Source organism: Leguminivora glycinivorella, chromosome 14, assembly GCF_023078275.1.
Source record: "Leguminivora glycinivorella isolate SPB_JAAS2020 chromosome 14, LegGlyc_1.1, whole genome shotgun sequence".
NCBI classification, from domain to species: domain Eukaryota; kingdom Metazoa; phylum Arthropoda; class Insecta; order Lepidoptera; family Tortricidae; genus Leguminivora; species Leguminivora glycinivorella.
In genome coordinates this window covers 9,503,660-10,080,375 of record NC_062984.1, presented here as the reverse complement: position 1 = coordinate 10,080,375, position 576,716 = coordinate 9,503,660, and the positions used below count along the sequence as shown (strand labels likewise).

The 576,716-nt window shown below is 37.5% G+C and overlaps 14 protein-coding genes and 1 non-coding gene across 19 annotated transcripts; 7 read left to right on the top strand and 8 right to left on the bottom strand.

Annotated features, from left to right (window-relative positions):
- Window positions 1–34,587: 34,587 nt before the first annotated feature.
- On the bottom strand, window positions 34,588–36,173 carry LOC125233531 (sucrose-6-phosphate hydrolase-like). Its single transcript, XM_048139583.1, has one exon. The coding sequence runs from the start codon at window positions 36,171–36,173 to the stop codon at window positions 34,710–34,712; it is 1,464 nt and encodes a 487-aa protein (XP_047995540.1). The 3' UTR covers window positions 34,588–34,709.
- A 53,885-nt stretch (window positions 36,174–90,058) lies between these two features.
- LOC125233416 (lipase 3-like) lies at window positions 90,059–92,540 on the bottom strand. The gene has a single exon (XM_048139429.1). The coding sequence runs from the start codon at window positions 92,495–92,497 to the stop codon at window positions 91,004–91,006; it is 1,494 nt and encodes a 497-aa protein (XP_047995386.1). The 5' UTR covers window positions 92,498–92,540; the 3' UTR covers window positions 90,059–91,003.
- A 20,527-nt stretch (window positions 92,541–113,067) lies between these two features.
- Window positions 113,068–135,304, bottom strand: LOC125233422 (spermatogenesis-associated protein 20). Of its 2 annotated transcripts, none has more exons than XM_048139437.1 (6): window positions 135,023–135,304; window positions 132,067–133,701; window positions 129,541–129,749; window positions 128,642–128,862; window positions 119,348–119,483; window positions 113,068–114,734 (listed from the first exon to the last, which is right to left on the bottom strand). In XM_048139437.1, exons 1-6 carry the CDS (start codon window positions 135,169–135,171, stop codon window positions 114,604–114,606), a joined length of 2,481 nt encoding a protein of 826 aa, XP_047995394.1. In that variant the 5' UTR covers window positions 135,172–135,304; the 3' UTR covers window positions 113,068–114,603. The 2 variants fall into 2 exon arrangements, with proteins under 2 accessions (XP_047995394.1, XP_047995395.1); XM_048139438.1 differs by having other exon boundaries at window positions 119,363–119,483.
- Trnas-aga lies at window positions 118,323–118,396 on the top strand. Its single transcript has one exon. It is a non-coding gene; the product is annotated as a tRNA-Ser (tRNA).
- A 2,840-nt stretch (window positions 135,305–138,144) lies between the features above and the next one.
- LOC125233227 (rhomboid-related protein 3) lies at window positions 138,145–326,174 on the top strand. Of its 3 annotated transcripts, XM_048139143.1 has the most exons (10): window positions 138,145–138,161; window positions 143,344–144,134; window positions 144,705–144,728; window positions 147,582–147,680; window positions 148,455–148,520; window positions 316,032–316,144; window positions 317,303–317,420; window positions 321,915–322,100; window positions 323,578–323,850; window positions 324,253–326,174. In XM_048139143.1, exons 2-10 carry the CDS (start codon window positions 143,874–143,876, stop codon window positions 324,487–324,489), a joined length of 1,377 nt encoding a protein of 458 aa, XP_047995100.1. In that variant the 5' UTR covers window positions 138,145–138,161; window positions 143,344–143,873; the 3' UTR covers window positions 324,490–326,174. The 3 variants fall into 3 exon arrangements, with proteins under 3 accessions (XP_047995100.1, XP_047995101.1, XP_047995102.1); XM_048139144.1 differs by lacking the exons at window positions 138,145–138,161; window positions 143,344–144,134 and adding an exon at window positions 144,283–144,367; XM_048139145.1 differs by lacking the exons at window positions 138,145–138,161; window positions 143,344–144,134; window positions 144,705–144,728; window positions 147,582–147,680; window positions 148,455–148,520 and adding an exon at window positions 307,847–308,077.
- A 2,017-nt stretch (window positions 326,175–328,191) lies between these two features.
- LOC125233061 (CDP-diacylglycerol--glycerol-3-phosphate 3-phosphatidyltransferase, mitochondrial) lies at window positions 328,192–338,837 on the bottom strand. 2 transcript variants are annotated; one of them, XM_048138906.1, is made up of 7 exons: window positions 338,061–338,837; window positions 337,621–337,776; window positions 333,947–334,167; window positions 333,399–333,469; window positions 331,196–331,291; window positions 329,266–329,392; window positions 328,192–328,609 (listed from the first exon to the last, which is right to left on the bottom strand). In XM_048138906.1, the coding sequence occupies exons 1-7, from the start codon at window positions 338,653–338,655 to the stop codon at window positions 328,484–328,486; spliced, it is 1,392 nt and encodes a 463-aa protein (XP_047994863.1). In that variant the 5' UTR covers window positions 338,656–338,837; the 3' UTR covers window positions 328,192–328,483. The 2 variants fall into 2 exon arrangements, with proteins under 2 accessions (XP_047994863.1, XP_047994865.1); XM_048138908.1 differs by having other exon boundaries at window positions 338,051–338,184.
- A 410-nt stretch (window positions 338,838–339,247) lies between these two features.
- Window positions 339,248–341,822, bottom strand: LOC125233062 (probable isoaspartyl peptidase/L-asparaginase CG7860). Its single transcript, XM_048138909.1, has 6 exons — window positions 341,229–341,822; window positions 340,724–340,920; window positions 340,435–340,548; window positions 339,891–340,059; window positions 339,594–339,695; window positions 339,248–339,498 (listed from the first exon to the last, which is right to left on the bottom strand). The coding sequence occupies exons 1-6, from the start codon at window positions 341,413–341,415 to the stop codon at window positions 339,320–339,322; spliced, it is 948 nt and encodes a 315-aa protein (XP_047994866.1). The 5' UTR covers window positions 341,416–341,822; the 3' UTR covers window positions 339,248–339,319.
- Window positions 341,823–342,299: 477 nt separating this feature from the next.
- On the top strand, window positions 342,300–358,781 carry LOC125233060 (E3 ubiquitin-protein ligase SMURF2). The gene is made up of 12 exons (XM_048138905.1): window positions 342,300–342,498; window positions 342,600–342,638; window positions 342,898–343,039; window positions 343,245–343,345; window positions 343,987–344,230; window positions 350,774–350,992; window positions 352,454–352,572; window positions 353,252–353,484; window positions 353,761–353,922; window positions 354,214–354,453; window positions 354,685–354,872; window positions 356,674–358,781. Exons 1-12 carry the CDS (start codon window positions 342,444–342,446, stop codon window positions 357,320–357,322), a joined length of 2,391 nt encoding a protein of 796 aa, XP_047994862.1. The 5' UTR covers window positions 342,300–342,443; the 3' UTR covers window positions 357,323–358,781.
- Window positions 358,782–366,269: 7,488 nt separating this feature from the next.
- LOC125233055 lies at window positions 366,270–392,549 on the top strand. Its single transcript, XM_048138900.1, has 4 exons — window positions 366,270–366,686; window positions 387,801–387,932; window positions 390,197–390,383; window positions 391,213–392,549. Exons 1-4 carry the CDS (start codon window positions 366,512–366,514, stop codon window positions 391,268–391,270), a joined length of 552 nt encoding a protein of 183 aa, XP_047994857.1. The 5' UTR covers window positions 366,270–366,511; the 3' UTR covers window positions 391,271–392,549.
- Window positions 392,550–392,730: 181 nt separating this feature from the next.
- Window positions 392,731–403,598, bottom strand: LOC125233054. Its single transcript, XM_048138899.1, has 7 exons — window positions 403,425–403,598; window positions 403,150–403,351; window positions 402,605–402,922; window positions 402,327–402,432; window positions 401,795–401,910; window positions 400,743–400,804; window positions 392,731–392,935 (listed from the first exon to the last, which is right to left on the bottom strand). Exons 2-7 carry the CDS (start codon window positions 403,333–403,335, stop codon window positions 392,860–392,862), a joined length of 864 nt encoding a protein of 287 aa, XP_047994856.1. The 5' UTR covers window positions 403,336–403,351; window positions 403,425–403,598; the 3' UTR covers window positions 392,731–392,859.
- A 242-nt stretch (window positions 403,599–403,840) lies between these two features.
- On the top strand, window positions 403,841–406,665 carry LOC125233051 (zinc finger CCCH domain-containing protein 10-like). Its single transcript, XM_048138894.1, has 2 exons — window positions 403,841–405,590; window positions 405,622–406,665. The coding sequence occupies exon 1, from the start codon at window positions 404,120–404,122 to the stop codon at window positions 405,587–405,589; it is 1,470 nt and encodes a 489-aa protein (XP_047994851.1). The 5' UTR covers window positions 403,841–404,119; the 3' UTR covers window position 405,590; window positions 405,622–406,665.
- Window positions 405,851–409,240, bottom strand: LOC125233056. Its single transcript, XM_048138901.1, has 2 exons — window positions 408,532–409,240; window positions 405,851–407,026 (listed from the first exon to the last, which is right to left on the bottom strand). Exons 1-2 carry the CDS (start codon window positions 408,973–408,975, stop codon window positions 407,003–407,005), a joined length of 468 nt encoding a protein of 155 aa, XP_047994858.1. The 5' UTR covers window positions 408,976–409,240; the 3' UTR covers window positions 405,851–407,002.
- Window positions 408,982–417,260, bottom strand: LOC125233053 (zinc finger protein 676-like). Its single transcript, XM_048138898.1, has 9 exons — window positions 417,007–417,260; window positions 416,780–416,918; window positions 416,501–416,636; window positions 415,919–416,091; window positions 415,401–415,537; window positions 414,139–414,340; window positions 413,676–413,794; window positions 411,010–412,573; window positions 408,982–409,118 (listed from the first exon to the last, which is right to left on the bottom strand). The coding sequence occupies exons 1-8, from the start codon at window positions 417,099–417,101 to the stop codon at window positions 412,426–412,428; spliced, it is 1,149 nt and encodes a 382-aa protein (XP_047994855.1). The 5' UTR covers window positions 417,102–417,260; the 3' UTR covers window positions 408,982–409,118; window positions 411,010–412,425.
- A 116-nt stretch (window positions 417,261–417,376) lies between these two features.
- Window positions 417,377–423,610, top strand: LOC125233052 (zinc finger protein 92-like). The gene is made up of 9 exons (XM_048138897.1): window positions 417,377–417,620; window positions 417,791–417,920; window positions 418,609–418,935; window positions 419,351–419,529; window positions 420,231–420,426; window positions 420,995–421,110; window positions 421,824–422,083; window positions 423,215–423,242; window positions 423,338–423,610. Exons 1-9 carry the CDS (start codon window positions 417,496–417,498, stop codon window positions 423,402–423,404), a joined length of 1,428 nt encoding a protein of 475 aa, XP_047994854.1. The 5' UTR covers window positions 417,377–417,495; the 3' UTR covers window positions 423,405–423,610.
- A 118,143-nt stretch (window positions 423,611–541,753) lies between these two features.
- On the top strand, window positions 541,754–576,378 carry LOC125233605. Its single transcript, XM_048139667.1, has 4 exons — window positions 541,754–541,918; window positions 567,504–567,628; window positions 570,189–570,296; window positions 574,244–576,378. Exons 2-4 carry the CDS (start codon window positions 567,610–567,612, stop codon window positions 574,387–574,389), a joined length of 273 nt encoding a protein of 90 aa, XP_047995624.1. The 5' UTR covers window positions 541,754–541,918; window positions 567,504–567,609; the 3' UTR covers window positions 574,390–576,378.
- The last annotated feature ends 338 nt before the right edge of the window (window positions 576,379–576,716 follow it).

The following is a 576,716-nucleotide window of genomic DNA, read 5'->3' as shown; positions in this document are numbered from 1 at the left end:
ACCTGCCCTGCGTTGACTGATTGCACTGGTAAAACCAGTGGGCGATTGGGTCGTCACATCCCTACGCCATTGTATTGTTATTAAGGTACAGTGATAACATTTGGTTAAAATATTGTCCCACAAAACTGGAGGAACGAGTTTGTCTGCGGGGTCCACAGTCTCTTATAATTATTTATACATAAAGGTATACCTAAGATTTAAACAGGAAATGTGGATTTCATGCCATGCCGGTCGATCGTTTTACACAAGTCGTGCTAAGACTAAGCGCTTTTGGCGTCAATCAAAATGGATTTGACGCCAACGATTCAGTACCATTCGAGTATATATGTAGGCTCATATACCATGTCTTTACGAAGTAACTAACATGACATAACATACATGTCTATGATTCGTTTGCTATGAAATGGCAGTCCAATTAAGAATGCAGTACAACTTGCGAGTTGTGGTTGTGACTTGCCCCTAAGGTTTCAAACCGCTCGTGCGTGTATTTGGTAACGTGAGCTAGCTCAGTTTAGCCGCTAAAGTTAGACCTAATTGAACGCCGCCAGTTCGCGGCGAGCTGCTCGAAATTGTCTGTAGGGTAGGGTGGACAAGTTTTTTTAAAGATTTTTTCGGAAACGTCCTGCACGGCTAAGATGGGCGGCTGTCTATTTATCATTTATTTTATCACCATGTCTGTCACGTTCTAACAAGTATGTTAGTTCGAAAGTGACGCATGATATTTATGACAAGACACGACTATGAATCATAGTCTATGATATGGCCACTGGTTTCAAAAGATTGTACCTATTTGCGATACGATATCTTTGACGATTGGTTCAGACAAAAGGCACCCAAGTAAGGGCATCCATTTGTATGATGAAAACAGATATTCTTCTAACTCATGTTAGTATTGTACGACTTTAAGTAGTATTTGTCTTTAAGTAAGTCTTGAGCTTTTTATAAAGTTTGATCAATGACCAAATGTAAGATTTTCTTATATTTTATTTATAATTTTCTCAGTAGGACGAAGGAGGAGGCCAAGTGGACGACACAGATATCGTTGGGGCGATGCCGTTGAAGCAGATCTGCACGATCTCCAAGCAGACAACTGCACAGGTAGTATGGTCGCGCGATAGACGATAAAATATCAGGCCGTCCCTATCGCACTATTAGTAAGTGCGATAGGGACGGCCAGATGTTTTATCATTTATCGCGCGACCATAATTGCCTGCCTGGAGGGACGTCGATAAGGATACAGATAATTGGCGTACACTCGTGTCTGAGGCGTGTCATTTGGGTCGCTGCACCAATAAGTAAGTACATAAGTATTTGTAATGTTTACACCAATTACAACAGACCATCTTTAGTATCTTTACTCTCATTTGTTTATGTAACTAAAATAAGTATTTTTTTTTTACATTTCGGATTTGGGTAGATAAAGGATTAAGTTGAACTTAAGTATAAGTAATACCTAGTCAATAATTATTTGCTTTGGAAGCCTCCATTTCTACGATAGTTGTCAGAGAGTGCATACTCGTACGACAGGAAGAAAATCCATTTCTCAGTAAAATTGTCTCCATTTACTCTACATTTCCAATGCATGGGCACACTACTCAAGACGTTACAGTTCATTTTAAGTCCAAGTTAAGACGTCTCGTGTAAACTGTCGCTAGTAAACATGAGACGTGGTCCCCGAAGCCATTTAGCTATTTGAGCCACTGCGTATGTAACTAAGTGCTGGCAGTTTCTGTCACTTAGCTCTTAGTTTTACGACATGTCTTAGATAATTGAATTCATAGATAACTCAGTATTCCTTCTTACTTGCTTATTTACCTGCGACTTGGAGTAATTTCGAAACACAGAAATACTCGGGTAATTTCGAAAGGGGAATCATATCAATAATGGAAATAATGGTGATTTTGATGTGACTTTCGAAATTAGACGACTTTCGAAATTACCTCAATGCACCGTACATAATTGGGCCATTTTCTTTCAAAGTTGTCTACCCCAGTTTTTTGTAACATGGGTATTTTTTACGCAGTTCATACTCAGAATCGCGAGGTCTTTCGATCCTGATAGGAGAAAAAAAATTCCCCAAGATTTCCATGCATTTTTCAAACCTTCCATTCCGTTACCTCCATACTAATTGTATGAAAAAATGGTAACAGAATGGAAAAAAACCTTGGGACACTATTTTCTCCTATTAGGATTGAAAGATCTCACGATTCTGAGTGGAAACCACATAAAATTTTCCAAATCCAAAAAAAGTGGGCTGGACAAACTTTGAAAAAATGGCCCAATTTTGTGAAAAAATACGTTGCTTATGAAAAAAAATAATTCATGAACATCATTCTAAGAGAACTCGCATACGAGTTTTATTACATTGCGGTATTTGATGGCTGTGCAAAATTGTATGTAACCTCAACAGCCCGCAATGTAACTGAAATCGCATGCGAGTTTGCTCGCCGTCTAATTCAGGCCTAAGTTAGTTCTAAATTATTCAATATCAGTATAAATTTTGTAACCATAAGTTATACATTTACTGGAAGACGTTTATATTTAGTTCACATTAAGCCACTTTTACTAATTATATATTAGACGTTAACGCCAATAAGTATCGTTTCCAGCTCCCGAAGCGGGAAATAAAAATAGACTCTTCCATATGAGATACATATCAACCTAGCTTCCTATGAAACTGTCAGAAGATATTTTAGTCAGTCAACCCCATTGACCGCTTTTCAAATTTTGACAATAAGAGATACTGACATTTCTTGGTGAATGCAATTGTGGTCTCTAGCCAATGTCAGATTCCACGCTGGCTTTACAAGTTCAATTTTCAATTCGCTATGAATAGGACAATCAAATAAACACACACGTACTGTTTACGCAAGGCAACAGGGACGTTTCAGACCGGGTATATTAAATTACCCCGGCCATTTTGACCCTTTCCCGGATATCCGTTCTCCGGATACACCAGATAAGCGCCCTTTTGTCGCCTGCGAGAAACTGCGATAATATTCAAATTGACTATATCTTCTATAACCGAAACTGAGCGTTATATGTAAAGTATCAAGATTGTTTTTAAAATTGGACTGACCTGAGTGAGATACGAGGTAGATTAGATAAATTGTATCGTATGTGATATAGACAGTGATCGAAATATGGAGATTGGATGTTTACTGATGAAGTGGAAGTTGACTTTACGTTTTTGGTGAAACTAGGGTCTTTTGGGTGAAACAATGGGTACAAAACCCATCCAATACAACAATACCAAATCTTGACAAATACAATCAAAAAATGTACACACCGTAGTGTCATCAATTTACACTAGCTGGTGGCACGTACAGGGGCTCGAATAATGTTCATATTTATTTATTGCATACACATGTGTTTAAAATTGGTGTTTTTATAGATTAGGTCACAACATGCACCCATTGGGGTATAGCAACGTAACTTACATAAATACTAGATTCTCAATCCTATCAAATCCTATACATAAATGCTAATTAAACATGCAATGTTATGTTGTAAGCTGATCACACTATAGGTACATATCTGTTTCTGTATAGTTAGGAATTTTTATATTAAATTATATCAAAAGCTTTCTTGAGCTCACTTGAGACTAATCAATCAGTGTAATATTATCATAAATTCTGTCCACTAAGCTGTTTCCGTCACATTATCATTTATTTAAGTTAAAGGCGTTTTTTGTTCGAATTTTAGGCATTATATTTACCAGGAGTTAACATTTATATTTATGTTGGAAGTAAATTACAATGTCCATATTATTATTCATATTCGTTCAGTCATTGTTTTGAGTATATAAAAGATATAAATAATAATGTTTCAACAGTGACTGAAACTGTGGAATGAATTGTTGCCTGCGGTGTTTCGACCTTCAATAAAAGAGCGTACCGTACACCCATCTTAAAGGCCGGCAACGCACCTCCAACATTTCTGGTGTTTCGGGTGTTCATGGGCGGCAGTGATTGCTTACCATCAGGCGATCTGTCTGCTTATTTGCCTCCTATCTCATAAAAAAAAAACTAAAACGCATTACATAAACAAACTAAAACGGGTTCCAAGGTTGTTTGTGGACACAATAATATTAATCAAAAATAAACGGTTGAATCATTGTAATTAATAGTCTTGTCAAAAGATGGTTTAGGGGTTAGGGTATCCAACCTAGGACGGCATAGTTCAAAACCTTGTACTTAACAAACTAATATTTTATAAGTAATTTTTTTTTATTTTTTAATTAGCCTCTTTTGTGTCCCACTGCTGGGCAAAGGCCTCCCCTCGCTTTCTCCACTCGACCCTGTTGTAAAATATTCTTAATTAATAAACACCCTTTATTTACATGTGAGTATCTAAATGACATTATCGATCATGATTCATGATCAAAGTAGGTGCCGTAGCCGAATGGCATTTCTCCGACGCGAAACGAAAGCGAAACGCCGCGAAAGATAGTCTGGCTCTGTCGCGCCAATACGCACGAGCGATAGTGTGTGAAACACACCTAATTATGAAGTCCTAGCGTGTAAAAACTGCTTAAACAGATTTCGCCTCCTGCGTGTGGCAACACTGAAATCTCTCTCTCTGAACGCCGCTCTGTGGCATAACACACAAAAATGTAAGATCTTCATTATAAAATATTTTAATACAAGATTTAATTCAACATAAAGGTTTTATTATTCCGAAACCTTTACAGATAGAGATATCTACTAGCGTTTCGTTTCGTGAGCGTTTGTGCCATTCGGCTACGTAGCCAGGTATGTTTTATGCAGTTGCAGAGACGTCATTTTAATTATGAGCATTGCTAGGATTTCATACCATAAAGCTACAGAAGGTGTAAGGAAGGAAGGAAAAAGCGGACAGAGTCGTATCATAGTAATGATACGACTCTGTCCGCTTTTTTGTATGCCTGCCTGTCTGTCTGTCTGGATTATTTTATGCTGTAATTTAAATATAATGAATATATCTACATTCCAATTAATTTTACGTGAGTATCAAGTTACCCCAAACCAAACGTAGCCAAACTGAGGTATATACCTACCTACGAGGTTTTCCACGTGGCCAAATTGCTTTTTAAATATACGAAATTTTATTTAATGTAGGCACGTGTTAGATTTAATAATGTCCGTATTAAAATTCCATTTACTTGATTTTAGACGTAGGCAGTCAACAATTCTCAAATGAGAAATGAAACTCAGGTTCTCCAAAAGTTACGACAAATATTGCAATTTTCGTCCCGTTTTTTGTGTCCCATAAATATACATTTCCCTAGTGAGCCTTTCGTCAAATTGGAGTTGTGCTTCGGTCTCGGATTAGCCAATGAATTTTGGTAATCAAGATTGAGTACGTTGATGGGAAAAAGAGATAAACGGAAGTGATTTTGTGTAAAAAAGCATACTATTTATATGGTCCCTTTACCTAAGGATCCTTCTGCTCCAAGTGAAAAAAAGGTCTGAACTGAAATACTGAAGGAAGGGATTTATTAAACATACAAGTTTAATTTGCTGCAAGCGGACCTGATGGATGGGATATTATTGTGACTGGGTTATGTAGGTTTAGTTTAATTTATATTTTGACGACCGGTCTGGCTCAGTCGGTAGTGACCCTGCCTGCTGAGCCGCGGTCCCAGGTTCGAATCCCGGTAAGGGCATTTATTTGTGTGATGAGCACAGATATTTGTTCCTGAGTCATGGATGTTTTCCATGTATATAAGTATGTATTTATCTATATAAGTATGTATATCGTCGCTTAGCACCCATAGTACAAGCTTTGCTTAGTTTGGGGCTAAGTTGATCTGTGTAAGGTGTCCCCCAATATTTATTTATTTTATTTTATTTATTTATTATTTGTTTTAAAGAGATTTTCAACCACAGGACAGGAGTAATAGCTAGCTGGTAATTTGTATAAATATACGAAAAAAGTTTGTCCTTACCGTAAGCAATAATATGGTACCTTTTACGCAGAACGTCACACATGTGCTTAAACACCCATAAAATAATCTTATAGATACGTGAAATGATTAGCATATGGTAATAAAACGGTTTATCGCATTCCCAGCCGCTTTGACATAATTTGATAGACACATTTACAACTTGTATATCAAATTTATTAGACGGCATAAAACACTGGTACAGTTCTATTCTAATATAATATATAACAAATATCTTTAAAGTTCTTTCAGTCTCAAAAAAGTAATCTGTTGTTTTTGTATTCATGTAGATAATTAAAAAAAAATTGAAGAAATGTAATACAAAACGGATCCTTTTTTTGAGGTAATGATCGACAGTCATAATGACTGTACCTAATGTTCGCCAGATTATCATTAAGTAGTTAAATATAATTCTGGGTTTTTAATACATGGTGAAATAAAAAGGATCGTTCAAACTCATCCTCCAACTTACGTTATCCCGGCATTTCATACCCCCCCGCCGGTACATAGTCTTAGTTGTAGTTTTCTTTAGCTAGTTAGTAGTTATACTAACATAGTCGGCAAGGATTTTTGTGTAATTGTACCTACTAACCTATTATGGATCGCATACTACTGTATGGTCTGAAATATTTTTATTTTTTTTATTTATTATACTGTGATAGTACTTAATACTTTTTATTAAGAATGGCCGACTGTACCATTTGGCAGTCTGGATAGGCATAACTTGCCGCCCCAGGCCGTATTTTGGCACCCTAAAAAGCCTTGAGAAGATTTGTTACGCAAGGATTTATAATCTTTCTTCAGATTTTATGACCCGAGCCTGCTTTTATAGCACGCTGTGGCTTGAAAAAGATATTTCATTTTCGGGGTTTCAATTATTAATTGTATGTCTTTCCCATCACGGAACAATGGTGTTCCGGACCTTTGGGAGGCGTGCGCGGGGCCGAAGCCAACGCGTAGAGGCCCTTTCGATACTTTAATGAAATGTAAGGGGTACACCGAGCGGATGTTGCCCTTGCCCGTATCATGGGACACACGCAGAGGCAACACCCGCCAGGGTGTAAGGACTATTTGAGAGTTAATGGAATCTAAAATGAACTGGTCTATTTTGATGAAAGTGATGGACTAAATACTGGGCTATGGATAAAAAACCGGACGCCTGCCTAATAAAACGGTATCCAATTTTATTTCCGGCAGACGGTGACTCGTCCCCACAAGATGGGCCCCCACAAAAAGCGACATCCAAGATGGCTCAAGGGCAACACCGGTGTGAGAACTCAAGGGTGTCGAGAGGTGTACACCGCTTTCTGCCCAGTGGCCGTTAAGCCACTGTACCAACTCGCGTCTTATGCAAATTTTCACTTCCACCCCTGGGGCATGTAGCCCTAACGACCCCACTCTGGAGGACCAGCCAAGGCAAGCCAGAGGTAGAGAGTCCTGTCCCACCCACCCGCCTTATGGGTAACAGAACTCCCCAGGAGCACTCGGGTACGTGGGGTCGCTGTTCCCCAACAGCTCGCCACAAGCTGCCCTGCGTTGACTGATTGCACTGGTAAAACCAATGGGCGATGGGGTCGTCACATCCCTACGCCACAATTATATTATTATCTTAATATTTTGGAAGGAGTTTTACTTAAGTTCTTGTCAAGTGTTAAGGAACAACGAATTACTTAAGGTACAGCGGGGCAAATCACGACTGGAGTACCACTGAACACGCGTGCCACATTTAACCAGTGGACACTCTAATTAATAATGCAAACATTGTAAAACATGGAAAAAAAATCGACCAGTTCCATTTCGAAACTGCCCCATTCGAATTCCCCAGTCGAAATTTCCCCGCTGTACCTTACCTAAATTACAAAAACATATGATATGAAAGTTTAATGGACTTTTTGTCTAAGACTAGTTTATTTATTTATTTAAACTTTATTGTACAATTGAAAAAAAAAGTACAAACTCTACCAGTCAACCATAGGGCCAAACAGATTTCTGTTTACAGTTCACAGTAATACAGTTCAGTTAGTACAAGTATGTATAGGTATATAAAGTTTAACGCCGTGGCTTGCGTGGGCGACGGTCGCGCGATGGTCGCGCGACGGCGATGCGACGCATACGAAATCAAACCTTATCGATATGGGAAGTATGAGACGCGACAGCGACGGTCGCGCGTCGGTCGCGCGACCGTCGCCCACGCAAGACACGGCGTAAGCAAAATGATTGTATCGTCTCCGAATTGCTAAGGTACAGCGAAAACTTCTCTTTTTAGTTGCAAATAAGCAATCGAGCTGCGTGATGGAAAGCAGTCACAGTCGTAGGCCAGACCGGTCGTCTAATAGACATACCTACCAGACATGTGATCTATTGTATTGTCGCTTAGCTTCAAACTTGGGTGAATCCATTCTGATTTAAGGTTGAATATACAAAAAATCTGATCTGAAAGACAGTCAACTTTATAGCAGAATGGATGGATTTACCCAAATTTAAAGTTAAGCGACACATTTAAGCATGCGAAAAAATGAGAAAGAATCGAGATCCTTATTGAGAAAGATGTAGAAACAGGAATTAGGAGCGACGAATCTCGACGACCTATCTCTGATCAAATCAGGGATATCCTGAAAGAAAGGGCTAGTCAAAGCTTCCTATCTAAACCGCAGAGCGTTTACGAGGAATGTTATAAAAGTGAAGGGAACGAAAAACGTATCAGATCAAATATCGACGATGTAGAAACCCTCTCATGTAGAAACCGAGCCAAAATGTGCTTGAAAATCCGCGTCGTCATACCTAGCTCATAATATTGTGTAACGTCATTTCTGTAACGATCAGCAGGTAATTGATTTCCTGATAATCGGCGGCCATGCCTCGGGCGCGAGGATATAAGATAAACTCACATACGTATCAGCCAACTATACTATTTACCATGAACTTTTGATTATTACTTTATTATATCATATTTCAAATAAAAATGATTAATTTGATAATTTCTCAATAATAATGTTTTCAACAGTGTAGCCGTAGACCAATGTCAAAATATTCAGTTCCAATTTTTCTTTCTTCTTTCTTGTAATTTGTAAACATATCATATTATGCATGACTTAATTTCTTGTGTCTTTTCTGAGCAACTGAAATGTTATTATCTATAAGTGGAAACTGTATTGGCTAATGTAATATCTTTACTGTGTTACTTTTATGTGTAATTTCCGCTGTTTGTTTCCCTATTACTAAATAAATAAATTTTATTATTTTATTATACCACGTATTTAGATAAAAAAAAAAAACTCTTATAAATACTAAAAAAAAATATTTCTGGCCGGGATTCGAAACCCTGACCCGCGATGTGCCCGATAACATTAGACCGACCTCTTACGACTAGGCTACGCTCAGCCGATGCGCGATCGGCTAAATTAACGACCATATTTTGCGTTTACTAACGCGAAATAAAAATGCATGAAAACTCGAAAATTTGCGTTTTCCGGGATCAAAAGGCTAATCTAGATCGATTTTTCACCCCCGAAAACCCCCACATGACAAATTTTAGCGAAATCGTTAGAGCGGTTTCCGAGATTTTCGGTATATATTATATATAAGTAGATAAATAAATAAATATACAAGAATTGCTCGTTTACAGGTATTAGTTTTACTCGATTGCTTCCCGGAGTAAGTATATATATTTTCAGAGTAGGCAGATCACATAATGTATTACTGCCACTGTTTGCAATTCTGTAGTTAACTTTTAGCAGACGCTTGATTTTATTTTTTCAAGTTACGGCCCGCGGAAATGGTCTGGCAATGATGATTATCGATTCCTTACAGTATTTTCTGACACGTACATGAAAATCTGTCTTAAGAATAGGCGAGACGACTAAAAAAAACTAATTAATCCGTCGTAGTTATCGTCGTAAATTATCAAAGAATTTTAGGCACGTATTTTTTCTTTTCTCTCATAAACGAAAAATTACGACAGTACAGTGCGTTAAAGTTTCGCGTGACGTGGCGCCTAGGTACAATTTTTACTTAGAAGTGACGTCACAAGCCCCCACTCCGGAACTTTGATGCTCTATATCTTTGTATTATTTCATTAATTAGAAAAAGCGAAAAATATGTGTTCAACGACCTAACTGACGGACTAAACACAATGCCATTTTTTTATGTAGTCGTCATCCCTTATAGGGAAAAAAGTCGAAAAGTCGGTCGAAAAGTTAGTGGCATGGTGGAAAAGTTAGTGGCATGGTGGAAAAGTTAGTGGTCGGTCGGGGGTCGAAAAGTTAGTGGCATGGTTTATTTTTTTGTAGCCGAAAAACAGACGTCTGGCCTATCTACACACCACGCGCACGTGATCACTCTCAAGCGTTATATTAACCCGATTACTTACAACCAAATTAATTCGTAATGCCTAACCTATTAAAAATATGCTTCTCTCGAATAAAACACATTAGTATATTCTTTCTTAAAAGAAAAAGGACAAAACAAAATAAGTATTTTTAACTTAAAGGCGTAGGATTCTTTTCTGGCCGAGAATGAGATGGATGTGGAAGTCCGGAATTATGAATATCATGTTTTTGAATAATGTTCTAAGTATGTACGTTAAAATAAAATAAAAATATTCAATGAGTTTCGTCATAGTACGTGATACATATTCAATTAGATATTTTTGCATTTTGTGCAAACAAATGTCGCAAATATTTAATAGTATTTTATACAATCGTGATATAATACAAAGCTTTTCAGTCGAGTACTATGTTTAGGCCACGAAGCTTGCTGAGTGGCCTAATAGTATGGTACGAGAGTGAAAAGCTTAATTATATCACTATTGTATACAATACTTTTTCTACGAGTCATCATCTTCATCATCAATGGACGGAAATATCATCATTCATGCAAGTTAAAATGAATGTTAATAGAGTCGTTCACCGTTGTATCAACATCGAATTACCTAGCAACCAATTGTTTGTAATAACCGTCTCTGATTGGCCGATAACGCGACAGATAAAAACAAATGTGTTTGAGATGCAGGAAAATTTGCCAGGTATCGCAAATTAGTATAGAAATTGTATGAAGTTCTATTTTTTAAATTATTACAGTTAACTAAAGTCAACTATAATGAGCTTATTATAATTGAGTCGGAACTGCCATAGAGTATCCAACACTGAAAAGTTAGCACTTATAGTTTAGTCTGTGGTGCCCTAATTGACAGATTACAGTCGACAAGTAGAAAAAATTACATTTAAGAGTTACGTTCGTGATCTTTTTCTATCACGCATAAGTTAAAACATAGGATTCGAGTCGATAAAGTCCCTCGAGAAAGGCTCAATTGTTTATGAAATGTTTGGTAACCGTAACCTAGAAAAAAACGCCCCAAACTTTTCAAAACTTCATAAACCTTTAAACAAAATAGTATTTTTTACAATCGTGATATAATACAAAACTTTATCACTTTTGTGTACAATGTTTTTTCTATGAGTCATCATCAATGGACGAAAAATATCATCATTCAAGTTAAAATTAATGTTAATGGCGTCGTTCACCGTTGTATCAACGTCGAATTACTTGGCAACCAATTGTTTGTAATAACCGTCTGTGATTGGTCGATAACGCGATAGATAAAAAAAACCGGCCAAGTGCGAGTCGGACTCGCGCACCGAGGGTTCCGTACAAACCTGCAAGGTTTTCGGAATTTTTCCTTTATGTGTGCTATAAAACGTTGCTTCATGCCAAATTTCAAGATTCTAGGTCGACTGGAAGTACCCTTTAGGTTTTGATTCCCTTGCGAGTACTTGCGAGTTTTAAAATATGCAGCTTAAATTGCTGTTTCTTTTGATTGCGTTGACATAGAAGTTTGATTTTGTTACAGCTTAAAGGTATTATAGACCTGAGTATTTGGTATGAATTTCAATTTAATACCTCTACGCGTTTATGAGGAAATGGGTAGTAAGGTTAAAATTATTAAAAAAAATATATTATGTGATGTAACTAAAAATTTATGGTTTTCGTAATTTTTCCTTTATCTATGCTATAAGACGTTGCTTCGTACCAAACAAGATTCTGAGTTCACGGGAAGCACCCTGTAGGTTTTGATTCCCTTGCAAGTGTCGAAAATTTGCGGCATAAACGGCTGTATCTTTTGATTGCGTTGGCTTAGAAGTTTGATTTTTTCACAGCTTCAAGGGACAGTAGACCTGAGTAATTGATATAAATTTCAGCTTCATACCTCCACGCGTTCCTGAGAAAAAGGGTCTTGACAGACGGACGGACGGACGGACAGACGGACAACAAAGTGATCCTATAAGGGTTCCGTTTTTTCCTTTTGAGGTACAGAACCCTAAAAATGGGTTTCAGATGCAGAAAAATTTGCCAGGTATCGCAAATTAGTAAATAACTTGTATGAAGTTCTATTTTTAATTTTTTTCAGTTAACTAAAGTAAAGTGTAATGAAATATTATATGTAGTTGACTAAGTGTCAAAGGCTATCCAACACTGAAAAGTCATCACTTATAGTTTAGTATGTGGTGTCCTAATTGACAGATTAAAGTCGACGAGTAGAAAAAAAATGTTAAATATCAATATAGTCTCGTGGGAGTAGTATAATGGAGATAAGTAAGTACGGAAAAATTGGAAAGTATACATGTCTTCTTTGTCAGTACCAAAATGTATTCCGGAAATGCGTGTCCCGGACAGAAAGGCAAATTTATTAACCTTCGATTTTCATGTTTACAAGAACCTCCCTCATCTAAATATTATGCAGATATTTCGTAACTCTGCAAACATATAAAAAAACATAAAAAACGATACCTCATGCTTGGAATTTTATTTAATGTTATTCTCTTTATATACCTACTAGCTTTTTCTCGCGGCCTCGCTCACGTTAGAAAGAGACAAAAAGTAGCCTATGTCACTCTCCATCCCTTCAACTATCTATACTTAAAAAATCACGTCAATTAGTCGCTCCGTTTTGCCGTGAAAGACGGACAAACAAACAGACACACACACACTTTCCCATTTATAATATTACTAGCTTTTTTTTCTCGCGGCTTCGCTCGCGTTAGAAAGAGACAAAAAGTAGCCTATGTCACTCTCCATCCCTTCAACTATCTCCACTTAAAAAATCACGTCAATTCGTCGCTCCGTTTGCTAACATATTAATCATTTCATGGAAAACTAATTTGAAAATTTTCGTAGAAAACTAATATACGTAATTACGTATGCATTATTTTGTATCTACTCATTTGACTACCAGTCACAATAATGTTACGGTGAATTTTTAATTAGGTACACAGAATTCACATTCATCATCAAAAGTAGCGGATCATATATAACTTTTCAGAAGTAACTACCATTCTGTAACTGATAGACGAAATGGGATGTGTCTGTACACATGGAAAAAAAACCGACCTAGTGCAAGTCGGACTCGCCCACCGAGGGTACCTTACAAACTTTCAATAGTTGAATCCTCAAACGTTATTCATATAACTCTACAGACTTGACTCAATCCCTCAGTACTCAATTTCCAACATAACAAGTAATATTTAATTTACAATTTTATTATTAGACAACGTCCAAAGAAAATCAAGACAATTCGACTTCAATAGTTTACGACATTGTCGTCAGGACGCTCCTAATCCTGACCCGACCCCATTATAGCAGGAAAAACGCCATGTAGGAAATGAGCGTTCAACGTACAGTGACATCTATCGATAAATTAAGTAAGCTTGAAGTATGGAAGATGATTTTTATGGAATAATTATTTATTGCGCGAACCAATTTTATCAATTTGTCCTCTATTTGAAAGCATCAGGTACACAAATAAAACGTGTTATTCTAATGAGTTGCCACTTGCCGTGTACCAATACTCTCTGTGGGTACGCTGTGCAAAGTTTAATTACGCTTAGTTTAGCTCAAGATGCACTTATTGTGCCAAAATATCGTGACAAGCAAAGTTTTCACACATAAGTTCTTCATAGCGAAAACAGGCTTCATTTTCCCAGTCGCTTATGCCATTCATGAATGTTTCAAATACAAATGGGACGTCTAACGTCATAAGTGCCATTTTCACTACTGGTCGTTTTATAAAGAAAGTTGCAAATACACTTACGTCCTTTTAGTAAAGTGCAGTTAATACGACACCTAACTAGTAGCAAGCCAGAACTAGAAACAATGTGTAGTTAGAGCGAACGGTCCCGCAGAACACCTAAACTCCTGGTACAGGTGAAATTTAGAAAGTTAGAACTGTGTTGTTTGGTTACGCTATGTAGTGTAAATGCAGTGTTATTTGGTTTCTGTAGAATGGCAGTGAAAAGCGTTGGTAAACTAGCGGAAAGAGTATTAGATTTCCAAATAAGTACTAATTAATGTGCGAGATGTTTTAGCCGGGATACCCCCATTTGCCAGAATTTCATTTGCCATAATTTTATTTGCCATCCTATTCAACAATCATAATATTGTTTCTCATAACATCTTATGCCATAATCATTGTTTACTATATCAATCTAGTGCCAGAAACTTTGTTTCCCATAAAGTCAGTTTCCATAATGTCATTTGTCAGAATCATCGAAATCCGTAATTACCACATTCCATACCATCATTTGTCATACAAATTAGCGTCCAGAAAAGTCAATTTCCATAATGTGCTTTGGCAGAATCGAAAACTACTATAATAGGTACTAGAAGGACTAGAGAATGAAACTGCTATCAGAAAGTAGGTTAGGTTAGGTTAGAACTGTGACCCCCTGGAAAATGAAACTGCTATCAGAAAGTAGGTTAGGTTAGGTTAGAACTGTGAACCTCTGGAAAAGGAAACTGCTTGAAAAGTAGGTTAGGTTAGGTTAGAACTGTGACCCCCGGAAAATGAAAATACTATCAGACAGTAGGTTAGGTTAGGTTAGAACTGCGACCCCTGGAAAATGAAACTGCTATCAGAAAGTAGGTTAGGTTAGGTTAGAACTGTGACCCCTGGAGAATGAAACTGCTGGAAAAGTAGGTTAGGTTAGGTTAGAACTGTGACCCCTGGAAAATGAAACTGCTATCAGAAAGTAGGTTAGGTTAGGTAATAATATGGGCAATAATTAATATGGCAATAATTGCTTATGGCGTTTGAATATTCTATGAAAACATATTATTGCACTTAATAATATGGCTAACAAATAGTATGGCATTGTATGATTATGGAAGGTAATATTCGGATAAACAACGAGTATGTCATATGATTTTTATGGTAAACAAATCATTCGGGCAAATGAAATTCAGGCAAGTTAGATTCGGGCAAATGAATAGTATGTTAAATGACTGTCGGGCAAACAATAGACAACCGTTTTAGCCGGTATTCGGTGAAGTAAGACACATCTACCTAGAGTAAACTAAGTTTACTACAATTCTTGATAGTAGATTTGCCATCAAATACACCCTGTTTTAATTAATTTCTCTAAGAAGCTAGCGTCCTAACTCTTACGGTTATCGAATTATTAAAAAAAAATACTGAACACGTGTGTGGCATCCCTTACCACTTCCGTATGTTATTTGTTTTGTCGTTTGCCGTCCGACACTTGACACTGACTTTAATGTTATGATTAAGGTCCTTTCACACTAATTAATTCATTTATCATGTACCTATGGAAAGGGAAAAAAAATTTTTTTTCGAATTTAACCAAAAGCGATATACAGGGTGGTTCCTGGTGATGAACTTAACTTAAATTTAACGGAAAACAATAAAAACACGGTGTATATCGGAGCTATCATAGCAAATACACAGTTACAGGCATCTTCTGGCCGAGCTCACTCCATCGTATTAGGCCACGTCGGCCTTCGGCTAGTCTGTGGCTAAGAATAAGCCCATTTATAATTTAAAAAAATCCTAAAGGCCGGTTCACACGTATTAAGTTGTCAAGTAATTAACTAAATTTTAACTTAATTTTAAGTAATCGTTTACACGTTGTAAACAGCTAAGCTCTTTAGTCATCCCGAGATGGACGATCAACAGCGCGTTCAAGTCATTAATTCAGTAATTAAATACGTATTCAGCGAGGTTTTAGACGAACTGAAGGATGAAATAGGCAGAGAAACGAGAGCACCCACGAGACTGTGGGTGAGAAACTGGATAAGCAGAAGAAATGAATATAGCGCTAGTGCAACTTAAACTTCACTGTAACGTAAAATACCCTATAATGGAAGGTGAGGCCATTATGGACAAAAAACATAAATGCATAAAAATAAGTATCTAAAATTTATGGTTTATGGTCACGCGTTTATGGTCAAGACGTTAGAGTGATCCTTGTGACAGATTTGGCAGCTCCGATAAATCTGATGGCTAATATAATAAACTAAATACCACAAGCAAAATGTGGCAAACAGTCGCGAAAAGTTCAAGGAAAAGAGTCTTCAGCTGACGAGTTATACTTCCAATTTTATCACTTATCTATGTGGATAAAGCATCTGTCACGCTTTGGCAAGTATGCCAGTGTGAGAGTAACAGTTGTCTTATCCACGTGGATAAGTGATAAAATTGGAAGCATAATAGCCCGACAGGTTACCTAAACACTAGAAGAGTGCAGTTTTTTAGTCAGTCTGTTAAGACGCTACAGGAGCGAAAATGCTAAAATGGAAAGGATGCCCTTTCAATTTGGGAATTTTAGTTAAATATAATAGTGTTATTAACTAGAGTTATCGAAAAAAAATTGTCCATTCAGAACCACTCAGTTCAAAGATATTGCAAAAAAATCTTTCAAATCGAAGTTCCTCTCTCAACTGTTTCCTCCTTCAAAACTAAATCAATCGTAACGAATTTTAAGAATCTGAATAACAATGAAATTATCTATGTCGGACCGTTTAGTTTTTGGCTAATTATTACCAATTTTGAATACCACACCTTTTTTACGCCATAATCAATAAGGCCGTTTTTGGAAATTTTTGATGGGCTCTAGCGTCTTTAAAAATAAGAATATCAAAAAGATCAAAACGGTCCGACACAGATAAAAATAATAATAACCTGTGTTGAAAAAATCAGTGCTCCATCTTCAAAAACCAGGGAGGAAATAGTCGAGAGTGTTTGTATTGTATGGAGAATTAACCCTTCCTGTATCGTCTTAACTGTCTTAAGACAGCTACCTCTAGTAAATAGGACTAAGGTGACTAAATGCTGCGATGCACACAGATCGCACTCCGACCCATTAATCTTCCGACCAGGCGGTACTAATGACCTTCTTTGCTCCATTTACGTTAACTCGTTAATCATTGTAAATTAAACGGAGTGTTAAGATTTGTTTTAAACATCAGATTAGATGACATGTCACTTTACTTACCATTAAGTGTACGTAGCAGTGTACAAATTGCAGAATATTTTCATGAGAACATTTTCATAAGACAAGTTTCTAAATATTAGGATGTATTGCACAAATATTATTAACAATTGACGATTGCGTCATTTAAAGCGCTGATAGCCTGGCGGTAAGTACGTGCAACTTTCGTGCCGGAGGTCGCGGGTTCGAACCCCGGCTCGCACCAATGAGTTTTTCGGAATTTATGTGCGATATGTCATTTGATATTTGCCAGTCGCTTTTCGGTGAAGGAAAACATCGTGAGGAAACCGGACTAATTCCAATAAGGTCTATAGTTTACCCTTCGGGTTGGAAGGTCAGATGGCAGTCGCTTTCGTAAAAACTAGTGCCTATGCCAAATCTTGGGATTAGTTGTCAAAGCGGACCCCAGGCTCCCATGAGCCGTGGCAAATGCCGGGATAACGCAAGGTTGATGATGATGACGATTGCGTCATTTCATCTTTGAGTTACAAGCTGGTGTTTGTTATCAACTCATGCTAAAGAAGTTGCCCCTGAAGTTTGGCATTATGTGCGAAGATCAATACCAAGAACTTATCATTCGCTATTCTGGCAATTTCTCTTTGGTGCATTGCTATACGTGTAAATCTTACACTGTTCTATTTAAGAAAATGGGCAAATACCTAACTTTTATGATGATATATCGATGTCCAACATCAATCATTGGCCATTAGGTACCAATGTGATATACGGGATATGGGACATAGGATAAAAGAGCCGTAAAGTTTTATAGATCAGTCATAAAACACTGGGAAATAATATAGGCCAATAGACATACATATATCTCCGTAAGGACACGCTATACGAGCCTACGAATGGTACCTATTCCATGGCGCCAAAATCGCCCGATTAACGCCAAACGTGCTTAGTTGGGTCGCAATTCGTAGAAAAAAACGTTCCACTGGCATCATATGAAATGTCCTATCCATATAAATTAATATCGCTGTATAAGCCCCTTAGCAAATATTTTGCTATATTTCGACTATTAATTCCAAAGAGGATATAAAAAGCTAGTTAAAAAAGGGTATCGATATTTTATCGATAGGGTAAAGCGTTCAGTAACGGACGATGCCTTAAACCCCTGGAATAGGCTCTAAATCCAATCTTTAAAGATCAGAAGATATTTTATGAAAAGCATAAAATTTTCACATTCAATAATATAAAAATTATATTAATGAAATAAAATAAAGACTTTTTTATTAGGCATGCATTCGTTTTATTTTCTATACCATAGGTAGTCCATTTTATTACATAATTATTTGGTCAATCGCTTTTTTTTTTTTTTTCTTTATTTAAAGAGCTTTGTCACTGTTGTGACGATGTCGCTCTGTACAGATATAAACAATACATTTTATCGTCTACTTAATCCTAACGCAACAAGTTTATACAAACTTTTTGCATCCTCAGATAGTGGTTGCCCCAGGATTTGGTTGCAACCCCCAACTTCAAATAAGGTTTTATTCTTGAAATCTTTTCTCGCACTTTCGTTCCGGACACATTCCATGATGATATGGTATGCATCTTCCAAAATATCACATTCGTCACAGTTTGGCGACGGCACCTTTTTCATTAAATATGCAAATTTATTTAATGGAATGTGTCCGGAACGTAGTCTAAACGCTAAAACTATTTATTATTTGAGGGGAGCTTACCAGAATTTCAACCCAGTGTGCGTGGCCGAATGCACAAACGCTCATGAAACGCTTACCATAACGACGGTGGAAAGGAAGAACCACTTAAGCGACATTTTGGTCGAAAATGAGTTATATATATCATTGGAATCAGCGTTTTTTTCTGCGTCGTTAGAATTGGGTTTCACGGCGATCCGATGACTTATATGTCGCTTAAAGTAATACACGAATGAGGTCTGAATTTGAAAAACCACCCCTTATGCGACACACAATTTGAATAAAATATTATCTGTGTCACTTAAAACCTATTCCAATATTACCACAGTCGTATAAACTATTTTTAAAAAGAGTTCGTTTCCGATGTAATGTCCCTTAATTGATTATTCCGGGCACATATATCATGAATTCTGTACTTGAGTGGTTCTTCAAAACTGTTAAATAAAACGGTTGTCGGTTAAATGAATGTTACGAAAAATTACGTTGTTATTTAATTGCTTTAAGCGACACTCCTTACCGCGGCCGAACCTGTCGCTTAAAGTATACTTTATAAATGCGATACGTCGGTTAAGTGAAGATTGAAAATGATATGATAACGGTTAAAGTGTTGTTCTAATCTATTTGATGTCGGTACAGTGAACAATTTTTGGCGCGAATTTCACGCGAATGGTGCTTTACTTATACAATGGAATGCAGTGGGTCGCTTCAGTCAGCGGAACGGGCGGTTAAACACCGGAGTGCGGCGGTTGTGTCGCCGATCGCTGCCTGATTCGACTAGGTATTACGCCGTGGCTTGCGTGGGCGACGGCGATGCGACGCATACAAAATCAAACCTTGTCGATATGGAAGCATGAGACGCGACGGCGACGGTCGCGCGACCGTCGCCCACGCAAGACACGGCAGTAGATATGTAATAAGTAAGCTAGCTACTTATTCTTAATAATTTATAAACTCAAAATGATTGTGATCTCAAAAAAGTGCATACTTAATTAAGAGTTATTTATTAGAAGTAGATTTATTTTATTAAAATAAAAATACACGTTAATTTCGTTAAGTATTTTATTTTTCTCCTTAAAAAACGCACAATATAGCGTTTTTTAAACCGCAAATATATTCTAAATTTTTCAATAATATGAAATATTTTAAAAATATTAAAGCTAGCGTTATAATTCACAAAAAAGTGTCGATTTAGTTTCAAATTTCTGGTATACATACATACATACAATCACGCCTGTATCCCATAAAGGGGTAAGCAGAGCACATGAAACTACTAAAGCTTCAGTGCCACTTCATTTCTGGTATACCACTTCAAATTGGCACGTACTAACTGCCCATGCGACTGTTGCTTAATTGAATATCTTAGAGACAAGTTAAAGAAGGTAAGTGGCTTCAGTGAGTTTTATAGTACTATGATGATGTCGCTTAAATGGTTCTTCCGGGAATATTTTGAGGACCTTTTCAATTAAGCGACATCATTTTCAGGATCCTGTAAGATTTGAGGGGAGCTTACCAGAATTTCAACCCAGTGTGCGTGGCCGAATGCACAAACGCTCATGAAACGCTTACCATAACGACGGTGGAAAGGAAGAACCACTTAAGCGACATTTTGGTCGAAAATGAGTTATATATATCATTGGAATCAGCGTTTTTTTCTGCGTCGTTAGAATTGGGTTTCACGGCGATCCGATGACTTATATGTCGCTTAAAGTAATACACGAATGAGGTCTGAATTTGAAAAACCACCCCTTATGCGACACACAATTTGAATAAAATATTATCTGTGTCACTTAAAACCTAATACTTTATAAATGCGATACGTCGGTTAAGTGAAGATTGAAAATGATATGATAACGGTTAAAGTGTTGTTCTAATCTATTTGATGTCGGTACAGTGAACAATTTTTGGCGCGAATTTCAAGCGAATGGTGCTTTACTTATACAATGGAATGCAGTGGGTCGCTTCAGTCAGCGGAGCGGGCGGTTAAACACCGGAGTGCGGCGGTTGTGTCGCCGATCGCTGCCTGATTCGACTAGGTATTACGCCGTGGCTTGCGTGGGCGACGGCGATGCGACGCATACAAAATCAAACCTTGTCGATATGGAAGCATGAGACGCGACGGCGACGGCCGCGCGACCGTCGCCCACGCAAGACACGGCAGTAGGTATGTAATAAGTAAGCTAGCTACTTATTCTTAATAATTAATAAACTCAAAATGATTGTGATCTCAAAAAAGTGCATACTTAATTAAGAGTTATTTATTAGAAGTAGATTTATTTTATTAAAATAAAAATACACGTTAATTTCGTTAAGTATTTTATTTTTCTCCTTAAAAAACGCACAATATAGCGTTTTTTTAACCGCAAATATATTCTAAATTTTTCAATAATATGAAATATTTTAAAAAATATTAAAGCTAGCGTTATAATTCACAAAAAAGTGTCGATTTAGTTTCAAATTTCTGGTATACATACATACATACATACAATCACGCCTGTATCCCATAAAGGGGTAAGCAGAGCACATGAAACTACTAAAGCTTCAGTGCCACTTCATTTCTGGTATACCACATCAAATTGGCACGTACTAACTGCCCATGCGACTGTTGCTTAATTGAATATCTTAGAGACAAGTTAAAGAAGGTAAGTGGCTTCAGTGAGTTTTATAGTACTATGATGATGTCGCTTAAATGGTTCTTCCGGGAATATTTTGAGGACCTTTTCAATTAAGCGACATCATTTTCAGGATCCTGTAAGATTTTGGAGTAAATGTTTATTTCATAAAATAGAGAAAAATTAAATAAGATTATCGTCTTAAGAACTTACCATTTCAAATAGGAAAAAAGTTATCATTTTTTTTCTCAAAAAGAAAACTTTGAAACACTCTCCTGTACAATTCACTAAATGTCGCTTAAGGGGTTCTTCCTTTCCACCGTCGATATTATGGCATAATATAAAACTATATGTTATTATACATGATATAATATTGTCTATCACAGTTAGCTATTTTGTTGATAAGTGATAAGTTACCAATAAGTTGCTTAAATTCTCACTATACTTCAGGGAACATTTCGACTTTCAGACTTCACAGTTTTAGTCCTGACTTTTTTTTAATTAGGTACCGAACTATTATTTCTTGATTGATTGATTGATCATGATTTGGTCATGACAAAATATAAATTCTAAGAACAAATTAAATTACTTTCATAGAAAATATTTTAACTTGTTATTTTTAAGTAGTAACACTACTATTATGTTCTAAACATTAAATAAATGTCATATACAAAGAAAAAGTGACCAAAGCCTCCAGTGCTGCGAGCTGGAAGCTTCCAGCTCGGAGCACTGGAGGCTTTGGTCACTTTTTCTTTGTATATGACATTTATTTAATGTTTAAAATATAAATTAAAAAAAAAGACCGCTGTCAGGATCGAACCTGAGAACATCAGCGTACGAAGCCAGCGCACTACCGCGGGACTACGTCTTCACTTGCTGAGTCCGACGAAATCATGGTATAAACTACGAAGTTACTAAGTATTCTGATAAATTCTCGTTCTCGAGAACATTCTCAGAAGTTACCGAAAATTCTCATGATGAAAGTTCTGCAACTTTGTAAACTTCTCGTCCGTGCATTGCTAGTCGCGTCGCAGAAATGCCATTCGGCTATGAGTCTTAGGACTATCGGCTTAACAGGCAGGGTCACTACCCACTAGAGCAGACCGGTCATCATCATATCGCATAAAACTGAGCGGCAAAATAAAAACCTCTTGATTTAAAGGCTGATTATTCAGTGTTTTACCCCAACGATATTTCATAAAAAGTTCATTGTTGTTTGGGATCAAAACGAAAGTGGTCGATCGCACGAAATAGCCTTTTCAGTACAGATGGTGTTTTTTTTACGCACTAGTGCTAGAAGTGGTTCATTATTTATGCCAGGTCGAAACTTCGGATGCTCATCTGTACTGAAAAACGTCGTACTAATAATCGTAATAGTCGTCGTCGTAATGTACTATTCCTACAAACCTATTTCTCTCTTTTGATATTAAATTAATGTATTTTTTTATGTGATAGCAACCTTAGAATACCTTTATAAACGACCGAACAATTACTAATTATTATATTATTATTAGCCACATGAATATATAAATATGAGCCAGAAAACAAACAAGCAGACGTGGTAAGCGTTTACCGATGCCCATGGACACTCGAAACAGTGCCCAGAAGGGTGGGTGGTGCGTTGCTAGACCTTAAGGTGGGAGTACGCTATTTTCTTGAAGGTTTGTAAGTCATAAAAAATATTTTTAATTTAACGTTACATCGCTAAAGATTGATAATTTTTTACTCTTGGATATAATTATAGGATGATATGTAAACAAGTCAAATTATATAATAGTACATTACGATACAAGTACGTAAAAAAGGAAGTTCGAAACGAGTGGCGATAAATTAAAACACGACCGAAGGGAGTGTTTTAAATCGACACGAGTTACGAATTTCCTTTTCGCACGTGTATCGTACGACGTTTTTCAGTACAGATGAGCCTCCGAAGTTTCGACCTAGCATATAATGAACCACTTCTCGCACTAGTGCGTAAAAAAACTACCATCTGTACTGAAAAAATATTTTCCATACTGTCAATATCCAGAGAGGAAAATACTACATTTGTATAGAGAAACGTATATCCCCTTTCCTCGTAATATCGAGAGATTTTTTATGCGGTTTACGATGAAAAACAGTTTGTACAGTCGGCAATAGCCAGGCTAGCGAAAATTCGCCGAAGAAGCAATGTTCAGGCAATTTCCGAAGACGGCGGAAATTTTGGTAGGAATTTCCATGCAAATTCTAGCTCGAAACTGGTGTTGAGGGCACATACCTACAAGTATTAACATAAATATTTTCTCTTTCTTATGTGAACAGCAGTTATGACTTTATCACAGCGATTTTTAGAAAAAAAAACGGTCAAGTGCGAGTCGGACTCGCTCACCGAGGGTTCCGTACAAATTTTCAATAGTTGAATCATCAAAATGTTATTCATTACAGATTTGACTTTAGTCTTGCGAGGGATTTATCCCTCAAGACTCAATTTCCCAGATAACAAGTAATATTTTAATATACAATTTTATTGTTAGGCATTTTATTGTTAGACTATTCTACTTTAATAGTTTACGACTTACGAGTCTTACGACATGTCGCAAGGACGCTCCTGAACCGACCTCATTATATCAGGAAAAACGCGATGTAGGAAATGAGCGTTCAACGTACAGCGACATCTATCGGCAAATTGAATAAACTAATGCGCACGAGGATAGTACGGAAGATGATTTTTATGGAATAATTGTTTATTGCGTGAACCGATTTTAACCATTTTGCCTCTACTTGATAGCAGGTAATTTCATTGTTATTTTGTTAAAAAATACAGGTACAATAAACACCCGCAAGGGTGTTGATATTGAAAATGTAATTTTTTATAAATAAAAAAAAAGTTTTCAAGATACGTGTACGATTTTATTTTTCCTGTAATATTCATTATAATAGACATGTTTGGTGAAAATTTCATAAATTTATGTTGGTAAACTTCGGAGATAAGGGGGGGAACGGTATTTTTTTTTACATTTTCCTTCAAAAAACATTTTTTTTCCACAACCAAAAAATTATAAAAAATATTTTTGATATGTACAATTTGAGCTCTTTCCAACGATACCCCACTTGACCTAGTTACTTGAAATTTTCAGTTTGCCCCCTTTCATTTTGGCCATTTTCTAATTAATTAAAAAAAAACCCTTTCAACTTGTAGAGGTTCACAATGTTTATAACTATTCCAAATTTCATATCGATAGCATAAGTAGTTCTCGAGATATTTAACAATGTGACAGACGGACAGACAGACGGACAGAGTCGCACCATAACGGTTCCTGTTGTACCTTTTTGGTACGGAACCCTAAAAATAAACCCTTTTGTGAGGATAGCTCATGAATCCTCACAGAACCACACACTGGAGTTGGTAATTGTGACAATGATCCGACGACCTAGATTTCTTCTCTTAAAGAAATGGCCAGACACAGCTCAGGAACGGAAAAACTGAACTCCCTATACTAATATAAGTATGTGGTACAATATCATATGACACCTTATACTCAGGGTGTTATTTTGAATAAAGTATTGTACGACGGCTACTTCTAAAAATAAGCGCGTTACAAAACACGGAGAAACTAAAAAGCCAAAAATAATAAACCTTTCAATTCAGATTTCTTATCGTATTGCAATAAGCTAAACATCCAAATTATAAACAAATCAATTATTTTTGTAGTCGGTACCAGACCTGTTCGTCGCCTTGCTATTGCCTGTTTGACCCACCCAACCATACACAGGCTGGTACCGACTCCAAAAATAATTGAATTGTTTATAATTTGGATGTTTAGCTTATTGCAATACGATAAGAAATCTGAATTGAAAGGTTTATTATTTTTGGCTTTTTAGTTTCTCCGTGTTTTGTAACGCGCTTATTTTTGAAGGCGGTTTTATTTTTTGTTAAAAAGTTTATTTATTTGTTGATTTTTAGTGGTTCCTAGTGATATTATATGTATCAGTCCGAATACATGTACAGTAGTGAAAGAATTATCCTTTAACTCCTAACCATTGAGGAGTTGACCTTCCATCATCAGCTCAGTTGATTTTTAGTGGTTCCTAGTGATATTATATGTATCAGTCCGAATACATGTACAGTAGTGAAATAATTATCCTTAAACTCCTAACCATTGAGGAGTTGACCTTCCATCATCAGCTCAGCCACATAAAATTATTACCATCAGACGTAAATACTGGTGTACCTTTGAAAAATATACTAAAAACATTACATGTGCCTATAACATTTGAAGAGTTCCCTCGATTTCTCCAGGATCCCATCATCAGACCCTGACTTGGTGCCAATGGGACCATCTCGGGGTTATACCGGTTCGATCAAAAAAAAAATTTTGAAAATCGGTCCACGATTCTCGGAGATATCGAGTAACATACATACAAAAAAATAATAAAAAAAAAAAAACATTCAGTCGAATTGAGAACCTCCTCCTTTTTTGAAGTCGGTTAAAAAAAAAAACAATTATATTTAATTAAATACAGATACAAGGCACCTTGTTCAAGTAAAGCTTTTCAAGGAAATCCACATAATCCGTGTTCGCCCTCGGTGGACATATTGTTAGGTTTTGCGTCTTATCGTAATTATATTGGATTTGCCCTAGAGATGTTACTTATAATGAACAAATTGGACTCGTTTGCTCAAGATACATTTTTAAAGAAAAGAAACAATTTCGGAAATTAAGGTAAGTAAAGTAAGTAGGTAAATACATGCTACGATTTAAAAAAAAAATTCGCAATATCTTTTAACGGACAATTTTTTTTTCGATAAATTTAGTTAATAACACTAGTATATTTAACTGAAATTCCCAAATTGAAAGGGGGGGCTCCTTTCCATTTTACCATTTTCGCTCCTGTAGCGTCTTGATAAAATTATGTATTTTCAAATTTAAACGAATAATGCTGGCGATTGATTGGAGGGCGATCTCCTTGCATTGAATATGACACTTTTTATGTCTGACTTGTTTTTCTTGATTTGTCAGTCAGTCTGCAACATGGCGTATGAACTGGAGTAATTTTAACCTCAAACAAAATGTTTAATAGTATGAGAAAGAGAACAAAAGAGGTGAAAGGAGAACAATACAAAAGGGACTAAACGTAACTTCATAACGTATACTTTATAACGGATACGTCTCGATGATACATCATAATTATCATGATTATATGCATTATTTTATGCAACTTGTGCTTGTGTTGCTTATGTAACTTCTTTACTCAAAGTTTCCTGCGATTGTTGTGTGGGTACTTTTTATATCACACTTTATATTTTATCTTGGATGACAGAACGACTAAATTTTTTTTTTGCGATAGGAGGCAAACGAGTGAAACTCGAGACACTTGAAAAACCAGAAGGGTTGAAGGTGCGTTGCCGACTTTTAAGATGGGTGAACGCCCTTTTCTTAAAGATTTGAAGGTCGTATCGGTCCGGAAATACCGCAGGCGGCAGTTTAACTTACAAACTGAAACCAATATCATAAACCAAAGAAATAAACAATAAATTCCACCGGTGGCCGAGTCGGGAATCGAACCTGTGGCCTATCCCACAAAACTTACAATTACAATTCTACAATTGTCACGTCACAAATTGTCATAAAACAAGTGTGCGTACCACAAAATATACAAATTACATATTTGTACTGGAAAATTTTTACAAATATGTAAATTGTATAAAAAACCTACAATTTGTTGTATCACAAAACTTTACATATCGCACAACTCTTTTCCGGAAAACTTACAAATTTGTAGGTGACAATTGAATCATGCAACAGTAAATTGTAGAAATAGTTGTACATATTTGTAGAATTGTAGCTACAGGTTGACAATTCACCAAACGTGTGTCATTACCTTTTTACAATTATTCCAACGCTCGTAATTGCATTACATTTTTAAGATGGTTAGGCTCAGGATCCCAATACCACGTCACTGGCGATGCTCATGGTGCTTCTAAAATGACGATGTGTCGCTCTATTCGTACCGTGTGTGCACAAATAGTGGATAAATTGCTGGGGAGTGAAGTAAGATGGCCAACCAATGGAAACTCAATTTCGCAAGACTTTATTGCAGCTTCTCATGTAAATTTTCCCAGGGTCGGAGGCATTATTGATGGGTCACTAATACCAATAGATGCCCCACGTCAAAATGAAGCTGGTTTTGTTGACCGACACGGAGATCACTCTATAAATGTTATGGTTGTAATGTATGTGGACCTAATTTAGAGTTTTTTTGTGTGAATGCACGATGGCCTGGCTCCGTTCACGACTCGCGGGTTTTAAGGTGCTCATCGTTATCTCAGCAATGGGATGACGGAGGGAGACCTTTTCCCAATGCTATAATACTAGGTGAGTGGAAATTAGTTCATCACTGGTATCAAGTTTAATTTTTTTCCCTGAAGAAAAATACTTAGCATACTTACCATTGTGCGTCTCTTCCAATTTTGCCACATAGTGTCCCTTAAGTATTTCCAGTCCTTATCCATAATAGCCGTATCATTCAACACTCTTGCAATATCCTTCCATTGATTTATTTTATCACTATGGGTCAATTTGTCGCTAAATTTACCAAACAGAACATGTTTTTTTTTTCACTTATAGCGTTTAATATGGTTAGTTTTTTTTGCAAGTCCATTTTAATTAGATACTTGATGTTTAGATATAAGTGCAATAGATATCACTAGACAATAAGCGTCATTCCTTATTAAACGGAGTGAAACTACCTTCAAAATCATAGAAGCTAAATAAATTGATACATATTTAAAATTGTAACTTACAAACTTCACAAATTTTTATTTGTATATTTACACATCTACAATTTGACAATTTTGTAGTTGTCATGACATACCTTATTTTTTTGTGATATGCTTCCACAAAAGTAAATTATTTGTATACTTCAAACTTGTAACGAATACTTTTTTGTAATATTTGTGTTACATGTGTTTGTTTACAATGCTACAATTTTGTCGAATTGTACACTTGTAAAGTTTTGTGGGATAGGCCACTGGGTTTTCAGCTTAAGCAGGTAGCATCCTTACCTACCACTAGACCACACGGTCATGGTAAAATATTTCATAAAATAATTTGATTTGTTATTTGGAAACACTTTGGAAAGGAAAGGTATAACTTCTTTGATGTCTGTCTTGCCAGAAACAGAGAAGATTGTGCCTTTGCAGTTGACAGCCAAATGCCACTTTAATCTTGAGGAAAATAATCAAAATAAGAATATGATTAAATTAGGGAATTCAGAAAAAAAAAACTACAAGAGGAAAAACGAAGGCTCCTTTACGAACAGAATTCTATTATGTTTAAAATTATTTCCCTTTCTCCTTTTTTTTTCTTTTCGTCTAACGTTAATTTGGTGTATTTTCAGATCAATGTATTTGTTATGCTTACGTAGCATTTATTCCACCTTTTGTGTGTTTTTGTTTCTTTTAGATATAATAAAATTCCAAGTTTTGACCCTTTTACCGATTTCTGATGGAGATGAGATTTTGCACACATAACGTAGGTAGGTACAAATTGTCATATAAAATTCAATATTAAGTAGCAGATCTGATGATGGAGACTCTGTCCACATAAATGCAACCTAATTGTTTTTTTGGGTCTGTAGTGTTGTTGTCTATAAGTATTGGTTATCTGCGGTAAGAAATGAAAAAAAATGTGCCCCTCCCCCTCCCCTCTAACTTTTGAACCATAACTTTAAAAAATATTAAAAAATCACAAAAGTAGAACTTTATAAGGAGTCTAGGAAAATTATTTAGAATTTGATTGGTTGAACAGTTGTTTTATTTTAAATACCGGAAACTACGGAACCCTACGGAAATTACTGAGCGTGACCCGATACGCTCTTGGCCGGATTTTTTGAACTTAGCTTTGCACGCTGCCACGATAGTTACAGTATTTTTCTGATATAGGTAGTAAACGGGCAGACAAGCTACCTGACGGGAAGCAGTCATAGCCGCGCATGGACATTAAAAAACAAAAAAGGAGCCACTTTTGCGTTACCGACCTTTGAAAACCCTATAGGTAAAAATATACCTGCTCCTTGAAGAACCCCATAGCGCAAGGGAAACACCTCAGAAGATAGCTCATTCCACAACTTGCACGTTCTGGGTTTTTGTACGACAAGAAAGAAATTCTTCAAGTATTTTATTAGAAATATACCAGAAATCAACCCATAGATTAATCTCACTGAGACATTCTCACCTTCATGTGTGATAACCACACAGGTATTGGAGATACGAATCGATATGTTTAGTTGATCGACATTATCTGACAGGCTGGTCTTATGTGAATTATGTTAAGATGAACGCAGTAATATTACATCAGAGTTATCAACATTATCATACTGCAATTCTGTCCTTGGATTTTTTAAGGTTCCGTAGTCAACTAGGAACCCTTATAGTTTCGCCATGTCTGTCCGTCCGTCCGTCCGTCCGCGGATAATCTCAGTGACCGTTAGTACTACGTGAGCTGAAATTTGGTACCAATGTGTATATCAATCACGCCGACAAAGTGGTAAAATAAAAAATGAAAAAAAAAAAGAATTCATTAGGGTACCCTACACTGAGCGTGGCCCGACACACCCTTGGCCGGTTTTTTAGATTTTGAGTGGAATGGAATAAGGTACACCGGGGCAAATCTCGACTGTGGGACAAATATAACTAATCCATTTTTTCCATTATTACACTATGATGTTGAGTTCTACATGTACCCACTGAATTCGCCTACCATATACCTCTATAACCGGTGGACACTCTATTTAATAATGGACCAGTTACATTGGATGATTTGTTGCAAGATCCCAGACCCAGCACCCTGACTGTGAACATCGAAAAATCGGGGAAAATCCATATGATTCGTATACCTAATGACTGTAGGCATTTCTATTTAGTACAGCTGTAATGTATTATGCTTAATGAATATTTACTATTATTTTTGGATTTTTTTTTCATATTTCATACATATTGCAATATAACTCTTTCATTCGATTTTTAGGGTTCCGTAGTCAACTAGGAACCCTTATAGTTTCGCCATGTCTGTCTGTCCGTCCGTCCGTCCGTCCGCGGATAATCTCAGAAACCGTTAGCACTAGAAATCTGAAATTTGGTACCAATATGTATTTCAATCACGCCGACAAAGTGCAAAAATAAAAACTGCAAAAAAATGTTTTATTAGGGTACCCCCCTACATGTAAAGTGGGGGCTGATATTTTTTTTCATTCCAACCCCAACGTGTGATATATCGTTGGATAGGTATTTAAAAATTAATAAGGGTTTACTAAGATCGTTTTTTGATAATATTAATATTTTCGGAAATAATCGCTCCTAAAGGAAAAAAAAAGTGCGTCCCCCCCCTCTAACTTTTGAACCATATGTTTAAAAAATATGAAAAAAATCACAAAAGTAGAACTTTATAAATACTTTCTAGGAAAATTGTTTTGAACTTGATAGGTTCAGTAGTTTTTGAGAAAAATACGGAAAACTACGGAACCCTACACTGAGCGTGGCCCGACACGCTCTTGGCCGGTTTTTTATAATAGGTATTAGGTAAAAGACATGGAGACAGTCCATTTTTGGCTTCACTTTTTAGGGTTCCGTAGCCAACTAGGAACCCTTATAGTTTCGCCATGTCTGTCTGTCCGTCCGTCCGTCCGTCCGTCCGTCCGTCCGTCCGTCCGTCCGTCCGTCCGCGGATAATCTCAGTAACCGTAAGCACTAGAAAGCTGAAATTTGGTACCAATATGTATATCAATCACGCCAACAAAGTGCAAAAATAAAAAATGGAAAAAAATGTTTTATTAGGGTACCCCCCCTACATGTAAAGTGGGGGCTGATTTTTTTTTTCATTTCAACCCCAACGTGTGATATATTGTTGGATAGGTATTTAAAAATGAATAAGGGTTTACTAAGATCGTTTTTTGATAATATTAATATCTTCGGTAATAATCGCTCCTAAAGGAAAAAAAAGTGCGTCCCCCCCCCCTCTAACTTTTGAACCATATGTTTAAAAAATATGAAAAAAATCACAAAAGTAGAACTTTATAAAGACTTTCTAGGAAAATTATTTTAAACTTGATAGGTTCAGTAGTTTTTGAGAAAAATACGAAAAACTACGGTACCCTACACTGAGCGTGGCCCGACACGCTCTTGGCCGGTTTTTAACGTGTTAATTTTATTGAGCCAGGTTTCTGGGCTCTCTGGTGGTTCTGTGTTTTAAACACATCTTTAAAATAAAAGTTTTACCTTATGTCAAAAAAGTATTTTATTTGAATAAAGGTATTTTGAAAATACCTATTTTGCATTTTGTATTTCAAATACCTTTTTGTAAAACTATTTTGTATTTTTATTTGAAATAGGTAAAAAACCAAAGTATTTGCATTTTGTATTTAAATACATTGCACTACCTATTTTTTAACATCTCTGGATAAAACAAGTGGGTAGGTATGCAGGATAAAGTGTTAGGAAATGTTGAGAAAACTTATTTGAAACTCGAAATAGCTACCCCTTTTTAAAGTTTGGACATGCTGTCGCTGACATTTCCCGAGCGCGGACGTTTAAATGACGTTTAAAATTGCATAGAAATCGCTGCTTTTCCTTACCATTGTATACCTTACGATTACGTAAAGGAAAATGTTTATCACTATATAATCAAAGGGGTTAGGCAGAGCATATGAAACCGCTCACGTTCCAGTACGACTTTTAGCAATTAAGGGGTTGTAAGTTCAAGAAATCGTGATATTGCAGTTGACAGGTTGCTAACCCATCGCTCATACCAGAATTGAACCCATTTTCGAACTCACTTTCGATTTCTACGACACCCACGAGAAGAAAATAGGTGGTGAAATCACCACATGGGGGATTGAACGAGTATGATTTATTTCTAAATTATTACACACATAAATATAGTTACGCCAGTAAAGGAATAAAAAAAGCCTCAGGTCACTGGTACTAAAAGCCTAAGCGAAGCCGGGCTGATGATTAAATCATATATTTGAGACGATTTGTTAATGTCTCAAATTAACATATATGATTAAATCATATAATATGTTAATGTCTCAAATTTTGAGACATTAAGTAAGTACTACCCGAGATAATAAAGTACATACATGTACATATGTAAAATTTTAACCGCACTACCTGCCAAATATGAACCATAATATTATGTTAAATATAAGCGCCATGTTAGAGGTATTCGACCGATGCATATCATTCCTCGAGTTCATATTTTGTAAATAGGTATCTTAAAGTTCAAACTAGCCATTTGAGCCAAATTTGAGCCCTATTACATTTCTGCCTGATTAAGCAACAAAGTAGCAAAGTCATTGTTGCAGTAAAATTGAGTTAGGTATTTTGTATTATGAAACCAAATAGCCGTACCCTACCGAAAAAATGTTTCAGAAAAAAAAAACGATGAAAATTTGTGCGGAATATTTTTTAAAGTATTCTCAATGGTACACCCTCGTCCCTGTCACACTTTCGACGTCTCCTATTAGCCTTTTGCGATTTGGGACTTAGTTAAAAAAAAAGTAAGGCACACTATATATACTGACCTAACTTAAGTGTCAATTTTGGAAGGGTGATAATTTCATTTATCACTTGTGAGTAAGTGAGTTTAGTTTTGTTACTACATATTATGTTTCTTTTTAGGTTTCCAGTTTTTGCATAATCGCAATAGATTACTTACGAAACACCCTATCCACTTTTAGGTGTTGTTTAATTGGATGAAGGTTGAAATGGTTTTATGCAGTTATTGCTTTATGATTATGTTGACATAGTATGATACTTAGGTTGCTAAGTAATTTTTATTTATTATCCTTCTGTGTACCTTGATGATATTTACAAATAATAAGCTGCAAGGTTTTGAGGATTTAGAATGAATACACATGATAAATAAAGATCGTTATTCAGCGTGCTGTTTTGGTGGCAGAGTATGGTTGGCAAAAAAACAAATACACAAGTATTTAAAACATTATATACTTAACAAATTATGAAATATATACATATTTATAATTACTTATCTAAATTACATTGAATAAATAACTAAAATTTGTTCAACAGATTTGGCTTCGTGCACTACTTTAGACTTGAACTAGATACTTGAATAACAATTCTAGATAGTCGTATCTAGAGTGCATTTGATTATTTGGATTAAAATAATAATACCTACACTTCGCGTAGTGTACTTTTATGACATAATTAATGTCATTTACGTACCTATATTGTTTTAAAAATATATAGTTGGTCGGAAAAGGCTTTGTACCGTAGAGGTGTAATCCTAAGAAGGTAAGTATATATTTTGTAGTTAAAAACAAAGTGAATATTTAAATGTAAGTATTTGTTTTTTTTGCCAACCGTACCGTTTGCCACGAAAAGTGCACCTTGATAACGATCTCTAAAACAATGTCAAATAGCAATTATAATTAATTTTAAAACAGTATCTAAGAAATACGCAACTATGGGAACAAATCAAATTATTTTAACAAATATTCTGATTTGTGTTTTTTATGTAGTCACACTACTATATATAAATTAAAAATCGAAATAAGATGTCATATATTAAAGAAAAAATGACGAGCACCACCAGTGGTGAAGGCCGGATTCGAACCGGCGTCTTTTAGCAATCCGGGCCAAACGCCATCACCCCTAGGCCACCTCGCCACAGCGGAAGCCGTCGAAATTTCTCTTCTATATGTCATCTTTGTAAGACTAGGCGTCTTTCCACCACTGGTGGTGCTCGTCATTTTTTCTTTAATATATGACATCTTATTTCGATTTTTAATTTATATATAGTAGTGTGACTACATAAAAAACACAAATCAGAATATTTGTTAAAATAATTTGATTTGTTCCCATAGTTGCGTATAGATGGCAGCACCAGTCTCTCTAGCTATATCGCAAAACCTGTAAAGGTTTCGTATAGGAGGTGCAAGCACCTACTGCTTGCCCTTAGAGTTGGTCAAAGACGCCTAGTCTTACAAAGATGACATATAGAAGAGAAATTTCGACGGCTTCCGCTGTGGCGAGGTGGCCTAGGGGTGATGGCGTTTGGCCCGGATTGCTAAAAGACGCCGGTTCGAATCCGGCCTTCACCACTGGTGGTGCTCGTCATTTTTTCTTTAATATATGACATCTTATTTCGATTTTTAATTTATCTAAGAAATAATTAAACTATGAGAGTTTTGGAACGCTAAGAATACAATTTAAATCCTAAACTAATCACAAAGGAACGCTCCAGGCCAATGAATAGGCCGTGGCATGAAGGATTTGGGGGCTAGTGTTAGTAACTATCCACTCGCCCTCAGGGAACAGCCGGCTGCTGAACACCACCTCTCCTTCTCCGCAGAACAGCTCTATAGAGCTCACATCCAGGAATATCCTCCAACTCTCCGTGCTGGACGGCGACCACTCTACTTGCCGAATATCACCTGAACCTCTATCTACTACTACTTTACCAGTGTCAGGCTCCCACCGTAGCCAAGCCTTTTCACCACCCGCTGAACCTTCAAGTTGTAATTCAATTTTCTCTTTCAAATCACCCGAAACGATTAGTTCTGATGCTTTTCCTAAATGCAATTTCTGTTGAGGTGGGAGAATCCCAACCATTTCTATCTCATCCCTCAGAAGAGTCATGGCGTCCAAAGGTCTCATAGTAAGCCGGTCACCGACGAGCCTCAATTCTCTAACCAACGTCATAGCACCCGCCCAACCGTCTTCCGCTTCGGGCCGAGGTTGCTCCCACATGTTAAACCAAGCTACTAAGACTCTTGCGCCGTAAGCTTCCGTCGTCTGCGCTGCATAAAAATCGTGTCCGAAGTCGATTTCTTGAAAATCTACTTCGGGGACAAATTCGAACGTATCATAACTGAAACTCCCAATGATGTATCCGGTCTGATGAAGATTCTTGTACCTGTCGCCTTGCGGTTCCATGCCTTGCGGAGACATCAGTAGAACAAACTTCCCATCTAACTCGAAGAGATCAGGACACTCGTACATATAGCTGTCACCCTTGGATTCTGCTATAACATTCAAATACTCCCAGTTTTTCATATCCGTTGACCTGTACAACAATACTTGTCCTCGTTTATCGTCAGTTTTGCTGCCGATGACTACATAATAATGATCGCCGTACTTCCAGGCCTTCGGATCCCTGAAGTCAGGCGATCCGTTGGGAGCAGATGATATGACAGGATTTCCTTCGTACTTGTGAAATGTTATACCATCGTCACTGTATGCTATATACTGAGTTTCGTTGGCCCACGGTTCAGTATCTAAATTAACATGTCCAGTATACATTAGGATCATGGTGTCTCCATCTACCACAGCACTACCGGAGAAACATTGTTCTTTTTCTGGTACTAACGCTGTCGGCAAATATTTCCAATGTACTAGATCTCGGCTGGCAACATGTCCCCAATGCATGGGGCCCCACACAGAATCGTATGGATAATATTGATAAAAAAGATGAAATTCATTTTTGTAATACGTGAATCCATTGGGGTCGTTAATCCATCCAACCGGTGCAGCGATGTGGTAACGCAGTCTGTACCGTTGGTTGATATCTCCTTTTTTGCTGTCTATGTAAGCTTCTACACTTTGAATATCTTGCTCTATTTGCCTTGCAGCTTTACAATAAACCAAGGTCACAAAAGCAAATAGCCAGAGTACTTTATCGAGCACCATGTTGTTGACTATTAAAAAAAAACTGTCGCTATGCCTTATATAGGAGGTAAGATAGTTATCACGGAGATAATCTCAAGTGTTTTGTTTGGTTCCACTTGAGAAATGATTAGGATCGTTTCCTAAAAGTAACTACGAGGTACGGAGGTTATTATGTAGTCAAGAGCAATTTGGATAATGTCGCAGGTGAACATCTTACTTAGCGTCAAGGTCAATGTTGGAGTGTAGGTACACGTATTATGAATATTATGATGTAGGAAACGTAGCACTAACAGATTGTTTACCCTATTTCAAATGTTTTTCTAGACATAGTAAATACTCGCATTAGTAATTCTACATTAAAATAATGTGACCGACGGACTGAGTCACACCATAAGGGTTTCTTTTGTACTTTTTTGGTACGGAACCCTAAAAGTATGAGCTTCAATTTGTTCTAATACTTTTTTTTGGCGAAAGTAGGCTATATACACAACACATATTTCGCTAAAATTAATACTATTTTTCTTTAACCGAACATAGACGGAGATTACTGAACGTCTAATGTAAAATACCCTATAATGGACGGTGATGCCATTATGGACAAATAAACACAAATCCTTAAAAATAAGTATCTAAAATTAGTTTTTAAAAACTGACGGCAATGAACCATAAACTAGAGTCATAGAGCTGCTTAATTTTGAAGTTTCATTTAATTCGGTTATTTCTGTAGGATTTGGCGGCAAGATAAGTCATCAGTTTACTGAAAAAAATATCAGGAATAATTCTTAGTATTGTTGCTAAGAGAGTTGAGTTCATGTATAAAATAATAAAAAAATAATACTCTGTGTAGACTTGAATGAGTTTTACTTACTGCAATAAGCATGAGATAAGGTATAAAACATACTAGTTTGTTGCTCCAAAGATATTATAAAGAAATAGTGTTATTTTGCGAGTGTCCGTAACTGGAACCGGAAAACTGCGTACCTCCTATGATGGACAAGGAACAATTTACGAAACCAAAATTTACAAGAAACAATCCTATGTTAAAATAACCCAAACTAATTTTATTTGGGGTATATAAAATTGACTCATGAGTATCAGTTGGCTTTAAAAGCAAAATTTTCAACTAATTTCACTGTCCATAATGGGGGATCCATTACTGGAGAACTGCCGCCCATGATTGGAGAAAAAACACCTCAGGAGTATCTGTTCCACCAATAGGAGTATCTGTTCTGCAGAATAGATACTCCTATTGGTTACGCTTGAAATGTAAAAGAAGGATAAGACAATCAAGTTTTAACACGCTTAGCGATAGAATTTTTACACTTATCAGTGAAATATCAAAAATAGGCAAAATTTTATCTTAAACTGTCCATGATTGGGTCCGTTACCTTAGTTGAATCTTGGGACTTACAGTCCGTCTAATGAATAAGGCAGCAAGTTTCACTTGTCGTTAGTTTAATGTGTTCTTGGCAGGCCTTTCTACTTTCAACCCGTTCTGAAAGTGATACTTCCAATTTTAAACCATAGAAGTCAAATGGAGTCATTTGTAAATAAATGAATGTGCGAAACTTCCCAAAAATGTGTTAGAAACATTTTTCAAGTATAATTTATTTTGGCTATAAATTTTCTCGAACATGAAAATCAACTCAGTTTAAAATACATCTGATATCGAATTTTTGTATGGTGGGCGTTACGAGGTAAAAGGTACTGAAAACGATTTAGTTATATATAAAGTTGAATTGAGAGAGACCTGAACCAACTGCATTGCTAATTGAGAAGTCTCTCTCTAAATGGGCGCCATATTTAATTTGCCAGCTTTAATTAAACTTGGCCACCCTGTTCCCATTCGGAGTCAACGGACAGGGCGAGTCTTGACAATATTAGCTTTTAATTTACACCAATGTAACTAAGCAAGTATGTGCAACAGCGAGAATGATTGCGGCACTGCCTTATTTGCCGTGGGAGTTGCGACACATGGTGTTTGCAACAATTAAATTAAATTTTGAAAAAAACAACCCCGACCTAATGGACCGATTTTCATCAAACATGGCTAAGAACAGACTAATTCAGTTTGCAAACAAGAAAAAACGAAATCTAAATCCGTTCATCCGTTCGAAAGCTACGATGCCACCGACAGACACGTGAAACTTATAACACACCGTCGTTTTTGCGTCGGGGGTTAAAAACAAAAGTTGGGTGCTGCCCTATTGGGTAGGGCATGTAATATAGTCACATTTAAAAAAAACCGGCCAAGTGCAAGTAGGACTCGCCCACCGAGGGTTTGGTATTTTTTTTAAATATTCCTTCGCGTAGCGGGTTTATGGCACAGAACCCTAAAAATAAAGGTTTTGATCTTTTAATTAAAATATTTATGACTTGTCTTTTTCAATGGAAAGAATCCATAGATTGTAGAAACCCGGCTGGTAGGCCGGGTAGGGTAGGCGTAGCCGAATGGCACAAACGCTCACGAAACGAAACGCTCGTTGATATCTATCTCTATCGCTCTTGCGTATTGGCGCGACAGAGCCAGACTACCTTTCGCGGCGTTTCGATTTCGTTTCGCGTCGCAGAAATGCCATTCGGATACTGGGCCTGACTCTGCCGCGCCAATACGCAAGAGTGATAGAGATAGATAGCTACGAAAGAGATATCATCGTGAGCGTTTCGTGAGCGTTTGTGCATTCGACTACGCACGCTAACATGACAATCGACGACGCTTTGTGGCGATCGAAATGCTTTGTCGCGATATAGAAGAGTGATGAGATGCAGTTGAAGAGTTAGCTACGCTTTTGACGCGTAAGCGATGGTGACGTTAGTAAAAAACTTACGAGTCTTAGGACCCACTGGACGTAGCCCGTGGGCGCCACGGGAGCATGATGCGGATTAGATAGTCTCGGTACTCGATCTTCAATCAGTACCGTCGTAGTACCGTTTTCTCTACAGTGACATAATTATATTTATAACATAATATTTTTATGACGATTATGTGAATGTTTGTACCCCAGTCATAATTATATTGTTGCCTTGGCCTACCTTATCCGCATCATGCTCCCGTGGCGCCCACGGGCTACGTCCAGTGGGTCCTAAGACTCGTAAGTTTTTTTGTAATGATACAATAGTTTTTTACTTGATATAAAAGTCCAATTTAAATAATTTTCGACTTATTGATTTCGATATAAATATAACCAGTACGATAGATTTTTTTTCCGCTACTGTAATTGGATCCAGTAAGGAAATCGAACATTCGAAATTTAATAATCGGCCTCTACGTACTAACGTCACCATCGCTTACGCGTCAAAAGCGTAGCTAACTCTTCAACTGCATCTCATCACTCTTCTATATCGCGACAAAGCATTTCGATCGCCACAAAGCGTCGTCGATTGTCATGTTAGCGTGCGTAGTCGAATGCACAAACGCTCACGAAACGCTCACGATGATATCTCTTTCGTAGCTATCTATCTCTATCACTCTTGCGTATTGGCGCGGCAGAGTCAAGCCCCGTATCCGAATGGCATTTCTGCGACGCGAAACGAAATCGAAACGCCGCGAAAGGTAGTCTGGCTCTGTCGCGCCAATACGCAAGAGCGATAGAGATAGATATCAACGAGCGTTTCGTTTCGTGAGCGTTTGTGCCATTCGGCTACGTATCCTGGCCGGTTGGTCTTACGCCGTGGCTTGCGTGGGCACGCGATGGTCGCGCGACGGCGATGCGACGCATACGAAATCAAACCTTATCGATATGGAAGTATGAGACGCGATGGCGACGGTCGCGCGACCGTCGCCCACGCAAGACACGGCGTTAAAGTTAAAGGAGTTCTTAAAAACTGATTGGCGCAATCTTCAGGCGTTGTATAAAGCTATTCACTGGTTGAGTATTTTTTATTAATGTCCCTGAAATAGTAATGGATCTCATTTGTATCATTTCGCGCAACGCTGAGCATACAATTAAGGTACATTCAAATGGAGCGGCCTGTTAAAACGATAGATGGACCTACAAGTTTGATAAATTGACAGAGATTATGCAATTTAACACGGCAATGTAAACTAATGTATATCGACGACCGGTCTGGCCGTTGGTAGCGTGAGGTAGTGCCCCTGCCTTCTAAACCAATGGGCCTGGGTGGGAATCCCGATAAAAGGCAATTTATTTGTGTAAAGAACACAAAGCTATTTTTTCTTAAGTTTGGATGGTTTCTGTAACGTCGCCTAGTGCCCATAGTATCTACAAGCTATGCTGGTTTGTTCCAGGTTCGTCGTATTCCTTTTTCGTCGTATTCCAGTTTCGTCGGATTCCTGATTCGTCGTATTACTGTTTCGTCGGAATTATAAATATAATTACTATAATTACACTTTATACATGGTTAAAACCCCGTTTCTAAGTATATACCTATATAATTTACTTATATATTAATATATTATTCCGACGAAACACCAATACGACGAATCAGGAATCCGACGAAACTGGAATACGACGAACCTGGAACAAACCGCTATGCTTAGGCTTGGTCGATCTGCGTAAGATGTCTCCTAAAATATTATATTGATTTATCAAGCCGTATCGATTAACATCTGCCAACAATTCTACCATTACTATTTTATTTTGTAGAATATGGACTTACGTACTGCGGGCAGGTAAAACTGTGTCTAATTTAATTATGATCCTATCCTGCGAACATAATGAATGAAATAGCACCTTCCATTCTCAGTAAAGATTAAACATCCTTTGATGATTAAGCTAGCTCTTGGAAACTGATTTTTCATATTTCTTATATTTCGTCGTGTTTAAATTTATTATTCATTTACCACCTATAAGGGACACTGTACTTACCTATACTTTGATATAGAATAATGCTTAATATATGTTTTTTTTGCTGATTTACTTAAATATTATTACATATAATGAAGGTCGGAAGAGGATAGAGGGGATAGAGAGAGGGGTCGGAATCGGGGAAATATTGCAAAAAGGCCAGGTCAGAAGTACTCGAAACCGACGAGCGTGTATGAGAAACGTTATGAAAGTATGTGAAGCGAAATTGGTTTGTCAGGATCGTAGTAAATGAAAATCCGTGATCTCTGCCTACCCCTCTGGGAAATAGGCGTGATTGTATATATGTATGTAGGTGTAGAATGAAGGTATTGTATTGTCTTCTGTTACCTTGATAGTTATTAATTCATGAAGTAGATACATGAAGTTATACAGGAAAAAACGCTTTATACCGCGTATAAGTAATGGTTAGAACTATATTGGGATATAGACCGTGATTATTACGTGATCATGATGCACGCAACATGCAACTGCGTCGAAATATCGGGAGCTCGACAAAAACTAATTAAAAAGTTAGTTAGTTGTTTGTTAGTTAGTTAGTTAGTTGTAAATCTTAGCCCCACTTGCACCAACCACTTAACCCAGGGTTAGTGGGCTGTCATCTGTCAAATTCCATATAAAATAGTGGGTTAACCCTCGAGTTTACCCTCCATTTTCGTTGGTGCAAGTGGCCCTTAGTAAGTTAGTTAATTTTAAGATTTCGTGTGTCCGTCTTTAGAATAAGATTTATTATTAAGTAACTTCTTGTGTGTTCATGTGTAAATGTTGACTTTATGTTTTATGTATTGCAATAAAAATTCATCGTTATAACCTATATAATGCAAACAATAAAAAAAAAATAAAAAGGTAATCACGGTATCAAAATAACTGTGAATCATTTAAATCCTTCTTAAGTAATGATTGTTAACGCGACAGGACTTATCAGTGTACTAACTTATTGCCTAATCTTCTAACGGCTTACGTACCTACTCGCGTGAATAAATAGCGTTTAAGACCGTTTTAGACGCTCATTTGGTGCGGTCGCGTGGTTTTTACCCTAATTAGCGGCGAGCACGTCTGGCAATTTGTAGCTGACACGTTCGGGCAGACAAACGAGGTGGCTGCGACGAACCAGAGGTTCTATACATCCAGCAGGCGTATTATGCTTCCAATTTTATCACTTATCTATGTATATGGACAAAGTATACGTCACGCTTTGGCAAGTATGTTAGTCTGAGAGTGACAGATGTCTTATCCACGTGGATAAGTGATAAAATTGGAAGCATAATACGCCAGCTGAGCACATGTGGCAGCAAAGTGTCAATTAGGTATAGTGGTTTATGTGACTGCGACATAACGGAAGGCATTGAAACTTGGACTTAAGAAACGAACGAAGTCCGATTGTTACATTCGATACTAAATAATTGGTAGGTATCTACTGTTAGATTTCTATCAATAACCATAAGATAGGATTTTATTACCACTAAAGCACTGGCCCCACCTCGAGCTAGTAGGCTATGAGCTATCAGCTACAAAAACGAACAAAAGATAAGCACTCCCGTTCAAATAAAAGAGACACAGCGATATTGATAGCTCACCGCGTGGCGAGTAACTATAAACATCGATGTGTCTTTTTATTAACGCGAGAGTGATTATCTTTTGTTCGTTTTTATAGCCGATAGCTCATAGTTTACTAGCTCGCGGTGGGACCAGTGCCTAAATGAGTAGTATGAAAATATACCTAACAAGCTTGCAGAATAATGTAACTTATATCGATATCCTTCCCAAACAAACCTGTTTAACCCTTTATAATTATATTTCAACTCATTACTAATTGGTTCTCAAAGGTTTGGTAACTAAGGAAAATAACCTATTCCTGAACAGGATTATATTGTTATGTCTTACTGATCTGAAACACGTGCAATAAATACATAATTCATACAAGTTCTATACTGATACAAACAATTGGTTGCGGGCATCGAATTTCCTGGTTTAATTCCAAATCCGAATCCCGAAATTAAGTATTAACTATTAACATTAATTTTAACTTGAATGATGATATTGTTCGTCCATTGATGATGAAGGTTAAATTATAAGAAAGGGTAAGTTACCTAAACATTAAATTAAACTTTTCACTCTCGTACCGTAGTACTTGCTAAGTGGCCTAAACATGGTACTGTACTGAAAAGCTCTGTATTATATCACGATTGTATAATATACTATTATATTTCGAAGTAAAAAGAAAATATCAAGGGTTTCCTAGAGCCTCCGTCGCTAATTTTGAAGTCGTTACCAACTAACTTTATCAGTTTGCTCAGCACATTCTTCCGGTTCTGGGGTTTGGTTCCAGTATGATCATTGTATTTTTTTTTAATTCGAATTATCTTTCAAACGAGCAGACCAATCTCCTGATGGCGAGCGATATCGCTTATGGACATCGGTGACAGCACTTGTGAGTTCGTTTTATACATAATGGTACCTATAGTAGTTATAATTATCTTATAATAATTATTATATTCTCAACAATCTTATGGGAAGATCAAAGGTCGATATTAATGATAAACACTTCACTGATGAATTCCTTACATATACAATTTCCAAAACAAAGTAACGGTAGAATTTCTAATTAGTTGGATATTATAGAATACAGCATACTCACAGAGAGCCGAATAATGTTTTCCAAAGTGCTTCATTTTCGTATAATCCGTTTATTTTTCATAGATTGGATACAGCTTAATTAAATGAAATACCTAAGCAACAAAAATACAAAAAACAGAAGCCAATTATGTATACAAACAAAAATAATTCAGAAGCTAAAGAGCCATTAAAAATATTCCCTTTTATTTTCAGAATAAAACTCCTTTATGATTGTTATGTTTTCTTTTTTAAACAAGGCTCGCCGCTGCTATAAACTTTAATCAAAATTGATATTAAAAGTATTAATATTATTAGAACAACAGATTTGGCACTCACATCATCATTGTGGTCATTAAAATATATATATATTACGAGTAAGTAGCCAGTAAATAAGTAGCTGAATAAGCACACGTACACACATAAGCTGTAGTTCTCATGGATTTAGAATATAAAAAAATGCATGACAATCTCCTGCATTTTGCCGAATTTTGTTATTTGTTTTGGTTTGATAACGATAAACGGATTAAACATAAGCTTTTGTCGAGTACAAATAATATCGGCACAGTTTGGCTAGTTTGTGGCAGCTTACGATATGCCATGCGATGCTGGAATAATATTCCACCGCCACCGACCGCGGCGGCGTAATTTTAATTATTTAAAGACAAATTGCATTTTCATCTTATCAAATATCAATCTCCCTTATAGCCTACCTATATGTCATTATGCCTGTGTGATTTATGCTTTGTAGTTTAAGTTACATGACTATAATCTCCACATTATTACACCCTTTTAGTATGGCAATGAGGATAAGTTAACAATACATCTGTAGCAATGAAACGTGAAGCATCATCCATTTATTCGTTCAATGGTTTTATAAGCGTTTCAAGCTCGCTTTCAACGACACTCCACCCTCTCGAGTAACCACCAGAATGAAAAACCTCAACTGCAGTTTCCCGCTCTGCGTGCATTAAAAATTCAGAACTACAATTTCCGTCGCTTGCCGCCTCAGACGATATGATACATTTTACTAACTACTGCCTAACTAATAAGTTATTCATCATTGAATCTTAAGTATACCAATAAATACTCGCGATAAAAAAAGAACGTGAAAGAATACATAAAAAAATGGCATTCTGTTTAGTCCATCAGTTAGATCGTCCATAAATACTGAACACATATTTTACGCTTTTTCTAATTAATGAAAAAATACAAAGATGTAGAGCATCAAAGTTCCGGAGTGGGTTGTGACGTCACTTCTAAGTAAAAATTGTACCTAGGCGTGACGTCACGCAAACTTCAACGCACTGTACCGTCGTCAGTTTTCGTTTACGAGAAAAAAGAAAAAATACGTGTCTAAAATTCTTTGATAATCTAATTGACGGACTAATTAGTTTTTTTTAGTCGTCTCGCCTATTATACACATCCTGCTATTTACTCTTATTAAACGTCGAAATGGTCGAATTAGGGCGGCGGCTCAGCGAGAGAGGCCATGACCCTCGTTCCGGGTCTTTTCTGATGCAAAGGCTGTCTATCGCAATTCAGTGTGGGAACGCATCGAGTGTGATGGGCGCCTTTGCATCTAAGAGGGCCCGGAACGATTTTTGTGAATAGAATTTAGTTTCATAGTAATGTTAGTTTTAATAGAGTAGTTAATTAATTATTATTTTTAAGTTAGTTTTACATGTACCGAAGGTCTTTTGAAATTTATGATATGTACTATTAAAAAATAATTATTTTGCGCAACAGATCGGCGTCACTTATGAGGAGACTATGTAGCAGTACCAATGGCATCCTGAAAACATTGGCAGATAAGCTAGATGCACCATTATACAAGCACTGGAATAGCCTACATGTGGCAGCAACATATTATGTTGAAAAATGGTGCATATAAATAGTTCGTTTTTTAGAATAGGTCAGTTTTGTGTGTGTTGTTTTTATGTTTAATTTTATTTTATTTTGTTTTTATACATTAATTAGTTTAATGTCATTTAAATTTAATGTAGTCGTAAATTTAAATTTAATTTAGGTATTGACTTATAACGTCTGAAATAAATGATTTCATTTCATTTCATTTCATTAAACGTCCGAGTAGGTAAGTTTGATTTTTCATTAAATAAGTAGGTAGTTAGGCTCTCTGAAATTAATATTATGAAAGCCCCACAATACCCCACATTTCAAAATTCTGCGACATTCTCTCTTATGCTGGTTTGCATGAAGCCTGTTCTCGTTCCAATAAAAATACAGAGCCAAAGTTTACAGCCCCACTTTACTTACAAAACGGCATATGTCACATAAGAACTCTCGTCGGTTACGACTTTTTGCTGTTGTGGGGTAGGGCAGTTATAGCTGGTGGTATAAAGTTTTAAGTAGAGGAGATTTAGACTAAAAGACGGGTGTTAATACAAATTTGTCATACCGCGACATTCGAGGACGGCTAAATTGGTTACACTTAGCAAGCAAATAAAAGGTCCATTTAATTTTATGGGAAGACTGTTGAATTGTTACGTTTCAACCTCATTAGGTGGTTGGCAAAGAAGGATTGCCCATCTGTTTAATATTTGTATTTTGAAAAATTAAGATAATCTTAGAGAGTATTTTTTTTGGGTATGATTGCACATCTTTGTCTATAATTGTGTTAATGATAACTGTCACAATAATCGCACCTATTAATAGAACATAATAGAAAATGTCTCGTTTTCATTGGTATAATATATAAAATAACACATGCCTATTCAACTGCTCTTGATCGACCGCGGCCTTAGTCGGCCAATTTTGTGCAAATGGCAAAAAAAGTGGTGCAACATTTCATGAAAAAATATGTCAACGATTAATGTAACTCAGATACAAGGAGCAACGACATCAGTAAAGGCGATTGTTTTTTTTTTGTTTTTCTTCAAAAATATAGTAGCTGACTCTACTTCTTTCTATGGTAGCCGGAAGACACTACAGAGTAAAGTTTTAAGTTTTATCTCCGCTCTATAAGATTAGAAGTGTCATCACACAAAGTTGAGAGCTAAACGTCTGAGCGGAGGTTTTTAAGGACAGTTATGCTAGGAAATGTAAGTTTTTGTAAGATAAGACGGGATCTTTGAGCTAGTTTTGTTATCATTATTATAAAACTTGTAAAACTTTTCAACTTCCGTAAAAGACCTTTTATGAAAGTAGGCTAGATTCTAGGATACGATAATTTACTTTTACCCTCACTAGCTCGGAAACACGTGTTTTGTCCTTTAATACCAGCGGGTAAAAACGCATTTTATCCACTAGTGGGTAAAGTAATTTGACCTTGAATAAAGTCAAATCAACTGCTTTAAAATTGATAAAAGTAGGTGAATCTAGTAATAAAGATGATTTACCACCTGTAAAACTACTGGAAGCAGTGATAAACGCATTTTTTGCGTTGTAGTTTCCTCGCTATAGTGAGGGGAAAAGTTTTGTGTTACACTCGGGTGCAAATGTATTTTACTTCTCGTGTGTTAAAAAACTCGCAAGTTCAGGATTCTATTCTCGAACCACTCGCTTCGCTCGTGGTTCAACTATAGAATCCTTTCACTTGCTCGTTTTTCAATTCCACACTCGGCGTTAAAATACAACTTTGCCCCCTTGTATAACAAATAACTATTTTTGTATATTTACATGATAGTATAAGCCTATTCACCACAGATGTAAATATTTGAATCCATCCACTACGCTCAGAATTCTACTTGACACTTTACTCCAATTCCTCTAGTTCGATAATTATAATTTTTTTTTTTTTCGTTTCGTTCAGGATTTAAAAAAACGCCCTGGCTGTGAATAATTATGTTATTTTGCTTGATTGTGATACAAACTTCTAAATTGGATTTTTTTTATAAGGCAGGGTACCAATTTTTTACACCATGTCCCTATATTTGCTCCATTTTCCCATATTTAATTTACTCTCAAGGGGCTGAACACCATTGAGCCGTGATTGAAAACATATTATTTATTGCGTTTTAGGTACTGTGTGTCATCAGTGCCTTTGGTAGGTATTTTTAGAACTTAATTTAGCTCCAAAAACAATGGGTTGTAGAAAACGCTGAATGTGTAGGCAGAAAATGTAATAAATGAGGTATACCTACGTCAGTTAATCTCTATAATTGAAATAATATCATGTCTGACATTAATCACTTTACGGAATATTAAACTCTTCACTTTAGTCAACAAGTACAAGTCCTGAGATATTTAATTATGTACTTAATAATACAATATTGAAGTTTTATGTAATGAAGAAGTTACTTTCATCGTAGAGTGATATTAGATTTTAACGAGAAAATATTTGCCTGTCCTAAACCCGATACTTGAGATCAAGAACGATTTAATACTGGATTGACAAAGCCCATACAAAAAAGCGTACCCCTGAAATGTATGGACCTTTTAGGCTTAAAACTGTTTGCAGCCTGGAAGTGACCAAAATCATATTTTCCCCAGATATTTTTGTGTGTTTTTATTTTTTATAAGATCAAATGACATATTTCTTTATTTTAAAATCATATTTTGAAAAAGATAAATTTATTAGGCATCATCAGTGTAGTTATGATGATAGTATTTAATAGGTGGCGCTAAAAAATCGAGGTACGATTCTTAGTATGAAGTATATAAATCCTATATAAATAATCTTTGCTTAAGATGAAGCTTACGGCTCGATTCAAATAATGCGTTTAAGAGATCACTGCGTTACGTTACCGACATGTGAGTGTTAAACACCTTATTCTTAAAGGCGTTCCCTGCGCCTCTGACCTTCGATTTGAATCCATTAATATTATGATAGTTTCTAAAGCCTATCATATTAACAACATCGTCTTTAAACAAAGTAGTATTAAATCATTCCTTCACAGTTCATTGTTTCTGTGATATTTGGCATCAAAGTTGAACAATTTTAGGATCAAAAACTGTTTTTTTGGTCATAGCTTTTATTTTAATTACTTTAAAATTAAAATCTCTCTTGAATTTTTAGAAAAATCAAAGGTAAATCCAAACACATCGATTTCTTGTATGTAACACCCTTCACTAAAATCAAATTATGATAAAAGTGTTTTTAGACCATTAAAAAAACATAAAAAAATAAGTATGATTTTTTTTTTCAAAATATCGCTCTTACGAATAGAGATAAAAGATTAAAGAACCGATGGTCGTTGGTCTTACAATGGCTAAGTCACACAACATTAACTATAATAATAAAGAAATCGCAGTAAGGAATATTTTAAGCGGGTTACTCACGTATTGAAATGAAATGAAATGAAATATTTATTTTTCAAGTAGGCATATTACAATGCGCATATGAACGTCAAATAAAGCTACGCCGGCTCTAACCCACCGCCTCAGCCTCGAGAAGATTTCAGTCCCGCCTCAGTTGGGAGGGGGGTATCCACTATGGGACCGGCAAGAAACTCGGCGGGCAACTTCTTTTCAAAACATTACATCTTATAATTAACATGCATTAAATAACAAGATACAATTTAACATGCAAAAGTATTCATCAAAGAATATGAACAGACTAGGTACTCTATGGAAATTAATTTCAATAAATTATATTATTGCTTAATAATACGTCGTTCTTCTTCAGAGAAAACATATCAAATTGTCACAGAAGAAAAAGATAATATGAATCTCAATATCATTATATTCTCGTCGTTTTTCTCTGAAGAAGAACGACGTATTATTAAGCAATTGTATTATGTATAGAGGACACAGTTCAGATAAGAAAGCACATCAAATATTTTATATTTTATGTTGTGTGTGTTTGTATTTCATTAAATATGTAATTTACCTACACAACATAAAATATAAAATATTTGATGTGCTTTCTTATCTGAACTGTGTCCTCTATACATAATACAATTATTTTAATTGCTATTCGTTTTTTGTAGTTTCTGGTTCGGGCCATGCATGTTTGTCTGTCAAATAGTCCTCGACTCTGTAATAAGCCTTTAACATCAATGATTTTTTTAAGTAGTTCTTAAGAGCTGGGAGGGGTAATCTCAAAGCAGTGTCAGGTAACTTATTATAAAAATGAATGCATTGCCCAACAAATGACTTCTGTACTTTACGGACACGAAACTTCTTTATGGCAAGCTTATTTTTGTTTCTAGTGTTATAATTATGGATATCAGAATTCTTAGTGAAACAGTCTAAATTCTTAACAACATAAATTATACTATCATAAATGTATTGGGAAGCTACAGTTAAGATATTAATTTCTTTGAAGAGTTCTCTTACTGATTCACGTGTTCCTAAGTTGTAAATAGAACGAATGGCTCTCTTTTGTAATACAAAGATAGTCTGTATGTCAGCTGCTTTGCCCCAAACCAGAATACCGTATGACATTACACTGTGAAAATAACTATGATACACTAGGCGAGCTGTCTCAACATTAGTCAGTTGCCTGATTCTCCTAAAGTCTCCCTATTAAGTCGATATAACGCCGAATATCTTTAAATATGTCTGAGTCTCACGGGAGTTTTATAGTTAGAAATCGCAGTAAGGAACCTTAGACTTGTCACGACTTTGTCTAGATTTCATTACTTTTTAGAAATAAACAAGCAGCTCCATCGAGACTTGGCTAGTTTTCACAGAATGTTTTTGGAGGGATTTCACTTCTTTTTGTAGAAACGTGAGAATATTCATTTATTTTATTAGATTTTCTTATTTGACACATTTTTTCCCCAGATCTTCGATTATCCTAGTTTTTTTAGTAGTTAGTAGTTTTTCGGGTTCCGTCCGTCCGTCCGTCCGCGGATAATCTCAGTGACCTTTAGCACTAGAAAGTTGAGATTTGGTGCCAATATGTATATCAATCACGCCGACAAAGTGCAATAATAACTTTTGAACAATAAGTTTAAAAAATATGAAAAAAATACAAAGGTAGAATTTTATAACGACTTTCTAGGAAAATTATTTTGAACTTGATAGGTTAAACAGTTTTTGAAAACATAAACGGAAAACTACGGAGCCCTACACTGAGCGTGGTCCGACACGCTCTTGGCCGATTTTTATAGTTTTCCCTTTATGTGGCCATTAAACCCTAACTCTGTACCAAATTTCAGCTCTCTGAGTTAATGGGAAGTACTAATTCTTTTCTGATGATCGTGAGTGAGTGTCATAAATGCGAAACTTTGCTTTCGCTTAACTTCGGAACTAAATGACGTACAGACTTGAAATTTTGGATTTTAAGTATGTAATTAAAGCTTACTAGATGAAGAAAATTTTTGCGTTCTGGTCTTATCCAGAGGTTCTCAAATAGGGGCCTGAAAATGCGGCGAAATGGTTCCAGTAAAGGATGGTACGGCAGTGTTTGCTTCGCGCTCAACTTGGCGGGGGCACTGCCGTGCCCCCAGATCTCATTTTTGTTTTTCATTCTTCTTTATATGACATAATAACTAAAAGTAGAATTTATTTTACTTTACTTTATTAATCGTGTCTAGGTCGCCTTACTTAAATATTAAAATCATCTCACGAAACACAACTGTCCAACAGAAACCTAATCTGATTTCACATTTTGATGCAATAAATAAAAATAAATAAATATTGGGGACACCTTACACAGATCAACTTAGCCCCAAACTAAGCAATGCTTGTACTATGGGTACTAGGCGACGATATACAATTATACATACTTAAATAGATAAATACATAGAAAACATCCATGACTCACGAACAAATATCTGTGCTCATCACACAAATAAATGTCCCTACCGGGATTCGAACCCAGGATCGCGGCTCAGCAGGCAGGGTCACTACCGACTGAGTCAGACCGGTCAAATGATCCGAAATTTTAATAATACGACCAAGAAACGATTCTCAGTACATCTTATGTACAACAATAAGAGCTGACCGATAACGACCGGTCTTGCCTGTCTGTGAAGCTGATGGTCCTGGGTTCGAATCCCGGTTATGTAATAGTCATATTTATGTACCTACCTCTACAGGTTCCTATAAGATTTAAAGCCTGACCAGAAATATATGACTACGCGCCATGTTGTGGAATTACATTAGAATTATTTTCTTCATACTGAACTGTCACCCCATACTCTGACAATAGTCATATATCGTCACTACTTTTAAAAAATCTCGTATCTCACGCTGTTCCTCAAAGTTAAAACGCAGTAAGTCTATATGCATTCCATACATACTTACTACAATTTCCTTTTCATTGACAGACGAAGATACAAGTTTTTTTTAAAAGTAGTGACGATATGTATTTCTGTGTGCGTAGCCGAATGCCCAAACGCTTCACGATTCGCTCACGATTCGTTCACGATTCGCTCACGATTCGCTCACGATTCGTTCACGTTTGTGCATTCGGCTACGCACACTGGTCAGGCTGGATGTAGGTAATATGGGGAAAATGCCATTTGATACGTGGTCATTTCTGAATCGATGAATCAACACGAGCGATTCCCAAGGTCGTATTAAAACGATTCGCGACTTAAGAATCTGGTTCCTTATTATTACGATATTAAATCTCGTGGCGGCAATTTGTCCGTTTTCATAGCACTATGAAAAAGTTGTAAAAACTTCCAAAGGGTAAAGAAGGCTGGTAAAGAAGTGCGCAGGTTATCAAGGTTTAGGGAAATCTGAGGAGTTATTTAATCGCGTATGACTACATATTAAACTGACCTCCAAAGTCCAAGTCTTCTCCGAGACCACGGGGACAACGCCGGCCGCCGTCCCTAAAACGTTGGAGGTCAGTTTAATATGTAGTTATACGCGATTAAGTCCCGGTTTTTAAAAATAATAATGTGTGTGTAATAATCGTGAAAGTATAAATCAGTGTATAGCTGCCATACAAGGCAAAAGCATGTCGTAAGCGACTTTCTCGTGGAATACCCCAACTATGGGTGGAAATTCAGAATAGTCACCGAAAGTAAAAATATTTGTATATATTAATTATGTTCATACATTTTTTATATTTCTTCAATACATTTATATTGTATAAGTAGGTCTGTATACATTGTAAACATTGTATTGAACAAAACACAAAACATAATCATGGCACGGGATAGGCAGTACAAAGGTGAACTTATCTATCTAAGGGGACTTAATTGGATATTTTGTTCGTATTTATTACGAGTTTTTTTCTTTGTTCCGTTAGGTTCCAAAAACAACCTATGTAAGTATTTTATCTCTTATTCCCATTATTTTCCAAACTAACAATGCCATCCTCTTTCTCTTCAGACAAACGGTATAAAGCAGAACACTCAATTTATTCCAGCACTAAAAACCGGCCAAGAGCGTGTCGGGCCACGCTCAGTGTAGGGTTCCGTAGTTTTCCGTATTTTTCTCAAAAACTACTAAACCTATCAAGTTCAAAACAATTTTCCTAGAAAGTCTTTATAAAGTTCTACTTTTGTGATTTTTTTCATATTTTTTAAACATATGGTTCAAAAGTTAGAGGGGGGGGACGCACTTTTTTTTCCTTTAGGAGCGATTATTTCCGAAAATATTAATATTATCACAAAACGATGTTAGTAAACCCTTATTCATTTTTAAATACCTATTCAACAATATATCACACATTAGGGTTGGAATGAAAAAAAATATTAGCCCTCACTTTACATGTAGGGGGAGTACCCTAATAAAACATTTTTTTCCATTTTTTATTTTTGCACTTTGTTGGCGTGATCGATATACATATTGGTACCAAATTTTAGCTTTCTAGTGCAAACGGTTACTGAGATTATCCGCGGACGGACGGAGGGACAGACAGACATGGCGAAACTATAAGTGTTCCTAGTTGACTACGGAACCCTAAAAACGCGCTTACGCCTCTCCCTGACTGTGTTAAAGTGTACAAAACATAGACAGAAAAAAATTAGACAGAAAATTTTAAACAGAAACTAAATAACCTTATCTCATCCTGTACACTTTTATGAAGTACCTATAGTATACTATATCACAGTATAATAAAGAGTACTATCGTACAGTATGGCCACTTCCGCTCCCCGCTGAAAGCTGAGATGGCAACCCGTATTCCACATACGTGAATACGTGCTTTACTAAGTAGTTATAAATAGGTGATTAAAATTGCCATCGGTTAAAAGTAATAAATTTAAAATGGCTAGCCGAAAAAAAAGGGCGGCAATAAAAGTAGAAAGCAGGCTGTTTCCCATTCTCGGATTGCTCAATATTTTAGTTAAAAGACATTCTATAGAATTTTAAAAACAAAACCCATTATAAGATTTATTTATGAGTTTACTGGGACAACAGAAAAACCGCTATCGCACAATGCACAGTACGCCAAACCTATAACGTAATTATACTCTAATATGGTATATTATTCCATACAAAGTCTACTCTCCTTGGTAAACTGTTTCCAGGACATCTGGAGCCCATGTGTCGAGGCATTTGACCATGACCGTACCCTTCGTTGCAAAAGTGACAGCGGGGGGTCTCTCTCTGAAGTCCCTGACCACGCCGAGCGAGACAAAGTGCACCGCTGCAGTAAGAGAGAGCGAGACAGCGCACCAACCAGAGCCTTGGAAGGGATAAGGTCCCATAAGAAGCGTTTGCGCAATCCTTAAATTATTGTTAATAAAGTTGATATTAGACTTATATTGACCGGGATATAGACCGTGATTACCTTTTTGATTTTTGTCGAGCTCCCGATATTTCGACGCAGTTGCATGCATCATGATCACGGAAAACTGACGAAGGCGGGTGGATGTTAAAGTTGTATAGACAGCGCGCGATCTACCCTCCTTCGCGCGCGTCGGCTGCGTTCACTTCCCGGTCCGGTCAATATAAGTCTAATGAAAATAACCGTGAATCATTCAAAACTCTTAAAGTTGATATTATCGTAACTAGAAGTAAGTTGGTTTAGTAGGGATTTCAGTTAACACGAGGGATGAGAGTAGCAGGACACTCTGATTTTAGACTCCAAGAAAGACCCAAGTCTTTCCAGCTTTGTTTCAATTTGTTCCCTGATCATATATAATTGTAATAATTGTTAAAGATTAATTTAGTAGTTCTTTATAGTAGAAAATAAAGCCAGTGGTTCCGGATCCGGCGATAAACGAGCTAAGTACCTCTTTTATCAAAACCAGGGACCGGACAACCCCTTCCGCGCTACAAGCCTTTCATTGGGAATCCCTAACGTAAGGACGACCCAATCGAGAGACTCTCCCTTTCGAACTGCAAGCCCATTCATTTGACTAGCCCTTACAAAAAACTAAGCAAAACAATAAAGCTAGCCCTGTGCATTGGCTTAGCGCTATCCGATACGGCTTGCAAGCCTTTAATAAGGGTTACCCTTATTTTAAGCGCTATTTATAAGGCTTTCCCTTTTGTTAAAGCGTAGTCGAGCCTTGCGTAAAAGAGACAGGATTATGAATCTAAGCTATTGTAAGAACAGGAAGGAAAATGCGCTGTTGCCACTCCGCACTATGCGCCCCATTTTTAATTTTGCAACGAAACATGTTTTCGTTGGATAAAAGTAGAACACGGCTAGAAATTATTTTTAATGAACTGGGAGACAAGGAAGTGATGGATCGCCTGATGGTAAATGATCATCGTCGCCCATAGATCAGTATGTACGTTCGTACGTATGAATGTATGTAGGTATGTATGAATGTATGTAGGTATGTATGTATGAATATAATTATGTAAATATGTATGTATGCATGTAAATATACAGTGTTGGGCGAAAATCAATACAATTAACCATTAACATTACACATTGAAAACGTTAATTGCCAACATAAAAACAAGCCGTTTTCGTCATCCAACTCGCCATGATGAGTTAATTGGGTGAGCAGTTCCTAAGATAGAGCTGATGCTGAACCCTGGCTTTTCCCAGGGGAACGCGGGTTTGGAGTAACATAGGCAAGCGCTGTTTTCTTCACCGGACTTGTCTTGGTGAGTACTTGAGTGAGCAGTAACCAAGGTAGAGCTGATGCTGAACCCTGGCTTTTCCCAGGGGAACGCGGGTTTGGTGTAACATAGGCAAGCGCTGTTTTCGTCATCGGACTTGTTTTGATGAGTACTTGTGTGAGCAGTAACCAAGGTAGAGCTGATGCTGAACCCTGGCTACTCCTAAGGGAACTCGGGTTTCGTGCAACATAGGCAAACGCTGTTTTCTTCATCGGACTTGTATTGATGAGTACTTGAGTGAGCAGTAACCAAGGTAGAGCTGATGCTGAACCCTGGCTTTTCCCAGGGGAACGCGGGTTTGGAGTAACATAGGCAAGCGCTGTTTTCTTCACCGGACTTGTCTTGGTGAGTACTTGAGTGAGCAGTAACCAAGGTAGAGCTGATGCTGAACCCTGGCTTTTCCCAGGGGAACGCGGGTTTGGAGTAACATAGGCAAGCGCTGTTTTCTTCACCGGACTTGTCTTGGTGAGTACTTGTGTGAGCAGTAACCAAGGTAGAGCTGATGCTGAACCTTGGCTATTCCTAGGGGAACGCGGGTTTGGAGTAACATAGGCAAGCGCTGTTTTCGTCATCGAACTTGTCTTGATGAGTACTTGAGTGAGCAGTAACCAAGGTAGAGCTGATGCTGAACCCTGGCTATTCCTAAGGGAACTCGGGTTTCGTGCAACATAGGCAAACGCTGTTTTCGTCATCGGACTGGTCTTGATGAGTACTTGAGTGAGCAGTAACCAAGGTAGAGCTGATGCTGAACCCTGGCTTTTCCCAGGGGAACGCGGGTTTGGTGTAACATAGGCAAGCGCTGTTTTCGTCATCGGACTTGTTTTGATGAGTACTTGAGTGAGCAGTAACCAGGGTAGAGCTGATGCTAAACCCTGGCTATTCCTAGGGGAACTCGGGTTTCGTGCAACATAGGCAAACGCTGTTTTCGTCATCGGATTTGTCTTGATGATTACTTGAGTCAGCAGTAACCAAGGTAGAGCTGATGCTGAACCCTGGCTATTCCTAGGGGAACTCGGGTTTCGTGCAACATAGGTAAACGCTGTTTTTGTCAGCGGACTTGTCTTGATGAGTACTGGTAAAGCTGATATTGAACTCTGGCTGTACCTAGGGGAACTTAGGTTTGGTGCAACATAGACAAACCCGGTTTCCGTTATAGGCCCTGCCTTTATGAGGACTTGGGTGCGCAGTACCCAAGCCAGTGCTGTAGCTGAGACCTGGTGGTACCGGTGCAATATAAATAAACGCTGTTTTCTGTTCATAGTATGTTTCGTGTGAAATATCTTAGACTCGTCTTTATGACTGGTACTTGGTTGAGTTGAGTAGTACCATAGAATCTGTCAAACTATTTCTGTTGATTGTTGTGAATTCTATGAAGATCGTTTGAAACAGAAATACTTTTCTGGTGGCAATCAACCATACAGCCCGTCTGATAGTAAATAGTTACCGCAGTCTATGGACGCTTGGAACTCCAGTATTCTCTTTATTCCCTGTGTTACTATTAGTGAAATCGATTGTACTTAATTTTGATATTCAAATGGATATACATACGTATTTTTTTAGACATAAATAAAGTGTTTTATGTATGGCAAATTAATAAATTTGTTCTAACTACTTGATGTTAATATTCACTTCTAGTAGGATTTTTGTTCAGTTAATATTATGTTTTATGCCTAACTTGACATTGCATGAAATATTTCTATATTATAATGCACCGAAACCAGAGTTGCCCTAGATACCGCCAGGGCTCAGCTACAACGCTGTCTTGGCTATTGCGCACCCAAGTCCTCGTCAAGACAAGTCCGATGACGCAAACAGAGTTTTCCTATGTTACACCAAACCCGAGTTCCCCTAGGTACAGCCAGGTTTCAGCATCAGCTCTATCTCGGGTACAGCTCACCCAAATACTCATTAAGACAAGTCCAATGACGAAAACAGCGTTTGCCCGTGTTACACTAAACCCGAGTTCCCCTAGGTGCAAACAGAGTTCAGCATCAGCTACACTTCGGGTACTGCTCACTCAAGTACTCATCAAGACAAGTCCGATGACGAAAACAGCGTTTGCCTGTGTTACACTAAACCCGAGTTCCCCTAGGTGCAGCCAGGGTTCAGCATCAGCTGGACTTTGGGTATTGCTCACTTGAGTAGTCATCAAGACAAGTCCGATGACGAAAACAGCGTTTGCCTGTGTTACACTAAACCCGAGTTCCCCTAGGTGCAGCCAGGGTTCTGCACCAGCTGGACTTTGGGTATTGCTCACTCGAGTACTGATCAAGAGAAGTCCGATGACGAAAACAGCGTTTGCCTGTGTTACACTAAACCTGATTTCCCCTAGGTGCAGCCAGGGTTCAGCATCAACTGGACTTCGGGTACTGCTCACTCGAGTACTCATCAAGACAAGTCCGATGGCGAAAACAGCGTTTGCCTGCGTTACACTAAACCCGAGTTCCCATAGGTGCAGCCAGGGTTCAGCATCAGCTGGACTTTGGGTACTGCTCACTCGAGTACTCATCAAGACAAGTCCGATGACGAAAACAGCGTTTGCCTGTGTTACACTAAACCCGAGTTCCCCTAGATGCAGCCAGGGTTCAGCATCAGCTGGACTTCGGGTACTGCTCACTCGAGTACTCATCAAGACAAGTCCGATGACGAAAACAGCGTTTGCCTGTGTTACACTAAACCCGAGTTCCCCTAGATGCAGCCAGGGTTCAGCATCAGCTGGACTTCGGGTACTGCTCACTCGAGTACTCATCAAGACAAGTCCGATGACGAAAACAGCGTTTGCCTGTGTTTCACTAAACCCGAGTTCCCCTAGGTGCAGCCAAGGTTCAGCATCAGCTGGACTTCGGGTACTGCTCACTCGAGTACTCATCAAGACAAGTCCGATGACGAAAACAGCGTTTGCCTGTGTTACACTAAACCCGAGTTCCCCTAGGTGCAGCCAGGGTTCAGCATCAGCTGGACTTCGGGTACTGCTCACTCGAGTACTCATCAAGACAAGTCCGATGTCGAAACCAGCGTTTGCCTGTGTTACACTAAACCCGAGTTCCCCTAGGTACAGCTAGGGTTCAGCATCAGCTGGACTTCGGGTACTGCTCACTCGAGTACTCATCAAGACAAGTCCGATGACGAAATCAGCGTTTGCCTGTATTACACTAAACCCGAGTTCCCCTAGGTGCAGCCAGGGTTCAGCATCAGCTAGACATCGGGTACTCATCAAGACAAGTCCGATAAAAAAAACCGGCCAAGAGCGTGTCGGGCCACGCTCAGTGTAGGGTTCGAAGTTTTCCATATGTTTCTCAAAAACTACTGAACCTATCAAGTTCAAAACAATTTTCCTAGAAAGTCTTTACAAAGTTCTACTTTTGTGATTTTTTTCATATTTTTTAAACTTGTGGTTCAAAAGTTAGAGGGGGGGGGGCACGCACTTTTTTTTCCTTTAGGAGCGATTATTTCCGAAAATATTAATATTATCAAAAAGCAATCTTAGTAAACCCTTTATTCATTCTTAAATACCTATCCAACAATATATCACACGTTGGGGTTGGAATGAAAAATATTATCAGCCCCCACTTTACATGTAGGGGGGGGGTACCCAAATTTTTTTTTTCCATTTTTATTTTTGCACTCTGTTGGCGTGATTGATATACATATTGGGACCAAATTTCAGCTTTCTAGTTCTAACGGTTACTGAGATTATCCGCGGACGGACGGACGGACGGACAGACAGACATGGCGAAACTATAAGGGTTCCTAGTTGACTACGGAACCCTAAAAAGCAGCGTTTGCCTGTGTTACACCTGAGCAAAGAAGGAGCCTATCATATCATAACTATAAGTATTTGGTATTGAAAATTGAACCTTATTTTATCTACAGCCGTTTCCATCAAACAGAAACGCGCAAATATCACACACAGTGCCACCGTAGGTAACGATCGTATGTTATTTCGTTCGGAGTAATGTGTGCTTTATGAGCGAGGTACAGGATTTAAACTCGGACGATATGCTATAAGGGAAAGCAAATAAAACCCAGTATAAGGCTTACCCTTATGGCGTTAGGCTGAGCCGATGATAAGGGTTTTGAAAGGGTATTGGGCTATTTTAGGTAAGCGCTTTCGTTAGGGCTTTAAAAGCAAAATGAAAGGGTATCGCGTCAAAAGGGTAGGGTAAGTTAAGCCTAACGAAATACCCATACAAAACCCCGTATAAGGGATAGCGGGCCGGTCCCTGATCAAAACAGCGTCTCAAGTTGTATTTTAAGTAACACAACATAAATACTTAATTATCGTCGTCAAGTGCAAGGCAAGTTCAATTCTTGCTTTATAATCTGGATTTATTGTTGGGACAGGTTCTATAACCTTGTGACGGTTAATTAGTATTTTAAAGTAACTGTATAATACTTCTTCAGTTTCTTTCAGCCTTGTGTTACATATCTTGTATGACACTTTATTGGTGAATATTAGTGCGAGTTCGAGCCTCGCCACTATGTTAAATATGTTCCATATATATTTGTTGAAACCAGGATTCGAGTTCCTGAGATATCTAATGTACCTAAATACACTTCGTAAAGGATTGAAACGAGACGACCGATATTATATTGTTATATCCTACAGATTAAACAACATGTGCATTTATTATAACTCAAACTGTGTTTAGAGTAAACTGTCTTGGAAATTCTGTTATTACAATTCCTAATGAATTATTGTATTGTTGTATTAACTAGAACATATAGATGTTATGTAGACATTGTATGTAGACGTTACATTAATAAGGCGAAGTAAGGGTTTTAGCGGGTTTTCCCTTACTTCATGAGCCATTGACTTAATAGATTGTCCCCGCAAAGGTATGGGCTATAGGTTGACTTGTATTGTATACACTTTTGTCTTATAATTTATATAAATATTTCAAGTGATAAAGGCCTAAATTGTTTTCCTCAAGTACGTATTTCTGTAGTGTATTCAAGTTTGCATTTATAGATTATTGATTTCATTTTATATAACGAATGCCTTATAGATTTCTTTGATAGGAACGCCCCATGCCTTAATAAATTTGCGATAATATATTTCAATTTTATAAATCGCCATGTGCCTTTCCTTACAACTACCCCATGTAGTAGCTCAGACTCCTTAGATTCATCTACATCCTAATCAATCTAATTTATTTAATTCTCTAAAGCCTTCAGCATGGTATTTTAGGTCCCCCAATACCATTACACGTGGCGCTCGTGACGCAGGATCTAGTGCTTGTGTCTAAAATCATTTACAAAAAGACACAACTAGAAAAAGAACTTCTAACTTTAAAAAATTAAACACAACGTAGGAAACCTTAAATTTTATTAACTTAATATGACGATCACTTCGATTACCTATGAAGAGTCTGAGAGGGGTGTTAGGTTGCTGTATAAAGTGCTATAATGATTTACAGTTTTAATAATATTTGTGTATGCAGTTTGCTGTAATATTTTAACTATTATCAGAAATTCCAAGACAGTGTACCTACTTTTATTCTATTGAATTTTATTGGCGTGTGTTTTGTGTGCAATGGCGTGTTTTGTGCTGATATTTAAATAGCAATAGTCAGTTGTAACATAAACGTATTGTTCCCGCGATTTATGTAACTTAAAATCAGTGTTGTAGTATCAGTTTTAGAACCATGTTGTACAAAATATAAATGATGGTCAATAATCGGAATAGAGTGTGACCTGGGCAATTCGAGATTAAATAGCAGCTTACCGTAGAACAAAGCGTTTTGCTGTAGAAATATTGACCACATGACAGAATACAATAATATTATCGTATTTTTGACTATACTGGCGTGGTATATTATTTATTTTCACTATTGGTGAAGACGGGATAAATTCTAGAAGTTTTGGCGTGGCAGAAGACTCTAGCCTGGCTAAGTCTAGGATATAATCATTTACGCTTAGGAGCTGCTGTGTCCAGCTTTGTGAGGCAATTACTCTGCAACGTATGGTCAGGCCATTGTCTGTTCAAGTCATTATTTCATAAAAATGTTCAATTGCAACATTTATTAACAAAAGATAAAGTGAATTGTAAAGCCACATTAATCATTTAACTGGGGCGGAGGCGGGTCCATGTGCAAGTGATAATTTGCGACCGGTCGCTTCTTGCGGTGGGTCTGTCTCTATGTCAGCTACCTGTCCGGTAGCTGGCATGGTGGATGGTCTCGGGAGTAGCACAGGTTGCAGAGATCCCCGAGGCAAAACTGGTTGTGCTCCTTCCCGAGGTTACTGCCTGTTAACTGCCTGGTTCTACCGTAGAAACAGGTAAGAACGGAAACAACCAGTTGAACCATCGTAGGGCGAGTTTTGCAAGGGAGCGGACACAAGGACCGGAAGTAGGTGTTGTCATCCGGATGACTGCATCTCCAACTGGGCCAAGTGAGTGAACCATTGTAAAACACCCTTAGTGTAATCCCAACCTATCCATATCCCTCAGATGGGTCGCAATGTTTGCCAGCATGGCGACATCGCTATAGGCTTGACTTCTTCATGAGGACGAGTCTGTAGGGGTGGGGTGATGATGGCAAACAACGATCCATATCCCGTATAATCAGCCGTAGGCGATGACGTGGCATGTCGCAGCGGGCTTCCCATCCACAAAGAAGGATGGGAGGCGGTAGAATGCCACCCGCGTGTTTGTGCCGTGCGCGGGGACCCGTACGGGTGGAGAAGGAGATCCTGGGAGTCTAGGCGAAGCAGGGGTCTGCGGTCGTTATCCCTGTTAGGCGAAGCTCCTTTGGCTCCATATTCATCTCACACGGGCGGTCTTAGTCTAGCCAGCTAGGATCAATCGGCTGCCGTGTCCAGTCAGATGGCCACAAGGTTAGTTCTCTGGGGTGTAGGGGTCTGTAATCGGCGGAGCACGATTCACTGCGTCGGCTGAGGAGCTGACCAGGGTTTTGGCACCGTGCGGATTCACAGACAACGCATCCTGGATTACTATAGCAGACTTGGTAGCCCTAATGCTTCAATGCATTCCAAATGTGTGGCTCCGTGGTGGGTGGGGAGCCAGTTTGCTGAAATTTTTCAATGTTTGTATGGATACTAATGTACCTATAACGACGAGGGGAGGGGACGCCGTACCCGTACGGGATGAGGCGAAGGCGCATAGCGCAAAGGTTGCTGCACCAGCGAATAGTGGGGCTGTCTGTGACAGATCCACGAGCGTTGGCAGCGGCAACACGTGGACGTCCGCAAGGACGGGGGCGAAGCGTAGGGGCCACGGCGGAGCTGGCCATCCCAACAGCACCAACCCGTCTCTTCCCTTAGGGTTGAAGAGTGGGGGCGCAAAGCAAGCACCCCTCGGGGAGCCGACTAGCGCTGGTGCTGGGGGATTGGCCGCGGAGCAACGGCCAACTGCGGGAGGGACGCACCGCTTCCAAATTCTGGTGGGGCGGCTCCGGGCGCCATAGACGACGCTACTGCACCCCAGGGTGCGGATGCGCAGTCGGGTGGAGGAGTAGCCCCAACCAGGAGGCAGAAGAGGCGTGCGAAGGCGCGGGAGAATAGGGACGCGCAAGTGGGGGCCGGACCCTCCACTAGTGGGGCGGGGAGGCAGCCTAACAAGAGGTCACTGGGGGCCAGTGGCGACTCTTCTCTGCTCGCTGGCGACCACAAGCGAACGAGGGTGGGGGGACGTTTGCTGAGGTAGCGGCGAGCGAGAAGATGGCTATCGTCCCAGTGGCCTTTCCTGGGGAAAAGGTGATGTTGGAGCATAGGTCGGCCATAGTGAGCGTCCTGCTCGTAGCTTTGGACGAGGCGGCCGATCCTATGCCCGACATCACACTAGGTGCTGTCACGGGGGGTGCGCTTCACATCACCTGCGGAGGAAGCGACGCAGTGGGATGGCTCCGCTCGGTGATCGGAAGAGAAGAGATCGGCGGGCGGCGCCTGAAAGTCGTGGCTGCTAAAGATCTGCCGAAGCCGGTCAAGATGGCCTGGCGTACGGCGATCGATGGCAGCCAGGACGTGTCGCTGGCTCTGCGGGTGATGCAGAGGCGCAACCCTAAACTCCGCACCGACGAGTGGAAGGTGGTCGACACCGTGATGTCGGAGCTGAACACCAGGCGCATCGTTCTGATGGACCAGGTGTCAGCTGACGTCATCAGGGAGGCCGGCTACGTTCTTCACTCGGGGCTCGACACCAGCCACTTCAAGCTCCTGGAGACGGGGAAGGAGCGTGAGCATAAAGAGGCTGGGGTGGAGCCCGGCGCGGACGGGGGGGAGGGGGACTCGGTGGCCGATGAGGCTGCGGGCGCCGCGGGGGCGGCGACGGGGGAGGCCCCGGAGCGGGACGCGCCGCCTGGCGCTCCTGCGGAGGTGGCTCGGGACCGGTCAGAGGCGGGGGAAGTGGTGCTAGTCGGGGAGAGTTTCGCCGGGCTGCGCTGGACCCGAGAGTCGTCACCGATCCTATCGGTGGCGGGCTCGGAGGACCTGCGCGGTCTGGAGGAACTCTACCTGGAGGGCACCACTTCGCCCATGTCCTGCGACAACACGGTCCAGGAGGCGGCCGCTGATCTCAGCACCGCCAAACACTAACCGCCGTAATGGAGGGGCTAAGGTGTGTACAAATAAACTTACAACACAATAAGGCCGCCACTGCCCTTCTGGCTAGGCAGCTAAAAAGCGACAAGTTCGACATTGCTCTTATTCAAGAACCATATATTTACAAGGGAGAGATAAGAGGCTTAAATGGTACTGGCGGGACGATACTGTATATCTGCCCCGAGAGTAATATGAGGACATGTATTTATGTTAAAACCGGCATTGATGCTATGCTTCTAAATGCTTTCTGTTCCAGGGATCTGACCACGGTCAAGATCCTGAATAAAGGGGGGTAAGGCACTAGTCATCTCATCAGCCTACCTTCCCTACGAGGCGGCGGATCCCATCACCACACAACTGCGGGATCTTGCTGACTACGGCAGCCGGGCGAACACTGACCTGATCATCGGCTGCGATGCGAACGCACACCACGTCATCTGGGGAAGCTCGGATGTCAACAGAAGAGGAGAGAAGGTACTGGAATTCCTGGTAAGCTCTTCACTACAACTCTTAAATAAAGGCAATGAGCCGACATTCGTCAATGCTAGGCGAGGTGAGGTCATTGATATAACGCTAGCGTCCAACAACGCAAGTAATAAAGTTAGTTCATGGCATGTCTCTGGGGAGATTTCTTTATCGGACCATAGATATATATGCTTTAGGTATACCACTAAAATCAAAGTAGAAGTTATACTAAAACGGAATCCCAGGAATACCAACTGGTTATCGTTCAAGGATGACCTTAAGGCGGACCTGGGAAACCCCAATGGTAAGCTAAACTCTATTATTGACATAGAACTTGAAGCTGACAAAATAGGGCAAGCCGTCCATACGGCTTGGACAAATAACTGCCCGGAAAAGAAAATCCTGGCGAAGAAGGTACCCTGGTGGAATCCGGAGATAGCAAAACTCAGGAAAGAAACTAGGGCTGTCTTCAACGATGCCAAAAGAAGTAATGATTTTGAGCTCTACGCGCGAAAACTCACAGAGTATAGCAAGGCAGTGAGGAAAGCGAAAAGGAAAGCGTGGAAAAACCACTGCGATCAAATCGGTTCCATTCCGGAAGGCATGAGACTCACGAAGGCACTAGCCACAACGAAGTCAGTCCCACTCACCTCTATTAGAAGGAGTGATGGTGGAATGACTGAAACGGGGCTAGAGACCCTCAAGGTGATGTGTGCCACACATTTTCCAGGCTCGATAATAAATCAGAGTGTACCAGACGATGAACCAATTAGTGTTACGGAACAGTGCACTCGCACGACCAGGCATAATTGGGACACGTCGAAAAAGGTAGTAGACCACAACAAAATACAATGGGCATTATCGACATTTCAGCCATATAAAGCCCCGGGGCCAGATGGAATCTACCCCATACTACTACGAGAAGGCGCTAACGTACTTATACCCCACTTGAGTAGACTGTACAAAGCGTGTATTGCCTTCGGACATGTACCACGTGCATGGAGGTTAGTAAAGGTAACATACTTGCCCAAACCAGGCAAAGAGGATTACACAGAAGCCAAATCATATAGGCCCATAAGTCTATCATCATTTCTCCTTAAAACTTTGGAGAAACTGGTGGACAGACACATCAGGGATGGTCCGCTCAAGAGACATCCACTACACCGCTTGCAATGTGCATACCAGCCGGGCAAGTCCACGGAGACAGCACTACACCTGGTGACAGCTAGAGCGGAGCAGGCCATAGAAAACAAAGAACTATGTCTTGCTGCATTTCTGGATGTCGAAGGTGCCTTTGATCGCACCACATATGGTGCAATCAATAATGCTGCACTCAAACATGGCATAGAACCTACCATCTGCCGCTGGATAGGTAATATGTTGAACAGCCGGCTAATTAAGTCCTCCCTCATGGGGGAAGAATTACTAGCCACAGCAACAAAAGGTTGTCCACAAGGTGGGGTTCTCTCTCCGACTCTATGGAGCCTGGTAGTGAACTCACTTTTGGAAGAACTAAATAAGGGCCCAGTATATACAGTGGGTTATGCAGATGATTTAGTGATACTCATAAACGGGAAATTCCCGGGAACGGTGTCAGAAATCATGAATACAGCACTGAGGCAAGTGGAGAGGTGGTGTAACCACCAACAACTCTCCATCAATCCAGGCAAAACAGTGGTAGTACCGTTTACCAGGAAAAGGTCCCTTACTGGCAACGAGCAACTAAGGCTCTATGGAAGGGTACTTGAACTTTCCAATGAAGTGAAATATCTAGGGGTAACACTAGACAAAGAACTGAACTGGAAAAGACACGTCGAACTGACCACAGCCAAGGCACTTAGAGTGTTTGGAATGTGTAGGTCAGCTTACGGCAAAACATGGGGTTTAAACCCAAAGGTACTAAGGTGGATCTACACCATGATGGTGAGACCTATAATCCTGTACGGAAGCCTGGCCTGGTGGCCAAGGACATTACTGAGCACATGCAAGGATGTCCTCATGAAGGTACAAAGGACAGCATGCATGGCTATAACGGGTGCGTTCAGAACGACGCCAACAGCAGCATTGGAGGTACTATTGGATCTCCCGCCGCTACATCTAGTGATACAGTCTGAGGCACTGAAATCGCTACACCGGCTGGCTTTAACAGGCCTCTGGAGCGATAGCATGCCCAAGACTAAACACACAAGCATGGAATACAACAATTCTATGGGAAGGCTGATGAGTATGGGCTGCGACAAAATGCAACCGAAATTCATCTTCCACAAAAACTTCAAAACCAAAGTCCATACTAGAGCCGAATGGAAGGAGGGTCTGGAGACACCCACCCCTGATGACAACACCATCATCTGGTATACAGACGGGTCCAAGATGGCATCTGGTACGGGCGCAGGCATTTATGCAAATGACTACAGTGGTAGTATCAGCATGGGCAATTATGCCACGGTCTTCCAAGCCGAGACATATGCAATAATTGCCTGTGTACATGAGAATATAGTTAGACAAATCCAAGGTAAGACTATCTATATACTCAGCGACAGTCAAGCGGCACTCAAAGCCTTCACATCGCCCAGAGTTACCTCTAGACTGGTATTAAACGGCATCCAAGCTCTTAACAACCTTGGAAGGCAAAACAAGGTGCAACTGGTATGGATACCGGGGCACGAAGGCTTCATTGGCAATGAAAACGCTGATGAACTTGCCAAGGCCGGATCTGAAGACAACTTCATAGGTCCGGAACCTTATGTGGGCCTTTCACAAGGAACCATCAGAATGGCTATGAAAGACCAAACAAAGGCTAGTCACCAAAAAGAGTGGGATGCCCTGGTTGGTCTGAAGCATTCAAAGCTCTTTATGCAGAGGGTAGACTCTGGATGGAGCAAAAAGCTAGGGAAGCTAGGCAAAAGACAACTCCAAATTATAACGGGGGTGTTCACAGGCCATTACGGGGTCAAAGGAATTTTGGCCAAGATGGGACACGCCGACAACACTGATTGTCGCATGTGTGGCGAAGAGGAAGAGACCGTCAGACATTTAATGTGTGAATGTCACGCCCTCGCCAGACAAAGAATGAAGAACTTTGGAGCAGGCTACCTGGCACCGAAGGACTTCAGAGAGCTACCCATGAGCCTCATCATCCGATACGTAGAGATGGTCGAGAAGCTCCTGAATAGCTGAAGGATCTTAGGATCGTAGGGGGTAATTGCACAAAAGATCCCGATGGGTCGAAGTGTATCCGTAAGGGCCCCCGCAGATTTAAGATAAGATAAGATAATCATTTAACTGGCATCATCATGATAGCATAATACTATCTAAATACCCTAAAGAACAGAGATGACAAAGGGTTTTATTTTATGACAGCTATACTCAACAAATTTAATGATGTAAATAAATGGCCCCAAATAGAAAATAGACATTTATTATGCCACAATATAAATTATATGACACAAAATTATTTTGATCAGTGTAATTTGAGATGCGAGATCTCTTGACGACAACATAGGTGTTATTTACATATGTAATAATCTACTACAAGCTATCAAGTATTATTGAAAGTTGATTGTAAATTGTAATCAATAAACTAGAGGTCTTATGTGTGAACTTTGTGTGGAAAATCCCTGGCCAGGGTAATGCGTGGTTGTGAAAGGAGATGTGTGATTGTAACTTATTAGTGTCTTGAGAAGGCGACGATGTGTCGATTACGAAGATTGTATGGTGATGTATGAGTCAAGAGATCTTGTTAACACAAACTGCAGTCTACTCGGTTAACGTGAACTATAGATAATTTCATGAAAACGCATAAAGCTTGAAATACAAGATACAAATGATTGACAAGCGCGCTACCTTTTCGCGGATTAATAAAGTCGTTTTCTAGATTTCATTATCGGGGACGTGCACAAAGTAACGCCAGATTCCATCGATAATTATTAAGATATAAATAAAAAGTGTTTACATCTTTTTCAAGTTCTCGTATTCATGTTATATAGGTTACGTAGAAGACGGGGTAATTTTGTTCGACTAACCAGAGAGGGGCGTGAGATGGCAACCCGTATTCCACATACGTGAATACGTGCTTTACTAAGTAGTTATAAATAGGTGATTAAAATTGCCATCGGTTAAAAGTAATAAATTTAAAATGGCTAGCCGAAAAAAAGGGCGGCAATAAAAGTAGAAAGCAGGCTGTTTCCCATTCTCGGATTGCTCAATATTTTAGTTAAAAGATATTCTATAGAATTTTAAAAACAAAACCCATTATAAGATTTATTTATGAGTTTACTGGGACAACAGAAAAACCGCTATCGCACAATGCACAGTACGCCAAACCTATAACGTAATTATACTCTAATATGGTATATTATTCCATACAAAGTCTACTCTCCTTGGTAAACTGTTTCCAGGACATCTGGAGCCCATGTGTCGAGGCATTTGACCATGACCGTACCATTCGTTGCAAAAGTGACAGCGGGGGTCTCTCTCTGAAGTCCCTGACCACGCCGAGCGAGACAAAGTGCACCGCTGCAGTAAGAGAGAGCGAGACAGCGCACCAACCAGAGCCTTGGAAGGGATAAGGTCCCATAAGAAGCGTTTGCGCAATCCTTAAATTATTGTTAATAAAGTTGATATTATCGTAACTAGAAGTAAGTTGGTTTAGTAGGGATTTCAGTTAACACGAGGGATGAGAGTAGCAGGACACTCTGATTTTAGACTCCAAGAAAGACCCAAGTCTTTCCAGCTTTGTTTCAATTTGTTCCCTGATCATATATAATTGTAATAATTGTTAAAGATTAATTTAGTAGTTCTTTATAGTAGAAAATAAAGCCAGTGGTTCCGGATCCGGCGATAAACGAGCTAAGTACCTCTTTTATCAAAACAGCGTCTCAAGTTGTATTTTAAGTAACACAACATAAATACTTAATTATCGTCGTCAAGTGCAAGGCAAGTTCAATTCTTGCTTTATAATCTGGATTTATTGTTGGGACAGGTTCTATAACCTTGTGACGGTTAATTAGTATTTTAAAGTAACTGTATAATACTTCTTCAGTTTCTTTCAGCCTTGTGTTACATATCTTGTATGACACTTTATTGGTGAATATTAGTGCGAGTTCGAGCCTCGCCACTATGTTAAATATGTTCCATATATATTTGTTGAAACCAGGATTCGAGTTCCTGAGATATCTAATGTATCTAAATACACTTCGTAAAGGATTGAAACGAGACGACCGATATTATATTGTTATATCCTACAGATTAAACAACATGTGCATTTATTATAACTCAAACTGTGTTTAGAGTAAACTGTCTTGGAAATTCTGTTATTACAATTCCTAATGAATTATTGTATTGTTGTATTAACTAGAACATATAGATGTTATGTAGACATTGTATGTAGACGTTACATTAATAAGGCGAAGTAAGGGTTTTAGCGGGTTTTCCCTTACTTCATGAGCCATTGACTTAATAGATTGTCCCCGCAAAGGTATGGGCTATAGGTTGACTTGTATTGTATACACTTTTGTCTTATAATTTATATAAATATTTCAAGTGATAAAGGCCTAAATTGTTTTCCTCAAGTACGTATTTCTGTAGTGTATTCAAGTTTGCATTTATAGATTATTGATTTCATTTTATATAACGAATGCCTTATAGATTTCTTTGATAGGAACGCCCCATGCCTTAATAAATTTGCGATAATATATTTCAATTTTATAAATCGCCATGTGCCTTTCCTTACAACTACCCCATGTAGTAGCTCAGACTCCTTAGATTCATCTACATCCTAATCAATCTAATTTATTTAATTCTCTAAAGCCTTCAGCATGGTATTTTAGGTCCCCCAATACCATTACAAAGCGCCGCCCACCCCCTCTCGGTTACCTCACAGTTACCGCCTGTCAAAAACGCGAACAGTCAACCTGTCATATCTCACTCACACAAACATGGTACGCGTTCACCTACACGAGCTTAGAATGTGTACTAGGAACGCAGTGTCCGAGATGTAACTATATACCTACTGACTAAGAGACAGATATAGCTACTTCAAAACTCCCCAACTATGGTCCAAAATTAACTTATTAAACAATTCGTGGCTTTTGCTTTTATCTTCAATAAGTACCACGGTACCGCTTTTCAATTGGTATATAAGGTCCTAATTTATTAGTTGCAGATATTTTAACACATGATACTTTACATTGAAATAATTAACTTTAAATATAAATTAAGAAATCTTTTCATGTAACTTTTTTGATTTCATTTTCCTAACAAAAAAATTAATTATAATTTCGTCTAAAAAAAATCATCATGTGCATTATCACATGTCACAATAACACTGTCTGTCATGTCAACAATTGTTTGTTGTAAATGTCGTAAAGGTTCGGCGGGAAAACTGCACATGTCATTGAAGTGGTCAGTTACAGTTAAGTGGTACGTAAAAGAGGTACTAGAATCTGTTCAATGAGTTTTCATTTAATAATCACATAAACAGGGTGTTTTACGTAGCAAATTTGTTTTTCCGTTTTCTCCAAAAAAACATCGTAAAAGCTATAATGTTTCACGGTTTAATATACTCCAGAGACCGAGTACTATCAGCTGTAAAAATATCTGCATCTAATAAATTAGGACCTTATATATCGTCGTAATGGAAAGTTGGTGCCATGATGACATCACATGCCCGTCATCTAGAAATTTTAGGAGTTTCCACAAGCTATGGTACAAAACGCCTGCCTATCATCTGAGAAGGCCGTAAAAGGCGGCATCAGATGACAAAAGAGGCCTGAGATTTGTAGCCTCTTTGATATTCCCTAAATCATTACTGAGCCGTTACTTTAGACGCTGTTTATTATTCGAGATGCAATCTGGCTTAGCTTTGTTATTTGAGGTAGATGTTCAAATTATCTCTCTTTTATTTGGGTTTCTTATGTTTGTCTTTTCCATCGTCTTTTGGCCAATAAAGAAGCATTGAATTTCATTGCTTTTTAGCTTTTGGTTCCGTACCAAAAAGGTACAACAGGAACCCTTATGGTGCGACTCTGTCCGTCTGTCTGTCCGTCTGTCACATTCCTAAATATCTCGAGAACTACTAATGCTATTAACTTGAAATTTGGAATATTTATGAACACTGTAAACCTCTACAAATAGAAAGAATACTGTTTTTAAATATATTAATTTTAATTGTATAAAATGGCCAAAATGAAAGGGGGGCAAACTGTAAATTTCAAGTTACTAGGTCAAGTGGGGTATCGTTGGAAAGAACTCAAATTGAACGTAAATAAGCTATTTTTTATAATTTTTTTGTTGTGGAAAAAAAAAGAATTTTGAAGGAAAATGTAAAAAAAAAATACCGTTCCCCCCCTTATCTCCGAAGTTTACCAACGAAAAATTATGAAAATTTTAGTAAACATTGGTTTTATGCTAAATATTACAGGAAAAATATAATCGTGTTTGTACTTTGAATACTTTTTTTTTAATTCACAAAAAACTTTTCAGATTTTTACTTTCAATTTACCCACCCTTGCGGATGTATATCGTACTTCAAATTAATACGAGATGTTACGTAAACCATCTTCTGTCCAATAAAGTAAAAACTGTTTAAATCGGTTAAGGCTGCTTTCAAAAAAAACGTCAAAATAATGTAAAATTGATAGTTTTAGTCGGTGAAATACTACACTTTTCGTTATCCAATAGATTTATTTAATTCAAGTTCCAGTTAGAGCATCTTATTATCTTGATTTTTATAAGACTGGATTTTTGAAAACTAACTCACTAAATTAATTATGAATTTTTCTCTAATGCACGTTTAGAAAAACGCACGTATAGAGCTGAATCAGTCGATCTTATTTGTAAAATTTGGACAATTTTGAATATTAAAACGGGTAAATTTATAATTCGTATATCCTGTACCACAATCATTTCAGACTAGATTTTTATTTTAAGTTTTTGAAAAAGAGTAAACTAGCCTAAGGCGAATTCAATTTTTTCAGAAATTACCTAAAATTAAGTGACAATTTCTTTGAAAATCTACATCACATCGAAGTAAGTTTTGTACTAAATTAATCTGCAACGTTTACTTAAATTGCTGTTATGCCTTAGTGATTATAAATTGCTATTATTGATTTTTGCCAATTTTTTGAAAACGAGCCTTCACCGGTACAATTATTACCACTTTTGGACATTTTCTCATATTTTGTTAGACCAAGTAGAAAAAATCCTATAATGTGATATATATTTATAAACTACTCGCAAAGCCCTTTAATTTGATACCACACACGGTATGATCGAGCGCTCGGTTGCGATTTCACTATTTTTAACACGAAAGCCCTCTTAACATTATAAAGAATTATCTCTGAAAAACCAGGTCGCGCAAATTAGTTAGCAAATTGACCGGGAGATGGCGCTATACACAATAATACTCATTAGTGCCTATACTTTTGTCTTCTAGTCAAGTCATTAGAGTTATATGAAAATATGAGATTATTTTTACTAAGTAGTTTGAAAGAAAGTTTGTACGGATAATGCAGAATATAAATATGTAGGTATATAACGATTTGTAACATTTCACAATTTACGTACTTAACAAATTCCACTAACCCAAGAACAATTAATAAATAAGAGATGTCTAGCCAATGTGACAATTGCTTACTCTCCCTAGCGAATGAGAAGGCAATGTCTCTGTCACACTAATATTGCTATGCTCCGCTATGCTATGGAATATGCTTGTAGACTGAGCACCCTGTAGGCAATTAATTTAGTTAAACTCCTATTTTTTAAATTAAAATGGAAATACTTGAAGTAGGTACCTACGCAGCAAGGACGATATACACCGGGACTGACAAATCCCATACAAAAAAGTGTAACCCTGAAATTTATGGGCCTTTTAGGGTTAAAACTAGATGGCGCTGTTTCGCAGCCTGAAAGTGGTAAAAATCATATTTTCCCCAAATATTTTTGCAAAATTAATTCTACCTATACTGCATTCGAATAATGTAATTGTTTGATTAGAATATTAAATTACTTATTATGAAATCATGCAACACAAAATTAATATAACTAGACAATTATTAAATTTTTATTGGTAAACAACATATAAAATAATACAATAAACACTTAAAACACAATAAAAATTATATTAAATATAATATTTGGCCTAGGTCTTGCTCATTGGGTAAGGTGCCCAGTAGGCCTAGCACATGATGGCCGCGGGAGTATGTCGCCGCGAGATAGACTACCCGTCCTTATGTCATTAATACAGTTATACTACTGAAGGTTGGCCGCGTTGCCCCGCTGGATAGCAATGCTGATCCGCTGAGCAAAAGTATTGCCCAGCCCTCTGGTCACCAGAAGCGTCTATAAGGAGCTTAGATAGCTCCTTGAAGAGGCAACGCGCTCTAGGCCCCCACGGCCCCAGGGTCCGATCCCAAACGCCGCAAATATGTAACTACAATTCAGATTCAGATGATTTATTTGCCATTACAAGTATAAATACATGCAAATATACTTAGTTACAAATCATACTCTAAGTACTTACATGCTAGGATTACTTATTCTATGCTGATGTACAAGATCATGAAGTTGTCCATTAAAATAATGAAATTATTACATATAATGTCATGTTACAAGTTACAACTAAATAATTACAAAAAAAAGTCAATAAAGATTGCAAGAAGCATTAGCAAAATATTCATTAATTGAGTAGTATGGCCTATTAGTAAAATAATCCTTTAATTTTCTATTAAATATTCTGAAATTTGTGCAATCTTTGATGTCATTACTTAGTTTATTAAAAATTTTGATTGATTTTGATTTAAAAGAAACAAATTCAGGTTATTCATACATATACATACTTAGACTTATACGAGGCGATGAAATCGGGTCGTTACCATAGCTAGCTTCGATAACGATATTATCGTGACCGTTTGTGCATTTGGCTACCCTGACGGCGAATGTACGTGAAAGGGGTTCCACTTCATATTGGAAGGGTAATATCGGTACATACCTGCACGACGAATTCCAATATCCAGGAATACGTCTAATTGTACACCAGGCCTTACGTGATTAAACTTAAATAGAAATTCATATTTAACATGACTGTGAAATTTTAGATGGCAGAATTGAATCTGCCATTGTCAGTTATTATTGTGAGTAGAGAATTTTGGACGTTATACAGGGTGTAATTTTTATAACCAGCATTATTTAAGTTGATCATACAGCTGACAATGAACTTAAAATATTAAAAAAAAAAGCTTAATTTTACTCAATGTTATCCGAAATTTTCATAGATTATAGACCCCTTAGCGAGCGGCAGTGCAATAGAGTATAAAATCACCCGAAACGTCAGATCAACTAAAGTTCTGCGCGTAAGTCGCGTAACGTCACCGCTGTGCGGTGGAGTGTAGGTACGCGTTGGAGACTTTGAGACTCAGGGAAAGAAACAAAGTCTGGGTAATATTTTACAAAACATGAAATTTTAAGTTTTATTATTTTATTATACGGCCAGTCCATCAAATTCAGAAATTATTGCCAGTTATAAAAATAGTATTACGTATTAAAGTTGGAAAATTATGTTTAGTACGAGGTTTCATTATAATTATGTTCGAAATGACATTATTTTTTCCAATCAAATAATACAAAAGAGCTAATCTTTATTTCAGTAATATAATCACATACTTGAAAGACATTAATCAATCAATCAAAATATTCTTTATTCAAATAGGCTTACAATAAGCACTTTTAAATTGTCAACAGTGTACAATATTCATCTTATTCTAAATATCAGAGCAATTTATTGGTGCAATAAACAGTATTGTTTTAAAACTACATTGATTTAATAAAATGATATCAATCTAAATTGTATAAAAAAATACTAGTATAAAAACTTCTAGAATAAATTCTAAATGTCAAAAAAATTGTGTAAAAATACATTGAATTATCAATATCATCATTAATAAGCTATATAATTAATGGTTTTCAGCAATACTTGTATCCCACAGTGTTTCATCATTCATGTAGTCTTGTGTGCTATAGTAGGCTTTAGAGATCAGTATACGCTTTACATAATGTTTAAATCGATTAAAAGACAGTTCAGTGATGGCATTAGGAAGTTTGTTATAAAATCTTACACAATTACCCATGAATGATTTTTTAATTTTATGGAGCCGAGTGAAGGGCACTGCAAGCTTATGCTTATTTCTAGTGTTTATATTATGTACATCACAGTTTTTCTTAAATTTACAAATGTTTTTATGTACATACATAATATTCTCATAAATATATTGACAATGCACTGTCATTATATTGATGTCCTTAAACTTATCTCTAAGTGAGTCTCTATGGTTCATTAACGTGTGTTCTTCACATTGTAATATTTGTAATGTCAGCATCTTGTCTGAGTGATCTTTATTTGATTTGCAATCACGACGCAGACTTATTAACTTACGTGTTCAATTGATCGGATCCAAACTCAGACGTTAGGTAATCATATATATATCATCTAAGCTTCTTGGAAAATTTTATTTTCCATTTATTTACATGAAGAACCCACACTAAGACTGAACATCAAACTTAAAAGCTAGCTCAAATCATAAATAGCCCCTTAACCTTTTAACGTACTGTTACTGAAAATTCATATACGGATCAAATTCAAAGATATACTTTTCGACGGCAGTGCTTCGCCTGTTGACGTACTATATACTTGTACAGCCACGGACTTTAATTGTTGATCCTTTTCTAGGTCATTTTATACTGCACACATCTTAGCTTAACTATTAAGTTTAACTATGATGTGTCCAGTATAAAATGAGCTAGAAGGATCAATAATTAAAGTTCGCGACCGTACTTGTAGCAGCCGTCATCCTGCCTTGGAGATATTTACTAGCTATATCTTGTCTATGTGCTAAAACAGTTTGAAAATCTCATAAAAACTTTTTTTTTTTATTATCATTACATTTGGTGTTTTTTCCCGCATTAGTTCTCAAAGTAGACTGTTTCTTGTCAGATCGAAACTTCAAAGTATACTGAAAAATGTCGTTCGATACACGTGCGAAAAGGGCTTTCGTAACTTCCTTCGGTCGTAAGTATTCGTCTCGAATCGTCTCAAATCGTTTCGAATGTCTTCTTTCCGCACATGCATCGTAATGCACTATTTTGTTTTTCATAAACTGTGACAGATGCTACAGGTATAGGCACACGAAAGAAAAAGCAACCAATTGCACCAGTCGCCGAGTAGTTTTCATTTTTCAAAACCTTCACAAGCTTTGTTTCTACTTCTAGTTTGAGTTTCATGATCAAATACCTATCATTTGCATTCCGGCAAAGTTCCGCGCACATTCGACCTTACACGTACGTACAAACATTTCCCTGTGAGAGCTATACCGGGTGCTTCCTGGAAAGAGGGCTAAAGTGGGGATAAAGTAAACTTAGGCTGTACTTTTCAAACTGATCAACATATGTTCAGCGGCTATTGAAAAATAACTTGTGTTTGATTTTGATTACACTTTAAATATTTTTTCCCCTCACTAGCTCGGAAACACGTGTTTTGTCCTTTAATACCAGCGGGTAAAAACGCATTTTATCCACTAGTGGGTAAAGTAATTTGACCTTGAATAAAGTCAAATTAAGTGCTTTAAAATTTATAAAAGTAGGTGAATCTAGTAATGAAGATGATTTACCACCTGTGCAACTACTGGAAGCAGTGATAAACGCATTTTTTACTTTGTAGTTTCCTCGCTATAGTGAGGGGAAAAGTTTTGTGTTACACACGGGTGCAAATGTATTTTACTTCTCGTGTGTTAAAAAACTCGCAAGTTCAGGATTCTATTCTCGAACCACTCGCTTCGCTCGTGGTTCAAATATAGAATCCTTTCACTTGCTCGTTTTTCAATTCCACACTCGGCGTTAAAATACAACTTTGCCCCCTTGTATAACAAATAACTATTATTGCGAATATTGAAATTGTATTTTTATTCACAATAAAATAATATGTGATTACACATTGTGTAAATTGTGTCGTTATAAATAATCAAATTGTAATTGGATATAAACAAACTTTCGTACCTAATACATACGTAATCGAGTATTTAAATATCCGTATATTTAAATAAAAATATCATCATTCGAGGAGTAAGTTCATGTTTTAATATTTTGCTAGTGTTACAATAGACACCCTGTATATATGTATTATTTGTGTGGACACTTTGCATGAGAATAAGGGGTGACTCGTGCGAACTCTTTGACATCAAGTAACGCCAGTTTGGAGTTTTATTACATAAACATTCCCTTTTTATTTCCTTTGTATCGTGTTGTCAATTTCAACTTAGATGTTTTTTGATGCAGAAAATCATTTCATTTATTATATAGAGCATATAGACTGTTGAGCTATGAAAGCGCCTCAGAGATCGTTTGCAATGCGGATTAGAAGGTATAGGTAAGTACTACTATGTAAATGTAGGTACAATCAACCAATCTGAATCTCAGGGCACCGTAGAACCCTTTCACAGTAAAAGTCAAACTGACTTCTATAGCAAGTAAAGCATGGTGTCAATACGACAGGGTTCTAGAGTGGCCTAGGATTCTATTATACATAATTGGTTGACTGTACAAACATCATCCACCTATTTGCGTTATCCCGGTATTCGGCACGGCTCACGGGAGCCTGGGGTCCAGTTTGGCAAGGAATCCCAAGAAATATCCAAATTTTTCTGTATTGTTGCTGTGAGATTAAACACCCAATCAAACGAAAACATGAATCTTCGCATTAAATACAGTTTTCAGGCGCTCTACCCGTACTTGTACTAATATGTATTCTGTGCCCAAGCCCGCAATTGTTGACGCTCCGTGAAATATCGAACTTTTCTATCGCGCTTCCTTATGCGACCACACCGCTGCTTAAAGAACGGCGACGGTACGGAATCGCAGTGACGCATCGTATCCGTACCGTTTATACCGCTCCTCACACCGTTAAAAAACGGCGACGGCACGGAATCGCAGTGACTTTCGTATGGGGAACGTCGTGCGTTTCCGTACCGTCGCCGTTTTTTGAGCAACGGTGTGAGAAGTATGTGGTATAAACGGTACGGATGCGACGCGTCACTGATATTCCGTCCCGTCGCCGTTTTTTAAGCAGCAGTGAGAGGAGCATGCGGTAAAAACGGTACGGATACGGTCACTGCGCTTCCATACCGTCTGCGTATTTTGAGTAGCGGTCTGCGGAGCATGCAGCGTCAACAATTTTAGGTACGTTTGGCAAGAGCTAGAGGGCCTGTTTAGTTCATTATACATGACCGGTAAATAATTATGAGTTGCCGTGTTTGGGTAAACACAAATTTTGTGAGCCATCTCTCTTCATAGTTTACTTTCATAGGCTTTTAGGTTCACCGACCCGTAACGCCCGTAAAATTCATTATTCTCAATTTTCTTCTTATCTTCAAGAAACAGTGGAGAAAAATAAGGCCTACAACACGATTACATTGAACTATAAAATACATTGAACATTTCCTCTAGATACGATATGGATAAAATGTGACCAAAACTAAAACATCACTTTGACACTGTCCAATACATACATATAGATATTATCATATTTGGAGCTAATTTCTGGCGTATATTAAATTTCAAAACAGGCCGTTAATGTCCTTTTTCCCTGCGACACATTATCTCAAAGTCTTAGCTAAATTTTCCGGGTTTCCCGGTGTAACGACCCATCATTATAATGATTTAATAACCCCCATAATTACCCTTAATTAGTGTAGTCGCTAATTTACTACGTTTATTGGACTAGTGTTTATTAGTGTTTAGTGACTTTAACACTCATGTCTCATGTAGGTATGTAATGTAGGTATATTTGTTGTTCAATTATGACATTATGTTATGATACAATACAACCTGTTTTTTTTTTATTTACGGTACGTTAACTCTAAGGGGAGGTTTATGTATATTTGTGTAATTAAAAGCAAATGGTTAAAAGCAGATTTTGATAACGATTTTTAAATTGTTGTTTCCCAATTTACACTCGAAATGAAATACATTATATTTTCTAATAACGAAATCGAGCACTCAAAATTCAAAAATTGGCCCCCAGATCACAAAGCAACAACAATAAAATAGTAATGAACTTCTATGGCTTAGGTACAGCAGGTTACCTCTGAGACAAAACGTTGCATTTTCTATTTTTCCAACTGTAAGCAACACCAAGTAACACGAAACCCAATCATGTAGTCGATACGCCAACCAAAAAAACTTGACCTTTCCTCCCTAACCCCTAGTCTTAGCGACAGGACCAACTTACGATAGATTATTGTATAGAAGTTCAGGGTGGCTAGCCGAATGGCACAATCGCTCACGAAACGCTCACGAAACGAAGCGCTAGTAGATATCTATCTCTATCGCGCTTGCGTATTGGCGCGACAGAGCCAGCGGCGTATCGCTTTCGTTTGGCGTCGGAGAAATGCCATTCGGCTACGGGGCCTGACCCCGTCACGTACAACTGAAAGGATATTTAACGCGTGGAATAGTATTCCTTTGGATGCGTTTAAGGTCTTCATATTGTTGTAAAAGATTTCAGTGTAGTAGTTACCATTTGTTTTTAATCCGTTACTCGATAGAGAGATCGTTACGGAAAATGTAACCGCTTGGAGGCGCTGTTCACATTTTCCGTCACGTACTGGCCGAGTAATGTAGGTACAGTCGACTTCATAAATATCTGTAAGTACATTTTTTTACCTTACTACAGGGTGAATAAATGTACACATATTTATGAACTCGACTGTATTATATCATAAAATAAACCTAAGTAAGGTAACGGCGGCTATCAACGCGGGTATCGAAATCGACGTCCATTACCGCCGCATTTGCAAATACGCATTTTATAGGCAAACCGACCAATTTCTTAAAAAAAGTTACTCACACAAAGGAAGCCTGTTTAATTGACTAACGCACATATAGGCGATAGAGAGTGTGAATGAAAGAAGACGCTCGCTATTTGACAGTTTTTGTCACGGGGCCGCGAGAAGAGGTTGTGTCATACTGACGTGTGACGCTAAACATAAGTGAACTCCAATCTCATTTAGTAGTTTACGTAATAATTATGGCAAACAGGTGAAAGTTATGCATTTCAAATTATTGTTTATAGTTTTCTACATGACTTCTGAGTACTTTTTACGTATTGTTTAGCCTGGAAATGTGTTTAAAGTGGAAATTAAAAGACAGCGGTGAAAGGCGCCATTTCGTGAGTAGATTCTATTACTGTGGTATACCACGGTAATAGTTAAAGTAGTGATATTAGTTCTTTTTGCTTTATTTTAAGTATATGTGATCAGTTATATAATGTCTTACTGTTGTTTCAATCTTGATCTATTCACGCTATCAAAGAACTATTTACGCGGTATGAAAATTATTCAACAAAACCTTAATTTTTAGCAAAAACTTCATGACTGATTTCGTAGTTTCTATGAAAACCGTTAATTTGTAAATTTTTTAAACATTGACATAAAGTCTGATGCTTACTTACCAGTTATGTAAACTTGGTTTTAATATAAGGTTGCAATATTTTATTTTGATTTGTAATGAAAATACATCTGTATGACTTTGTTTTTATGGGTCGGAATTAGATTTTATAATACTCCAATTTATGCCTATTACCGATGGTACGATCAGATAACCCTCGGTAATAGAATATATAAGAATCTATTACCGATCCATGCAATATTTGTTTGGGTCGGTAATGGGTTCCTATAGAAGTATCTATTACCGAGCGACATATTAGTCTTGTATCAAAATATGACATTTAGTGTACCGTAATTACAGATTTCTTAGGTGAAACTGAGTCTTCTGTGGGTATTCATAAAGGAGGATAGTATAGGTATATGTATTTGTCATAATTTGTATATTCAACCGTCGGTATTAAGCTCCGAATTTTGAGATGGGTTTCTATTTACCGATGGCAGAAAAACACTGTCATTCATACCCTCGGTAATGAAATCTCAATTCGCGTTAATAGAACTGCAACCTGTTCATTACCACGGTAATAGAAAATTTAGGTATGTTGGCTTCAATAATCATTTTATGACATATAATAAACTAAAATGATCCTAAAACTCTTCAAAACTAATAGTTCAATAAATACTCTTCCATAAAAAAAATATTTGTGGTCGTTAATGAGCTTTGATACCCTTAATTTTTTGGTATCTTTTGAAATCTGCCTAAGTACCACGTTAATAGGCGCCATTACCTTACTAATCTAAAATAAAATCAATATAATTCTAAAAACGGCCCTGTGGCATGGTACCGTAAACGTTGGCAGCATTTCCTCGCTAGACTATCTAGCTTATACGCTCAGCGAGGATGCTGCCAGCTTTTCAATTTCCTGTGGCGTCCCTTAGTCTCTTCAATAGGTCTCTGAAGAGACTCATAGCGCCACGGACCAGAGGTTTTAACACCGAACGGAATAAAAATTATATTTGGCACCGAGACCGCTGTACCTATTTTTTCCTACCTTTTCATCTTGATATGTTCTACAGAAATTCTACGGCTATCAGAGCCACTAGTATATAATTAATTAGGAAATTAATAACGTCTACAGTATCAGATTTCTTCGTCAGATCTCATTCCTATTCTCCTAAGATTACTGCTAAGCTCGAATGTCTAGTATGTCTAGAATGCTCGAATGTCTAGGATTAGGAAGCTTTAGCTAGTCAGGCTAAGCCAGTATTGTGCTTACACGTTGTGTATTATGAAATTATTATTAGTTGCTCGAATGTGGGTAAGAGAAGTTATCATACAACCTGTACAGGATGTTAAGATAAGTTATTTATTGTCAAAGCAGTGGAGGTACGTAGGTCTTATAAATATTCGCAAAGTTCATCAGCTTGCCCATTTCGGGAAACTGAGCTATTTTTACTTTTAGGATCTAGCCTTTTTAGCAGTATTTGCTGCTGTATCGAGGGTTAGACAGCCAAAATGTATGAAACAGCAAAACTTTTTTTGCGCCAAAACGACGTTTTTTAAAACAAACCACATTTTAACCATGAATTATACCCCATATTGACAGGGATATACCTACATCCGTCGTCGTTGTTGCCTTTTTGTTTCATGTCGAGCTTCCGATATTTCAACGTTCTTACATTCATCATGGTCACAGGTTGGTCACAGGTAACTCCCAATATAAGCTTAGTGAAACTATCTATAAGGCCCACTTGCACCAACCACTTAACTCAGGGTTAGTGGTCTGTCATCTGTCAAATTCCATATAAAATGGTGGGTTTACCCGAGGGTTAATCCACCATTTTCGTTGGTGCAAGTGGCCCTAAATCATTCAAAACTTGAAACGACATATCCGATTCACATCGTACCTATATAGATCTAATATTTGACCTACACATGCCTACACTCATATTCTAATCGAAGCGCTGGTAGCCTAGCGGTAAGTGCGTGCGACTTTCGTTCCGGAGGTCACGGGTTCGAATCCCGGCTCGCACCAATGAGTTTTTCGGAACTTATGTGCGAAATGTCATTTGATATTTGCCAGTCGCTTTCCGGTGAAGGAAAACATCGTGAGGAAACCGGACTAATTCCAATAAGGTCTAGTTACCCCTCGGGTTGAAAGGTCAGATAGCAGTCGCTTTCGTAAAAATAGTGCCTTTGGGATTAGTTTTCAAAGCGGACCCCAGGCTCCCATGACCCATATTCTAATCGGGCCGGTAGATACTGGCACTATTTATGTTCTCTGTAGTAGCAAGTAATCAATTTTACATTACAATGGAATCCCGCAGCCCCGAATCTTGTAGGATTTGGTAAACAATACCACGTAGAAATAGAGGTATTTGCATGTCAATCTGATTTATATTTAATTATTTTGTACGGTGTTTACGATTCGTGTCTTTCTCTTGCCTTACCTAACCTAATTTACGACTGTTTCAATTTACAATAGTAAACAGTAAGTCTATCCAGTATACAATTTAAAGAATAGAACAATGGTATGACTATACCTTATTTTTATTAAATTCCGATAACTTTAAAGGAAGGTTATTTAGATCAAATACAATTAATTTCTCTAAGAAAGATATTTACTGAACATGTATGTGATACTAAAATTACAACATTAAAAACGTGGCATTTATTGTTCTTTGTGAAATCGAAATAGCATTTTTTAAATCAATATATTTTTCTACTTAATAATTTCCCATAATTTTTATCAGAACTCAACTCAAGAGTAAGCATGTAATAATCGTACCCAAGTCATAGCAAATTACAGAGGCACAAAGGAACAATTTGTGCTGAATTATTAACAAGACTAAGACGTAGACCCTTTCACGATATGGGTGTATTCCCGTTACGTTAATACGTTGAGACAATTGATTAAAAAAAAAACTCTCGTTCTCGTTCGACTCAGTCGACTATGCGAGAAATCTGAAAGATTTTTTTTATTTTTACTTTCCCGTTGTATAAAATAAAAGTAAAGATTTTTTTTTGTAAAACTGGCATCTCTAATTTTTTTTCGGAAAATCGTTTTCGTTGTTTCTCTTTCCATTTGCGGTGTCTACGTTCCATTCTGCGCATAAAATGGCAAGATCACGTCCCCAACACTGAAGTACTTCGTCGTTGCAAGATGCATGGCATGGAGGCGCTCTTGATGAAGGGTCAGCTTAGGTGGTGTGGGCATGTTTGGCGTATGAGTGATTGCAGACTACCGAAAGCCGTGTTCTACTCCCAGCTATCAGCTGGAAAACGGAAGCAAGATGGGCAGCACCTGCGTTACAAGGACGTGCTTAAACGCCACCTAATTGCCTGCAGAATACCACCTGAAAAATGGGAGGAGTATGCATCTCAGCGGCCAGAATGGCGCTCTCGTATCAAAAGCAGCGTCAAAGACTTTGAAGACGCCCGTCTCATTGAGGTTGATACGAAGCGTCAGATACAGAAATCTCGGCCGAAACCCTCCTATAATTACACCTACAATGGTTCTGGTCAACTTTACTGCCCCACTTGCGACAGAATTTTCAAGACCAAGTTCGGCTTTGCAAGCCATATCCGAGCACACGCTCGTAACGTAAGTAGCTAGGGTCGCCGTTGCCGATTACGGCATGGATAGCTATATCACTTTGCATAGCCATCAATAAGGTAATGGATACACATCCATTTATCCAGAAAAAATACGTGAAATTTAGTTTTAAAATGTGTTCAGAAATTCATGGCTAAAATCTTTCGCTTCTCACGTGTTACGCTGTTATCCAATTTTGTCTAAAAGTGAATAAAAAAGCATCTCGACTTTTTTCCGGTAATCACCAGGTAACCTTAAAGACCAATCGGGTTAGTGCGTTTTCACATTATCCGATCCGATATCAGATGTACGAAGGATTTCAATAGAAAAAATCCAAGATGGCGCCTGTAATGTATGGGGTATTGGTCTGACATCCGATATCGGATCGGATAATGTGAAAACGCACTTATACCGTATGGGAAAATGCCTTATTAGTAACACTAACTAGTACACTATTATTAACATCAAGCCCACCCAAAATTGCTTCGAGTATTATGTTTTCATTAGCACCTAGTCTAATCCGACCTACATCACAGATCATACAAAATAAGATATGCAATATCTTCTTCTTCTTCTTCTTCAACCTAGCGTTTTCCCGGCCTAGCGACCCTGGGGTCCGCTTTCCTCGGCGAATTATTGTCACAAAACTGACAGTGAGTTCCTTTTTAGGGTTCCGTAGTCAATTAGGAACCCTTATAGTTTCGTCATGTCTGTCTGTCCGTCTGTCCGTCTGTCCGTCCGTCCGTCCCTCCGTCCGTCAGTCCGCGGATAATCTCAGTGACTGTTAGCACTAGAAAGCTGAAATTTGGTACCAATATGTATATCATTAACGCCGACAAAGTGCAAAAATAAAAAGTGGAAAAAAATATTTTTTTAGGGTACCCCCCTACACGTAAAGTGGGGAGTGATTTTTTTTTCATTGCAATCCTAACGTGTGGGAGGGTTTACTAAAATCGTTTTTTGATAATATTATGAAAAAAATCACAAAAGTAGAACTTTTTGACTTTCTAGGAAAATTGTTTTGAACTTGATAGGTTCAGTGGTTTTTGAAAAAAATACGGAAAACTACGGAACATACATACATTTCATTTCTGTCGCCCGTCTTGACCAGACAATTCACTAATCTTTTAGTGCTTCAAAATAAATATCTCTGAACCATGTCATGTAAGCGACTATCACGTGTATTATGATTACAATTGTACAATTACCTAAATCTGACAATGTATGAATTGTTTTGGTCTTAAACGTGGCGAATCTGTTATTTAAATATCTTTGCACATCTTTAACAAACTAAACCCAGATGTTAGTCTAACCGAGCCGTGTAATAGTTCTAAAGATACATTTTGCTATCCTCTACGTAGTAAATTAACAGCTTAATCCACGTAACGAAGGCATACAAACCCGAAGTTGTGTAAATTTCTATCTAGGAGCCACAAGAATCGTAAGACATGAAAGGGACTTACAAGTTTTAATTTAATATACTTAAGCATTTTTATTTATTAATATTGATACATACATATTTAAGAAATAGACAGTAAATTTTAATCAATAAAAAAAAATTGTCGTCCGACAAACTTAGACCTACTAAATAATAACATGTTTAAAAAGTACCCCGTAGAACCCCATATTAAATTTTCTAAAAGTGGCACTAAAACTCGAACAGTTTTATGTGCTCTGCCTACGCCTTTTGGGAATACAGGCGTGAGTTTATACTGTATAGTGTATGTATATGTATTACAAGTCTTATCAAAAATTAGCATTATACTAAAAATGATCTTACATAACTCCCAAAACTTGAAGTTTCATGAAAATCGCAGCGCGCAGACCAAATCGATGGCAATATTAAAATGCAAGAAGTTTCCCTATGAAAGTTCCCGCTTCAGCCACAGATGGAGCTGCACTAGTTGTTAGTTTCGTCAATGAAGTTGTCCGTCGACATCCTGTTGTTGTGGAACTTTCCTTTGGCGTTTGAGCTTAATACATATTCACACCTTCTAGCCAAGAGTATATATAATCGATTAATCGCTGACGTTCTATGTCGTATCGTAGTTATCTGTCTTACAATATAATATAGTACCTATTACAAGTATTACACTTTAATCAGTCGTAGGTAAACATAACAATATACAAATACATTAATTTACGCTGCAATGCTGCTAGCATTTTTGGCCCTTTGGGTCAGGTGATAGCCGGAACGACTTAATTATCTATTTATTTATAGTCTTAATTTTATCAGTTAATACCTATTAATTATAGTTTACCACGAAATGGTCCCGCCTCAACATAATGCTGATCATATTTAAAGACGAGACCATTAAATTTTTTTTTCTACTCCAGCACTCAAATCTGCCAATTAGATTATTGTCAGCGGTATCCAAATTAAGTTCATTTGAGTAACGATAAGAAAGTCTATTTGTCTATAGGTTCAAATGATTACTGCTAGTATACGTGCGGTCGGCTCCCGGATTTCGCCACCTGAAGGGATATTATAGTCTGACGAAAATAAAATGGGTGCGTCCCACGAGATATAACGTTAATATATATAATTTCAATGTTACTAACGTTCAGCAGCAATAATGAACGTTAGATATAACACCAACATCAATACTTTTGTAAGAAATAACGCTGAATTGCCATAATATTAGTTTCACATAACGTTTTTTAGTATAACGTTTACGTTACTTAATTTCAGTTTATATACCATACACAACGGATACCGTTCACCATGCATAACATTTCTTAATATAATATTTAAATTAGCTAATTTCAGTTTATATACCATACACTAAGTATACCGTCCACCATAAAATAACATTACTTAATATAACGATTATATATTAGCTTAATATCAGTTTATACACCATACCGTTTTCCATTTATAACATTTAACTGTTGCTAAGAAAGTAGGTTTAGGTTAGGTTAGAACTGCGACCCCCACACAAAACTGTTACTAAGAAAGTAGGTTTAGGTTAGGTTAGAACTGCGACCCCCATACAAAACTGTTGCTAAGAAAGTAGGTTTAGGTTAGGTTAGAACTGCGACCCCACATAAAACTGTTGCTAAGAAAGTAGGTTTAGGTTAGGTTAGAACTGCGACCCCCATACAAAACTGTTGCTAAGAGAGTAGGTTTAGGTTAGGTTAGAACTGCGACCCCCACACAAAACTGTTGCTAAGAAAGTAGGTTTAGGTTAGGTTTGAACTGCGACCCCCACACAAAACTGTTGCTAAGAAAGTGGGTTAAGTTAGGTTATTATGCATTTAAATTCTTACACACAGAATGAACATTACGCCTTTTGATGTTAGATTAATTGAAAAATATATGTTATTAATATTGGGTATCCCAAACGTTATAAACATAGATCTTAGATATTATGAACATTACAACTTTTGATGTTAGAATAATTGATTAATATTATGTTATAAACATTAGGTATCCCTAACGTTATATACGTTAATTTTTATATACACTGATATTATAGAGAATAAACATTATCCACTTCGAAATTAAATTATTTGCTATTATCGATTTTGAGCATTATAACCAGTGAACGTTAGGCCGTTTTCACATTATCCGATCCGATATCGGATGTCGGAAGAATTTCAATAGAAAATATCCAAGATGGCGCCTGTAATGTATGGGATATCGGTCCGACATCCGATATCGGATCGGATAATGTGAAAACGCACTTATGCTGAACAAGCTTATACAAAGTGAGCGTATATTTTATAAGTAATATACGATACGTTCTTATATCTCGTATTACTTACCCAAATAAAATTATATCGTTTAATAACGCGACCATGCCCGCCTGAAGGCGTCCATTTGTGGTTGCTGGCAATCATCGTCATCTCTTCTGGTTGCGACAGAGCCAGCTTTGTTCGCAACGGACCGTGAACAATTGGACGCTTGGCTACAGACCAGCCGGCGTATCATGCTTCCAATTTTATCACTTGACAAAGACAACTGTCACTCTCACACTGACATACTTGCCAAAGCGTGACGGATGCTTTATCCACGTGGATAAGTGATAAAATTGGAATCATAATACGCCGGCAGGGGGTGTTGCGAACAAACAACGCCAGGATTTCGTTTTTTGAATGAAATCGCATGAATTTGAATCACGATGTATGTAGGTATACAAAGGCCGCCGGTTCCCTGATATTTCGGACATTATTCATTCGAAAATGAACAAAACTTCATAATACCAGTGACCTTTTTAGCTTCATAATAACAGTTTCTATATATTTTAGTATATTTTAATATGTGGGAGTCTACTTGAAGTTTTGATATTAAATATTCGACAGTACTATAGGTACTATATAATATATGAAGTTTAGTTCAAAATGCTCGTACAGAATAAAGCGTTGATAAGTAGAGTAATTTTAAGCCCTAACAAAAATTTGACTTTAGGTGTACATCTGTTAGGTACCTACCATATTAAACAGTGTGTAAATCTAATGCGGGCGAATTTCTTGACGGTGTTAGTATAAGGCATAAGAAATATAATTAGATAACTTTTAATTAGAACTAAAATTTTATCCGTACAAAATATTTCGGCTCGCAATGTACTTAGGTACCTAATGCAAACACTCTCGCGTTAGACGCTCTTTGACAATTATATTTTAAAGCTCATATCGCGTATGTAATGACTAATGACTTTAACTGTCATCGCAACCATGTTTACACTACAATACTGCTCAGAAAAAAATTCAAAAATAATTTTTGGTTGAAAATTAAGAGTGACTTAAGAACATCTTAATTAATGACACTAATTAATTCTAAGGTCTGGTTTAATTTATTGAACTTCTAAGGCCTACACGCTGTATACTTACATAAAACACACCCAGGGAAAACAGTCGAAGTTGATGAGCACTTAGCCTCAAGTAGGCCAATTACTTAGCAAACATAAATATCCCTAATTAATTCAAATCGTATTAACATGGGCTTGGGCCCGATGGTTGCCATAGCAACGCGTAAGCCTGTATAACCTTCTTTGCGCGAGCCTATATAACCAAGGTATAGGTGAAAAACTTAAGAAAGTGACCTGTTGTATGTGTGAGTGACGTGTTCGAATAGGCGTTTGTTTTGTTTGTGTTACTAATTTTAAATATGTGTTCTCTATTCGAACACGTCACTCACACATACAACAGGTCCTATACTGCATACTATAGTGTAATGACAACGACTGTAAGGAGATATTATTTTATCTATCTATGAAATAATTCCATGGTCCATCTATAAACTCACAAATATAAACTTATAACTCTAGAACGAGCGCAAAGATCTATCCTCAAAGTCTTATTAAGTAGGTAGAAATATAAGACACAGCACTACTGATGCGTATAAAGAAGCTGCTGTCCTAACTGTGAGACATATATATTAAACTGTATTCTGAAGGTTCACAAAACTATAAAACCAGATATTGGCATGTTGCAATCAGCGCTATCAATATCGTTGCCAACTTAGCCTGATTTTATTCTATCATAACATTGGCTATTTGACCCGATTATAAAAATAAAGATAATTTCGTTAATTCATTGTTTTATTAATATAAATACATCTACATTTTTACAAGTTCTTATCTTAGTCTTAAATAAGTAGGTAATACTGAAGAATACAAGAAGTACATCATAGTTTCGCTGCAATATAGCAAATAGAATATGTGACACTATATGAAAAAGGTATCTACGTCACACCGTGTACCTTTTCAACAGGACCGTCTCCAAATTAGTCAATAACATTTTAGTCATACCATACCACTGTATAAGACCAGTAATAACTCTTCTAACAAACGCACACGCTGCACGGTGTATCTGTAATGCGCGCCGTGTTCGTAATATAGGCACGCAACACATGACTGTAAACGGATGAGAATGAACGAGAATGAATCTTTCTCAACCGCTTACAATGCTAGCAGACATGTTACCTACGGACACGGCGTCCATACCGCGCAGCGTACGTTTGTTAAAAAAGCTATGACTGGTCTTAATATATACAGTGACCATACATCATACCCTGTCACATGTCAGACGGAGCCACAAGGCGGAATATAGTCTTCAGAAACTTATTTTCTCCTTGCTCACAACGATTTATACTAAACGGTCTAGAAACTCGCATAATCTAGTGTCTAGAGAAGGGTTGAATAGCTCGTTCTCAAAAGTAAGCAACTTTAAAGAAAATCAGATTTTTCTAAATTATAATAAAATGACACAATGTAACTTAGTGCAGCTTAGTTGAAAATTTGATATTATTTTCTCTTTTGACTTATATTTTTCTTCTCTGTTATCTCGCTCCGTAACATCATCTGCCATGATTTAAATTTTATGTAAAATACCGACTTAAGTTATTAAATTTTACTCATCGCAGAGTAAGTTCTGTTGTAAAATACAAGTATTTGAACAACAATCTTTCTCGCAATCAATTTTTATCACATGTAATACTTGAAGCACTTTTCAGAAACCTCATTATTTCATTTTCCTGCAGCTTTTATGGAGAAATAAAAGTTATAACCTGAAGATACGGTGTCGAGCTTTTCAATAATCTTGTTGTTCAATAGCGTAGGAGCATCGATAGCCCATAAATAATCTAAATGATTGAATTCTTCATTTGGCACCAAGTACGAGTCGGTCGTCGCTGGTAACCGCTCCTTTAACATATTCACTGCCGTTTCACTTGATAATAAATCATTTTTCGACCAAAATAATGTTATAGGTAAAGTAACTTTTTTAAGATCGTATTCAGGAGGTGTTTCTCGTCCGTACATAATTTTATTATGGCTAGCTCCATAGTCAAACTGTTGGAACCTTTCCGAGGTGACCAGCTGAGCAAAATGTACTGTTGTCTTCCACGAGGTCCCAGTGCCGAGGTGAGACAAAAATACTGGTAGCAGCTCCTTGTTAAACTGCTTTTCATCATAACCACATATGGAGAATATAATGTTTTTACAGTAGGCCGCATCAAAGCTGTCCGCTTTGCAAGAGCTTGATATTCTACCCAAGGTCGAGTGTTTTGGAATGAACTCGTGGGATCCGTACAGCATCTCCATGTAAGCGACATTGCTGGCAAGCGGTGCGAATGATTTCAAAGAAGACTTCATATCGTTCATGAACACCACAGGTGCTAAAGCGAAACCAGCAGTCAGAATATTATTATAATCAGGACGTAAAGTTAACATTGCAAATAGAATAGTTGTCCCCATCGAATGTCCTATGTAAGTAATTTTAGTGCCCTCTCCTTTCACTTTAATAATGTAGTCAATAATTGCAGGAACATCGTATAGAGCGACGTCGTGCCAAGAAAAGTTCCAGTAGGATTTGGAGTCAGTTTTCAACCAGGCGTGCTCCCTAGAGTACTTGTTGCCTCTTATGTTGGGCATCCACACGTCATATCCAGCTTCAGCAAGCATGTAAGCTAAGCCTTTTTCAGGGCCGTTCAGGATCCAATCTGCGGAACTGGCGAATAATCCATGATGTAAAATAACAGTTTTCGAAGGAACACTGTCTCCCTTCTTTGAAAGAGGGATTCGGTGTATGCTAAGCAGGTACCCTTGTGATATAACAGTATGAGTCTCGCAATTGTACCCATGACGAGCGATAGTGGCAGGAACTGACAACACGACGTCAGGATTTTCTAAACGCGCTGTATTATCGTCGCTCGGCAGGTAGGACCAGGAATCTGCCACTTTTCTTCCGCTCTCCTTCACGCTTTCAACGTAATTATTGATATCAGCGCTGATCTTATTCTGCTGTTCTTCCATGTAATTGTTAACGCTGTCCTTCATTTTAGTCGCCTCCTCTATACTTGAGTTGAAAGCTCTCTCTATTTTTATTCTCTGCTCTTCAAAGAATTTGGTGGCCTTCTCGGATTGACCGGAGAAGAAGTTTGAGATGGAATCGCTGATGCTGGGGGCTGGCATAATTGTTGCCGCGTAGACAATAACGTTCAGTATGAGCGAGGTCCGCATGTTGATGAGTTTTTAGCTCGCACTGAGCCAGGGACAGAGCGCTTGCTGTAATATCGAGTTCCTTCTGACCCGGAGCTGGGGTCAAGACGTAATGAGATATCATTATTGTGTCTGCAATAATTACTCATTATTTTTTTAGTTACGCACGTACTTTATCTTTAAATAAACAATATTTGTTGTGCTTTAAAGTTCCTGCTACAGATATAAAAATCCGGCATGTAGTCGGAAAAAGGTACCTATAGTGTTTTTCCTTAAGACGTAAAGTAAATCGATAAACAAACAACAAACAAATCCATTCTGGTTCCGTCTTTTAAAGGAAGTAACAATTTGATAAATATACACGGTGGGAACGAGTATACCGACAGACTTTAACAACAGCTTCCTGGTGACATTACAAGTAAATATTGTTATATCAACATTGGTCCAATACCGACATTTTAACTTAGTTAATTTCTGGAACAAAAAAAATCAATTAACGATGGTCTTCCTTGTGAACAAATCCTAAGTCTAAGGAGTGATAAAGAAAACTATAGGTACATTTCACGAACGGCTCCGACAAGATACGAGATAAGAGACGAGTGAACTTCAGTATGACCAGGTATGACACTTGATTTTTTACGAGTTCAAGCGTTTAAGACAACAAACTTCGACTTTCGCCGCCATATTAGTGTGATCCATAGACTTAGAGACAATACGACGAAATTAAAAATACGTTTGGAGTATGTAGAATGTTCCTGACAGCAGACAAGAACCTACGTAATTTGGTCGGGATGGTACATAAGAAAAAATGAGACTATTATGTAAGTTCAATAAGAGGACCTCATCTAGCATCCAATTATAATAGATAGACGGTGAGATTATAATGTTTTGTTGATATTTTTTACCTATGACTTAATTTTGGTATTACTATTTTATCAAAATAAGAAATTTAAATTATTTTTACCAAAGGTTGGATTTGGTATTTTTTGTTATTAATTAATGGGATTATTGTAATTTATAAATAACTAAAAACTATGTACTTTTTTTTCAATTAGAGTTAGTCCAAGATAAGTTGGCAAAGATTTTAACAGACCCGCATGTGTAAACGTAATAGTTTCATAGAAGTTTGATACCTATTTGAAATATCATTTGCACCGGCGGGGCTGTCAAAATCACTGCCAGCTTATAGCTTGATACGACTATCAAAATTTGAGTTCAAAATCGACACATTAGTCGTAACGCAAGATAACTAGACTACGTATGAGTTAGGAAAAAAATACGGTTTACCACATACTTTTTATTATTATAATAAATTTTCGAAATGCGAGCCTTCATTTGCAACACAAAGAGCTAATCGTAATCTGATTTGATGATGTAATAAGAAATTACTATTTCTTATTTCATCCGAAGCTGTCATGATCCGTGCCAATAATTCTTCTCTTTTTATTTACCGGCCTTGCGTACACCTTGTCCTTCAACGTTCCCCAAAAAAAAAAAAGTCTAAAGGGGTGAGGTCGGGTGATCTGGCCGGCCAGGCTACCGATTCACTTCCACGTCCTATCCAGCGGCGAGGATATGCTTGATCCAACCAATTTCGCACTTCACGGCCAAAGTGGGGTGGAGCGCCGTCATGCTGAAACCACATAGTGCGTCTGGTTTGCAAATCGATGTCTTCTAGCAAAATATTCAATTCATTCCTCAAAAAATTTAAATAATTTGCGGAATTCAAGCGTGGTGGAATCTCAATTGGGCCGATCAGAACATTATCAAGGATCCCAGCCCACAAATTAACGGAAAATTTGTACTGGTAAGAATGTACCCACTTTGCCTTTGGATTTTCTTCAAGCCACATATGCATATTATGCGAATTGAATATTCCTTCCCTGGTAAAGAGGGCTTCATCTGTCCATAGTATTTTTCTTGTAAAATCCGGATCTTCCAAAAGCTTTTGGTGTATTATTTGACAGTAAGCCACCCTGGCTAGCCCATCACCAGGTATTAGTCCTTGAACTTTTCTGTAGTGATATGGACGAAGGCCATACCTTTTCCATACAAGTAAGACAACTCTGTAGTTCACATTCACAATTCTCGCTACTGCTCTAGAAGACAACGTGGGATCTTCGACAATTAAATTCATGATCCGGTTTTCTGTACGCAAGTCTAAATTAATTGCTCTTTCTGCATGCCCCGCTTTTAAGCCCTTTTCACGAATTTGTCTATGAATACTTGCAAAAGTAGTATGGTGCGGAGTGCGACGATTAGGAAATCGTCTCCTATATTCGGCAACTGATCTGCGTCCATTTCCGTTACAGAATCCATATACAAAATGAATATCCGCTATTAGGTTATTACAATAATGTTGCGGCATAATAACTTATTATTTTGACTTTGGTGACAATCGGTTATGATTTTATTGTCATAATATGTCAAGAACGTTTCCTAACTGATTAAAGGCCAGTAAACGTACAGAACCAGAAAAGTCTGCACATCGTTGAGAACAGGTGGTAAAACATAAGACCAAACTAATAGAGATAATATTATTCTAACTTTTAAGGATATCTTGAGCACAGCTACGTTCATACAGAGCAATCGTTACGTTCGAGTGCTAAGTTATGGCAGCCATAAGTACTTAACACATAATCCTCAATAATTAAAACTCTTTGCTGTTGAAACTCAACTATTAACAAAAAGTTTCACAAAATGATTAGGACTGGCAGGCAAGTTTGCTATTACCGCATTTAAACTTCGTGTGTGCATCCTTGTGCGGATGGTTACGTCACATTATAAAGGCGTGGTACCATGGACATTTTTCAGCATGCGAATTACTGAAATATTTTAATATCTCGAAAACTAAGGCTTTAACTAGCAATGTTTGTATGAACTTTTTGAGTCGAAATGGGCCCTAGAAGCGTTAGTTAAAATCTGTCGGTATACTCATTCCCACCGACGTAAAATAAACTATACATTTTAATACAAATAAGGTAAAGCTAGGATAAAACTACCTACACATTTTTTTCGGAAGTTAGGTTTAGTCACGGAAGGTAGTGAATAAGGGCCAACACTATGAATGCAACAAATGGTACGAGTATCACAATTTATGATTGGTGAAAACTACTAAGTATTACGTATTTGCAGTTGATACAATTTATGTAGAAAGTTTTATAAGATTGTATTTACCCGGGTTGACGGCTGTACGCCTGTTTGCCTACGCAACGGAGGAAGGTCAGAGCTCGAGACATAGTTTTATGAACTATTCTTACACGCATATATATATGTCGGGGACAGGTCAGGATTGGCACCATTTTCAGACATCGGGGCGTTGCTGGGTCATCGAGGATTGAGACGAAGACGATAGTAATCAACGATTTATTTTACACACTTTAAATTTTACAATAACTGATAGGTAAACAACTTGGTTTAGAACAATTATAGCGTGGACAGTTCCGAGGAGGCTCTAAGACTTCTTGTCTCTAGCGTGGTCCGCCAGAGAGTGTCGGGTCTCAGGTATCCCGGCTCCGTCCTAGCGCACGAAGTGGGGACAACAACTGGTTGGGTGGACAACTGGTTGGTTGTGACGTCAGCTGTCCAGCTGCAACTCTTCGCGCGCTGCGCTATAATTGACTGTCCGTGCCAATATCCGGTCTGTCTCCGACACGGCCTTCCTGCGCTTACACACGTCCTCGTGTGTTTTACTCTGCAACAATAATAGACACGCAAAGTACACCGTTCGGTCACTCCTGACGATATCTCAAAGAAACTCGGTAATTCAAAGTAAAATGATCAACGTTAAAAACTTTAAGATAGCATTTACACACTATTACGTAGTGCCAAAACGGTTGTTTAATTAGCAAGTACCAATTTAGTTATTCTTCACAATAAAACCTTCAAAACTTTAAATTTCAAGAAATGGATAGCATTTATTACACACTATACGCAATGCCAAAACAACCAAGTTCCAATTTAGTTATTTATTCTTCCCAATAAAATCTTCAAAATATTAAATTTGATAAAATGGATAGCATTATTTACACACTAATCATATGCGCAATGCCAAAACAACCGAGTACCAAATGTTGTCTTTTTTCACAATAAAATCTTCAACACATTTAATTTCATAAAATCCAAACAAGTATCTCATTCGTGGCCTATTGGTTATACCATAACCACACACTACGCGCATCCCCACGGGATCGCCGAGTCAACCCTGTGACTCTACGGTCTCTGCAAGACCCGACCTCCGCCAGAGCTCCCCGCGCATCGCGCACCCACGGACTGCACACAGCAGATACCGACTTCTAACGGGCTACGACTACGGTGAAGCCTCTGGTACGGTCTGACCAGCCGAACTGAGATCCTCATTCTCAATATTACACTCGCTATCTTTACATCTAAATCATCAAATGGTACGTGGCTATCTGGCATTTTCCTCAATCTATCGTGAGCCCATTAAATGTTAACCTATTTGTTTGCTGTCACAGAACTACCTAAAATTCACGGTTCGCAAAACAACGACTCTAATCCGCAATTAAAATTGTAAGATCAAAAAAAGCCTTTCACTTTTTCTTTATTATGAAACTAACTAAAAACATGACCAAAAAGTCAACTTTACCAGTTTTATATTTTGTCCTATCATTTTAGTTAAGGACAAAAAAACCTTTTCAAAATTGTATGTAGGTACCAAAATAAGTCAACAATAGTAGAATGAAACTCAACGTGTTGATCTCACTGATCAAAATGTCACTAAATCAGAATCAAGGTAATGAGTTACAGTGCTCTAACAGTTGCATCCATTCGGCAACTTGACACACGTCATACAGCTGACACACGGCGACATATGAACCACCTCTACCCGGTGTTCATCACATGAATATGGACTACCTCCATACGGCATCCAACATCGACCGATTACACCACCAAACCAAACGCACGCCACCCACACGTGGCCGCACAGAAACGGAAAAATAGATCCGAATTTTACTCCTACGTTTACGAATGATTGTAATGGTGTACGCAGTCTGAGCCAAAGCAACACATAGCAATATGGTACAAAATAAAATTTACGTTAACCATGAAAACAACGAGTTTCATTCTTCGATTGCAAAATACTGTTTACCAAAAAAAATGAATTTACTTTAGCTTTTTCATTCTGTTTAGAACTCTCAATCTAAACAGAACAAATATCTCAACAATATCCCAATAAAATGGAAACTGCTCACCAGCTTCAAGTATCAGTGTCCAAGGTCGTATTCTCATTCGTCGCTACGACGCACACGTCGAAGCCAAAGATGAAGACCTCACGAAGACCAGTTCAAGCACGAAGGCGCCAAGCAGCGGTTGCCACTGCTGCAGTAGGTGCAGTGAAGCACGTCGTGGTTTATCACAGCTGGCCATTACTGAAAGCATCATTTTCACGGTATCAGTTTCATCGTTTAGTAAAAACTTAAAGGGAAACAAGTAAACAACGACTGGCATTGTCTTAGATATGAGATTTAACAATTATCACTTTATGAAGTTTCCCTGATACTAAATTAAAAACTTGAAATGAAAACAACAAGTAGGGACATGACCGTGTTTCTAAGTATTTGTCTTTAAATTTTTACTTAGACGTTTGGCTTTTCTTAGATTGCTTAACCATGACACTGAATAAAATTCAATAATAAACAATTGGAACGAAATCTGTCCCTTTTTTCCATTCTCCAGATCACATTTCATCCTTCAGATCAAGAAATGCAGTGCTGAGCATTGTCTGTGGTACTCGCGTGATGGTACACGCGACTTTAGATACCTCACGTTGTGTAGACTTGACTGTAGCACACTGCAACATAAAATTTCATATGCGTAGCTTCTGTTTTCACTCAATGAACAATTTGAGATAAATCACAAATTTAGGGGTAATACTCTAATACTCAATCACTTCAAATTTTATAAACTACGAAACATTATAGAATACTGAACTTGGAAAATAACAAAATCAGAATAAAAAGCTGTTTCATTAACACAAACAATAATTACAATTTTTGGAATTTTATAATCACTACGTTTTCAATAAGAGATTCATTGAGATTGAGAGAGATGATTGTTTTCATTCTCACCAAGTGTACTCTCAAAATTTACACAAATAGGAATCCACAATTCACCAAATAACATAATGGAATGAGTGGTGAGTGATCACCTGCTTTCAAGGTTAGACACGTGACCTTACTACCACGTTTCTAGGTTAGGAATTAGCTCGCATTTTAAACAGCTCCTGGAACTGGTCCCACGTTAAGCCTTTACCACCCATAAACACTGCCGTAACGAGATGTCCTCTGCACTGACGTCATTTCACACACACGTCAACACAGACTGTCCAATCCAATATTTCCCAGTTTAGCATGTATTCGCTGTGTGCGAGGGTAGTTTTTCGACGGTGCACGGTGCGTCGTGAAATTTGTAACAAGAGTTATTATTGCTATACTGTGTAAACGATTTGCGAAAGCCGTCTATGTGGCTGCTCCTTTTAACTCGTTGACATTTTTTTTCTAGCGGGTTATTCCTTTTTTTTTTCGGTTATGAAAACTAGTATGATCGTTTCCATTGTTATCACTCATAAACAACATTTTCCTGGATGGCTTCATAGTCACTGCAACTTGCGGATGGCGACGACAAGCTGGTCGCCCTCCAATGGTGCGTTGGCCATACACACGTCGGCGGTAGCACACCATGTCATGGCGTTGGTTTCTTGTTTGTCGGGTTCCAAGTCCGGAAAGGTCACCCGTAGAATTGTAGGTTGATATTGACGAACTTTTCAGTGTCTCGATAAGGGCGCGCATTTGTTGATTTTGCGCTTCGAGAAATTGCCAATATGGCGGCACTTCCGTTCCGGTGCAATTATTTTGCGTCTCTTTGCCTCGATGTGATCCCACCTTCTGATGTCGGGGACAGGTCAGGATTGGCACCATTTTCAGACATCGGGGCGTTGCTGGGTCATCGAGGATTGAGACGAAGACGATAGTAATCAACGATTTATTTTACACACTTTAAATTTTACAATAACTGATAGGTAAACAACTTGGTTTAGAACAATTATAGCGTGGACAGTTCCGAGGAGGCTCTAAGACTTCTTGTCTCTAGCGTGGTCCGCCAGAGAGTGTCGGGTCTCAGGTATCCCGGCTCCGTCCTAGCGCACGAAGTGGGGACAACAACTGGTTGGGTGGACAACTGGTTGGTTGTGACGTCAGCTGTCCAGCTGCAACTCTTCGCGCGCTGCGCTATAATTGACTGTCCGTGCCAATATCCGGTCTGTCTCCGACATATATTTGTCCACCACACATTTTTTTTGAATTTGAAAATTTTTATGTAGTCTCCATCGCGTAAAAAATACCCATGTTACAAAAAAATGGGGTAAACAAGTTTGAATAAAAATGGCCCCCCAGTTTGCGTCGCTTATTATACATTTTTTTAGAAAATAACGTTCGATCCAAGGTATGTCGCAGCAAGCAACTGTCGCGCCAGTCATGTGCTACCCATACAGGTATCTTTTTAATAATATTCATAATACCAAAACAATTGGGCCGTGCCTCCAACAATGCTATCTTGCAAATATGTAAGTCCTAGATTTCGTAAACATAATTATCACTAACTATTATGACTAAGTATTTTAACCTCTAAACAAACGTGTACACATGTACGAGTAAAATGAGGAGAAATATGTACCTACACGAGTTAGAGAAGGTCAATAACTGTCGAGGATTATTATGACTAGATTATCATTGCATAACTAAATTAACTGTAGGGAATATAAGTATGCTGAAAATTGAGGCTTCTAGTTTTATCCAGAACGGAGTAACAGGGGGTTGAAAATGGTCTGAAATGCTTCGAGAAAAGGATGGTACGGCCGTGCCTCTTTTTGCTCGACTTGGCGGGGGCACTGCCGTGCCCCCAGATTACATTATCAGAATGTACGGAAATCTAACAGTGTACCCTGTACTTTGTAATTATTATATATTGTGAATGTCGCGGAAAATTACGTTCACTATTAACGTATACTAAAACGTCAAAACTCATGATAGATGCTCAGGTGGTTTTGACACGTCTTAGGGCCACTTGCATCAACCACAGTTAGCAGACACATCAACGTCACGCAGCAGAAGTCTATGGAATTGCCCATAAAAAAAATAGCGAACGCAATTTTCGGTAACGGACGGTTTTTTTGTGGGATAGGAGGCAAACGAGCAGACAGGTCGCCTGATGGTAAGCGATCACTGCCGCCCATGGACACCCGAAACACCAGAAGTGTTGGAGGTGGTTATATAGTGCATCCGACCCTTATTTGGCTTGGGGGTCCGTGTTCACTTTATCTAATGAAAATCATTTTCCGTGACGCGGGCGTTTTCCAAAATAGATCTCGAATATCGAATTTCACCAGATCTGGACGTGTTTGGGCTTATTCTTCTGAGAATCACGAGCTGATTCGATCCCGACGATAAAAACATACGAAGCGGCGTAGAATCAAAAGAAAGACAATGAAATTAAGAGGACATGGATATCGGACAGTACGCTTGAAATAACTGTATCAAATTTCGTGGCCTAATTTCTCTATTTAGTGTATTGTCTTGGGTGTTGGCCTGGTGGAAAAGGTCCAGGGTACCTAGCCAACAAGTCGCAATGATACATATCGTATCTTTCCCTGTGTGACAGAGCCAGTCTACGTTTTGCGTCGCGTCGACGATTGTCACATCGGCTAGGCCGGCAGATAAACGAGAGCGATGCGACGTGGGGTCTCCAGAGGCCGTCCTAAAATATGCTGGCACGGCTAGTCTCGTCGCATAGGCAGATAAAAGAGATAAGACAGAACTCCAATAAATTATTGATAGGGGACCAGCGTTATCGGCACGGTCCTTTTCGCACTTTTTGCAAGCGCGAAGAGGACGCATCGACGAGATAGACTATATCACGCGACCATGCTGATAAGCCCTTATTAATCACTTGGTCCATAACATATACAGGCTGAAATCTGGGTCGTGATCCAAACCTATTGGTCCTAAGTCGGTAATTAATTGTGAGTTTACGTATAAAGTCCGTTTTTAATTAATTTCAGCTATTTATTAATTAAACAACATTTTCCATACCCCAGTTTTAAACTTAAATTGTGGTCACCTTACAATTCATAATGAAACCTCTTTTACGAACAACTGATTAGATGAAAAATAAATGTCAACCATTACTGTTATGACAAAGTCAAAACATTGAAATAAATAAAATTATTAAAAGATCAGAAATTGAGCAGTAAAAATGCCTGCGGCATATCCGTTTTCCAACATTGAGCGGTCGGACATGGTAAGGTTTTATTACCAAACAAATCGTGCGACGACTGCTCGAGATTTATTTCACCAACGCTATCCTGATTTGCCCATCCCAAGCCGGAGATTGATTTCCACAATGGTTCAAAATCTGCGGAATTATGGACAATTTACTGTGCCGAATCATGCCCAAGCAAGAGGCGGTGACAGGCCACGACAACGACGATATGCGGACAACCTTGACGAATAAATTTTAAGGTACTTCAATCAGGATCCGCGAAGAAGCACTCGGCAAGCCGCTAGACAATACTTTGTGTGGCGTCTTCTCAACGCAACCGGGTTGCACCCATTCGGCAGCGAATTGTTGCCGCATTTGAAAATGTGAAAATGAATCGGTTCGCTCTTGGCAGATTGAAAGATAACCTTAGGCGACGAGCAGACTTGTGCCGTCAGCAAGGCGGGTCACACTTCGAACAGCTCCTGAAGTATGTTTAAGCTACGTGTTGTAATGTTTCTGACCGGTGATTGTTTTTTATTTAAACACTTGTGTAGTGTCCCGGTGATTGTTATTATTTTAATAAATCATTTAAATGTTTTCGAACTTTTTAATTGATTTTAATACTAAACGTAAACTAAAAGATCAGTGTTTCAAAGTAAAACATCACTTTTTATAAATCGTAGGTAATCTACCACTTCGTTCTTTCCTAGATGGTTGTCTTGTTAAGTGCGTAGGGTGACCATGATACTAAAGTAGAAAATTATGTTGTATTTTTTTTTTGTACTAGCGGAAAATTTATTGATTTAGGCACTCTAATCTGCAGCGTTGCATTCCTAATTAAGTAGCAAGTCTTATTTTAGTTTGGTGCTACACGACCCCGATGTCACCCTGTATTATACGTCAATGTACTATTATTTATTTATTTCTTGCTAGGGTACATTGGGGTAATTTCGAAGCACAGAAATGCTCGGGTAATTTCGAAAGGGGGATCTTGATATAATGGAAATAACGGTGATTTTTATGTGACTTTCGAAATTACCCCAATGCACCCTATTATTAATAACTAATGCAAAAGGTTCCATTTCCCGTCATATTTAATTTAAAGTAGATACCAGAGCAATTCTAAAACACCTTATTATCTGTTAGTATTAGGTATCTAAGTAAATAGGCTGTTCGCAAATACTTATAGACATGAAGGTACTTTGTTAGTAGTACCTCTGTTCAGGCCCGGATCTGGGGGGAGCGAACCGGGGTCCATGCCCCGGGCGCCAAATTCGTACTTCGTCCAGTCCAAGGGGCGCCATATTCGTTTTTTTTTTTTAGTTTTTGCCTCCACTCGAATAAAGTCTAGATCCAGTGCTGCCTCTGTTGTCCAGAGGTGTCTCCGATAACATCGCAAAGTTTGTTATTTACCTACTCATAAAATGCAGTATCGTATAAACCGAGGATATATTAATTACAGGCGCCATCTTGGATTTTTTCCATTTAAATCCTTCCGACATCCGATATCGAAACGGATAATGTGAAAACGGACTTACAGCAACCTCGAACTGTAACAAATCGTGTGATGTCAAGGAATGTGATGAAAAACGTTTAATTTTGGATTTTAGTATTCAATATTCATCATTCACTCATTTTTCACCTGACTACCTCGGAAAGGACTTTTTATTCTTTAAAAACAGATAGCAAAATCGCATTTTATCCACAAGAGTGTAAAGAATATTTGAAATCCGAACGTGTCATTAGTTACTTTTTTAAATATAATTTCTTGTAAAGGCATGTCCCAGACAGGACAATTTTCTCCCTGTGCTTAAATTGTCTTAACGCGTCATGTGATGCGAACGTAATAGTACATTGTGCAACAAGGGGAGGAAGTTGAATATTACTAACGAGAGTAAGTTAAATCGCGACGGCTTGCCGGAGCGATTTAAAGACTCGAGTTAGTAATATTCATACTCCCCGAGTTACACACAATGTTTTTCATCACATTTGAGAGAAAAATATAGAGGAAACAGTTATAAGGCAAAACCTTCAACCGGCGGCGTTGCGACAAGTAGTGTATCTTGATTTACATCAGATTATTCATATTAAATCCATTGTTTTTGATAACAAACACTTTTTGAACGAAAACAAACTCAAAAATACTGCGTATAAATTAAATGGCATGTTCAAAAAAGCCGATAAATCATATGATTGAACTAAAATTTCACTTATCTTTCATTCAGTTCAATGTTCAATAGGTATTTTGATCTGTTGTACTCTCCGTTGCTAGGCAACGGTGGTGCCTCGCGTACGCACGCGGTCAAGCGCGAGTAGAGAGCATGTTGTCAGATTATAAATTATAACAATGTATTTCAGTTAAGTTTACGAAATAAATGCAAAACACACTGAGATAATTGTAAAACATAAATAAAATGCATTTTTCATACCTTATAATATCTTTTATAGCTTAATAGACAAATTTTGGTTGTGCAATAAAAATCCTTGGCAGATTGAAACATCCTTTGCCTGAAGTATTGTACGGATTGTATTCATTTTTAAAACTAAATCCATTATTCCCTTGGGAATAAAATAGTACATTATGCTTCAGTACACGTAGACGTAATGATACCTTTAAACAGCAAATGTGATGAAAAAATAATTTCATATCGAATTGTATCCGACTAAAAACATAAAATTCAAATAATTTTATAACATGATTTTACCATAAGACACTTGAAATCGTACAAAATATTTTATTTTTGACTTTTCCATTGTACTTATTCAGAACGCACCTTAAGTAACATTGCAATCTCAAAACGCGTGAAACGGAACGCACCCAAATAGATTTTGCTTTTTGATTCTTAAGAGGGCTTTCGTGTGAAAAACATTGAAATCGCAACGGAGCGCTTGATCATACCGTGTGTGGTATCAAATTAAAGGGCTTTGCGAGTAGTTTACAAATATATATCACATTATACGACTTTTTCTAGTTGGTCAAACAAAATATAAGAAAATGTCCAAAAGTGGTAATAATTGTACCGGTGAAGGCTCGTTTTCAAAAAATTGCCAAAAATAAATAATAGCTATTTATAATCACTAAGGCATATCAGCAATTTAAGTAAACGTTGAAGATTCATTAAATACAAACATTATTTTGATGTGATGTAGATTTTCAAAGAAATTGTCACTTAATTTTAGGTAATTTCTGAAAAAAATTGATTTCGACTTAGCCTCGTTTACTCTTTTTTAAAACCTTATAATAAAAATGTAGTCTGAAAAGATTGTAGTACAGGGTATACGAATTATAAATTTACCAGTTTTAGTTATCAAAATTGTCCAAATTTTACAAATAAGATCGACTAATTCAGCTCTATGCGTGAATTTTTCTAAACGTGCTTTAGAGAAAAAATAATAATTAATTTAGTGACTTGGTTTTCAAAAATCCAGTCTTATAAAAATCAAGATAATAAGATGCTCTAACTGAAATTTGAATTGAATAAATCTATTGTATAACGGAAAGTGTAGTATTTCACCGACTAAAACTACCAATTTTACATTATTTTGACGTTTTTTTTTAAAGCAGCCTTAATTTTAACTTTTGTGGTGCGGTCGGTGCTTCTTGGAAATTGTAGTAAACGCAAATTGACTTATTTCTGTGCAATTATGTTCCAGATGTTTTTATTGCGTGTTTCTTCGCTTTAGTGAGGTGAAAAGTTATGTGTTACACACGGGATGCAAAGTTATTTTAACTCGTGTGTATTGCAACACTCTATGCTCAGGATTCTATTTTTGTACTCGCTTCGCTCATGATTCTATTTTCAAACCACTCGCTTCGCTCGTGGTTCAACCATAGAATCCATTCGCTCGCTCGTAGTTCAACCCTAGAATCCATTCGCTAGTTCCTGTTGCAATTCCACACTCGGTTAAAATACAACTTTGCTCCCTTGTATAACAAATAACTATTTCTCAAACATGCAATGAAATATTGTCTTTACGTTCCTTAAAATGGGCTGGGAAGTATCGCTTTTTGGGCGCAACAACTCGAGAGGACTGTAAAGGGATTTCATATTATTTTTTAGGCCTAGGCCTGCAAAGTAACTTTTTTTTATAAAATATTGTCCTTTAGAGCATTTTTTTTTTATTTCATTGTATGTTTGAGAAAAGCACTATACATGCCTCGGCGTGAAAACGGATTCCCGGCCTCGTATCCGTATCCGGCCTCGCTCGCACGCTCGCTCGGCCGTATATACCCACTTGGCCAGAAATCCTCATTTTCCCGGCCTCTGATGTAATGTACTATTAAATATACGACTGCCTGAGGTTGAATATAATTATATGAGAACTTCGGTTCGCTTGGTTTGCTCGCTAGATTGTAGGGTAAAGGCTCAATCACACTGAATACACTGGGATTTCTCGTTGTGATAGGGTCCTTAGTGACACAATTTCTAAGCAGTGTGTAAGACCCCTGCTCTATTGAGGACCATTCAGGCCACTCTCGAGAGGTTATCGGAAGTAAGCTAAATTATCTACTGCAAATTATTTGATAACACATCAACCCAGTTCTCTAATTTAACTCTGGCTGTTAAAAATATTAATCTTCGTGTAGGTACCTACTTTAAAAAGTGACTTTTTTGTACATCTCCAAGGTTTTATCGTGTATTTTCCTATATTTTATGAGAAGATTTTGTAACAATATTAATATCACAGAAATTGTGGGTGGTGGCTTGTTTAAATAATAAGCGGATCGTGTTGTTGTTTCTGCCTGAGGCCCTAGGTGCGTAGCCAAGATGTCAATCGTGTACACTCTACCGAACGAAACGCTGGAAGAATGATATTGATCCGTCCGTCTCGTTCACCACGGCGCGAACGATTGGCATCCCAACAAGGCCCTTTTCACTGTTGAAACAGGTATTTTAGATACATATTTAAATGTATCCGAACCGAAAAGGCCGCTATCTGAATAAGTATATAAAAGAAGAAACTGACTGACTGACATATCAACACACAGCCGAAACCGCTGGTCCTAGAGATTCAAAATTTGGCACTGAGGTTGAGTTCCTTACAACTTACAATGTGTAGAAGAGCACTAAGAAAGAATTTTACACTGTGAACGAATTTCTTAACGACGCTAATCTATGATGTTACCTAAACTTATTGTACCTGCCTATACTTAAATAATTTATATTAATAATGCTGATTAAAACTTAAGTTTGACATAAATTTTACTATGACTGAATATTTAACTGTTAGAATAATATGTTGTGCAGGCAAAAATTATTTGTGCGAGTAGATAGTGTTAATTATAAGTTATAAGTATGTACTAAATTGCTTTACCCTACCCGGGTCCATGTAACATAGTCATAAGTCCTAGACGTGATGCATGTACATGACTGCAATAAACCAATATGAAATGAAATGAAATTTTGAGGGGTGAAATGGGGGTCAAGTTTGTATGGAAAAACAAGATTAGATTAGTACGTGAGCGAAGCCGCGAGGAAAAGCTAGTTCAAAATAAAAATATCAGGGTACCTTGCCAACGTCCCAATCGCTCTTCTGTAGTGGCACTAAAAAGCAGCCTGTTTCGATCGCCACATAGCGTCAACGGCGTCAACGCTTGTCTCTTCCAGCCGACAGGAATGGCCAAACGTTCACGTCCGTTGCGGTTCCTGTTTATCTCCTTCTGATCTTCCGTTTTAGTGCGAATGAGACAGAGAATTACGATACGCTACTGAGCGGGAACGATTGGTTATTTGTCTACGCACTGATTATTTATTATCGACGATATCCATAGGTACCTACTAAAATGCGTGGGTTATCGTTTCGCGGTTTCACAACTTGATGTTATTTTAATAACTTAGACAAATTATCGGAATTCTATTAACCCTCATGAGCTCCGTTGTTTTATATAGAATTTATTAGTTTATGGATTTTAACAGCCCCGCCGCGCCGGTGCGGTGCAATTACCTACATAGAATATCTATACTTAATACTTAAATAAATAGGAAAGTGTGTGTCTGTTTGTTTGTCAGACTTTGACGGCAAAACGGAGCGACGAATTGACGTGATTCTTTAAATGCAGATATTTAAAGGGATGCAGAGTGACATAGGCTACTTTGTCTCTTTTTAACGCCCACTTCCCTCAAATGGTGGGTGGAAGTTTGTATGGACCATTCCGCAATTTTCGAATGTAACTCGAGCGAAGCTACGGGCAAAAGCTTAGTAGGTATGTAATAAAACTAGAATTAAAAGCTTTTTCATAGATTTTATTGTAATAATTTTTATCACAAAATAACACGAACATAATTTAGGTCAACCGAATTATTTAAATAAATAAATTATACTTTATGGTCATTGTATGACAATAATTCACAAAAATAAATTTTGGGATATAAAAATATGTTTTTTTTTTTAATTCTTAACACTAATGTGCACTTTCAAACATGTATAATGCTTTTCGCATTACTACACTACGCCAAAAACAAATGAGTAAGTACATGTACAAAGTCAAGCAATAACTTGTCAAAAGTGTTGTCTAAAGAAAATGACTTCTAAAGTACAAAATGTGTAGTTATAGTGCATAGACTCGACACAGGATTAAAAAAACATTTGAAACACAGTTTTGACAAATTTGACCCTTATCCTTGACTCTATTTTACCGTATGTAACAGTACATACAACGGCTTTCAATGAGAAAGCACACTGTGAGGTTAGGATATAATTTATGTCGCCACGGCAACCGCTGTAACGTCTCACCAAAAAGAGTAGAAATTAAAAAGTGGCAACATTGTAGTGTCATCGCTTTCAAATCAATGTGGGAGAAACGGGACGACACTACGATGTTGCCAGTTTTTAATTTCTGAGCATTTCTTTTTTTTTTGCCATTTTTTTTATTTGATTTTTTTAGGGAATTTTAGGTCAATTGTACTACGAGTACTTTCAATCTCACTGGGAGACAAAAAGTGTCCCAGAATTTCCATAAATTTTTGTTACTATCCTCTTTTGTGACCCCACACAACATGTACGGAAAATGGTTACAAAATAAGAAAAAATCGTATGGGACAATTTTTTAACTACTAGGATTGAAAAAGCTAGTGATTCTGAGTAGAAATAGCATAATTTTTTTCAAAAATATCACATTTCATAAAAGTGGCGAAAAAAAAAAGAAATGCTCTTCTACTCTTTGGTCAGACTGTAAGTAATGTACCTACGCTAGGGAGTACTGAATATGTTGCCAAGCAAGAAAAAAATATTATAATAAGTTTTTTGCAAAAAATTCATTTTTAGCACAAGCTTTTATCGCCGACTGTACCTTTCTTTCAACAGTCATCTAATGCTCACCGAAACGTTTCTAAAAATCCCTTCCTCGATACGACGTTTCATAACAGAGTTCTTATGACCACCTTTCTGCTCCATCATCAGATCAGCTCATACCATGATACGTAGCGCCCACCATGCAAAATATTTTTATTGCACTTGAGATTTAATTCAATTTAATTTGTTCGAAAAATTTTAGAAACAAAAGAAATTATATTTTATTTGTTTACATGAAAGTTAAAATTCCATTGAAACCAAATGTACTTCAGAAAATACATTGGGTGCCAAGAGGATAGAGAAATGAGTAAGGGAAGAGTTGTATCAGTAAATGCGGGTTATTTGTATAAGCATAGTTAAGTGACATCTCCCGACAATCACGCGACTTTGACGCGTTATTTGTATAGGCATAGTTAAGTGACATCTACCGACAATCACGCGACTTTGACGCTTGATTGTCGCTAGATGTCACTTAACTATGCCTATACAAATAACCCGCATTTAATGATGTATGGAGTTAAATACAACTCTTCCCTTACTTATTCCTCTATGATGATACTATAATATTGCATTGTCACGTAATTTACATGTGTGCAAAATTTCAGCTCAATCCGAAACCGGGAAGTGGGTCAAATTTAGCTTCTACGTTTTGACGCACACTAACGTACAGTCAGCAGCAGAAGTAGCGTAGCGGGCAAGGTGTTCAAAATGAACTTGACACGATCTTATTTTTAAGACAATAAGAGCGTGTTAGGATCATTGTGAACACCTTGCCCGCTACCGAACTTCTGCTGCTGACTGTACTAACAAGGCAAGTTGAATAAAAGCTTGTAAAAATGTATGAGATTTGACAGTGAGAGCACTGCTATAGTGGCGCCACTAGGTGTGATAAAATGGATGTTTGATTCCTCATTACAATATTTTCGATATTAAAAGTGATTTGCCTTTGTACATATATTATTCACTTGTCTATGCTACGACTATTATATTAGCAGCGGGTAATACTAAGTAAATATTATACGTAAATACTACGTTATCCCCGTTAAAAACTAGGGCATTAACATTCTCGCTTACATTTAATTTCAAGCGCACAATTCGATATCACAATAGACGAAACTGGGCCATCTTTTTTTTTAAAGTTGTCCACCCTACTTTTTTTGTAACATGGGTATTTTTTTACTCAGAATCGCGAGGTCTTTCGATCCTGATAGGAGAAAAAAAATGTCCCAAGATTTCCAAACATTTTTCAGACCTTCCATTACGTTACCGCCATACAAAATGTATGAAAAAATGGTAACGAAATGGGAAAAAACCTCGGGACGCTTTTTTTCTCCTATTAGGATTGAAAGAGCTCGCGATTCTGAGTGGAAATCACATAAAAATTTCCAAATCCTAAAAAAAGTGGGGTGGAACAACTTTGAAAAAAAAATGGCCCAACTAACATTTCATATTAGATTTATTTCAATCAGAAATTACAATAATGTTAATTTATTATACGTGATGTTACTTAGAAAATGACGACTGCAGTATCTACTAATGAATTTATGAGTAAGGTCAAAGGTGGAGACCGTCTATAGGTAAAGACCGTCCACAAGTTTTTTCGTTAAGTGAAAAAAATATTGGTGTACAAAGGTTGCACAAATTATGTCTCGTAGCTTTTAATTTAGTCGAATGAAGAGCTTAACTTTTGTACATCTATATTTTTTAGACTAAGTCATGACCAGTTCGGGGCTAGGCTGTAGGCGGGCCCGTAATGAGGAGGCACACTCAAAGGTTATGACAGATGGCGCCACCTTATTAGTCCATTGCACAGATAATGTCATGCGTGAGAGCGAGAAGATGTTTTTTTCTCTCTCACACATATCAATGACAGTGACATGCCTAGACACTTGCACAGGCGCCGCCTGGTGGGATAAAATGACAGTGTGCCTCCCCATTGTGCACGCTATGTAGCCTGGACTCAGGACACTTGTATATGCTTCAATTGTTTTTCTACTCCCGTGTTGTTATTCGTCATTTACAGTGTCGTGCATAGATCGTTAAAACCCTGCATAAAAGATGCCCGCCCCCGCCCGATGCCCCGCGCACCCACGCATACGATATAGCTCTTAAAGTATTGTGAGGAAGTCTTTAATGGATATAGCGGTGGCGCGGGGCGCCGGAGGCTGGCGGCGGCGGGGGGAGTGCGAGCGACAGGGTGAGGCAGGAACAGAGGGGAGGCCGACAAGGTCAAAATACAGGAAATAGTGAAAATTATTCTAGAAAACTATTAAAAAGTAAGTGCATGATCGTACGAAAAGTATTGTATGCAACGGTGTTTAACTGAGTTAAAAAATACTCGTGGAGTCTTTATTAACAATTTTCGGCTTCGCCTCAAATTGTTACTCACGCCACTCGTCTTTTTTGACCTCACTTAAGAGGGCTTTCGTGTTAAAAATAGTGAAATCGCAACCGAGCGCTCGATCATACCGTGTGTGGTATCAAATATATATCACATTATAGGACTTTTTCTACTTGGTCTAACAAAATATGAGAAAATGTCCAAAAGTGGTAATAATTGTACCGGTGAAGGTTCGTTTTCAAAAATTTGGCAAAAATCAATAATAGCAATTTATAATCACTAAGGCATAACAGCAATTTAAGTAAACGTTGCAGATTAATTTAGTACAAAACTTACTTCTATGTGATGTAGATTTTCAAAGAAATTGTCACTTAATTTTAGGTAATTTCTGAAAAAAATTGATTTCGCCTTAGGCTAGTTTACTCTTTTTCAAAAACTTAAAATAAAAATCTAGTCTGAAATGATTGTGGTACAGGATATACGAATTATAAATTTACCCGTTTTAATATTCAAAATTGTCCAAATTTTACAAATAAGATCGACTGATTCAGCTCTATACGTGCGTTTTTCTAAACGTGCATTAGAGAAAAATTCATAATTAATTTAGTGAGTCAGTTTTCAAAAATCCAGTCTTATAAAAATCGAGATAATAAGATGCTCTAACTGGAACTTGAATTAAATAAATCTATTGGATAACGGAGTGTAGTATTTCACCGACTAAAACTATCAATTTTACATTCTTTTGACGTTTTTTTTTAAAGCAGCCTTAAACGCCAGTTGCATAAAATACTATTAACATGCCGCCCCGCCCCGCTGCGCTGCACGCCCAATGTGATGAGCTTGCACTGCTTACAGCCTAGCCCCGTGTTATATTTGATACTGTTTTTGCCCCAATCATACGATGTTGAATAACATTATAACACCAAATAATAATTACTGGCACTGACCTAGTTAACATAATTATATTCGTTACTATTTAGCGACCTTGAATCTAATCTAAGTACATCAAGACACCGGATATCAAACACATTATTAATAAAAACTGTACTGTAAACACACGGTTTGACTCGAATTATAATTCGAAAAATGTCTCCAATAGCGAAACAATGAACGTTTTTTACAATATTTAAAATATGTCTCATAAAATTTTAACTTCTATAAAAAATATTTACTTTTATTAAATGTCTTGTTAGCACCTTAAATACATCTTTTAATTGACTGAGATGCAATACTGCCTTCAAGAGTTTTTGATCGAATTACTACTGAGATATATTCTAAAGAGATTTTGACTCAAAGAGAGCTATACATATTCGAGTTAGATATAAGCAAATAATAATATGTTAGAACACAATCATGTATTGAGATAAAAACAAGAAAAATCCAATAATATCATTAAATAATAAAAAACATAGAATTATGAACAAAACATATAAATTTGAAACATGTTTTTAGTATTATGTTACACATACTCTAATTGTATGAATCCTAAATTTTTAACTTCTGATTAGCAGAACCGTCTGCAATCGATGCCATTAGGCTTAGAATAAATTTAAAAGTGGAAAATGTCTGCCTTGGGTGAGACTTGAACTCACGGCCTCTGGATCGATACTCCAGCGCTCTGCCAACTGAGCAACCAAGACTTCAACCAAGCCAGCGAAATTTTCCACTACTATGCTCAGTTGGCAGAGCGCTGGAGTATCGATCCAGAGGCCGTGAGTTCAAGTCTCACCCAAGGCAGACATTTTCCACTTTTAAATTTATTGTATGAATCCTTTTTTCAATTGTAGGTGAGACTCTACCATTTGATTAACTTTCCTTCAAAGTCATAAAAAGATTATCCAATTTTCTTGAAAGTTACCGTGTAGAATGGCCTTAAATAGATTAATATAAATATGACTTCCTAGTATTTCTATTCCGAACAATTTCAACATGACTATGGTATTTTAATTTATTTTTTAACAGCTACCATATTACCAGGATTTATTGTCAAGTCTGCCTACCTCTATATATTTAAGTGATTCAGATTTCTGTTGTTTTTTAATCATAATTTGAATTTAAATTAAATGAAAATCTTTTTTCCGTCCCGCAACAGGATATCGTGGCTGCCCACGGGCCACGTGCAGTGAGTCCTAAAACTCGTAAGAATTCCAATACATATCGTCACTACTTTGAAAAAAACTTGTATCTTCTTCTGTCAATGAAAAGAAAAATGTAATAAGTATGTATGGAATGCATATAGACTTACTGCGTTTTAACTTTGAGGAGCAGTGTGAGATACGAGATTTTTTCAAATTAGTGACGATATTTGTATTGATAATCCAATAGTTGTTTACTTGATGTGAAAATCGAATTTTAAGAATTTTCGTCTTATTATTCTCGTTACATAACCATTATGATACATTTTTTTCCGCTACTGTACCACTGGTCTCCGACTGAAGGTTTCTCATAATATGTTCAATTGTCATCTAAGTGTTTTGATATAGTCAGATGCGTTAGTCTATGACTATAGGTTTGTAGGTCACGTTTTTGCCTTTGCTTAGTCCGTGGCCAAGAGAAAGCCCATTTATAATAATATTGAAAAAAATAGGGTTTCATCGAAACTTAAGCGGGGCGTAGCTAAAATTCAACGCTGGCTTGCCCTTTTAAAATTCGTCACTACTTTTAAAAAAACTTGTATCTTCGTCTGTCAATGAAAAGAAAATTGTAGTAAGTATGTATGGAATGCATATAGACTTACTGTGTTTTAACTTTGAGAAGCAGGGTGAGATACGAGATTTTTTCAAAGTAGTGACGAATTAACAGTTTAGTTCGTGGTACAGTGTTTCCAGCTCTTTGACATCTGTGACAGCAGCGAGCAGGCGTAACAACTAGTCTATGACAAAAGTTTCCACGTTGATTCGAATAGGTTAATTAGTGGTGTGATTTTCATCCAACAGTGTTTTGTTTGACGTCAATAACGGACAGCGATCCGAGGTAACTAGGCTGATACATTAACACTGGTATCTAAAGGTTGGACGTAGCTTATGATCAACATTGACTCGCCCTTTTGCCGCATTTGAGTAGCGGGCTGTTCAACCAACAATGTTTCCAGCTGTTTGACATCAGTGACGGGAAGTGAGCAGGCGTAGCGACTAGTCTGATGCGTTAACACTGGTCTCTCAAAATTGGGCATAGCTTATAATCAACATTGGCTCGCCTTTTTGATAAATCTAAGTTAATTAGTAGCGGGCTGTTCATCCAACAATGTTTCCAGCTGTTTGACATCAGTGACGGGAAGTGAGCAGGCGTAGCGTCGACATACGTAGGCGGTTGGCGCGTCGCCCACAGGTCTGATCCGGGTTAGTACTGGAACAGAATAGACACGCATGTTAATACGCATTCATATCAAATGTGTGGCGGCCAGACGCGACTAGGGGTCGGTTCCACCCTTAGAGCATAACTAAAGATGTGAAGCGTCATTTCTGTCACTTTCTATGCCAGATAAGTGTGATTACATAGAGTATAATTATATATCACCATTAGCCGACTTTGTTGACCGAGGAGTAACCCAACAAGTCCTCTAATGGCCGCTGTACACACATGGCCAACAGTTCCACCAACCCCCTTGGCCATGTGTGTAGAGGGCTACTTGGCCGTAAGTTGGCAGTTGGCGCTTGCGCTTGCCGGCCAACCGATTCGTGTCGGTTTTTTGTCCACACATCAAAGGATCTTGGCGCCAATGGCCAACTGCGTTTACACGTTGGCGCTTCATTCAGTTGGTCGTCAGCCGTCAGAGAGGACAGTAGTGATATATTTACGAAAATAATAAGTTTATCTATGCCAATAATAGTGTAGATTTTAGGAAATAAAATAACCTTGCAAATGTTTAATGTATTTCCTAAAAAAGATAAATGTTCTTATCAGAATATTCAAAAAATTGTTAATATTGCAAATAATTTAATTTTACTACGGGGTTATTATTTTTTAATATTTTTTTTCTGACAACGTCTATGACCAAGAATTTCCTAGATTTTTTCATTCCACGTCCATCTTTCATGAAGAGCCAATGCCAAGTGATTGGTTCGCCAATGTGTAAACAGCGGCTCTTATCTTGGCCAAGGGGTTTCACAAAGGGCTGGTGGAACCGTTGGCCATGTGTGTACAGGGGCCATAAGGTTTGCACCAAACGGTTTGCAAAATCTTATAGACGTGAAATGGTGCAAGTAAGAGCGGTTTCACATTATCCAATCAGATATAGAATGTAGGGAGGATAATCAAAGGCAAAAATCAAAAACCAGTCACCACACAAAACCGCTATATACCTACCGCTGACAATTGCTCGCTAGGGGTAAACAAGGCCATGTGAGTAGTAGGATGGTCTGACTGATGGGTGACTGTAGAAATATGGTTGGCCTTGACGGCCCATCCACGACATTGGTCTAAGCGCGACAGCGGTGAGCGGCAGCCATACGTGCGAATGAAAAGTCCCATCGCTGTGTCTCGCTCCAATGTATGGCCGCCGCTCACCGCTGTCACGATTAGACCAATGTCGTGGCTGAGCCGTGAGAATGGTGCTATTGGTGCTGTGGTTGTTACAGATGTAGTGCGGAAAGAATTGCCTTTGTATTGTTACGGAAACGTACGAACGTATCATGCTATTTCAGTCAGTCTCAGTACAAGATGTACAGACATTGACCAAACTAGCATGACAAACAAATACGAACGTTTTCGGAAAAATACGAAGGAAACCCTTTTCGCACTACGTCTGTATTTGGGATGGGACACTTGATAAAGCAACGCATTCGTCGATATTCCTAGCTCTATAGCGGGCACTTCGTAGAACAGTTTCTTTCTTGGCCATTGGTGGCGCTGCGTATGCAGCGTATGCAATGGCGTGGATGGCGGCCGTGTTTGTTTACCGAGTGAAAAATGTCGGCGCCACAACAAAATGATTTTAGCACCGAAAGTAGTGTGATTATTCAAGTGCAAAAGAAGCTTTTTTTTTACTTTAATCTGTCAATTAAGACACCACAGACTAAACTATAAACTATGAGTGCTGACTTTTCAGTGTTGGCTAGGTATAATCTCATTAAAGTTCACTTTAGTTAACTGAGATGGTTTTATTCAATAACTAGCTTTTGCCCGCGGCTTCGCTTGCGTTAAATCCAAATATTCGGCATGCCCCATACAAAATTCCACCTCCTATTTTAGGGAACTGGGGTAGCCTACGTCACTGTCCATCCCTTCAACTATCTCAACTTAAAAAAATCACCTCAATCCGTCGCTTCGTTTTGTCGTAAAAGACGGACAAACAAACAGACACACACACTTTCCCATTCTATTAGTATGGATTTAATATGTCTCACGATAATTTTAACAAAATTATTGAAAAGATTAATTTAATATTTGTTCCAATTAGGTAACAATACAAGTCTCGTTTCATTTCATTTGTCAAGTATACCTATACCTAGTATTTAATTAAATATTGTACCTATTATGGTTTTTGCATTTTTTACTTCAGTTTTGGAACCCTACTTAAGTATTGAACGATATAGCGACGTATCATGATATGCCTAGGAACCACATGATCTGCCTAAATGCCACTGGCGGGTTTTACTTGGTGAAATCACGAAATGGCGGTGTTTCATGATATGCCTAGGAATTTCATGATCTGCTTTAACGTCACTGGGCAAATCGTTAAACGGTGAGCTTTGAACGATATGGCGAATGTTACTAAGCCAAATCATGATTTGGCGCCGTTTCACGATATGCCCAGGAATCTCGTGATCTGGCGGATTCTTCGTTCGGCCGCCGATTATATGTCGGCGCCAAATCATGATTTGGCTTAGTAGCATTCGGCATATCGTTCAAAACTCACCGTTTAACGATTTGCCGAGTGACGTTTAAGCAGATCACGAAATTCCTAGGCATATCATGAATGGCCGCCATTTCGTGATTTCATCAAGTAAAACCCGCCTGTGACATTTAGGCAGATCATGTGATTCCTAGGCATATCATGATATGCCGCCATATCGTTCAATACTTAAGTAGGGAAAATGTTCCAAAATTGAAGTAAAAAATGCAAAAAACCATAATAAAGTACAAAATTAAAAACATTGTAGTTAACAAATGAAATGAAAGGACACTTGTATTATTGCCTAATTGGAATAAATATTAAAATAACCTTTTCAATAATTTGACCAGGTCCATAATGTTGTGTGTTAGTAGGTAATTATAATAATTATAGCCAATAATTAATATTATAGTAATTGACAGATTAAAGTCGACGAGTAAAAAGCTTCTTTTGCACTTCTATTTTGAATAACCACACTATTTTCGGTGCTAAAATCATTTAGAGTGGCGCCGATATTTTTCACTCGGTAATCAAACACGGCCGCCATCCGCGCCATCGCATACGCAGCACCACCAATGAATGGTCAAGAAAGAAACTAATCTACGAAGTGCCCGCTATAGAGCTAGGAATATCGACAAATGCGTTGCTTTAATCGATCAGCCGTCTTGTTTATCAGGCACATCGTGATATGCCTGGACAACTTTTAGGCATTTCATGATTTGGCGCCGTTTCACGATATGCCTAGGAATCTCGTGATCTGGCGGATTTTACGATCGTCCGCCGACATATACATAAACTATACTATACATAAGTTTTTGTATTAGAGGAAGGAGGATTTTTTCCATTTTTTCCTTTAATACAAAAAAGTATTGTTAGCGGACGTTTCCGCTTCTTCAAAATTGATATAGTATGGGTGTGGGGTTAGCACATTGTTACTGGTGAATTCTCAATACGACTTGACTTGAGACTCCGGTGCCGCTACGTGATGTAATCGTATATGTCGCTATACAAATCGTATATGTCGGTAGATGTCGCTATACGCCACCCCAAAGACGTGTGCATAAGGAAAGGAATGGAAAGATTTGCGAAGTCCGGCGGTGGCTTCCGTAGCTCAATTGGTTAAGAGCGGCCGCCTAGACTGCGGCTGATGAGGGTTCGAGTCCCGCCGGAAGCATTTTTTTCCCTTTAATACAAAAACTTAATTAACAAAAAATAAAACCGCCTTCAAAAAAAGCGTGTTACAAAATACGGAGAAACTAAAAAGCCAAAAATAATAAACCTTCGAATTCAGATTTCTTATCAGATTGCAATAATCTAAACATCCAAATTATAAACAAATCAATTAATTTTGTAGTCGGTACCAGACCTGTTCGTCGCCTTGCTATTTCCTGTTTGCCCCACCCAACCATACGCAGGCTGGCCCCGACTCCAAAAATAATTGATTTGTTTATAATTTGGATGTTTAGATTATTGCAATCCGATAAGAAATCTGAATTCGAAGGTTCATTATTTTTGGCTTTTTAGTTTCTCCGTATTTTGTAACACGCTTTTTTTGAAGGCGGTTTTATTTTTTGTTAAAAAGTTAATTTATTTGTTGATTTTTAGTGGTTCCTAGTGATATTATATGTATCAGTCCGAATATATGTACAGTAGTGAAAGAATTATCCTTTAACTCCTAACCATTGAGGAGTTGACCTTCCATCATCAGCTCAGCCACATAAAATTATTACCATCAGGCGTAAATACTGGTGTACCTTTGAAAAATACACTAAAAACATTACATGTGCCTATAACATTTGAAGAGTTCCCTCGATTTCTCCAAGATCCCATCATCAGACCCCGACTTGGTGCCAATGGGACCATCTCGGGGTTATACCCGTTCGATCAAAAAAAAATTTTTGAAAATCGGTCCACGATTCTCGGAGATATCGAGTAACATACTACAAAAAAAAAAAAAACATTCAGTCGAATTGAGAACCTCCTCCTTTTTGAAGTCGGTTAAAAAAAGTATCGTTAGCGGACGTTTCCGCTTCTTCAAAATTGATTTTATACTATAGTATACATAGATTACAAAACTAGCATGCAGTGGATAGATTAGTGAGTGCGTGCAGAAGCGGACACTCACGTATGTCGGACATACCGGCGGGCGAGTCGGCGGCGGGGTCGGCCACGGCGAGCACGCGGCCGGGCAGCAGGCGCGAGCGCACCACGCGCACCAGCTCTAGGGTACGCGGGTCTGAGCAGCCGCCCGCTATCAGAACCTGGAACCGACAAATTATAATATTACAGCTTGGCAAATTAAAATTTTGAAAAAGAAGACTGATTTTCATGAAACATGGCTAAAAACACTCCCGACTAATTCAGCTATCAAACAAAAAAAAACTAAATCGAAATCGGTTCATCCTTTCGGTTGACGGGGACACACTCACAAACAGACAGACAGACACGTCAAACTTATAACACCCCGTCGTTTTTGCGTCGGGGGTTAAAAAGAGTAGAAATGGAACTATTTTTTTTATCACAGCAACATTTGACAGTTCTCCTTGAAAAGTGTCGAAATCTGTCAAAATAGTATGCAAAACGATTTACACAGACGGTGGCGCCCCTATCATTTTCTCTTTGCCAGCCTGTAGCACAGTATCTAAGCTCAATACACAGACGATGACTGTTTATATTCTGATTTCTACAATAAAACACATTTCACTTAACATTTTCACAGCCAAGACCAAGAACCCGCCTGGTAAAATCGCTGTCAATAGAAATTGTCAACAATGTAAACAAACCATTATATCAAATTAATATCAATAGTTTAGCAAAAGGTTGAGGATCATAATGTGATATGAATTGATTAAAAATAACACATGGATTTAGCCAGTATCTGATGAGTTAGAATGGAAATTAAAGACACTTTGACTACAAGGTTTGTTTACATTGTTCACAAATTCTATTGACGGCAACTTTAGACACTCGTGAACTCGCTGGGTGGGTTGTCGCCATACAAGCGGGCGGTTATAGATAACGTCCGGTTCCTGACGTAGTGCGCCATTTTTTCTCTGGTCGTGAATGTGTTAATCATATTATAAATGAAATGTGAACTTTTGCTACAACCAACAATCTGTCTGTCGACCCCTCATGTCAATACGGATAAGGGATACGTGTGCCATACGGAGATAAGGCACTGGTCCCACCGCGAGCTAGTATGCTATGAGCTATCGGCTATAAAACGAACAAAAGATAAGCACCCCCGTGCAAATAAAAGAGACACGGCGATATTGATAGCTCACCGCTGGGCGAGTAACTATAAACATCGCCGTGTCTCTTTTATTTACGCGGGCGTGATTATCTTTTGTTCCTTTTTATAGCATGTCTGGCCTTTTTACTCATCGTCACAAGCTCACAAGTGTTATTACGAGCTCATATTATATTTACCACTCTTACATATATGAGTTCTTAATAAAAACTGATCATTGTTTAAGCATGTCATTGTGGAAAGGCCAGACACACTTATTCGTATGACACACTTAAATAAACAAATAAATATTATAGAACATTAGTTACACAGATTGACTAAGCCCCTACAGTTCAAGAAGGAATGTGTTGTGTGTACTCAGACAATATAAATACATATTTAAATACAAAGAGCGGGTGAATCATTGTAAAACATAAGGGCACACATCATCACCTTATATTGGTAGGGGGGAGGGGGGGCGCTACACAGATCAACCTAGCCGCAAATTACGCAAAGCTCTATGGCTGCTAGGCGACGATATACATACTTATATAGATAAATACATACTTATATACATAGAAATCATCCATGACTCAGGAACAAATACCTGTGCTCATCACACAAATAAATGCCCTTACCGGGATTCGAACCCAGGACCGCGGCTTAGCAGGTCCGACTAGGCCCTAAATCTGTATATGAGCCGGGTCTATGAGCGAACGTCTAAGTAATCGCCTGGTCATATCGCGTTCTTTATCCCGAAGGGGCGCTCTTACAAATTTAACAAATCATATCACTAGAAACAGGTACTGACATCATCATAAAGAGGCGATCCTCCTTTCGAACCAACGCTCTTGCTATTAATAAACCATGTTACAACGAACGTACCTGCGTTGGAGTCGTTATAAAACATAAGAGTTGACATCTGTAATGTCACGCTATTACACTATATACATCGGGTTGGCTCGCCAATACACACCGCACGTCCGTGCTCCATCACACTCGGACACCGACTGCCATATGTACTCGAGACACCTATACACTACATCCCTTTCTTGTTTTAATTTTTTTTTTATAAATATTTAAATAATAGGTCAATTTAGTTTTAATTCAAATACTTGCCATGCTGTGCCGTGTATCTCTTTTTTTTTTCTTTTTAATGAACTACGTTTCTTCTAATTGTCTGCCCACTTTCGTCATTCCTAACTTGATCATCTCCGTCTTTACCACTTAGTACTGTATGTGAAGTAGTTATAATTAGGGATTAATTTTCTATCTTTAGTCATATGTTTAGGACATTCCGGTCTGAGGGTTGACTCAGAGCGGACGCTGCACCACCACCTGCAGTGTATACTCAAACATACTTGTGTGTTTTATTAACTACAATTCCTAGATGTCAGTCTCCCTCCTTCTTCTTTAAATCTGTTACCTTTTTCAATTCAGACTGTTTTGAAAACTAGATTAGTACATTTTTTTTAATATACATATATGATTGTTTTTTTTTTCTTTCTTCAATAGCATACAAATTTTAATCATACAATATAAATTGTACAATGCAAGCATCGCACATTTCTCGCGTCAGCATTAAAATTAATATAATTATGACTTGATTAGAATTGCTTTGCATTGCATGATTGCATTTGCATGCATTTAGTTATGTTTTATTGCAAATAAATAATGATTGATTGATTGATTGATCGCTGTATTTGCGATTACGCTATACATCGATTATGTTTATACGTGCTCCTAGCTAGTACTCAGTATACCTTGGTTATCAATAAATTTATAAGTGTATCAAAAATCAGTGTTTCTATCAAGACTACCATCAACCATCAAGAATCATATTATCTAAGGTGTACGGCTCGTACAATAATATTTCACTAATTTCATACCTTTTAATGATTTACATTATTATTATTTTTTTTTTTTTTTAATAGGTCGCTTGTCAGGCGTCTAATGTATATTAGGTAATTATTGATGATAACATTGATAACTGATTGTATCGGCCCTATACTTCATTATATGCACCTATTATTGCTAGTAACTAGTAAATAGTACATATAAGTATTTAGTTATAGAACCTAATGTATCTGGAGCCTCGTCTGCCGACAAACCATACTCTGGTTTGGCAGAAGATAAATTTAGTTGTAGGTTTAGTTTTTGAATAAACATTTATTTCATTTTTCATTTCATCTAATGCAATTCATAATACTTACGGATATTATAATGTTTAGTTAGATCTACTCATAAATTTAATTATAAATTGCAGTGCATAGTTATTAAAACTTTTACTGTCTACTGTTTTTTTTTCTGGATCGAAAGGGCTCGTGATTCATTGCATTGTAATACATAGAGATACTATATAGAATATGCATTAAAATCCTATTCAGGGTCACGTATCCACTTTATCGTTTTATTGATTTTGTTTCATCATGATCAGCTTTCTTTCTCGTAGATACTTTGTACCACACAAAGTAATCAACGATTAATTTTCTAAAATAGATAGCTGTTCATATACTATTTAAGAAGTGCTTACCCAATTGACCCAATTATACTAACATCCGATTTATATCTACACAGTATGTATATATTTTAGATAACACTTTTCTTTTAAAGTATTTTATCAACATCTTTTTTTTATTATTATTATCTCTTTATCTATCTTAAGATCTTAACTCTTAGGCTAGGCTATTTTATAATATGATTATTAAAGAAATTACAAAACCACTTTTTTTTTTTTTGGCTGATTGGCGATTGACCATAGTCACACCCGATGGAAGGTGAAGATATAGTCGAAGATGGAGCTCACCGATTCAGTAATACTTAGCATATTCACTTTTATCTTAAAGAGACCGAGGTCGTATTTTTCTGGGAACATCTATGGTGGGAGTGCATTCCATTCCTTTGATAAAATATTATCTAAATTATTACCCAAATATTATCTCCTTCATTTACTTTCTTTGCGCTGTTAACCGAACAAATCAGCATGCCCATTTACAAGGCATCAAGTCATACTGAAATTGACCGGAGTAACAGGAGTAACAGAATACTTATACAGCTCACCGAACTACGAGGTAACTACCTCGTAGTAGGTAAGCACATCAGTGTTTCTCCCCAGGTACCACGATTTGAATTTGTTTTTGCAGCTGTGTCTTTAAATTCCTTCAGGAGATGTTATATCTTGACAGACTCAGCGTTTATTTATGTGTCACACGGAGAGAAAAACAACTAGATTTAATGTTCGTTCAACATTTCTATTTTTTTTTTTTTTTTAAAATTGCGCCTACGTGTTCTTTCATTCCAACTACAAGTTTGATGTTGTTAAGTGTAGTTACACTTCCTTCTACATTTTTTATACCACGTCGGTGGCAAACAGTTATAGGGCCTCCTAATTGAAAGCGGTCACCGTAACCTATGGACGCCTGCAACTCAAGGGGTGTCACATGCGCGTCGTCGACCCATTAGAAACTTGTATAGTCCTTTTTTTTTTTTTTAGAACCCCATACTGTAGTTCATCGGGGAATACCTTGACATAGCTCATTCCACAGCCGGAGCGTTCGTGGGAGGAAATATTTTTTTTTTTTTTTTTTGAACCAATCTTTTATTTAAACCAACAAGTCGATTTTGTAAAAGCACATGTCACATATTGATTTAAACATAATGTTTGGCTGATTCAATAAAATATATTTTAACAAGTTTGACCTTGTTGTTTGGTTCGTACAAATTCGACTTGTATCATCAATATTGTGATTTATTCCCTTTACTAAAATACTATTGTTTCAAACAGATAAACACGCAACAAGACGAGTTTGTTAGATTCACAAGGCAAATTTCCCTCAGTTGTACCCTTAACTTCACATCCGTCTATCAATCCATTTATATATAGAATAGAATCATGTTCCCTAACTTCTAAATAATGTGCATTGTAAGTAGTTAGGTACCTAGATAATTGACGTGAAGCATTGAAATCTGTGATTATTTAACATTTTACAATCACTACAGACAAAGCTGATTCAGCCGCTGATTGTTGTCCTTTTGTTCATTTTCTTGACCAGACGAAATAAGGTCACTAGTGAGATTTCAATATCCTCCCGTGAAATTACGCAAACAAGTTCAGCATTTTTTTTTTTTTTTTTTTTCTATATTATAATAGTTCAATAGAGGCTCACAGATCCATTAGTTTATTTGTTTTAACTGGACACCTGACTTGTATGAGATTCACCTACATGAATCTCTGCAGTATGTACCTATTACCCTAACTGATAACGAGTACCTTCAGTACCAATATATTTTTGTAATGATTTTCAACTGACGTAGATTGTCTTTGAAAATCTATCATAGATCAACTTAAATAGGCATGTCTTTCTCTTGAGGTCACCCATACTGACAAAGCCTTGTTGACGGTAAGCAGAGTTAGCAACTTCTTTTTTTTCCGCGTTGTTGAAATGTATCAAGCGTTCGCTTAATTTTATTCAATTCAGCTGCACCACTACGTGTTTTTTTTATATACAATGCAATGTCAAACCAATGAACTGTCTTTATTTATTTATTTTTTTTCACTCTTTTCACTCTGATTGACGTTAGCGGCATCTAGGTATATAAAGAGTGCTCTTTTCCAGCGCTCCTACCGAACTCCTACTGATGTAGGATCACCTTCGCTGTCAAATGCCTCCAACGACAATTAAGAAGCCATACTGGACTTTCTTGGGGCAACCTGTACCCAATCAATTTAATGATTCTAACTAACACAAGTCAAAATATATTATATTGAAAATATTTCAACTTATGCTATCTCAAAGTACTCAGTCATTGTACTTGAGTGTTTTACTGGGGTAGTTGTCTCAGACTCTCAGGCACTGGATGCCTTGGTATTTTTTCTTTCATATGTGTAATTTATTTCGGTTTCAATTTAATGATATTTATTGACCGACGTCAATCTACTATTATGACAATTGAAGGCTCAGATAGCATTTATCATCTGATCTAAGCGTCATTTAAGCGCACGTTCAACCAGTATAACCGTAATTTACTTCGTGTTTAGGTTATTATCATTAAGCTCATATTTGCAACAATTCAATGTTCAGTTTTTTTTTTTTTTTTTTTTAATTGCTGTTTAACTATGTTTACAACAATTTAATGACCAGATAAATATATCTGCCTTAACCAAGGTATGTTTTTTTTTTCATTTATTTTACATGACAATTAAATGTCCAGATTCAGTAATCTGCTGGTTCCACATATATCTATATTTATCCTCGTAAGGCTAAAGTCATGTCAAATTAATGACCAGATACATTTTATCTGCTTTGAATGAGCCGTGCACACTGTACAGGTCAGGTCATTGTTATTCTGTTACCAGTATGTTTTTTTTTCATGACAATTTAATGTCCAGATTCGGTAATCTGCTGTATTAACTAGCTTAATAACCAGAATTTCTGTTATCCAATTCACACACATGACAATTAAATGTCCAGATTCTGTAATCTGCTGTTTCCAAATTCGCAATTTAATGCCTTATTTTCAGCCACAAATGGCATAAAATTTCATAGTATTTAGATGCCATTTAAACGGTCGATACTAAACAATACAATTGAATGTACAGAGTGCACCTCCATGTGCTGTTTCCAAATTCGCAATTTAATGCCTTATTTTCAGCCACAAATGGCATAAAATTTCATAGTACTTAGGTGCCAATTAAATGTTCGATACAATTGAATGTACAGAGTTGCATATTATCCGTTTAATGCCTCTTTTTTTTCTGCCGACTTTACTGGTAAAGTAATTTAATACTTAGATGGAAACTGCTTATCATAAGTGCTTCAAAAATGTATTTTTTTTTCTATACCGTGTTTTTTTTTTCGTTAAATTTGACACGTCGTTAGGTTCATTATCAAGAACCATCCTGTATATCACTTTTAGGTATATTTAGCACTTAATGTGAACCCATCTGGTTTTCTGGTTTTTAAGTAATTAAATACTCAGATAAAACTGCTCGAAATCGGCGTTAGGAATGTTTACGTAAGTCAATCCGCGACAAGAGTATTAGTCATGATTTTATGGCATGTTCAATCAATTCAAAAGATTCACGTTCAAGTGATAATCTATCTCTAAATAAGTGTTACTTTCCCGACATATGCATAGATCCTTTCATTTGTAGCTGTAGTTCAAATAACCACTTAATGAAGTCGTGACTTACGTTACTTTTACGTAAATTCACCCCTGTAAGGAAGTATACTTAGGTAAGTATTTATCTAGTTTGTTTTGGTTTTCACCTTACTCTCAAACATCGACTAATGCTACCATAGGACATTTAAGTGTGATGGTTGTACAACATTTTATCATTCAAGTAAATGCCTTATTTAGGTAAATAGCTTAACCATTCATAAATTTAGCAACATCACATAATTTTGTGTATTAAACCAACCAACAGGTAGATGGTAACTTCACTAATTAAAAATAAATATCATTTCTTTTGGTTGGACGGAAATTATTGTAATGATTCCGGGCTGTGATTTATGTAAATAATAAATCAATTTTATAAACCCACTACACATAAACTCAAATAACATTTTGGTACCTAAAAACATTTGGCAATCTAGGTAGGTAACCAAACCGTTTACTAGGTAGGTAGGAGCCACACACCGACACATGTATAGGCATGACAATCTAGGAAGGCTGGCCGTATGTTGTCAATTGCCTCAAACATTTTATTAATTACATCTATCGGTTTTGCTTAAGGTTTATATTCGCACGGTTGAAAGAAATAACATTTCATTTATTTTTATTTGGTTTTGACTTAATTCTTGAAAAACTGCCGTTATAATCATTTCGCTTTGTAGTATTTAATGAACACTTTCATTTAGCTTCATTACGTTCCGAAACTACTAAGAATGCCAGTAATTTAAAACGGCAGGTAACCAAACCTGTTTACAAAAAGATAACGGTGCATCATGGCGCATCGTTACTCGATTTTATAGGTTATGTTACTTATGTTTCTATCCCATCCTCGTCGCCACTTGTAATGTCACGCTATTACACTATATACATCGGGTTGGCTCGCCAATACACACCGCACGTCCGTGCTCCATCACACTCGGACACCGACTGCCATATGTACTCGAGACACCTATACACTACAACATCCTCTCCGGCAAAGCCGTAGGCGAGTTGGTCAGTCTATGAACGAAAGCCGTAATCGCCCGGCCATATCGCGTTCTTTGTCGCCGCCTTCCGAAGTTGCGTTCTTGCTATTGTAGTTGCTATCTATAAACCATGTGAGAACGAACATTACCTGCGTTGGAGAGTCGTTATAAAACATAAGAGTTGACTTTGTCTCTGATGAAGCCGTAGGCAAGTTGGTCAGTCGGCGCGAACGCTGTAAGAAGTCGTCTGGCCATATCGCGCTTTTTATCGCCTTATTCCGAAAAGACATTCTAATAAACCAAATCACAAGTAGTACCTGCGTCGGGGAGTCATTATAAAACATAAGAGCTGACATCATCTCCGGCAAAGCCGTAGGCGAGTTGGTCAGTCTATGAACGAAAGCCGTAATCGCCTGGCCATATCGCGTTCTTTGTCGCCGCCTTCCGAAGTTGCGTTCTTGCTATTGCTGCTGCTTGCTTGTTGTTCTTGCTATTGTTGTATAGTTGCTATCTATAAAGAGTGAGAACGAACATTACCTGCGTTGGTGAGTCGTTATCAGAGATCGGATTTTTGTGCGTCATTTGACGACCGGTCTGGCGCAGTCGGTAGTGACCCTGCCTGCTACGCCGCGGTCCCAGGTTCGAATCCCGGTAAGGGCATTTATTTGTGTGATGAGCACAAGATATTTGTTCCTGAGTCATGGATGTTTTCTATGTATATAAGTATTTATATATTATATATATCGTTGTCTAAGTACCCACAACACAAGCCTTCTTGAGCTTACCGTGGGCCTCAGTCAATCTGTGTAAGAATGTCATATAATATTTATTTATTTATTTATTTATTTATCTCATACTAAAAGTCATTAAAATGACGTAAGTAACTAATAATGTCGCAAATCCGTCCGATCTCTGGTCGTTATAGAACATAAGAGTTGACTTTGTCTCTGATAAAGCCGTAGGCAAGTTGGTCAGTCGGCGCGACGGCTGTAAGAAGTCGCCTGGTCGCCTCCTATAGAAACGGCATTCTAATAAACCAAATCACAAGTACCTGCGTCGGGGAGTCATTATAAAACATAAGAGCTGACATCATCTCAGGCAGAGCCGTAGGCGAGTTGGTCAGTCTATGCGCGAACGCTGTAAGTAGTCGCCTGGCCATATCGCGCTCTTTATCGCCTCCTTCCGAAGCGGCGCTCTTGTCGGCGTAAGCGGCAAGGCGCTGCAGGTTGTGGCACGAGACGCTGTTGCCGCACGGCTCGGCGCCGTCGTGGTCTGAAAAACAAAACACAGTAAGGGCCAGTTGCATCAACCACATTTAATAGACACATCATCGTCACGCAGCAAATGTCTATGGAACTTCCCATACAATCAAATTTAACGACCGCTTTAACAGTGACAGACGGTTTGGTGCAACCGACCCTAAGTCAGTGACTGGAGGGAAGAGCTGTTCTAAATATACCCCCATGTGAAGCAATGCTACTGACTTACGAAAACGTCAACTACTGTGGAACATATACCTACGGGCAGAAACAATATCCCTTACGACTACGCCTACGCTCACACGCATGAAGGATCTAGATTACAGGGCACATCCCTAAGCTACAAAGGAACGTAATAATATTCAATATACATATTTTCATTTCGCAATCTTGACATGTTTAAAACCATTTCCATCTTGCATCTGTGACTGTCGTAAGTCGTAAAACATTTAATTGTACGCATGTCAAGCGACATTCAACCAAGCTATTTATAAATATGCGTGTGTGACCTAATTATATAAATTTTAATTTGTTTGAGTCTCAAAAACTTTTAGGCAAGAGCACAAGCAAAATTAAAGTTTCATCTCACAATGTTTTATAGCCTACCGTCTAACAAAAGTCACCATTAATGCGTCGAGCATTTTAGTCCGTACACCTTAAAAATATTGTTTAAGAAAAATTAAAACCTCACCTTCTTTCAGCCTCAGCACAACACTATCATCTCCCTCCGAAGTGCTAAAGTATCCACCATTCGTCTCATCCCAGAACAGCTCATCTTGCTTCTTCTGCAATTCGCGCGCCCAGTTAAGCCAGCAGAGGTCCAGAGATGCTTCGTATAGATCCAGTAGACCTTTCACCAGGAAGGCGTAGTCGTCTAAGAAACCTTCGATAGGTTTTTCACTGAAATGTAAAACATAGATATAAAATTGTGGACGCTAGAAAATGTTGTTGACGGAAATGTACTGGGAGCCAAAAATATGTTGCTACTAATAGGGATGACGACTACATAAAAAAACCGGCCAAGTGCGAGTCGGACTCGCGCACCGAGGGTTCCGTACAAACCTGCATTTGATATGAATTTCAACTTGATAGCTCTACGCGTTCATGAGGAAAAAAGTAATAAGTTTATATTTATTAAAAAATATATATTTTGTAATGTAACTAAAAATTTAAGGTTTTCGGAATTTTTCCTTTATGTGTGCTATAAAACGTTGCTTCATGCCAAATTTCAAGATTCTAGGTCGACTGGAAGTACCCTTTAGGTTTTGATTCCCTTGCGAGTACTTGCGAGTTTCAAAATATGCAGCTTAAATTGCTGTTTCTTTTGATTGCGTTGACATAGAAGTTTCATTTTGTTACAGCTTAAAGGTATTATAGACCTGAGTATTTGGTATGAATTTCAATTTAATACCTCTACGCGTTTATGAGGAAATGGGTAGTAAGGTTAAAATTATTAAAAAAAAATATATTATGTGATGTAACTAAAAATTTATGGTTTTCGTAATTTTTCCTTTATCTATGCTATAAGACGTTGCTTCGTACCAAATTTCAAGATTCTGAGTTCACGGGAAGCACCCGTAGGTTTTGATTCCCTTGCAAGTGTCGAAAATTTGCGGCATAAACGGCTGAATCTTTTGATTGCGTTGGCTTAGAAGTTTGATTTTTTCACAGCTTCAAGGGACAGTAGACCTGAGTAATTGATATAAATTTCAGCTTCATACCTCCACGCGTTCAATTCAATTCAATTCAATTCAAAATATCTTTATTCATGTAGGCCTAGTTACAAGCTCTTATGAATAGTTCATTACATATATATTATGATCTTAATCTAACCTAATTATCAGAGCAATTTATTGTTGTAAATTATTGTTCATAATAATATTGAGTCTATAATATACAATTTCATATAAAAATAATCGTTAAACAAAAAATATATAATTAGGTATATGTATATATAAAAATACATGTCTAGAATATTTCTAGGAAAAATCCAATGTCCAAAAAAATACAATATTAATTTCATCAACAATAATAATAATAATAAACGTAAAAATAAGAAACCATTTCGAATAACAATTAATCCCACGTTGTTTTATCATTCATGTAGTCTTGTGTTGTATAATAAGCTTTGGAAATGAGTACACGCTTTACATGATTCTTAAATTTATTAATTGACAAGTCAGTAATATGATTCGGAAGTTTATTATAAAATCGAACACAATTACCCATGAATGATTTTTTAATTTTACAGAGCCGTGTGAAGGGCACCGCGAGTTTATGTTTATTTCTAGTATTTATATTATGTACATCACAGTTTTTCTTAAAATTACAAATGTTTTTATGTACATACATAATATTCTCATAAATATATTGACAATGCACTGTCATTATATTAATGTCCTTAAATTTATCTCTAAGTGAGTCTCTATGGTTCATTTTATATATTGCTCGAATAGCCCTCTTCTGCAGAATAAATATGGTATTTATCTCTGAAGCACTGCCCCAAAGTAAAATACCATATGACATAATGCTGTGAAAGTAACTAAAATAAACTAATCGAGCTGTTTTCACGTCTGTTAACTGACGGATCTTGCTCACTGCAAAAGCTCCTGAGAAAAAGGGTCTTGACAGACGGACGGACGGACAGACGGACAACAAAGTGATCCTATAAGGGTTCCGTTTTTTCCTTTTGAGGTACGGAACCCTAAAAATGGAATTCTGTTTAGTCCGTCAGTTAGATCGTCTAAAAATACTGAACACATATTTTTCGCTTTTTCTAATTAATGAAAAAATACAAAGATATAGAGCATCAAAGTTCCGGAGTGGAGACTTGTGTGATGTGACGCACTTCTAAGTAAATATTGTACCTAGGCGTGATGTCACGCGGTACTTCAACGCACTGTACCGTCGTCATTTTTCGTTTACGAGAAAAAAGAAAAAATACGGGTCTAAAATTCTTTGATAATCTAACTGACGGGACTAATTAGTTTTTTTTTAGTCGTCTCGTCTATTACATAATGTAAGGCCATGTCTGTGATTGGCAAGAAGACTGTCAATAGATAATTTAAATTTGGCATTAGAGTTAAAAATCAAAAATACATTGTGAACAAATAACATTTTCAAACAAATACAATACATGTCAAACAAATCCTCTTTGACCATAAAACTATTTATAGTATTTATATTTTGGAGAAAGGAGGTTTAAATTTGTACTTACATCTGAGAAACCGACCCATCATCTGCTCTGTAGCAAGAATGAAGCAATTTCTTACTTTCCGGATCATATAAGTACTTTTTAATGAAGTTTGCAGTTTTAATAGCATCTTCTACATATTCCTTTTCTCCCAAACCTTGTCCTGCCTGAGCTAAGCCAGAGATCATCAGGCCGTTCCATGAGCACAGCATTTTGCTGTCCAGATGTGGCCTCGGTCTCTCTTGACGGGCCTCATACAAGATCTCAGTACATTCATTGATCACTTGATTAAACTGCTCCATAGTCAATCCAAACTTTTTAGCAGTTTCTTCTTTACTCCCATAAACAATGAACATGTTCTTCCCTTTGAGCTCACCGTGAGGATCACTGTCCGGTGAAATATTGCCATCTTCTTCAACATTGAAGTAGTGACAGAAAATATCCATGTAAGGTATATCATTTATAGTTTTCTCAATAAGGAGCGACTCAACTTCTATATATTCCCAAACACAAAATGCTCCTTCCTTCTTATGAGGAGCGCCATGAACTGGATATGAATCAGCATCCTCGGCGCTATAAAAACCTCCTTCTAAATGTCTCAGATCTCTGTTTACGTATTTAATAATGTCACGAACAACTTCAGCGTAAAATTCGTCTTTGGTCGCAAGATAAGCGTCCGTATAAGCACATGCGAGTTGCGCTTGATCATACAACATCTTTTCAAAATGCGGCACATGCCAGTCATTGTCAACAGAGTAGCGAGCAAACCCACTAGAGATATGATCATGGATACCACCCTTGGCAATCTTAGTTAATGTGTGCAAGCACATCTCTAAGCACTGCTTACCTACTCGATCAGACTTGTTCCGAGCATAGAAGTGAAAGAGGAAGTTAAAAATTGAACAGTTCGGAAACTTTGGAGCTGTACCAAATCCACCGAAATGTGGTTCAAAGCTAGCAATGTATCTCTGCACACATTTGTTCCATGTCGCTTCTCCAGGTACGGATGGCGATAATTCAGCATCACCCTTGGATAAGGTTTGAAGAGCATCCATTATAGCAATGCCAGCCTGTTTGAATTGCTCAGTATTTTCTTTCCACTTTTTAGCAAGTGACAGGAGAATAGTTTTAAAGCCAGGGCGGCCATACTTATTCTCGGGAGGGAAATATGTTCCTCCGGTAACAGGCAGTAAGTCAGGAGTGAGGAAGACAGACATGGGCCAGCCACCACTGCCAGTGGTTGCTGTAATAAACAGCATGTAAACCCTGTCTATGTCGGGCCTTTCCTCACGATCCACCTTAATATTAATATAGTTCTCATTCATAATTTTGGCAACTTCTTCATTTTCAAAAGATTCTTTCTCCATCACATGGCACCAGTGGCATGTGGAGTATCCTATAGACAAGAAGATCAGTTTGTTTTCTTTTTTGGCCTTGTCAAATGCTTCCTGGGACCATGGGTACCATTGCACTGGGTTGTGAGCATGCTGCAGCAAATATGGAGACTTCTCAGACACAAGAGCATTGGTATGTTTTGGCACTTCAATAGGGTTGGATTCAGTGGTTGGTGTGGCCATTTTTATTATGTTGTCACTGAAGCTTCTTGTAAGTTGAGGGGAAACAACTGGAAGCTGATTGTTTTGGCCAAATGTAGAGATTCTGGAAAATAAAAATGTACTAATTAAACATTTTAACGAACACAAAAAACATGGTGTAGATATCTTTAAAATATCTTTTATCTTATCTGTCATCTCTTATTGACACCCCATGCAGTCAGTTCTATTACACTGAAGTTAGTCTGTAATAATTAGAGAGCAGATTTCAGGTAGCAATTTAAAATAAATATTACTATGGATATGACTAAAATGCAATTTGATAAATACATGTCATGTGGTTTATAATAAGGTCTTACAATCTATTATTATTACATTGTACATCGCAAACTTTGCTGAATAATTAGATCCAATTATAGTTATTTTTGCAACAAACTGATTTTAAAGAAAAGTATTTTATTCTAAATAAAGGAGTTGGTATACAGGAAGCAAATTATTCTCATTTTCCTCTTCTTTGAGTTGTAATGGAAGTTTTTACTGTGCAATGCGCAGAAGAAACATTAAAGAAGAAGAACTTGAATAAATACAATATTTAAAAAAGCAAAAATTTTTTTACTTTTTATCATCATATTTTTTCCTGATATTCATAAAAGGATCCAAAAAGAGTTTTAATTTTATGCTCCGATACATCTTTTTTGTGTGTATATCCATATTAATATTTAAATCGCTACCTGAAATCCGCTCTCTAGCAATAATTTGCCTTCTATATATTTACTATGAAACTGCAACCTAAGGCAATACATCAAATAAAATTAACCATTCATAGAATGAATAGAAATTGTGATTTGATTTGGTGAGCCTAGTGGATGCCAGTTTATTAACTTTTATCAATTTATACTTAGTTCATTTAATATAAAATTTAAAAAAAAATTATTTCAAGTCACTTATTTCAAATGACATGTCCGTGATAAGCTGTATAAATTATTATATGTGCACTTTGTAGTTAGATAAGAAATTAAGTGATATATTTAAAACTACTTAATTGTTGTTTGATGTCTGCACCCTCAGCATATCTGCAGTACCTAACTGCATTCAAAAAGCCTACAAATGGATATTTTTTTCGATAAACTTCGATAAATAGTCATCATTTCATAACAAAACATAGTAAGTTTAACATTCAAGGTTATACATAATCACATAACGTTTTTATGATGACATGAACCTGATTACATATTAATAATGCAAGTGCCTTTCTCTTTCCTGGCTAAAATCACAGTGCGCACACAGTATCGCTATCATAACATGTAAACATAAACAAGGTCAGTAAATGTTGTCCTGCAGTCTATTTTTAGTCTGCCGCAGACAACCAAATATTCATAGAAATCGAGTATTTCTTTAAATGTTGCATTTGTTACCTAATCACATACCTTTTCGACAAATTTATGTCGCGATGGGAGCACACCGGGTTCACAATATGCGACTCCTTCGTCGTGTTTTGATTCAAGTTGATACTCTTCAATCTGTTGTCCCCTGTCGACAAACGCCGCAGCAACAACACTGCCCGTCCATTAGGCATAATAAAACAAAACAACGACGATTACGGCGAAAACAGTACAGATAGCATGGAGTTCTATTGCTTATATAATTTTGTTTTGATTCTGCACTGCGCCAATAAATACGCAACGCGACGAAAAATTGTTGACGTCTAACTTCGAGTGTTGCTTGCTTAAATAAATCCGTTGCGTATTATTGCCAGATGGTAAATATACTGCTGGCCTAGCCAACGTGACAAATACACTGACAATCGTTGGCGCTACGTGACGCTCGAAACGCAGTCTGGCTCTATCATGCCACTAAAGAAGAGCGATAAAGAGAGAGCGAACTACGATTGCGAAGCGTAACTGATTTTAACGTTGGCTAGGTAACCTGTTCGGAAAGTACACCAGTAGGCCTAGCACATGATGGCCGCGGGAGTATGTCGCCGCGAGATAGATGCCACGTCTTCTTCTAACTGTATTAATGACATAAGGACGGGTAGTCTATCTCGCGGCGACATACTCCCGCGGCCATCATGTGCTAGGCCTACAGATAGACGACCTCAACAGAGTCACAAAATTGACAGATTTGTACATTCTGGCAAAAAAGAGTAAAAATTAAAAAGTAGTAACGTCCCGTTTTCTCCCGTAAAGGTGCGACCACACCGCTGCTCAAAAAACGGTGACGGTACGGAATCGCAGTGACGCATCGTATCCGTACCGTTTTTACCGCATGCTCCTCACACCGCTGCTCAAAATACGCAGACGGTACGGAAACGCAGTGACTTTCGTATGGGGAACGTCATGCGTTTCCGTACCGTCGTCGTTTTTTGAGCAGCGGTGTGAGGAGCATGCGGTAAATACGGTACGGATACGATGCGTCACTGCGATTCCGTACCGTCACCGTTTTTTAAGCAGCGGTGTGGTCGCACCTTTAGTTGACTTGAAAGAGACGACACTATAGTGTGGCCGGTTGTGCCAATGTTGTACTACGTACCTGACGATAAAATGATTTGTGTGTACAAAAATCCAAAGAAATCTTTGCTACTGTAAAAAGCTAGGCGTTTTAATATTAATAATACCTATTTATAATGCAGTCATACCATTCGTATCTCCACGATATATCTCCGCCGGTGTGTGAGGGACGGTAGTAATGTCACAATGTCAACAGAATGACTTGATGAATAAAATAAATATCGGTATGATTGTTATTTCACCTAATTCGTATTAAATATAACCAATACGTACTACTATTATATACCTACCTAAGTATAAACTTCCATCTAAATTTCCTCTGTTCATAGGTGAAGGGAAAACCGCCCGAAAAGCCGTTAAGTAGGTACAGTCACCCAATTTGAATCCTAGGCCACTGTAGAACCTTTGCACAGTAAACGTCAATGTGAGTTCTTATGGCAAATAGAACATGGTTTAAATAAGACAGGGTTCTATGGTGGCTTAGGATTCAAATTGGTTGACCGTACTTAGTTTTTGAATTTATCGCGAACATAAAAACAGACGCGCAGACAAACGCGGCGAGGGACTTAATTTTATAAGGTTTAAGGGTGCCTTTCCACCAGAGATGTGCTATGCAACTATGCTGTGAAGATGTGAAAGCTACGCTACGAAACTGTGTGATCGTTTCGAACAATACTAATTTTATTCGCAGCTGTGCAAGGAAGATGCGCAGCTCGAGCTATGCGATAATTTTGTTTCCACGTTGGCATGTGTTGGCGTGCGATAAATGCGAGCCTACTGACAGTGTATGTGTCCGTGTGCTATGAATCCGTGATATGGATGACTCGCGACCATCCATAGCACGGATTCATAGCATGCATCCGTAGCATGCACCCGTATTAGCACGCGTCCATAGCACGTATCCAGGGCATGCAACATCAGATATCGGATCGGATAATGTGAAAACACACTTAGGACAGGACAGGAGGATAATAACACGCCTGATTCTCAACTACGGATACAAAGCTTGGACTCTGGACATTTAAAGAGGAAAATATGTTGCTAGTTACGAAGAGAGAAGACCGGATGGAAGCTGGTCAATCGTTAGGAACAGAGAAATGGAAGACCTTGTGGCTGAACCTAACATAGGGGAGACTAAAGCTCACACACTCCGCTGGTCAGACCATCTAGAGAGGATGGACGAGGATTGAAGTGTGAAAAGACCATACCTGGGTAACCAAGCAAGAAGATGGCCTGCTGGATGCCCCAGGTATTGAAGGAGCGACGAGAACATGTGCGAACTCTGAGAGAAGAAGAAAGAAGTAGCGAAGGACGCAGGACCGAGAAAAGTGGCGCTGTCTTATGTTGGAGCCATTGGGAGCCAAGTCTCATTTTGGGGCACTGAGCCAACGGAGCGAGTAAGTAAGTAGTATTGACATTACGATGTATGTACTTACAGTCATCTGCAATAACATGGCACAAAAAGAATGCCGGAAAAATATCTGACACAACACAGTCTTATTTCTAGAGCCATAAGACTGAGCCAAATAATATGCAGCCATCTTTTTGTGCGTAGTTATTACCGGTGACTGTACCTGAATTAAAACATGTACGGACTAGGCTCTAGAAAGCTCTTTACATTTGCTACCCACTCAAGCACTCACCCTACTAGGCTAAGAACGTTTTGAGGCATTCAATCAGCACGTTCAAAGGCAGCTTCCTCATTCAATGCTTGCATTTTCATTAATAATCTTCTAAACCTCAATATCAACCCTGTAATGCCCTTGCAAAACAACTCTTTATGCAAGAAAGTTAGGCTTAGTTTAGAACTAAGGGAAGCTTCGCGAAAGGTGTTTGCGAAAGTTAGGATGAGTTTTTCCCATTCGGGATTCACGCATGCGCTGAATGTGAGACGCCATTCTCACTTTCACTGCACCACAACGTGTGATGTTTTGACGTATGAAAGTCCGGCTGGCCTGATCGTAATGTGTTCTTGACACGAAACGTTAGTTCGGGAATGAGGCCCGGTGTGAACTAAGCCTTATGATAGTGAAGTGTTATAGATTAATTGAGTTTGGTGAGTGATTTGAGGTGTTTTTTGGTTATGTTGGTGTTAGAGGCCGTTGCCTTTACAAGTAAACAAGTGCATCTTGTGATTATCTCAGTAACTAAGTATATCTACCAAGTTCTGTCTGTATATACCTAAGTTTTATAGTTTGTAGGTAGGTCTTTAGTGCATTCTAGAGCCGAAATACCAAATGGCATTTCAAGTCATCAATACAAAATATAATAATTAACAATGATACATTTTCTTAACAGGAAACGGTATGTTTTGAAACACATGAAAATTCATAATTAGCATATAGGTTTGTGTAATAAATTAAGTTTCATCAATGCAATTATTTAGCCGGTAAAATAAAAACATATATTCGCAACCGCCAGCCAAACCTACCGCGCAAATGCACGTGTACTAAAACCTTTTACAGGCAAAAACGTCCTAAACTTCTATGGGATTCGTATAAACTTACTACGTTTTGGTTCTGAGTCGTTAATGGTTTATCGTAAAGTGGGGTAGGAACCTGCCGGTTGCCATGGCGACGCCAGAGGGTTGAAGGTCCGGAGGGCTTTGCTCCCCTCAGCTGATTGGCTATCTCGCTGCTGCTTACCTAAATATAATGATATTTTAATGCAATTAAAGGACAGGAGACCGGGAAGTTCATTGATTGCCGTCATGTGATGCATGGACCAGTACCTATAGATATATTTAAAAGGTAGAGTGGGCATCGTACAGTCGACCAATTTGATTCGTAGAGGAATATGGAGCTATACTGAAGGACCTATAGTGAAGGAATTATATTTATTGAGTTCATTTAGGTAGGTATAATTTATATAGGATTTATACATATCATACTAAGAAGCGTAGGTACCTCAATTTCTTAGCGCCACCTATTAAATACTATCATAACTACACTGATGATGACCACAAATTTACTTTTTTTTTTTTCAAAATGTGTATTGACGTGATATCATGATTTTAAAATAAAGAAATATGTCATTTGTTCTACATAAAAACACGTAAAAATTTTCGGGGAAAATATGATTTTGGCCACTGCGGCCAGGCTGCGAACAGCGCCATCTAGTTTTAAGCCTAAAAGGCCCATACATTTAAGGGTACGCTTTTTTGTATGGGCTTTATCAGTTCAGTATTAAATCGTTCTTGCCACAAATTAACTTTTTGACCGCCGCCACAGAATACATATTAGCCGTGGCCGCCGCCCTTAAATCTCAAGGAAGGTGGTTCTCAATTAGTCTGTATTTTTTTTTATGTTTGTTCCACGATACCTCCGCTGTTACTGGACCGATTTTGAAAATTTTTTTTTGGTTGAATGTATAAGTATGCATACAGATTGGTCCCGTTTTTATCAGAACCCAGTTCTGATGATGGGTTCCTGGAGAAATCGAGGGAACTCCTCAAATCTGAAAGGCATACATATGATGACTTTTGTGTTTTTAAAGGAACAGCATGCATTTACGTCCGGAACAGTGACATTTGGTGCAGTGGAACTGCTGATGAAGATCAGAACGGAACTCCTCAAATCTGAACGGCACACTTATAGTGACTTTGGTATTTTTATAAGAACAGCATGCACTTACGTCCAGAACAGTGACATTTGGTGCAGTGGAACTGCGGATGAAGATCAAAACGGAACTGCTTAAATCTAAACGGCACGCTTATAATGACTTTGGTATTTTTATAAGAACAGCTTGTATTTACGTTCAAAACAGTGACATTTGGTACAGTGACATTTGGTGCTGATGATGATCAGAACGGAACTCCTCAAATCTGATCGTCACACTTATAGTGACTTTGGTATTTTTATAAGTAGGGTGAGGTTGCCAACAATGAGCCACCAAAAATTTAAATCTTAATAAGTCAGTCATAATAGGTCCAAATTCAATTTTTTTTATTCAGTGCATTTGTTATTTATCTAGCTCTAAATTTTCATCATTATTTTTTAATAAAACTGAATAGAAGTCGAGATATTTTAGTTTTTTTAAAAGATGAACAATGGCTCATTGTGTACAATCTCTGGTACAGACTGAACCGGTACTATGTATTCAATGAACCGGCCTAGTACACAATGAACCTACCATTATATAATTGCATAGTTTTTGATAAATAATTGCAAAATATACAAACTGATTTAGGTAAATATGGGGCAATTTAATAAATACAACATTTACAATGTCAAAAATGCTTATTTATTTAAACTAAGAGTAGTTTACTAATGTAATCGTCACAATATTCTTCGTTATATGAAAAATAAAGTCTTGCACTTCAAAAAACTTAAATAATATATGTATTATCATATATTTTTGTACTATATAGTAACGTTATATTAGATACATTTATATTAACTCTTAAACATGGCAAAAGTTGTACAAAATAGACCTTCCAAAGGCTAACTAGAGAATTACCTAGAGAACCTCCTGGTTCATTGAGTACTCTAGCCTTGTGGTTCAATGTGTGCTAGATATACATTTTCACTTTTTAAATTCGGTAAAAAATAAACGGCACAAGAAAGCCGCATCAGTGAATGTCAAAAAGATAGAGAAATAGTCACTCCCCACAACTGATTAATTAGATAAATCAAACATAACTACATTCTGAGAAAATAAAAAAACTAAATACTTAATTTTTTTCTGTTTTTTTGTCCAAAATCACAAAATACTTCACTACACGTGCAATTTCAACGCGGACCGGCCGCCGACTGGGGAGCGAGCGGGGGAACCTTAGCGGCGCGTGCCTATGTTCGCAGTGCAGTTTGGCAACGTCGCATTTTCGAATAAAACCGTTGGTTCCTTGTGTACCACTGGTTCTCTGTTGCCCACCTTACCCTACAGCATGCATTTAAGTTCAGAACCGTGACATTTATTTGTTAGGGGATTTGTTCTCTTCGTTATGTTTGTTAAGCATATTGTTGAGTTTTCAAGTAAATTTTGTCAAGCTCGATTTCTTAAAATCAGATATCGGATTCATGAAGGAATTGAGGAAACTCCTCAAACCTTAACGGTATAGGTACGTAACGTATATTCATTTGTGTTTCCATCAAATAATCAAAGATTTACATTAAAAGCAGTTTAAAGAATACCTACACATTACATAATCCAACATTCGCAAGTACCTTTCACTAGAACCCCAAAGGCGACGGTTTATTTCTTAAAAATTATATAAATTAAAGTCCAATTTGTCAGCACCTACAATAAAAAAAAACAAACGGCCAGGCATATGTAGCTATGATTAAAATACCGATTCAAATTGTGTAAAAGTAATTTTTTCGTAATGTTAAAATTCGAAGAGGAAAACGGGAACTAATTTAGTTGCGGTAAACAAGCACTCGAGCAATATATCTACTTGTAGGAACTACAGTAGGTATCTACTGTCTTGCTCCGAGTAAAATAAAATCTGTGTTTTTCCGCACATGATCTTACATACGTTTATGTACACGACGTTCCCTTTCCTATTAAATGCGAAGTACAAATGATTTGTATATTTTTATAACATTATAAACACATAGGTAATTATAAAGCTTACACGCAGAGATCTGGCTTACTCATACGGGTCCTATAATAACCTACTTCACAGTAAAACGCAAGAGCCTAGTGATTCAAAAGGTCCTTTCAATAAAACAAACATTTGGCACCCCTCAAAGAAAAGTCAAGCACCCTACAATACAAGGCCCTGCCGAGTAATCATTAAAACCTAGCTTCTTCACGATTCATAGGGTCGTAAAAGTTAGCGTGGTTCGCATAATTTTTATTACTTATACGATCTCAAATTCTTAAAGTACCGTGTGATGTACCTATACGCTATTTTTGCAAAGAAATATAGCTCGCAGATTTTTCCCACTTTAGTGCGTTTTCACATTATCCGATCCGATATCGGATGAAGGACCGATATCCTATACATTACAGGCGCCACATCCGATATCGGATCGGATAATGTGAAAACGCACTTAGGGTTTAAGTAATTAGGTATGCCAGAGATTTGTCGAACTCGAGGCAACTCGAGAGTTTTGACTTCATTCGAGATGAGAAAAACAATGTCAGGAACTCGGGGTCCGAACATGAATTGCTAACGTACATTAAGTAGATATACTACATATATATGTTATGGACCAAGTGATTAATAAGGGCATTATGTATAATGCCCGGGCATTATGAATAATGCCTAGCTGTTTTGGGCAGAGTGATAAATCACTTGGTCCATAACATATATACCCTGTATACCTAAACAGTTACTATGGCAAATCTATTTTAGGTAAGACTAATTTAGGACTCGTAGTTTTTCCAACCCCTTATTTGATGAATTGCGAATATGTAGGTTTAGTTTAGTAAGTATGTAGATAACTATGTAGGTAAGTAGGTACTTAACCTTACCTATAACTACATATGTTTTGTATACGAACCTTTTACTCCGATTATTCTTCTAAATAACTAACATGTGGCTATTTGTACCGTATACTCACTTTAACGATGTAGCTACTACATTATGCCTAACAATCCTTACCGCAGAATAATTGAAGCCCCTGTAACTCAAGTGGCCGCAACGAATGACCAACTTACCCTTATTTATTGCGTAGGTACTATACCGTACCTTACTTTACAAATTCTGCTTATAATTTATTAAATTCTTACTTATTTGGGGGTTCCACGGGGTCCTAGCCGTCAAAGTAACATTAACAATATAACCCTTGCTCGATGCTACTCTTTTGTACAGCAGTTTTATTCCTGAAACGTTCAGAATAAAGCAGGAGGACTGCGTATAATATGCTGATGATGATCAGGACGGAACTCCTCAATGACGCATAGCTCATGTTAGGAGATTTATTCTCTTCGTTATGTTTGTTAAGCATGTTGAGTTTTCATGTCACATTTTGGTCAGGCTCGAGTTCTCGTGATGGGATCCATGAGGAATCATGGGAAGTCCTCAAATCTGAATGGCACGCTAATAGTTACTTTTGTATTTTTATGAGAAAATCAAGGATTTACATCACAAATAGTAACATTTGATGAAGTGGAACCTGTATGAGCTGTATTTCTGTCGTTGTGCCTTAGTTTTCAACAAACGATTGATGCTCCAAAATCTTCAGGCCGTTATCAAAACTTTCTCTTGTAATTCTTCGTAAGTCTGTTATATTTTAGAGTATATCACAATCAAGTGTCCAAAAACGAATTATTGTTTTGTTTTGTTTCAGGTGTGCCACATTTCTACCATAGATTTTTAGAGAAATAATGTGCCTTAAAATCTTCCTCCAATAGCAACTTACTTTAGTATCAGATCTTTTATACCTAACCATTAATTTAACACCAGGCAGAAATCTAAGTCAGTAACAGTACCATCCAGTTTTTCGTGGTCCCGGGTAACTTCTGTCCATAAAAACGAAATTTAATAAATTTATGTACATAATACTATCGAAAATTTATAACTAAATTAAGAGTGTGAATAAAAGTCCAACACTGCCTTATCAAGTATGTAAAACGGCAAGTTTATGAGAGCGCTTTAACATATTTTTAGTAATTTTACTCGCGTGCCAAAATTGTTGCCAAATTGTTAAACGCTGATACCGCGTGGACTGGACATCCCATGCCGCGTGCTGGATTTACGCTACGAAAAAATATTATAAATAAGTGCGCTTTTAATTAAATACCATTAAGTCAAGAGACTCGCAATACGATTCAAAACAGTTCTAGAACAAAAGAACCATAGTGCAGTGTGAATGTGGGGATGTCAGTGTGGGTGGGAAGCGGCCGCGCGGGCGGCGGTCTCGCGCTGCCCGTCACCACAGCCCCGCTGCTCTCCACCAACACTTCCATGGAGTCGGGCATCGAGGCTGGAGTCCTGCCTACCGTCACCGGGTCATTGGCCTCAGCACGGGACTCACTGGGCTCACTGTCAAGAGCCGCCGAGCCGCTCTATGACACGGATCACACGGATCTTGGCTCGGAGTTGGACGAGGCCGAGATCCGAAGGGAGTTGATGCATGATGTAAGTATACCACTCTTACCGTCCGTCACCACAGCCCCGCTGTTCTCCACCAACACTTCCATGGAGTCGGGCATTGAGGCTGGAGTCCTGCCCACGGTCACCGGGTCATTGGCCTCGGCACGGGACTCGCTGGGCTCACTGTCAAGAGCCGCCGAGCCGCTCTATGACACGGATCACACGGATCTTGGCTCGGAGTTGGACGAGGCCGAGATCCGAAGGAGTTGATGCATGATGTGAGTATACCACTCATACCGTCCGTCACAGTTATCCTCAATACGTCCATGCTCCACTGCTCTCCATCAATACGTCAATGGAGACGTCCATGGATCGATGATACCTGCCCACGGTCACCTGCTTGCTGACTTCGGTGCGGGATTCACTGGGCTCATTGTCAAGAGCCGCTCTATGAGACCCCTACATAAAATTTTGTACACAAAAGTGCTAGCGAATACTTATAATGCCTACATTGGTGACTGTAATATATCCATAGTTGACGCTTCATATGCAACTGACTGCAACTTTAATATAGTTGCTCTGACAAAGTTACTCATGTTTCTGTTTTGTTTTCAGAAATGGCGGTTACTCTTTGATAGGGTAAGTACAGTTCAATTAAAGTTTTTAAATTAAAATAGAACTGTATGGTGCTCCTTCTGCGTAACTTTAACAACCATAATTCATAGAAGCTTAAAACAAGCTATAACTTAATAGGTAGGCACGGACTACGGAGTGTATGCTCTTTTCCCTAAATTCACATTAAACGAGCTGTTATAATAGGTGATCCACAGATAAAGAAGAAACAATTTATATTCATGCCCGCACGTGAAATAAAAAAAAATATTCGCAGTCCTTCCAATGGCATATCCTAAGACTAAATAAGGTTGGTCTCTGACTTAACAAGGGTGCTACGAATTTAAAGATCAAGATACACACTGTGACCCCATACGATAGACGAGCAAAGAATACTTTATGAGTAGCTACTTCGCTAGATGCGATGTTTCGCTGACAGGCCGGCACTTCATCATCGCGATATCTTTATCTTATTTTATTTCGCTACCTTTTTACCCCATAGTTTGAAAAAATGTACGGTTAGGTTCGAGCAAGTGGGTCGGATATTTATCAGAGAAAACGGGAATGTTACACTAACAGCTCTTAAAGCCGTTTTTGTTCTTAGAAAACGGATGAGAAAGGGTGGAAAAATTTGATGAAAATTTAGCGTTGAACTGTAGAGTTTGAGATTTAAATTTACAATATCCATGGAGGAAAATGAAGACCACATTTGTATGAAAAACCGGTTTTAGGGCGGTCATCCCCTTTCGTCTCTGTACACTAAGCTTTTAAATAAAATGGTTTAAAATAAATATTACTTATAGTAAATAAACACAATCTTCTGGAATCTCATTTATATGAACGAATATACCAAATATATACTACCTAAAGTTACTTTTAAACGCTTTATCAAAAGTTAAAGGCTTAAAGCTTAGAGATATAACGTTGTTACGTCGATTAGATAACAACACCTGTTTTAGTCAGTTCAGGTATAAAACACCTAACTTGTAAAACATATCAATTAAAGATAAAATCAATGAAATTTAATTCTTCACAGCTCCCGGTCGCAATAAAAATTTAACTAACACGTAATAATTCATAAAAACTGTCGTTTATGATATAGAAACAAATTTCGGGGAATGTCCTTATGGTTGATTAAAATGTATGGAAGCGAGGTAAACGTGATAAAGGTTAACGCACACTTATCAAGTCTGCTTCTCAACGGCAATTCTTACTTTATAGGTATGCATTTGACAGCATAATAACTACATGCAAAAACCCCTGTTCGACTGGCAGTTTCAGTAAATACATAATTAGGTAGTAGGTAGGACCCACAGAATTATATTAAGATCATGTACAAATTGCACCACGAGCTTACAACCAAGTTAGCTCCAAATAGAGGGTGATACTTAACAGATATCGCATGTACATTTACAAAAGCATCGGCGACAGTCATCGTTTGCCACCAGTAGGGAGTAGACGAATCGACCGCAGGGCTAGCACATGATTGTCGCGAGAGTATGTCGTCGCGAGATAGTTTTTTGTTTTTTATTGGGGACACCTTACACAGATCAACTTAGTCCCAAACTAAGCAAAGCTTGTAATATGGGTGCTAAGCGACGATATACATACTTAAATAGATAAATACATACGTATATACATAGAAAACATCCATGACTCAGGAACAAATATCTGTGCTCATCACACAAATAAATGCCCTTACCGGGATTCGAACCCAGGACCGCGGCTTAGCAGGCAGGGTCACTACCAACTGAGCCAGACCGGTCGTCAAAAGATGACGCGTCGTTGTCTAATTGTAATAATGATAATAAGCACGGGTAGTCTGTCTCGAGGCGACATACTCTTGCGACAATCATGTGTTAGCCCTACGGTCGATTCGTCTACTCGACTAATATAACGCGCGCGACAAGGCAAGTTGTGCTAGAGGGGCTGGTGTCATAAAAACGCTCGTTTTTGCCCGGTGTTTCCCTTGCGTTCTTCAAGAAGCAGGTAAGTATTTAGGGTCCTCAAAGGTCGGCAACGTATAAGTGGCTCCCCTGATGTTGCTTATGTCCATGGGCGGCGATGATTGCTTCCCATCCGACTGCGTATATCATAAAACAAATAGATAAATCCAATTGAGTAATTAAAGTTTTACGAATAGAGGGTATTTCACATGTGTACGACATCCTTTACAGACACAAAGGGCGGTAGCGCCGCACATCAAAAGCCGTGCGGTCACGTAGGGCACATTCAGATATTACGGGTGAAGATAGGGCGCCTACGTTTCGTCTTTTTAAAATGATGCTGTCACAATCATGTGCGAAGTTATGGGGGTTAGGGGAAGAAGCGTGCTTTGAGTGAATGATTTGGATATTCATAAAGGGCTGTTGCAAGACAAATTGGCTTGTTTTTTGATGTGATAAATAAGGCTACTAAAGTTGGAACAAGCTAAGATTTCATGGCAAGTGTAGGTATGACGAATATGTTTTAAAGATATGTATGAATTTTTACTGCGAAATAAATTAAGTAGACGGGTTAGGTAATTTAGGTATAAGATGCCAATATTTTTAGGATAAATAGCTTATTCTTCTTCTTCTTTTGGTGCCATGTCCATCTAATGGGCGTCGGCGGTCAGCATGGCATGAAGCTTTCTGGTCTTTGCCAACATCTTGAGGGTAGCTGCGTCTTTCGTATGTGTTGTTATCTATCCATTTATATCTAGGTCATTCTAGAACTACCTCTCCCTCTTCTTCCCTTGAATTTTCCTTCCAATTTGAATTGTTTGTAATAAGTCGTATTTCTTATTTCTGTATATGTGACCCAGATAGGCTTTTCGTCTCTTAATGGCTGGAAGAGCAAAATTGAAACAACCGTCATCAAATATTTTTCCTATTGCAGTTTGACCCTGAAGGCTTCGGCGAGATCCCCTGGCCCGACTTCTTGATGACACTACAGAACCCAGACTTCAAGGCGCAAGTTCCACCCCACAAACAAGAGGTAAAAAATAATTAGCCAACCAATATTACCTACCTATTGATTTAACGTTACCCTTGAGACGCTGTTGTTCAAAAAAATTAAATAAATAAATATTATAGGACATTCTTACACAGATTGACTGAATCCCACGGTAAGCTCAAGAAGGCTTGTGCTGCGGGTACTCAGACAACGATATATATAATATACAAATACTTATATGCATACCCTCTTATTCATAAACGTACACTAATTTTATCAAGCCGATAAAGTTCGTTTGTCCCTTTCCATCCCTTTCCGACGTATTGGTGTGATAGAAAGGGACAAACGAACTTTATCGGCTTGATAACTTTAGTGTACGTTTATGAATAAGGGGGATAGAAAACATCCATGACTCAGGAACAAATATCTGTGCTCATCACACAAATAAATGCCCTTAATGCCGGGATTCGAACCCGGGACCGCGATGTAGCAGGCAGGGTCACTACCAACTAGGCCAGACCGATCGTTAAATCTCTTGAACTAATAGCCAAAATTCTGTTAATTAAAGTAGGATGAGGCGTTGGAGAGGTTAATGTGTGACTAAGCAATTGTAAAGAGTCTCTACGTGTTAGCTTCGGCTCCGCGGACGCCCCCCAAAGCCCCGGAATACCCAATGGTTTGCGTGATGGGAAATACATACATATCAATAATAATAACAATCCACACGCCCATTATCTTAGCATCTTTGCAAGCATATAGTCCAGGGTGTTTAAGATTTGAAAAACATATACCTACTCGTAATATTTTTCTTTTCAGATCCTTTTGGACAAAGCGCAGAGTGCAACTAGTGATTCAATTACGTTTCAGGAGTTCGTCAATGTGGTAAGTACCTAGTGTAGTACTATAATTTATTTTTAACAAACGAGAAATATCTCGAACAGCGTTTACAAATAGATACTTTTTTTTTTATACTACGTCGGTGGCAAACAAGTATACGGTCCGCCTGATGGAAAGCGGTGGCCTGATATAATATGTAATCCTGTAGTGTAGGTACAGTCAAGTGTAAAAATATCGGTGTACACATTTTGTTTTAAAATATATTTCATAGCATCATCCGGTGTCATAAGAGTGTAATACTAATACCATATTTATGAGACGATTTTTTCGATACATATTTTTGCACTTGATTGTACCTCCCTACTCATATATAATTTGTTATTAAAATTTTGTTTGGTATTAGGTATAACTTCCAACTACTTTGGCTACAACCATTTCGTCAAATATTTAAAAAAACCGGCCAAGAGCGTGTCGGGCCACGCTCAGTGTAGGGTTCCGTAGTTTTCCGTATTTTTCTCAAAAACTACTGAACCTATCAAGTTCAAAATAATTTTCCTAGAAAGTCTTTATAAAGTTCTACATTTGTGATTTTTTTCATATTTTTTAAACATATGGTTCAAAAGTTAGAGGGGGGGGACGCACTTTTTTTCCTTTAGGAGCGATTATTTCCGAAAATATTAATAATATCAAAAAACGATTTTAGAAAACCCTTATTCATTTTTAAATACCTATCCAACAATATATCACACGTTGGGGTTAGAATGAAAAAAAAAATCAGCCCCCACTTTACATGTAGGGAGGGTACCTAATAAAACATTTTTTTCCATTTTTTATTTTTGCACTTTGTTGGCGTGATTGATATACATATTGGTACCAAATTTCAGCTTTCTAGTGCTAACGGTTACTGAGATTATCCGCGGACGGACGGACGGACGGACGGACGGACGGACGGACGGACGGACAGACAGACATGGCGAAACTATAAGGGTTCCTAGTTGACTACGGAACCCTAAAAACACGCAATTGACGACCGGTCTGCCGCAGTCGGTAGTGACCCTGCCTGCTGCGCCGCGGTCCCGGGTTCGAATCCCGGTAAGGGCATTTATTAGTGTGATGAGCACAGATATTTGTTCCTGAGTCATGGATGTTTTCTATGTATATAAGTATTTATATATTATATATATCGTTGTCTGAGTACCCACAGCACAAGCCTTCTTGAGCTTACCGTGGGTCTCAGTCAATCTGTGTAAGAATGTCCTATAATATTTATTTATTTATTTTATTTAATTCTAAATATAGCAACAACGCCTGCATATTCAGCAAATTCAATAAATCACCTACAAATATGACTCAAAACGCAAGAACTGCAGAATAAAATAAATACAACGTCCAATATACATTATAGGACAAATAATAAGCCGAGATTGTGATCCTATAAATAAAGATAGGCATTTATTATGGAATCACGGCGTATTTATATGTGTGGCGCGTCGCGCGGGCGTCCTTTGCCTCGCAGTGGGTTAGGTTATGTCCCACTGGGCCCACCATACAAGACAACTAAATTAAGATGCGACGCCGATTACGCCCGGTCGCGCGCGTCCGAACGCACCTCGAGTCCCTAAAAACATTTCAACACGAATTATGTCCATTAAACCTCTTCTTAAGACGTGACTCCGGCCTTGCTGAAGTGACAATCGTTGACGCTACCTGGCGATCGAAACTTAGTCTGACTCTGTCGCTCCGGTTGAGAAGAGCGATAGGGAGAGCTACGGTAGCGTTAGCGATTGTGACGTTGGCTAGCTACCAAGGAAACCCAAACGCAAACGAAAAAGTTTCCACCAAAGTTTCGACTCGGACCCGAGACCCTGTCCTTATCTGTTTCTTATTGTCGCCTCTCGAAAGACGATAAGGCTCGCACGATTTATTAGGTGGGCATTTTATTTTTGTACCGTAAAATATATATTATCTTAAATGCGTATTAACACTGAGCACCATCGTTTATTATTAATGATGAGGTCTATTTCGTTTTTGGGTTTGATAAAGACCCGAAATTAAGCTAAAGTACACACTGATTTGAGATAAGCTGAGTTAAATTTTAATTATAATGGTTTCTCTTGAGTATTCTGATTAAATGAGAACGAATCCTGCAAGCTACATTGTATTCGAATTCAATTTTCCACTTTAAGTAACTAACTATCCCTATCTTGCTTAGTCTGCGTTGATTTTCCTTGTTCCCTGTATGGCTTCGTTTTGCGGCAATAGGTAGGTAAATGACTTTTAGTTTTATATTTTTGTTTAAAAATATTACTGTATTTAATTTCGCTTTTGTTTGGTACGTATATGTATAATACTATTCGCCAAGCATATTACAAATAGACTTCTAACCCGGGAGGGGTCCCTAGGAGCGTAATTCTGTTGTTCTTTATCTTAAATGGTCATCTAAAAATATCTAAACTAAGTAAACACACAAAAACATTGATTTCTCATATACTTTTCATAAAATATCAACAACAGAGTAAATAAACATAATCATAATCAGAATTTATGAGCTGTTTAAAATAATTAGACGATCATTAACCCTCATATATTAGTTTAATGCACGGACATGTCACATGCGGGCAGACCCCTCATTAATAATTCCACAGATATTTTTATAACATTTGCATAAAAGAATCTTAAGAAGCACTTTTCTGTGCGCCCAATGTGGATCATGAGTTATGGCGGTCCTTTGCTTTTTATTAATTAAGTTATTAAGTGCCTGCTTAAAGCGTCAAGTTACATTTTGTCCTGCTGTTTTTAAATGTTTGTTTTAATTTGTATGGAGTTATTAATTTTTTGTTCTGACTGTCTTTATTGAAGAGGTGTATTTATGAGTTAAACACTAATTAACGGGGAAAGATATGGTTTATGTTTTCGTTTTGTTGATATAAATATGAAGTCAGAGTTTACTTTCAAGTTGCATTATAGTCATCACCATCAGAGACTGGATTTCATCTATCTAGGTATAATGTTTATAATGAACATATGCCTTATAAGCTACTTTGCTGCCTACCTGCCTACTAACCAAAGTAGCTTATCTGCCTATAGATAGATAGACTAGTTTAATCAAAATTATTGTTTAGAGTTAATTACATAAAATGGAATTAAACTGACTGATTATTTTCACTGAAATTTAAGCAAACTACGCCCTTGTTTAATTAATCATTAAGAACTATGGAGAGGTCACCACAATTTAGTGTTATCTCTTTATAAAAATACTAGCATTTGCCCACGGCTTCGCTCGCGTTTGAAAGAGACAAAAAGTAGCCTATGTGACTCTCCATCTCTTCAACTATCTCCACTTTAAATCACGTCAATTCGTCGCTCCGTTTTGCCGTGAAAGACGAACAAACAAACAAACACACACACTTTCCCATCATGTATAATATTAGTATGGATATTTTTGCCGTGAACGAAAGCTTATAGAGAATTCGGCTTAATTTAGTTTAAAAAAAAAATAGTTTTTTGCCAGAAATGAAAACGGAACCCGTGAAAATGCATCCACTTATTTCGTGTTGACGTGACGTGAGGTAGCGTAAAGTTATTACTTAAAAGCGTACAATAGTCGCATCGTCACCGCCTCACAATAGGTATTTAATCCTCGGCCTAAAAACGTTTTGCGTACAATTGTATGGTTTGTCGTAAATCAAAATTAAATTCGATGTATAAGAGACAAGGGACAGTGGTCGTGGGCGTCCTGACGCGGCATTCTTATGCTAATCCAACGCGGAGCACATTCGAACGGGGTGGGCCAAATTGTTATTTATATTGTCACCTCGCGCCTTTTTATATACGGATAAGTACTGGCTGACTTCATTGGACCGAAACCTGGTGACTAGAAACTAAAAATAGTTATTACATTTCTTCGCCCTTATGTGGACAGCTTACGCAAATAGTTGTTCTTAGACGCGTTAATTTGACAAAATGACGAAAAGTTAATTTTATGAATATGTATTAGCGATCATTATGTATCATAAATTGACAATTATATTTTAAAATTCAGTTTAAATGTAGCCAGTTTTTTCAGGACAATTAAATATTTACCTTACTTTACTCTTATATACCTTTGTTTCCATTCAGCGGCCAAACCTGGGCCACCATGGGTTCCTATTCCCTTTTATGATAAATAGAACCATATGATTTGTTACTAAATTGATATTTATTCCAAAACGTTACGCTACAAAAACATCATTGTTGGTGGACCATTACAAAACCATAGCTCACGTCCTAAGTGGGCCGGCGATTGTGCAAGCCGCCAGGAAAATCATTTCATGCATTTTGTTATGAAAAATACGTTTTTCCAAAGAACATGAACATGATTGATGTTGCAGGAGTGACTGGGAAAGAACAGAAGCTTTTACTCGGGAACATTTGGTCGGAAAAGCAATTTCCTCGCAGGAAATTGGCTCGCTACATTATGCTGATTTGGTCTCGAAGCTTTTCGTTTAAGCTATTAGCTTAAATGCTTCATTTGGCAATTGGGATTTGATAAAAGTTTTCGGTTGAATACGTTGGACTAACTAATAAATATATAGAGATATTTTATGATTTTGTTAGTATAAGCAGTATAAGTAATAAAATACGTACTAATAGAACAGCGCATAGTTATTTACGGAAACATTTTGTCAACACTTGTCTGAAAATTATAAAGGTTAGGTACAATAGGTACGAGTATCTTGTATCTTATCAATAAAAACCCAACCGCTCATACACCATCAAAACGACGTCTTAGATGGTAATCCAGAAACGCACATAGAACGAATAATATAAAACGTTTTAGACTCTAAAATTTAGAGTGCAAAACTATCTGTAGCAAAGGTGTGAGATTCTGAATAGCTCATTTGCATAAAATGCCGCAAAGAAGGGTTAAATAGAACATTTGAATCCAATCGTTTACATCGTATAATGCAAATGTGTAGTTAATTGTTACTTACTAATATAACTAGTGGCACAAACACAGTAAATAGCGCGTGTTTACGGTGCGTGGTGGAATGCCGCGGTGACCCCAGAATGGCAGCCGCCGAGTCATTACCTGTCCCGCGTCACAAAAAAACCTCTGACCGTTAATCAATTTATGGGGCGCTAACTGGAACACGAAAAATGTATTAAAGCGCTGTGGGAACCGACCCCGGCCCTAATACTAATATTAATGTGTTATTTAGAACACCAATCTTTAATTCGAACCTCCAACAATCGATTGAAATAAATTTTTCCATCCATCATCAAACACCGCGACACAACTCTACCATTGTTGTGTTGACTTTACGGCGCGTTTCAAATTCACGTATTGGACACAAAAACAATTACTTAATAAAACACACCTCAATCAAAATTAATTGCTTTACGCATTAATCTCTTTATCTTTCCTCGACTACAAAACAACGTGTCCGTCCGTTCTCCAAGGTAATGGAAGCAATCATTCCAGATAAGATCCCTCTAATGTGAGAAAAGGTAGACGTTCGGGTCGGATCGTTAATTTAATTTGAAATAATAAAAGTTATATCCATCATTTATCACTTTCGACAAATTTATTTTTAAGTGTCTTTTTCGTCGTCCTTATCTGTGACCGGCCGGTAGGGAAGGTGTAATGTAAAAAACAAAAAAGTTTGTTTTAAATAGGCGTAGGCGTACGCTGACGGCGAGGCGTCAAGCCGTGGCGCCCGCGCCGCGCACGCCCTGCGCGAAATGTCAGCCGTCAGACCCAATAATTAGCTTTAAAGGCTTATCTCCAAAACTGTCATGAGTCGTACTTCAATAACCCGTCCATTATTAATCGTTCTAAATTATAAACCGAAATTAAATTAAGCACCAGCCGTGTATTCGTTAGCAGGTCCTGCGGCGGGCGCATTCCATCGTCGAGTAGGTTTTCGTGTTCGGTCTCACTGTCCGTCCGTAACTCACACGGTATCGGTGCCATCTAAATTGAGATTTTATTGACGATTACTGTTCTAGCGGCGATATCGTTGCGATCTTGGCGCCAGAAACTGCTGCGTCCTCTTTGATCCCGCCCTTGATGAAGTCGACTAAAACAAAAAACCCTAGCGGAGCACTTTCCACTTAATGGTGTATATAGTTTTTTTTAAATCGGGCAATTTTAATGTGGAGAATTACCATTGAATAAATACGAAATAAAATGAGCATGATCCTCAGATATTTAAACGAGTATTTAATGTCATTGATCAGATCATTAATTTCTATATCGCCTATTGTTTCGAACGACAATGCGAAGTATGTTAACAGGCCAAACATTTTTGATTTTTGTCTTTCTTTTCAGAACGTCGTTTGCCATTCTGAATACCTGAATACCTATATTATCATACAAAGCGAAAAACGATTGATAATATGAACTTAATTAATATCTTCATTAGATTTGTTCACAAGATAAAAGTTAGACAACGATTTTGCTATTTATTGGGAAATGTTAATTACACGTGTTCTTATCTCTAGATCTAGTTTTCGACGAGTATCCACATGACAGCTCAGTGTTGCTGTTGTATTTTATAAAGGCGGCTATACACTAATGTAGATGGTCGCCACGCCACAGACGAAACGGTCGCAACGTTACGTGACCGCTTTTCCATAAACGTAGGGCAAACGAAGTCCTAATTCCTCCATCTCTTAGCTTTTATGTAACCCGGGTGCATTGTCCGTTACTGCAATAGAACCTAGGTCTTCTTTCTGCTTTATTATCTCCACTTTGCATGGTCTCGTCTCGCCATCCTCTTTAGTTAAGCCATTAATATTTGCACACAACAATAATTTATCCGGAAAATTCTGCAACATTTGCGAAACGTCCAGCCTGCGTCTTTAGTGTTTTCTATCTTTCATACAAACGTAGTCGACTCTGTCCTGATACTCCTGATATTAACATTATCGAATAGCTATAATAAGCAATTTTAATTTCAATATATTTGTAATAATAGAAATTGTTTTTCTCTCTTAGCTCCTCTACCTCTACGATACTGTAGGATGGTATGATAAAACAAATGTGAAGGCAATAAGGGTTGGTATGCCAAATTATTTATCATAATAGCGTGGAGTAGTCGATCAATCTTTGCCAGTGGAAACACCAACTTCCAACGCGTAGTTTACATAGGTGTCTCAGGTTAAAATACTACTGGTACATCGTTGTGATCGGCTCACATGTACTGAAGTATGCAGTCGGAATGAGACTGCAGGTCCGTGGCGAATCATCGGGGTAGGGCTCAAGTAATCGCCACTTTTTCTAGGACCACACCGGAGCAAATCCACGTCAATTTCATGGTCGGGGGGTTCACACGCACCTGCCCTTTCGACACGTTTGTTTACGTTTTGGATGAAAGGGTTAATAGTGGAACAACCCTAATGACTCATTTAGATTTTAATAAAATTGTTATAATAGTTTTTAGCTGGTATATTACTTCATTTTACACCACCCATGGAGAAAATACCTCCTATAATTATCGAATAGTCTTCATAATATTTTAATAATTAGAACTTAAGGGTTCTTTCTCTGTAGGTAGGTATTATGGACAACAATTCTGTACAAAGTTTCTTATACAAAGGTAGGACACTTACAATTATATTCCGTAACACGAAATGTAATTTCGTACTTGACATGTTCTAACTTAACATATCGCCGCTTGAATGATTGTAACATTCTAATAGATAAATCATTGATAACAACATTCGCATTGTTACCGGTGAATGAACCGCGAATGTGGAGGTGTAGATCGTAAGCGCTCCAAAACGGGCCCCCTCATGCCAAATGACATCACTACAACCCAAATAGGACCCGAGCAACTGGCATTTAAAAATGACCGACGAAAAAGGACAATAAAAGCAGTTAAGAGAACAAGGCGCAAGGAATGCAGTTATAGACGAGCTCGTTTGCGGTATGAGTAAAATGAATATGAGAGAACAGAAGTTGAGCTGCGAGTATAAATTAGCAGATAATCGGCAGACATCACCTGGAACCACATTCCAACACATGAAGTCCAATATCAGTCCAATATTAATACTCTGCAAGTCTGCATTATACCTCCGAATACGTTAACTCGGGTTAAAGAGAGCGAGAGGATTCTACAAATCAATTTTCTATAAAATTTTGATGCGTCAAGTAGTTGTTTGAAAATGAGGCTGTCTGCCCACGCGCACGCGACGTCGATGCCTGATTTACTGCCGATGCTATGATATTGAAAGCACGTGTCTATCTGTAAATAAATAAATAAACTGGAACTTTTCAAGGGCTGGTAGTTAAGCTTTCTAATCAGTATTTACAAAACTGTATCCTGGCACTGTATTGCGATTGCATGCATAGTTCGAATCCGCGACTTACTCAATCGGACAAGTATAACTGTAGCTACGAAATCAGTAAGTAATTTTGTCTAAGCGAGGAGGTGGCTACTGGTTTTGTATACTCATTTGACTCGGTAAGCAAACGTAACTTTATACCCTTGTCAGCGCATCAGCACTGCATCGGCACGCGTCTCGACGCACGTGAAATCGTTCACCCGATTCAGAGATAAGACAAGGGCAACCAGACGCCTCTCGGACTAAATATTTACAGTGCGACTGCTCGAACATAAATAGTGTACGGACAGTATTCGTTAGCGGTGTTAATTGGATTCGTCATGGTGCCCGGGGCGATGGAGATGGGCGCCGGGACCAAAGGCTTGTGGCTGGTTTGTAGACCGAAGCCACACCTAATTATGCTTCTTCAGAAAATATGGCAGAATTTTTGGTTTGAGATCTTATCTAGAAACACCCTTCATCGCGTTTTATGTAAGTACAGTTTAAGTAGAGCTTACAGAGAGGTCCGAAAATATTCTCATAACATTTCGTTATCGTATGTTTCGCTCAATTAAAATTCTGGTGATTCTGACATATTATCATCATTTTCTCTACATTGTTCAATTAGTTCGGGAAAAATACAGTCTGTCCCTCCCACCTGCAGAGCTTGCACGTGATTGGCGCGAAATAGGCTATAGTTTCCTACTAGTCAAGTCAGCTTCTTTTTAATAACTGTCAAAACGATTTGCTAATATAGAATTACTATAAAATACTGAGGAGTGACGTCACGGTCAATTTATTTACTTTATATCTTTCTCTTTGACTTATTAAATACATATAAATTATGTTTAAACATAACTATTCTCCATATTTTTCTTCTAATTATGTGGTGATTTATTTCGTGCACTGCATAAAATATTTTATTTTAAGTATAAGAAACTAGCCTATTAATCGCGATCGTCGTAGCATAGACTACCTATCCGTCCTTACGTCATTAATACAAAGACATGTGATCTAAGTCACGGCGAGATACCGTCGCGCGTCGCTACCCCTGCTAGAAGTATCAAATAATAATAAATGTATTCTAGATGCTTGGCAGGATAATAACTGACGAGAAATGAGAAAGTAACAATGAGAATGCTCACAAGCGCGAATTACCATAGCCATGCACGGGAGTGCAGGGTAAATGGTCGTAATATGGACTCAGCGTCCAGATAATAACAGATGTCGGACACTGCCAAGCAATTAAAGAGGTTCGCAGGGAGCTACGAATTAATAGACGCAATGGGATCGCACCCTGATTCTTCTACGTACTATAGTGATGGGAGCGTAATAGTTGAGCTTAAAATAAGTTTTGCGCAACGATATCAATTTATATGAATTAGACGCATACCACATAAACCTAGATATTAAGTCTATACTAACGAATCCTAAGGATTTTTAAAAGGTCCGAAATAAACAATTTTTATTTTATTTTATTTTTTATACCTGCACGGGAAGCATGGTCGCGCGATAGACGATAAAATAGCAGGCCGTCCCTATCGCACTATTTGTAAGTGCGATAGGTACGGCTTGATATTTTCACTTCAAAAGAAAGCCTTCTTTTAACAAGGATAATAATTTTTTTTTCATATGACTTTTTTTTATAATTAATTTATTTAAGAGTGATTTGTAGTTTGTAGAAAACTAGGTGGTATAAATTCGATGAGAACTATGAAGATCAGTATAAATAATTATGAACTACATACATACTTACAAAAATAAGCATTTTTGAAAAGACACTCAATAATTAATGTGACCATACTAGCACAGTATAATAAAGAGTATTATCATACAGTATGGCCACTCCCGCTCCCCGCTGAAAGCGCCGCCCACCCCCTCTCGGTTACCTCACAGTTACCGTCTGTCAAAAACGCGAACAGTCGACCTGTCATATGTCACTCATACAAGCATAGTACGCGTTCACCTACACGAGCTTAGAATGTGTGCTAGGAACGCGCCTCTTTCATATATTTGATCGCCAGTGTCCGAGGTGTGATACTAGGGTGGTTTTACTTTAACAACACTAACCTCTTTAGTCCAAAGCTCGACATGATGATGGAAAATAATAGGCAATAAGGAAAGCGGAAAGCAGTCATTTCACGCACAGCGGCACTGGCAAAAGCTCAATTATATCAATAATATAGATTACATATACATCGGGTTAGGAATTATTAATTACAAAATTCATAAGAGAAAGTTAATCTTTTAGAATTAATCAGCATTTGTTATTGTTATAGAATAAAGTGGTATAATTTCATGGTGGTTGGGTAGAGCAATTAGTCATAGAGACTTCGTATGGCTTGGATACGAAAGGTGAAAGGAATGAGGGAGTCTGGTACATTGTAAGTGCCTTGTGGGAGTCCCCTTTCTCGATAAGGATCTGGGCGGGCGCTGGGAGCTGGGCAAGTGGGCAGTGGCCACGTACCGAGACGGATTCTCACGAGACCGCTACTTGTATTGTACTTGGTTATGCTAGAATTGCTAGTTCTAGCATAACCAATGTAGATGGACTAAGAACAGTTTGAGAAACTTCGTAATACAATACGAGTAGTATATTACAACACGTGCGGAAAAGAGAAAATTAGAAACGAGTAGCGATAAATTAAAATATACGACCGAAAGGAGTGTTTTAAATCGAAACGAGTTACGAATTCCCTTTTGTAGGCGATGGGCTTGCAACCTGTCACTGCGAAATCACAATTTTGCTATCTTTTAGCTCCCTTAATTGCCAAGATGGGCACTAAAATTTGAGCAGTTGCATGTGCTCTGCCTTCGTTCAGGAATAAAAACGTAAGTTTATGTAAGTATGTTTATTTAAAGTCACTCACGGTTAGAACGCAATAAAATAACCGGCTCTTCTGTGACCATGGCAACCTGGCAGGAACGTCGGAATAAAAAAGATATAACGCGTTCGATCCTTGAGTAACATTAAACATGTGAACAAAACGCGAGAATTTAGACTTTATGTATGCATGTACGAGTATATTGTATATGTAATAGGTGCAGGTACGCGGGGTGAGGCATGCGTGTTTGCCTAGTGCGTTAGCGATGCGCGCGCGCCGCCCTCGCGCTTTCTCACGCCCACCTTGCCTTTCTTCTTTATAGCTCACTATTCTCTGATATTATTGCTTTGTCCTAAATACTCAATATCGTGAATCATATGAGAAGGCTCAATTAGATGCAGGTGCGATATGTCGACGGCAGAATTACTTAATTGATTATAAACTATGATCGATGCTAACAATTTTTTTTTAGGAGGGATCACCCATCCCTGAACCAGACTACCATAACAATAAATTTTATTTATAACACATAACTTAGGTATGTACCTATGCAATGTAACGTTTGTAAGACCAACATTTTTTGATTGAAAACTAAAAGAAAAAACGGTTAGGAACTCTATTGTCCCACATGTAGATAACCCATAATTCACGGTAGGCGTCCAAATCGCTTGACATTTTTCAACAAACAATAATGTTCTTTACGACGCCGAATCAAATTGTGCGTCTAAACTTTACGGCACTTGCATACTTCACCGCTATTTCCTTCTTAAATCGGAACTAAGCGCATTTCCTCGCCACACAAGAAGACCCTGCATTCCAATTAATAAGTGTAACCTTAATCCAACGCGTTGGTGTCTTAGTCTAAACGTATCCATAGTTGGTAGCAACTACACATGCTCAATGAAAGCATTTATAATAGGTAGTTTGAGTGTTGGACTCGGCAAAGCTTTGGAATGAAACCCCAGCCCCATTCTTTCCCAGACTACCGAGAAATCGTCGGAAATAACACAGACGGCCGGACATAATGCTTAATTGTGAGCACAAGTCCACGAAAGCTCTGTTTACCTTACATTAGCCGCTGCAGAAATAGGTGTCCTTTGTCGCACTTGTGAGATACAAAATGGATTTGTTGGACACAATGATGACGCATTGGATGTGATGGTGACATGCCATCGTCTTTAGAGGCATTTGTAAAGGATTCAGCGCTAAAGACCCGTCGAAAGCCGTAAGCCGATAGCATGAAAGCGTAAGCTTGAATTGTAGCTAAACAGTGGGGAAGAATTTATTGATATCTTTATTACTTACAAGGACACCTGCGTCGTCGGGGAGGTCATTTTAAAGTAGAATTTCTTATTGTTGTTACTATTTCAGAGATTTTGGGTGCTACAACCCTTATCTAATAGTTCTTATGAGCTTGACCAATCCGCATGTTTGTCTTGCCTCTTAAAAACCCGCACGCTGGCCACCCCTCTACTATTGACATTCTATAAAGATTAGTCTTTTTTTTTTCTTTCTTCAGGTTTTTTGTTAGAGTTCACCTGAGAAAAATTATAATCTAATTTTCGCGTAATATTTAATGTGCCTTAAAAAATGTATCCTAAGGCAGTGGTCCCACCGCGAGCTAGTAAGCTATGAGCTATCGGCCATAAAAACGAACAAAAGATAGTCGCTCCCGTGCAAATAAAAGAGACACGACGATGTTTATAGTTACTCGCCCAGCGGTGAGCTATCAAAATCGCTGTGTCTCTTTTATTCGCACGGGAGTGCTTATCTTTTGTTCGTTTTTATAGCCGATAGCTCATAGCTTACTAGCTCGCGGTGGGACCAGTGCCTAAGTAAAAGAAACAATGGGCGGTGCAGATTCTGCTTAGAGTCTGAAGAAACGCTTCTGCACATCTTGGCAGAGTGCCCCTCTAATACGTACACGTAACATGATTCTGGGCAGCTACCAAATACACCGAAATGATGTGAGGTATCTCGATTTCAAAAAGATACTACAAGTCTTCGAATTTGTAGGACATGATCGAGAGTTGTAGTAGGTGGCGATCACCATAGATCAGAAATGGTCGCAGTGCTATGAAGCCTTACATAGCCCGTAATAAAGAAGAAGAAGATAAACTACAATACTGCATAAATTAGCCCCGTATTGCTCAGGATTAAGGTTAAGAGGAGGAGGAATTCTTTAAATCCTTAATCACCTCGATGTGCAGATTTCGAGGACACGTGCAAGCCTTTCCGAGCGAATCTAATACAGCACATTTCCAGTAAGCACCTAATTATATCTATATGAACGTGACATCACGTCTCCACGTCGTCTCGCTGTTGGCAAACATATGATGGGCGCGACAGTAATGTTCGCGAGACGACCCGTCCTTTTCTAACTTTATTAATTAGAGTAGGACGGGTAGCCCTATCTCGCGGATACTGTCTCGCCACTCTCACCCATCATGTGTTTGCTGTGGGTAGACAATAGGTTACGGTTCGCGTGGGTCGTCGCCAAAACTGAAGCCTACGCGGTCACTGCCTTGACCCCGACTTGGAGTTTATTAGGCTTCGGTGTTTTGGCAAAACAAGTCATTAATGGGTTAGATAGTACCGGAAAACACTTGCCTATATCTATATTTTTTTTTTGTAGGTAGTCGGCATCTGATATATCGCAGCGGGCAAATTACACATAAATATCGGAACTTGCCTCTACTTATTATTACCACAGCTTGAAGGTCAGTGTTCCGATATTTGGGTTGGGAGCACGTTTCCTGCTTTGGGTCATAAGTTTAAGACGTAGGTGTATTAGGTAATTAAGTATTTCCTACTATTCATACAAATATCTAGTCGATGAAAGACCAAACAATACATGTAAAATGTTTCAATTTGAGCATCTAAGTACCTACATACTTTATCAATTTTATCATTATCTTAACCATAAATATTGTCTTCGTCGTGTATTGTTGTGTTTGTTTCGTTGTGTAAAATTTTTTGAATATTGTATAACTAGCTTTATTAATAGTGTGTGAACCTGCCTTAGAAATCTATATTATTTGTGGGCATGGTTCGTTAATATTTCTTGTAAGTGGGTAGCTTTTGCACATTTTAATTTTTCCTCAGTCACCCGTTGACCACGAACGCTGTAAAGAGTTCGAAACGTCGGGATGTATTTTAAATTCATTATACGCGATTTAATCCGTTTCCATAGTTTTATTTCATTAACCATAAATACTTAAGTTAATAATTATTTGTCATATACCTTTTAATTCGTTGATGTATTTACCATTTATTACAAGTTAAGAGGACAACATACCATAAGCGGAGATCGCGCTAAATAAGGTATCGCCTACTTTGTTCGCATTAATTGAATAGTCTGTGAATGAAAAGATTTGGAACAAAATACTAAGAGGCACTTGTCTCGTGCATGAAGAGTTCTGTACATAGACAATTATTTTCCTATTTATTAGGTTCAAACTAAAGGTGCAGCGATAGTGATAGTCGAATATTATAGAACCAAAATATCCTGTAGGTTAGTATATAATAGTAAATATGTCCATATAAACCTTTGTCTTTTATGCTTCTCTGTGGCCTCTCACACAGTATATCCCCCTTTTTTCAGATTTTATTTCTTCTTAATCTATCTCTGCATTAATTAGAGATTAATACTAGGTACCTACTTATAGTTGTCCGATTTTATAGCCAAGCCAAGGAATTCTAAAACAACAAATGTTATAGCATTTAGCTCATTTAAATCCTATAATAGGTGCGACCAGACTATTGGTTATTAGTTTGTTTGTAAATGGGCATACATTATTTGCGACGTTTTATTTTTATTGACTTGATTTTATAGAAGATAAAACATTTTAGATGATAATAGTCTTTTAATCATAACCATAATACTTTTTTGCCTTAACGCTGTAAATTATTAAAATAATTTTCAGTAATAAAATAAAAATGTTTGTAACTATCAAGCAAAACTTACATCGGCGATTATTGATGTAGCCGTATTGTGATACCCGGTACAGTCTATAGCCTACTATAAGCGATGAAACAATGCACCAAAAGTATCTGACATACCTACTATTGATGCTGAGTGTACTACAAATTTAGGAGCTACTACCACAGTTTACAAATTGGACGGTTTCCCAAGTTTGCATTTCCAAGTCCTAGCAGAAGCTGTGAATTTTCCCATTAAAGTTTTCATTAAAAAAAAAACAGTTTGATTAATTTGTACCTATACTTTAAGCAAAGCCGTATACAATCTGTGGTTAAGTAAATAATAAAAGTTATGGACTGAGTTAAAAAACTTGTTTGTTTACCTTATTTTCAGTTGTAACGTCGGAACTCTTTACGCCCCGTTTGAAATATCGTACATGTATTGTAGGAAGCATAGGTGGTATTAATTTAGCTCGGACAGGCCGGCAGGGGGCGCCGACAAAGCCTTGGGGGGCCGCATACCGACTATTTGAATAATTTGACACTTCCACTGTTACTCGTTAACCCGCAAGCGTCAGTTATTTAACTCCTGATTAAAATGAACGTTAATATCATGAATAAGAAAGTTTGTGTGTCTGTTTGTTTGCAAGTCCGTCTTTCACGGCAAAACGGAGATTTTTTAAATGGAGAGAGAGTTGAAAGTATGGAGAGTGACCTAAGCTACTTTTTGTCTTTTTTAACCCCCCCACTTCCCTAAAATGGGAGGGTGGAAGTTTGTATGGAGTATTCCGCAAATTTCGAATTTAACGCGATCGAAGCCGCGGGCAAAAGCTAATAAACTCACGCTTATGCTCCCAAAAGCAGTAGCTAGGTACTGCTCAAGTTTCAGGGCTCTAAGAGTGCTTAGCAATTAAGCTGTTGGAAAACAACGAAAACTTATTACCCTTATTTAGAAAAGTTATTCAGGATGTCAGATACTTTTGGTGCATGCATTGTTTCATCCGCTAAATACTATTGCTCATGTTCATTGCTCACTGTATAACCTACACACATGCTTATAACAAGCATGTAAAGGTAATAATCCTCCCCGAATTTACAATACGCAGTCTGACTTTTTCTCGTTTACATAAAAAACAAATAAAAGTCATATAAAGACGGCAAGTGTCGAGATTCACGTCTCAATAAAGGCCGGCGCAGCCGTAGCGATTTCAATCGCTTACCGAGCTCAGTCAAATCTAGAAGTCATAATTATATGTACAGAATGATGAGAACGTGAGTAGGATTAATGCTAAATATAACACTTTAAGTTCTCGCGCTTTGTACACATATTTAAAGTCACATACAGGTCGAACGCGATTAATTAACCTTATTTTTACCTTTTTTCCCAACGTTTCGGCCAGGTTGCACTGGCCGTGGTCGCGGAAGACCACGACCACGACCTTCCGCGACCACGGCCAGTGCAACCTGGCCAAAACGTTGGGAAAAAAGGTAAAAATTATGTTAATTAATCGCGTTCGACCTGTATGTGACTTTAAATATAGGATTAATCCTCTATTCAATTTGTTATACTCAACAGTTTCTTACTATGTTTAAGATTAGCGTTATATTTTTTTTATCAGACAAAAATAAAGTGTATTTAATTGCCGAATTCATATGTAGTTGGTTACCCTACAATTAAGGTATTTCAAATCTAAATTTACATTTGAAACAGCCTTTATTCGTCAGGTTTTGCATGGAGTCCATGATTATTTTATAATTAAATTTGTTCTTAATATAAAGTTTTAAAACATTTTAAAAGTTTGATGGTTTTAGTTAAATATGATATGAATTTCTGGTCAGTGTATCATCTCATGAATCATCCTATTAGGTTTGTTTCAAATGCCTCAAATTCCGTCATTAATTGCAGTGGCGATTCAGATAAAAAACAAACGAAGCTCGAGGTCACGTTGGTCACTGGCTGAAATCTTGTGCTCGCGCATCCCATGAGAACACACGGCACAGTCCCGGTGGCCAACCGTGATTTATCACAGCCCGCGACAAATAAAGACCCCTATTCCCAAATTACGGCCACTCGGTAATTTTATGCCCTTAATTGTGTCCTTTGGACGGAATGCACTAATCATTTGTAATTGAATAGGTGGTATTTAGATGTGATTTGTCGTGTAATAGACCGGAACCACTAGTTAGTTTGGATAGTCTGAACAATTAAACCTATTTGATGAAATATAACTAATGCTCAATGAATATTTTGTCATTAGTGGAAGATAATAAAAATAAACTTCTTATTATATTAAATCTAAAGAAACGAACTGGTAATACTAATAGTACTCAAATATTTACGCCAATATACGCGCTCATAAATGTCAGTAATTCTAGTAAGGTATAGATGAGTTATTTTATTTACCTACCTACCACAGTGCATCGGTTTTTTACATATACGATTACGAATCGTGGGAAAACACTAATATAGGTATCTAAAAAACCATAAATTCAAGCAACAAAACATGATTTTAAGCCGAACTCTAAAATAAGACGACACGTTTCTAATGAAGTCGTCCGATGTATCGGAATCGATTCGTCACCGATCAACGATGTGATCTACCGTCGTGAGTGACAGGTGCGGAGTCGATAGACACGCTCTCGATCGGTAGCGATCACTCGATTATTCCATCGATTATACGAGGACATTGAGACGTTGAGCAATTAGATAGCAACTCCGAGCATAGCGTTCTGAACCAGTATATTTTCTGATTGTACTTTATATATTTCTACCTGACTTATTAAATAGAAATTGGATTTTAAAATAACTTCTGTCCATGCTTTTCTTATAATTATCCGATGCTTTATTTCGTGCATGCATGGTACCTATAAAATATTTTTCATCACACCCGCACTTTAAATGTGCTATTGCACGCAGGCGGAGCGTGAGTTATAGAAAAATCTTTACATATTTTTTACATTGCGAGTGTGATGAAAAACATTGTGTTTAACTCGGGGAGTATGAATATTACTAACTCGAGTCTTTAAATGGCTCCGGCAAGCCGTCGCGATTTAATTTACTCTCGTTAGTAATGTTCAACTTCCTCCCCTTGTTGCACAATGTACTAAGGCCTGACTCGTAACGGATTTGTCAAATTCAAAACTGTTTTAACGGTACCAGAGCCGGCCGAATCAAAGTATGTTTTTCTATAATGTGTTTAAAATGTATTTAAAATTTATTATTTATTAGTAAATTCATCATTCTCCATTTCTCCTCGCTCATGTTGTAAGTTTTGTTGTATGCCCTCCATCGTACATCCGACAGTGTTTTTCGACACATTCTTACTTTTAGTCCTATCAAGGACTATCTTTTTTTAAATATTTAGGTGGCTTATGGTTGGTGTCATTTAAATGAATGAATTTCTTAGACACTCCATCCTATTCCGGTTAATAGGTGAATACTATGAGACTTCCTTAAATTAAGATTTTTACCCGATTTGAAGAGCGTTGGCTTTAGCAGGCTGCTGGCTTCATAGCTGTGGTGGATGATATCCAGCTATTGTCAGAATAAAGTTGAAAGATCATATTATTAAATAAAATCTGCGAACAGCTTCGTTCAGCAGTTTTTGTTGTAGATTTTTTATCGAAAAGTGGTTACTTTGCTTTAAATGCTTAGTAACGGACAGTGCATCGACTGAATTCCTAGTAAAGTGGATATTTGGAGACTCATCTACATTATCATTGTTTCATAGGAATCGTAAAGAAATTGCCTTTCAGATAAGGTATAATGTTGGTTGCCTGGTAGTGTTGAAAATGATTTAAATGCAAGTTTCGTCAACAGGAATCAAGTTTTTGACAGCAATTTGTCGCCGAATTATTTTCAGCGATCACTTTAATTTTATCTATCTAGTTAGTTGAGAATTGCTTTTAAACATGATTCTAACATAATAATTTTGTGAATCTGGCAATTTGAATGGTGTAATGTATATATAAAGTAAGCTAGAAATTATACAAGAAAAAGCACTCTGAATTTGACAAATCCGTTACGAATCAGGCCTTATTATATTCACTACAGTCAAGTTCCCTATTATTACAGCGTAGGTAATACGGCGTAAAACGGAGTCTACATAGATCTTACTTACTCGTGTATATCAATTTGTCACCTAGTGTTATTTATGAGGAGGTCAAAATATACTAGCGACGATCGACAAAATTAATTCTAGCCAATGTTTTGTGAATTACGAAGCTAACCGTGGCCGTCACGTCGCCGGTAAAAAGTAAAATCGTGCGGAAAGGGATTTGATACGAGCAAGTATAAATAGACGGTGTGACCATATAGTCGGGGAACAAGCTCTACGTGTTGATGGTTAAAGGACCGACCACACCGGAACTTGAGGCTGGATTTGTGTTTTTGGGCCTTTTTTGCGGGAATGGTGCTTCAGACCCGTATTGTGGAATCTTGAAGACTTGAGGAGTACCTAAAGCACTTCGCCGTGGTAATCACAGTTGGCCATAATATCCATTTGCCATTTCAGCTTGTGTAATGTAAAAGACTGTTCCAAAAATAGAGGCAACGTTACTCCCAGCAATTGCAAATTATATACATTCTTGTGAAGCTTAATAGTAGGTACCTACTATACTACGAGTACGTATGTTGGTACTCGTTAGTTCTCAGAAAGGGAAATATACCCCGCGTTCACAGATTCCAATTCAAGTATTTTTATACACAAATAACACAAACGAAGACACAAAAGAAACAAACAAACGATCGGAACAGTGTATCGATAAATCTCGAAAATACCCCGTTCAAAACACACTGAATCACTAAAAACATCAAAGAATGACTCGAGACGCATGTGACTAATTTAAACACACGATACACCAGATTAATGCCAGGAAATCGGACACAGGATACGTCAATTTAAACTAGACGAAACTGAGAATAAGGATGGCAAAGCACACCTTAAATCTATTGTTTTCAAAAAGACTACATTAAATAGACCCCATTTCATTGCTTGTTTATTTAAACGTCATATACAAATGTAGAATGAAGAAGAAGCGTTGGATGGTGCGTTAGTTTTACGGAGCTCATTAAAAGATTGAGCATTGAAGTGGCAGGACGTGCAGCGAGTAACAAAGGAGTCGGTCTAAACAGGCCATTAATAAGGAGGCGGCTCGCGGGGCTGCCGGGACTTCCGCCGCGTTCCCAGAACCGGGACAGGACGGGAATAGCTCGGTGATACTGCGCTAACATCTAAATGGCAATCAACTATGTGCGCACTTTACAGAACTCATACGATACTGCGTTTTACGAGTAAACTTATTGACATGCGAAACAAAACAATGAGATGATTTGCTCACTTGTTTATAATTTTGATTTGCTAACTTGACAGATCTGTATCTTATTTTATTTTATTTTTACCTTCGCCTTCGGCCACACAACAGTACGATTTTTCTAATAAGATCTACTTACATACATATTAAGTATCATAATTGCGTATGATGTTGAAACCGTCTTCTAAGGGACATCATCATTAATTTTTCATACGATTTTGGAGGTTTGTTTATACACAACAATAAAACATAGCGACGGTTGATTATGATCAAACACTACTGGAAATTTGAAAATAAAATTGGATGGTTTACATTATTTGTATTTTCTATAGAACTCCACTTTACAGAGCCGATATAATTATTTTGTCCTTTTTGGGTTTTACCAGTTGTCATTGGTAGGTTATTTAGGAAAAACTAGATTTGTTTTAAAATAAATGTTTTAAAAGATTGTTATTTTCGTAGACAGTCTGCTAGTCTGTGGTCAAGAGTAAGCCCATTAATAAAAATAAAACAAACATTAACAAAGTTCTCATGTTCATTTAGGCTGCAATCTCAAATAAATTGAGAGTAAAATATGATTCCAATTTGATATTCATACGAGTTTCTGAATACATCCCTTAGTGTCGATCCCTGTGACCTTACGAATCATTAAAGCGTAAGATCAAGATGGCGCTGGACCACCTTGTTAGCTATAATCGGTTTAGGGCCTCAAAAATTAACTTATTAAATTATAAATAGAGCTTATGACGCGAGAGGAAGACGCTATTGTTGCGAGTGCAAACGACGCGACGATGGCACTTCGGTGAGAAGGATAAAACATACTCGAGTAGCTACTTACTAGTGCAGCTACCTGATACTAAATAATATAAAAAAAATACACTTTTTTTACTAATTTGAATGAATATGGAAGGCCGCATGGTGAAAGGAAAAATTGCAAAAAAGGGCCCCAAATGAATGGGATAAGGGCTAGAGAATTATTAATGACTTGATGAGTATTAACATGGAAATGTTGCATTTTGGAGCAAGGGAGTTCAAGGGTCCATAGCCTGGGCATAGGTGGTCAGTTAGCTATTGTGATTTTAGACCAAATCTGCAAGTTTTACATGATTTTGACTCTTGGAGATCATATACATCTCTAAGGAGAATTAGATTAAGTATACATTTTATCTTTAGTTGTGACATTTTAGAGTCATTTGCACCTCTAAAGTAATTTTAGACTTTTTTTTTTTGTATTTGTACTTTTTATATTTAGTGTAGTTCTTGGTTGTAATTCGACATTTAGAGACCTTCTACATCTCTAATTAATTGTATAGAGTTAACTTTAGTTAGAACTTAGAATTAGTATATAATAGTATCAATTGTAATTTCAATTCAATTTTAAATATTTTCTAAATACCTATGTACATGTGACGTGTTAAAGTGCCCCTGTGGCCTATTTGCTGAATAAATTATTTTGATTTTGATTTTGAGCTAGGATAGGAATAAGATGGTAGGAAGGTCAATCTTTTTTGGAAACGTGACTAATTTTACCGTGAGGTAAAAGTACCAGCGCTCGACAGTCTACCAGTAGATGCCACAGATCTTAAGTCATTGTCAACAAATATGGCAGAGTGTCATTTATTGGCATTAGCGTGTCGACCACTAGAAGAAATTATCACATCGCAGTTAAGCTCATTGGTTACGATATTGCCTCTGCGCAAAGTTTCTAGAGGTAAACACATCCATCTTATATTATAGCAGTGATGTGTCCCTGTCCCTGCACTACGCAGGTCTACCTGAGCGTGATTTGTGATTTACGCCGACGAGAGCTTTCGCGTCGCATGCTGATGGACCGTGAATAAGTTGTAAAGCTTATTTTATTTACACTTTCCGCCGGGCATAATTCACTCTTGCCAAGCTATTTAAGAGGATACGGTAGCGAAAATGCTAAAATGGAAAGGAGCCCCCTTTTCAACTTGGGAATTTTAGTTAAATATACAAGTGTTATTAACTAGATTTATCGAAAAAAAATTGTCCATTAAGAACAACTCAGTCAAAAGATATTTCAAAAAAATCTTTAAAATCGAGGTTCCGCTCTCGACTCTTTCCTCCTTCAAAACTTAATCAATCGGAACGAAATTTGAGAATCTGAATAACAATGAAATAATCTATGTCGGACCGTTTCGCTTTTTTGGTTAATTGTTACCAATCTTGAGTATCACACCTTTTTTTGCGCCACAATGAAAAAGGCCGTTTTTGGAATTTTTTGATTGGCTCTAGAATCTTTAAAAAGCAGAATATCAAAAAAATCAAAACGGTCCGACACAGATAAAAATAATAACAATCTGTGTTGAAAAAATCATTGCTCTATCTTCAAAAACCAGGGAGGAAATAGTCGAGAGCGTTTGTATGGAAAATTGACCCCTACCGTATCGTCTTAACAATAATACGGGGAGTAGATATGAGTAGCATTTTTTTATGAACGTGCTTGAGTATGAGAAAATAAAGGTAAAGTTAGCTTCAATAATTCCGGTGGAATAGTTAGCCAAGTTCGATATCGTCATATGTTTCTACTTATCTTACGGATATGAAAATTTATATCAAACCTAGCTAAGATTGTATCTACGTAAAATTAGGCTTTGCTTTTAGCATTTGGCCTCCATAAAAGTTCGCGAAGACTGAGAAACTGCCCGAGCTTCCTGGCCAAGAGTACAATTGATGACGCTTGGTATCGTATCTTTGTTTAGCGGAGCATCAATGACTGTTATTTTGGCTACAAGCACAGTAATTACAATAGTCACTTGTGAAATGTATAAATTGGAATCGAACCTTTATTCGAATTAATGCGTAATCTGACTCGACTTCTTTATTTCACAAGAATAGATTCTTTCATTCACGAAGACACATGCTCTTGCGCATCTTCGTGAAGGGCACGACTATAGGTGCTGTGCCGTCTAATCACAAGTGACAAAGCGCAATGCGCGACGCGTGCGGCGCCGACACTTGTTCTGAGCGATTCACAAAGATATTATGTATTACCATGATCCATTAATGGTTACAAGGTAAGGGCCCATTTAGACGGTACAAGAACTCGCATACGAGTTTTGTTACATCATTGCGGTATTTGATGGCTGTGCAAAATTGTATGTAAACTCTCAGCAGCCCGCAATGTAACTAAAATCGCATGCGAGTTCGCACGCCGTCTAAACCTGGCCTGGTTTATTAGTTTCGCTTCGTTTTCTGCGAGTGTGCTTTTATAAATATTTCTGGTGATTTGTCGTCAGAAAGTCTCCAAAGTAGGAAATATCCACTTACATAGAATGCCTTCGGAAATGTCATAATTTTTCCCTAATTTCGTATATTTAATTGCATACGGAATAGAAATTTGTTGACAATATGCTGGATTGCAAACGGAAACAGAGACAAGCGAATGATAATGACAACATAGAACAATGAGAAGTAAACTCGCACATACTCATACCACACTATCTTGGACACTGACGATCAAATATATGAAGGAGGTGCATTCCTAGCCCAAGTAACATTTTAGTGCTATAATTTTGGTTTTTGACGCCAAAAGCTACTATAGATGTCGTATAAAGGTTTTCGGCGTGACCGCTTGTCGTATAAAAGCCTCCAGTAACACCTTTTAGCTCTATAAGCTTATACCGCTAAAAGGTGTTATTAGGAAGTGATGTAAACGTTTATATCACCATTTTATAGAGCCGCTATAGGCCTGGTCTATAACAGGATCAAATATGACTACTATAGATCTATATTATTGTATAATAGTGTTAGGAATCTCTGCTATGCAATCAATTTGCGCTATTAAGGTTCCCGACAAGCCGCTATAGTTGTTGCGTTATACAGCTAAAAGGTGTTATTAGGAAGTGATGTAAACGTTTATATCACCATTTTATAGAGCCGCTATAGGCCTGGTCTATAACAGGATCAAATATGACTACTATAGAACAATATTATTATATAATGGTGTTAGAAATCACTGTTATGCAATCAATTTGCGCTATTAAGGTTCCCGACAAGCCGCTATAGTTGTTGCGTTATACAGCTAAAAGGTGTTATTAGGAAGTGATGTAAACGTTTATATCACCATTTTATAGAGCCGCTATAGGCCTGGTCTATAACAGGATCAAATATGACTACTATATAACAATATTATTATATAATGGTGTTAGAAATCACTGTTATGCAATCAATTTGCGCTATTAAGGTTCCCGACAAGCCGCTATAGTTGTTGCGTTATACAGCTAAAAGGTGTTATTAGGAAGTGATGTAAACGTTTATATCACCATTTTATAGAGCCGCTATAGGCCTGGTGTATAACAGGATCAAATATGACTACTATAGAACAATATTATTATATAATGGTGTTAGAAATCACTGTTATGCAATCAATTTACGCTATTAAGGTTCCCGACAAGCCGCTATAGTTGTTGTGTTATACAGCTAAAAGGTGTTATTAGGAAGTGATGTAAACATTTATATCACCATTTTATACAGCCGCTATAGGCCTGGTCTATAACAGTATCAAATAACCTACTAAAGAACAATATTATTGTATAATAGTGTTAGGAATCACTGTTATGCATTCAATTTGCGCTAGTAAGGTTCCCAACAAGCCGCTTATAGTATTTTTAGTAGTCGTATTTTAACAGAAATTAAAACCTAACTATACCACTATTTTGGGATATAGTGGCTTTGGAAAACACTGCTACAGTATTTAACACTGTAGTAGTGATATGAATACCATTATAGAGCTATTTTTCTGCATAATGAAGTTTTCAGGATACGTTTATATAGCTTTGAAAAGCGTTAATAGTCGTTTTCTAATGCCTTTTATATCTCATCGCCGTATACGTCACAATTACTCTTTTATATCACAGAACTGTGGAATAATGGTTTCGGTATCTCTTTTAAAACACAATAGCGTTATAGCTGAGTTTACTATATGTTTTATAAAAAAAAAACTGTTTAGAAGATCTTTCTATAGTAAAACATTGAATACAAGTATTGTTTTCTATATAAATAACTTATAAGTTAAACTGGATCATAGTTAAAGTCTCATGCAACCCTAATTGAATCCACAATGGCGGGCTTATGGCAGTGAATGCGTATGATAAGTGACATAGTCGAACTATAAAAGCGTATGTTTGACTTCTTGGGTCCATAGTAGAAACTATGGTGCCAATAATTTTATTGTATTAAATTATATTTATTTATTTTATTCAAAACAGGTATAAATCGAGGGCGCACTTAAAATACTCCATTAAACTAATATTCCTTTAACGGTAAAATTTCCATCGCATACCTTTTTGCAGTAATGATGGAATTATACGAAATCCAAATTATTTTGATTGACACTAAACTTCACAAGTTTACACGCCACTTTTCATAAAGTTCCTCGTTTAGAACAGTTTTTGTTAAATATTACACACATTAAATTATTTTAGAAATTTCATTCATTCGCATTAAAAGGGACGGCAACTGCTATTACAGAACAAAAAACCTGTATAACGGAATCTCAAATGCTACTATAGCATAAATTGATACTATAATAGCGTTACTGTGTCCTCTATGTCAACAAATTAGCACAATAGTCATCATCACATCACCATTATAGACCTTAAACGTCACGGATGATACTGCTATAGCCCTATTATATCACTAAATGGCTGCATAATTGCGCCAAATCGGCTCTACAGTACCAATATAGACTATTTAATGTGATTTAATTTGGTGCTCTCGACCACTATAGGACCAGAAATTGTTACTTGGGAGCACACATTCTAAGCTCGTGTACATAGGTGAACGCGTACTATGCTTGTATGAGTGAGATATGATAGGTCGACTGTTCGCGTTTTTGGCAGGCGGTAACTCTGAGGTAACCGAGAGGGGGTGGGCGGCACTTTTAGCGGGGAGCGGGAGCGGGGAGCGGTACTGTACGATAGTACTCTTTATTTTACTGTGCTATTCGTTACCTTCTTGGGGCGTCTGCATCCATGATCCAGTTAGTGCGATAGACAATTGTTTGACTCCACAGTTGCGCCAACATTACGCCGAGCAGCAGGAAAGTGTTGGTGACTTCGATGCTCAGGATACGCTGCCAGAACTAAGGTGTTGCCTAGTGTTGTCTTTGGGAACTTACATTAGTGCGTCTTATCATCAGCCTATGCTTAAACGTCTTCCTAGACAGTTGTGCAAAACAGAAGCCAGTAGACTAAATACCGACGCTCAAAAGACACTAGCATAAGGTCTCTCTTACACTGGTGACTGTGTCGAAGCGGGTACAACACCATGGCGTACAGTGCGCCCGCACCGGCGCCCGCGCCGCGCAATCACGATCATTGCCCATTCACGGCCCACGTGCTTCCGATATTGGGGTTACGTTGCCACTTAGGAAGTGATGTGCGATATGGCATACGAGATAACTTAGGTGTGGTAAGAGGTACTGAATTTTTTCGGTTACAACCGCTTTGATGAAAATTTATAGAAAAATATAATAATACTCGTAATATAATCGTCTATGCGTTTTGCCAGTATGATGAAATTCGATTATTATGTGTTGTATGTTTGTTATGTTGTATATTTGCAAAATTTCACGGTTTTATAAAGTTTGATGATTTTTGTCTACTTATATATCAAACACATTTCATTTTAGAACTTTTACTTAGTCCGTAGACTTCGTAGAGCACGTGTTATTCAAGCTTCGACTTCAAAAACTTGAAGATTTTCAATTTTTCACATAAGGGGTCCTATTACGTAAGCGCTCGATAATTCACGATCGACCGTCCTAAGTGTCGAAGTCGTCGTTGGGGGCCCGCTTGGCAATTATCCGAATGTGTACGCGTGTTAACGCACTTTCATGGATACACCTCCAGTGTTTACCTTTTATTTATTGGGACTGCTATTGTTGTCTTGAGAATGGTGGGAATTGTGTCATAATTATTAAGTATTAGTTTAGGGATAAATTTGATTCGTAATGACTTTATCCGTTCTTCGACGCAAACACTGATGGTGTCTTAAGATTAGAATGCAGAATTTAATTTTAACTTTTATTGACAAAAACGACGGTATTAAGAATTATTCATATACGTTTTTTTATTTACCACACATCAGTGAATACCTAGATTAAATCTGGTAGAAATCTGACTTAATTAAAAATATTGTTTACCTTCCAAGTAATTATCCGCCTTGAACAAATGAAAACCAACACAAGGCATTATCATTGGCATTCATCATAGTCGTGCCCATATTAATGGAAACAACACCAAAATAAAGCACAAAGCATCTAAACTCATTTAACTATTATGCTCAAACAACACGTGGGTCTTAAAAAGAAATAAAACAAATAGTAAATTTCATTTATTTTCGATGCGTTGCTTACCGCAACCGACTAGAGTAGATGATTGCTCAATTACCAGGACCTCCTTAGTAGAAGCATTAACAGCAATCTCGATGACCATATTTTCAACTTTACGACAGTGAAAATAAACGCTTTTATTATATTGTTGTTTCGATAATCTCAGTCGGCAACACAAAAGGTGGCTTCGAGTCCGCGCCTTGTCATTAGGGCGCAATCAAACATTATGTTTAGGATCGCCGACAGCTTAACCGGGGTTTTTCATCCATTTCATAATTTGTTATTTCGGATTATAGGGAGCGTGCCGCGGCGGAGACAAAGTAAACATTACCACGGGTGCTGACAACGCGATTCCGTGTTGGTTTTTGACAGCTCGTGACATCGCCAATCATGCATCGTATGACCACCGGGCAGTGGTGATGCGGTTCCCAAAGTCCTCTTCGACTACCATTAATAAATCTGGAACAAAAATTATATACTTAAGCTAAAATATTTGTAAACACTTTAGAGATAAATCAAAATGCACCCATTGAAGATGCAAGAGAAACCAGACAAACAAACATACAAATGTTCTGCCATTATTAAATTATACTTTACGAGTTTGTTCAAAAGATACACTTTAGAGAGGTATTCGTACACAGACAGATATTGTTAGGGCGTACCATAACCACACCATCGAATAAGGCACAAAATGTGGTACCTACGTTGCTAAATATAATAAGTCATATCGCAACCGGTCATTAAAATATATCGAAATGCTCTCCTGCAGGGCGATCGACAAATGACCATGCATCGCACCTTATGTCGACCGCTCTCATAATGAACCACCTTGAGTTTTTGCCGAACGCAAATGCAGACCGAGTGCAATTTACACGTCGGCCGGCGTTACGGGTCCTAATTAGTAGCCAAGGATTTATGGTTCCCATCAGAGTAATCAAATAAGGAATCTTGAGAAGCAAATATAAATAATCAAACACAAATTGGAGGTATGCGTCATACGTCTACTTTGTATAATGTCGGATAATTTTGGAATGGTGTATAATTTCTGATGATATTGACACAATGGAATTTTAATCATACCTACTTAGACTAATCTTGAATAACAGTTAAAAGGACAGGTAGAAGTCAAAAACGTTAATAATGTAATGTAACTTATCAAACAGATTATTAATAAAACACAGTTCAAAACCCAGTAGCGCTACTTTCGCAAACTAAGCGAAAAATTTTCTGAGTGGTAAATTGTTCAGTTTTTGATTTCACCCGGTGTAAACAGAGTAAATTGTCCCAGTCTTTCAATCTATGTGTCTGCTTTCCACGCCGTCTTAGTGCGTTATCACATTATCCGATCCGATATCGGATGTCGGACCGATATCCCATGTATTTAAGCCGCCATCTTCGATGTTTGCCTTTGAAATTCTTCCTACATGCGATATCGGATCGGATAGTGTGAAAACGCACTTAGAATTAACAAGCCTATCTTGCTATCGACACATTAAAAGAGTGGAGTCTTCTGGTCACTATCACTATTGCTCAGAAAGGGTTCTACATTTAATGTCACCCATTCAAATACTTTACCAATTATATCTGTTTGATCTATATCCTAAATCTATCTGACTCATCTATTTCCTATTTACGCGTACTGGGTGCGTGTACAGTTGGTACGGTAAATGATAATGCAACCAGGCCCCGTAGCCGAATGGCATTTCTGTGACGCGAAACGCCACCGAAACGCCGCAGAAATGTAGTCTGGCTCTGTCGCGCCAATACGCAAGAGCGATAGAGATATGCTACGAAAGAGGTATTATCGTGAGTGTTTGTGCATTCGGCTACTCACACAGTTAGTTCCGCCACATACCGGACTCGCCGCCCCGTTTGCACCAGTCACGGTTGACGACGCTGCTGCTGCTGTCGTTATTTTAATGTCACGTTTAATTCAGTTATGCGAATTTACTGCGTGGTAAAAATAACGTTTTTCTTGTAATACTCGTGGCAAAAAAATATTTCATCTAAAAAGATATTTATCGATTACATGAAAGAAAGAAAGAGAGACAGATTTTTTTTTACTATATTGACGACAATATGTTACATAGTGTCCGATTGATGAAGAAGCAAAGTTTTCAGAATGCAATTTTTTTATTATATTTCTTTACACGTTTCATATATATACAAGTCATGTATATTTGAAATGTTAATTTCTAAAGATGTTTTTGGACTCCACTGCATAACTAATTACTCTTGATCACACGTTTTCCTATTCATCAGTTATAAATATATGAATGCTAAATACTTATTACGCTGCACTTACCAACAATAAAATTATGACATTAAAAAGTTTCGAATTAACTATTCATCGAAATATGCTTAACTGAATCATTGTGAAACCTTTTCATTTCAATCATAATAGATAAATGTAACGCAATAAATGCTATTTCACGGGCAGAATGCAAAGTTTATTCTCCCGTTATTTATTTGTCACGGGCCGATTACGAATCTATAATAATCTGTATTCAGTGACGTGTTGAAAATGAGATAAAAAGGATTGAGCAGCGTACGGAATAAAAACAAATTGCACTACCTGAGTCGCTTGGCAAAACGCTGAAATCGAGGCAGCTAACCTTGGTTTTTGTAAAAGATATTTTAACTATGTACATCGCAATGTGACCTATAATTGCCTAAGGCGAAGCATGTATCGAATTCATAGGTCAAACGAGCTTATTTATTTACATATTTGAATATACTATAGCTATGTTAAAGATCACTTTCTTCCCATTATTTGTAGCCTCTATACTAGAATGAATAATCTTTATTGGCACGCCTCAGTAGAACTAATGTAAAGTATGTATGTTTACAATTATTCTTAAGTACCTTTGCCCCTATTTAAACAAGCTGTTAACATCAACTGAACAACGAGATCGTCTAGCGTGCAACCCAATTGGCCGCAAGCAGCTGATGCGTCCTGACAGTTATTGCTTTAAAATTAGGAATTTGTAAACATTAGTAAATCACAAGAATACAACACAAAGGGACCCGGATCTAGCTTCTACCTGCGCTGCGGCTTCCGAATCCGCGCAAAAAACGCAAAATTGATTCAATGGGATCGCACAAAAAGCTTTATATTGTGTCCCCTGTATTTAAAGATGCCGATACGAATCGACAAATAACTTCAAATAAGGTTATATCGTTTGGAAAAAATGAGGATTATCGGTTAGCTGCTGTTGCGAGCAATTGGGACGAAGGCACATTCTTCAGTGTTTGTTCAGCACATCTGGCCTTAATACCTTTTGATTGACTATCGACCTGATTATCGATAGGAATGTAGGTCAGTGTTTCTGGAGACAGGCAGGAAGGAGATAACGAGTGGTGTCCTGTGCGAGATGAACTAACTACCGACTGCCGCGATGACGCATGAGAGCACTTAGGGTACTTCATTACACGATATGTCTTGTTTATTGCATAACTGAAGACGTAATCTTATGTACATGGGATATATTTTGACCTGTGCAAAGTGTTATTCTCTTACCTAGTTACGTTTATGACACTGAAGTTGAGAATACTCACACAAAACTCAATTAAAGCCTATAGTCTTACGAATGCCACGAAGTACAAGCATTCAGAATAGCCAGGAATGCTTAGCCTTATACTGTTTGTCTTAAAGGTACTGAAAATATTGAACTTAAATCTGCCTACGTTAAGCACAGCTGATGCATAGAGAAATACCTAATATTACAATCCCTCTGCACAGAAATTATTACACATGGGAGGGGGGCGGGTCACGTTTCTCTCTGCAGTTTAAACATCTCATATCATAACAACTTTAAAGAGACGAATAGTATCAACATTAAAATGTATCAATGACGTTATCAACGACGAGTGTTAATAAACCGACTGCGTCCGGGCAAAAAGACGGCGCGTGCGCAATGAGGAAATGCCGAGGATGTCCGCGCGGCCAGGACACGCGATGTTAAACAATGCTACGTTCGTTTTTGCTTGATATGATATGAATGAGTCACGAGCCTATAAAAAAGGGCCATATGTGGCGTTCCAAGCATATAGGGTTAGGGTCCTTAATTATGCTTCTAGTCACTAAGAATCTAGTGCAATAAGGACGTCTTCATCTGAAATTTCAATATATGAATCAGGCATGGAAATCTAAATATTTATTCGAAATACCCGAGAAAATTTTGCACAAAAGTTGTAGTTCTTATGTTTTTTTTATTTATTTTAGTTGACCTACCCTCTCTACATAGTTATCTAAAATAAATCTAAATCCTAGGTACCTATTCGCAACTAGGAGTATTAAGTAAGAAAAGTACATCGTATTCCCGGTTTTGTGAATGGACCAAATTGTGCAATTTGAGACTACGTGCGCTAAAGTTACCGCCGTCCCGATCTGTTTTTTAAATGACGAACGTTCGTGGGTGACTTAGGTGTGAAGTATCAATCGAGTAATATGGCAGAATCCTGCCACAGATATGACCCGTTCCCCTAATGGGAAAATTGGGCTCATCCTGAGATGACGGCGCCACGGCGCCACAGTTGTGACTGCTCTATATTCAGAACTGGCTAACAGAGATTTACTTATAAATAAATAATAACAACCATTTTATTCGTTCTAAATTAGAAAAATTTAATTAAGGTACAGCGGGGCAAATCCAGATTGGGGGACAATTATAAATGAACCATTTTTTCATTATTACACTATTAAGTTGAGTTCCACATGTATCTATGCAAACATTCTGAAACATGGAAAAAAATGGATCAGTTGCCCCCAGTCGAGATTGCCCCGCTGTACCTTACGTAGAATTTTAAGACCTGGGGCCCGTTTCTCGAAAGGTACAAGCCTTGTATTACAAGTGCGCGAACTGTCAAATCGTATGGGTTGTCATGGAAACACACTTGTAATACAAGGCTTGTAGCTTTCGAGAAACGGGCCACTGATTACGTGTATTATATATTCGTCGTTAATAGAGCCGTGTAAGTATTACATTCATTGAAACACCCTTTATAGACATACCTACACATGAGTTTTTGACATTTAAGAGCGTTATAACATTTCGGCGTCGGGCGAAATTAGGTATTTTACCCGCCGCGCGAGCCCAATATGCCGACCCTTTCTAGCACGTCTTATCACTCGCTCGCACTACAATAATGGACAAAACAATCTTGATCCTTTCTATGGAATTTTGATAACAACCACAATCTACTATCTCGATATAAACTTTTGGTTTCTAATAAACATTATTTTGTACGAAAATACGAGAATATAGCGCGAAATAATATCAATTATGTTAAAATTTATTTAAAAAATTAAAGTAATAATTATAAAAGTAGATCCCATCCCAAATATTTGCTTTTGTTATATGATAAGTATTAGAGTAAAGTATAATTATATTAATATGATGATAAAATAAGACAAATACAATTCTAATTACTTCAAGGTGGTGCTCAGGGTCTGATGATGGAGCCAGATGGTGGTCACCAATACCAATGAACAATATGACTATACAACTTCGTGGTTTACATGTCATTCTAGCATTTTCACTTTCACATTTCAAGTGCATATACCACGAGTATAGGTTTTCGGGTGTGCTGATTTAAAAATTAATGACCGATTTGGAATCTGACATTGCTGACTGGCACTTTGACACAAAAGTCGTCATGGGTGTCGTAAAATAGGTTTTAGGGGTGCTGATTCCAAAATTAATGGCCAATGTGGAATCTGACATTGCTGACTGTCACTTTGACACAAAAGTCGTCATGGGTGTCGTCAAATAGGTTTGCGGGGGTGCTGATTCCAAAATTAATGAACAATGTGGAATCTGACATTGCTGACTGTCACTTTGACACAAAAGTCGTCATGGGTGTCGTAAAATAGGTTTTAGGTGGTGCTAATTCCAAAATTAATGACCAATGTGGAATCTGACATTGCTGACTGTCACTTTGACACAAAAGTCGTCATGGGTGTCGTCAAATAGGTTTGCGGGGGTGCTGATTCCAAAATTAATGAACAATGTGGAATCTGACATTGCTGACTGTCACTTTGACACAAAAGTCGTCATGGGTGTCGTAAAATTGGTTTTAGGGGTGCTGATTCCAAAATTAATGACCAATGTGGAATCTAACATTGCTGACTGCCACTTTGACACAAAAGTCATCATGGGTGTCGTAAAATAGGTTTTAGGGGTGCTGATTCCAAAATGAATGACCAATTTGGAATCTGACATTGCTGACTGTCACTTTGACACAAAAGTCGTCATGGGTGTCGTAAAATAGGTTTTAGGGGGTGCTGATTCCAAAATTAATGACCAATGTGGAATCTGACATTGCTGACTGTCACTTTGACACAAAAGTCGTCATGGGTGTCGTCAAATAGGTGTCCGGAGGTGCTGATTTGAAAATTAATGACCGATTTGGAATCTTGACATTGCTGACTGTCACTTTGACACAAAAGTCGTCATGGGTGTCTTCAAAAAGGTTTCCGGGGGTGCTGATTCCAAAATTAACGACTATTTTGGAATCTCACAGTGCTAATTGTAATTTTGACACAAAAGGAATCATGGGTGTTGTAAAATAGTTTTTAGGGGGCACTGATTCCAAAATTAATGAAATGATTTAAAAAGTAATGACCGATTTGGAACCTGACATTGCACAGTACCCCTGGAAAGGAAACCTATTTGACGACACCCATAACGACTTTTATGTCAAAGTGACAGTCAGCAATGTCAGATTCCAAATTGATCATTAATATTGAGATCAGTACCCATGAAAACCTATTTGAAGACACCCATGATCACTTTTGTGTCAAAGTGACAGTCAACAGTGTCAGATTCCAAATTGGTCATTAGTTTTCAAACACCTCCGGATACCTATTTGACGACGCCCATGACGACTTTTGTGTCAAAGTGACAGTCAGCAATGTCAGATTCCAAATTGGTCACTAATTTTGGAATCAGCACCCCCTAAAACCTATTTTACGACACCCATGACGACTTTTGTGTCAGAGTGACAGTCAGCAATGTCAGATTAAACATTAGTCATTAATTTTGGAATCAGCACCTCCTAAAACCTATTTTACGACACCCATGACGACTTTTGTGTCAAAGTGACAGTCAGCAATGTCAGATTCCACATTGGTCATTAATTTTGGAATCAGCACCCCTAAAATCTATTTTACGACACCCATGACGACTTTTGTGTCAAAGTGACAGTCAGCAATGTCAGATTGAACATTGGTCATTAATTTTGGAATCAGCACCCCCTAAAACCTATTTTACGACACCCATGACGACTTTTGTGTCAGAGTGACAGTCAGCAATATCAGATTGAACATTGGTCATTAATTTTGGAATCAGCACCCCCTAAAACCTATTTTACGACACCCATGACGACTTTTGTGTCAAAGTGACAGTCAGCAATGTCAGATTCCACATTGGTCATTAATTTTGGAATCAGCACCCCCTAAAATCTATTTTACGACACCCATGACGACTTTTGTGTCAAAGTGACAGTCAGCAATGTCAGATTGAACATTGGTCATTAATTTTGGAATCAGCACCCCCTAAAACCTATTTTACGACACCCATGACGACTTTTGTGTCAGAGTGACAGTCAGCAATATCAGATTGAACATTAGTCATTAATTTTGGAATCAGCACCCCCTAAAACCTATTTTACGACACCCATGACGACTTTTGTGTCAAAGTGACAGTCAGCAATGTCAGATTCCACATTGGTCATTAATTTTGGAATCAGCACCCCCTAAAACCTATTTTACGACACCCATGACGACTTTTGTGTCAAAGTGACAGTCAGCAATGTCAGATTCCAAATTGGTCATTAATTTTGGAATCAGCACCCCTAAAACCTATTTTACGACACCCATGACGACTTTTGTGTCAGAGTGACAGTCAGCAATGTCAGATTGAACATTAGTCATTAATTTTGGAATCAGCACCTCCTAAAACCTATTTTACGACACCCATGACGACTTTTGTGTCAAAGTGACAGTCAGCAATGTCAGATTCCACATTGGTCATTAATTTTGGAATCAGCACCCCTAAAATCTATTTTACGACACCCATGACGACTTTTGTGTCAAAGTGACAGTCAGCAATGTCAGATTCCAAATTGGTCATTCATTTTGGAATCAGCACCCCTAAAACCTATTTTACGACACCCATGACGACTTTTGTGTCAGAGTGACAGTCAGCAATGTCAGATTGAACATTAGTCATTAATTTTGGAATCAGCACCTCCTAAAACCTATTTTACGACACCCATGACGACTTTTGTGTCAAAGTGACAGTCAGCAATCTGAGGTACTACATATTTGTAATCTGAAAGTAATCAAGTCAATAATGCCAGTAGTGTCAGATTACAAAGTAAAATCAAGTAATCGTGTAATCCGGAATCGATTACGATTTCCCCATCTCTGGGTTTAGTTATATGGTTCATTGGTACTGGTGACCACCATCTGGCTCCATCATCAGACCCTGAGTACCACCTCTTGTCAAAGGTCTTGTTGAGACGAACCCAACGAGCCTAAACACGAAGTCGTTTACTTACATGGTTCACTGGTACTGGTGACCACCTTCTGGCTCCATCATCAGATCCCGAGTACCATCTTGATGTGTCTTATCATCTTGACCGTATTGTAATTTTCACATTTTTATCATCACAACGTTGTAATACTTTAACATTTAAACATAACAAAGTATTACAAAAGCAAAGCAAATATTTACGGATCTAGGATCAAATTCGTTGGTCGCTGTTTACACACACAAGCGAGGATAGCCCGTGTAGAAACAAGGCGTCCGACCCACACAACAATAAATATTCTCGACGTTTGCGATGAAAACTCGGAGACCAAAGCGACATACGTCTTACCTCCTCGAGCTCCGGCGCGGCACTGAAATCGCAGGCGTCCGTCGCCGGTAAAATAGCGACAGGAAGGCTAGTTTTCAAAAAATTGGCAAAAAATCATGATAAAATATTATAACGACAAATGGATAACAGCAGTTTAAGCACATTGTGCAGATTATTTATATACTAAAATAACTTCGATAACATGTAGATTTTCGGAGAAATGATCACTTGTTTCGATGTATTTTCAAGACAAAATTGAGTTCGTTTTACTTTCAATTTCTCAATTTCAAAGGATTAAATGATAAATATTGTTTAATGGGCCTTAAGTACAAGATATTTGGAACTTAAATTTACCTCATTTATGAGAGTGATCTTATCAAATTGTACATAATAAGAGCTCCGAATTCTGTGCTTCACGCGGTTTTTCCTAAACGAGCATCAGAAAAACAATCATTACTAATTGAAAAAGCTTTTTTTTTCATATGTTTTTTATTTAACCGACAGTTAATAAGATGTTCTAACTGAAACAAGTACTTTCACTGTCTTTTAGTATGAGTAAAGTGTACAATTTTGTCGATAAATATTGTGCATTTTACAATATATCGCCTTTTTTTGTCATAGCGCTCTTAAGAATACGTTCCTCGATAGCGTCAATGTTATGGAAAATGTTACGCAGAAGTTTTTGCTCTTAAATCCAAATACTAATTAAGAGTACCTAGTACCTGCACGGGAAGCATGGTCGCGTGATAAAAAAAAAAAAAAAAAAAACTAACTATTGTGGCGCAGTGATCCAAAGTGAATCTTGGCCTCCGAAACGAGAGATCGCCACCTGTCCCGATCCTGCGCAGCCTCTTGCCAGTCACTGACTTGAAGCCGACGCAGATCCTCCACCACCACCACCACCAGTTATTACATGGTCGCGTGATAGACGATAAAATATCAGGCCGTCCCTATCGCACTTACAAATAGTGCTATAGGGACGGCCTGCTATTTTATCGTCTATCGCGCGACCATGCTTCCCGTGCTGGTAGGTAAAATAAAACATGAGTGTTAAAGAATTCTATAATGCTCGATTGAGCGTGCCTACTTAAGGAACCCTAGCAAAAACCTAAAACTAAAAGTGTTTATTTCTTTATTAGTTGCCTGGCCTTGTCTAGCTCATTTGACGTCAAAGGTTAGGCCGACTTAGGCCGTCCTTACCTTGTTATTTAGTTTAGCCAGACGTGAAGCACGGCGGCTAATAAAACACACGTAACCCTTAGATTTCGCTTTTGACTTGAGGAGATGGCTAACTTCGGCCTAGTTAACGAAAACATTAGGTTAGTTAATATTGTCTTCGGTTACCGCGATAGTTACTCATGAAATAAAACTATGGAAACGTTAGGAAGGAAGGAACGTTAGGAAGGTGGAAGGTTAGTTAGTTATTACATTTCTTCGAAATAAGTAGAACAGTTTTGTTTATTAAAAGTATTCAGAGTTCAAGATCTTCAATCTCTAATAGATGCGACTGGAATTTATTTGAATTGGTCACCAAATCTCTATTTCTTCTCAGTTCCCTACTATTTTAAAAAATTCTCTTTACTCCAGGCACATCTAGGACACTGGCGATGAAATATATGAAAGAGGCGCGTTCCTAGCACACATTCTAAGCTCGTGTAGGTGAACGCGTACCATGCTTGTATGAATGGGATATGACAGGTCGACTGTTCGCGTTTTTGACAGGCGGTAACTGTGAGGTAACCGAGAGGAGGTGGGCGGCACTTTCAGCGGGGAGCGGGAGTGGCCATACTGTACGATAGTAGGTGCTCTTTATTATACTGTGCTTCAGGCTTACTTCTCTCTTCTCAAACTTTTTTACCCAAGGGCCAAACACCTCGCGGACCTAATTTGGAGACCCCTACTGGGCTGGTGCATATCAAAGCATTAGAGCAGCAGCAGTTAGATCTTCACACCCACAGAATTGGAACTTGAATCCTTATAAAACGTAACAACGTGTTTCACCTCTAGCTCTAGGTAAATAGCACTTTGTATTGAATTACTATGAGTTTTCTCGCCCTTCACACACTATGAATAATAAGACGTGTGCGCGAGCGCCGTGTGATTGGATAATGAGCCACTCTCGGGCCGAGAGTCTCGGCAATCAATTGGTTGATTGAATGATTGCTCAGTCGTCATAGCTACGAGTACGCTCGTACGTCCATATGATCTAATGAACGAATAAGTTGTTTATGACAATTATGTATTTACAAATACAGGTAATTTAAAATTTTGGTAAATTATTTCGTACACGACGGTTAAAGAGCTTTTCAGGGTTTGCTGACTTTGACATGTTTGATAACTAATTCTTTATTTTATTGGTGGGGCAAGAAACTAAGTCTAAATTGACTATTTTATGGATATTATTTTTGTCTAATTTTGCTCTTTAGCCATAGTGTGACATAAATTGTATTCATTGGCCATTGTCATTGTCTAGCGTTAATCCCATTTTTTTTCTAACTTTATATATGTATTTCGAAACCGAAGTTTCGAAGCCTAGGTTATTTGAAGACTCCTGTAGAATTAGGTGTAATAAGCCAATATTAGTACATAATTACTGACATTACTGTACGTGAATAGGTATTCGAGTTAACCTGAGTTTCGTGTGTTTGTGACGTGTGCCGCAGCGGTTAATTAAAGCAATCTCAATAAAGCTGTTATAAATGGCCTTCCATAATGCGAGCGGTCAAAGAAAACCTAGTCCCACACGAAATATTGAGTTACCTAACTAGAAATGTGTTACATTTTTATACTAACTAATAGCTACCTACAGACCATGCGACTCATGAAAGATACTTTCTAAATGAAATTTAGACTAGCTTTCTAGAAGGAAGCACTTAAAATGATGCAGCAAATGTTGTAACATACGATAAGAACAAATCAACTATATTGCTATTTTGACTGCGAAACCCTAAAACGGCAAATCCTAAGTATCAATTACTCATATATATCTTCATACAATCATACCAACTTTCCGGTATTAAAAAGTAGCTCAGAAAAGACAATACTCAAATCAGCGCGGAATTCAAATAGCAGAAAAGATAATCATGAAAGTCAACCGTGGAGAGACGCGCGAATGCAATTCCCATCAATTTAGAGATAACGAACTTGAGACCGTTTTTCCGCATTTTTTCGATACAAAAAGCTACGTTCTGGCGTCTACCGCCACGGTCGGTGGATCCACGTGAACTCGGCCAATTAATTGCTCAGTGTTTTAATTAATGGATTAGCGAGGCGACGGGGAACTCTTACAAGTGCTTAGGCCTGGGAAACGCCGTAAATGACATTTATTGTCTAAGTTGACCGCGTAATTGAGGTAACTGTAAGCAGACAGCCTTTTCGGAGTGGTTGAACCTTATTAGGAACCCATATCCTTTTTAGGTCGGATGTAAAAACAGACAAAAACATTACAACATCTATTTCAATCAAAGACGTATCTGTTTTCATCGTGCGAGACAGAGTGTGCTATTTGCAAAAGGATAATGAAATATTTGTGCTTTGTTACCAAGTGACTAAGCGGTCCGCTATTGCAAGAGTATGCAAATCTTCCAGTGGTCTTATTTCTCTGTATAATGTAGGGATTCGTCACGGTAGACGTGCGCGATGCACTACGCTTTCGCGCCCCGTTTACTATGCATATGTAGCCACTGAATTGTGTAATTAGTAATTATACGTAATTAATATTCCTACGCTCTGTTTAGCAATATATCATGAGTTTAAATCTTCGTGGAAAAACATGATTTTAGTGTATGTCCGTTAATTAGCTATTCCCTTATCTATCGCTAAGTCTACAAGGAATCTTCAATTGTTGACCGACTCGTCTTCGGTTGTCCTCACAGTTTTCCCATAAAGTTTGAAAAACAGTCCATATTTGTAGTGTGCGGCAAACTGTCAGGGCAAACAGTTGTGGTCAAATCTTTTAAGTAGGCAGCCGGTCAATATTTTTGTTAATAATTTGGAGTGTGTGGGTTCCCACGGGAGGTAATGGAGACGGCTCGGTTACAGGCTGAGAGAGTAGGCCTACTGCTTGCTGAGCGAGCGAGTCATGTATTTGTATACCTGACGCTTTCAATGATGGTCCCTATGACAGTTCTTTTTTGTATGGATTAGCTGTTACTTCAAAATGTAGTAGACATTTTTGGAAAATTTATGGCATCAATTTAGAAAATATCACTAAAGTATCTACTATATACAGTAAATGTTTTATTATTTTAATCAAGTGGTCTACGATTCCTGATTTGAAGACCTAAGACTCATCATCCTCATCCTTCTTGCGTTATCCCGGCATTCGCCAATTGAAGACCTAAGACTAAATTTTATTATTTCTGAAATATTTTCTAACTACCATCAAGTGGGCTTAGTTTATTGTATCCTGATATCCTCCTTTGATGGACAAACAATGCCATGATCGTGATTTTATCACACATTTGTCTTGTAAACAAAAAATACATTTAGACAGATACAGTAGCCCGCCGAGATACCGTTCACCGTCACGGTTTTAATTAATCCAAATGTACGAAAGTTTTGCTAATGAATCCACTAAGAATGTAAAAAATATTCATACTTTTGCTAAAACAATTCACAATTTTAACAGTTAGCTCTTAAATATGGGCATTGACCCACACACATAATTCTCACGGCTCGCGCGATAAGAAAACGTTTTGTTTCATTGTTTTTGGCGTTAATACAATAAAGAAGTTCCTTATATGTAGCAAAAAGTCGGTTAATGGATAAGTTAACAATACGAAGAGCAAACAAAAGATAATCAAGCCCTGACGTAAGACGAAGTATTTGCCAAAGTAACGGAAAACAAAGGTGGGTAGACAGATAACTGCCGACTGTTGCTCGATAATTGTGGGGAGAGAGATTGTTGACATAATGCAGGAAGATGTTGTCGCTATATCGAGATACTGTGGGACCACGATAGCACGAATCTAAGGGAAACACCTAAACTTCGTGCTAACGAGGTATCGTCTTATAGAGGGTAACAAATGAGGTTCAGAAATTTCGTTTCGCGTTGCAGGCGCATGAAAAATTCGCATTAGAAAAGTAGTACATATTTATTAAACAGCCTTTTCGAGTTAAGTACAAGTTTTAGGTTTTGAAGGGATTAGTTATATTGACTTTCAAGTTAAATAACCAAAATTTCGCTTTACTAGACTTCCACTAATTATTTTATTTTATAATTAACTTCTTAGGGTGCTTTTCAAAGGAATGCAGAAGAAACAATAATAAAAATGAATATAAAATTGGTGTGAAAATATTCCGCTTTGAAAGAATAGTTATTATTTTCACACGGTCGATGTTGAAAATGGAATCGGCCAACAGTGCGGGGCGGTTCGGCGAAAGACGGGGTGTGAACTCGCGGCGCCGCGGTGTGAAGGCAAACATTGGCTACAATGTAGCCGCTATAGGACTTGCATACTTCGGAAAGACGTGGTATATACGAGCACTAGACAGAATACCAGCCGGGTGTAGTACATGATTGATGCGACAGTATCTATCCGCGACATAAGTCGTCTTTTTCTATGTTTTTTGTCATTCGGCTAGGTCGGCAAAATACCGCTGTTCACGAATACGAGCCAAGCGGGCAGTCTATGCCAACAATTTTGCCTTATCCCTATTTTGAAATCTATGTGGCTACAACTGTTTACAAATATTGAAAGTAAATTGTAGAATAGACTACGAACTAGCGGAATGACACCTCATCGAAGACCTGAATCTAAATTACAGGTTGTATCATTGGGATATAAACAGTTATAAATACTAATGTAGCTCTGTGAGCTTCACGATATGCTTATAGAAAATGTAAAAGTATAGAGAAAAACACTTAGTTCTTCGAAATATTATTACAATCAAGTCACAAGCTCCGGTTACAAGCTCGTCGAGATCACACTGAGAGTAGGTTGGCTTCTAGCAGCAATAAAACGAAGGAAATTTGGAAGATTGTTAATGAGGAAGTAGGCACAAAAGTAAGATCGACTCACATTTGTTTACGCGATCCGAACACCAAAATGGATGTGAAGAGTACTGAGTTGCCAAACACGTTTAACACACACTTTCTAGGTATAGGGAGCAATCATGCCATACAGAATGACACGCAGCAATCAACACACTATCTTAAGAGGCATTTAGAAACTGTTGATATACCCTCTTACACTCTGCCAGTCGTCACCCCTGATTTATTGACCAGAACCTTGCATTTCATGTTGAAAAAGGAGAATACCGTTGATGCTTTTGACATTTCACCAAAAATTATTCTATGTTTGTGGCCGGTTGTTGCCGACATACTTGTCGTCCTCATAAACATTATCTTTGAAACTGGTACGTATCCAGATGTGCTGAAAAACACGAGAGTCTGTCCAGTCTTCAAGGGTAAGGGCGACAGGTGTGACGTCAACAACTATAGGCCTATTACAATAGTACCCACCATTTCTAAAATGGTAGAATCAATCCTGTCGTCTCACCTTATGACTCATTTAGAATCGAATAACCTACTTACGGAAAACCAGTTCGCATACCGACAAAAAATGTCGACAACCACCGCGACGTATATGATATTCGATTCTATCATGACAGGGTTAGACGATAAGGATAAGATTGCCGCAATACTGTGTGACTTGTCAAAAGCATTCGACGTCATTAGTCATGAATTACTGCTGAAGAAATTGAAGATGTGCGGAATGGATAGTACAGCTCATGAGCTGTTTACCTCTTTTTTGTCAGAACGCAAACAAGTCGTGAAAATACTCACTGACGGCAAGTCAATTCAGTCTGACATAGGTAGCATAAATATAGGTATTCCACAGGGTTCGTCCCTTGGAAATACCTTGTTTTTGTTATTTGTAAATGACCTACCGTCGAATATTGAAGCTGGCTTGCCTGTATTGTTTGCGGATGACACGACTGTATTGGTTAGTGCAAGTTCTTATGACCAGCTGGCAATAAACATTAATGACGCTTGCCACCAATTGCAGTCATGGTTCTCAGCAAATGGACTGTTACTTAACTATTCCAAATCGAATGTTATGTTATTCTCTGGTCGAAAGGTTCAACCACCACCTTGCATGGCTAACTTTCCAATGACCATGTGCGAAGAGAGTAAGTTTCTAGGGTTCCTGATCGACAATACTCTAAATTGGAAGTGCCATGTAGACAATCTTTGTGATCGGTTGGGTGGCGCGTCGTTTGCGTTGAGAAAACTGAGGCCTCTTATTTCGGCAGAAGCCTTAAAGCAGGTGTACTTTGCGCATTTCCATTCTATCATGGCATACGGCTCACTGCTCTGGGGCAATTCAACTGATGCAAAAAGAGTCCTTATAATGCAGAAACGCGCAATACGTACACTTGCCGGTGTAAAAGACAGGTACCCTTGTAGAGAGCTCTTCGGTTCTCAACGTATAATGACGCACTACTCACAATATCTGTTCGACGTACTGCTGTATGTTAGACATAATATATCCCAATTTGCACGCATTGACTTTCCTGGCAAACAGCTTCGATCTACAGGCCGTCTGAGAACAGTCCCCCGTCGCATGGCACTTTCAAGAAAGAACCCTCGAGTCATCGGTCCTACTTACTATGAGCACTTACCTGCCGATCTGAGAAATGAGCCATGTAACGAAGCATTTAAGCGCAAATTGAGAAACCTTTTGTTAGATAACCCCATGTACTCTGTAAATGAGTACATGGATTTGAATTTTTAATGACCGATGATATAATTATACCTATATTTCTCTGTTATATAATATTTTCTTGCTTCGTGATAATTTCATGATATTGTAACTTAATTTATTAATTTTATTTAGCTTGGCATGTGTATTTTCTTTCTTTGTAAATGACGATCCTCATTTGGGAGACACAATTATTTTTATTTGGAATTTATTATGTAATTTTTGACGATCATGATGAGAAGATAAACATAATTTTGACATGTAGCAAATTTATAGTGTAATTTTTATCATGAAATAAAGAAATCTAATCTAATCTAATCTAATCAATGGTCTTGTGTGTGTGTACACTATAATGATAATGACGCTTTATGGCAATTTCCACGTTTTACAAAATGTTCAAAAACTTAATTGATAAAAATAAATATCTGCAGAAAATTAAATACAGTGAGTAATATTTATAGCAGCAATAATTATATGAACAATCTTCGAGTAGTTGATAATTTAGAACGTCGTACCCTAGACTATGAATGACATACCACGTTGATTTTATCCTCCTTGGGAACCGATTTGTACAAACAAAACAAAACAGACTTATGTGTTGTTGAGGACCCTGTGCTCTACTAATAGTCACTTAACACTTTCAGTGCTAAGAACAACCAAATGCCCTCGTATAAGAGATTTTTGGAAAGAAAAGAATCGTGGAATATATGAGACCCTACAAATTTTATAACTAGGTATTTAATTTCCGAACCGGCTATTTTCAAGCCATACCACACACTGCAAAACATTGTACCATTTGTACCTTTCGTTGATTTTACCTAGTATTAAAGCACTTCTTAAATCCCAAGTTGATGGAAGCCCACTTTGAGCAGCAGAGCAGAGCGTCTGAAAGAGCGAGAAAAGATGCGCCCTCTTACATGAATCCCCGCAACTTGATATATGTTTATTGTATATATAAATATATATTATTTATGTATTTAGGTATACGTATTGTATTCATTTTTAGAGTAGGGATGTATATTATGTGTAAAGATATTTTGATAGTACTTTGTATATGTGCCGATGCACTTTAGTTGTGTTTGTCTACCATCTATTTTCCTCTTTCAGTTATTCTTAGGTTAGCTGGAAGATATCCCTTAAAGGGATAAGCTCGCCTTTGTACATAACCGTTATAATTATTCACTGTACATGTAATTTGTTCTTTACAATAAAGTATTACTACTACTACTACAATACTGTATATTACCTAAATAACATGATAGGGCTCCGGGTGACCACATCTTCAGTACATTTGATTTTGCGAACCACCGTAGACCATTTGAATAGTCTGGACAAGAACCGTTGATGGTCATTACCGGATACGACAATATGGAAGAACAAGATGAGTATTAAAAAATGAAATACATTTTTTTGACTTCCTCTGTTGTCATACCTGTAAGGACCTGCCCATCATTACGTGAAGCAATTCGGTGCAAACAAACAGTCAGAAATATCCACTAATATACCTTACCTCTTTGGAATAAAGCTACAATAGGACACCTCGTCGATAAAGAATCCTAACCTCACCGATAGCACTTATTCCTCTGTATTTAGGTTGAGAATCGCGTTGGTTGATTGTGATCGCTTGCGCAGGCCGCGCACGCGCCGTCGGCGTCGTCATTGTTTTGATGCGCTTTGTCGCCCCATTCACGGTTTTTATAAAGCCCATTATGAACGTGCGACGGGTTGTGAAGTTGTAGCATAGTGTCTAGTTTCTAGGGTTACTGAGTTACAGTGTTCTAATTTCACTTACAGGTGTTTAATATCTCTCCGTTACTTTTTGTACGGATATCATGGTAATGTTTTATTTACCTCGCACTGCGTGTCGTAACCAGATGATTAGCATGTATATAACATTTTGTACTGATTTCTTTTTACTTATTCTACGTTGGTAGTAAATAAGCATACGCCCCGCCTGATGATTAGCACTAAGCAGTCATCGTAGCTTCTGGACACCTGCAGCTCCAGAGGTGTACTCACGAGGCAACCCTAACACACCGTACCTATTCTCGTTGAGCTCTGGCAACCTTACTCACCGGCAGGAACACAACTATAAACTCAATATACGTACGAGTATGTATGTCAATTAGATACTAGGATCGGATATTTCAGTGTCTAAGACTGTATTTTTATGTAAATAAACGTCACTTTTAACAGGGACCGATATCAACTCACAGTAGTGTAACATCTTACTCATGTAATTACTTAGAATTCAATTAATCGATCTGCTCGTGTATAACCAGCCTTATATTCAACGTCAGTCCGAGTGCACCCATTGGTGAATGCGACAACATTCCGGCCACTGCGGAAGTCACATTCACAAATTATACTTAGCACCCTCTTTGTGTAAAATTACTGAAATTATGTAGTCATTTTCCGCGTTATTACTTACGAATTTCGTTGACTTGATTACGAAATTTTAACAGTAATGGGACAGAAGGAATTTTCATATTATGTTTATACTTTAGTAAGTAACTAGGTAACTACTTAACTTTTCATGTGACGAATAAATCCATACTAATATTATAAATTTGAAAGTGTGTGTCTGTTTGTCTGTCCGTCTTTCACGGCAAAATGGAGCGACGAATTGACGTGATTTTTTAAGTGGAGATAGTTGAAGGGATGGAGAGTATTATAGGCTATTTTTTGTCTCTTTCTAACGCGAGCAAAGCCGTGGACAAATGCTAGTAAGTATATAATGCTATTTTTCTGCTCTGCCTAAAGGTTGACTGATGTCAGGTTTTCCTTTGTGCAATAAAGGTTAAATAAATAAATAAAGATATATGTAGGTATAATATGTAAGTACGTATAAATATGTAATTATGTGCGTACCGGTACCTTACGATTCTTACGATAACATTTCCTAATAAGTAATATAATCAATTTGATTGAAAAACAAAATATTAATTCATTAGCTTTGTTCGATCCGATTTCATACACATATTTCTCAAATTAAAGGTATTCATGTATACCTAAACAATATTCGTCTGATTTATTGGTTTAGAATTAAGTACATAAATTACTAGGAAAACAGCTTTTACGAAGTTGGCACGTGTAAGATTTGTACACAATCCTTTAAATACATGTCTAGGGTTTTTAAATATTTTTTAATAACGCAATAAATCATTCACAAAATTAATGGCCTCTATTTACTTGTTTACTTATATAATATTTGATAAATAGGTAATTATCTAAAATAAATATATGTAATTGTAGACAAAATATCAACTTAGATTTAAGTTCTAGTTGCAATTAGGAAGAATTCAAAGAGGTCAAATATGTAATGCAAATAATAGTTTACTTCAAGGAACGGTCACATTTTAGTCATTATAATTTAAGAATGGCTTGCTACCAATATTTATGTCTGTACTCTAGCTTTGGCCCGCGGCTTCGGCAGAAGAAAAGTAGCCTATGTCACTCTCCTTCCCTTCAACTATCTCAACTTAAAAAATCACGTCAGTTCGTCGCTCCGTTTCGCCGTGAAAGACGGACAAACAAACAGACACACACACTTTCCCATTTATAATATTAGTATGGATAATTAGTTAGCATTCATACGTCAGAAAAACCGATGTATTTTTTACCGTTAGAGGCGATTTTTGAATCTCGCATACGGGATTTTGTCACTAAAATACCGGTTGAAAACGGTGACTTGCTTATTATTTTCAGTGACAATTTTCTGAATTCGAACGCGTGAGACTCAAAAATCGGCCCGCTGTTTTTAATTTGGGCAAGGTCTTCGAGCGAGACGTATCGAAAGGCCGGTATGCGTAGATAGGAAGTGAATCACCCGACTGAATGAACATGCGTTCCGGGACCACTGCCGGAGGCTCTGCGGCTTCCATTGATCGACATATAGTCTAGGAGCGAGCCCTGAATTTGGACATCGTTGAGGAGACATACTATGGCGGTATATGTAGATAAGAAGTGAATCACCCGACTGAATGAAGACGCCGGGACCACTGCCGGAGGCTCTTCGGCTTTCATTGATCGACATATAGTCCAGGAGCGAGCCCTGAATTTGGACATCGTTGAGGAGACATATTATGGCGGTATATGTAGATAGGAAGTGAATCACCCGACTGAATGAACACGCCGGGACCACTGCCGGAGGCTCTTCGGCTTTCATTGATCGACATATAGTCCAGGAGCGAGCCCTGAATTTGGACATCGTTGAGGAGACATATTATGGCGGTATATGTAGATAGGAAGTGAATCACCCGACTGAATGAACACGCCGGGACCACTGCCGGAGGCTCTTCGGCTTTCATTGATCGACATATAGTCCAGGAGCGAGCCCTGAATTTGGACATCGTTGAGGAGACATACTATGGCGGTATATGTTGATAGGAAGTGAGTCAACCGACTGAATGAACACGCGTTCCGGGACCACTGCCGGAGGCTCTGCGGCTTTCATTGATCGACATATAATCCAGGAGCGAGCCCTGAAATTGGACATCATTGACGTGACATAGTAAGAGCGCAAGCGGTATGCGTAGACAGGAAGTGAATGACCCAATTGAATACTATAGCTACTTAATAATTTACAAAAACTGTGCATAACTATACGCACTAAAATTGTAGTACCTACTAGTCTAAGAAAAAAGAAACACAAGTAAATAAAAAATGCGCGATTGCAGCAGCATCCACTTTGGCCAGGCCAGGACTACGCAGCAGAGAGTTTGATAGTTCCATAGCCTACAGCAAAAGGAGTCAGTTTTTATGAACGAGCTCTCGGCCTACTCGTTAGTCACGGTGGAAACCGTGGACGGATGTCCGCGAGGGCGCGACGTGACGTATGACGAACTGTACCTGTGTGCGTCATACGTAAATTACGGTGCAAGTGCAACTATGGAATTCCGGATAAATGGCTAACGACACTTGTATGGAGAAAGTGGACAACGCCTGCAAAACGGTTACTTACCAAAAATGAACTACATACAGTTATGTAACGTATTCTAAAATGTCAAAATCTCGTGGTAGCCTATACTATACTGGTCCGGGATATCCGCAGAGCACGGACCGTGACGTATTTATTGTAGCGTATGTTGGTTGTGTGCAGTGCATCAGTACCGCTACCGCAATGCACCTGTAAAAGCTAAGAACCGCCGCGGCAGTCAGGCCGATTCTAATTGACACTGATATCATAGGACATATGAAGGATATCTTGCATTTCGCTCGTGCTTGCCCGTAGCTTTATTGGCGCGGTCGGGACGGACGATGACGGAATGACATCTTTTTGAAATCGTTCTGATGTCGGTGTACGTATGAAATCAGCCTGAATACCTACCTCGGACGCGAGAAAAACTACGCGTAGTTACTAGGTTTACGACGTATACCTGGTAGCGAACGCCAGTTTTGTGCATTTTTGCATCGCTACTGCATTGTTTGAAGCCATATCGTAAAACTTTTGTTAACAACTTACGCTAATTAGGGGGTCCCAAATTCTGAAAATGCCCTACTACGTGACAGCAATGCGGATGCCGGAATCAACTCATTCAATACCTTTACAACTCCGGATTTACTCCAATCCTAAACACAAAAAATGTTTCATTCACCCGTCTATGTTTTCATGGTACTGTTTGAGTTTCACAAGAGTAGAATGTTGTTACAATGAATAAACGTGTCAGTGAGTCGAGTCAACCAGTTTAAGTGTGCTCTCCCAACCCCACAGACACCGCATTTTGAAGCGTTTACAAAAATCGCGTGGTCAACAGACATTTAATGTACAATTTTAGTTGTAAAACACCACCATTTGAACAGCGCAATTGAGTAGGTAATATCTTCCACCATTAAATAATACAACAGCCCAGGTTCAACTCTAAAACTATCCATACTAATATTATAAATGTGAAAGTTGTGTCTGTTTGTCCGTCTTTCACGGCAAAACGGAGCGACGAATTGACGTGGTTTTTTAAGGGGCGATAGTTGAAGGGTTGGAAAGTGACATAGGCTACTTTTTGTCTCTGTCTAACACGAGCGAAGCCGCGGGCAAAAGCTAGTTTTTTTATAAAGATACCCAAATTACACATGTGCTTGGTTATAAGCGTTGACACAACTAGATAAAGCGGTTGCGTTCACATAAATACTATATTAAATACTACGGGAGAATGTGTGGTGACTTTGAGTTGGCTTGAATGCTCCGTCAAGTACTTAAGATGGTCTGCGTTCAACAGATACCTTTAAAGCTCTCATTACACAGGTTGTAATATACCTGAGTATTCTAAGCATGAAGAATACACAGATAGAACAATGAGAGCAGTAAACGAAACGTAACGGGCGTCCCGCCGTTTAGTGTTTACAATGGATACGGATCGTGAGAATGTTGTTTTAAAAACCTACCTCTCCTCCCGAATCCTACGTGCCCAACAACAGATACCTTTGTGGAGGCGGCCTTACGTAAAGGTGCCATAAACCCCAAAGACTAAGCTGCCCAACTTGCATACAATCACGTAATGACTTTTGGGTGAGAAAATGCAATTATTGTCATCCGTGGGAACGTTTTTTGTCCTTCCTGCGGACATGCTGATATGAATGTTGGTATTGTTTAGAAATTGTGAACGTGCTTTTATGGTGAGGAAGTAATGTAGACAATACCTGGGACTTATACCTAAATACGCTGCATTTACCGTGATTTGTATGAATGAAAATCAAAAGGATTTTTTTAATTAAAAGGCTTTTCGCATACTACCAATGTTTTTTTGCCAATAATAATAACGTTGCGGGACGTCTTACACAAATCGACCTGAAGCCCCAAAGATAGATACCCTAACCTAGGAATAAATATCTGTATTCGTTATCATCACCCAAATGATACAATACAGGGAATCGAACCCAGGATCAGTTTAGCAGGCAGGGTCACTAGAATCACTACTCGAATTAGTGTCATTTTATTGTCAGTGTCAGACCGGCCATTAACACAACATTTACAGGTTATGATTAAATTATAACCTGTAAATTTGCTTTCCATAAATTTTATGGAAAGCATGAATTAAAAGTATGTAATTACTAATAATCACCCTGTCTAGAAATATATATGACTAAGGGCTATGATGCGGAATTTCATTATATAGAACTGTTTTATTCAGAATAACAGCGCCCTCTTCACAATAGTCATATATTTCTGCTCAGGGGGCCGATTTTTGAGTCTCACGGCGTTCGAATTCAGAAAATTGTCACTGAAAATAATAGGCAATTCACCGTTTTCAACCGGGATTTTAGTGAAAGTGAGACTCAAAAATCGGCCCCCACTGTCCCCCCGCCTAAAGAAAGTAAAAGGTTATAGGGTTGATTTGATTTATGTTTGCAACCACTTTAAAAATATGAATTTGATGAGTACATAACTTATTACAAATAGATGTTGGAATTGTTGAAATACGTGACCTGTGTCGCCGTAACGAGCGATGATGGATGGCGGGTGGTGGCATCCGGCGGACACGCATTGTCTTCCCCTCCGATTAACTGCTACATCCGAAATCAATGGGCGCACGACAAGTGTCACTATACTGATAAATACATACATACATACATATTATCACGCCTGTATCCCATAAAGGGATAGGCAGAGCACATGAACTACTGTTTCAGTGCCACTCTTGGCTAAAAGGGGTTGAAAAAGATCCAAAATTGTGACATTGCAGTAACAGGTTGCCAGCCTCTCGCCTACGCCACAATTTAACCCATATCCCACAGTCGACTTCTACGACGCCCACGGAGAAAGGGGGTGGTGAAATTCTTAACCCGTCACCACACAGGGCACGGGGACACGGGGGCATAAATATTATTATTAATAGCCTACATGGTGTCCCACTGCTGGGCAAAGGCCTCCCCCATGGATCTCCATCCGTCACGGTCTTGAAAAATCTCCGGTCAGTCGCTACGATATGTGTCTAGGTCATCCCGTCATCTCGGCCTGGGTTTGCCAGATGCTTGCCCGTCATGCTTGCTGTGGACACATGGCCGGCCCAGTACGACTAATAATAAATAAAATAAATGAATTAAAATGAATAAAGGAAATAATAAAATAAATATTATACCATATTTTTACATACCCGTGCCCGTTGTTGCCCGTGTGGTGACGGGTTAAGAATTTCACCAACCCCTGCAACCCAAGCGACTGTGGGATATGGGTTAAATTGTGGCGTATGCGAAAGGCTAGCAACCTGTCACTGCAATGTCACGGTTTCGTTTTCTTTCAACGCCTTATTTGCCAAGAGTGGCACTGAAACTTAAGTAGTTTTATGTGCTCTGCCTACCTCTTTATGGGATATAGGCGTGATTGTATGTATGTATGTATTTTTACATAGATTGAGAAAAGTCTCTAAAAGGCTTGTGTTGTAGCTGGATTTATCAAGCATCACCTCGGGGAACGACATTAACACTTAAAGCTGGTGCAGGAGAAAACAATCCAGTAAAATTTGGAAGAATCAAGAGGGCATTATTACAAGTTGGTGCGGTTAAAAAAATATACATGTATACATTCATTTTTGCTCATTAAAACTTTCATTCCATGAATTTGGACTCCTACTCAATTTTATTACACTATATTTATTATATACCTTTATAACTATCAATCCAAACGGTTTTCCTGAGACTAATTGAAAATGCAAAGTATAGTCGACCAAGGGGACCCCGATAAATGCTAATGGCTCCTTAACAGCTGCTTAAACCGATCGTAAAGCGGCTTAATAGCCGCCAGTCGATTTACAATTTGTAAACTGTCCAAACTTTGTACTTCCTCTTCCTCTGCTACGGGTTTAGTAAAATTTTGTTGCAATAAATTAACTTTTTAACAAAAAATAAAACCGCCTTCAAAAATAAGCACGTTACAAAACACGGAGAAACTAAAAAGCAAAAAATAATAAACCTTTGAATTCAGATTTCTTATCGTATTGCAATAATCTAAACATCCAAATTATAAACAAATCAATTATTTTTGTGGTCGGTACCAGACCTGTTCGTCGCCTTGCTATTGCCTGTTTGCCCCACCCAACCATACACAGGCTGGTACCGACTCCAAAAATAATTGATTTGTTTATAATTTGGATGTTTAGATTATTGCAATACGATAAGAAATCTGAATTCAAAGGTTTATTATTTTTTGCTTTTTAGTTTCTCCGTGTTTTGTAACGTGCTTATTTTTGAAGGCGGTTTTATTTTTTGTTAAAAAGTTAATTTATTTGTTGATTTTTAGTGGTTCCTAGTGATATTATATGTATCAGTCCGAATATATGTACAGTAGTGAAAGAATTATCCTTTAACTCCTAACCATTGAGGAGTTGACCTTCCATCATCAGCTCAGCCACATAAAATTACTACCGTCAGGCGTAAATACTGGTGTACCTTTGAAAAATACACTAAAAACATTACATGTGCCTATAACATTTGAAGAGTTCCCTCGATTTCTCCAAGATCCCATCATCAGACCCTGACTTGGTGCCAATGGGACCATCTCGGGGTTATACCCGTTCGATCAAAAAAAAAATTTTGAAAATCGGTCCACGATTCTCGGAGATATCGAGTAACATACATACAAAAAAAAAATAAAAAAAAAAAAATAAAAAAAAACATTCAGTCGAATTGAGAACCTCCTCCTTTTTTGAAGTCGGTTAAAAAGAGGTGCAATTCCACTGTTTTCTTGGCTCACGACTCACTCAAAATTTTGACAATTAATAGGCAACTTGACTGTACCTAGTTAAAATAAAATATTTCTCACCACACCAACTGTTAAAGGCTTACTTTGCTATTCGAAAACAGATAGCAAAATTGCATTTTATCCACAAGATTACAAAGTAATTTCATACAAATTTTAACTTTGTCTTAAGCTGGCTGGTAGAATTTACCTATGAAGGATGATTTTGAATAATAAATATTGAATAAATTGATAAATTTGATTTAATTTGATGTTCTATAGTTAGTATTTTGTTCGTGTTGGTGTGGTGAAAAATTTTGTGTTTCACTCGGTGGCAAAAATTGTTTACCCTTTGTGCCTTGAAACCCTCGCAACGCTCAAGATTGCACTTTTTGAACCACTCGCTACGCTCGCGGTTCAATATTGGAAGCTTTCGGTTGCTCGGGTATCAATATTGGCACGTGCGGCTAAACAACTACTTCGCCCCCTTGTAAAACAAATAACTATTATACCATGCACGAAAGAATGCATCAGATAATTATAAGAAAAACATGGACAGAAGTTATTTTTAAATCCAAATTCTATTTCATAAGTCAGGTAGAAATATATAAAGTAACTCAGTTGACCGTGACATCACTAAATTAATTTATTATATAAATTCCATATTAGCAATAGCAAGTCGTTCAAATTCGTTTTGACAGTTCTTAAAAAGAAGCTGATTTGACTAGAAGGCAAGTAGCCTATTGTAGTTGTAGATTAGTAGTTTCTTGACAAGCAGATACATTAGCAACTGATGCTATTGAGCTTAAATTAAAAAGTAGAAAAATGGGTTGATACTCCAGCGATCTGCCAACTGACCCACCAACATCTCACCTATATCCAGTGAATTGAAAATTGAATATACATTTCCCATTTCCAAATTTTAATTATTTTTTTTTACTAGTTCAATGTTCAGCGTCTTTTATTTAGTTTTTCTCAAAAACGACTATCACTTTGTAAGTCTTCTTTATCTTCAGGAACTAAAATAAGTAAATTAAGATCGCAGTCCCTTATTGCATCTCATTACTCGCCTCGAAGTTTTTATCGACAAACGAAATCTTAACAAACGAAGAAATTAAGGAAACACTGCCTTTTCAGTTCCTTTGAGTTATTTATCAAAAGGAATATCTCTTCCTGAAATTGGTTTTCTTTGGGTTCATTACTTTGGCGGGATTGAGTTTACGAGTCTTAAAGAGTATATATCTTTTTAAGAGTTTAGCCGCAATGCGGTAGAACTGCATTGGAAACGAATATAAAATAAACTACTTTGTTGATAAAGTACCTATTCGTCGTTGTGAGATGCTATATATTTAAACCTTTCTTTATAGCTTGAATCGGTCTTATTACATGCTAATATTTTTATTTTTTATTTAAGTAAAGCCTGACTAGAAATATATGACTACGCGCCATGTTGCGGAATTTCTTTAGAACTATTTTCTTCATACTATACTGATCTGTCATCCCATACATCAAAATAACTGCACCCTTCTGACAATAGACATAATTATATTTATGGCCGGACTTTAGGTGCGTTGCAATATACATTCATCCCCATCCTTTCTGTGTAGAAGTTATGTGGGTGTTAAGAGAATAGTACACTGAGAGAAAATACAACCAGTTTTCATGTTCGTTCAACAAGTTTTTTGGTTAAAATAGCGCCTACGTGCTCTTTGGTTCAAACAACAAGCTACTTGTCATTTGCATCGGCAATATATTTGAATCAACAAGTCGATTTTATAAAAACAACCTGACACATATTGTTTTAAACATACGTTTGGCTGATTCAAACGGATAAACCGCAACAAGTCGAACCTGTTAAATTCACAATGCAAATTTCTCTCAGTGTAGGTAAGCTGTCCTGTCTTTCCCTCATGACTTGGAATTACCTACATACAAATAAGCTGTCTTGTCTTCTTGACTAATTTGAAGTAGGCACAGAATTTGATTTTAAATAAAGAACAAACTATCCTCAAACACAGACAAGCGGAACCACTGTCGTCTTATCATCCCCCAAGTTCCTTCCGATCCGTTATCTCGTATTTACACACATTGTCTATAACAGCCGCTAATCACTTAGAAAATATTCCTTTCATAAGCCTAACAAGTCACTAAACACTTCAACTTGATATCGTTACAGAAAAAAATCGTATCTTCTATCAATAAAAAGACAAATGTAGCAACTATGTATGGGATGCATGTAGAGTTACTGCGTTTTAACTTTGCATTAGAACATTTTTTCAAAGTGGACGATATGTTACGTTACTTACGTTGTTCTTTCGAGTGAGGAAATATCAGCGGGTAGCGCCGCCGTGCGGCGCCGAGAAGGACCCACCACAATAAAAAAGTACTAAGTCTAGCAGATGTAAACCTTTTCCTGAGGAAGTAAGGGTTATGTGAGATGTAAAGTTATCGTGGTTTTGGAGGTCCTAAGGGCTCGAGGGCGGCAGGTGCGCATACGCACGTGCGGTGCAGCTTTCCGCACCTAAATACATGAGTGCGCACAAAAAATAATTAATAGTTGATCCAATTTAATTAAGACTGAATCAGCAGGAATGTTTTGGTAGATATAGGTATAGTCCTCTTGCCATTCTATTTTCGGAGTTAACTAGTTATGTAGTAGGATCTACGTAAGTTGACTAAATGTTTATTTTTGATGCAAAATGCTCTTATACCGGTCAATAAATAAGTTAAGGGCTTTCAACAAGCATTGCAACAAAAACTACAACTATTATCTAAAATTGTGTGAACAAAATTAACTAATTTTATTTGACTAAACCTTGGAATTTAGAAAGTGCATAATCCGTAACATTTCCGTCAGTCAATCAAGAATAGAAACATTTGGAGTCATTACCGTGGTCGCAATCAACTCCGCACCTGCTTAGCGTTACGCTTCGGCGCCGGGACATAACTATAAATGGGCCAAGTGCGAGTCGACATCGCACACTGAGAGTTCCTTTCCATGACTTTGATAAAGAATTGTATTGATAGTTCATTACCGTGGTCACAGACGTCACAGTCAACTCCGCACCTGCTTAGCGTTACGCTTCGGCGCCGGGACATAAATTGAGTATAAATGGGCCAAGTACGAGTCGGCATCGTACGCTGAGAGTTCATCTCCATGACTTCGATAAAGAATTTGATCATTACCGTTTTCACAATGAACTCCGCACCTGCTTATATAGAGTTACGCTTCGGCTCCGCCGGTACATAACTATAAATAAGCCAAGTTCGAGTAAGTAATGAAGCGAGGCCATGCACTTGGCAATAGACATATAAGCCTACGGAAGATCCTGGTTTTCAATAAAAGAACATGAAGATCATCTGCAGTGTGAAGGGATGTTTAAAGAGGCTACGGAACTCTGATAACTAGTATAATAATATAAAATTCATTTGTAACCAGTGACTGCGACAAGTAGGCGTTCTTGTGTCGAGCCGAGATATGTCGAACACGGCATTGTTACGGGAGAATTAGTTTACATTAAAATATTGCTGCATTAATGAGGGGTGTGCTACTCTATGCAGTACAGTCGACCTTTGAAATTGTAGTTTTAAGGAGGGATCGACTTGTGTCGGTCAGAAAAACCTCTATCGAATGGTCATAGGCTGTACTGTATCATGGGATTTATCAAAATGCTTTTCACTTTTGTCGTTTCGCAATCTCAGTGCGCAAATAAATTTCGTTTCTTTCGAGTATATCTCTAAAATATACCCCAAAAAGCTGGAAGAAGAGTGGTTAATACTCTCTATAATGCTTCTGTACGTTCGAGCGTTATATATTTTTCATTATGTTTTTTGCAAATCTTGTCGACTTTATGAAGTTAAGATTATTTTGGAAGTTAAAGCCAATTGCCTTACTAGTGGTATTTAACTTAAGCTTAGAATATAGTAATTAAATTAGAAAGAAAACTGGAGTGGAGATTTGATTGAACTCACGGACTCTGGAAGTTCCATATTTCTGTAAGTCTAACTATTCATACATGTATTTAGATATTTTAGATTATATTTTTAATATTTTGTACACAGTTACATTTTTAGGGTTCCGTACCTCAAAGAGGAAAAACGGAACCCTTATAGGATCACTCGCGTGTCTGTCTGTCCCTCTGTCACAGCCGATTTCTCCGAAACTACTAGACCGATTTACTTGAAATTTGGCACACGTATGTAAACAAGTGGCCCAAAGACGGACATGTAATATAATTAAATGAAATTAAACGAAATTTAATCATAGGGGCCACTTTTGGGGGGTAAAATTGAAAATTAAAAATCAAAGTTATTAGAACTATATTGTGCTACATATCAAATGAAAGAGCATTTTATAAGCATCTCAAATATATTTTTTTTATAGTTTTTATTTTGGTAATTTAGAAGTAATTTAAGAAAATAAGCAAAAAATGACCATTCCCCCCCCCCCCCCTTATCTCCGAAACTACTTAGCGTAAAATTTTCAAAAAAATACACGAGATAGCCCTCTACCTGTAGATTACAGGAAAACCTATTAGAAATCTACAGTCAAGCGTAAGTCGGCCTTAAGAGAAAAAACTCAAATTGAGATTTTTCACTCACTGCCGCTGCAAGTACTTACTAAATGTTTTGAAATTTTGTGAGCGCCATGGACAGGTAGAAAGAAATTCATTTCTGTTTAGAAATTGTTAAAAATTTTAAGCATTTGCCAAAATGACTTAAGTTCCTACTAAAAAAGAGGCGCTTACGACTGTTTAGAACTGCACTGACCATAATATTGCCCTAATAGGTCCAAAAAATGGTGTATATATACGAAAACAAAAAAATTGTGCCACCGACAACCAAAATCTGAAGTCTATTTGCTCTATCTCTTATAGTTTCCAAAATATACGCAAAATCTTTGAAGTACAAATCTAGTGTACACGTTGCCATCACATGTCGTCAGGCGCTCATGACCTTTTTGTATGGAAATGTCGAAATCCGACTCGCACTTTACCGATTTTCATAGAAAGTTGTGTTTTATTATAGTTTTGAAGGAGGTTTCTTGTTTTTAACCACCAACGCAAAAATATTATAATAATAATAGGTTTGACGCTTGACATGTCTGTCTGGCATCATAGCTCCCGAACGAATCAATCGATTTTGATTTAGTTTTTAATGTTTAAGGTGAATTCGTCGAGAGTTTTTTTTTTGTACCACGTAGGTGGAAAACATGCATACGGTCCGCCTGATGGAAAGCGGTGACTGTTACATATGGACGCCTGCCACTCAAGGAGTGGCACATGTGCGTTGCCGACTCGACTCATTAGAAACTTGTACAAACCTGTACTTAGAAGGGGCCTGGGTGCCGACGACTCAAAGGACCGAAGGAAGGAGGGGGAAGGAAGGAAGGAGTACCGCACCCTCGTTGAGCTCTGGCTGCCTTACTCACCGGCAGGAACACAACAATGAGTAAAGTCTAGTGCTACTTGATTGCGGTCTTTTGTAAAGCGGAGGTATTAGACTCTGCTCTACCTTAGAGTATATTCAATTTAGTATTAGAGTTATCAGTCAAGAAATTTAAATGCAGCGCCATCTATTATTAGTTTCGACAACTTTTCATGTGACTTTCCATGCCTAAAGGTTCGCACAAGTCTCAAGTCGCGTAAATTACTTAGTAAATTTTGCCGAGAGACGGCGCTAAATACAATAATACTCATTAGAGTACCTATACTTCTAGTCAAAGACATATATAACTCCGTATAGACAGATAAAGTCTAAGAATAAAACGTACTTACCTCAGTACCACACAGAAGAAGGGCTCAGCTAGATGGCGCTAATATTAATATTAACACGCTTTTACTAGGTCGTCGTGAATGTAACTAACTATGTAATGGAATCTACGGAGGCTAATTTAACCATCTTCCAAGGATCGTAGCGTAATGATAATTGGCAGCTGTATGTAGTTCTGATGACAGTACAATAATATGGTACTGTTGAACTGATCTGATGATGGAGCCGGAAGATATGAACTGGAACTACATGATGGAACATCGTATCATAGCTGTTTTTGGGTTTCTTAGAAAAGTCTTGTAATGAACTTTGACTACGATTAGGTTTCAAGGTCTGATGATGGAGCCGGAAGATATGAACTGGAACTACATGATGGAACATCGTATCATAGCAGTTTTTGGGTTTCTTAGAAAAGTCTTGAAATGAACTTTGTCTACAATAAGGTTTCAAGGTCTGATGATGAAGCCGGAAGATATGAACTGGAACTACATGATGTAACATCGTATCATAGCTGTTTTTGCGTTTCTTAGAAAAGTCTTGTAATGAACTTTGATCTTTCTTCTCTGATGATGATGATGGAGCCGGAAGATATGAACTGGAACTACATGATAGAACATCGTATCATAGTAGTTTTTGGGTTTCTTAGAAAAGTCTTGTAATGAACTTTGACTACGATTAGGTTTCAAGGTCTGATGATGGAGCCGGAAGATATGAACTGGAACTACTAAAAAGATCAACGTAGTATTTAAAATAAGTTGGGATAGGGTTTTCTTGAGACCCTTAAGAGCAAGTAAAGGGGGGCTCAGGGGCGATCGAAGCCCCCACAAAAAAGACAGATCAACGTAGTATTTAAAATAAGTTGGGTTAAGGTTTTCTTGTGACCCTCCAGAGGAAATAAAGGGGGGCTCGGGGGCGAAGCCCCCCGCAAAAAAGAAAGATCAACGTAGTATTTAAAATAAGTTGGGTTAGGGTTTTCTTGTGACCGTTCAGAGTAAATAAAGGGGGGGGGGGGGGGCTCGGGGGGCGAAGCCCCCGCAAAAAAGAAAGATCAACGTAGTATTTAAAATAAGTTGGGATAGGGTTTTCTTGTGACCCTTAAGAGCAAGTAAAGAGGGACTCGGGGGCGAAGCTCCCCACAAAAAAAGATCAACATAGTATTTAAAATAAGTTGGGATAAGGTTTTCTTGAGACCCTTAAGAGGAAATAAAGGGGGGCTCAGGGGGCGAAGCCCTCCGCATAAAATAAACATCAACGTAGTATTTAAAGTAAGTTGGGATAGGGTTTTCTTGTGACCCTGAAGAGCATGAATAAGGGGGGCTCGGGGGCGAAGCCCCCCGCATAAAAGAAAGATCAACGTAGTATTTAAAATAAGTTGGGATAGGGTTTTCTTGAGACCCTTAAGAGCATATAAAGGAGGGCTCGGGGGCGAAGCCCCCGCATAAAAGAAAGATCAACATAGTAGAGAATGCCTTAAAGCATGAGTCCGCCTTTTGTACTGCAAGATTTTCTTTTATCACTGCTTCCAGTAGTTCCACAGGTGGTAAATGATCTTTATTACTAGATTCACCTACTTTTATCAATTTTAAAGCACTAGTGGATAAAATGCGTTTTTACCCGCTGGTATTAAAGGACAAAACACGTTTTTCCGAGCTAGTGAGGGGAAAAATTCAATGTTGGCTGCTCGCGTGCGGTCCGTTTGTTAATGTAGGTAAGAATTTAGAATAGCGTCATTTTGTGAACATCAAAGGAGTGAGCCTTCTGTACTTGTACTATTATACATATATTCTGTGACAAAACTAACAACATGTGTTCCAAGTACAACATTCGAAATGCCGGAAAGTTAGTAGGTATCGACCGTAAATTGGCGAAATCCAATTTACGGTCAAATTAACACATGTGATGGACCCTGCCGTCTATAATAAATTGCCGCAATATGTGGTTGAAGCGCCTAGTGTGTCGAACTTTAAGTACCTATCGCTTAAAAAATTGGCTGGTCGAGCACCCGTTCTACACTTATGACAATTTTTTTATTACCTAATTAGAAAAATATTTTGTGCATTTTTTATGTGAATATTGCCTAACTTTTTGTAATTTCAATCTTCTGTCTATTTATTCTCTAAGTATTATTGTTGTATGAATATTATTTTTTTAAATCAAATCTTGACGTGTAAAATGGCGTTGAATGAATAAATGAATATGAGTATGAGTAGTATGGTTATTTTAACCATTGAAAGTTTGTACGGAACCCTCGGTGGGCGAGTCCGACTCGCACTTGGCCGGTTTTTATTCAAGTGTACTACAAATGGTGCTCTATATGTGTTAACATATCATTTAAACACATAAATTACAATGTTCCAATACTCACAACAAGTTTGCTACGGAACTGGCTAGGCAACTACCGCTACCGAACAATACTGGCCTCCACAAAACCTCCGAGTAGCAAACTTGTTGTCAATGTTGTCACTCTGTCATTTGACACCCGCTCCGGCCCTGTACAGTCAACAACACAGCTGTGAATACAAAGTGCCAAAAATAAGTATACACACCTTAATGTACAGGCAATAAAGTTATGTATACATATATTTGGCACTTTGTATTCTCAGCTGTGTTGTTGACTGTTCTTTAAGCTACATATCGTCACTACTTTTAAAAAAACTTGTATCTTCGTCTGTCAATGAAAAGAAAATTGTAGTAAGTATGTATGGAATGCATATAGACTTACTGCGTTTTAACTTTGAGGAGCAGCATGAGATACGAGATTTTTTCAAAGTAGTGACGATATATAATTACAAAATTCTAGCTCCTTTACATAATTTGATGAATTAGGGCCGAATTAGAGCTCAACGAGGATGCGTAGAGCTGGGAAGTGCGGCAACGCGCGTGTAACACTTCTGAAGTTGAAATGTAATATCGATTTTTGGTATGATAAATACATATCGTCAGTACTGTTAAAAAAACTTGTATCTTCGTCTGTCAATGAAAAAAAAATTGTAGTAAGTATTGTATGGAATGCATATAGACTTAACTTAAAAGCGTTTTAACTTTGAGTAACAGTGTGAGATACGAGATTTTTTTTAAATAGTGACGATATGTGTTATTTTATGGCCCGATTTAAAAATACGTAAGTGTCAATCTAAACTGGATTTCATAGCATTATTGAAAATATGTTTCATAGAGAGTAATGTTTCTTCAAGCAACATGCTTGTGGAATAAATGTAAATATATCAGAGTCTCAGGCAGTTTCTTTTTTAAATTGGTTATAATAACTCTCTAAGTAAATGAGCAAATACAGAGTGGGGCCTGTAACAAAGGCGAAGAATTGAACTCTAGGCTATTTTCCTTATACTGATCAACATTTGTTCGGTGACTTTTAAAAATAACTTGTATTTTGATTTTTATCACCATTGAAAGTTTTTTCTAAGAGGCAGACAACGTCAATGACAACAATAATGGCGTACATTGAAGCTAATATTTTATTTTGTATGAAAAATTAAAAATTTAAAGACTTCATAATTTTTAAAAGTCACTGAACAAATGTTGATCAGTATAAGGAAAATAGCCTACAGGTCAATTCTTCGCCTTTGTACTTTTACTTGCAAATGAAAGACTGTTTATTATTTCAATGACGTTACAACTATGTGAGAAACGCGGTTACTTAAAGTTATATATTTTTTATATTTATTTCAAATTACCAATTTAAGTAAATAAATAAATATTGGGGACACCTTACACAGATCAACTTAGCCCCAAACTAAGCATAGCTTGTACTATAGGTGCTAAGCGATGATATACATACTTAAATAGATAAATACATACTTATATACATAGAAAACATCTATGACTCAGGAACAAATATCTGTGCTTATCACACAAATAAATGCCCTTACCGGGATTCGAACCCAGGACCGGTCGTAATTTGAAATAATTATTAGTCGCATTGGTATTTAAATACATTTATTAATAAAGATTTTTACGATTTTTTTAGTAAATACAGCTTTATTCGGTATTAAAAGAAGAAAGTGAATCAATACAATCTTGTCTGCAAATACGAACGCCCCTTTGTCATAATACAGAATCGTAAAAACGTCGAAATCTTTGGATTGGCAGGGAAACTCAACCTGCAGCCCGTCGGGAAGTTTTAGATGACCCGCCAGGTGATCCTGATATAAATAGTTTGCAATTCGAAAGCGACTCGGCGTAGTAATGCTAAACCATCTTTGTAGCCTTCATAAAAGGTTGAGTGCCCCTGGATTAAGGGACATTTGGCGACGTCAACCCACGTCGAAATGTCCACCCTCTGGCGGCGAAGGCAGAACAATCGGGCGGAAACGGAAGGCGCGTTTCGCGATCGCCGAAATTCGGCGGCAGCTGCGCTCGCGCCGACATACCGCACGAAGACACAGCAGGTTTACATTAAGCAAAATTCACAATTAGGACTCTTAATTTAGGAGAAAATATGAAAGGTCATGATTTCAAACCTTGTCGGTGCTCTAAAGTGTCAAATGGTACATTAGGTACTTTGATCAGTACCAAGTTAAGGGTTTCAATAACTCAAGTAAGGTACAGCGGGGCAAATCTCGACTGGGGGGGCAATTGTAACTGATCCAATTTTTCCATTATTACACTATGATGTTGAGTTTTTCATGTATCCACTGGACACGCCTACCATATAGAGGTATAACCGGTGGACACTCTATTTAATAATGCAAACATTGTAAAACACGGAAAAGATGGAACAGTTACATTTGCCCCCCAGTCGAGAATTGTCCTGCTGTACCTTAAGCAATTTTTATTAACAGAAAAGTCTACAAATTTTAATTTAAGTACTAAATAAATTTTAATTAATCTGTCGTTTGTGTGTAAATTAATTATGCAATTTGTTTTTGTAACAACCTTTGATAGACAGTTTACATCATTAGTACTAACGCTGACGTGAGGTTGACATTTTAATCCGATTATTATAATTGTGATTGCGAGAACCTAATTCAATTGTTCAATGTGACCTACATACGTACCTATCTACATAGAAATATAAATATCTAGATTGCACAATTGCTACAAAGCCTGCAAAATATGTATGACGGGTTAATGAGACAAATATTTATACCGGTATCTAAACCATTCATTAAAAAATTCAATTGATTCGAAACTAAAGAAAATAACGATTACTTATAATATGTACGTATAATTTCCTTAATCTACGTAATATATTGTTGGTACCCTTATGCATATCCATACTAATATTATAAATGGGAAAGTATGTGTGCGTCTGTTTGTTTGTCCGTCTTTCACGGCAAAACGGAGCGACGAATTGACGTGATTTTTTAAGTGGAGATATTTGAACGGATGGAGAGTGACATAGGCTACTTTTTGTCTCTTTCTAAGGCGAGCGAAGCCGCGGGCAAAAGCTAGTATATCATAAATAACTAATTCATCAAGATACACGCCTTCTTCAATCTTTTAAGGCAGCCAGAATCAGCTTTATTAGTGTCTAACTGAAATGGCCGAATTATACAAAAACGTCACTTTTGCTACTATAATACATAGGTTAGTAGGTATATCTAAACAAAATATTCGACGTATAACACTTACATTTTACATTCTACCGTCTCAAACTCACCCTCAACTGCTCAAAGGTTAACTGGAAGAGATCACTTAAAGGGATAAGTTCGCCTTTGTACTGTAACTTTTTATTTTAAATATTATGTGCTATATTCTTTTCCTGTACAATAAAGTGTTTACTTACTTACTTGCTCACTTACATTTTTAAATCTGCCTGATGCTCCGTTATCTACTTGTAACCCGCTAATCCCGAAGTACAAAGCGGACCTACTGCGTAATATCCACTATATCCGCGACCAGCAGCTGCCCTAATAGCTCATTTCCGTTTAGCTTGTCGTAGAACTCGGTAAAACCACTACAGATCTAAAGACATTACCCTCCTGTGGGGACTGATTGTTTGAATGGCTTCAACGTGCAATACACGAGGTCTGGAGCACAAAAGGGCTCATTTGTTTGTTGAATAGATGAACACATTCATTTGCGATAATAGTTTTATTAGTAGGTACACAAATACTATACAACGGACTCGGTTCGATTCATTTATGTGTCTCATTAATGTATTGTACTTAAATATTTAAAGATTTAGGTATAGAGACCTCATACAGTATTTCTTGTAGGAATATAATATTTGTTAGAAGCTCAAACAGACAGACAGCCAGTGGTCATCATTTCAGCGATTGTGCGAGCAAGTCAGCGTTTCACAACATAAATAAATAAATATTATAGGACGTTCTTACACAGATTGACCGAGTCCCACGGCCGGCAAGCTCTAAGAAGGCTTGTGTTATGGGTACTTAGACAACGATATACATAATATATAAACACATACATAGAAAACATCCATGACTCAGGAACAAATATCTGTGCTCATCACACAAATAAATGCCCTTACCGGGATTCGAACCCGGGACCGCGGTTTAGCAGGCAGGGTCACTACACGTTAGGCCAGACCAGTCGTCAAACATACCTCCATTCTTCTCTGGTCGAAGGTTCTTAAGTAGGTATGGTTGACTTATAAAATAGTATTGTAAAACCTATAAAGGAAAAGATTTTTTTTTCAGTAACTAGCTCCTAAAAAGGCACTATCAATCGCCGTCAAACTTTCTATTCCAACACTCACACAGAAATCCCAAATTAACGTTTTTGCCGACAGGAATTTGCGTCACGTGTGCTTTTACCGTAAATAGACCACATACCATAACAGTTATGGCACAAAAAATATAAAAACATAACATTTATTTTAAGATAACCCTAGGGGACTCCCAGCTTCCGCCGATTTATCACCTGGATTACAAAAAATGATCTCGAGAGACTGTAAGGGGGTCTATTGCTAAATGAAAAACTGAAGTATGACATGTTCTAAAATAACATGCCGACTGTATGAAAATAATTTAGGGGTTTTAGCAGCTATAATTAACTTAATTACAAAAACATTGAGAGTAGATCAAGACTGAAATGACAGTAATGTCTGTAGAGTACATAGTAACACGATATTACGCCAAGCAAAACATTCGACTACATGAATTTTTTTAAAAATAGGCCTTTTAAAAAAAGGCCAAACGTTAAGTTGGCAAATGTGAGGTTGGGAAATAAAAAAAAAAAACAATATGATAATTTGGGAAATGAACATTATTCGGCCATACAATTTTCGGCGATAAATAAGAGAACCCTTTTTGACAGTTCTTAAAAAGAAGTTGATTTGACTAGTAGGAAACTAGCCTATTATTTATTTGTTACTTGTTTACTTATGTATAAGTATGAATATGAATAAAATCATCAACCCTGTTTTCAATTAAAATCACATCTGAAGCGTGCCCATATTTAATTTCAGCATGATTGTTCCCAACTGAACGGAAGCCATCCGTACAGATGTTTCTTTTTTTCATACTTCCAAAATAGACCTACAGGAGATCAAGAGCACGTGAACTTTTTATCTGCCACTGTTGACAAATACTTCACATTTTATTACTTACTATCGCAACTTCATATCTCTGTCTAACTTAGTTTTATTATCAATTTTACCGAATTCCTCATAAGGTTGATTTTTGCTTTGACTTTTGGGATAGATACGAGTATTAAAATGTGTGTTAGTATGTGGATGGTTCACGGTTATTAATTTTCATGTCTTCTGTGACTGAGATCTAATAACGAAAGGATTTATGAAGGCACGTCCGCAGGAAACTTCTCTAATAAGAGATGGACGTTTAGTGCTTTACTTGTTGAAATAGCCTTTCGGCGCCACTTTCAGTCTAGCCATCACAAACAACGTTGTTGACTATAACGTATAAAACGTTAGAACGTATAAAATATAAAGACTATGAATATTTGTTATGTTTATACGTATAAGGTTGGTAACATGAGGTAAGATGGAAGGGTTATTCTTGTGGAGTAAAATGGAAAAAAATCTGTATTAACGAAGCACTACGAGCGGCTTTTTATCTTATCCCGCAAGAAAAACCCTTCAATCTTACCCCATGTCACCTTAATTACTCTTTTCATCTTTTGCCCTATGTAAACACAAGATTTTCCCTTTCCATCATGTCCCTTGCACTCTCCTCTGACCTGTAGGTACTCGACAGAAAGTTTTGATATGTTTTTACTTAGTAAGCATGTCCCTTCACTGAGAGAAAATACAACCAGTTTTCATGTTCGTTCAACAAGTTTTTTGGTTAAAATAGCACCTACGTGCTCTTTGGTTCAAACAACAAGCTACTTGTCATTTGAATCGGCAATATATTTGAATCAACAAGTCGATTTTATAAAAACAACCTGACATATATTGTTTTAAACATACGTTTGGCTGATTCAAACGGATAAACCGCAACAAGTCGAAGTTGTTAAATTCACAATGCAAATTTCTCTCAGTGTTATTGCAATAGGTACCTTAACATTGGTGGTATAATTCTCGTGCGCGTCTGGTCCGATTTCTAAAGGCTGTTTATTTCATTCCTATTGCGGTCAACCTACTGAGTCCCTAATGCGTTCAGAGGCACAGCACCTCACCCAGGTACTTACCGTATTGTACATCTACTAGTAATTCGATTACCCGACCCCATCTGCCCGAAACCCCCCAAGTAACCGCCACAAAAAGCACGCGCTACACCTCTTTCCGCCAACCTGCTTCCGCTGAGCGCGCACAAATGTCTATTATGTGGAGTACATTAAGCCTTTTTATACAATCGATTGGGTCTGATATAGCTCTGGATTATTTTTATGTTTAAGAGAGCGTATTTATTATGTTGTTTATAGGACAGTCGCGGAAAACAACCAAAAACGATTTAACTGACAAAGCCCATACAAAAAATCGTACCCCTGAATGTATGGGCCTTTTAGGCTTTGATGGCGCTGTTCGCAGCCTGGAAGTGGCGAAAATCATGTGTAGTGTATATATACATATTATGATACTATTTAATAGGTGGTGCTAAAAAATCGAGGTACGATTCTTAGTATGAAGTATACGTAAATCCATACTCCATATATATACTAATTATAAATGGGAGTGTGTGTGTCTGTTTGTTTGTCCGTCTTTCACGGCAAAAGAGTGAGAGTGACGGAGTGACAAATCGTCACAACTTTGAAAAAATCTCGTATCTCACGCTGCTCCTCAAAGTTAAAACGCAGTAAGTCTATATGCATTCCATACATACTACAATTTTCTTTTCATTGACAGACGAAGATACAAGTTTTTTTAAAAGTAGTGACGAAATTGACGTGATTTTTTAAGTGGAGATAGTTTAAGGGATGGAGATTGACATAGGCTCCATTTTGTCTCTTTCTAACGTGAGCGAAGCCGCGGGCAAAAGCTAGTCCCAAATGTATAACTAAGAATACTAATATAATAATTTTAATTTTAATATACCATATAATAACTATGTACCTAAATCAATTGTGACGTGTAATATGTAACAATATTATAAATAAAAAAAAAAAAAAAATGACGCTGTCAACGTCAGACGTGTTTTTATAAATTCTCTTGTATTATTTTCCAATTTTTGTGTTTACATGTTGCTTTTATAATTGTTTTTGAGGAAAATATTGCCCACGATACGAGTTCATTCTATCATGAACACATGGGCAACAAGCAAGCCTGACAAATAAGTACAACATGTGTCGACAACAAAAATGATCACAAGAAGCAAAGCACGAGCTCTACCAGCGTCACTACTAACAAGCGCACGCCCACCACCCTCGCCCGCCTCGTCCGTCTCCTCGCAACCGCCGTCGAGTGACGAGTTCGCCACCGCGGCCGACACCAGCGAGTCGAGCGACGAGAGCGGGCCGCCGCCACCGCCGCCACGACCACCTGCGCGACGAGGGCGGCCACCGCTGCCGGCACGCTTGGGGCCTGCGGGACATCCTGCCCCGCCCACGGCTCCCGCTGCCGGTGGTGTAGTGCGTCGCATGACATGGACTCGAGAAATAAACGAGAATGTCATGCGCGCCTATTACGGGGCCACAGAGGGGGGAACCCGGCTATCCGCGTACCGTTCTAGAATGCTGCCTCTGTTCCAGGCACTCGAGCCATCCACCACCGTATCGGAGCAGCGTCTATCGGATCAGGTGCGCGTCATTCAGCGGTCAAAGCGGTTGGATGACGCCACACTTGATCGGCTTCGCCAGGAGGCTCTCGCTGCTCGCGCGGATCCCGCCTCGGGGCGGGATTTGCCCACCATGTCGCCGGACCCGGTGCCCGAACCCGACCTGGCACCGGAGGCGCCGCGGGTTGATTCCGGTAACGACGGCGGGGACTTCGCGAGTCAGAGCGTAAGTGAGCCTGCTAATGAGCAACTGAGGAGGTCTTTGGAAGAGGCGATTACGCAGTATCGCTCCGCAAACAATCCTAGGCCACGATTACCACGTCTGCCTATGAATAGACGCAATCTAGCGTTAATGGGAGCCTTAAACGCTTTACTAGAGCCATTTATACGGACTAGTAAAGATCTAGATGATACACACTCGATCATGTACTGCGGAGCCATCGCGGCGTGCCGTGTTGCTCGAGTCAAGTTTCCGGACGCTGACCGTGCAACTAGGACCGTCGGAGGTGTCCCTGCATGGCAAGTACGGATCGAGCGTCGTATCAACTCGTTTAGGACTCTCATTGCAAAGCTGATCTGCTTCAGAGGGGGTAATAATCGCCCCCGAGTAATGCGCTTTGTGAACCAGGCGTTCGCGGGGACGGACATCAGGCCCCGCGACTATTTGGCCAATGTCACAGAGCGCATCGACTTCCTGAAGCAGAAAGTCTATGCATGGGCAAGCCGTATTCGCCGCTACAGAAAGCGTGTGGACCGATTCCAGCAGAATCGTCTTTTTCAAAGCGACCAAAGGAAAGTATACCGAAGGTGGGAGGAAACCGACCCTCGTGTGTCTGACGTGCGGCTGCCGGATGCTACTGCCATGTCTGATTTCTGGCGTAGCATCTGGTCGGTGCCCGTCGAACACACGGAGGGTGAGTGGATGACCGTTGTCGAACGCGAGTGCGAGAACATCGAACCTATGGGGGCTATCACCATCAGCCCCGACGACGTAAGTTGTGCTCTCCGTACGGCCCAGAACTGGAAAAGTCCTGGACCGGACGGATTGCACAACTTCTGGCTAAAATGGTTTCGATGCTCGCACTCGCGTTTGGCAACGCAATTTCAACAAGCCCTCGATCTTGGTTCTCTCCCACCTTCCCTAACAACTGGTGTTACTTTCCTGCTCTACAAGTCCGGTAGTACCACGGAAGCAAAAAACTACAGACCCATCACGTGCTTGCCTACACTCTACAAGCTCCTTACATCCATTTTGAGAGCAAAAATTAACGCGCATATTGTCGCTAACAACATTCTGGCCCCCGCTCAAAATGGATGTAGGGTTGGGTCCCGTGGTACTAAAGAGCTCCTCCTCATAGACATGACCATTTGCCAACAAGTTCGGCGGAACAAGGGGGCCATCTCGGCCGCTTGGATTGACTATAAGAAGGCCTATGATTCAGTGCCTCATTCATGGCTGGGAAGGGTATTGGAGCTGTATAAACTTGATGCAGCTTTAGTATCCTTCCTGGCTGCATGTATGAGGCAGTGGACCACAGTCCTTCGTCAACCAGGAGGCAGAGATGACCCCACTGGCCCGCAGGACTTCATAAGGATTGAGCGAGGAATATTCCAGGGTGACAGTCTGAGTCCATTATGGTTCTGCCTAGCTCTGAATCCCCTCAGCACCCTGCTGAAGGATTCAGGGCTAGGTTGCCGGCTTCGGAGAGAGGGTGAAGTCATCTCTCACCTTCTGTACATGGACGATCTCAAACTATTTGCACCGAACACCCAAGACCTGATGGTGCTATTGAAAACCACAGAAGTTTTCAGTACCGCCATCAGAATGGAGTTTGGTGTCGATAAGTGTGCGGTTATGCATGTACAGCGGGGGAGGTTGTAAATTCAGAAAATTTACAACTTTCTGAGACGATGTCGTTCAGATCTATCTCTGAATCAGAAACCTATAAGTACCTTGGTATGTCACAGTCGTTGGGTATTGAGGATGTTGGCATTAGACGGTCGGTGAAGGAGCGCTTTTTCAGTCGGCTGACAAAAGTCCTTAACAGTCTTTTGTCAGGAGGCAACAAAGTGCGCGCCTTTAACGCCTGGGTAATGCCTCTACTCACATACTCCTTTGGCATACTAAGGTGGACACAGACCGAGCTGGACGCCCTGGATCGGAGGGTCCGGTCACTGCTTACCACACACCGTATGTTACACCCGCGCTCGTCTGTTATGAGATTGTACATCCCACGGAAGTGCGGAGGTCGAGGCTTCCTAAACGCCAAAAATCTCCACAACCGTGAGGTGTACAATCTCAGGAATTACTTCCTTAACAACGAGTGTGGGATGCATCGTGATGTGGTGGCAGTGGACGGAAACCTCACGCCGCTCTCCTTGGCGAAAGAGAACTGGCGCAAACCTGTGGTACTAAGTACTGCGGACCGCAAGGCGGTATGGGAGAGCAAGCAGCTACACGGGCGGTTCTACAAGGCCCTCACGGGACCCGATGTAGACCTGCTCGCATCGGTGAACTGGTTACGATTCGGGGACCTCTTCGGAGAAACTGAGGGTTTTGCCTGTGCAATTGCGGACGAAGTTATGATGACGAACAACTACCGGAAATATATCCTGAAGGACGGCACGGTCGACATTTGTCGGGCATGCCGCCGTCCCGGAGAATCACTCAGGCATATCATTTCCGGTTGTTCTCATCTTGCTAACGGTGAGTACTTGCACAGGCATAATCTCGTAGCCCGGATCATTCACCAGCAGCTTGCTCTTCAATACGGCCTTGTGGACCGCGAAGTACCGTACTACAAGTACTTACCTGCGCCAGTTCTTGAAAATGGCCGTGCCACGCTCTATTGGGATCGATCTATTATCACTGACAGGACTATTGTAGCCAATAAGCCTGACATTGTGATAATAGATCGACCGCAACGCCGGGCCGTGCTCGTTGACATCACCATCCCCCATGATGAGAATCTCGTGAAAGCCGAGAAGGACAAGTCCAGTAAGTACCTAGACTTGGCTCACGAGATAACCACCATGTGGGATGTTGATTCAACGATCATTGTCCCGATAGTCGTTTCAGCGAACGGTCTCATAGCGAAGAGTCTCGACCAACATCTTAAGAGACTCTCGCTCGGTGGTTGGATCAAGGGTCAGATGCAGAAGGCGGTGATTTTGGACACAGCGCGGATAGTCCGACGGTTCCTCTCTCTGCAGCCCTAACCACCGGCAGCTTGTGCCCTGCCCCGCTGCTGGCGGCCCCCTAGGTTAGGTTTTTTATAATATGTTTATATTTTTTTATTGTTTTGTAAGTGGTTTTGTATTTTACTTTTATATTCGTATTATAAATAACCTAGCCTAAGATTTGAAAGAAATAAAGAGGAATTATAAATAAATGAGTATGAGTATGAGTATAAATAATCCTTGGTTCTACGTATGTACGAGTAGGTTTAACACAGATAACTGGTTGGTACCTTGCAAAAACAAGGTAAATAAGTGTCTTATATTTATTAGTACTCATATTTTTGCATCAGTCCAGGCAGGTAATTATGGTCGCGCGATAAATGATAAAACATCTGGCCGTTCCTATCGCACTTACTAATAGTGCGATAGGGACGGCCTGATATTTTATCGTCTATCGCGCGACCATGCTACCCGTGCAGATGTAATGCTCTTCCAAAGGGTTTCCCTTGAATAATATTTTGTACTACCTTTATATACAAAGCTTCATCTTTCAGATTTCATTGATAAGAATTTATTTAATCAGTCAGTGGGGCTGATTTTTTTCTAATGGTCATTTTCGCGAGAACAATCACCAAAAATATATTTTCTAAGGTAGGTAAATTTTATGTTTTTCCTACTCAGAATCACGAGCCCTTTCGGTCTAGGGCAAAAAAAAAAATGGTCCCAAAATTTTCTATTATTTTGCATACTTTCCACTTTCTTTGTAAACGCTGTTCAAAGTATTTGAAAAATGGTAACGAAGTGGAAAAACTTAATTTGGGATGCTTTTTTTTATCTAGTAGGATCGAAAGGGCTCGTGATTCTGAGTAGGGAAAACATTAAATTTACCTATTTTCGAAAAAAGTTTTTGCAATCTTTTTTCGCGAAAATGCCCAAATGTGTCTTATTAGGTACACCGTTAGCCACTCAGGTCAAATAGGTTAATATTGGGTTGGTAAGAAAGTAATGAGCGATCGATTGAATTCCACAAAAAATTTTTGAGAGAGTTCTAGAATCTTCTATGGTCGAAAGTAGGTATATAAAGGGCGAGTCGCACAGTTTCTCGTCAGTCATTCACTAGCTGTCGCCGAGCTAATATAAGGATGAAAATGGACGAATTAAAAGTGCATGTAAGGCATTGCTTACTATATGAATTTCAGTCTGGCCATTCAGCCGCCGAAGCAGTGCGTAATATATGTCAGCGTGTTGCTCTTGAAGTTGTGTCTGAGGCCACGGCGAAACGATGGTTCCAGCGGTTTCGTAGTGGCGACTTTTCATTATCAGATCAACCTAAGTCTGGTCGACCGGTGAAGATTGATGTAGCCAAATTAAAAACCTTAATTGAAGGAGATCCGAGGCTAACGAGTCGTACTCTTGCTACCGAGTTAGGCTGATCTCATGTCACCATAGAAACACATTTACACGAGTTGGGAAAAAACTACAAATATAGTGTTTGGATACCGCACGAACTTGATAGACATCAACTAAACCGCCGTGCCGATATCTGCATACAACTTCTGTATTTTCGCCGCACATTCAACTAGTGGGACCATCTTATCACTGGAGATGAAAAATGGGTCTTATATATAAATCACACGCGCAAACGTCAGTGGCTAGCTCCAAACGAAAAAGGAATAGAGGCACCAAAAACAGAGCCTCACCCGAAAAAAGTTATGCTGTCCGTTTGGTGGGATATTCATGGTATTATTCACTGGGAACTCCTACCAAGTGGAATGACTGTTACCGCATCAGTATACTGTAATCAGCTTGAAAATTTAAACCAAAAAATCTGTCAGAATCGTCCACAGCATGCTAAAGTTTTTTTCTTACACGACAATGCTTGCCCACACATTGCAAAAGTGACTCTGCTAAAGCTATTGGAGCTAGGTTGGAAAGTGATACCTCATCCACCGTACTCTCCAGACTTGGCACCTACGGATTACGCATTGTTCAGATCGCTAAGCAATGCCTTGAATGAAAAAAAGTTCGATGATCAAGCCCATCTACGACAGTACATAGCTGAGTTTTTTGAATCTAAACCTAAGAACTTCTTCGCCAATGCTATTCATTCTTTACCAGAACGATGGAGACAAGTAGTAGATAACGAAGGCCGTTATATTTTTGATAAATGATTAAAATAATAAATTAAATAAAAATTACAATATTGGTTATGATTCGCTCATTACTTTCTTACCAACCCAATACAAAACAAAAGTAATACATTAGCCCTTAACTTTGTGTACATCCGTACATTCACGAGAGACGTTTTTAGCCTATTTAATGCATCGAAATGATGATGTAGGTACCTAACTCTAATATGTACCTACTAATAAATTGCCAACTGTTTTGCTCGCAGTTTTTAAGCTACAAACATTTGATCTAATTCAAACCTTTTCTAATTTGCCGTATTATTTGTTGCAGGTAAGCGTCTCTGATTACCAGCGGATAGTCTTCAGATAACCATCGATACAAACAGTAGACACAGGCGCCTTGTAATCTTATTACAGGATTTGTTCGAACCTTTAATACAATATTAAGCTCTTTAGCTTCCTTACCCTGATCTGCTACTCCAGAAGCAATATGTCGTATCTCCATTACATTTCAGTCACATGATTGACTGAATGGTTCTGAAGTAGATCATAGTATTTAGCCTGTAATCCTATTGTCCATGTACGATCTAACGCCTGCTATAATTCAAAGAACGCGTTATCTCGACTGTAAGCCAAATGCCAACATAATTTGACCCTCAGATTTTCAAAAAGTATTCATCGTCCCTAGTTCGACTTATACTGGATTATAGTCGTGTGTTGTGAGTAACCATGGCGAATCCAAGTTATCTCTTGGCTTATCTCGTTACGAAGCAAATCTCGGAACAGGTAATTCGATACGAGATCTCAGCTATTTACGATGGTATCTTTCTATTATGTCGCTAATCTTGATCGTTTTGTATAATGTCTTTATTTGGTTTAATTTGATTTAGATAATTGTTAAACGATTGTTTTTTGTTGTAAGTTTCACACGTTTTGATTTTGTTGTACCTAGTGTTGTAGATGCCAATGTAGCTTTGCATTTTGGTAGTAGGTATTTAGTGCTTTACTTATATTGTTTATTACTTGAACTTTTTTTCTTTTAATAAATCACACATAATTTGTCGTATTTTGTTTTTTTAGTTCCCTTTTTTTTCAAATATAAAACAAATTAAAATCTTCGGAGACTCAACAACGTAAGTATAATGATAATTAAGACGCAACAGGAGGTGTCAATTTTTCATACAAACACTCTCGACTATTTCCTCCCTGGTTTTTGAAACTAGAGCAATGATTTTTTCAAGGAAGATTATTATTATTTTTAACTATGTCGAACCGTTTAGATTTTTTTGATATTTTGATTTTTAAAGACACTAGAGCTCAACAAAAAATTTCAAAAACGGCCTTTTTCACTAGGGCGTAAAAAAAGGTATGATATTCAAAATTGGTAACTTACCAAATAGCCAAAAAAACTAAACGGTCCGACGTAAATTATTTCATTGTTATTCAGATTCTCAAATTTCGTTCCGATTGATTAAGTTTTGAAGGAGGAAACAGTCGAGAGTGGCACCTCGATTTTAAAGATTTTTTCACAATATCTTTTAACTGAGTTGTTCTTAACGGACAATATTTTTTTCGATAAATCTAGTTAAGTTACACGAGTATATTTAACTAAAGTTACCTAATTGAAAGGGGGGGGAGGGGGCTCCTTTCATTTTAGCATTTTCGCTCCTGTTGCGTCTTAAAGTTTAAGATACAAATGTGTATATTTTTTAAGAAATTAGACAAACATACGCGTAGTCCCGTACCGTACTCCAGACAAGGAAAGATATGAAACATTTTCTTAGCATGACAGTTATCCACTGTATCCAGTGCTAATCTTTTAAAATCCGACTAATTTAGAGAACACTACAAAAAGCGCCATATTGAAATATTTTTTGGTGATTAAATAATCATCTTGCAATGTAAGGACCAAGGGAAATATTTTAAATCATAAATAAAACTTAAGTACTATAGTTTTATGTTATTGCCATAAATTCTTCAATCGCAACACATTTATAACTTTTACTACAGCGCAATGTGTCGGTCTATAATCAAAGTATTCCCCATAATCCCGAGATTTGTACGGCCAAATCCCATCGATACATTACCCGTCGCTAACATCTGGCCGGCAAGGTGTAGCAACTATTGCAGTTTTTGCAACACGTGTGTCGGAGGCTGCAAGGGCACAATTACAATATGTTGCTAGACAAAGATATGCATTAGTAGGTATTGCAGCTTTTAAGCGGCGAGGTGTTTAAAATGAGCACGTGATTAATAATGTATGAAGTTGTTTTGGACATAAACAGAGCAGTTTCAAAGTAGATAGAGCAGGAGTGGTGAAGATCTTCCATTCTGACTGTGTTTAAACGATGTTCCGTACCTATAACTATTGTAGAATATCTGCGAGATCAGTCTCGAAATCTCGAAATGTATCGGATCTTTGCTCGGAAAACACTCAAAAATGCGCAATGCACGTTTTCCCGGAAATAAGATTTTTTATGCCCCGAAAACACCCAGTGTGTACCGTTAAATATTTAGAGGTCATTTCCGGAGATGCTCAATATTGACTCTGAAATCAAATCATATTTGCTGTATAGAGAAGACGAAGTGGATTACAATTGCAAATTGAAGGCAAATAATGCCTTTTTAACCTCTTGTTCTAAAAAACAAGAACATTTAACAAAATCTTTATTAAAAAAAAAAACCATTATGTAACCTTTGCCTCATCGTGTCGTGTGTGTGTGTGCATCTCGCGACAATTTCCCCGACAAAATCTCAACACATGCACTTAATAACGTTACTTCTGCCCCAGAGCATCAAGGGCCCAATCTGGGCCACCGGCCGGGTGCTAATGCGTTTTTTCACAGACATGTGCTACTGCCAATTTGACAGAAAGGTGCGACACGTGAGCGAGATCTATTAGCTGCATACCGGGGTGGCAGTAGGGCCAATATGTCTGGAATTAAAAATATAATAAGTAGGCCTACTGCGAACACTGAAGTTCGCAAATAGCGGGCCTCTTTTACTCCAATTAAAACGTGTGGCATTAATAATTTTCAACTGTTATTTCGAGTAACAAATTGAAGTTTCTTAATTCTGTAGCAAATATTTGACAACGGTGTTCCAGGGGTTAATAATGCCAAACTAAACTAAGATCCCGATAGTAACACATATTGGGCGACACATTAATTTGTTAAAGAAATACTACTGCTCTACCGACGGTGGATTTACTTGGACTTTGATAGTTAGATACCCATTGCTTACCTAATTTACATACCTCACACCTGTTTTCCCGAACGGTGTAGGCAGAGCACATAAAACTGATCAAATTTCAGTAGGGTTCGCCTAAAATTTAATTATCGTGAAATCCTTTTTAAGATTAACTACCATGATAGTCGATGTGACACATCGCAATATTTACTATCTACTCTAAAAACTATAAATAGAGAACACCCCAGACTATATGCATGCTAATTATTGTAAAATTAAGAACATAATTTATTCAATTTATTTGATAGTTCTTACGGAACTCAACATGGTTTTGCGTGATAAAGGGTAAACTAATTTAACTTTTCACATCGCATTTCGTTTATACGCAGTCAAATGGGAAACCCCGTGACGCAGGGGTCATCTACATTAAATAGTTTGAATAACAGAAAGGGGAGCAAAACCCTTACTTTGTATAATACCTACTTCCCGTATGAAGGGAGAACTTGTAAGGTTTGCTTAGAAGAAAATCAGTAAAGAAAAACTTGTTTAGGTATATGTTTTGTTTGTCTATCGTTTTGCCAATAATTTAACATCTCCTAGGTTATATGAGGGTTAGACGGATTTCTAAGATAATCTTTGCTGCGGAGGTAAGATAGTACGGACGGAATATGTGGCATGTGTATAGGCTTTTCAACCCTCTTTAATTTAGTACAAAGATGACAATAAACGAATGGTGTTTTGTTTTCACTAGGCTCAAAAAAGAGAAACCTTAACATGGTATTTAATTTTATTGTATTTTAATGATATATATCAAAAAGTCTTCAAACACGGATTTCTTTAGTCTAAGGGCCTCTTGCATCAACCACATTTGACAGACACATCATCGTCACGCAGCAGACGACTATGGAACTTCCCATACAATAAAATTTTACGAACGCTTTAACGGTGACAGGCGGTTTGATGCAACCGGCCCTAAAAGGGTTAAAAGACTGTAAAGAGTCACTAACGTTCATGACAAATTCAAAGATTTAAATCACATATTCCAGATAATAAAAGAAACGCCGAAGCAATCTCGCTACCATTTCACAATCCACAATAGTAAAATAAAAGTCCGTGGCGGAAATCCTATTCTAACAAATAATCGCTGTTCATTGCTCGCGATGATTACACGGTATTTAACTACTTCCAAATCAGAATAAACCTTCGAAACACAATAGAAACACAATCGTAATTATATTTAATTGGTGACACTACAGGGCTGGACATTTTCCTTTTCAAGTGCACAATAATAGGACAAAAGGTCTACATAATAACGAGTTGACAAGCGTATGGAATTTCATTCCTATAGACTTCACATAAACATGGTGGGCGATCTGGCTGCGATATTATAAAGGCTAGACATTTTTGTGGCAGAATATTGACGTATTAGGCATTGTGTGGGCGCCGCGAAGCCCGGACACTTCGAGAATGTCTAGATAACACTAATAATGGAGGACTAAAACAGATTTATCGGATATTATGTTTCTTGTCTTTCTATGTTAAGCGTAGATGTTATTTTTGGCACTTATAAAGTAGGTGGGGACTATAAGATCGGCAAAACATGTAATTATGCAGGAATCTGAAAAAAAAATCTAATAATTTAAAGCTAAGTATCTCACGGCTCACAACGTAATCACTTAAGTTCTTTATAGGTGAATTTACGAACAACATCTCAGTAACAAAATCTTTGCACCCGCTAATTCCTTAGCCCGCACAATATCTCAATCACTTTCGCCACATCTTTAATGCATGAGGCGAGAACGGCAAAAATATTCCAATGACGGACGCTGACTTTATTAACGAAGAAAAAAATTATAACATCGCCGTCTACGATAACGTGCATTGCTCAGACACGGCGGCGCCTGTCTAGGAATAATTCTGTGATTCAGTGATTCTAAGTTGGTCGCGATATTCTTGGCCGCCCCGCTTGTCGCGACGGGCATCAAGACAATTATAACGAGGGCCGGCACATTGCGAAAATAACGTATGTATTGTTGGACTCTTTTATTTAAGAAGCTAATAGCTTTCAACGGCTGCTGAGTGCCGAGTTTTTATAATTGCTAGGTAATAGTTTTCATTTTAACTTGGAAGTACCGCTCTGAATTGTAAACCTTTTACAATTTTAATAAGACTTGCCCTGACCCATAATTATGTGGGGACAATGAACGTGATTAACAGATTTTTCGTGATTTGTGTAATGTTTAACTGATAGTCCATAGGACTATAAGCTAACGTTTCATATTAACTGGTTTTTAATGAAGTTACAAGCATTCGTACAAAATATATCCAGTGTCAATACTAAACTATCTCATCCACAGAAACATACAAAGACCTATAGAAAGTTCAAGGCAGTTAATAAAAGAAGTCGATCGACCCCGCGCTCCTTCGAATTTATCGCAATCCGATACAGGATCTGCCGCCGAGGGGAAAAACGACCCTGCATTTTCCAACCAGTATCGATAAGGGTTGATTTCATAACCCATTAGAGAAACGTCGATATAGACTTTTTCGGTTTTTTCACAACAAATACATGTTTTTATAGAATTTTATGATACTTAGGACTGATACAGATTATGGATAAAAAATCATGTAAGGTAAAAGTATAAATGTGGGACGGTGGGGCCGATTTTTGAATCTCGGCCATTCGATTTCGTGAAATTCATTCAATAATATCTCCACTACTAGCGATTTAAATTCTACTAACATAATCGAAATCGAGTGGTCATTGTCATTACCACTAGTTTTAAATTACTAGCCGTCTGCCGTACTTTTTCAAAAATAGCTTTACGTCGTTTTCCACAGACTTTCGAACGGTGAATTCGTGCGTTCGAAATTCAAAAATCAATCCTGGTGTCCCAGTAGATGTCACTTTCATTCTTTACTTCAGTAATTGTCAATGAATGTGACAGGAGGGTGTCATTTATTGGGCATTAGCGTATAGAGCACTGGCACTTTTACCTTAAGTAATACTAGTATGTGTGAGTATATACTAGTCAACAGGTGTTAGGGCCAATTGCACCAACGAAAATGGAGGGTTATCCACAGGGTTAACCCACCATTTTGTATGGAATTTGACAGATGACAGCCCACTCACCCTGAGTGGTAGGTGCAGTGGGCCTTAGAAGAAGCGATCAAGTAAATTATTACATTGTATCTAGTACTAATCGCAAAAACAGTATTGAATGTGACATAAGCGCACGAAATTATAATTCTCGTGTATCTCACGATGGCGCACAGATATGTCAACCCTAATCTTCAATAGCATGTCAATACAAGATGAAGCTCGCATCTCATTGAATGAAACGATCTACATCAAGCTAAAAAAACCGGAACACCGGCGGTTGTTATCGGTATAAGAAAAAAAAAATTACTTACAGCAAATTTTCAAACAAACTCAATGTGGGGGATATCCCACAGGTCTAACACTAATTAGTAGAGATCTATAGCACAAGGAAACCAAGAAAGTGTACACTAGGAATTTATTCAATGTTTACATGAGAACTGTTATTGACCGACCGACTTACAAAACGTAAACAAACATATCAAAGAATCGGTTGCTATACCAAATACAAAATATGGCAGTATTCCTTCTACATCGTACTGACTGTGGCCTCTTAGACACAACTCGATTCTATCGAATATCTCATTACCATTATATTCAATAGTCAAAGGCACATATAATAATTTTGTTGTTATGTGCGTGACTTCAACTTTAGTGCCCACTCTCTCAGCTTACAAATAAATATTTTTAAAAACTTTAACGAAACGTTTTTCTAAATAGTCGACATAGTCGTGTGCTGAAATAATGGCGTGCATGTCCCGATACGATTGTTTTATTACAGTTCATATTTCCACGGCTACACGGAAAAGTTACGCGATCGCGGTCAATGCCTTGAAGTCGAATTAGGCTTGCTATTCGAGTAAAAATATTCATATTTTTCATAAAACGACGGTTGCCATGTAAATGTGGCAAATACTATAGCCCTGATAGTAAATGATCACCGTATGTAACTCGAGATGTTACATACATGCTCAAAAACCTAAAACTTGCACACCTAAACTTGCACACTTATTTTTGAAGAAACCTCTCGGAAAAACCTCGTCATGGGTGCTTATTCTGCAGCCAAAATATCCATTTAAGGAGATTCCTCTTAAACCACTCGACCGTGTAGGTTATAGTGAGTGTGTAATTCAACGTAGTAACGAAATACAGAAAGAATTATAGCTATTTCATGAAAATCGCATGTTTACCCACATGACTCTTTCAGCCAGTCAATAGTTCTGAACGCACGCCAAAGTAGCAATAAAATTAACTATGCACCCCAAAACAATAACGGCCAATACGAACTCGTAATATCTAATAGCATTTCTGTGTAATTAATATTAAGTTCATGTTCATATGATCGGCGTTGGGTAATTGGGAATGGTCATAGATAGACTATTTGTCTATGACCATTCCCAATTACCCACAGCGAGCACAGACTGGTCTATAATGCAGACTGCAGTATAATGAATATAATAATTTAAAAAAACGTAGCGCTGGTGGCCTAGCGGTAAGAGCGTGCGACTTTCGATCCGAAGGTCGCGGGTTCGAACCCCGGCTCGTACCAATTAGTTTTCGGAACTTATGTGCGAAATGTCATTTGATATTTGCCAGTCGCTTTTCGGTGAAGGAAAACATCGTGAGGAAACCGGACTAATCCTAATAAGGCCTAGTTACCCTCCGGGTTGGAAGGATGGCAGTCGCTTTCGTAAAACTAGTGCCTACGCCAAATCTTGGGATTAGTTGTCAAAGCGGACCCCAGGCTCCCATGAGCCGTGGCAAATGCCGGGATAACGCAAGGAGGATGATGAATAATTTAAAAAAACCTTAGTCATGCTTACAATAAGATTAAAGCTCAGTACCTAAGTGATATGCTTTCCTCGTAAGCCAGTTATAAACTAGCAATAGACAATAGGTATAGTTTTTAGGGTCAATTACAGAAAAAATGTACCTTTCAGTGAATTTTGTGTCCCGTGAAAACAAGGTCGATTTAAAAATATATCCCGAGAGAAAAATATAACGTAACTAGCTTTTGCCCGCGTCTTCGCTAGCGTTAGAAAGAGACAAAAAGTAGAGCCTATGTCACTCTCCATCCCTTCAACTATCTCCACTTAAACGTCAATCGGCTTGTGGTTCACTCTGTGCAGCACACCTAGCGTCACTACTCTTTCGGTTCTGACAGAATACCAGCGCTGCGGGTCTCCGCAGCTTGATGCTGAGTCAGCGCCTCTTCTTCGCACCATCACATGGCTCAACTTATTTTTATACCTTACAGTGTCTGTTTGTATACGTTTAGGGTTTAGTTTAATGCATGTTACCAATTACATGTTACAATTCTGCATGTTCTATTTACTTAACTTTACTTTTAACTAATAACGATGTATGTATATGTCGCAGTAAGATAGATAAAGCCGTTATATAGTTATAACCCTAGGGATATAATTATATGTCGTAACATAGTTAAACGAAAGCGATTAATTGCTATCTTACTAGGAATATAACTATAATGCGTTACTAGTTTAGTCATATAGTTATATGACTGGATTCAGTTTAGTGAAATGATTGTAGGCAGGAGTGCGGCGGTGGGGCGGAGGTATAGTTATAACCCTAGGGATATAATTATATGCCGTAACATAGCTAAACGAAAGCGATTCCTTACCATCTTACTAGGAATATAATTATAATACGTTACTAGTTTAGTTATATAATTATATCACTGGATTAAACTTAGTCTAGGGATATAATTATAATACGTCTCTAGTTAAGTAATATAGTTATATTACAGGATTAAGTTCAGTAGTATAATTGTAGCAGTGTAGTGCTGCAAATTGCACTATTTGCGATAATAAATATCATGTTTATCTTGTCAGATTAAATTAAAACTGCCATCGCACAAATCCAAATGCAGATACAATTTAAAAAATGAATAAATCGGATATTTTGAAAAGAACCGGGAGCACCGGTTCCTAAATTTTTGTCCCGGTTCTTTCGCCACCATAAAATTACCGGGATTTCCCGGGAAATACCGGTAGCATGCCCTAACTCTTACGTTTTAACTAATATAGCTTGGATTCGTTTCTTTAGTATCTAACCAAACCTTGTGTACTATGTTCGATACAAAATAAACTTTGTTCTAACGTCAGTGACGGTGTTGTTATTCCAAATCGTGCCGCTATACGTATTATAAAACACTGATTTAAACTTTCACGATTTTTACACATATTTAAAATTGCAAACGAGACTTAATACATAGTAATACGCGATTAAGTCCCGTTTGCAATTTTAAATACAGTATTATAATTATATTCCTAGTAAGATGGTAATCGCTTTTGTTTAGCTGGTTACGGCATATAATTATATCCCTAGGGTTATAACTATACCTCCGCCGCACCGCTGCACTCCTGCCTACAATCATTTCACTAAACTGAATCTAGTCATATAACTATATGACTAAACTAGTAACGTATTATAGTTATATTCCTAGTAAGATAGCAATTAATCGCTTTCGTTTAACTATGTTACGACGTATAATTATATTCCTAGGGTTATAACTATATAACGGCTTTATCTATCTTACTGCGACATATACATACATCGTTATTAGTTAAAAGTAAAGTTAAGTAAATAGAACATGCAGAATTGTAACATGTAATTGGTAACATGCATTAAACTAAACCCTAAACGTATACAAACAGACACTGTAAGGTATAAAAATAAGTTGAGCCATGTGATGGTGCGAAGAAGAGGCGCTGACTCAGCATCAAGCTGCGGAGACCCGCAGCGCTGGTATTCTGCTATCTTACTAGGAATATAACTATAATACGTTACTAGTTTAGTCAAATAGTTATATGACTGGATTCAGTTTAGTGAAATGATTGTAGACAGGAGTGTGGCGGTGCGGCGGAGGTATAGTTATAACCCTAGGGATATAATTATATGCGTTAAACAAACAAACCACAGTGAAGAATTGTTTAGGGCAAGAATTTGTTAATTATTTCCAATTCAATGTGCTTATTCTCTCTAAACACATAGACGGATGGACAGAGTCGCGACATAAATAAATAAATAAATAATAAATAAATATTATAGGACATTTTTACACAGATTGACTGAGGCCCACGGTAAGCTCAAGAAGGCTTGTGTTGTGGGTACTCAGAAAACGATATATATAATATATAAATACATACTTATATACCTACATAGAAAACATCCATGACTCAGGAACAAATATCTGTGCTCATCACACAAATAAATGCCCTTACCGGGATTCGAACCCGGGACCGCGGCGTAGCAGGCAGGCTCACTGCCGACTGCGCCAGACCGGTCGTCAAAAGGACATAAGGGTTCCTTTTGATTTTTTGGTATAGAACTATAAAGAACCGGGACTCCTGGTTCCAGTCCCACTTAGAGACGTATTATAATTATATCCCTAGACTAAGTTTAATCCAGTGATATAATTATATAACTAAACTAGTACCTACCGTATTATAATTATATTCCTAGTAAGATGGTTATGAATCGCTTTTGATTAGCTATGTTACGGCATATAATTATATCCCTAGGGTTATAACTATACCTCTGCCGCAGCGCCGCACTCCTGCCTACAATCATTTCACTAGACTGAATCCAGTCATATAACTATTTGACTAAACTAGTAACGTATTATAGTTATATTCCTAGTAAGATAGCAATAAATCGCTTTCGTTTAACTATGTTACGACGTATAATGATATTCCTAGGGTTATAACTATATAACGGTTTTATCTATCTTACTGCGACATACATAAATTTCAAAATTGTTTGCCATTAGAGACATGTAATAATGAGAAGAATAAAGATTTTTATCTATCTATCTATCAATTCGTGGCTCCGTTTTGCCGTGAAAGACGGACAAACAAACAGACACACACACTTTCCCATTTATAATTGTATTAGTATAATGGATCCGGTTACTGTAAAAAAATACTCTCTTTAGATTCCCATTATGTTTTTTTTTATTCCAAATAACATACCTCCCAGTGTACGGCTATTGTACGGAATTTTCTACAGACGTACCTATTTAAAGTCGTGGCGGACCGCATTGACCTTACACTTAAATTATTTTTTCTACTCCCGTACTGTTATTCGTAAGTTACAAGGTCGTGCATAGAACTTTAAAACCCTACATAAAAGATGTCAGGACAAGTCTATCTAGTCTATACCCTGAAAACATTTAGTAGCAGTAGCACGATATAGCTGTTACAGTTCAGTAAATACATTGCTACCAACTTAACAAACCAATTCGCAGAGTCGAGACTCCTTCGTTTTCTGCTGCGTTCATTGGCGACGCGTCGAATCGCATTCAAATGTATGAGAACTCGATTCAACTCGGCTCGATTCGTCTTAGTGGCCAGGCTTCAAAGAACCATACCATAGACAGTTTTATTTTCATGTTTGCACTCAAACTGCATATTCAAAATGGTAGGCGGTCCACTAGATAACTAAGATGACTGAAAGTAGGTATTTGTTGAATTTATAATTTTCTTTCAAAGTAAGTGCTTGGTCGTAGAAAAAGTATTGTATGCAACGGTGTTTAACTGAGTCAAAAAATGCTCGTGGCGTCTTTATTAACAATTTTCGTCTTCGCCTCAAATTGTTACCCACGCCACTCACCTTTTTTGACCTCTTTTAACCACCAGTTGCATAAAATACTAATTCGAAACAGTACGAAAAACATAAGCAGGTGTATAATTACCATGGCAAGAACATAAATCCCTGATAAGCAAGGAAGTGGTCTGATTAAGTCATGCGGGCCTCTCTATATTTCACCCGTGAGTTTCAGGCCAACCGACGTGCCATTTTATACCGCGAATAGATTAAACTTAAGTAATGGAATACTAAAAATAGCTGAAAGAAAATAAAATCGAATTTATTTTTAACCCCCGACGCAAAAACGAAGGGGTGTTATAAGTTTGACGTGTCTGTCTGTCTGTCTGTCTGTCTGTCTGTTTGTCTGTCTGTGTGTGTGTCTGTCTGTGGCATCGTAGCTCCCGAACGGATTAACCGATTTAGACTTAGTTTTTTTTTGTCTGAAAGCTGATCTAGTCGGGAGTGTTCTTAGCCATGTTTCATGAAAATCGGTCCACTATGTCGCGGTCGGGGTTTTTTTCAAAATGTTAATATCTATTAGAATTAGAACAAGTTATGTACGTGTTAGATAAAATATCATAAACTTAATTTAATAGAATGTTGATAGCCGGAAACATACTCTGTTTATTTGGATTTCGCATATGATTTTGTGACGTAATAAGTTATAAATAGTATTGAGATAAATCTAAAATGACTTTTCTGCAATTCTAACTGTAAAATAAGTAGTTTTAAGTAAATTACATGAATATTTAAAACCGGAAGTTGTAACGATCAAGTGAATATTTAAAACCGGAAGTTGTAATGATCAAGTTGGTTCGATGAAGGTGGGGAGTTTAGCATAAAAAGGGGTTGTCCACCGGTGGAGGGGACATTCTTGCTCTGACCCTAGCTGACAATACAAGTCTTAAAGGCTAAACTCCGCACCTTCGTGTCCTACTTTGGCTACTTTGGAATTTTGGTTTATCTATAAAATTAATACATTGATTTTTGGTACATTAAAATAGTGACCTAATTTACTACGTGGTATTCTGGATTTATAATCTTGGAAGTGACAAAATAAATGTAAGTAAATATGAATAAATGTTTTTATTTTCTCAATTACTTTTCTTTTTATTTCAAATCGATTACCTACCTTTCTACCTAACAGCATAAGCACTGAATTAGATTTCCCTAAATATTCTTGGAAATGTTGCAATACAATGATTAGTTTAATTACCTTCACTTTAGTTATTTTAACGTATTTAACTTTAATTTAATACTTTTTTTATCTTTAACATTTTTCTATCACCTGCCTAATAAAACGTTATCTATCATCAGAAGTGGGATCGTTAAAAAAAAACAAGACCACGCCCCTAATACTTTTTTTTTTTTTGTTTTATGTTCACAAGCCATGGAGCAGACCCCAATTTTGGAGTCCCTCGTGAAAGCGATTCGCGACGCAGTGACATCCAATCAGCGGCATGATGATGTCGCACTGCCGTTATTCGACCCCGAGAAGAACGACAACGGAGCTGAGGCATGGTGCAGATCAATCGAGAAGCTTGGTGCCGAAATGAAATGGAGCAGCATCCAGCAAGCAGCCAAAGCCGGTAAGGCCCTCAGGGGCTCTGCTTTATTATGGTTCGAGACTTGGGAGCCGGAGACCGAGCGGTCTTGGGAAGTTTTGCGTAAAGACATTATAGATTTATATCCTGAAAAAAAGAATTTGTCTGAAAGATTATCTAAAGCTGTCACGTATACTTCTGATTTAGCCGATACCTATTGTGAATACGCTAGGGAAAAGATCAGATTGCTACGTAACACAAAAGTAGCTTTTACGGAATCTCAACTAATAGAACTAGTATGTGGGGGTATAAGCGAGGTGAATGTGAGAATATCGAGTTTAAATAGTGCGGTAGGTTCAACTCAAGATTTGATAACATTACTTTCCTCTTATGAGAAGGTATCAAAAAAAGACATGTAGAAAGCGTTTCACAATCGACAAATACAAATAATTTCAAACGCTTTAAATCAAATAATGAATTGCGCAAGGAGGAAAAAAGTTGTTTTCTTTGTGGAAAGAATGGACACCTGATGAACCGCTGCCCTAAAAATATTCCTCAGTCCAATAATAAAGAATTGCCGAGTGAAAACATTCAAAGCACGAAGACTACTTGTTCTTTCTGTAACAAGGTTGGTCACTCGTTCGAAAAATGTTTTCATCGTGTGGCTTGTACAGTTTGCAAAAAAATGGGTCATTCTCCCGATAGATGTTTCCAGCGTTCTCAACAGCAATCCAAAAACGTGAATAGCGCTGAATCTGAACCAAAATGACTAGACAAGAAAATAACAAAAATTTGTATAAATGATACTATTGTTGAATCATTATTGGACTCTGGAGCTGATTGTAGTGTTATTAAAGATTCTGTGGCAAAACGTCTTGGGTGTTCCTTCTTACCTTGTTCTTTATATTATGACGGTGTGGGCAATGGTAAACTTCACGTGTTTGCTACTACGAAAGCGATAATTCGGACACGTGAAGTTTGCTTTGAACTGAAACTAAATATCGTTAAGGATGATGATCTTCATTATGGCTGTTTAATCGGACGGGATGCGGTAGAGAATGGTGACGTAGCTATCGTAACAGATTCAACTGGCAGTGTTTTAGTACGAACTAGTAGTAATGAGATACAGCCCCAAATTTGCTTAGTTGAAGATAATTCCAAAATAAATGATCTCTTATTGCGTCTAGAACACTTGGAAAAATCTTTACAGAGTAGGGTAGTTGATATTTTTAAAAAATATCCTTCTATTTTTCCAACAGATGATTACATGAGCACAGTAAAAACGGGGCAACTAAATATTAGATTAAAAAGTGATAAAATAATTCATTATCGACCTTATCGAATGGCTCCGATTGAGAGGGAGAAGGTGCAAAATATTGTCAATGAGTTACTACGTAAAAATATCATACGAGAATTAAAGTGATTCTGAGTTTGCGAGCCCTGTGTTATTGGTAAAAAAAGCTGACGGTAGCGATAGATTATGTGTTGACTATAGATCTTTGAACCAAATAATAGAAAAGGAACGGTACCCTCTTCCCCTCATCGAAGACCAGATCGATCGTCTAGGGAAAGCAAAATACTTTATATCAATTGATATGAAAAACGGTTTTTACCAAATACCTGTGGCGCCGGAGGCAACAAAATATACCTCGTTTGTTACTAGCGACAATCAATATGAATTTTTAAAAATGCCCTTCGGAATCTGCAACGGACCCTCAGTTTTTCAAAAAGCCATAACTAAAGCAATTAAAGACTTAAAATTTCTCTTGGTGTACATAGACGACCTTTTAATACCCTTTACTACTATTTCGGAAGGACTTGATTATTTAGACCAAACACTTAATGCCTTGAGTGATGCAGGTTTTACCATCAATATAAAAAAATGTAAATTTTTTGAAACTAGTATCGAATATCTTGGCAGAACCATATCACAACAAGGCGTTAAGCCGAGTCAAAAAAAGATATCTGCTTTAGTTAATTCACCTATCCCAACAAACATAAAACAGGTTAGGCAATTTATGGGCCTTGCAAGTTATTTTAGACGCTTTATTCCGGAGTTTGCGCATCGAACGGTTTGTATAACTAAACTACTACAGAATGATCGAACGTGGGAATGGGGATCAGAACAACAGGTGGCTCGTGATTATGTAATTGACCATTTGACAAAAGAACCTTTACTAACAATACTAGTTTTTTAAAGGTGCGCGGGGCCCGAGGGCCCCGCGGTCTTTCTTGTTGCTTTTTTGTTTTTTTTTTGCTTTGCTTGTTTGTTTTTTTGCTTTGCTTTTTTGTTTCTTTGCTTAGCTTGTTTGTTTTTTTGCTTTACTTGTTTGCTTTTTTGCTTTAGCCTCTGTGTGCTTGGAAGCACTCTCTGTCCGCAGCTCGGCCTGCGGCCTTCGCGTGCTTGGGAGCCTGTCAGACACGCTCCGGGCCTTCGGCCCTCCGCGTAGTTACTGTGGGGGTTGTAGGGAAGTTGGAGCTTAAACACGATCCAATAGTTAAAGTGTCTTGAGAAGCTCACGACGGGCCTGCGGCCTGCGGCCTCCGGGACACTTTTACTATTGGGTCGTGTTTAAGCTCCAACTTCCCGGTCCGCCGGCGAGCCGATCAGGGACGCTCCGGGCCTTCGGCCCTACGCGGAGCTCGGCCTTCGGCCTGCGCTGGGTTTCGAAGCTCCGCGTCGGGCCTTTGGCCCGCCGCTTCGCTTATTTAGATACTTTTTGTTATTGTTTTCTTGGGAGCACAGTCTGCACGCAGCTCGGCCTGCGGCCTTCGCGTGCTTGGGAGCACTCTGCCCGCAGCTCGGCCTGCGGCCTTCGCGTACTTGGGAGCCTGTCAGACACGCTCCGGGCCTTCGGCCCTCCGCGTAGTTACTGTGGGGATTGTAAGATTTGTAGGGAAGTTGGACCTCCGGCCCGCCGCGTCGCTTTTTAGACACTTTTACTTATATTTTCTTGCTTGGGAGCACTGTCTGTACGCAGCTCGGAACTTGGACCGGAGCAATGACCGTCGGGCTGTAGAACGCTCCCTCAGGCTGGTAGGGAAATTTGACTTTGTCCCCTCTCGCCGCCGTTTTTGACTTTTCCAAAATTTTTTTTCTCATTTCTATTTTTGGCCCCCGCTCTTACCACGTGCCAAATTTGAACGCGCTCGGACCGAAAATAAAAAAAAAATTTCAAAGTCGGCCATTTTTAAATTTTGTAAATGCCATTCGATGGACCTCAGATAACTGTACAACATTAGTTTAAGCACTATTAATCTTTTTCCTACCGTTACGGAGCTATGGGGATTTAAAAAAAAACCTCCATACAAACTGGTAGGGAAATTTGACTTTGTCCCCTCTCGCCACCGTTTTTGACTTTTCCAAATTTTTTTTTCTCATTTCTATTTTTGGCCCCCTTTCTTACCACGTGCCAAATTTGAACGCGCTCGGACCGAAAATAAAAAAAAATAATTTCAAAGTCGGCCATTTTGAAATTTTGTAAATGCCATTCGATGGACCTCAGATAACTGTACAACATTAGTTCAAGCACTATTAACCTTTTCCCTACCGTTACGGAGCTATGGGGATTTAAAAAAGGACCTCCATACAAATTTCAATTGGCCTTCAAAGGGCGCCATTTTGAATTTTTCAAAATTTTCTTTTTGAATACTAATCTTGGGGTGGCTGTCTACCCGTGTGCAAAATTTCAGCGCGCTCGGACCATTTTGAAATTTTTCAAAAAAAAAAGTCGGCCATTTTGATTTTTTTTTAATGCCATTCGATGGACCTCGGGTGACTGTATAACATTTGTTTGAGCACTTTTCACTTCTTTGTACCGTTACGGAGCTATGGTAATTAAAAGAAAAACCTCCATTCAAATTTCAATTGGCCCTCAAAGGCCGCCATTTTGAATTTTTCAAAATTTTCTTTTTGAATACTAATCTTAGCGCGACCGTCCACCCGTGTGCCAAATCTCAGCGCGCTAGGACCATTTTGAAAATTTTCAAAAAAAAAAAGTCGGCCATTTTGAATTTTTTTTAATGCAACTTTTTTCTACTCGGATACCTGTATGACATTTGGTCGAGCACCCCCCGGCTATCTCTTGCGGTTTAAAAGTTGCCATACAAAATAAAAGTGGCCAGTTTTCCCACATTTGTAGCATTTTTCAATTTTTTTCTATTTCATTCGAATCAAGGCCACTTGGAGATTCTATGACCAAAATTTGAGCTCTCCACGACAAACTTGAAAAATCGTCAAAAAAAAAAGTCGGCCATTTTGAAAAAAAAATGGCGGCGTCAAAAACTGCCCAGGGTCCTCTATGACATTTGGTCGAACACTCCCCGGCTAACTTGAGCCGTTTGGCCAGGCCGTCCAACATTTTTTTACCCGGAACCGGTAGACCGACGGTCTGATCTATCCGGTGTCGCAGGACCAAACTCTATACGACCACACCAAACACTGCCACCTGCAAAAACTTCTTCTGCCTATTTTTGGAAAAATGTCAGTCGGGTTGTAGCTTTATATTATATAGATTTAATCCCGAACTACCGACGGAATTGCACACCGATGCTAGTTCAATAGGTTATGGCGCGGTACTTCTACAAAAACATAACGGAATAAATAAAGTTATAGCCTATTTCAGTAAACGAACGAGCCCCTGTGAATCACGATACCATTCCTACGAGTTGGAAACTCTGGCTATATATAATGCATTGAAACACTTTCGCGTTTACCTTTTGGGGTTAGAATTTAAAATAATTACCGATTGTAACGCAATAAAATCAACGTTTAATAAGAGAGACATATCACCACGAGTGGCGCGATGGTGGAGCTACATGCAGGACTTTTCGTTTGAAGTTGAGTACAGGAAAGGCCAGTACGTTAGTCATGTAGACTATTTTAGTAGAAACCCAGAATCAAATGAAAAGTCAGCTGCTATTTCCCATACTTCAAACGAAAAGTCTGACACTACAAGAATTGAGTCTATTAATCTCATTAACTCGCCTCGTTCTTGGTTAGAGACTGCGCAAGATCAGGATTTAGAGACTCAGGCTTTAATCGAAAGAGTACGTTCGGGTGATTTAGATAACAATCAGTATATGGTTCAAAATAATATTTTATATTACAAAGCCGACCCCACGTCTGCGCCGAAATTGTATATGTACCCAAAGGAAGTAGGTTGAGCATTCTTCGATTGTTCCATGATGACAATTGCCACGTTGGTTCCGAAAAAACCCTTCAAAAAATATTTGAGTACTTTTGGTTTCCGGGTATATCTAAATTTGTAAAAAAATATATAGATCACTGTCGGGTTTGTGTCGAAAAGAAAAGTCATTGTGGACCAAAACAAGGAATGCTACATCCGATAGATAAAACTCCCATACCCTTTCATACAGTTCACTTAGATTGCACTGGGCCATTCCCTTTATCTAGCAATGGCTACAAATATTTGCTAATAATAATTGATGGGTTCACTAAATATTGTATTTTGAAGCCGCTTAAAACAATGGGTGCTCACGAACTAGTTAATAAAGTTCGTGATTCTGTTATTATGTTCGGAACACCTTCTTTAATCGTAACTGACCGAGGCACCAATTTTAATTCCCGGCCAATTCGAGAATTATTCGAAGAATGGCAAGTAAGGCATCATTTGATTTCCACGGGAACCCCTCGTGGAAATGGGCAGGTTGAGCGTTATGTGGCTACAATAACTAACATGCTAAGTACCACTTGCGTTGACGTGTCAGATTGGCCGAGCGTTTTAAGTAAAGTCCAACTTTCTTTGAACACTACAGTCCAAAAATCTACAGGATTTTCACCAATACGGTTACTTGTTGGCAGAAACTCTAACATCCCTACTGTGCAGGCTCGATTAGATGAGGTATTACACGATAACGATGAAATAATAGACGTCAGGGCTGACAGGTTATTAGCACAGCAGCGTTTGAAAATTGTAGCTAAAAATTCAAAGGAACGTTTTGATTCAACTCGCAGGGACAATATTCAGTATAATGTGGGAGATACTGTTTATGTTAGTCAGGACCATAGGCGACATAATAAGTTAAGTGCTAAATATAAAGGTCCTTACGAAATAATAAACATAGAGGATAATGACAGGTATTCATTAAGAGGTATTGGCTATTTAAGGAACATAACCGTAGCTAAAGATAAGCTGCGGCTATGGCCTGGTGAATTTGAAGAATACGTTTTAAATAATGAAATATGATATTCAATTATTATCGATGATGATTAATTATTATATGTATACGTTTTAATTAATGAAATATGATATTAAAGTTGATGATGGTTGTATTTATGAATTGTTATATGATTAAAAAGTGACTATTAAGATTATTATTTTGGCTGGTGCCCGGCATCACTGTCGCGGGTGATTAAGCTTCACCGACAGCGGGTGATGGCCGTACACAGTGTGATGAAGTATAATTATTTACGATTATGAATTACATGTGAAGGATTGATTATGAAACAATAATACTTACCATGTGTGTGTGTGTGTATGTGTGTACATATGTGTACTTACATACATATATATTTGTGTGTATACATGTGTGTGCACATGTGTGTACATACATTTACTTTTAAAAATATTGTGCATGTTCAGTACTATTTGTTGATACTTCGAGAACGAAGTATCTGCAGAATGGCCGTGTTAGATAAAATATCATAAACTTAATTTAATAGAATGTTGATAGCCGGAAACATACTCTGTTTATTTGGATTTCGCATATGATTTTGTGACGTAATAAGTTATAAATAGTATTGAGATAAATCTAAAATGACTTTTCTGCAATTCTAACTGTAAAATAAGTAGTTTTAAGTAAATTACATGAATATTTAAAACCGGAAGTTGTAACGATCAAGTGAATATTTAAAACCGGAAGTTGTAATGATCAAGTTGGTTCGATGAAGGTGGGGAGTTTAGCATAAAAAGGGGTTGTCCACCGGTGGAGGGGACATTCTTGCTCTGACCCTAGCTGACAATACAAGTCTTAAAGGCTAAACTCCGCACCTTCGTGTCCTACTTTGGCTACTTTGGAATTTTGGTTTATCTATAAAATTAATACATTGATTTTTGGTACATTAAAATAGTGACCTAATTTACTACGTGGTATTCTGGATTTATAATCTTGGAAGTGACAAAATAAATGTAAGTAAATATGAATAAATGTTTTTATTTTCTCAATTACTTTTCTTTTTATTTCAAATCGATTACCTACCTTTCTACCTAACAGCATAAGCACTGAAATAGATTTCCCTAAATATTCTTGGAAATGTTGCAATACAATGATTAGTTTAATTACCTTCACTTTAGTTATTTTAACGTATTTAACTTTAATTTAATACTTTTTTTATCTTTAACATTTTTCTATCACCTGCCTAATAAAACGTTATCACCCTACTTACATGAGCCATGAGCATGAGGTACACGAGCCAAACTCAAACCTACAATAATGGTACCTACGATCTAATGAGTGACCCACCCAATTCTTGTTCAAAATAACACCTTAAACTGAAAAATTAACACAATTAGAATAATATCATAAATGTATTGCTATAAATATTATTTTATTTGATGCAACTAATGATACTACCTCTATAGTGCGACTCTAAGAAGAATACACACTATCTGAATTTCAAAGATCAAATCGATAATAAAGTTTCATCAATGCAATTGTCTGGAATTAGCACGGCTATAAGAGCGTTAATGCCCACTGTATTAAAATACTGAGACGCTAAACTTTCTTCGATTATACGCCATTGTTGTCAATTCATTCTTATCTCAGAGAAAGCCTTCGATAAAGGAAAACGTGGGAATTCGTGTATAATTCAAAGAAAGTAATAGTACAAAACGTCAACAATACGAGCCCACTTGATCACGTTTCTCAGATCTCGGTGGCATACTGGCTTGACGTCATCTATTCACTTGGAAATGACGGAAAATAGACGATGCTCACAGAAAAACGTCTTTACTAAGCTCTCTCGCACAATAGAAATTCTAAGCTCAGCTATTTGTGCTTCGTAGGGTGCATAAATAAGTGGTAGGGAGGAAATTTAGGTCAGCAGATCAGAAAATATTATACATATTTAAAATACTAATACTATACTAGTAGGCTCCCATGAGCCGTGGCAAATGCCGGGATATCGCAAGGAGGATGATGATGACTATACTAGTAGGCGAGAGGCTGGCAACCTGTCACTGCAATGTCACAATTTTGATTTCTTTCATTTCAACCCCTTTTTGCCAAGAGTGGCACTGAAGCTTAGTAGTTCATGTGCTCTGTTACCCCTTTATGGGATACAGGCGTGATTGTATGTGTATAATTGTATATTTTTTCTACTCCCGTGTTGTTATTCGTCATTTACCGTGTTGTACATAGATCGTTAAAACCCTACATAAAAGATGCCCGCCCCCGGCCGGCGCCCCGCGTACCCACGCATACGATATAGCTCTTAAAGCATTGTTAGTAGCCTTTAAGGGATATAGCGGGCCGCGGGGCGCCGGCCGGGGGCGGGCGGCGGCGCGGGGGAGTGCGAGCGACAGGGTGAGTGCAGAAACATTGCAGAGGACAAGTCAAAATACTTATAGGAAACAGTGCGATTTTCACGAAAGTTATTCTAGAAAACTATTCAAAAGTAAGTGCATGGTCGTAGAAAAAGTATTGTATGCAACGGTATTTAACTGAGTCAAAAAATACTCGTGGCGTCTTAATAACAATTTTCGGCTTCGCCTCAAATTGTTACCCACGCCACTCGTCTTTTTTGGCCTCCTTTAAACGCCTGTTGCATAAAATACTATAAAATACGCTGTTTTAAATGTATTTTCAATGCAAGGAAATTAAATGATTAGTTATTTGAGCACGTGTCTCGCAAAGTACCGCTCGCTTAATGGTCATTATCAAAAAAGTATCGTACACGTACGTGTCGGAATGTCTGCGGATTCTGATAGTAATTATAATGGCAAGAGTAAAAAAGGAGAGAGCGTATTGAATGTTAATAGCGCTGTCCACCTGCACTGGCAAGCGCGTGCGAGGAAACGGCATGAATGAAATGTGCAAGTATCCTGCCGGTCTTACCGAAGTGACAAGCCTTACTCTATACGGCAATCGAAACGCAGGCTGGCTCTGTCACACCACTAAAGAAGAGTGATAAGGAGAGCTAGCTACGACACGCTTACAAAGCGTTGCGATGGCTAAGTATCCTGGCCCGATCCATTATTTATACATACTTACACAGCTTATGCGTCAAAAAGGTTGATAAAAAGCAGAACTTGATTTTGTAAAGGCAGTGTCGGTAAGGAGCGAGCTAAATATAAGGATAGATAGTCAAAGATTCGATTTAGATGTTATTGACATTTTTTACAAACCTCACAAGGTTTTTACTTGCTACTTGCAATGATAATTTTAATTTACATTCAATTAACAGGTTTTTCTGAGAGATGTTGACTGGTAAGTGTCGTACTTTTGTTTTACATTAAGCTTCTGAAAAGTCAGTTGAATGCAATTTTACATTTCGGAAGCTAATAGTTAACCAAAGTAAATATTGATCTTACATGTAGTTAACCCTTAATCAAATAACGGAAAATTATTTCCCACTTCATCATTCACCACAAAATATTTTTTATCTTTTTAATGGGACCACAGAGCGATGCCACACATGCAGATTTAAAGTCTTAGTAACATTTTGAATTTGAAAAAAAAGCAACAGTTTTCTAATGGCCGCCATTTGTGACCAAACATCAAAGTCAAAGTCAGATGTCATAATTTTTTGTGCAATTACAAGAGATTTTTTAGTGTTTTGAGGCTAAGTCCGAAAAAAAATCTGTTGTTAATCTGTTAATCTGTTAATCTGTGTTACTGAATACTATCATAAGCCAGTTTATTTTCCCTGTGCTTTGCTTAAATATAATTATGATAAGAACATGATTTAGCCGAGATTTTAAGGTTTTAGTAAGTGGGAAATTACTTCCCGGTGTTTGTACCTGAACTCACAATTTTGGTAAATTTTAATCAAGTGGGAATATATTTCCCAGTGTTTGTTCTCGACTTTAACTTTTAATATTCTTGGGCCTTTTTTTATATAGTTTGTATTAATTTCGTTTAGTTTATTTCTAATCATTTGTAGTAAAGAAAAAAATACGAATACGACTTACAAAAAACAGAATATATTATAAGAAACTCTTGAAAACTTAGCTGATCTGTCTGATTTAGATTTATCCGATCATGATTCTGATGATGACCCTTGCTATGCCTACAGTATAATAATATGCCTATTATCCTTCTCTAAGCGACTAGATTTTAATCAATTAAAATTTACTAGTAAAAAGTTCGTAACCTTATCGGACAATGGGAAACTATTTCTCACTTCATTCATAATTTTGCTATTCCGTACCGGATAACGGGAAATTACTTCCCACCGCAAAACCCCCCTTTCCCCCTCCAAATTTTTTAAATATATTTTTTCGTAATCTACGCACCCCTAATTACCTAAATACTGCTCTTAGTTCCCAAAAATCTCAAAAAAAGTTTTCCATTTGATTAAGGGCTAATAAGTTAACAGCATAAAACATTGGTTTCCACCCGCTTCCACTCAAACCCCAGCCTTAGACAGATCGTACCGGATTCCTGCTCGACCAATACGATAATTTTAAGGATCATTCATGAACGGAAACCTTTATAAGGAAACACATCTTGTGTCCGCGTTAATGAAACTCTTTCTTTAGCCAGCTCATTCATTGCTTTGACTTTAGTTTGACAAAAACTATCGGCCTGATTCGAATTTTAATATACGTCAAATATTAGATCTAGATAGATTAAAGTTTTTATGACATTGAAATGTCACATGCATATCATAACTAGATCTAAGATTATATTTTTTGTAAGTACGTATTACCATAGGTACTACACTTCCAAACTTTAAAATAAAAATAAATATGCTTCGTTTTGTCCTAAGTCCTAAAATAGGTATTACAGATAAGATCGTACAGTGTGAAAAGTGCCCTTTAACGAAAATAATGTCATAAAAACTTTATTTTCGTTAAAATAAAAAAATATAAAGCATATTTATTTTTATTGTAAAGTTTGGAAGTGTATTATGGTAATACGTACTTACAAAAATTGGAATAGTGATTTCTTAGAATTTTCTTAGGTTATCATAGATTAGTGCAAATTACCTACCTAAGATAGCAAAACAAAATAATATTTTATGATATTTTTGGACTCTGGATGACCTATTTGATATGGTACTCTATTTGATATGGTATCTATGGTACTCTATTTGATAAAAGAAATCACAAAATAAGTAACTGAATAAATTTTACCTTCCTCTAAAATATACCTAGGTACCACCGAACAATAGTGAGAATTAATCGAAGAATAAAGTCTTAAGACTGTATTTATCTGGTCCACAGAACCCTCCACAGATTTCATCCTGGCATCCTGTTCCTGTACTCAAGTTAGGTTTTTTCGAAGCAGATAGTATGTAATAATGGCTCCCAATGGGTCCCGTTATTCAGCTGTTGAGAGCTTTTTGTCTAAACCTTACTTCACTGTGCATAATCGGAATTTTCATTTTTTAGCACAGGCCTCTTAAGTTAATATATAAGGTCCTAATTTATTAGTTGCAGATATTTTAACACATGATACTTTACATTAAAATAATTAACTTTAAATATAAATTAAGAAATCTTTTCATGTAACTTTTTTGATTTCATTTTCCTAACAAAAAAATTAATTATAATTTCGTCTAAAAAAAATCATCATGTGCATTATCACATGTCACAATAACACTGTCTGTCATGTCAACAATTGTTTGTTGTAAATGTCGTAAAGGTTCGGCGGGAAAACTGCACATGTCATTGAAGTGGCCAGTTACAGTTAAGTGGTACGTAAAAGAGGTACTAGAATCTGTTCAATGAGTTTTCATTTAATAATCACATAAACAGGGTGTTTTTACGTAGCAAATTTGTTTTTCCGTTTTCTCCAAAAAAACATCGTAAAAGCTATAATGTTTCACGGTTTAATATACTCCAGAGACCGAGTACTATCAGCTGTAAAAATATCTGCATCTAATAAATTAGGACCTTATATTGCTCTAATTTTCGATAAAAGAAGAAACGTAATAGTTCTAAAGACTTCTGATGGGGATTCTATTATGCTATGATGTAAACCTAAATAGTTCAAACTTTATGTCAACTGGAAAACTGAACAATTGGCATTCAGTACTCGTAATACTCGTATGCTTTATAAACTTAGATATTAGCATACTTAACTCATAAAAACCGGCCAAGAGCGTGTCGGGCCACGCTCAGTGTATGGTTCCGTAGTTTTCCGTATTTTTCTCAAAAACGACTGAACCTATCAAGTTCAAAACAATTTTCCTAGAAAGTCTTTATAAAGTTCTACTTTTGTGATTTTTTTCATGTTCTTTAAACTTATGGTTCAAAAGTTAGAGGGGCGCACTTTTTTTTCCTTTAGGAGCGATTATTTCCGAAAATATTAATCTTATTCATTTTTAAATACCTATCCAACAATATATCACACGTTGGGGTTAGAATGAAAAAAAATATCAGCCCCCACTTTACATGTAGGGGGGGTACCCTAATAAAAATTTTTTTTTCATTTTTTATTTTTGCACTTTGTTGGCGTGATTGATATACATATTGGTACCAAATTTCAGCTTTCTAGTGCTAACGATTACTGAGATTATCCGCGGACGGACGGACGGACGGACGGACAGACAGACATGGCGAAACTATAAGGGTTCCTAGTTGACTACGGAACCCTAAAAACCATTACTTCTAAAAGAAAATATCGCGTACTTTTGATCATAGAAACGGAAGATTTTTTTAAACTAGCTCAACGACGACCTATAAAAATATCTTCGTCCTTATTTCGTAACGTAAACATTGTAGCGTGGATCATCACAAGAGAAACAACAAGGTAACAAGGATTCATGACATGACTATGAACTACCTTACCTTCACCAACAATCTAGTTCACATCCTACAATCATTGTCCTTTTTTGGCGACCGATCGTTCAGATATAATTGCATATCATTACCGGCCCAATTTATTAGTGACCTAGGACACTTTCCCATGCCGCCCACGCAACGTAATTATCGTATTGCGCCACTCCATCGCTGCATTGTTCGACGTAATGCGTCTTCTAAATCAGAGCTTTGTATATTGTCTGTGGATGCGCGAGCGCAAGTCAGCGCAATAGTAAGATTACCAGTATAACATGACTCGTGGTCATCTTAATAGTTCATATCCTGGCTCTTAAGGAATCCACTCTACTTGTTTTCAGAAACTATGTGAGAGCTAATACCAAGCCACATTTCAACATTTAAAATCAGAGTGAAACTTTGATTCCATTATGCCCTCGTTCATATACTAAGATTACTGCTGAATAATAGCCCTTTCTCTAGTGTGGTCATATCATTTTCAAGATTATTTCCTCCCTTTCCCCGCTGTTACTGCTGTTAGTATAATCGAATAGAATAGAATAGAATAGAATAGAATAGAAATGATTTATTGTTTACCGTGTACAATAGATTACAATTTTTACACAAACATATGTCTCAACGGTAACCCTTTTCGGGTATACAATATTACTTAAACTAATAATATACTAAAACTAATACTACATGCTATTTGGTTCACATGCTAGTTAGTCTCATACATAAAGTATTCATGCATATCATAAAAGACGTGATCAATCAACCACCCTTTTAGCTGTTGCTTGAATTTTTTCCCGCTTAACATTTTTATACATGAGGGTAGGTGATTGAAAACTTTGATTGCTGCTATAAATGTACTCTTACAATAAGCTGCATTTCTGACTGCCGGGAGCAATATGTTATATTTGTATTGTGATCTCACATTATCACGTTGTTCAGAGAAAAATGAAAAGTTACATTTATTGTCCGACACAAATAGGCAAAGCTGGTAAATATACAGTCCAGTCAATGTAAGAAAATTATTTTCTTTAAAGACGTGCCTTATGGACTCATTGTTGTACAAGCGATATATGATTCGGATGCATTTCTTTTGCAGAATGAATGTTGTTTCTACATTAACCGAATCTCCCCAATAAATCAAACCGTAGCTTAACAAGGGATACACATTTCCATAGTACGCGTTTTTTACTATATCCACTGAACATGAATTCGATAGAATGGACAAGGCATAGCACTGACTGGAAATTCTTTTATTAATTTTTTCCACGTGAGATTTCCAATTTAAATGTGGGTCTATGGAGACGCCTAGAAAATTAGTACTATCTACATCTTGTATTATGGTGTCCTCGTATTCAATATTGATGTTCAGTGGATTGGTTTTGTAGTTCCTAAACTGCATGACTTTAGTTTTACTTGTATTAACATTTAGGTTAATTGAACTGAGCCATTCTACTACAGTCTTCAGACAATTATTTATTTTCTGTTGAAAGTCACAATCTTTGTTTTCACCAGAGAACAAAATAGTTGCATCATCTGCAAACATAACACAAATGTCGTTTATGATGTTTGGAAGCTCATTCACATAAATGAGAAACAGAAGAGGGCCAAGTATGCTCCCTTGGGGAACACCGACTTTGGTTAATTCAAATTGAGACTGTATAGGCTCTATACATTTAGTTTTTTTATTATAGCTTTCTATAACAGTGGCTTGTTGCCTATTATCTAAGTAACTCTCAAGTAATTTTAGGACATTTCCTCTAATACCTACGTTGTTGAGTTGTTTTAACAATATGTTATGAACTACACAATCGAATGCCTGTGACATGTCCAGAAATAATGCAATGCAGGGTCTTTTGTAGTTGATATCATCCCATATATGTTTAAACAACTGAAATATAGCTAAAGATGTTGACTTGCCCTTCTGAAAACCAAATTGGTATGGATGAATAATATTATTGGATTCAAAAAATCTTACAATCCTGTTGTAAATACATCTTTCGATTATTTTAGAAAAACTTGGTAAGAGAGCAATAGGACGATAGTTGGACATGTCAATTCTACTGCCCTTTTTATACAATGGTTTGATCAGGGCTTTCTTTAAAGCATCTGGGAATATCCCCGTTTGAAATATTAAATTTACAATATGAGCAAGTGGTTCAGCTATATAGTCTAGACATGCTTTAACAAGTTGAATTGGTATGCTGTCATAACCGGAACTTTTCTTATTTTTTAGGCCTTTAGTTATCTTTTTTATTTCATATGCGTCTACAGGGGCTAAAAACATACTTTTGCAAAGAGATGTTGAAGATGGCTTGTAATTATGTGCTGACGAAAGTCCGACGTTGTTACGGGATACAAAGTAATTGTTAAATATATTCGCAATTTTTATAGGGTCTGTGATAGTCTCATCTTCTGATATAATCTTTTCTACTGTAGTTGTTATTGTATTAGTCGATGTAGTGTGTTGTTTAATTAGATTCCAAGTGGCTTTAGTCTTGTTCGTGCTACGTTTTATGTAACTATCACTACTCAACATTTTTGACGTACGTATAACCTTTTTGAGAAGTTTGCTGTACTTTTTGAAGCTAACTACATTACTCGTACTCGTTTGATTTTTTAATTGCAAGTACTTCGAACGTTTTACCCTGCTACATTTTAAAATCCCTTTGGTTTTCCACTGTGGTTTTCTTTTATAAGTGACTTTGACTCTTTCAAGTGGTATACACAGATCAAGAAGTAAAGAAAACAGATCAATAAATATTTTATAAGCTGTACAAGGGTCAGATTGCAAATATACTTCTAAAAAGTTTACTTGAGCTACATATTTAACAAAAATTTCTAGATTGGCATCTATTTTTCTTCTATAAACATACCAGAACTTTTCATTGTAACTCCGATTGGTAGGGACTCTGAAGAGTTGACCTGTATGATCAGAAATTCCTAGATTTAAAACTTCTACATTATATTTTTTGTAATTCGTTAATACATTGTCAATGCAGGTTTGCGATTGTGCAGTTATTCTTGTAGGCACATCAATAGTTGCCTTCAGGTTATAAATGCGTAACATTGACTTGAATTTTTTTGACATATTGTCATCTTTAAGCAGATTAATATTAAAATCTCCTGCAATTACAATCTTTTTGTTATTTCTACACAAACGGAAAACAATTTTATTTAAAAGTGATTCAAATTGTTTTACAAACACATCAAAGTTACCGTTAGGGGTTCTGTAAATACACACCAATATAGTATTTAAGTCTGTGATATTAACGCCACAAACCTCGAAATCTGATTCAATCGACATACTGGAAATCCAGTCTAGAGTTACATAATTTATAGAATTTCGTATATATATACATGATCCTCCTCTTAATTTATTTTTTCTACTAAAATTATACTACTATTACTAAAATCCGTTCATAGCGTCCGAGGAAATCATGTACTATGAACTAGTAAATGAACTATGAACTTTTCATCACAGATGCATCATTATGCTTCAAGTACAAGAAGGAGATATTCATCTAAAATTCAATCATTGTTGAAACGGTTCTCTCTTACACTGGTTAGCCAAGCTGTCAAATCAACTAGGCAGTTCTTAGCGTTTGGGATTGACAACCTTTGGTGCATCTTGTATGCTTAGGCCATTGTCGCCCGTTCTCACACACTCACTAAAATGCTCCCACGCATTCCAAAAGGAATCGGACGCTGCACTGAATAAAATTGTACACATTATAATTGGGGACATTAGCTATTGTATTTTCATAATTGTGCTCTTTTAAGTAATATGTTCTCTCGACCTTTACAGTCAGTCAACAGACAAATACACCGCATTTTTCTGTTTACTGTTTGACAGTAAGATGCGATTACTCATGTCGGGCAGGAAGTCAATTAAACTTATTATATGCAATATTCGTGATAGGCGACTACCGAAAATTAACGACCGTTGACAAAACTTACTGCCAGGTCCTCTAGCTAAGAGTACAATAGTGAACGCTAAATGGCGAAAGATACGCAACTGTCTAAGTTGCATCAATACAGGAGGGCGATAGAAAGAGAAAACTACGGTACTTACACTAGGGAGGGTCAACGATTGCACTTTTAGATAGAAGCCCTGAGTGGTACCCAGTATCACATTGGACGTGATCACTAAAAAATTATAATTCAGGATTTGCCTAGTTTTCCAATCTAAGTAGTGTGATTAATTTGCAAGTCTGAGAATCCGTTTTCGTAATAGGTAGATTAATTTGTAAAGTAACTAATACTCTTGGCATTATTGATTTACTCTGTATGTTTAGACGATGCTTGTTAGCGCGAGCTATGATTGCATGTCAAAACCATTATTCAGAATTAATTAACCCTGTCTAGTTATTTTGATTCGAGTTATATTAGATTGTAACATGTGATTTGTGGCCCCCCGGCACGCCACTCTACAAATAGTCACAGCAATAAAAAGCGACATGGTAACTGTTAGGTAGTAGTATAAGCTATAATATTTTAACCTAGAATTTCAAATATTTCATTCCAATTTTTTATTGTATTTTAATCCATTTTAATACAAATATTGAGCACATACAGACTAGTGTATTTTAAACTGTATGCGAGTGGAAGTCGTCCACAAAAAAAAACATACTTAAATACCTACATGTTTTTTTTCTACATTTGAATTTTTAAAAGCCTACATACCTAGTAAGTATATAAATCTATATATGTTTTGATCAATAGACACACTTCGATTTAGATATTTATTTATCTACATACATTAGGCATATTACTTGTCGTGGCATAAAAAGGGCTTGACAAAATGAACTACTTATCGATAAGTCTGCTATCGACAAATTTTACAGTCACAAATTAATAAACATTGCGTTAGGTTGTCTAAACATTACTAACACATCGTCTATTTAACTTTTCACTCGCATGTCGCTAATGCCCCCTAATCGCAAAGACCGATAAAACCGTAAAATGTGATTGATCGATGTCTTCACAAGTCAATGTCCAGGTCGGTGTTGTCGCCCTAATTTGACAACGTTGCCTCATCGCTATCGTGGCGTGCCACACGCCACTGCCTAGTTGACGTATTTCATATCGATTGTGAGCTCGTCTCTATTGGCACCAGCGTAACAAGAACTTGTGAATTTGAGATCTGGGGATCGATTTTTGAATTTCGAACGCACGAATTCGCCGTTCAAAAGTCTGTGGAAAACGACGTAATGCTATTTTTGAAAAAGAATGGCTAGTAATTTTAAAACTAGTGGTAATGACCACTCGTTTTCGATTCTGTTAGTGGAATTTAAATCGCTAGTAGTGGAGATATTATTGAACGAATTTCACGAAATCGAATGGCCGAGATTCAAAAATCGGCCCCTGTCATGAAATTATTGAAAGTAAACCGGTTACTCACGAAATAGTATGTAAAATAAGCTCTCAGGATACTTTGATCCGTTTTTGTGGACTGTGGAACTTGCTGTTCCACCTCTATACCTACATCTACATTTTTATACTACGTCGGTGGCAATCAAGCATACGTGATACGGCCCGCCTGATGGTAAGCAGTCTCCGCAGGCTTATGCATGCAAATATTCACGCCTGCAACTGCCGAGAGCTTGCATTATCACCCTCACTGAGCCCTGGCATCCTAGCCCCGTAGCCGAATGGCATTTATGAGACGCGAAACGCCACCGAAACGCCGCAGAAATGTAGTCTAGCTCCGTCGCGCCAATACGCAAGAGCGATAGAGATAATAAATAGCTACGAAAGAGATATTATCGTGAGCGTTTCGTGAGCGTTTGTGCATTCGGCTACGCACACTGATGTGATTTGAATTGAGCATTGTGAATAACAGCATGCAAACGACAAATGTCTATGCTCGTGCTGAACATGCTTTACAGTCCCAATAAAAACGCAATGGATAAACGCAATAAATACATTAACTACATGATTATTGATCGCTGACATTATCTGATTCTATTTATCAGAGCTGTCACGATACGTATTTTTCAGTACAGATGGTGCTTTTTTACGCACTAGTGCGAGAAGTGGTTCATTAATTTCATTATATGTCAGGTCGAAACTTCGGAGGCTCATCTGTACTGAAAAACGTCGTACGATACACGTGCGAAAAGGAAATTCGTAACTCGTGTCGATTTAAAACACTCCCTTCGGTCGTGTTTTAATTTATCGCCACTCGTTTCGAACTTCCTTTTTTACGCACTTGTATCGTAATGTACTATTTCAGTACAGATGGTGCTTTTTTACGCACTAGTGCGAGAAGTGGTTCATTAATTTCATTATATGTCAGGTCGGAACTTCGGATGGCCATCTGTACTGAAAAACGTCGTACGATACACGCGCGAAAAGGAAATCCGTAACTCGTGTCGATTTAAAACACTCCCTTCGGTCGTGTTTTCATTTATTGCCACTCGTTTTGAACTTCCTTTTTCGCACTTGTATCGTAATATACTATATATTTAGATAATAGGTGTCTAAATGTCTGATAATGACTAAAAATACCCAATTTATAGATGCACCACATATTATGTCTCTGTTTAATGGTTGACTGGTAGAGAATGGCTTTCTGGTACTAAGTCCGCCATTTGTACATTTTTTTTTTGGTTGTGCAATAAAGTTTAAATAAATAAATACAATTATTGCTAAGCTGAGAGGTGGTTCTAATAGACTGTATAGGTAGTTGTAACATTTTAAAATCAGCATAAACACGTCTACCACTTTAATTTTTCAAAATAGCAACGATAGCGCTAAACACGTTTCACAACAATATACCTTATAAATGCAACAGAGAATCTGATCTGCAGAAGGAGCAAACATTTATCACTCTTAATCGATTTAAAGCTTTTGCAGTAACAAGTTCATTCCGCCAATGTTTGCTGACACGAGATTCAGACAGACACAGTCACAAATACACAAATCCAGGTTATTTTTGATGGCAACCGCCGTGTATTATTATCCGCCCGTGGCCTACACAAGCTGTGAAATCTGGACGGAACAAAATCAATGGCAAGCCGCCCGCCCAGACAGCAGCAAAACATTGTCGTGTATAGTACCTATATATTATAAATACCTACATTGCTAGTGACTATGCACGTTATTACATAGGTTATTCCCGTACTTAGCGGTAGTGGGTATGGTAGAAGTAATACCTATTCAATTTAGTGTATAATATACATAACACTGGTTCGTACAATCACTCCAGAAATGTTGGTACAGTCGCCATCAGATCGGAACTGCCATTAGAGTGCGTGATAGAGTATTTGATGGCGACTGTACGTGTACAAAGGCGAATTTATAAGGGATCGTTTCTTTTATTTACATAAAAAAACAGCGTTAGACCAGCGCAAGCGGTAAGTAAAAGTTAAAGTTTCTGAGTTTTACGTTGGAAATAACTTACACCGTACGAGGGATGTCAACTTAGATTGGCTCTAAAAAACCTGCTAATTTTAAAAATATTAATAGTTGAAGATAAAGTACTTATAAATAAAAGCATTACGCAGACAACAATAGTAGCCAGTATTACGTATTAAATTGTGTGACTTTAAGCGCAAAATCCTGGTCACGGCACCAAATGAAAAATTAGAAAAAAAATACTGTAAAAATAAGTTTGCAAACATAATTTGAAATCGTCTCATTGAAGCAGTTCTAGAAAATTCGACTGACACCTCTAAGTATATGTTTAGTTGATTCAAAGTCCGGCCTAAGATGAGATGCAACACATTGCAGTGCATCAAGTGTAGCGGATACACAACGTCGCGACATCGCAAAGAGAACACATTGAAACAAATGTAAATATGCGTTTTCGTAGCAGGGCACATTTAAATCGTATGTACCTACATTTAATATACAAGTGTGTATGGGTAACGAAAATAGTGGTAATCCGTTTAAGGTCATAGAAGTGTTTAAACGCGACGCGAAAAATTTATACTGCGGTCTTCTGTAAGGCTACTTTACGCCAAATAGCACTGTTTTACAGAAGACCGCAGCCAAATAGCACTAGACCCTACTCATAGTGTTGTGTTCCTGCCGGTGAGTAAGGCTGCCAGAGCACAACGAGGGTACGGTATGCTGATGATGGAAGGACCTATGGAACTAATTTGTTCCGGCTATTGTCCTTTGAGTCGTCGGCAACCCGAACCCACCTAGGAACTTGCTTGTACACTCCTTTTTGCTGTGCTTTAACACAGCAAAAGGGAGTGAACAAGTTTCTAATGGGTTGGCTACGCGCATGTGACACTCCTTGAGTTGCAGGCGTCCATAGGTTACGGCGACCGCTTTCCATCAGGCGGACCGTATACTTTGTTTGCCACCGACGAAGTATAAAAAAAATTGAGCATTCGTAAGGAGGTGGTTCAGGTGGTTAACTGATGTTTGAGAAAAAAAAAATCACCTTTCGAATTTCCACTATTTTTCACACAAACTTTATACATCAAAAAAGGAATTGGATTTTTTATACCTATATCAATATTTTTTACGTCGAGACTTGCTGAACAAACGCATTATAAAGATGTACAGATTTAGCACGAACTCGGCAAAGGATTAGCGACGAAGACTGAAAATGTTTCTGAACTAATGCTGTCAGTGCTTTAGTGCTTAGTGATGAAAAGAAAAGCTAACTATAGCAGTTCAGAGTTGAAATCGTTTGCGAACTAGTCAGACTAAAGAGTCACGTGCTTATTCTGTCCATGTTGAATTCATTCGTTTTAGAAGAGTAAATAGAGCGAATGAAGCTGAAAATGTTGAACATTTTATTTTCTTAGGGTGAAGTCTCAAAACGAGGATATGATTTACTCGTAGACTCCTTTCAACCTAAGTAACGAATTCGACAAATCGAGAGAAATAATCTTCATTTGCCATTCGAAGATGAACCTCTGCTTGTGAAAAAGCATCATAGTATCATAGAAATTTAACATTACTTAAACACACGTCTTAAGTCTCAGGAAGTCTTTCCTTTCACTTTGTAACTTCAAAAGTCATGCAAGAGTTGCTTACTTTATGTGTCGCGGCTACTAAAGCAAGTATAAATAGACTACAAGACAGCACAGCTGAAGCTTTGGTCCTTGAACCGGCGGGTGTAGTAGCGGGCCGGCCTTCTGACCTATTCCACCTGACCACATTGTAAGGCCCATCGTCCCATACAATGGCCAGAAACATGAGTTCTTTCGGACTTGTCTATGTCTAGTAAGCGACCTTGCAGATGCGGCGCAGGTGCAATCATTAACGAGTAATGCACGTGCTAAGCGGCTGCTAATGTTTTTGCTGTCATTACATGTGTTGCACCGGTCAAAAAGATGAATTAGTGTTCAAAAAGCTACAGGAAGCATATACGCTTAATACCTTTTATACTTTGGAGAGTAGTCGTATTTAAGTGGCGTCGATGAGTATATTTAATGAGTTTGATGAAGCTAATTTAATAAAGCCACAGACAAGGCGTTTTTTAGATACTTTATTTTGGTAGATAATCCTTTAAATACACTTCTATTCTAAGTGTTCGTCGATAAACAAACACAAATAGTGAGTGACGCGTGACTTCACTTGAAAGTATCGATAGATAAGTCGTCGCGTGTCACTAAAACAAGGACTAGAGAGCGGACTAAAACATCGTAAACACGTCTACTGTCTCCTATTTCTTTCTATGAAGGTTTATATTTGTCTGACAGCTGTTGTATGTATGGATGGCGGTGGTTCAAACAATCAGGTGTTTGCGAGAGATAGCAGCTATCGCCTGGGAAGGTTAAACAGCGCGCCGCGGCCACCGCCTGCCCGCTTGCGTAAGGAATCGCTCGACAAGGGGAATTCCGGGCCTCTGAATATTTACCGTATGAATGACGAAAGGGTCCATGCCAAGTCGCTTTTATTTTAATAAATAGGTAACTGGTTTATTTTCTATGCTACGCTTAGTAGGCTCAAGTGGGAAAAGTCTCCAAACTAATTTTTTTTGGCTGCCGGTGTAATCTAATAATTAATATAATAATAACATGTACCTATGACGTCGGTACTTGCCTAAAATACGAAAATAACTAAGTATACTTATAATTTTGTACATACACTAAAAAAACTATACATATGTATGCGTACACTAAAATACATTTTTTATCGCTCATTTAAAGATAATCGAAATGGTTCGTGTAACGTAAGTCCTGGTCCTGACTAGGCACCGAAGCTATTTAATAGGTAAGGCCATCCTGAAAACACATTCACTACAAATGTAATAACTTAATACCCTGCCGTGCTTGCACATAATGTCGCTATCTAAATGAGGATCGCACATTAAGCGTGGTGAGCGAAACCACAGGGTTGTTAGTTTTATCACAATCCGAGCGCAAGCGACGGCGACCAGTAAAGTTAGGTTCGTAACCTAAAACAGTATTATAGGCATTATAGCCACGACAGTGACTCTGATGAATTCAGAAATAAATAAATAAATATTATAGGACATTCTTACACAGATTGACTGAGGCCCACGGTAAGCTCAAGAAGGCTTGTGTTGTGGGTACTCAGACAACGATATATATAATATATAAATACTTATATACATAGAAAACATCCATGACTCAGGAACAAATATCTGTGCTCGTCACACAAATAAATGCCCTTACCGGGATTCGAACCCGGGACTGCGGCGCAGCAGGCAGGGTCACTACCGACTGCGCCAGACCGGTCGTCAAGAAGAAATGTATTATATTCTAACTGATCTGATAGAAATGAGCATATTTCAGGTCAGTTCTAATAATACACTGATAACTAAAGGATGTCGTTCGAATAATACATATATTACGTGTCGCTTGTGCTTGCCTGTAGGTCTTAGCGCAAGCGAAACACGCGATGACTTGGTGACATCTTCTAGATGTCCTAAATGCCTAACAGCGTAAGAATAAATAATCGATAACGGAGAGCAGAAATATCGATAAATATTGAATTTCGTCAATCTCTATTGTCAAAACTGAGGTTTAAAAGTTTTAAGCCTGTGTCGAGAGATGGCAGTCTATGCACTGTGATTACGTATTTTACTTTGACAGTAACTCTCTATAATACTTGATCCTCTTTGGTCAAGGTATATAAAGGTAATGTATGACCCTAACCCTTTTCCTGAGTATACGATTTGCTTGTGCTCGGCAAGCTTAGAAAATTAACGGTCCGCTTTTTAATTACGAAAGTGCTTAAACTTGAGAACTTTGTTACCATTTATTATGCCGCATAGCTAGGAGTTAGCGAAGGGAGACGTTGCGACCGCGTCCTTACACCACATTTGTTTTACGTAAGTTAATGTGTAATTTGTGGTCATTTACACTGCTTTAATTGCTTAGGGTTACAGTTTACATTACAGAGTAGGTTTAAGTTGTAATTCTCTGAATATGCCATACGTCTGTTACTACCTAGTAATTATTACAAACCAACACGGAATGAAAATTTGCATACGATTTCAAGAATCCGTTATCTTTAGAAATAGGTATACTAAATATGCTACGCAATATGTGCCAGAATTAACTTAGTCAATTTATGAAATACTAGCTTCTTCTTCTTAGAATTCTAAAATTGCGGAATGGTCCATACAAGTGTCCCCCCCCCCCCCCCCATTTTAGGGAAATGGAGGGTTAGAAAGAGACAAACAGTAGCCTATGTCACTCTCCATCACTTCAACTATCTTCACTTAAAAATCACGTCAATACGTTGCTCCGTTTTGCCGTGAAAGACGGACAAACAAACAGACGCACACTTTCCCATTTAAGTATAATATTAGAAGATCTTTCTATCGATGTGTCCAAATAATGAACAAGATTCCCCAAACTGTTAAACAAATTAGTGATGTTAGGGTATTTAAATATAAATTAAAAAGTATACTTATTGAGAAATGTTACTACACTATAGACGAATTTATTGAGGATCAATCTTTAGATAACATGACGTAAAAATAATGTTCTATTTAAATTGAATTAATAACAATGTATTTAAAAATTAAATTTATGTTACTATTTTGACGTTTACGACTAACATAACTATAATCGAATTGCTCTTATGTTTAAATTTAGTTTAGATATATAACGATGCATGGTAATTCTGATGTACCTCATTTTAAAATGTATCATATATATTAATTAAGTTAGTGAATAAGTAACATATCCTATATTGTATGCCCTAGCAGGGTATCATGTACCGAATAAGACCTTTATTGTAGGTACTGATGAACATGATAACAATGGATTAAATGAATATGAATATGAAGAGTGTGGATCTTTTTATACTTAAGTAATATTTATTTTCCTACAAAATCCAATACTTTCTTCAAGTGAAAAGGAAATATGCTTGGCCAGTCTTTAAATATCTTCATCATGACAGACACATTTAGAAGCAGAAAAATCCAATTAAAAAATCAAACGAAATCGATTAAACCGTCGATTTTCCTATTGATTTGTCACTTCGATTATATGGGAATGCTCTCGGGGAATCCCGCTTCTAAGTTTTTACTTTGAATTTCGAACACTTGCTTCTATTTAGTAACGGGTAACGGCTCTAGGAGACGATTTTTAATTTTCGAACGCTCGATTTCATCACACGAAAATCTGCGGAAAACGGCGAAAAGCTAGTTTTGAAATACAAACGGTAATTGGGAATCTAGTGGTATTTCGTTCCCAAATCCTAATTATATGTTTGTGTGTGTGTTTGATGTCTAGTAGTGGAAATATATATACAGATATAATAACGAATTTTTAGACAATTCTATTAACCAACGCGGATTAATCTGTGCAACTTTTAAAAGCTTTTTTTGTTTATGTATATAGTTTCCTACTATTGAAATGTCTCACTGCTGGGTAAGGGTAATACAATGCATAACTCTCAATTTCCGCTTCTTCCAGCCAGTTGTCAGAAAGCGTCAAATCCGCCATGGATGCAAAAAAAAACTTTCATACAAGTCATACAACGCGAATTGCTAATATCCGTACTAAAAAACAAGTATTCCGTTCCTACATCAGAGCATATAATATACTACAGAGTGGACAAGTCGCCGGCAGACGCGTCACAGTCACAGTTATTTTATTAGATCATTCAGCATACGTGCTACAGATGTCGTTGTATGCGTGCGTGATGACACTGACTATGCAATAAGAGCGTCCATCTACAAGTGGGTGCGCTTCAGAAACTTGCGACAGGCGTATCCAATAGGATACTTGCCTCCTAGTCAAATCAGCTTCTTTTTAAGAACTGTCAAAACGAACTTCAACGACTTGCTAATATGGAATTTATATGAAATCGAATTGAGTGACGTCACGGTCAACTCAGTTACTTATATTTCTAGTTTTCTGCCGGACTTATTAAATAGAAATTGGATTTAAAAATAACTTTATGTTCATGTTTTTCTTATAATTATCTGATGCTTTATTTCGTGCATGGTATAAAATATTTTATCTTAACTACAGTCAAGTTCCCTATACAAATCGCCCAGCATGTCCGATCTCCTTCCTTCCTATATCTATGGTTCCTACTAAGCCTTACACGAGTTAGAGCAAAAAGTTGAAAAGGTTGATTGACCCAAATGATTCGCCGTAAAACAATAGTGTCATAGTCCAACTGTGACTGAGATTGGTCACAGCTGAGTGAGCCAGCGCCGGCGCCTCATCGACTGCGGTAGACTTGAAGCATTCTAAATGAATCATAGCGATTACACTTTACTGGATTCTTATTTTTCTTTTATTAATAAACTAGCTTTCGCCCGCGGCTTCACTCGCGTTAAATTCGAAGATTGTGGAATGCTTCATACAAACTTCCCCCTGCTCCATTTTAGATAGATAGATAGATAGATAAGAACTTTATTCATTCCCACAACATACATGGTAGATAAAACAAAAGATAAAAGGCATGCATCTCAAAATAGAAATTAAAAGCCAATTACTTAGTTACATTTTTAAAAGAATACAAATTTTCAAAACCATGTGTCGTGGCAGAGAACAGGCGCTGGCTCAGCATTATGATGCGGCAAGCCACATCGCTGATATTCTGCCAGGACCTTACAAAGAAAAAGAAGACTTCAACACTTAAGCCTTAATTCCTGAACTTCAATATATGCTCACTATGTGTGTATGTGTGTGTATGTGAAGTTATGTGTAGTTATGTGCCGAGATGTAGCAATATCCTTCTCTGTAGCATTTTTGTATATTTTGATATACATTCTTAATACAGATTTAAAGTAGTATGTTATTTAAATTTGGAGGGAGATTCAGCCTTGAAGTTTTTGAAGGTTTAAGAGGTATATTCGATATTTCATTTTAAAATTGGATTTATTTTTTAGTTTACGGATTGGTGGAGGAATGTTGTTCCAACATTTTGATGCACGATAGCGGAAACTCCCTCTAAATGCAGCAAGCTTGTGTTTAGGAATTTGTAACATGGCCGCTCGTGACGTTCTAGGTTGGTGATGGTTGTTAGAAAGCCATACAAGTTTATTGAACAAGTAAGACGGCAGTTTCGTCTGAATCGTATCAAAGAGTAAGCATGCGAACATAAGATCTTGACGAGCCATCATTTTTAGAAGACCCGAGTTGTTTAGGTAAGGTGTAACATGTGTCCGGGGAGGAATTTTAAAGCAATACCTAGCGCACGCGTTTTGAACTCTTTGAATGAGACGCTGTGAACGAGCAAAAAGACATGAGCCATAAGCAGTAAGGCCATAATTAAGTTTGGATAAAACTAGGGACTCACAGAGTTTCATTCGAAGTTGTACACTAAGTAGGTCACGGAAATTGTATAAAACTTTTAGACGATACAGACAATTCCGGACAGTTTCCATTACATGGCTTTCAAAACGTAGATTGGTGTCAAAGAGTACTCCCAGATTACGGGCCTCATCGACACGATCAACGGCCACGTCATTTATAATGATTTTTGGATGCTTACTAATGATCGTCCTTGTCTGATTTACAGACCCGAGAACCATAAATTTCGATTTCAATGGATTCAAGACTAGACAATTGATGGTGGACCATTCTGATAATCTTATTAAATCATCGTTGACCTTATCGACTGCTGTAGAAATTTCATTTGGGTGAAAAGATAGAAAAATCTGCAAATCATCGGCGTAGAGCTGGTATCTGCAATATTTTATACAACTGACGATGTCGCTACTGTACAGGATGAACAGCAGAGGGCCCAAAATAGATCCCTGTGGGACTCCTCTGTGCACCTGGCACGGACTGGACACTAAAGAACAACCGTCTTTTCCTGTTAATTTGACCATTTGTCTACGATTTTCGAAATAATTTGAAAACCAACGTATTGAGTGATTATCGAAACCATAATAGCGTAATTTAGACAGTAAGAGATTAATATTGATACAGTCGAACGCTCTCGAAAAATCCAGTAAAACCATAATCGTACCGTGCCCAATATCCTGTTCTGCCAGAACCTCGTCAATTACATCCAGGAGAGCAGTAGTAGTACCTCTATTTTTTCTAAAACCTGACTGGTTTTCAGGCAAGATATTGTTGGATTCTAAATAGTGGGACACTTGGTTATAAATTACTTTCTCCATGATTTTCGAAAGGTACGGCAAAATACTAATCGGTCGCAAATCTTTAAGTTCTGTCGGGTTGTTCACCTTTGGGATTGGTCGAACTATGGCCGTTTTCCATACTGAAGGAACTTCGCCTGTTAGAATCGAGGTGTTTATCAAATCCGTAATAGCAGATAATGTCCGCGGAAGTGTCAGTAATATCATATCGTACGTTATTTCGTCATACCCCATAGCATTAGACTTTGTACTAAGTAATAGCTTTGTTACCAACGTGTCATCGACAGAACGTAAACTAAAAGTGGAAGAACCATACCGATGGGTATCAAAAAAAGCTAAAGTGGCATCGTCTACAATATTGCTTCCTGGAACTTTAAGAAAATTATCATTTATTACTGAAGGGTCATTAAATGTGTGAGGCAAAGTAGAGCTATTTTTAAAATCAGGTATTACGTTAAGCTTTAGATTTTTCCATAAAGTCTTAGGGTTGTTTAAATTAATGTTGATGTGTTGCTCGAAATAGGCCTTTTTTTCAAAATATAAACTAGTGTTAACCAGATGTTTCAATGATTTGTAATTTAGTTTATCGCAGTCTTGCTTACTTTCTTTATATTTTTTGTGTGCCTTGTTACGGAGACTCATCATATGGCGAACATTGTCAGTAAGCCAAGGTTTAGCAGCCTCTTTTAGGATTTTTTTTTTGGACTGGTGCATATAAATCAAAGATTTCCAATATATATTTGTTAAATAAGGCTAGCTTATCCTCGAGTGGCTCTAGGCATGCGATGCTATCCCAGGGTAACTGATTTAAGTAACTGTTGAAACAATCCATATTTATCTTACTAAGGGTCTATTAAAATATACTTGAGGCACAAAATTTCGTGATTTCACGTTTATGTCGACAAAAATCATAGCGTGTCCTCCCAACTCCTCATTATGGTCTACCTCAGCACCGAGAATGTCTGCATCCGAGCATATTAAATCGATGAGAGTAGAACTGTGTTCTGTAAAATGGGTGGGCTCATTAATATGGTTTAGAAGATTATTGCATGACAAAAATTGTTGCAACCCCTTGCTCATATATTCATTTTAGGGAGGTGGGGAGTTATAAACAGACAGAAAGTAGCCTATGTCACTCTCCATCCCTTCAACTATCTCCACTTAAAAAATCACGTCAATTCGTCGCTCTGTTTTGCCGTGAAAGACGAACAAACAGACACACACACTTTCCCATTTATAATATTAGTATGGATATGGAATGTATGTTTCTATTTTTTAAAGTTCCTTGTAAATAACGACATTTTATGTCTCAGTTTATACTGTTTATAGTACCTAATATTCGTAGGCACTTATGTTAAAATAGCTAAAGTTCCACGCTATATTCCACCTAACACTCGGAAGACGTCTTGTTAACTCCACAGAAATTTTGAGAAATGCAATAATCCAAACCTTTCACGAGAGGTTTTGATATGCGTGACAGAAAGTAGACATAGTCCTATCAGTACAGGTTTCCTTTACATTATTATACCGACCGAGCGATCTTGCCTATTAGCGCGTAGTGACCCTGCCTGCTACGCCGCGGTCCCGGGTTCGAATCCCGGTAAGGGCATTTATTTGTGTGATGAGCACAGATATTTGTTCAGTTCAGAGTCATGGATGTTTTCTATGTATATAAGTATTTGAATATATATATATATATATATTGTTGTCCGAGTACCTGCAACACAAGCCTTCTTGAGCTTACGGGACTCAGTCAATCTGTGTCAGAACGTCCTATAATGTTTATTTATTTTATTTTATTTATTAATTTATTATAATTACATATATAATACACACACACACACAATCACGCCTGTGTCCCATGAAGGGGTAGGCAGAGCACATGAAACTACTCAGGTTTCTGTTGAAAGAAAACGAAACTGTGACATATATAATTACTTATGTTAAAGGTTTACTCTAGAGCATATTTTAACATTAAAAGCTGCGGACTATGTATGTAGCTTCAGTTGACCTTTGAGTAACAAACATATTGAAGAGAAAATGACTTATAATCAGCACGAGCCATTTACATAAGCACATTACCTCTAATTAGAGCCCTGGTACAGAGAACATTCTTAACGCTCAATTTGTGCCCAAGTACACGGATAAACTGAGAAGCTATCGATGTGTTGATCCAGTATCTTTCGGAACTCATGTATCGATCCATCGCGCAATCTCTCAACTCAAAACATCCTACAATCCATTTAAAACCATTCTAATTTAAATCTTACCCATCTTCTTTTAAAGTTGGGATTAGGTGGACAGCCACAGTGCGCTTGTGACGTGTTGGTAGTGAATGTGGGATTGTCACCGCGGCAGGTGCGCGTGCACCTGTACCGGCGATTGTTGCATTCCGCCTCCGAAGCGAGCCGCTTGCGCATGTCTGGTGGCCGCGGTCAAAACATTTGCTTTTGACCAGTATTTTTTTTAAGACTCTTTCTTGTCCAGAGTCGAGGACAGACGCTTCAGCAAAGATAACATAGTCTTTATAGTAGCTAGGGGACCTACTCATACATACAATAAAAAGATTTCGGTCCATATGAAATCATAGACATTAATTAGTTAGTAAATTAACATAAAACAAACACTGTCAACTAAAATTTTTAAAGCCTATTGAAAAGAAGTCAAGCCTACTATACTGAAGGTTAAGTTAAGCTTAAACGATTGTTGTTGCTGTTAGTTAAATCCGAGTAGGTAGTTAGAAATGATGTTTTTTGAATGACAATAGAATTACCATCATAAAATTACTATACCTACCTACCTATAACAATTATTAACTTTATAATGGAAAAATTTGACTTTGTCATTGTAGTTTAGCTTACAATTGCTTGGCTAGACTTTAAATCGCTTTAATAGTGTTTTTTATTATTTGCATCCGCCTTTGATTCACCGCAGTAAAATACTGATTGAAATGTTTGTACCGTGCCGTGCAGTTGTGTATACTGTATACTTATATTATATTATGTATATAATTGTACGGGATACAGATTATCACCTAGAGTACTTACGATAAGTACACCTAATTATGGGTGATTGAATCCGAATTAATGCTGTAGGTAATTCGGTTCGGTAGTCTTTGTGGTGCTTTCTCCGAATGTGCCTCCGAATGTATAAAAATTTATTTATTTACTTATTCGAAAACAGGTTTCAATGTTTCAATGACATTACGTTTCAATGAGATAAGTCCAATGCGTCATAAAACTTATATGCATATACTTACGTTTTATAAATAGGGTTTATTCAGAAGTTGATTATCTTAAATCTTAAACGGAGCATAATTATCACTAGCTTGTCACTGTAACTTAATGTACAACCTTTCAATTAATTTTCATGCATATTAAAAAGAGATTGAGATGAAGAATACTGTGCTTGTGTCTGTCTTACCTTGTACTATATTATACCTACATAATATGTATACCTAACGCGGTCCCGGGTTCGAATCCCGGTAAGGGCATTTATTTGTGTGATGAGCACAGATATTTGTTCCTGAGTCATGGATGTTTTCTATGTATATAAGTATTTATATATTAAATATATCGTTGTCTGAGTACCCACAACACAAGCCTTCTTGAGCTTACCTTGGGCCTCAGTCAATCTGTGTAAGAATGTCCTGTAATATTTATTTATTTATTTAATATAGTACGTTACGTTTTCACCTCCCCACAAAAATCGGTAGATATTTTTTGGCCAAATACAACATAGGTATATCCTTAGCATAATTAGTAGGTAATTATAAGGTTTTTAAGTATCATGTCGCTTTCACAAAGTAGATATAAGCGATTTTAGAGGAAAGTTGTAAGTATTTCTGAATTGTATCGTTGGTATCTTTATTATTTCTTCCATTAAAAAGAGCTAATACCCGTTAACATTTTAGTTACTGATAATTCTCATAAAACATAATATCAAAAATCCATTTACGGCAAACGTTATACTAATTGGTACGGTATTTTAATTAATCTGTTATCTAATATTGTATGTATAACTACAGTATGCACTTTAAATTATTTGCCAATCGTGATGCATTTAGCAAATATGTTTCGTTACTTTCAGATAATAGGCACTTTTTGGTAGCCAATATAAAATAAAATTTTATGCCACATTGTCGATGTCCCTGTTCACGGACAACTACTTTTGTACGAAGCAATAAAATATATGAAAGAGTCGACAAAATTTGATTCTAATAACCTAACCACAAAATTAAAATTTTGAAAAAACCCCCGACCGCGACATAGTGGACCGATTTTCACTAAACATGGCTAAGAACACTCCCGACTAATTCAGCTTTCGTTCATCCGTTCGGGAGCTACGATCTACGATGCCACAGACAGACAGACACACACACAAACAGACAGACAGACAGACAGACAGACAAACAGACAGACAGACACGTCAAACTTATAACACCCCGTCGTTTTTGCGTCGGGGGTTAAAAATAGATTGACCCAAATCACAATTGATTACCTAGAGATAATCTAGTGACTGGTTCAGAGGGCGTCTCAAGATCGTGTCTAGATTGAGGTCGCTAAGTAGGTAGTAGGTAACCCTGATGGTTCGTCTCAAGGACACCGAACGGTCCACTATTGTTTTGTTTTAGATATTATAAGGTGACTATATCGGGCTAGACTTGGCTTGACTTCACGGAATTCGAAAATCGCACTTTTTGTTTAGGAACCTTTAGCACAGTCAGTAGGCCAGTTTACGCCAAAATTGTCACACATTGAAGGTATTTATTTGTAATAAAAATTGATATTCGAAAAACTTATTGAATAAATTGTCGCCGTTTCAGGAACAGGTATCCTACGAGAATTGTCCAATTTGATGTTAAGAGCCCGTCACGATGGGTAAAAATTCAGTATCTGTCAAATTACCCCATTTACACACACTAACGCACGTCACACTCACCAACATACTTTTCGCACACTACCGCAATTTACTGGAAGAGGTCAGTGACCTAAGTGAGAGGAACTTAAGACAGGTCTATTACACTGGTCAAAAAGAGAAATAAAAAAACAAAGTGTGATGTAAAGCTGCATTTTTGGTATGTTATTTGGGGTCCTTGGGGGAATGTAGGACTATATTTTGCAAGCAAAAAAATGGTGTGCTAACTTCGTAATTTACAAAAAAAGTAAAAAAATCAGACTTTTTTTTGGTTTTTGCCGTTTTATTAAAAAACTATGCATTTTTGGTCAAAAGTTGCTGTGTAATGTTGAAACCGCAATAAATTCCAAACAGTTTGACATCTTTTTTATCAATATCCGTCAAATATTTTTTGAGATATGAAGCGTCAAAAAAAAAGCATTTTTCCCCTTTCTATGAAAATATTCGTTTTGCTAATATTTTGAGACAGATATCAGCAAAACAACTCAGGCTATTACATAAATTGTAAAATAAAAATGTAGAAAATTTCACTAGCTTTCATTTAAGACCAAAAGAGTGCGAGTTTAAAAAAAAATAGGATAGGATAGGATAGGATAGGATCAGAAATAATCGGTGGATGGTAATGGCCAAATGGGATAGTTTACATATATTTACAGGAGGCGTAGCAGAGAACGAATTATTATTATTTGGGGGCTGTTCAAATATTACTCAGACACATATTTGCGAATATCAAATCAAAAATTTATTTAGTAAGTTAAGTTTACGGTCAAAGACCTCATCATCGCTTGGCGGAAAAAAATATTTACGAGTAGAAAACCCTCATTAATTGAATGAGATTGTTCCGAAATTGTTCTTGTACGGACTGGTTTTTAAAGCATATCACTGAGGGTCAATAACATCGATGCAATCTCACGAGCGTTGTCGTGGACGTGCCCGAATCATAGTATTCTCTGTTTAACGAAATATCAGTACATAGTATGTGTTGTATTGCACGCGCAGGTCTCTCACCGCCACGCAGGCACAGTATAATAAAGAGTACTATCGTACAGTATGGCCACTCACGCTCCCGCTGAAAGTGCTGCCCACCCCCTCTCGGTTACCTCACAGTTACCGCCTGTCAAAAACGCGAACAGTCGACCTGTCATATCTCACTCATAAAAGCATAGTACACGTTCATCTACACGAGCTTAGACTATGTGCTAGGAACGCGCTTCTTTCATATATTTGATCGCCAGTGTCCGAGGTGTGACGCAGGTGTAGTCGGACCATAACTCGACAGTATACATCACGCTTGTACAAAAACTGAGGAACAGCTGTCTTTTTACGCTGTCACTACATTTGGCGAATCTTCTAGCCAACATGTTTGCCCTTAACTATAAAGGCGGGGTCGCTACTCTTGAGAAAGGTTCTCGAAATTGAACCGAAACATGTCGAACGCTATATAGACTTAATACGTGAGTAACCCGCTTAAAATATTTTTAAATATGTTTGCCCTTACTGCGGTGGCTCGCCTCTGCCTTTCTATGTCCTCCTGGTCTTTTAAACTGGACAACAAGATGTGGCCAAGATATTTGACTTCGTGTACTCTCCGCAATTGAACTCCATTAAGCAAAAGAGGTGGTATATGTGTGGGCATATGTGCTGCCTCCATGAGCGTAAATTCAGACTTGTCCGGATTGTATCTCATGTTATGCCGGCTGGCGTATCTCTCGCATTCTGCAAGTAACTTACGCATAGCTCCCACAGATGGTGCTAGTAGGACCATATCGTCTGCATATGCGATGTGATTTATCCCATATCCCATTGATGGAGCAGCTCCATGCATTGCTCCATCAATGGGCATATTTTATGCCCATTGATGGAGCAGCCAACCTCGGTACTGGTCAAAGCCTGCGACAGCCCATCCATGTGCACGCTGAAGAGAGCCGGAGACATACTGCCTCCTTGTCTCACGCCACAGTTTAGCCCGCTGGCTGTGGACAGAGTTGACTTCCATCTTACTACGTTCTTCTGCTGGGAATACCACTTCTCCAGTATCTTAATAATTGGCGTGGGCGCTTTCCCTTCGCGTAGTTTATTCCACAGCAATTGGTGGTCAAATACAACTCAAGTGGACTTTCTATCACTACAGGAGTTGTGCCACCAAGATGCAGAACCAGGACCCTCAAAAAGGAAAAAGTAAAATGTAACTGATTCTGTTTTATTTTTCTAATTTACTAAACTTCAAAATTTTACAGTATTTTATTTCTTCATTAGTAATAGTCAAATCGATGCAAAGTTAGCTTAGACAATTTTTTCAGATAAACGGATATCAAAGAAAGTAAGATCGAATAGATAGCACTTTCAACCTAAAACTTTTAGCGTAAACTATTTTACCTTAACCAATCTACCAGACTCTTGGCTTCTCTATTTATAGATTTTTTTTGTTTACCAAAATAACTATTCGTCTTACTGCACTAAAACTAAAGTAAAATAAATTTTATACAATGTTATATTGCAATATATATCATATCATGAAGTATTTTGCAGATATTTGTCTAAAAATATTGGCAAAACGCTACATTTTATAAATACGTCAAAAATTAACCTTTTTTGACGCTTCATATCTCAAAAACTATTTGACGGACAGTGATAAAAAATATGTCAAACTGTTTGAAATTTAATGCGCTTTCAACATTACACAGCAACTTTTGACCAAAAACGCATAGTTTTTTAATAAAAAAATAAAAACCAAAAAAAGTCCGATTTTTTTACTTTTTTTTTTTAATTACGAAGTTAGCACACTTTTTTTTTGCTTGCAAAATATAGTCTTACATTCCCCCAAGGACTCCAAATAACATACCAAAAATCCAGCTTTACATCACACTTTGTTTTTTTAGCCGATTTTCATGTAAGATTTGACCGGTGTATATAGTTTCACTGAAGATCAGTTGTAACGTTAAAATCCCATCAAAACCAAAAAAAGGAAATATGAGCCAAGTTCAATATTATATATGCCTTGGTTGTTGGCGTCAACGACAAAAGCAGTGAGATCTAAACGGGTGCCAAGTTCAATGGCAGTCCTCAAAATGTTTTATGACAATTGATGACATAAAATATCATTTCTTATAACTTTTATAATATAATAGAATAGAATAATAATTAATTTATTCGTTAACACACACACAAAATAAACGTTACAAATAATAAGACATAAACAAGAAGGAGATCCAACGAAATGGTCTAATCTTCCGATCAGACCATCCGGTGAAACAATCACGACAGGCACATAATATGTATGTCACAAATATCAATATAAGAGCCAAATTTAAGACGTTTATGTGAAATAGTTTTTGTTGTGATGACGCCCATAGAGGCTCCAAATAGTTCGTGTAATATTACACACGATGTTGTCTGCCAGTTCGGTTACTTGAACTTGGCTTGACACGCTGCCGCGTGTTTAGATTGCGGACAGTGTCAATTTAGTGTTACCATCTCACACGAATTGACTCCGATTATTTTTCAAAATAAATTTGTGCAAACACTATATAAAATCAAAACAACTCTGGTGTAAAAAACAGTGCTTCGTTTATTCTAATTATAAATGGTTAAACCCTTTTCCGAATGAATTAAAATAATTCACTGTTCCTGATCGGTTTAGCCATTATAACATCCGTTATAAATGCACTGAGACAAAGGTTGAGGTTATGTATGAACAGAGGTTGACAGTCAGTTTACATGTAAAATTGTTGCCATATATAGAATTCTTCATTAAAATAATAATTTTCAAAATTTAGTTAAAGTTGTCTGAATCTAAGGTTACGTGCCCCGTGTGCAAACACCATTTAAAAATTATATTGAACGTAAGAAGGTAAGTCATACAGAACAATTTTGTGATAAGATAATATATTATTACAATTATTTAATTTCGCCATTTACGTAAATAATCGTTTATAGAATATAATTATAATGATTAGTTCTGTTAGTTTTTTCATACGCCACACTGAATGTCTCTCCGCGAAAGAGAATGTTACACACACTGACACACTAAATAATGTGACCAGTATAATGAAAATAAAGTCCAACGAGTTAAAATTAATTTTAAAACTCTTTCATTTTAATAAAATTTAGAAGACAAAAAATACCTATATTTCTTATCATTGTATTAAAGTTACATATATTTTTTTTATTTCTCAACAATAATAAGTAGTAAACAACACAAAAAAAAAACGATTTTAAAATGAGACTCTTTTAGACGTGACGATATTTATTTACCTTATTACTTTTGAATACATTCATAGCACTGGCAATCTTTTTGTATCCGTATATGATTTCCAGTGTCAAAAACAAATGTCATTGGAGCAAATTTGGCGACACGTCTGCTCTGAACGAGCCCGATCGGGCGTCTGACTCAATAGAATCTGTTCGCAGTTTTGACGTTTGTATGGAAAATTTACGAAAGTTTATATTCAACATTGATTTTATTCGTTCTCTTTGTAAGGAAAAATATGAAAAGGTAATAATTCTGTAGTCCAGTTATCTAGCTTATAAAATAACATTATTTTAAAACTAAAACACGGTCGTACATATTCAAATTTATGAAGATGCCGACAGGGGCCGACCGCATTTTAGTTACAACTTTAAGTAAGTATGTATCTAAAATTGGAAGTGTTTCCTGATTTGTATTACACACTATTTTGCATACACATACTTAAAGTTTATAATTATCAAGAAAACCTTTTGTTTGCCTAAAAGGTTTTCGAAGTAATTGCCATTTGATTCGAAGTATTTTTAGACAAATATTTATGTCGTTTAACTTCCATTTACTGTATTTTAGTAGCATGATAACACACATGTAAACTACTGAATTTTTAGTTTAGGATATAAGTAATGCGACAGCATCAATTTTAGCAGCCTAAAGTATACAAAATTGAGCTCAGCTCACTCAGACGTGAGCACTATTTGCGGGTTTTCTTAAACTAGCGTCAGGAAAAAAATCATAATTAATTCAGGGAGTAACTTTTCCTTGATGTTAACTACTGATTTTGTAGATAAGAATACGCGCTGTTTAAAACAAGTGCTTTTCTTATCAATAAGTATATACTGAAACTAAAACCGGACGTAGAAAACTACCAATTTTACGATTTTCTACTTTTTGATATTGACGGCCTCTTAAATAAAGTATATTCTATTCATTTATTTTCTCGTACCTATGTCTCTAAGTTTTAACCGATAATATTAATTAAAACTTGACATTTGACCTTCACATAATCGTGGCATATAGGTAAATACATATTTATAAGCAAAAGCCCACATAAAACCGAAACCAGAGTTCATCACCACCAAGACAAATTCTAAACGCAACCCATTCCCTAATCCATTTCTAAACAGATAACAATTACCATCACCAAGTGAGCTAACAAAATCAAAATTCCTGAACCCTCAAGCGGTGCGGTGGTCCATTTATCTGTCGGCTCCATTGCCCCAGTTCACTCAAAAAGGATTATCTCAACGCCATACAGTTCCTCTCAAAACTCGTATACATTTTTGAACCTCGGGACAACGGAATAAGGTGTGTGCACGTTTATATACATTTGAGCGTGACTGTGTTCTTTAGAGTTATGTCGTTCTTAATATGATGGCAGCATTCCAGGCGTCAATTATTTATTTTGTACGGGGCGTGAGTTACCGCGCCCCGCCCCTTCGTTACTATGGTAATTCGGCTACCTAAGGAACCTGTGGGATGCGTAGGAATATTTGGAATTTGGAATTAAGTAGCTAATTGACAGGCATTTTACGGTTTGTTACGGGTTTCTATTTAATTTGTTTATAGACGTAGACTACTAACCGCTTTTAAAAAGAGAAGTTTTAGTTTTAAAACTTTTGAAGCGTTTTTAGGTATACAGGTTATAACTTATACGGTCGAGTCACAAAAATCTTTACAGGCCAACATGCCAAAATTATATTTGTTTACACGTGTCTAAGACACTTATTTACAATGAGGTCGAGCATGTATTATATATTTAGTATGTTGATTTATAAAGATGTTTGTGAACTCGACTGTACATACAAGTGGGTGGATTTGCCAACTATGTTGAAGACACAAGAAAACAAAAAAAAACACGGTGTATAGGAAATTAGGATCTAACTATCATCCGTTATTCCACTTTGATATTAGAAGAAAGCGACTACGAAAATCAGACTGGATTTCAGAGAGTTTATTTTGTAAATACTTCTTTCATAGTCTGTGGTCCCCGAAACTACAATAGCCTCGGACAATGTAATAGGTTATTAAAGGGCGCATATATCACACACGCATGATTTGTGAGGACACGGCCACGCCTCTTCATTAACATGCTAATACCGCGATCTGGGCGAGCTTACCGAGTGTGTGCGCCTCTTTATGACGAGCAACACGTTTTTGGATGATAAAGTTATTTTAAATTGTATCTCCTTATGCAGAGAGGGTCAAAAGACGGGAGAAATTCGGTAAGTAGCATGTGTCACTGATTTTGAAATGTTCTGCTCAATTTCACAGAAATAAATTCCGACTGGTGGCCATCTTGTGGGTCGGCCCAAGAGCCGCTCGAGAGACAGTGTAGCAGTCTAGAAGTATGGTGACGGAACTGCTTCAGCTCCACGTAGGTTTGCTGCTATCTGTCTGTAGGTATGCTGCATAGGATCGGGGCAGGTGCTAGTGCTACGCTTTCATTTCGGAGGCTAAAAATCGGTTTGGATAATTAAGCCCAATATGTTATCTAAACAATTTTGGTTTTTGTTTTCTTTATTTGGAACTAGAGATGGGCCGAATATGAACTTTGCCGAATACGAATATTCGGCCGAACATTCGGTTCAGCTCTTACCGAACCGAACATTCGGCCGAATATTCGGTTACGCCATATTTTTAAAGAGTAGGTAGAGATTAAAAGTGATTGATAATGGTTACATTAATATGTTACTACAACTATGTTCTTATGATTTAGTGGATAACTAAAACTTTGTTATAACAACTCTGAACTCTTCTCAACTCTTAAACAACGATTTTTTAGCTTTTTTACAAAGCAATTGTGTTTGTATTTTGATGCATAATTATATCTTTTCAGTAGTTACTTAGAAAGCAACTAAAGTAGGAGCTTATTATCCAATGGAATACGTAAGATCTTCGTTATTTATTTATTTTGTTTATTCGGTAAATATTTGGCAATGGAACCGAATTATTCGGCCGAATACGAACATTGAAAAACTTGCCGAATATTCCGAATACCGAATATTTACCGAATATTCGGCCCATCTCTATTTGGAACACCCGTTTCACTAATAACAATTTCAATTTGGTGAACTCAAGTCAAGTGTTTAATCGCGTGACATGAAATCGCGAGGTCATTTGTTTAAACCAGCTGTGACCTAAAATCCTAACGGACCGGACCACGCGACACCCATATATTTGGACAAACCGATTAATACAGCGAAGTACAAAAACATTTGAACTTGAATAAATCTTATCCTGATTGTACAAATGATAGTATTTAACCTAACTTGCGGTATCTACATTTGCTCTCTAACGCCGTGGCTTGCGTGGGCGACGGTCGCGCGATGGTCGCGCGACGGCGATGCGACGCATACGAAATCAAACCTTATCGATATGGAAGTATGAGACGCGACGGCGACGGTCGCGCGACCGTCGCCCACGCAAGACACGGCGTAAGTCGTAGTTAGGCCGTGTCCCCACTATGTCGTAACGACAACCATTGTTCGTGATCTGCAGAGCTAGCATATGATTGACGCTACATTATCTCGCTGCGACATAGATCACACGTCTTTTTCTAATTTTATTTATCGGGTAGTGCATCACACAATTTTAGCCATCCTGTCTTTTCACACTTGTGTTGTTTTCACATAGGTATATGTAGGTAGGATTATTAGGCTTTAGAACTTTATTTTGTAATCGCACAAGAAGATCGTGTTTACACATTAAGCAGTTTTTGACTCTGATGATGTGGCGAAAGCCTAATCGCTATTTTTTTTATATGAAACCGATTATCGAATTTTCTCCAACTTGAAATTTTTTAGTAGATTTGGCTTGGTAAAGTGAGTGCGTGTGGGCAATCCTCTAATATATGCGCGCCCGGGAGGTCCGCCGTGGGACGGGCTATTGTCGCTCCGCTCATTATTACATTAATTTTATTTTACACCGAGATACAATAACGTCTTTAGGTTACGAAAAGTTTTATAAACTTAATAACAAAGTAATAAATAATTAAATATTGGGGGACACCTTACACAGATCAACCTAGCCCCAAACTAAGCAACGCTTGTGCTATGGGTGCTATTTAATACTTATATATGTAGATAAATACATACTTATATACATAGAAAACATCCAAGACTCAAGAACAAATATCTGTGATCATCACACAAATGAATGCCCTTATCGGGATTCGAACCCAGGTCCGCAGCTTAGCAGGCAGGGTCACTTCCCGCTAGGCCAGACCGGTTGTCAAATTGTAATGATGTTATATTAAAAATGTATAAATAATCAATAGAGGATCTATCGAACTTGAAATAAAATCATATAATAAAGAAATAGTTTCATACTGTTGTGTTTCATGACCACCTCGACTCGCTGTACCTATTCTCATTACTCTCATGTAAGAAGGCTACGTGCTACGTGCCGTAGCGGCGTCGTAGCGCTCGACAATTGCGCAAACGCAACCGGTCCTCTAGCCAAGAATACAATCGAAGCCAAGAATCTTATTGAAGCGACATAGTAGATTGCGATTCGATCGTCACATAGCGTCAACGCCAACTTCGGGTAGGCCAGCTGACCCTCCAGAGACTAAAATTGACGGTCCGTACCGTAAGTAAGTAAGTAAGTAAGTAAGTAAGTAAGTGCTTTATTTGTAAATATAGGTTACAGTGGTGGTCAGTTATCATATATGGTACAGTTTCACTATATTTTACCAGTTGGCGTACAAAAACATTAAACTTAATACTAGAAATTAGACTATCCTGTACAAGTATTAACACAATCTTACAGCTATGGCAATTCAATAATGAATATCAGGTACTTAAATACTTATTCTATATGACAGATAATAAAATATAAAATTGAAATCACAAAATTACTAAATTAAAATTTGAATTAACATTATCATTTTAAAATATAAATTTGTATTAATTAAAATCAATAGATATTATTTATGTCACTTATAATTTTGATAAAAAAAAAAAAAAGAAGAGAGCAAAGTAATTATGCATATGGTAAGTATCGTAGCTATAATGTGACATAGACAGTTGCGTAACTTGCGTGTCGTTGCCATTCCCCGGAGCGTTACCAACTGTACTCTTAGCAATAGCCTGGCAACATCTCGTTTCGCGATGCGTATTTTAATTGCGAACGATTAGATCTTAATAAATCGGTTCCCACACGCGCCGACCGAATAATTGCGCCGCGGGTCCACTGTAATTTCAGCACCAAACCACCAAGACAGTATAAATTCACAAGTTTCTCAAGCAATACCGCAAGATGGCTCTTAAAACTTAAGGACTAGGCTGGCATGAGTGTTAGCTGGTGTTTACAGCGCTTTGGAAGTGTAATACAGTTTCGGCGATACCCTGAGGCGGCAAGAAATTGCAAGTCTACTTGAAAACGCTCGCATCGCGTGCGTCCACGTCAACTGCCGACCGCAACTGCGGTCTGTGATGTACTCTTTAATTTCATCAATCGTAAACTTCTACGTACGTATTTATAAGGAGTTTACTTACAATGTAGTATTGATGTCGTTGGTCCGTGTTATTATGGTAAGTGCCTGGGTAAAAAACTGAACGAACAAGCACCATTAATATTAGAGATGCACCGAATATTCGGTTACTATTCGGTATCCGACCTATTCGGCCCTTATTTTAATATTCGGCCGGATACCGGATAGTGACGTACTATCCGGCCGGATACCGGATAAACAAATTAAATGTAAAAAAAAAAGTTACGGTTATAACTAATACTTATAATCATAGCCCTTTATTATTAAAAAAAAAAAACATTTAAACAAAAACGGACTCCGCGCGAAGTTCACTACGAAACAAAGTCAAAACCTGCACGACGCGCCCGCTCCCTGCTTAAATTGTAGGTATTGTAGGTAAAATTCTGCTGTCCGAATATTCGGCGGCCGGATACCGAATATTCGGCCGATGGTTAGGCCGAATATTCGGTATTCGATGCATCTCTAATTAATATGATAAGGTATTTAAGAGGGCCTATCTAAGTTTTTGTTTTTGTGGACAAAATTGTAGCAATTGAGCAGTACCTTTAAGCGGTTTAGTATTAGTATTAGTAGACACTTCTATTAACACAAACAAATTTTTATTCATCAGCCTGAAACACGCTCAACTTTGATCACAATACACCTAATCCAGAACCGATAGCATGGTCGCGCGATAAACGATAAAACATCAGGCCGTTTCTATCGCACTTGTATCATTTGTCGCGCGACCATGCTTGCCTGCCAAACAAAGTTCTTATCGTTTTTCTTATTTTGCGTAGAAATGTCTGGAACTTTTATGTTATATTTTATGATTTTGTTCTTGTTTCTGTTAACAGGTAAAAAAATATTTCACATAGGTATTTCAACTGGTTCACGAAGCGGTGTAAACTGAAACTGTACGCACCTATTTTATTAAATTGCCTCTTCGCGGAATGCAAATGAAAATAACAAAATGAACAACGGCGGCGCGCGGCAAAGGGCGAGTGGCGCCTGCTCTGGCAGCAGTGGCGCTTCACTCGACTTGCTTAAACTGACGTTTCATCACAAAATGATAGCACTATAATTAGTGCAAAGGTAAAGGACACTTCCTACCAAAACAAAAGTTTGAAAGCGGTTGGAGGTTGTCCGGATTTCTTTCGACTGAGGATGTCCAAAATCAAATTATCTGATCTGTAGTAGCGCACGTAAAGAGACATTTAGTTGTACCAACCCTAATAATTGCTACGTAACAATAATAAGAGCCGATTGAGAGAGTGTCCGACCACTAGTATCGTGTTGTGTCTACGTGGATATTGTTTAATCAACTTGTCGAATAAGTACACTCACCGGTCAAAAGTAGACATTTGCAATCCACAGTTGTGAGAACTAAACCAAGATTTTATACTTAATAAAACAAAGTCGGTTTTTACTACATTATTTTTTCAAGTTTTGGTTGTAAAATTGTTCGAATCAAGACTTGATAGAATCCACTCCTCGCGCGAAATCTGACAGTGAAACCTATCGAATAAAGCCCCTGGACGGCAGTTAACCCAGTCAAGTGGGGTAAACTGAAGCATCACACCAAAAAGGCTTAAAATCTATTAAGTAACTAAGAGGAGATGATTTTTTGGTACCAACTGGTGGAGGTGATTAAAACCGCCCGGGCGCGTGCCCGCGGGCTGCGGCGTATATCACATTCCGATATAAATTGGTTTTGGACCAGTATGCCGAAATAAGCCCGAGATCGCCTCGTAATTAGCCCGCGTTTAGAACAACAGTTTATGGTTATAGCGTATATATACGTAGATAGCGTTAATATGTATAGTAAGACACGTTACGCCGTTTTCGCCTGCAGGGTTAGCACATGATTGGCGCGAGAGTATGTCGCCGCGAGATAGACTACCCGTCCTTATCATTAATACAGTTACAAAAAGATGTGTGATCTATCTCGCGGCGACATACTCTCGCTTCAATCATGTGCTAACACTGCTGGAGCAAGGTCCTCGGACCCCTTAAATGCATGTTTCTCAGAGGTCAGCTGTAATTAGTTCGCAGGGCTAAGATATACGGCCGTTATAGTAAGCGCGAAAGTGGCGCATGATAGGGTAAAGGCACCAGTAGTCAGCCTCAAATCGAAAATTCTATTTTCAAAGCCGTCTAATTTGATCTCCAATAGACCGATTTGAATGATTCATGTTTTTATAGTCCAAGAATTTAATTAAGTTTAATTTTTGAAAAGAATAAACCTTAAGTTATTGTTTGTTTTAGAAATATTTCGTTAAATATAATAAAAGGGCGTTTTTGCTAGTACTCAGCCCCCTGAGCACCAATATACAGCCTACTAAGTACCTAGTTCCCAGCCCTCGGCTGACTAGTGGGTTCTGTGTTCCGTGACCTCAGTACCCAGTGGTCAACCATGGGCTGACTACTGGATATTTTATGTATGTCAAGCAAATATAGTTATAAGTGCATAAATATTTAAGGGTCATTGATTTATAGACTTACGTACCATTTGAAAACAAAAAGAAGTCTTAAATCCTATAGTCAGCCGGGGAAGCTGACTTCTGGAATTGTGACGTATTTCCTTGAACCCAGTGGTCAGCCGCAGGTGGCTGACTATTAGATTTTGTGTAAAAAAGTAGTTTCCAATAACCAACCCCCTTAAAAATCTGGTTTTCACATACATTTTTATTATTTTTTTACTTTATTCAGATAGTTTAAGTATTAATTAAGCGAAAAAGTTCTTCTTCTTTAACCAAGAAATCATAATTTGGCTGCTAACATCTTAGCAAAATACCATGTGACATTCTAAAAAAAATGGCGAAAGCACATAATGCTTCATGTCAGAAGACTGCACCTCTTTGAAATTTTTTTGTGCTTAATTCTTGAAATAAATTGTAAATCTTGAGATATTTTACAATTACAATTTAATCAATCTATGATTTTATCAAATTTTTACACGAATTGGACAAAAACTTTGATAATTACAGCCCGAAATGTACAAAAAAGGCTGACTACTAGCGCACGGCTGGGCACTGGTGCTTTTACCCTAGGTACTTATGACAAAAACACGAACATAATACGGTTACAGTTATTTAACTTGAGGAGTTCGAAGTGTAAAGCTTTAACCTAAAATATTTTTGACAGGAAAGGAATTCGAGGAATTGTTTAAACTCTGAATGTGGTTGATATCAAATTTGTTTGAAAAATAACGTAGTTTTTGACGCTACCTAAGCTAAGTACACGTATGATACGTATCCAATCCACGTCGCACGTAGATTTATCTAATACTTGTCTTAACAAGGTATTAATGTTCGATCGCGCCGAAGGTTAAAAGTTACAGTGTATATTTTTATACACGTGTAATTTACAACAAAAACATACCAACATATAACCATGAATACGACATTCCCTTCCCGTCCTCGAAATGAAGTTATTATCAAAAGTAAGACGTTTCCCCGCAGCGGAGATTACTCGTGAATAAAAACATGGAGGTATAAATAAATAGGTATTTATTTGATCGTCCCGAGGTCGTGTGAGCGGTGGGTGGCATCGGCATTTGTCACCCGGGTGCGCGTGAGTACGCTCACTGGGTGGATTGAGCAAACTTGGACCTTATACCTACATCAATCTCTGCGAATATGATTTTATACATTTAAAATACTTAAAGACATTTACTCAAAAGATTGTGATAGTTTAATATCATTATGTATGATGTATCTAGATGCGGACACCTCATACTTAACAGACTTTTTGCATTTGTCATTTATTTATCGTGCAGGGGGCCTACAAATTTGTATTAAACCAATCAATAAAGTTTTTAGAAAAACTAAACAGTTATTATACTTATTAGGTGTGCCAATATTTATATTTGTAACTTGAGATATAACGTCGTTAAGGACGTTAAAAGGTATCGATTAAATTCTTCGGTGGATACTATTTGTGCCCTAAACACATAACTTCAGTCAGTGTCATTTTATGAAATGAACTATGCATTGTACAGCATTCCAAAAAGAGTAGAAATTAAAAAGTGGCAACGTCGTAGTGTTTCTAATCAATACATATACATAATATTACAACGTAGTGTCGTTCGTAACGACGGGTCTCTATTGGTTCCCATAATTTTTTTAGTCCGATTTTTACAATCCATAACGTTGTTAGTCATAATTTTTAATAGTCATATTATCATTAGTCATAAAGTTGAATGTCAGAAATTGGAGGTCAGATTTTTGCAAGTCATCATTATTGTTAGTCATAAACATTGTTTGGCATAATAATCAAATTGCATTTTGTATTATGGACATAATGTTGAAAGCAATAAACATGTTTGTCATAATTGTCGTAAAGTATATTTTCGCAAGTAATAATGATTACTGTCCACATTAACTTTAATCATAACATTCAATGGGATCTATATTATTTTTAATTATAAGGAACACAAGGTAACTAACGAACCTACCCGAGAAATGAAAATTTTCTCGTTGGGCTCACTGATTTTCCCGCCATTTCGTCTTTTACATGTTATGTGTTTAATTTTTTCATGTCGCTTTTAAGAATATTAGGCCCCGCCAGCGATTCGACGGAGCCCCGCTATGCGGGGCTCCTATTTCTGCTCTGAATGACACAAGGTAACTAACGAACCTACCCGAGAAATGAAAATTTTCTCGTTGGGCTCACTGATTTTCCCGCCATTTCGTCTTTTACATGTTATGTGTTTTATTTTTTCATGTTGCTTTTAAAAGTATTAGGCCCCGCCAGCGATTCGACGGAGCCTCGGTATGCGGGGCTCCTATTTTTGCTCTGAATGACACAAGGTAACTAGCGAACCTAGCTGAGAAATGAGGATTAAAATACTCAATGAGCTCACTGATTTTCCCGCCATTTCTTCCTTTGCATGCTGATTTTTGTAGTATTCGGCTTCGTCAACGAGTAGAAGGGGGGCAGGGGTCCTATTTCCGTTCATTAGAACCCATCCATTAGGACGCGAGGTAAATGCGGACTACCAATAAAGTCATAAGGTATAATGTATCGATTGTCCACATTTTCGTTAGTCATAATTTGGTTTTTCTCAAAAACGCGTAACTTTTCAGGATTGCCATAAAACAAACCTAACCTAACCTATCTATAGGTGACCCTAATGAAACCGTTCCAGAATTATGACTAATGATAATCTGGCTAACAAAGGGATCCGTTTTAAATGTTATATTCATCAACTTTCTTGATTCTAAGATTATAGTATTCTATAATATGGGTTGTTAACGTTAGAACTATTAAACGTTATTCGTAACAAAGATTATGACTTATGAGCTTTATGCCTTAAAACTGTATGCAGAACAATCAGTAGGGCTTCAAAAAATATGCCTAGTAATATTTCTGGATAATTATTGTTATGCCTTTCAATTTTATACTCATCAACTTTATGACTTTTAAGGTTATGGCATCCAATATTATGGGTTGTTAATGTTAGTACCATTAAACATTATTCGTAACAAAAAATATGACTAGTGATGTTTATGACTACAAAATATATGAATAACAACTTATGACTAACGAAATTCGGACCAAAAAGTTTATGGGAAAGAAAGGGGTCCCCGTAACGACACGTACGACCACGAACGACACTACGTTGTTGCCACTTTACTCTTTTGAGGCTTTTGCCAACCTAACTTACATTATAGTTCAGAGGTGGCGTAGGAAAAGGGAAAAAGAGGACGTGACATAATTTCTTGCCTTCCTCATTCTAAAAAGTATTTGCTCCAGATTATCCCAAAGCTCATCCAAACATTCGTAGATGGCAGTAGCAGGCTAGCAGCGACCTCGCGGTGGCCGCTATCGGCGCATCGCCTATGCAAATGCAGTTTTTGCAGCTACCAATTGAGTAGAACCGAATGCAGTGGGTGGCCGAGTGTGGATCCGAATCGGACGAATAACCTCAAACCATTGACATGAATTACTTTGTGAGGATATGCTGTTGGCAACGTGCGCGAAGGAATGACGCTAATTGTCAGAAATACGCGTTATTTTATGGGCAAGTCAAATATTGGCCGATGTACTGTGGCCGATGAAACTAATTTGACTCCATAAGATTTAACATAGAAGCCTACAACACCACCACCAAAAGCACCAGTCGTGTACATAGCGAATAGGAATTGGAACAAGCCTACGAATGGTGCATATTGATTGGCGTCAAAATCGTTAAAAAAAACCCTATCTGTATCATGAATGGGTGTAAAAACTTCTGATTCTGATCTGATCTCATTTGTCACTAAAAACAGAAAAACAAATTGTTACGTTTCATATCATTGGTAAATAATTTGAGATTATGTACTTTAATTTTATAGATACTTAAAACAAATTCTACCTATACAATAATTTTGTTGCAACATGACGGTCGTCTCGTCTACGCGGTCCGTTTTTCGCATACTCGTACAACAGATAGCGCTGCATTGCGAGGCGCAATACGTTCGATCGAATCGTATGAAATGACTAATCCATATTAAATTTAATATCATTGTCACAAACGCTCAAATGCCGTTACGATATTGTTTTGCAGTTGGAACGTTAAACTGAACATTTTATTTGCTTGGCAACTTTGTAGACATTTGTGTGTAAGTTACGAAAATAACAAACCAACATTTTGTAAAGTAAACAAAAGAATCCCGATGGAACCAGTGTGAAGCAAAAGTATGACCTTAATAATTATGTTCGTTTGAGATTTAAGTACTTATTTACATGATTCCCCATTAAAAGCTAAACTAATTGGAAGCTAAAACAAAAAATATTAATACATACTTATTTGGTTGTTAGTTATGTTCATCGTTCATTCATATCAAAGCTGTGAATTACTGAGAAAGTAATGTCTTATTAAAGAAGCAGTTACTCGTACCACCCATACGTTAAACGAACACGGCCCCAAATAATATGCATATGAGATGTCATTCATACACAATCGCTGTTCTAATAAATGTCACTAATTGTGTCGAGGCACAAAAACATGGACGCTCGGGCAAACAAACCATCTAGTTTACATATATTCAAAATTGCTCTCAGCGACTGAGTCATCCTTCGTCAGACGAGACTTATATTCAATTTTATTTAAGGTGTTCCGCTGTCTCGTTGGGAACTCATAAGTTTAGCAATAAACACGATATATGGAACCGTTGGCGCCGGTGTGTGGATACTACATTCCCAGTAGCATACTAACTTATTGTTAGAAGTACAAAATGTTAAATGTTTTGAACGAGGTAAAACTTTAAACGCTTGCGCTCGTAGTACACAGTAACAAGTTACTAAAAAAAGTTTTAATTTTAGGTTTACTGGCTAGTTTTTACCCTAATTATTTTTTACTACAATAAGGAATGTGGATTGTTATAAAAATGAGCAATTTTTATAACAATCCACATTCGCATGAGCAATGTATCGACAAATCATACATAAACAGATTGCTGAGGGGTTTTTGAGTATGTTAGTCTGTAGAAGCTTTGATTATTAGTTTTTGGACACTTAGGGACCTTGTTCATCTCTGAGATTTTGATTTTTTTTTTTTAACTTGATTTGTTACTTTAATGATTGACAACTAGAGACTTTTGTACATCTCTTGAAATGTGTAATTTAGCTGTTCATTTTCTGTATTTTTTTTTTTGTATGATTTGACAAAGGTTTTTACTTTTAAATATTTTAATTTTATAAAATTTGACTCTTGGAGACCCTATACATCTCCATGGATTATTTGATTATAATATTTTTACTTGTAACATTCAGAATCTTTTACAACTCTAGAAGTATTAAAGAAGTACTAAATTAGATTTCTTTTATCTTTGTATCTGTTTGCGCTTTCTTTATGTATTAATTATAGTTAGTAATAATATGACATTTAGAGACTTTATACATCTCTAACTCTATATCAGTGTATAGCTACTTTGCTTATGATTAATATTTTTAATTGTTAATATTTCTATTAATTTCATTTGTTTAACTTTAATGAATACTCTGTAATGTTGACATGTAGAAGTGCCCCCGTGGCCTATTTGCTGAATAAATGATTTTGTATTTTGTGATTAGTGCAGTTCTGATGAGATAGGTACTTAATTGGATGATGCAACCTACTAACTATAGGTAGGTCTAGGTATGTGTTCAGACCGCACAATATCTTTTCACTAGATGTTGCAAGCCTGAACATATTATACTGCATACTGAACTACTTGGATAGCTGGTGTGCGGAACTGATAGAACCGCTGACAGATAAACAAAAAAATATTCTACAATTAAAGCTCATTATTTTAATCTCAAGCAACTGCCCCTTAACAGTATATTTTTTGCGCGCCGCATCTCGCGGTGCTACACGACAATAAATTAGATGCGTTGAAATGTTTGTGTTGTGGCGTCGCTGTCGGCGTCGCCGCGTGCGCATACATTAGCGCACAATACCGCGGGGGGCGCCATTGTGTCCTCACACTATACCCCCCCTTCCCTCCCACCCTCGCTCCCCCCCTCCGTCTCGACAACCTCCCCTAATGAAGGATTCAACGCGAGACCCGCAATTATGAGATAAAAATCGGTCCACGTTCGGCCATAAGTCGGAGGCTTATTCTTTGGGATTGGGTTAAGTAAATAATTTGACCCCCCGCATTGTCCGGGCAAGATACTAACAAAGTGCGAGGTACTTTAAATTTACGAATATGAATATAAATAAATAAATAAATAAATAAATATTATAGGACATTCTTACACATATTGACTGAGGCCCACGGTAAGCTCAAGAAGGCTTATGTTGTGGGTACTCAGACAACGATATATAATTATAATATATAAATACTTATATACATAGAAAACATCCATGACTCAGGAACAAATATCTGTGCTCATCACACAAATAAATGCCCTTACCGGGATTCGAACCCGGGACCGGGGAATATGTATGAATTTTCCGTCTACTTCTATACCTACCTAACTATGATATATGACTTGGACAAAAATGTGCAGCGGGGACATGCTCCAAGCACTTTGGACACCTTCGTATTGGGGAAGAATTATTTTTAGATAAATACAGTAGGTAAGTTTTGACTTGTAAGAATTGGTATTTTTTTCTTCTATCTTCACTAATAAACCTGACAGTATGTTTTCAATGATTTATTAAATGTATTAAACGTTATTTATAATGTTATACCCATTTCCATGGAGAATGACATAGACTGATTTTTGTCTCTTTCTAACCCCTCACTTCCCTAAAATGGGGGGGGTTGGACGTTGGTATGGAGCATTCAGCAATTTTCGAATTTAACGCGAGCAAAGCCGCGGGCAAAAGCTAGTGAGTTTTTCGTTGCTAAAATTTTAATACTTATTTACTCATATGTTCGAACCGTATGCATTATATACTTCCTTTGCATTTTTTCAGCGCTGACCAGTGACCACTTTATGCAACTTTATGCGATTTTTCTGCAGTTTTTATTATTACCTCGAAATCACTGACTATGCGTATGAAATGAAAAGGTGAAGTCGGCGGTATCGTTCGATCATTTTAACGTATTCAAGCTGTAATGATACATTGCAGGCCACCCAGGATATTTGTGGATCGTTGCAGGTGAAACAATGTTGAGGTGCGATTTTTTCAGACCTTATTATTAAACCATAATTGTAATGCCATTAGGAAATTTTGGTACAGAACCCTAAAAAAGTACCCCGGGACAACTAGTTAGAATATGAGCTAAGTGCATGGGTAGGTAATTGGCGCTGGAGTATACTTTTAAAGCTCGCTATACATAATATACATATACAGTATATACCCATATCCTATATATTTTGTCCACGTCGACCACGTCCAGGCAGGCAAGTATGGTCGCGTGATAAATGACAAAACATCAAGCCGTCCCTATTTGCACTATTTGTAAGTACGATAGGGACGACCACATTTTTTATCATTTATCGCGCGACCATACTTGCCTGCCAGAGGTAGAGGTTTTCACATAATTATGTACCTATATCAAGAACTATATAGTCTTTGTCTATGAGCATTTTCAGAATTTGGGAGTTGTAAACAAAAATTAACTCACTGTCAGTTTTGTGACGATAATTATGCATGAAATGTCTATAAAAATATTGTGTTTGTGTTAATTACATAAACTTTAAGCGATAATCTACATTCAGAATGTGAAAAAAGTTAATTTTAAGACAGATTTTATGCTTAATTGTCGTCACAAAACTGACAGCCAGTTAATTTTTGTTAACAACTTACGCTAATGGGGTGTCCCGAATTCTGAAAATGCCCCTATATCGCTTTGGCTCTAGAACACAGCAAACATTATTTACATAATCTTAACAAACATATATAATTACAAAAATACACCAATTACACACTTACAAACTAACACAAAACTACACAAAGCAAGCAAAAAAAAAAACCTACAGTCTAAGTACTCATACCAAACATATTTTCTCAAATAAGAAAATATCAACATAAGTGACCGTAATGTACCAAACCTAACCTAGCTTGATATTCTGGAGTATTTTAATTAAATAAATGTGAATAAACATTTTAGGCGACAAAATACAGGAAATAATTCATAAATTTCATTCGAAAATTCTTTCTAGCGTGGATAGATACCCATAATTAACGGATTCGTATTATCCGTTTTATCCGGATCCTATGAGACCTCGGATCCGGATCTCAAATTCAACGGATATCCGGATAATTCGGATATCCGGATCTCCAACCCTAGTGACGTATCAGGATCTCAAGACAGTGGCAGAGAATACAAGGGAATGGTGATTACTCCACCAACCAAACTGTTATAAAATTAGCTTCGCTACGTGCCTGGATAGGTATGTATATATAAACAAGATCCGTATAGATATCGGTTTCTTTTTAAATACCCCAAAAATCACTTCCGAAAAATCCAGTTTGTTTGCCCGTTCAAACGCTTAGCGCTATCGAATTCGCAGAGCGCGATTAGGGTTGCGCACACAATAATTTCGGCGGGTTCCGTGCCGGCTAATGACCATATAATCGGCCGGCAGGTGCACAGCGCATGCGCCGACGCACGCACCTAACCTATTCAAGAATAAAAGTCTTCACTCATAAGATCATGACTAGTATATTTTGAACTGAGATCCGTAATGATTAAGTAAGGATACGCCCGCCTCTTATACTGGTCGTCTTGGTAAAATGTGCATTGGAATTGTCTTGAATAACCCAGCACACGCCAATAACTAAAGCCTTAAACCATTTAATCATATTGGTCGGTAGTAAAATTGTAGAGCTCGTACGGCGTTCGTAAAAACGCTTCCAATACTGGATTGTCTTTAGGAATGTGTAGGTGTAATTTTAGACTCCCGTCTTTCCTTTTGCAAGAATTTAAGTGATCAAACAAAATATTTTCATATTTATTTTATTTATTTTGTAGATAGTGAAAAACAAATACACTGTGCAATGTGGCACAAAGATTAAATATTCATGCAAACGCGCTTCTATGACACCCTAGGCAGGAAAGAGGATGGTGAAATTCTTAACCCGTTCTTAATCCTTAACACACACGGGGGTATCGAAATCTGAGAAGCGATAGCAGTAGTATTTTATACAATTTTCATCTGCTGCATTTTACTTTCTTTAACTCTTTATAAACCTTTAGCGGAAACAGAAAAAACTGGACTCAACAAGGTGCAGCGTGGTAAACTCTTGACCTCTCCACACAAAACTTCCTGGATAAAAATTCTAATAGAATTGCAAAATTCACACTTTTTTCTCCGCTAATAGTAATCCCCCTGCGGCATGGTGGTATCGCAAAACTTCGCAATAGGTCTACTAATTATTTGAACCAGGAATGACAGAGATAGCACTCGCTCGTTGAACTAATGTTCTCAGTTTATTTTATGATAAACGGTGACGTCTACTTGACTACATTTGAGTCATTTGAGTATAAAAACGACGGCAAATTGCTTCAAGTAAGGCTACCACAAGTTTAACACTACCATGTATCACATACGCGAGCTTTCATTGTAATTTACCTCGCTCGTACCTAATATATGTATGTATGTAGAAGACGTCAACAAAGAGGGTTTCTGAATCGTTTTTTAATCACCAGGCAAACAAATGTCTTTCGATCGGCATTTATTTGATTAGTTGATTTTGAAGTTTGCTCTTAGGAAGACCTGGCGTACAGTACGGTCACTCCCGCTCCCCGTTGAAAGTGCCGCCCACCCGCTCTCGGTTACCTCACAGTTACCGCCTGTCAAAAACGCGAACAGTCGACATGTCATATCTCATTCATACAAATTATACAAACATGGTAAGCGTTCACCTACACGAGCTTGTGTGCTAGGAACGCGCCTCTGTCATATTATATTTGATCGCCATTGTCCGAGGTGTGGTATCGCCGCCTGGCGAAAAACACGATACCTACAGAAAACCCTCAATATGATACTGCTAAGACAGTTATCATAGAGGCTGTTAAAGCATTCACGGGGCTGAGAACGTGTTAAAACTGGCGTAATAAGCCAGATTTGAATAGATTACTTTAACGTGCCGGTTCCGGTTGGCGTGGCTTGCATTACAAATTACAATCAACGGCTAAAAACGATATACGTCATTTCCCGCATAAATACCACATAGTGACATGACGACGTTATGTAAACCATATTTAGCTTACTTTGGCCTTTGTCATCTCTACTAATAAATATTACTTATATGAATTATAATTATCTGTATATCTTTTCACGTTAACTGCTGAACCGCTTTATATGAATAGTGTGGACATAGGTACTTTGAGGTGCAAGGTGCAAGAAAGAACATTGGATCGTTTTTATAAGTCAACAACTCTAAACTACATATAAATTGATACTACTATCCTACCTAGAAATTTTAGATTTAATTTGAGAAACTTTTAAGTTACAGAGATTCATTCCGTTTTATATCCAAACAGTAGCTACCTATTCCACTGATAAGAATGAATATTTAGATTATACTTACTTAAATTAGATCAAGTATGTATTTGTATATTGCATTAAAAGTTTTGTCACTATTATTTCAAATATTTGTATTATAAAATTTATAAAAGTGTGTATAAGTAAAAAAAGCTCTCAATAGACCTCGCTCAAGCCCGATTAAAAGGGGTTTAATATGCAAATAAAGTAGTAATGAAGGCATCAGAGCTTGTCAAGTCCGCTGATGTAGCGGAGATGCACTTTCTAAAGAGCAGCGTCAGCTGTAAGACGGCTGACGATGGCTGTCAGCTTTTTAAGAGTACTTTTTAATGGTAATGTTCGTACGGTTTTTAGGAGTGGTTAAAAACTACTTGCACGAAAAAGAGTAGGTATGTAATACCTGTTTAGTGTATTTATGTTAAGCACATGTTCTAGGCTGAATATTAGGGGCTTACTGTACTTATAGGGTCAGACGGCCTTGTGTTCCAATAAATGGTAATGATGGTATAAAATACTTCTACAAGAGAAGAAGCTTTACAAATTACCTGATGACCTGAAAAACACGAGTTACACAGGTAGGTACTATTTTGAAATGAGTATGGTCTAAGATATACCGGGATTTTCTTTAAATTAATCATCTCATTTGTTTGCAATAGTTACTTAATGTAGTTATGAAATGTCCAAAATGTTAAGAAATCGCATAAAATAGCTCAACAATTAAAGCCCGCGGCCGCCCTTAAATGCGGTTTAGCTTATCGGTCCCGATATTCCGTACAAAAGCCGTGCTCAGTCACGTCATATCATTTACATCAAAACACCATATTTAGGGGAAAATTAGTCTCTTTGTTCCCCATCCTAAATCCATACCCGCAAGCTGTTACGGCAACAGTTTTTTCGACGAAACCACCTGGTACGCCACCCGCGCCACGCTACAAAAACCTAGAAAAAAAAGGCAGAGAAAAAACGTCATAATATTTAAATATTATACAAAAAACAATTAAGGGTGCCGCGTCACCTGTCGCCGGCACGAGATACACATTTGCATAGGAACCTTTCCAATAAGAAGAAGACTCAAACAATGCCTTATCAACGATCAACTCGCACGCACCTTTATGAATTTAATTTTAACATTGTCATATGGCGATTGTTGTCTCCAAGTTTTCTTGAATTTAAAGTGACTGTCTCATATGTTAAGTAATATGAAATGAAAGTGTTATAGAAGCTTTAACGATTTTGCTGAAATTTGTGGGGTTTTCGGGGGTGAAAATCGACCTAGCTTAGTCTTAGGTCCCTGAAAACGCAAATTTTCTAGTTCTCGAATTCCGAGCGGTCGCCCAATTACTCATTATTTAAAACACAAAAAATTCACTTCTCTTGCAGTTTCTTCAAATTTAATTTATAAAGTTTTTTAAAAACGGAATAATATAGGTAACTTAAGGACTCATCAAGAACTCAAGTTGCCTATTTTATGAAACAACCAATCTTTCTAACGGTGTCTCCAGAAATGAGTCCGTATGGAAGCGTCTTGACCACCATGCATGACTTGTTTCTTTAAAACAATAGAAAATGCTCAACAAAGAGTGTTGACATTTGCTCATTAGCTGTGACACACCGAGATTGTCTAGCGAAGGTACACAAATATGACACGCATCTCACACTATTGTCACCTGCCAGAACAATCAGTGTTGTGGATTCCGGGCGTGCTCCTGGGCTGACTAACTCAACATAACTCTAGCTCTTACATGTTTCCTATTTATGTAAGAATGTAAAAGAAAGAACTTCCGTTACTTTATACAATGCTTACAAAGTATGGTTTCAGTAAAAGGGCGAACCTTTAAAGCTAATCAACAGTTTAATTTAATAAAGAGACGTCTACAAAAAACGTAACAACATAATATCCTTCAATTTAAAACACGTTTTTGTTTATACACATTAGCGATTGAACTTTTTCCGTACCAACTTATTTAACTAGGCAATTTTATGAAAATCGGTCGATCAGTAGAATAATTATCGATGCAGGGAACATTTATCTTCCACCATCACGCAACGTCACAGAGGCATAAAAATAGTTCTCTTAAGCGGCTTTAACCGCGCGCGCCTATCATACCGCGGTTTGTGGCTAAAAATTACGACTTGCACTTCATAATAGCCTATGAAAACCTGACCTAAAGTTGGTAGGATACACCTTATATCATCACCTTAAGGTCTCTTTCATGTATGTCTAAAATGACGTAGAGTTATCCTATGCGAATAAGTCTTAAGCAGGTGCGGCGGTTGCTTTCAGTCCGTTGACGACTCCTGATCAACCCATTGATACAAATTGGCTTGTTATGCGCACTTGGCATTAGCGAGAAAAATCGTGCGGTGGCATTGATCAGATAGTGTGATGTGGGCAACCAGACGCCTACCGAAGATATGGAGCTCTATAAAAACAAAACTTGTAAGAAATAGCTTATGTCACCATCAAGATCATAGGCAAAGTTTGGAATGTAAATTGCTGATGCCTCGTGAAAAAAATAAACCCTGAAAACCCAGAATAGTACCTACCTATGTAAAAGTCTCTTTGAAGACAAACACTCTGTAGGTAAAGAATTAAATAAACATGCCCTATGGCTTAAAATCCGAATGGACCAATATTCTTGACAGTTCTTCAACATACATTAACACAAACTCAATTTGCTAATGGCGAGAAAATGAAGTTTAAAACATCACAATCAATCGTCCCATCGGTGGTCGCTCCGAGCGACACTGCGCTTGCAACCTGTGTAACGACAATCCCTAGTTAGAAAGGTCATAAGTCTTATAACTTTCTTATAAGAATACGTCGTTTTAAGTCAAACAAGGAGAGTAATCAATCAGCGAGCCGCAGGGTAGGTCACGTCGCCGTCGCGAACGAGATCGTCAAGTCGTGTCGCTCCGGGCGACGACGCTTCAACGCCAAACGATTCTTTGTCACTGCTGACGCGAAGCTTTCAACAATTTCTTAAAACACATGGTAGGTGGAAAACAGACTCTTTAAACAGTTTGCTTGTTGCTTAGATAATTTAGAACAACAGGCGGATTTAATTATTTAAATTTGTGCAATATGAACATGAATTTGTTCCTTCGTAGGCTTTTGAAGCGCTGGTTGCCTAGCATATCTTTAAAAAATCATGAAAATTGGCCATCTCACGTATTGCACTAAATTCAATGATCAAAAGCTTTACGCCTTCCTCCTGTAGCCCCGAGGATAAGGATTAGGACCGTTACCGATTCCGATATCAATTGGCATTTAAACGTTTATTTCCGCTGATTTAAATATCGCGTGTAGCTCCCATTTCATTTCAATACAAAATTATCATCGTCTCAAATAAAGTTTACGCCAAATTACGAAAATTGCAAAAAAAATCAACGTCGGCTCACACAATGTGCAATCGGTAGCGCCGCCGCGGGCGCTCGTGCCATTCGCGTTCCAATTTTGAATGCAAATTTTCGTTGAAAACAGAACGAGGGCTACGTTATGACCGTTCATATTCATATCCTACCCTCAAGATTGAAAAGGCTTATGTGTGTGTGGAGTTCTTAGTGGCTTGTAGCTTTATCTTGTCGAAGGACATGGTATCAGGCAAGGGGTGTCTTAACAATCGTTTGCCCAGCACGCGTTAGTCGAAAGCTCAGACAAACCATTCAATCTCGTGGTCTCTGATTAGGAATAATTATAATGGCGTTTGAGGTTATGATGCTCTGGCTAGTAGTTGATACTTGATTACTCAGTACTTGCTGTGTGTTAGGGAACATGCCGCCAGGATTTTGACCGCTTGCGTGTCGGGAACGTTGCACTTTGGCGATACCCTCGGGTTATTATTTATCGAACTCCCCTTTAAAGCTTAATTTGGCAAAAAGAACACTTGCTACGAAACAGCGATCTTACGTGAACGTAATACAACAACAATATTATCGATCGGTACGAAGAAAGTCCTAATTATTGTTTTCAGTCACAGGAGCATATGGAAGATAAATACACATTGAATTTCATTCCTGTCACTTTATTATTGACCGACGACTTCCAATTTCAAAACCTCCAGGATTTGAGGATGTGAGGGTGTACTACGAGTATATATAGTAATTACTACAGTACCTAGTACTTACCAGTACAGTACCTTGGGATTGTTTTCTATTCACGTCGCATATATTTGATGACTCGATTCAATTGAGTCCTAAGAGAGGGTCTTATATGCAATTAATTATACATATATACGCCCGTGGTTACAATTCACAATGCAACACTACTTACATATAATATATTATGTACCTACTTACAGTCCCAACAGACGCGACAAATGTCCAAATTAACCCCTTTCGGCCACGACCGTGATCGTCAATCAAAATAGGGTAATGTCCCCCATTACCTGGTTTATTACCTGGAGTAAAGCATATTCGACGATGAATAACCGAGAGGTCACGCACCACCCTGCCATCCGGTCAATGCCGTGTTGCCTAACCCCAATCGCTTTTCATGTTTGGTCACAAGTTAAACGCGGTTTTTAACCTATACGGTAAGTGAGTGCTGGGCCACCAAGACGAATGATGAGAGAAGACTGCATGTGAATGAAAGGCGAATGTTGCGATGGATGTGTGGTGTGACAAGACTGGGGGCCGATTTTTGAGTCTCACTGTCACTAAAATACCGGTTGAAAACGGTGAATTGCCTATTATTTTCAGTGACAATTTTCTGAATTCGAACGCCGTGAGACTCAAAAATCGGCCCCCTGGATAGAATTCGGAATGAGTATATAAAAGGAAGCCTGAGAGTAGCGCCAGTGACAGAGAAGTTGAGAGGAAGTAGATTAGCATGGTATGGGCATGTAACGCGGAGGGATGAAAGCGATGTTATAAAACGAGTAGTAAATATGAAGGTGGATGGATACAATGGTAGTAGAAGACCTAAGAAAAGATGGATGGAATGTGTGAACAATGATAAGAGAGTGAAAGGTATTAGTATGGAAATGACGGCTGATAGAGAGGAATGGAGGAAGATGATCTGCTGCGCCGACCCCAAATAATGGGAAAAGGGCAAGGGAATGATGACGGTAAGTAGCTTCGGGTTGGCATATGTAAATGTATATTTATTAATATATAACCTACCCCCGAGCGGTAAAACCTGAGATAGAAATAAATGCATAGTTTGTAGGTAACGAAGTTCTGAAAATCTTGCCTACATAATACGGCCAACGAATACGGTAGACAAGACAAGACATGTATCTGGAATTAGAATGCATGATTCCGGTCGGAATAGTCACTCTCAGTAGATATAGTGTCGACTGTCGTTTGGTTTGGGAGCATCTACGGGCATTAAGGTCAATGAAAAATTGATCTATGACTGAATAATATATATTATGTAGTTGATGACCAATATATCGCCTACATATAAGTATAATTATAGGTGATATATTTTAACTTTATAATTACCTATATTCAGTGTTCATCGCAATTCGTTTTATTAGGGCTGGTGCTGGCGGGGAAAACAACTAATTACATAAATTACAAATTACAAATCATTTATTCAGCAAATAGGCCACAGGGGCACTTTAACACGTAAATATACAAGTTGAACTGAAACAAGCGCGGATCCAGCTTCGTGCCCGGGGGGGGGGGGGTGTCACGTGGTAAAGGCCCGGGGCCCCAGGGGGGGTCACGTGGTCTATTTGTATGGCCAACTTAGGCTCCAGGGGGGGGTCATGACCCCCATAACCCCCCTGGATCCGCGCATGCTGAAATAATGAAATTGATAATACTAATAAGAGGTTGAGGTACCACAGCCACCTGATCACAATATCTCTGTAAAAGGATCTAAACTGTATTTTATGTGGTTGAATATGCTTTGACGGCTTCGCTGACGCGTATGGCTGCCCAGACAAAATAAATAAGTAAGTATTATTAAATAAATAGGTAGGTTAGTGCGAACATCATACCGTATCGAATAATGTATAGTTAAATTACGTAATGAAAGCAATAAGCTTGAAAACTATAAACCACCCACATCGCTTTTGCAATCAATTCATGATTTGTTATGGTGCAGTAGTGAACAGCCTAATGATAGAAATAAAGTCGCCTCTTGTCGATTAGCAGATGTTTCTGGCCTCGAGTTTACTGAGGATACCTGATAGTGATAGTATATGAAAAGGTTTACTGACGATTCGACAAAAAACGTTTCCCAAAGTTTCACATCCCAAACTATTATTCCCAAATTAACATTTCCCAAATAAACGTTTGGCAAAACAACTTATCGCAAATTGACATTTAGCAAAACTTTTTTTGGCAAGTATTTGTTTCCCAAAATATTTACTTGGTCAAATTTCATTTTACCAAATATTATTTAGTCAAAGGTATTGTTAGGCAAAATTTCCATTTCCCAATATATTGTAATTAAATGGCGCACTAGAAATTTGTTTGTTGATTTTATACTTTGTGTCCAAGATTTGTGTGAAATAATGTGTATGTCGTACTTTTTTTCCTCCTGCTGCAAATCTAAAGGATGACATTTTCACTTACATGTCCGGATACATTTTATTAAAAAGAAACCTGATGTTTTCAAGACCATTATGTTCTATTAATTTTTAATTACTTTAAAAAGCCATTTCCAGTTTGCTCACTGTCAACCTAACACGCTCCTCCTCGCTTCGCTCGTCATCGCACCTAAACTGACCCTGTCGCACACGAGTTTTTTGTTACAATACTAATAAAATTATTAAATTACATTTATGCCTTGTAATATTTATTGTCAAACTTGGTTTTGCATGGTGTAATTTGTAGAAACATTTTTGACAAAAAAATAGTTGACAAAATAATTTTGTCCAGTAATTAATTTGACAAAAATAAAGTTGAGCAAACTTTTCTTGTCCAAGCCTTGGGAATAAAACTGAAATTATCATTGACAATTTTAAGTTAAATTTGGCAAAAAAATCTTCGGTAAATTAAATTAATCCCGTAGAAATGAAAATGCAAATGCCTAAATATTTTCGAAATTTGCGATGTGAAATTTTGACCAAACATGTTTTTGGGATATAAGTTTTGCCATTAAAAACGTTTGCGAAATAAAGTTTTGTCTAAATAAAATTTGACTAAGTAAAATTGTGCCAAATGATAATTTGACCAAACAAATTCATTGCGAAACATACCTTTGCCAAACAATACTTTGGGAAATGAAACTATTGCGATATGATTATTGGGAAATTAAATTTGACGAAACGTTTTTTGGCGAAACGGCAGGACACCATATGAAAAAAATAAGGCTACAAATATTTACGTACTATCGGCCATTTAAAAATACTGAGGTAAATATATGAGGAGTGTCTTTTCAAAAGGACTTATTTCTATACGTCAACAAGGGTTATTTCTCTAGGAAGACATAGATAAAAAAATAACTTTTATAAGTCCTTTTGAAAAGGCACTCGGATCCTCATATATAAAATTGGTTCTTGAATAAAAACTGACCTTCGCCAAGGTAAACTTACGTACGTTTCGTATACATTATATAGGTCGATGCTCCAATAAAATTGCTTCTTATTTTGATATGGATAGGATATGTCAGAAGGTTGAAAAAACGTCATCGGATCTATATCATATATAAATCACATTTTATACGTATCGGCTAATTCAGAGAGACACACGCAATACTATATGAGCATAGTTTTCACTAATGTTTCCGAATTCCGAGGCCAGTTAGCCAGTTACTAACTCTAACATGTAATGTAATCGTGACTTGACCATCGGCCCTGATACAGGCGCTTTTTTTTGGGGGGTGTTCAGGGAGTTTAGAGCTACGCCTCTAGTTTATCCACTATAAGATTTTGACGCAGGGGGAATGCGCTGCGCGAGCAGCACAGTTTTGACTAATGTTTTCAAGGCCGCCCACTCACTCCAGCATAACCTGGTGTAATAGTGGCTCACAATCATCTCGAGTTGAATCACACCCCGTAGAGGTCAAGTTTCCCTCGACGTCACAAGTATGCGAATGTAGACGCACGCGTGACGCGCCCGCGCGAGTAGCACAGTTTTCACTAATGTTTACAAGGCCGGTCACTCACTCTAGCATAACCTGGTGTAATCGTGACTCAGTGTTGATTCACACCCCGCAGATACATCTATTGCAGTGAAGACGAAGTGACTTATCCATCCAATTACGTAAATAAACGAAGTGTTACACATTGGAGCATCGACCTATACATATACTTAATGTACTTATATAAGTAGGTACAGAATAAGTACGTTTACCTTGGCGAAGGTCAGTTAAAGAGCCGACGAGGAATATAGACCAAAAATTTCACTTTTAACACGAAAAAGTCCTATCCACGCAGAAAAATCCAGGATAATCGTAGTACGTCCCGAAGTATGTCATACGGCTCAAATTGTAACATAATATGTTGTGTGATAACCAAATTATAGGACAACTCTTCAATATTGTGAAATTATATTTCTTTAGTTCATATTCACAGTGTTTGCGCTATTTTTTTTTCTAGATCTCTAATGAAGTAACGTTAAACTTTAAAAAATATTGGAAATCATCAATATCATCATGTAATAGCGGGCGGCCTAACTAAACGAAATTGCTGGCAGTTTACTTTCAACTCCTTGTAATTGCTGACCGCTTGAATCCAGATTATGTAGACCTGTATCCAGGGTTATCAGGAGTGAGGTAGGAATATGGAGAAATAAGTCCTTCTAAAGTATTTTGACAAGAAAAAGAAGAAGAGAAAATAGGATATTAAAATGTGGTGAGGGAGATCTTTGGCCTATCGTAATTTTTTCCTGTTGTATGTGAAATCTGATTAAAAATAAAATGACAAATTACCTACATTAGTAGAATTGAACATACTATACGATAAAGTTTGTACTAAAACGAATAAGTACTTAATAAGCTCGGTATTAACAAATTAAAAATATATCAAGGTTAATGACAATTTTTTGACAGAATCAGACGACGGGTTAAGTCACTCATATTTATTAGACATATTTTTGAGAGTTTAGGTCTCTATTTTAAAGCGCGAACAATGCCTGATCAACAGAAATGATAGCCGAATGTTAAAGTTAATAATAATTTTATTGCTTGAGTTTTCCTATAAAAATCTGTAATTATTCAGTATCAATGTGAAAATTCATGTAACTACGAATTTTCGTACATCTGTACTGTAGAAACTTTGGTAACCCTACGTATATCGATCACCGATGAGCCCAATTTGTCGGTGCTACTAAATCATCGCACAAAAGCGCCGCCGATCTAAATCGATTTGTCCAAATTATGCGCCGGAGTGGCTGACCCGTGGCTAGCCGCTTCCAGGCTCTTTAAATATTGACCGCCCTTAAAAACATCTGCCGATCTGCCTGAGTGCTGATTCGCCGCATACCTAATTTCAGCATCGCCTTATATCGATAGGCCAAATTTTTTAAGCGGTTAATGTTATTGGAGACAGCTACAAAATTAAGTTTTCTGTGATCTTAATAAATAAACCATCAGATAGGCAATTGGTTTGATAATAAGTAAGTAGGTATACAGTACAAAAAGTTTCTAAGGTCTATAAGGTATAGGAAATTAGAATTCACGTAAACAATCGTATCGAATTCAGTCCATTCTTTGGACAGGTACGATATAAGTATTATGCACAAAACCTTAGCGTGAAACTTATAAAGTCCCTTTCTATAGATCGAGGGTTGAAAATTTAGGTTTCAACCAAGTACTCCGTTCCGTGGGTATCGTAGAAGTCGACTGTGGGATATAGGTTCAATTGTGTTGCAGGCGATGGCTAGCAACCTGTCCACCCCTTAATTGTTAAGTGGCACTGCAACTTGATCAGTGCCTATCCCTTTTGTGAATGCATGACTGACTTTATGCATGCATATTGCATATACGTATGTCTGTCTATTTATCGTCAAATTACATTTTGTTCAATACACAGCTTAAACGCATGAAGCGCGCCGCTCGTCACTTTTCAAATAACGGAACAGAAACTCGCGCTGCACCGTTTATTTGGAAAAACGTATTGTTACGAGAACCCAGTTGCATTGCACACACGGCGTAATATCGCCGGGATGTGGTAATGGGTAATGGTGACTTTTCTAGAGCGCGATTTATCAAAGTCAGGCGTAATCTTTAATCTTTGTAAAAGCGTGTGTGCGCTAGGTAACTCTACTGATATTATAACTAGCTTTTGCCCGCGGCTTCGCTCGCGTTAGAAGGAGACAAAAAGTAGCCTATGTCACTCTCCATCCCTTCAACTATCTTCACTTAAAAAATCACGTCAATTCGTCGCTCCGTTTTGCCGTGAAAGACGGACAAACAAACAGACACACACACTTTCCCATTTATAATATTAGTATGGAAGTATGGATTCTAATCTACAGTAGGTATAATTACTTATTAACAATTTTATCCAATAAACAAGGAAATAACATGTGATTATTAAATAACGTAGCAACGAAATCATAGCAATGAAAGTCACAACTTTAGAGTAGTTTTACAATATTTTGTCAAAAAGAAATCTTTACATATTATGTTTGGCCAGTTTTTACTAAACTGTTTAGTTTACCCGGAGGAAGAGGTGTACCTGGAATTCGGGAATCATAGGTTCCTTATATAATACCTAATTGGCAACATAGGGATTTGGCATTGGCACCAAACGGCAACCTCGTGTCAATTAAAGGGTTTTCTTTGATGATGCTGTATATGAGGTTTTGAATGATTCACGGTTATGTTCATTAGACTCATATTGACCGGGATATATCGGGAGCTCGACAAAAATCAAAAAGGTAATCACGGTCTATATCCCGGTCAATATACATCTGATGCTTTATATGTTCTAGAGACTAAACAGGAGTACTTAGATTAAGTAGGTATGTATGATTCGTTCGGGCCACAGCAAATCTACCAGTTCTCTTCCCACACAATAAATACATATGCATTCAACTCGAAGCCAACAACTTAATCATAGTAATGATACGTACCCTCAAATAACAGTAATACGCCAGCCGGGATGACTGGCTGTTTTGAGTAGATTAACAAATTTCTGATAACGACAGCCGTGGGCCACGAGCGCCATATGTTGGAGTCGTTAACGTGGTGTTGGCTTGCCATTAACTTACCTGGGTTGCGAACCTTGTATTTGGGGTGTCGAGGAACTCTCTATCCCTTTCTCGGACTTAGCGCTCTAGTTTTAAAATATCCACTAGTCAGCTTAATCGAACCGCTTAGCTTAGACCGGTGGGAAAGGGTTCAACTAAGCTGATTGGTGGATATTAAACACATCCACGTAGCACGTCTATGGTGGAATTAAAGGCACCTGTAATCAAGTGCGGCGTAAGATGTGTGTCCATTTCAGAATTATTTTTTTATATAACTAAATGTGTGCAGAAATTTAATTAAATAAAAGTCCCAAGAACCTTTAGAAATGACGACTGTTCTTGACACTATTGTAGAATTGTAGGTAACTTTACCTAACCTAACTGTAATACTAGTACCACGAGGACATTGGCCCGCTACGCTAAGAGCAAAAGTCAGCTGACTTCATCCCCAAACGTAAAATATTTATGACTGGCTCAATCATTTGCCTTCCCCTGTCCAAACATGGATATTAAAAAAGTGTCTATGAAATAGTGATGGGCCGCGCATGCATTACGCACGCCGCCTCGCCAAATGACGCCGTAATGATACTAATGATGCACGATTTGTGCGGACGCCGTCCGCGATAAATATTGGCCAAATTATCGACCCCTGGCGGACACCTGCTGAGATGTGTCGGGCCCGCACATGGCATGAATGAAACTTTTCAGTTTGTCAGACTGTGGTGTTTATTAGTAGATACGATAGGGTGATTGTAAGTAATTGTAATTAACGCTAAGTAGGTAATTTTCAGTTCGGTTTCCGTATATTAGGGTCCAACTACCTACGTACGAAAGTGAGACCGGCAGCTATTAAATAATAAAACATCTGGCCGTCCCTATCGCACTTTCAAATAGTGTGATAGGGACGGCCTGATATTTATCATTCATCATTGCCTGCCTGAAATCGTCGGTATAAAAATATACGTCTATTAAGTACTAAACTGCCTGCTGACCAATTCGTTGCATTTAGACTCTACGCGCGACATGTTTTTTAGAAGTTGAGAGGCCTTCTAGCCTTCTACATTCTCCCGCACATAGTTAGAAAACATATTCAAATTAAAAGTCGCTATAGACCCACTTGTCATGATTCTAAAATATTAACTTTACTCAAATTTAACAGTCTTAACACCTTATAGGAACGCCGCAATACGAAGATAGTCATGTGTGGGGGCAGCGCGCTAATCCCTCGTCGGCTGCTGTGATCGTGCCAATAAGGCGTAAAATATCATTAACGCGCTCCGATGACGGACTCAGTGTGTCTCGACCCTTTTATAAAGGTAGTTCTACATAACAATACACTGGCACTTAGCACCTTTTTGAATGGTGATGCTGACCAGCTGTGATAGTTGAACGAACTTCTCATTATAAAACTTGGAAGGGACAAATTATAAGTAGGTAATTGATAGGTTGCTAGTTACAAAAATCTTAGCACATATTCTATTTCATGAAATTTAGATATTCAGAAATGGTTATTCATTTTATTAGCAAAAATAAAAATACTCATGACTTATAGGCAGTCCAAAACAAGATTTTAAATTTAAAATTTACTAGGGTTTTACGACTTTTACGAGTAAATTGCTGAAAAAACAATAATTCAAGCCCATTATTTTATCACCTATTCACCTTTATTTTTAGAACACCTGCAAAGTATTAAGTAAAATCTTAAGGAAATAGTCAAGCAACAAAACAAAATAACCATAGAAAATATTACCCAGAAAGTGCACACCTGGTAAAGATAAAGAATGGCAATTACCTAAAATCACCCAAACACGTGTCGCGCAGCAAATTGACGATTAAAACAAAATGTTTCCTTTGAAATATTGGTAAACAATAACACAAAAACTTTCCACGTTTGTTCCTAGGCCGGTGTAAGGTATTACAGGTTGCACATCTGGCACTACCTGAGTCCGCATCGTGCTAGGCGGCCCATGTGCTTGCCGTTCGATATACGAAACTGTAATCTAGATTGGCTTGTCGCTGGCACCATAGAGTCCATAGATATAACCTAACCACAAAATTAAAATTTTGAAAAAACCCCCGACCGCGACATAGTAGACCGATTTTCATGAAACATGGCTAAGAACACTCCCGACTAACTCAGCTTTCAGACAAAAAAAATCTAAATCGGTTCATCCGTTTGGGAGCTACGATACCACAGTCAGACACACACACAGACAGACAGACAAACAGACAGACACGTAAACTTATAACACCCCGTCGTTTTTGCGTCGGGGGTTTAACACGGTGTGAGAACTCGCATGCGAGATTCATTACATTGCGATTTTGGATGGTGGTGATCAAATGTCCCCAACAGTCCCCAAATTCCCCAATGTATAGGTAACTATTAAAATCGCATGCGAGTTCGCGCGCCGTCTAATCTAAAAAGGCCCTTATATACCAGCAAGATAGATAATTAGATACCTACTTCTTCTTTTTGTCACGGCTCATGAGAACCTGCCAGGCAATTATGGTCGCGCGATAAATGATAAAACATCTGGCCGTCCCTATCGCACTTACTAATAGTGCGATAGGGACGGCCTGATATTTTATCGTCTATCGCGCCGATCGCACGACCATGCTACCCGTGCTGGGGTTCGCTTTGGTAACCAATACCAGGATTCAGCGTTGGCACTGATTTTACGAAAGCGACTACCCCCCTGACCTTCGAATCCAGAGGGCAGAAGCCCAATTTCCTGAACGTGACGTTTTCTTTCAGTAAAAAAACACTTAGCTTATACCAAATTATACATTGAGACTAATATCAAATCGAGATGCGATGCTTTAAGCTTGTAATAATACTAATAATTATTAGTATGCCGTTCTCTGGGTTTGCCTCGCCTACCTAGGCGCCTAGTTGGTCACGCTATAATATAACTTATCGATAAAACAGGGTATTATGTAATTATTGTATTTGTCAGATACTTCAGATACATAACAGAACATAACCCAGTTTCTAACATAGGCCAAATGATACGCATTTGTAACAGCGACATCTATGAGGAAATCTGAACAATTAACTAATAAGTACCAATATGTCGGTTCGAACAATCCGCATCATCGGATAATGATAGTACCCTTGAGTACCTTTTTCTGTATGGTACTGAGGTACGTTATTTTCTTAGACTGTATCTGTCTATCTCTATACGGAGTTATATATGTCTTTGGTACAATTTATCATACAAATACCTAATTCTTAACTGCTAACTGTGGTTAGTTATGTTTAAAAACTACGCCACCTACGGCCCCTTGGCTTGGCTTGGTTACTTATTTACATTTTATATAGGTAGGTACCTAATTAAACCGACCCTACCTAAAAGCATACCTAACACCACCCCTAACATAATAAATATAAGTTGCTTATAGTTGTTTATTTCTTAAGAAGTTTGAATGGATTAACCACACAATTAGGCACGAAGTTCTTTCACCATTCACGAACAATCTTTTTTTTTTTTCAAAACTACCCCTCCTTATGCCTTATGCAGCGATACTTACATATAAAAATCCCTTGCTTTTAGGGTGGCAATGCGATTCCGGCAGCCGCCAGGCAAAAAGAAAAGAACGATGCAAATGGAATGAAACGAAACGTCTACATGCGTTCGTTCCATTCCGTTCGTCAGTCTGTGCTTAGCGCTCGAGTGGAGAGCGCGTGCCACCGTTTTCTACATCTCAGCTGTTTCACGCTCGCGTCTTCTCTAAGTTCTGTAACAAACCACGCGAATCACATTAATTAAAAGTTTCACAAAAAACAGTTATACTATTGTTAATAGAGACTAGAAAGTGCAGTGTTCATTATTTATTATAAGAACGAGAACATAGTTTGTGAGTTTCAATAATTCTCAAAATGATGGGTAAGTTAGTGAATTTGTTTATAAGTTAACCTACAAATTTCTGTAATGTTTGGATGTTGTGTCAAATTGTTTGATGTTTTGTTTTTTATGTCCATTTGGTAGGAATAAACCTAGAATTAATTGTATTATTCTTATAAGTTTTTTAAATGTTAAACATTAGGTTAGCCGATGTCGGCATTTTTGACATTCAAACCATTTATCCAGGATTTATTTTTTACTCGACAAGCTTTTCAATGATATATCTACAGATCATTTTAACTTCAAATCCTTATAATTATCTTGTATACATGCGTTTATTTCGTAATTATCAAGTTATTCGGCCAATAGATTGAATTATAAAAACTAACCTAAACAAACTTAGCAAAATACTTGTTGTTAATGCTTGTCTTTTTTTTTGTACTTGTATTTACTACAGTTCAGTAAAAAAAATCAGTTTTACTTGATGAAGGGCGAACAATGGACCGAAAACTATTAGAACTTAACTTATTAAAAAACAAGGACTTGTTAAAAAGAGTGATATACACTGACAGATAAATTTTGATACTTTAATGATTTTTACTTTATATGACCCAATATTTATCTAATAATTTATTTTGTTACACTGTAATTGTTCCTTTAAATACACGCATTTGATTTTGATAATAAAATATTTAATGCATTGATCATCACTACGCTAACGATTGTAACAAACACGTTTAGATTTTATGTGCATTTTATAATTATATATACTACAGTTTTAGAAACCTATAGATACAAAGAGATATGAGTTATAATAGTTATTTTATGGTTTCTTAATACTCATAATTCCAACTTTATAATGAAAATTCTACTTACTTAAAACTATGAATACAGTGGAAAAGCTAATCGCAAACCTTGTTTACTTGTTGAAACTATAAGTTAGACAAGATATGAGACATAGAAAAGTTTTCTGGTTTATATCGAAACAAACCGATTCTTTTCACCTGCAAAAGGCTCACGAGCGTGATTAACCGCCTGGGAAGTTGAACCGTGATTTATGCTGCATTTTTTATGTAGATCAACCGCTACTGACTTCACGGTACGACATCGTATTGACATGAATTTTACTAGCCATCGAAACAAAATTAACCGAAACGAGACAATCCGATACGCCGATCGTGGCACATCTACCAACGATTTGAGATAAAAATTGGTCATGAACGATTTGTTTGGTCCACGGATTGAGATCATTGGGGTCTTTTCCAGTAAATTATAAAACCGTAACACATTTACTGTTTACAACCAAAACGGAAATGTTAAGAATACTAAATGATTGCCAATCGCCACTTAGCAAGCCCAAATTATATTTGCATCGAATGGCCTTAAAAATTAACAGCGCCGAAATCAATACAGCACACAGCACAGATATCGAAGTGGTGCAACTTGTAATAATCATTGTACATAGTTAGTTTAATTCTCACACGCGATTTTACTTCGCATATAGACCTAGTAATTAGAATAACGAACTTAGGCAACCTTGCACAATTATGCTGTTCAATGTTACGATAAAATAGTAGCCTAGTCATTTTTGTTAGTTTTGAGCAAGTTATCTGCTTCTCCATAATATTACGTTTACACCTGCCACTTACCAATTTACCAAACTTACCAATAACATTATTAAAACTCACCATTTTCAATAATTGTGCAATAATGATAAAAGCCTATACGTATTTTTTGCCAAATTTATGACAGCCGCCGGTAAAGTAACTAGCGTGAACAGGTCGCGACTTGTACCGAACACGCCAAGTAGCATAGTATGTCACAATTCATTCATAAACCAGATGGTGAATGAGAAACCAGTCAAGTAACGAATTGTCTCATAGTGGGCAGCTCATTGTATTCAATGAGATTGGTCATCAATTCAATCACCTCATACTAAGGTCCGACCGAGAACGATATTTTTGTCTCGGCCGAGAACGAGACCGAGACCGAGATTCAATTTGATTCTCGGCCGAGACCGAGACCGAGACCGAGAATTTGTAAAACAGTAAAAAATATGCCATTTTTACAAAAAAATGTTTTCATAATCGAAATTCGCCTATTAACCAGGAAACCAAGAGTATGTTGGGTCCTGCTTAGTGTTTGGTTCCGTAACTACCCAAACCTACCCGCACTTCTTACCTATCTACCGTAGCAAAATAGACTACGTCAGTGACAATACAATACAATACTTTATTTATAACATCGAGTTACAGGTCAAAACAACTATACGGCTCGCCCGGTGGTAAGCAGTCGCCATAGCCTATAGAGGCATGCAATTTCAGAGGTTTTACACGCGCGTTTAATACCCTGATTTTTTGTGACTTTTTGCAAGATATCATAAAACAGGTTGTCGAATCGTGTTTTCTACGGGTAGTTTTCCAGGTTTTCCTTGAAAGTCTTTACTAAGCTTTACTTTGATTTTGACGTATTTTTAGGCACATGATTCAAAGTTAAGGAACACGAACTATTTTTTTGGATAGCGATTATTTCCAAAATTGTATGTATGTATATATCAAAAACATGACTATGGAAAACCCATACTTACTAAAAAAACTCAAAACAGCATCCACAAAGCTCAAAATTTCGTCCGATATTCCGTAATTCGCCATTTCTAACATGTAAGGTAGATATTAATTATTCTAACCTGCTGCCTTGATTTTTCGCGTCGTCGTTGTCTTCCACACACATCAAATTGTCGTAAATATTTTACACTCTTTTATGAATTATACCTAGGTATTTGTTTGTTTTTGGCTTAAAATAACGATAAAGACCCTACCAAAATCACTAAAATTGGGATACCAAACGGGCGATGTAACAAACTGAAAGCTAAAAACCGCAGTCTCGGTTTTGCCGAGAATCTCGGCCCATTTTGGCCGAGAACCGAGACCGAGATCTCGGCCCGATTTTCGGCCGAGAATGCCGAGACCGAGACCGAGACCGAGATCTCGGTCGGACCTTACCTCATACTAATAAGTACATCATTAAATATTATAAGATACCATAAGATATACAAATGTGTATTGTATGACCCAAATGTGTATTGTATATACCTTTAATTATATATTTTGTATTCCTGTATTTTTTTCTATGATAACGTTGCGGTGAATTTTATTTTATACCTAATCTCATTATATTAAATAAGGCAGCAATACAAAAATAATCGGAAAAAACTAAATATGTTATGCACGTAACACTCCTATAATTTATATAACGGCTTAGTCCAGGCTCCCTTTAAAACACCAGCACGTAGCAATGAATAACAACAAGCGGTTGTCGGAACCGGAAACATTGGTAGAAAAGCAAAGCACACCTTGCCCCCAGCTCCACCACGCGCTAACCACCGACCCAGTCAATACTTCGAGCCACCCTAATTTGGTTACAATTACAACGACTTAACACGTAGCTCATATCATGCACAGGAATCCAAATTTCTGAAATTTCTGTATCATTTTACCTATGGAATCCATAAATCAATATATACTGAATTATTACATCACCAGTGATCGGTTTTTTGGATTCGACATGGGGTGAACGACCTCAATCATTATGTTAGTATGGATATGCCCCGGGAATCCGGGCTTAATGTTGTTAGAAAAGGCAAAAAAATATGTACAATGTCCACAATGCCAAATGGTTTTATTGCTCAACCAAAAATATAAAGCAACAACATTAACATTATAAACTGAAACTAAACTAATGTAAGAGTAAAAAGTTCCTTAGAGATAATTTCGTCGTATCAATATTAACTTTTCTACTTGATATCCCGCGAGGGTGAATCCAAAAAACCGATCACTGTACATCACATACCCTGGTACTGCTAGTAGCCATGATTATGGCAGAGACTTATTTACACACTGTGTTTATTTAATTTATACTATTAACAATCGCTGCCTATCTTTTCTTCCCACTTGCAAAACGTATGGTGTACTTTCTCGGCATTGTAATAATGGAAAGAGACTAGAAGAGATTTGAACATAATAATGCGGAGGTGGGCGCGTGGGAAACTCCCAGCGTTCACGTGCCCGGCACACCACTTTGCCACACTAAATCTAACATTAATATGCTAGATTTTAGATAAAACCCCGCAATGCGGAGATTCACTCATTGTGTCTTCCGAGCAGCGACATTTCTCCCGGGAAAGCTCATTGTTATGTTGCTTAAATGAATTAAGCTATGAATTCTACACGGTACTTGTTAGGCATCGTTAATTAAAAGTTAGGTATTCAAATGTCGTTATTATAAATATTCATAATGATATATGAATAATACAGTGAACTGCGCAAGAAAATCAATTATAGCTCCATTCATAAAAGTCGCATTGACTCTATTCGCGAGCGTAGGTGTCCATAAGTCACCGACCAATAAATCAGCACCCATATTTGAACATGAAATAATGAAACCAGACGGGCGATTTTTAGTTTTAATTTAAGCAATTTGAAAATATAATTATTATCAATTATTTGGTTTTTTGGGGTTCCGTAGTCGACTAGGAACCCTTATAGTTTCGCCATGTCTGTCTGTCCGTCCGTCCGTCCGTCCGCGGATAATCTCAGTAACCGTAAGCACTAGAAAGCTGAAATTTGGTACCAATATGTATATCAATCACGTCAACAAAGTGCAAAAATAAAAAATGGAAAAAATATGTTTTATTAGGGTACCCCCCATACATGTAAAGTGGGGGCTGACTTTTTTTTTCATTCCAACCCCAAAGTGTGATATATTGTTGGATAGGTATTTAAAAATGAATAAGGGTTTACTAAGATCGTTTTTTGATAATATTAATATTTTCGGAAATAATCGCTCCTAAAGGAAAAAAGTGCGTCCCCCCCCTCTAACTTTTGAACCACATGTTTAAAAAATATTAAAAAAATCACAAAAGTAAAACTTTATAAAGACTTTCTTGGAAAATTGTTTTGAACTTGATAGGTTCAGTAGTTTTTGAGAAAAATACGGAAAACTACGGAACCCTACACTGAGCGTGGCCCGACACGCTCTAGGCCGGTTTTTTTTTTTATGGTTTTATTATTGTCTCAATTTCAATAAAATAATCCATGATAGTCAGTAAAACCGTTTTAATTTTATTGAAACCTTTATTTGATTCCATCTACCTCATAAGAGGCTATTAGAATGTGTATTGTGTCCCATAGGCTCGCGTGCCTGTTTGATGGGCGATGGCAATAGTGGCTAGTTAGTGGTTCCGGATACGTATCGGACGTGTCGGATGTCGGCGTGAGTCACGCGGCGCCCACGCCAGCCCGCGCCGCGCCCACGGCGCCCGCGCACTACCAACTATTACACCAACTCCACACGTCCCGTCACCATAAGCTTAAGCTTAAACATCAATAGACTGGCTCTACCGCTCTACTATTACTACTTCAAATCCAGACTTGACACACAAACACTGGACATTGGCCTGCAGATAGCGGCACGATCCAGACAACACAATTAAGCCGAATATGGATGAGTCCCCGTCTTTTATGGAACTGTTTACCATTGGATTTTATAATAGCGCACAATCAAACGCCTCGATGAATTATTTAGATACACAAATAAAATTGGCGTATATCATTATTAATTCACAAGTATCAAAAATTCAAAACGTGCCGATTGCAGTTATTGATTATTTTATTTGTAACGTAACCCATTTTTGCTACACGCTTCATAACAGTATTTCATTTGTAATGGTGTAAAAATCAATAATCACTATCTGAACATCGCTTAGTATAGAGTTAACCCAGAAAGTATCAGATCAATAGCAAGATGTACTAACAATGATCAATACCGATTCCGCGATAACGACACTCGCGAGTTCCAAGCCGAGACGGATTTAGCAGCGTCTGCGGCGCGTCTAGGTTATTTGTATTTGGGCTTTGGCAATGGGCATTTCGCAGTCTCGTGGGAAACGGAGTTGAACGACTGAGGAGACAATGCTGGTCGGCATCGCGGCATCGCGGCCAGTCGTTCACCGCGCCGAACGCCCACCCGCCGCCGTTGCCTCATACCATCTAGCATTGCATATGCCAATTGTTTACTATGTATACATCTTTTTAAACTCACATGGAATACTTGCATTAAGTCTATGCGCAATATATTTCAAATATGAATAATATAATAGTGTGTTGCCTTTGGACGATGCCACTGTGAGCGACGCAATAAACGTACTAACCCCAACCCCATGTTTTAATTTACCTAAATTAAAGCTTGAATGTAGTGCTTTAGTGCCTTATCTTATCTAGAATCATATTTAACGTGAACCTAACACGAATTATCAATTTTAAGTTGTGTTTTATCTTCGTAAATTAAGCGGTGCAACATTGTTTAAAATTGGCTACCTTAATTTCAGTCTGACTGCAATCTAATAAGAATGGAATTCTCATGTCATTTAAGTTCGAATACCGCACCTGATTCATCATCAGATTAGTATTTAATGCCTAATTGGGATGTTAAAGCTTCCTACACATTTTGAAATCTGCAGGTACTGAGTACATATTACATGTAATGTAGGTTTTCGTATCAGACATTTTCTATTAGATTGTTTGCTTGCTGTAACAAGTTGACTACCTGAATTGAACTAAGGTATGAATAGTAAACATGTATGTGTGTATATGTAATTCGAGCCTAATCTCGGGTTTTACCGTCCACAATCCATATTCAACCTTGAAGAAATAAAGTCCCAAATGCCTTTGAGCAATATAGTCGCAAATGACATTATTTTATCAAGGGTGCGATATGTCGGCTCGGGTTGAGTCCCAAGGGCGGCGGCCAGCTCCAGAAGTAATGTATAACACTCAGTATTTTAAGTTTATAGGTAATTGTGGAACGAGTCGAAAGGCAATTTATAGTTCAGGTTTTTTAAGGAATACATAGGTACAAACATCAGAGACTCATTCTTAAAAAACATACTTACGCCACGCCAGGAATGGATAAGGTATTCAAAATAATTTCAGACAATGCGATTATCCGTTTTATTTTTTTATTATAACGTACAAAGTACTGGCTTGAATATTTGTTCTGCGACGGGGTCGATAGGCGCTGGACGCGAGCCAGCGACGACCAAGACTCGTAAATCCACCCTCGCGACGCTAAACTGGCAGTTCTCACACTAAACCTCGATGCCACTCGATAGATGTTTATGCACATAAATACTTGACTAATGTACGAAGAGCCAGTTTTATTGTCAATTTCGAGTTTTAACTTTTATGAGTTTGTTGTAAGCTGACAAATTACATTTTTGTATATTTATTACGTCCGCTCAACAATATGAAACTTCTTTAAATAATCATTAATATCATTATTACAGCAGTGTAGTAGTGACTGTAGTGTGTGTAGTAGTGGCTTAGACGTTGATATCGTCCGGCAAACTTAGAATCTACACTTCTACAGCTCCCCTAGACTCATATTATTATTACTTTATAAAGTAACTTATGACTTCCAAGGTTACTCTGTTGCTAGATCTCTCAACTGTTTTAACTTTATCCCTTTAATTGCCGTGTGGTCGATTTATTATTTTGTACATAATCAATACATTTGTTATCGCCTTAAAGTACTACATTTATAGTAATTAGTTTAATGTTGCACGTACGTGCACCAACTAAACACTACGTTGAGGATTAACCGTGTGTGACGGAACACGGGAAAACACATCGTGACCTGAGGGAGGGTGCGCTATAACGAGTCATTTTTAATTTTATTGTATGGGAAAATTGTGTGTCTAATTTAAAAAATACCTGTATACAGCAAGTATCAAGATGTTTAATACATTACAATACGTAAACTACGAAAAAATATTTACCTAATACAAGTATCAAGCTAGCGTCTTGATACTTGTATTAGGTATCTGATAAGAATTTCTGCAGCGTCTCAAATGTCTCAATTCGCTGATTAGACTAGTAGAGGTCAATTCATATTTGAATATTTATATTAGTGTTACTTAATGGAGTGTGTCTTGTTACAGATGAGCGGCAAACGCACGCGCAGCTATAGATGCGCAGTGCACCAGCGCGACCGCGAGGTCAGCTCCGAAAACGACTTCCGACTACTCCTTGAAGACCCTACCTTCTTCGCCAGGTCGGTGCTCGTTATATTAAAACTTCGCACATCAACACTATGATTTCTTCATCCTAGCGGCACTTTTGCCACGGCTGGCTGCCTTGTCAGTGGGTCAGATAAATCACGGAGAACAAGTACCAAGACTACCAAGTACCAGCTACATTTTGCCGACTTTATACGGCTAACACTTTTCATTTTCACCATTCGTTTCTTTATCTATCAAGCGACGCAGACAAACAAAGTCTTTCTATATAGTTAAATCGTTTTCTCTGATTTCGTTTTTGTACAAAAGTTACATATTTTCGAACTCTATTACGCTTGCTATAATAAATAAATATAAAAAGAGGTTTACAACCACTACTTTTAAAACCATAGATGGCATAGATAAACCGACATCGGATATGCCGTGCATTTGACAGGCCTTCCGCTTTATAAACCCCAGTATAAATGTCCGACCGCTAAATTCGAAGTAAAATGTAACTGCAAAAAACATGATTTGTAAAATTTTTGTGTTTCAAAATTGTTACGTGTGAACCGCCGTTTCAGCCATTATGGTGTACGTGTATTGATTGTCGTCGCTAAAAATATTTCCGATGTCGTTCGTGTCACATTGACATGTTGGAAACGGTTCCGAATCATAAATCGTTAATAGACTGCTTTGTGGAGGCCAATCGGAACAATACGTGAAACTCGTGAAAGTAAGCGTTGCACACAAATTTTATGTATAAATGAAAGTTTGAAAGGGATACTTTTATTCTACATACATTTTATGTAGCTTAACGCTGAGGGGTAAAAGCTAATAAGCTCACAGATATCTTTTCCATCACAGTCAAGTTGGAATTAAAATGTAGAAATCAATACCATCGGTCTAGTCTTCTACTGGACATCCTCTCTCGCTTTATTCATAGTTGTTGCTTCTTTGCTGTAGTCTCAGAGCGTCCCTATAAGGTATATTATGCCAATCTGGGTTTTAAACTAAAGTATTATCAGTTCTGTAGCCAAAATAGCTAGTCCAAAATAAGTCAGGATGTTGAATTATCCATCTTTATCAACTCTGCTTGTGCAATACTCACTGCAGAGAGAGCAGAGTAAAGGCAGCATTTTCTCCTCGTTCTTTAGAGATTCCCATAAATGTAAATAATACTTAAGGTTACTAAAGAAGGCTATTTTCCGCAGGATGGTGCACTTAGTCGCAATGGAAGTGCTCCCTGAGGAAAGGGAGCGCAAGTACTACCAGGAGAGGTATACATGCTGCCCTCCGCCGCTTTTCATCATCTGCGTCACACTGCTTGAGGTGAGTTTACTCTAAAGTACGAAGCTGCATCTGCCCTTGGTCTTGATTTACTCCCATAAGTACCAGTGGCGGCTGGTGAAAATGTATGCTAGGCAACACTGAAAGAAACCTACAAAGAAACCTACCTTAACCATTAAGGTACTTTACTAGCAATCAATTTTAGGCAAGCCGGTGGGAATCGGCTTATACCAGCCGCTGCTGATAAGTACTCTGATTCGATTTTTTACTAACACTGCTGCAAAGACGGGATGGCTTATCGAATTGGAAAACGGTCCTACTGAAAAGCTCTCGAACCAAATGACAGCAACGCCAGTAAATGATTTTCAAATTCAAAATAGATGTTGTAGTGGTAGGTGCTGTAGCCACTTCAATATCGCTGATGAACTCGATTAGCTAACTAAACCGTACCTCATAGTACATTATAGTTTCTAGGTTCCGAATTTTACCATAATGTACCACTCGTGAGCTTCGAAATGCCCAGTCGCAAACTCATTTGACAAAGACATGAGAAGTGTTGGTTGGTACCAATAAGGTCAATTTGGATTGGAAAATTAGAACTTTCTAAATTACATTACATACTACATATAGTAAAAATATAAAATACAGTCAGCAGGTATGCGTGCGTAAACCAAAACGCGATCAATAGACAAACCGACACATCACAATCCATACACGCATAGACAATGTAAAATCGTGCAGGTCACTTTCTATTAACTGCACAATCCGCGCTCCAGTTGCCGGTTAATTAAAAAGTGTAATTGCGGATTTCACGTCCGCAGCGGTTTACGTGAATCACAACAATCGCTGCGCCCGCGCCGTCACACATTGATTCATGCACAGACACATGTGAGTAAGACTACTCAGCGGGCGTAGCACAATATTCCGATAAACATTATCACATCGGTGCGTCCCTATCGCTCTTGCAAATAGTGCGAAAAGGACGGCCTGACGTTATATTATATAGTTTATTACGCGACCATGCTTGTGCCTGCTTGGGTACTCTAAGGACCTCGGACATTCTAAGCTATTACCTAACTATGCGTGACGATAATATTCATGGTAACCAGTCCCTTTTACAATATTATTATGCAGTTGATATTTATTATACTTGTAGACAAATCTACTTTTTTCCAAAACACCTTTGTTTTTGCCTATAATTTATTCGGTTATATACTGCATTTCAAAAATGTTGGCGTTGAATATCATATCCCTATGGCTTCGTCTGCGGTAAAGAGTTAAAAACCACCGTGTTTGGCTGTAAAGTCTTACATCCTAGAGGTTAAAAACCTTCTACATTTCGTGTACGATATGTAAATTCAGAGCATATTAATAGTCGAACGTTGATTAGGATTTTAGGATTAAGGTGAATTATGGTGAAAGTTGAAAAAAATTGAGGAGTTGACATCTGAACTGTCCGACAATCGGAGTTTATAACAGTCCCTATTCTTTAATAGGTAGAGGCTATGTTTTAATAAGTTCTTATTGTGACAAATTCTTACATGCGACATAACTCACACATATGTCTGTGGAATTGTCGATGCTCCGCTATAGATGAATCGCATGCATATCGCATGCTTTCTGCTAACGGTCTTCCTGCTACGCGTGCCTACGTTAAACAATTGAGCTCGTATTGTATCGTAAGTTAATACCCTGCCACGACCATTGAGTAATTATTACTTCGTATAGAGGAGCTATAGCAAACAACGAACGTGTCACAGCCTGTAAGCTGAAGGCGGGGCGAGGGGGCGGGGTGTGAACCAATGGCCTGCTTCCGTAACGTCGCAAGCGCTACGATTTTACTCGGCGCTTACGACCTTTCGGTCGCGATGATGAGCCCTGCATAGAGTGTATAGATTAGAAGTCGTAGTATAGAAGTGACATGAGTTTACATGGGCATTTTTTAATTTATGACTTTCAATTAGCGTGAGTTGTTAGCAAAAAACATAAATCGCTGTTAGTTTTGTAATGATAATCAAGCTTGAAATCTGTATTTAAAACTAAACTTTTTTCACGTTCTGAATTTAGATTATAGCTTAGTATAATTCACGATGTTTTTATTGAAATTCCATGCTTAATTATCGTTGCAAAACCGACAGCGATTGAACTTTTTTTTAACAACTCTGTGAGTTCCAATTTTTTCAAATGCCCACATTTTTTAAAGCTGTATACGGACTGAGCGTACATGTGTACACGTAGCCGCAACTGGATATTAGTTATTTATGTGACATTTGCATAATGGTAGGCATTAAAAGATGAGTGTTGTTTTTGTTGTGTTAATAAGATAACATGAGTGTTTTAATGCCTAATTATACACATATAACTTTATCTACATCCATGTATGTTTGGGCGCGGGTTTATCGTCCCATAGAAAATTTGAATTTCGCGCGTTTTTATACTCTCATAATTTGCTTGACCGTCTACCTACCCAAATTCATTCAGGCAGGTTAGGTACTGCACTTACATTTACATACTGACATGAAATTCGACACGCGTATTGAGAATCTGTTATAGACCGACATGTCGGAAAACTGTGCAATTCTGACAATAATAATTAAATAACCTTTTTTGCGTCGATAAATATATATAATTTAATGTATGATAGGAAACTTGAACTAACTTGCGATATTGTCACGTCTGCTTTTGTTGCATTTTTTACTCTTTGGTTTCAACGAAACATGGCCGCCGCAACATGGCGCTTCGGCATGAGTTTATATTGATACATTTTTTAAAAAGTAAGCGTGTTTAAACAAAAATGCAGTAAACCTACGTATGAAAAGTCACTCCTTAGCTTTTGTTAGATTTTCCTGAGCAGTTTGTGCAGTACCTCACTACACATGACGGCATTATTTAGACGAAATATTTTTCATTGCGATACGTCAATCTACCACAGCCGTTCGGCACAGACTAAGCGCGTTTGTGCTGATCAGCTCTAAGTGTTGTTACACAAAATCAAGTTGAGGTGCCCTCTCTAGTTAACATAATTACTCAAAGGCCACGACCTGCGCCTTATCATTTTACAGAAAACCTGAGTAATTTGATGATCTTTGGTAAATCTATGATGTGTTTGAAAGTACTTATTTAATTTCGTCCTGAGTGTCAATTCTATCAAGTACCAAAATTGTGCCAAGTTGTGCCAAAATAAGCTAAAATTTCTAGTTTAGGTTCAGTAGTAGTATCTTGTACAATTCTAGCATCAATCTCTCAGGTGCTCCCAAATATCCTAACCCTATTACAGATTCCATGTAGGGAATAAGGGAATACAAATATTTTTATTGACAATACTGAATAGGCTAAATTACGACTGGCGCCGAAAAGGCGACGAAACAACACTATTTGAACAAGACGTTGACATACGGGCTTTGTCTTTAGACCCTAAACTTGCCACATGAAAATGCTTTTACACTAAAAGGCTTATTGTACGCTTTTTCAAGATACCGTAATGGCTGTGAATGTATCTTTTTGTTTACATTTTCACGTTGCAATGTCGCTATTTCTGGTAAAGCTCGTCGAAATCACGTTCGGCGATATATGCTAATTATGCTATTTCGTTTGATAAAATACGGAAAATTCTTATCTTACATACAGTTCGGAAGTTGTCCCCAATACGCCGGAACTTGATATCTGAGCAAATGATAGAGAATGTCTGAATTTTCTCGTCATAATATCATATTTGGTAACCAATACTTAATGTATGTTATGTATACTTATAGTAATAATTATGTGTATACAAATAAGGTTTCTAGGTGAAAATAGAAATATAGGTACGTAATCAAGCAGCGTTATCAAAACTAAATCAATATATCGTCCGATTTTCCTAATACGAATGCCTTTTTTAGGGTTCCGTAGTCAACTAGGAACCCTTATAGTTTCGCCATGTCTGTCTGTCCGTCCGTCCGTCCGTCCGCGGATAATCTCAGTAACCGTTAGCACTAGAAAGCTGAAATTTGGTACCAATATGTATATTAATCACGCCAACAAAGTGCAAAAATAAAAAATGGAAAAAAAATGTTTTATTAGGGTACCCCCCCTACATGTAAAGTGGGGGCTGATATTTTTTTTCATTCCAACCCCAACGTGTGATATATTGTTGGATAGGTATTTAAAAATGAATAAGGGTTTACTAAGGTTGTTTTTTGATAATATTCATATTTTCGGAAATAATCGCTCTTAAAGGAAAAAAAAGTGCGCCCCCCCCCCTCTAACATTTGAACCATATGTTTAAAAAATATGAAAAAAATCACAAAAGTAGAACTTTATAAAGACTTTCTAGGAAAATTGTTTTGAACTTGATAGGTTCAGTAGTTTTTGAGAATAATACGGAAAACTACGGAACCCTACACTGAGCGTGGCCCGACACGCTCTTGGCCGGTTTTTATTAAAAGACTAAGAAGAGTTACGAAGATATTGCAAAAATTAAAATAGATCCCCCCAAGCAGCCTAAGCTGGTGATAAAGTATACATACCTCCGTTGCTAACTGTGACTTTTCTTTCTAGCTGGGCGTGTTCGCATGGTACGCATGGGGCGCGGGTGGCGTGGCGGCGGCCGCGGGCCCCGTCCCCGTGGACTCGCCGCTGGTGTACCGGCCCGACCGCCGGCACGAGCTCTGGCGGTTCCTCACTTATAGCGTGGTGCACGCCGGATGGCTGCATCTCGCCTTCAACCTGCTTGTGCAACTGGCGGTGAGTACCTCACATTGATATCTTCCCGTGGTACTATGGGTCGCGAGCGGTTCCCGTGGTCTCGCCGCTGCAGGCCTAGCACATGATGGCCGCGGGAGTATGTCGCCGCGAGATAGACTACCCGTCCTTATGTCATTAATACAATTAGACAAAGACGTGTCATCTATCTCGCGGCGACATACTCCCGCGGCCATCATGTGCTAGGCCTACTGGTATACCGGCCCAACCGCGGCAACCGCCGCCACAAGCTCTGCCTGCTTGTGCAACTGGCGGTGAGTACACGCTTGTTGAGTGTAACAAGCCCTTCATTGTCCTCAATAACCCTTATTTTCATATGTTGTTTGTTGGAAAAGACGAAAATTTTACGTAAGAAGCTGGTTTTGCCGTGCGGTGCTAACTATAAGGTATTCAGGCAGGTCGAAATATTGAAATTAGTTTGGTTTATTTTATTAAAGATACCAGCTTTAGAGAGAACTCAAAGCTAAGAGTACAGTGTACTTTGTGTAGATAAGATCTTCATTGTTTTGAACGTCTCGTCCACCTTGCAATTTGGTCTTATTCTTATGTGTATTCTTGTCTGGCTTGCACCTGCATAACTGCACCTTAATGTCATTAATTAAATACGCTCGTATACTTTGCTAGCCGTGTTAAGCAGAAGTAAATAAATAGGTAGATCATTATTACAGTTCATTGTAAAGTACCTATAGTAAAAGAGGACAAAATATATGAGTCAACGTTGTAACTTATATCCACCTGTCGGCATTCTATTAGACGCTTTCATGTGCGAAAATAATAAAAGCCTAAAGCGTCCTTGATATTTAAGTAATAACTAAACACGCTATTAATTACATTTGCATATGACGCCGCACCGCACCTTTGCATCATTTTTATAATCCTAATATAACTAGGTCATATAACGTTGATACTTAATTACTCCGCTCGGCACGTATACGTAAATCGGTGCGAACGACTCGGTCATTTTATTCGGAAAAATAATTGACTCATTTTCTTAAAAACACTTGACCTAGTGACTAACCCAGCGCTTTGAGGATGAGCGATTGACTCAGTAATAGATAGGTCTACCTGAGATCTGAGTCAGGTTTGGGATCTATATCCGGTCATAATAAATGCATCATTAAGAACTTGTAGATTATTCACGTCATTATAATAATCCTATAACCATGCGCGAGTACATGTTAGTTTCTAATCTGTTTTACCGTGTGCGCAGAAGACGTGCTCTATCAATTTAGGAATACCTATGATAATGTCCATAGGACATATTACGTAGGTACCTACATTTTCGGAGATCTTTGATCCCAACAATGTCTAACGATAACTTTGGATAAATTAGTTAATTACTTTTAACAGTTTAAACCTGGTCAATTTTCCCTGATCATAGTTAGGTACTATTATCGTCTTGAGTAATAAAATGACAACCTTTCAACCCTTACTAATGATGGGTTTCTCTTCATTGCAGGTCGGTTTACCTCTCGAGATGGTCCACGGAGCGCTCCGCTGCGGCGCCGTGTATCTAGCAGGCGTCCTCGGCGGTTCCTTAGCCGCCTCCGTGCTTGACCCGGACGTGTGCCTGGCAGGCGCGTCCGGTGGTGTGTACGCGCTCTTAGCGGCACACCTCGCCAATGCGCTGCTCAACTTCCACGCGATGCGGTACGGCGCTGTGCGGCTGGTGGCCGCGCTGGCCGTCGCGTCGTGTGACGTGGGCTTTGCGGTCCACGCTAGGTATACTAAGGTGAGCGTTCTTTTGTTTTATCGGTCTTCGACGTTTGTCACAGTGTGTCGGTGTGTGAGCGCTCTTAGTGGCATAAGAATAACTAACAAACACGACAATTTAATAATTTGTTACAATGGCTGCGTCACCTTGTTTATTACAGTAGTTTATTCATACTATACCTACTGTCAAACAGGTAGCACCTTAACGCCTTGCGAAAATTCCTTCGCCTATAAACACAGACAAGTGATTCAACGATGTGATTTTAGCACCTATTGACTTTACGTAGACATGATTTAATTGAATATTCCTGTTTATTACTAAGTTCCTGACCGAAACTTCTACGATAATAATTGTCTACACTCCAGTTCGAGCTTACCAAAAAATTCATGAATATAACACAAACATAATTATTTGTTACAGGAAGCGCCACCAGTGTCATACGCGGCGCACGTCGCGGGCGCGCTCGCCGGCCTCACAATAGGACTACTAGTGCTCAAGCACGCCCAACAACGGCTCTGGGAGCGGTTACTCTGGTGGGCGGCGCTCGGGGCCTACGCGGCCTGCACGCTGTTCGCAGTCCTATACAACGTGTTCAGTGCTCCCATAGACGAACTCCACTACATGCCCCCCGACCCGCCGCCTGATGCCGGCTTCTGACCTGACTACCGTCTCACTTAGGCGACCGAAACGCGCTATTTTATGTAGCGAGAGCTTTTGCGGACAGTTGTGTTGGTCAATTCACGAGAGCTAGCACAAATGGAACGAATGAGTGAATGATCGAAACTGGTACAGATGTCATTCATACAATCAAAATCTGGTTCATTCCGTTGGTGCCAGCTTTCGTGAAACGATCTGTAAGTTGAGTTTGATTAGTCTTCTCGGAAGCCTTGACGTTTGATTAAAATGTTACTAGTGTAATAATTTATCAAACGCCGGCTTAGACTGTAGGCGTTTCGAGATTATTTTCCGCCTAAGTTATAATTCATGTAAGTCGAAGCCTGAGTAACGCAACCAGTGCGACCCACTCACAACGCCTAGTCAATTTACCTTAGTGTGATTCGCGATAAGTAGCATTATTTGAGGAGGTTAGTTTTGTTTCTTACACGCCGTGTATGTTGTCTATTCCAGTAAGATTTATGAATCTTTGTTTTGTATTTGCCTCGTGAGGTGATTTGTCCTTTTTGTTAGGGAATTAAGTCAGCGCCTCCTCGCATACTTAATTGTTAAGTAGTGTTAATTGTATTGGATAGGTGAACTATTTTTGTACTATCTGCGTCCGTAGTGTTAGAGAGAAAAGGCGTTACCGCGACAACACTGTTTCCGTGTGGACTGGCGCTACGACTAAATGCATTGATTTCAGAGTTTTTTGAGAGTTTCTTTTCAGAGTTTTTTGTCAATAAAATCACTAATTATAATGATAAAATAATAATTGTCCATAACATTAAGTTGATTTGAAGATGATATAATAATTTATAGACTTGTGTTTAATTACTTTCGTTGTGTTTTTATGTAAAATGACTGATTTCGATTAATAATAGTTTTAAGAGTACCTATCACACTCATTGCCGTCCAATGAGATTTTAAACGTTGCATTTAGTCGAAAGGGCCAGCATAGTTATACCCAGCGCACCAAAGATTAGAGTAAAATGGCGTCCAAGCAAAAGTGGTGAATTATCTTTCCTTAGTATTCGGTCTAATCTAATCAGAATTATGTAAAGATGTGTCGGTTTCACTAAAAAGAGTCCTTTATGCGGCCACTGTTGCCGAAGCTCCAAAATAAGCATTATGCTTCACAACACACGATATAAGCTTTTAACATAAAGCTAGGGATACACTGCGGTGTCAAGTGAAGTGGTGCGCCGCATTGTGCATATCTGGCTTTTTAATGACTCTTTTTAATAAGAACGACACAGTATATGTTGATTTGTCGGATATATGCCGTTATTGATTTAACAGTATTACTAAACAATTGTTAAGTGGTCAGCAACTATTCCTTGCTCAATTTATATGATTGCAATTATAATCTCAAATGATTATGCTCAAAACGAGTTTTTATTTTATGGGATCAATTATTTACGAATAATTGTTTTTATTCCGTTCGCCGCGGCGCGGCCACACTAGTAGATATTTTTAATTGTGCCTGATTCCTATTATTGTAATTTTAATTGTATTGTAATCTAATCAAATGTCACAAAACGACTGAATTTTGTATAAATTATTGCAGAGTGTTTTTCATTTAATTTATTTTAAAATTATTTTTAGTGTGAATCGAGATAATTATTATTATGTGATTATACGAATGAAAATAAGAATGAATAATGATTAAAAGTGATTGAAAGCTTTATATGTGTATTCTTTAACATTTACCTCCCTATTACAAATCAGCAGGATATAAATGCATCTAATGATACCTTTGATGCCTACTACGGTGTTAACCCTTAAATGCATAGTGATGTATATATGCATTATGTATTTTTGACTTTATTAACAGCATGTCAAAATTCAAATTTGGATAAATCTTGTCCAGGTCATACATTTAACCTTTTAACCGCCAGAAATTTTTGATCGAGCGTGCTCGTGTCGCCACCGACAGGTATTGTACCACGCAGAGTAAGGTTGGCATAGTTATGGGAGTTATAAATGGGCTGTAAAAACCAAATCAGATCTTTGTCTTATTTATCAGACAATGGCGGAATGAGCTGGATATGTGATGTCTTATATATCAGACTCTGGCGGTTAAAGGGTTAAGGGTTAATAATATATGTATGTAGGTACACATAAGAATACAAGTTAACGCCCCGGGCCCGACCTAGTGTTAACACTTTCCGGGTCAAGACAAGATCCTGCTAGTCAGACTCACTACATTTTATATGTATCGGAAATGTGGCTCTTAATAATGAAAGTGTTCATCATGCTCTGGTTGCAGACTGTCTACGACTTCCTTAGCCCTTATACAGGTTGTAATTTTTAGAACAGACTAAGGTTTTTATATTGCCTGTTAAAAAAAATCAAATATACTCTGTCAAACAAGTCTGTCAGTAAATAAGAACAAAGAAAACTGTATGCATCCTTTTCTTTAGGGTGCCGGAGAAAAGGATACCTATAGTTTTCTTAGTTCTTATTTACTGACAGAGTATAGTAGTCAAATCGTTGACGAGTATCATCAAGCAAACAAATAGGTAGCCTAGCCACATCCAGAAATAAAAACAATAATTATAACGTAGTCCTTCATTTTCTCAACAAATACAACGATATTAAAGCTAAAATACTTTACAAAACAATCTTAAAACGTAACAAAATCTCACTCATTCTGAAAAATGTACAGCAATTATTAGAAGCTAATATTAATCATATTAGTAATTCAATTACCTATGAAGCATGCTTGTCATGAAATATATTTTTGTGATTGAAATATATGTACTTTCTCATTAGGTATAGTGAAAGTATTAAAATATAGATGTGGACAAAGTGGCAAACACATGACATGTATACACGACTTTATTGCTTGTACGTTAATGGAATCTGTGGGTAACTACATATTTATGGCACTTTGTCCACAACTATATATAATACCTTGACTGTACATCGAACGTACCTACATAATATTTAAAATTCAATCTTTGGGTTATTTCCATAATTACTATTGCCATTCCGGGATTCCTTTTCAGTAGTTGTAGGTTTCTTAACAACGATAAAACGGCAAACAGACTTATATTATACCAAAGAGGAACGAGTATTATAGAGAGTTACTGTCGAATGTGTAATCACAGTGCATAGACACAGACATTTGAACCTCAGTTTTGACAATTTGGTTCATATTCTTTGCTCGATATGTGTTAAAATGTTAAATATTAATATTAGCGCCATCTAGCTGAGCGTACCCCAATGGTGTAATGCCATCTAGGCCACCGTACCTTTTTCTGTATGGTACTGAGGTACGTTTTTTCTTAGACTTTATCTTTATTTGTCTATACGGAGTTATAGATGTATTATCTCTTTTCTCATATTTAAATATTTGCAACAGTAAATGACTTTTTTATTTATTTTTGCCGACTATTTATGTATAGTCTTGCAGATATAGTAGGTGTACAGTACAGGTACTCAGTCTGCAGCCTACCGTTTACAAAATCCATAGTGAAATACTAAAACGACATCTGTCGCGAATTGTAAGAAGTGCTAAGCATAGATAGTGACTCGTATCCTATCCCGAGAAACTGTGCTCGAAACACGGTAGTTAACGTACCTCAGAACCATAAAGAAAAAGGTACGGTGGCCGGTAGATGGCGATACACCATTGGGGGACGCTCGGCTAGATGGCGCTAATATTAATATTTGACATTTTAACACTTATCAGGCTAAGAATATGGGCCAAATTGTCAAATTGAGGTTCAAAAGTTTTAAGCCTGTGTTGAGGGATGGCACTCTATGCACTGTGATTACGCATTTCACTTTGACAGTAACATAATACTCGATCCTCTTTGTGTGGAAGTGAATGTGCTAAGTTCGGAAGAGGCCAACGGTAGCGCGCAATCAAAGCGGTTGAGCGCTCTTGAACATCACGTAGACTCACTTTGAAGTTTTATACAAGTGAGTTGTTACAACATGGTTAGGTATTAGTTGTTGTTACTCTTTATAAGAGTGCCTAGTTAGTTTAGAAGTAAGTCCGGAACAGGCCGACGGTAGCTCGTACCCAAAGCGGCGCTGAACGTTCCTGAAGTTCGCGACTGCACTCTGCTGCATGCGCGTGGAGAAGAGAGACTTCATTATGGAGTTTCTCCTGTGAACAAATGGCAGAAAATCGTAAAGAAATCGTCGCCTAGTACCCGTAGTACAAGCTTTGCTTAGTTTGGGGATAGGTTGATCTGTACGTGTAAGGTGTCCCCCAATATTTATTTACACCTGCCGCTGCAGTGTGCACGTGTGGACGAGGGATCCTCTCTCGAATTGAGCTATACAGCCACGAACGCAAGTGTCGTTCGGATGCTGCTTAAATCATCTGTCATATATGTAAAGGCCTATTATTAGGTATTATAGAGGGACGTACACAAATTGATCAAACCCCACGGCAAGCCCAAGAAGGCTTAGGTTTTGTACAAATACTTAAATACATTAATTACTCAGGAACAAATATCTCTTCCCACAACAACCCAGAACCATGACAGAACACTTGCCGAGAATAGCGGTACTCTTTTTTCTATTATAAATGGGCTTTCTCTTTGCCACAGACTAGCCAAATACAAAGACGTGGCCTACGATGGAGTGAGCTCGCCCAGAAGATGCCTATTCACTCTTGATTTGAAGGTTGCTGGGTTATATGAGCTCGGAAATATAGCCGCCGGCAAGGAATTCCATTCCTTGGCAGTGCGCAAAAGAAAAGAAGAAGCAAGCATAACCCTGTGGGTAGTACCTGTCACTATCATAATCAATAATCACCTGTAGCTCTGATGAGACGGTGAATATAGCAGCTTGCGCCTCTAGGTCTCGCTTGACGGAACGTTCGCCGAGGTTCGCCGAACCCACAAGTGTGCCCCACGGGACCCCGCTACCCGGCGGGTAGTACCTGAAAATAATACAATAGGTATTTATATTATTAAATTAAAACGGGACTTAATCGCGTAAAACTTACGTTTTATATTTAACCCGACGTTTCGGACATGACATTACGTCCGTGGTCACGGGTAGACTGGCTGGGAGTTGTATCAACATCTTCTAGCTGTACGAGTTTTTCGAACTACCCGCACTTGATTGTCATCAGTCACATTTACGCTAGGGTTGCCACTCTGCCTACATACAACACTCACGACATCCGATGGTATGAGACGGGAAGTTTTCTCACGTTTACACTTGCTAATCACTGGATTCCACGAAGATGAAATCCCTTGCCCTTCATTTTGATTGAAATTACGATGTTTCCTGATTTCAATCGCTTCACGTACTTTCCTGCTATAGTAAAGACGTTCAGTTGAAAGGACTTTGGGATTATGCAGTTCAATCCAGTGGTTCGGTCCTGACTCTAGCAAATGCTCGGCAACCGCAGACTTATTTATTTGTCGTTTTTTGACCGCCGCGATATGTTCTTTGACCCTTTCCGCTATGGTGCGTTTGGTTTCTCCAATATAAGAACTACCACAGCTACAGTCAATCTTATAAACGCCTGGCGTCTGATATGGAATAACATCCTTTGCTGACCTTAGTTGCCCCGCCACCTTCGACAACGGCATGTACACAGTCTGTATCGAATACTTCTTTAGTATGGTACCAACCTTGTCTGTCACTCCCTTGACATAGGGCATAAATGCCGGTCGTCTTGCAACATTCGGATGCTTCTTCGCAGGCTTTCGTCTCGGTTGCCGACAATCCACCCTGTACCCATTCCTCCTAAGAACCTCCTGAATGTGTGACATCTCACTCTCTAAAAATTCAGGGTCACAAAGGTCATGTGCTCTGTTCTTTAGGGAATTAACGACGGACAGTAGGTGACGAGGGTGGTGGTGAGACTGAGCATTGAGGTATCTATCTGTGTGAGTAGGCTTCCTGTAGACAGTGTGCGCCAAGGATCCATCCATCCGACCTATCACATTTATGTCCAGAAAAGGCAAACTTCGATCTGATTCCAATTCATACGTAAATTTCACCTTCTGATGAATGGAATTGAGATACTGGAGTAATTGCTCAACTTCTTGCTTGCCACCCTTCAACTAGGGTAGTTCGAAAAACTCGTACAGCTAGAAGATGTTGATACAACTCCCAGCCAGTCTACCCGTGACCACGGACGTAATGTCATGTCCGAAACGTCGGGTTAAATATAAAACGTGAGTTTTACGCGATTAAGTCCCGTTTTAATTTAATAATATGAGTGAAGATCGTGTTAGTTTAAATCAATATAATAGGTATTTATATCGTTTTCATCAATGAAGAGGCACACTCAAAGGTTATGACAGATGGCGCCACCCTATTAGTCCATACGTAAGAGCTAGAAGATGATATGTTTTTTTCTCTCTCTCACATATGAATGACAGTGACATGCCTAGACACTTGCACAGGAGCCGCCTGGCGGGATAAAATGTCAGTGTGCCTCCTCATTCGTTACATGTTCCCAATTATTGGTGTTGTTATGATATAAATCGTTGGTCAACTTTCAAATGGAAAGTCACGATTCTGAAAAATTCGTTAGTAGCTAGGTACACTGCTCTGATGGCTTGGATAATACATAAATTGAAAATAAAAATTATACCTTAAATTAGATAATTATAAACGTAGTGAAGAAACCGGCTTCTTTATAAGCTGTTAGTACCTAAATCGGTTAAAATACTGCAGCCTATTCATAGAGGCGGTGATATAATGAAGTAAAAAAATTACCTACCATAAACCCTTTGCATGGAATGTCCAGTCTGGTCGTTCATACTCCAACATTTGGACCCTGTTCGTTTGATTAGACGCCTCTACTCGGTTCCAGAATCTGAAAAAAATAATAATAATTGTTTACTAAAGTAGGCCTACTACATCATAACATTAATAATGTACAGTCGAGGTCAAAAATACCTTTACAGTTGAGTGTTACAAAAATACCTTTACATTTAAATAATTTTACACACTGCATGACAAAAATATGCTTCCAACACACATGACAGATTCATCTTTTCACTTATCGCACCAAAGTTCAGTTTACAATCTGTCTTCCATAGAAACATTGTCACAAATTGCGACATAATAGGTTTACATTGCATGTTACAGAATAAGATTTCCTGTGAATGTGCCGTAAATATGTTTACATTTGCAGTAACATTATAAACTTTACGTTCTTGCTTACTTTTCGTTTACTTACACCTATTGCTACATAAACATCTTTACAGATTTGATTGGTCTGTTCATAATTTGAATAATGACATCATATCGTCATAAATATCAATATCGGCTTTATAATCGACTCCAAAAAAGGTCTTATTCTTGTAGGTTTAACGTGTCTGTGGTATTGCACCTTCGGCCGCTTTCTAATAAAAAAAAAAATTCTATTTTGTAAACTGGTTTCCAATGCAGAATAGTGTTTTTTTTAACTCATTCATGTGGATATAAAAGACATGAATTAAAAACTATTTGTTATAGTTTTCACATTCAAGGTCACAAGAAATAAGAACCTCACATACGTCAGATAGCTGACAATTGTGCGTGGTATTATTAAATCCTGGATCTCAGAAATTTCTCCGACCTTACAGTGCGATTAAAATCAGTTAACTATTCGGCTTTTTTTTATTAGAGATAGGTATTAATCGATTAACTTTTTATTCGACAGATTAGTCGATTAAAAAAATCAATCGTAAAAATTAGTCGACGATAAATTTATTCGCGATTAACGTTAATCGAAGATCTTCGATTACAACTAATTAATCGTCCTTTCCAATCGATTAAAACGAATTAATCGTCTTATTTTAATCGTTAATCGTTAGTCGTTTACTTTTTGCCCAACTCTGCTATTTCCAATGCTACCAAGGTTATGACGCTGACTGTACAGGCTTTTATTGCAAACTGTACTTTTTTGCACAATCATCAATAACTCATCGAGAGGATAATAACTAGGCCAAACACGACGAATGAAAGAGATAGATTATTTGACAGTATGGTACCTACTGTTTTCGGTGATTGTCATTATTCAAATTAAGAATCAAATCCCAATGAAATCTATAAAGATATTTATGTAGCAATAGGTGTAAGTAAACGTAAGTAAGCAAAGTAAGCAAGAACGCAAAGTTTATAATGTTACTGCAAATGTAAACATATTTACGGCACATTCACAGGAAATCTTATTCTGTAACATGCAATGTAAACCTATTATGTCGCAATTTGTGACAATGTTTCTATGGAAGACAGATTGTAAACTGAACTTTGGTGCGATAAGTGAAAAGATGAATCTGTCATGTGTGTTGGAAGCATACTTTTGTCATGCAGTGTGTAAAATTATTTAAATGTAAAGGTATTTTTGTAACACTCAACTGTAAAGGTATTTTTGACCTCGACTGTACCTTATTAACATTAAACTTAAAGTTCCCTTTTTTTAAATTTTGTTATGTAAAGACACAAACTCACTGCCAAGAACACACTAGGTGGGTTCATTTTGCGTTGAAAATGGGGCACTTGGCACTGAAAGTGTGCAAGTCTCGCCTACGTAAACAGCTAAGAAGTAGAATTTACTTTTGTCAACTGTATTCTTAAACGCATTTTTTGTCAAACTTTTCGTAGCGTTGGCGTAGCTTAATTCTAGCGTTTTCCGTTTAATAGAGGAAACTGCTTACAAACGGACCTCTGGGTGCATAGCCGAATGGCACAAACGCTCACGAAACGAAACGCTCGTAGATATCTATCTCTATCGCTCGTGCGTATTGGCGCGACAGAGCCAGACTACCTTTCGCGGCGTTTCATTTTCGTTTCGCGTCGCAGAAATGCCATTCGGCTACGGCACATGGTATGGGTACTCGAGTTAAGAGCCCTATTCGCCTACTATCAATCAATACATTAAGTAAGTACATAAATACACATTATGACAATTAATTTCAAATAAATATGAAACTTACTTTCTTGCTATGAGGGAATAAGCGTGAGGAATGCCACCTGCCGGCCCCGCGGCTCCCATAAATCCATTTGCCTGGAAAATAATAAGTAATGCATTTATTTATTAAATATCAACTCGTGTTCAATATGCATACTTACCTATAGGTTGGGTCACAGACATGCAATTTATTTTTAATTCAGCTCTTTTTACATATTATTTAATAAACAAACTGTGAAATGGTGTACCTATAATTTTATCATAAGTTCTCTCTTGATGAATTAAGAAAGTAGGTACTTAATGATATCATTGATATCAATATGTATATTTTGATGAAGTGGTCCTGAGCCTACTCACATTGGGATGTGCCATCAACAAACTAATATGCAACAAACTGCAATCCTTCAACAAACTGCAATCCTTCAGCAGGGTATCAGCATACTCCCTAGTCAAGTTAAAATAGCCAGTGGCTAGTCTTATGACTGAGTCCGGTGGTGCAGAACCCAGCAAGCCTTGAGTCACTCTTTCATCTTGCCTGAGACAAGTACAGCAATGACAATGAATAATACTCACATTGGGATGTGCCATCAACAAACTAATATTCGCTCTGCAATCCTTCAGAAGAGTATCAGCATATTCCCCAGTCAAGTTGAAATAGCCAGTGGCTAGTCTTATGAGTGAGTCCGGTGGTGCAGAACCCAGCAAGCCTTGAGTCACTCTTTCATCTTGCCGGATGTCAAATTCGCCCATTTGGATTAGGGGAAATACCCATGTGTCCTTATTGGGATCTGAAACTAGACATTTAATAGTTATAACCTAACCACAAAATTAAAATTTTGAAAAAACCCCCGACCGCGACCTAGTGGACCGATTTTCATGAAACATAGCTAAGAACACTCCCGACTAACACAGCTTTCAAATAAAGAAAACTAAATCGAAATCGGTTCATCCGTTCAGGAGCTACGATGTCACAGACAGACACACACACAGACAGACAAACAGACAGACAGACAGACAGACAGACAGATAGACAGACAGACGGACAGACAGACAGACACGTCAAACTTATAACACCCCGTCGTTTTTGCGTCGGGGGTTAAGAACATATGTGTAATAAAAAAAAATCCTGGGGATTTTAAATTGAACAACTGTTATTAAATTAACTAGTACCGATATAATTTTTAAGAAAAAAAAAACCGCCTTTGGGGTTCTGGTGATAAATACTTTCAAATGTTGGATTATGTTATCAATTCGTCTGTATATTTTTTAATGTTTGTTATTCGATATCTCCGTCATTTCTGAACCAAATTTGAAATCTGGATGATTCTGAAGTACTTACAGATGAGAATGATTATCAGAACGGAACTCTAACCAGGGGCGGCTCACTCTTCATCAGCAGTTCCACTGACGTAAGTGCATGCTGTTCTTATAAAAATACCAAAGTCACTATAAGTGTGCCGTTCTGATTTGAGGAGTTCCGTTCTGACCATCATCAGCAATTCCACTGCACCAAATATCACTGTTCTGGACGTAAGTGCATGCTGTTCTTATAAAAATACCAAAGTCACTATAAGTGTGCCGTTCAGATTTGAGGAGTTCCCTTCTGACCATCATCAGGAGTTCCACTGCACCAAATGTCACTGTTCCGTACGTAAATGCATGCTGTTCCTATAAAAACACAAAAATCACCATATGTATGCCTTTCAGATTTGAAGAGTTCCCTCGATTTCTCCAGGATCCCATCATCAGAACTGGGTTCTGAGAAAAATGGGACCAATCTGTATGCATATACATTCAATCAAAAAAATTTTTTTCAAAATCGGTCTAGTAACGACGGAGATATCGAGGAACAAACATTAAATAAACATTAAACATTAAATATTATTGTGTGTATTGCACATTTTGATTATTTATATAACATTTAGTTAATTTAATTCTTACAAAATGTAATTTAATGGATGACTGTTATTGGCCTTCTTATACGTAAGCAGTAGTATGTCTTAGTTATATTTACGGCTGTTGTTATCCTGAATACCAATAAAATAAATAAATAAATAAATAAATAAAAAAAAAACATACAGACGACTTGATAACCCCTTCCTTTGAGATTTGGAAGGCGGTTAACAAATATAAATATAAGTGCGATTGGTTCGAGCACTTGTCTTCTCGATATTTATGTATGGTGCCGAGACTTGGACCCTAAAAAGCTGTGACGTGGCTAAGATTGACGCTTTTGAGATGTGGTGCTGGCGAAGACTGCTACGTATACCTTGGACAGCTAGAAGAACTAACATCTCTATTTTGGAAGAACTTAATATCACCACACGCCTCTCCAAAATATGCCAGGAGCGAACCCTTAGATTTTTCGGTCACATCATGAGATCACCAATGCATAATATGGAGAAGTGTATCATCTTGGGGCGAATGAATGGTAAACGCGCTTGGGGTGGGGCTCGTAAAAGATGGTCTGACTGTGTGAAGAAGTCGACTGGCGGCAGCCTATATCGCGATTTTTTTCCGAACTTCCAAGCTTTGATCTCCTGCAGAGCTGCGGTCTTTGGCATATTTTGGGGTATTTTGACTTCACAGGGCGCCTATGTTCCCGGTTTTTGGGCCATATATTTCGCCATCACTATTATTTTTATATACTAAGAGTTAATTAAGATATTTACTGCGGACTCGGTCATCACCGTCGGGGTGCCCATTTTGCCACTAAGTTCCCTTCGGGATCTTACTAGTCCTTTGAAGTTCGCTTATCATCTGTCCTTGTATGTTACTCACAAAATTGCGCCTCTCTGAGACGTTTTGCGCATTTGGCTTTATGAGGAACTATACTTTGGACTATCGGATAGACTCATATTTTTGCATTTGGATTGCGACGTAACTTTGTCGTTCGGCTGCACAACAATGTGCTCGTCAAAGGCTAGAATCCTCCTTTTACGGCGCCCTAACAACAGCCGCCCTTATGAATGTTGGTATATGTGGACAATGTGGTCCAACTTTCCACTTAATCTGAAACCAAATCTAGGTTTTCAATAGCTGGATTCATTCTCAACTCCTCTCGCCATTTTGTGATATGTGCGCGCCCACGCAGTGTATTATTTTTTTGTATGGATTTTTCCACATCCTCGATTTTGGCGCTCCCCTACCATGTGGCGCCTAGAGCGGCCGCTCCACTCGCTCTACCCTTAATCCGGCCCTGCTCCTATAGTATCGACGAGATCTTTGCGGAACATTGAGCGAAATTTTTATTTTATATTTTATTTTTTTGTGTTGTCTTATCTGTAGTATTATTAGTTATAAGGTGTAATAAATTGTGTAATTATAGTTGAGTAATTGCTTATATTTAAGGTTCTGTACATATATAATGTAAGTTTTGTTATAATGATTTTCAAACACAATGCTTGTTTTGTTTATGAATAAATCAAATCTGAATCTGAATGTCTAGAGATTTTGCAACTATTTGTAATATAAAATAGGAAATGTATTTTTTCTGTCACATTGAATGAATATGGCAAGAGACAGGAAGCAGTGGAAGACTTTAGAAGAGGCCTTCATCAAAGGACAAGTTGGAGTTGCCTATGTAAATAAATAACAAAATATGTACTAGAAAAGAAACTTCGATAATAAAGGCTATTTTTATTTTATTTATTAATTTTTTTTTTCTGTAACAAATAGATTTCAATTATTATTTTTTTATATGACATAATCGGTACTAAGAGAAATTGAATTGTACAAGCCTCAGAAAAACCATATCAGTGGCCCGTTTCTCGAAAGGTACAAGCCTTGTATTACAAGTGTGTTTCCATGACAACCCATACGATTTGACAATTTGCGCACTTGTAATACAAGGGTTGTACCTTTCGAGAAACGGGCCCGAGGGGCCCGTTTCTCGAAAGGTACAAGCCTTGTATTACAAGTGTGTTTCCATGACAACCCATACGATTTGACAGTTCGCGCACTTGTAATACAAGGCTTGTACCTTTCGAGAAACGGGCCCCAGGTCTAGAAACATGCTGAAAATTCATAGTTTAGTAAAGAAGCTGATATGTGACACTTATCAAAAGACAAAAAAATCTGGGGTCTTTTTTTTTATACTACGTCGGTGGCAAACAAGTATACGGTCCGCCTGATGTAAAGCGGTCACCGTAACCTATAGACGCCTACACACCTATGGTCTTTGTTGCATTTGACAAATTTACTGCAGCTGTGTTAAGCTACTGCTGTGATTAAATATGAATTCTTACCACTAGATAAAGCGCTGGGATCTTGCTTCTCCTTCCACCTCTGAATGAAGTTAATAATCTTCTCATTTACTTCCTGAGTCACTGCTTCCCTTGAAGCATGCTTAGTTTCAACATAGCCATCCTTTACACATCTCTTGCTATAGTTACTCATTTCATCTGCAAAAGCAATTTATAGTAATTTGGAGAAAGGAATATTTTTGTTGTATTTAGTTTATTTTCTTGATCATGATTAAAAATACAAATTTACTGGAAGAACGAAAACTTCAAATAATTAAATTATTTTAACCCTAAATTCAACTAGATGGATGACAGAAAACAAAACCTTACATCTTTTAAATTTATTTAAAGGCTAATTAAATAATTTATAATAAAAATTCAAACAAATTATTAAGCCGAAAATAAACAAAAGAAACAAAAATAAACAACTTACACAGTCATACCTATGAGTTCACAATAAAAATCTGCCAAGTCTGCATCCTGGATTTCAATGTACCGGTCCTGTCTCCTCTCAAAATAGTCATTGGAACAATTGGCCCCGCTCAACAACACTGAGTCATCAGCAATATAAAGCTTCATGTGTTGAAGACCCACAATCTCATTGTATCTAGCTGGCAGAGCTTTGGACCATGAGCCATGCAATCTAGGTGTTTGGTATAAAGAAATATGACACTGCTCTGGAATTGCTGTCAAGAAATCTTGTAATAAGCTCCGTGAGTTTACCACGCCTCGTGTTCCCCGCTGATAGTCCAGTAAAACATTAAGCTTCAACGACTTATTACCCATCATATTCTCCTTCGTCACTTTCAACAAATCCTTTTCCAGAGCCCCTGTTCCTATGTATAAACTGGCCACTGATATTCGACGATTAGCTGTTTTAAACCTTTCATATAGGGAATCGTAGAATTTTCGCGGATCAGTGATTATATTAATTTTAGACGCGTTTACAGCGAAACATGGCGCCACGCTATATAACCAGTTGAAATAATGCAATTCTGCTGCTTTAAATCTTAATGGTAAGTTACCGTTAATTAACATAGTTATTTAATTTATTTTAAAACGCATAAAGGGGAATAAATCTATAAAATAAGCAGAGAAAGAATCCTGCCTCGAACAAGGATTCCGCTTGTCAAAAACATATGACTGTCACCTGTCTTGACAGCTCCGTTATAGATAGGAGTAAAACCGGTATTAAACGTTAAATGTTATCGATACTTTTTTAAAGAAATGGGAATCGTAATCGCTATAATCGAATAACGAAGAATACTCCCAAAAAGTTGTTTAAAAAAGTCAAGTCACCGAAGTAACTAAATACTTCTCAGTTCACAAAGATTTTGTTTTGTGTCCTCAATTTAATTTTCATTGCTAGAACCAGTAGGCAGTGAGTGTAAAAAGAGTCTAATGTCTCTAAGACAAAAACACCACTACTATCACAACACGACTATTCCTTCCTAATAGCTCTCTCAAATAAATTTTGATTGAGATTGAATGTTAGGAGATTTTTTTTACAATTAATCTACCACGATAAGTTTAATATATGTGCACTACAGAAAGAAAAAGCACAATTTGTTATGCATAGAGGTTTACATTCTAGGTATCTGGGAGGGGTTATTTAATTGAAGAAGGATTATTTTTAAATACACATATATTCAAGAGTTGCCTTATTGTATATTAGGTAATATAAAAATAAAACCATGTACATTTACTTGGAATCTGGGCAATATTTGTCTACAAGCACTTGTCCAGGTTCAATGCCATAAAATATTGAACCATCTTTAATATATGCCCATGACATTCGGTTTGACGAAAAGTGGACTCCAACATCTCCATTTTTTGACAAAGTTATAGCGCCAGCAGTATTCTTCAAGCGAGCAGTCATTTCTGAAACAGAAATACGTGTGTTTAATTATTTTCGTTTTTATTACTTTAGGTAGCTAGGAAAACAAGACAAAAACTGGTGTTCAATGAAGCGTTACCGTTGACAGCGTTTCGCGTAGCTACATCAGCAGGAGTTCCGTCTCTCATTTTGTTAATTATGCTATGAGCCAGGCAGAATTTAAGAATTGTCTCTCCGTGTCCTAAAAACAAACAATAAGTAATTATTTGTGGCGGGTCTATCAAGAATTTAATTTTTTTCCGTCGTTTTGATACAGGATGCCGATTACAAGTGATTTGATGTGTGTTTAAAACGCGAAGGTTCAAATGTTATACAATAAAATGTTAGTGACAATGCTAAAGATTAAACAGGTGTATCAAATATCTGAGTTTATTGCCTGTAGTTGATACGCCGCCTACGTTGTCATCGGCATAAGTACCACTGCCGATTTGTGGTGTGTCACCAATTCGGCCAACAGCTTTTCCACTCATGCCTCCAGTGCTGGTGGCAACAGCTACGTGACCTTCAGCGTCAATAGCTACAGCTCCAACTGTTCCTACGCCGCCCTGTACACAAAGTAGATATTTTTCTTTTGGTACTTGAAAAAAATTGACATGGGTATGTTACTATGGTTTGGGCATGCAGGGTGGATGGATGAGCGAAAATTAACTATGAAAAGAAGAGTGGAAGGATCAGATGTAAGTAGTAGTACCTAGTTAATGAACTATTCTCTACCAAATCGGGGAAATATTGCAAAAAGATAGGGCAGAATGTACCGAAACCAACAAGCACATATTTATGAGGAGAGTTATGAAAGTGAGTGAAGTGAAAGTGCTTACTCTTCTGGGAAACTTAAATTTGAGACACAAAAAGTATAAACTGGATTCTGGCTAGTTTGTATAGCGTTAATATCAAAATCCATTGCAATTTACAAAATTTACCTCATCTGCGACTCCAATTTCAGTCCTGGTATAGTTACCGTCTTTCAATATTCTTTGTAAAGCAGCTTTCGCGTTTTCCGATATGAGCGATTCTGGTGGCACAGTTTCAAAACCCTAAAAAGATAGTTCATTAAAATTATATGAAATACACATCAATGATTCTTAAAACTAGAACAAATAGGTACACGATGAGGTTGATATCAAGGTTCTTGTGCCTAAATGTTATACTGTAATTATTTTTACTTAGACGCAAATATGTAATAAGAAAAAATAAGTAATGTATATTAACCTTTTCCAGTGCGAACAATTTAGCACCTTCAGCGCCAAGTAGACTGTGAGGGGAATCAGTCAAAACTTTATGTGCAATGCTAATTGGGTGCAAAAAATCTTTAATCAGAGTAACAGCACCAACGTCTAAGTTTTTACCGCACATTATGCTAGCTTCCATCTCCACCTCACCACGAAGATTTAAAACAGAGCCGTAGCCTGAAAATATCAGCCTAAATATATAATGAGAACCTTGACACATATATATGTACTGATGTATAATGAAACACGAAAATCCTGGAAGTAATCCTAGTCTATACTATAAAACACATATATATATATAGACGGTCAAGAACATTTTGTCACTTAAAGGCGCGAAATTCACATTTTCTATGGGACTATAAACTTTCGCCCATACAACATTCAAATTTGCCACGTTTTTTTGTGACAAGATTTGCTTGACCGTCTATAGTGTCGCATAGACACGTTTTTCAAGAAGGCGACCCAATAAAATAATATTATATTACCTGCATTAAAGTTCTCATCCAACTCCATAGAAACAACGGCAGCCTCAACGCCCTCGAGAGCGCTCCCACCCCTTTCTAAAACTTCGTGGCCGATAGATACAGCTACTCTCATCCCATCTAATTTACCTTGCACCCTATTCTGGGGAATATCCCCAGCTCCGCCGTGTACAATAATGATTGGTTTCATTTTAAATAATGATTGTATGTTTTTTTTTAAACTAACTTTATCACTTTCTATATTACAAGTAGCTGCATCTACATGTATCGGAAACGCTTAAAATGATAAAGTTTTATTACAAAGTGATATACTCTCCCTATATTGTTATCAAAAGAGATATCATTCAAGCACAGTACACAGATGCTATTTGTATAAGATAATAATTGTTATTAAATAAATAGTAAATGTTGTTTACACGGTTGCATCGATACTTGAGTAAATAATGATACATGGAACAGATATTATTCTACAATCAATGTACACAAGCTATTACAAAAACACCAAAATACAAAAAGAAAACCTATTATAACCGGCGATAAACAACAACTTTCTACTATTCTTGTGAAAGGACTGACTCATGTCAACTATGTTTGACAACTAAGCTTTCTGATCGAGTAACTACTTCAATATATCGATATCGATTATACAATCGATTCAACTATTGCTGTGCCAATACCTGTGAACTTATTCCACCGTCCCCATTCTACCATCGGACTCTTAGACGCACGGCCGGTCTCCATCCTTACTTGGTGGATATTCCACGAATCCGCACGAAGCGCTTTGCTTCTTCTTTTCTTATGCGCACTGCCAAGGAGTGGAATTCCTTGCCGGCGGCTATATTTCCGAGCTCATATAACCCGGCAACCTTCAAATCAAGAGTGAACAGGCATCTTCTGGGCGAGCTCACTCCATCGTAGGCCACGTCTTTGCCTTTGGCTAGTCTGTGGTCAAGAGTAAGCCCATTTATAATAAAAAAAAAAAAAAAAATACCGAATATTTACCGGTATTTTTAAGCGTGTAACAGTGGCTTAAATCATGTTTTGAATGAATGATTTCAATGTTTTAGTAAAGGAATGAATGGTAATTTGACAAGTGAATGAAATCTCAGAACAGAAAGAAAAATGGTGGCTGATGGTTTGTGAAACACTTATTCCGAGGTGATAGAAACACAAAATTAAAATGTTTTAAGTGTTATTATTAGTTAAAATTATGACAAAATGTCGACTCCTGCATCGGAACGAAAGTATGGAGCTCAAAAAATTCGCCTCACAAGTAAGAACATATTTAAATATTCGAATTACTTCCGCACCTCGGGACGGTGTGAATATTTTACTTTTCGTTACAATTCACCCATGGAATCGTTTTGTTTTCAGTTGTTTGTGCAAGGAATTTGGCGAGGAGAGATCTCTTTCGTAAGTAAACATTCATATTCCGTCTATTGTTATCAGTATGTAAATGGAGGTCTTCCTCAAGGTCTGAGAAATAGGTGTCCGTGCTGTTTGGAGCATATTAACGCGAATTGACGTGCGAACATAATTTGATCCCAAGAGATTGTCGGCGTTTGGTTATAAAACGTTTCAGTTTGCTTCCTGCTGGATACCGTCACTGCTTTATATTGATACTAAGTGTGTTGTTTTTGTTGTGAATACTCAGTTGTTTTGCGTATTACAGGAATGCCAGATCCTTTCGCCAAAATATCAGTCAATGGAAGTGCTCAGGTATATACAACAAATGCAGTGAAAGCAACCCTGGATCCAAAATGGAATACACATTATGATTTGTATCTCACTAAAGCAGATGGAATTACAATCAGGTAATTAGGCTTTTATTTTATATATACATAACACATACATGTTAGTCTCTCTTATACATATTTAACCAATTTGTATACTTCCATTACAAGACCTACTTATGTTAGAATACAAGATAAGTTACTAGCAAGTTGTTAAAAAGTATTTGTTTGCTTCAAGGAAGATTATTCAATATAATTGTGTCACTAAATCCGATGGTACTTTCAGTGTATGGAACCAGAGGAAAGTGCAGAAACGTCAAGGATCTGGGTTCCTCGGGTGTGTGCGCATCCAGCCATCAACTGTGCACAAGTTAAAGGACACTGGCTGTGAGTCACTACTTTATAATACTTGTGGTTGATTATTAATATTATTTTAGTCTTGTTGACGGTATACTTACATGGAATGCTAAATTTCTTAGTATATTGTTATACTTATTAGTCATGGTCTGGCTTATGCCATTCACAGCTGAAACTGAATGCTTCTTTATTTAACTTTTTTATTGTTGAATGTTTATTGTAATAAGTGTTATGTTTATGTTTTACAAGTAGTTGCTATGTAAACTTTTGGTTTTGAATACATTGGTGGCAAAATTCATTATACTTATTGTCCACACTTAATGGTAAACTGCTATTGTTAGCTTGCTACTCCAGGAATGTGCAACTTGAGAGTTTTGTGTTAAGGTTGGTTGGATCAAACATCTGTCATTGATTTAGCATTCCTAAAATTGTATTGTACGATAAGTTCCATAGATCTCTGCCATATGTGACATTAATGCGTCTGTCAAAGGTGGTGATGCAACTGGCCCTTATCCACCCACAAGTTGCATTTTTTAGTATTTTGTCAAATACTCATTATCAAATGACAAAGTTAAAACAAATGCATTGTTTGTTATTGCACTATATAGGAAACAACAAATCTCCTTCCTGTATTATGCCATTACAATAATTTCTATTATTTTCAATTTAAGATCAATGCCTCGAACTGTGCGAAGATGGGTCTGGCGAGACATGTGGGGTCCGGGGCCAAGTGATAGTATCCTTGATGTCCAGAGATGGGACCCGGGGTGAGCCTGCCTCAGCCGCGGGCGAGGGCTCTCCGCTGGCGGTTGTAGGCCCAGCGGGAGATGTCAGAGCTCCGAGGGAGCCTGCAGTTCAAAGCACACAGAAGCCACTACCGCAGCATTGGGAGGAGAGATTCACTGCTAGTGGCAGGTAAATACTATTAAACTTTTTTATACAAAACTAGATCCAAACCTTTTATGATATGTGTATGGCCCTACATATCTACATATTACATGTTCTTGATGGCCGGAGATCAGTCATAGAGAATGCCCACCTCACCTGTGTTGCGGTTTATCTAAATAAGAGATCAATACTTCCTAAATCATAAAGATAGGATTAGAGGCAGGCAAACTTGAGACATTTATGATACGAGGCAAATTAAAGAGAAAGCTAATACAATGTTTTATGCACTATACTGTAACAAATATAATTACTTAATAGTGGCTACTCCACAAACTAGATCTAGACTTTTAGTTTTATGACCACCATTTTGTTTGATAATCTAAAGGCCAGTACAAACAAACTGCAAGCTATCTGTATATAAACACAACGCAGTCAGCATGCGGATCCCATAGATTTCTTCTGCGTTGCAATCAATCTGTAGTCTGTACCAACTCTAAAAAAGTTGTTCATAGTCACCTAACTTTATGAGATGAAGTTTGAGAGAGATAATTGTAATACTGGAATGGAGAGAAACTGCATGAAAAATATATACATATGTAGTGTGAAATGTTTTTCCTTCGTATTTTCACGGAAATTCCGAGACCGTTAGTAGAAGTGAAGTAGACTTGAAGAGCAATTAAAACTACAAACCGCTGAACTGACAAACAACATAACGGCAATTGCTCTACAAAAGATTGATGAAAAATTAGAACCCATTCGTGCAGAGAACGTGAAACTGAATCGAGAAATTAATATACTTCGAACCAGAGTAAACAACCTGGAAAAATTAACAAAGAAACACAACTTCTTACTGCATGGTGTTGCGGAAAAAGAGAAAGACACCTCCGAACTCCTAAATCTAGTTGTGAACATTCTAAACAAACAATGTGAAGGTGCCAAAGCTGAAGAGGACTGGGACAAATGGGAGATAAGTAATGTTCAACGTCTTGGAAGAAAATCGGAAGAAAAAAAGCGACCCATCCTAGTTAGTGTAACAGTGGAATGGCGAAAAAGAACAGTGCTCATAAACAATAAAAAGCTCCCAGAAGGTATTTACGCGACTGATGACTACCCGATGTGCTGGAAAAAAGGAAGGAGCTTAAAACCAAAGCAAAAGAGGAAATAAGCAAAGGAAAAATTGCTTATGTACGCTATGACAAACTAATTGTACGGGACAACCCAAATGAAAAACGAAAGAGATCTCCAACTGCTTCACCCTCCACTGGGCCAAGTACAGACAAAGGCCCTACAAATAACCCTAAAAAAGTAACAAAAACAAATGCATTTTCTCAATGGAGATCTAACGACAACTCCGCAAATGACAAAACATTATAGCAAATAAAAAACCAACACCACCGGAACGAACCAACAACAACATCCGCAATCACATCAAAAATAAGATCAAAACACTTAAGCACCCCAATCCGGCTTGTCACCGTGGGGGAAGATGACTACCACCCTCCATGTAACAAAAAACCAACAAAATTAAACAAGAAAAATACCATCGACCACATTCACCATGAAAACAACCCTAGAAAGGAAAAAAGGAGCTCCATCCGCTCTTCTGAAGAAAAAACATGTTTCGACTGAAAATTGCCCAGACAAAAAAATTTATATATGCACCTACAATGTTAGGACTCTATCTACACCAGAAAAAATAATCGAATTAAAACATGCTCTCAAGAACATTAAGTATGACATCATCGGACTCGCTGAGGTGCGACGGTTGGGAAGCACAATACAAGAAGACGAAGATCATGTCCTATGTTGGCATGGCGAAAAACAAGGCCATCTAGGTGTTGGTTTCTTGTTGAAAAAGGAACTAAAAAAACATGTAACTCAGTTCACAGGTCTGTCAGATCGTGTAGCAATATTAAACCTAACATTTAACAATGAAGACATATCGGTTATACAAGTTCATGCCCCCACAGCTGAAGCTAGCAACACTGAGATAGAAGAATTTTACAAAACCGTAGAAACGGCCCAAAGCTTAGCAAATACAACACAGATAATACTCGGTGATTTCAATGCAAAAATCGGCATCCCACATCCAACAGAAAACCTAATCACTGGGAAGTATGGAACAGGAGACAGAAACCACAGAGGCGAACGACTTCTCCAATTTGCAATGGAACAACATATGAAGATTATAAATACTATGTTTTTGAAAAAAACCAAGAGGCGTTGGACATGGATCTCACCTAATCAAGATACAAGAAATGAGATAGATTTTATACTCTCAAATAAACCAAATAAATTCACTAACATAGAATTTCTAACCCCACCTTACCCATCAGACCACAAAATGGTAAGAGGAACGTATACCCTCAACAACAATAGAAAAAGTAGAGCTGCATTCAAAATAACACCAAAAACGCCAAAATCTGAAGAAGAAATAGAAATGTTCTCATCGAAACTGTATGAACAGCTATCACAGATTATCTGTGACCCTCCTTCAAACATTCAAGATTATTATGATGGAATAGAAAATAGTATTATTAATGCAACAAAACTTGAACGAATAAAAAAAGAACCCTACTCTGTATTACAATCAAAAACAAAAGACCTAATTGTTAAGAGAACTGAACTACTAAAAAAACAGAATAAGTCAATGCAAGAGAAAAAAGAGCTAAGCTACCTATTTAAAACTACTAATAAAGCTATACGCGAAGACTACAGACACCATAGGAAAAAAACTATAGAAAAAAATATACTATCACACAGAAGTATAAAAAAAGGTCTAAAGGAACTGGACTGTAATAAAAACTGGATACAGCAACTGAATGATAAAGACAAGAAAGCAGTAAAAAGAAAAGATATTCTTTGCACAGCTACAAACTTTTATAAACACCTTTATGAGAAACAATTATCATATGATAGTGAGGATGAAACCCGCCACAATGATACTATTCTACCTGATGAACCACAAGATACCATCCAACCAATAGAAGAAATAGAAGTTTTAAAACATATAAATAATCTAAAAAAAGACAAAAGCCCTGGCCCAGACGGCATTAGTAACGAAACTCTACAAAGGGGAGCAAACCTGCTTGTAACACCACTGACAAAATTGTTTAATATGATACTACAAACAGAAGAAACACCAAAACAATGGCATACATCAGATATCACAATTTTATACAAGAAAGGAGACCCCAAGAATATAACTAACTACCGACCAATAAGCTTACTAGCAAGCACTTATAAGCTATTCACATCCCTAATATTAAAAAGAATAACTAAACAAATTGATGACAATCAGCCGGTAGAGCAGGCAGGATTCCGATCAGGATATTCTACAACAGACCATATCCACACAATGGAACAAATGATAGAACGCTACAAGGAATACAAAAAACCTCTATATATAGCATTCATCGATTATACCAAGGCTTTTGACAGCATCTCCCACAACGCTATCTGGAAAGCCCTTACTGACTGCAAAATACATCCTAAATATATCAACATCTTAAAGAATATTTACAAGAACAGCACTAGCAGAGTGAAACTTGAAGAAAAAGGACAAGAGTTCAAAATCAGTAGAGGAGTCAGACAAGGGGATCCAATATCACCCAAACTATTTATAGCGGTGCTACAAAACATATTTCGTCAGCTTGACTGGGAAAAAATTGGAATAAAAATATTTGATAAACGTCTGAGTCATTTGCGATTTGCTGATGACATAGTAATCTTTTCAGAGAATCCTAAGAATCTTCAACAAATGCTAAACGACCTAAATAGGGAAAGTTGCAAGGTTGGACTAGAAATGAATCATACCAAAACGAAAATTATGACTAACAGTGAGCCCATAAAAATATCCATACAAAATAAAGAACTTGAATATGTAGATCATTACATTTATTTGGGCAAACAAATATCATTTAACGCTGATAGCAACAAAGAAGAGATAGATCGCAGGATCAACATCAGCTGGAAAAAGTTTTGGAGTTTCAAAGAGCTACTGAAGGGAAACTACAGTCTAGACATGAAAAAAACAGTAATGGACACATGCATTCTACCTTGTCTGACATATGCCTGTCAAACCTGGGTGCACACTGACAAGAACAAAAGAAAAATTAGAACATGTCAACGGGGTATGGAAAGGAGCATCTTAAATATAAAACTAAAAGACAAAGTTAATAGTAAGCACATCAGATCAAAAACAAAGCTCATAGACGCATTAGAGTTCATACTGAAACAAAAATGGAGATGGGCTGGCCACATAGCGAGAATGACTGACGACAGATGGACTAGTAAAATCACCAAATGGCCAGGACCATATGGAAAGAGAAAACCTGGAAAACCAAAAACAAGATGGTCAAAAGACATTACAGAAATAGCGGGGGAGAGTTGGCCAGTTAAGGCCAAAGACCGAGATAAATGGAAAATCATGGAGGAGGCCTATACCCGACAGGGGTCCTTGATATAAACTAGAGATATATATATATTAAATCATACATGTAAACTCTGATAAGGAAATAAAAGGCTTTATTATTATTATTATTCAAAAAAATATGGTTTATTCTACTGAAGGACCATGGTCATGCTTCAAGTAGATAGTCTTTTGTCTTCACCTATCTTAGTTTGTGTTCGTTTGTTATAAAAACCAAGGTGAACGATGATTCATAATATTTTGCTCTTGATATCCAAACATAAAAGTTCTGTAAATTATACAAGGATAATTTTACCTTCCTATACTTTTTATTTTGATATTAGAAAGAAGGCCTTAGCGGTGTTAACACTTTTTTATAAAATGACAAGATGTTGCTTGACGTGTCTTTTGTATTAAAAACACTTGAATCACGAGTTACGCAAAATGTCGCAATGATATATTCTATACTTAGCATGGAATAACATATGGCCATTTATTATAATCTATGTTCTTTTGGTTTCTGTTAACAGTTTTCAATAAAAAGACAAAATATAGATCAGGGTAGTTTACTTTTTAAATGCTAACAAAACGAAGTTTAGATAGTCAAATGGCGCGTATTACGACATATGTATGATATGAGTAAAGCTACCTACTATTTAAGTTAAGACCAGTTAAATGTTAGCGAAAACTTAGTTCTAAATACAATTTCCTGTTGTAAAATGTTATTCAGTGGTACGGCACAAAGCGTTTTATTTACAGGTAAGAAGTCGCTATTTTGCGTCTTAAACCGTTTTGAATAGTTAAGCATAACTATAGTAAAATGTTAAAACCGGCCAAGAGCGTGTCGGGCCACGCTCAGTGTAGGGTTCCGTAGTTTTCCGTATTTTTCTCAAAAACTACTGAACCTATCAAGTTCAAAACAATTTTCCTAGAAAGTCTTTATAAAGTTCTTCTTTTGTGATTTTTTTCAAATTTTTTAAACATATGGTTCAAAAGTTAGAGGGGGGGGGGGGGGACGCACTTTTTTTTTCCTTTAGGAGCGATTATTTCCGAATATATTAATATTATCAAAAAACGATCTTAGTAAACCCTTATTCATTTTTAAATACCTATCCAACAATATATCACACGTTGGGGTTCGAATAAAAAAATATATCAGCCCCCACTTTACATGTATGGGGGGTTCCCTAATAAAACATTTTTTTCCATTTTTTATTTTTGCACTTTGTCAGCGTAATTGATATACATATTGGTACCAAATTTCAGCTTTCTAGTGCTAACGGTTGCTGAGATTATCCGCGGACGGACGGACGGACGGACGGACAGACAGACATGGCGAAACTATAAGGGTTCCTAGTTGACTACGGAACCCTAAAAATTGACTTTTTAAAATATACTCTTACTCTAGTCAAGTGAGCCATTTTGTTTGGCTTACTTTTTCTATAATATTTACGTCTCAATCCTCAATAACCTCATACATTGGCCGCGTGAGCGTGACTAAGACGTGTAGATACGCACTCCGCTAACAACTGACACAAAACAAAACTGTTTTTTATTATTATTATTATAAATGGGCTTACTCTTGGCCACAGACTAGCCAATTGCAAAGTGGCCTACGATGGAGTGAACTCGTCCAGAAGATGCCTGTTCGCCTTAGTTTTGAAGGTCGGTGAGGCCGGCGTCAGCGTTGAGCTTGCACTCCGTAGCCTTCGAGTTATGTCTCTATCCTCGTAACGCCCACCACAAACACCACAAAATGTTTCTAGAGAATTTTGGTCCTAGTTGCATTTTGAAGTAATTTGAGTTTTATTTGTTCAAAAATTTTTTGAGACAAATGAAATGCTACTTTATTTATTCACATGAAATATATTCCAATGAACCGAAATGTTCATCTGATTGCACATTGGGCGGCAAGAGGCTATTCCCTAAAATAACCTAACCACAAAATTTAAATTTGAAAAAATCCCGACATAGTGGACAGATTTCCATCAAACATGTCTAAGAACACTCCCGACTAATTCAGCTTTCAAACAAAAAAACTAAATCTTAATTGGTTCATCCATTCGGGAGCTACTGCGTCTCAGACAGACACGTGAAATTATCGAAGCCTTTTCGGTAATAACGCTTCGTGTCACTGAATTGTTTTTTTTTTTTTTCAGAGCGTACTACGTGAACCACGCCCTCCGCCTGACACAATGGGAGCGGCCGGCGCCCGAGCGCGCGCCCGCCTCCCCCGCCTCCCCGCCGCCCGGCTCCCCGCTCACGCCCGCCACTCCCCTCACTTCCCCGCTCGCGTCGCCCGTCACACCCGTGGCTTCACCCGCCACGTCGCCCACGTCCGACACCGATGTCAACAACGCGACCTCTATATCCATGAGGTAAGTAAATCTTTTAGTGTACTCTATACTAAGCAATGGATGAAGCCGCCACTTACCCCCATGACTCCACACTCGCGTCACCCGTCACGATTCACCGGCCACGTCGCCCACGTCCGACACCGATGTCAACAATGCGGCCACTTTTCATCATCGCACCGCTCGCCATCGATAGGGCGCTCATCCACACACCTTGCAACCTAAATAGTCGCGCACCGTGCGGTTTCAGAGGAATTTCCTCCCACGAACGCTCCGGCTGTGGAATGAGTATGTCGAGGTATGTATGGGGTTCTTTAAAAAAGGAGTGTACAAGTTTCTAATGGGTCGGCAACGCGCACGTGACACCCTTTTGAGTTGCAGGCGTCCATAGGTACGGTGACCGCTTTCCGGCCGCTTTAGGCCGGGGTAATCGTACTCGGCCAGAGCTGCGTCATCAAGGGCGTGGACTTCACTGTATTATCACATAAGGACCAATGGAGTGAAATTAAGGCTACATCAGACATTTACACCCCAGAAATAGCTCAAATAAATCATATTTTAAATATTTCACTCCCATTATCCGATATAAATATCACAGATAGCAGAGTTGAGCTTGAGCAAATCCGAACTCAAATCAAACAAATGAAGACAGAGACAGCACTACAAGGCGACATCTCGTACCACGACGTGCATCAATTCTCCATAATTTACCTACTACTGCTGGCTGCGCTCATAGCAACAGGAGCAGTCATCTGGCGCCGCTTGCGCCGTCGCCGTAGCGGAAGCGCCGATATTCATTCAGCACTTCAGGAACAGACAATATCTACCGTCGTAACTGACACTCCACAAATTCAACCACGAATCCTGAGTCACTCATCCAGGCACGAGACACCTATTAACTTGGAAGTTAAGACGACACCCAACAATCTCAGCATACGTAAGACGTCGAAGCAACATAGAGGAACTTCACCCGTCTTAAATTAACATTACGTATCAAGACAGTGATCATACGTTTTTAAATTTATATTGTATCAATTGCTTTTATCATCAAATTTGTATCATCCTGTTTGCTACCGACGTGGTATATAAAAAAAAATGCGACCTCTACATATATCCATGAGGTCAGGAAATCTTATGTTCTTCTATATGTAAGCAATGAGTCACACTTCTCAACCCCGCAACTGTGACGTCACAACGCGTGTGTCCTGTTACCTACTCGTGTGGATGCCCCTTGCCCCTCCGCCTCATCGTTCAACTCCAACGTCAGCAATGTGACCTCTATATCCATGAGGTGAGTAGTATCTTTACTCGTTTCTCTAACTAAAGTGCATTAGATTAATACACAAACTCTGTCTGAGATACTAAAATTAGTCCCCTACTCCTTCACCTGCGTGACTTTTGTGCTTGCTACCTCGGGCAATATAATTTAAAAGTATTGCCATTTTTTGAGAAATTTATCTAATCATATTTGATTTTATTCCACAGGCCCGAACCGCAGCCGCAGACTGCCACCCGGCGGCAGCCGGCCGCGCCCGCCGGCTCCGCGCCCGCGTCGCCGGCTACTCCCGCGATACCAGTGGCCGCCGATTTGCCTCCGGGATATGGTAAAATGTTTTAGCAATTCAAAAACTGTAATAATTGAGACTACTTCCTACTGCTGCTAAAGGAGGGCCTACAGTTTAGCTATTAAAATTTGATGTAAGTGAAAAAAAGAATGAGAGCGAAGTAGAGAAAAGAAAGAGAGAGTGTGAGAGCGAGAAAGGATTCGTTTCTCGATCTCACTTACGTGAAAAAACTCCAAGGTACGCCTTAAGGTACGGTAGTTTTTAAGCTACCTAACACTCTGAAGGTACTGCTATCTTAACTCAAAATGGTATCTTACGCGAGTTATGTTCGTTCGCATAAACATTGCGTGGCTTGTAATGTTTAAAATGCACGCAACACATTTGGATCGGTTTCTTTCACAGTTTTCACACGAATCGGGTGAACGGCACATGTCAATCAGCTATAACGCTAACAAACTTATAAAATATGCTTTATATTTAGTTTTTGTAATTTAATAATTTAGCGCTCGGTCCAGTTAGTACCTAGTAGTAGTAGGCCTCCGTACCGGCACGCGGCAAGCACTGCTAATTACCAAAATTGATGACCTCATATACAGTCAACATCGAAAATTCTGTAACGATGTAAATATAGCGTATATTTTTTGATGATGACGGTCCTTGTAGCGGCGAGACGGAATTGCGAAACCAGACCGCTTCAATTTGTTTCTCATTTCCCCAGAAATGCGCACAACAGCCCAAGGCCAAGTATACTTCTACAACAGCGGCACCGGCTCCTCGACGTGGCACGACCCGCGGGTACCCACGCACCTGCGCCACTGCTCCGTGGCGGCCGGCCCGCTGCCGCCCGGCTGGGAGATGCGCCACGCCCCCTCCGGCCGCCCTTACTTCGTCGACCACAACAACAAGACCACCCAGTTCACTGACCCTAGGCTAGCGCTGTCTGCCAGACCGGTTAGTATACAGTGTACTTTGATAGTGTGTCACTGAGATCGGCTACCATATTCCGTCGCCTCTGGCACTGGTCGCAAACTCTTCAAGACATGGCCTATCCAATTTTTGCGCTTACATAAACTCTGTCAAATAAGTCTGTCAGTAAATAACAACAAAGAGAACTCTATGGATCCTTTTCTTTAGGGTGCTAGAGAAAAGGATCACCTATAGTTATCTTTGTTCTTATTTACTGACGGACTTGTTTGACAGAGTATAAATAATGATTATTTTTTCCAGCCTGCTCCCGAGCCCGCAGCGACGCCTGCGCCACCGGCCGCGCCGCCGAGCGAAACTGGCGATGAGCTCCCGCGCTACAAACGAGATCTCGCCGCTAAAGCCCGAGTGTTGCGCGCCGAACTTCAAGCGCTGCAGCCGCAAACTGGACACTGCCGGATAGAGGTATTCAACTGTTTCATTGTTTGACTATTATCTCCACAAGTTCACATAGGAACTAACTAAATGATATAAACTAAAAAAAATAGCTATAAACGAGGTCTCGCGGCTAAGATTTGCGCGGTGTGCTGCAAGGCAAGAGCTGCAGCATTAGACTGAATCCTGAATAAATGATGACTACTATTTACACATTTTACACCAACTGGTATCAGCCGCCTATGAAAAAAACAATAACTCTTTACAAATGAAAAGACATTTAGAGGTTTTACTCTAACTCCTAAACATTTTTTTGTCCAGGTTTCACGCAATCAAGTCCTCGAAGAATCCTACCGACTGGTAATGAAGCTCCGAGGCAAAGAGCTCCGCAAACGGCTGCTAGTGAAGTTCCGAGACGAAGAAGGCCTCGACTACGGCGGCGTGGCCAGAGAATGGCTCCATCTGTTGGGAGGGGAACTGTTTAACCCTCACTACGGGTTGTTCCAGTATGCGAATGCTGGGGACGACCGATACGCGTTGCAGATTAATGCTGATTCTGGGGTGAGTACTGAACATAGTTGTCGCCTAGGCGCGCCTATGTAATGTTGTACAAAGTTTGAAGTCTTAATGATGGAGAATACGTAATTTCTTAGTAGTAGATATACTACATATTGTTTTTAATTAATCATATTTCAAATTAGATTGACAGAATAGACCGACGGCCTGCCACTCCATGAGCTAATCCCTCGTGGAAATTTCCAGCATGACTAAACAAAAACTTTCGATTTCCAGGTGAATCCCGAGCATCTCTCCTACTTCCACTTCGCGGGGCGCATTCTCGGCGTGGCTTTGTTCCACGGCCACCAGCTCGACGCGGCTTTCACGGCGCCATTCTACAAGCAACTCCTCGGCAGACCTATAACTCTTCGAGACATCCGAGATGTAGACCCGGAGCTGCACCGCTCACTCTCATGGATGCTGTGAGTAGACTGATTATACTGACTTAGACTGTATGACTATAGGCACGATAGCTCCTCGGTCGACCTGTATGTAACCATACCAAACATTGCGACGAGGATCTGTGGTGTAGGTCTGTTCCACGGCCACCAGCTCGAGCCTTCACGTCGCCAAGCAACTCCTGGGCAGACTCATAACACTTCGAGACATCAGGGATGTGGACCCGGAGTTGCATCCCTCCCTGTCTTGGATGCTGTGAGTACAGACTGTCATTATAGACAAATATAGGCACGAGCGCCTTGGCCAACCTTACCAGGAAATATGGGACGTGCATCTGTGGTGTAACTGGTGTAGCTCTGTTCCACGGTCACCAGCTCGACGCGGCTTTTACGGCGCCCTTCTACAAGCAACAGCTCGGCAGACCTATAACTCTTCGAGACATCCGAGATGTGGACTCTGAGTTGCACCGCTTGCTCTCATGGATGCTGTAACCTTACCAGACTTCTGGGACGTAGATCCTCGACGTATTGCTGTTACACGGCCACCGGCAACTCCTCGGTAGACCTATATCACTGCACGATATCAGAGATGTTGACGCTGGGTTTAGTTATACACCGTGATTCACTTAACACTAAAAACCTGAAAACAGTTTGTTCAGAATCGAGAGTAGAATCGATTGAGCTATATCTTGATGGGGGTAATATTTTTAATTAAATTAGTATTATTAGTTATTTTTTACGTGCCCATTCTATTGTACTCGTAATACAACATTGTGTATATCGCATTGCTAGAGGTTGTTTACCTTTTTTCTGTATTTAGGGGTATTAATACTGGCCGGGTACTTGGACGATTATTTTTTCCGCTACTAGTTTGACGTTGTTTGTCAGTTTAATCTTAATAAGTCATAACAAATTGAACTCGTACCTAATTACAACCTTGTCATTTTGAATATTGAGTTTATTTGCTTACTGCGATTACCTGTCCAATTTGAAGTTTACTGTGACAAAGCTTTAAAGTGTTTTACAGTGACATCTTAGCTGTCTATTGGTAAACCTTATATCGTTGCAGTAACGTACACAAATAAATAGTCTTATGGTTTATGATGGTAGTTAGCAATTATTTTATTGAGTGTAGAGCTAAAAGTCAAGTAGAGCTGTACAGAAAATTAAAAATTCAATTTAAAAAAAAGTAACGATCAGATTAAAAGATGAATACTCTAGATGAGTTTAAAAAAATAAAAATCAGTTGGGGTGTCTGAGGTTTTGAGTGATACCGGAAACACCGTGTATACAATATGGTCTAAAACTTTAAACTAAAATTTGTCTTTATAACGTATAATTTCTGTTTGATGAAAAAAATTTTAAAATGCTGCTAAAGATCTACAGCCTGTAAAATGGGACTCGAGGTTCCTAAGAATAGGTTAACATTGATTACATTGACAGTAAATGAAGGTTCAAAACAATTCACCTAATTGCGGGGTGACATTTCACCGTACAGGAATGTGACGCGCGCGATATTGAACGTAATTGCTATCAATTGACACCATTCTTAATAACGTGCTTCCTCTTACGCCCTATTATTAAAAATTGGAGCAAGACCCATTAAGGTATTACTTTAATTGGTGCCTGCCGTGTGTAATACTATTTTCTACGTCAATAATTCCTATTACAATTTTACTTGTAGGGACTTAGGACTATAATAACATTGGACAGAAAGAGGCAGTTTATCTTATACTAGCAACCCTGATAGTAACCACGATCTTCCGACATGAGGATTAGACCCAATAGAGAGAGAGAGAATAACATTCGTGTTTATTATTTTCAGGGAGAACAGCATCGCGGGCGTCATAGACACAACGTTCTCCGTGGAATGTTCGTCGTTCGGCGCCGTCCGCAGCGTGGAGCTGCGGCCCGGCGGCGCCACCGAGCCCGTCACCGACGCCAACAAGCGCGACTACGTGCGCCTCTACGTCGCGCACCGCTTCACCCGCGGCGCCGAGCGACAGTGGCTCGCTCTACAGAGGGGACTGGCCGACGTGGTCCCGCCTCAGTTACTGCGGCCGCTGTCCCCGCGCGACCTGCAGCCGCTACTCGCCGGGCGCGCCGACCTGGACCCGGCGGACTGGCGGCGCCACACGCGCCTGAAGCACGTGACGGCGGACGCGCCCCTCGTGGGCTGGTTCTGGGAGATCGTGGAGCAGTTCGACGCCGAGATGCGCGCCCGCCTGCTGCAGTTCGTGACCGGCTCGCGGCGCGTGCCGCTGGCCGGCTTCCGCGCGCTGCAGGGCTCCACGGGCGCCGCGGCGCCGCGGCTCTTCACGCTGCACCTGGTGGCCGACGCGTCGCCGGACTCGCTGCCGAAGGCGCACACGTGCTTCAACCGCCTCGATCTCCCGCCCTACCCGACGAAGGAGAAGCTTCACGACAAACTGAAGCAGGCCGTCTTGGAGACGGCCGGCTTCGCCGTCGAGTGACGGCCCGAACGATATTATTAGCGGCTTGTATATATCGCCGACTCTGTGATGAGTCGGGCCCGGAAAGAGGGAACGTCGCCGCGGCCGGCGCGGTCGTCTGACAGATTAGTGTTGCCGCCCCGCCGCCGCGATTTCCCTTATTTCGTTAAATACGACAGACACGTTATTGTAGCCTCTCGAGTCCTAAGCTGTCGCGACTAGTCTGAGTTGTGTTGAATAGAGGATGAGACTGACTGAATTTCTAAATTAGTAAACATGACAAAGATGATATTCCCTTAATAAATTAGATTATTATTATACAAATTGGAATCGAAAAGTTGTAGACGATCGTTACAGATTACCTAAACTTCTCTTGTAGAAAATTCGAATAACTTTTGTGACAAACTAAATGCGTCGCACGTCAGCTTTGCGGCCTTGTGATAAAGTTTGTTTTTGATATTTGTACTTGTGTACCGTCTCTTCAAAATGGGGACATTTACGGAATGGCTTTTTTACCTTTTGTTATAAAAAGTCTAGGTGGGCTCTTATGACTATGACAAGAAGGAAAAAGACATATTCAAGGCAACTGAGTTAGTGCTTTAATTTTATAGATTTACTACTTATAGGTACTCAATAATAGTTTACTTATATCTGTTATCATTTTTAGATTAATTTAGTCTAAATTTTATACCCAGTAGGTGTCGGTTGCACAAATTATAACATGTGAGTTTTTAACTGACGAGGAACCTTCATTCAATAATTATGCTCAAAATCAGTGTATTATCATAAGTTGTATTGCCATATGTGAATGAGAAACATTGTGTTTTTCTAGCGAGTGGGCTTCCACATGCTTTGATTGAATTTCCGTAAATGTAGAAATAACCGCACAACGTAATATAGTTTTATGTAACATTTATTTATTTATGTATACAGTGTTATGTTTACAATTCTATTGACTAAGTAGCCCCTGCTGATATGTACAAAGATGTGTGAATTACTAAGTACCTATGTATTTTTGTAAACTATATAATGTATCATATTTACAAGCCAGTACAAATGTAACAATGCATCTATAATAATTTCATTGTGTCCATTAATCATCAGGCATTTGAGCTAATTTTGCTAATGCCTTGATTGAGTGCACAAATCTAACAAAATTAAAGGCGCGCTTACTCTAGTCTAAATTAACTAGGTCGCCTGTAGCAGTAAGGACGCTAACCATCATGAACAATTTCGTACATTGACCTGCCATTTACTATTTCTATCGCAATCGCTTATTTTTTTGGTGTATCTCTCGCGTAGCGGTACTGACCACAGCCATAATTCGAAGGACAGCAATATACTTGCTAAAACAAGAATTCGAATAATATCCATTAATATTATATGTATTTCATTGTATGTATTATATGTAATATTTAAAATATTTATTATAAATATCTATTTATGTAAAAGTATGTGTAGTATATGCTGTATATGTATATATATAGTTTGCTTTTCTTCTTAGTAAATCACCTTTTTGTTTTCTCTCTTCACCATTTGTATTGAATCTCTGTTTGGCCCTATGGTTGACTGGTAGAGAATGCCTTTTGGCATTAAGTCCGCCATTTGTACATTTTTTGTATATTTTGTGCAATAAAGTTTAAATAAATAAATACTTCTACTCCTGCGATTGTGGGTCTTACAATGTAGGAAACTTTTCGTGCTTATCGTTCTTACTTTACCGGTTACTGCCAGAAAAACCAGGCGTTCATCCGTGAAACAGTCGACCTATTTTCAAATGTAACAAAAAAGAATTTTGTCAATTATATTAACACAATGATTATTCAACTATATTTATACATTTGTAATGTCATTATTCAATTCGCATATTTGTAAATATTTAGAGGTGACATGTAAACAAGGATCAGTGCCTTTTACCTGCTTAAGGATATAGTTTTAATTTTAAACTGATATGAAATGATTTATTATTAGTATTTAAAAGCATATTATTAAAGTATTTTTGCACAATAATGACTTTAATTTCACAAAATCCCACCATCTCAAGGAAACTTGCTTTTATCAGACATTGATTTTTTGGCACATGCTTTTACATATAAAAAAAACCGGCCAAGAGCGTGTCGGGCCACGCTCAGTGTAGGGTTCCGTAGTTTTCCGTATTTTTCTCAAAAACTACTGAACCTATCAAGTTCAAAACAATTTTCCTAGAAAGTCTTTATAAAGTTCTACTTTTGTGATTTTTTTCATATTTTTTAAACATATGGTTCAAAAGTTAGAGGGGGGGGACGCACTTTTTTTTCCTTTAGGAGCGATTATTTCCGAAAATATAAATATTATCAAAAAACTATCTTAGCAAACCCTTATTCATTTTTAAATACCTATCCAACAATATATCACACGTTAGGGTTGGAATGAAAAAAAAATTCATCCCACTTTACATGTAGGGGGGGTACCCTAAAAATAATAAAACCGGCCAAGAGCGTGTCGGGCCACGCTCAGTGTAGGGTTCCGTAGTTTTTCGTATATTTCTCAAAAACTACTGAACCTATCAAGTTCAAAACAATTTTCCTAGAAAGTCTTTATAAAGTTCTACTTTTGTGATTTTTTTCATATTTTTTAAACATATGGTTCAAAAGTTAGAGGGGGGGGGGACGCACTTTTTTTACCTTTAGGAGCGATTATTTCCGAAAATATTAATATTATCAAAAAACGATCTTAGTAAACCCTTATTCATTTTTAAATACCTATCCAACAATATATCACATGTTGGGGTTGGAATGAAAAAAAAAATATCAGCCCCCACTTTACATGTAGGGGGGTACCCTAATAAAACACATTTTTTTTTTTTGCACTTTGTTGGCGTGATTGATATACATATTGGTACCAAATTTCAGCATTCTAGTGCTAACGGTTACTGAGATTATCCGACGGACGGACGGACGGACGGACGGACGGACGGACAGACAGACAGACATGGCGAAACTATAAGGGTTCCTAGTTGACTACAGAACCCTAAAAAAGATGAAATTAATACAATTTAAATATATGTTATTGAACCATAGAATGCCGTTCGCTAGTTTGCAGGTGGTACAGCGACATCTAACGAAAAATGTGGACATCAAAAAATACTTATACATTTTACGAAAACAAGTCATTGCCCAGTTTGCGGGGGTAACAGTGACATCTAGCGAACGACAGCGAACAACTCTATCGTTGAGTTTCCTAAACATATCCTAAGTACATTGGGTTTCTCAACAATAAATAAATAAATAAAATTTACTTTTTCTTTTGACTGAAAACACCGTGTTGATAACCTCTCTCTCCCTCCCTTTCTTCCCTTGGCTTCTGGCTGGCTTCCTAAACTTTGACGAGCCATAACATAATATTAAAAATGTAGGGGCTAAGTTTTGATTCCCATAGAAAAATTGAATTACGCGCCATTTCCAGTGCCAAGTTTCGATTGATCGTCATAGTTGACAGACGTCAAAAATACAACGTTACCTCTTTAGTTTTCTAACAGATGGCGTTAGTTATACAAAATAGCAAAGAGGATCGAGTATTAAAGAGAGTTACTGTCAAAGTAAAATGTGTAATCACAGTGCATAAACTGCCATCTCTCGACACAGGCTTAAAACTTTTGAACCTCAGTTTTGACAATTTGGCCCATATTCTTAGCTTGATATGTTTTAAAATGTCAAATATTAATATTAGCGCTATCTAGCCGAGCGTACCCCAAAGGTGTATCGCCATCTAGCTCACCGTACCTTTTTCTGTATGGTTTTGGGGTACGTTTTTTTCTTAGACTTTATCGGTCTATACGAAGTTATATAGGTCTTTGAAAATAGTAAACGATGTTTTCTTACTCCTTAGAGTCCTAACAGATGGCGTTAGTAGTACAATATTGAACACAAAACTGAGATTTGATTTTTTTTTAAATGACAATAAAATAATATTTTTTTACAGATATGAAATCTAGATATGAATATAAATTACTATGTTTAAGCACAACTTCATAGGCGTGATAGTTTTTTCAAAAAATGTACCACAAGGTTCGGAACTTTGTCGACTATAGGAGGGCTTCGCTACCGCTCGCCCTGATAAGTAGGATACTGAAATCTTCTTTCTTCGTTGAGCCATCACAGCTAACTTTAACTTACAAACGGTCTTAAGCACCTACACTTCTGAAGGCGCTTAAGTCATTTTTGCTAATAAAAAAAAACCACAACGTTCTATGAACATTGGTCAAGTGCGAGTCGGTTTTCGACTTTTCCATACAAAGAACTCATGAGCGCCTGAACGACTATGATGGCAAAGTTAACGTTTCGAACTTTCAAGACTTTACGTATATATCTCGGAAACGATAAGAGATAGAGCAAAATGGACTTCAGATTTGGGCTTTCGGTGGCACAAATTCTATGTTTTCGTCAACAGACACCTTTTTTTGGACCGATTTGAATAAAATTTTGCTCAGTCAATTTATAAACGGTCTTAAGCGCCTCCTTTTTAGTAGGAACTTAAGTCATTTTGTACAAATGAAAAAAAAATTGAACAAGTTATAAAAAGAAAAAGACAGAAATGAATTTCTTTATACCTGTCCAACTCGATTACACAATTTTAAGACGTTTAGTAACTACTTGCAGCGGCAGTGAGTGAAATTCGTAATCTGAGTTTTTTTCTCTTAAGTCCGACTTACGCTTGACTGTAGATTTCTAATAGGTTTTCCTGTAATCTACATGGAGAGGGCTATCTCGTGTATTTTTTTTTAAATTTTACGCTAAGTAGTTTCGGAGATAAGGGGGGGAATGGTCATTTTTTGCTTATTTTCTTAAATTACTTCTAAATTACCAAAACAAAAAATATAAAAAATATATTTCAGATGCTGATAAAATGCTCTTTCATTTGATATGTAACACAATATAGTTTTAATAACTTTGATTTTTAATTTTCAATTTTACCCCCCAAAAGTGACCCCTGTGATTAAATTTCATTTAATTAAATTACATGTCCGTCTTTGGGCCACAGGTTTACATACGTGTGCCAAATTTCAAGTAAATCGGTCCAGTAGTTTCGGAGAAATCGGCTGTGACAGAGGGACAGACAGACACGCGAGTGATCCTATAAGGGTTCCGTTTTTCCTCTTTGAGGTACGGAACCCTAAAAACGATCTTAGTAAACCCTTATTCATTTTTAAATACCTATCCAACAATATATCACACGTTGGGGTTGGAATGAAAAAGAATATCAGCCCCCACTTTACATGTAGGGGGGGTATCCTAATAAAACATTTTTTTCCATTTTTTATTTTTGCACTTTGTTGGCGTGATTGATATACATATTGGTACCAAATTTCAGCTTTCTAGTGCTAACGGTTACTGAGATTATCCGCGGACGGACGGACGGACGGACGGACGGACGGACGGACGGACGGACGGAGACAGACAGACAGACAGACAGACATGGCGAAACTATAAGGGTTCCTAGTTGACTACGGAACCCTAAAAAGATGAAATTAATACAATTTAAATATATGTTATTGAACCATAGAATGCCGTTCGCTAGTTTGCAGGTGGTACAGCGACATCTAACGAAAAATGTGGACATCAAAAAATACTTATACATTTTACGAAAACAAGTCATTGCCCAGTTTGCGGGGGTAACAGTGACATCTAGCGAACGACAGCGAACAACTCTATCGTTGAGTTTCCTAAACATATCCTAAGTACATTGGGTTTCTCAACAATAAATAAATAAATAAAATTTACTTTTTCTTTTGACTGAAAACACCGTGTTGATAACCTCTCTCTCCCTCCCTTTCTTCCCTTGGCTTCTGGCTGGCTTCCTAAACTTTGACGAGCCATAACATAATATTAAAAATGTAGGGGCTAAGTTTTGATTCCCATAGAAAAATTGAATTACGCGCCATTTCCAGTGCCAAGTTTCGATTGATCGTCATAGTTGACAGACGTCAAAAATACAACGTTACCTCTTTAGTTTTCTAACAGATGGCGTTAGTTATACAAAATAGCAAAGAGGATCGAGTATTAAAGAGAGTTACTGTCAAAGTAAAATGTGTAATCACAGTGCATAAACTGCCATCTCTCGACACAGGCTTAAAACTTTTGAACCTCAGTTTTGACAATTTGGCCCATATTCTTAGCTTGATATGTTTTAAAATGTCAAATATTAATATTAGCGCTATCTAGCCGAGCGTACCCCAAAGGTGTATCGCCATCTAGCTCACCGTACCTTTTTCTGTATGGTTTTGGGGTACGTTTTTTTCTTAGACTTTATCGGTCTATACGAAGTTATATAGGTCTGAAAATAGTAAACGATGTTTTCTTACTCCTTAGAGTCCTAACAGATGGCGTTAGTAGTACAATATTGAACACAAAACTGAGATTTGATTTTTTTTTAAATGACAATAAAATAATATTTTTTTACAGATATGAAATCTAGATATGAATATAAATTACTATGTTTAAGCACAACTTCATAGGCGTGATAGTTTTTTCAAAAAATGTACCACAAGGTTCGGAACTTTGTCGACTATAGGAGGGCTTCGCTACCGCTCGCCCTGATAAGTAGGATACTGAAATCTTCTTTCTTCGTTGAGCCATCACAGCTAACTTTAACTTACAAACGGTCTTAAGCACCTACACTTCTGAAGGCGCTTAAGTCATTTTTGCTAATAAAAAAAAACCACAACGTTCTATGAACATTGGTCAAGTGCGAGTCGGTTTTCGACTTTTCCATACAAAGAACTCATGAGCGCCTGAACGACTATGATGGCAAAGTTAACGTTTCGAACTTTCAAGACTTTACGTATATATCTCGGAAACGATAAGAGATAGAGCAAAATGGACTTCAGATTTGGGCTTTCGGTGGCACAAATTCTATGTTTTCGTCAACAGACACCTTTTTTTGGACCGATTTGAATAAAATTTTGCTCAGTCAATTTATAAACGGTCTTAAGCGCCTCCTTTTTAGTAGGAACTTAAGTCATTTTGTACAAATGAAAAAAAAATTGAACAAGTTCTAAAAAGAAAAAGACAGAAATGAATTTCTTTATACCTGTCCAACTCGATTACACAATTTTAAGACGTTTAGTAACTACTTGCAGCGGCAGTGAGTGAAATTCGTAATCTGAGTTTTTTTCTCTTAAGTCCGACTTACGCTTGACTGTAGATTTCTAATAGGTTTTCCTGTAATCTACATGGAGAGGGCTATCTCGTGTATTTTTTTTTAAATTTTACGCTAAGTAGTTTCGGAGATAAGGGGGGGGGAATGGTCATTTTTTGCTTATTTTCTTAAATTACTTCTAAATTACCAAAACAAAAAATATAAAAAAAATATATTTCAGATGCTGATAAAATGCTCTTTCATTTGATATGTAACACAATATAGTTTTAATAACTTTGATTTTTAATTTTCAATTTTACCCCCAAAAGTGACCCCTGTGATTAAATTTCATTTAATTAAATTACATGTCCGTCTTTGGGCCACAGGTTTACATACGTGTGCCAAATTTCAAGTAAATCGGTCCAGTAGTTTCGGAGAAATCGGCTGTGACAGAGGGACAGACAGACACGCGAGTGATCCTATAAGGGTTCCGTTTTTCCTCTTTGAGGTACGGAACCCTAAAAAAATAACGCACGGTGTAATCTTGAATGCGTTTTACTTACTGCATTAAGCATGAGATAAGGTAATAAAACATACTAGTTTGTTGCTCCAAAGATATAAAGAAATGATGTTATTTTGCAAGTGTCCATTACTGGACCCGAAAAATTGCCTACCTCCTATGATGGACAAGGAACAATTTACAAAACCAAAATTTACAAGAAACAATCCTATGTTAAAATAACCCAAACTAATTGTATTTATGGTATATAAAATTGACTCATTGCGTATCAGTTGGCTTTAAAAGTAAAATTTTAAACTTATTTCACTGTCCATAATGGGGGATCCATTACTGGAGAACTGCCGTCCATAATTGGAGAAAAAACACCTAGTTTTAATTTGTTAACTATAAAGAAACCAATAGGAGTATCTATTCTGCAATACGCTTGAAATGTAGAAGAAGGATAGGACATTCAAGATTTAACACGCTTGGCGGTAGAATTTTTACATTTATCAGTGAAATATCAAAAACTGGCGAATTTTTTTCTTAAACTGTCCATGATTGGGTTCGTCACCTTACATCGATATCGGTCCATCCGTTTTGGGAGCTACGATGCAGTATTCATTTGCGTGAAACAGCCATCTGTGTCAAGTAAACAATGGAAAACTAAAAAATTCAGCGGACGCATCAGCTCGGTCGATAATTATCATGAACGTTTTACAATATATGAATATATCCCTGTACAGAGAACCAATCGCTAACGTAGAAACGGGTTATCTGCCTCCCTGTCACATTGAGACCCTTTGGATGGTAGAGCGTTAAGCTAGGAACATACTACGCGGACGTCCGTCGTAAAACGACCGCGACCTATCAGTGTGCACGGAACAAAACATCCAGAGAGCCAGATTTCGATCGGACGTCCGTGCGCTCAAGGCCACGTCCGTCGACCGATAGTTTGCACGGTTATGTGTAATTTCATTGTCCAGATTCCCGTCCGCGGTCGATCTACGACGGACGTCCGCGTAGTGTGTTCCTAGCTTTAAGCCAGGAACATACTACGCGGACGTCCGTCGTAAAACGACCGCGACCGCGACCGATCAGTGTGCACGGAACAAAACATCCGGCGAGCCAGATTTCGATCGGACGTCCGTGCGCTCAAGGCCACGTCCGCGTCCGTCGACCGATAGTTTGCACGGTTATGTGTATTTCCATTGTCCAGATGTTGTGTCCCGTCCGCGGTCGATTTACGACGGACGTCCGCGTAGTGTGTTCCTAGCTTGAACCGCACAATCATTCACTCACTAATATTACCAATCATTCGATCCGTTCACTCAACTCAAGTCACTTCTGTTCTGTCACATTTACGAACGCGTTATGCGCGTCGGTCCGCGCTCGATTAATTAATTATCTTATAAGCATAAAAGAAAATACAAGCCAGGGTTTTGTTTTCAGTTTTATTTGTATTTTGTTTTCATGTGTAAGTTGGAAGCTGCGTGAATATCAGATTGAGTGTTGCAACATTACGTTAGGTAGTGATTCTGCAGTGTGATCGAGGATTGTTTTCATTGTGAAGAGTTGAAGTCTTATTGGATAGGATGCCGACGAGTGCGGTGTACCAGCCGACGACGGTGACGTACGAGCAACAGCCGAACGACCAGCGATGGAACTGTCCCATCAGCTACTTCTCGCGACGGGTGACAAGTAGTCTGAACAGGGCAGTTTGTGTGCGCCTTGGACTGTGCTTGCTGGGGAGCACGCTTTTCATAATTGGTGAGTCACGACTGCTCATACCTACTGTTTTGTAGAGTTCGTAGGTTAGTTTAGCATCCAGACCATTATGTTATGCTCAGATAATATGATAGTTATGACATGACTAAATGGGAAGGATACATTAAGAGCCTTGCATTCAAAAAACTTGTTACTTTTCGAACACAAAGCAAATCATAATTCAGAAGTTGTGAATAATTGGAAATTAATGGATATGAAATAGGTGTGTCGGTTTCTTATCAAAAATGTCTATATTTTTAAGATTACCTTGAGTATTGTCAATCAACTACACTGACAAAAAACTGACTCGATGTCATAACAATAATAATTCTTATGACAAGGCATTATCTACCATTCAAATTTATGGTTTATTCATTATATCTATTAACATGTATTATTTTCATTACTTTGCTAGCAAGCTGTACTGCAATATCACAATTTTGTTTTATTTTAACCCCATATTTTCTAAGAGAGGCACTGAAACAGTTTAATTGAGCAGTTTCTTCTGCTTTGCCTATCCCTTTTTGAAATGCAGCTGTGTTATTTGTATTATTTGATCAATTGTGATATCTTTTTGCATAAATAAATATACATTAATGTATGCACAACACCTTTGCACTTTGTAAATAATGACTGGAGCCCCAAAACAAAACAAAATAATTTTATAACAATCATATCTTATCACTGCTTATTAAAAAAATTACTCCAACTCCCCCACATAATGTCAGATAATGGGATAAGGGTGGGAAGAAGACTCCAACTTCACTATCACTACAAAGTATAAAACAAAGTCGCTTTCTCTGTCCCTATGTCCCTATGTATGCTTAAATCTTTAAAACTACTCAACAGATTTTGATGCGGTTTTTTTTAATAGATAGAGTGATTGTAGAGGAAGGTTTACATGTAGGTATAGTACCCGTGCGAAGCCGGGGGCGGGTCGCTAGTTATTACATAAAATATTGTTAGTTGTGCAATGACAACTTCACCTTGAGCTGCTTGATAAAGGTAATTTTTGGTAAAAAACCTATGATTGACTTTTGAATAAATTTTGCACTTTTTTAACGTTTACAATTTGTGATTCAATACTTCCATACTAATATTATAAATGGGACAGTGTGTGTCTCTGTTTGTTGGTCCGTCTTTCACGGCAAAACGGAGCGATGAATTGACGTGATTTTTTAAGTGGAGATAGTTGAAGGGATGGAGAGTGACATAGGCTATTTTTGTCTCTTCCTAACGCGAGGGAAGCCGTGGGGAAAAGCTAGTATTACTATAAAATTACACTGTATTATAAATCAAATTTTATATTCATAGTACAATTCTACCATACACCATGCATTTTGTTGAGACATTATACAACCAGATGAAAGGTCACTTAATGTTTGTTCCATGTTGTGTAACTGAGGTAGAGTGTACACTGTGAAAGGCATTCATTCAACTTTTTATACCCGTTTTTTTATCCGAACTTTCTGGTAAAAACTTAATTGGTGTTGCACAACAATAGAGCTGCAAAACAGTCATAAAACTAGTTTATTACTTGAATAAGTACTTAGCTAACAAACAAGCTCCTTGCTTCCTTGTTGAAAAGCGATAAACACGCTTTTAACCTCAGAGACAAATAAATAAACTTTTTAACAAAAAATAAAACCGCCTTCAAAAATAAGCGCGTTATAAAAAGCCAAAAATAATAAACCTTTCAATTCAGATTTCTTATCGTATTGCAATAAGCTAAACATCCAAATTATAAACAATTCAATTATTTTTGTAGTCGGTACCAGACCTGTTCGTCGCCTTGCTATTGCCTGTTTGACCCACCCAACCATACACAGGCTGGTACCGACTCCAAAAATAATTGAATTGTTTATAATTTGGATGTTTAGCTTATTGCAATACGATAAGAAATCTGAATTGAAAGGTTTATTATTTTTGGCTTTTTAGTTTCTCCGTGTTTTGTAACGCGCTTATTTTTGAAGGCGGTTTTATTTTTTGTTAAAAAGTTTATTTATTTGTTGATTTTTAGTGGTTCCTAGTGATATTATATGTATCAGTCCGAATACATGTACAGTAGTGAAAGAATTATCCTTTAACTCCTAACCATTGAGGAGTTGACCTTCCATCATCAGCTCAGTTGATTTTTAGTGGTTCCTAGTGATATTATATGTATCAGTCCGAATACATGTACAGTAGTGAAATAATTATCCTTAAACTCCTAACCATTGAGGAGTTGACCTTCCATCATCAGCTCAGCCACATAAAATTATTACCATCAGACGTAAATACTGGTGTACCTTTGAAAAATATACTAAAAACATTACATGTGCCTATAACATTTGAAGAGTTCCCTCGATTTCTCCAGGATCCCATCATCAGACCCTGACTTGGTGCCAATGGGACCATCTCGGGGTTATACCGGTTCGATCAAAAAAAAAATTTTGAAAATCGGTCCACGATTCTCGGAGATATCGAGTAACATACATACAAAAAAATAATAAAAAAAAAAACATTCAGTCGAATTGAGAACCTCCTCCTTTTTTGAAGTCGGTTAAAAATTTGGGACGCTTTTTTTTACCTAGTAGGATCGAAAGGACTCGTGATTCTGAGTAGGAAAAACATTAAATTTACCTCTTTTACAAAAAAAAGTTTTTGAATCTTTTCCGCAAAAATGACCATACCTATTAAATTTGTCTTTTTTTAGGTTACTAAGTCAAATGTGGTATCGTTAGAAAAAGCTCAAATTGCACATAATTATCAAACCTATATCTTATAATTTTTTGTTGAAGAAAAAGAAAAGAATTTTGAAGGAAAATGTTAAAAAATACCGTTCTCCCCTCGCGCCCCTTATCTCCGAAGTTTACCAACGAAAAATTGTGAAAATTTTACGAAACATTGGCTTTATGCTAAATATTACAGGAAAAATTAAATCGAGCGTGTACTATCTTGGAAACTGTTTTTAATTGACAAAAAAAACTTTTCAATTTCAACTATTAATTTTACCACCCTTGCATGTACATATTATACTTCCGTATCATATTTCAAAATTATACGAGATTTTACCTAAAACATTATCTTTCAAATAAAGTAAAAACTGTCGAAATCGGTTAACATTATAAAGAATTATCCCTGAAAAACCATCGTACAATACAGCTCGCATAAATTAGTTAGAGAATTCACCGAGAGGTTGCACTATACTATACACAATAATGCTCATTAGTACTTATACTTCTAGTCAAGTCATTAGTTTTAACCATTGAAAGTTTGGACCAATACGGATCCCTCGGTGGGCGAGTCCGAGTCGGACTTGGCCGGTTTTTCATTATGTAAAATAGTTAATCAGTCAACTTTAATTCGCTGATAAATACCTAAATTCAATGAGGTGCACGTTACGTGGTTACGTGAAAAGTGTCCGGGTTTTCCCCGGACACTTCTTGACTCCCCGCCCGGACGGCCTCCAAACTAGGACAAATCCGGGGAAACCCGGACGGATGGCAGCCCTAATTAAGAGCCTTGCATTCAAAAAACTTAGTTTTCGAACACGAAGCAAATCATAATTCAGAAGTTGTGAATAACTAGAAATTAATGGATATGAAATAGGTGTGTCGGTTTCTTATCAAAAATGTCTATATTTTTGAGATTACCTTGAGTATTGTCAATCAACTACACTGACAAAACCGGCCAAGAGCGTGTCGGGCCACGCTCAGTGTAGGGTTCCGTAGTTTTTCGTATTTTTCTCAAAAACTACTGAACCTATCAAGTTCAAAACAATTTTCCTAGAAAGTCTTTACAAAGTTCTACTATGGTGATTTTTTTCATATTTTTTAAACATATGGTTCAAAAGTTAGAGGGGGGGGGACGCACTTTTTTTTCCTTTAGGAGCGATTATTTCCGAAAATATTATTATTATCAAAAAACGATCTTCGTAAACCCTTATACATTTTTAAATACCTATCCAACAATATATAACACGTTGGGGTTGGAATGAAAAAAAATATCAGCCCCCACTTTACATGTAGGGGGGGTACCCAAATAAAACATTTTTTTCCATTTTTTATTTTTGCACTTTGTTGGCGTGATTGATATACATATTGGTACCAAATTTCAGCTTTCTAGTACTTACGGTTACTGAGATTATCCGCGGACGGACGGACGGACGGACGGACGGACGGACGGACGGACGGACGGACGGATGGACGGACGGACGGACAGACAGACATGGCGAAACTATAAGGGTTCCTAGTTGACTACGGAACCCTAAAAAACTGACTCGATGTCATAACAATAATAATTCTTATGACAAGGCATTATCTACCATTCATATTTATGGTTTATTCATTATATCTATTAACATGTATTATATTCATTACTTTGCTAGCAAGCTGTACTGCAATATCACAATTTTGTTTTATTTTAACCCCATATTTTCTAAGAGAGGCACTGAAACAGTTTAATTGAGCAGTTTCTTCTGCTTTGCCTATCCCTTTTTGAAATACAGCTGTGTTATTTGTATTATTTGATCAATTGTGATATCTTTTTGCATAAATAAATATACATTAATGTATGCACAACACCTTTGCACTTTGCAAATAATGACTGGAGCCCCAAAACAAAACAAAATAATTTTATAACAATCATATCTAATCACTGCTTATTAAAAAAAATACTCCAACTCCCCCACATAATGTCAGATAATGGGATAAGGGTGGGAAGAAGACTCCAACTTCACTATCACTACAAAGTATAAAACAAAGTCGCTTTCTCTGTCCCTATGTCCCTATGTATGCTTAAATCTTTAAAACTACTCAACAGATTTTGATGCGGTTTTTTTTAATAGATAGAGTGATTGTAGAGGAAGGTTTACATGTAGGTATAGTACCCGTGCGAAGCCGGGGGCGGGTCGCTAGTTATTACATAAAATATTGTTAGTTGTGCAATGACAACTTCACCTTGAGCTGCTTGATAAAGGTAATTTTTGGTAAAAAACCTATGATTGACTTTTGAATAAATTTTGCACTTTTTTAACGTTTACAATTTGTGATTCAATACTTCCATACTAATATTATAAATGGGACAGTGTGTGTCTCTGTTTGTTGGTCCGTCTTTCACGGCAAAACGGAGCGATGAATTGACGTGATTTTTTAAGTGGAGATAGTTGAAGGGATGGAGAGTGACATAGGCTATTTTTGTCTCTTCCTAACGCGAGGGAAGCCGTGGGGAAAAGCTAGTATTACTATAAAATTACACTGTATTATAAATCAAATTTTATATTCATAGTACAATTCTACCATACACCATGCATTTTGTTGAGACATTATACATACAACCAGATGAAAGGTCACTTAATGTTTGTTCCATGTTGTGTAACTGAGGTAGAGTGTACACTGTGAAAGGCATTCATTCAACTTTTTATACCCGTTTTTTTATCCGAACTTTCTGGTAAAAACTTAATTGGTGTTGCACAACAATAGAGCTGCAAAACAGTCATAAAACTAGTTTATTACTTGAATAAGTACTTAGCTAACAAACAAGCTCCTTGCTTCCTTGTTGAAAAGCGATAAACACGCTTTTAACCTCAGAGACAAATAAATAAACTTTTTAACAAAAAATAAAACCGCCTTCAAAAATAAGCGCGTTACAAAACACGGAGAAACTAAAAAGCCAAAAATAATAAACCTTTCAATTCAGATTTCTTATCGTATTGCAATAAGCTAAACATCCAAATTATAAACAATTCAATTATTTTTGTAGTCGGTACCAGACCTGTTCGTCGCCTTGCTATTGCCTGTTTGACCCACCCAACCATACACAGGCTGGTACCGACTCCAAAAATAATTGAATTGTTTATAATTTGGATGTTTAGCTTATTGCAATACGATAAGAAATCTGAATTGAAAGGTTTATTATTTTTGGCTTTTTAGTTTCTCCGTGTTTTGTAACGCGCTTATTTTTGAAGGCGGTTTTATTTTTTGTTAAAAAGTTTATTTATTTGTTGATTTTTAGTGGTTCCTAGTGATATTATATGTATCAGTCCGAATACATGTACAGTAGTGAAAGAATTATCCTTTAACTCCTAACCATTGAGGAGTTGACCTTCCATCATCAGCTCAGTTGATTTTTAGTGGTTCCTAGTGATATTATATGTATCAGTCCGAATACATGTACAGTAGTGAAATAATTATCCTTAAACTCCTAACCATTGAGGAGTTGACCTTCCATCATCAGCTCAGCCACATAAAATTATTACCATCAGACGTAAATACTGGTGTACCTTTGAAAAATATACTAAAAACATTACATGTGCCTATAACATTTGAAGAGTTCCCTCGATTTCTCCAGGATCCCATCATCAGACCCTGACTTGGTGCCAATGGGACCATCTCGGGGTTATACCGGTTCGATCAAAAAAAAAATTTTGAAAATCGGTCCACGATTCTCGGAGATATCGAGTAACATACATACAAAAAAATAATAAAAAAAAAAACATTCAGTCGAATTGAGAACCTCCTCCTTTTTTGAAGTCGGTTAAAAAGGGTGTTAAAAGTTACATGTAAATGGCAAATGTTTGCTGTCTGTCTGTGGCTGTGAGGCATTATAGTTTTCAAAGGGGCTATTCGAGTATTACGTAAGGAGATTTATTACAATTATTTAACCTAACTGCCATTCTCCTACTCCTAGTCAGGAAAAGTAAACAAATTTTAGTTTTTACTAAAATAATAAATATTAATTCTGGCAATCTCTCCCTTCTACATCCTGTGAAGCTCACAAGTCTACCGCCTCCTAAATGTTATTAATAAAACTTTGTATGCAATGCAACCTTTGCTTGAGTAGACATTATGAGTATATTTATACCTTGAATTGCTACTTATACCATCCTAAGGCATGCATTCCTAGGTAATAACATGGAGATAAATAAAATGGTGTCAAATTGACTATCATGGCAATCATGACTATGACAGGATATTGGTCACGTAATACACCCCTTCTAATAGCTATAATTTTCTCCACAGATGATAATTCGATATCCCATATCGCCAACGGCTATAATTTAATCTCTACAGTCGTGTGACAACGCGATGGCGTTAAATTATGTGGAGTCACGACGTAGTACAGCGGCTTTTGTAGTATATCCAGTGCTCGTGTAGTTGTGAATGACGGACTATTTCCGGACATAAGACATAAATGGCGTAGGCTGCGTTGCTTTACGGTCAAAGTAATCAGTAGACTGACTACGTAAGTAACTTTTGCAACACGAAGAACTTTTGTTATAAGACTTACTGGCTTAGGTACCTTTTTAGTTTTGCATTACTGGAGTACTGTTCGATTTGTACAGTATAGATACTATAGATGTAGAACAAGATTGGGTTTCAGGCTCTTACTTAATACTCATGAAAGTATGTCTGCTTGTTTTCGATGTTCGTGTAATAGTGGAATATTAGCTGGGTAGTTTAGTTAAGTTAGTATAGGTGGTAGTGTAATACTTCGATAGTAGAAAATTAAATATTTTTGCGCATCACCGATTGTTTATTTTGACTTCACAGTCAAAGTACTGACAGTATCAATACTTATTTTGCATCAAAGGCTTGCTTATTTTATGTCTCCTTGAAGAGACGTGTTATGCCTCGATAATTTGCCCTGGCTCAAGTACTGGAGACAAGTTTCTAAAGTATTCATTCAAACAGATTTGTGGTGAAATAACTTCCGCTATTAATTATTTGCTGACTTGGAATGTCAGCTCGTACATCAAGTTGAAACTTACAGATGTTTCTTATTTGAAATGACGAATCCATTTTCTCGTTGCATAATTCGTTCCGCTCTGTTTCGTGTATCTCTGAACCGGCTAATCGCAAAACGTTTTACCTCGGCTGTGAACTCTTCTTTACTACAGCTTGGTCTTAAAATCGGTAGCAGCTATGCCTGATCAGAGACACACTTATCTTGGTTATCTAAAGCGATTCCTTATATTGCAACATCAACCAAGACCGTAGGAGGAGCATCAGTACCAAAATCGGAGTAGGAAGGCATGTCTTTGTCTAACTTCAATACATTGTACAATTACCATTTAAGTTCAATATTGCGTAGTCTATCTTCCGGCTATTATTGTCTCTATTACCTTATAAAGAACTAATGACCCACTCGAGCATGCCCTTAGGGCGTTGGTGGTATTAGGGCCAGATACGGTTAAAGCTAAGATGCACGTCACACCTAGCCTACCTGCTTTATTTATAGTTATTCAAATGAAGCCACTAACAGATAACTCTGCTAACTTTTTTTTTTAATTACATAGTCCAAAGGCCAGTTCTTTTAACGAACAGTAATTTACTACTTGTTGCATTAAGTAACATCCACTCCCTTCCCTTGTGTAGATGGTGAGATTCACTGCAAACTTGCAAATCGGAAACCTGATTCCAATCTATAGTCAATAACAGTCAACTGAGTCAACAGCCTCCTTCTGTAATTGCGTACAAATTGGGGCGAAATTAAAGCCACCAATACCATATATGTTAAAAGTCAAACTGTTAAGGTATAAAATCGTGCCGAAGACGTAAAGATCTCATCAGGATACGGTTGTATTGGGCGTGCATTGGTCAACGCATAAATGGCTACGGTGAGTGCGGTAGCAGAGATAAGCTTCGATTGTGCGTATCGCATACAATGCTTGTTGTGGTCGTAAATGGAGTCGACAGCGCGAGCGCAGGCTCGGCTTGCCGGTGAGCGGTGAGTCATCGGCGGCTGCGTGATCACTGACCACAGACTGATGAAATCTTAGAAGGGACCTACCTAGTGTAATAGATTAAATAATATAAATGTATATTGATTGACTTATTAAAAAAAGTTTACTTATTTGAAAAAAGTTTACTTACTTAGTTAAATAAGTTTACTAATTATACCCACAGAAAACGGAAGAGCCGAGAGCCTAACCTGTGAAATCGGTCATAGCTAAAACAGCCGTAAATGTTAGCCTTTATGCATTTCTAAGAAGATATTCAGTTTATGCCTAGAATAGAACTATTTTCTCTTCTCATCTCACAATCGTTTTAGAATGAAATGTCTGGATTAAGATAACTTGTCCTTAGCAGTCTGAGATGGCTGGCAAATGTCCAGGAGAATCGTCTGGCGGAGTCAGTCTGTTTTGTAGGGTAAAGTTCGGTTCAATGTATTCTACGTACCCTATCCTATCTTACATGCATGAGTCATGAGATAAAATAATGTTGATAGTATTCAAAGCTTTTAGCTTGATGAATCAATAGGTCACAATCACAACACAACGATCGTCGAAATAAATACGAGTACAATATTACATAAAACTGCATTTACGTATAAATTGTGTCGAATTGAATAAATTAAGAACTTCTTGTTTGGAGTCGTTTGAAAATATCCCCGAATCAAAACGAAGTTCTGTTTTTTTAAAGTTTAACGTGGATTAGATTCTATCGGATAGAACTCAAATAGATTCGATTCTGGATTTTTACAGTAGAACCACGGTTTCACAGACTAATAGGCATTCTATACTATACTTAACTAATACCACGCTTGGGGGTCGTTCTCGTTTAAATATGAGAAATATCTCAATAAATACACCTCATAAATACTACCCCACTTCGTTTCAAATGGCAGTTCTAAAATATTCATGAGTCGAGTAATGGAGCAGGCGAGCGAAGGTCGTCAAACTCCGCCACCCCACCACCGCCAACGCTTCCGTACCACCGACCACTTCTTATTTCCTCTGCCTTGGACACGACTTGCAATCCAATGTCCTTTGACTACGTCACTCCCCGCCGAAGGATTGGAACTTGACGGAAGCACGTCCGGAAAACGACTTAAAGGCACCCTTAAGAAAAAAATGTACGTGACATGTTTAAAAACCTAAACTTGGATTTAAAAAAAAACATCGGTCGATTGTGTTCTCCATCCTTCATTCATATAAAGCCACAACTTAACAAATAATGTTCATCCATTAGTATCGATACGTTAAAAATTTGCACGCCTATACATGCATGTTGAATAATTCTAATATGCATGGAAAACTTAGCCATAAGACCTACCTTGTTACCATATTCAAGCAAATAAAGATATTTAATTTCATTTCATTTACGAGTATAAAGAAACTAGGCGAGGGACTTTACAGTATCTTGTGCTTTCAACTTGGTAACTCTTTGTTTATTATTTTATGTATTTCAAAGTGTCGTGGCTTGTCGAGACGTCGAGCATTAAGATTAGTAGATATCGGTTTTATTGAGCCATTTCGGTTGCATTTGTGCACGCTACTGCCACCTAAATCCAACGCCCACACAATGAGTCGTCATAATTGTCAAAACCAGACGTTATTGTACAAGGGCTTCTAATCCCATTGCAAGTCGAGGGTTGAAAGCCAAAGAAAATGCAAACCCGCAAAGAGCACGTGACCTCGTAAGCCGAGATTCTCGTATTACATTGGTTAACTTCGGTTACAAGACTATAAGCCGTTGATTACTTACACTTATTGATACCCGCGTGGCTATCGTCATGTAACAGCGTAATTTGAAATACGGACCGACAATTATGCCACACCGGTTTCGACGCTCGCTGTGTTGTGTGGGTCGACTTGTTCTTTCTGCAATATTGACCAGCCGTTTCATATGCTTCGTCGATAATGTCGATATCCAATAGTTCTAATTATAATGTTATTAATTATTATTATGCGCAGTTTAATATATTGCAAAACACAATTAGTTGAGTTGAGAGTTGGTAAAGTTTAGTACCTAACCTTGAATACTAACCAAGGTTAGTTCATAAAATACGCATGTTTCAAATCAAGGTTTACTAACTTCGCAATTCATCGTCACATAAATGTTTATTAGCGAATAAAACAAATATTTTAATCAATCCACATAACCACAGGAATTCCATACGCCACAAGGGACTTTAGTGATTAATTGTCTTTTCCATATATAAATGAATGAAAATAATGATACATATTTTCCCTTCACTCCCATTAGTTACCACCCAACGGGTTAGCATCACCATGAAAATCTGCTGTCAAAAGTGCTGCATAACCAACTTTACATCTACTTCAATTCTTATAGATTTGTCTATGAGTGGGATTTCTGCCATCTGCCTGCTTTAAGTGGGCGGACTGGGTGGTTATTGTCCCACTTGTTCTAGTAGCAGTGAACGATTTCTAATGAATAAATAACTAATGCAGTCTACCCACTGGCTTTAACCCGGCGCTTCCGTTGCATTGCCCTATTTTCGCAATAACTCAAACGTTGACGACTCGCGACGACGCTTCAGTTTTCAAAGGCGTGCCTTAATGATGGTGCATGTTTTACTTTGACTAGCGAGGCCTAAGTCAAAAGGCCAAATAGAGATGACGTCCTCCCGCGAACCTGGAACTGAACGCGACAGAAAACAAAAACTTGGTGGTCAGAGTATGGCGTCACAGATGATCTAGCGATAGTTGCCAGTTATTACTTATTGTACAGAAAAGTACGGCCATCCTTCTGCAGTGACCTACGACGCAACAGCACGTCCTCAATCGTCTATGTCTCTTTTGTGTGGGTGGTTATTGTTCCAGCCGCAGTGAAAGCGGCCTAATGAATCGCTAATGCGTTCTGCCCACTGCCTTAACCCGGCGGTTCCGCTGCACTGCCCTATTTTCGCAATTCTCCAGGGCCGCCTGCCGACGGCGCTTCGACTCTCGGAGGACATGTCTTTGTTTATACAAACTAGCACCTGCGCCAGCAGGATGTGTGTCTTATTGGCAGCAACTATAAGTTTTTCTGACGTTGCAAATTGACACCATAACTGATGCACATTTGATGCACATGCATACAAATTTATTTCATTTTGCATGGTTATTTCTTTTCCACTGCGTTTGCGTCCAAATAGGTTTGTTTTGTAAGTTTTACATGAGTAGAGTAGTTGGTGTATGGTAAGTTGGTAACCGTTAGTCACAGTCAGTTTAGGGTCTATTTCTGTGAATTTCTAAGTCTAGATCGTAAAAATATGTATGTTGCATGTATAACGTCTGCTCATTACGGATTTTTATCGTTCACAGTAAGCCGATAGCCGTCTGTCGCCTTCATGCCAGTTTTTACATTTCCCTGAAGAGCTAAAAACCACACCATTTTCAGAAAATAACTTGAAGTATACAGGAATTAAATAACAGTATTTCAGTCAGACTTTCAAGTGTCGAGTGCATTGAACTGCGAACTTTAAATGTATTCATTACTGCACTTTGCATTGAAGGCAACTCACAATGGCTGGGAGCAGAGCAGTCTAAAATAAGGCGCACTTCGTCTCTCCACGCCAGGCTTGGGTGTTATTGCAATAGCTTACAAAACAAAAGAGTCTAGGGATGTACCGCGTTGTCTGATTCAATAGACATGTAGAATGATATGTATGTCACAAATTGGATTTGTTTCAACCCCTTTTTGCCAAGAGTGACACTGAAACTTGGTAGTTCATGTGCTCTGCCTACCCCTTTAAGGGATACAGGCGTGATTATATTTATGTATGTAGAAAAAAAGCGAAGTATGAAGGCCATTTTCAAATATTCTCTGTATTATAAATTTTAACCATGTTTTTTTTGGAAAGGCATGTAAAGATTTGCGTGGTCCGGCGCGGCTTTCGAAGCTCTATTGGTTAAGAGCAATACACGGATTGCAGAAGATTTAGGCTCAAGCGGCTCAAGCGCCGTCGTCCCGCCGGAAAAGTAAATTTTTCAACAAAAATGTAACGATGTGTTATAGTCAGGAGACAAAAAGAGTTCGAATTGGTAAACTCTCGTAGTTCATTGGTAAGTCTACAATTTTATTGGTGTTCTACACTCGCTCGCACTCGTGAAATGTTAGCAATACTCAGGTTGCAATGAGTAATGTCTGTTTATTCACGGATCAGCCGAATGCTTTGTTGATAAACACGTCGTTGCCCCGCAACGCACTATCTTTTATTACTACCACATGCTACGTGGTCGGATTGTGTGTAAACAATTGTTTAAATTGATTGTCTTATTGGGCTTTTTATTCATTGTAAGATGTTTGAAAATATTAAGACCGCCTTTCTCTACAAAAATGAAGATTTTATCATATGAATTTATTTTAATGTGATGATTGTGTTCGTAGATGTGACCGGAGGACCAATCTCTCAATATAATTCTGGCGAAAGTTAATTGTCACTGATCATAAACACATGCAGATGTGTGTCTTGTAATATTTCGGTTTACCAGCCATGGCTAACTGATTTATTGGTATTACATGCTTCTTAACCTTTGTCTAATCTTTTAGCCTTGGGCCGTTTCAGGGGCATCTATTTGTGAAATTGGACTTTAGTCTCCTTTCTACTACCATACATAATATTGTTATTTTATAACAATACTGCATATTGTGGTTAATTATTATAGCTCCTGATCATAATATTGCATCAAATCATGCTCCCCGGTCCATATCTCCGTACATTATAATAAAATGACGTCACGACCATGCAAAGTGCTCACAATAAAACGGGAAGTGGTAAAATTACAGCCAATTAACTTAATTATACTGCAGCCGGTCTCATTCATAAATATTATCATGACGCTATCGCACGGGGCCTATAGGAGTACGTCCCGTGGCCTAGTTAGTACTAAACGATTGTTCCCATGCTGTGTGGAGTGTGTGGAACAGGGGAAGTACAGTGCGACATAACATAGTATAATGCACGAGGGCGCCACTGTATTGTAACTGACATATATTTGACGTAAATGCTTAAAAGTGGCAACAGTTTTCTATGAAAATAAAGTAGAGTTTTAGATCAGGCAGGCAATCAGGCCGTCTCTGTCGCACTTACAAATAGCGCGAAAGGGACGGCCCTCTGTTATATCATTTATCGCGCGACCATACTATCGGTGCTGGTAGGCTTACGTGGCTAATTTGGCAGACGCTGATACATATTCTACTTTTTATTTTGTGAATGTAGCGTTTCATATTGGGTCGTCAACCAAGATCTTATTTTCATGTACTTCCTATCTATTACAATTCATTCAACGCAATCTAGAAAGGTTCAAGCGCGGTCAAGAATCTATGTCGAACGTCAATGAATGCATTGATGTTGTAATCGATAACAATTACTGAAGGGTATCATTACGTACTAGATGTCTTTAATTATTTAAGAACGATGCTAATATTAAGCTTAGAAAAAAATTAGTGGAAAATTTTATTCTCTTGGAATTATTTGAACTCACGAAGTCTCCCGACTAATGGATTAAATAGCTAGGTGCATGCACATACGGTGTAAGGCCAGCAACAGACAGTCTGAAAATTTCATAAACTGAATGGGGATTTGTATGCAAACTGACACTGACAGATCTGTAAGTGTCAGTTTGAACTGACAGGTTGCATACAAATTCAGTTTATGAATTTTTCTGACTGTCTGTTGCCGGCCTAATTGTTTGCTTTGCCGGGTAAGGTCTTCAGATGGTAGAGCACGTGGCTAGCAGTGGCGGAGCGTCGATACAACTCGATTCCCAACGGGTTCCCTAAAATTCTCTAGTATCTGTTAGAAGTCCATACAAAACAGATGCCAAAAACCCCTCCGGCTTTACCAATGAAAATATTCATGCCCCGCCACTGGTGGCTAGTGAGAATGTGAGTTCAATTCTGAGTATTCTGACTAGCAGTGGCGTGGCGTGAAAATTTTCGTTGATAAAGCCGGAGGGGTTTTCGGGATCTGTTTTGTATGTACTTCTACAGATACTGGAGAATTTTAGGGAACCCGTAGGGAATCGAGTTGTATCGACGCGCGACGCCCCGCCACTGGACTCTAGACAGTAAATTGTCCACGGATAATTTATTTCTAAGCACAATAAAAGTTTATTAATAATTTTTAAAATATACTTTGACGAATTATGCGTTTGCTACTTAGCCTCCGCAGAGTTACTCAGTAGATTCAAAGACAATTTTACTTGTCTGTGTTTTTAACAAATATCAATATATGTACCTACTCCTATTATTTAATGAAAACCTGCCATAAAACTATTGCAGTACCTATGTAAAGTTAATGTTACATATTTATAATCCGTACTTGTATCTACTACGCGATGTACATTACATACGCGTGCTTTCTTGATATTCCGGTTAGTCCGAGTACATAGGTTGAACGACTCGTTGATGAGTCAGGCGCCCAGTTTTTGTGCACGTTACTAACCGAGATAGATCTGCAGACAACCGTGTACCTACGGCCGTTTTAATTGTTTCTACCAGTACAGTCGCGTCCATATAACTATAGAAAAAAAAAACGAAATATTTAATTGTAATATTTTTTTGGTAACTGGTGGCGGGCTAAAAATTTCAACTCACCACCCCTATTTCTTCCCGAGGGTGTCGTAGAAGTTGACTGTGGGATGTGGGTTCCATTGTGAAGTGGTCGCTGCAATATCTCAATCTATATGTTAAAAAAGTCAATGATTTTATATTTATTTTGCACTGTGGAAGTTGCGGAAAACTTAATATTTTAACCTTCATGGCAATGAGTCGAAGTCGAAAAGTAACAATTTTTGCTGGCCTTGAATTTGTAACACATATTTAACATGATTTTCTGATGTACAAGGTTTCATGAAAAACAATACTGCTCCTTCATTAACATGATTTTGCTTTATGGTTAGGTTGTCTGTCAGTGGGTGGAGTAGCAGAATCTAATCATGATTTATGTAGGCACTATTGATGATAACTAATGAGATTGGTAAACCACTCTAAATAGGCTAAAGTCAATTTTATCTTTGTATTTATTCCTTAGTATGTAATTTCTAAATTTAGCTACATGCAAGCTGATTCAATATGCCCGCCATTTATTACTGTCATCAAAAGTACCTTTTTTAGCCCTCGCCTATACCAAGAACGGTCTTAAATCGATTTACATTAACAATACATGCACCGTTGTTGTAAGTGGGTCAATGTTGAACTTGTGTCCATTTTTCCCACAATTTTTGGAGTTACCGTTCGTTCGTTTCTTTCCGTCCTAGGGCGTAAAAAATTGCTTGATTCGTGTCGCATTGGTGATGTCATTTGAGGCTGCATACCGGTGCCCGATGCATATTTTACGCGGCAATTGAAAAATAGGCAGCCTACGTTGTCCGTCAAGGTGAATTAGTTCGTTACCGTTGACACTTGAGCTAAAATTAATCTAGGCTACAAGAAAACTAGCCTGGCTTCCAAAACTATTATTCACTACATGAGAAATCTACTAGAACCAGCCTCAATAAGATCTTCGATACCGCATGGTTTTTACGAATATAGAGCTCAAGGTTTAAGTGCCACCGACAACGAAGCAGAGACAAAATGATTTGTAAGTTAAAGCCGCAAGGAGTCGTATTTCTGGTTTTCGCAACTGACCACAAGATGCCATATTTAACGCACATTATATACTTTGTTCCCACCGACGGATAAAAGGTTGTTGCAACTTGGCTAGAACCTTATTTGGAAACAGCCCATTATGTTAGTACTTCACACTCTGGAGTAGGTACAGTCATGTCTTATCTATTTATTTTAGTCTTAGCCCCTTGAAGACTAATATTTTACTTGCATTGTTGTTTTCTAACACACTTGACTACAATACATCATCATCGTGTATCCCAATCTGTCAATAATTATCTAAGCAATTAAACATCATGATGGTGACGTTATTCTAAAATTAAAATGTATTTATTTGTCGCATCGCAAGGAGATGTCTTTGAATTGGAGTTATTGAACATTAACATACACAAGGGGCATGTTGCCAGGCAGAGTGATGGCAGGTGGACCAAAATGTTGACCGAATGGTGGCCGCTATCGGACGTAAGAAGCGCCTGGCATCCGTTGGCTCGTTGGGTGGACGACATTCGAAAAATCGAAATGAATTCTCTTTACCTAGAAACAGAAACCATGGTATTTTTATATTTACAGCTAACTCTCAGTAACAGCTAAAACCAAAAATAAATTAGGGTTATCATTATCCATATTATATAGTTAATGTAGGGTATAATGCTATCATTTAAAATAAATCTTATCTATATTCTATATTCTATGTTCAATAATATCCTAAACCTAATCACAAGTATCGCAACCAAGATTTTATTAGCTAGGTAACGCTACGGTCGAATTCATTATTTTCCCTATTATATAATTATTATTTAGAGCGTCATAAATAATTTATAGTATTTTTAATATTATTGGGTACTATTCATCTTAAATTCAAATAAATCCAAAGTAAATTATATCCAACATTATAAAAAAGCATGTAATATATGTGTTTATAATTAATTAATTAGCAACTAAGCACGCAAGTTGACAGGCAAAACTCGCATGAAAATCGGTTCGCTCCGATTCGTGCGATAATCGCACGTTCGAGAAGAAATGTCATACGAGAACCGGTTTAGACGAGTCGAGAAATGTTATGGAAATATCTCCCGAAAATTCAGCTCTCCGTCTAAACTATTTTGCCTGGCGATAATCGCCTGGCGAGTATCGCATACGATACTCGTATGCGAGTTTTTATTTCTCGCACGAATGTAAACGTTTTCGTACGATAGTCGCCAGGCGATTATCGCATATGATAATGTCATACGAGTTTCTCGACCAAAACGGGCGAGAAACTCGTACCATCTAAATGGGGCTTAATGGCTGAGATGATGAACATACACAAGTACTAACGGCCACCGATATCTAAACGTTCTAGGCATAAGTATAAAATAAAGAATGTTTTCTCCTCACTAGCTCGGAAACACGTGTTTTGTCCTTTAATAGCAGCGGGTAAAAACGCATTTTATCCACTAGTGGGTAAAGTAATTTGACCTAGAATAAAATCAAATTAACTGCTTTAAAATTGATAAAAGTAGGTGGATCTAGTAATAAAGATGATTTACCACCTGTGGAACTACTGGAAGCAGTGATAAACGCATTGTTTGCGTTGTAGTTTCCTCGCTATAGTGAGGGGAAAAGTTTTGTGTTACACTCGGGGTGCAAATGTATTTTACTTCTCGTGTGTTAAAAAACTCGCAAGTTCATGATTCTATTCTCGAACCACTCGCTTCGCTCGTGGTTCAACTATAGAATCCTTTCACTTGCTCGTTTTTCAATTCCATATTCGGCGTTAAAATACAACTTTGCCCCCTTGTATAACAAATAACTATTATTTATCGCATAGTTTAAGTGCGTCGGCTTGCTTTATGGGTAATGTTGTACCATAATTACCATCGGTTTTAAAGTTACTTGACCATTCGTTAACCTTACTGAGATATTATCTATCAATAAATAGTTAAGCGTTTGGTGTGTGCATATTGATGGCAGTGTGTGAACACTTGTGGCCACGACTGTTCCTGTTAAACGATCAAACAATGAACAGACACTTCGACTTGAGTTATTTTAAGCTAAGAAAACAAAATGTTAAACGTATCTGAATGTAGACCACAATCCACAGTCATCAGCAGCAACGCTATAATGAAATGACTGCGAAGTTGAAGTTACTGCCCCAGTTACTTTACACAATTTGAAGCAATTAACATAGAATAGGGTTTGGGAACGGTAACAACTACGAGTACTACGTCATCGTCAGCCGGCGTATTATGTTTCCAATATTATCACTTATCTATGTGGATAAAGTATACGTCACGCTTTGGCAAGTATGTCAGTGTGAGAGTGACAGATGTCTTATCCACGTGGATAAGTGATGAAATTGGAAACGTAATACGTTGGCACCCGTATCTAATCAGTAATGAGTAATTAACACATACTTTAACGATTTCCCTAAATATTATGGTTACCAGTTATATAATTTTATATCAGCGGTTTACCTTGTTGATACTTCATGGTAGGGCACGTGCATACCTTAAAATATTTAAGGATAAACTGACAAAAATTGACATCAACTTATAAAAGTTTCTTCTCTTACAATAATGTTACGATTGAATTTAGTCAAACATGTTTATTTTACACGTTTTGCTCTAGACTTGGTTCCTTTCGTTTTAGAATTGACGATATTTATATTCACTATATTACTATAGAAACCTTCTTCGTTTCTTTTATAATTAATGTTGGATTTTGAGGAGAGGAAAAAATCCGGTTTCACATATTGGGATCAATTTATAGATAAGTTCTAACTTTGGAGGAACCTGCTCGAATGTATTACCTAGGTATTGGAATCGAGTCGCTTTCACACTCGTTCTAATTGTTATTATACCTCTGCATGTTATTACTTGAGTATATTAGGGGAAGTTTGAAAGTTGCGCCTATAACGGAAAAGATGAGGAGTGGCAGGTTGATGTAGTACGGTCATGAAATGATGAGGAATGAATGTCATATGGCAAAAGAATGTTGGAGATGAAGGTTGATGGATGGAGAGGGAGGGGTAAACCCAAACAACGCTGGATGGATTGTGTGAAAGAGGATATGAGTATTGAGATGACGAAGGATAGAGGAGAATGGAAGAGGAAGACGTGTTGTGCCGACCCCACACAACGTGGGATAAGGGTAGGAGGAAGAAGAAGAGTTATTACTTGAGTATCTGTATTAATAAAAAGGTGATACTGAGTCATAAAAGATCCACCGCACAATAAATAGACACAACTTTTATCCCCTGATCTGATGTTTGGCTAGATTCGTTTTATGCAACAAATTTAAAATCTACAGTGTTTTATTTCAGCGCAAAATAATCACCGATTTGAATTAGCCAAGGCAAACATCGTTAGGTTCAAATGTGCGAATTAATGAGTTTTCATTTCGATGCCAAGAACGCATATTATTGGGTAGGTGATATATTACACACCTATTAAACTTATGTCACCTATGCAGTGCATTTTCGATATTGGTATCAGTCTCTGGTAGACTATGCAGAACAGGAATGCCTGAACATGGATAAAATATTATCAAGAAGTTAATGTCAAAGAATGTCCTACAGACGGACGTTAAATGTGTCAATGTCGGCACATAAAGGAATTGGCATGACTGGCATGAGTATAAAACGATTGATGGGAACGCACTTAGTGCGCACTGCGCAGTACGCTCTCTGTTCACCATGGTTCTTACAAGAATCTTGTTTCAATCAGTTACTTATCATGAAATAAACTGGAGCGATATTAGTGCAGAGGCACGCCAGTTTCGCGATCCGATAACAATGTGGTATTTTGGGAGCGAATTAACGGCTGGAGGACCACCCAACGAGCGCAATAGTCGTGACGAGTCTCGTAAACAAAGCAGTAAATTGTTCCATACTTTGTACGTTCTCAAGTCTCAACTAGTCATCGGTACTAGCCTTTGACAATATTGGTACTTGGTTATGTACCTTGGTGTTCTTGGTATTCATCCTGCGCCTTTGTTCAGGGTACATTAGAAACATTGAGCCGTCTTCACACGTTGCCACAACAACGACTATTTCTAGGGCGTCATTAACGGCTCTCTGTGCTTTATCATAAAAGACCGACACACAAATCCATCTATACCTATTTATTAGCGAAGTAATATTAAGCCGAATGAATCGCGGGCCTTGTGTTGATTCGTGTGAATCGTGCGACTGTCAATTTACTCAGGATTTATATCCTGTGTAAATAATTCACGTGTTATGTTGACAGTGTTGACACACAAGTCTCGGAAAGCTGTCTGAACTCTCGTCTAGTTTATGAGTATTTATGACTCATGAAGTGAGCAATCCTTGGAGAGATATTCCAATAGGTAACCGCAAATGTATTTAACAAATAATATAATATACATTAAGAAATGTGATGATGTATTGATTATTGGTCATACGCGATTCATTACCCTGACAATAAATCTTAAACATGTTAACTTATTGAGTAGGTGAGGTACATACCTAGGTAGGTGGTTGTATATGTAGGTGGTTGGTCGTAGAAACAGTTATAACTGACCATTCCTAATAAACCGCACAATAAATGGCAAGCTAAAAACACTTCCGCTGTTGCCTTTTGTGGGTACCTAGCTCACATTAATTCCTGGCCGTATTTCTGTGTGCTATCCGCGATCAGACGAGGGTCGAGGAGTGTACATATTTCCAAAAAGGCTTTTCTCTATGAAATCCACACATAAATAAGACCTTTTGAAAAGACTCCTCGTTCAATGTTAGAAACATGCAATGCGTCTCTTTGACACAATAAAAAAATGCTAAATGTATTTTTTTTCGCAGGACTGGCGCTGGTGATAGCAGGCGGTGTTCAGTACTCCAACACACCGGCATCAGCGACGCCGGACGTCGACAGCGGCGTCGGAACCCTCATCGCGGGCGGCGTTATCCTGTGTCTCGGCTTACTTTTCGCTGGTAAGTTTATATTCACATTTTGAGTTTGTGACGTATGTAAGTGAGGCCGACCGCAGTCAGGGGTATAGCGAGAAGTAGGAATCCAGCATCACTGTATACAACCTTGGTTTCCTGCTTACTTAATGGTCAATATGAAGCAGTACATTTTGGGCATGCGCGGATCCAGGGGGGGGGGGGTCATGGGGGTCATGATCCCCCCTGGAGCCTAAGTTGGCCATACAAATAGACCACGTGAACCCCCCTGGGGCCCCGGGCCTTTACCACGTGACCCCCCCCCCTGGGCACGAAGCTGGATCCGCGCTTGATTTTGGGCCAAACTGATGTGGTGTTTAACCTCCAGTAGGGAGGGGGACACCTGAATACCCGGTGTTGTAATATGACTGTAACGTGTATACGTGGTCTAATAGGTCGTGGTGTATAATACAAACCTTGATCTCTAAGTACCTACACACTTTACGCGCTGCTACCATTTAACCTTTTGTCTTGTTGTTTATTGGTATTGAATTGATTCAACGCCTTAATTGAACCAATGGGATATTTAAAGGAACATGATGATCAAGGAAGGAAGAACTATTCCCCGATGACATCTCGTGAAAGTACTACTCTCTCATATAAGCCTCTTGATAGTTCCATCAAGAATGAAACGCTACAAACCAGGCATTCATATACCATTTAATAAGTTTTATTATGCCAAAGACTTAACTACATCAGCACAAAGTTGAATTCCGTCCAGCCAACGATAAAGGTTGACTAACTAAAGATACGCGTATTTACATTAGTAAACAAAGCAGCGCTAAAGGTTAAACGGTAGCTTTAATGCATTCATGACCTTAACCCGAAAGATTGCGCGCCGATACCACCTTCCATTAGTTTCCTAGTCGGCTAGCTTGCTTTCATTCTACGGCCGGTCTGGCCTAGTTCGTAGTGACCCGGCCTGCTAAACTGCTAAGCGGATGGTATTGGGTTCGAATCCCGGTAAGGGCATTTATTTGTGAATTGTCTAAGACTTGTGTGATGAACACAGATTGTGTTGTTCTTGAGTCATGTCTAAGTATTTTGTACATTATATGTATCGTTATCTACCCATAACACAAGCCTTCTTGAGCTTACTGTGAGACTCAGTCTGTGTGAGGATGACCTATATTATTTATTTATTTACCTACTATGTTACCCGTAGAAGTAGAATCCTCATTTGTCGTTCGTTACTATTGTAAGGAATCACAATAGAGGGCCCTGTTACTGTCATGCCCCTGCTGGTGCCGTAACAATACACATGAATACCTATATCTTAGTATTTGTGCAGTTTGTTTGTAAGGCCTTGTTTTGTTCAGTGTCTTTTCCGCAATTTCTGAAATAATATTACCTACTGTGAACTACATTTGCTAGAAGGCGACGTATTATGTTTACTGAGATCTATAACATCTTAAATATCGCTAATACAATACATAATACTTATTGATTAAAGGCTTCGTAGTTTGCAGGTTTTCAATTGGATTTTGTTTTATTAATTACCAAAGACATATATAACTCCATATAGACAGATAAAGTCTAAGAAAAAAACGTACCTCAGTACCATACAGAAAAAGGTACGGTGGCCTAGATGGCATTACACCTTTGGGGTACGCTCAGCTAGATGGCGCTAATATTAATATGTATTTGACATTTTAAAACATATCAAGCTAAGAATATGGGCCAAATTGTCAAAACTGAGGTTCAAAAGTTTTAAGCCTGTGTCGAGAGATGGCAGTCTATGCACTATGAGTATGATTACACATTTTACTCTCTATAATATTCGATCCTCTTTGTTAATTACTGACTGACAGTATCCTCGTAACGCCACTAACGCCCTTTAACATAAAATTTTACTAGGGAATTTTGAGTCGGCCGGTTGCATCAAACCGTTAAAATGTGGTTGATGCAACTGGCCCTAATTGTATTTGAAATTGATTTGAGTTTTAGAAACAAAAGAAATGCTACTTTATTTGATTACATCAAAGTTAAAATTCCATTGAAAAAAAAAGCTGTACAATGGGTGGCAAGAGGGTATAGTTATAGTTTTCATTCAGAACCTTGGCATTGGCACGCAAGCAACGCGGCGACGGAGCTGGAACGAATTGTGTAATGTAATGAAAATGTTTACCTCTGCCTTTTCGTATTAAATACTTTCTAAGTGATAGTTACCTACTAACTGCGACAAGACTCTGTATCAGATTATCAGTACTTGGAAGATGGAGTAAACTTTACTAATCCTTTTGTATTTACAGGTGTTGGCGGCTGGGCTTGGTCAGCAAGATGGGGCGGCGGCAAGGAGATGCCGTCAAGCGGCGCAGCCGGTCTGACCGCTCTGAACCCCTCCACCGACCCCCTGGTGGCCGAGCAGTACGCGCCTGTGCGCGACGCGCCGCCCGCGCCCGACGACGAGATGCGCAACCTCATGGACAACAAGGACTGGTGAGTCACTAGTTAAAGTCCTGACCGCTTGAACACCTCCACCGACCCCCTGGCCGCCGAGCAGTACCTACGAGCCTGCTACCTGTTGAACTGCTGAGTGCGGGGACAGTCACTGAACGACGACAATCTAGCACATCACTTCTTATAGGTATACTTACATATGCTCTGAAGCCTCTGAAGTACTTACAGTAAGTGCTGTGGACTGTCAAGAACGCTGGTGCCAAGTGACCTCGATATAATTAATATGTGTCACGATAAAAGTGCTATGATTACAGTTGCGTACTCGAACACAAATATTACAAAATAATTATTGAACTGCTTACATAAGAACATGACGTTGCAGTATATTACAATATTTAGTTCCACGTGCTGGCGTCACGCGCTTCAGCGTTGTTTACTGAAGCCCGCAACAAAGGTACATTACGTCTATTGTCACACGGCAGGTGCGAAGTGTTAAAGTTCAAGCGGTTCGCGCTTCATCCATTGTCGCGTGAAATATACCAAAACATAACATGTGCAAACAACTCCATGTAGTCACTTCACACAGTACCTAAGGTATTGTATTGTTTTAGTTGAGCCCGGAAACTGCGAGAACATGTGATTTTCCATAACAGAAAAGATTATAAGTAACCTTTATAAGCATATGTGATGAAAGATCCTTTCTTATTCATAATCGCGGCTGAATCACTGCAATACACATCCGTTGAATGTTACGATTTATAACGCACGCTGCATGTTTTCTTTCTTGGTTCATAATTAGCATTGTCTTGCAAAACTTTTGCTAAGCAAAACGCCGATATTTATGTTAAATGTTTTATTTTATTTTCAGTTTAAGCAGTGCGGAGGAGAGCGACAAAATGCTTGACGGACGCCCTTCCATCGCGTAAAGCGACGCGTCTCCGCCCCCGCCGAAGCTACCCTACCAACTCTTAGGCACTCCTTTGAGTTACAATTTTGTCCCCCTTACATATAAAATCGAGTGGTATTATTGATACATTACATATTTTATTTAGATTTGATGTAGGCTACATTATGAGTAGATTCATAAGAAAATTATTTTACAAAGGTGACGAATAAGTGACAATATCGTAGAATAATGTCTAGTAATGCCACTCGAGATATTGTGACCATGGTATGATGTGCATTTCGAGGTACAAAGTGTTGATTGATTACCCAACAGAGATAAAATGTCAAATGTGTGCTTGTTTGTGTGATAGTATTATTTTAAGCACTTGCGTTTGTTCTATCCACTATAAAGATATATGACCTAGATATCAGTTAACAACGATGTACAATGGGTGAAACGTTCATAGTTTTGCATCCATGTTGGGCAAAATCTTAAGCATCAATAAATGTAGCCAGTCCAAGTGTTGTGCCGAAGGCAAATTTATAATCTTCTCGAAAATTCGCCTTCAGATTACTTCTATGCATTTAATTAATCAAGTTGTAAGTAATTACTGTAAGCAAAGTTACTTAGTTGAAACACGTTTTGGTAAGGATTGTCTTAATTAATACAAGTTTAGTGAAAGACAAGTGGCCAAATTAACGTCCAGAGTAATGTATAGATTACTATAGAGATAGCATCTATATTTACTACCTATTTATTGTATCTTAGAACTACATTGTCTTGAAATGATCTGCTTATTTTGAATTGCAGCTTATTAAAATATGTATCTCATAGTATTAATCAACTTTAAAATCTAATTTTCTATTTCATATACGAATTGAATAATATAAGTGTAGTGTGTCTATGAATTTGTTCAAGTTCAATTTGATCTATATTTTTTTGTTCAATTTTCGTCTCGAATTTTAAAATAATTTGTTAGGTTAGTTAGGACCGTCCTGTGTAGGTGTAAGCGCAAATTGCTTGTTAAACGTGGTCGTGTTTAGAGGTTGTTTTGTGTTGTATAGCAATTAGTTTAATTTATACGAAACTGATATTATGTTAAGCTCTCTTGAAAATCATTCAATAGTTTTTGAATATTTAGACATAAAGAAACTAATGTACAAGTATAACTTCAGGAACAGTTGCAATTTTTATAAATCGTGTAAATATATGTGGAGAAATAATTATAGAAAGATTACTTATGTAAAATGTAACTTTATGTACTTGTTTATGAAATGAACATTATAATTCACTTTTAACTGCAGTGAGTTTTGTTTAATATGTTTGGATATTTTTATTTACAATATGTATCTACATTACCTACATAATTTATATTTTCTTTTTTGCATGTACTTAATTTTGATGAATTTATGAATATTCACTGATGATACTTGAATATATCTCATATTCTTAAATTCTGCTGTTTTATTTCATAAGTTAGTAACAAATAAAAAGGTGAGGTGAGATTTATGATTTTATTATTGAGTTTCAATGTCATTCCAACATTATTATGTAAAAAAAAACAGTTTAGCTTAAATGTTACACAAAATATACTTTCATATACACTAAGGTAAATAAATTTAAACCTATTCAGTCTCTTGTAGTCCTGCGCCACCAGGGAATTCCAGTCACGTCATCATCTTGGCAAAGAATGGCAGTTGTTGGTCTGAAAAATTTAATATCTGTTTTATTCCCTGTCTGTTATCTTTTGACGCCAGACTGCTAAAATTAAATCCTTATTTTACTTCCATAAAATTTTATACAGAGATATTATATTTTAAGAGGCACGGGAAAGGATATTATGATAAACTGATAGAGATATCCATGTTTTGACCAATCGTAAAGTAAAATACGTACATACATAGACGAATACGTACATACATAGACGAAATACAAAAATAACTGCATCCTTTTCACGTTTGCTATGGCCATTAATTGAAACATTAGTGGTCTCGTTTATGGAAGGAAATCAATATCTTCAAATTAAATTATATACCAAGGACCATATAATACCGGGACCGACAAAGCCCATACAAAAAAGCGTACCCCTGAAATGTATGGGTCTTTTAGGCTTAAAAGCCAGCGTTCCCACTTAAACGTCGCGTGTCTCGGGGCGCGCAACGGACGTCCGCGCCACGCCACCTGAGTGTAATTCAAAAAACGTCTCCTTAGTACATTTTGTATAGGAAGGACGTAAGACGCGCCGCCAAGCGGCGCGGCGCGCGCCACGCCACCTGGGGCGCGTCTTACGTCCTTCCTATACAAAATGTACTGAGGAGACGTTTTTTGAATTACACTCAGGTGGCGTGGCGCGGACGTCCGTTGCGCGCCCCGAGACACGCGACGCTCTGATGTGGCCGGTCCCTAAGCTAGATGGCGCTGTTTCGCAGCCTGGAAGTGGCCAAAATCATTTCCCGAAATATTTTTGAGTCTTTATTTTTTATAAGAACAAATGACATGCTTCTTATTTTAATAATAATATCATGATAACACGTCAATACACATTAAAAAAAAATTGTAGGCATCATCAGTGTAGATATGATAGTATTCAATAGGTGGCGCTAAAAAATGAAGGTACGATCCTTAGTATGAAGATTGTAAATCCTATTTAAATAATTATCCTTGTTATATACAAAATGAACTTAAACTAACACTTGATTTAAACTAACACGATCTTCACTCATATTTATTATTAAATTAAAACGGGACTTTATCGCGTAAAACTTACGTTTATATTTAACCCGACGTTTCGGACATGACATTACGTCCGGGTAGACTACCCGTGACCACGGACGTAATGTCATGTCCGTAACGTCGGGTTAAATATAAACGTAAGTTTTACGCGATTAAGTCCCGTTTCAATTTAATAATAATAAATTAATAGTTTAAAAACCGGCCAAGTGCGAGTCGGGCTCGCGCACAAAGGGTTCCGTAGCAGCAAATATTTAACCAAAATTACAGTTAAATCAACCTATCTCAAAAACTATAAGAGATACTTTGATCAAACCAAAAATCGTTGAAAGAGTTAATTAGCATGCATCACCTCTATTTTTTTTAGAATTTTATACCCCGTAGTTATAAAAATAGAGGGGGGGGGGACATACTTTTTACGACTTTGAGAGCTGATATCTCAAAAACCGTTCACTTTAAGAAAAATGTTTTTTAGAAAACTTTATATCATTTTAAAAGACCTTTCCATTGATACCCCACACGGGTATGTACATCGAAAAAAAAATTTTCATCCCTCAGTTACATGTATGGGGGGCCCCACCCCCAATTCTTTTTTTTACTATTTAGTGTCATAATTTTGTAGCGGTTCATACAACTCATATTCCCATCAAATTTCATCACTGTAGTACTTATAGTTTCCGAGTAAATCGGCTGTGACAGACGGACAGACGGACAGACGGACAGACGGACAGACGGACATGACGAAACTATAAGGGTTCCGTTTTTGCCATTTTGGCTACGGAACCCTAAAAACACTATAAAACACGCTTTTATAAATGCACGTAAAAGCCAAAAATAAATTATGGATCGTTTAAGTTGTCTCTATTTGTGAGCTGAAGTTTAAAAACTATGTGCTTTTAATTATAATATTTGATTGTAAAAGCGTGGGGCGCTGGAACAGGAAAGACTTTTTGTATAACTTGCTGATAAATCAAATTATGCTATGTTACGGGAAGGAGGTTACACAGATTGACGCGCTAACTGGAGTTGCAGCATGACTAGTAGGTTCTACATTAATTAAACAGTCAAATCAATTAAAAGTCAGTGTTCAAAGTAGGTACCAGTTTGTCGAACTCAGACAAAATATGCGCTAATAGCGAGGAGAGTCGACAGTCACCGACACTTAGAACGCCGCTTTTTTCCGGTAATCAAAGTACAAAAGGGGAAAGTATCTACAGTGACAGGATGCAGAGTTCTTGTTCATGGACGAGATATCTTTGGTTCTCTTTGGTAACCCTTAGGCGGCATATGTAAACGTTATGTTCATATGCAACTTCATTCGCCAGGAAGTTCGGATTAGTATTTGTTTACAAGAAAGTCTTTCCTGTTCCAGCGCCCCACGCTTTTACAATCAAATATTATAATTAAAAGCACATAGTTTTTAAACTTCAGCTCACAAATAGAGACAACTTAAACGATCCATAATTTATTTTTGGCTTTTACGTGCATTTATAAAAGCGTGTTTTATAGTGTTTTTTAAACTATTAATTTATTTTACACTTTTTAGTCATTAATAATGAAATACTTTAACATTTATACATAAATTTATTTCAAGTAGGCGGATTTTACATGCCATTTGTGGCTTAACGTGTACTTATTGCTAATTGCTACTTAATAATAACTAGCGGCTACCTTCTTATTACGGTATTATCATAAAAATGTTTATACCTAGTAAATTGTCCGTAAAAGATAGACAATATAGACATGTGCCATCGCGGACTTTTTGAAGACATTAGAGAGACATACTTTCGCCATACATTGTTTTGAAGCTCTCAGCTAGTGGGATTTTGTTTGAATCGATTAGAAAATATTGTCACATTTCAACTAATTCAAACAAAATTTAAGTATTTCTTTTTTGCCGAGCTCCCCTTTATTTGCTCTTAAGGGTCACAGGAAAACCATTACCCAACTTATTTTAAATACAACGTTGATCTTTCTTTTATGCGGGGGGCCTCGCCCCCTGAGCCCCCCTTTGTTTGCTCTTAAAGGTCACAAGAAAACGCTAACCCAACTAATCTTAAATACTACGTTGATCTTTATTTCATGCGGGGGGCTTCGCCCCCCGAGCCCCCCTTTGTTTGCTCTTAAAAGTCACAAGAAAACGCTAACCCAACTAATCTTAAATACTACGTTGATCTTTATTTCATGCGGGGGGCTTCGCCCCCCGAGCCCCCCTTTTCTTTACTCTTGAGGATCACAAGAAAACCTTAACCCAACTTATTTTAAATACAACGTTGATCTTTCTTTTATGCGGGGGGCTTCGCCCCCCGAGCCCCCCTTTGTATGCTCTGAAAGGTCACAAGAAAACGCTAACCCAACTTATTTTAAATACTACGTTGATCTTTCTTTTATGCGGGGGCTTCGCCCCCCGAGCCCCCCTTTTCGTTACTCTTAAGGGTCACAAGAAAACCCTAACCCAACTTATTTTAAATACTACGTTGATCTTTATTTTATGCGGGGGGCTTCGCCCCCCGAGCCCCCCTTTTCGTTACTCTTAAGGGTTACAAGAAAAACCTTAACCTAACTTATTTTAAATACAACGTTGATCTTTCTTTCATGCGGGGGGCTGCGCCCCCGAGCCCCCCTTTGTTTGCTCTTAAAGGTCACAAGAAAACGCTAACCCAACTTATTTTAAATACAACGTTGATCTTTCTTTTATGCGGGGGGGGCTTCGCCCCCCGAGCCCCCCTTTGTTTGCCCTTAAAGGTCACAAGAAAACGCTAACCCAACTTATTTTAAATACTACGTTAATCTTTCTTTTATGCGGGGGCTTCGCCCCCCGAGCCCCCCTTTTCGTTACTCTTAAGGGTAACAAGAAAACCCTAACCCAACTTATTTTAAATACAACGTTTATCTTTCTTTTATGCGGGGGGCTTCGCCCCCCGAGCCCTCCTTTGTTTGCTCTTAAAGGTCACAAGAAAACGCTAACCCAACTTATTTTAAATACTACGTTGATCTTTCTTTTATGCGGGGGCTTCGCCCCCGAGCCCCCTTTTCGTTACTCTTAAGGGTCACAAGAAAACCCTAACCCAACTTATTTTAAATACTACGTTGATCTTACTTTTATGCGGGGGCTTCGCCCCCGAGCCCCCTTTTCGTTACTCTTAAGGGTTACAAGAAAACCTTAACCCAACTTATTTTAAATACAACGTTGATCTTTCTTTCATGCGGGGGCTTCGCCCCCCGAGCCCCCCTTTGTTTCCTCTTAAAAGTCACAAGAAAACGCTAACCCAACTTATTTTAAATACAACGTTAACGTCACAAGAAAACGCTAACCCAACTTATTTTAAATACTACGTTAATCTTTTTTTATGCGGGGGCTTCGCCCCCCGAGCCCCCCTTTTCGTTACTCTTAAGGGTAACAAGAAAACCCTAACCTAACTTATTTTAAATACTACGTTGATCTTTATTTTATGCGGGGGCTTCGCCCCCCGAGCCCCCTTTTCGTTACTCTTAAGAGTCACAAGAAAACCCTAAACCAACTTATTTTAAATACAACGTTGATCTTTCTTTCATGCGGGGGGCTTCGCCCCCCGAGCCCCCCTTTGTTTGCTCTTAAAGGTCACAAGAAAACGCTAACCCAACTTATTTTAAATACTACGTTGATCTTTCTTTTATGCGGGGGGCTTCGCCCCCGAGCCCCCCTTTTCGTTACTCTTAAGGGTCACAAGAAAACCCTAACCCAACTTATTTTAAATACTACGTTGATCTTTCTTTTATGCGGGGGCTTCGCCCCCCGAGCCCCCCTTTTCGTTGCTCTTAAGGGTTACAAGAAAACCTTAACCCAACTTATTTTAAATACAACGTTGATCTTTCTTTCATGCGGGGGGCTGCGCCCCCCGAGCCCCCCTTTGTTTGCTCTTAAAGGTCACAAGAAAACGCTAACCCAACTTATTTTAAATACTACGTTGATCTTTCTTTTATACGGGGGGGCTTCGCCCCCCGAGCCCCCTTTTCGTTACTCTTAAGGGTAACAAGAAAACCCTAAACCAACTTATTTTAAATACAACGTTGATCTTTCTTTCATGCGGGGGCTTCGCCCCCAAGCCCCCTTTGTTTGCTCTTAAAGGTCACAAGAAAACGCTAACCCAACTTATTTTAAATACAACGTTGATCTTTCTTTTATGCGGGGGGCTTCGCCCCCCGAGCCCCCCTTTGTTTGCTCTTAAAGGTCACAAGAAAACGCTAACCCAACTTATTTTAAATACTACGTTGATCTTTTATGCGGGGGGGCTTCGCCCCCGAGCCCCCTTTTCGTTACTCTTAAGGGTCACAAGAAAACCCTAACCCAACTTATTTTAAATACTACGTTGATCTTTCTTTTATGCGGGGGCTTCGCCCCCGAGCCCCCCTTTTCGTTACTCTTAAGGGTTACAAGAAAACCTTAACCCAACTTATTTTAAATACAACGTTGATCTTTCTTTCATGCGGGGGGCTGCGCCCCCCGAGCCCCCCTTTGTTTGCTCTTAAAGGTCACAAGAAAACGCTAACCCAACTTATTTTAAATACAACGTTGATCTTTCTTTTATGCGGGGGCTTCGCCCCCCGAGCCCCCTTTGTTTGCCCTTAAAGGTCACAAGAAAACGCTAACCCAACTTATTTTAAATACTACGTTAATCTTTCTTTTATGCGGGGGGCTTCGCCCCCCGAGCCCCCCTTTTCGTTACTCTTAAGGGTAACAAGAAAACCCTAACCCAACTTATTTTAAATACAACGTTTATCTTTCTTTTATGCGGGGGCTTCGCCCCCGAGCCCCCTTTTCGTTACTCTTAAGGGTTACAAGAAAACCTTAACCCAACTTATTTTAAATACAACGTTGATCTTTCTTTCATGCGGGGGCTTCGCCCCCGAGCCCCCCTTTGTTTGCTCTTAAAGGTCACAAGAAAACGCTAACCCAACTTATTTTAAATACAACGTTAACGTCACAAGAAAACGCTAACCCAACTTATTTTAAATACTACGTTAATCTTTTTTTATGCGGGGGCTTTGCCCCCCGAGCCCCCCTTTTCGTTACTCTTAAGGGTAACAAGAAAACCCTAACCTAACTTATTTTAAATACTACGTTGATCTTTATTTTATGCGGGGGGCTTCGCCCCCCGAGCCCCCCTTTTCGTTACTCTTAAGAGTCACAAGAAAACCCTAAACCAACTTATTTTAAATACAACGTTGATCTTTTTTTAATGCGGGGGGCTTCGCCCCCCAAGCCCCCTTTGTTTGCTCTTAAAGGTCACAAGAAAACGCTAACCCAACTTATTTTAAATACAACGTTGATCTTTCTTTTATGCGGGGGCTTCGCCCCCGAGCCCCCTTTGTTTGCTCTTAAAGGTCACAAGAAAACGCTAACCCAACTTATTTTAAATACTACGTTAATCTTTCTTTTATGCGGGGGGATTCGCCCCCGAGCCCCCCTTTTTGTTACTCTTAAGGGTAACAAGAAAACCCTAACCCAACTTATTTTAAATACAACGTTTATCTTTCTTTTATGCGGGGGCTTCGCCCCCCGAGCCCCCCCTGTTCGTTACTCTTAAGGGTAACAAGAAAACCCTAACCCAACTTATTTTAAATACAACGTTTGTCTTTCTTTCATGCGGGGGGGCTTCGCCCCCCGAGCCCCCCTTTTCTTTACTCTTGGGGATCACAAGAAAACCTTAACCCAACTTATTTTAAATACAACGTTGATCTTTCTTTTATGCGGGGGGCTTCGCCCCCCGAGCCTCCCTTTGTATGCTCTGAAAGGTCACAAGAAAACGCTAACCCAACTTATTTTAAATACTACGTTGATCTTTCTTTCATGCTTCCCCCTTCGAGCCCCCCCCCCTTTTTTCTGTTCTTATCTTCCGGCACCATCATCAGGCCTTGAAACCTAATCGTAGTCATAGTTCATTACAAGACTTTTCTAAGAAGCCCAAAAACAGCTATGATACGATGTTCCATCATGTAGTTCCAGTTCATATCTTCCGGCTCCATCATCAGACCTTGAAACCTAATCGTAGTCAAAGTTCATTACAAGACTTTTCTAAGAAGCCTAAAAACAGCTATGATACGATGTTCCATCATGTAGTTCCATCTCATATCTTCCGGCTCCATCATCAGACCTTGAAACCTAATCGTAGTCAAAGTTCATTACAAGACTTTTCTAAGAAACCCAAAAACGGCTATGATACGATGTTCCATCATGTAGTTCCAGTTCATATCTTCCGACTCCATCATCAGACCTTGAAGCCTAATTGTAGTCAAAGTTCATTACAAGACTTTCCTAAGAAGCCCAAAAACAGCTATGATACGATGTTCCATCATGTAGTTCCAGTTCATATCTTCCGGCTCCATCATCAGACCTTGAAACCTAATCGTAGTCAAAGTTCATTACAAGACTTTTCTAAGAAACCCAAAAACAGCTATGATACGATGTTCCATCATGTAGTTCCAGTTCATATCTTTCGGCTTCATCATCAGACCTTGAAACCTAATTGTAGTCAAAGTTCATTACAAGACTTTTCTAAGAAACCCAAAAACGGCTATGATACGATGTTCCATCATGTAGTTCCAGTTCATATCTTCCGACTCCATCATCAGATCAGCTCAACAGTACCATATTGTTGTATTGTCATCGGAACTACACATAGCTGCCAATTTTCATTACGCTACGACTCCTGGAAGATGGTTAAATTAGCTTCCTTAGATTCCATTACATACATAGTTACATACACGACGACCTAATAAAAGCGTGTTAAAAATGAACTTACCTATATACTTGACTATGAGGTAGAGTGGATGTCAATAACGGACAAGCTGGTGCAGGTGCTTCCTAGAACAATTTCATTTTAAAATTATAGTTTAATGAAATAAAGTTTTACTATAGTCAGTCAATATCTGGGCAACCGAGCTTCGCTCGGTTCTGTTTCGTATCCTTGACATGTGTCGTCATCTAGTTCAAAAATGAATAGTACCTACATCGAGCGAAAGAATTCTCAGCCTTAACAACACAACTACTCCACACGAGATGGCGCGCATTTCGCCACAAAAACTCAAATAGTGTATTTTCTATTCGTTTTAGCCTTGACCTGTGTCGCCATCTAGTGTTTGCAATAAATAGTACTTACATCGACCGAAAGAATTCTGTCTTAACAGTACAACTACTGCACACGAGATGGCGCGCGAAAAAACGCATGAAAACTCGAAAATTCGCGTTTTCCGGGACCTAAGGATAAGTTAGACCGATTTTTCACCCCCAAAAACCCCCACATAACAAATTTCTGCGAAATCGTTAGGGCGGTTTCCGAGATCGTCAGTGTAAATAAATATATATATAAATAAATAAATAAATATACAAGAATTGCTCGTTTAAAAGTATAAGATTAACTTATTAGTCAATGGTTAGTATATGTATAAATTATTTTCTTTGATGATCACTAGCCTAGTACCATTATGCATGGTCATATCTTATCTACAGTCTGGCCAAAAAGAGTAGAAATTAAAGTGGCAACATCATAGTGTTGTCGTCCTGCTTTCTCACACATATTCATTTGAAAGGGATGACATTACAATGTTGGCACTTTTTAATTTATACCCTTTTTGATCAGACTGTATTTAAGGCAATTTCTCTGCAAAAAGAACTACATTTCAATAAGTGTCCTTTTTGAAATAAATTAATTACAAATCTGTAAAAATGTTAAAATAATAATTTAAAAAAATGTTGGTTAGCCTTATGAATATTTCAAGATGGATAGTCGGACCAACAGGGCTCCTTTTGTAACTTTTTGGTATGGAAACGTAAAACGGATTTCTAGGATAGTACCTGTATGGGTTGCAAGGGTATGTGCACGTTAGCGCGCAGCTTACGTTGCCGGATCTCGCGTCGAACGCAGCATTGCACGCCAAGGAGCACACAGCACACGCAGGAAGACAGGCATCCTGCAAAACAAAAGTAAACAACTTATATTTTTAACCTTCAGATACTATTCTCCTCTACTCCAAACAAAATATTTAAATCAATTGGATTTGAATTGGTCATCATTAAGGTAGGTTCCACAGTATTCAAGTAGATTCATGATGTCCATGACATCACAAGTCAGAAAGCAATTTACTTCCTCAGCTTATCTTGTTAATGCCTCATGAAAGCAAAACTATATTTTGGACTTCTTTCACAAGCAGGTCCACATAGAGCATTGTGTCTTGTAAAGAAATAGGTGCATGAAGGAGGTCACTCTACATAGACATGAATCTGCCTTAACACTTTGGGCAGACATGAATCTGCCTTAACACTTTGGGCAGAGAACTGTCTCCAGATCCTTACAACAGGAAATAATTTAGTATTTCATAATTCTCACCTATATAAACAAGGACTCCCAAATCCCCATTTCTGTTGGTACGCCTTAAAACAATTCCAGCAATACATAATGAGATCCCAGTTAATATCCCTACAACAAATATCACCTGAAAAATAAAACAATGATGAATATTTTATCCTTATATTTATCTGTTTTCAATGTAAGTAAATATTCTTTATTGCACCACAAAGATAACAGAACTACATTAAACATAAGGTAGCAACAGGCAGTCTTATCGCTGTAATGTAGTAATTAAAATACTTTATATTTGACAATACCTGTAAAATGTAATAGCACACATATTCAAAGCCAGGACAGTGGCCACCACAGGCACCAATCATGGGTTCAGGGCTGACTGATGGTATAGGTGGCACCGGTGACCTCTCCGGAGGCTTCATACGGTTGTCCATATCACATATTGGCAGTGAAAATGCTGAAGCACATTCCGGAAAGCTGTATGCTTGTGAGGCTGCAGTGTGCATGGGGAGCTTCTCCCCTTTCTTGTAGCTTCTCCATGTACCACCCCCATATGGAGATTGGTATACAGGTGACGGTGGACCATACTCTCTTATATCTTCATTATAGTAGTGAGGAACCTGAAATAAACAGTCTGATGTTTATAAACAAAAAACAAAACCCACCATTTAAAAAAATGTATTGATATCACGAACAACAGTAGGTGTTTATACTGTTAAATATGTTTCTATGTATTTTATTTTACATATTAAAAATAATTAAAGCCGAAATATAAAATAAAATTAAACAAACACCACCTTGTAAAGTGCAGGTTATAAGTGGAAACAGAAGTAAAATTAAAACTTACATGGTAAGCGGTTTCTGAGGTAGAGCTGTCAGTTCCCGCGACTTGGTACACGGGCGGGTTGATGTCTTCCGCCCAAGGAAACTTGCTCCTTTGTTGGGCAGCAGTAACAAACTGCTGTTCGCTTCGCGGAACCATCGTTGTCTGGTACGGATGGACGCTCCGCGGCGATACTTGTTGTTTAAACATTTCACTATAACCTTATCTGTAAGAAACGCGCTTTTATGACACTGAAAAATAACATGTGGAACTTTTATTGATCATAAAACTTGACTTACTTCATTGTGTTGGTTCTGAATTACGATGCTATGAAACGGCATCGTACGAATATTTGAAATTTGATATATCTTCAGACACAGATACTAGCTTCAATATAATTTATCACCATTCGATATATCGTCTACTACCTACTCCTTGAATTATTTATAATTCACGTATAGTATAGTAATAGTATCACAACCACGCCGCCATGTTTATTTTTGAATGATTGGATTGGATTGGATTTGTTTGGTTTGATTGACGAATCAGCATAAAGAGATAGTGTTGTACTATGAATGTGAGTCACTCGTGAAACGTACTCAACTCGGTACTCAGATCAAGAGTGACATGTTCATTCATTAGTTCATTCTTCATTGATTCGCTTTTCGTTCAACTCGTTCATTTTGCTCCGATTTTGAGTCGGATCTGTGGTTGTAATGCCATTGCCAAAAGCAACACAGCTTCAGCTTGTGATTTTGGATTACTTGTAATAAAAAAAATGTAATACAACAGTTTTTTTCGTGATTTATATTATGTACGAAATGTTTTTTGCAAAACCAGTGGTGTGAGTTTCATTATGACACGGATATGGTGGCCGGAGGAAAAATAAATACGCACTAACACTACGCTCCAGGACATCCAAGAGCTTTTCTACGCGGAAGATGCTGATGACAGAGGACAAAACAAGGAAAGTTTAATTTTGATACGAGGCGTAATGGTGCTCAATGACGGAACAATGATTTCCGACGACGAAAAAGTAGCTCTCGCCAACATCTGCCGCGATTATGTCCGAGGTTGCTGCATGCGTGAAAATTGTCGGTATACTCACGAAAAGCCTCCATTGAATCGTTTAAAGGAATTGTTTCGGTTTTGTCACGACTACCAAAATAAAGGATGTTTCAGACACAATTGCAAGTTTATGCATTTCACTTTAGAAGAGGAAGCACATTTCTATTCTACGGGTAATTTTCCTCAGGATCCTCGAGAACGTGGAATAATTCCAGTATGCCAAGCTTATTTACATGGCTCCTGCTCCAACCCTGAATGTAACTTGATCCATCCTCTTCATCCCTCCACTAATGATCACCATCCTGAATTAAATATGCCCCTGCCACATTTCAATCGTCCACCGCATATGCTAAGAGATGAAGACTCGCCCCCGGAATGCAAAGTAAGGCGCTACACTTATGAAGATGTGGCCATAGAGAATCAAATACCTGTACCAAATTTATGCCAAAACTGTGACTCCTTAGACCATAAAGTTAAACTACTACATGATAACATTAGTGTTTTGCTGAAGAAAGTAGCAGACCTGACAGAGAAAAATGTTCAATTGACTTCCATGAATGAGTTTTTACTGGAACAGGCAGCAGCAAACAGGGGTGAACAGTCATGTATTATTACATCCCGCCATGGAACTTCAGCTCCAGTATCTTTAGCTACAGTTAGCATGACACCTGTAGTGAGTCTTTCTGGTGCATTGCCTGCTTTAGTTCCTGCTGCAGCTACTCCAAATATAGCACTGGCACCGGCAGCATCCAGAGCTCAGTTGTTAACTCCAGCCCCACAATTGTTGACAGTGAGTACAACACAACAGTTGATGGGTAATTCTGGAGCACTTATCGTGACTAGTGCTGGTGCCCAGCAGTTGATGCAAGTGAGTGATTCAGGGACTTTGATGGGCGGTGGACAGACAGTAGTGGCAGTGACACCAGCACAGTTGACACTGGCACCACCACCACAGCAGCTTATGGGGAATGCGTCACAAACAACAGTCCAGCAGCTTGTGCAGCAAACAGCATTGCCTCAGCAGCTAGCAGCACAGCAACAGCAGTTTACAGCACAGCAGTCAGTGCAACACCTTGCTGCTGCACAACAGAATGCCCAACACTTAGCCGCGCAACAGTCGGCGCAGCAGCTGGCCGCGGCACAGCAGTCTGCTCAACAACAGTTGGCAGCAGAACAATCGGCGCATCTCCTAGCTGCACAGCAGTCGCAGCAGTTAGCCCAGCAATCTGCTCAGCAGCTGGCCGCACAACAGGTCCCATCTGCTCAGCAGCTTGTCCACCAAACATCTACTCAACAGATTACCATCTCCAGCACTAGCCAGCCAATGGCTCTTTCTAATTCGCAGAACCAACCATTAACATTTCCAATTATATCACAGAGTATATTGCCCCACTGATTTTATAACATTATAAGTTAATACTTTACTATTTAATCCATAAGTCTTGGATGATGGCCTACTTTGCTAAAGCAAGCAGAGGTAACCCCTAGGGTTGGGTAAATTTAGCTTATGTAATCTTGGGTAAAAAATTATTATTTTTATTGTGCAGTATTTCAAAGATGAAACTTCATAATCTACATTAAAATCTGTTTTGTAGCTCCAAGTTATCTACATAGGCTAATGCAGACTTGCAGAGGTAAATAAATCAGAATAAAGCTGTACATGGATAATATACATAAGAATGTTAATCATGCTATACATTTTCTATAACTAAATATGATATTATTGATAACATAATTGTCATAGGTTTGCAATATAAACTTTTCTGCATTCTAGCGAATAACATTGTTAGGACATTCTTGTTATGAAATCACATATCCGTTTTTCCTGTTTTATTAAATGTAACAAAGACACAAATAGATAAAGGGCTTAGTTATAAATGCCAGTGTGTATAAAATGCTCTTTTTATCACTCATTATAATGTTGATGTATACGATTGTGTATAGGAATCATTAGCTAGCTATCACCTGTAAATTAATCATAACATCAAAGCCTAGTTAATGTTATAAATATTAGTTATTTATTTGTGAGATTGCTGGTTTTCTAGTTAAATATTATTATAGTGATTCTGTCAGACTGTTTCATCTGGCGTAGTTACATTGCTGCATTTTATTGAGTGTAATCATGCCTTTAAGTTTAGTTTTCATTTTACTGTATTATTGATAAACCAAAACATGTCCATGGATTAGATGCTACGCTACAATATGAAAATAGCCCCAAAAACTCTAGGTAGTGTGTTGAAAGAATATGAAAAAAAGTTTTCTTTACTGTAAAATAGGGTAAAACCACCAAGGATCGTCACCCAAAAATGGGTATATTGAAGTTCCAGTAACAGTGTATTCAACAGATGGTTTCACCCTGTATACCATTTTAATTATTTTTAACGAAATGTCATGTAAGGGATATTATCATATTACTTTACGTGGCTTGGTGATATTGAGCTATGTTAAGCAATCGGCTGTAATGATAGGTAATAATTTAAACTATTAAAATAAAACGACTTGTTCCATATAAAATGTTTTATTGATATAATCGCAGCATTTATACATTTAGGGTAAATTAATCTTTAATACACAGTTAACAAAATAGAGCTAAAAGAGTCAGGCAGCGGTTCAATCAGTTAATTGTTATTATATGCTGTATAATTGTATAGTGTGCTTTAGCTGTCCAAATGAGACAATTTAATTTGTATTAAAAACAATCATGTTCCATGCAAAGTATTGTTCTATTAGCAAACTTTCCTATTTCGATTATTATCTACTGAAGTAAAACCGAAGTCTCTTATATAAACGTAGTGGTTTATATTGCTGCTTAATTGTAAATAGAGTCATTAGTAGGGATTGCAATTGCTGGATCCAGCATCCAGCAATCCAGCTGGATCCAGCGCATTTTTCGGTCTGCTGGATCCAGCAGCCAACGCTGGATCCAGCGCTGCGGATCCGCAAATAAAAAAATCTGCAATAAAATGCGTAATTAACTTCAGTAAACTTATTTTACGTCATGTTTAAAACGGTTCCGCGTTCCCGCGCGTAGCCTGTGGCCTCTTAGCACAAAATAATTCTATTTCGCTACAATTGTGTGTTTTTTTCAAAAACGTAAGTAGTTTGAAACTGTATAACTACTGAAATCTCAAAATGTATTTATAGTATTTAATTATTTACTTACCTACCGCAAAATTTCTTTTGAGTTTCAACTTATGTTTAGATCAGAATATTGATTGATGTTTGTCTACGTATAATATACCTAATTAGAGGTTTATTTTTTCATAAATATTAAGTAAGTTAAACTAAGTACTAGTAAGTAAATTAGTAATTTTCAATGTGAACTAGTGAATGCCCAAATGTTGTGGCAAAAAAGCAGGCCATGTCTACTCTGGTTGATAGCAGTATTTATGTACCTACTTATTGTAGTACCTTCGCTTCATCGTTGTTACACTTTTAATGACATTTTTTATTTATGTAGATTGCTATAAGGATAAAAATGATTACAAAAAGTAATGCCAACTTTTTACAACTAAATTTTAAGTTTTTTTCCCTGTTAGGAGGGAGCAAAGTAGCAGTTTTCTGTTCACGGACTATGTTGGCAGTATAATCATATATGACAGAGTTCAGTTAGGGGCGACGACGAGCGAAACTAGGAGGGGCGTGTTAGGTTGACCGTGAGCAAACCGAAAAAACTTTTGAAATGTAATAACAATAAATTAAACAATATTCTTCCAAAAAAGGAAGTAGGTAACTATTTAAAAAAAATACGTAAGTAAAATACGTAATTGCATCCCTGTCAATAAATTTAGAAGTTCATAGGAGTCTCAGTATTGCATATTTTTCGAAATACGCCATAGATATTATCGGTGTTCAATAAAACATACAATAAACAACTTGTTGTATATTACGTCAAGTAAAAAATTGGATAACATGTAAGTTTGGTTTTTAAAAAAAGGCCTTTTGAAAAACCCTAAAAACGGCCAAACTTTAAGTTGGTAGGTAAATGCAAGGTTGGCAAATTAAAAAAAAAAAGATAATTGGGAAATGAACATTCGGCGGAATAAAATTCCGCGAAACGTGCGTTGGGAAGTGATATTCGGTCATACAATTTTCAGAGATAAATAAGAGAACCGTTTTAAGTTTTTTTTTTATTACAAAATTGCGCGTTTTCATCCTTCCCTTCACTATTTCAAATAATTTTAGTAATAACAGCCCTATAGTAGAGCAAAATGTAATTTTTTTTTGGCATTTTTTCTACCTGCTGGATCTGCGCTGGATCCAGCTGGATTGGCGCCGATCCAGCAAAAATCCAGCTGGATTGAAAACACTGCTGGATTGCAATCCCTAGTCATTAGTTTTCCTAATGTAACACTCCTTCTTTTTATACTTCAACAGTTTACCGCGAGTACCGAGCACAAAGTCGCCCGTCCTATCAAAAGCTATAGACGTAACTTTATCCGGAACATTCGAGATTAATTTCATCCTGCCAGTCTCATTCTCACGGAAATACACCAAGTGGTCACTGGCGACGAATACGTTATCCTTGTGAAATGAGATTTGCCCCACGCCGGTGTATGTAACGTTGCCAATATGCACGGGAATCGATTGAGTCGATTTCAAAACAAACAGCTGCTCATGTTTGATGAAGTAGAAGTTATTATTATCATCGATTGACAACTCGTTCAACGCCTCTAAAGTATTGAAACGAATTTTCTTTTCGCCATCTAGTAAATACAGCTCTTCTATACCATTGTTGCTGTTAGTTATGTACTTGTTACCATCTTTGTCGACGAAAATCATGTTTATTTTCAGTAAGCCGTCAGATACTTGAGTAGCGTTGTGAGTTTCATAGTCGTACCGGAACAATCCCTTTTCGGTGCCGAAGTATACGCTGGAATCTTTTTTGTCTACCGCTACTGAGTAGCTAAGCCCTTCAGGCAAACCTATAAAATGTAAAAAAAATCACCACAATGTGCTATTTTTTTTTATTTAACATTTAAACTGCAGTACACTTGACTTTACCAGTGAAGGTGCAGAAAGTACCAAGGCATTTTACACTGCAGTGTTATTGATTTGTGAGCGTCAGGACCCCTGGACCACTACAGATATTTGATGTTTAGTACATACTAAAATTTAGTACCTATTTGATACTATTTGGTACCTGAGTACATATATTTGGTACCTCCACTGATATCGAAAAATCGAGCGTATAAAGTGGCCAGACATTCTGACGTCAGGGTGTCTGGACCATTTTTGGTTTACATAGTTCTAGACAACACTACTAATTGATATCTTAGTCAATATTTACTACCTATTTGGTACCTGTCAATATATTTTTTTCAAATTTTTTTGGCATACCAGAAAAAAGTTATGACGGAATTTAAAGTTGTGAGCCCGGCCGTGCCGTTGAAGTATGTAGCGCCTGTCAAAAGTATAGAGGCAAATCCGCATGCCCTCCTGCGCGCGTCAACTTAAATAGGAATTTAGTTTTAGGCACTCGCACATCATCTCTACTACTGACTAGTGGCATTAATAATATATAGTCGAAATATAAAAGTAATTAGTGTAATTACACTAGTTTTCCATTTTCCTCATGAGAGACCTAAACACGTGGCAACAGTTGGGCAAATTCTAGGGGGGAAATAGCATAAACTGTTATAATTAACAGCGTCATTGGTAATATTGGTATATAGGATGTATTTTGATGATGTGCTCGTGGACCATAGACTGGTCAGTCTATGGTCCACGAGCTCCGTTATAGGGGTTTATCATATAAATAAACCACTGCTTTCGGTAACATTTGTTTTTTTGCATCGATTAGTGTCAATTATGAATTAAGAATAAATACAAACATCAAATCAATCATCTACTATCAGTACCTACAACCACAATGCCGCCAAATCTGCCATACAGCTCTACACCTGCTGAACAGTCGCAAAAATTACCGGCTGTCAGGGGTAAACTGATTTACAAATTTCTCCGCCAGGAGATGTCTCTCAGGGACATGACATGACATTAGACGTTATTGAAACTGTAGGAGGTTCTCTCAGGAGGAAAATGGAAAACTAGTGTAATTACACTAATTACTTTTATATATTTCGACTATATTAATGCCACTAGTCAGTAGAGATGATGTGCGAGTGCCTAAAAATAAATTCCTATTTAAGTTGACGCGCAGGAGGGCAGGCGGATTTGCCTCTATTCTTTTTACAGGCGCTACATACTTCAACGCCACGGCTGGGCTCACAACTTTAAATTCCATCATAACTTTTTTCTGGTACGCCAAAAAAATTTAATAAAAATATATTGACAGGTACCAAATAGGTAGTAAATATTGACTAAGATATCAATTAGTAGTGTTGTCTAGAACTATGTAAACCAAAAATGGTCCAGACATCCTGACGTCAGAATGTCTGGCCACTTTATTCGCTCGATTTTTCGATATCAGTGGAGGTACCAAATATATGTACTCAGGTACCAAATAGTATCAAATAGGTACTAAATTTTAGTATGTACTAAACATCAAATATCTGTAGTGGTCCAGGGGTCCTGACGCTCACATTGATTTATAGGTTCATATATTATCCGGTTCGAAGGACCACGAGCAGAGAGCGAAATGCGAACCCTGAAGTTCGCAAACTGCAAAGTTCTCTTTTAATTAATTTAAGGCGTAATTCTAATTACGCCTTAAATTAATTAAAAGACTCTGGTAACAGAAAAAGAAGGAGCTAACTTTCTAATTTCGGTTTTCTTGGTAGGTCATAAGTGATCCTCGCACAGTACTTTAATTTTCTCATTTAGAAAAAAAAATAAACATGAAAAACTAAATCTTACCTTTTATTTTCTGAGCGGCTGTAGTCTTAAACTTAACAACGTAGATATCATAGTAATATCCATCACTGCTGCTGCCGGATTTGACGTAGAATAAGTTTCCATACACATCAAAGTGGGCGTCCGAAGGCACCGAATCTCCTATGTGATAGGTGTCAGATAATGTATACTGGTCCTTATCGATATTTAAGTCTGGTTTGCACCGAGGTAAGTCGAACGCAACACAACTTCTCAAAACTAGTAGTAAGAGAAGAAATTTCATGTTTGACTAAAAGGAGGAACGCGTGTAACTCTGTAAAACTTTATTTCTAGAGTGATAGCAGGTCCTTAGTTTTATCAAGCAATAAATATCATATCATATTAATAAATAACCTATAATGGCGCATAAATATAGTTGATTGCAACTTCTCGGATTATAATTAACATTATTCTCTTTATCGAATGTAAAAATGTGATTTTTATTTGCCTTACAATCGAAGAAGGCTCCTTTATGTACATTGAGCATTTTTAAAACTTACTAAGTACTTATGTTATGAAATTAATGACCGCTCAAAAATCCAGAGAGCAACATACAATTTTATGCGTTGTAATTTGTACAAGGGACCATGGGCAACTCTGTATGGGGTCCGGACCCAAAACAAACAGGGACGAGAGTTAGGTCATTAGATAGGCATTATATACTTCATTTCATTGTATGGGCACTAAGCGAAATTACATTGCAGAGCTGAGATATTCGTATTTTAGTCAAAATGTTGGCACCTTTATAACTAAGGCAATAAAGTCCTGTTTCTCTGTTCGGTCAAACCGTTTGCCGTACGCGGGCGGTGTGCAAAAATCTACCCTACAGCAATTTACTTATTTGGACTCTATTGCGTAGGCAATAAGGGTGACGACATTTTTACTAAAATGTCATTATCTCAGTTATACAATACATGTGAACTTCGTGTTCATATAATGAAATAATTATAATAATTAATCATACCTATCTATCAAATGAGGCAACTCTCGACTCTGTTGGTCTTGGGTACATTTTGACGCATAGTCCTTTGATTATTCTTAAAGGATGATTCAGATGGCGATGCTGTCGTTTAAAATGTCGCAAAAAGGCTATAAAGTTTACGTCCAACAAATATTGTTGATACTTTGATACCAGTCCTAAGAATCAAAAACAAAGTAGGTGCTATTAGTGCCTATTAATGTGCAGTGCAGGCATGAATGGAATTAACAATCGAATGTAAATATAATTATGTATTATATGTATGTTCATATCAGGCCAGGCAGTGTGTATAAGCAAGTCTGTCGACACGGGTCTCAGTCACACGATGACAAATACCATTCGTTTCGTTCATTCCATTCTTCCCAGCTCTCGTGAAGCGATTAGTACTGTCTTCAGAGTGAATGGTATGTGATTTATGAACATCAGTAGGGCTGTTCCATATGCCCCATAGCGATCTCTTGATCGTGGTGGTCCTGTTCTTCCATTTGATGCTGCAAGTACGATGGTAGGCGTCCTTGTCGCTCCCCTTTGATTTTGTGGATTTTCCATCGGTGACCTTGTAATATTTTCCTGTAATTATCAAAAATGGTTTGAGAATTTATAACTCGTAGGTAATTACGAATGGTATAAATGATGGCAAGGTCAAGGGCCGATACAGACATATTGTAACCAAACTGCAATTTGTATGAGAACTGGTCACCCATTCTGCGTTGTAGGACGTGTGTATAGGTCCTTACAATTTTGAGGTCCCAGCCGAACATATAGGGCCGTTACACACTCTATGTACGTACATTGCTATATTAGGTACAGTCAAGTGTAAAAGTAAGGGTACCTATACAAAACTTGTTCAAAAATATGTCCTATAGCTCTTATGGCGACGAATTAATAACATAAATTTGAGCAATTTGCACATCCATATTTTTACTCTTGTCTGTAGATAGTGAACGCCCCTTCATTTATTTTATTAGGCTATTAAATGAACAATAACTGTCTGTAACATTTAAATCACAAGTAGCTTTTATTGTGCTACTAAATTACAAGACGACGTGCATGATAACTAGTAAGAGTAACAACAAAGTACAGTAGTTACATTGTATTTTCTGAAGCGGTCAATAACGATACGATACATTACAAAAAATGTACTAGTAGTGCATAACTTTACTAGTTTTGGCTGCAATCGAATCGAAACGTTATCTAGATGGCGCCTCATAGCTTGCCTCGTCGATTCACAGAAAAACGTCGCTAGGTGATCGTGTGTAAGTTGACAGTGATTTTGATAGTCGCGCCTTTGCAAGGGTAAGTAAACGGCATAATATAATATTAGAGGCTTGTCGTTGCAAATAACACATCCAAGGCTGCCAACTTAGGTTGGTATGGCTTAGCTATAGTCGGTATCTTTATTTACTTAAATAAATGTAAACAAAATCTACCCTCAAAAGGCTCGTTAAGCCGCTTGAGGGTAACTAAAATCATTACACGACTAAATAAGGAGGTATAAGGGTCCCCCCACATCTAGCGTCTCCCGAGCGTAGCGTCGGGCCAACTGTATGGAAAAAGACGCCGGTCAGGCTTTGCCCATACAGTCGGCCCGACGCTACGCTCGCGAGACGCTAGATGTGGGGGGACCCTAAGACAGGTACCTATATTATACGTTTTTAGATAATAATCTTACTTAGTGTTGAACTTCTTGTAGCAGACGTCACACTCGACGGTGCCCTGCCGAAGGTGGATGTCCTTGATGTGTCGCTTCATGTCGTGTTGGTATGAGAACGCCTTGTCACAGTATGTACACTGAAATAAATTGATTGGTTGGCGTGTGAATTTTGTGGTAAGTAAGTGGTAAGGCTATAATCTCAGTAGAAGATGCGGCCAATTTACAAGTGTAGGCGCCTGGGAGGACGGCGGTAATCGCGAAGGTTTAACTTTTTTTTTATCATAGCAATACTTATTTACTTTTTTCATACGGAAGTGTCAAACCAGTTGCCACATGCAAAAGGGATTTACATAGACGGTGGCACCCCTATTTTTTTTCACGCTTTTTTTGCCAGGATGTAGCTCGAAAAAGTGAACATTCCGCCCACCAAAATAAAGTGGATAGAAGTGTAAAGATTAATATTGACTGTTTGTATGCATACCTTGAAGGGTCTCTGCGTGCTATGCACATGGCGCATGTGCTTCGCCAGGTTACTGGATGTGGTGGTGGCTTTAGGGCACTGCGTGCACTTGAACGGCTTGTCGGCCATGTGGGACCTCTTGTGCACCTTCAGCAGGTCCATGGTGCGCCCTTGGTATGGACACACGTCACATTTGAAGGGGAACACGTTTTCGTGAATGCCCCTGGAATACAGATTGTGTGCACATTAAAGATATTTGTTTTATTTTTTGGAAATTTTATAAGTGGATTTGCCATGTCTAAAGAGTCTTTTTGATTCATGTGAAATAAGGATCTTTTATCATAGTTTCCGACGTTTCTGTTGGAAATTCAGAAGAACCTTTTGGACATGGAAAGATCCTGAAGTCAAGCTAGCAAATTATTAGTATAAAAATAAGTAAAATTCAACTAAGGTACAGTGGGACAAATCTCGACTGGGGGGCAAATGTAAATGGTCCATTTTTTCCATGTTTTACAATGTTTGCATTATTAAATAGTGTCCACCGGTTATATATAGTAGGCGTGTTCAGTGGATACATGTAGAACTCAACATCATAGTGTAATATTAATGGAAAACATGCATTGGTTATAATTGACCCGTCAAGATTTTTTATTTTTTTTAATTTAATATCCAAAAATTACACAGCATAACAGGTAAACTAAAGCACTGTGGAATTCAATACTACTATACACTTATAGTACACTTATATAATAGTAACAGAGTACAAAATGTACAATATATAAACATTACAAACTTAATATATAACAGTGGACTTCCTTTTATCCATCGCCTCACAGAACCTCATACACATACACATGTAAAAACATTTGCCCTGCTGTACCTTAGCTGTAACTGCTGCAAGCATTATGTTCGTGAAACTAAATGTGATGCAATATTTGGCAGTAGGTGCTAGGTAGATACATGCCTGGCACTGTGAATCTACACATTCTAGGTCATAGCAAATCAAATAACAGAATTATTGATTGTATTAGTTTCTGTATTTAGGAATTTAGTAAAGAGTATGTTTTTATTGGATTTAATGTAATAAGTTATTTATAAAGTGGGTATAAAATATGATGATGTATGTAGGTGACGTCCTGTAAGGTTATAGCAGGTAGGTACGCAGTTTATTTTACTTTGAGAAAGGTCTGAAGATGAGGCCTGATTATACAATAATTCGTTTTTTTTTATAATTAAGATTTTTTTTAATTTGCTTAAGGTTTTATATTATAGTAGAAACTTACATATGTACTAGTAGACTAGCATTGGATGAGCATGTTTTACCACATATGTCACAGAGAAATTTTCTCTTTGTTAGTTCTTCTGGGGGTTTCGGCACGCTGTCACCAGGACAGCGCGATAGATGGTCACTGTATGAATCCTAGAAAATAATGACACCATTACATTTTATTTTATGAGGACTACCACATGCCGCACATGCAGATATCCAATTTTTGTAAGTCCTATGAAACAAAAACTTTGGAATTAAATAAAATTTAAAGTACTATGTTAGTAAATAGACTTGAACCATGCACATTGCTACTGACTCTAATGAGATATTTCCAGAGTAGTTTGAAAGATGCAATGTGCACAGTCCTAATTTTGCAAAAAAACTTGTTAGCGAGTAGGTATCAATTGCAATAAAGTGTCCCTTTCACTAAAAAGTTAAATGGATTTTCAGTTCACTATATACACATTTTCTTCATCCAAGACCATTCATTTATTTGGAAAAAAAAATACAAATTTAATTTACAATACTCACCATATCAAAGAAGTCTTTTCCACATGTGTTACAACCCCAAATAGCTGCATCATCAGAAAATGTAGGTGAAGGGATGTTGTAGGAATCATTACTGTCCTCATTGTGTTCGTTTGGCAGCTCATCAAGCTCCTGATCATCTTCATTTAGATCTTTACTTTCACATTTTACATATTCTGTAAAAAAGGATGTATTTGTAAAGTAATTTGCAACCTTTTATTAATAGTTAACACTTTAAGCTTAAAGTGCATGTATATATATGGTAGATTTACAAGGATTTGGTTGGAACTCAGAGAAAATTGCTTGCTAAATTTTATCATATTTTACTTTATTATATAAAATATTACCCTCGCTCAAAAATAATTCTTTTCTAACAGTTTCAAAAGCATCAGGGGCTTCTAATTTTAACAATGTTACTATTTCAGATCACTGCTTATCATCTTATTATAGTGGTCAAAGCGGACTCTGCGATAATGCAAGGAGAATGATTGCATAAAATATTATTGTGATTCATACCCTCACTCATTCTACACTACACCCATAACATTTATGGAGGCCTGGGCATGTACATGAGATTGAATTTACCTTCCTTCACAGACAGCTCTTCTAGTTCTTGCAATCTTTTATTATTCTTTTGGCACATATCCCTGAACATGATACACCCATTGAGTAAATCAAGGCAATTTTGACACATCTGTGTCATGGTATCAGTCTTGCTGATCTGGAAACAATTATGCATATCACTAAAAATTTTCTTAGATAAAACTTGAATAGCCATATTTTTCGTTATTTTTTAGATTTGATTAAGTTTAAAAAAAAATGGTGTTGTTGAATTTTGCTGCTTATTATGTTTTAAAATCTTACCGTAATCCCGGAAAAGTGTTTTATTTCTTCCGCAATATTGGGTTGTACAAAGTTGTTGAAAATGGGAACATCCCCATTTTCTGAAGCACATATCCTGCACATACCCGGAGTTATTTTAAAGCTAGATATACTAGTGTACCTGAAATATTATTCTGTGTAGAAACTTTAGAATTACTTATTTAAAACACTAAGAACTCAGTAGGCAGTAGTGTAATTCGAATACTTACGATTTAGATTTCTTACGCTTTTTTTGTTTCTTTTTCTTGGATTTGTGCAAAGCATTAGCATATAACATAGATCTAAGTAAAAGTAGCGATGCCATTACTTATAAGTAACCTTAATTATCTGCAAAAACTTTCGAGACGTATATTAATTATAAAGAATAAGCCGTATTTAGTAAATAAATAATGTAATCGAATACTTTGACAACTGCACTGCACCACAGATAAGGCAATGCAACGTAATGAACATGAATGGAATTGAAGTGAGTGAATGACAAATACCGGTTTTTTTCACCATAATTTGTTATGTTGGCAGAAATGTGTAAAGCTGCATTTGGCCATCACTACATCAGTCAAAAAATAATAATACAATCTCTACCTTTCCTATGCCTTGTGTTTTTTTTTATTCAGTTGGATTTATTTTTATTTATTGTGATTGACTGTATTTAGTTGTTATAAAGTTGTGAATATATTTTTGAACCGTAGCTTTATATAATGGCGGTATATATAACTAAATCAATGCTCTCTAAGTTCAACAAAGGCAAATACCCTTCGACTTTCAGTAATGAAGACGATGGCAGTAACAATAGCGATCACTGGCAAAAACTTGTAGCTGACTGGTAATGCACATATTTTATTTCATTATTTTGGTAGATGCAGACGTAAACTCTGGTATATCTGCATGATTTGCTTCTAAGCTTATTCGCTGGTCTTCGAATTTCTGGTCTGGTCTTATTACCTGCATAGTCACATAACTAGAATATGTTCACGATGAATGTGCCTATTTCAGTAAGAAAAGTGTGCGCCTCGAGAAAGACATGATATGCCGAATTTGTGCCAAAGGTGGCTGTACCCCACTGACTGAAAAGGTCTTCGATTACGACATTATGAGTGCCATAAGAAGTATCACAAATGTCTCAGTAAGTCTTGGATTTCATCCTGCTGCAACCTTATATTCAACTGACGAGTTATCAGTTTGTCAGCATTGCATCTGATAGTTTACTATTTTTCTGATAATTCTCAGAAGTTTTTAATTTATATTATGTTCACCATCAAAAGTAATGCTTCTCTTCATAGCATTGGTTGATACCTACCTACAGTATTGATAATGCTACCTTATGGTTATGATAAAATATGCTTAATAAAAGGATATTTATCAGAATGCATATAGGTATTATATCAGATAATATTCAACTATGATACCTTTGATTAAAAACTTGAATTTATATGTCTTATTAGAAAAATTATCATGGGTGGTCGATACTTTTGGAGGTATTGCTTCATAATGAATAATTAAACTACTATTGATACATACATATTGATACATACAAGCAAGATGTTTAATGTAATTCAGAAGCTGATTACATAACTAAATAATAATCATTTCGGTACTATGCCACAGGGGCCATTTTTAAATTTACTTTAGTTTAACTTTAGTTTTATTTAGTTTAATTTAATTTTTTATTTTATTTTATTTTAAGTTTAATTTTAGATTTAATAGTTAGTTTTATTGTAAGATAATTTTATGTCCCTAATGTTTTATTATGTTATATATTAAAGTATTAAATCATTTAAATAAAGTCAATAATAATCATAAATCCTTTACAGGTTTCAGCTGATGATGCCTTGCCCAAATACATATGCTCTGTATGTCTATACAACTTAAAGACAGCATTAACATTCAAAAAGAATTGTGAGGCTTCAGACCGCAAGTTCCGAAAGATCTTACACCCAATGGGTGACCCGACATTCCACTCATATCCGTATTCTAAACACGACTTCCAACTTATCCTCCATGACATGAAGAAGAAAAGAATGAAGATTGAAGAAGCGAGAAACAGGGAGTTGAAGAAACGGGAAAAGATTTCTATGAAGAAGGCTCCAAGGATCAAACAGTTCAAATGCTCACCCTGTGACATGTCTTTTCCTGATAAGGTGACTTTATATTAAATTATATTAGAGGTGTGCTACTTGGACGATAAAATTGACTGCTATAGGGAGTGTGTCTAAATTTTATGGGACAGCACAGAAGTCTCCTTGTTTATGGCGTAGTGTCAATTTCAAAATTAAGCTTCTAACATAGCTCGCATAACAGTAGAACCAGCAAAAACTCATTTTTTGTTGCTTGCCAAAGGGCACTTGATGTTATTCATATTTAGATACAAGCAACTCTTGTCCTTGAGGTAAGTAACAAAGTGGGATGCTTTACTACACTTTTACACATTTGCATGAAATTTCAATGTATTGTTTGTTTCCAATTTGGCCGCAAGATGGCACTGATGGCAGACTCAAATTTGCACAGCCCCTTTAGTATTCAGCATTTTATACCACATGTAACATTTTATTACAGGACAAGCTAATGGAGCATCGTCGTGAGCGGCAATGCATGCGGCGGGCTTGCGAGCTATGCGGCCAACTCGTCCTGTCCATCACGCAGCATATGCGGCATATTCACAAGCAGACCGTGCCGCATAAATGTAACACTTGCGGCAAGGAGTTCCCGATCATAGCGCGCCTTAAGAACCACATGTAAGTTGACATTTTATTCTAAAGCTGAGTTTAGACGTGCAAGTTATTGCTGCAAGTTTTGAGACGCAACTATAGGTAAGAGTGAGTGGCAAATATCGGCATCTCTTTCTTGCATATACTTCTGTTTCAAAACTTGCTGCAATAACTTGCACCTCTAAACTTCGCATAATATAAGTTGGCTTCTAGATAAACTCCGACAACCGGTCTGGCTTAGCGCATGGTGACCCTGCCTGCTACGCCGCGGTCCCGGGTTCGAACCCCGGTAAGGGCATTTATTTGTGTGATGAGCACAGATATATGTTCCTGAGTCAAAGATGTTTTCTATATAAGTATATAAGTATTTGTATATTATGTATATTGTTGTCTGAGTACCCACAACACAAGCCTTCTTGAGCTTACCGTGGGACTCAGTAAGTCTGTGTAAGAATGTCGTAAAATAAAAAAAAAAACTCATTACTCAGAATGGTTCCCATTATCCAAGGTTTTAAATTTTTCTTGATAGAAAAAACAGCAATTATTATACGAGAGTTAAAATTGCAAGAGTTCTTACCATTTCCACCTGGAAAAAGTTTTCAGCTACTATTATAACAACATCCAAGCACTGGCATAGTCTCTAAGAATTGACACTTTAAACATAGATTTTGTAATTATTTTGTATTATCTCAGAAAGAACTTTCAACAAATTAGAACTGCTCTTCCAGGATGGTCCACACAGACACATTCAACTTCTTCTGCGACCTGTGTCCCTACAAATGCAAGCACAAGTACTACCTGGTGATGCATATGCGTACACATACTGGCGAGAAACCGTATAAGTGCACGCAGTGTCCGGCCACCTTCGTCAACCCGTCGAACCTCAACAAGCATAAGTTGACGCACCAGGAGAAGCAATTCAAGGTGAGGCCATGGTCAAGTCCAGCAGTCTTTCAAGAGGAAGACCTCTTTCAAGAGTAAAAACGGTTCTACATAACCTCTGGAAAGACTTACTCAGGTGTCGACGCATCAGCGTCTTTTTTGCTCTTATTGTTATTGCGCAGAGCTTTATATGTGAGAAATCAATAAATCATGACAGGGGATATAAATATTTTACTTTAGATTGTGTCCCTGTGGTAAGCGTAAATATATGGGAACTGTTATCGGAATTGGCGATTTTTTTTTTACTATTGTATGCTTCATTACTTATACAATAATTTATCTTTTTAATCAAGTATGATTCCTCAAAGCCTCATTTTACATAAAACAGTCTATGGAAGACTGTCTTTGCTAGGTGTCATCAAAATATGACTACCAAGACCGATCCATCCTTCCAATCCAATCTGGCCCACGCAAAGGGACCATGTATGCCGAAACCTTGGCGGTAATCTCCCCTTGACAAATTTTGGAAACCTTTAGTTTATGCTATTACCTTTTTTCACAAAGTTTGATGTACAAATAATCTACTTACCTATACAAAAATTGTCCGTAGTGTATGTTGTGTGAGAAGGCGTTCCGTACCAACGCGGCTCTGCGAGAGCATCACGAAGCCGCGCATATGAACATCAAGCACACCTGCAACTTCTGCGGCCGCGAGTTCTGCTACAAGTGAGTCATTCACTCAATCATTCATTCATTCAGGGGTGCACCGAACGTTGTCCATGACGATACGTGTAAGTTACATACCAACGCGGCTCTGCGCGAGCACCATGATGCGGCGCATATGAACATCAAGCACACCTGCAACTTCTGCGGCCGCGAGTTCTGCTACAAGTGAGTCATTCACTTAATCATTCATTCACGGGTGCACCAAACGTCGTGAAGATACGTGTAAGTTCCGTACCAACGCGGCTCTGCGAGAGCACCACGAGGCGGCGGACATGAACATCAAGCACACCTGCAACTTCTGCGGCCGCGAGTTCTGCTACAAGAGAGTCATTCACGCAATATTTCATTCATTCATTCAGGGTTGCACCAAACGTCGTCCGTCAAGATAGTTACGTGTGAGTTGCGTACCGGCGCCGGGCGCGGGCACCACGCGGCGGCTGACGTAAACATCAAGCGCACCTGCTACTTCTGAGAGAATAATTTATTTAGATTTTGTGTTGACAATGCTATTCATTTACACTTCTCGGGCCCATTTCTCAAAACTGAAAGTTACAAGCGGAAGTCTCTTTCCAACTTGCCATACTAGACATTGACTACCACTTGTAAATTGTAGCTTCGAGAAATGGGCCCCTGATATATGAAAATCAATTAAAAAAAAAACCAACATATTTCGCGTTCGTGTTTGCGTTCTAATTCTTTTTTTCATTGTCTAGATCGGATCTTCGCAAACACGAGATACGCAACCACAACCGCACCAAACGCGACTACATCGGCGGCGAGCCCTCGTACAAGCAAGTCGAGCGCATGCAGAAAATACAGGAAAATGCCGACGACATGGCCCATTGGCGGCCTGAGATCGTGGGCCAGCCCACTATCGTGCAGGCCACCTACATAGACCCGGCCACAGAGCTTCAGAGCAATCAGCATCTGTACTTCGCTGATGTTACTGGGATGATACAACAGCCTGCCATGGGTAAGTTATACTAGCAAGCCAAACGAATAATGAATATTCAAGAAAGTGACGACATGGCCCATTGGCGGTCTGAGATCTTTGGCCAGCCCACTATCGTGCAGGCCACCTACAACTACATAGACCCGGCCACGGAGCTTCAGAGCAATCAGCATCTGTACTTCGCTGATGTTACTGGGATGATACATCAGCAGCCTGCCATGGGTAAGTTATACTAGCAAGCCAAACGAATAAAGAATATTCAAGAAAGTGTCAACATGGCCCATTGGCGGTCTGACATCGTGGGCCAGCCCAATATCGTGCAGGTCACCTAACATAATAGACCCGGCCACGGAGCTTCAGAGCAATCAGCATCTGTACTTCGCTGATGTTACTGGGATGATACAACAGCCTGCCATGGGTAAGGCGTCATCCATATATTACGTCACAGTGTAAGGGGGAGGGGGGGGGGTCATACTAAATGTGACAAGCCCTGTTAAAGGGATACAAAAAAGCGTGACATAGGGGGGGGGAGGGGTCCAAAAACCTGAAATTTGGTGTGACGTAATATGTGGATGATCCCTAAGTTATACTAGCAAGCCAAACGAATAAAGAATATTCAAGAAAGTGTCAACATGACCCATTGACGGTCTGAGATCGTTGGCCAGCCCACTATCGTACAGGCCATATAGACCCGGCCATGGAGCTTCAGAGCAATCAGCATCTGTACTTCGCTGAGTAACAGGATGATACAACAGCAGCTGACCATGGGTATGTTAACTTAAGCGCGGATCCAGCTTCGTGCCCAGGGGGGGGAGGTCACGTGTTAAAGGCCCAGACCCCAGGGGAGGGGGGGGGGGGTCATGGTGGTCAAATAGACCACGTCTGGATCCGCGCATGCGTTAACTACGTTACTAGCATGTTTAAGATATGGCCCATTGGCGGCCTAAGATCTGCCTCACGATGAATCATGGGTTAAAGGTAAGTCGAGCAAATGCATAATGACACAAATAAACACGACCCAACCTAAGTTGATACAAGCCGTTTCAAAATCCCTTTTATCGAAGCTAAATAGCGTCGTTGGCATAAGTTTCTGTTTATTCAAAATTCAATACTTAATTATTTTGTTGTTTTAAAACTTAATGTTTGTTACAGTGCAACAACAAACAGTGCAGTTGGCTTTGTAAGTATTAAAAGTACTTTATAACTGGACGAATACTTATTAGTTAAATATTAAAAGATTAGAATTCTGTAACTATTTTGCTTTCTTCTTTTCAGGCCTGACTTGGAAATGAAAAAGGATGAAGTGAAAATATATGAAGCACAAGGAATGGCATACTACTAGTTGCTACTAGTAACAACTTTATATCTCGAAATATATACAGCATACATGTATAATATTTAGGCGTAGTGTAGAAAAAATATCCATATTTAACCTTTTCATCGCCATTTTGTTTAATTTTATATTGATTTTAATTAATAGGAATGATGTAATGTGAGTATTATCTAATTTATGTAGTTAATTATAAATTAAAATAGAGTTTGTATCAGTCGATTGTTTCATTTCATCAAAATTTATTCGATAGATTTTATTTAATTTAGACTCATTTTTTTGGCAATTATTACACAGAAAAAGTAGGTACATAATATATCCATAAATGTGAGTGTACAAGGGAAAACGTCCCACTTTGTCGATTGCTATAAAGCCGCTTGTCTGTTTATTTATATACAGATACAAGTAAATCTCGCTTTAATGGTAATCGACAAAGTGGGACGTTTCACTCGAAACACTGACAAATACTAATCTAAATATGTGTGGAAGGGCGGCACCATCATCAAAAGCTAGCCATCGGGTGATGGCCTTGAAGCGGTGGCGTGGGTAATTTTATAAAATTTGTATTATCAAATACTATGTAAACTCTACGAGTCAATACGTGCAGCTTGGTGCCAAAGTTGGCAACATGCGATACTAGCGCCCCTAGCGGCATGAGTTGATCAAAATAGTTTAGTTCATACAGTATAAAATTAAAAAGTCAAAAGCTGCACGTATTAACTCGTATGGTATGAGTTTATATAGTATTTGGTATTATGCTTCAGTAAAATATTAATTAAATTTATTCGCAACACGTGGAATAGAATATTAGGTATCTAACTACCTATGCATGACAGAGTGGCGCTGATTGACACAAAGATACGCCATCTTGTGTATGTACCTACAATGTACATGTTCAGCATAGCTGCGGCAGCCGTTTGGACACCATCTTTAACGTTGAAAAGCCCACAAAATGTGGGCTTTGAGTTTTGACAAGCTTTTGACCACTTTCTTAAATATTTATTTTAGGGTAAGTAATACGAGATATAAGAACGTATCGTATATTACTTATAAAATATACGCTCACTTTGTATAAGCTTGTTCAGCATAACGTTCACTGGACATAATGCTCAGAATCGATAATAGCAAATCATCTAATTTCGAAGTGGATAATGTTTATTCTCTATAATATCAGTGTATATAAAGATTAATGTATATAACGTTAGGGATACCTAATATTTATGACATATATTAATCAATTATTCTAACATCAAAAGGTGTAATGTTCATTATATCTAAGATCTATGTTTATAACGTTTGGGATACCTAATATTAATAACATATATTTTTCAATTAATCTAACATCAAAAGGCGTAATGTTCATTCTGTGTGTAAGATTTTAAATGCATAATAACCTAATCTAACCCACTTTCTTAGCAACAGTTTTGTGTGCGGGTCGCAGTTCTAACCTAACCTAAACCTACCTTTCTTAGCAACAGTTTTGTATGGGGGTCGCAGTTCTAACCTAACCTAAACCTACTTTCTTAGCAACAGTTTTGTGTGGGGGTTGCAGTTCTAACCTAACCTAAACCTACTTTCTTAGCAACAGTTTTGTGAGTTTTGTGTGGGGGTCGCAATTCTAACCTAACCTAAACCTACTTTCTTAGCAACATTTTTGTGTGGGGGTCACAGTTCTAACCTAACCTAAACCTACTTTCTTAGCAACAGTTTTGTGTGGGGGTCGCAGTTCTAACCTAACCTAAACCTACTCTCTTAGCAACAGTTTTGTATGGGGGTCGCAGTTCTAACCTAACCTAAACCTACTTTCTTAGCAACAGTTTTGTGTGGAGGTCGCAGTTCTAACCTAACCTAAACCTACTTTCTTAGCAACAGTTTTGTGTGGGGGTCGCAATTCTAACCTAACCTAAACCTACTTTCTTAGCAACAGTTTTGTGTGGGGGTCGCAGTTCTAACCTAACCTAAACCTACTTTCTTAGCAACAGTTTTGTGTGGGGGTCGCAGTTCTAACCTAACCTAAACCTACTTTCTTAGCAACAGTTAAATGTTATATATGGAAAACGGTATAGTATATAAACTGATATTAAGCTAATATAATCGTTATATTAAGTAAGTTATTTATGGTAGACGGTATACTTAGTGTATGGTATATAAACTGAAATTAGCTAATTTAAACATTATATTAAGAAATGTTATGCACGGTGAACGGTAGACGTAGTGTATGGTATATAAACTGAAATTAAGTAACGTAAACGTTATATTAAAAAAAGTTATGTAAAACTAATATTATGGCAATTCAGCGTTATTTCTTACAAAAGTATTGATTTTGGTGTTATATCTAACGTTCATTATTGCTGCTGAACGTTAGTAACATGAAATTATATATATTAACGTTATATCTCGTGGGACGCACCCTTTATTTTAACAGTATACCTAAGGCCGAAATTAACGTGTTGTTGCACGTTGCGTTTTTGACTTCTTCTGAATTTTTGTATCGAGCAAAAGTTAAATTTCGAGTCACGAAAAGTACTGACCTACTCGTACCTACCTATATGTATTTCTCATCAAATTAAGTTTTCCGTGATCATGATGCATGTCACTAACGGCGTCAAAATATCGAGAGCTCGACAAAAATCAAAATAAAGGTAGGTACCTAATCACGGTCTATATCCCGGTCTAATGAAACTAAACCGTGAATCATCCGTTTAAAACATAACATAACACACCATTCATTCCCATATTACTCCAACACCTATACCAACAGCGCACAAAGAGGCCTTTTAAGAAAAATAATCAGAAAAAAGCAATTGAGATACGATTTTCCTCATTAGTCTCATCTCATTACCATTCGTCGACTGTTACTTGTTCCCGTAGTCTGCCTGCTGTCAGGTTAATTAAAAACTCCGTCGAGCATTTTGTCACTGACTCCCTGTAATAACCTTTAAGGCTTTCTTTGTAGTTTTATGTACCTATTGTTAACTTTGTATATCTACTTAAGAAAATGAGGAACAAGGAACAAAATAATAATGAAAAAATACTTTGAGTTCTTTAATATTAGAAGTTATATTTTAATGTTATTCGTATTCCTCGCGAGTGGACCGAAAGTTGCGCGTTGTGATTCAAAAGTATTTGGATTTACCCGTTCACAGGAAATAAAACTTGAAAATATTGAGTTTGAGGTTGATAGCATTGGGATCCACAGGCATACGTGACTACGGGCACTGTCGTGTATTGATAATAAACTTGGCGTTTGTCTTCTTCTTCCTCCTCCTACCCTTATCCCACGTTATGCGGGGTCGGTACAACACGTCTTCCTCTTCCATTCTCCTCTATCTTTCGTCATCTCAACACACATCTTTCTTCCTCATATCCTCTTTCACACAATCCATCCAGCGTTGTTTGGGTTTACCCCTCCCTCTCCATCCATCAACCTTCATCTCCAACATTCTTTTGCCTATATGACATTCATCCCTCATTACATGACCGTACCACGCCAACCTCCACTCCATTGTATCTCCACATATTGTTTCCCACATCAGTCTCATTACGCACATTTATTACGCATATGTACGTCCCGTTCGGAACATACACAAGAATCGATCCGTCAGGACACTTCATCAAAGTACATGTGGTGCAGCGTCTTTGCCGATGACGGCCAACCTTCGATTTGTGGTCGCTAGTAATGCTATGTTTGTCTTTGCACGTAAATCCTTGAACATCGAGTGTAAGAATTGTGTCATTCGGACAATCTGTAGTCAGTGGCGTGCCTAGGGTTTCAAAGTGAGGCAAGCCGAAAGGTACGTTTTGGCAATATCTAACTACTTAATCTTCAATTTTCGAACTCACAGCCCTACAAAATGTTCTATTACGCGCCGCACTTTTCTGAGAAATACCTATTATATATTCTGTGGAAATACACAAGCCGGGCGTTGGTTTTCGCGCGGAAATAATGTCTCGTTTTTGGGCAAAATTTAACTACTTTACCTTGCCTTCGTCGAGTAATATGTGTACCACGCATTTGTCACCGTCACAAGGAACAAATTCATCCACTGTCAATTGGATTTTTAAACGAATTAAACACTTAATAACAAGAAAACGAAGAAGAGCACATTCACTTAACGCAAATAAAACTTTCGACTAAATAATAATACACTTGAAGTTGTCAATCAAACGCGCGCTCAATCTTGTTCCTCACTTCATACCAAAAGCCCGGCTTAAATCGTGGAACAAATGTTCTATATATACCTACAAATAGTTATATAAGTTGCTAGGCAGAATGTAGGCTAAAAGCTAGGAAAAAAAGGATGCAAGAGCAAGCCCCATTGCAAGCCAACGAGTGCGAGCGAGCAAGATATAGCTGAACGTAGTGAACGTGCTCTTCCGCGCTGCACTAGCGCCACGGCAAAACATGGCAACATGCTGTGGTCTGTACCGTATGGTCGGTCGGCCGTGAGCTTCACTTATGGAGAACTTAATAATATCTAATATTAGCGCGCGATTTTAAAAATGTTAGGGCAAGCCCGGCTTTTGGGCTTATATGGCTGTACCGCCACTGTCTGTAGTGCTGGTAGGAAAGTCTGATACTTCTTCAACCCCGGTAGCGAGGATTCTTCGGATGAGTGACGAATGATGGATGTCATTGTTCGCTTCGAACAGCATGATCGTCCAGCTCAATGTTAGCAGGAATACCGGGAAAAAATACCGCTGCATTGTTCTGAAAATGTTATAAACATTCTTAACATTATTTTGTCAGTGGACATGTACCTAAGTAGGTACCATACTACCATGGTACACCAGATAATACAGACCGCCAGTAGGCGATGTCGCAGTAGCGAACACCGAAGTTTTTTTTTTATTTCGGACATCTTTATTATTTTATTTATTAATTAATTACAAAATAAAAAAAAATCAAGGTTTGTAAAAAGTAGTTAATTTGAATTTGATCTGTCTTTTTTACTCAAATACGCGTACCTAAATATGAGTTTATATGAGTGATCGATTAAATTGATATCAAGCGTCCGAGTGACTCACCGAGATGTCCAGTTTGTAGCCAGTTGGAGAAAGAACTGTCCCTATCGGGGGCTGTTTATTTATTGTCAGTTAAGGCCCTTATCAATTATAATTTATAAACGATGCACGCGCACTGGGGACCGATTTTTGAATTTCGAATGCACGAATTCGCCGTTCAAAAGTCAGGAAAACGACGTAATGTAATGCTATTTTTGAAACAGGAAGGCTAGTAATTTTAAAACTAGTGGCAATGACCGCTCGTTTTCGATTCTGTTAGGCCCACTTGCACCAACCACTTAACTCAGGGCCACTAACCCTGTTCATCCTGTCGTCTGTCAAATTCCGAAAATGGTGGGTTAACCCGAAGGTTAACCCACCATTTTCGTTGGTGCAAGTGTAGTAGTAGGCCGAAGAATTTAAATCGCTAGTAGTGGAGATATTTATTTGTGTAGTAAGTGTAGTAAGGTCATTTATTTGTGCGATGAGCACAGATATTTGTTTCTGAGTCATGGATGTTTTCAATGTATATAAGTATGTATTTATCTATTTAAGTATGTATATCGTCGCTTAGCACCCATAGTACAAGCTTTGCTTAGTTTAGATCTAAGTTGATCTGTGTCCCCAATATTTATTTATTTATTTAAATATGTGTAATATTGGCGAAAGTGTAAACCAGTGAGATCTCATATTTTTATTACGAAATGTGTCCAAGATAATAGGTAGCCCTGTCGAGCAGCGTACAAAGCTCGGACTGATGTCTCAGCTCTCTTGGGACGTCGCTAGCCTATTTCTCTCACTTCCATTATTACCTCGATAACGGTCGTACAAACCTAAGGGGAACTTTCGTAGGCAAGTGAGGTACTTTATATCGAATTGTGTTTGCATCTGAGCTACACTGAACAGAATAGGTATATCTATCACGAAAAATTAAGACCTAATTATGTTGGGTACCTGTGTGGTGACGGGTTAAGAATTTCACCACCCCCTTTCTTCCCGTGGGTGTCGTAGAAGGCGACTATGGGATATGGGTTAAATTGTGGCGTAGGCGAGAGGCTGGCAACCTGTCACTGCAATGTCACAGTTTCGTTTTCTTTCAACCCCTTATTTGCCAAGAGTGGCACTGAAGCTTTAGTAGTTTCATGTGTTCTGCCTACCCCTTTATGGGATACAGGCGTGATTGTATGTATGTATGTATGTAATTATGTTGGGGATTGTCAATTACATGGTGAAATATCTTAAACTAGGTACCTATAATTTCCGCCCTCGATATCATATACTTTTTTGGCACGAACGAAGTGACACTAGTGACTTCATTCCGATATTTAGTTCATCGATAACTTACATTATGTCATTAATTATTATAATTATGTTATTAATTATTGCCGTGGCACTGAATCTTGAGTAGTTTCATGTGCTCTGCCTACCCCTTTTAGGGAATATAGGCTTGAATGTATGTGTATATAACATTAATGTTTTATACAAAAGTCACGTGTTTGAAAATAAATGGTCAATAATAATAAAACAAAGCATATTTCAATAGTTTACATAATTTCTTACATGGTTATTTCAGATTTTGGAAATTATTATTAGGGGTAATTAATAACCTTATGTAAAGCTATTTATCGATAAAAGGAGTTTTATTTTGTCAATCACTAACAACTTGACGTTCGTGCCAGAAAAATATCTAGGTATACATATGACCATCATATCCAAAACGTAGTTTTAAAACGAAACTCTATAACGGAAGGCGAAATTCTGCCGAGCTTGGGCAGGGGCACCCTTAACCGTTTCTAACAACAACCTCACCTTAGGCAGCGTTCCCACTTATGCGTCGCGTGTCTCGGGGCGCGCAAGAGACGTCTCCGCCACGCCGCCTCAGTGTAATTTAACGAGGTGGCGGCGGCGCGGTGGCGGCGACGGGGCGCGGCGTCGCTTGAGGCGCGTCTTACGTCTTTCCTATACAAAATGTACTGAGGAGACGTTTTTTAAATTACACTGAAGCGGCGCGGCGCAGGCGGCGCAGGCAACTCAAGCGACGCGCCGCTAGCAGACACAACTCGAGCGTCGCCCAGGGGGCGCGCCGCTTGATATACAGGATGTATTATTTTATCAGCAACAAAAATATGTGATGATATTGAATTAAGGCAAAACAGGACATATAAACGCTCTCCATTATTTCCTCCCTGGTTTATACCTATGTACTTATTATTATTATCAATATCTGTGTCGCACGTCGCACCGTTTTGCTTTTTTGGCATGTTTGTTTTTACTAACGCAAAGACGACGGAGTGGTATAAGTTTGACGTGTCTGTCTGTCTATATGTCTGTGTGTGTGTGTGTGTGTATGTCTGTGGCATCGTAGCTACCAAACGGATGAACCGATTTAGATTTAGTTTTTTTTTTGTTTGATAGCTGAATTAGTCGGGAGTGTGCTTAGCCATGTTTCGTGATAATCGGTCCACTGTGTCGGGGTTTTTTTTCTATTTTTTTATGTTGTGGTTAGGTTATTAAAGAAACAAGTTGAGCCTTTCAGTTGGTCAAAACGGCTAAATTTAATTTGCCACAAAGAAAGACGTGGTATTCAAAACTGAGATCAATTATTAGCCAAAATATCGAAACGGTCCGACACAGATTATTTCATCATTATCCTGATTGAGAGGAAGTTTTTGAGAAGGAAACAATCGGGAGCGAAATCTCGATTTTTGTATTTTTCATTAAGTACGCAGGATTTCTCGCCTGAGCAGCAATTGTCCTTATCGCATCAAATTTAGGGGCGGGGTTTTAGTGTCTAAATTCGTACACTGAAATAAAGTGATGATACTACATATATAATTTGATAAGAATTTATTTTTAAAACATTAAATAATAATTTGATACAATATAATAATATACTCGACATTCAATGTCGATAATCTAGTGAAGTGAGAAGTTATTGATATAACAGAATTTTGCACAAAATAGGCTCACCCCTTTGATGTTAAAAAGCCGCCACTTCAAAGCAAATGAACCGCACACGAGCAGACGACATTGAATTCTATTGCGCGGCGCGAAGGTCGAAAGCCGCGCCCGCACCTGGCCGTGTAGGTAGCCAAGAGGGTGCACGTGCTTTTTTCTTTGAATTCGCCGACGACGCAGCTGTGAACGCAGGTGCAGCCTTCTATCTCTTTCATTTATATTTCTGTTTCAACGGTTAGCCGTTTGCCAGCCGGCAATGAAGGTTGTTTTTTTTTATAACCGAGTTCAAAAAAAGGAGGAGGTTCTCAATTCGACTGAATGTTTTTTTAGGGTTCCGCAGTCAACTAGGAACCCTTATAGTTTCGCCATGTCTGTCTGTCCGTCCGTCCGTCCGTCCGTCCGCGGATAATCTCAGTAACCGTAAGCACTAGAAAGCTGAAATTTGGTAACAATATGTATATCAATCACGCCAACAAAGTGCAAAAATAAAAAATGGAAAAAAGTGTTTTATTAGGGTACCCCCCCTACATGTAAAGTGGGGGCTGATTTTTTTTTTTCATTCCAACCCCAACGTGTGATACATTGTTGGATAGGTATTAAAAAATGAGTAAGGGTTTACTAAGATTGTTTTTTTGATAATATTAATATGTTTCCGCAACAAAATCAGCCTGTATAATGACGCATCGCGCCGTGTTTTCGCCTCTTATGTGTAATTTAGATTGCGTCCGCGCCCCGTCCGCGCCTCGTCCTCGCCACGCCCGCGCCCCGCCACGTCCGTTGTGTTTATTTTAGACGTAAGACGCGCCCCCAGGCGGCGCGGCGCGCGCCACGCCGCCGCCACGCCACCTGGGGCGCGCCTTACGTCCTTCCTATACAAAATGTACTGAGGAGACGCTTTTTGAATTACACTCAGGTGGCGTGGCGCGGACGCCCTTTGCGCGCCCCGAGACACGCGACGCATAAGTGGGAACGCTGCCTTAGAAAGATCTCGGCAAACGCCTACAGATACAATTACAGTTGCCCATTTTACGAAATGTAGCCTTTAATGCTACTGAATATTTTACACCTTCCCCCTTTTATCACAAGACTGACAAAGTTTACGAGGCTATTCCTTCCTCAAGTACCCATTCACGGGCCTATCGACTATTACGTTCCAATCCTCCTTTTGCCCGAAATTACCAATCAAACGAACCCAAGGCATGAGAAACGTATGCAATAAAAGGCGCTTCTGTTATCGCTTGATATAAATGGAGGTAAATTGGACCTTCCATGGTTTCGTTGTAAAACGTCGAATTTTTGGGCTTCGTTGGGTTGGGGCATCATACATCTTGATAAAACATGATATGATTAAGATTGTAACGCATTGTAACTGCGTATCTTGACATCTACCGAAATACACCCATAAGTACCTACATATTAATAAATTAGTTTGAATTTAACTGTGTTGTGCTCTAACCTCTTGTAATTTTCTCAAAGGTAAGTACAATATATGAGTACCTACTTACTTATTTTTCACTTTTGGAATATTGGCTACGTGCACGACAATTACGCCCACTACCATGTGAATTTGAAGTGGAAAATGTCAAAAAATGACATGTAAACAAACACTATATTTTAACGATTTTTCGTTAATTTTAAATAAATCGAATAACAAGAGCTACTATTTCAAGTGTAATTTAGGTAGATAGATTATAAAGACAAGGATATAATACCAAAAATCAGTTTCCAAAGCATTACTCACGGTATAAACTTCCAACCCCAGACTACAGAAAGAGTCAATAAATTGGTGCTGGCAGGGCATATAAGGAATCTTGAAGAACATAGGAGTAATGGTACAAGTTCTTCGAGCTAGTGATATGGTATTCGCTAAACCTCCGTCCCGTTAATGCCATATAAAACAAATCTAAACGTAAGTACGTAGTCATGTCCGCGGCCGCAGAAATATCCGACACGGGCCTATTCCCAGGCTAGGCCTGAATCTTTAAGCATAATCTTTTACGGCAGGAAAAATACTAACAGCGTATTGAACAATATTAGGTAAAGAAAGCTTAAATATAATTTATTATCATGTTTTGTTTTGACATGTCACTTACGTTTTCTTTTCACCGTAGCTATCCATTTAGTTCTTTGATTCAATTTCCAGTGTTCTCTAAGAAACGCATAGAACGTGCAACGACTATTTATGCCATTATTTTTACAATTAACAACGAAACAACATTGAAACCCCATATCAAACATTACACGACATTGTATTATATTTTATGAGTTTTGATAGATGACAACCACAATCAGTGTCGATTTTGACCACCGCAAGCACTGCGATCGCTTTGCTTACCCCCTCCATGCACTTCGCACGAAGCCAATTAAGCTAGGAACACACTACGCGGACGTCCGTCGTGAATCGACCGCGGACGGGAATCTGGACAATGGAAATACACATAACCGTGCAAACTATCGGTCGACGGACGCGGACGTGGCCTTGAGCGCACGGACGTCCGATCGAAATCTGGCTCTCTGGATGTTTTGTTCCGTGCACACTGATCGGTCGCGGTCGCGGTCGTTTTACGACGGACGTCCGCGTAGTGTGTTCCTTGCTTAAATCACTCGTACGCGTTATCTACGTGTCCGCGTATGCTACGCGCTACGAGTGTAGCCGATAGCATGAAAAATCCCGTAAGTATTTATATAATGACGACCGGTCTGGCGCAGTCGGTAGTGACCCTGCCTGCTGCGCCGCGGTCCCGGGTTCGAATCCCGGTAAGAGCATTTATTTGTGTGATGAGCACAGATATTTGTTCCTGAGTCATGGATGTTTTCTATGTATATAAGTATTTGTATATTATATATATCGTTGTCTGTGTACCCACAACACAAGCCTTCTTGAGCTTACCGTGGGCCTCAGTCAATCTGTGTAAGAATGTCCCGTAATATTTATTTATTTATTTATTTATAATAAATGTCGACTACGAACAGTGCGCCCGCTTGGCGGGTTGCTGGCAGTGAATGCGATAACATTGTAACAAATGGTGTACCTAGTTTGTGTACCTAATTTGTATAAAATCGGTATTTTTCATAACTTGATAAGATTGCTTGTAGGTACCTACTCGTAACTTTTGTTACAATCTGTAATAGGTAATAACACATTTTAACACTTCATAAAAACAGTGAACTGTTTGAAGGGATGCCTTATTTAAGATGTCATTTTATCTATTTATGAAGCGGTTGCGAGATGTTGCTGCATTCGAGTCTTTAAGACAAAAATAATCATTGTCAGAATAATATCATTTCAAATGCTTAATTATTTCTGCTGCTTGTTCTTAACTTAAACCTACTTCAATAAAATGATACCTACTTACATATGACAAGACGACGCACTGATATTAAATGGGGTCGTATTTTACCCTTCTGAATGTGAATACGCTCTCAGTTATGTGAGATTCAGACTGTCACGTATCACAGTGACACAAACTTGAAGAGCATGGGGGAATTGGGGAACTATGGACAGGCTCATAAAAGTTTCCCAAGCATGGGAGAAAGGACATTGCTAAACGTCCCCGTTATCAGGCAATGAAAAAAGTTGGTAAAATATTTTTTTAATACAGTTGCTCAAAAAGTGCCCGTTTTTTGGCTGTTTAGCGTGCGAGAAGTTGTATTTTACCAACTATTGCGTAAAAAGTATATACGTTCCATTTTACGACTACTTACCGAGCTGTTTTCATATTAGTCTAGTTTACTAAGACAGAATAAAACTATAAACATACTATTAAGTGATTAATATTTAAAACGTTAATATTTCATATGTAATTGTTTACTTTTAGTCATACTAAACATAATTTATAAAATGGTTTATACATTGAAAAATCGGTCATAATGAGTCGTGTAAACAGAACATGATTGGAACGAAACGCGTCTTCTACTGTCAAAGTAGAGGCGTCTACCATGTTTTAACTTAATGCACGTTCAAAAAACCTCAATATGTTACGCGATTTGTTATAATTATTTTACGTTATTTGCAATACGTCGGGGCATAAATGGATCGATTAAATTAACTAAAAACTTTTAGTTTCCTAACGTTTTAATACGGCTGTGTTAATCTAGAGCACCAATGTGCGTACCTACACAGATCTCACTGAGGGGATGTAATACCCCGGTCTCTATAATTTAGTTAAACAAGGCAAAAACAAAAAAAGGTGCGCTCGTTATAAAAAGCAAACCGCGTGGAAAATCCCCCAAAAACCTAAAGAGAGTTAACAATTTTCTCGCTCTAACAACCGTTGCGCTTTCCTCGTCCAATTACCATAATCCCGCTTGGCTGGAAGTTAAGAGCGCTATGACAAAAAAAGGCGATATATTGTAAAATGCACAATATTTATCGACAAAATTGTACACTTTACTCATACTAAAAGACAGTGAAAGTACTTGTTTCAGTTAGAACATCTTATTAACTGTCGGTTAAATAAAAAACATATGAAAAAAAAAGCTTTTTCAATTAGTAATGATTGTTTTTCTGATGCTCGTTTAGGAAAAACCGCGTGAAGCACAGAATTCGGAGCTCTTATTATGTACAATTTGATAAGATCACTCTCATAAATGAGGTAAATTTAAGTTCCAAATATCTTGTACTTAAGGCCCATTAAACAATATTTATCATTTAATCCTTTGAAATTGAGAAATTGAAAGTAAAACGAACTCAATTTTGTCTTGAAAATACATCGAAACAAGTGATCATTTCTCCGAAAATCTACATGTTATCGAAGTTATTTTAGTATATAAATAATCTGCACAATGTGCTTAAACTGCTGTTATCCATTTGTCGTTATAATATTTTATCATGATTTTTTGCCAATTTTTTGAAAACTAGCCTTCCTGTCGCTATTTTACCGGCGACGGACGCCTGCGATTTCAGTGCCGCGCCGGAGCTCGAGGAGGTAAGACGTATGTCACTTTGGTCTCCGAGTTTTCATCGCAAACGTCGAGAATATTTATTGTTGTGTGGGTCGGACGCCTTGTTTCTACACGGGCTATCCTCGCATTGTGTGTGTGTAAACAGCGACCAACGAATTTGATCCTAGATCCGTAAATATTTGCTTTTGTAATACTTTGTTATGTTTAAATGTTAAAGTATTACAACGTTGTGATGATAAAAATGTGAAAATTACAATACGGTCAAGATGATAAGACACATCAAGATGGTACTCGGGATCTGATGATGGAGCCAGAAGGTGGTCACCAGTACCAGTGAACCATGTAAGTAAACGACTTCGTGTTTAGGCTCGTTGGGTTCGTCTCAACAAGACCTTTGACAAGAGGTGGTACTCAGGGTCTGATGATGGAGCCAGATGGTGGTCACCAATACCAATGAACCATATAACTAAACCCAGAGATGGGGAAATCGTAATCGATTCCGGATTACACGATTACTTGATTTTACTTTGTAATCTGACACTACTGGGTGTCAGATTACTTGTAATGTAATCAAGTGAAACGGTAAATTACCATTACATGTAAAGGAATCACTAATCATCTATACAATCATTACTATTACCAATAATTCGGAATCATAGTCGATTCAAAATAACTGAAATTATTGACTTGATTACTTTCAGATTACGAATATGTAGTACCTCAGATTGCTGACTGTCACTTTGACACAAAAGTCGTCATGGGTGTCGTAAAATAGGTTTTAGGAGGTGCTGATTCCAAAATTAATGACTAATGTTCAATCTGACATTGCTGACTGTCACTCTGACACAAAAGTCGTCATGGGTGTCGTAAAATAGGTTTTAGGGGGTGCTGATTCCAAAATGAATGACCAATTTGGAATCTGACATTGCTGACTGTCACTTTGACACAAAAGTCGTATGTATGTATGTATGTATAAACTCTTTATTGTACAAAACACAAAACACAAATATGACACAGGATAGACAGTACAAAGGCGAACTTATCCCTTTAAGGGATTTCTTCCAGCTAACCTTTGAGTAGGTGAAATGTGACATTGCTGACTGTCACTTTGACACAAAAGTCGTCATGGGTGTCGTAAAATAGGTTTTAGGAGGTGCTGATTCCAAAATTAATGACTAATGTTCAATCTGACATTGCTGACTGTCACTCTGACACAAAAGTCGTCATGGGTGTCGTAAAATAGGTTTTAGGGGGTGCTGATTCCAAAATTAATGACCAATTTGGAATCTGACATTGCTGACTGTCACTTTGACACAAAAGTCGTCATGGGTGTCGTAAAATAGGTTTTAGGGGTGCTGATTCCAAAATTAATGACCAATGTGGAATCTGACATTGCTGACTGTCACTTTGACACAAAAGTCGTCATGGGTGTCGTAAAATAGGTTTTAGGGGTGCTGATTCCAAAATTAATGACCAATGTTCAATCTGACATTGCTGACTGTCACTCTGACACAAAAGTCGTCATGGGTGTCGTAAAATAGGTTTTAGGGGGTGCTGATTCCAAAATTAATGACCAATGTTCAATCTGACATTGCTGACTGTCACTTTGACACAAAAGTCGTCATGGGTGTCGTAAAATAGGTTTTAGGGGGTGCTGATTCCAAAATTAATGACCAATGTTCAATCTGACATTGCTGACTGTCACTTTGACACAAAAGTCGTCATGGGTGTCGTAAAATAGGTTTTAGGGGGTGCTGATTCCAAAATTAGTGACCAATTTGGAATCTGACATTGCTGACTGTCACTTTGACACAAAAGTCGTCATGGGTGTCGTCAAATAGGTATCCTTTCCAGGGGTACTGTGCAATGTCAGGTTTGAAAACTAATTACCAATTTGGAATCTGACACTGTTGACTGTCACTTTGACACAAAAGTGATCATGGGTGTCTTCAAATAGGTTTTCATGGGTACTGATCTCAATATTAATGATCAATTTGGAATCTGACATTGCTGACTGTCACTTTGACATAAAAGTCGTTATGGGTGTCGTCAAATAGGTTTCCTTTCCAGGGGTACTGTGCAATGTCAGGTTCCAAATCGGTCATTACTTTTTAAATCATTTCATTAATTTTGGAATCAGTGCCCCCTAAAAACTATTTGACTACACCCATGATTCCTTTTGTGTCAAAATTACAATTAGCACTGTGAGATTCCAAAATAGTCGTTAATTTTGGAATCAGCACCCCCGGAAACCTTTTTGAAGACACCCATGACGACTTTTGTGTCAAAGTGACAGTCAGCAATGTCAAGATTCCAAATCGGTCATTAATTTTCAAATCAGCACCTCCGGAAACCTATTTGACGACACCCATGACGACTTTTGTGTCAAAGTGACAGTCAGCAATGTTAGATTCCACATTAGTCATTATTTTTGGAATCAGCACCCCTAAAACCTATTTTACGACACCCATGATGACTTTTGTGTCAAAGTGGCAGTCAGCAATGTTAGACTCCACATTGGTCATTAATTTTGGAATCAGCACCCCTAAAACCAATTTTACGACACCCATGACGACTTTTGTGTCAAAGTGACAGTCAGCAATGTCAGATTCCACATTGTTCATTAATTTTGGAATCAGCACCCCCGCAAACCTATTTGACGACACCCATGATGACTTTTGTGTCAAAGTGACAGTCAGCAATGTCAGATTCCACATTGGTCATTAATTTTGGAATCAGCACCACCTAAAACCTATTTTACGACACCCATGACGACTTTTATGTCAAAGTGACAGTCAGCAATGTCAGATTCCACATTGTTCATTAATTTTGGAATCAGCACCCCCGCAAACCTATTTGACGACACCCATGACGACTTTTGTGTCAAAGTGACAGTCAGCAATGTCAGATTCCACATTGGCCATTAATTTTGGAATCAGCACCCCCTAAAACCTATTTTACGACACCCATGACGACTTTTGTGTCAAAGTGACAGTCAGCAATGTCAGATTCCAAATCGGTCATTAATTTTTAAATCAGCACACCCGAAAACCTATACTCGTGGTATATGCACTTGAAATGTGAAAGTGAAAATGCTAGAATGACATGTAAACCACGAAGTTGTATAGTCATATTGTTCATTGGTATTGGTGACCACCATCTGGCTCCATCATCAGACCCTGAGCACCACCTTGAAGTAATTAGAATTGTATTTGTCTTATTTTATCATCATATTAATATAATTATACTTTACTCTAATACTTATCATATAACAAAAGCAAATATTTGGGATGGGATCTACTTTTATAATTATTACTTTAATTTTTTAAATAAATTTTAACATAATTGATATTATTTCGCGCTATATTCTCGTATTTTCGTACAAAATAATGTTTATTAGAAACCAAAAGTTTATATCGAGATAGTAGATTGTGGTTGTTATCAAAATTCCATAGAAAGGATCAAGATTGTTTTGTCCATTATTGTAGTGCGAGCGAGTGATAAGACGTGCTAGAAAGGGTCGGCATATTGGGCTCGCGCGGCGGGTAAAATACCTAATTTCGCCCGACGCCGAAATGTTATAACGCTCTTAACACGAGCGTCATGGCCAAATGGAATAAAAACAAACAATAAAACCTTTTCATCAAAATTGCGGGCAGTAAATTGCATTAAAGGCGCACACAGTCGTAGAATGTTTGCAAGATGTGATTGTATAAGTAATTAATGTAATTATTAAAGACGCTTCGAATATCCTATGAAAAAATGCCTATATAAGTATATTACCTATCAGTGTTTCATTTGCTTGAAAAGTGTAATAGAAGGTGCAAGTGCCAATAATTAAGAGCGTTATAACATTTCGGCGTCGGGCGAAATTAGGTATTTTACCCGCCGCGCGAGCCCAATATGCCGACCCTTTCTAGCACGTCTTATCACTCGCTCGCACTACAATAATGGACAAAACAATCTTGATCCTTTCTATGGAATTTTGATAACAACCACAATCTACTATCTCGATATAAACTTTTGGTTTCTAATAAACATTATTTTGTACGAAAATACGAGAATATAGCGCGAAATAATATCAATTATGTTAAAATTTATTTAAAAAATTAAAGTAATAATTATAAAAGTAGATCCCATCCCAAATATTTGCTTTTGTTATATGATAAGTATTAGAGTAAAGTATAATTATATTAATATGATGATAAAATAAGACAAATACAATTCTAATTACTTCAAGGTGGTGCTCAGGGTCTGATGATGGAGCCAGATGGTGGTCACCAATACCAATGAACAATATGACTATACAACTTCGTGGTTTACATGTCATTCTAGCATTTTCACTTTCACATTTCAAGTGCATATACCACGAGTATAGGTTTTCGGGTGTGCTGATTTAAAAATTAATGACCGATTTGGAATCTGACATTGCTGACTGGCACTTTGACACAAAAGTCGTCATGGGTGTCGTAAAATAGGTTTTAGGGGTGCTGATTCCAAAATTAATGGCCAATGTGGAATCTGACATTGCTGACTGTCACTTTGACACAAAAGTCGTCATGGGTGTCGTCAAATAGGTTTGCGGGGGTGCTGATTCCAAAATTAATGAACAATGTGGAATCTGACATTGCTGACTGTCACTTTGACACAAAAGTCGTCATGGGTGTCGTAAAATAGGTTTTAGGTGGTGCTAATTCCAAAATTAATGACCAATGTGGAATCTGACATTGCTGACTGTCACTTTGACACAAAAGTCGTCATGGGTGTCGTCAAATAGGTTTGCGGGGGTGCTGATTCCAAAATTAATGAACAATGTGGAATCTGACATTGCTGACTGTCACTTTGACACAAAAGTCGTCATGGGTGTCGTAAAATTGGTTTTAGGGGTGCTGATTCCAAAATTAATGACCAATGTGGAATCTAACATTGCTGACTGCCACTTTGACACAAAAGTCATCATGGGTGTCGTAAAATAGGTTTTAGGGGTGCTGATTCCAAAATGAATGACCAATTTGGAATCTGACATTGCTGACTGTCACTTTGACACAAAAGTCGTCATGGGTGTCGTAAAATAGGTTTTAGGGGGTGCTGATTCCAAAATTAATGACCAATGTGGAATCTGACATTGCTGACTGTCACTTTGACACAAAAGTCGTCATGGGTGTCGTCAAATAGGTGTCCGGAGGTGCTGATTTGAAAATTAATGACCGATTTGGAATCTTGACATTGCTGACTGTCACTTTGACACAAAAGTCGTCATGGGTGTCTTCAAAAAGGTTTCCGGGGGTGCTGATTCCAAAATTAACGACTATTTTGGAATCTCACAGTGCTAATTGTAATTTTGACACAAAAGGAATCATGGGTGTTGTAAAATAGTTTTTAGGGGGCACTGATTCCAAAATTAATGAAATGATTTAAAAAGTAATGACCGATTTGGAACCTGACATTGCACAGTACCCCTGGAAAGGAAACCTATTTGACGACACCCATAACGACTTTTATGTCAAAGTGACAGTCAGCAATGTCAGATTCCAAATTGATCATTAATATTGAGATCAGTACCCATGAAAACCTATTTGAAGACACCCATGATCACTTTTGTGTCAAAGTGACAGTCAACAGTGTCAGATTCCAAATTGGTCATTAGTTTTCAAACACCTCCGGATACCTATTTGACGACGCCCATGACGACTTTTGTGTCAAAGTGACAGTCAGCAATGTCAGATTCCAAATTGGTCACTAATTTTGGAATCAGCACCCCCTAAAACCTATTTTACGACACCCATGACGACTTTTGTGTCAGAGTGACAGTCAGCAATGTCAGATTAAACATTAGTCATTAATTTTGGAATCAGCACCTCCTAAAACCTATTTTACGACACCCATGACGACTTTTGTGTCAAAGTGACAGTCAGCAATGTCAGATTCCACATTGGTCATTAATTTTGGAATCAGCACCCCTAAAATCTATTTTACGACACCCATGACGACTTTTGTGTCAAAGTGACAGTCAGCAATGTCAGATTGAACATTGGTCATTAATTTTGGAATCAGCACCCCCTAAAACCTATTTTACGACACCCATGACGACTTTTGTGTCAGAGTGACAGTCAGCAATATCAGATTGAACATTGGTCATTAATTTTGGAATCAGCACCCCTAAAACCTATTTTACGACACCCATGACGACTTTTGTGTCAAAGTGACAGTCAGCAATGTCAGATTCCACATTGGTCATTAATTTTGGAATCAGCACCCCTAAAATCTATTTTACGACACCCATGACGACTTTTGTGTCAAAGTGACAGTCAGCAATGTCAGATTGAACATTGGTCATTAATTTTGGAATCAGCACCCCCTAAAACCTATTTTACGACACCCATGACGACTTTTGTGTCAGAGTGACAGTCAGCAATATCAGATTGAACATTAGTCATTAATTTTGGAATCAGCACCCCCTAAAACCTATTTTACGACACCCATGACGACTTTTGTGTCAAAGTGACAGTCAGCAATGTCAGATTCCACATTGGTCATTAATTTTGGAATCAGCACCCCCTAAAACCTATTTTACGACACCCATGACGACTTTTGTGTCAAAGTGACAGTCAGCAATGTCAGATTCCAAATTGGTCATTAATTTTGGAATCAGCACCCCCTAAAACCTATTTTACGACACCCATGACGACTTTTGTGTCAGAGTGACAGTCAGCAATGTCAGATTGAACATTAGTCATTAATTTTGGAATCAGCACCTCCTAAAACCTATTTTACGACACCCATGACGACTTTTGTGTCAAAGTGACAGTCAGCAATGTCAGATTCCACATTGGTCATTAATTTTGGAATCAGCACCCCCTAAAATCTATTTTACGACACCCATGACGACTTTTGTGTCAAAGTGACAGTCAGCAATGTCAGATTCCAAATTGGTCATTCATTTTGGAATCAGCACCCCCTAAAACCTATTTTACGACACCCATGACGACTTTTGTGTCAGAGTGACAGTCAGCAATGTCAGATTGAACATTAGTCATTAATTTTGGAATCAGCACCTCCTAAAACCTATTTTACGACACCCATGACGACTTTTGTGTCAAAGTGACAGTCAGCAATCTGAGGTACTACATATTTGTAATCTGAAAGTAATCAAGTCAATAATGCCAGTAGTGTCAGATTACAAAGTAAAATCAAGTAATCGTGTAATCCGGAATCGATTACGATTTCCCCATCTCTGGGTTTAGTTATATGGTTCATTGGTACTGGTGACCACCATCTGGCTCCATCATCAGACCCTGAGTACCACCTCTTGTCAAAGGTCTTGTTGAGACGAACCCAACGAGCCTAAACACGAAGTCGTTTACTTACATGGTTCACTGGTACTGGTGACCACCTTCTGGCTCCATCATCAGATCCCGAGTACCATCTTGATGTGTCTTATCATCTTGACCGTATTGTAATTTTCACATTTTTATCATCACAACGTTGTAATACTTTAACATTTAAACATAACAAAGTATTACAAAAGCAAAGCAAATATTTACGGATCTAGGATCAAATTCGTTGGTCGCTGTTTACACACACACAAGCGAGGATAGCCCGTGTAGAAACAAGGCGTCCGACCCACACAACAATAAATATTCTCGACGTTTGCGATGAAAACTCGGAGACCAAAGCGACATACGTCTTACCTCCTCGAGCTCCGGCGCGGCACTGAAATCGCAGGCGTCCGTCGCCGGTAAAATAGCGACAGGAAGGCTAGTTTTCAAAAAATTGGCAAAAAATCATGATAAAATATTATAACGACAAATGGATAACAGCAGTTTAAGCACATTGTGCAGATTATTTATATACTAAAATAACTTCGATAACATGTAGATTTTCGGAGAAATGATCACTTGTTTCGATGTATTTTCAAGACAAAATTGAGTTCGTTTTACTTTCAATTTCTCAATTTCAAAGGATTAAATGATAAATATTGTTTAATGGGCCTTAAGTACAAGATATTTGGAACTTAAATTTACCTCATTTATGAGAGTGATCTTATCAAATTGTACATAATAAGAGCTCCGAATTCTGTGCTTCACGCGGTTTTTCCTAAACGAGCATCAGAAAAACAATCATTACTAATTGAAAAAGCTTTTTTTTTCATATGTTTTTTATTTAACCGACAGTTAATAAGATGTTCTAACTGAAACAAGTACTTTCACTGTCTTTTAGTATGAGTAAAGTGTACAATTTTGTCGATAAATATTGTGCATTTTACAATATATCGCCTTTTTTTGTCATAGCGCTCTTAAATGTTCGCACATACCGGGATTCGAACCCAAGGCTCCACTACCGCACACGAGGCCAGCCGGCCCAGTCGTCAAAAGAATTATATTTCTAATATATTAAGTGATTTAACTGGTACTTAAATTTGTTACTCTCTCTCGCAGGCCTCGCAGCTTCAATCACTTAAAATTCTAATACTCATACTGATAGACACAATTTAGAAACCAATATTTTTCCGCCGTCCGGAGCACATAAGCGAGGGAAGCAGATTCTATTTCCTCGAGCGGAAATCGTTACGTTCCACGCCTTTTGCAAATACCTATTGCGCTCCAGAGCATCACAACTCGTAGGTCAATTCAATTTTACACTGATTTCAGAACGATATCCTAAAGATGATTAAAGATTCAGTCTTTGCCTGTGCTGATACAGCAACGGGCAAGCACGAGTGAAATGCACTATATCCGAATGAAATCCTTCAGGACAAAGTGTCAACGCTTGTACAATCACCAACAGATATATAGGAACGATCAAGGTACTCACAAATATCTAAACACGCTTTATTGTCAAGGCGATAAGGCGTGTTCAGATATTTTTGCGCGCATCGGCTGCTAAAATATATCTGATAGTGCCTGTACTCTTGGCTACAGGCCCACACTGCCCACAGGCCCGCTGTAATGTAAGTTGGAGTTGACCTGCTATCTGCCAGTCTGAAAATAAAATAAACCATCCTTGCTCTGGCTCCGGCCAGTGGCAGTCGGTTTATGTAATTTAATATTTACGAATAGACGTTGTTGATTAAATTTTCTTGCTCGGATTCCGTTATATTGGAATATATTGGGTTGGCACAAAAGTAATGAGACACTTGGTTTACGTTTTATATTTTTTATTATTATTACTATACAAAAAGCTTAGTCGATGATGTAATCACCATTAGCATCTATGACTTATTGCCAACGATCCGGCAAAGTTTGGATGCCTTTCGCCTAGAACTCTGATGGCTGTGCCTCGAAAAAGTTGCTCAACTCCACCTGTACATCATGGAAATCATTGAATTGTTTACCCCGCAAATGTCGTTTCAGGGCTCTAAACAAATGAAAGTCTGATGGTGCGAGGTCTGGAGAATAAGGTGGGTGGGGTATCGTCTCCCAGCCCAAGTTCTGCAGCTGTTGGCGAACGGTAGATGCGACATGAGGTCGAGCGTTATCATGTAGTAAAATTACAGTGGCTCGTCTTCGTCATTTTTTCTTGATAGCAGAAGATAGTTCTGTGAGCTGTGTTGAATATTTGTTAGCGTTTACAGTTTAATTGTGTAATAGTTCATGAAACAGCATGCCTTGCGAGTCCCAGAAACAACAAAGCAAAACTTTTAAGCGGTTCTTTTGACTCAGCTTCGGTTGAGTTGGTGGCGTTTCTTCTCGAGGCAGCCAAAAAGCACGACGTGTATCGTTCTCATAATAAATCCATGATTCATCTCCCGTAACCAGATCAGTCAAAAACTCTTTACGTCGGGGTCGCAGCTAAAGTGATTGACAGATGGCGACACGGACTGCACGACTGGCGTCGGTAAGGATGTGCGGTACCCATCGAGCCAAAACTTTTCGATACCCAAGCTCATGCAGATGGTATTCCACAGCGTGGTGACTGCAGTTAAGTGCTTCCGCTAATTAACGAGTAGTAGCATCAGGATTCGACTGTAGTTCGCGGCGTAAATCGTCATCATTGAATGCAGGTGGTCGCCCTGAGCGTGACTGACTTTCAAGGCAGGAGCCTCTCCTGATTTAAAACGGTCAAACCATCTGGACACCGTGGCATGGCTTGTACTTCCAGCGCCCAATGCAGTGTTGATATTGTCAGCCGCAGCCCGCGTACTGTGGCCTAACAAGTACTCGTATAAGTAAAGTGTTCGAACTTGTCGCTCGTCCGTTTTATTTCAATCTAACTAAACCAATCACGAGGGCGGCTTTATATACCCTCATATTAGAAGTACCTAGAATGTTCTACAACATACTAGAATATTATCGAAAACAATTAACTTAAGAAAGGAAATGTATAAGAGTTTTGTAGAGTGTGTCATTACTTTTGTGCCAACCCAATAGAATTCACGTAAATTCCTGTTAAGATGCACGGTTATTACATACCGTAAACTGGGAGAGTTGGGCCAAAATGGACATTCAAGCCTTGATAACATTAGGGTTTAATGCGACCCATTATATCTCAGGCAATTTATTATCGGTCCAAGCGCAAGCGAGTACATAGGTCGAGACTCGAGGATAACAAGTGATAATGAATAATTTATTTAAGGCAGTATTGCCGAAGTCTATATGCTTTTAAATTGTCTTTTTATTTGGCTGGAAGAAGAAGTATATGTCTAAAAATAAGAGTGTAATTTTTTTAACAGGGTATACAGACAGGGCTTTAACTTTAACATATCAACAGTTGAATTAATTTGTTTTTTAACACTATTAAGATACATTTAGCGGTAGCTAAAGCACCCTTTAAGATCACAACAAACCTTTCTGTCTTACTTATAATTAGATACCTATGCTCGAAATCTGGAAAATATTACCACAATATTCACAACAAATCAACTTGAGTAATCCCGAACAATGTTTGACGTGAGCGCATAAAAAAGAACCCTTTTCAAATATTTCGATTACGTGTCAAAGGACCCCGGTTGTACGGATTACTGAGAAGTGCTGGCACAATATAAACAAACGAACAAAAAGAATACAAATAACCATTTACTCACACGCTACGTTTCCAACTTTCTGTACTATTTATTACATAGCCTGGGTACAGTGAGAGATGTCATCTCTATTGGCTATGTGCACGACAATTACGCCCACTGCCATGTGAATTTGAAGTGGAAAATGTCAAAAAATGACATGTAAATTTACGACCGGTCTGGCTCAGTCGGTAGTGACCCTGCCTGCTGAGCCGCGGTCCTGGGTTCGAATCCCGGTAAGGGCATTTATTTGTGTGATGAGCACAGATATTTGTTCCTGAGTCATGGATGTTTTCTATGTATATAAGTATGTATTTATCTATTTAAGTATGTATATCGTCGCTTAGCACCCCATAGTACAAGCTTTGCTTAGTTTGGGGCTAAGTTGATCTGTGTAAGGTGTCCCCCAATATTTATTTATTTATTTATTTAAATAAACATATATTTTAACGATTTTTCGTTAATTTTAAATAAATCCAATAACAAGAGCTACTATTTCAAGTGTAATTTAGGTAGATCGATTATACAGACATGCATATAATAATAAAAATCAGTTTCCAAAGCATTACTCACGGTATAAACTTCCAACCCTATACCACAGAAAGAGGCAATAAATTGGTGCTGGCTGGGCATATAAGGAATCTTGAAGAACATAGGAGTAATGGTAGAAGTTCTACGAACGAGTGATATGGTATTCGCAAAACCTTCGTCCCGTTAATTCCATATAAAACAAGTCTAAACGTAAGTACCTAGTCATGTCCGCGGCCGTAGAAATATCCGACACGGGCCCATTCCCAGGCCAGGCCTGAATTTTTAAGCATAATCTTTTACGGTAGGAAAAATACTAACAGCGTATTGAACAATATTAGGTGAACAAAGCTATAAATATAATTTATTATAATGTTTTGTTTTGACATAACACTTACGTTTTATTTTCACGGTAGCTATCCATTTAGCTCTTTGATCCAATTTCCAGTGTGTTCTAAGAAAAGCATAGAACGTGCAACGACTATTTATGCCATTATTTTTACAATTAACAACGAAACAACGTTGGTGCCCCATATCAAACATTACACATTGTATTATATTTTATGAGTTTTGATAGATGACAACCACAATCAGTGTCGATTTTGACCACCGCAAGCACTGCGATCGCTTTGCTTACCCCCTCCATGCACTTCGCACGAAGCCAATACAATTTATGATCCTAAAATGCATATATTCTGTTGAATACTGTCACTGTCAACGTACCCCTGCTATCTGTAATGAAATTGTAAGAAGAAAGTTTATATGTTTTACGTACTATATTATTTAATTTAAGACACTGGATAATTTAATAACACAGGCTGGACTCAATTCCAAGTTTTCAATAGGTAAATGTGGTCGCACTAGTGCGAGAAGTGTTACTACTTTATGTGCCTATGTCAAAACATCAAAGTAGTACATACATATGTCAGTACATATGTATGTACTGACAAACTCGTGGCGAATAAAAACACTTCCGTCGGTCATGTGTGGTCATGTTTTAATTTATAGCCACTTTTTTGCACTTACTCTTTTCTGCATTTATATCGTAATTTACCTACTATTTGCGTAAACCTCTTCCAAATTATGAATGTAAGTATCTATTATGTTATGCCATGGGTAAGAATAAGTAGGTATATCATGGACATCGATCCACAAATTTGATTTCGGACTTAAATTGATATTAATGAAAGCACCCCCGTGCTGATCTTCATAATTAAAAATTTCCTCATTACGGAACTCAACGTGAAAAGCGGATGCTCTGTAAATTAATTTCGCATAAGAATGTTAATATACACTGCCCAATTTTTATTTTAAAATGCATCAAATTAACTTATCGTGGTAAGTTTTTGAGAAAAATACGGAAAACTACGGAACCCTACACTGAGCGTGGTCCGACACGCTCTTGGCCGGTTTTATTTACTGTACGTTGACTCCAAACTGTACGTTTTTATTGTAATATAATTTAGATTTAGTAAATTTCGACGAGTGTCAATGTTAGAGTGACTTTAATTTTGCTAGGATTACATCCTTAACCTTGTACCTCCATCACAAGACAAAATGGAAGAATACAAATATGTACAAAACAAATTGAATACCATTGAAGCTTCGATGGATCCCTCGTAAATCTGTTTGAAGGGGTTCTTTTCTAGAGGTATAAATAAGTGTTGACAGAACAGCCAAGGGCGATTTTGGTGCAGCCCTCAATTTCAGTTTTATGTTGCTGTGATATAAATACCTATAGTGACAATTTCTATTTAGGCATTTAATTAATACTCTTGATATAGAGCCCTATTAATTCTGATTGTCACCCTTCTGGTAGGAAACACATACGCCGTGGCTTGCGTGGGCGACGGTCGCGCGATGGTCGCGCGACGGCGATGCGACGCATACGAAATCAAACCTTATCGATATGGAAGTATGAGACGCGACGGCGACAGTCGCGCGACCGTCGCCCACGCAAGACACGGCGTTAGACACTTACAAAAAATATACTTAGAAGTGTAACAATTAAGCGCATGGTGGTTTTATTTGATCAAAGTAACCAACGCATGCGATCAATGGATTGCACGGAAAATGATGTAACGCTGCGGTAAGCTGATTATCATTTTTCATACAGTCCGTGCATTCAACGCTGTATCTATCGCATAAAACAACCGCGCTTATCCAAAAGGATTAGTTTACAAAATTAGTGCGATGTGGTTACTTCACTTTCCTCGCCTCGATGTGGTTTTGGAAAATTGGAAAAGTTTTCGCTGCGCCGCCATTGTGCCAGTTCACTAGTTTTAATAGTGATTTATGCGATCGTGTCAAATTGTCTTCTAGCTAATAGAAATGGTCTTGTCTTATTGAGTTCTTTGCCAGCTTTGAAACATATGTATATAAACATGTATATATAATTAAACAAAGAAGAGATCTCAATGTATATTATTTTGAATGATGTATTTTTGTACAATAAAGAGTACAATATTGCTACAAAGTTAAAAAATGTACCATAGACAAATATGTCATGTCCCAGAATGTTTTGCTAGGGGCTGGGTATGGATATTGTTGGTCCTCCTTCCTATAATTATGGACTAGTGTCCAATCTATGACCACTCTATAAAACTTGTTTCCATTATAAGGAACGAGTTTTATAAACATTTATGTCATTTATCTTCTTAACGATGTGAATACTGAAGACGGGTAGTTCCACGTAGGTACAATAAATTACGTTTTATCACCTTTTGAGCCAGCCCATAAGAAAATCTATTTGCAAGATGAAAAACATCATAAAAGGATTTGTTTACAAACATGTTCCATTATGAATGAAGACTATGAATAGTATGAATACTGTCTGCCATATTCGAACAATGGTTTTCAAATGCGAGATGTCACTGGGATAGTATAAGTATCCAAAGTGATGTTTCCAGAAAAAAAACAAAACTTTATTTTTGATGTGACATCAAATGCCATACATATCGTATCTAGATCTAATATTAGGTTATGTTCGAATCGGACTGTGAGTCTCTTTAATATTCGTGTCTAAATCATTATTGCCCTTCTCATGCCTTTTCTCATCCCTTTTAGTTGGTATCTACGTACGTATGAAAATATCTCCACTGAGCTTGTTATCGGATATTTATATTTTACGACTTCCGATAACAGGGAACATCAAGGCCGGAAGAAATTCAACCCCATAAGGACTCGCCTGAGGAAATTCGCTGGTTTATTTTGGGCTTGTTTACATTTGAGCGAGTATTTTTCATGGTCCGCACTACCGAAAGATCGATTGAGAGGGCAATATTGTGAATGTGCAATGAATAGTAAACGCTTTTAAAGGTATAGTTCCGAATAAATAAGAAGATAGTAATATGGTTCCTTTGAGAGCTTATAAATGTGGTTATTTAGTGTCGTTTTTTCTTTTGCATTGTTTTAAAAAGTATGTTCCAGCAGTAATCTACAAATAATAAGTTAAGTTTGATGATTATGAAAATATATTTTGTAAATATTCTTATTTTTAAATTGAAAGAAAAAACCCTTAGACCTTTAGTTATCAGAACCTAAAAAAGCCCTTCGACTCAGCTATGGCAGCGCATATGAAATAAAATTCTTCGCGTAGCGTCGAGGTACGCTGAAATACACAGAGCGCTAATGGAAAATTTTATTTGTATTTAGAATTAATATTCAGGATAAAACACAATAATAATGTTTGACGACCGGTCTGGCTCAGTCGGTAGTGACCGTGCCTCCTAAGCCGCGGTCCTGGGTTCGAATCCCGGTAAGGGCATTTATTTGTGCGATGAGCACAGATATTTGTTCCTGAGTCATGAATGTTTTCTATGTCTTGACATCGTAAATACCAAGTTAATTTGCTTTTTACCAAGTTAATTTGCTTTTTTTTGTTTTTAGGGTTCCGTAGTCAACTAGGAACCCTTATAGTTTCGCCATGTCTGTCTGTCCGTCCGTCCGTCCGTCCGTCCGCGGATAATCTCAGTAACCGTTAGCACTAGAAAGCTGAAATTTGGTACCAATATGTATATCAATCACGCCAACAAAGTGAAAAAATAAAAAGTGGAAAAAATGTTATATTAGGGCTTACATGTAAAGTGGGGGCTAATATTTTTTTTCATTCCAACCCCAACGTGTGGTATATTGTTGGATAGGTATTTTAAAATGAATAAGGGTTTACTAAGATCGTTTTTTGATAATATTTATATTTTCTGAAATAATCGCTCCTAAAGGAAAAAAAAGTGCGTCCCCCCCCCCTCTAACTTTTGAACCATATGTTTCAAAAATATGAAAAAAATCACAAAAGTAGAACTTTATAAAGAATTTCTAGGAAAATTGTTTTGAACTTGATAGGTTCAGTAGTTTTTGAGAAAAATACGGAAAACTACGGAACCCTACATTGAGCGTGGCCCGACACGCTCTTGGCCGGTTTTTTGTTAGTTGGCTTTGACCGCTAAAAGTGTTAAAAGTTAAAAGACGTGGCGTTTGTCCCATTTTGCAATGTAGATATAGGAGACATTATTAAAAAGTTTAAAAACACGACATGTTACGGGTATTTACAAGTTGTCAGATATCAAATACGCAGTACGAACATTCGCGCTCATGAAAGTTCATTTTCGATGCGAGGCGCAATCAGTGCCTTCAGTTGGTACCTCCACAAATTTTGCAAACACGTTCGTATGTACGTAGATAAGATACGATAAACTTTCAAAACTAAGTTGCAACTGAAGCAAGAATGTAGCAAAGTAGATCCACTCAACTTTTATTCGAACTGCACCCTGTAACTTGGGTTGGGTACCTATTCAAAGTGCACGCTGTGCAATATTTCGAGTTCGAGACCTTGGAGATCGCTTATACTGATTGGTGCATGCGAATTACAGAGAATACAGAGTAGAGTCGCCGTCAATAGAACTTGTGAACAATGTAAACAAACCTTGTAGTCAAAATGTATTTAATTTCCATTCTAACTTATTAGATACTGGCTAAATCCATGTGTTATTTAATCAATTCATATCACATTATGATTCTCAACATTTAAAATATTAAAATTGTGCTAAAATATTGATATTTTATATAATGGTTTGTTTACATTGTTGACAATTTCTATTGACAGTGATTTTTTTTTAGACCACCAACGTAGTATCAAAACCTGTTCGGACACATAATAAAATGGTAAACTAGAACCGACCGCCGGGAATACTGGGTACGTTATATTTTTAGTTACATTTGACTTCATGGCCTCGTAACCAGGCCCCGTAGCCGAATGGCATTTCTCCGACGCCAAACGAAAGTGATACGCCGCTGGCTCTGTCGCGCCAATACGCAAGCGCGATAGAGATAGATATCTACTAGCGCTTCGTTTCGTGAGCGTTTCGTGAGCGATTGTGCCATTCGGCTAGCCACCCAGGCCCCGTAGCCGAATGGCATTTCTCCGACGCCAAACGAAAACGAAACGCCGCGCCAGTTTGTCGGGCTCTGTCGCGCCAATATGCAAGAGCGATAGAGATAGATATCTACTAGCGTTTCGTTTCGTGAGCGTTTCGTGAGCGTTTGTGCCATTCGGCTACGCACCCAGGCCATACATTGCAATGGTACGTGTAGATAATCCAAAGAAGATATTTACCATATGGACTTTAAGTTAATTTTATTGTCCCCGTAGTTTTAGACTGCTCGTATTCATCTAAAATATACATTTTTTTTTAAATTGAAAAAAACTCCGACATAGTGGACCGATTTTCACGAAACATGGCTAAAAACACTCCCGACTAACCCAGCATTTAAACAAAAAAACAAAATCTAAATCGGTTCATCCGCTCGGGAGCTACGATGCCATAGACAGACACATCAAACGTATACGAGTAGGTAACACCCCGTCGCGGCGTTGGTGCGTCGGGGGTTAAAAAACGTTAATTTTGATATACTCGTACATACCCGACTTATGTCATGACGAATCTAGGCCGAACTTTTAGGGTCCCATAATACCAAAAAGATACAAAAGGAACTCGGTGCGACTTTATCCGTCTGTATGTTTTAACTTATAAGTATATTAACCCTTAAATGCATGGTGATGTATATATGCATCATATATTTGATGGCCCGTGGCTCGATATGTAGCTATCCATGCACAATCACATTTATTGCTTAATTATTATTCATTATTTATTACTATTTAATAAACAATTAAATAAATTAAATAATATAATGATTTACTATTTATTATTAAAGGATTAAGATGAAATGGCGGAAAAGTGTAAAAAAACAGGATGAGGGCGATTTTTAGTATGAGATTTAGGCTGATTTTTTCGAAGTTAGTAATTAGTTTATGTTTAAACATTTTATCATAGGGGTTTCACAAATAGTGTACCTTTTTAATAGTAGCAAGAACGATTTAATACATTGTAATCATCCTTGATAGTAGTCATTTTTTCAAAATAAAACTTACCAATAACGATATATTTATATAAATAAGATTTGGCATATTTAACTTCTAAAACTGATTTAGTATAAAAATCGATCCTAAATATTTTTTTTATTATTTTTCCCAGTGTCATAAAACCATTGTCTATCACATATATTCATATCTCGTTAAAAGAGAAATTCATGCATTTAAGGGTTAAAGTTCTAACTGGGTCGATATAAAACCGCCTTCAAAAAAAAAAGCGTGTTACAAAACACGGAGAAACTAAAAAGCCAAAAATAATAAACCTTTGAATTCAGATTTCTTATCGGATTGCAATAATCTAAACATCCAAATTATAAACAAATCAATTATTTTTGTAGTCGGTACCAGACCTGTTCGTCGCCTTGCTATTTCCTGTTTGCCCTACCCAACCATACGCAGGCTGGTCCCGACTCCAAAAATAATTGATTTGTTTATAATTTGGATGTTTAGATTATTGCAATCCGATAAGAAATCTGAATTCAAAGGTTTATTATTTTTGGCTTTTTAGTTTCTCCGTGTTTTGTAACACGCTTTTTTTTTGAAGGCGGTTTTATTTTTTGTTAAAAAGTTAATTTATTTGTTGATTTTTAGTGGTTCCTAGTGATATTATATGTATCAGTCCGAATATATGTACAAAAGTGAAAGAATTGTCCTTTAACTCCTAACCATTGAGGAGTTGACCTTCCATCATCAGCTCAGCCACATAAAATTATTACCATCAGGCACAAATACTGGTGCACCTTTGAAAAATACACAAAAAACATTACATGTGCCTATAACATTTGAAGAGTTCCCTCGATTTTTCCAAGATCCCATCATCAGACCACGACTTGGTGCCAATGGGACCATCTCGGGGTTATACCCGTTCGATCAAAAAAAAATTTTGAAAATCGGTCTACGATTCTCGGAGATATCGAGTAACATACATACAAAAAAAAATAAAAAAAAAAACATTCAGTCGAATTGAGAACCTCCTCCTTTTTTGAAGTCGGTTAATAAAAAAAAAAAACATTCAGTCGAATTGAGAACCTCCTCCTTTTTTGAAGTCGGTTAAAAAAGGCATTTTTTAGTTCATGGCCGTATACCCGTGTATATTATTTATGTGATGTGTGACGATTTATGAGTGGGTTTCACTAATGTAAATGTTTGTGTAGGACCTCAAGCAAAGCAGGTTTCACGTCAACATAGCGGATCGATATATTACAAAGTTATTTTCTTAAGCATACGAATTGGAAATACTTATTTCGTGGAAATATGTAAAATTTGCGTGATTTAAAATATTTTCCTCTGCCGCTCAAACAACAAATTTACCAAAGTTTATTGGGAGTTTCTTCAACATCGGAGCCAAATGCCAATAACATGTATTACGAATAAAGTTGTGTGTATAAGTTCTAAAGTTAGGACAATCAAAAACGTAATTTTTGACACTGACATATCCAATCAATATGGTATCTATACATATCTAATATTTGGTGTAAATTAAAGTTCGAATCGAGCCGTGATTACAGCTTCCAATGTCAGGTAGGTACTTAATTACATGGCTCGTTGTGTAAATTGAGGATATGCGTCTGTCGCACCTTGTAGTGCTGTGTAATGTAATGCTGTTGAGTTTGTAGACTTAGGTATAGACAGAGTTAGGTATTATTCGAAAAGCTTACCGAGTTAAATTAATGTCACCAATAAAAGTGTAATCTAAAATGACACTTCGAATACAGGATACGCATCTCTAGCTCGTTGTAGCAGCGTTTATTCTAATTCTTCAAGGTATTATTCGAAACGCTTTCTGTGTAAATTGGCCTAAATAAGTGTAGTCAAAGCAAACAATTGCAAACTTACTTACAATCTTACCACAGTCTGATTTATATTAATCATAGCTATGCCTCTTTATTGGTCACTTTTTAGAAGAATTAGGAGTGGAAAACAAATTAAAATATGTAATTTTAATAATAATAACATATAAAACTACCGTGAGACACTGACATATTGTATTAAACATGTAAAATCGGGTAAGTCACGTAAAATTGCCGAAGGTCGCTTGACAACCATCAGCATCGCGCGTGCTCAATGAAAATGCTCCTCTTTACGGAGCGAAACATGTCGAGCGACCTTCGACAATTTTATGTGAGTTAGGTACCCGATTTACCCCAATAACACATAAAGAGTAATGTACCACAGCATCAAGGTGAATGGTCGCCCGTATTCCTAGCGAGGGCCTTTCATCTTTAACACGACAGTTAACTAAAAAAAAAAAAAAAGGTACCCGATTTTACATGTTTAAAATATGTATACCAATTTTGGAATAAACACTAATTTTTCATTTGAGTTTATAACAAATACATGTAACAACAACTGTGGTTGACATACGAGTATCTGTAGGAATTGTCAGAATATTTTCATTATTTAACATTAAGATACGAAAAGAATAATGCTATCCCGTTTATATGAAAAGGCGTTCTTGCGCTTTCGTCCACTTTTCTCTAAGCACAAGCACTTAGCTGACATTATTTATCGCGCCAAGAATTAACTGTCCAATTTATGTCCGCGAAATGAGACGTTCCATGCGTACGGAAAATTAATGGTCTCAGCATTTTATGACTGCTTATTATAGACTTTTATACTAGAAATTTTAACCTCGAAATAGATACTCTTTGCAGTCACTGGGTAGCATACGTTTAAAAAGTGTTAAGAACGAGTGCAGGCCGTTTTTCGAGACATGCGTCGCTAAATGACAGTATCCGTCGGTCCCTTGCAACCATCAATGTGCCTGCTCTCCTTGAGCCGACTGGCTTATAATCAGAGATGATGGCAAGAGGCCTGATGGAGTGTCCTTGGTCCCTTGGAGTATGGGCCGAATGTTAGTGTGGGATGCTACCTGCGTAGACACATTGGCACCGTCTCACCTCCAGCGGACCAAGATAAAAGCGGGCGCAGCGGCAGAAAGTGCCGAAATTTTGAAACGTAATAAATACAAAGGTCTTGGCAAAGAATACCATTTTGTACCTTTTGGCGTAGAAACTCTAGGTCCATGGGGTCCCAGCGCAAACAAGTTGTTCACAGAAATCGCGAAGCGTCTGGTTGAGGTAACTGGTGCATGACCAAAGAGCTGGCGACTTCCTCGCACAACGTATCAGCATTGCGATACAGCGAGGAAATGTCGCCAGTATCCTTGGTACAATGCCTCAAGGGCCTATTTTAGACATTAGCTATTTAGCTTTTAAGTTTAGTCTTAGTTTCTTATATAATTATGTTAATAAATATGCTCATGTACTTAAATAAAGAACGAGTTTACTTGCGATATCATTTGGCTATTTGATAAAAATCAATCTAGTAGTGTGAAGATAGAACTTTTCCAAAATGATTTAAGCTACTTAACTAAGGCAGTTAATTTTTTTTGGTTTATTAATTTAATCTAGCACGTAAAGTTACACCGGATGAGCATACGTAGACTCTTGGTTGTAATTGGAACTTATTATTCTATAACTTTACTAAATTTGTTAGCAGACCAAATGTAGTTAGGCGGAATTTGAAGTTGTGAAAAGGTTAGGTAGTTTTACAAACAGCTAACTTTGTGATGGTTCGTAATAGCCGCAGTTTAGTTTAGTTTAGCATTTAACAAGTTTTATTAATATCCCTAAATTGACTACTGAATCTTTCCGTTGCTTAAAACTAGGTAATTATGCAATTTTAAATGATCTCCTGTTTCCTGTGATAACCGGAATTTTCTTTAATTTATTTAGCTATACAAAAAAAAAAACTTACCGAATGGTATCTTCGATTTTTCTTGGAAAAGCAATCTTCAAGACTTTTCAGCCGCAAAAAGGGTCGCCGTAGGGATTTCTAACCACAGATTCAGAGAGTTAACTTATTTCAGTATTTTTTTATATTATTGTATTTCATTGTAAATGCCTATGATTACATGGATTATTCCACTTAGGCACTTAATTAGAAAATTTATATTACAGTATAATTAGTAGGTATTAGTACGAGTAAGTAAACGTGACAGTATAGGTATCATTTCTATAAGTAGTCTATGTTTACAAGCAGTCACATGCACTAATAATAGCGATTCGCAAGATTTTTTTTCGATTCGTGACGTACCTACCTATCAAGTACCTATACACGGTGTTTTTACGTTTTAGTCAACGCGCTTCCAGCTATATGAGGATATAAAATAAAGTATCAAAGGAGCCATAATCAGAGCTTCCAGAGCTATTCCGCAATAAATGATTGTCTTCCTACATCCATTGAGTAAGTAGCAATATTCTTATCCCTCAGAAGCATATAACTTAATTATTTTTGACGACCTCTCTGGCGCAGCCGGTAGTGACCCTGCCTGCTGCGCCGCGGTCCCGGTTTCGAATCCCGGTAAGGGCATTTATTTGTGTGATGAGCACAGATATTTATTCCTGAGTCGTGGAAGTTTTCTATGTATATAAGTATTTGTATATTATATATATCGTTGTCTGAGTACTCACAGCACAAGCCTTCTTGAGCTTACCGTGGGACTCAGTCAATCTGTGTAAGAATGTCCTATAATATTTAATTATTTATTTATTTTATTTTATTTATTTATTTATTCTCTGCTCAATAATTAATATGCTTCTATAGCACTATTCATCTATTTGTATGCATAGTATTTATTTATTTATTTAATCTTTATTGCACGAAAGACAAATCTTGCAGTACAAAAAGGCGGACTAGTAATAAAGCAATCAACCTAAATTCTGTGACAGAAAAGTAATTTAATATTTTTAGAGGATATTATGTATTCATTTCTCCTCAAAGTGACCTATAAGATAGAAATCCATGAAATAGGACTATTTATGAAGTAGCCGAGTTGGATTTATCACTTGAATATGGTAATCAGTAGGGGTGTTGGGTCGGGTACTTATTTACTGTTTTTTCTTCAAAATAAGATCGTTTGTAAATTGTTATAGGGGATGAAGGGATGAAGTTTCTTTTCGATTTGTGTCAGCAATATTTTATTAGTGAATAAGTAAATGTTATTGCCAAACTTAAAATTGAATTGTAAGAAAAACAAACTTATAAATAAATAAATAAATAATATACAGGACCAACTTCATCTTCTTACAATATACTTATATTAAAGAAGAAGAGAAATACTTTAAGCTTAGTAATAAATGAAAAAGTGGAGAAATCGCCTGCGTTGCTTGGCACTCGAACCCACGACTACTGGCCCCGTAGCCGAATGGCATTTCTACGACGCGAAATGAAAACGAAACGCCGCGAAAGGTAATCTGGCTCTGTCGCGCTAATACGCAAGAGCGATAGAGATAGATATGTACGAGCGTTTCGTTTCGTAAGCGATTCGTGAGCGTTTGTGCCATTCGGCTACGCACCCTGAATAGAAATAGTCCAGTGCTCATCCATCTCAACTAGGTACTAAGACGAAATCCCACACGTTCACAGGCGTGTCTGTTCTATCTAATATTATACATTAATTGAGAAAAACATTGTTTTTGCCATACCTATATTTAAAATTCTGCAGAAATAAGGTTGATGTTACATACAAAACAGCTTACGTTTTAAAACGTTTTCTCTAGAGTCTAAAGACGCTTACTGCGAACTGTTTAGGCAGTCTCATGTGGCTGGTATATTTTCATTACAGAGATGTCTGAGCGCGAATGTAAAGAAACGCCGAGAGTCGCTACGTGCTGCAACATTCATTTTTCCATGTCGTTCTGAAACAAAAGGAATTAAAATTAAAAATGCAAGATGTTGTGGATGGCAACATCACACATTCGGTATATAAATGCTCGACACTCGATTACAAAGAAACCATAATTACAAATAACAAAATAGGTGCTGCAGTAGGAATAATGATCAGCCGGTAAAACAAGTTTGTCACTAGATAAGGGCGCGAAATTAAAAATTTTGTGCATTTTTATATTTGCCGCCTTTGCTTTAGTGACGGTAATGGCTACATATATTTCATATATTCTTTGCCGTCCGTTACACGTACCCAGTGACCTGAAATCAGTGCACACTGATTTGAGGCCGTTGCACATCGCTCACACGTTTCGGCTTTCGGGGCAAACTTCCGGTCTCGATATCGGGGCAAATTACTCAATTAAGGTCGCTGCTGCATCTTGTCGTTTAAACTCACCCTTAGTATTCTAGAAGGGAAAATCAACGGTTAGTTTATTTGAGAACCAATGCATCAAGTTGTGCCTTTATTTCTGAGCAGTTTACCCTTCAGGCATCTAAATCAATCTAACGAACTACATCACAGAATACATAATAGGTACAGAAGGCTCACTCCCTTTGATATTCAAACAATGCCGCCAATCTAAATTCATACCTACATTAACAAACGGACCGCACGCGAGCAGCCGACATTGAATTCTATGGCGCCGCGCGAAGGTCGTCACCAGTCACCACTGAATGGGCCGCGAACTCGCGGCCCCGGGCATGTACTTGTAGCGCGGCGATAGAATCCCGGAGTGAGCCGCCCCTGTCTTCATATCGATTATTTTAATATGACTACCGACAAATAATTATATATGCATAAATTGCTAATTACATAGAGGGTCTCTAAAAACACACTATTAGAAAAGTATGCTTAGTCATACTTTTTTAATAGTTATTTGTTTTACAAGGGGGCAAAGTTGTTGTTTAACCGCACGTGCCAATATTGAAACCCGAGCAAGCGACAGATTCCAATGTTGAACCGCGAGTGTAGCGAGTGGTTCAAAAAGTGGAATCTTGAGCGTTGCGAGGGTTTCAAGGCACGTAGGTTAAACAAACTTTGCCACGGAGTGAAACACAAAATTTTTCACCACACCAACACGAACAAAATACGGACTATAAAACATCAAACTAAATCAAATCCAGCAATCTATTCAATGTTTATGATTCAAAATAATTATTTGTAGGTAAATTCTACCAGCCAGCTCAAGGCATCAAGTTAAAATTTGTATGAAATTACTTTGCACTCTTGTGGATAAAATGCAATTTTGCTATCCGTTTTCGAATAGCAAAATTCATCTTTACCAGTTGGTGTGGTGAAAAAGACTTTACGACTCACTTCTATTTTATGTTTTTCGAATTCGGAATCAAAAGTGGAGTGTTTGATTGTGATAAAACGCACACATTCATCCCTTAGTTAACAATCTGCTATTGAACTGTGTGTTTTTTGCCCTAAAGAGGTCTATTCATTACAAATGCTGTCTGTGACAGATATCATGGTATGGTTTGAATATAACATTGTATTACGAACAATTCGAACAAAGAGATATTTATTATTATCACAGATGCAAATGATAGAGGATACAATGTTACGATTTGTATCTCGATACAATACCTATTGAAGGTCGGACGTTTCCAATTTACCGAGAAAACAAATCTTTCCGCGACCTTGTTAAATATTTTGCTTTACAAAAACAGATTTAACTCTTTACGAAATTAAAAAAAAAAACCTAAATTTCTTAAAAAATTCACGAAAAATGAAGGGAATTTAAATTTACGAAATTAAAAGTTTCCATCCATACAAAGTATGGAAAGTTTCCGATCTTTTCCTATGTGAAAATTGAAGAATTTTGAAAACCTTCCGTCGGCACATCAGTATGATAGTTTATTTTGACGCAACGTAAGGTCCTAACTTAAAAGAAAAAATGTACAGGGTAAAAAATATAATAGAATCTTTATTGCTCTCATATTGATGTACCTACAGTATCTTCTTATAGGTACTATAGTTAGGTGCATTAGAACAGTGTCAACACTGAAAGGATTTCATTGTTTTTTTTGGCGTGGCTCGGGTATTAAATATTTGTTTGTAACCTTTTAAGAGTATCATTCGCCTTGAACAGAGAAAAACATATTTTTCTGAAATATTTTATCTTTAACCAACCTTTTCAAGTTTAGAAAATATATAAATGGGTTTTTGTAGAATGTGCCTACTAATTAATCAACGTCAAAATGTTGTTTTCATAAAATGTAAATAAATGATGATGATCCTCATCTTTAAAGTCACATTTGTATAAATGGGAGGAGCATGCATTTTTTTTAAATAATTCATTGATCTAATTCTCAGTGTAATTCATTCGGTTGATAGGCACACAGAGATAAATCAATATCAGAAATGGTTTATTTCATATATTTATTGTACTTGTAATGCACATATTGCACATATTTATATGTATATATTTATTATGGGTCAAATCTTGCATGTTTTTGAACCACGTCCCGGTTTCCGATCAAGTTCACAATTTTGTGGTACTTACCACTGAGTTCATATGAAGAAAGAAACAGAAGGAGGAACTCGCGATAAAACAACTTAATTGTGGTTGTGGCTATTAGAATTATATTAATGAAAATAAGTTGCATGTAAACTGAAGAAAAATATAAGTAGGTACTTAGCGATAAAGGGCTGGATAGAAAATGTTATTCTTTTTGCCAGAAACTATTTTTTTCTGAGTACTAGAAACTTTTAAAACAAATTCAATTCTATTCCTTAATACCGTTGATACAAATTAGAGTGACAATTTGTATTGTACGGTAGGCCGCTAGAGGCTAGACCTGGGGGCCGATTTTTGAGTCTCACGAGTTCGAATTCAGAAAATTGTCACTGAAAATAATAAGCAAGTCACCGTTTTCAACCGGTATTTTAGTGACAAAACCCCGTATGCGAGATTCAAAAATCGCCCCCCTGAACAGGGCAGGTGAAAGGTCCATCGAGAAATGTCAAGTATGACGAGGGTCGCTACTACGCCACTGATAGAAGATATTGGCTCTCAACTATTGGATTATCAGAAAAACTTTAGGGAAAATCACAAATATTTAGTAAAGAAATACAAAATTTTCATTTTCACTAAAACATTTAAATTAAAATACAGAAGCAAGATAAATCTTATGCACTTATGGTTTTTAACATTATGATCATCAAAGACAAAAATAAATAATGTAACATATCTACATAAAAGCATGAGTAAGATAAAGTATCAACGAATTTACATTCCGGACAGGCCCCGTAGCCGAATGGCATTTCTCCGACGCCAAACGAAAGCGATACGCCGCTGGCTCTGTCGCGCCAATACGCAAGCGCGATAGAGATAGATATCTACTAGCGCTTCGTTTCGTGAGCGTTTCGTGAGCGATTGTGCCATTCGGCTAGCCACCCAGGATTCAATCTACGAACAAGAAATCGTTAATGAAAATTCTGCGAAATTTACATACTGAGCTGTTCTTATAAGAGCTCTAATAAATCTCTCTTGAAATAACCAAGTATGTATACATGTATAACGTCGTGCGACTTGACTAAATAATGAGTCTATTGACTTTAAATACCTTATCTTATAGTCAAATTAGGTTAGTTTCAACTATAAGAGCCACTTGTGCGTTCTACGGTTAGCCAAACTTAGAAACTTATACGTAACGATGTCGTCTCAAGTTATGGTTATCTTAATGACGATAAGCGTACAGTTTAACTCAGATAAACGACTAGCTCCAAGTTAGTTGGCTTACCACGGAACGTAAAAGTGGCCCTAAGTTTTCGTGCAACTGCTCTATCATATCATATCAATAAGTAACATACAGTTAAAAGTACCTAGAACGATTGTTTGTTTACTCATCTCTATTGGCATAATTTTCTAGAATCGGTTCTAGTACTAAATATTTGAAAAAATGTTACATTCTCAAACATTTAAATGATTCTCATGGTGCTTTTAAATGCGTTAATTGTTTTATTATTTTGTTCTCACTAATATGTCAGTGTGGTGAAGCCACAAAGGCCAAAGCACTCAAATTTCATCCTGTATGTTACGAAAAGGTTATACCCGTAATATCCATCAACGTCAAAGTAAGGCCTACATGATTTCTGGACGAGGCCATTTTGGAAGAATAGGTCTCATGATTAATTCCTGTCTACGCTACCAATCTAAAGCACTAGTGCTAGTGCACAATGAAATATTCAAACGTTTGATTAATGAATGAAAGTTCCTCCCAATCTTGGCCGAAATGGCAGACGAACTCCGTTTGAAATATTAAATCATCTAACTCCGACTTCCAGCAGTGAATAAATCATCCTTGAAACAAAGTTACCACGAATAGAGCTATGCTCTGACATAAAAGCTAGTACCTAACTGTACTCCACAGCTGAACAAATTATTTATTGAAGAGAATTCAGATCAAAAATTAAAGTAACTTAAGAGAGTAATCAATCATTTGTTAAACACTTTGCAATCCAGTTAGGTACATTAACTTTAACCTTTGGAATTTCGTTGTCCTACGTCAATTTGTTTAGATACCTACGTAGAGTGTATGATTTTAATCGGATTACATAATCGAGAGAATTTACGGCTCTAGTGAACACAAGTTCATAAAGTTTAATATGAATTAGGTATGTATCACTGATTATGAATTATGTATCTCATTATTTTTATAAAATTTCAATTGTTTTAACTTAAATTAGACACTTAGTTAACCATAAATTAATATTAAATACCTATCAAATATATTTCAGATTAGGTACATTTTCACAATAGAGCGCCAAAATATTTCGTTTAATATTGCGATTAAAAATACACGAACTGCAAATTCTATTTCACTAAGGGCCTCTTGCACCAACGAAAAAGGAGGGTTAACCCGAGGGTTAACCCACCATTTTATATGGAATTTGACAGATGACAGCCCACTAACCTTGAGTTAAGTGGTTGGTGCAAGTGGGCCTTAGTCTAGTTATTAATTATTAATTTTCCAAACCCATATTATGTTTTCAACATTTAAAGTTTGATAGGCTTCCCTAAGGTACGGTATATGTTCAAACTTCTAAGCAGGATAAATTTCGTACGAGGAAAATGTAACACGATACACCTACAAGCAAGTAACTAGATAGGTAGGTACAGCTATAAAGTGGGGTCGAGGATTCCGCTCTCCACTCGTAGGGTAAGGTGGGCAACAGAGAACCAGTGGTACACAAGGAACCAACGGTTTTATTCGAAAATGCGACGTTGCCAAACTGCACTGCGAACATAGGCACGCGCCGCTAAGGTTCCCCCGCTCGCTCCCCAGTCGGCGGCCGGTCCGCATTGAAATTGCACGTGTAGTGAAGTATTTTGTGATTTTGGACAAGAAAACAGAAAAAAATTAAGTATTTAGTTTTTTTATTTTCTCAGAATGTAGTTATGTTTGATTTATCTAATTAATCAGTTGTGCGGAGTGACTATTTCTCTATCTTTTTGACATTCACTGATGCGGCTTTCTTGTGCCGTTTATTTTTTACCGAATTTAAAAAGTGAAAATGTATATCTAGCACACATTGAACCACAAGGCTAGAGTACTCAATGAACCAGGAGGTTCTCTAGGTAATTCTCTAGTTAGCCTTTGGAAGGTCTATTTTGTACAACTTTTGCCATGTTTAAGAGTTAATATAAATATATCTAATATAACGTTACTATATAGTACAAAAATATATGATAATACATATATTATTTAAGTTTTTTGAAGTGCAAGACTTTATTTTTCATATAACGAAGAATATTGTGACGGTTACATTAGTAAACTACTCTTAGTTTAAATAAATAAGCATTTTTGACATTGTAAATGTTCTATTTATTAAATTGCCCCATATTTACCTAAATCAGTTTGTATATTTTGCAATTATTTATCAAAAACTATGCAATTATATAATGGTAGGTTCATTGTGTACTAGGCCGGTTCATTGAATACATAGTACCGGTTCAGTCTGTACCAGAGATTGTACACAATGAGCCATTGTTCATCTTTTAAAAAAACTAAAATATCTCGACTTCTATTCAGTTTTATTAAAAAATAATGATGAAAATTTAGAGCTAGATAAATAACAAATGCACTGAATAAAAAAAAATTGAATTTGGACCTATTATGACTGACTTATTAAGATTTAAATTTTTGGTGGCTCATTGTTGGCAACCTCACCCTATTTGAGAAACTTGATCCAGCCCGCTATCGCCATTACCATAGTAAGACGGGGTCATGTCTCTAAACGACAAGCGTTTTGTGTCCTAGCTCTCTTATTTTCATTGGGAATTATGTCGAAACGCAAGTGCGAAAAAGTAGGAAAATCAATGGAGTTGCTTTAAATTGACACGAGTTGCGAATTGTATAACGTTTTACGGTAAGGTGGTATGGCCGATCAGTTTCGATCATAGTATGATAGTAAATATGTAATATGTACCTAATTCATTCGTGTGTTCGTTCTTACGTAGGTATCCGTCTATTGTCCTTTGAGTCGTCGGCAACCCGAACCCTCCTCCTTGGAGCTTGTACACTCCTTTTTGCTGTGTACTTAACACAGCAAAAGGGAATGTACAAGTTTCTAATGGGATGGCAACGCGCATGTGACACTGTTTGAGTTGCAGGCGTCCATAGGTTACGGTGACCGCTTTACATTAGGCGGGCCGTATGCTTGTTTGTCACCGACGTAGTATTAAAAAAAACATATATTACTTCAATTGTGACAATTGGTAAGAATCACGTAAGAATACACGAATCAATAGTATTAAGGTAAGGTGGGGCAAGACAATCACGGGGGAAAGACTATCACAGTGTAATATCTCGTTAAACGTAACGGCCTTCTCTAGATTGCTCTGTCGGTAAAGTAGCTTAAACACTCAAAAAGTTCCCGGCTCAAAACACAGATGTCTCTACTTTCGTTAAAAGGTGTGAAATGTCAAAATGCGTCCTTGAAGTTTTGAGGACGCCAAACACGAGGTTGCGGTTAGTGATCTAAATAAAGATTTCGGTGCAAAAAGTAGTGGATTCAAAACGTTGCATACGTAAGTATTATTGCAATAATAATAGCTTTTGAGTAATAATATTGTTCCCACGTAAAACCACTTAATTTAAGAAATAATAACCAATTTATGTACATAACCTAAAAATTCCGAGGCGGGGTAAGTCTATCAGTCTACCTGGGGCTAGACAAACATATGTTAGTCTTCCCCCAAGTCAGGGGTTCACACATTTACTTAGGTGTAGGTACTTTATTATAAAAAATATTTTGAAAGCACTTATTTTTACTAACTGGTTTGAGTTTTAAGGGGTTTATAATATTGCCTTCTCTTTGGATATACGAACTTTACAAGTAAAATGATATTAAAAAAATATTACAATTATATATATATATATAAATATATATATATATATTATAGGACATTTTTTACACAGATTGACTGAGTCCCACGGTAAGAGGTATAAAAAAGTAACTTTTAAGTTTTAAATAATAATAGTAATAATTAACAACTTAAATATTGCTTTCTTGTTATAATATGGAGTTTCACCAAGTGCCGACAATCGCAAGTATATATTATTAAATATTGCTTAAAATTTTAATTTAAAGTACCTATTAAATTTGACGACCGATTTGGCGCAGGGGTAATGTGCTTGCCTCTCCGGCAGGGGTCTCGGGTTCGATACCCGAACAAGACAAATATTTGTGTGCATGAACATGTCTATTTGTCTTGGTCTGAGTGTTTTCTATGTATAATATGTATGTATTTACAAAAAAAAAGTAAATAAGTATATATTTCCGTTATCTAGTCTTTGTTGCACAGTTTCATACTTCTTATGCAGCTAGATAATTGGTGTTATTAAAAAAAAAAAATGGGGGACACCTTACACAGATCAACTTAGCCCCAAACTAAGTAAAGCTTGTACTATGGGTGCTAAGCGACGATATACATACTTAAATAGATAAATACATACTTATATACATAGAAAACATCCATGACTCGTGAAATTTCGTTTGATTAATGTGATAAAATCGTTTTTAACGATAATACTTATTGTTTCGTCAATTTTCATTTTGTATTTTTTGTGAATTTTGGATAAAAATGTTAATAAATAATTTAAAAAAAAGCAGTTCTATTTTTTCTTCCACAATAATATATAACAATCTTAATTGATAATCGTAATTTTATAACAAGAGCTCCGGGTTCTGCACCTCTGATCTTAGTCATATGTTAGTCTTCCCCCAAATACAGAAAAAAAAGAATAAATACGAAACTGAACCCTATTCTGTGACGCATAAAGTTGAAAATGTAAGTGATAATTTTAAACATAACGGTTTTCTGTCAAAAGTTACAAAAGTGTGTGCTATTAGAGAATTAAAAGCATCGTTAGTCTTACCCCGTTTAGTGGGGCAAGACTAGCAGTTCGAGTAGTCTTTGGATTTTCCTTAATAAATCTGATTCTAGTATACTTGCATTGACAGCAAAACAATTGCGTAAAAGTGTAAAGAAATTATGATTTTGCGTAATTATTCATAAACCAGTGAGATGTATAATTTTACTGTAAGAGCAAATCTTTCATTTCTCACAATAAACTATGTTAGTTTTACCCCACCTTACCTTATGCCTAAGTAGTAAAGTAGGTATATAATAAGTATAAGCATTCGTTTTTAATTCAATTTTAAGTTTTATTTTATTTTAAAGTTAGAACGGAAGAGAAACTTAAATAACAAATAGATACTTAATCTATTTGTTATTTAAGTTTTATTACCTATTTAATAAACAGTAAGTATAAGTCTTAATGGCATACGAAATATTATATGTATATGTATGTTTTTCATTACTTACTTCGAATATAGGTAGGTATTAAAAGAGTACTAGAGCTGAGTGCATTTAGAAACTCAGACGTAGTATTTAATGGAGGTCTGCAGTTTCTAAAAGTCAGTGCAAGGTGCAGCGAGGAGTGTTATGGCTCTCAAAAAACTACTACTTTCATTCCAAGTCATAGAAACTTGTTAAAATATTGCTGTAGATATTACTTGGACGTCGACTAAAATACGATGTAACTTTTGTTCAGCATTAAGTACTAGAATCAGGTAAGTAGTCCCTAATATATTTTTTTTCAAATATTTTTTTGGCGCTTTTCACTTCTTTATATATTATGTAGTTATAACTATAAAAATATTGTATACACATACCTACTCTTGTACGTAGGAACACATGAATCAATAGGTAGTAAGTCTTTGTACACAAATAAAATTAGGTACTATTCGTATTTTAAATCTTCCTATTTAAAAAATATTCATTCTGCGGAAAATGTCACAGTACGTATTTCGTGCTTATAAATATTTATTACAAGTAAATGGGTACTTAACTTTTATTAGCTAAGCTCGTTCTAAGAAGGCAACAAAATCCAAAATTAAATTAATTCGTGACTTGACTCGGCCAAGTGAAGTAATGAATATACAGTGAGCCCGGAAGAAAGGAATACGAGTATGTAAGCAAAACGGCAGATTGCGCGCCTCTGGGCGTTTCTGAAGGGCTTGGTTGTTTGCTTTTGCCCAAATGGATTTTTTCCCTCGCGTAGGTTACAAATGCGTCAGTGTTTTCATAGAATAAAGGCTTTATATCTTGTTAGTAATAAGATAATTTACGCTTACTCGAATAAAAACAACACTCGCATTCATTCTGTAGGTACCTTTATTTTTTACTACCTATAATTTTGTAAACCTAAAAGCTATATACATGGCAAGTTTCGTGCTTTCTGGCGCATGGGACCAAAGCTGAGTATAAGAAGAGGGACTAAAAGTAGTTATGTGCCAATATATCAGCAATTACGTTCCAAAGTTCATGACCGAACTTTCCTCTGCTCTGCGACTTGTGCGACCTATAAACTAAAGCATTGATTCTGCTCGCTCCGCAATTTATACGATCGATCGTCCAGTTAATTGCGATTGAAAACAAACACAAAGGATATTAGCGTTTGCTTGCCAATGAATGCCCCTGCAGCAGTAAATGAGTGGACTGAACACAATTGGAAATAAGGATGGAACGAGTGGCCCCAGTAGGTAACACTAACAGAGCATAGGTCTGATGCCAATGTGTGCGAACGGGAACCTTGGCTACCGCAATCGAACGGGAATCATTAGTCCGTACCTACTACAGTTTTCGTTTCTCGTTTCTCTAGTTTCTCGGAACTTTAACGGAATTAAGTAACTTGGTGTTAAATTGAAGGGTTTTTCTTGCGGGGTAAGATTAAGTCGTAATACGAAACATTTTTCATCTTACCCCCCAACAAACCCTCTTGAATTTTACTCCACGTTACTTAATCAAAATGCTGAAAGTTACGCTATGCTAAAAGCTATTCATGTATTAATTGTTGATTTTAAATCTTAATGCTATATGTTCCCAAGGTAAATAGATACATACATCCATGAACTCTAAGGCATGACCACACCACAAGTTGGCCGAAAGGTTAATAATGTCACTTGTATGTAAATAAATACTAGTATAAAATGCGAGTAATTTTATATTCTCTCCTATTTACTATGTCTGCAACATAAATATACGCCTGAAATGAAATATAATTTTACATTCTATTTATTCTGAACCGTTTACGGGTAAAACAAAAGCGCAATCACTCACGTCGCGGTATGCCCTAGAATTTCATATTCATATCACAGATGCAGCCAAAGGCGATTTTGTACGTAAGATGCCTATCTTAAGCGCTTCGCTATGCGCCCTGTACGTGAACAGCATGTACTTAAGAAGGCTCCCTTAGAGACAAGGTCAGCTATTATCTCCATTTGTCAAAGGAAAATGAGGACCCTGTGTAAGTGTGCGTGTAGCCCTGCTTGTCTAGGTTTCATGAACTTTACCTAGTGACATAGGTACTCAGTACAATTTCTTCTAAAAATTTGGAATAATATAATGAGCACCTACTAAAAGTCATGGAAGAGCCTATGTTCGATGTCTAGTTTCTACCAACAAGCCAAAGTTTCAGAGTTTCCGAAAACTATAATAATATAATTCGGGTCTGCGAACTGCCCAAGTCAGTTTACATCGTAAATCCATTTACCGCTTCGGCCACTATCAACAACTTCATTATATAGGTCAGCAAAAAAGATCAATCATCACGTTGAAACTAAAACCGAAGGGTTAGAAGAACGGGCACTTGAGAAGTTGCGGCCTTTCCCGCCATTCCACTCGACTTGCCTAGTGTAGTGCGACGCTTAACCTATTACCTCGAGGCTTCATGTCTGCTTTCAGACGGGACTGAATTCACTTGGCCTATTTTTTAGAAATATGGTTACAATTTAGGATGAAATTTGACGGCAGCAGATATAGGATTATTACTTAACAGTGTACAGTAAACGGCGATAAAAAATGCACATCGGTCTTTGGAAAGAGACAAATAACGTACCACATAAGCAAGAAAGAGACAACACTCTACGAAGACGAAAAACCGATGTGCAATCATTGTCGCCGGGTACGTACACTGCACGTATTTTTTTTATTTCATGTTTTTCGATTTTTTCGATTTTCGATTTCTGACGTTGACGAAAGAAAGAGGCACTCCAAATATTTAATCAGATGTTGTCAAGTACCTTGAGTCACACTTGACTTTGTGTACTAAACAGCTGTTTTAATTTTATCATCGGTAGGCCTCATTGGCCCAGTTTGTCCCACGTGTCACTTTAGGCGAAGTAAACTGATGTAATTAAAAGTAGAAAATTACGCAATAATTGACTTTTAACACACATTGATAAAACAAAAATAGTTTAAAATTGTACACAGCCTGGACCACACTCTAATACCAGTCCGCACTACACAGTTACCAAATAATTAATCTCAGATATAAATCGCACGCCGGAGTTTTACTGCTAGTACTCGTAGGCACTAAATCAAAATAAATAATATTTCGAACAAACCATTTTCCGTCGACGAAACTTTTTCAATAAAACTTTTTTTTATTGCGTGGCGAAAAAATGCCATGATTTGTCATTTTCTCCTCATAAAGAAGCGGATATTTCCTTCCGGTTACGTTTTAGTGATACAAAATGATATCGATAACCCTCTTTTGGTGTTTGGGTATTTACTTAAAACACTCAAGATTAAGAAAATTATAAGATTTACCGTCCGAGAATTAATGTGAAAATGCTACCAGTAGGTATTCCTAGATTGCACGCTCGTCCGTCGGTGGTTCCTGAGAATTCTACAGTCTACTTTAGAATAAATTTTACCTTTTCTCTCTCAACGAGATTGCTTGAATTGCTTCAGACTAATTTAAATAGAATTGCTCTATGCTTTTATCAGAATGTTATTCGCTACGTGCATTACGGGTGCTGCCCTCATTTTGCATACTTTTTTTGTAGGCGTTCCTTAGGTTTTTCTGTAGAGTCTAATTAGTTCAAACGGCTTGACATTCCATGAAATTACGTATCTATATTTGTGACAATCAGAACCACTCCTTCATGCACATTGCCAATGATGTTGTATTGTAAAAATATACACCGTGTTTCACTTAACACTAAAAACCTGAAAACAGTTTGTTCAGAATCGAGAGTAGAATCGATTGAGCTATATCTTGATGGGGGTAATATTTTTATTTAAATTAGTATTATTAGTTATTTTTTACGTGCCCACTCTATTGTACACGTAATACAACATTGTGTATATCGCATTGCTAGAGGTTGTTTACCTTTTTCAGTATTTAGGGGTATTAATACTGGCTGGTTACTTGGACGATTATATTTTTCCGCTACTAGTTTGACGTTGTTTATCAGTTTAATCTTAATGTTTATGTACCTAATTACAACCTTGTCATTTTTAATATTGGGTTTAAATTTGCTTACTGAGATTACCGGTCCAATTTGAAGTTTACTGTGATAAAGCTTTAAAGCAAAGTGTTTTACAGTGACATCTTAGCTGTCTATTGGTAAACCTTATGTCGTTGCAGTAACGTACACAAATAAATAGTCTTATGGTTTATGATGGTAGTTAGCAATTATTTTATATTGAGTATAGAGCTAAAAGTCAAGTAGAGCTGTACAGAAAATTAAAAATTCAATTAAAAAAGAGTAACGATCAGATTAAAAGATGAATACTCTAGATGAGTTTAAAAAAATAAAAATCAGTTGGGGTGTTCAGGGGTGTTTTGAGCGATACCGGAAACACGTTGTATATGAGCAATGTGACAAGGACATGCTAATCTGGTTCTTTTGTATTTGGTAAAGTACCTTCAACAGGAATCCCAAGTGAGTAAGTACCTACATTTCGTTCTTGTAGTATAAATAATTTATGCCTCAAAAAGTAACAGTTTTATTGTTATTTACACTCATCTAATTAACAGACATTGTTTTGAACTTTTGACACAAATCTCGATTAAATTAAATAATCTTACATGAAACATCTCTTACATCAGCAAGTAACTTGTAACGCGAACAGAACACGTCGATCTAATTAACATACATTGTTTTGAACTTTTGACACAAATCTCGATTAAATTAAATAATCTTACATGAAACATCTCTTACACGAGTATAACATCAGCAACTAACTTGTAACGCGAACAGAACACGTCGCGTTATCAAACGATAAGTTGTGAACGTGGTTGGCGGTTGCGATATAATTGTGCGGTCTGCGACTCTGACAACTTTGCACCAACAGGTATGTAACTTCTGATTATTATATTAAATAAGAAAGCTGTACTACCTCTATATTGATATATTTTCCGGAGACAGAAGTTGATAGTATAGAGACTTTTAACACTATCAGTATTCCTGTTCTGTTTCCCACACTTACTAGTAATCACATATTTTAATGAATTTTTCAATTCAGTAAGACATTTTTAGGTATTTTTATGAATTTGAACCAGACTACCTACTAACGAGAATTTAGAGTTAACGCATACTACGCGCTACGAGCGACTAGACACACACACAGAGAGAGAGAGAGAGAGAGGTAATGTCACGCTATTACACTATATACATCGGGTTGGCTCGCCAATACACACCGCACGTCCGTGCTCCATCGCACTCGGGCACCGACTGCCATATGTACTCGAGACACCTATACACTACATCCCTTTCTTGTTTTAATTTTTTTTATAAATATTTAAATAATAGGTCAATTTAGTTTTAATTCAAATACTTGCCATGCTGTGCCGTGTATCTTTTTTTTTTTCTTTTTAATGAACTACGTTTCTTCTAATTGTCTGCCCACTTTCGTCATTCCTAACTTGATCATCTCCGTCTTTACCACTTAGTACTGTATGTGAAGTAGTTATAATTAGGGATTAATTTTCTATCTTTAGTCATATGTTTAGGACATTCCGGTCTGAGGGTTGACTCAGAGCGGACGCTGCACCACCACCTGCAGTGTATACTCAAACATACTTGTGTGTTTTATTAACTACAATTCCTAGATGTCAGTCTCACTCCTTCTTCTTTAAATCTGTTACCTTTTTCAATTCAGACTGTTTTGAAAACTAGATTAGTACATTTTTTTTTATATACATATATGATTGTTTTTTTTTCTTTCTTCAATAGCATACAATATAATTGTACAATGCAAGCACCGCACATTTCTCGCGTCAGCATTAAAATTAATATAATTATGACTTGATTAGAATTGCTTTGCATTGCTTGATTGCATTTGCATGCATTTAGTTATGTTTTATTGCAAATAAATAATGATTGATTGATCGCTGTATTTGCGATTACGCTATACATCGATTTATGCATTAGTTTATGTTTATACGTGCTCCTAGCTAGTACTCAGTATACCTTGGTTATCAATAAATTTATAAGTGTATCAAAAATCAGTGTTTCTATCAAGACTACCATCAACCATCAAGAATCATATCATCTAAGGTGTACGGCTCGTACAATAATATTTCACTAATTTCATACCTTTTCATGATTTACATTATTATTATTATTATTATTTTTTTAATAGGTCGCTTGTCAGGCGTCTAATGTATAATAGGTAATTATTGATGATAACATTGATAACTGATTGTATCGGCCCTATACTTCATTATATGCACCTATTATTGCTAGTAACTAGTAAATAGTACATATAAGTATTTAGTTATAGAACCTAATGTATCTGGAGCCTCGTCTGCCGACAAACCATACTCTGGTTTGGCAGAAGATAAATTTAGTTGTAGGTTTAGTTTTTGAATAAACATTTATTTCATTTTATTTCATTTTTCATTTCATCTAATGCAATTCATAATACTTACGGATATTATAATGTTTAGTTAGATCTACTCATAAATTTAATTATAAATTGCAGTGCATAGTTATTAAAACTTTTACTGTCTACTGTTTTTTTTTTTTCTGGATCGAAAGGGCTCGTGATTCATTGCATTGTAATACATAGAGATACTATATAGAATATGCATTAAAATCCTATTCAGGGTCACGTATCCACTTTATCGTTTTATTGATTTTGTTTCATCATGATCAGCTTTCTTTCTCGTAGATACTTTGTACCACACAAAGTAATCAACGATTAATTTTCTAAAATAGATAGCTGTTCATATACTATTTAAGAAGTGCTTACCCAATTGACCCAATTATACTAACATCCGATTTATATCTACACAGTATGTATATATTTTAGATAACACTTTTCTTTTAAAGTATTTTATCAACATCTTTTTTTTTATTATTATTATTATCTCTTTATCTATCTTAAGATCTTAACTCTTAGGCTAGGCTATTTTATAATATGATTATTAAAGAAATTACAAAACCACTTTTTTTTTTTTTTTTTTTGGCTGATTGGCGATTGACCATAGTCACACCTGATGGAAGGTGAAGATATAGTCGAAGATGGAGCTCACCGATTCAGTAATACTTAGCATATTCACTTTTATCTTAAAGAGACCGAGGTCGTATTTTTCTGGGAACATCTATGGTGGGAGTGCATTCCATTCCTTTGATAAAATATTATCTAAATTATTACCCAAATATTATCTCCTTCATTTACTTTCTTTGCGCTGTTAACCGAACAAATCAGCATGCCCATTTACAAGGCATCAAGTCATACTGAAATTGACCGGAGTAACAGGAGTAACAGAATACTTATACAGCTCACCGAACTACGAGGTAACTACCTCGTAGTAGGTAAGCACAGTGTTTCTCCCCAGGTACCACGATTGATTTAAACATATGTTTGGCTGATTCAATAAAATATATTTTAACAAGTTTGACCTTGTTGTTTGGTTCGTACAAATTTGACTTGTATCATCAATATTGTGATTTATTCCCTTTACTAAAATACTATTGTTTCAAACAGATAAACACGCAACAAGACGAGTTTGTTAGATTCACAAGGCAAATTTCTCTCAGTTGTACCCTTAACTTCACATCCGTCTATCAATCCATTTATATATAGAATAGAATCATGTTCCCTAACTTCTAAATAATGTGCATTGTAAGTAGTTAGGTACCTAGATAATTGACGTGAAGCATTGAAATCTGTGATTATTTAACATTTTACAATCACTACAGACAAAGCTGATTCAGCCGCTGACTGTTGTCCTTTTATTCATTTTCTTGACCAGACGAAATAAGGTCACTAGTGAGATTTATTTTATAAATTTACAAACTTAGGTTACTAGTTCGCTTGGAAAATCTTATACAAATTTAATATGTATTCACGAAAGAGAGACCACATTTCAATATCCTCCCGTGAAATTACGCAAACAAGTTCAGCATTTTTATTTCTTATTTTTTTTTTCTATATTAGTTCAATAGAGGCTCACAGATCCATTAGTTTATTTGTTTTAACTGGACACCTGACTTGTATGAGATTCACCTACATGAATCTCTGCAGTATGTACCTATTACCCTAACTGATAACGAGTACCTTCAGTACCAATATATTTTTGTAATGATTTTCAACTGACGTAGATTGTCTTTGAAAATCTATCATAGATCAACTTAAATAGGCATGTCTTTCTCTTGAGGTCACCCATACTGACAAAGCCTTGTTGACGGTAAGCAGAGTTAGCAACTTCTTTTTTTTCCGCGTTGTTGAAATGTATCAAGCGTTCGCTTAATTTTATTCAATTCAGCTGCACCACTACGTGTTTTTTTTATATACAATGCAATGTCAAACCAATGAACTGTCTTTATTTATTTATTTTTTTCACTCTTTTCACTCTGATTGACGTTAGCGGCATCTAGGTATATAAAGAGTGCTCTTTTCCAGCGCTCCCACCGAACTCCTACTGATGTAGGATCACCTTCGCTGTCAAATGCCTCCAACGACAATTAAGAAGCCATACTGGACTTTCTTGGGGCAACCTGTACCCAATCAATTTAATGATTCTAACTAACACAAGTCAAAATATATTATATTGAAAATATTTCAACTTATGCTATCTCAAAGTACTCAGTCATTGTACTTGAGTGTTTTACTGGGGTAGTTGTCTCAGACTCTCAGGCACTGGATGCCTTGGTATTTTTTTCTTTCATATGTGTAATTTATTTCGGTTTCAATTTAATGATATTTATTGACCGACGTCAATCTACTATTATGACAATTGAAGGCTCAGATAGCATTTATCATCTGATCTAAGCGTCATTTAAGCGCACGTTCAACCAGTATAACCGTAATTTACTTCGTGTTTAGGTTATTATCATTAAGCTCATATTTGCAACAATTCAATGTTCAGTTTTTTTTTTTTTTTTTTTTTTTTAATTGCTGTTTAACTATGTTTACAACAATTTAATGACCAGATAAATATATCTGCCTTAACCAAGGTAAGTATGTTTTTTTTTTCATTTATTTTACATGACAATTAAATGTCCAGATTCAGTAATCTGCTGCTAAATCCACATATATCTATATTTATCCTCGTAAGGCTAAAGTCATGTCAAATTAATGACCAGATACATTTTATCTGCTTTGAATGAGCCGTGCACACTGTACAGGTCAGGTCATTGTTATTCTGTTACCAGTAGGTTTTTTTTTTCCATGACAATTTAATGTCCAGATTCGGTAATCTGCTGTATTAACTAGCTTAATAACCAGAATTTCTGTTATCCAATTCACACACATGACAATTAAATGTCCAGATTCTGTAATCTGCTGTTTCCAAATTCGCAATTTAATGCCTTATTTTCAGCCACAAATGGCATAAAATTTCATAGTATTTAGATGCCATTTAAATGGTCGATACTAAACGATACAATTGAATGTACAGAGTGCACCTCCATGTGCTGTTTCCAAATTCGCAATTTAATGCCTTATTTTCAGCCACAAATGGCATAAAATTTCATAGTACTTAGGTGCCAATTAAATGTTCGATACAATTGAATGTACAGAGTTGCATATCCGTTTAATGCCTCTTTTTTTTCTGCCGACTTTACTGACAAAGTAATTTAATACTTAGATGGAAACTGCTTATCATAAGTGCTTCAAAAATGTATTTTTTTTTGTTCTATACCGTGTTTTTTTTTCGTTAAATTTGACACGTCGTTAGGTTCATTATCAAGAACCATCCTGTATATCACTTTTAGGTAAATATGCAATAAAAAATGTTCATCCTTTTCATACATAATAAATTAATTTATTATTGTGAGAGACCCTTAAGAATAACATTCAAGTTAGAGTCAAGTGATTGACGGCATATGTCAAAACAAATAACATTAGGAATTGTTGTATTCAGCACTTTTTTTTTTTAACTCGATAACCGCAAGAATTACGACGCTAGTTTCATAGATAAATTAATTGTATTTGATGTAATGAATCTCTTTTTTTTTTAAGTTAACGTAATCCAATAACAACAGGGTGTATATTTCTTTATTTATTATAAGTAGGTATATTTAGCACTTAATGTGAACCCATCTAGTTTTCTGGTTTTTAAGTAATTAAATACTCAGATAAAACTGCTCGAAATCGGCGTTAGGAATGTTTACGTAAGTCAATCCGCGACAAGAGTATTAGTCACGATTTTATGGCATGTTCAATCAATTCAAAAGATTCACGTTCAAGTGATAATCTATCTCTAAATAAGTGTTACTTTCCCGACATATGCATAGATCCTTTCATTTGCAGCTGTAGTTCAAATAACCACTTAATGAAGTCGTGACTTACGTTACTTTTACGTAAATTCACCCCTGTAAGGAAGTATACCTACTTAGGTAAGTATTTATCTAGTTTGTTTTGGTTTTCACCTTACTCTCAAACATCGACTAATGCTACCATAGGACATTTAAGTGTGATGGTTGTACAACATTTTATCATTCAAGTAAATGCCTTATTTAGGTAAATAGCTTATCCATTCATAAATTTAGCAACATCACATAATTTTGTGTATTAAACCAACCAACAGGTAGATGGTAACTTCACTAATTAAAAATAAATATCATTTCTTTTGGTTGGACGGAAATTATTGTAATGATTCCGGGCTGTGATTTATGTAAATAATAAATCAATTTTATAAACCCACTACACATAAACTCAAATAACATTTTGGTACCTAAAAACATTTGGCAATCTAGGTAGGTAACCAAACCGTTTACTAGGTAGGTAGGAGCCACACACCGACACCTGTATAGGCATGACAATCTAGGAAGGCTGGCCGTATGTTGTCAATTGCCTCAAACATTTTATTAATTGCATCGTATTGCAATTAATAAAATCCTGCTTAAGGTTTATATTCGCACGGTTGAAAGAAATAACATTTCATTTATTTTTTATTTGGTTTTGACTTAATTCTTGAAAAACTGCCGTTATAATCATTTCGCTTTGTAGTATTTAATGAACACTTTCATTTAGCTTCATTACGTTCCGAAACTACTAAGAATGCCAGTAATTTAAAACGGCAGGTAACCAAACCTGTTTACAAAAAGATAACGGTGCATCATGGCGCATCGTTACTCGATTTTATAGGTTATGTTACTTATGTTTCTATCCCATCTTTTCCGAATACTAGATTCACGTGGTAAGTACTTGCTTTTATCCTCGTCGCCACTTGTAATGTCACGCTATTACACTATATACATCGGGTTGGCTCGCCAATACACACCGCACGTCCGTGCTCCATCGCACTCGGGCACCGACTGCCATATGTACTCGAGACACCTATACACTACAGGAAGGACCATTAGGTAAAACAATATTACGGTTTATAGAAAATATTACAGAACGACGAGAGTGCTCATGAAACACGTATAGATACGTAAATACAGGGTAGGTACCCTAATTAATCTCACAAGGAGTTGTATGTACCTAACTTCAACTTTGTGGAGCATTTAGGATACCTACTGGTACAATGAGTGAGATAGTAGGCATATCCACTTGCTGCCCAATGTACCATCATTTGTACATTTGGTTGCAATGGAATTTCTACTTTCATGTAAACAAATAAAGTAGAATAAAGTAGAATTTATTTTTTTTGTTTCTTCAATTTTTCGAACAAATGAAACTCAACTGAATTTCAAGAATACCTAGAATCCAAATCCCTTAGCAAAAATGTTGTATGGTGGGCGTTACGCGGATATAATATAGGTTGTAGTAATTATATGTTACATACTTGGTTCCAATTATCATCTATAATTAAGTTTATTAAGTCCCGCTCACAAAGAGGACTTTTTTTGCTACCCTGAAAAATGGATAACTTGATGGTACGAGCACGAAATACCTACACACGTTTGTAGTAAATTGCGGCGACACTTTCGGTTTGTTAGTCGTCGGACAGTATAGCTATTACACCAATGGAATGATATTTATAAAAGAAATACTTAAAACAAAATAATAATATTTCCTCGGTTTCTGTGTCGATTTCATACCTACTCAAATCAATAAAAACCTCATTTTTCAACTTGAGATATTCATATCACAATAAATGTGCGGAATTTAATTTGTAGTGTTTATAATACCTACCTGTGCCTAAAGTGCCAATCATCGTTTCGTATCGTCGAAAATTATCGTTTCTTTCACTAAATAAAATGATTGAAAACATTTGCGAAAAATGGAAAAGTTCCCTCTCCGGCATCAGAAAAGGCATTTGTTTTATCAGTAGGACATTATACGATAGATAGATATAATATATCTTGGTATAGGTACTGCTTAGGATCCAAAGAGAAAATCAATGTGACAGACAAACATGCAGACAGACGGACAGCCTTTCCAAAAGGGTTTCTTTTGTACCTTTTTGGTACGGATGCGATATAATATGTAGACATGTGGTAGCTCCACATGTGAAAACTGCGTTAATTCTCACCGTAAATTTGAATATCTCCTCAACTTTGGCACGAAGCAATAGATTGCTAGTAATACCGTGCAAAGTTGTTGAAACGCAAGCTCTCAGAATATCTCCCATGAGATGGGCAGATTAAATTAAGGCAGCTGTGGACGGCCTTGTAAATGAGTGCACCCAGCGAGCCCCATTTAAATAGTTATCTACAGAAATACAGGGTGGGCCAATAATTTTTGCAAATAGCAACACTGAATTTTTTTTTAACTATCAGAGCTAGAGGCGGGAAAATGGCGGGAAACTATGTGTCACTAAGTGCAGTTTTTTTTTAAATGGAGCGTTTCTCGGGAAAACAGCGTGCTTTTTGTGTTAAGCAGTTTTATAAAAACGACGGTTTCTATGTGACTGGTCAAATATGTATGTAATTGGTCCGTATTTCTTTGAAAATAATGAAGGAAAAAACGTAACTGTCAATTCAGTGGAATATGTGAAGATGTTGCAAGAATGTTTGGCACCACAGTTGAAAGAATTTCAAGGATACAATAGCAGGACATGGATGCAACAAGATGGAGCAACGTGCCATACGTCAAACATGAGTTTACCCATAGTCAAAGAAATGTTTCCGAACAAATTGATTTCTCGCAGAGGTGACATCCCATGGCCGCCGAGGAGCCCCGACCTCACACCTTGCGATTTTTTCCTGTGGGGATATCTTAAGAGTCGAGTTTACGTTAACAAACCAACGAATATACCTCAATTAAAGCAAAACATTCGGGATGAGATATCCGCGATACCCCGCAGCATGTGCCAGCGAGTTTTTCAAAGTTTGCGTAGCCGATTGCAAGAGTGCCAACGACGAGACGGAGGTCATCTAGATGACGTAATTTTTAAAAAATAAATTGCATTTCATTGTTATTATGTTGAATAAATTAGATTTTAAATAACACATATAGTTTCATTTCTATCGATGTTTCAAATATGCAAGAATTTCTGGCCCACCCTGTATAATAAACACTCTATTAAGCGTGAAACTCAAATGACTATAAATAAGTAGGTACCTACTGGCAATTTCTAAGCATTTTTTTGTTTGTATTTGTAGTTATTTCGCCTTCAAACGCTAAGAGAGCAGTGCATTCCATGGGTAGTCACGTATAATAGTTATTTGTTATACAAGGGTGCAAAGTTGTATTTTAAGGACGAGTGTGGAATTGAAAAACGAGCAAGTGAAAGGATTCTGAACTTGGCGAGTTTTTCAACACACGAGAAGTAAAATACATTTGCACCCGAGTGTAACACAAAACTTTTCCCCTCACTATAGCGAGGAAACTACAACGCAAAAAAACCGCCTTCAAAAAAAGCGTGTTACAAAACACAGAGAAACTAAAAAGCCAAAAATAATAAACCTTCGAATTCAGATTTCTTATCGGATTGCAATAATCTAAACATCCAAATTATAAACAAATCAATTATTTTTGTAGTCGGTACCAGACCTGTTCGTCGCCTTGCTATTTCCTGTTTGCCCCACCCAACCATACGCAGACTTGGTTCCAATGGGACCATCTCGGGGGTATACCCGTTCGATCAAAAAAAAATTTTTGAAGAGGTCTCGGAGATATCGAGTAACATACATACAAAAAAAATAAAAAAAATAAAAAACATTCAGTCGAATTGAGAACCTCCTCCTTTTTTGAAATCGGTTAAAAATGCGTTTATCACTGCTTCCAGTAGTTCCACAGGTGGTAACTCATCTTTATTACTAGATTCACCTACTTTTATCAACTTTAAAGCAGTTAATTTGACTTTATTCAAGGTCAAATTACTTTACCCACTAGTGGATAAAATGCGTTTTTACCCGCTGGTATTAAAGGACAAAACACGTGTTTCCGAGCGTGTTTGTGAGGGGAAAAAGAAATTTATTTTAAGTTTTTTCAAACTTTCTTGACATTTTTAAATCCATGGTGACGAAGAAGATAAGAAAATTCGCTGTTGTAGGTATGTCGGTAGATTAAGTGGCAGAATGCTTCTAAACAATGCACTCTAATAGCGGTATAACATTACCGTAATAGGTACCTACTGCCTATTCCAATAGTAAGGAAAAACATGTAAACGGTTAAACACGTAACTATTTAAAAGTTACATATTTAAACATGTTCAATGTAAACACAAATGCGGGAAGCTGTCTGCATTTTCAGTTCGTTAGTCGCTCGTCACGAGCCTTTTCAGTTCATTCGGATGTGGATACATCCGTTACCAGCTGTCAAAGCAAATGCAGGTGAGACAGGGGACTGAGTTCTGAAACGCGCTAATGACCTATTAATATTTGATGCAAAACGTCAAAGATTCCGTATTGTACGTACATGCGAGCTCTATTTTTAAAGTTCAGTAACAAAAATATAAGAGGTATCCTTATTTACTTAAATATATTTTATACGCAGATACAATATGTATAAAACATAATATTAAGTAATAGGAGAAAGTAATAAAAATGCTACTTTCAAGATGATATTAATATTTTTTTCTACTCGTCGTCTGTAATCTGTCAATTAGGACACCACAGACTAAACTATAAGTGCTAACTTTTCAGTGTTGGATACTCTATGGCAGTTCCGACTCAACTATAATATCTCATTATAGTTGACTTTAGTTAACTGTAACAATTTCAAAAATAGAACTTCATACAATTTCTATACTAATTTGCGATACCTGGCAAATTTTTCTGCATCTGAAACAATTTTTTTTTGTCTGTCGCGTTATCGGCCAATCAGAGACGGTTATTACAAACAATTAGTTGCTAGGTTCGATGTTGATACAACGGTGAACGACGCTATTAACATTAATTTTAACTTGAATGATGATAAATATATCCGTCCATTGATGATGAAGACTCGTAGAAAAAGTAGTGTATACAATAGTGATATAATTAAGCTTTTCACTCTCGTACCGTAATATTAGGCCACTCAGCAAGCTTCGTGGCGTAAACATGGTACTCGACTGAAAAGCTTTGTATTATATCACGATTGTATAAAATACTATTTTAATTGCTTCCTTGATGTAGGTGTCTAGGTATAACGTATATTAATTATCTAGAATTTTCCTGTCAGCAGTTACCTATTACTTATAGGTAATCCCTACTGTCCTGTATTTTCACAGCGGTTACGTTTACTAACTCAAGGATTGTCAGGAAAGACCCTTTATCTTTTGTTTCCAGTGTTTTCCTCTATTAAATCCATTTCTTTTGGTACCGTTATCTCCTGAAAATGGTTTTTATAGCTATGAACAATTCAACAAACGATCTGTTACGGATAAGGGATATAAATTACACCATTATCGTTTTTCTTTTGTCGCTCTGTAGATTGCAGAAATTCATTACTTTCTAAAAATGTAGGTTTTTAGTTAATAAAAAATAAATTAAGAATAGATAAGATAACATATAGTTAAAAATAAGAACTAGGTATGTCTATCATCTTAAAAAAAAAAACATGTCATTATGTGCACACAAGTACCTACCTACACCTACTTCAGTTCAGTTTTTTAAAATTAAATGGCTTCAGTCCATTGGGACTATTTCGCCAGTGTCAAGGTGATATGAGCTAATTATTCATAATTTTTGTACGGTAAGTACGACAGTGTACGGTGAATTAGCACTTGTAAATTGATAGCTAGATTTTACAAGAGCACGTGGACTACCGGCCGTTGACGACAAAAAAGAGGCTAAACGCGTTTCGAGATTAATTCTTCATCAGCTTCTCACTACAACATTAGTTTACTGCATAATAAGCTATCGATATTACACTTTAAACAATATTAATGAGTAAAAGAAAAATAAATTATTCACGTATTCACGACACGAAACCGCTAAGATTCGCTTAAGAAGGTTCGCTCCGGAAGTCTCCTACACCTACTTAGAAATTAGAAATGAAGGACACTTCATAAGTTGTATACCTACCCACCTATAGGTATACTCGTACCAAACACAAACGTAAATCAAAGTAGGTACGAGTATTGTGGGACACGCTGGTCACACAGTTGCAATAAAGTATACAACCATTTTATGAAACGAACTAACTTTTTCAGTTAGCTAATCTACAATTTAATTACAACTTACATACTCCAATATATCAAGCAATCACTATCTACAATGACAAAACTTGGTAGAAATCTCTCGGGACATCGCTCAAGGAATGACGCGATATTAAATTAACTTTGTAGCGCTTGAATTTCTTTACCAGCGCGAGCACTGGCGGCAAGCCAACTTGAAACAAACAACTCGCCGACGAAAATATATTGGCAGTAAACTTGTAGGATTTTTGAAGACTGCTGCAGCTTACACGACTTAGATGTTGAAGGAAACAAAGATTTTGCAACTTATTTTATAAGTAGTACAGTAAGCTGCAGAGAAAAGGACCCCCCCTAGGAAATAACATGTAAGCGTTACATTTTTTCGTCAGCATCGGTAAGAGGATAGTTAGTGTAGCGGCTAATTCGTCTGACTCTCAAGCGTGAGGTCCCCTGTTCCAATCCCAAGATTGGCATAACTTTTTGTATTTTTTCTTGTTTTACTCTGTTACTTTTTTTCATTATAATATTTATAATAAAGAAAAGTGACAAATTTTCTTTATTATAATACTTATAATAAATAAATATTTGCTTAAATAAACATTTGGTATACAGAAAATGAAAGGCACTTTGCTAAAAATTAAATTATTTATTTACTTAAACATAAATTTTCGTAAAGTTTATTAATAAACTTCAAAATAATAACACGAGCCTTTTTTATCCATGAATATGCTTTTTTTTTTAATTAAAATGAGACCAATTTCGCGTGTAAGTAACTGTAACTTAAGTGTCCACTTCATATCATTATATTTCATTACACAGTATGTTTATTTATTTATGATGCAAATTGAACTATAAATATATCTCATATAAGTTAACTTTTAATAACTAGATGTCAAAATAAAGATAATTAAAGCTCCGTTACGAAATAACATGCAAATAATAGGTAATTTACATTATTTTGTTATACGGAATCACCTAATGTTTCAACTAACAAAAATAGGTATATTTTTGATATTTAAAAAGTATAGTTTATCATTTATTACACACTGTATAAAAAACATTTTTTACCTAAAGGGCTTTTTCATAATTATAAACTGAAAGTGAGTCACCGAGAAACATGCTATAGGTATAGCAATTTATATCCTTCTCAGATATCACAATTTATTACAACTAGGGATTGCAATCCGGTCTGATTCCCAATCCGGCCGGATCCGGCCGGATTTCGGCCCTAATCCGGCGGATCCGGCCGGATCCGGCCGGATTGGCCTTGAGGACTAAAAGTACCCAAATAATTCCTTTTTTTGCATGTTTTCACCATAATATAACAAGTATAATGGTATTTTGCATCACGATTAAAAAACCAACAGTTTAAAGGCCTAGAAATCAATTTTTTTACCAGTTAACAAGTAAATTTTACTATAATAATCAGTCGCAAATCAAATTATTTCGTTCTTTTGAAACGTTCATAAGATAACAAAATTATTATTTGTGTAACTTTTTACAGTAATACCTATAGAAATTGTAAGATACGATAAAGAGCGGACATTATAACAAACCTACAAACATACATGCATTATGAGATCAGTATTAAAAAAAACCTGTAATTGTGTTATTTTACATTTAACTTTACTCACATGAAAAGAAGAAAAAAAAAAGTATCACAATCATATTAAGCATAACTATTAAAAGTCAGCGTTAACCTTTTCTCAGTCTGTATAAAAATATCCAAAATCGGTTAAGAAAAACTACAGTAACTGAATTAAAGTCAGCAAGAGTAGGTAATTGACCTTAGTATTATTTGCTATTGCTGAATCAACAATCTTAATACTGATTACCTTTTAAAAATGTTAATTTTTAAGCTTTGAATTTTATTATTCTCGTAGCAATATGCTCTCATACTTCTCATATTATGCTGAAAACATGTTGTTCTTGAAGTCCTACGTCACCACAGAGGTGCAAAGGGCCTTCACGAACTCGCACCACGCCTTCCTATCTTCAGCTACCCTCGTGGTCTCGCTCCAGCTCGACCCGGTCGCTCGTAGTCCATCCTCAACGGACCGCTTCCATGACTTTCCAGGGCGATCGGAGCCACGACTTGCATTTTCAGTTTTCAGCCGAAAGCAATGGTTGCGATATTTCGTTCCCCTCTTTGAATAATGTGCCATCCATGTTCCTTTTTGTGTCGCGGTTAGCTGCCATGTACTCCATATGTCTTGATTTCGGATAGTTTCTGGCCGGAAAACGCGAAGGATCGACCGTAGACGATGGCTCTTTGTCACTCTCCATCACTCCACATTATGCAATATGCATCCCAACAAACAATCCCACAGATTTCATTACGGATTCCGAGACGGAAAGTGTAACGCGTTGCTTGAGCTCATTATTTGACTTCCAAACGGCCTTCTAATGCAAATAACATACGTACTAAAATATGTTTTGATTGGAAATCAGACCGCATTGCAATCACCTGTTGAGCGACGTTCAAATGTTGCCGTAAAATTAATTTTTTTTTTCACTATATTAACATATTGGTACATTATCGGATCCGGTAGCGGATCCGGCGAATTTCACCGGATCCGGTGGCATGAAAAAAGCACCGGATCCGGCCGGATTACCGGATCCGCCGGACCGGATTGCAATCCCTAATTACAACCTTATTTACACATCATTAGAGTCAACTATGTGAGATCAGATGGTGAATTAAGACACTAACACTAAGAGTTAAGACAATATATGTCTTAGATAAATTAATTGTATTTTACCTAAAGAACCGTCACTAAAACTTAATCGAAATAAAAAAACACTGTCTATACTCATTCAAAAGTTTTCAGTAACGGAGAGGATAACCTTTATTTTCTATTACTTCTTGGAGTCGATTTTTCATACCTGAAACCATGTTGAAACATGCATTACTACCTCGCATTAGTTCCCAAGTATTATTGACCTCTTCATCCAATTTCTTTTTTGTTTTTATTTCAGTAGAATCCCAATTCAAAACCATCTGACCCCACAAGTTTTCAATTGGATTTAGATCCGGACTTTTCGCTGGCCACTTAAACACCGTTATGTCTTCTTGAGCGTTCAGCCAGTCTTGAACTATTTTGGACTGATGCACTGACGAGTTGTCCTGAACCAAATAAATTTGGCCTTGAGGATATGCGACACGCACTGAAGGCAGCATAACTTCCCTCAATATCTCAAGGTATCGCTGACTGTTCATCCGGCTGCCTATTTCCACCAGCTCGGGGCCCATAGACGACATCCACCCACAGTAACCTAAAAATAAATAGACAGTCAATATTTAAAAACTGTGGCAGTATGTAGTGTAAGTAATAGGGTGGGCCACGATTGTATGGGATTTTTTTTTAATGTGCCACCCCCTCATTTTCTTACACTTACTATTTGTATATAACACGCAAAGTTTCGTGATTTTATCTCAACTAAAAGAAGGTGCTCGTCCAGATTGAAATATTAAATACTAAATGAAGTATGAATAATAATAATAATAATTTATTACCTTTAATGTTGTGCTTGTTTAAGTAAGTTTGAAATACTATTTAAATGTATGATTTATAAGTGACCAAGTAGAAAAACAAATTTATTTAATTTTTTTATAATTCATTCAATATTTTTCTCGTAGATAAATATTAAAAAAAATATACAAAAAATAGAAATACTGATATTTTTTTAACTTTCAGACCTGAAAATCCCAAAGACGAACAATGTAAAATAAATTGCTTGAATAAAAACCAGAAAAGTATCTTTTTATTTTGTTTACCTTATCTAAATTAAATATAAAAGTAGTTGAGCACCCCCTTAAAACTTAAATAAAATTATGAAAAGGTGTATATAACATAAATCAAATGAGGGGGTGGCCCATTGAAAAAATTAAAAATTAAAAAAAAACCGGGACCACCCCAGTAAGTCAATTTCAACAATAGATAATTTTAAATGAAAATGTTATTTACCTACCTAGGGTTATCCGCCCGCTCGTTCTCAAGTCTAATACGTTTTTAGGGTCAAATCTCTGTCCACTCTTTCGCCATAAGATTTTTCTGCCGTCCTTGTCTGACTTAAAACACTTTTCATCAGTAAATATAACAATTTCATTTTCCCAGTCGAAATTTAAATAACGAGTAGTAAATTCTATTCTCTTATTGCGATGCTCGTCAGTCAGTTGAATTTTTTTCGCTGGTTTATAATTATGGATGCCCGCAGCGTGAAGATGTCTTCGGACCGTGCTAAGCGAAACCCCATATGTTTTAGCAGTAGATCGCGTAGTTTTAAAAGGTTCCACTGAGTGAGCTTCCACAATATTTCGGTGTCGCTGCGATCCCTCCGTGTAAGCCATTGGTCGAGGCCCTTGGCGTTCGCATTCCACGTCACCCGTCTTTTGATATCTTTCTAACCATCTTCGAACTGTTTTTCTCTACAATATAAACGAAAACACATTAAAAAAAAACATGTTGTGAGCAATGCAGCAGTATAAATGCAACAATAAATATCTGTTACAATATTTGTGTAACTTAAATCTTACCGTTATGCCCAAGTCTCGTGCTATTTTTTTAATACTTTGGTTCTGTTCCCAAAGAACAACAATTTTAGTTTTTAAAAACTTTGTTAAACGCACCATTCTTTCAGATTATGAAATGCTTATAAAAGATTATCAAAAAGGCAATTCAGCGGTCAATATTACGGTGTGTTATTAGCGAATCGGCAAGAAACGTAATGACTTAAAAACGTTATTATAAAGATACCCTAAACTACGATGAACTAAATAAGACGAAAACATGGATAATTTTAAAGTCGACCTTAAGTTGCAATTAATAAGCATATCAACAATATTTACTTTACTGGAGTAAATTAGCGGTAGTTTAACATTTTATGAGAAATCTACCTGCACGAATTTGAGCCTTATTCTGTAGTCAATTGAAGGGTTACGTATTGCTGAGAATTGAATGTAAATTGGTAATCAAAATTTCGCCGTCATTGCCAACTGTTCCGATAGCCTAGGGGCATAAGGGTCGGTAAAGTGCTTGTGCGCATGGTGAATGTGGGTTCGAATCTGCATATTCGCACTAAAGTAAAATTTGTCTCTTTTTGTAAGTTTTTCACACATGACCAGTTCGGAAGCTGACAAAATACCATGAAATTAAAAACGTGCAAATAGAAATGTTAGAGTAGAATCGATGGATTCTCGAAAACCGGTTCAAGGCGGGGCGGGGCGCACGGAGATAGGGGAAACTGCCGGGACGAGTACGTCACAGTAAAACATCACGTGACGCGCTCGTCGGCCGGTACGATATCTTTAGACTCAGGGGGGTCCCCTTTTCTCTGCAGCTGACTGTACCTACGAGTACTTACCTACCTAGGAAGCGCTCGTGTGTGATCTTGAATTCTAAAGAGTGTCTCTTTCAGATATTCATTTCAAACATTCATGAACTAAACGACTTAAGTATTGGCATTGTATTAGCTTTCCGGGTCACCGACTGAGTTGATAATGGTTACTTTAGTTTCCATCAGATAGCTGTAAAAGTTATATAATAAATCTTATATTTTGTGCAATAGGCATAAGAAACAATCTTTTGTTCAAAATACTTCGATTAACCGACTGACGATAATGTTGGTGTTGAAACTAAACAGTAAAAATTTCAACAAAACTTTACTCATATCTCAAAAGTAGGGTACTAACCTAACCAATATACTCAAGTGCTCCACACAGATATTGCAGGTCACTGTAAGTGTACCAATAAAATTTTAAGGCTCTGGATGTCTAGGTATTCTGGATTCATAGCGAAATAATATCGTGATAGGAATGCATCTCGATTCGAGAGCACTATACTGGCATACGAGAACAGTCGTTGGAAAACCATTAAGGGGCTCCACACGGTTTTCATCAATTTTTGACACGTTTTGAGTTGAAATTCCTAAAGCAATACAGATAGAATTATATAACTCCAACGGCCATCAGTTCTTTAATATTTTATCTCTATTCGTAAGAACAATATTTTGAAAAAAGTTAAGTAATACTTTTTTTTTAAACATGGTATAAAAACACTTTTATCGATATTTGATTTTAGTAAAGCGTGTCAGATACATAAAATCGACATGTTTGGATTTACCTTTGACTTTTCTAAAAATTCAAGAAAGATTTTAATTATAAAGTAATTAAAACAAAAGTTATGACCAAAAAACCAGTTTTGACCCTAAAATTGTTCAATTTTGATGCCAAATATCACAGAAACAATGAGCTGTGAAGGAATTATGAGATACTGTTTTGTTTAAAGACGATGCTGTTAATATCTGGCTTTAGAAACTATCATAATATCAATGGATTCAAATCAAAGGTCATTGGCGCAGGGAACGCCCTTAAATTGAAGTTATGCAATATTACGGCGAAAGCTTGACCGATCGCGCGCGCACGTAAATATTTATGTTACGTCTCCGCAGTTGAAAGAAGGCTGTGGTCAGATTAACAAGGCTCTAGGATACCGACCTCAGCTGCAATCGAAAATCTGGCCTGCGAATGAATTTTGAAATGGGATACAGTAATGCAGTTGACAGTTTTGCAGCACGACATTTCTGCAAGAAACGCACACATTGGTTCATTTCTCGATAAATTGTCATTATGATATTTTAGTAATATAAGTAAGTAAGTTAACACTTTATTGTACAAGAAAAGAATAACTAACTAAGTAACTATTTTGGCTCAGTGATCCAAAGTGAATCTTGGCCTTCCGAAACGAAAGATTGCCACCTGTCACGATCCTGCGCAGCCTCTTGCCAGTCACTGCCTTGAAGCCGACGCAGATCCGCCACCACACTGCCCTCCCAGCAATACAAGAAAAGAATACTACACATAATATTAAAGGCGAACTTATCCCTTTAAGGGATTTCTTCTAGTCAACCTTTGAGCATTAATGTACTGCCGAAAAATGTCACTGTGACAGTTATGAAGCGGTAGGAATTCAAATGTGACATTTAAAATTTTGCTATTACTTAGTTACGCTAAAATCTATTGAGCGATTGAACATATTATAGAAAAAAAAATCATCACGCTTCACGCTCATCGTTCATCACGCTTCACCTTCATCCAAATTAAAGCTTGGGACAATTAAAACCCTACCGCCCGCCGTACCTACACGTCTTTAGCATAAAACCGGGATCACGATCCATTCCACAGTTCCTGACACGCATATTTATTAAACATGGTACTAATGATCATTAGCGGATCGCGCGGCCCATTCTGCGAACTAATCCGGTCTCTGAAGGTGTTGATGAGAAATTTATTGAGTTATATCGTATAAAGCTTATTTGTTTAATGTTTTACAATACTTATTACTTTATGCAATATTCTGGTGGCTTATTATTAAATAATAAAAATAATTTCGCCTTTAAACAGGTTTCTAGTTTATTGTTTCTTTTCATTGAAACTTAGTGGATGAACATTACAGTCATTAATTTAAGTAGGTTCTTGTATTTCATAACGTGACCATGTTCCTGAAGCGCATATTAATTAAGCATGATACTAATGATCATTAGCGGATCGCGGCCCATTCTGCGTACTAATCCGGTCTCTGAAATTTATTGAATTATATCGTAAGAAAGCTTATTTATGAAATGTTTTACAATACTTGAGGCTTATTAGTTTATATATTATAGAAAAAATTTAGCCTTTAAACATGTTTCTAGTTTTTTGATTGTTTCTTTTCATTGAAACTTAGTCGATGAAAATTACAGTCTTAAGGTAGGTAGGTTCTTGTATTTCATAACGTGACACGTGACCATGTTCCTGACGCGCATATTAATTAAGCATGATACTAATGATTATTAGCGGGTCGCGGCATATCCTGCTCATTAATCTGGTCCCTTCACGTTCCGATGAAGCAACCCGGTGATTAATGCGAGTAGGACAATGGGGCGGTTCTCTTGACATTCACTGAATGATATTGTAAGATTCTTGATCATTGTTTTTCAATGTGCTTCCGTTATTTAGAATTAGAATTCTGAATAGGTACTGCAAGCTACCGTAATTATTACATTACATTTTGCAGTGTATTTAAACATGTTTGCATTTACAATGTAATGATTAGTCGTTGGTCGTTATGTATAAATTTAATATATTTACATAACAAGTAACACAAACCGTCTGCCGTCTATAATACCTGTAGGATTTTATATAAATTCAAATAAGATACCTAGTAAATCTGGTGAGTTACAGTATACAAAAATATTAAGAATAAATAGGTACAACTAGCTAGTAACTACAAGTTGGAACACGGTATTTAGGTAACTAGAACACGAAGCTAAAATTGAATTGTAAATTAACTGTTAGCATATTCAGCGCAAGTTTCTTCAGATTCTTCCATTTATGCCGTTCCAGCAAATTCATCTCGTCACCTGTGGATCGCCGCGTTGGCAGCGCGCCAACGAAGTTTTGGGCTCAACTCGGCTCGCGACGAGCAATTACTGGGCAAACTGGCCCGGAAAATTGTGCCCCACCGCCACATTAATAATATAAATTAGAGTAAAAACACTTTTACTTCGAGCACCGGATAGGGCAGGTGAGTGTTTAAATAATACCGTTAAGACAAAAGTCTGGGCGTTGGGTAGGTACCTAATAATTAAGAGCGCGAGAGAATGAGTCATTTTCAGACTAAATTTGTGTCAATGATGTTGTTAACTTAAACACGATAATTCTCTTATGAATGTTTCCTCAACGTTATAGCAAATTAGCTATCTCAAATTCAGGCCCCGTAGCCGAATGGCATTTCTACGACGCGAAACGAAAACGAAACGCCGCGAAAGGTAGTCTGGCTCTGTCGCGCCAATACGCAAGAGCGATAGAGATAGATATCTACTTCGGTCAATTATCTATTATGATGGTTTATTGACAACTGGTTTATGGAAATCCTTAGAAGTTCTTGTTAAACTCTCCTACGTCTGGCTCATTTATATATTTGTGAAAACGTGTGTAATAATTTCATTAATTTTAACCCTATCGTTTGAAAATTACCCGTTACAGCCGACTATTTGAATTTATTTTCTAAAATAATATCTGTCACTTCAATGGAAATATCCCAAATGGAATGTTTCCACGTCAACAGCTAATCAGTTGGCGAACGTAACCCTTAATCCGTGTCGCGTTCGCGTTACGGAAGCAATTTTCGCGATCCGATCTGACTTGCTACGGATTATGGCATTATGTAGATATGTATGTATATAGCGACACGTGTAGATCGTGTCATTCACAATGACACGTAAATTGGGTCAAATCAAACCTAACCCGTACGGTTTGTAGGACTTGTGGGCCATGATACCACGAACCAAGGAGGCAAGCATCGTCGTTAATATCACGCGTATAACCCAAAAAACTTTTGTCCACGCTACGTGGCCGTGGGTATAGGACGTAAATTGATCATTATCCATACTAATATTCTAAATGGGAAAGTGTGTGTGTCTGTTTGTCCGTCTTTCCCGGCAAAACGGAGCGACGTATTGACGTGATTTTTTAAGTGAAGATAGTTGAAAGGATGGAGATTGACATAGGCTACATTTTGTCATTTCTAACCCCCCACTTCCCCAGAATGGGGGGTAGAAGTTTGTATGGAGCATTCCGCAATTTTCGAATTTAACGCGAGCGAAACCGCGGGTAAAAGCTAGTAGTTTATATTTTTTAGACACAATTGTTAGGAATAAGCGATAATATAATAGTAAAATATTATGTTACCTTAACTGAAAATTCCCAGCGACTTGATTGAATAACAGCCGTCAGTCTACTAGTTATGCCAACTATACCCACCTCATTTTCTATACCCACATATGTCTATAATAAATTTAGGGTCACTTGCACCACCGAAAATGGAGGGTTAACCCGAGGTTGACCCAGCATTTTATATGGAATTTGACAGTTGACAGCCCACTAACCATAAGTTAAACGGGTGGTCCAAGTGGCCCTTGATGATATCAAATCAAAGTAGGTACCAGTTTTAACCTACATACCAGTTCAGTACCAGATTGATACCAATGTCAATCTTAAGTAATTGTCAATAAATGTGGCAGAAGGGTGTCTTCCTTTGGACATTAACGTGTTTAACAGGCCTACCTTATATTGTTGCAAGCCATAGCCAAAACTCAAACGTTATTATTCCGGTCCCTTCGTCGCTTCGTTGAAAACATGATGACAAGGAAAAATTCTTAGAAGTATAAACGTTTTAGGCTTTCTTTAACAAGTTTACGAAGTTCTTACATCATCCTCGGGTCGAACTTTTGGAACAGAGGTGAGACTTTATCTTTTCAACTTTGTACTTTTACTTAAGAAGTTGGCGAGATCTTTATTCGATTTAAATATTTGAGAAACGTTTGGTTCTTGATAGAAGACTTTTCGATTTTATTTCGTTTGTTATGTGTCCTCAATTCCTACGAGTAGCTAATAGAATTCTTGAGAACAAAATCTTAGACATTTATTTACAAAGTACCAACCTACCTACTTAGCTCATAATAACACTTTTATTTTAATAGGTTATTTTAAATGAACGCATAACTTAAAATATAGCTGAGAGAATACATTATAACAGTGGATAAAATAATTAAAACTACTTTAAATTTTGTAAAGTGAATTCTATAATTGAAGCCTTAATGAATAAACTTTATTCGAACAATTTCCAACAGTTCCAACCTATTGTTTTAAAGGTGAGAAAATCATTAAACTTTATAATGAAATTCTACTTTATATTTTCTACTTTTGTCCAAAAAGAGGTGTGCTGTGACACAGTACACAGAGGTATCGACTATAGTCAGAAGGTAAAACAAATTAGAGATGAAATAGGCATATTACGAGTAATAAACTAATATATCTACATACTCTATGTACATAATACCTGGTCTATTAGAAACTTTAATAACTTTTTTCTACTCCCGTGTTGTTATTCGTCATTTCTGATTCTGATTCTGATAAAGATGCCCGCCCCCGCCCGGTGCCCTGCGCACCCACGCATACGATATAGCTCTTAAAGCATTGTTAATAGGAAGCCTTTAAGGGATATAGCGTGGGTGCGCGGGGCGCCGGGGCTGGCGGCGGCGCGGGGGAGTGCGAGCGACAGGGTGAGTGCAGGAACAGAGGGGAGGCCGGCGTCAAAATACAGGAAATAGTGCGAATTTCAAGAAAGTTATTTTAGAAAACTATTGTATTAAAAAGAAGTGCATGGTCGTAGAAAAAGTATTGTATGCAACGGTGTTTAACTGAGTCAAAAAATACTCGCGGCGTCTTTATTAACAATTTTCGGCTTCGCCTCAAATTGTTACTCACGCCACTCGTCTTTTTTAACCTCACTTAAACGCCAGTTGCATAAAATACTATAATTACCTGGCGAGTGCTATGAAGTAGCAAAGAGTATTTAACAAAACTTTAAAGACTGGGTTAAGGCTTCAGTTCAGCAAGAAACTTATCGGAGAATTATCTATTTCTTCTGCACTGGCCTGTAAGAAAATGCCGAGAAAAACTTCAAGACACTTTGCGTTTGTAAATGATTTATGAACCGACGGCCAATAAGGTAATATTAAGACTATTCATATACTGGCAATTTGATCTGTTTATATCCTTTTTTATCTAAATAAGTACGTGTGGAAAGTTGAATAAAATATAAGTTTTATATAATATCGTAATTTCCGTAGGTATGTACAAGTATTTAAAGTTTGAGACTTCGGAGCTTGTTATGCCCGATCGTTAAGAAGACTTAGTCGGCCGCCGCATAAGTTACTATTATTATGGTATGAAAGTTATTAGTATGACAGTATGTAACTCGTAACAATTTCGTAACTCGTGTCACTTTCCTCGAATAAGTTTCCTTTAAAACTGGCAGCTACATAAATATTATCGCCGTGTGCCTGCTATACGGCCACAACTCAAAATTTTTAATTTTCTGGATTATTGCAGATCCGTGTTCAAAATTGTTCAATTTATGACCTTATTTCGAGAGCCGTAGCAAAAAAGGTCCTTAAAAGCCTTTTTCTCACAAGTGGCCTTATGGAATTGACCATAAATTGTCAGACGATTCCCTGCAATACGGCCACTTGCCAGTCTGTTCGCATGTAAACCGACGGCCGTTTTGAGTTGTGGCTGTATAGCACACATTTTAAATCTAACTTTTGAGTTGCGTCCTAAAAATTTGAGTGATAATTGCGATAAATCCCTTTAAATATTATGTCACAGCAGTCAGTATCACACTTATTATTACAAAATTGCCAGCCCGACGCCGAAACTACTCGTAGGTGTCGTCGTAGCACATGAGTGCCTTTTACCTTTGTAGTTCTTTGTTCGTACCTAGTTAAATACCTTATAAACGCGGAAAATCGGCTACGTGAGTAGCACTACAGAACCGTTGGCAGGCCAGGCCCCGTAGCCGAATGGCATTTTAGTGACGCCAAACGCCGCAGAAGTGAAATCTATCTGTATCGCTCTTGCGTATTGGCGCGAAAGAGCCAGACTGAGCGCCATTCGGCTACGGGGCCAGTGTATGCGCAAGAGCAGATAGCTTTGGCGCTACGCCGTAGCCTCGTCTACGGTAGTTCGTAGCAAGGTCGAGACGTTCTCATTCGTCGTATGCGCGCATAAGCGATGACTGACGTGCACTTTTGTGTTGGCTTCATAAGAACAAAGTAAACGTCACTTTCGACACTGACATATAAACGAATATCGTATTAAGAGCACATTTTTGATGGATAATATTAAAGTTCGAATAAGGCATTTATTATAGTTTATGCGATATATAAAAGGTGTCTTATTTGTGAGGAGAGCAAATTCTCATTAACAACTTACATGGAAAAGACGACTTCTTGCTGGCTTAGGAGAGTTGAGGTTTACAATAACTAAAACGGTTGATTTTGAGAATCGTAATCATGAGGACGCAAAGTTGTATTTACTCGGAAGACACTTTCATTTATTAATAACATTTCTATGGAATTCTATGTAATTATCCACACATGGGTGTGTAGGTACCTATAATATAAGGCTTTAGTTGTCAAGTTACTTCAACTATTCAGTATTCTAAACAACAAAGGAAGACGGGTTCAATATACTTTCTAAAAGAGAAAATTCGGGTTACTTTAGATCGTGACTTCGGCGAAACCACATCTGTGGGGTTAACGAACACTTATCAACCCAAGAGCCTATGAAACTTCATACAGCCGAACTTCTACACATGATTTCGTTTTCAACTCGCTTATAAATCCACTTAGGGTTGATGCCGTTTATATAGATACTGAAAAGTTTACAACTCTGCCCTTTCAACGTAACGCCTGACCAGAAATATATAAAATAAAACTATGGAAACGGATTATATCGCGTATAATGAATTTACGAGATATATTTATTCATTATATGCGATATAATCCGTTTCCATAATTTTATTTCATGAGTAACTATCGCGGTAACCGAAGACAGAAATATATGATTACGCGCCATGTTGCGAAATTCTCTTCATACTTAACTGAATTGTCACGGCATACATGAGAAGAACAGCGCCCTCTTGACAATAGTCATATATTTCTAGTCAGGCTTTAGATGTCCCCACGGGTCATAGTTCAGTAAAAGCGAAATAACTCAAAAACAGTAATACAAATTCATTTTAATCTGACTGTGATAGATAAAACTATTAGTATTTTATACAATCGTGATATAATACAAAGCTTTTCAGTCGAGTACCATGTTTAGGCCACGAAGCTTGCTGAGTGGCCTAATAGTACAGTACGAGAGTAAAAAGCTTAATTATATCACTATTGTATACAATACTTTTTCTACGAGTCATCATCTTCATCATCAATGGAGGGAAATATCATCATTCATGCAAGTTAAAATTAATGTTAATAGAGTCGTTCACCGTTGTATCAACATCGAATTACCTAGCAACCAATTGTTTGTAATAACCGTCTCTGATTGGCCGATAACGCGACAGATAAAAAAAAATGTGTTTCAGATGCAGGAAAATTTGCTAGGTATCGCAAATTAGTATAGAAATTGTATGAAGTTCTATTTTTGAAATTATTACAGTTAACTAAAGTCAACTATAATGAGCTTATTATAATTAAGTCAAACCTGCCATAGAGTATCCAACACTGAAAAGTTAGCACTTATAGTTTAGTCTGTGGTGTCCTAATTGACAGATTACAGTCGACAAGTAGAAAAAAACTTTTATACACTAGTCCTAAGTACCGTTCCAGGTAATTAATACGAATAACTGGTGAAAAATGGTATCTAAAAACTGCAAAATTAACAAGCTTTTTGTATCATACTGTATCATACGAGTATCTATATGTATGTGTGTATGTATGGGTTCCTTTTCAATTTATTATTTTCCCTAGACATACAATGAAGCGGTATTCCATTCAAACATGTGAGATAACCTCGAGAACAACAGTAAAGCGATTCCGTAGATTAGGGTTCCACCCTCTTCTTTTGTCGCGCGGGATAAGATAACTTACCTGCGATCTTTTCCTGTGACCTTTATCTGACGGCAACTATCTACAACAACAAAACTACAACAAATTTCTTTTTAGGCTTCGTGTGATAAAATCTCGTAGGATCATATACCTACCTTTTTACGAATCTAGCTAGCTATTAAGTTTGAGACTTAGTCTTAGTTTCTATATTAGGTATGTAAATCGTAAATTCGTGTATTCAGAACAAACTGTTTTTATTGAATTCCGTTAACTTAAGGGGTTCATTGGGTCAAATACAATTAATTTCTCAGCGTCCTAACTCTTACGGTTATCGAATTATTAAAAAAAATGTAATTACTGAACACGTGTGTGGCATCCCTTACCACTTCCTTATGTTATTTGTTTTGACATTTGCCATCAGACACTTGACACTAAGGTCCTCTCACACTAATTAATTCATTTATTATAAGTATGTATGGAAAGGAAGAAAAAATATTCGAATTTAACGAAAAGCGATATACAGGCTGGTTCCTGATGATGAACCTAACTGCGTGTCGAATTTAACGGAAAACAATAAAAACACGGTGTATAGAATTAATATAGAATTATTTGATGTGGTATACGTGTAAATAGCATGTGTAGTTAGAAGAATATCTTGGTGGTTCTGCTGGGAGGAAGCTCTGTAACAGAACCACAATGAAATTAAGATTTACACAAAAACTAGGCATATAGAATTTTTCCAAATGGTCCTAGAATTTTATAGATATTTTCTGATATGTTTATGTTTACGAAAGATGATGTGGTTCTGCCGTTGGGGGAATGACGTCATTTCTAAGCATATAATTGAAAATATATTTTTCTGCGAGTCAGACTACACAATTAGCCAGCGTACACTTTTGAGATATTCCCAAATGGCTCGTGTTGAAGTTGTCTTCCATAAACCCACGCACCTAATTTTTGTTTGAAAACTTCTATCAAATTTAATTTCATGCTTGGGTGTCACCCAAAGCAAAGGCATAATTGAGCTCAAAGGCTATTTAAAAACAAATCAGATGGTTAATTTGGACAATGAATTACTCCGAACTTTATTCGTTTGTGGGCGTATAAAAACATTGCTTGTCGCAAAGATTTTCTCCTATATGAACCAGTATAACTGTGAATATAACCACAAACTTCATATAATATATGAATTATAAGAAAATGTAGGTTAAGCTAGCAAAATTCAAATAAATAATTATAAGCAAACTAAAAATAAAATAAACAAATGTCACATACAAAGAAAAAATCCCAAGGCCTCCAAGTCTATAGCTGCAATCGAACCAGTGTCCTTCGCTCCATTGTATGAAACTAATTTAATTAAATTTGAAAGAATTCGTTCTTAAAATAAGTACACAGCGTTCAAAGTTGAAACCAACGACGAGCCCATACAAAAAAGTGTACCCCTGAACTGTATGGGCCTTTTAGGCTTAAAACTAGATGGCACTGTTTCATAGCCTGGAAGTGGCCAAAATCATATTTACCCCAAGTATTTTTTCATGTTTTTATTTTTTATGAGAACAAATAACATACTTCTTTATTTTATTGTCATGATGATGAATGATATCACGTCTATACACATTTTGAAAAAAAAAATAATTGTAGGTATCATCAGTGTAGTTATGATAGTATTTAATAGGTGGCGCTAAAAAAAGTGTACGATTCTTAGTATGAAGATTGTAATTACATCCTATATAAATCATCCTTGGTTGAAACGAACCGAACAACGTAAATCCAATATACTGGAGGCCAATACTGAATACCAATGTGTTACTGCTTTTATTTTGTTTTGATATTACCTTATAAATCTCACACCATAATGGGAACTTTAAAAGTAGTGTCAGGGGCGGCTCACTCCGCGATCCTTTCGCCGCGCTACGAGTACAAGCCGGCGGCCGCGAGTTCGCGGCCCATTCAGTGGCGACGACCTTCGCGCGGCGCAATAGAATTCAATGTCGTAACGTCTGCACGCGTGCGGTCCGTTTGTTAATGTAGGTAAGAATTTAGAATGGCGGCGTTTTGTGAACATCAAAGGAGTGAGCCTTCTGTACTTGTACTATTATATATTCTGTGGTAGTGTGTGATATGCTTACCGATCACTAAGGCGAGGATCAAGGACGTATCAAAATGTTGAACAAAGTTGTTCAATGAGAATCAGTTTAGTAATCAAATGAGGAACAAAGCTCATGTTTCATTTAACACTATTTGCATTTTACAATCGTGACTAGAGAGCGATGTGGTGCGGTGCGAGGTATGCGGTGGCGGTAGAACAATAGATCTCCTTTCCCTAGAGTTGTGGAAAACGAGATTAGTTTCCGTGTTGGTCGGTATATTATTTGAATTTGTCTTTTGTGTGTCACCTAGCAACGTACAGTTGCCGGGAAAGTTGGTTTTGTTTCCGCGTACATGTAAGTAATAATAAGGATAGTAGGGTACTAAATTATACTATTTATTATTGTCAGAAATTGTCGTGAAATTCGATTGCACTGTCATATATGTATATATAATTGTATAGGTATTAACCTAAGCTTTGTAGGTACTTGCATTGACGGTGTAAACCGTCGAGCAGTACAAACGAATTTCAAACTGGAATATGCCTGATCTGATGTAAGGTACAGCGGGGCAAATCTCGACTGGGGGACAATTGTAACTAACCCATTTTTTTTCATTATTAGACTATGATGTTGAGTTCTACATGTATCCACTGAACACGCCTACCGTATATAACCGGTGGACACTCTATTTAATAATGCAAACATTGTAAAACATGGAAAAAATAGACCAGTTACATTTGTCCCCCAGTCGAGATTTGCCCCGCTGTACCTTAAACCAATCTTGCATAAGTCAATTAATAATCTTAACAGTTTTGCGTATCAAAGACGACGTCATAGTTGTATGAATTTAGATACCTATTTATAACTCATTTTTAAATGATTAAGGTAGGTTAGTTTCTCTATTAGATTGTCTTATATTTTTAATTAACAAACCTATACGTTGTACTTTTAGCAGTTGAAAAAAGTGTAAACAAACCCGAGCTGTCAAATTTAAGGGTTGTTTATTAGGTAACGTTTGGTTCCTGATTTTTTTCCTTATTTTAAAATAATTGAGCTCACTACAATTTTCCATTTCATTCCAATAACATGTAATTTCGTTTAATTTGACGAAACATATACACCTTCACAAATACAAACATATCTTCATTGCGTTTAACGAATATTATTATTTTCTTCGGATAATCATCTACCAAAAAGTACCCAATTTTGCAGAGGTTTAAAACTCATGGTTGCATTTTAATCTGGGTGTAACACTACTAAAATATATAAAGGTACTAACCCTTACGCGATATTTAATTTTATTTGTTCGATGCTTGGTATCAATCATCATCATCATCTGTTCCGAGTTCGATATTTGTGTTTTCGACCTTCGGTTTCTATGTATGAGATGATGATTGTTATATTTATGTTTTTTTATACACTAGATGGTAGTTTAGTTGATTCAGTAATATTTAATAGGTACCGACCCATTAAAAGTATTAAAACTTGTACCTACACTCCTTTTGTAATGTATTTGGTAAAATTAAGTATATGTTTTTCTAACGGAACGGACTATAGTAGTGAGCTGAATTATTTTTAAATATGAATAATTGAACAGAAACCAAACGTTATCTTATAAACAACCCCTTTGACGGTTTGTTCACAGTTTTTTAAATGCCTAAAAATACAAGGTATCGCATTGTTACTTTCACCTTACTTACCATTTATGAGTTTATAATCATTATAATTTTTAAGAAAAAAAAACCGTCGCCTTTCGGGTTTTCTGGTGAAAGCTACTTGCGAATGTTGGATTATGTAGAAATGTGTAAGTATTTTTAAAAACTGCTTTTAATGCTTTAATTATTAGATGGCAACACAAATGAATATACGTATAACGTTAAGGTTTGAGGAGTTTCCTCAATTCCTCATGAATCCGATTATATTATAAGAAATCGAAGCTTGACAAACTTTGACTTGAAAACTCAATATGCTTAACAAACATAACTAAATAAATGTCACTGTTCTGAACTTAAATGCATGCTTTTCTTAGAAAAATACCAAAGTCACTATGAGTGTGCCGTTCAGATTTGAGGAGTTCGGTTCTGACCATCATCAGCAGTTCCACTGTACCAAATGTCACTGTTCTAGACGTAAGCGCATGATGTTCTTATAAAAATGGCAAAGTCACTATAAGCGTGCCGTTCAGATTTGAGGAGTTTGGTTCTGGCCATCATCAGCAGTTCCACTGCACCAAATGTCACTGTTCTGGACGAAAGTGCATGCTGTTCTTATAAAAATACCAAAGTCACTATAAGCGTGCCGTTCAGATTTGAGGAGTTCGGTTCTGACCATCATCAGCAATTTCACTGCACCAAATGTCACTGTTCTGGACGAAAGTGCATACTGTTCTTATAAAAATACCAAAGTCACTATAAGCGTGCCGTTCAGATTTGAAGAGTTCCGTTCTGGCCATCATCAGCAGTTCCACTGCATCAAATGTCACTGTTCCGTACCTAAATGCATGATGTTCCTTTAAAAACACAAAAATCACCATATGTATGCCTTTCAGATTCGAGGAGTTCCCTCGATTTCTCCAGGATCCCATCATCAGAACTGGGTTCTGAGAAAAATGGGACCAATCTGTATGCATATACATTCAATCAAAAAAAAAATTCAAAATCGGTCCAGTAACGACGGAGATATCGAGGAACAAACATAAAAAAAAATAAAAAAAAAATTAAAAAAAAAAACATACATGATAACCGTCCTTCTTGAGAGATATGAGGCGACGGTTAAAAATTGGCTCACCATAAATAAAAAGTACCAAGTAAGTAGCCACCAATAATTTTGATCTTCAATCTGGCCTTAAAAGGTTCACTACCCCTGAATCTGTCAAATTTGACAGCTCCGGTTTGTTTACACTTTTTTCAATTGTACAAACTATAAACCGCACACCAAAGTTGCCAAGCCCCCAGAGGCTGCTAACTCGGATTATAATTTCAAAGCCCTTAAATCTTTTTGATCCCGCTCGTTGTCAGGGACACCGTTAAGGTAGATACTCAATTTTCACAGGTAAATGCCGTTTTTATTTTTATCGTCTTTATCAGCTTAATGTACCTACTTTATTTTCTTATCAGGAGCAGATCCGGTACCGGTATTAAGAGGTGAGATAGTGACAAGTGGCCGATTAAGATGCAAAGGTTGTTTTATCCCATTTGCAAATTTGAAGCCTAAATCTGTTAAACTATACCGAAATTATCCAAAGCTGAGCGCCTAAATCATCCTGTGATCACCTTAGTCTTGATATTCCCCAACGTGCCCAATCCACCTCTTCTCAGATGGACTATTTTAATCCTGACCTGGAAAACGCGTTAGTTGTAATGGACACGCAGGTCAAGTTATATTAGGTACGAACCACGTGATTCCAAATCAAATGTTTTGTGAACTAGGCAGCAAGCTTCGTCTTAAATCGACAAACTGACCTTGTAACTTTAACCATTAATCTGCATTACCTTCAGTCTAAAATGGATTAATTAAATTTGTTTTTAAGGTCAACAAAATAATATAGAGACGGAAATAATCTACCGGATTAAACGCAATAAGGGATCGCAGTAATGAAAATCTTTTAAGTTCTAATCTGAGAAAGCTTAATGAAAATGAGATATTGTTAAGTCCAATAGGATATATAATTATAATTAAATTGCTAGCACATACTATAAATCGGTACGAATAACATGAGCTTCACTGACGAAAAAGCTACCTAGAGCACCTATTGCTGGCGTTAGCGGTCTATGAAATACTGTAATTCTGCTATTATTTTGTGAACGCGCGACGTACTTAAGGTAGGTATTGATAATCCGCTCAAATTTTGATTAAATACGAAATAGATTTTCCGAGGCTGCACGCGAGGTGAGATAAGTGGTATAAATGGGGATATAAGTATGAGGTCGGATCTCAGGCAGGTAGTTATTAAAGTCGTCGAGATTCGGAGTGGTGCCAACTCTATTCAAGTGAAGTGGAGCAATCTGGCCAATCTGGATTTATATAACCCAATTTAAACGTCAATTGTCGCCTTTCCCATTTTCATTAACAGAGTGGTTTGGCCACAGGGTTTGGCAGTGTTTTGCATTTTGGGAGGAAATTACAACGCCATGCTGGCAAGCGGCCTTACTTATACTAGAACTGGATTAAAAATAAAACCGTTGGATAAATGTGTTTTATAAATTGATACCGTGATGATCCTAGATTTATTTGTGATGATCAAGGCCCGTAACTTTCATGCCGATGACATAAATTTGACGTCACGTTGAAAGTTACGGGCCCTGGTGATTATATAGTTGGGTATATTAAAAGTATATAGGTGTACTAAGGACTGTATCGTTAATTATAGGGACACAACAAACCTCGTCTAAATGTTGACATGTGCATAATTTTGTATTATTATGGTCCGAGAGTATGATCTGAAGGTATTGGTAAGTACTATTTGATATAAGAAGGTCTGATATTTTTTTTATTTTAGGGACTTTATGGTACTTTCAGGTCTAGCAAATACATTTCGGACAACCCCTAATCTGGCTTAATTTGAGAATATCTCAAAGACTTTTTGTACGATTTCGACAAACAAAAGGTTAATATGCTGCCAAAATATATTTTTTAAGAGTCCTCTTCATGGTTGTTCAATTGTGTACTTGCAGAATAAATGCGGTGAATTTATATAATTTAAAAAAACGCATTTTTGAGCAATGTTCCGGTTTGCCGTAAATTTTTGATACAAGCAGGATGAGAGAAATAGATAAAAAAAATTAGGCATAGGCCAATGTCTAATAGACATTCATGGTGTTTGAACAGTGCCTAAACCAGATCGATATAAACAGTATATGATAGTTAAATTCGACATCAAAGCATCAAATGGCCGCCATACACAGATCATGAACTTTATTTTTTTTAAATAACAGTGGCTAGACTATGTCTAGATATTCTGCTTTGTGGATCATGTGTCGTTGAGGTTCGCACTGTACAATTTTTTTTCGCAATTGTGTCGTCTTGTACGCACTTTGTGAATTTTCTAGTAGCATTTGTCCGAAATCGTAATTGGTACTCGGGAGGATTAAGTCAATGCTGTCTAAACCACATGCTTTACGTCGAGTTTCTAGGACAAAATGCGTACCTTATTATGTGCCTTATTAAGCCCATGTCTTGTTATAAGAAAAAAATATAATAGCAAATAAATACTGCTACTCAAAGTTGTCTCCATATTTAACGATACAGTCTTTAAAAGTAGCAAATCATTGCTGCTTGCGTTATCAATGTCATTGGTACGAGCCGGGGTTCGACCGCGCCCGCGACCCCCGGATTGAAAGTCGCACGCTCTTACCGCTGGGCCACCAACGCTTCTTCGCATGTTCATTGCCGAGCTTTAAGTTAAATTGTTATATCATTCAGTGAGTTGATAATAAACGCCAGTGAACAACTCAAACATCAAAGGAAGCGATCGTCAACTGTTGAGAACATTGCTTCATACATAATGGCAACTTGCATGAGAATTTTCTTATGAAAATTTCCAGTAATTTGCGGACATTTTGAAAATATTCTGCAACTTGTACATTGCTAATTAAAGCTATTTAATTAAAAGACAGAAACCTGAAAAGTAAATTTTTGAGAAGGTAAGTAAGGCAATGCCACACAGGGATATTCAATTAAGTACGTTTTAATCACTTGTCAAATTTTACACGCAAAATTTTCCTTATACGTAGACTTCAAAGCTAACTCATTTACCGCGTAACAGCCGGAATATATTTATGGCGTACTCGGCGGGGCAGAATGATTACACCACTCGTGTCTGTACTGACAGAGGGCTTTAGTATGCAGACAGAACACCGATGTTTTGCTGCTACGTTTGCAAATGTTGTACGTTTTTCACTTTACTTGACAGCGAGAACAGAAAAGCTTTATAGTGAAAACTTGCAGAAACCTTTCGGATTAAGTTTATAGCCTGTTTTGGAGCTATCTGTTGCGCTTGTGTCATTTCAGCGGAAAGTATTTTATTTTTTTATTTTATCAAAAAGTAACACAGCATTACAGTTTACACTAAGGCACTGTGAAACTACAAAATAGAAAACAAGACACGAGATACGAAACTACAAAATACAAAACAAGACAAGTATACACGGTGAAATAAAAAGGACTATTCAAACTTTGCATAAGTAGTAACTTTTGAGGTCAAAATGAAGTAGATTTATTATGGACCAATGCCGAAATCGCAAAAAAAAACTATCATGATGCCGCTCATTTCTATGGAACAGCCAATTTTTTTTTCGCGATTCAATACCCCTCTCTATCTAATTTATTTAATTACGTTTTTTTACGGATTATCTTTGAAATAAAGTGATTTAACGTTTCTCATGACACCAAAAAAAAAAAACCAATGAAGTTACGTTCTTTTTGTCAGTTCTTGAATCACCGGCATTTCTATTTTTAACCGCCTTCCAAATCTCAAACATTAAAAAAAAAAAAAGACACAGACGAATTGATAACATAATCCAACATTTGAAAGTATTTATCACCAGAACCCCAAAGGAAGGCGGTTTTTTTTTCTTAAAAATTATGCTTTAATAAATGGATAGCGACACCGGCTACCTCGTTACCTCTCGTAACGACACGTGCGTCATATTCACGAACATTTTTTTCCAAACCTAGTTTCTACCATAACCAGAACCCAACGTTCAAAACAACTATGTGAAAACAGAGTTCATAGTTACACCGTTTTGTTGAAAAAGAAACAGTGCGCTGAAAAGTTATCGTAAATAACAGCTCTTATGTAGTGTCAAACCCTTGTCACCGCCGATGTGACTCAGAGAACACATTTTGAATTAATAACCTCCTCGGTTTTACAAAGTTATTTTTACCGGCCTTAGATTTAACAAATTATTTCAGAAAACAGGTGTGACCCTGAGGAATATGTTTAATTGTAGAGTTACTAAGAAGTTAAATTTAAGAAATTGAGGGCAATTTTTGTTTAATTTTATTTAATTTTTACTGTTTTATGTCGCACTATAGGTACCTAATACTCAGAATTTTCGTATACCTAAACCTGTGTAAACGTATTACTAACATAGCAATTTACAAGTTAAATTACATCAAATAAATACATAAAAGTTGGGAATCAATCCACCACCTGTGAATTTCAGCGAGATTGACTCGTTCAACCTGAGATTGGGCGCGAGAAACTCCACAGACAGTCTTTGGGACAGAAGTATTGCAAGTGACTCGCAACACATACTCACGTACGCCGTTATTCCAGGGCGATTGAGATTTCCTAATATTTTTCGTACTTACTCGAAACCTTTCATATCCAACTTGTGGGACCTATATCGGGATAAACGTATTTTTCTCCGACGCAATGTGAACCGCGACCGTTATTGGCTTCAAGTTTCCACCACAAGCCAGTCAAAGGGAATTTCGAATGTGACTGTCAATATCAATAGTGCTGCCTAGGGACCCATCTACGCGACTTTCATTAGACTGAGGCATTTAGAATAGAATAGAATAGAATAGAATAGAATAGAAATCGTTTATTCGTGGTAAATTACAATAGGTATTAAAAATACAAACATTTAATTATTAGAACATAATATAAAAATCATCGTTTACCACGAAATGGTCCCGCCTCAGCATAATGCTAACCATACAGTCAGCGCTGGTCTTCCGGCGACACCATTTGTGGGCCACGGACGCAAACGTGCAACACGTCCTTAATATAACTTGAACGCGCCCATTTGTCATTCTTGGGTCGACGCCATCTTGTTGCGCCTGCGCGCTGCACGATGGGTTAGGTGTCATGATGACATTCATATGACATTTGAAAACCAAACGAAAACCATGTTGCACGTTTCACGATTGATATAAAATTACATTTCTACATTTCAAACAGTTCAATCTGCTAAAAAAGTAATAACTACATGGAACAAATACGACCTTCAAATCTTCAAGAAAAGAGCGTACACCCATCTTAAAGGCCGGCAACGCACCTCCAACACCTCTGGTGTTTCGGGTGTCCATGGGCGGCGGTGATCGCTTACCATCAGGCGACCTGTCTGCTCGTTTGCCTCCTATCCCATTAAAAAAAAAAAAAAACAAGCATAACGTTAACTCGTTACACGGAAAAATAAGTGCAATAATACATTGATTAAGTTCTTTGTTACAAAAGCGTTTACGTTGCCGAAGCGTGTGTGCTCCGAAGTGCCAAGAAACAATATGCATACAGTTATCACCTATATAAGTGATTTCATTTGATTCGTGTAAGTAGTTATTGCATGTAATGTCAATAGTCCACAATGAAACTAAATCGCCTACGAGTTCGCGCGCCGTCTAGTCTAATTGAACCTTAAGAAATTGAAAAAGAGAAAAGAAGGTTCGTTATCAAATGACTTGACATAATTTACAAAAGAACAGGTCATGACTATGCCGATTACACCTCCTCATTAAAGCATTATAAAATTCAGCCTCTTAAAGACCGCCGTGACTGCGTAGACTCGGTCTTACTTTATAAAATATTACACTCAAAATTAGCGATCCCCTCGTTGCTTGAAGAAATAAACATTAAAGTCCCTCGTGTGCGTCAGCGTAAATGTCGTAGAAAGGAACTATTTGCTATTACGTTCAGTCGAACATGCTATGCACGAAATATGTTTATAAGGCGTGTCTGTAAACTATATAATGAAAGTATTAATCTTTCAAACATTGATGTTTTTAATTGTAGTATTAGCGATTTAAAGAAAGCATTTTGTTTGCAAAGTTGAATTATCCAAAATGTATCGTATTCCAATCATTAGTAAGGTTTAAATTAGTTTGTTAACACTCGTAGTAATTTGCATAATGGGTAAGTATGTTCTTTGTACCTATTATGCAAATGATTACAATTTAAGCATCTATCTTGTACAACTTAATATGAATAAAATTAAGCACTTATATTCTTTAAGGAAACTATAGGTCTATTGTAAATGCAATAACAACTTATATGTACCTCATACTGTATGTGACCGTTTGTTTCTTTCTCAATAAAAAAAAAAAATTGAAACGTTTACCACGAGACCAATCCCAAAATCGCAAAATCCGTTTATACATTTTGGCTGTCTGACCTTGACATATTCAAGTTGCACAGTATGACCTATGTATTCACTCTGACTCTAAAACGTGATAATCTGATAATTAATTCAAGCTGAACGAACCCTCAACTTGTATAAATCATTCCCGACATCTTTTGTTTTTTTAAGACCCTCGTCTGGCCACAAATTTCGCGGGGCTTTTTCAAAGCTGGCTGCTTGATTCATACCGCCATAATTCATGTAGTATTCAACGCGGAAGGCTCTCGTTTGAATACTCGTAAATACTGCCATTAAGGTGTTGACCTGACCGTTTTATTCCGCTTTTACTGAGCACATGAATGGTTTACGAGTACTTTGGGGTATGTTTTAATAGATGTTACGATACGACAATGCGAGCTTAGTTTTAAGTAGATCTCAACTTTTAATAGGTACCTAAGTATGGTTGAATACTTTGTATATCTACCTATTCCTACCTATATTATTAATGCCAGCTTTGTAGGGGTTGTCTATTGTTTGCCCGACAGTCATTTAACATAATATTCATTTGCCCGAATCTAACTTGCCTGAATTTCATTTGCCCGAATGATTTATTTACCATAAAAATCATATGACATACTCGTTGTTTATCCGAATATTACCTTCCATAATCATACAATGCCATACTATTTGTTAGCCATATTATTAAGTGCAATAATATGGTTTCATAGAATATTCAAACGCCATAAGCAATTATTGCCATATTAATTGTTGCCCATATTATTACCTAACCTAACCTACTTTCTTATAGCAGTTTCATTTTCCAGGGGTCACAGTTCTAACCTAACCTAACCTACTTTTCCAGCAGTTTCATTCTCCAGGGGGTCACAGTTCTAACCTAACCTAACCTACTTTCTGATAGCAGTTTCATTTTCCAGGGGGTCGCAGTTCTAACCTAACCTAACCTACTGTCTGATAGTATTTTCATTTTCCGGGGGGTCACAGTTCTAACCTGACCTAATCTACTTTTCAAGCAGTTTCCAGAGGTTCACAGTTCTAACCTAACCTAACCTACTTTCTGATAGCAGTTTCATTTTCCAGGGGGTCACAGTTCTAACCTAACCTAACCTACTTTCTGATAGCAGTTTCATTCTCTAGTCCTTCTAGTACCTATTATAGTAGTTTTCGATTCTGCCAAAGCACATTATGGAAATTGACTTTTCTGGACGCTAATTTGTATGACAAATGATGGTATGGAATGTGGTAATTACGGATTTCGATGATTCTGACAAATGACATTATGGAAACTGACTTTATGGGAAACAAAGTTTCTGGCACTAGATTAATATAGTAAACAATGATTATGGCATAAGATGATATGAGAAACAATATTATGATTGTTGAATAGGATGGCAAATAAAATTATGGCAAATGAAATTCTGGCAAATGGGGGTATCCCACCTACACTAGGCTTGTGTCGTTCACGAACTATGAACTGTTAGGAATAAAATCCCATCAATGACCGAAATGAACTGAATCTTTCCGTGGTCCGTGAATCGGTCTTTGCTCATTTAGTTCAGTATAGGAATAGGATCGGCGAGCGCGAGCGGTTTGGATCAAGAGTGTGTGACGGCGCCGACCGGGAGCGAGGTATTTAGCAAAGCGACACAAAAACGTCAAGTTTTCATATTAAGCTTCGGTTACTTACAACCTTTCGGCCCGGAATTGTTATTGTCTGTGGAATATTCGTATCATTTTGACACTAGTCGGTCCCATTCGTTCTGAACTTTCCGACCGTAGTGGTCGCTAGTCTGACTGAACTAAATGAGCAAAGACCTAAAAGAGCGAACTAGTTCGTGGGAGCGATTGAACGAGATCGGAGCGCTCCGATCAACGAACGAAACGGCACAAGCCTAACCTACACGAATATATTGTGTTATTTCATTATTAATAGTAATCATATTTAATATCTAGAAAGTGTCACCGTCAAATGTGCCAAGCCTAGACTGGATAATACGAATACTGTGGAAATTGGAGTTCGGACATTCTCCGCGCCGGGCCGGCCGCATTCCGTTCGTCCAACCCAAGCGTGCAACGGCATCTAAAGCGCCTCCTACTCGATACGTACTTCGTATTTTTCCGCGACCGATCCAGTGATTTTCAAAGGAAGGAACAGCTTCATGAAAATACCCAATGAAGCCATACACATATAGACTCCGCTCCAAACCACTCATGGACGGAACATAGTCTAGACATAATATACACCGTGTTTTTTTGTTTTCCGTTAAATTCTACACATCGTTAGGTTCGTTATCAGGAACCACCCTGTATAACACTTTTAGTTAAATTTGCAAAAAAAAATTTTTCATCGTTTTCATACATAATAAATGAATTAATTAGTGTGAGAGACCCTTAAGAATAATATTCAAATTAGTGTCAAGTGATTGATGGCACATGTCAAAACAAATAACATTTGGAAGTGGTAAAGGCTGTCACACACGTGTTCAGTAATTATTTTTATTTTTTTAATAACTCAATAACCGTAAGAGTTAAGACGCTAGTTTCTTAGAAAAATTAATTGTATTTGATCTAAAGAACCTTCCATTAAAGTTAACGGAATTCAATAAAAACAGGGTGTATGTTGACGGAAGTTGGAAATTCCGCTGCGCTAATATGAAGTTTAACTGCAGAAAAGCATTTTGCTATTCGGGAAACTATGTCGGAAACATTGAAAAGCATGTTCTGCATATATACATAGGTACAGAGTGGAAACTTCAAAATTTTCGATGTTGTTTATTGTTGAGCCAACATTTATAAAATTAATCGAGCGAATTACTCTTAGCGATTAATTCACGATTGCACTGTTTTACGTCAAACAAATCCATAATAATATTATAAATTGGAAAGTGTGTGTGTCTGTTTGTTTGTCCGTCTTTCACGGCAAAACAGACCGACGAATTGACGTGATTTTTACGTGGAGATAGTTGAAGGCTATCCCTTAGTGAGAGTGACATAGGCTACTTTTTGTCTCTTTGTAACCCCCCACTTCCCTAAAATGGGGGGTGGAGGTTTGTATGGAGCATTCCACAATTTTCGAATTTAACTCGAGCGAAGCCGCGGGAAAAAGCAAGTAAATTATAATATTTATATTTATGTAGGCACGGTCAACATTTCTTAGTTCTGGTATGAAATTTCCTAAGATATTCTCATACCAAAAATATGAGCACAGGTATCTGACCTATTGTCAATTAGTAAAGAAATTTCCTCCTATAGAATAACATAACATAAGTTGTCTGGAAGAGACCGCTCTTTAGCGATAAGACCGCCTCTTGTGTTACCTCTTAAGCTGTTGTGTATACTTACTATTTTGTTTCCTGTATTGAGGTGTGCAATAAAGAGTATTTGTATTGCATTGTATTGTATAACATTACGGATAAAATAAAACTATGGAAACGGATTAAATCGCGTATACCATGAAGAAACTTGTATAAGAACTTTGTATACCATGGTTTGCAATAAATGATTATCTTATCTTATCTTATAATGAATTTACAATTCATCCCGATTGATTGTATAACTAGTTTTATTAATAGTGTATGAACCTGCTTTAAAAATCTATATTATTTATGGTCATGTAGTAACTATCGCGGTAACCGAAGACAATATTATTACGGATAAAATAATACTTTTATTTTCCCGTTGTGTATTGAAAGAAAGACAAACTAAGGGAGTGCCGCATTTCACCTTCGATCGCCTACACTTATTGAAGACGAGGCCAAGAGCCTATCCATTTGACTAATATCGGGAGATCAACAACGCTTTGTGGTTAGTCATTCCGATTAATCTGCTACTAATCGAATACCATTATGGACTTCTCGATTTTATCTTATGTTACGTTATTATTTGTTTGGTCGAGGGGATTACTCTCTTGCAATTAATTTTTAGGTACAAACATTTGACTGGTCTATTAATCTTCTTACCGTTTATATACATAGATATAGGCTGTTTGCTAGAGTATTTTAAAACAATAGTATTCTCATTGAAATTACGTTAAAGAACGTCACGTCACGTTACGTCAAACTCTTTCATTGACTCATTGCAAATAATATGTGCAGATGCCGGTCGATCAGACTCGAATCTCCTTCCGTAACCTCCTGGAGTTCAATGTCCTAATACTAAGACAAAATACCTACGATGGAATTTGAATCTACGTTAAATAGAATTGAGTTGCTTTTGTTTTGATTCATTCGATTTTCAAAAAAAATAAATTCAACCCTGTTTTATAGTACCATTGATTCAAATTTGATTGGCAAAATAAGTAGATATGTAGTAGTGATTAGTCGGGACACAACGCCCATTCATATAATAGGCTACTTGCCTCCTAGTCAAATCAGCTTCTTTTTAAGAACTGTCAAAACGAATTTGAACGACTTGCTAATATGGAATTTATATGAAATAGAATTGAGTGACGTCACGGTCATTTCAGTTACTTTATATATTTCTACCTGACTTATTATAGAAATTGGATTTTAAAATAACTGCTGTCCATGTATCTCTTATAATTATCTGATGCTTTATTTCGTACATGATATAAAATATTTTATTTTAACTACAGTCAAATTCTCTATACTTTCGCATACATGAATGAAATTCAAGTTATCAAGTAATTATTTGCTTTCATGTACTCGTAGTTTGCATGAATTTTTAACCGTCGCCTCATATCTCAAGAAGGACGGTTATCAAGTCGTCTGTATGTTTTTTTTTTTTTTTTTTTAATGTTTGTTCCTCGATATCTCCGTCGTTACTGGACCGATTTTGAAATTTTTTTTTTAATTGAATGTATATGCATACAGATTGGTCCCATTTTTCTCAGAACCCAGTTCTGATGATGGGATCCTGGAGAAATCGAGGGAACTCCTCGAATCTGAAAGGCATACATATAGTGATTTTTGTGTTTTTAAAGGAACAGCATGCATTTAGGTACGGAACAGTGACATTTGGTGCAGTGGAACTGCTGATGATGGCCAGAATAGAACTCTTCAAATCTGAACGGCACGCTTATAGTGACTTTGGTATTTTTATAAGAACAGCATGCACTTTCATCCAGAACAGTGACATTTGGTGCAGCGGAATTGCTGATGATGGTCAGAACCGAACTCCTCAAATCTGAACGGCACGCTTATAGTGACTTTGCCATTTTTTTAAGAACAGCATGCGCTTACGTCTAGAACAGTGACATTTGGTACAGTGGAACTGCTGATGGTCAGAACCGAACTCCTCAAATCTGAACGGCACGCTTATAGTGACTTTGGTATTTTTATAAGAACAGCATGCACTTGCGTCCAGAACAGTGACATTTGGTGCAGTGGAACTGCTGATGATAGTCAGAACCGTACTCCTCAAATCTGAACGGCACACTCATAAGTGACTTTGGTATTTTTGCAAGAAAAGCATGCATTTAAGTTCAGAACAGTGACATTTATTTATTTAGTTATGTTTGTTAAGCATATTGAGTTTTCAAGTCAAAGTTTGTCAAGCTTCGATTTCTTATAATATAATATCGGATTCATGAGGAATTGAGGAAACTCCTCAAACCTTAACGTTATACGTATATTCATTTATGTTGCCATCTAATAATTAAAGCATTAAAAGCAGTTTTAAAAAATACCTACACATTTCTACATAATCCAACATTCGCAAGTAACTTTCACCAGAACCCGAAAGGCGACGGTTTTTTTTTCTTAAAAATTATGTTTGATAGCATGTTTGGGTCTTCAACAATAAAAAAAATACAATTAATAAATAAATTCACGCCATGTCTTCCAAAAAGGAGTAGACAGAGCTAATAAACTGCTCAAGTTTCAGTGCCACTCTTAGCAATTAAGGGTTAAAACTTGAAAGAAATAGTTATAATTTGTTATACAAGGGGGCAAAGTTGTATTTTAACGCCGAGTGTGAAATTTTTAACACACGAGAAGTAAAATACATGTGCACCCGAGTGTAACACAAAACTTTTCCCCTCACTATAGCGAGGAAACTACAACGCAAAAAATGCGTTTATCACTGTTTCCAGTAGTTCCGCAGGTGGTAAATCATCTTTATTACTAGATTCACCTACTTTTATCAATTTTAAAGCAGTCAATTTAACTTTATTCAAGGTCAAATTACTTTACCCACTAGTGGATAAAATGCGTTTTTACCCGCCGGTATTAAAGGACAAAATACGTGTTTCCGAGCTAGTGAGGGGAAAACAAAATGAGTAGTTTATTAGATAAGTTAGTAACGTAAGTAATTAGGTTTGTTTGTTCGCACTTATTGAACACGATCCGATGATGCTTTATCACACGAGCATGGCCGGCAGATGATGGATCGTGCACGTTCCACGATATTCCCAGCAGCCACGCGTACCTATTGATCTCAGACACCTCGAAAATAATAAATAATAATATAACACATTGTGGTGACGGGTTAAGAATTCCACCGTCCCCTTTCCTGCCGTGAATGACGTAGTCGATTGTGGGACATAAAGTTCCATTGTGGTGTGCGCGATGGACTGGCAACCTGTCACTGCCATGTCAAAATTTAAGTTTTATTTCAATCCCCTAAATTGCAAAGAGTAGTAGAAAAACGAGTAGTTTCATGTGCTCTGCCTACCTCTTTATGGGATACAGGCACAAGCATGATTGTATGCATATGCACCCGCTCCCGCGTACACCAGTATTCCACAATTTAACCCACAGTCGACTTCCACGATACCCACGCAAAAGAAAGGGGGTGGTGAAATTTTAACTCGTCACCAAACGGGCTAATATCCGTATAAATTATCCATTCCACTACTTCCATTATCCTTAGTGACGTAATTACTCGAGTAGTTTTATATAAAACAAAAACAATATGTTTTTTTTCTGCACTTACTAATAAGTGAACACGGCGAGCGGATGATGGATCGTCCACGATCCATATTCCCAGCAGCCAAGCATACCTATTGATCTCGGACACCTCGTGAATAATGATACAATACAGTAGCACAAATCAACATTAATACGATCACGATCACCCATAATTTACCTAGTGACATAAAATTTATGTCACACCACCATTCATCATCATTTAATGTGCGTCTAGTGAAAAGCGGTACAAGACAAAAAGGGTGTAAGTTTCATTCAAGCGTGAAACGTAGTCTGTGTGAAATGGGAAGAATCACAGAATGTATTGAAAAAATCCAGCTAATGGGAAGCTAAAAGTCCGTGGTCCGCCATCTTTGCTTTTTAAATGGACTCGTACGAACGCAGCGGCTGGCCTACTTTAATAGCCTTACTCGGAAGAGGTTTTCTGTCACGTCATGTCGCATGTGCGGGATAACCATAGATCACTTTCCTCTCTGCAGACGGACTGTGATGAGTTGATGAGTCATTGCCCGATTCAAATTTGTTATTCAATTAGTTTCCGACAAAATCGGTCAGTGTCAATAGTGACGGTTGAAGAAATATCCTGTCAAATCGAATAACTAGAATTTGAATCGGGCAGTCAGTCATCTCACATGAGTAGAGCGCTTGGAATACCTACCACTGCTTGTCATTGCGAGCGTTTCAAATCGCCCATCAATCACATTTTTACAGAGCACCTATATAGGCCACTGAAAAAATCATTGTCTCTTTATAAATTTTCTATATCTAGTTATTTCCGGGCCGCCTCTTTTTATTTAATTACCCGATAACTCTAAAGTAAAAACGGTCATTTCAGTCCGTTCCTACGTTTTACGACCCCATATACATGAATTAATGACAACACGCATTTGCTTTTTAAGGGCAAAAACGGTAAATAAACACACACCATCGTTGTATATTTATACAACAATGGTGCAGTGTGTGATCCAATTTATGTCACAGTGTAAGTAAAAGAGTGCTGTATGTGGTTAATGAAACAACATAACGGGATATACTCTAAGCAAAGATGGGCTTTTAGTTCAACATCGCTCCGCAACCTCATTCCCCGCAAATGAGGTTTATATGTCCGCTCTGACTGATGGGAATGGCAAAGCCTACTCTACTATAAGCCTTTTGACGTCACTACGTTAGTTGGTACGGAACGGAAACGGCAGGTAGGTACGGAAAATTACATTCATTGTGAGAAAGTGGAGTGTCACCAAACTTAGTATCAAAACTTTCATATACAGGGTGAAATAACATTGCATAGTGACTTTTGAGATCATAATGAACAACTTTTATTACGGGACCAATGCTGAAATCGCCATTTAATGAAATCCATATTTAATGATCGGCATCATGACAGTCGAAATGTATGAAACGGACAAAAGGCCATGCCAGGATAAGCTAAGTGAATCTGCTCCCAGCGAGTTTTGGCTTGAATTTATTTTTATTGATTTGTCTTTCTATTAGTATCGAGTAGACGAGTATGCCAAATTTCAGCTCACAAAACTTTATAGTTTAGTAATTAAAAAAAAAACTAAATTTTAACTTTCTTCGTTATTTTTTTTTCTGGGCAGCCGTTTTCGACGTGCGTCACGTATATTAATTAGTTTGTATGGCAATATAACACAAAATTAATATCATATAATTGTTCTACCTACGTGCATAATATACGTGAAGCACGCCGAAATCGGCTGCCCAGAAAAAAAAATATCGAAGAAAGTTCAAATTTCGTTTTTTTTTAATTACTAAATTATAAAGTTTTGGGAGCTGAAATTTGGCATACTCGATACTAATACAAAGACGAATCAATAAAAAACAATTCAAGCCAAAACTCACTGGAGGCAGATTCACTTAGCTTATCCTGGCATGGCCTTTATTTTGTGATTTCTGCATTGGTCCCATAATAAAAGTTGTTCATTATGACCTCAAAAGTCACTATGCAAAGTGAATGGTCGTTTTTCTTTCATCGTGTATTTTCCATCAAGTTGGACGCTATCTCTATAGATAGCGCATTATGAGCATTATTTATTCTATTCTAGAGCGCCTGTCACGATCTGATTTCTCCAGCATATATATTCGAGCAACATGGAGGTAGAAATATGAACGAACAAACGAGGTGGATCGCAGAAGGTATTAAGCCTCTGACGGTTTTTAACATTTTAAAGTACGTTACTAGATCAGCCATTCTCAAAGTGTGCTCCGCGGACCCCTAGGGCTCCGCAAAGCCTCTCTGGGGGCTCCGTGTGAATTTTGGCTACCTGGTATGCAACTTCCACTCTCTTCCTTAAAACCAAATATTCACCAATTGTTAAAAAATAAAAAACAGTTCCATGTAATACCTCACATTAGAATCTAGTGATTAGATTTTACTATCATGATTGCTTATTAAAATAAAGATTGCAATAAAAAATAAATTAAGGGTTCCGTCAGATGTTTTACTTTCTAAAAGGGTTCCATGGGAAAATAAGTTTGAGAACCGCTGTACTAGATACTACAGTATTATTACACATAGACACAGTAGTATCTAGTAGTACAGTAGTATCTAGTATATGCTGAAGAAATCAGATCGTTGTCACGCGCTCTAGAATAAATAATGCTCATGTCATGTATTAAATACGAGCTGTTACTAAACTACAGTGAAGTTGCCTAAATGCCTCAGGCCGGGTAATGTATTATTAGGAAAACATGTTGTATAGACTTAAGAGTGCTGCTACGTGACTATTTCCCTACCTTATTATTAGGGTTCTGTCCCAAAAAGGTACAAAAGGAACCCTTATGGTGTCACTCTGTCCGTCTGTCTATCTGTCACATTACTAAATATCTCGAGAACTAGTTATGCTATCGACTTTAAATTTGGAATAGTTATGGACATTGTTATACTCTACAAATGAAAGTATTATTTTCATAAATGTATTAATATTCATTATAGATAATAGCCAACAACTGTAAATGTGAAGTTATTTTATATTATCTACTCAAGTAATATATTGCTGTCAAGTAAAGGCTTTATTTGTTTCGCACAGCCGACTAAAGTGTTAAGTAAGTTAAGTACCTTAGATCTAAGTATTCTAAGTTATTCAGGCCCACGGTGTATATAAAATCTCTTTTATAATTTGATTTTTAATCAGCTTAGTTTGTTCCATACATATATGAAACATATTTCTAAATAATTTTTAAGAAAAAAAAACCGTCGCCTTTCGGGTTCTGGTGAAAGTTACTTGCGAATGTTGGATTATGTAGAAATGTGTAGGTATTTTTTAAAACTGCTTTTAATGCTTTAATTATTAGATGGCAACATAAATGAATATACGTATAACGTTAAGGTTTGAGGAGTTTCCTCAATTCCTCATGAATCCGATATTATATTATAAGAAATCGAAGCTTGACAAACTTTGACTTGAAAACTCAATATGCTTAACAAACATAACTAAATAAATAAATGTCACTGTTCTGAACTTAAATGCATGCTTTTCTTGCAAAAATACCAAAGTCACTTATGAGTCTGCCGTTCAGATTTGAGGAGTACGGTTCTGACTATCATCAGCAGTTCCACTGCACCAAATGTCACTGTTCTGGACGCAAGTGCATGCTGTTCTTATAAAAATACCAAAGTCACTATAAGCGTGCCGTTCAAAATCAAAATCAAAATCAAAATAATTTATTCAGCAAATAGGCCACAGGGGCACTTTTACACGTCACATGTACATAGGTATTTAAAAAAATATTTAAAATTGAGTTGAAATTACAATTGATACTATTATATACTAATTCTAAGTTCTAACTAAAGTTAACTCTATACAATTAATTAGAGATGTAGAAGGTCTCTAAATGTCGAATTACAACCAAGAACTACACTAAATTTTAATATAAAAAGTACAAATACAAAAAAAAAAAAGTCTAAAATTACTTTAGAGGTGCAAATGACTCTAAATGTCACAACTAAAAATAAAATGTATATCTACTTAATCTAATTCTCCTTAGAGATGTAAGGTAACTGTACCATATTACGGGAACTTAAGACGTTTCCTACTTTGAGTGAGGATTGAAAAAAAATGCGAAGTTTCTAGTCGTGTTAACTATTTTATTTTGAGGATAGGTCTTCTAAGATCGATTTGAAACACTATTTTGCATCGTAAATTCTAATTTATAGAAATTACCGTTGTTTTACTAAACCCTTAGTTTGCCCATTATTCCGGGATACAATTTTGGTATGGCTTTAATTCCGGGAGTCGTTGTACGTTAATACGGGATATCTTTAAAGTCCACTTTGTTGAAGCATAATGTAAAAAACGAATTAAAAATATTGTTTACATAAATATATAATGCACATATCGTTTTGATAAATGCTTATACAGAGTGTAATTTTTATAATTGACAATGTTTTGGTGGGCTGGAATGGGATGGCGAAATATGATGTTTTACGGTATAACGACGCTATAACGATTGTATGATATAACGACAGGGTGTTATAAGTTTCACTGTCTGTCTGTCTAAGGCATCGCTTTTGAATGGATGAACCGATTTTGATTAGTTTTTTTCGTTTGAAAGAGCTGAATTAATCGAGAGTGTTCTTCTTAGCCATGTTTGATGAAATCGGTTTAAATAGGTACTATTTTATATTTATATATATCTATCCTATTATGTATGGTCCTTATGTAAATTTTAGCTTTCTAGTACTAATGATGATTGAGCTAAATCGTAGACGGACAGACTAACTGACGGACAGACCAATATGCGGTATAAAGATTTTTAGCTAACTAAGGAAGTTTGAAAACATAATGGCCGGGTCTCTGTACCTTATTTTATGAGTTTATATATTTTAATATACTTGATATAAATATACCGGAATAAGATACACTCATACAAAGTCGTGTACTTAATTACGGCAGTCAAAAAAAGCCTACATTAAAAGACAAATAAGATTTTTTTTCTAAGTATATTGGAAGATTATATAACAATTATACTCAAAACATTGAAATAAATAAACTTGTGCTTTAATTTTATGAAGTAAAACAAATTTAATGTCGATGCCACAGTCCAATATTTCGCACGTATTACTCAACGATTATACATTTCGTATTCAATTATGAGATTAAAATCTAAAAAATATATGTACCGTAATTATGTCACTATAATCTGTAATCTTTACTTAATGCATTTACATCAAATATATAAATATACTTAACCACAAATAGTAATCTAAATATATAAAAGAAGAAGCTGACTGACTGACTGACTGACTGACTGACTGACATATCAACGCACAGCCGAAACCGCTGGTTCTAGAGATTTCAAATTTGGCACGTAGGTTCCTTATATAGTGTAGAGGAGCACTAAGAAAGTAATTTTCAAAATTCACCTCCTAAGGGGGTCAAATGGGGGTTCAAAGTTTGTATGGGGAAACAAGATTAGTTTGCCTATTTTATTCGAAACTTCACAGGAAGGCTCCTTAAGACATATGACTGAATACGTGTTTCAGGTTTTTTGAAAATTTAACTCCTAAAATGGTGAAAAGGGGTGATAAAGTCAAAAAATCAATATGGGTATCGTTTTTATGGTTTATCGGGTCGCTGATCACGATAAATACAACGTTTATAAAATCTAACGAGGCGGAAGTGAAATACCTTCTCCCCTGTTGTGGTGCAATGGGGTTTAAATATCAAAAAAATATATAAAAGAAGATATTGACTGACTGACTGACATATCAACGCACAGCCGAAACCGCTGGTCCTAGAGATGTCAAATTTGGCACGTAGGTTCCTTATATAGTGTAGAGGAGCACTAAGAAAGGATTTTTCAAAATTCGCCTCCCAAGGGGGTCAAATGGGGGTTCAAAGTTTGTATGGGGAAACAATGTTAGTTTCACTGTTTTATTCGAAACTTCACAGAAGGGATCCTAAAACATATGACTAAAGACGTGTTTCAGGTTTTTTGAAAATTTAACCCTTAAAAGGGTGAAAAGGGGGTGATAAAGTCAAAAAACTAATATGGGTATCGTTTTTACGGTTTATTGAGTCGCTGATCACGATAAATACAACGTTTTTAAAATCTAACGAGGCGAAAGTGAAATACCCATCGATCTAAACTACCTAGATGCACCATCATGGCTTAGAATGTGTCCGCAGCAAATTGTGCTTGAAAATGTTCTAAGCACAATTGGGCGGTCAGTAGCGCTTCATCCGCCGTGTCGGCAACATGCCTAAGTGCTCCGTAAAAAAGTTCAAAAATAACACCTTATATACGTTAAAAAAGGATGACGTATCGTATTTCCGGTAAGTAATTGTTAATAATTTTATAATGTTATGCATTTGTGGCCAAAATGGCTTCCTAACTTACTAAAAACATTTATTTTCTAGAATAATTAAAGTAAATTCCTTGATTTGGTCTTACGCAGTTTGTCTCTTTCTCTCGCGCTATACTAGTAATGAGCGGACGGCGACAAAAGATGGATGAAGTGGAACATAGTTAAAAATGGAATGATGGAGTCGCTTATTTATATTTTTTGTAAAAGAAGCCTATTTCATATTATTAGTGTATGTATTTATTTATTATTATGGACCAATAAGTCTGAAATAAATGATTTCAATTCAATAATATTAATACATATCTTATAAATTACTTTAATTATAAAAAGAAACAACCCGGGAATAGCAAATTCGTTTTTATTAAGTAATAAAAAAGGTTTTTATTCCAGATTCCCAAAACAAGACGTTGAAAGGGAAAAATGGCGCAAGATTATAGCTGAGGAGCGGAGAGAAGATTTACCCACACAAAGCTTTGAAAGAAATTACGTAGAATAATAAATTAATGTCATCATTCAATTCTTCTTTGTTTTAATAGCTACTTAATTCATATTCTCCAAGTGCACCATCCCTCACACACACCACATACAATCCCTCAACTGTTTACCTTCACATAATCGCTACACATACACTCACTACACGCACACACACACACATATGTTATATATATTAGACGACCGGTCTGGCTCAGTCGGTAGTGACCCTGCCTGCTAAGCCGCGGTCCTGGGTTCGAATCCCGGTAAGAGCATTTATTTGTGTGATGAGCACAGATATTTGTTCCTGAGTCATGGATGTATCCTATGTATATAAGTATGTATTTATCTATTTAAGTATGTATATCGTCGTTTAGTACCCATAGTACAAGCTTTGCTTAGTTTGGGGCTAAGTTGATCTGTGTAAGGTGTCCCCAATATCTATTTATTTATTTATAAACATACATACATACACACACACACACACACACACACACACGAAAAACTGTTAATATATATATATATATATATATATATATATATATATATATATATATATATATATATATATATTAACAGTTTTTCAGTTATATATTAACTGTTAATATATATATATATATATATATATATATTAACAGTTTTTCGCAAAAATACCGCAAATTTCCTCATTCTCGCCTTTCATCTCATAGCGCGACTCCCATGATGCCTCTGTCCATCCTCGTTCCCAATTTAAAAATGGCGTTTAGATTGTTGCAGCGCGAACGAAATTAAACTTATGTTGGTTGCAATAAGACGTAGATTTGTTTAAAAATATGCACACCTGCGATCTGCGGTCATAAAATTTTATGGCTTTCGCGATGATCACATTCATTAATGTCATAACCGCCAATTGCTTGCATTTGAAATTGAACTCTAAGTACTAAGAAATAACGTTGTTTTTGTAAAAAAATTAAAGTAGTTTTTACTACATTGCGAAGTTTTCGTTTGTCAACTAGACGCACACATTTGCAACTAAGCGATCGGACACTTTTGAGTGTCGAATTTGTAGGCGATAGTGTATCTAGGGAAGTTTAAATCGATGGAAATACCTTCTCCCCTGTTGTAGTGCAATGGGGTTTAAATATCAAAAAATATGTAAAAGAAGAAACTGACTGACTGACTAACTGACATAATATATCAATACACAGCCGAAACCGCTGGTCCTAGAGCTTTCAAATTTGGCACATAGGTTCCTTATATGGTGTAGAGGAGCACTAAGAAAGGATTTTACAAAATTCTCCTCTTAAAAGGGTGAAATGGGGGTTCAAAGTTTGTATGGGGAAACAAGATTAGTTTGACTATTTTATTCGAAACTTCACAGGAGGATTCCTAAAGACATATGACTAAATACATGTTTCAGGTTTTTTGAAGATTTGACCCCTAAAGGGGTGCAAAGGGGGTAAAGTCTAAAACACAATATGGGTATCGTTTTTATGGTTTATCAGGTCGCTGATCACAATAAATACAACGATTTTAAAATCTAATGACGTGGAAAAGAGATTTTCTCCCCTGATGTTGTTGTGCAATGGGGTTAAAATATCCAAAATAGCCATAAGTATAGCTTTAGTTTTCATCTTTACTTCTGGTTCAAGAGATTTCAAATTGACACGGAAGTTCCTTAGAGGAGCACTAAGAAAGGATTTTTCAAAGTTCACCTCCTAGCATGATAATTTGACAGGGGCAAGGACAGGGACAGGGACAGGGACGGGGACGGGGACGGGAACGGGATAGGGTTAGGGACAGGGACAGGGACAGGGACAGGGACAGGGACAGGGACAGGGACAGGGACAGGGACAGGGACAGGGACTGGGACAGGGACAGGGACAGGGACAGGGACAGGGACAGGGACAGGGACAGGGACAGGGACAGGGACAGGGACAGGGACAGGGATAGGAATAGGGATAATAGGGATAGGGATCGGGATAGGGATAGGGATAGGGCAAGGGATAGGGATAGGGATAGGGATAATAGGGATAGGGATAATAGGGATAGGGATAGGGATAGGGATAGGGATAGAGATAGGGTTAGGGATAGAAATAGGGATAGGAGTAGGGGACGGGGACGGGGATAGGGATAGGGGAGGGACGGGGACAGGGACGGGGACGGGGACGGGGACGGGGACGGGGACAAGGATAGAATAGAGATAGGGACGGGGATAAGAATAGGGATTGGGGTCGGAATAATCGGTCGGCAATCGATATCTAGGCAGTGTAAAATGCAGGTGGCTCAGTGGGAAGGGATTAGTAAGTAGGCATCGGCGAGTATCCTGCATCCGTAATAACTATTACATTCAATGTGCTGTAAGAAGATCGTTGTTTGCTTGCCTTTTATATGTTTACATTTGCAATAAGTATAAGCAAAATGGAAAAAATTGTAAGCGATAATGCAAGGAAGTACTTTTTACCCTACCGACCATAGCGTCGAGATACTGGCTATGTGGGTTGTATGAAGTTTCCCCAGTATAAATATTTATACATATAGGTAAAATACATACATATTCGTACCTACTACCTACGCTGTGGTCGCTGTGTAACAATTCTACAATCATTGCAAGAATTTCTTTTAAAACAATAGTAATATGTGTAAGGTACAGTCAGCCAAAAAAGTGGTTTACCACTTTTCGATCAATAGAGTCGAAAAGTGGGATACCACTTTCTTGGCTGACCGTACAGCAAATAGATCAGTTACAATGGCCCCCCAGTCGAGAATTGCCCCGCTTTACCTTAATCTAAATAATCGCGGACAGATGTACCTACAAAGAAACCTACGGATCCAAATGAAAATCTTATTTTTTGTAAACGTTTCAATAAGAATACTTTTATTACGCGGGCGAAGCCGCGGGTAAAAGCTAGTAGAACATAAAAACATTACGGACTGTGTTTCCGTTATTCCGTGATACTCCCGCAATTACGTACACCGCGTCAAAATGGTGTACATTATTCCGGGAGCGGGTATTTTAATTAAAATATGTTTTAAATTAACTTTAAAAGATGATATAAATGTCTTTTAATAACTATAAGACAATTATGATACAAATTTAATATCAATTAACTTACCATCATCACAGCAAACCCTTACAAAGTTCCGCTGCCGCGTTAAGCTCACCGTCAAACACGCCCATAGAAACCACTGCGTGTTTGCTACTGACGCGTTTGGAGGTACCTCATGGCTTCAAAAGATAAGATACATATCCGAAAATCGACTTTTTCGGTTCTATTTGATCTATAGTTAATTAAATACTGCATTAAATTAAGATTTTACTGATAGTTTCCTCATTTTGCGACAAAAACCAAAGTATCCCGGAATTATGTACCACATTTTACTATCCCGGAATAGTGTACAGATACCTTATATGGTCTCCATGAGTCAAAATCATATATTTAAAATATTCACTAAAAGAAAGGAAACAAACGACAACCGAACAAAGTGTCCTAATTTAATAAAAATTAGAATTAAAGTTACTAAGTTATAACAGCCCCAGTAAGCTTAAACAGACCGGTCTTCACAGACGGCACCCGTTCACGAGTATGACGCGTATCTCAGCCATCGCCTCCCTCAACCTTTATTCGGGAAGGTGGCGACCCGATCAACGACGCCACCGCAGCAAAGACTTTTAAGTGTGCATGACATGTTCAAGCTGCCAGGCTAAATTAAATATTCAAATAATAAAACATAGCTGTAAGACACTATATTCTGTGCTCGTATGTTACAAAGGAAGGAAATATAGATTTATACAATAAAATTAAAGTAAGATAAACATTAAACATTAAACACATAATCTTGGAGATGTATAAGGTCTCCAAGTGTCCACAACTAAACTTAAATAAAAACAATATAATCAGACGAGAATATGTTCTCATACGTCAATTGAACACTAGTATGCTTAATTACACAATGCAGAGAAAATGAAAAAATATATACGACTTCATTCATCTATTGACAAGCAACCACCTTAAAGGCATCCCTATCATCTATAAAATCCTTCACAGTGTAGTACGCCTTACATAACAACAAACGCTTAATGCGTGCCTTAAATTTGTCAAATGGCAAATCCACTATATCGGTTGGTACTTTGTTATAAAAACGTGTACAGTTCCCGACGAAAGACGTACCAACCTTACGGAGACGGTGGGCGGTCACAGCAAGTTTATGTTTGTTCCTTGTGTTATAGTTATGGATGTCACTGTTAAGCTTGAATTCGTGGATATTTTTCCGAACATACATAATATTTTCGTATATGTATTGAGAGGCAACGGTAAGAATGTTCACCTCTTTGAATTTTTCTCTTAAAGATGCTCGACCGCCCAATCCGTAGATTGAACGGACTGCTCGTTTTTGCAGCACAAAAATAGCCTGAATGTCTGCAGCTTTTCCCCATAACAGGATCCCATATGACATAACACTGTGGAAGTAGCTAAAGTATACCAGCCTGGCCGTCTCTACGTTTGTTAGTTGTCTGATCCGCCTTACTGCGTAAGCTGCAGAACTAAGTTTGCCAGCTAAAGTGGCTATATGTGCATGCCATTGCAGTTTTGAATCCAAAGTGACTCCAAGGAAAACCGTTCGATCTTCAAATTCCAGCGTTTCACCTTTCATTTGGATCTTACTGTTATTTACCTGCTTAACGTTCGGAAGCGCAAATCTGATGCACTTGGTTTTCTTGGCGTTTAGAAGTAAGTTATTCGCCGTAAACCAGTCTGTTATGCTAGACAGTGCATCGTTGATGTTATCGAAGCTGCTTTCCTTTCTGTCAACTTTGAATATAAGAGAAGTGTCGTCAGCAAATAACACTATATCATGTTTATCTTGCACTAGTTTCGGTAGATCATTAATGTATACTAAGAACAGGAAGGGACCGAGAATTGAACCTTGAGGCACTCCAAGTGCTACCGGTGAACCTGCTGATTGAGTCCCATTGATAACAACTCGCTGAGTTCTGTCGGAAAGGTACGATGAAACAAGGTCAAGGGCAGCAGCTTTAACCCCATAGTGGCTCAATTTTCTCTTTAAATTCTCGTGATCAACGCAATCAAAGGCCTTTGATAGATCACAGAAAATTCCAACAGCATCTTGAGCTCTTTCCCAGGCGTCAAAGATGTGTTTTAGAAGTACCACACCGGCATCAGTAGTTGAACGACCTCTGGTAAAACCAAATTGATTATTGTCAAGCAATTTATTTCTGTTAAAGTGAGACAACAGTTGATTAAGAATAAGCTTCTCAAAGACCTTACTTAGCGCTGGTAATATTGAAATAGGTCTAAAGTTGGTCGGGTCTGATTTCGTTCCTGATTTAAACAGCGGGATAATTTTGCTGTGTTTCATAATATCAGGAAAAATGCCAGTTTCAATACATCTGTTGAAAATCTCAGCTAAATAGGGTGCGATTGATTCTACTATTGAGTGTAATACTTTAACTGACAAGCCCCATAGATCTTCAGTTTTCTTTAAATTTAAAGATCTGAACGTTTTAATAACTATGGTCGGAGTAACATAAGAAAATGTGAATATTTCTGAACATTCTTCTACATTAGCTTGCAGCATTTCTTCAGCGACAATTGGCGATGAGTTAAGAGACTTTGTTGTCTCTGCCGGTATATTCGAGAAAAATCGCTCGAAGTGATCTGCCACTTCACGGTCGGAACTTACTAAAGTATCAGCAACTCGTAGGTTGTAGTGCCGTTCTTTTATTTTACGCTTTCCTGTTTCACTGCTGATCACTTGCCATGTAGTTTTAACTTTATCGCTGGAATTTAAGATCTTTTTGGATAAATAATCAGCTTTAGCGGCGACACACATCCTTTTAAAAGATTTCGAGAAATTCTTTACGTACTCTATAAATTCCGGCCTTTTATCAGTTGTTCGCAGATCATACAAATCATAGAGCCGGCGTCTCTTATCGTGAATATCTGTCGTAGCCCAGTCGCTAAATTTAACCTTGACCTTGCCCTGCATCTTCTTGGGGATGAAGCAGGCATCAAATTCCTTTTTTATACAGTTAAACAACTCAGAACTCAGACAGTCAGGGTTCTCTCGGTTACATGAAAGAAAAGGTAAGTTGTTCCTAATATTACGATTGAATGACTGTAAGCGCCTTTCGGAAATCAGTCTGCACACAGTGTCTTGTGGAATATCCTCTATCTTTCCGCCAAAAGAGGCTTTTAGTCCACAGTGGTCAGAACTCAAGGTGTTTATTACAGATTTACTAATCGCAATATCGTTACTGAAGATGTTGTCTATACATGTTGCACTGGTTGCCGTGATTCTAGTTGGTTCACAAAATAAATTTACGAAATTAAAAGATTTAAAGGTATTTAGTAACCTTCCACACAAAGGCGAATTTTCTAGCAAATTAATATTAAAATCGCCACATACAACTATAGTTTTCTGACTTCTAAAAACACGACTAAGGACTTCATCTATAACCGATTCAGATTTGAGGAGTTCGGTTCTAACCATCAGAAGTTCCACTGTACTAAATGTCACTGTTCTAGACGTAAGCGCATGCTGTTCTTATAAAAATGGCAAAGTCACTATAAGCGTGCCGTTCAGATTTGAAGAGTTCTATTCTGGCCATCATCAGCAGTTCCACTGCACCAAATGTCACTGTTCCGTACCTAAATGCATGCTGTTCCTTTAAAAACACAAAAATCACTATATGTATGCCTTTCAGATTCGAGGAGTTCCCTCGATTTCTCCAGGATCCCATCATCAGAACTGGGTTCTGAGAAAAATGGGACCAATCTGTATGCATATACATTCAATTTAAAAAAAAAATTCAAAATCGGTCCAGTAACGACGGAGATATCGAGGAACAAACATTAAAAAAAAAAAAAAAAACATACAGACGACTTGATAACCGTCCTTCTTGAGATATGAGGCGACGGTTAAAAACCATTTTTAGTAAATAGGAAAGCCCAAAAACCGATATTTGAGTGGTGAGTAAAAGTTTGAGCACAAAGCCCTGTCCGCCTCGAAGCGAAATGATGACAAATTTCATTATTAGAGCTTTTTGAACGTTAGTCCTTTAACGAGAGGCTCCATCTTTTCCGAGACGAGACTTTTCCGACATTATCAATTTATTACTAGTTTTAGTGAGTTTTTCACTAAGTATAATTCAAAATTTAAAATAAAATATTCACCTTTTTAGGGTTCCGTAGTCAACTAGGAACCCTTATAGTTTCGCCATGTCTGTCTGTCTGTCCGTCCGTCCGTCCGTCCGCGGATAATCTCTGTAACCGTTAGCACTAGAAAGCTGAAATTTGGTACCAATATGTATACCAATCACGCCAACAAAGTGCAAAAATAAAAAATGGAAAAAATGTTTTATTAGGGTACCCCCCCTACATGTAAAGTGGGGGCTGATATTTTTTTTCATTCCAACCCCAACGTGTGATAATATTGTTGGATAGGTATTTAAAAATGAATAAGGGTTTACAAAGACCGTTTTTTGATAATATTAATGTTTTCGGAAATAATCGCGCCTAAAGGAAAAAAAAGTGCGTCCCCCCCCTCTAACTTTTGAACCATATCTTTAAAAAATATGAAAAAAATCACAAAAGTAGAACTTTATAAAGACTTTCTAGGAAAATAGTTTTGAACTTGATAGGTTTAGTAGTTTTTGAGAAAATTACGGAAAACTACGGAACCCTACACGAGCGTGGCCCGACACGCTCTTGGCCAGTTTTTTGTTCTTTCATTTGTTCACCAAACCTCACTTGAACTCTCATGACACTTTGGCTTGAACTCAAGAAAGTTAGATGTTTTAGTAACTTTGTGGAAACGTGAGATAGTTTTATTTCAGCTACCTACTTCTGCAGCATTTTCCGTTTCCAGGTAACACAAAATTTAAAATCTTTAACCGGAAGCCGTTATCTTATTATATTCGACTATTTACATGATTTTCAAAAGATAAGGCATTAAAAATGTGCTCTCGGCGCGTAAAGGCGGGGTCGCTGCTCTTGAAAAAGATCCTCGGAAATGGATCTTAATATGAGTAATTGAGTACATACATATTGAATATTATTCCGAAGTATGACAAAAAAGCCTTAATATAAATAAATACACAATACAAATTGATTCATCTCATCAATTTCACCAAAGATCTCCCCGTGATGTCCCTCCGGGACATCACGGCGTCCGATTTGTGGATAGGATAGAGGAAATCTCTAAATTCCCAACTTCTCTCTCAAAAAAAAAAAAAAAAAAAAAAAAAAAAAAAAAAAAATTTCACCAAATGTTTCAATATCTGATCGCACACCTTTAAGCCAATTTCAAATACGATTGAGTACCTAAAGCATGAATGATTTATTATATATTATCAATTCTCGACTCGACTCGTATCTACTCGAACCGAGGCTCAGCTTTTATTCGCTTGCATTGAATCCAGTATAGCATGACCTTAAAACCTTCAACTTTTACTGGTAGTCAGAGCTCGCTTCTGGTTCCATTCAGGCAGTGCTCTCGACAAGCGCTCGGTACCGCAAAAACACAGGCCGCGGCCGTGTTATAGGATTTTCGTGAACACGTATGGGGAGAGATACTCTCACTGTAGGGGTCGTGAAACGCGCTTTCGTAGCAGTTTATTTTTAACCTATTTTGCGCGCTGGCTATGTAACGTTGCCCACTCTACGGAGGATTTTAGGCATAAAATATTTACCCCTTATTCTTAAACGTACTCTAAAGTTATCAAGCCGATAAAGTTCGTTTGTCCTTTTCTATCACACCAATACGTCGGAAAGGGACAAACGAATTTTATCGGCTTGATAACTTTAGAGTACGTTTATGAATAAGGGGGTTAGAATATTATCAAAACTGCGGGGTGATCACTGAACTAATTCAATGAAACACGAAAGTTTCTAACCTAATATTGAAAGGAAGACTTATGAAATTCAAAACAAGATGAATAAGAAAGGCTATGACGAAATAACTGAAAGAGACGATTCTTTTATTGAGACAACTGAAGACATGCTTACTGGATTTGACACATTAAAAGGAAGACTAAAGATATAAGTATAAAACAAGAAGAATAAAGGAAAATAAAAATAATTCACTCAAGACGAGGCGGTATGGCCTAAGGTCCTAGCCTGTCCAAAAGGACGAAAGAAAAAAAAAAGTTTCTAACCTACTCAGTAACGTACCATCTGACATCATGGAGTTCACATGATGGAGTTGGATCTACATCGTGAGGAAACCGGACTAATTCCAATAAGGTCTAGTTTACCCTTCGGGTTGGAAGGTCAGATGGCAGTCGCTTTCGTAAAAACTAGTGCCTACGCCAAATCTTGGGATTAGTTGTCAAAGTGGACCCCAGGCTCCCATGAGCCGTGGCAAATGCCGGGATAACGCAAGGAGGATGATATGGGAACGCAATTTATTCGGAAATGCGTCTATGAATATTTAAACATTTCATTTATCTGTTAAGAAATAAAAGATGTCTTCATATTTAAACATTTCATTTATCTGTTAAAAAATAAAAGATGTCTTCACAAGATATTTATCAGAATGCAGCTTTTAATCACTTAGATTTTATTTTCTGGAACGGAACTATCGGTTTATGTTTATTTGAAACAATATAGACTTTAGTAAAGTCTTTATTGGTGGCAAAACAATTAGTCAGGGACCAAACGACCTCTTTTACAAAAAGTCGTCGACATCTCTTCTAAATACCTAAAACAGGTATGGATGCGTTCCTCGTTATCTCCAGATTACGAATTGACCTGTTTTAGTTTAAGGAGGGGGGGACGGGTTGAGAAAAAGGGGGAGAAAGATGGCGGCCGACCATCATAGATATTTATTCACATCTCGAGTCCTATGGCACCAATCTGTTCGTGCAAGGTGTCGTTTGAAAGCTTATCAAACCTACTTTAATTGTTTTTAAATAACTATACTCATAAAAGTAACCGTTTAGGAAATATTTGAAAATATGTGTTTTTTTATCGCGCATGAATTGCCCAAGTACTAGAAAAAATGCGTCTAACTCAATAAACAATAACTTTACCGCAATTGATGTTATTATAAAATTTTCGCGTCTATTCATGCTCTTTCTAAAAATATAAGTTTCATTGGTATATGATAATATAAAACCATGTAATTACGATTTTGGTTTAGCAGGAGTCACTCTGCCCGGTCGCAGAAATGGACGCTGACCGTAGTAAAGTATTCAATATTTTTGAGGTCCTATTTTACGGATCCATATGCGAGAGGTATCGTTTCAAAGCTAATTAAACCTACTATATTTTTTTATAAACAACTATAATCATAAAGGTAGCTGTTTAGAAAATATTTGAAAATATGTGTTTTATAGACCATGAGTCGCACAAGTACCTACTGGTAAAAAATGCTTCTTAATCAATAAACAACAACTTTTCCGGAATTGATGTTAGTATAAGATTTACGCGGAATTTCGTGCGCTTTCTAATAACATAAGTTTTATTGGTGTATGATATTATATAACCAAGTAATTACAAATATGGTTAAGTAGGGGCCACAGCGCCCGGTCACGTATGGATGCTGACCGTCGCCAAATTTTCTATATTTTTCAGATCCTATTTTATTTAACAGGAATCTTTTGAAAGCATATTATGCGTACTATCATTAGTTCTCAATAATTTTAGTTGTAACTGTAGTAGCTAACAAAATATTTGAAAATATGCATTGGAACCTATGTGAGTAAAACATGCTTCTAGCTCAATGAATTATATTTTTTCCGCAATTCATATAATAACAAAATAAACGGCGGAATGTATGACCTTTTCAAATAATAAGTTTTGTCAGTATTGCATAAACAATTAATGTTAATTTATCCATCATACTCACTGCGCACCGTCATATACATGGATGGCCATTTTCGTTGCCTTTTCATAATTTTTAAGATTGTATCTTGGTGCATGACCAATAAACAATAACTTTACCGCAAATAATGTTGTGATAAGATTTACAGGACATTTCATATGCTTTCTAAAAATATAAGTTTTATTGATGTATGATATTATACAACCAAGTAATTACGAATTTGGTTTAGCAGGTGTCACTGCACCCCCGTGACGTAAATAGGTGCTAACTGTCGCCTAATTTTATGTATTTCTCAGATCCTATTTTAGCGATCAATTTGTGAGAGGTATCATTTGAAAGCATATTATGCGTACTATCGTTACTTTTTTAATAATTTTAGTCGTAATTGTAGAAGTTTACAAAATATTTGACAATATGTGTATTTTTACTGTATATGAATAGCATTCGCACTGATACGAGTGAAACATGCTTTAGCTCAATAAATTATATTTTTCCGCAATTGACATAATAACGAAATGAACCGCAAAATGTATGGCCTTTACAAAAAATGAGTTTTGTTAGTTTTGCTTAAACAATTAATGTTAATTTGTCCACCATACCCACTGCGCACGGTCAATCGTCATATAAACGGATGTCCACCGCCGTTGCCTTAATTTTTTCATCATGTTACAGATTTTATTTTACTGATCAATTAAGTATATAAGTAAATTCGATACGTGATAGATTATATTTATTATGAATATACGATTAGTGAAATAAAATCTAAAAAATCATGAAAAAAGGCAACGACGGTGGACATCCATTTATATGATGGTGCGCAGTAGGTGAGCTGAACAAATTCAAATTAATTGTTTATGCAATACAAACCAAACTTATTTTTTGTGTAAGTCATAAATTTTCCGTTTATTTTGTTATTATTTCAATTGCGGAAAACTATAATTTATTGAGCTAGAAGCGTGTCTTATCAATGCCAATGCTATTCATGCACAGTAAAATACACATATTACTAATCAAATATTTTGTAAACTTCTACAGTTTCGACTTGAAATATTAGAAATAAAGATAGTACGCATAATATGCTTTCAAATGATACCTCTCACAAATTTATCAGTAAAATAGGATCTGAGTAACGTAGAAAATTTGGCGACGGTCAGTCAGCACCCAATATCGTGACAGGGCGCAGTGACCCCTGCTAAACCAAATTCGTAATTACTTGGTCATTTATTATCATACACCAATAAAACTTATATTTTTAGAAAGCGCATGAAATTTCGCGTAAATTTTATAATAACATTAATTGCGGTAAAGTTATGGTTTATTAAGTTAGAAGAAATTTTTATCTGTATATGTGCAACTCGTGCTCGAAAAAAAAACTCATGTTTTCAAATATTTTGTAAACAGCTACCTTTATAACTATAGTTATTCAAAAATAATTATAGTAGGTTTAATTTGCTTTCAAATGATACCTCTTACATATGGATCCGTAAAATAAGAACTTAAAAATATTGAATATTTTACTACGGTCAGCGCTCATTTTTATGCGACCGGCGGAGTGACCACTACGAAACAAAATTCGTAATTTAATGGTTATATTATCACTTACCAATAAAACTTATATTTTTAGAAAGCTCATGAATAGTCGCGTAAATTTTATAATAACATCAATTGCGGTAACGTTATTGTTTATTGATTTAGAAGCATTTTTTACCAGTACTTGTGCGATTCATGCTCGATAAAAAACACATATTTTCAAATATTATGTAAACAGCTGCCTTTAATACTATAGTTATGTGTAAACAATTATAGTAGGTTTAATTATCTTTCAAACGATACCTCTCACATATGGATCCGTAAAATAAGACCTCAAAAATATTGAATACTTTACTACGGTCAGCGCCCGTTTATGCGACCTGGAGGATAACCCCTGCCAAACAAAATTCTTAATTACATGGTTATATATTATCATATACCAATGAAACTTATATTTTTAGAAACAGCATGAATAGACGCGAAAATGTTATAATAACATCAATTGCGCTAAAGTTATTGTTTATTGAGTTAGACGCATTTTTTACTAGTACTTGTGCAATTCATGCGCGATAAAAACACACATATTTTCAAATATTTCCTAAACGGTTACTTTTATGAGCATAGTTATTTGAAAACAATTAAAGTAGGTTTAATAAGCTTTCAAATGACACCTCGCACGAACAGATTGGTGCCATAGGACTCGAGATGTGAATAAATATCTATGATGGGCGGTCGCCATCTTTCCCCCCCTTTTTCTCGACCCGTCCCCCCCTCCTTAAACTAAAACAGGTCAATTCGTAATCTGCAGAGAACGAGGAACATATCCATACCTGTTTTAGGTATTTAGAAGAGATGTCGACGAAAATCGTGAAGGAGACGACTTGTGGCCAAATTGGCTCTAGACTAAATAAAGACTTTAGTATGGGAGTTTCTATGCAACCTGAATAGTATTTGTGATAGTATTATAAAATCGGGTGAGCTTTAATGTGACAAGTTTCACAAGAAACGTGTCTAGTATTTCGAACAGCTGCATGTGTTCTGGTTGTTTTGTCGATTGTTAACCAATCTTAATAGTTACTATTTGCATTGCATTAAAAGAGCGTACCTATTCACTAAAAACAATTCGTTCTCTAAACAAAAATGACTCATTACGATACTTAGGTACTTTGTTTATTTAATATCGCGTTTCGAAATATTTATAGTGAATAGAAACACCTTTAATCTAACAGTAACTCTTGCCTCTTCAGTACATAATATCTTCTTGTATACTATAGCTCCTACAGGTAGGTATCAAGTAAGAGATCCGTAATGTCAACATGCGTAATCAGGGTCGTCACTAGGGTTAACCACGTCCCCGAGGTAATGCCCTTGGTAAGCGTTATACAATCAGTCCATTGATAATTGCGTTAGCAGCGTTACGTGAGACACATCAAAAGCCATCGACCCCTGAGGGAAAGGACGATATAAGCACACGTCGAACGCCTTTGATGCTATTGTTTACTGGTTAAACTTCAAAGGTAAGTAAACCTAACAGTCGAGCAGTCATGATCGATCCCTCCTAGCCCAAGGAAAATGTTTGTTTTTTGGATCCCTTTTTGCTGACGCGTACATGGTAACCTTGCAAAATTCTTCACGTGCAAGTTCCAGGTTGCCCAGGGTACGTAGCCGAATAGCACAAACGCTCACGAAACGCTCGTAGATATCTATCTCTATCGCTCTTGCGTATTGGCGCGACAGAGCCAGACTAACTTTCGCGGCGTTTCGTTTTCGATTCGCGTCGCAGAAATGCCATTCGGCTACGGCACCAGGTTTTTAGTAAATCTTACTCCGGTTTTAATAGTACATCTTAACTTCGAGTGTAACGTTTAAAAACTCCGGGTTGGTGGCTAGCTTCGGACCGTGCAAGTGACCTCTAGTAAATGTATCAGATGCCTTCAAATCCAAAAGGGGAGTGACTACTAGATGAGGATGAGTCGAGCTCTGACTACAAGCGCCTTTGATATGCCATTGTTTACAACTTAAACAACAAAAGGGGCCGCCATAACGTTAACCTCTTACGAGCGGCTAACGAGGCGAGCAAAACCCAGGGCAGGATTTGCATACTTTTTGCTCATTTTAACTTTTTTTCTTGTAAATCCTACACATACTTAGTATACCTACATGATAGTTCAGACGGTGTTAAAGCTGCTCGAGTTTTTTGTATTTGTATTTATTTGTGCTGTTACTCGGAATAAATTAATTTTTATTTTTATTTAAGCACTGTGCAACGATGTTTGGGGGATATCTTTCAGACATATGTTTTGTATTATTTAGAGTGTAGGTACTCTAAAATAACTCGACCAACCAACATTTTGCATTAGTTAATTGTAAACCTGTGACCCCAGTACAATTACGAATATGTCCTATCCCGACAGATCCCACCCTTCGTCGTTGGTCCGTCAAGTAAAGTGGTTTGAGAAAATTATCTTCAGTGACGTGGCATTTATCTGTAAGTATTGCGTCTAGACTAGACTCGTCGTCTAGGTCAAATGAATATATTTATCGATATGTATTTTAAATTGTAATTGAATCGCAGATTTTTTGGGTTCTGTACTTTGGAACCCTGAGTGGATGAGTCCGACTCGCTTTTGGCCAGTTTTTAAAAAATCTGAATCCTAGGCCACTGTAGGACCCTTTCACAGTAAAAGTCAAACTGACTTCTATAGCAAATAAAGCACGGTGTCAATACGACACGGGTTCTAGAGTGGCCTAGGATTCTAATTGGTTGACTGTATAGTTGCCATCAAATATATCTGTGCGACAGAAACGCGCAAAAATATCTGAACACGCCTAGATATTTGTGACCACCTTGATCGCTGCGATTTATCTGATGGTGACTGTATGTAGGTATGTCAACAATTTATTGTAGGTACGACATACCAGAAATTAAAACGACAACGAAGTATAAGTCTAATGTACAAATGCGAACGTATTGCTAAATATAAGACTTATCTAAATCCAGCCAAGCTTTGTGCAAATTGATAACCGGATCATGCTTAATATTCTTATTTTTAAACTTTTACAAAACGGTTTTCATCATTATCTTTACGTTTAATAATTGAACATCTCTCTCAGCGCGCCGTAAACAGTTTTTATCACAATTAATCAACCTGCGGAGTATTGTGAGATATCCTGTACCTACACAGTTTAAACAATAAATATTTCTGATTTCGGATTTCTGATTTCTGATAAACAGCGTTAGTACCTGCCTGAACAGGGAATCTTTTTCTTGTATGTTTGTTATTTACCGGTAAGCCCTACACGTATATAAAAGTTTGAAAACGAGACTTAAATATTACATGTGTGCGAAGGGAAAATGCCTCACAATATTCAAGGCAATATAAGCGGAGATTTTTTTAAGCTACTTTTTAAGCTTGGTCTTTGTAATTTTTTCATGTAAAACAGAATATTAAATGATAACCTCCTGCCAGCGTAATATCCATATAATTGGAAGTATAAAGCACTGAAGTTTATTTAAGTATAATGTACAAATGCGAACGTATTCTTATAAGAGTTATCTAAATCCAGTCAAGTAATCGGCGTTGTCGGCGAACCTGCCGTGCGTGTTGGAGCCCCAGGGCCTTAGTCGTACGGATGGAAAGAGGCCTGACGGTCTCACTCTCGTTCCGTGGGCTAAAGGTCGTAGTCTGTTGTGGGATGCTACGTGTGTGAGCACGTTTGCTCCATCACATCTGGCACAGACTACGCGTGCGGCGGGCGGGGCGGCGGAGTACGCGGCAAGGCAAAAGCATACCAAGTACTCGAACTTGAAGCCGGTGTACGATTTTGTCCCTGTTGCGGTTGAGTCGGCTGGTCCCTGGTGCGCCGAAGCCAAGGATTTTGTGAAGGCCCTGGGTAGACGCTTGCGGGATAGGGGTTGCGATCCTAGATCGGGTTCGTACCTGGTACAACGTATATCGTTGGCTATACAGCGCGGCAACGCGGCTGGTATTTTGGGGACGTTTGTTCCGGGTACTGACCGGGTTGGGATATAAGGTTTTTATTAAGGGTATTGTGTTTGCCTTTTTTTTTTGTGTGCTTGAGTTTTGACGATGCGTGTTGCGGATAGTGTATGTTATGGTAATGTTTTATTTTGACGAAACCTTAGGTGGATGGACACTCTGTTATATGACGAAGCCTGCGCTGTGGATCTAAACGTATGTATTTTTTAATGATTTCTTTTGTTCAATAAATAACTGAATAATGTCAAGTAATTAATACCTCTATGATACTTTATTTTATGCGGGTGAAGGGTAGCTCTTTAATAAACCAACAAGTGCTTCAGTAGTCAAGTTGCATGAAACGCGCTTTACCGGCGCAGTAAAGAATTTAACCTGAAAAATTATACTTGCAGAAAAATCTACAAGTTGCGAGCAGAGAGCATTTCGCAACTTGTCCAATTCCAACTTTAAAATAGTTTAAAAATTTTCTGTGAAGCCCTCATAAGCGATCTGTTAATTTTGATCATTGAAAAAGTGACCCTGACATTTAAAACAATGTCTATGTAGCCTACAAAAAGTTAACATGTTACACTCTTTAGTAAAACGTCCCACTTTGTTGTTTACCATAGAGATGAGATTGCTTGTATCTTTATATGAATGAACTGACAAAGCGGCTTTATGGCAATCGACCAAGTGGGGAGTTTTACTAAACACACTCACATAATATGGAGACGATTTTCGACATTGACACATCCGAGCCATATCGTATTCAGAGTTCATTTTTATCGTATATTAAATTCCGAATGAGGCAGTAAGTTGTCGCGGGCGGAGGCACTCGCAGGGCGAGGCAGCCCGCAGCCCGGGTTCACTCAGTGCTCTCCCGGCTGCCGCCCCGGCCGCTCCCGAGCGCCCCCCGCCGCCGCTTACGACTAACTTATCGCGAGTTGGACAATGCCAACCGACCTAATCACCACTTGAGTTCCGTACCAAGTACTCGTGACTTCAAAGGATTGGAAGCTAGTGATTGTGCGATTATGGGATTCATATTTTCCATCGGATTTAAATGCAAGTATTGCAAGTTTTTTTTTTATATATAGCCTACTAGCTTTTGTCCACGGCTTCGCTCGCGTTAGAAAGAGACAAAAAGTAGCCTATGTCACTCTCCATCCCTTCAACTATCTCCACTTAAAAAACGGCATATAATTAACCGGGCAACTAAAATATTAAACGGGAAGTTATGTCGGGCATACAATAATATAATTTGGCTGTGTTTTAATATTGTGGCGACAAAAAAAATATATGACCCTCAAATATTAAGCATCATTATTACTGAAAAAACGGCAGCAAATTTCAAGCGACAAAAATATTGCCGAGGAACATTAAACAATACTTTGGCGACTAAAATAATAATTGGCACCTAGTATTGTAATGCGTAAGATTTTTAATATTTTGTAGTCATAGAGATGTTAGCACCTAAATAATTATACTTAGCTCATCGTTTAAAGTAGTATTTAAATTGCGGAGGCAACTAAAAAATCATTGGGAAGTAGGTTTTTTTAAAACACATATAAAATCGTTTCTTTATGAAAACGATGGGCTCATCGGAAGATCAGCACTGGAAGTCACCAGCAACACGCCATTTCATGGCACTTCATTCCTTTCTGTCTTGTTGTTATTATGTGTATTTTGTCTTGCCTGTGTTCACGAATAAATGTTTATTCTATTCAAACATCGTATTTGCGACACGTAAACCACGGGTAGTATTTATGTAAATATCTCACATCTATTTTCGAGCGAGTTGCAAGCGAGGGAACGCATACCAAATCATTTTATAATAAGTACACAGCAAAAAGGAGTGTATAAGCTTCTAATGGGTCGGTACCGCGCATGTGACACCCCTTGAGTTGCAGGCGTCCATAGGTTACGGTGACCGCTTTCCATTAGGCCGATCGTATGCTTGTGATGTCAAGACTGCGTAAGGCCAGCCTTAGATTCGATAGAGTAAACGTCATGAAAAGTTAAATTAATTGTATAGATGAAGTTGCCAGCACCCCCAAACACCTAATTTCTTACCCATAAGTATAATATTTTGTCGACCGTTATATTTTATAAGAATCTTTTTTTTAATTAAAATGACAGCTCAGGTGATGAGTGCCGATGTATAAATTTTAAATGTACTTTTTATGTTAATTTGCTATATAAATATTTTAAAAGAACTGTATATTTTATATTAATAGATAGCCGTTTTCCTATTAAACTGTATCTCTTAAATTGTTTCCAATATAATAATTCAGTTGCCAAATAAATAGTTGGTACTCGCGTCTGAATAAATCGTAGCCGTAATGACATTAAAATGCTACCTCATATTGAAATATTTTGAGGTCCCATTTTAGTCGCCAAACTATTATTTTTGATACCCATTTCTATGGATATTTAGTCGCCCGGTTAAATACGTGCCTTAAAAAACCACGACAATTCGTCGCTCCGTTTTGCCGTGAAGGACGGACAAACAAACATACACACACACTTTCCCATTTATAATATTAGTATGGATAATGTGTTCCACTGCTGGGCAAAGGCCTCCCTTGTTTTCCGCCACTCGTCACGGCTCTGTGCATACTCTCGCCAGCCGCCACAAAATGAGTCCAGGCCCCGTAGCCGAATGGCATTTCTCCGACGCCAAACGAAAGCGATACGCCGCGGGCTCTGTCGCGCCAATACGCAAGCGCGATAGAGATAGATATCTACTAGCGCTTCGTTTCGTGAGCGTTTCGTGAGCGATTGTGCCATTCGGTTCGGCTAGCCACCCAGGCCCCGTAGCCGAATGGCATTTCTCCGACGCCAAACGAAAACGAAACGCCGCGCAAGTTAGTCTAGCTCTGTCGCGCCAATACGCACGAGCGATAGAGATAGATACCTACGAGCGTTTCGTTTCGTGAGCGTTTCGTGAGCGTTTGTGCCATTCGGCTACGCACCCTGGCCCCGTAGCCGAATGGCATTTCTCCGACGCGAAACGAAAACGAAACGCCGCGAAAGATTGTCTGGCTCTGTCGCGCCAATACGCAAGAGCGATAGAGATAGATATCTACTAGCGTTTCGTTTCGTGAGAGTTTCGTGAGCGTTTATGCCATTCGGCTACGCACCCTGGTCTTTCAAGTTATTTTATTGAAAGTTAACTAATTTTATTATTGTGGATTGTATTAATGAATGCAAATTGAAACCTTATTGTGTGCCCATATTAATTCAATTGCATGATAACATAGCCTCTTACTATCTGAATGCTTCCATTTACCTAATTTAATTTCAGTCTGTAGTTTCGAATGTACTCTTTCATTCCCTTTTATTACTTGCTTGTAGTAACATTTGTTTAATTTCCTTTCAGTATTATGTTTGCGTTAAGTTCATTAGGTGCAGACATCTACACGTGACTATTTTTCACAATGAACTAACTAAACACTGTAAGGTACCAACTATATTTTCTAGCATTAAGACCGCCGTTTGTATGATTGTATTTTATTTGTGTAATAAAAATTAAAAAAATAAATAAACGAGTGAGAAATAAATGAGTGTACTAGGAGATAAATATCTAAGCAATTTTTGACAAATTTCTTGTTTTCCCTTTTCTCCCGTAGGTGTCGTAGAAGTCGACTGTGGACATGGGTTCAATAGTGGAGAGGATGGCAACCTGTCACTGCAATGTGACAATTTCGTTTTATTTCAACATCTTAAATTGCTATGAAAGTGTGTGAAGCAAAAGTGGTTTTTAGGATCGTATTAGTAAATGGAAATCCGTGATCTCTGCCTACTTCTGAGAGAAACAGGCGTGATTGTATGTAAGTATGTAAATGGCTAAGATTGCTAATGAAACTTGAGCAGTTTAATGTGATCTCCCTACCCCACATGGGAAATCAGGTACACATATTTGTATGTATGGATGTATGTAATTATGATTATGAAATATACTCATATGTCATGTAGGGACGTTTTTTGTTGTAACTGTTTAAAAGTCATCTGCTTATTACCCAACCAGCCATGTAAAACAACAGACCAAACATATTGAAATATAAACCAAATATGGAAGCAATGATGAGCGCAGATCCACAACAACGAACAATATACTTATAGGTAGGTAGGTAGCTTACGTTTCCATTTGTTCAACCCCATCTGAATGAGCATGTTTATGTTTTAGATATGTTTAGTGATGTTGCCAACACAGATCTGTTAACTTTTAAGCATGAAATGCCATATGTACACTATACAGCGTTATAACGGATAACTAAGATCAAATGAGAAATACAAATTGTCGGCCGAGGCGGAGCCGAGGCCAACAAACATGTGATCTGAAACTTTCTTATTTACTCGCCAAGGTGTGTAAACCATTTTTCTGTTCCACGGAGCCGGGAAACGGTAACTTCATTTAGCGTAGTGGCCTGAAATTTGAAGCTTTCCGGACGGAGGACAGAAAAACAATTTTACTGTTTTAACGTGTACTTTATTTAGTCGTATGGCAAAGAACAGAAACATTCATAGGTTAAAATTAAGTCCAATCAGCCATTTATTGGCCTCGTCGCTAAGGGTGAACGTGTACTTCTCGTAGCACATGGTACGAAGTGAGTAAATAAATCGTAGCATGGCCTACGGCGTAGAGCGTAGCGGCTGAAGCATATCTATGACGAGGTAGAGTAAATATCTCTATTTACTCCACGTAACCGAGTGGTACTAGGCAATCTCAATCACTACTCACATCTATGGAAGATAATCAGATAGATATTAAGAAGAATAATTTTTAAGAAAAAAAAACCGTCGCCTTTCGGGTTCTGGTGAAAGCTACTTGCGAATGTTGGATTATGTAGAAATGTGTAAGTATTTTTTAAAACTGCTTTTAATGCTTTAATTATTAGATGGCAACACAAATGAATATACGTATAACGTTAAGGTTTGAGGAGTTTCCTCAATTGAATCCGAATCCGAATCCGATTATATTATAAGAAATCGAAGCTTGACAAACTTTGACTTCAAAACTTATGCTTAACAAACATAACTAAATAAATGTCACTGTTCTGAACTTAAATGCATGCTTTTCTTACAAAAATACCAAAGTCACTATGAGTGTGACGTTCAGGTTTGAGGAGTTTGGTTCTGGCCATCATCAGCAGTTCCACTGCACCAAATGTCACTGTTCTGGATGAAAGTGCATGCTGTTCTTATAAAAATACCAAAGTCACTATAAGCGTGCCGTTCAGATTTGAGGAGTTCGGTTCTGACCATCATCAGAAACTCCACTGCACCAAATGTCACTGTTCTGGACGAAAGTGCATGCTGTTCTTATAAAAATGGCAAAGTCACTATAAGCGTGCCGTTCAGATTTGAGGAGTTCGGTTCTGACCATCATCAGAAATTCCACTGCACCAAATGTCACTGTTCTGGACGAAAGTGCATGCTGTTCTTATAAAAATGGCAAAGTCACTATAAGCGTGCCGTTCAGATTTGAGGAGTTTGGTTCTGGCCATCATCAGCAGTTCCACTGCACCAAATGTCACTGTTCTGGACGAAAGTGCATGCTGTTCTTATAAAAATACCAAAATCACTATAAGCGTGCCGTTCAGATTTGAGGAGTTTGGTTCTGACCATCATCAGAAATTCCACTGCACCAAATGTCACTGTTCTGGACGAAAGTGCATGCTGTTCGTATAAAAATACCAAAGTCACTATAAGCGTGCCGTTCAGATTTGAAGAGTTCCGTTCTGGCCATCATCAGCAGTTCCACTGCACCAAATGTCACTGTTCCGTACCTAAATGCATGCTGTTCCTTTAAAAACACAAAAATCACCATATGTATGCCTTTCAGATTTGAGGAGTTCCCTCGATTTCTCCAGGATTCCATCATCAGAACTGGGTTCTGAGAAAAATGGGACCAATCTGTATGCATATACATTCAATCAAAAAAAAAATTTTCAAAATCGGTCCAGTAACGACGGAGATATCGAGGAACAAACATAAAAAAAAAAAAAAAACATACAGACGACTTGATAACCGTCCTTCTTGAGATATGAGGCGTCGGTTAAAAATATTGAGCTTTAGTCGCCTCAAAGTACCTACTTACAACTAACCCATTAGTCTAGACGGCTCCCTAGTCGTAGACTGACAAATTAATACGTATATCAATCGATTATTCTTCGAGACAAAGAAATTAAGAGTTGTCTATCATTCCACACTTTGGTCAACATTGAATGCCAAAAAAAAGTAACGTGGATATGTCCATAATTCTAGGTGGTAACATATACGTAAGTGCGGCTGCGTTCGGCTCCTAAACATGGGCTGCAGGATAAAACGGGGAAAAATTTACAAAATAACACAAATCTAGTAAAATATAACACTTTAAGTTCTCGCGCTTTGTACACATATTAAAAGTCACACATAGGTCGAACGCGATTAATTAACATTATTATCGCCAACATGGGGACCAGTGATTCAAATGTTCAAACCAAAAGATCTATCTTCGGACCAGTGCGCGGATGCTGTGAGTGCTGTGTGTCGTGCGGTGGGAAATAAACATTAACTAAAAGCGGGTAGATTATATTTATTTGTCTACCCCGAACATTTATATAAATTAATATCGGGTAGTTTTGTGTTGTTTACATCTCCGGTGACACTTTGCTGGGACGTCAGTCTTCCGCGACCACGGCCAGTGCAACCTGGCCGAAACGTTGAGAAAAAAGGTAAAAATAATGTTAATTAATCGCGCAAAAAAGCAGCAAATAAAAGCAAAGCAAAATAAAGCAGGCGAATGATGATTTTTATCTTACATTTTAAATGAATTCCCTCAAACCTTTTTATTTTTTACGTTTACATTTACAAACCTGAACGAAATTAATTAATGGTAGGTACTTTACCCACGTCAAAACAAAGCACGACGCGCCTGTTTTAATGATACTAAGAAAAAAATGTATAGCGTAGTAATTAAAGTCTCTTTCAAAAACAAACCGTGGTTATATAAAAACAAGAAAAACCTTTGTACCTAAATATTTCCATTGCTTACTAAGCCCGTGTGAGTTCCAGGTCCAAGTAGACCAGTATAGCATGTGATAAGAAGAGTACAAAATGGTCAGTCTTACAAACTAGACTTATCGAAACTTTTTTAAAAAAGCTAGTAAAAGGTATATTTCGTATCTCTCGTGACAAGGTTAGCTGGAAGAGATCCCTTAAAAGGGTAAGCTTGCCTTTGTACATAAACATTATAGTTATTCACTGTACTTGTAATTTGTTCTGTGCAATAAAGCTAAATCTAACCTCAAAAGCTGTGTTAAATCTAACCTCAAAAGAGAGAAGACAGAAGAGAGTCGTAGATTGCGGACCGAGCTATAAGTTTGTACGTATACGTATGTACGTATCGCAACTATGTATGTAACCGCCCCGCGAATCGCGATTTGGAAACAAGTACGTTGTTTGGTTTAATTTCGCGATTGTTGTCTCTGTGTTATTATGTGCATTGTTTCACGTTTGTTCTGGGATCTACATATGTATATGTAGAGGCCAGCAAGTCATTTATAGCATTTTAGGGATAATATGAAAACAATTGTTTACTATTTTTTTTTTATTAATTCCCATAATTAACCCCCGACGCAAAAACGACGGGGTGTTATAAGTTTGACGTGTCTGTCTGTCTGTCTGTCTGTCCGTCTGTCTGTTTGTCTGTTTGTCTGTCTGTCTGTCTGTCTGTCTGTCTGTCTGTCTGTCTGTCTGTCTGTCTGTCTGTCTGTCTGTCTGTCTGTCTGTTTGTCTGTCTGTGTGTGTGTCTGTCTGTGGCATCGTAGCTCCTGAACGGATGAACCGATTTCGATTTAGTTTTTTTTATTTGAAAGCTGTGTTAGTCGGGAGTGTTCTTAGCCATGTTTCATGAAAATCGGTCCACTAGGTCGCGGTCGGGGGTTTTTTCAAAATTTTAATTTTGTGGTTAGGTTATTTATGACTTGTTCCAAATAGTAAATTGAAATCTTTTTTTTTTTCTCAATCTAATACAGGTTCCTATTTTCTGTAATGCTGAAAAATAAATACACAGGTAGTGAACTATAGCTTTAAACTAAAAAAAGTTTTTAATTTCATGGCTCTGAAAAGAACTGAATTGTCTGCATCCTACCCGTTGTGACGCATATTATTAACTTATCTATGCATTCTGGTGTTTTTCCAAGCATGTGGCGTAGTGCATATGTCATACCTTTGCCGAAAGTCTCAAATCCTACAGCACCAAAAGACTTTCGCCCAATCTCCATACTTCCGTTTTTATCCAAAGTTCTGGAGGCAATTGTACATAAAAAACTGTCTGCACACATATCTGACAACCAACTTCTTTCACCAGTACAATCAGGTTTTCGTTGTGGACACAGTACAACTACTGCATTGCTGAAGGTTATCGAAGATGTGAGGCAGGGTATGGAGTCTACTCAGTTGACTGTGCTTGTCCTGGTAGACTTTTCTAATGCGTTTAACGCCGTTAATCACGAGCTGTTACTAGCTATCTTGAAACACCTGAACATCACGTCATCAGTGGCTGAATGGTTCTCATCTTACCTGCAGAATCGTCGGCAGGCTGTTCGAGCTGATAGATCTACATCTGATTGGTGCGAGCTGTCTTCTGGCGTTCCGCAGGGCGGTATTCTGTCTCCTCTTCTTTTCTCCATTTTTATTAATTTAATAACTGATCGTATTAAATGCTCACACCACTTATACGCCGACGATCTACAACTTTACGCCCAAACAAGCCCCAGCAATTTGGACCTAGCTATCCGCAAAATTAACGACGACTTGGATACCATATCTGCCTGGTCACGCGATTTCGGAATCTCTGTCAACCCCAGCAAGTGTCAGGCCATTGTACTGGGTAGTCCACGGCTATTGTCCTTACTTGATACCGCTCTTTTAGATCCCATTAAATTTGAAAATAACATAGTTCCTTTCCAGCCTGATGTGAAAAACCTTGGTTTGGTCGTCGACAGTGGCTTGACATGGACTCCTCAGGTGTCTAACGTTTGTCGTAAGGTGACTAACATGCTGCGATCTTTATATAGATTTAAGCACTTTCTTCCAGTCAGCACGAAAACTCTTCTCATTCAGGCTCTAGTGTTGCCCGTGATCGAATATGCAGATGTTTGTTACTCTAATATTAGCCAGGACTTACTCAATAAATTAGACAGACTGTTGAATGGCTGCATTAGGTTCATATTCGGGCTCCGTAAATACGATCACATATCAGCTTTTCGCCGCAAACTGAACTGGCTTCCCATTCGTGAACGCAGGTCTCTGAGAATTCTATGCACTCTTTATTCTATATTATTTGATCCAGTTACCCCCGACTGTCTTAAATCAAATTTCAATTTCATAGAACCGCGTCCCGGTTGTGAACTGCGTACGTCCCGAACTCTTAAGCTGGCTATTCCTTATCACCGCACTGGCTTTATTTCCAACTCCTTCACCCTCCAGGCAGCTCGTCTTTGGAATGATCTCCCTCTTCCCTTAAGGCAAGCACAGACCAAATTTTCTTTTAAACGCATGTTACGTACACACCTCTCCAACAAGCTCAAGGATAAATGATCTGCATATTGCTTATACTTGGGTACATTATATATTATATATTTATAGTTTGTATGTAAGTTTATATTATTAGCTATATATATATATATATTATTCACTCATATATACATTTTCTTTTATTGGATACATAGGTAATTTGATTTGTGTTTCTTGTCACATCTCTATATTGACAATCCTGCACTAACTAAAGTTTCTGTTTGATCCAATGGTTGACTGGTAGAGAATGCCTTAAGGCATTAAGTCCGCCATTTGTACAATTTTATGTCGTGCAATAAAGTTTAAATAAAAATAAATAAAATAATTGTATGTGCTTGACTTTACATTTAATTATTTAATACGCTTGATAAAACACAAATTCTACTAAAATTGAGTTATTATTGTATTCCCTCCTTGGAACTTGTACACTCCTTTTTGCTGTGTACTTAACACAGCAAAAGGGAGTGTACAAGTTTCTAATGGGGTGGCAACGCGCATGTGACACTGTTTGAGTTGCAGGCGTCCATAGGTTACGGTGACCGCTTTACATCAGGCGGACCGTATACTTGTTTGCCACCGACGTAGTATTAAAAAAAAAAATTATTGTATTCATTCCAGTTGGATAGATGACCTAATTATTTTTCTTGGTTTAATGTAGGTACTGTACGTAGTAGGTATGTTGAATTGTGCTAAAGTGATAATTAATCGTCATAATGGAGATAGAGGTCAGCAGTGCATCATGCACCACCACCACGACCATCAAGTTATAGTTATACACACACACGCACCAGTGAACTCACATAGACACACATTAGCGAACCCTTTTACGCTAAATTAGGCCGTTTGATTTGTTTCGCTCAACTTTACTGATTTATATATTTATAGGTAGGTACATATTTACCAACAGGGAATCAGATCAAAGGAAATATTCGAGTAAAGTCTGTAAATGTAGACAATTTGCGAAGAGAGTCAAAAGACGTGACATAAATAAACCTGTGTAAATTTTTTCGTAGGAACTTATGTAGAATTTAAACTGACACACAATAGGTATTTTCCCCACTCCAACAGGTAGAGACGATCTTGATTCGTCAAAAACTAATGAGAAAGTTGCATTTTAAGAACAACGAATTTATCAAAATATGTGGATAACATGAAACTTTATCGTATGTTTTCGAAATACTAACAGAGCCTTTACCAGTTGTTGTGGTGAAAAAACATTTGTAAGGTAACGGACCCAATCATGGACAGTTTAAGAAAAAAATCCGCCTGTTTTTGATATTTCACTGATAAATGTAAAAATTCTACTGCTGAGCGTGTTAAATCTTGAATGTCCTATCCTTCTTTTACATTTCAAGCGCATTGCAGGATAGATACTCAACAACACTTAACAAATTAAAACTAGGTGTTTTTTCTCCAATTATGGACGGCAGTTCTCCAGTAATGGATCCCCCATTATGGACAGTGAAATAAGTTTAAAATTTAACTTTTAAAGCCAACTGATACTCAATGAGTCAATTTTATATACCATAAATAAAATTAGTTTGGGTTATTTTAACATAGGATTGTTTCTTGTAAATTTTGGTTTTGTAAATTGTTCCTTGTCCAACATAAGAGGTACGCAGTTTTCTGGTTCCAGTAATGGACACTCGCAAAATAACGCTATTTCTTTATACCTTTGGAGCAACAAACTAGTATGTTCTATACCTTATCTCATGTTTAATGCAATAAGTAAAACTTATTCAAGTTTACACCGAGTATTATTTTTTTATTATTTTATACATGAACTCAACTCTCTTAGCAACATTACTAAGAATTCGTCCTGATATTTTTTTCAGTAAACTGATGACTTTTAACTTGCCGTCAAATCCTTCAGAAATAACCGAATTAATTGAAACTTCAAAATTAAACAGCTCTACAACTCTAGTTTATGGTACATTGCCGTCAATTTTTAGAAACTAATTTTAGATACTTATTTTTAAGGACTTGTGTTTTTTTGTCCATAATGGCATCACCGTCCATTATAGGGTATTTTACGTTATATTTACTATTTGTTTGTTACAGACTGGTATTCAAATAAAATATAGGTATAAAATGCACGGAAGCCAAACAATTTCGACGGAATGCTCACAGATTACGATGTTTGGCCTAGGAACATCAGATTCTCAGGGTCAGAGACATTGATTGTTGTAATACTCAAGCGAACGTTTTATTTTAACGCGAGTTTCCAGAGAAGCGAGCAAAAAATCCAATGACGGCCAATAAAAATGCCCGACACGGAACGGCGAAGCGCCGAGATATTCTTCCCCCCGGACCGCCACAAGGTGTAAACGTGTCTTGACCCTTATACTTTTTATTATTTTACAAATAAAATAAAAATTAAAGTAAATTAAATCAGTGGTGATACTAGGAGTGCATAACCTCTACGCAAGTGCGCAGAACACAGATCTCTCTCTACTACTACACCTCTGCGCTCTTCTGCTGCCCTGGTACTCGAGCACAGCGGCGCACCGCAAGAGAAACCGGTCTGAACACCCGTGCGCGCGAGCGCTCCAATCGGCCACTGTGACGTCACCCACTGACGCTGTATTGCGTTGCGAAACTGGTTCAAGCGCTCGCGCGGCCTTACACCTCTACCGACTCCTATCGCCCTGGTACTCGTCGCCTGCACAACTATGTCTGACGAACAGAACGTGCAAACTGAATTGCGCACGGAGGGCGACTCTTCGCTCTCGGAAAATGAACAGAGCGAGCACAACAGTACTGGAGTAAAACGGACTCCGCCTAACTTCGCCTCACGGAGATACAGAAAAAGGACCCGGGAAAGCCCGGGAACAGAATTGAGTAATTTTAAAGAGGAAATGAGGCAGATGCTTAAAGAACTTAAGTTCTCGCAAGGCAATGAGCTCAAGAAAATAAATTCCACTCTTTTAGAAGTTAAGGAATTAAATAAAAATATAGAAAACTCGGTTGCGTTACTCACGGCCCAGACTAAAGAACTTGAGAAGAAAGTAGAAAATTTGGAAATAGAGAAGAAAAAAGATAAAGAGTACATTAATTTGCTGGAGGAGAAAGTTGAGGACCTGCAGAGGGATAGCCGTAAGAGAAACTTAGAAATAAAAAATGTTCCTAAGCTAGAAAAGGAGACGCGCGGGGACCTCGTCAACATGGTGGTACAACTTTCTTCTTCGATTGGCTGCCAGATCTCCCCCTCTGAGATAGCGGACGTACATCGCGTGCGCTCTAAACAAGAGGACAAGAATAACACCCCCATCGTTGTGGAAATGGTATCGGCCATAACGAAATCGGACCTTCTACAAAAATGTAAGAAACACAATATGAGCAAACCAGATGACAAATTGTGTGCAAAGCATCTTGGGCATACTAAGCAAGAGTATACCCCTATTTATGTATCCGAACAACTCACTTCTAAGGCAGCCCGGCTTCGGTTTTTGGCGCGGGACTTGGCGAAATCCAAAGGATACGATTACTGCTGGACCTCGTTTGGTAAAGTATTTGTAAGAAAGAACTCAACGTCACGTGCTATACACATACAAAATGAAGCCCAAGTCCAGAGTTTATTTTTGAAAACCTGACTAACAGTGTCTTTTTCTCACACCAGTCACACCTACTATGTCTGTATTAGTATTTTAAGCTGTGCTCTTGGCGCATTAATTTATTTAGTATTTTCAATTCTACAACAAAAAGAATGTAATGAAGTATTATTCTTGTATTATAAAATTAGATCATGTAAAGCAGCCACTTACAACTTATACTCTTTCACATTAAATCTTAACCAACCACACACCACAATCAAACACACCTACTCACACATTTCAAAACAACTTTATATAAAATATAATTCCTATCATATCCATTATATCTCACGAACCCTAGCGCTTGGTACCCATTCTGATATATATACTTTTAATTATGGATGACACACTAATAACAATAGATCAGATAGATAATCTCCTTATTGCTCAGTCGGCTGAATGCAAATATGATGAGGTTACGCAACATATTAATTTTAATCCTTCGGACCTCACCATTATAACTCAAAACATTCGGAGTATTTTATGTAATTTTGACAACCTATCAGTCACTTTATCACAACTAAAATTTAATATTGATATTATTGTCTTAAGTGAATGTAGATTAAGCAATGAAAAACCCATACCGTGTTTAAATAATTATCAAACATTCTTCACCACGCATCACCTAAATCAAAATGATGGAGTCGTTGCCTATGTGAAAAACTCTCTTAAAGCTAATGTCAACGAAATTAATCTAACACATGCGTCGTGTCTTGAAATAACCTTGGCAGACACAAAGATACTTGGTATCTACAGATCACCGTCAAATAATAATAATGCCGATAAATTCATAGATTCCCTAAACCAATACCTGCAATGTATTAAAGCGTTTAAAAATATCATAATCACGGGAGACATAAACATAAACCTCGTTCCTAAACCTACTGATCAGACTTACGAAAACACAAACAGGCTAAATTATCTTAATATGTTGGCTATGCATGGCATACTCCCAGGCCATATATTGCCCACAAGAGGCAAGTCATGTCTTGATCACGTAATGATCAAGTCTGACATTGAAAACTCGAGGCTTGATATCTTAATTTTGGACACAACAATCACAGACCATGCCATGGTTTTACTAAACATGGGCAGTTATCGGATGCCTTTACCAACACCTAAGATTAGAACGATCACTAATCTCGAAAATGCTGTGGCTAGCCTATCGAAAGAGAACCTAGCTTTCTTATTAAACATTAATAACCCGAATAGTCTTACTGATGCCATCATTAGCAAATTGAAACAATGCCTCGAAATAAATACAACTACGACCTTAGTTCCGCGCAAAAATCGTATTATTAAGCCGTGGATTACATTGGGAATCCTACGATGCATCCGGAATAGGAATAATATGCAAAGGAAACTGCGCCTAGACCCAGACAATGTCACACTACAAATTACGTACAGGAGGTATAGAAATCATTGCAATGGCTTAATTAAAAAACTTAAACGCAAGTACGACAAAGATAATTTAAATAAAGCAAGTAAAAATTCAAGGAATCTGTGGAAAGAAATAAATAAAATTACTCACAGAAAACAAACCAAAAATGACAGTCTGCAATTGCTTGATAGTTGTGCAACTTCTCCTCAATCATCTATTAATTCTATTAATCAATATTTTTCAGACGTCGGTAAATCACTAGCCGAATCTATCAAATCCAATAGTAACTACTCTATAACAAATAATCACGCCAACCACATAAGTACTAATGTTAATTCCTTTGTACTTTTTGACACCAATCCCAATGAGGTTTATCTCATCATCTCCAACCTTAAATCAAATAGCGCCCCTGGCTGGGATAACATCCCCACTAAATACCTAAAGCTTGCCAGTGCTATCATGGTCCCCATCATCACACACTTAGCAAATATATGTTTTAAATATGGCATATTTCCTGACCCTCTGAAGCAAGCCATCATAACTCCTGTTTATAAGAGTGGGAACAGAAACTTAGTGTCGAACTATAGGCCAATTTCTGTATTACCGGCTTTAACAAAAATTCTAGAAAAACTTATTAACACTAGACTTATAAACTATATAAACAAGTACAATATTTTAGCTCCTAATCAATTCGGTTTTAGAAAAGGTTGCTCTACCGAAGATGCGATCATATCTCTAACCTCTAAAATAGTTGAAACTGTTGATAAAAATAAAAAGTGTCTCACTGCGTTTCTTGACTTGAAAAAGGCCTTCGACACGGTATCTGTACCCACTCTTATAAAGACATTGGAATTGATTGGCATCAGAGGAACTCCACTTTTGTTATTAAAAGACTATCTCGGGAATCGCAAGCAGAGAGTTAAAATAGACAAACATGTAAGTGATGAATGTGATTTAACCTACGGAGTTCCACAGGGCAGTGTATTAGGGCCCACGCTCTTTCTAATATACATGAATGAACTTTGTAATCTGCACATCGATCAAGGGTCTATTATTGCTTATGCTGATGACACAGCGGTTGTTTTTTATGGAGATACCTGGGATGAAGTACGTAGAGTTGCGGAACTCGGACTAGCCAAAATTTCCCGCTGGCTCCAGTCAAATCTTCTCACCCTAAACACCGACAAATCAAACTATATATGTTTTTCAAAATATATAAGAACACAACCACCCCATATGTACACAATCAGGATCCACAACTGTAATGACTTAAGTCAAACTAACTGCTCTTCTTGCTCACCTATCACTAAAGTTGATGTTGTTAAGTACCTGGGCATTATGATAGACCAGCGACTAACATGGCATGCACACACAGAACTGATCATGTCACGTACTCGTAAGCTTATATGGACTTTTAAAAATCTAAGACACATTGCGACCAAAACTCTTCTCAATCAAATTTATACTTGTTTAGCGCAATCTGTTCTTACATATTGCATCTCAATCTGGGGTGGAGCCACTAAAACCAAATTTCTCCAATTAGAGAGAGCTCAACGAGCGTTGCTCAAGGTCATGTACCTTAAACCATACAGGTTCCCTACCGACAAGCTGTACGAAATTAGTGACCTTCTATCGGTGAGAAAACTGTATGTGTGGAATGTGACTCTTCGAAGACACAAAAGTACTAAATATTGTAAAGTGGATACGTTAACCAGGTCCACAAGGAAAAAGAAACGTAATGTTATCCCCACTCCAATAACAAAGTCTGCTTTTGCTAGGAGGCAGTATATCGCTCTATCTGCTAAATTATATAATCATTTGGATAATGACACTGACCTGTACCCCTTTTCTTATAAAGAATGTAAAAATAAAACACTAAACTGGCTTAAAACTAAAACCTATGCAGAGATAGAAGACTTGTTAGTTAAAATCATCTAGCTCCTATCGAAACTGAATATTTAATTATTTATACAATTTTTACTCGCATGTTAACATATACTTCACGCACTCTTTCTCTCACACACACACACACACACTCTCTCTCTCTCTCACACACACACACACACACACACACACACACACACACACACACACACACACACACTCTCTCTCTCACACACACACACACACACACAACCGCGCGCGCGCGCTCACTCCCGAGTGGCTCTTAAAACTAATCTAGTGCTTTCTTCTTTTAATTACTATGCATGATCTCTGTAATGTTAGATTGTTACACTAATTAATTTTTAATTTTCAAATCAAAATGTTATTTTCTTGTTTACTTTTAATAACTTATGTTTGTTATCGTTAGTTAGCAACCCAGTAAGGAAGAGCGGTGTCTCTTGACACAGGTATCTTGTATACTTAAAAAGAGACACCATCATGTATATTGTTAAGTTCTGAAGTTAATGAATAAACCATTTTTATTATTTTTTTTTTATTATTCTTTAAGAGTAAAAAGTTTAAACGTTTAAATAAAACAGGGAATAAAGCTTTGCTATTCGTTTTCTGAAGTTGCGCGAGTTACGTAGGCTAATTTAGTCGGACGGATAGCCGAGCCGGTTCATACTCCAGCTTTAAAACGGCTTGGACGTGAACGTGATTGAAATAGTTCGCGGTAGTTTTAATGGAACGTCTTTGGAAAGTCGCGTTAGTGTTCGAACTTTATGGATAGGATAAGAAACGATAGCTACGGTATTATAAATAACTTGAACAGTAATTCAAACTTTTGTATAAGTGATTTTATTTGCGGTACATTAAACACGCAAAGTTCAATACAATACAAATACAAATATTCTTTATTGCTCACCAATATAACAATGTTTGGGATTATACAAAAAATATTTATTAAAAGGGCATTACTCATCGTCATTTCTATAGTTCCTAATTAATAATAAAAACATAAAACGGTGTGCTAGTTTTTTGATATTTTTTTGTGTTTTGTGAAACAAAAACACAACCATGCATGTAGGTTACAGGTAAAAATTGTACATATATTTCATTTGTGCCTTAAAAAGTATAACGAATAATATTTTCAGAAGTTCTATTTTATAGGCTGGCATTAAAACCCAACGAGTCGTGATGCGTGCGGCGCGGGCGCTAAGCCCTTGATCAAAGCGAGCCGAACTATTTTTACTTTTTCTGCAAAACAACCTGTTATTGAGCCCACGGTAGTGACGGTAGGTAATCAAAGCTCCCAGCGCTCTCGGTGTAGGTATTGAAACATGATCTACCTACCGCCCCGACCTAATTAGATACAGATGTAGTGCGTTATATTTTGTCATCCTTTAAAGGCTGTAATGCCGGCAATATTATTATGTTCAGCTAGCTATGTAAAACAACAAAACATCGAATATCACAACCACCACACGATAGGGCGATTCTTGTAGTCCATGATTTATAGAAAATTAGGTTTTTTTTTATATGAGTTATATGACAACCTTTTTAAATATTGCTGGTTATAAAAATCACATGCTGCATGTATTCTCATTTAAAGATGCTCTCGATTCAACGAACATTGTTTTTAATTTTCCCGTTATATCGGAACCTAACAAATAACTCAGGAGTACGTAACATTTGACCCCCGTTATTGGAAATTTGAAACGAGAATAATGATAAATTGGTAATAAAAGACAAGATACACTTCGTAATTTGCCTACTACCTACTTATAAATATTGTGATTCGGCAAAAAATTGTTATTTTGTCCTAACAACCCATGATATTTCATCCTTTAGACGGTCGACATTAATGGTTAGGGGAAGGTTGCTATCAATGGACCACCTGTGGGTTCTATCATCGGACCGGTCCAATCATGGCAACTTTTTTTAAATTATTATTCACCCGTGCGCAAATAGACAATACGCAAGAAAAAACTATTACATATCACATCACAAATAAAAATATTAAAAAATAGAGAAAACAAATGCCTGGAAACTGTTGTTTTAAATTACTCATTAATAAATATTTAAGCAATATACGTCAACAAACAAATTCAATTGCCAATGTATTTATACTTTCGTGATTTTATTCCTTCGCGTAATTTAACTTCAACAGCGCTCGAAACACACTTGGACGCGTCACTCTTTTCCGGGAAGGTGAGGCCTAAGGTCACCTTGTACCTTACTGGATTCCATCTATCACGATTAGATTATGAAATATTTATTTAAGTGGTCCAATCAAAGCGCTGGTCCAATGATCGCAACCTTCCCCTAATTATAGGCATTTGTGATCCTGATATGTTGTGATTATTTGCGAGTTGCGAGGCATTAATTACATCCATTCTAGTTTGAAAGACAAATTGTACTAACAAGAAATATATTTTTCCCCTCACTGGCTCGGAAACACGTGTTTTGTCCTTTAATACCAGCGGGTAAAAACGCGTTTTATCCACTAGTGGGTCTAGTGGGATAATTTGACCTTGAATAAAGTCAAATTAACTGCTATAAAATTGATAAAAGTAGGTGAATCTAGTAATAAAGATGATTTACCACCTGTGGAACTACTGGAAGCATTGATAAACGCATTTTTTGCGTTGTAGTTTCCTCGCTATAGTGAGGGGAAAAGTTTTGTGTTACACTCGGGTGCAAATGTATTTTACTTCTCGTGTGTTAAAAAACTCGCAAGTTCAGGATTCTATTCTCGAACCACTCGCTTCGCTCGTGGTTCAACTATAGAATCCTTTCACTTGCTCGTTTTTCAATTTCACACTCGGCGTTAAAATACAACTTTGCCCCCTTGTATAACAAATAACTATTTCCCCTCACTAGCTCGGAAACACGTGTTTTGTCCTTTAATACCAGCGGGTAAAAACGCATTTTATCCATATTCATATTCATATTCATATTATTGCGTTGTACTTTCCTCGCTATAGTGAGGGGAAAAGTTTTGTGTTACACACGAGTGCAAATGTATTTTACTTCTCGTGTGTTGAAAAACTCGCAAGTTCAGGATTCTATTCTCGAACCACTCGCTTCGCTCGTGGTTCAACTATATAATCCTTTGGCTTGCTCGTTTTTCAATTCCACACTCGGCGTTAAAATACAATTTTGTACTCTTGTGTAACAAATAACTATTCACACACAATAATTTAGGCAGTTAAAAACTGAATTTCCACATTTCAGTAACTTCAGCTCACATTGTAGCTAAGTTTTTAATACAAAGTAACTTAGTGATAAAATGTCATGTGGAGATACGAAACCTCTTCCCGGCTATAAAATGTCACGGAAGGTATTACGTAAACGTCCATATTACACCATTTAAACTGCAACTATATTGCCACTAAATCTAAATGCAAATAGGAAATCTACATTCCCACAGCAAATAAATTTATGCAATAAGTCATACAAATGACAGGTATAATGCGGAACCTCAGGCTATAAGTAACAATAACTGACACATCTGGAGAGATCCATTAAAATATTTACTACTACTTAAATACTAGTCGTTACTAGGGAAGGTCTTATAAAAATATTTATACAATTTTTTAATATTATGCCCGTGAGATTTCATTTAGCTATTAGCTGTCGATAGATGCAAAATTGAAATATCCATTATTTTTACATACTATACCTTTATTACCTAAAGTTATAAACACCGATAATAGAAAATTGTTACCTCTAGTTATGACGTTTTGGTGGTTCTCCGACATGTAAAATGGAGGAAATTCAGTGAGTGGTGAGAGAGTGCATCTGCATCCATGTAGGTAACTACGAGTAGGTATATAAAATTCATTATGCCTCAAGTCGTCTGACTAATATTTTATTTATATTATAAGTTCCCTGAACTTCAATTCCCCTCAGAATACTCATTTACCCTCCAGCATGTTTGTGTCCATCCCCAGATTCAAAGCATTGTGCAAAGATGAAAAGTTTTCCAATCAATAAATCCACAAAGGCGAAACACAAAGAAAATTCAAAGTTATCTAACACGGATGCACTCAAATATGAAATAAATAAGAAAGTTAGACTGGATTAAATATAAAATCGTTTGTGTAAATTAAAAAGGAAAGTTGTGAGCATGTCTGTGAATGCATTTAGCATTTACTATTTAATATTCGCTCGCTCACATCTCCTGCCAGTTTCTAATAGAAAAAGATGGAGAAAATAAATTCAGACAAGTAATAAAAAGCGTGCCGATGAAATTCAATAGAAATCTTCGTTTTCGGTGGGCTGTTTTGTTAACACTGTCACGTTGCTGCCGGACTACGTTCAATAAAATCGAGCACGAAATATTGTAATAATCCTGTGCGTTATTCCTGTAAATTGAGGATGAATTTAGTCTTGACTTTTAATACTGCACCAAATAAATCTACTTATTTGATATATTTTTTGTATCTATATTAATACATATTAAAATATCACTAATATGTCCTTGTATAGATTACTCATATGAGAGATAATTTCGACCTCAGCAGCTGTGACCCGGGTGGCCAAGCGGAAATAGGCATCTGCCTAACTAATATGTTAACTTACTAACTTACCTACTTAATACTAGCATAGGTACTCGTTTTTCAAGTCTACTCAATATTTAGATTGTTTGTCTCTCACAAAAATGTTTAGATACCTAACGCTAAAATCTAGTAACATCATGTACTTACCTATTTACGGGTTCATCCACTCATAACATACCTAGTGTTGATTCAGCTGTAGTAGGGTGTAGTGTAGGGTGTTCCGTTGGCCCCTAGGCCAATAAAACTTTACGACAGTACTTGATTTTTCTTTACTTCTGAATGCACGTATTTTATTGTGTATTTTACGGTGCCACACTAACAGGAAAGTGATTGGGGTACTTCCAGTAACGATAATGGCTAATTTCGGAAATAACTTGGTTGTAAGTCTTTACATCTGTGACCAGATTTTGTTCAATCGAACCTTTGAAAAGTTCTACGCATTGAAAATACACTCAAATTAAAAGTAACGAATGAAAACCCTGTTAAAAATTGATTGTTACCAGCACGGGAAGCATGGTCGCGCGATAGACGATAAAATAGCAGGCCGTCCCTATCGCACTATTTGTAAGTGCGATAGGGACGGCTTGATATTTTATCGTCTATCGCGCGACCATGCTTCCCGTGCAGTACAGGCCCCGTAGCCATTCGGCTATGGGGCTTGTGCTTCTGGTTTAGGTAATTTACCTATATTTCGTTAATTTACAGTTTATATTTGGATAAATGTGCCTTACAAGTACATCACGTTAATTTACAACGGGGAGTCATAACTACTGATAATATTTCGTTGGACGTGTGTCCTGCGCTGCGGTTTAACTTATCGGATGTCCGATCCGCCTATTTGTCATGTTTGGATTAATTGCAATTCGTTATCTAGCATGTATTTTATCCTATTAATATTTGTTTAATATATGTAATGTACTAACGAAGACTGGGGGTTTTAAAAGAAAAGCTGATATAAATAAACCTCTCAGATAGCGTTGAAAAAACTGGAAAAAATCAAATGATTTTTCCCGAAGTTTATGAATTTTTCGTTTTTTTCGGTATTTTTCGGGTTTTTTAAGAAAAAAACAAATACATTATTAAAATTAGTATTCTATTAATCACTCTCACTCTCATCATGTACTGACGGTCAACTGACCTTGGCAGTAAAAAAGGCGGTTAATTTGAAAAATATAGGACTCACCGGCGAATTGTCTTCATAAACGGCGTCACTACCGCGTGCCTTCTTAAACCTTGAAGTTGGCGGAATTATCGACGACACTTAAAAAATTATTGAAAATGTAAGGGCGAAGGATTAATTCCCATAGAAAATTCGAATTTCGCGCCATTTTTAGTGCCAAGATTTGGTTGACCGTCTGTATTTCAGTCATTTCTGCTTCCATGTCGTCGGCTACACCGACTTCCGTTTGTAGGTGCAAATTCGTCCGAATAAAGATTAATTTATAAAATCGTTCGGGCAATAACCGATTTCTATATCTGGTATGTGTCCGTCCAAACAATGACAAATTTCTTTCATATTTCATGTTTTTTTTTTTTTTTTAATAAGAGCCGAAACATTCGCGGTTTTTTTCCATAAATTTCTGAAAAAAACCAAAGGAAATGGAAAAAACGGGAATTTTCCGGCTTTTTTCATCGCTAGAGAGTCTCAGACACTGATTCTCAAAGAACGTGTACTAAAATAACTTTGTACATTAGTTTCTAGTCTTTCTATGAGGTAACTAAATGTGCCTTCTTATCTAAAGCGCCTATTTCTGTGTTACAATTTGGGAAGAAAATAAAATAAGTATAATAGCGTTCTTAAGTGCCCTGTAATCTTAAAAGTTAAGGATCCGTAGCGCAGCAGGTAGTAACACTAACAGAGGCCATATAAAGAGAATGGCCGTCATTAAGTTCGCCTGCGGGGAAAGCATGGCTACGTGACAACTCTTTGTACGGACGTGGTTACGGTTGACGGTTAATGTGTAAGTAAGATTTACCCACACGACACACTTTATAGACCACTAGCTTTTGCCCGCGGCTTCGCTCGGGTTAGAAAGAGACAAAAAGTAGCCTATGTCACTCTCCATCCCTTCAACTATCTCCATTTAAAAAATCACGTCAATTCGTCGCTCCTTTTTGTTGTGAAAGACGGAAAAACAAACAGACATACACACTTTCCCATTTATAATATTAGCATGGATTAGCTGAATTATAAATAACTTGATCCAGATATATATATACAAACCGATTTATTTGAAGTGTTTCCAATCACGGAACAATTGTGTTGTGGTTCTTTGGGAGGCGTGCGTGAAGCCGAAGCGTAGAGGCTCTCTTACACTTGAGGAACCAAATAAATAATTTGGGTAGTAGGTATAGCAATCAGTAATTATTTTGACCAATTATTTTTATGAAAGAAATACTAAATATGTAAGAGCCACGTTGAGACAGTATGTAATAACCTAACTCCGACCGCGACCTAGTAGACTAATTTTGATGAAACATGGCTAAGAATATTCCTGACTAACTCAGCTTTCAAACAAAAAAAACTAAATCTAAATCGCTTCATCCATTCAGGAGCTACGATGCCACAGACACACAGACAAAAAGACCGACAGACAACTCAAACGTATAACACTCCGTAGTTTTTGCGTCGGGGGTTAAAAATATGTTACATTTACGCTTCATGATCATTGATGGTAATAATTTCAAAATAGCCGAGTAGCCGATGTTTACTTATCGTAACAATATTAACCTATTTCTTGACATGTTTGGAATAACCAAGTAAGCTGGGAAAGTCTGAGAAATACCCAATTAGTGTCGTTATTTATCTTCCTTAAGCTCACCGCCTGAATACCAACGTCAAAAACAAGCACACGACTTGTTGGTTAGATGTTTTTGTTGGACGTGCAATTAACGAATCGATTTGCACCCCTGCATAAACCAAAACCAACTTACTATTTGTATGCAGATCTCATCTACTTAATAATAGAATTTCTGAATGTTTTTATTTATTTATAAAGAATATTACAATTGTAATAAACTGGACATAATTGACATTGTAATAAACACAACCTGCTTTAGCTGAATCCCAATCAACAAATTTATATGCAGTGGTGTCAGTTATATCTGCAGCAAATACATGTAGCCGCGCTGCTTTCCCTACCTTAACATAATCAAAACTTTCAGCCTCTCTGAAACACCGATATAAAACCAATCTCTACCTGATTCCGCTTTTATAGCTTAGAGATCAACAATAGCGTCGGCCCAACCGTAGGTATTTCCTTTTAGTAAATGTTTTCCATTTGTTTGATTATTCGCTACATCCAACTTCAAGTGGAGAACGCCACTGCTAACGAATGGCTGGATCGAATTCTTGTTGGTTCCGTTTACTTCACACGGTTGCAAACAACTGACTGCCGGCCTGATTCTAACTTTACAAATATCAAAATTTTTCTCTAGTTACGATAGGGATCCAATCGCTAATCGTTCATCAAATTTTTGACGCAATGTAAGAGACGGACTTTTGAACAAACTGCTGGCATAGCATAAAGAAAGCCTGACCAGAAATATATGACTACGCGCCATGTTGGACAATTTCATTAGAACTTTTCTTCATACTATACTGCACTGTACGCGGTGACAGTACATCAGAACAACAGGGCCCTCTTGACAACAGTCATATATTTCTGGTCAGGCCTGTCCATAATATCTCGTATATAAGTAACTACATACTAACTAGATACTTACTTATTAGAGCGCGGAAAAAGTGAGCTGTTTGCCTTATAATATAACGTCACACTTGTCAAATTATAAGGAAAATAACTCCGTTCGACCTCTGGTACTCATATAGAGGTCTACGGAACAATACGGGTAGATAAAAACAACACCATAATTCTCTTTCTAACAAAACGAGCACATAATGAACGGGATACGAGCGAAACCCGTAAATAAGCAAAAAATTCACGATTCCAACAAGTAAATATTTTGTACGAGACAGTTGCAGACTCGCTACACAATGAACAAAGCGTGTTTCAACATTAAGTATAACTTTGTATTTGTCGCTCGCTTGTTAGATTATTTACAAAAGTGCTTTGATTTTATTTAGTGCGTACACGTGTTCGTGTTCCGTCTGAAAATTATTTCCCGCGGGGATTAAATTTAATTTAATGAGGAATATTATTATACATATACATTAAAATGTAATGTAATGTTAATGTGTACCTACTTACAGTATAAATGGTTTCTAGAGACGGAAATCGACAAGTAATTATGTAAATAACTGTAGAAATCGTCACAATATTGTCATCAAGTGCTACGGCGCGCCGTAGACCGCAGAAAGTAAATAACTTTTGTCGTAGGAGAAAAAATATTGGATAACACCTGAAGGCATAACTTTGTTGTAATACTTTAATAGATAATAAACATAATAAATACAGATCAAACGTGTAACCTTTTATAACAAGCAGAAAAAAGTATACGCCGTTTACTCTAAAATAAAAGGGAAATCCAATTTATTTTTTTCCGCTTTCAGGGTCGTACTCGCATTTTATCTAATTAGACCTTCGGTTTCATATTTGATTGCAAATAAAGCCTCATTCTGCAAAATCTAAGGTATATAACTCGCATAGTAATATTCCTATCACGTTCCAAGTTGTGCAAAAAAAAGTGGTAAAGCGGAGCCGAGGACACGTGCTCTTTCAACCGGAAAAATATGAGATTTGGGCCGTAACTGCGTAATTTATGACGGAGCCGCGATACTCGGCAGTGGCTGGAGTATATCGCGGATAAGCCTGCTGTTGTTGTCGCTTTTAGCGTTCGAGTCTGACCAAGCTAAGAGGCAATGATTTTGGTAGCCCGTTTCAAAATCAAAGATTCAGATTTAGATCATCAAAGTTTGACGTTTAAAGTAACATTTGACCCGACGAGGCTGTCAACATCATTGCCAACTTAGCTTAGCATGATCCAATCGACTCAACGACGGGTATCAAAAGATGCATTAAAATATTGTGTCCTACACGGTCGTTTATTTACAAAACAATCGTGGCAACAAACCTGACTGTGACATCTAATACTTTGTAGATAATTGCACAGATCTTTATCACCTACACAAACACCAGGGTACGTAGCCGAATGGCACAAATGCTCACGAAACGAAACGCTCGTAGATATTTATCTCTATCGCTCTTGCGTATTGGCGTGACAGAGCCAGACTACCTTTCGCGGCGTTTCGTTTTCATTTCGCGTCGCAGAAGTGCCATTCGGCTACGGCACCATGCAGTAGTGTGTGTGCAAGTGGTATCTAAGTGGCTGTTTTGAACCCCATTAGATATCCCATTATGAACATTTGACACAGTGAGTTGACATTAGTGGACATTAGCTAAGTACACCGAGCGCAATGTGTGCGATTCATTTCACCACCTTGCACTTTGTTTGTACGCAGCTAAATGGCATGCAATAAGTATGGCATTTCATGTCAAAAACCTCCAGCCTACTGGTTCTCCTTAGGCAATGTTCTTCATAACGCATGCAATAACACGGCTGCTAAAAAATACAGCCTCCCAGAAATGTATATTTTCCGGGTTTTCAATTTCATTCCACAGGAAAGATTAATTCGCGAACGCATTATACTTAGCGTTACATTTTTCTGATAGGTACATTGTTTGAATTTTATATTTTTTTTACAGAAATGGGGGTTCAGAAAATGAATCTGCTTAAGAAGAGAGCGTCTTGCAGTGTCTGAAAAATAGCTTGAAAGGAGAATTTAAGAAAAGGAACGGCAACATATCCATCATGATGAGAATCGTGATAAGTAAGTATAGTGTTTACGAACTAATACTTACGAACCAAATAACTTTGTTGATTTGACTACTTTAAAGTAATTATTGAATAACTCCCTAATCAGCATGTGTTCATGCCTATCGCTCACGTAGGCACGAACAAATTATCCACAAAATACACGCCCAAACTTTAATAAGCTTACATCAGGAGCATGCCATGGGCTGTCCCATACAAACGCATTATATTTCATGTGTTGCGATTTTTTTATTCGGCGTATAAAGCAGGCGATCATTTATATGTATAATTCTATACACTGTCTTAAAAAAAGGACCTTTTCTACCAGCTAATTTGCAGAATTTAGCTTTTGTACGAGACAACGGTATCGGTAAACTGTTTCATGTAATGCTCCATCATACACCTATATATATTGATGTCATTCGGGCTAGAGTTCTCTTGGAACATAAGATAAATCGTTCAGCTTTATGTTTCAAGTCCTTCAAAGTTACACACTCAATTAACTCTTGCTGTCAAAATGGCACGAGTGTAACAAATAAAACTGTACAAGTTGGACCTTCCGTCTAAACAGTTTTCTAAACTTTCTTCAATAACTCTACAGGAAGTTTGTTTGTTGTTCAATTTTGGCACTTTATGGTGGAATTTTGTAAGTATCCGATTTTAATGAAGTTGAGACAATTATTTTATTAAAAATAAGACGGGTAAACTTTAATGCAAAAAATTATTTATATTTTTATAGAAATACCTACTAGAATTTTTCCATTAAATAGTTGCGTTGACAGTGTGTGACTGTGCATAATCTTACTTTGTTACAAAGGATTTTTTTCTCTTCATACTTGAGTAATTTGAACTCCACACTTCTTAGACGAAGTTGTATTTCCATATTTATAAATTAACGTTGATCGTTAAGAGTTCGAGTCGCTTGCAGGCTTGTGAAGAAAAACGGTATTTTTATACAAAAGTCGTTAGCATCTGACATTAAGCCGTTCCGAAAGCGACATTACGGCTTCAGTTAACCTCACTGGAAGCGCATTCCGATTTAATAAATCATCTCGATCTGATATTGATCTCTCTGCGTTACCCTTTTTCGTAACAAGTGTGACAGAGAACCACAAACTTAAATACTAAATAATGTGATGTTTTGAAATGTAAATAAGCCTCCTAAATTATATGCAAAAAGGGACCACAATAATATTAAAGGCGTGTTCCGGCAGTTAAATATTATTTTATGACAACTCGGAATTTTGTTCAGTAATTAGAGGATTACTGAACAAAATTCCGAAGATAATTGATAATTGGTTTACATCGTAAAGAGTTGGAAATAATCTTCAATTCCCAGCATAATTCTAAATTAACTACTGTGAAGTTAGATTTCTTTCAAAACTAATAATCCTTAGAAGCTCTAGAGTTTGGATATTAGCCCTGCCAGCGTATTATGCTTCCAATTTTATCACTTGTCTACGTAGATAAAGTATCCGTCACGCTTTCGCAAGTATGTTAGTATGACAGTGACAGATGTCTTATCCAAATGGATAAGTGATAAAATTGGAAGCATGATTCGCCGAGGCAATGAGGCAATATCAGTCTAATCGTCTTTGATACTATAGCAGGTTCTAGTTACAGATGTAGTGCGAAAAGATTTGCCTTCGTGTTGTTACGGAAACGTACGAACGTGTCATGCTATTTCAGTCAGTCTCAGTACAAGATGTACTGACATTGACTGAACTAGCATGACAAATACGAACGTTTCCGAAGGGAACCATTTTCGCACTTCATCTGTATATTTAGGTACATTGCTATATTTTAGGTAGATTACGTATGGTATAAAACTTGGAATATTACTCTTTATTAGATATAAACTTGAATGTCCCTCATAATTCATAATGAGCTACCAAGTTTGCAATAAGATAGGGTTTCAAGCTTGTGATGTACTTAAGCAAATGGTGTGGGTTTTTTCTTTGTACGTGCCTAATAGCGTCAAACATATTTTAAGCGTTACACTGCAAAATAAAATATGTTATATATATTATATTAATAAGTAACGTGGTACAGTTATTACATGAACTATTATATTTTCAAATTAATTACATGAAACAAAAGACAATGTTTTTAAAAGCGCAATACGCATTTTAATTAAGCAACTATTTGAAATCACGTTCGTTGCCATTGTGAATACCCGATATTTCACTATCCATGTGTTAATAGTTTTCAACATCTGCTTCCATGAAAATTAATATATATTTTACTGGAAATCGAAAATGTGTTTTAGTTGCCTGTTGAGAGGGTTATGCTTTTTATGCAATAAGGTCCATTTTATAAGAATTTCTGTCAGAAATTCGGATGGAAGGATATCTCATGACGCTTCATGCCTGTTGGCCCTCTAGGCATGCAAAACCATAATATAAATACTTATATCGTAAGACCCAGACCAATTTTTCCAATTTTGGATTTGGAACTTTCTTTTATTTCTATAAGAATTCAAAACTTTAATTTAATCTGTAATTACTTAAATACAAGTAGGTACGCCGGGATTTTGGAGGTTAGAACCTGATAACTCATGCTTTATTTGTTCGTAGGTGGTGTGAGTGCGCGAACGGGGGTGGTGGTGTTGGTGGTGGCGACCAGCGCGGGTGTGTCGGCGCGAGTGGCCGGCAAGGTTGGGGGGTACTCCAACAAGAGCAGTGGTAAATATTCCAGCATATTCGTATCCTAGTGGTAGGGTTGGTCGCGAGTAGGCGGCTACTGCAAGTTTCCAAGATCTTACTAAAGTCGACTAGTATGTTGGGAAAAAGAGGGAGCGTACAGAATTGGTGGAGTTGGTGATAGCAACCAGCGCCAGTGAACCGGCTGACAAGGTTGACGGCTACTGCAACATGAGCAAAGCCAAAATGAATCAACAAGTAGTTCGGAACCAGTGCGAGCGGACAGAAGTGGTGGTCAGCAGCTACTTTAATAACAACGGAGGTCAATAGTTTTAACTTTTCTGAGACAAATAGAAGCGGACAGGAATGGTGGCGTTGATTGTGGTAAGAAAAGTAATCTTTACAATGCCAGTTTAAAAGGTGCGATAATGATCTTACGTGCATTGTCTCAGAACATGAATGCAGAATGCAATACATGTATATTGTAAACTCAAGTACGACTTACACTGTGCGATTTCGATGACAAAGAAACTCTTGCCCTCTGTCTCGTGCAGCTTAATGTGGGACAGCGGAAGAGCGTTCTGCAAAGCGTGCAGCTGACGTGAGGACGTTTGTATTGTTGTACTAGTTTTATTTAAGTGAAAACTTCATGGCTTCAGCTAATGAAAAATATTTTATTCTGGAATGTTCTGAAGGTTAAAATGTTTATGACGTGATATTTACCATGTTACCTTTTATAGTAACATGTAACTGAAGATTTATAACAACGATAACTTCTTTCAAAATTCGGCACAGTTTTCAGAAAACATATTTTAAAAATATGGTTGTGCTTTGAGTCGTCGGCAACCCGAACCCTCCTTAGAACTTGTACACTCCTTTTTGCTGTGTACTTAACACAGCAAAAGGGAATGTACAAGTTTCTAATGGGGTGGCAACGCGCATGTGACACTGTTTGAGTTGCAGGCGTCCATAGGTTACGGTGACCGCTTTACATCAGGCGGGCCGTATACTTGTTTGCCACCGACGTAGTATAAAAAAAAAAAGCAATTGTAGTAGTAGTAAGCCCTTGTTATATTCTCAAATATTAACATAGGATAAGCGAAGCTAAACCCGAGAACATTTATATACTCCACTTGTCCCCTTGTGAGGCTGACTCGCTTAGGCTAGAACTATAACATTTACTTAAGCGAGCCTAAGCAAACGTATAATCAAGAAACTGATAGTGGATTATGCAAATGTTACGCAAAGCCACAGTCATTTAATTAACAAACTAAATGAAGCAGTCTTGGAACAACGCTGCCGCTGTGTTTATGTTATTCATGACATGTAAATATTTTTAAAAATAGGTAGGTAGTTCGGTATCTACGAATAGGTATGTTAGTAGAATTAAATTCAAGTCTAAATTTATAAACCTGCCTAATTTACAATGTGGTGTGCGTAAAGAATACTTTATTATAGTGTTTGGATTTGCTGTTTAAACTATTTGTAACGTTGTGGTGCTCCCACACTGGCAGTTATATAACAGCCACTGCATGTGGGTGTACCTTTAAAACTAAACCCTAAGATATATCTAGGACACAAATACATACATAAACTCACGTTTGTATTCCCGGAAGAGCACAGAGCTCATGAAACTGCACAAATTTCAACGCCACTCGTAGCAATTAAGGGGTTGAAAGAAATATAGACGATTTTACGGTTTTATAAATATACTCGTAAAGTGGCGGACTAGTTTAGGTACTGTACGAGTTGGTACATATGTTAACGTCAGGTACTTACTTTAAAAAATAGTTAAACGCTTTTTAGGTACATAAGTAGAGTAGGTGCAATGTAATCCATAAACAATAACGGGCAAGTAATAAGAAAGTCTACGAGACGCGAGCCATTAATTGAGTGTCAAACGGAGAGAGCCGCGGCAGCGAAGTAATATAGAACGATGGCTCGAAGCTTCAAGTGTCGGATTACAAAGCTAATATAGTGACGTCTTGACGAAGAGGTTTCTCCTTTAATAAGGATATATTTTTGTTTAAGGATGTATTAAGTGTCGCACCGAAATATAAAATGGCATTTTCAAAGAAATATAATTGTTATACCTACACAATATAACAATTGAATAATCATAAAGTACCTAATCAACAAAAAATCGCGATTCGTGCTATTGGCCAAAAATATTACTTATTTTATATTTATAAAGAGAAATCAAAAGATTAGATAAAACAAATGTATTAAATACATCACATTCCATGTACTGACAAAGTAAGTGCCTACAGATTCTATAACGTACAGCCAACAACACAGCTGTGAATACAAAGTGTCGAAAATATGTATACAGAACTTTATTGCCCGTACATAAAGGTGTGTATACATACTTTTGGCACTTTGTGTGTATTCACGGCTGTGTTGTTGACTGTACCTATACATAAGATTATAAAATGTAATAGATATCATACACGAAAGAAAAAACAACAAAGCCTACTAGTTGTAAACATATGTATAAGATTTAAACATATTTTATTTACACTACGAGTACAACACCAAAAATACAACCATATTTTTTTAAACGAATATCTACATTATATAATCCAGACTCAGTTTAAAAAAATTGAAACTTCTAACATGAAACATCAGATGCTAACGAGTTTAAAATGAGGCCCTTTTTACAAAATTCTCTGCAGCGGCCAACAAAGTTTCTCAGTTTGGGGTTTCCAGTTAATTTCAAAAAGTTTTAATAACAAAAAACTTAATTTATGAATAGGGACTACATCAAAAAAGGTTATTTCTCATTTTGGGTCCTTAATTCAATTTTAAGTTGGCTGTTAACTTTTCTTATTAACAGGGTGTTGGTAATGTTGGTACATTTGTATTTTACCTTGATATTAAAAGCTTTTTGGTTTAGTCATAGACGACGTTTATGGTTTATCACTTTTTATTACAGTACCTACCTTCTGATGATTAGGTAGGTACATTACATGTACATTCACCTCATCACTAAGTACATAGAATAAAATAAAGTCGCTTACCGCTGTCTATCTGTCCCTATGCATGCTCAGATCTTGATGATGATGATAATGATTATGATAGATCTTTGAAACGCAACGTACCTATAATGAATTGATGCGTACTTTAATAGATAAAATGATTCAAGAGGAATGTTTATATGTATAAAACCCGTGCGGAGGCAGGGCGGGTCGCTAGTAAAGTCATAAAGTACTTGAGTGAAGTGCGTTGAAGCACAGAAGCTAATGAAAAACCACTTTCCCCGCGTCGTTGAACCATAACACCTTCTTTATATTCGAAGATCCTAAATAATGAATGCGGCCCCATTTAGCTCTATTAGCTTCAGAAATACGCACGAATTTCATCGGTTACCTTTTCTTTGTGATTCATTTTCGTACATTTTTGGCGAACAAAATCCTTCGAAAACTCATAAACGGTTCATTATTATTTAAATTTCCTTTACCTTTATCAACATCCGAATCAAGCACGTTAATTTATTTTTGGTAGGTACCCTCTGTGTTCAGGGTAACTGTATAATATATAGAGGTAAATACAAAATACTTCCGTAGCTTAAATTTATTAACTGAGGCAGGTCTTAATAACTTTGCGATCTTGTGTAACGTCACTAAATTTACCTTGCGGGAAATAACTCGCTGAACTCTCTTCGCACGCGTTTAAAAATTCGACGACGGTATTTTTACGAGCAAAAATTGCAATATAAAAACACCGTAATCGTACCAAGTTTAGTATTTATATAAACCACTGATGTTCAAGGTCTGCAATAAAGCCGTACCTGACGGTACACCTATTTACGTATTGCAAAATGAAAATAAAATGATTTAGGTACCTAACCAAATTTAAAAATATTTAGTGAAAATTAGCGCATACTTAACTCAGCCAGTTATTTTTTACATATCCGGTCCCTCCCCGTCATTATTATGTACTTTGTGAGCTATGTCAGCTGTGGTATTTATTCATATTTATTTATTCAGGTAAATCAACAAGTGGCATCAACGAGGAAATCATCTGGGTGAGCATAGGCATGGCGATAGCGATAGCCGTGCTCATCGTGATCGCGCTCTGCTACATCCTCTGCGAGAAGTGCTCCAAGCGGCGCGCGCACCGCGAGCACTCATGACGATACAAGCAGGAGTTCGCGCGCCACGCGCTCTCGGACTCCCTGGCCGACCTCGGCTTCCCCCACTACACCCTCTACCCACAGTACTCCCCCGACGGCAAGGAGTACTACTACAACTTCCACCGCTTCTCCTATCTCAGGGACAGCTTTAAACTACCGCCTAAGGACTATCCCGTCAAGGACGACGAAGTATACATCAATGCGTGATTGTGTAGTTTTACGTGTCGCAGAGTCCTAGATTTATTTTTGATGGTGTGTCTATGTAACGTTTAGACTTAGACGGACGGTTACTGTAAATGAAACAGGGGGTTAATTCGACTTATCTTTACGACAATTACTGAAATTGCAACCGTGTAGTAAAAAATAACATGGACATGACGACATGAGTCGTCGAAACAGTCTCAAATAGCGCCCTAAAGCTATTCGATTTGTCGAACATCGAAAGGCGTGTAAATATATAACGATAAGTAGTAAATGTTAGACTTGATCAAAAGATGGATTTTAAAGATTGGATTGTACTGTGATAGAGATTAGTACTCGACTTAATGCTGTTGAAAATGGTAAATCAAGAAATCAGTGGAACGAAAGTCATAAAAAGTTATGAGGGTCATAAAGTATTCGCCGCCATTTTAGTAGGTTTTGCATGCGCATCAAAAATGGGTCAATAATAGTGAGGCAAAAGTTTTTATTTGTAATATGGTACTCTTGCGAAGGCCGCAAAAATACCTATTTACGACACAAAGTTGTTTGTAGAGCCATAAGATAAGAGTCAGATATTTTTGCGTTATTTAAATAGTAAATCATCGGCGTGACCACTGTCACCCACCGTACAACACTGTCTCTTAAGTTATAATTAAAGTAATTGATTTATAATGTACACTTAACGAAAATTAAGTACTTTTTTTACTGTGAAGCTCGACAAAAACTAAAAATATTGTTTCATTACACGGTTTTATTACGTTATTACTCGTATAGGTATCAAATGCACACATTTTTTCACGTTATTGCATTGTAATAAGGTGAAAAAGTGAATACATCTCTTTGTAGTCGACTGTACCTATACTGATATTAGATACGTGACTCAAACATGATATTAAAGTTTGTGCGGAAAAAGATCAGCCCTAGAACTTAATGCAGCCCATACATTTCACGACTCTTCTCTTTCCGAACAGGCTCAATCAGATTAGACCAGGTACATTCTTTTGTCTTCGTTATCGCTAGAATCGTATTCAGTGTTAAAACAATACTCATTGAATAACAATAAGTTAAAGAAAATGAACTAAAGTTGAATAAGTCTGTTTTATAAAGAGGGCCTTGAAAGTTTATAGTCGTGAATTCTACTATTCAATTTGTTCGTTGTTGTCGAGGCACCAACTTATTATACAAACCAATTTAAACTTATCGACATAATTGTTTACATTTTATAATTCAATGGCAAATGTTTTAATGAAAGTTACTTTTAATACTGATTTTAAATGTTAAATGTTATACCGGGTGTTTTTGGGGCCATGCTGCCGATGTCAAAATAATTTTAAATATTTATATGGTTTGTCAATTTCCGATGGTAATGATATGAAAATTGCTATATTTGACCTTTGGTTTTGAGACTGTCGCACTTATACAGAAGAGTGATAACCAGAGATTACAGTTATGTTTATTGTTCGTTTCAGAATTACCATTAATTTCTTCTATTTCCGGATTTTTTTTTTTGAGATTTTGTAGGATTTGTATATATGAATATTTTAACAAAATCACCCAGTATTGATTGTCGTTGTTCGTAACCTTACGTTTTCTCTGTTTGTTAAGTACAAAATACTAATAATGTGCCAAAACCTTCAAAATACCCAGTATATTATACTTATTGAAATACATGTTTATAGACCTAAGCAAAACAAATGTAAAATACAACAAGGTAACTTGAAATAAGGTATATAATGACCAATGTATGATTCGTGTATTTATTTTCTAGAAAGAAATAAAGATTTGGAAATACGATGTACAATTTTATTATTTTCATATCCTAATAGGTTTATCTAAAGGAAAAACAGGAACACTTATAGATCACTAGTATGTTTGATGTTTTTGCATTTGACATGAATAAAATAATGTATTATACGAAATTCATTTTTTTGTGAGATCAAAGAAGATCATTTTGGGGCGAATCGTGTATCTTAAAGAGCTATAAATTTGACTCCCGTATATCCATTGCGAAATTGTAATGATTCGGACAACGTAGGTATTTGTGTTCTAAGAGGTGAAACACTTATCAACTTGAATAACAAATTCAAAAGGTATACATAATTTAAGCGAGAATACCAAAATGTATA

What these genes read in the sequence shown, in the direction of transcription:
- LOC125233531 (XM_048139583.1), bottom strand. Translation starts at nt 36,173, where the DNA reads ATGGTGCTCGATAAAGTACTCTGGCTATTTGCTTTTGTGACCTTGGTT.
- LOC125233416 (XM_048139429.1), bottom strand. Translation starts at nt 92,497, where the DNA reads ATGCGGACCTCGCTCATACTGAACGTTATTGTCTACGCGGCAACAATT.
- LOC125233422 (XM_048139437.1), bottom strand. Translation starts at nt 135,171, where the DNA reads ATGCCTAATGGACGGGCAGTGTTGTTGCTGCGGCGTTTGTCGACAGGG. An exon ending in TGTGCTGAGGCTGAAAGAAG is followed by an intron (nt 128,863 to 129,540) that starts GTGAGGTTTTAA and finishes TTTGTTTTTCAG; the next exon opens with ACCACGACGGCGCCGAGCCG. An exon ending in CGCCGGTATGTCCGACATAC is followed by an intron (nt 114,735 to 119,347) that starts GTGAGTGTCCGC and finishes ATTCTGTTCCAG; the next exon opens with TACTAACCCGGATCAGACCT.
- LOC125233227 (XM_048139143.1), top strand. Translation starts at nt 143,874, where the DNA reads ATGTCAGTGTGGGTGGGAAGCGGCCGCGCGGGCGGCGGTCTCGCGCTG. An exon ending in TCTGCGTCACACTGCTTGAG is followed by an intron (nt 317,421 to 321,914) that starts GTGAGTTTACTC and finishes TTTTCTTTCTAG; the next exon opens with CTGGGCGTGTTCGCATGGTA. An exon ending in ACCTGCTTGTGCAACTGGCG is followed by an intron (nt 322,101 to 323,577) that starts GTGAGTACCTCA and finishes TCTTCATTGCAG; the next exon opens with GTCGGTTTACCTCTCGAGAT.
- LOC125233061 (XM_048138906.1), bottom strand. Translation starts at nt 338,655, where the DNA reads ATGTTAATTAACGGTAACTTACCATTAAGATTTAAAGCAGCAGAATTG. An exon ending in TATTCCCTCATAGCAAGAAA is followed by an intron (nt 331,292 to 333,398) that starts GTAAGTTTCATA and finishes TATTTTTTTCAG; the next exon opens with ATTCTGGAACCGAGTAGAGG. An exon ending in CCGTCTCATCAGAGCTACAG is followed by an intron (nt 328,610 to 329,265) that starts GTGATTATTGAT and finishes ATTTGTTCACAG; the next exon opens with GAGAAACTCCATAATGAAGT.
- LOC125233062 (XM_048138909.1), bottom strand. Translation starts at nt 341,415, where the DNA reads ATGAAACCAATCATTATTGTACACGGCGGAGCTGGGGATATTCCCCAG. An exon ending in AATTGTTCGCACTGGAAAAG is followed by an intron (nt 340,549 to 340,723) that starts GTTAATATACAT and finishes CTATCTTTTTAG; the next exon opens with GGTTTTGAAACTGTGCCACC. An exon ending in TACGCGAAACGCTGTCAACG is followed by an intron (nt 339,499 to 339,593) that starts GTAACGCTTCAT and finishes TTTCTGTTTCAG; the next exon opens with AAATGACTGCTCGCTTGAAG.
- LOC125233060 (XM_048138905.1), top strand. Translation starts at nt 342,444, where the DNA reads ATGTCGACTCCTGCATCGGAACGAAAGTATGGAGCTCAAAAAATTCGC. An exon ending in CAAGTTAAAGGACACTGGCT is followed by an intron (nt 343,346 to 343,986) that starts GTGAGTCACTAC and finishes TTTCAATTTAAG; the next exon opens with ATCAATGCCTCGAACTGTGC. An exon ending in GCGACCTCTATATCCATGAG is followed by an intron (nt 350,993 to 352,453) that starts GTAAGTAAATCT and finishes TTTATTCCACAG; the next exon opens with GCCCGAACCGCAGCCGCAGA.
- LOC125233055 (XM_048138900.1), top strand. Translation starts at nt 366,512, where the DNA reads ATGCCGACGAGTGCGGTGTACCAGCCGACGACGGTGACGTACGAGCAA. An exon ending in GAGCACGCTTTTCATAATTG is followed by an intron (nt 366,687 to 387,800) that starts GTGAGTCACGAC and finishes TTTTTTTCGCAG; the next exon opens with GACTGGCGCTGGTGATAGCA. An exon ending in CTCATGGACAACAAGGACTG is followed by an intron (nt 390,384 to 391,212) that starts GTGAGTCACTAG and finishes TTTTATTTTCAG; the next exon opens with TTTAAGCAGTGCGGAGGAGA.
- LOC125233054 (XM_048138899.1), bottom strand. Translation starts at nt 403,335, where the DNA reads ATGTTTAAACAACAAGTATCGCCGCGGAGCGTCCATCCGTACCAGACA. An exon ending in CCTCAGAAACCGCTTACCAT is followed by an intron (nt 402,923 to 403,149) that starts GTAAGTTTTAAT and finishes TGTTTATTTCAG; the next exon opens with GTTCCTCACTACTATAATGA. An exon ending in TACCCTTGCAACCCATACAG is followed by an intron (nt 400,805 to 401,794) that starts GTACTATCCTAG and finishes AAATTGTTCTAG; the next exon opens with GAAGCACCTGCACCAGCTTG.
- LOC125233051 (XM_048138894.1), top strand. Translation starts at nt 404,120, where the DNA reads ATGGTGCTCAATGACGGAACAATGATTTCCGACGACGAAAAAGTAGCT.
- LOC125233056 (XM_048138901.1), bottom strand. Translation starts at nt 408,975, where the DNA reads ATGATTTTCGTCGACAAAGATGGTAACAAGTACATAACTAACAGCAAC. An exon ending in AGGAGTGTTACATTAGGAAA is followed by an intron (nt 407,027 to 408,531) that starts ACTAATGACTAG and finishes ATTGCAATCCCT; the next exon opens with ACTAATGACTCTATTTACAA.
- LOC125233053 (XM_048138898.1), bottom strand. Translation starts at nt 417,101, where the DNA reads ATGGCATCGCTACTTTTACTTAGATCTATGTTATATGCTAATGCTTTG. An exon ending in GAAAAGACTTCTTTGATATG is followed by an intron (nt 415,538 to 415,918) that starts GTGAGTATTGTA and finishes ATTATTTTCTAG; the next exon opens with GATTCATACAGTGACCATCT. An exon ending in GCACGCAGAGACCCTTCAAG is followed by an intron (nt 413,795 to 414,138) that starts GTATGCATACAA and finishes AATTTATTTCAG; the next exon opens with TGTACATACTGTGACAAGGC.
- LOC125233052 (XM_048138897.1), top strand. Translation starts at nt 417,496, where the DNA reads ATGGCGGTATATATAACTAAATCAATGCTCTCTAAGTTCAACAAAGGC. An exon ending in CAAAAACTTGTAGCTGACTG is followed by an intron (nt 417,621 to 417,790) that starts GTAATGCACATA and finishes TGCCTATTTCAG; the next exon opens with TAAGAAAAGTGTGCGCCTCG. An exon ending in ACATGTCTTTTCCTGATAAG is followed by an intron (nt 418,936 to 419,350) that starts GTGACTTTATAT and finishes ATTTTATTACAG; the next exon opens with GACAAGCTAATGGAGCATCG.
- LOC125233605 (XM_048139667.1), top strand. An exon ending in GTACTCCAACAAGAGCAGTG is followed by an intron (nt 570,297 to 574,243) that starts GTAAATATTCCA and finishes TTATTTATTCAG; the next exon opens with GTAAATCAACAAGTGGCATC.